The 487,587-nt window shown below is 35.3% G+C and overlaps 3 protein-coding genes and 1 long non-coding RNA gene across 9 annotated transcripts; 2 read left to right on the forward strand and 2 right to left on the reverse strand.

The window, feature by feature from the left end:
• Positions 1-7,499: 7,499 nt before the first annotated feature.
• LOC150102392 (SPARC-related modular calcium-binding protein 1-like) lies at positions 7,500-183,980 on the reverse strand. 3 transcript variants are annotated; one of them, XM_090399230.1, is made up of 12 exons: positions 183,680-183,980; positions 116,139-116,313; positions 110,158-110,370; positions 96,917-97,018; positions 90,060-90,311; positions 66,552-66,602; positions 62,335-62,421; positions 59,505-59,744; positions 22,171-22,267; positions 15,238-15,319; positions 12,076-12,244; positions 7,500-8,540 (listed from the first exon to the last, which is right to left on the reverse strand). In XM_090399230.1, the coding sequence occupies exons 1-12, from the start codon at positions 183,764-183,766 to the stop codon at positions 8,488-8,490; spliced, it is 1,608 nt and encodes a 535-aa protein (XP_090255356.1). In that variant the 5' UTR covers positions 183,767-183,980; the 3' UTR covers positions 7,500-8,487. The 3 variants fall into 3 exon arrangements, with proteins under 3 accessions (XP_090255356.1, XP_090255355.1, XP_090255357.1); XM_090399229.1 differs by having other exon boundaries at positions 110,137-110,370; XM_090399231.1 differs by lacking the exon at positions 66,552-66,602 and having other exon boundaries at positions 110,137-110,370.
• A 21,316-nt stretch (positions 183,981-205,296) lies between these two features.
• LOC150102393 (uncharacterized) lies at positions 205,297-396,354 on the forward strand. The gene is made up of 4 exons (XR_016548920.1): positions 205,297-205,407; positions 206,525-206,566; positions 386,723-386,757; positions 395,521-396,354. It is a non-coding gene; the product is annotated as an uncharacterized LOC150102393 (long non-coding RNA).
• On the reverse strand, positions 224,814-264,929 carry LOC150102394 (neuroglobin-like). 4 transcript variants are annotated; one of them, XM_090398872.1, is made up of 4 exons: positions 264,856-264,929; positions 235,018-235,209; positions 230,438-230,669; positions 224,814-225,703 (listed from the first exon to the last, which is right to left on the reverse strand). In XM_090398872.1, exons 2-4 carry the CDS (start codon positions 235,170-235,172, stop codon positions 225,542-225,544), a joined length of 549 nt encoding a protein of 182 aa, XP_090254998.1. In that variant the 5' UTR covers positions 235,173-235,209; positions 264,856-264,929; the 3' UTR covers positions 224,814-225,541. The 4 variants fall into 4 exon arrangements, with proteins under 4 accessions (XP_090254998.1, XP_090254997.1, XP_090254999.1 ...); XM_090398871.1 differs by having other exon boundaries at positions 264,580-264,922; XM_090398873.1 differs by lacking the exon at positions 264,856-264,929 and adding an exon at positions 263,748-263,885.
• Positions 396,355-420,640: 24,286 nt separating the features above from the next.
• Positions 420,641-487,262, forward strand: LOC150102395 (JNK1/MAPK8-associated membrane protein). The gene is made up of 6 exons (XM_090399375.1): positions 420,641-420,792; positions 449,348-449,418; positions 455,723-455,877; positions 465,085-465,254; positions 476,567-476,643; positions 485,554-487,262. The coding sequence occupies exons 1-6, from the start codon at positions 420,783-420,785 to the stop codon at positions 485,767-485,769; spliced, it is 699 nt and encodes a 232-aa protein (XP_090255501.1). The 5' UTR covers positions 420,641-420,782; the 3' UTR covers positions 485,770-487,262.
• Positions 487,263-487,587: the final 325 nt, after the last annotated feature.

Below are 487,587 nucleotides of genomic sequence, written 5' to 3' on the forward strand. Positions count from 1 at the left end.
AAGGCAGCTGGAATAGATGATATTCAATCAGAAATGCTGAAATATGGAAGTATAAAAGTTTTATAGCAGCTAAACTATATAATTTAGAAGGCCTGGTCAAAGGGTCAAATTCCAGATGAATTAACGTAGAGCTCTCATAGTACTCCATCTGTTAAAAAGTGGGATAAAACTAATTGTGAGAATTACAGAGGAATTTCTCTACTGAGTGTTCCTGATAAGATTTATGCCAGTATACTTGTGAAAAAAAGTTAAGAAAAATTGTGAAAGGGAAGCTTGGAGAACAAACTGGGTTCAGGCCAACAGGATCAGATTTTCACTTTAACAAACAATTTAGAAATCATGAAAACATAACAAAGATCTGCATTCAAGTTTTGTGGATCTGGAAAAGGAATATGACAAGGTGCTAAGAGAAAAACTGTTTGAAATGCTACAGTTATCTGGTGTAAGTGGAACATTATATCAGGCAATACATAGTCTACATTTGAGTTGTAAGTCAGCAGTTACAATTGAGATACAGGAAGATAGTTTGATGTTAAATTAGGTGTGAGACAAGAGTACTCATAATCTATACCTGTTATTCATCATCTAGCTCTGGTAGAGTTCCAAGGGAGTAGAAAGAGGGCAAAATAATTCCATTGCATAAGGGAGGTTCCAAGACACCACAGTAGCAAATTATAGACCAATCAGTATCTGTGGGGGTAAAAGTACTGGAAAAAATTGGTCAAAAAGAGAATTCAAGAATGAGTGGATAAAAATATGATACTGCATGAGGGGCAACATGGCTTTGTGAAGGGTAGGTCATGCCTTAGTAATTTACTAACTTTTTATAAAAAGTTATAACTGAGCTGTTATAACTTTTTATAACAGCTAAGTTGGATAAAGGAAATGGATATACACAATGATCCTGATGCATTTCACAAAGGCATCTGACAGAATATCACATGGAACTCTGTTATGCAAATTAAAACAAATGGGAATGAATATGACTGGTTATATGGATAAGAGAGTGGCTCCTGGACAGATATCAAAAAGTGGTATATGGAGGGGAAGAATCAAGGTGAAAACAAGTGGCTAATGTGTTGCAAGGTTCAGTGCTGGGACCATTACTGTTTAATTTGTACATAAATGATATAGGAATTAACCTGAAAGGAAATATTCAGTTGTGTACCGATGATGCAAAATTAAGAGTAATAGTTAATCGAGGCGATGTGGAGAGTTTGCAGGACAATTTAAATAGGCTGTCAGTATGGGCAAAAGATGATGAGTGTCAGTTTAATGTCAAAAAATGTGAAGTTATGCATTTTGGGATAAATAGATGACAAGCTGTACCACATTGATGTAACTGTACTCCAGGAAATAGATGAAGCTAGAGATTTAGGAGTGGTGGTAGACAAAGTTTAGAGGACATATTGCTAAGGTAGCCCATAAGATTACTTGGCCATTGAAGAACATATTAACAAGTGGAGATAAGAATTGTTATTCCTCTTTATAAGGCCTTGATATGTCCACGGATTACTGTGCTCAGATCTGGTCTCCTGGGTTTCTTAGAGATGAGGAAGCAGTGGAGAGGATTCAGAGGCAAGTGATCAAGATGGTGAGTGGTCTGTGCAATGTTCTCTATGAGGATAGATTGAGGACGTGTGGATTTCCAGAAGTTGGTTATAGGCGAAAAAGAGGGGATATGATAGAAACATTTAAGTTGCTTTAAGGGTTTTATAGGATTGATGCAGGGGAAATGTTTCAACACTTGGCTAGAGGGACCAAAACAAGGGGTCATCCCTGGAAGTTGAATAAAGGTTTGGTTAGTAGGAATGTGAGAACTTGATTTTTTTTGCTTGGAGAGGTGGAATGGAGACGTATGATTAGTTCAAGGAGAAATATGATTGATTGTGTGAACAGTTTTATGATTGATTGTGTGAACAGTTTTAGTCACCTGCGATGACTCTTAAGTCTCTATGGAGGTGCTCATACAATAATAATAATAATAATCTATAAGGATCACATTATGAAAAGAAAAATGGTATTAAACCTGATATCAAAATTGGAGATGTTAATCTGAAATGATGCTGTTAGGTTTAATACCACTTCTCTTCATAATATGATCCATATAGATTATTATTATTGTACGTGCACCTCCATGCAATCCAAAGATTCATTATGGGTGACTAAAACTATTCGCATAATCTATCATACTTCTCCTTGAAACCATTAACAAAGCACTCACAACTGACTCTGGCAACCCATTCCACTCATTCACAACTCTCCAAGCAAAAAATGTAGTCCTCACATCACATTCCTAATAATACACTCCATGGAATGTACTATAATACCTTCCATGAATGCCGGAATCATATTAAAAATGAGGATATTAATGAAAGAACTTGATGTTGTAAGCATTCAAGAATGTGTTAGTAGAGCTAATCTTAGGTGGTATGGTCACTTAAACAGAATGGGAGAGGCAAGATTAGCAAAATAAGTGTTCTCTGCCAGGTTGGCAGGAAAAACACCCTGAGAAACGCCAAGGTCTAGGTTGGTTGATGAAGCAAGAAGTATTAAGACAGAAATGTAAGATGTGATAATATTTGACAGAGAATGGATTAATTTGGGGAAAAATTGTTGATAGGAAGTTAGTAATGATCTAATTTTTTCATGTAGTACTGTTGTAATATCCTGTACACACCCACCCAAAGGGTACATATTAGGAATTTGAGGATGGCTTTATCTCTTAGAAGATAAAGGTTCATCAAATTAGAAATTAATAAATAACAGAACTTTGGAAGAAAAATGTTTATAGATTAAACAGAATTAGCATTTCTTTTACTATTTCATGAAGCCTGCTTTCAGTGATGTCACTTGAGTTTGCAATAACTTATAGAGTACTCAGTAATTCAATATATATATATATATTATTTTTACTATTTGGCATATATTATTATTATTTTATTTTATTTTTCCAATTAAAAAAATTTCAGAACCCTAAACTATGCTGAAGTTAATTTCTCCAAGTGATCAATGCACATTCCTACTCTGAGTTTTGCTGAAGAGAAAGAGAGATTTATAAATGTAACACTAAGAAAATGCCTTTGATGGCATTGATATTCTTACACAGTTTGAATGATAACGTCCTTAGAAGGAACAAAGATGAGCTAACCTGATAAATTTATTTTCCTTATGAAAAGTAAAAAACAGGAACCTATATAATAAAGATGAAGGAGAATAAAGGTAACGAAACAGAATAGATAAAAGCAATGTCCTTGAAAAAAGAATTCATTGTCAGCTAATTAACAGAGTGTATGAACCTGTACATATTCAATAAACTATAATCTTGGAAGTTTATTTTTCACTTGGTTAGACTATAATAAATTTAGTTTAATCCTTTATCCAAGTGTAAGCAAACAAAGTTTGCACCTGAAAATATCTTCAGGACTGGGGTAAGGTAGTGCAACACCAGGCAACTTTGAGCAAAGGTGGACCAAGCTCTCATCACTCCTGATAAATTTATTATAAACTATAATCTTAATAATATTTTCTGAACTAATATTCAAGTATCCGAAGTACTAAATCCATAGTTATAATTATATGTGAATTTTAACAATTGTAAAGTTATTAGTTATAAAAATTTAATTATAATGTAATAAAGTTAATTACATGATTATCATGGCAAAAATAATTACTTAAATGTTTGCATGAAGATAAATTATGTTAATATTTATATATGCTCAGGAATTAATGTGCTGTTACTAATTTAGAGGCATTTCTGTGATATTCTATGACAAATAGCTTACAAAGGTTTCAGCAGTGCATTCATTTTGTTTAATATACAAGATGTTCCATTTATGTGGTCTACCAAATTTGACAGAAAAATATCTGCCACAGTCATTTTTAATTTCACAAAATGCATAGGTAGAAATCAGATCATTTTATGTCCATATTCATGTAACAACTCCAGTCTGGCTACACACAAACTTTAATGAAACTTGAATTTGGGATCCTTAATAAATTGTTAATTCATCATATTAATAACCAACTCTGGCTGGATGGAATATAATGCAATCTGTTATTCAGGTTCACTACTGAAATCAGTCATCATCTCAATTTTGGTTTCAGACAGACCATTTTTAGTAATAAAATTAGTCAAAATCATTTGATGTGATACAAAAATATGTTATAAATGACAGTAAATCTGATCTTGATTCAACTAACATGATAACAAATGATTTTATGCACAAGATTGCTACTGCCAAACACATTTTTCTCAGATCACTTTCATGGTAAATCTAAACAAATAGTTTAGATTGACTACAGAGTCCTGATGAAGAAAGTCTAGCATCTTAATATAGTATAATTTCATTATCAGATTACCATACTTCAGACAATCAGTTAAAAAAAATCAATGAAAATATTTTATGTGGACATTCTCTTTTCTTCACATGGGCTTTTTAAAATACAGAGCCTTGTTTCATGTATCTTTCCTTTATCACCCAACTGAATGTTGACTGAGAGTATCTCTCTCTCTCTCTTCATTGATCTTCATGCTCCCAGCAAATGTCCAATTTTGTGAAACAAAAAAAGAATATAGTGAAAAGCTCTCTAGCTTAAAGAAGCTGATGTGAACAAAAGAAAACATTCCTGTTTATAAACACAGCAAATTATCATGAAAAATACATCATTGGTCAGATCAGACTGCTATAATTTTATCATCTTCTAAATCTATAAACACTTGAGTGTGTGCCCTGCATAGGGCAAATTATACTATACTTTAAAAATTATGACATAAGCACATGGATGGATTTTTTTGTTTGTTAACAAATTTCCACTTTTTTGGTGAGAAATGTTTCCACAGCTTGCAAAGAAGGAAAAATGTATGCAAAAATAATTGAAGCCCATTTCCATTAACATGAAATTGTCAACACACAAAACTTGTTAGGAAACTGGAAATCAAATGGGCTTTTCTTATTTAACAACAAAAAAAAAAAAGATTCCAAATGGTTACTTGAGATCATTATTTGTGCATGCTCGCTTCATCGTGAATAGATAGCTTCTTTAGCTTAAAGATGATGTGAAAAAAAAAAATTCTTACATAACTCTCTTTCTGGTTTTCACAAGAAAAATCTTTATATGAACTTTTTTTCAACTGAAGGTAAGTTAACCAATCTCATATAAAAATAGCAGGGTTTCCCCTACCCAAAAAACTTGTTTCATCCTGTTTGGAGATGAAACTTCAGGTTTTGGACAAAGAACACATGCAATTATCAAACAGAAATACTGTTAGTAGACAATAAATGGTACAATGTATATGATGGATTAAGTAGCAAAGACAGCAGAGTTGTGTGGTCAAGTGCCATCCTGCAAAGTTCTTTGACTCTGTGGAGATGCCACATAATAATAACAATAAATGAACAGCCTAAACTTATAACGTTTTATATCAGTTTACTTGCATATAAATGAGTATATATGATCAAGATATAAGTGGAATGCCTGTCAGTAATACATGCTCAGGGATGTGCATTGTGTACTGATTTTATTATTATTATTATTATTTTTTTTTTGCATTATGCAATAGTATCATATACTGAAAGTTTTTAAACTGAAAAATAATAATTAATAACTTTACTTATTTGATTAATGATTTAATCAAAATTACCTAAAATGATTAAATTTTAATTATCAGCAGAGTGACCATTGCAAAGGATATAGTGGAATTATTGAATGAGCACTTTATCAGCATATATCATATTGGTGTAAATGATGCTGTGCAATAAGTAGAAAGGAGGCAAGTATTAGGGGAATTGGAAGCAAAAGAATCAGGGGTGTATCAGGTGTTGATTGGGTTAAATGTTAATAAGGCTGTGGGAATGGATGATATATTATCACATATTTTGAAAGAATGTGCAAAAGAGTTAGCCATGCACTTGACCTGGTTATTTAATGAAAGTTTTGCAGTGGAGAAGGTTCCAAAGGAGTGAAAAGAAAGAAAAATAATACCTCTCCACAAGCGAGGTATAAACCAATCTGTATAACTGCAGTTGTAGTCAAGGTATTGGAGAGATTGATTAGTAATAGAATGCAAGATTCGGTTGATGGTCATAGTATTCTTATGATGATCAGCATTGATTTGTAAAGGGTATGTCTTGTTTTAGCAATTTACTTGCATTTCATGATAAGATAACGAATGTGTTAGATAAGAAAGAATCATATACAATGATATTCTTGGACTCTGCAAAAGCATTTGATAGATTACCATATGATAAGTTGGTGTACAATCTACAGAGGATGGGAATAGAGAGTATATCGATTAGATGGATTGATGATTGACTCTCTGAATGATACCAGCAAGTTTTGTATGATGGAACAGTGTCTAAGAAAAAGGAGGGTAACCAGTTGCATACCCCAGGGTTCTGTTCTGTTCTTGAGCCCTTGTTGTTTAACTTGTTTGTAAATGATATATCATGTGGACTGACTGGGGAGCTTCAGCTATTTGCTGATGATGCAAAGTTGGGGAGAATTATAAGTTCACTTATAATTCTCCCCAACTTCAGGAATAGTTGAATAGACTTTTGACTTGGACAAAGGAGTGGGGTTGTAGTTTTAATATTAATAAGTGTAAGGTGTTTCATTTTGGAGTGTAGAAATATAAGGCTGTGTACTATATTGATGGTGCAGTACTGCAGGAGGTGGATGAGATTATAGATTTGGGAGTGATCGTTGACAGTAGTAGACTGAAATTTAGACGGCATATAGCAAGTGTTGCAAAGACTGTACATCATAGTAACATATTTACTCTAACATGTGGGGATAAGGAGGTAGTTGTGCCACTGTAAAAAGCACTGGTCAGACTGCAGGAAGAATCTATTGTGTTTAGATTTAGTTACTTGGTTTTCAGTATGATATGGAAACATTGGAGAGGATCCAGAGATGAGAGACAATATCAGGATTCTGGAGTGCTGGCTTTGTAGAGAGAGAGAGAGAGAGAGGGGGGGGTGAAGGAATAGGGATTGCAGAGTTTAGTGGATAGGAGGAAAAGAGGTGATATGATAGAAACATTTAAGTTAGTGAGAGAATTTTATCAGATTACTCTGGAGGGGATAAAAAAAAAGGTGGAAGGTGAGAGGGAAGAACCAGAAGCCATCCCTGGAAGTTAGTAAGAGTGATGAAAAGGAGTGAGGCGTACATTTTTTTACATGAAGAATTGTTTGTGAGTGAATTGAATGCATTACCAGAATATGTTGTTAATGCAGGGAGTGTTGAGGATTTTAAGATTTAGTATGATAAATCAGGTTGTCAGAACCTCTCACGATGAGTCTGCCGACTCCATGGAGGACGTAATAATAATAATAATGATGGCTGTGGTACATAACTTTTTTACATTCATCCCTGTTGTTCATTTATACAAAAAGTCATGGGAAAATTTTAAAATTAGAAGTGAAAAAAAATCCATCTTATTTTCTGTAAAAAATTATAGTATCATACCTTTTTTATTTTCTAAAAATAAAGCAGCATATACATAAACTTGCAATCAAAACAATTAAGATGAATTAAAAGTGTACATTTTTATCTCACTTCGGTTAATGTAAGTGAGATAAAAGAAAGCAAACAAGATAAAATAATGATACAAAATAAATACCAAAGAACTCAATATTTATGTTGAATTGCTCAACAACCCACCTAAAATTCAAGCTCAACCATATTGAAAAGATATCTCAAAAGCATTATATCAAGTTTTCTGAGCTGACCTTTTTTTATTATTTTGATTATTTTGCATATAATTTGTTCAACTGCAAAAAAAATACACAATGGTAGAATCTATACAGAAGATATTTCTTTTTTTTTTAACTACAACATACAGATACTGCTGATTTTCACTTTATAATTAAGAAATGAATAAAATTATTAGCATGATTGACTCTGAAAGTAATGTTTAAATTTTTAAGGAAAATTTACGATAAAGAATTGAAACATATGAATCTCAAAGTTTAAGCACATGCAACTTCCTTCTAACATATAAAAAATAAATAACACAGAAATACAATGAAGTGGTTTGCTCAGTGTGACCCATATAAGAGCAGTTTTATAACATAAGCCTCACTTTGATAGACTGAGCTTGAATGTGCAAATAATGCTGTAGTGCCCACACCATTGGAAGACTAGTGTTAAGTAGGACATCTTGTGACCGAAGATTCACTGCTCATTGAGATGCCATAAAAAATTCATTGTCAAATTCATGTTTTGGCACTTGATGTTGAAAAGCAGTTATTTACACTGGTTTTAAAAATAAGAGCACCTTCATTTCACATAAAAATCACAATGAAAACATATTCAGTTTGTTGCTTTTAAAAGTGCTGCATCTGTCTTTCTTTCAGTCACACACACACATACATACATATCTATTTTGATCCTTGCATAGTCAGTATCTTGAGATCCAGCTGTCATGGCACAACGTCACTTTAGACACTGCTCTGTAATAGTGAATAGATTGGATGAATGTTATCACTCTTTCAAATATCTAGTGAATGGATTACGACCAAGTCTTTTAAGTCCTCCTAAAAATAAAGATCACAAAAAAGAGTAAATATTAAATAAAACAAATAAATTTAATCTTTATCAGAATTCTTTATAAGCCAGATAATTGGGAGTGAATGCCAAATACTAGGGGGGGGGGGGTTTCTTAAGTTTCAAGGTGAAGATACAGCATTGCAAAGGTAGAAATGGTGAGAATTATCAGAATCAACTAATTTATATACATATTAATATTGCTGTTAATTTGAGAAAACACCACTACCATACTGACATAACACAATTAGTATTCAAACAAAGTTCAGCAAGTAATATCTATGGTTATGTCCTATCCATGAGTAACAACACAAACTCAAAAACATTGCATAAAACTTAAATATAAATTTAAAATGTAAATTAAATTAACAAAACTAATACCAAAAATTATACCTAATATTAATAGAATATGAATTATATGTAATCTGATAAATATTCTAGTTAGATGTACAAAATGAATGTATTTTGCATTAGATTGCATTGTGTTATTTCAGGAAATTAACAATGTAAACTAGATAATAAAAAAACTAGCTTTCTGTGCAATTTATAAGCGGTTACAAAATTGTGCTTTTTTAAAATCTTGGCCACCTTTAAAGAGATGTCATGAATATAAGTGATGGTGATGGATTTGCTGTAATCTATATTTGGAAGGGAGGTCGATACCTAGTGTTAGAATTCTTTTTATCTGGGGGAAGGTGTAGCCATTGGTCAAAAATATGTTTTTTATGTGGGTGAGTTCTGTAGTGAGAGCAGTGTTATCTGAGCAAATTAATTCTGACTGGTGGACTAAGATTTTTTATAGTTCTGTATTGTTGGGAGGGTGATGTGACTGTTGATGGATGTATTACCTGGGGGGGGGGGTCTGTAGATGGTGAAGGCCAGAGATCCATTTGGATGTCTTGTAACTAGGGTGTCTAGAAGGGACACACTGTTGTTACTTTCTATTTCTGTTGGGAATTGGATCCCTGGATGTTGGTTGTACCAGTAGAATAGGAAAGTGTGTGTAAGGCATCCAAGACCATATGACCAAATTGTGAACACATCGTCCACATAGTGTAGCCAAATGGTGGGTTTAAGGGGGGGGGAGAGAATTTAGGACATTCTTTTCAAATGTCTACATGAAAATGTCAGTTAAGAAGGAAGAAAGAAGAGAGCCCACAGCTGTTCTCTCTCTATCTGTAGAAATTTCCTTGCCAAGTTCACATTGGCTCTTATCTAAGCCAAATTTCTTTTCAATATCCCAGCCCTGTTTCAGTTCATGATGAACTCGGGCTATTTTGTTTGGCAAGGAAAATTCTATAAGCAAACAGAACAGTAATGAATAGGTTTGCTGCATTTGATTTTTTTTTTTTTTAATTAAGTTGTTGCAAGCTGCAATGTAGGGCAAGTATGATGCTGGAATTTTGCTCCTGAGCCACTCATGGTATTCTAGATTTTTTTTTTTTTTGGGGGGGGGGGGGTACATTTGCACACTTGTTGGAGAACTAACACTCCATAGTGGTTGGGAATTTGGATGGAATGAGAGAGATGAAGGCCTTCATTCCAGTAAGAATAATGTGTTATTCTCTCTGAATAAGTGTTTGGATCTGAAGAACAGAAACTAGTCAGAACATGGAAAGGAGGAGTCACAGAGATCATCCCATTTATCACTCTTAATGCCAGGAAGATACCAAAAACTGAGAATGATTGAGTGAAGGAAACATGAACAAGTTGTGGTTTGAATTGACAAGAAGAATGGGCTGAATGTTTTGGCATCTACAATGTACAAAGTGTTAGCAGGATGGTGAGGATTGTCTAGTATTTGGTGGAGAGATGGACTATCCGTAATAGGTCAGTGCTAATTGGCAAATACCTCAGCATCTGTGTCTGCTTGATCAATGGAATTAGAAGAGGGATGCCAGTTTGTGTTACAAATACTGAAGTTCCTGAGAAAATCTAGCTCATCAAAGAGGTCAGGATGATTATCAGAGTTTGGAGAGTGATAGAGACAGCAAATTAATGCAACAATGTTTTGTAAGAAGATTGCAAGCCAGAGAGATTAAACACAGAGGATTCAAGGCTTTGCATTCAGTTACCTCAAATTTTCGTTCTGTTTAATGCACAAGCATTGCATTGCACTTATAGTAGCAGAAAGAATTATGTAAAGCATAATTTGGACAACTGAGATGGATGGTAGTTTTTGAGACTACCAGCTGAATTTCTGTAAGGAACAATAGGTCTAGTTTGGATGACTAGTAGTGTAAAGTGGATGTGGAGAGTTTTGTAAGAATTATTTTTTCTGGGTTTTTGTTGCTTTTTAATTTTTAATGGATTTTTATTTTCTGAATGATTTATTATGGAAGATTTTTTATAACCTACAGTACAACTATTTGATTATGTTGTCTTTCTTTATTTGTTAAGCAGAAGAGTGTTAAATAAAAAGAAGTGGTATGCAGTGGAAGGTTGGGAGGTGAAAGCCTCTCAAACACATTGCCATAGGCAAAATTAAGTCTCCTGTCTACACGTGGCCTTGACAATTCATCCTGAATGCTACCATACTCAGACACCTTCCAGGCAAAACTAGCAAAGTAAGTGGCAGAAAAGATTTTCTCCAGCTGATCAAAAAGCCTCCTGATTAGTTACTATCAAGTTCAGCTCATATATATATATATATGAGCTGAACTTGATAATAACTCTCTCTCTCTCTCTCTCTCTCTATATATATATATATATAATAGAGAGAGAAAGAGAGAGATTAGTTACTATCAAGTTCAGTTCATATATATATATATATGAATGTTTTTCAGCCAGTTGCTGAATATATATATCCAGCAACTGGCTGAAAAACATAATTTTACTGATGCACCCTGAAAGAGAGTAGGTGTGGGTCTTGACACTGTGATCTACATGTCCTATAGGAGTGTCACCTATAATGCATATGAAGACAGGATAGAAACTGGAGCTCTTACTTTGAAGACTGAATACAGCAGTTGGATTATCCCTTCATGCAATCATCCTTCCGAACACATTCCCACTTATGCATGCTTCTACTCCATGAGAAAACTGTGTAATTTTTGTTTCAACAAGAATGCATTAAAATTTAACTTCTACATATATATAAATGTCAGCTTCTAGATATCCATCCATTACTAGTATACTAGGAGATATTTACAACATTTGACTATCACTGGGAAACAAAACTGTTATTTAGGTTATTAGTAAATTTCCCTATGATATTTCTGCAGAATTCTCAACAAGCATGAAATTGTAATAATTTGGCTTCTTCCAAATTATTACAATTTGGAAGAAGCATGTAAATAGAGATAAATGATATCTCTATTTACATACCAAATTGATATGTAAATAGAGATATCAATTTTAATGATGCACTTCATCACTACATTTTGCATGGCAATGAATACAGCAGTCACACCATACCTAATTTTGAAAAGGAAGACAGTAAAATTATGCTTTATTTTCTATGGAAATCAATTTTGTTCCTGCAAGATAAAATATTTTAATTGGCCTAATTCTGTGAAAACTTACCAGTACATGTTAACCATTCTTTCATGGTAATTCTGTTGTTCTTATCAACATCACAGTATCGAGGAAAATTGCGCCAACATTTTCTAAGTTTTCTTAACTTCTTTCTTCTCTTATTGAGAAAAGTTTTCCATTCTCTACGAAATGCATTCCATTCTCTTCTATCCAATGACTACAAGAAAAGAAAAATAAATATATAACAGAATTCAAAAAATAAAAACCTTTTATTCCCTTATAGATAGTAGGCAAGGCCATTTTAACCCTATCTTTTTGGAGACTGAGGGGCAGTTCCCCACCAGTAACCAATCAGAGATAACTAGTCCAAGACAATCACTAATTATAAGCAGCATCCAATGAAGAGATGGCTGACAAGTGTTGCCATGTCTTGGTCCTTAACCCCAAAAAATATGTTATTGTCTGAAACAGTGTGGGTTTTACAGTCAATTTTCTTGAGTTTATGGGGCAAAAACCCTGAGTTTCCAGCAGAAACAACCTGCTAGCCTGTGCCAGAGATCAACTAACTCAAGAACCAGTCGAAAAGGCTTAGAAAAAGTCCTATCAGTGACTAGAATCGAACCTAGTCATTCTTCAGACAGCCTAGCACAGAGGATGCAAATGCCATTTCCACTGAGCTACATAGGCCTTTTACAAAGAATTCATTGTGCTGAATGAATAAATAAATATTTATCCTAGCCAATGAAAGTGAATTTACTTTTCACTGATCAAGCCACTTCAGGACTTCAATAATCAGGGCAGTGTTTCACACCAAGTGATGAAATTCATCTACCACCTAAAGATAATCACAAATATCCATAACCAAGACAGGATTTAAACCCATAACTAGCCCAAGACAGCATCTTGGTTGAAGAGCGGGATGTTAACCACTTGACCAACCAAGCTGCCAAGAAGAAAGTACACTTAATATTAATAAGATGGTAAGACTTGATGATATATATACTATGTGTTTATGGGAATGTGCCACTGAATTAATAATAGCACTGATATACCTGTTTAATGAGGGTTCTGCAATGGAGTGAGTCCCAAAGTAGTGGAAGAAAAGCACAACTGATCCACTTCACAAAGCAGATGATAAGACAGATGCTTCAAATTATAAGCCAATCTGTGTGTCTGGAGTAGTGGTTAAGATACTGGAGAAGTCGGTAAGTGGCTAAGATCCAGAATTTGGATAATAGTAACTGTATTTTCTAATAGAAATCCTTAAGACTTCCTTGAACAGATAGATCTGTTCAAGGAAGTCATGCGTGAGCAATTTACTTGTAGAAATTGTTTGTTACAAATGCACATCAGTGGTATGTTTAAATTTTACAGACCGTTGATGGATTACCACATGACAAGTTGGTAATTAAACTGGAATGGATGGGATTAGATAATTGATCAAAGCATTGGATAGGAGATTAATCTAATAGGTATCAGCAAGCTGTGTATGGAGGGGGGGGTGCAGATCCTGGAAGAGGATAGTCATTAATGGGGATTATTTTGGTACTGACTGTTGTTCTTTAATGATATTGGGAGAGGTTTTAATGACCTCTCCCAATATCATTTGGGAGATATCAATATCTCCCAAACAAATTGATGATATCATCAATATCATCAATTTGTTTACAGATGATGCAAAGCTAGGAAGAATTATTAAAAGTAGAGCAGATGTAACTTTTCAGAAGAATTTGAAAAGCTCGTGAGTGGGCAAGTGAATGGAGTTCAATGTTACAAAGTGTAAAGTTTCAAAATTTGAAAAAGGATGAAATGCAGAGTATACAACTGGTGGGGATATCCTGCAAGAAATGGAGGAAATAAGAGATTGAGATGATGGCAGAAAAGAGCCTAAAATGTAAATGACACATTATGACACAATCTTGCAGGATATCCCCACCAGCTGTATACTCTGCATCTCATCCTTTTCAAATTTTAAAACTTTACACTTTGTAACATTGAACTCTATTCACTTGCCCACTCACAGGCTTTTCAAATCCTTCTGCAAAGCTACATCTGCTCTGCTTTTAATAATTATTCTTAACTTTGCATCATCTGTAAATAAGTCCATATGTCATTTAAACCTGATCAAATTCTCTTGTATATGGATTTGATCAGTCTGATCAAACACTTAAACAAGAAAAACTTGATCAGGTTGCATATGGATTACTGTGCACTTAGTTTTCAAGTGGATAGGGTGCAGAGATAACTGACTAAGGATGTTTCCAGTCTCTGGAATGTTGGATATGAAGAAAAATTGAAAAAATGCAATTTGTAAAATTTCATGGATAGGAGTGTGTGTGTGGGGGGGGGGGGGGGGGTACATATGACTGAGGCATACAAAGTTACTTTAGGAATTGTTACCATATTAAATTGGTAACAATTTAATTAGAAGATATTTTTAATGGAAGGGGAGGAAACATCTATGGTAGCTGTATAAGAAGGATGTGAGCAGGGGAGTAATCAACGGAATTTTGCACGAAGAGTGGTTGGTACATGGGATGAATCGTCTTGCTGTGTGGAACAATGAATGAGTTAAGGTAAAATTTAATGAGTTATGCATGTGTGTGATGGTGGGATCTCTCATTATTAGGAATACAGCACAAAGGAACAATAAAATACAAGTCTATTAGATCCTATATGTTGTCCGTCACAGAGACATCATCAGGGATACAATCCCAAAATTGTAAAAGCACACACAAAAACACTCAAAACAATGTGGGGGTAAAATAAAAAGGACCTGCTTTGGACTTGTTGCCTCACAATGCTCCACTTTTAATATAATTCAAATATTTAGAGATCTCCAGCTGCCAAACTGTGAAATTCATACTAATTTCATAGGGAAGTCTATTAAATAAGTGCACTATAGGTCACATCATTATCAAGTAGGTTTATTTCATAAAAAGGGGGGAATTACTTTTTCTACATATCCTTATATATGATAGCCATAACATATTGCATAATGAATCATATTCTCATAAAAATTAAACTGTATGCTACTTTAAAACTCTGGGAAACAGAAATTTCTGAATTCAATATCAAAAAATATAGTATATTCTATTTTATTCAGGAAAGAAAGTTTTTGTTATTCAACATTACTGCAGTTATAAATTGTTACAGTCTAAAATTTTATCTTTCAGTGAAGTTGATTATATAGATATATCGCTGTTATACCTGATTATTATTGCCGTCCAGTCTAGATAATTTCCATCTTGCCATTTTTTCTTGATCTTCACTTGAAGATAAATTTAATGCACTAGAAGATATAAAAATAATGGCTAAATTCATAATATTCATTAATTGGGGGGGGGAATCAAAGGACAAATTAATTACAAAATTTCTTTGGAATCTATAGCTCTATATATCTGAAATCTGGGAGGAATATTTTGTTTGAAAACTACTTTAGATTTCCATGGCAAATTAGTTCAAGTATGTTATTTTCATTCTGAACAGAAACTCTAATCCATCCTCTCTCAAACGTCCCTTCATGTATGGTGTTCCATGATCCTGATATATTTTGATGTGGCATGCCTCCTCTGCTTTCTCTCCATGAAACTAGGTGGGATTGGTTTTAATGTTGCTAAGTACTTCTTAGGGATAATGATCAACAGAGACCAGAAGTTCAAGAGGTCAATCACTGCAATATTTATGCGATATCAAAAATTACGAAAACCACATACCATATGCTTTTTGTTATCATAAAAAGAACACTGACATGGAGATATTAAGGAAATAGTTATCACTGTACAAGGCACTGATCAGACCACACCTTTTTTTATTTTTTTTATGTGGCTGCATCCACAACAAAAGGTTAAAAAGTAAACCTATAGTTGCATTAGCCTACTGTGGGTGGGTGGGCTAAGATTTTATTTTTTTTAACTATATTTATTTTTTAAAAATTTTTTCTTTCTTTACATAATCCAGAACCCTGTTCTAGACTCCAAACATGGAAATCAAGTCATTTTATGCTTCTAAAAAGTGCGATGGCATTCTTAGACTATGCAATGAAATTCTTCTTTCACCTAAAGACATTCACAGACATTCATTCCCATCACAGGATTGAAACCTATAGCCTTCTGGTGGAAGAGTAGATGTTAACCACCCAGCCAACCAGGACAACAAAGCTGGACAATTACTTGAACCATTATGTCCAAATCTGGTTACTGTTAATATTTTGATGAGGAAACTCTGGAAATGATGCAGAGCTGAGTAACTAAGGCAATATCAGGACTTTGAAATGTTAGAATATGTTGCAATGCCAGAATATGCTGTGAATGTGAAGAGTGCAAATGAATTTGTGACATACAGACATGTTGTGAGATGAGTGAGACTGCTGATTAGTCTATTGACTGCATGGAGGCCTGCTAATAATAATGCAGGTCAGTATTCTCTAATTATCCAGTGAATAACTAGAGTAGGGTGCATGACACTTGCCACAGGCACAGCAGGGGATGCAACAAATCAGGAGCACAACAATTTATATAAAAATAGTTAAAAAAGTTTTTTTGTTATTTTATTTATCTCATTATTTTCTTCTTTATTAAACAACTGCTTCAACAGAAACTACCAGGTCAGGCAGATAAAACATCGCTTTCTTTCTATTTTTCCATAGTCTTTCTTCATTTATATTGCTCCAGCTGAAGTTTATTTTTTCTAGATCTTCTCATATCTCATTGCTGTCTTTTCTGTGGTCTTCCTCTTGGTCTTTTCCCTTCAATATTCATTTCACATATTCTTCTTGGTATTCTTTCTAAATTCATTCTTGTTATATGTCCAAACCTTTTCAAGCAAGAGTTCTCATTTTGTCAAGACTTTCTAGTCCAAAAACATTCTTAATATCAATGTTTCTTATTCTAACTTTCCTTGTTTTTTCCAACATTCTCCTCAAAACTTTCATTTCCATTGCTTGTATTCTAGTTATGTCTCTTTTTTTTTTTTTTGTTAATCTCCATGTTTCTGCTTCATAAGACATAATGGACAAAAAGTACCTTCTGTTAATCAAAGGCTCATACTTCGGTGGGACCTTACTGTCCTAAAGTAGAATACTTGTGCTGTTAAAAAAAATTTGACCCAGTGAAATCTTCCTTGATCCTCTGATCTAACCTTCCATCATTAGAAAGTACACGTTTGAAATATTTGAAGTTTTCACTACCCTTCAAACCTTGATTATTCAGCTTAACACCATTAACTTGTACAATTTTCTCTATGATTTAAAACCATGCCTTTACTCTTCTTGCTATTAATATATAATCCACAGTTCTGTGTCATATCATTCCATCTGTTCAGTTTCTTTGGTATCTCTTTTTCTGGATGTGCATGAATCACCATAGCCTCTGCAAACATAGCTGTTTCTCCTTTCTGGTCATTAACTATATCTAGGACACTATTCATTGCTACAATGAACAGCAATGAAGATAACACACTTCAATTTGAAAAAACCCTTACAGCAAAAATCAAATCAACAGTTGATCACTCTTTTCTAAAACCAAACTGCTCTTCTCTTAGACATTCTATTTTATCCCTTATTCTTGTTGCTATTATCCTTTCATAAATTTTTGCACACTGACACAATAATGTTATTCCTCTACAGCTACTACTCTCTTCTTCCGCTTCTCTTGCATTGGAATAATAATCCCCTCAGTCAGTTGTCAGATATCACCACCTTTCTCCTGCCAAACAACCATTTCAATCCTGAACTACTAGAAGCTCTGATCAATTCAACAGGCAAATTCTCTATGATGGTCAGCATAGAATTGTGAAGGGCAGGTCGTGTTTTAGCAATCTGCTTATATTTTATGATAAGGTGAAAAATGTGTTGGATAAGGGAGATTTATGTACAATGATATTCTTGGATTTTGCCAAAGCATTTGATATATTACCAAATGACAAGTTGGTGTATAACCTGCATAAGATGGGATTAAATAAGAGATTAGTTAAATGGATTGAAGACTAGCTTTCTGAGTGATATCAATAAGATGTATATGATAGAACAGTATCTCAGAAAAGGAAAGTGACTAGTGGCATGTCTCAGGGTTCTGTTCTTGGACCCTTGCTATTTATCTTATTTGTTAATAATATTTCTTGTGGATTGGCTGGGGATCTTCAAATGTTTGCTGACAATACAAAGTTAATTATCTACAGGACGATTTGAATAGGCTTTTAGCTTGAACAAATAAGTGGGGCTGTAGTTTTAATAATAATAAATGCAAGGTGCTACACTTTGGGGTGCATAGATATAAGGCTGCATACCGTTACTGGTGGAGCCGTGCTTCAGGAATGGGTGAGATTCAAGATCTTAGGTGATGGGTGACAGTGGGCTAAAGTACTGAAGGCATGTTGCAAGTGTTGTGAAGATTGCACATTATATTGCTGCTATGATAAGGAGTAGACTGACATGTAGGGATAAGGAGGTGATGGTGCCTATGTATAAGCCATTAGTCAGACCACACATGGACATAAGACCAAAGTGACATAAGGATGCCAGAATGTTGGTTATGTAGAGAAGTTAGGGGAATGTAGATTGAAGAGTTTTGTGGATAGCAGGAAGAGGTGATATGACAAAGACCTTCAAGCTAGTTAAGGGATTTTACCAGATTAATACAGAATTTTGAAAACCTGCTAAAAAACGAAATATTAGTATTCAAACACAACTAATATATAAAAAACCCTGAAAATTATAACAAAAATTTAAATGAAAAAATTAAATCATATTCACCACGGTTACCTCTTTTAGCTTGTTCAATGATATGAAATTTTGTATTCAAATCTGTAAAGTTTGAGATGCACCAGTTTGCTTTTGTTTGAAACAGATTTGCTAGCATCACGTTTGCATTTTTGTGGGTGTGTGATAACTAAAGTAAACAATTCATCATATCATAAAATTATAGTAAATCACTAAAGTTTGCTTTTAGTAATTAAAATTGTTCAAATGTTCTGAAATCCCAAAACATACAATAAAACAAGTATGTACTCATTCAATCATAAATACACACGATTGCATTGTCTTGATGGATGTGTGACCACAGAATATTTTCTTGCATCTATTTTCACTATTGTGCTACCCACACAAACACATCTTGCTATCTAGTATGATGAACAATTGAAGATTTATTCTTTCTCTCTGCGTAACTGGAAACAAAAAAAAACAAATCTAAAACATTAATATGCAAAAAAAAAAAAAAAAAAAAACTGGATCAAAATTTAGTGGACTTGAAAATACATTGTATTTATTATTTATTCTCTAGCATGACATTCTTTTGGATTCAGTACTCCCCCCCCCTGCAAACTACATACGTCTCATTGAATTATCAGTTACTTGTATTTGAATTATCAGTCAAAAAAGGGTATACATGTAACTACAAAGCTGGTGATTTATGACAAACTATGGGAGCAGCCTTATATTATTATTATTATTATTATTATTATTATTATTTTATTATTTGACACCTCCAGGGAGTCCAAAGACTCATCGAGGGAGAGAGTGTGCCAACAGCATTGAACGATTGGATTGAACATTGAACGATTCCAACTACTAATCGCGCTCAAACTTACTTAACTGAGCCATTAGTAGCAGAGGCTCTACCAATCGACCAACCTTTGCCGGAATATCACCTCATGTATTTCAAGAACGTGCTAGGGAGATGGCAGTGCTTTCAGCCAGATTGTTTAACTCAAGTCTCAACTCTGGTAGGATCCCAAGGAAGTGGAAAGAAGGTAAAATGGTTCTGTTGCATAAAGGAAAATCCAAGGCAAAGATAGCAAATTACTGACTGATCAGAATTTCAGGAGTCTGGTCAAGGTACTGGAGAAGTTAGTTAAGGGAAAAATTTAAAAATGAGTGGACAGGAATAAGACTATATTGGGGGGGGGGGGGGGTTAGCTGATTTCGTGAAGATACATAATGCCTTTAATTTTATATAAATTACGTGGATATTGAATCCAACATTTTTCCAAGCCATATAATGTTGGATTCAATATCCACTTAATTTGTATAATTTTGCATCGCTGAAGTGAAGCCTTTTTGGCTCTTTATCTCAGTATGCCTTAGTAATTTGCTCACTTTTTATAATAAAGTGATAACAACTGAGTTGGAAAAAGAAATATGGCTACACAGTGATACTGCTGGACTTTGTAAAGGCATTCAACAAGATACCACATGAAACTGGTTACACAAACTGAAGCAAATGGGAGATGGATATGAAGCTAGTGATATGGATAAAAGGATGGCTGATAGACAAACATCAAAGAGTAGCATATGGAAAATTGAATTCAGAAGAAAGCTGGCAACTAGTATTGTAGAGTTCTATGCATATGCCACATTTAATTTGTATATTACTGATACATGCAATTACCTGAGGGGAAATATTCAGTTCTTAGCTGGAGATGCAAAAAAACTGGACAAAGCAATAGTTAATAAAGATGATGGAGAACTATTGCAGGCTGATTTAAAAAGAGTATAGATAAAGTAGAATGTTGTCAGTTTAATGACTAGGGAAATGTATAACCTTACATGTTGCAATGAATGTGTAAGGTTATGCATTTTTTGATGAAATTAATGAGGCTAGGCATCTAGGGTGGTGAGATTAGCTGGTTATTGAAGACCATACTGAGAAGCAGAAATAAGGAAGCTATTATATCTCTGTATAAGGCTCTGATATGGCTCAATCTGAACTGGACTATTGTGCAAGTATGGTCACCTAAGTTTCTTGAGAATAAGAAAGAGATCGAGAGGATCCAGAGGAAGGTGACCAAGATGGTTGCAAGTCTATAATATGATATGCTCCTTATGTACACAGATTAAAGACCTGTGAGTACAGAAACTGGGGAGACATAAGTTTTAGAATTGATACATAGGAAATTTTACATACATGACTAGTGGGTGAGAACTAGGGATCAGAAAACTGAGTATGGCTGGCAAGGGCATAAGGACTACAATTTTTGTTAGGAGAGTGAAATGGGTCAGTCATAGTGTTTTATCAATGAATGATTTAAAAGCAGCGTATGACATATTGCACAAATGATGAATTAAATAAATGTTTAGTGGGCCTCCCACAATGAGTCTACAAACTTCATGGAGATGCCCATATAATAATAATAATAATAATAGCAATTCAATTTATGAACATTTCGAGATGCACATTACATTCATACAATAGGACCCAACTTTACATAAGAGAATATGTTTGTCATGGTCTGTTTTATAATAGGATAATGGCATGCTGACTAGGTTCTTGGCTCAGAGAGTGGTGAAAGAATGCATTGGATTGCCAGAAGCAATTGCGAACATTCAAATGGTGAATGAGTTTAAGGAGAGGTATGATAGGTATTGTGTGAATGGTGATTAGTATGAGTGTTGGTACATGAGTAGGGGGAGAACGGGTCACTTCTGGAAGTTGTGTAGGATGACTAGGAGGAGGACTGGGTTCTTGGCTTGGAGAATGATGAATGAGTGGAATGAACTGTCAAAGGTAGTTATGAATGCTCAAATGGTGAATGAGTTTAAGGGCAGGTATAATAGGTAATGTGTGAATAATGGTTTTGTGGGTCTCTCGCAGTGAATCCGTTGATTCCATGCAGATACCTATATAATATTAATAATAATCATTATGGCAAACCAGAAAAGTATAGAATATGAATGAATACTACCTTCACACAAAAACAAATGGAAGAAAACTACATTACCACACAGAAGCCATTAAAAATCTGAGAGACTATTTTTGCATTAGCAATGAAGCACACCCTTAACTTTAACAAGTATTGCAGAACTAACATAGCAAAAATCTGCAAAATCTGGCAGACAGTCATTGCAAAACCACCACTTCAGTCCAACGATTGTAGAATGTATTATAGATAGCCTTAGACAGTGCCATGATAGGATGCTAGTTGTTTAATTAGTTATAATTTTGAACTGTTTCCCCAATTACTTGATTGTAGTGCTTTGCATTCTGTGACAAATGTTTTTTGTACTTTCAGGATGCTGGTATGAAACTGAGCAAATTATCAGCTGAATAAATTAACATATTTATTCTTGTATATTTGTTCTTGTGTGCTGCTGTGAAATAATTCCATAAAAAGTTAATTTGAATGAATTATCATTACAATACTTGCCTCCAAGACGTATTTCGAGGCAATGATTCTTCCATTTGTTCTTTGATGTATCGCAAAAATTCTGTTAGGAATTTTTGTTTTTTCTGGAGGGAACAGCCTGTGAGAAAATAAGAACTATAAGTTTCAAAAACTAGGAATACAAAAAATTTAGTTTTTCAAATGTTATATGCAAAGCAGTATTTATTTTGCTAATGAGAATTTCATATAATTTTAATATATTAGAATTTATTATTTGCTACACTGATCGGAATCTCCATAGGATGCACTGGGTTCACCTGAGTTCACATGATTCATATTTCTGCCTAAGCAAAAGTACTGATGAAAACAATCTGCATTATCAAATCACCTAGACTGCTCACCAAGTGAACAAATACAAAGAAAGTGAACATGTTATCAGTATTAAAACTGATAGCATGTTCTATAATTTAGCTGGATCTCCTAAAAAAAGAGCAGACAGTGCACAATGGCTCCTCACTTTTCTGATATTCAGTTTTTTTATTTCTTTTTTTCTTAGCACTAACAAGTGTAAACTGAATTTCAGCTCTCCAATCAGAAGTAATTCAAAGTATTACTTCTGATTGGAGTAATTTTCTAACATAGCTGTGATCAGTATCACCCTGGAAGTTTAGTGAAACATAATTAAGTTTCAAAAAATAATTTTATTCATAACATTAAAGTATTAAAATCTTTTGGTTTTACTGGCTGTCCAGTGCATATTCTAATTATTTCCCACACTTTTATTTTTTATGCACTGAATGTCACATTATCTACATAATGTATGAATGCAAGAAAAAAAAAACCACTTTACTGTGGATGTTATCATCACTATTATTACTAATTGAGCATTTTCACTGAGTGAGATATCTCACAATGAGGCTAGTGACTCCATGGAGGTTTGTTAATAATATAATAATAATAATAATATATATATATATATATATATATATATATATATATATATATTATACAAGCACAAACATTTCATCCTAATGAAATCCTATGTAATTAGGATGAAACATTGTGTTTACATTTAACCTGCTCATCACTTGCCATCTAAGAAATTTACTCATTCTCGTGCTTAACACAATCTTACAAAAATTCCTGAGATCTAATCTCATTCTTCCTCCATTGCCATATTCTCCAGTCTGTGAATAATCCTTTTTTTTTTTTTAATAATAATCTGGTAAAATACTCTTGCTAACTTGAATATATTGATCATATACCACTCCTAAACCTATCTGTAACTGCAGTTTACACTTATTCAAACTCTCTCTCTTAACTGATATTTCAGATGTTTCATTCTTACTCATCACTGAATCCTCTCCAGTTTTCTAATAATTGATAACCATATTTATGTACAGAAGTCCATATGCAGTCTAATTAATACTTTATAAAGTGTTACAACAGCCTTCTTGTCAGTCTCTTCCTTATCATAGCAGCAATATAATGTGTGGTCCTCATGCAGTGCATACACAGTGAACTTAAGGTATCTGTCAACTGTCACTCCTGGATCTAGAATCTAATCCATGAATACAGTACACAGCATTACATTTCTGTAATCCAAAGCACAAAATCTTGCACTTGGCAATGGTATAATAAAAACTCTCACTTATCTGACAAGTTATAACCTATTTAAATCTTTTGGAAAGGGCTTGACACTGACATCACTTTCAATAACTCTTCCTAACTACTGTACATGTATGAACAGCAAACAACTGAATGTTCCTATTTAGACTGCTCCCAACCTCATTAACACATAAATTAATAGACATTGGGCAGGTAGATAGTGTTTCTGTTCTCCAACCAATAGGCCATGGTTCAAATCCCACTATGGACATGTAGGCATGGATGTTTGTGAATATCTAAAGTGGTAAATGAATATCATCATTTGGTGTGGAAACCACTTATTGAAGCTTACTGAAGGCTTGAAGTGGCTATATTTAGTTCCCAGAGCACTGGGAATCAAATTGAATTCCAGATTATGCAATCCTTAACCCACTGACCCTGCAGTGCTAATGCAAAATAAGTTTATGGCCTTCCATGCATGACATTCATATAAAGAAAAGAGAAAAGATCCTTGTGGCACATCAATAGTTCCATTCAACCCTTTTTTTTTCTAAGACATTGCTCTCCCATATATAACTTCATGTTAGCTATTCGAGAAAACACATTTGTTTCATTTTAGCTAATCTTGCTGAACAAGTGTATAGCACACCCACTCCCCAACCATAAGTTCAAATTTCATGCAGTATGCATGTTTGTGAAAATCTTTAATTAGTAAATTAGTTTTGTCACCTGGTGTGCCAACACCTATCAGACGCCTGAAGTGGCTTGTAAAAAATTCCATGTTTGTTGTCTATAACAAGATTTCCAGATTATCTAAGCATTAGTTCATTCACAGTACTAAATACACAATATCATGCTAAAGTAACACCACCCTTTTGCAAAAGTATACTGATCTTCATGAAGAATCCTGTGTCTAGTGCCTCAACCTTGTATTCTAGTTTTCACCAATCTTTCTCATACCTTAACTACAGCTATGCAGACAAGTCATTAATTAGAAACCTATCTTGGCTTTACTCTATCATAATACTTTGTGGTATCTGTCCATCAGCCACACTTTTATCCATATCACCAGTTTCATATCCATTTCCATTTGTTGTAACTTGTGCAACAGAGTTCCATGTGGTATCCTGTCAAATGCCTTTGCAAAATAAATCCAGCACTATCATAATCTAGCCATTCCCTTTATCCAACTCAGCTGCCACTCTATTATAAAAATTTAGTAAATTAATAAGACATGAGCAATCCCTCACAAAGCCATGCTGTCCCTCATAGGGTATAATATTCTTATCAATTTTTACCACCACTTCTGAGATACTCCTGAGTCTATAATTTTCTACCACAGACTTAGATCCTTTATGCAAAGGAATTATTTTGCTCTCCTTCCACTCTCTTGGGACTTGGCTAGAGCTGAGACTTCAATTAAACAGCCTAGTCAGAGGTATCACCAATTCCCTACACTGTCTTAAAATGCAAGCTTCATCCAACCCCACAACTTTATTTGCATTCAGATTCTGCAATATCTTAATTACCTCCAATTCAACGATCGATGTTCTCATATCAGTCCCTGTCATCTCTGCCATAACAATATCTTCCATCGTGAAGATGTTAAAGTTTTTGTCTCCGTAAATTCTTCACAATGAATGCTGACCACCGTGTAACCTTCAAAGAAATAAAAATATATTCACATGGATGATATGCCCTTGCAAAATGGTCACTGAGCAGCTCAACAATTTCGTCTCTGCCTCTGTTACCTCTCTACCATCTGCTCTCATTAAAGTTATTCTTCCATAGTCATTCTTCCTCCTACTTGCCACATAATGAAAAACTCTGAGATTTCTTTTTTGCCCACTTGGCTAATTTCATCTCAATCTGAATTTGTCTTCCTTACCATGCTGGTCACCTTAGTTGATTACCTTTTTCCTTATATACTCTCTACAACATTTTTTTTTTCAGCTTCTCCTTAATGATACTACTTATTCATCTAATTCCTACCAGATTTAACCTCCTAGCCTGGATGTACAGTGTGATATTGCTTCCTCTAGATATCCCTTGACAATCCCTCATGAACTGTGTACAGCCTTCCCTTACAGATCTTTATGTCACAGTACTGTTTCAAGTTGCAAAGCTACCTCATTAAGTGTATCATAATTAGCTACCTACCCAGGTCAAGACCATATGATCACTTTCCCCAACTGGAGACAATGTAGCCACCTTTAGATATGAACAGGTCTTCTGATCCTATAACCACATCTAACACTCTTGCACCCCAAGTCCCCTTTATCACTTTCTGCTTCAAGTAATATCTCTCCATTTCCTTCCTGCCATGTGACCTTTCCTCCTTCCAATCTATATCTCTGAAGTTGAAGTCCCCCATAATAATTACTCAACTTGCACTGGTACTAATCTGTTGATGCATGTCTTCCACATCATCCCTGGCCTATAGCAAACAACCAATTTTATATTATGTCCTATTGCCCTCAATCTCACACCAGATTGACTCAAAAGAACTGCTATTTGTCTGACTGACTCCTACTCTTGTTGCCTGCAATTCATCTGCTATCATCAGCAGTACCACACCCCCCCCTGTCCTGTCTACTCTATCCTCCCTGAAAATACTAAATCCATCACATTCTATATGAGAACCATGACTGAGGCAACTCATAGCAAAGGTGGACCAAGCTCTCATCACTCACTTATGGGAGATACTGAGACAAGGAGTGATGAGAGCTTGGTCCACCTTTGCTACGAGTTGCCTCAGTCCTGAACTACTTCAGGCGCAAACTTTGTTTGCCTACACTTGGGTAAAGGAGTAAACTAAATTTATTATAGTGTAACCAAGTGTAAAATAAACTTCTGACATCTTTCTCTAAATCCAGAGTAAATTAATAATAAGGTGGTACACCTTTTGGCAACTCGTATAAGTAAATATGACCTCTCCATTGCTTCTGCCTTAGTATCACCACTTCTGGGTCTGCCTCCCACTGATGAGACCTCAATAAAGATCGAAACCGGTCTGGGTAGTGGCTCTTCCCTTAATGCATAGCATTATACACGTCTGCAAGGAGATGTGCTTTGCATTATGGGAGATACTGATACAAGGAGTGATGAGAACTTGGTCCACCTTTGCTATGAGTTGCCTCAGTCCTGAATTACTTTAGGTGCAAACTTTGTTTGCCTACACTTGGGTAAAGGAGTAAACTAAATTTATTATAGTGTCAACAGTGCACGGGAAGCTGCAAGAATCACAGTATGGAAAACGTCAGTATTCCACATCCTTCATGGTGTATGAGTCACACCACCAATGAAAGCATCACAGCAACAAATTTTTCTTTTCACAAAAACAATTTTGTTTGCCCCAGTGACTTGGAATTCGCACGCATTCATTATGACCTGCCAGCGGTATGCCCTGCATTTTATAGAACTCTCATTTGCACATATTTGCAAATGATGTATGTGGTACAGTGCCCTCTATTGGTGAAAATTTGAAGTAAATTTTTTTCTCCCTGCCAAATAAAATCCCTCTCCTTGCGATTCCCTTTCGTGCAAACCACACTCTAATATACCAATTTTTCTCATTTTTATGAAGTATTGAAATATTTTGGAACTTATAGGACATTGTATATTGGAAATTATTATTTTAAAAAATAACTTAAATAAGTTCCTGTCGCCGAATTGAAGCCTTTGGCTCTTCATATAATTAATAATTTATTAGGACACCTTCTTGGCTATTCTCATAGTAGGGTATGTAAGTTCTGTTTGCTACAAACTTGGTATTACTAGGTCTACCTACTCACTGATGAGACCTCAATAAACATTGAAACCGGTCTGGATAGTGACCTCTCATAATGTAGAACAGTAATACAGCTCCTAGGAGCTGGGTTTCACATTATGAGTAAATACCAAGAATAGTGATTGGAGCTTGCTCCACCTTTACTATGAGTTGCTTCAGTGTAGCACTACCAAATGGGTCAGATGTTGCACTATCCAGGTATTTTGCTTACGCTTGGACGGACTCGCCAAACTTTATATAGTTTCTATATTCGGCATGAAACTCTTTGAGTTTCTTATTCGGCTGTGAAACAATATGGGATGTAATATCCCTTAACTTAAATAATCTCCTGAGAGCTTTATTGTCTTTGAAAATGCATGTTCATTTCTGAATGTTACATGCTATTAAAATAATATAACACCACTTAATGTTTAGAAAATTATTTTTAGTAGTGTTTTATTTATTATTATTATTGTTTTATTAGAAACTGGAAGATAATCAGTATCTTGATTGCATATGCATGTTACAGTAGGAGTAGCAGCTGCATAGCTAGTCTGTTAGCACCTTGGCAAATTTGTAGCTAAATATTTTTTATAGTGGAATAGTTTTGATAAATGTAATACATTCTGCCACTGTTGTCCTTCTGACGTGCCTTTGGCAACTGTTTTGGAGCCAAAGCATTCCTGTGTATCTGAGAAGAAGCTTGCTGAAATACTTATATATATATGTTGATTTTATGGAATAGTGTTTTGTAATTTGACATATTTTTGTCCTACTGTCTGTTGTGTTCTGTTTATAGGATATACTATTAGTTTACAGCACTTTACATCTGAGAGTCATCATGGGAAACAAAACGTGTGATATGTCATGTGATTTAAATCACTGAAAGTGGTGTTTTGTTTGGCTGCTTGTCAAGGTATTTTGTTTAAGGAATGGTCCATGTTTAATTTTGAGCATGAGAGGTATTGTTACTAGTATTTTTGGAACTGCTGTGCCTACTTTGTTAAGGTTTATTTTTTATTTTTTTAAATCTTAGGAATGGGATTCTGTTTTTAACATGAATTCATTTTTTTTTTTTGGTAATTATTTATTTATATTTATATATATTTATTATTATTATTTTTTTTTGGTAATAGCTTTGCAGTAAACTGATAGTTGATTTCACTGATTTTAAAACCTCAACTTTCAAGAACTGCAGGGGAGGAGGGAGAGAGATTTTTTGGTAGTGTATAGTGTATTAGTGTATTAATTTTTGATAACTTTGGCTAAAAATATGAAAGAATACTAAATAAGTTACCAAAAATTAATACACTAATATGTTGCATTCTGTAACATTCTTATGTGTGTTACTTGCATGTGTAACTGCTTTTAGCATTACTGGTGTGGTGGCATTGCTGATATCCCCCCCCCACGTTTTTTTTTTTTTTTTGTGTGCATGGCTTGCACTCATGGAAGTTTTTTAACTTATGCTGCATTGGTACTGTGGATGGGTTGTATGTGTTACTTGCATGTGTAACTGCTTTTAGCATTATTGGTGTGGTGGCATTGCTGACCCCCTCCCGCACGTTTTTTTTTGTGTGTGTGTGTGGCTTGCACTCATGGAAGTTTTTTAACTTATGCTGCATTGGTACTGTGGATGGGCTAAGAATTTTTTTTTCTATTTTTATTAATTTTGTATATTTTTTGCATTTTTATTTATTTCTTACAGAAAATTTTTTTCCAGAAACTCTGTTCTAGAGACCAAACATGAAATTTCTTTCTCAATGTTGTCTATTACTCAATATTATTAGAAACACCTATTCATAAAAAGTAATAATAATAACTTGAAGTACTGGAAATACTTCTGCCTGAAACTAATAGTGAACGTGCACAAGCAGATTCACAAGGTGAAGTGGGAACAATTATTATTATTATTATACAGGTATTAAATTAATAATATTAGCAATGCTGTTAGAATACAGAAAGTGAAGGTGAAAGAATTGATTGTTTTGGCTAGAACCAAATTATGTTAGAGGTGAGAAGTATTGTATGAAGGAGGATGTGAAAGAGTTACTGGAAAAAGTGAAAAGTCCAAGAAGGTGAAGTGTGTGAGTCTTCTGCCACACTATGACAGAGGTGAACTGAGAAGGAGGGCAATGATAGATAATGAATCAATACAGAGGTGTGCAGAAGGAATAATGTAGAATTTGTGGACCTATGGCTTGAGTTTGATGGCGGAAAGATTTGTACAATGTTTGCCTACACTCAGGTAAAGGATTAAACTAAATTTATTATAGTCTAACCAAGTGGAAAATAAACTTCCAACTGTTTACACTACTTATTGACTGTGCCACTAGGGCATTTATTTGCGATACCACAATGCTAGTAGGGGCTTCCGATAACAGTGGTCTGCATGTTCAAGGGCGATCTGACAAATTTCCAGTTTTCTCGAAGGTCATATTAGAGACTGTAGTCTGGCATGAGTGATAGGACCTCAATCTTTCTTCATTCTTTTCTGCATTCGAAGCTTTCGTAAAACTTCCACTACTGATTCCCCATTTACATAAAACAACTTCAGTACATCCTGTATTTTATATAAATCTCATTTGTATGTATTCGCAAAGGATGCATGTGGTATAGCGCCCTCTATTGGTGAAAATGTGAACTAAATTTTTCTCCCTGCCAAAATAAATCCCCCAAATTGCAATACACTTTCGTGCAAACTGCCCTCTAACATACCAATTTTTCTGATTTTTATGAATTATTGAAATACCAAAAAATATATACAGTATATATGTTTTGGAACTTATAGGACACCCTGTATTTGTAAAATTTACTTTCCTCCAACTAAATTAACCATGAAGAGAATTTTTCTGCAGCTAATTCTTGTTTTTCAATCTAAAAATCCATTAATCGATCAGAACTCAGTATTAAAAATAAAATATAACACACTAAGGAATGGTTGAACATCAAAAAAATGAAAATAACTTGGGGGGGGAGAGAAAAACTGCAAATTTAACCAAAGCATCCTTTATAAAGACTATAAATATAAAGATGGAATCTAATCTGTACAACTACAATTGGTGGGTCAGCCTGAAACAAGTTTTCCTTAGGTCATTTAGTGCTATTATAGAGCTCCATCAAAGACTTTCACTGGATCATTTCTTTAATCTCTCCATCCATATTAAGAGAAAGAAACTGCATATAAGTGAATGAAACACTATCAGCCAATGATAATTGTTACTACCATGTATAATAACGACTGTATGCCTTATTTTCTGAGAATAATTATTATTCATGATCTGTATGGAGTCACAAAACTCATCATGGGAGGCCCATCTTTGACAATTTATCTTGTTCTACAATATGAAAAATCTCCTCTGTGTTAATCCTGTAAATACCTCTTAACAGTTTAAATGCTTCACTACCTTCATCTCCTGTTTACCAAACTCTGCATTCTGCATCTCTCCAGTCTGTCCTCATTGCTAATATTATACAGTCCTGATATTATTTTTGTTATCTGATTCTGTACCCTTTCCAAGATTGCTTCATCCCCTTGAAATCCAATGACCAGATAAGAGCACACAATAATCCAGAATATGGTCTGATAGGACTTTATAAAGTAATATCACTACCCTTTCATCTCTGCTGATCAATATCCTCAGTATTACAGCAATCCTCTTGGTCACCTTTATCACATTCCCCTAAACTTCAAATTTCTATTGGATATTATCCCAAGATCTCTTGCATCCTGCACTTACTCTAGTATGTATGCAAAAGATAGATTGCATCTGAACATGGAGGGACAACACAAGCATTTGGAGGGTTGCTGTTCTCTGAACAAGTAGAAGTTTTTGGACAGGGGGAACTAGAATTGATGGGGGATTGAGAGCAGGAGGGATGGCCTCATGTGGAGAAGATTTTCAGAAGATAAAGTAATGCTGAGTACATTAGACACTATAGACAATAACAGATATGAGAGGCTGAGAGTACTGACTCAGCTGGCATATATATATATATATGTATGTTAAAAATACCAAGCAATTTTAAACCTGGTTTTACTCCATTTCCCAAGTAAGCAAACAGACAAACAAGTCAAGTTTGCGCCTGCAGTATATATATATGTGTGCAGTATATGCACATGTTGCTTCCGTTCAGTACTGGCGTACTGAACGGAAGCAACATGTGCATCAGAGATTGTAACTCAAGCTGTTGTTGATATGAGAGGAATCCAGAGAAATTTCCCTGGATTCGACAATCTTTCTTTCGAGTTCATCGTAGCACACATGGATGTTAGAAGTTTGAGTCCAGTTTACAATGTGTTGGAGGCCTTCGTCTGAGTTAGCTGAAAAGAGAACGTGGCTAGAGAGAACGCTAGCTCTAGTCCTGTTATAGGAGATATCTCTACGGTGTTCATCCAAACGTAGAAGGATGGATTTGGCAGTCTGCCCATAGTATGGCTTTCCACAATCACACAAAATCTTGTACACTCCTGGAAACTGAGTATTGGAAGATGTTTCTGTTTATGTATGTTTGCTAAGTAATGAACGAAGTTTTGGAAGTGTCTATGTATGTATATATATATATATATATATATATATATATATATAAACAGATAGATAGATAGAGAGAGAGAGAGAGAGAGGACTGAGAAGAATATGTACCTTTTTCTATATACTAATGCCAGGAGCATTAGGAATAAAGGGAGTGAATTAGTAGCATTGCTTGATTCCATCTCTCTCCTAAAATTATTGGTATTAGCAAAACATAGTTAACAGAGGGTGATTTCTGACAGGAAAAGAGGTAGAAGGATATACTATTTTCTGGCAGGATAGGAGAGGAGGTGGGGGGAGAAATGGGATGGCAGAGTGTTGCTTATGATAGCTGATGAGATGCACCCTCTCAGGATAGAGAGCCAGAAGAGATATACTGTGCATAGCTTTGAGGATGTCTGGTGTGATTTGGAAGTTGGTAGGATCAGATATATACAGGCATACCCCAATCATATAGCATGTTAGATCCCACTGTCGTATAGCAAATAATTACTTTTTTTTTTTTTTTGTATTTGCAAATACATGTAATGGTTTAGTAACATTTTTATGTAGTCTGATATATTGTAACTAATGTAATAAACCATTTATTTATGTCAGATTTTGGTCTTCAATGTATACCATTAAATGTTTTTCCATTTTGTCAATAAGATTGTCAGGTTTACAGATAGCTGTAGTATTAACCAATGTAGCACTTTTTCACTTCACTTAGAACTTTATCTTTGTTTTTTAACAACTGTAACAACAGTAGTGTGAGATATTTAGCATACAGTCTCTCTTTCTCTCTCAGTGTTCAATGCACTATCGTCACTGAAGTGAATAATTTTAATCTTAGTATGTAACGTAATAATGTAACAATAATAAAATAAAATAGTTATAAACAACTTATAATTCACAGCAAACTCTAAAACACAAAGATATTTATTTATGATGTTATTGCTCAATACATATCTTTGTGTTTTAGAGTTGCCTAAGTATGTTGTGAATACTAAAAGTGAAATGAGTTTAAGCTTCAGTGATCCTGTAGGATCGCTTAAGATATAGTGATTTTTTTTTTAATATTGATCCCATACATGAGAGGTCAAGAGACCTATAAGCACATCAGTGCTGTGTGTGAGATGATGAGGGCTGAGATAGAAGTTTTTTTTTTTTTAAGATCTGCAAGTTGTAATTGTTTGGGACTACTTCATGAAGAAGGATGTTCCAGAGGAGAACAGAATAAAAGAGAAAAGAAGTAGGTTTGGTGTGTTTGCAATTGCACAGCAAAAGGATGCTGGGCAACAGCTGCTCTTGTATTAAGAGGTGCAACTGAAAGTAAAGGAATGATAGTTGCCAATTCAACTGAAGCTGTGACCATGGGAGTACCTGTAGAATAAATAACTGTGAGATAGAGGTTGAAATGAATCTGTAAGAGCTCATCAATGAGCCTAATTGCTTGCCTCTGGACATCAAGGATTTTTAAGGGAAATTTTAGTGCATCCCAAACGTGTGAGCAGTATTTTAAGCATGGGTGGATTTGGGATTTGTATAGTTATAGTTAGGAGGTGGTTGGGTATGAAATAGCCTTTTCAATGAAAGAGAATGTCTCGTTTCTTGGATGCTGAGGAGGCTATTTATCTGATGCGTTTATGCCAGGAGAGACTGGAGGTAAACATACGTCCAAGCAGAGAGATCTGATATTGTTTGGTAATTTGTGTGTTACAGAGAGCTCGACTTCCATTTGGAAAGGAGGCAAGTTTTTGATGTTGGCCTTCATAAAATCAGAATTGGATCTGTTGATGAATGACTGATATACATGTGATGTGTGCTTTGGTGTAGACATTGGCGCACCCAGGGAGGCCAAGGGGCCCTGGCTCCCCCCCCCCCAAAGAAAAAGGAAAAAAAGACTAGAAAAATTTCCAAAAGTTTTTTCCTAATTAATTTTTTTTTTTTAATTTATGTTGTGTTGTGTCTTCTATTTCTATACTACTTATGAATTAGCGGTCACATAAAGTAGGAATATCCTCTGGCTCTCGGGAATCACGGCCGTTGTGAACACAAGGCGAACGAAGTAGTGCTTGGGCGGTATTTTGTTTGCCTGAGCCAGGCCAGAGATCATGGTATCATGTATTGGCGATCACTGCAGATGCTCAGGTCGTATGCAATGCGTAGTGTGTATTCTCAAATCGTCTACTCAACTCGGCCCCACCCAAGATTAAGTCATGAGTGCTCGTATCCCCTCCCCCCACAAGATTAAATCCTGAGTGCGCCACTGGGTGTAGGCACAGTATAAAGTGGGAGTTGTTGAAGTGAGCCACTTGTAGTAAGCTAAATTTTTTTTCTTTGACTGCTTTGGTACACTATCGGTTGAAGGGTATGGAAAGATGTTGGAAGTTTTCTCACTTGGTTAAACTATAAATTATATATTTAGTTTAATCCTTTATCCAAGTATAAGCAAATAAAGTTTGCACCTGAAGTATCTTCAGGACTGGGGCAACTCGTGGCAAAGGTGGACTGACTTCAGATCACTTGCCTTAGTATCCCATAATGCAAAGCACATCTCTTTGCAGACATGTATAATGCTATGCAATATGGGAGAGGTCACTGCCCAGACCGGTTTCGACCTTTATTGAGGTCTCTTCAGTGGAAGCCAGACCCAGAGGTGATACCAAGGTTGAAGCAATGCAGAAGTCATATTTCCATATACAAGTCACCAAAAGGTGTCACACCCATATTATTAAATTACTCTCTGGATTAGAGAAAGATGTTGGAAATTGTTTCATTTGGTTAGACTATGAATTATATATTTAGTTTAATCCTTTATCCAAGTATAAGCAAACAAAGTTTATGCCTGAAGTATCTTCAGGACTAGGGTAACTTGTGGCAAAGGTGGACTGACTTCACATCACCTACCTTAGTATCCCATTATGCAAAGCATTATGGGATGCTAAGGCAAGTGACCCCTCCCATAATGCATTACAAAGACATTATACATGTCCTTGCATAATGCTATACTTGAAGACATGTATAATGCTATGCATTATGGGAGGGGTCATTACCCAGACCGGTTTCACCCTTTATTGAGGTCTCTTCAGTGGGAACCAGACCCAGAGGAGGAGACCTCAATAAAGGTTGAAACCAGTCTGGGTAGTGACCCCTTCCATAATGCATAACATTATACATGTCTACAAGGAGATGTGCTTTGCATTATGGGATACTAAGGCAAGTGATGTGAAGCCAGTCCACCTTTGCCACGAGTTGCCCTTCCTGAAGATACTTCAGGCGTAAACTTTGTTTGCTTACACTTGGATAAAGGATTAAACTAAATATATAATTTATAGTCTAACCAAGTGAAAAACTTCCAACTCTGGGTCTGGCTCCCACTGAAGAGACTTCAATAAAGGTCAAAACCAGTCTAGGCAGTGACCCCTCCTATAATGCATAGCATTATACATGTCTGCAAGGAGATGTGCTTTGCATTATGAGATACTAAGGCAAGTGATGTGAAGTCAGTCCACCTTTGCCACGAGTTGCCCCAGTCCTGAAGATATTTCTGGTGAAAACTTTGTTTTCTTACACTTGGATAAAGGATTAAACTAAATATATAATTTACAGGGCATGGAAAGTGGATGAGATTTATACCTTGAATTGGGGATGCAGGTGTTTTCATGCCAGTGAGAATAATTTCTGTAACTCATTCACAGCAGGTGTCAGGGTCAAATAAGTGGAAACAACAGTCAGATCAAGGAAAGGAGGAGTAGAAATTCTGGAGGTCATCCCAGTTGGCTTCTTTTTAATCACAGAGGATGAAGTGGGACATTCTATGAGAGAGGAGGTGTACAAGATTGTAGTCAGAGTTGCTGAGAGCAGAGGAGACCTCTACAGCATATCTGAAAGGAGAGTTGGTCAAAAAGAGATTTGTAGAGTTAAGTGGGTTATCAGGAATTCAAGTAAGTAGATGTACAATTTGTGTTAAGTTGTTACTTATGGGAAAGACTTGCTTCTCATCCAGCTTGGCCAGTGGTGTTGGAATAGGAAAGCCAGTTGGAAATGTGGACATTAAGGTTGCCCAGGAAGATGATCTCACTATTTGGATAGCTGGATTGTAGATGGCCGGGTTTCATGGAAAGGAATGTGAAGAGGTCAGAATAGTTATAAGTGTATTTGCAATCTGGGTTTCTGTCAGGAATAAGATATCTGATCTGGAAGACTTTAAGTGATAGTGGTGAATGACATTTATGTTTGTGTTATAATGCCACATATGTTAGTAAAGTGGATGTGAAAGCGAGGTTTTAGTGAAGAGATTCTGGCTTGATTTGTGTGTTGTGACTTTTTTTTTTTTTTTTGATAAGATTGGTTTATGAGGGAGATATGTTATTGTTATAGTATATCACTGTTTGTAGGACACTTCATAAGTTTAATAGTAATTAGCTGGGGGGAAAAAGTGGGGATTTGCAATGAGAGAGAGAGACACACACTCTTGGACATAACTTCTATACAGAGAGAAATCAGTCTGTACCATGACATGCCCTCAACAGTGACCCTCCCCCCCACACACACATACCACTAACTGGACTCCCTCTCCAGGCATGACCTGCAAGAGTATGTAGCAACAAGATTATGCACAAGTTGACTGGGAAGCCTCCCAACTCATTACTGACAGGTTCAGGTCCAAGCAACTGCTGGCTGGCCTGAGGCACCACAATTTTAATTGATGTTCACACTGCACAGAGAATATGGGGGGGGGGGGGAACGAAGAATCCAGAATCCCTGCTCTGGAGACTAAACATGGCATTTACCACTTCAGACCTCCTTCAATAAGCTGGGTGATGGTATTTCACTGGGCATTGAAGAGCATCTACCACCTAGTGTCTAGTTGGCATTTCCTCCAACTAGGAGGGAATCCTTTTGCAGCGGGAATGCTTGCTGCAAAAATGATCCACAATGTCACTCAGTTTTTGGAGATGTGCCTCCTGCATTTTAACAGTACCTCAATATAAAGGTTGAAATCAGACTTGATAGTGGCCCTCCCATAATGCATAACATTATACATCTCCAAAAAAACGTGTTTTGCATTATGGTATACTAAGTCAATTAATGTGGAGTCATTAATTGACTCCACCTGGAAGTTACGAAAGGAAACTGTGAGCAAGAGGGTAAGGAGTGGTTTCTTTGCGTGGAGGGTGGTTGAACCGTGGAATGCATTGCCTGATGGAGTGGTGGGAGCGAGAACGGTCAATGAGTTTAAAGAGTGGTATGATAGACTTTGTGTTTCTTGGGGGGATTAAAGGATTAAATGAGAATATAATTTCTTGGCATTTTAAATTTAATAATAAATATATTTCTGCCAATAGGGTATGCAGACTACTATCGGTGGATTCCAAATTTCAAAACATGGCATTATATTACACTACCTACTTGATATCTCTGCTACCTGTCCAGCTTACTCAAATTCTCGTGAAGGACCACAACATCAGCTCTATTATTATTATTATGTGATGCTTCTAAGAAGTCCAAGGACTCATCACAGGAGGACACTCTACTCCACTTCACTACACCCATCTCACTGCCTTCACTACTACTTAATTATAATAATAATAATTATTATTATTATTATTATTATGTGACACATCCAAGAAATCATCGCAGGAGGGCACTACTCCACTCTGCTACAAACATCTGTCTCCTCTACCACTTAATACTACTACACACAACTACCATCAATGCCATCTACCGCCCATTACCACCCACCAACAGTATATTTTGTCTGTAAATTGCGTGTGTTCTAAAGGCCGATTTGCGTGTACACGGTATGAAAAACCCTAATTTCCGGAAGTAAAAAAACAAACTACCTTGATATGAGATTAACTAACTCGCCTTCAAACGAAAAAGTCCATATAAAGATTCCTCTCGTAACAACGAGAATCGAACTCAGGCTTTGTCCAATCGAAGGGCGCAATATACAGTACCGGCGACAGGATGTAGCATAGAGCCAGCCTGCCTCACGGCGCGGTTTAATAAGGGCGCTCGTTCAGCCATATTGCGGTAGGCGCCGTCTCTACGATAACAATTCCTGTTAGCGTAGCAAGTGCGGAAAGAAGTGTTTCCAAGCTTAAACCGATTAAAAATTATTTGCGAACAGCAATGACCCAAGAAAGATTGGTTGGTCTAGCAACTATATCGATAGAGGCGGTCATAGCTTATAATTAAAATTTAGAAGAGCTTATAAACAGTTTTATTGTTAGATATCCCCGTAGAGCAAACATTTAATTAATATTATTATGTAATTTTTTTGCATTAATGTTTTTCTTGCAATAAAAACAAAATAGCAATTGGAGATTTTCTTATATTTTTGTCTTATAATCCATCAGGGGCGATATTTAATTGTTTGCCTCAGGGCGCGATCTGATCTGGTGACGACCCTGGCAATATACCATCCTTCTTCCAATTGTGCTACGTATTCTCCAAATTCAATGCCATCTACTGCTGCTCATCATCACCACCACCGATTTGCCTATTCAAACTAACCTTTCCAAGCTTCATCATTTTACATAAAGGTAAGACAGCATGGGACCCAGTGCTAAGGTGCCCTTCCTTATACTTTTCTCTTACACAGCTCTTTGATAACTATCAGGATAGTCAATTTCTAATTCACTAACCTGATATCGAAACCGATATCTTGTAACCTGAATATCAACTTATCATGTGGCACCTTGTCAAATGCCTTATTATTATTATTATTATTTTAAGGCAGTATATGTCTCCCCAACCCATCAATCTCAAAATATACTTTAATCAACGAAAACTTTTTCCCGTGTTCGAATTTGACTACGGAACTACCCTTAACGAAATACTGACAATTTCGCTAGAAAAACAACTTTTCGACAAGACCGTTTTCAATCTGGTTCCAAACGAATGTTTTTACTAAATTAGGTCCAATTCACATTAAGAGCATGAAAAATATGATCAGCGATGCGCGGTTGGCTATCGATATTCCTCGATTAATCTCAAAACAGGACCACAACTAACCTTCCTTCCCCTTCTTTTCACTTTCGTGTTCCGCAAGACTTTGGCATAAATTTCATTGCGCTGTCGAGATAAAATATTTGCGACTCAGCTTTAAAAGATACCTAACATAACGTAATGCACATTATGTAGATTAAATGACAGGCAGACGTGATGTGCCAAGGTCAGGATAATGACCTTGAATGCCGCTAGAGGGCTGCGCACTTGAAAACAGATGACAACAGCGCCGCCACGATATGTTTGACCACTGTCAAGAAGAGTGATCGTTTCATTCAATGTTTTGGCGCGTGACGCTTCTAACGCGCGGAGGTACTTGGGCAACATAATTATTCCTGTAAAAAATAACAAAAAAGATTTCTCTCTGCCTGAGGGTTGTTGAAGTTGAGCCACGCCGGCCGCCTGTCGCCACTACCAGACGATCGACCCTGCAATGAGATGCTGGAGCTATCTGTGCGACCAGTCGGCGCTGTGAAGCGGTTTTGTTGTATGATGTGGCTTAGATCGTCATCTGAAACTTGTAATTAGTTTAAAAGATCAGCATGGATTAAGTCTAGTTCCAAGGTCATGTGGTCTGAAAAACAGCCGTTTTCTGGCGAAGCAAACAATATATTATTTTCATTGCCTTCATTGATAAACGATTATATGCACAATTCTTGATTTAGAATTATTGGTTATATATTTCAGTGCAGATCCTTATGTTTCAGTAAGATATAAACTAAGGCTAATTTGTAAAGTGATATTAGCCCTTTCTCAAATTATTAAATATCGATGCGCACTGATTTTAAAATTTAAAGGATTTTTTAATACATGGAGCGTTTAAATGTATTCCTCCAAAAGAATAAATCCAAACGTTTTGCTCATACTTGCATACGAGTGGCTAGTTTATTAGCATGCCTACCTAATAGCGAGTGAAAGTCACCCACCCCCACTTCATTCACTATAATAGCCCAAACTCGCCTAGGAAGAAACTCTATCATTCTTTGTCAAAATCTTCCTTGGAAATGCTTACCTATTCTGACTCGATTGCATCTCCCATTTGGCCCAAAGTAGACTTAGTATCGCGAACTTTCTTTTCGCATCATCCTTCAACTCTCAGTTGCGTACAGTAGATCAACATTTACGCAAATGAACTTTATTTTAGATGATACAAGCGTGCTATGTTATATTGATGAACTTTATTATTTTATTACTACATCGTCAAGGACTCATCGCTAGAGGGCTTTATTTAAAAATAAATAGGAAAGGTACAATTTTAATGTTAAGTACCAACTTAACATTTAAATGCTTTGTGTTTTTTTTCTTTTCTTCTCTTAACGACTATTATTTGATAATCAAAAGACAAGATTATTTCAGGATTGCCAAGAACAGCAAATTATTTTTAAACTGGGTAGTTTTGGACGAAAATTGTTCAACCCGTTTTTTAGCTGTAAGTCTAGAATTACGTTCCATCAAAGCGATTTATTAGCTTATTTTTCTCGGATTTGCCGACAAACACGAGTGCATGACAGAGCTCGTAGTTATTTTTTAAATTTTTTAATTTATTTTTATTTTAATTTTTTTTTGCGAACACTGGGTCTCTATCTCATCTCTATCGGTTTAGACCGATAAACACCCAATTTACTACTTATCTAGAACAAATTAATTAATCCTTCAATTTCTAAAGTAATTAAAATACCAAATGTAACTACGTAATAATATGTAATACATTAAATGCGAGCTGAAATATTGAGTTTATTATTATTGAATATATAATGAGTTTATTATTTTTATTAGCATTTTTGGCTATACGAACAATTTGAACTGCAGCAAGTTAATTTTTTCCCCAAATACAAAAGACGAAGTAAAGTAATTGGAGAATCCGTATTATAAATATCATTTGTGCATGAATACAAACAAACTTCAGGATTGCAGTGTCTGTTGCATTTGCACTGGAAAGGTTGGTGCCAACTTTATCATAGCCATATTCAAAGTCAGATAGAGAGGTTGGCCCATTATTTGGTTAAATTGTGTGTGCGCGCGCACTCACACACGCATACATATAGTCTTAGTATTTACTACCTTTTTTATATATCTAATATAGGCATGCGACAATGCCTCTTACGAAACGATGGAGAATATACCTGATAAACTTATGACCTTAAAGTTATATTCACGAAAGGCTAGTGTGCAAATATGCTTATATAAATAATAACACTAATCCAGTGTAATTATTTATGGTTCTCGGATTGATACGAACCCTTTCTTTCTCTCTTTGGTTGATCCAAGCTAAAATTGTAGTTTTTCTGTGTAGATCGTTCGAAATAAAAAAAAAAAAAAAAAAAAAAAAAAATGGAGAAAAATATGACTAATTAAAACTTATTAGGACTCCCAATTAAGCACCTTTCACACAAACGTTTATTAGCAAAAACTTAATACAAAATTTTTCTGCAATTGTGCAAACCAAAGACTTATTTGAAGGAATACACCGAATGAATACGGAAGAAAATTATTCTTTTTAGTAAATTTTTGAACGAAATTTTCGAACAACAGCGTAATGAAGACATATTTCCGATGAAAGTATTTATATTAAATCAACGATTTCTTGTTTTTTTATTAATTTTTTTTTTCACGTTAAATAGCCATATTTATAAATATGCCGATTTCTTACGTTTGTTTACAAATATTCTACTAAATTCTGTGCGATCTAAGAATCAGAGTTTCAGTTATCGTAAACAGGTAAATGAATTAAACTTAACGATTCTTTTCAGCCAACAAAACTTGCCATTTGTAGTCTCTTCAACCCGGCATCGTTTATTGATTCACACTGTTTTGGTTTCCCAGTGGTGAAACTATGATTTTAGTTTTCCCTTCCACACAAATTACAATAATCTGCTTGAAATCTAACTTCATACCTTACAATACTTTCTAGTTTTTGTAGTATCCCGTGAATTAATTCAAACTAACGAATCTTCAGCCACCCGCATATTTATTATCCTCTTTTTTAATTAGGCTTAATGCGGTGACGTCGTAAAAAAAAAAAAAAAAATCGTGTAGCCTTCTGCATATAGTATATGAAAGATAAGTTCCCAACAAGTAGTGCATCAAAGCCCCCCCCCCCTCCTTTCAGATATAGACCAGATGGAGAAAGACAATTTTTTTATTGACTAATTCAATGGAGAACATATTTGGAAAATATAAACAACAAATCTATCTATAAAATTACTTAAACGCATTTCGATATTTTGTTATAATAATATTCCTTACATTAATAAATGAAACCGGTTCGTTTATTCATATTCTTAATTTTAAGGAATGATAGTTGACCTTAGATTAATTTATGATTTTCGAAATTTTAAAATTAATGAAACATTTAAATTTAAAGAAACAATAGCTCTTTAATATATGCAGGTCCATACACTGTGTTCCTTTATGTAAACTAGATCATTTCTTTCATTAGATACGAAGATGTAAACAGACCTTTTCAATTGAAGGAATGTAAGCCCATCTCTTACAAAGGTAGCAGTGTTTTTCATCCCGTATACAGGAAAACCGGTGGTGAGAACACGCAATTTACAGACAATATATACTAGTGGTGGAGGTTGGCGGTAGATGGCGCTGTGCAGATGGAGAATTAATTAAGGGAGACAGTGAGTTGTGCCCTCACGCGAAGAGTCCTTGGAGGGAATATCGACACCCAATAGAAGTCGTTTAAGCTATTTTGCTCATTAACTTTTAATTTTACATTTATTTTAGATAAAGATGTCTACCGAGTGGATCAGCTAACAAAAAGAAGCAAGTGCGTGATAAGATAAATGAGAACATGATCAGGAGTGAAAGAAAAATTGAGGAGCGAGCGTTACATGGTCAGGGGCGGCTCGTGCATAGGCATTGCAGAACTGCAGCACCCCCAATTTTTCTCAATATATAAATATATTTATTAATTTATTTAGATTTGCTTGTAATATTTAATTTTATCATCAACAATCCTATACAATTCTCTTATTTTGTAAAAATAAATAAAAATAATAAAAATCCATTTTGTAGCACTTAGGAGGGCGAAGGACGCTAGCAGCACTGTGTTTTCCACAATGTCATATTGCTACGCGCGCAAGCATATGCACGTCATAGTGAGATGCGAGCTGTTAGTGTAATGCGGCACTGTCCGTCGCGCAGTTCGACTGTTGTTTATATGCAGCTGCGCCAGTAGTAGAGTGTTCGCAGTCCTTATCGTGTTTACTCCATCTCTTTAAATATTTGGACATTACAATTAAAGACAACATTTGTTATAGTTTTTATTTTAGAATATTATTGGGGTTATGATAATGGATTTTATTTTTAAGTAATTTTGAATTATACGAAACTATAATTTTATCAATAATAAACAATATTTTTTCATGTTTAATTTTTTTTTTAAATTTTTACCATCATTTTGATATTTTATCCAAACACGTATACGCTGTACTTACAGTGTGTATGTATATTTCGAAAGTTGCAGCACCCACACGATTTCAAGTCACGAGCCGCCACTATATGTATATGGTGATTCAGTAGTAAACAGTGTAATAGAAGAGAGTTTGACAAAGTGCTTTCTGAGCGCGAAAATTAATAATGTAAGTGAGGCTAGTAGAGCACAGAAGCACAAGGTGAAAGAAATGAAAGCAGTGGCCGGAACGAATGATTTAAAAGCTGAAAAATTTGCTGAGAGAGGATTTGAAAGAATTACTAGTGGTAGCAAAAGGAAAGAGGGAGAGAGTTAAGATAGTTTGGCTGTTACCGCAATATGACAGAGTACAGTTGAGAAGGATGGTCATAATTGCGAATGACTCTATGCGTAGGTTATGCAGGAGTGGTGTGGAGTGAGTTTGACGGGCGAAAGGTCTTATACAAGAAGGATGGTTTGCATCCGAATGGAGTTGGTGTTCGGAGACTGGAAAAACTGTTGCTGAATGAAGTAAAAGTGGATGTACAGAATCAGGGAAACTAGAGCTTTTAGGGAGGGTGGGGATGCTGGTAAGTGGACATGCAGACATCAGTGAGGCAATTGAGTGTAAGAATGGGTATAATATGCCTGAGTTAGGACGAAGGATAACAAATCAAAATGGGATAGTTAGTATAAGGCGTCAAAATAGGGGTTGGGCTAGGGGACTTCACTTTATGTTCACTATTGCCAGGAGTATTCGGAATAAGAAGGAGGAATTTTTGGCCTTGGTTAGTTCTTCCTGGCCACAGGTTATTGGCATTAGTGAGACATGGCTAACAGAAGATGATATAATTAAGTTAAGGGAATAACAAATTCCTCATTATTTTAAAGCCGGATACGAAACTCGGAGATCGGAATCTAAGAGTTTCATGCCGAAGAACTATCGGCGAGTACAAGCGTAAGTCAACACCTGGGTAGTACAACACTAGGGCAACTCGGAGCAAAGGTGGAGCAAGCTCCGTCACTATCCTTAATATTTTCTCATATTGTAAAACGCAGGTTTTACATTATGAGACAATATTAAAGATAGTGACGGAGCTTGCTCCGAGTTGCCCTAGTGTTGTATTACCCAGGTGTTGACTTACGCTTGTACTCGCCGATAGTTCTTCGGCATGAAACTCTTAGATTCCGATCTCCGAGTTTCGTATCCGGCTTTAAAATAATGAGGGATTTATTATCCCCTTAACTTAATTTTAGCCGCCGGAAAAATAGCCTCTTGGCTCTTTATTATAGAAGATGATATAGTTAGTGGGATAGAAAGTGAGAGGGGTATAGTGTGTTCAGAAAAGACAGAGAGAAAAGAATGGGGGAAGAGTGTTATTGATGATAGCAGATGAACTACAGCCAAAGAGAATAGAAGTTCAATTTCAGGATAGTGAAAATAGCACATTTGAGGCTACCTGATGTGAGATTGAGGTCAGCAGAACAAAATTTACAGTTGAGTGCTGCTATAGACCAGGCGACAGAATAGATGGTGGAGATAGTACGCATAGGCAAATAGATCAATGAGTGAAAGATAGGTAATCATTATGGGGGATTTCAACTATGGTAACATTGATTGGAGGGAGGAGCAGACAAATGGGAGAAAGGAAATGAATTTTATGCAGTTACTAAGGGATAACTACCTAGACAGCATGTAATAGAATATACTAGAGGTTCGAGAGTACTTGACCTAGTAATTGCATCTGAGAAATTGACTATTATGAATATGATCCTATTGCCGCCAATTGGTGAGAGTAATCATAAGGTCTTTACCTGGGAAGTGGCTAAATGTGTGGAATTTTCAATTAAGACAGGGTACATGTGGAATTACCGGACTGGTAAGTATGATAAGCTTAGGAGATTGCTTGGATCAGTGCCATGGCATGTTAAACTGCAAGCGCCGGATGTTGATAGTGCATGAGAAGTGGTTAAGGAGCGTTTGAGGGAGGTAATGGCTGACTGCGAACCTAGAATCCGGAGAGTAAATCAAGTGGGAGTTAAATGGATGAATAACACCATTAAGCTTGAGCTGCAGAAAAAAAGAAACATTTGTGGATGAAATTTAAGGAGAAAGGTGACGTGCGCCTGCAAAACACAGGCCAGAAGGGTAACTAGTGTGGTAAGAAAAGCAAAAAGCATATTATGAAAGGAAATTAGCAATGCAAGCTAAAGTGAATCCCAAACAGTTCTTTCGATATGTTGCAAATAAAAAAAAAAAATGTATATGGCAAAATGATTCTAAGGAATGCCGATGGCAGGGAAGTAACTGAATGAACTGAAACAATGGAATTACTAAGCGGACACTTTGCAAGAGTATATCATCCAGGCCATGATATTGCAGGAATGAGAGAACGAATGGCTACAGGAACTGAAGTGAATGAAATGCAGGTGAATAGTATATTACAGAACCTTAATGTAAATACATCTGTGGGATTGGATGGTACACCAGCTCGTGTCGTACGTGAAGCGGCTAAAGAATTGTCAGTACCCTTTACCATTTTGTTTAATTTCAGTCTCGGGGCTGGGTTAGTCCCGAGGGGGTGGAAAGAGGGGAAGATAGTTCCATTGCATAAAGGAGGTTCCAAATTGCTATTATAAATTACCGACCGATCAGGAATCGTTGTGAAGGTTTTGGAGATATTAATTAACAGCAAAATACAGGAATGGATAAATGAAAACAGGATACTGAATGGAGGACAGCATGGTTTTGTGAAAGGTAGATCATGCCTCAGTAACTTGCTCATGTTTTATAACACAGTGACGGCTGAACTGGATAAGGGTAATGGATTTACAGTGATACTGCTGGACTTTGCTAAGGCCTTTGACTGGATACCACATGGAATTCTAATCAGTAAACTGCAGCAAATGGGGATGGATATAAGATTGGTCAGATGGATAGAAGGGTGGCTGATGGAGAGATATCAGAGAGTAGTTTATTCAGGAGTGGAGTCCAAAAGACGGCCTGTGACTAGTGGTGTGCTGCATGGTTCTGTTCTTGGACCACTGCTGTTTAATTTGCTCATTAATGATATGGGAAAGGATCTGAGAGGAACTGTTCATTTATTTGCTGATGATGCAAAGTTGGGTAGAGCAATAGTGAATGCACGTGATGTCAAAATTTTGCAGGATGATTTGGATAGATTAACAGTCTGGGATAATGAGAATGGATGTAGCAAGGCGTAAGGTAATGCATTTTAGGATGAAAAAATTCGCAGCGGTATATCACATTGGTGAAACTGTACTCCAAGAGGTTAACGAAGCCAGAGATTTGAGTGTTTTGGGTGGATAGGGAGTTAAAGTTTAGCGGGAACATAGCAAAAGTGGCTAAATCAGCTCATCAGATCACTTGGTTACTGAAGAATACTTTGACGAGCAGAGATAAGCAAGTTATTGTTCCTCTTTATCGAGCCTTGATAAGACCCCATCTTAACTACTGTGCCCAAATCTGGGACCCCAGAGTTTCTTCTTGATGTGGCAGAGGTAGAGAAGATCCAGAGGCAAGTGACCAAGATGACAGCGTCTATGGAATGAACCTTACGAGAACAGGTTGAATGTGGGTTACAGAAATTGGTTGATAGGCAGGAAAGGGGTCACATGATTGAGACATTCAAATCACTGAAGGGTTTTACAAGATTAATTCAGAGGAAATTTTTCAGAACAGGTCTAGTGATGGGAGAACTAGGTGCCATCCTTGGAAACTCAGCAAGAGTGTAGTTAGCAAGGGCGTTAGAACTAGGTTTTTTACTTGGAGAGTGGTGAATGAGTGGAATAAGCTGCCAGAGTTTGTTATGGGTGCCATGACCATAAATGAATTCAAAGCTAAGTATGATAAATACTGTGGAATGCCGAATAGTTGTTCTTGATATGATGTTTAGGGCCTCTCTCGATGAGTCTAAGGACTCCTTGGAGTTGCCCGTAACAATAATAAAAGCAGTTGAGCTGGACGTACAATGAAGTAACCTATCAATCTTTTTGCTAATTTTTAATGCAAGTGCATAATCCTAAATGTTTACATGTAAGTAATCACTTTGTAATTTAAATTCACCTTTTCTGACGCTATTTCCCAATCCAAAAAATTCACTCTTCATGTCACATCAAAATATCTTGCCTGCTGATATATATGACAAATCGTTATTTATTTTGTCCGTTTTTTAAAACTGTTATTATAAATAAAGAATTTGGACCTGTTGATCAAAGATAACGCACTCTGTTATCAACTGTTTTCTGATAATCTAAAAATTGTTTAGGTAAAGAAATAACTAGCTGGTTGTCAACAGCTAATGCAATCTGCTTCGAGGTTATTTTCGATTTCTTCTACAGCATTCTGATCTAAGTAACAATTCCACGTTTCCTTTTAGGGTAAATAACCCTCGCAGTATCTTCCTCTATGATTTGAATACATTTTTTTTTTTTTTTCGTCTCGTTAATTCTTTCTGTATATGGCAGCGCAATCATTTTTGCCAATACCTTCAGGGTATTATAAGGATTAAAGTCAATACCCCCTATATACTGCGCCAAAAATCAACATGCTGTTGCGTCATCTACTATCATCTGTTTTTGAAAATGTAAGGTAAGCTAAAAGAAAGTTAAATGACCACGACCTTTCTTGAGATTCAAGGTCCTTCACTTGATATGATTTATTGCTGCCCTTGGCATCCATATGGAACTTGTAATATTTTTTAGAACTGCATTTTGTAGTCAGAGAAAGAAAATAAATGCTAAAAAAAGTGTTTTCATTTAGTTTGAACTTTTCAGAACATCTTTGTTGCTATCTATAGCACCTAAGACAGGAAGATTCAACTGGGAATCGATATCTTGAGTTATAAATCTTTGTGAAATGTTAATAAAATAATTCTGGTATGTGGAGATATGTGGGTGAATGAGCGGAAAAGGTATTTCTAGAAATGAAAAAAAATATATATCAATAAGAATAGGTGCTTAAAATAGCACAAATGCAACAAAGTAAATACAGCGAGTATTTATATCCAAATCCTATAAAACATTCTTAGAGGGAAGAAAAAATGCTTGACTTGACCACAAGCTATGTAATGATTTATAGATGAAACAGAACTCACTGAAAATCGATTCATATTATATACATTAGTTCACTGACCTAATTGTAAATTAGTTGTAAATAAAACAAAAAAAATGGTCTTCTAAAGGACTTTTTCGACGTCTGAAAGTTTTAAAAATAAGAGTAAACCACTATTTCCTGAGATCAAAAAATCTTTCCCCTGACAATAATAAATATTATCACCATAAAATATCATTAATATTATTATTTTAAGCTCATTTTTTACACAGTTTGAGAATTTATTGACACCGATTTTTACTCGAGAATTACATATTACGTTTTAAATTTCTTTTTATGAACTGAAATAGATTTATTTATATATATATATATACTGTATATATATCATACGAATTGTTTTTTTATTTACATCATGCGAATTATGTATTTATAGAAAGGTAACGCATTGCGATGAGCGCGATTGGATTTCATTTGTAGAAGCAAACGAAATCGTCTGGATAAACAAATGGCAAGTCTCATTTCTAATTTAAGGGATGTTAATTTATATTCATCGCGTATTTCCTTAGTAATTTATTCCATTCTCCGTGCATATCATTATATCTCTATAATACTTAAAAAAATATTATGTACATATAATATTTTAAGAAGGTCATATCCAGTATAATGCTGTAGATAGAGTATTAAAAGGCTGATATATTAATTTAAATTTCAGGTCAGTCCTGTTGATATATACGGTAGGAGTGCACTGATTACTGAAGCGACTGCTCACTTTTTATTTACTTCTAATTTTTAAACTATTGTTATTGGTGTTATGTTCATATTTTAACGCCCCAAGACTTTATTATATCCTTGTGATTTTACTATTGAAAAACATAACTATTAGCGATGACGTCAACTTTCGTGTCGCATATTCATACCTGAGGCGACAGACGGCGGCAAGAACCGTAGGTGACGATTAAAGAGTAAAAGTTAACGGTAACTTCTACAGCAAGGTCTTCTTTTCATCCAATCCTTGCTATGTTGTTTCTTTCTTCTTTTTATTCCTAGATGGCGTTGGGTGCTAATTTGTCAAGCGTGACAGGTGGCAAACATGTAATTACGTCATTACTTTGCACAATGAACGCAACCATCGTGGCGCGTGCACATCGCCTGTGACGCTACCTGGGCGGCGAAGATCATTTTGCGCCTAAAAAGAAACCAACTGTTGCCCTCCACAGCTATAAATTAGGTTCGTAGTTAGAGAAAGGAGTGGCAATATCTTTTACGTGCCGTTCATAAGCCATCCATGTTTATTATATTATTATTATTATTATTATTATTGAAATTAAAGAAAAATGAAGTGCAGTGGGCAGCTGTAAGTAAATGCAAGATTTATAAACGGATTTTTTTTTTTTTTTTTGTGGCTATATGCAAATCTAGTACAAAGAATGTGGAATCTGATAATGTTAGTTTTATAGAGTATTGTTAATAGATTATTAGTACAGGCCAAGCTATACCTCCAAGTTTTGAGGAATTTGAGGTATATGCACTTTATAAAAATGAAGAATAATAAATATCAGTGCCGTATACTAAATAAGAAAATATTTGCAGTGTAGAAATGGCATGTGATTTCATAGCGCGAGGCTGCCTCAAGAAAGACTTACTAGAACTCCCCCCTTTAGTTAGATTCTTTCTATTTCCTGGCCAAAGGAATTTTTTCTAGGTTTTTTTTTTTTTTTTTTTTTTTTTTTTTTTTTTTTTAAATGTCGGTTCTTGAGTTAGTCGATGTTTGGTTCAGAAAAGTGGGCCCCAGGCACACGACTTTTTAAATTCATAACTCAAGAAAATCGACGCAAGAAAAGAAAATGGTTGCCTTCCACACAATAAATTAGGTCAGTAACCAAAATCTTTATTTTCATACACTAATGTATAGTGTTTGGATTAGGGAACATGAGATGGCCTCAGCTGTCTGCAGTGTTCTCCTTTCAGGATGCTTATGAAATCACTGATGGCTTTGAGCCAGCTATCAGTGATGGCTTAGCGTGTAGACTGGCTGCCAACCTATCTTCAAAAGTTAGGTCTAAAATGACCTTGTCTTCTCCCTTTGGAGAATAAAAAGCATTAGAGAACTTTTCAAAAGTGATCGATGACTTACGAATTTCATAACCTTCATGTTGAAGTTGCCTTGATATTACACTACTTAAAAGATACAAACTCTGAGGAGTCTGCATATTCCTCTTTTTATTAATGCTTACATTCTAGGGATTCATTGAGCTGACTGCTCTGTTATAAAATAAAAATAAATAAATCAGCTAACGCCTTTTATTCCCTTATAGGGAGTAGCGAGGCCTTTATATCCTATCTAGGTTTTGGAGACTGAGTGGACAGTTCAATCTCCACCGGTAGCCAATCAGAGATAGCTGGCCCATGTCTCTTACTAATTATTGGCAGCCACCGATGAAGAGGCTGGCAAACAAATGCTGCCATCTCTTGGTACCTAACTCTAACAGGATATATTACTGTCTGCAATAATGTGGTTTTCTTGAGTTTACGGGACGAAAAATCCGAGTTACTGGGAGAAAAAACCCGCTTGCCCGTGCCAGATATTGACTAACTTTGGAACCGGTCGAAAATAGACTTAGAAAAAGTTCCCCCAGTCGACTGCTCTGTTTCAAGTGATTAATTCTCTTCGCAGAATATGTAGGCGTCCAAAATACTCGCACTGCTCATTCTGAAATTTATATTTTCAATAGGTGAAATATCGATCGGTATGGAAACTAGTAAAGGCCTCTTCTCTGACAGGAAATACTTAAAATGTAGCCAAGAATACATTGCATGGTAAGTATACTCAACATAATGTTTTATTGATGACCTCCAAGGAGTCATTGTGGGAGGGCACCCCCAAACAAGCGACCATCCTCACTACTGAATCCTCCAACTGTATACTGCACACTATCCATCCTCTACATACAATGCTATCTACCACTAATCAATAGCATATTTATCTGAACCATAAGTTCAGATATACTACGAAGTCAATATCTTAATTTGTTATATTAATATTTATGCAAGAGATGGGCAACAGCATAAAAGAGTGGGGTCGGGGAACCGCGACTATTTTTCATGATTTGTTGTAGCTTATAGTGAACATAGCGGGAAAAAAACAAACAACAACAAAAAAAAACCGTGGCTTTCCGTTGGGATTCCTTAGTCGTATATAATGCAGAGGATAAACGTTTCTTTTTTGTGTTATGAACTAATCAGAATATTTGATTATTATTATTGACAAACCTCCACAAAGTAAACCGACTCATCTCAAGAAGTCTTATTCAACAGTAGTATATTTATCACATTGAACTTAATCAGTCCATTGTTCGCCTACCGTATACAATTTCAGGAATGACCTCTTGTTCTCCTCCTACACGCGCCATATATAAACCATTCGTGTTAATTCCCTCCGCAACTGAAGCCTTTGTATCACCTCTTTCTTACTTCTCCACTAATCTCTGTAATTTACATTTTATCCTTCTCTTACCAGAGTTCGGATATGATTTACATGCTTGTGTGTGTGTGTGTGTGTGTGTGTGTGGATTATCTCAAGATTTTTGTCAGTACAATGGAAATCAAATGACGAAATCTGTGTACAGTAATCCATCTATAGTTTAATCATGTTTTACAATGGCACTACTATATTCGGATCTCTACACGTCATTAACTATATCGTCCAAGCTAAAATTCTCTTTAAATTTTTTTCATGGGACATGATATCACTATTACTCCTTATAATTTTATCTCTTTGCATCAGCAAACATCTGTTAATCTGCACGAAATATTTAAACAAATAAGTAGTAGCTGTTCAAAAAAAACTGCATCGCACAGCTAATCTCCCATCTATTGATTAATCTCTTATCATGCAAGATAACTTGCCATACGCAATCTGTCAAATACTTTGTGCGAATTTCGAAATATGTTCCTCCCTTATACAGTACTGACAGTGAAAAAGCGGCAATGTACTAACGCTGCCGCTTTTTCATATATAACACAAATAAATTACTAAAACTATGATCAACCTTTACAAATCCATACAATCCTACGTCTATCCCTAAACATTCTTTCCATTATCATAACCACAGCTGTAGATAGATATTCAGACTGTTCTAGAACTGAAAATATCTATCCAGGGACGAATTCTCCATGCTTGCTGAATAAGCTCATTACTTGAGAAAGAAGTAACATTTATTTGTTAATAAATGCATGCATTTATAAGCATTCCATTTAGGCTTTTATTTTTGTAGACAGAAGACGTCTTAAGCTTGCGCGGTAATAATTGAGCTTTGCGTTGTGTATCGAAGGCCGATGCTTGCTCGTCTAGTCAAAGCTACCTTGGCTTGCTCGGTTGTGAGAGCTTCCAGATCCTCGCTGCAGCGCTGTGATTTCATGCGCGCGCATAGCCATTTCCGCTCCCTTCACGTCGTCTCACTGTGTTGCTTAAACACAGGCCATACGCAGTCAACGCAGCTCTAGCCAGTGAGCTTTCAGCCAGCCTTTACAAGTGTGCGTGTTGCTTGGGGAAATTAAGTTACAACCAACTTTATATGACGATGTTATTGACCAGTTCATAAAGAAGAACCGTAGGGTAGAATTTGCATTCAAATAGCTAAATTGAAAAAGATAGAATATCATTTGTAGAATAAATGTTGTATTTGTATGATTGAATGTACATAAATTTCTAAATATATAGTTTTAAATGGTCAGTAATTCATTATTCTGCTAAGCAGACTTCAATCACACCCTCTCACTCCCTGAATGATAAGAAGAGCAAGCGTAAATTTCAAGACCAGCATTTTCCCCTGCATCTATCTTAACACTTGCGCAATGGCAATCTTTTTGCATTTCTTCAACTCCTATTTAGGACTCTCCCTATTGCAAAACTCATTAACCAACCAGATCAAAAAGACAGTTAAATCTTTTGCACATTCCCTAAAAATATGCATAATGATATTTGTCAAATATCATTATGCATACAAACACATTTCTGTATTATGTGCAAATATAGAATAATAGTTGTCCAATTAAGTATTAATTAAAATTTGTTACTTTAACTGGATTTGTATCTGATGAAATATTGGTTTAAAGCAAGATAGGTTTGTTTATCTTTGAACGCACAAAAGGACGATGCCTCAGATTTATTTTTAGAGTCTGGAAAAATTAAAAAAATCTGTAACCTACATTGTCACATACTTCCCTAATTTCGTGGATCTGCGTTGCCTATTGCTATAATATAACAAATTATTTTTGTTTGTTGTGAATCTTCAATCGATTGTTGGCTCAGCAATATACGCTTTTCTTTTTTTTTAACATAATGCAGAAACTCTGCTCTAGAGTCCAAACATAGAACTTTATCGAGCCTCATCAGGCTCTCAATAACGTCCTAGCAGTATAAAAATGCTTTTGTACTGCTAGGACAATAGCCAGAACCGGCGCTAGGGTCTTTGCTGCCCGCATGCAATTTCTATCTAAGCGCTCCTATAACGATCCGGGCGTATGTGGTTCTTTTACGATAATAAAAATTTTAATTATTTGAAATTTCTTAAATACATTTTGACAGAACAGCCACACGTTGGTTCGCTAAATGTAACGAACCGGGGGTGTTGACTAGGCAGGATAATCGTTAAAAGCCCGAATATTCAAAAAATTCTCAAACGTTAAAGCAAATTTTGATAAAGCCACTTCACTTTATCGTTGAATATAATGATACAGGGATTATAGCCTTCTCACCGACCCGAATCGCTAACAAAATTAAAATGAATTTTAATTAAAGTTAAAATTTATTTGAACTAAAGTTTAAAAAATTCTTGCATTTTACAAGTTATTAAATTCTTAGTAATTTGTAAAAATTTTTTAATAATTTTCATAAGTGGAACTATCTTTTAGGAAAATAAAAGAAACTCAAGATAGATGAGAAAATAAGAAAAGAATTCAGAAATAATTAGAACATTTAATATAAGTATTCAAAAAATAACATCTTCACAGAATAACAGAAAATAAATTAAATTACATAAATATACTTGAATTTTTTTAAATTAAAATTTTAGGGTATTTGATTTCATATTCACAAAATTAGAAATAATGGTCTTAACGTCTAATTCCGCACATATATCATTTTCAATAGCTATTAACACCAAACTAACAAGACTATTTTGTGACATACTTGTTCTTAAGTAGGTTTTAATCAATTGCAACTTGGAAAAGGAACGTTCACCGCTTGCTACACTAACAGGTAAGTTAATAGTATTCTTAAAGCAATTGAAAAGTTAGGGAAAGATAAATTATTGGACACAATAAAATTAAGAATATCGAAAGAATTTTGTATATTTAAATTATCCTTCCGAAAAATATCCCGGAAAGTACATAACTCGTCATATACCGGTAGTTCTATTGCATTTACGTCTTTATTGTCGCCGTCCTTAAAGAGAATCTAAATCTCTAAATCGTCATAATTTTTTCGTAAATCTTCGTTATTAATTTGTAGAAATCTATACAATAAATTGAAATTATCATAATATGTTTTTAGTTGTTCAAAACGTCTATTAATGAACACATTGCAACGTCTAGAAGTGTATAAAACACATTCCCTCTAAATTTATCTTCTGGCAATTGTGGCGTTTCGTCATGATGCTCGTAGTCAAATTGTCGTGTCTTCTTTCGTCGTCGAACTTCCGTACCAGTTTTAAATTCTTGTTCTCCATCCATCTCTTCACTCAGTTCTTTTGCCGTTTTTAGAACTTCTTTAAAATTTGTATCTGATCGATACTCTTGTAAGAATATTTTTAAGTTTTCGATAGATTCTAAAGCAAGTGTAATGTTCATATTTTTGTCTTGAAGCATTTTACTCACAGGGTTAATTCTGTTAAGTAAATCATGCCAAGTTATAAGAGAGCAAATAAATTTGTTGTCCTTTATTTTAGCACACAATGTTTGTACTTCATGCTGAGTTTCTTTATTAACATTTTCATTGTTTAAAATTTCAAAAAGTGCATCGTAAATTTCTCCTAACTGATATCGTAGAGGTCGGATTGCATTAATTTTACTTTCCCATCGCGTTTCTGATGACTGTTTCAATGTTAATTTTTTTTTACGAACTTTAAAAGGATTGCCCAACGTTTGTAAGAGAATAAAAAGAAATTGTGTATTTCTTGAATAATTGCAAAGAAACTAATTGTATCTGCATTCACTTTGGCTGCATCGAGGATTTTTGTTCAAAAGCGAATTTTGGAGCCCATATTTTTTCCCCCATTTCATATTTGCCCCATTGTCATACCCTTGACCTCGCATGTCTTCAATGGGAATGTTCCATTTTTCCAGTTGTTCCATTATTGTTGCACATAAACCACGTCCTGTGGAATCTGATATATCTGCAAAACCTAAAACGTTTTCCCTGATCTTGACAATTCCATTGTCACAGGAAACAAAGCGAATAATAATGGTCATTTGTTCTGTTTTACTTGCATCAGGTGTGCAGTCTAAAATTATGGAATAATATTTAGATTTTCGAATCGATAATAAAATTGTAGCCCTGATTGCGTTACTTAAAGTTTCCAATATTTTATTTTGATTGTCTTTACTCAAATAGTGTACTCTATTGTTTCGTTGTAGGGCTCTTTCAACATGATTTTCTATAACGGGATCAAACTTCGCAAACAGTTCGACTAATTTTAAAAAATTGCCGTTATTCCTTTCATATAATTTATCAGATGATCCGCGAAAAGCTAAATTTTGGCTACCAAGGAATTTTATAATTTCAATCAAGCATTCTAAAACACTCGTCCAATGTTTCTTTTCCATTTCATACATGCTTTGAGTCTGGCAATCAATACTAATTTTGTTTTTTAAAATTTTTATCAAGTTCCTTCCATTTTAAGAAATTTTTCATGTGAGTTAAACTATTCTCATGTCTATACAAAGCTGTACTTACATTTCTCCAATCGTTATGACCTTCTAGAAGACTATTTGATTCAGTAGGTGCGAAAAGTTTGCAACAAAAGCAAAAAACTGAATTTAAAGTTTCGGAATAAATGAGCCATGTTGTTGGCACGAGCTCCCCGTTTTCCATTTTTCCATTTATAATACGTGTCGCCAAATTTACGACTATATGTATCTCTGGGATATATTATATTTTTCTTTTGAACAGGCCCCATTTCAATTAAATCAACTCGTAATTTTTCATTAATATTTCATCATTCACCTGGATCTTCTAAATTTACAGAGACTAACAATGTGTTAGATTCGTGGTCAACTACAATTAAATCTTCTCCTAAACTGTTTTTCACTTAAATCACGCGTCTTGTTATCTTGTTCAATAGTTGCAATAGTACTTTCATGCAAACTGGATGATATGCAAGGTTCTTCAACTCTGATTTCTGATGTATCGAGTTGGTTACAATCTGCATCAGAATATTTTAATATTTTAATATTGTTTCTTAAGATCTGCTTCTTTCGCAGCATGACGCTTACGATTTTGTGCACTGGATAACTTTTTTTTTTAATTTTTGATTCCATTTCTGTTTTATACCCATAAGAAATTATTACACAACACGACATAGAGACGAAATAATAGTCTGTACTGCACTACTGTCAGTAGCCTACTGAGATGCGTACCATATGACTGGCTAACTAGGAACAAATGCTTTGTACGAAAATTCGTTTCTGCGCATAAAAACCGTTTACCGTTTCACTTTAGAGAGACTGCAGTAGACACAACAAGCTGCAGGCAAGCATTTAGCCTGCTCTCGCTGCAAAATTGTAAACTGTCGGCTGATCAAAGAGGCGGCAATATATACAGTTTTTTAAAATTTTTATTCAGTGTATCTAGCCTTGTTTATTTTAATATTGATCATTCTAAGAATTTTTTGTTTTTATGATAAAAATTTTGTTTTTTAAAAATGAACTTATGAGCCGGGCCCCAGCGGCGGCGCCCGCATGCCCTGCATGCCCGCTTCCGCCGGCCCTGACAATAGCCACTTATTGACTTTGTAAGTTAATTCTGAGAGCTACAGTTTGTTACTGTATATTGGAAATATGCATTCTGCAATTAAAAAAAAAAAAAAAACCCAGAGCAGTATCGGTAGATTGTTAGTGGATATTGCTGTCAACTGCAGTTTGACTAATCTTTTCTGATTTATCCTGTTAAGAGGATCATATTTGCAAATCTTATCTTTAATAGGATGGCCGCCCCCAAGGTCTATTATAATTTGCACAATTATAACTAAACTCCCATCTTACATCTGCAAATAAGTTTCATTTCTTGTAGTTTCTGGACATAGAGCTATGCCATTGTTAACTTTCGTTTCCTCTAGTTAATTCATAAAATTTCCCTTGTTTCAAAAGTGTTCAAACATCATACGATGATAAGATCGCATATTGTTTCCACACTTGATATTTGATGCGGTTTCCGCTGTACAGCACCCAGGAAAAAATGTAATTTCGGAGCTATTAATCCACCCAAAGGATCTTATTTACCTTTTTTTCATGCCAAATTAGGTTTAAATTGATTTTTTTTTTTTTTACATTACATTACAATTTAATGCAGGAATGTTGAATTCTCGATTGCAATATGTCATCAGTGATATATATTTCTTTTATTCTCACGTAGATTCTTTCTCTGTCAACATACTTGTAAATACTGATAATAACTCTACAATTATTCCCTTAGAGGGAATTTATTAAATTATTAATAAAATTATTTAAATGTATTCCATTATAGGGAATAAAAGACGTTAACTATTTTTTTCTATAAGTTATCATTTACCATTTGAAATACATTACATATTATGTATTAAAATTGTAAACATGATCCATGAATATAATAAGTCTATCACCAAAAATTTTATTTCTAATTTTAGTGCCAAATCTTTTATAAATATACCACGTTGACAAAAGTAATTGGACACCTTATGTGCCATGCACATTTCGGATCCCACCACGTCCAAATATTCAAGGAGTGTCTGCGTAGGTTTGGTAATAAAAGATCAAATGTGCTGCATGTTTTGCACTATACTCGATGTCAAGATGCCACGTTCACCTGACAGACTTCTATCAGACTGATAGACTTCCAACGTGGGATGATAGTTGGGTGTCATATCGGTGGTTTTTCTGTCCGTAACATTGCTATCCGTTTCAGTATACCGACACCCACCGTTGTTTATGTCATTCGTAGATGGAAACTCGATGGTGCTACCGCAGCAGAAGAACGCCTTGAAAGGCCACCGACATTCACTGGCCCAGATCGATGAACTCTGTCCGGAAATGTTCTGGCATCCCGCACGTCCAGCGGCGGACCTCGCAGTAACCTGGAAAATGCTGCAGGGACATTTCGCAACACTAGAACTGTCCGCAGAGAGTTGCATGTCTTAGGTTACTACGGAAGATTCTGCGAACAACACACACATCACCCCCCCCCCCCCCGCGCCTCAACACCAAACGACGTTTGGACTGGTGTCTTTCACACCAGCCCTGGACTATACATGATTGGAAAAGTGTTCTGATGATCTGATAGCTACCTGGACATCCTGGACAACTTCATGCTTCCGACTCTGTGGAAGTATCGGTAGTGACTTGCATGTTTCAGCACGACAATGCTCCATGCCACACTGCGCCGCGTGTCCGAGATTGGTTTCCACAAAACAATGTTGAAATATTGGACTGGCCGGCTCAGAGTCCAGACCTCAATTCCCATCTAATCTTTGGGACGAATTCGCCCCAGACCACAGCAGCCGTCATCAGCAATGGGAATAACTTTGCGCAAAGAATGGAAGAATATTCCTGTCAGGAAATATCAGAAATTGGTTGAAAGCATTCCCCTAGGGGTGGTTGTTGTCGTTCAGACCAAAGGTGGTCCTACTCAGTACTAGAAACATAATTAAACCATTTTTTTTTTTTTACAACTAGGTTCCCAAATACTTTTTGTCAACACAGTGTAAATCAGGAGTATAAGAACACTATAAAAACACATACCTTTATAAGTTCCGTTCTTCTTAACATTATCACAGTCTGGCTTAACACCTTCCATAGCTGTACCTTTGATCGGTTTTCCAGTTCTTGGGTTTACGCACCAACAATACGCAGCAGAATCGTGACACTGTGCTTGCTCATATAGTCCATTAGCAGTACATTGGGGAATAAAGATGCCTCCAGTTGGATCTTGTCTCTGGCTATCCAGGGCAATCTTTTTTGTAGATATACAGTCTTGCATTTCTAACATGATAGAAGAAAATTTACGGGTTTTAAAATCTCTATAATTCCTTGGTTGATGAGTATGTGCTTGTACTACTTAAATGGTAAATATAATCATAATTATTTGTATATCTTAGGAATGTAGATATGTAGATATCTTAGGAATGTTCGCTTCTTTATATTAAAATATAAAGAAACGAACACTCCCCCCTCCCAATTAGCGAAATCTGTTAATAAGAATCAAACTGAGATCGCAAATATTCAGTTTGACTCCGGTTTAAATAGCTGAATTTTCAAGGAACTAATAAGTCCTTAGGCATTCACCACAATAAAACCGGTCATATTTACCTCATCAATATGCCTTTTATCTTATCATAGATTGTTTATTATTATTAATATTATTGCTCGGGCGACTCTATGGAGTTCGAAGATCAATTGTGAGTGACTAAAACTATCCACACTATCTGTTATACCTCTCCTTGAAACCATTAACGGACAAAGCACTCACAACTGATTCTGGCAAACCCTTCCATTCATTCACCACATTTCAAGCGAGAAATATGGTCCTCACGAATCTTTGCTAACTACACTCTTATCCAATTTCCAGGGATAATCTTTTGTCTTGCCCCTCTAGTCAACTGCTGAAATATTTCCTCTGTATTAATCCAATGAAATCATTTAAGTAACTTAAATGTTCCTATCATATCTCAGATTTTTTTTTTGCCTATCAACCAATTATTTCAGACCACAACCCCTCAGTCTATTCTCCTAAGAAACATTGCACAGATCACTCGCCTCAGGTCACCGGATCCTATCTACCACTTCCTCATTCCCAAGAGACCAGACCTGAGCACAGTAATCCAGGTGCGGTCGTATCAAGACTTTATAAAGAGGAATGATAACTCCCTTATTTCTACTTCTTAGTGTGTTATTCAATAACCAAGTAATCAGTGAGCTACCCTGGTAACTTTGGCAATGTGCCTTCTTAACTTCAACTCTCTAGCTGCTACTACTCCCAAATCCCTGACTTCATCAATTCCTAGAGTACAGTTTCCTCAATATGGTACATAGCTTGTAATTTTATTCCAAAATGCATAACGTTACACTTTGCATATTAAATTGGCATCGATTATGTTTTGTCCATTGTCAGCCAATTTAAATCATCGTACAAGCTCACTTCATCACCTTGATTAACTATTACTCTAACTCAGTTTTGTGTCATCAACAAACAACTGAATATCTCCTTCAAATTATTTCCTATATCATTTATATACAAAATAAACAGCATTTGTCCGAGCACAGAGCCTTGCCCACACCACTAGTGTGGGCAAGGCTCTGTGCTCTGTGAATCAATGAGAATAGTCACCTATTCTCATGGATTCTGCTCCTCCACATAATACTTTTTGGTATCTGTCTATCAGCCACTAGTTTCATATTCATCCCCATTTGTTGTAGTTTGCATAATAGAATTCCATGTAGTATCCTGTACCACATAGAATTCTAATGCAGCGGTATCATCGTGTAGCCATTCCCTTTATCCAACTTAGCTGTCACTTTATTATAAAAATTTAGTGAATTACTAAGGTATGACCAATATTTCACAAAGCCATCCTGTCCCTCATAGAGTATCACATTTTTATTAACCTATTCCTGAATTTTCTTTTTGATCATCTTTTACAGTACTTTTACCACCGTTCCTGAGACACTGATTGGTCTGTAATTTATTATCATAGATTTAGATCCTCCGTTTGGACTTTGTTAAAACTGAGACTTAAGCAGACTAGTCAAAGGCATCATCAGTTCCTTTCCCATTCTCGTAAAACACGCGCTGATATTCTATCTACTCCCACAGCTATATTTGCATTGATATTCTACAAAATTCTAAGTACCCTGAATTGATCAGCTTCTATTCTCGCATCAGAATGTATTACAGTGATATTTGTGCAATACATTTTGTCACACGACCTCCGAATTTGGGAGGGGATGCTCATAGTTGTGGTTATTGTTTAAAATTACGCTAATGCACTGAGATGAGTATGTCTGTAAATTGTCCATGTTCCTCTAGCCAGTTTGCCTGCTTTGCTGGATGAAAAACCTGAATCTCCATAAAAAAATAAAAAAAAAGCCTTCCACCTTCAGGTGAAAAGTTGATAAAGGTTCTTCGCATCCTAAACAAGATTCAAACACAGGTTTTTCCAACCAAACGACACTCGATATTAACTGAGCTACAAAGGCTCCAAGCGTTCCTCATTGCGGAATCTTATCCCTGTGTCAATTAATATAACGAAGGTTTAAATTAAAACATTGGTTGATTTCTACATGATATACCTTTTTAGGTTGTTTATACAACAAAGGTAGACAGAATCTCTCTCTCTCTCTCTCGTGTGTGTGTGTGTGTGTGTGTGTGTGTGTGTGTGTGTGTGTGTGTGTGTGTGTGTGTGTGTGTGTGTGACGGGAAGAAAAATAAAAATTCTGTTATCTCCAATACGAAATCGACTATCTCACTTTCAGTCAAAAAATCGTTATAAGATATTCTTGCATTCAAACTCGTGTCCTTTAGTACGGAGGAACTTAGAGAGTGTACAATCCTAAGTGTGAAAATAATACTTACCATCATCTTTGCTGTCATTAGATTCTTCGGTTTCTTCCCCCTCATCCGGCTCCAACAGAGGCTTGTCCCAAAAAGTGGTTTTATCAACTTGATTAAAATAAAGAAAAATAGCACATTTGCAAGAAATTTAATATTCCTAATACACTAAAGTATATTTTACTGCAAACCAGTCACTTATGTAATTTCAATGCACGTCTTCTTTCATTTATTGAATTATAAGAGCTTTTAAATGGAAAAATGAGCAAAAAACAGAATAGGTAGGTTAGGGTTATTAATATTCATCCTTGATTCACTGCTCCATTGTAATAACCAACTCCTACACAGCTTAAAAACTTTAGGAACTTCTAATTAATGTTTGCACTCAGAATGCGATTAGAATGGCGATACAAAACAAAGAGTACCATCTTATCATATAGCTCCTTTCCTCCAATAATAAAGTGGAACTTTAGGATGGCATTACATATTTCCTAAAATTTATGATTCCCCATGATATGCATTCCATGAACATCTTCAGTCATGGCCAATGCGGACATTTCTAGTTAATTTTAATTAATTGTCGTGGAGCTAAGTAATAAATTCTGCATAGCAATGAACCAGAAAACCATGGATGAATATTTGTAAGGCAAATCCCAACAATTTTAATGGATAATTAATAATAAGTAGTCTCATTAATTATAGGCAATAAGTATCATTATCATATAATGTGTGTCATATATACATGGTCTAATTTTATTTTAATTCTTTTAGCTTATTTTTCTTTACCCGTTACATATAGATCTTCTGAATGGCTTTTTTCCCTATGTTGAACATAGGATGATCCAACAGATCGATATATTTAGTTATTCCTTAAAATATAAGCTATTATATTTTGAATAATTAAGGAACATTTTACTATATAAACTGTTCTATTTGTGGTATACTGTTCAAAGCATTAAGTAGTTATTAATTACTGTATTGAATTGCGATGAAAGTAAAAAAAATCAAATTATATTATTTTTATTGATTATAAAATGCGTGTAACCAATCATTTGAGTAGCTCGAAAGTTATTTAATTAGAAACTACTTTTAAACGTTTGTGTTTAATTGAAGAGGAGAGAACATCAACCAGCTGATTGGTTAAAAATAGTCGTGTAAAAATTTGCTGAGAGTGATGTACAATTAAGTGGATGTGCGAAAAGTAGGTTTTGGCCCAAAAGTTTACCCATTCCACTTGTGCAGTCCGGTTTCGTCTTCACGATGTACTAGACAGAAAAACACCAATGCATTCCGGGAGAACCTACTTTACAGGAAAATTTACTGTTAAATAGACACACTTCGAATATGGAGCGTGAAGTATTTTTAATATAAATGCATTAAGAGCGTGTTGGATAAGAGTTATTGGGAAAATAAAAATGCTTTAGGTGAATGGAAAATACTCAAAGGGAAAGTGAAGTGAGAAACAAAGCTCATAAAGAAGAATCATATATTAAGATGCAGTTAAAAATAAACGATGTCGTTCATGAATTCCATCTCAGCCAAAATGACATAGAATGCATAATATGCAGTAATCAACCAGGCTAAACCTTGGAGATCTGAAATGCTGATAGAACTTACGTTCAAGCCACCACAGTCTAGGTGTACACATTAGACGTCTGAATTCCAGTCAGTCTTCAGCACTAAATTCTCTGCACCTTCCTTAGTGGTATGTTAATAGAGGAAAATCCAACCTCTATGGTAAGCACGAGTAGGTGATAGATGAGTTTCTGTGCTCAGTGTAATAATACCATCACCACTTTGCTTATTGGAAGCTTAACTTTGCTAACACTCTGTTTGGACTACAAAGCAAAGTTCTTTTATAATACAATGACAAATGATGTGATTAGAATTACGCGAGATATTACAGAGAATGAACGCTTCAAAACTACAACTATAACACAATTATCATGCAGAATAAAAGCCAGATAGTGTACTGGACCGATCCGTGTGATAATGATTGAGGAAGCTCCCAGATCAGATAAAAAATCTCTGCCACTTTTCTGTATGGTTTACTTAGTCCAAGTCCGAGAGAAGAGCACTGCCAAATTCATAGTGGCAGAGGAGCTGGGTTTAATTCTCAATGCGCACACTTTAGCACAGAATCCACTACTAGATATTCCATATCGCTTCAAATTTCAGCTTTCCTTAAACATCCATGAAAATATAAGCAAAGAGAAATATATTACTTTTATAGAAAAACCATTTAGAAATACTTCACAGGTATATATGATATTAATTCATATCTCACAGATGCCCATTTATCTCTTCAATAATACAAATTACGCCCACTTTTTCTGACAGAAACTGAACTTTTTGTTTTTTAATCACTACCCATCTCAAGTATACCTATTAAATTTCTTTGCCTCATTTTGTTCTCAAAGGCGACCTTGGTGTATATGTTCATCCTGATATCTCACATCATAGAGATTAACCAATTTGAGATCTTATCTTTTTGATTTTCTTTTTTTAAAAAAAAAATCTTTGCCTTATTTTGTGAAATCAGCTTGTCTGTATTCTCGTGATTTTATTTCTATAAATATTATCCGATTTTTATCCATCTCAACTTTTTCAATGGCGAGTGGAATTTTCCTGATAGATTTAATGTTTACATGGCAACGAAATGTTGTTTTCCAACTTCACTGATCCAGCAAGGAGCTGCCGAGGCATTTGCTACTAGAAATTCTCTCACACAAGTTGTTCCCATACCTGCAAGAAACCAAACAATCCGAAATCCTCTCGAAACACTTTCTCATCAATGATACACTGCAGATATCTGTTCTGAAAGTAATTAAGATTACAACTTTGAGTTGATTTCTGCTTCCATAAAGTGACACACACACACACAGATACTCTCATGGTTCTGTCCGACATTATAAGAATGTTAAATGTATTTGTAATTTGCCACGTTCATTCCCTTGGCTGATTATTGTTTTCAGTCTTCTGATTGAAATATTCGTACTGAACATAATTGAAACATTCTTATAGATATGGAAATATTCCCATTCCACTTTAAATTATCCTTCTTTAGTTCTCCAGGAAGTCTGTCAAGGTTGTTCTACACAATAATCCAGCACACAGAAATCTGATTTATTGAAATCTCTTTTCTTCATTTCTTACGTTCATGATCTTGGTCAATGATCTCTTAGCATACCAAACTCATAACATCCAATAAATATTTCACCCTATATAATATAATCGCATATAAATAATATATAAGAAATAATAATTATATGCTATATCGCAATTAATAAACAAGAAGCCATTAAGCCTAAATTCAACAGTTTCGTGGCATTAAGTACAATTCTTATACCTCATGCAGCAAGTTTTCAGAACTTGCTAGACGATCCCTTATACAATTTTCACCCCTAATCCTCTCGGACCTTAGAATTGTTGGATTAGTGGCATGATATTCATAATCATTTATACTTTCGGTAGCAATTAACGTCGATAATCCCCATTTAGGTAATAAACAGATTAATAAATTTTGATATTTATCAAATATATAAATATTATTAACAACTTCGAGTTAAAAGCTTTGGCAAGTCAGTCAATTATTTTTTTAGTAATGGGACATAAAACGTGTCTGGTTTTTAACCTTCTCTCTGCTAATTTAAAGAAGAGGTTAAATAGTGATGCTATGATTGCAGTTTCGTAGAGCCCGGATATAAAGTTCTCTCTCTCTCTCTCTCCCCTCCTCCTCTTACATACAATGCAATGTGGTGTTAGGCTTCTCGAAAAGACCTTTTTTGGTCTAGGACTATACTGCAAGTAATAATTGCATCGACTAATAAAAAGTCTGATTCTTAGGTATAGTAAAGAGGAGATTACTAACCTAGAATGTTTTACGTCCGGAAAAATATTATAATTAAAATATTCAGTTATAGATTGTATTAAAGTTAATAACTTCTGGTAAATATAAGTCTTGTTTATTACAACTAATAAATTAATGCAGTAAACATGCAATTCAGACATCTCACTTTGGTATCTTATTATTTGACTTTTAGTTTAGTTTCATTGAGTGTCTGTTGGCAAACGGACAAGCGTTAGTACGCATGTGCAATATGTATCCATGTATGTAGGTATGCATGCATGCATGTATGTATGTATATATATATACACAAACATAAATAAATAAATATAAATAACAAGACTTTCTCTGTTCATGCTGATTTGTCATGCACAAGTAAAGACAACAGACCTACCTTCGGTGACATTGAGGTCGTCATCTTCGCTTACGAGCCCAACCTGCTCATCTGAGTTGAGAGACATGAATAAGCGATAAAAAACTACTGTTAAATTTGGATTAGTATCGTGGTTCTGGACCTGTGGTCCAGAGAATATTGCACTTTTGTCCCGGTAGGGATGTGGAATAGAAACTTGAAAAAATGAAGATTAAGGTTACAGAGAAGTGGGACATAACAAAGAAAGGAAAGAAGAAAACAGAAAGAGAGAAAAGGAAATAAAAATTGCCGATAGAAGAAAATATAAACATTGCGATTGGCTGAAGGTATTTTGCTAATGCAGAAGAAAATATTGATAAATCAAAAAAAAAAAAAGGAAAAAATAAAAAATAAATAACTATAACAGAAGACAGTAAATAAGTAAAGCTGCTCACTTAGCAAGTAGTAATGCACTATAAAGAAATGGACACGATACATAAGCGGATAGTAGTAATAACTATACTTAGTGAGTTAAAAAAATACAGAATTGTATGCGCCACCTGGTTACAAGTTTATATGTCCGCTTAAATTTAATTTTTATCATTATGATTTTATGGAATTATTATTACTGTTGGTGGCGGTGTTACTGGGGATGTTGATACTAATAAAAAAAAACACTGGTCAACAATTTGAAGAAAATGGTTTCTAGTTCCATTTTACGAAAATATTATGGAGATCTCATTTATAAATAGTATCTATGTGTTCGTCTGCCTGTTCAATAATAACATAGTCTCCTTATGCGAGAATGGAAAGACAAACTATTTAAGATTAAGCCTTTTTAATTCCCGGGGATAATCAAATCATTCTGTTGTTTAACGGTATTACGTTTCTTTTTTAATGAATGTTTTTTATTATTATCTCAAGTGACAAACGATAGCAAAATAAGTGATTTCGTATATGCCAATACTATTATTCTAATAAGCAAGTACTTAATCTTTTTTCTTAAAATATTAAAATTCAACTGAAAAATATTTTGAATTTACATTTGAAAATTCAACTTAAATTGACCACCAAAGTTAAAAAATAATTACCTTGTAATTATTTTTAACTGAAAAAAAGTTGGTTATTCGCAGTTATTATTCTTCTCGAGTTTCCTGAATCTATTATTAAAAAAAAAAAAAAAAAAAAAAAAAAAAACTACATTTAACAGTGCAGGAACACTCTTAACTTTTGATTTCCCATTCGATTAATATTTTATTTCACTCATTTAATTTACTTCTTTTCTTCCATACGTTACCATACATTACAGTCAATATCACTTTTAATATCTGAAATATGCTTTTGATATTACAATACCATGGAAACTTCCATTTTACAGATCATCCTTGAAGAGGGGAAAAATTCCACTTATTCATTACAGTTAGGAAGTAGAGATTGCATTGTGGCAGCCACTAAGGCCAATCTTGAGTGCTGAAGATTAGGGCTAAAACCAAAATAAGATCTACCAAGCGGTGGGAATTTAATTTTTCTATAGCAAGTGAGATTCAATCTGAAAGCTCATAAAACAGCAAGGCTGGTCCTTGGGGATGGAGACACAAAGGTTCATTGAGATATATATATAATCAGTATTGTTATTCTAAAATAAATATAATGTATCAGGGAATTTATTATTTTGATCCTCCAGGAGAAATGAGTATACAAGGCCAGAAGCGTCACAATAGAAATATAGATTTTTTAAGAGACCCAATAAATATCTACTTTGTCGCTCAAATAATTTTAGTAAAATAAGAATCATGCATGATTAAATATCGTCTATATTTTTCATTGGGTCTTTTCTTGCCAGAAAATTACGTACTGAACTTAAATTTTAGTTCCCTTTAAGGAGATGCTCCATATAAACCATATATCATTCCAAATCAGTGCTGGTTCGAATGATGTAGTCCAGTGAAAAACTGCGGGAGACTAATTATGATATATATAAATGTTTTTCAAATCAGATGCATGTGTTTGAGTATGGCTGCTTCCAAGAGAACGCTGTTTACCAGTGTATCATCCCTTGTCGTTGTACTGGGAGATATGAACACCTTACATTATGTTAACATTGCGGCCAATTCTCTGTATGCTAATGTGGTATTGGTTCTTTTGATACGACACCGAGTTGAATATCGATCTGATAATGCGTCCTGCAATACTACACGCTCAGTGGTATATTGAGTGTGTTTGAGGAAATAGGAGTGTTAAAGCTGGATTAATAGCGCACAGTCCTGATTCAAATCCCATATAGCACCATTTGGAAAGGTTATGACATGAGATGAGAGTGAGCATATTAGGTCTAACTTAAACGAAAGTTCCTCGTTCTTTGGCAGGGGAAGGTTAAAATATTTCTGACTTTATCAAAATTTAGAGCAAAAGCTTTTACCTTGGAAAATGGTAATCTGTAATCTTGACCAAAGGTTTGGGACAATGATGTATTTGAAGTTTGGGAAAATATTTATTAAGCATCGAGCTTCTGAATAATTTGTGCAATATGGAGTGTGTAGTAGATACTAAAATTTATATAAGTCTACCTTTTTGATATCTGCCATTGCATGTTTTCTACATCAGTATTATGCGTCATTTTTTGTTCCAAGCATATAAACTAATAAACACTGTAATTTCTCTCAAAGTAGTTTTGTATTTAAGTTGTATAACCGTGCCCTCTTATATCTTTTAACCATTCTCTGATTATCGAGAAATATATCATTAAAGAATGCGAAGCGCCATAGATGTAAAGTTACATCACCCATTTGAATACATTGGCTCGGTATTGTGTGTCAGTGTGTTTAATCATTGATAATTAACTGAAATTAGGTAACTGCAGAGAAAGCGTAATAGCGATTAAACAAGTAGATACTGCACATAAAGCAACACTCAAAAAGCATAGGAAAAAAAGCTAATAGATTAAAGAATGAAAAGTGGTAAAGAATATGCTGTATTGAATTACACAGCATTAAGATCCCTTAATTTCCGTCTAGATATAAACAATGTTTGTCCACCAGAGGGAGTTAGGAACCCTAATGCTATGTCTTCAGCACCAAGTGCTGGAACTATAAGGACATACACAGAAAAAATACTGTAATAAAAAATGACAAGTGCATCTCTTTGATAGTCAAAAAACAGTTTTGTTATGCATTCCAGGTTATTAATAACAAGGATTATAATATGGTTTTAGTAACTGCGAAATTTATGTAATTATAAAAACATGTTATAAATAAATAAAACGTAAATCTGCTTAATTTAATGTAAATTTGTATATTTGTAAAACATAAATATCAATCAATTTAACCTTACGACAGTATTTATATAGATGTTTTATCCACAATATAAAGGATATTCTCGAAGTACCTGAACAAGAGTAATATTGAAGAGAATTTATTTTTATAAAGCAGTTAATAACATGACCATCTTATTGTTATATTCTTAAAAAGTACATAATTCAGAACTCTATTTTCTTAAGCATGTGCTCATAAATCTGATTTTTGGTCTGAATGAGCCTACGGGGAACATATTCAACCTGTTTGCAATTGTAAAGATTTCACATCGTTCCTCTTTCATTGCAGTTCCATCATAAAAGTTAAAGTGAATTTATTGGTCTAGTCTTATTCGACGTCCCTCGTCCCAATTATTTAATTGGATGCAGATTTGGACTCTGAATAAGTATCTGTTTTCCACAGGTACTTACAAAAGCTTTATAATACAGAATTATACTAAAACATAAACATCAGAACATTAAAATTGCAGAGTCTCGGAACTTTTGCCCATTAGCTGCGTTTATTAAGTGGGTGTATCCCAACAGGATAATAACAGTAAAATAGGCGATTTCAATACCCTGTAACCTTTTGCATCTGGTGATGTCACCGTTAAGGATTCAATGTAATTTGCTAATACAAATGATAAATTTCGCTTACGACAAATGCGATGTACAAAAGTGTATATACAGGACAAGATTCTGAAAGTTTTCACGCAATAAGCATTCTCATTTGATATTGAATATAACCAAAGTTGAATACGAACGACGTAAGACTACATCATATCATTTCATCCTAATTCAACTCCATTATTGGGATGACACACTTCTAGGGGGTAGCTTTCTCTAGACCTTTCTTAAAGCCATACTACACCTGAACATCATGCACACTGCTATCTCTGTAATCATACGTAATCATATTGTCTCTATAGTTTCAGTTCCAAAAATGATGAACAACGAACCATTATAGATAACGTTTGGATTTCATTGATATACGACTAGTACTAGATGATTTAAATATCATGTCGATATTTAATGAGCCAATGCATATTTTATAGTCTTTGAGGATAGTGTAATTAGCTCCCTCTTCAATTTTTATTGACACGTTAAGTTTGTTATAGCATAAGAAGGATGAAATAATGATGTGATTCCATAATATATTTGAAATTTTGTGCGATCCTCAACTGCAACCCACATTGGCTGATGCATCTGTGGCCTGCACACTTTTGTATCTGAGTGTTTTTGTGAATACCTGGTACACTTTTTGAAAATATCCGACAATATATGTAAGCCGAGTATTTAAAATTGATCTTGTTTTATTCTCAACACTATTTCTTTTTATTTATTCTCAACATGATATTTGTTTTTATCTGAATGTCGCAGTCGTTATCCAGTTTATTAATTACTAAATTAGGATTCTTACTTTAATGTCTTATTAATAGAAATTAGTTCAACACAAAGAAACAGGTTTCAAGGTGTTTGTAGCTAATTCCTGTTTTTATGATTTTCGACTTTTTTTTAAATAAAAGGAAGACACCGATTTTTTAATAGTGGATCAACAACTATAAACTAGTATTCAGCGCTATTTGTGTATTCATTATTGCTGTCTTTCAACCAATAATTAATTCTGTGACAACTGAAATTAATGAAACTATTACGTCTATAAAAATATCATCTTGCTATATTTTACATAACTCAGTATCCTTGCTTATGGTTGGCCGATGTTATAAGCAGTAAAAGATTGATCAATAATTAATTTTAACCTCCTGTATAATGAGCGATAAGAAAACGCAAAGGCTGTCACATGAAATATCGTTAACTGTTGATTTAAGTGTGCTACCCTTCTTCTGTGAACACACCCAAACAATTATTCGGGTTACATACAAGTGCTACAAATAACGCCTGGCTGATGAGGGGGAAAAGCATGTCTCGCATTTTAAACCAAGAGACAGGCATATAATTTGTGACTTTAATTTTGTTAAATTACAGTGATTAGATGATCGGTTTGAGCATTCGGTAGCGTTTGCTTGCTGCACGCTAGACGCTAGACAGGAGGCAATGCAGACAAACAGACAGATTAGTAAATGAAAGAGCAAGAAAAAGAAATTATTGGTAGATGAAAAATAGCTCCAAATATAAACCTGGATTAGCGATCCTCAACTAATATGCACGAAAAATGCAGAGATTGGAAAGGTCATTTATCTAAAAGCTTAAACAAAAAAGTATGATATATATATATATATTGTTTTTAGAAGAGGGAAAATCATACTTTTCTATGGAAGGTGATAACGGTAATTTGCTTCCTGACGATGGATTTTTATAAGCCGACAATTAGTCCATTTTTACTTGATGTAAGTATTGTTTTTCTTCTCCAGAAACTCAGGTTTAAAACCCTGCAACGAAAAATCGATCGTGAAACTGACACTGATTTCATGCAGTAATATCTATCTTTTAGGGTTAAGAGACACGAAATAGTAGCAGCAATTATCTCTTGTACCCTCTCTCCGGTCTGATGCTTCTGAAATCATTAACAGTCTTGGGGGGAAGGGCTATAGTGATTGCTGAGTGGTACCATCCATTTTTCATTTCTCCGAATTGAACTAAATATAGTCATAAGTGGGCCATAATAATAAAATTGAGAACAGAATTATTTCGTCATCTGGTGGGTTTGGGGAAAACTGGTAAGTACCATTTATCTACTAATTTTCCAAAAGGTTAGGACTAAAAACGACTCTAGTATATTCTGGAATAAAAAGGCTAAAGGGTTTCTAGCATTCCAAGTTAGGAAACGGGAATTTGCAAACTTTGTTAACGAAGTTAAAAAATGTATGTTTATCGATATCTAATGTCCAGTAATAGCTCAGTCCAGTTTTGGCGAATCAATATTTCCTTAACAGCGGTTGTCTTCAACCGTCTTTGACTTCAAACTCTTGCTTCTTTTATTTTGTTAGAAATAAAATGATGTTTGATCATTGCTCAAAGATATTCAAGTATATTAAAGTCTAAAGAACAAATGTGGTGTCTATTTAAGCAAAGCAGATTTAACGATATTTGTAATCATACTTACTGTTTTCATTTACGAAATATAAACTGTTTGAACTGCTCAGAAACTAATAAATCTTTATTTTCTATGTGTATCTTTCAACTTTCTTAGAAAATCTTAGATTCAATAATTGCTGTTGACTGAGTTAAGTTACTCATAATAATACAATTATTTGATGAACGGAGTTTGTGGCCATGTTCTCGATATTCTCTTTTACAGAATTCTAGAAGGCATTTCGTTTTTTCCACAGCATTGAATTGCAACTAGCAATTCGACAGACTTTTGAGTTAGTGAGTGAGATCTCTTTGTGTATGTAGCCTTCTATTCACACTCTTAAAGAAAACGATAGTGAAAAGTTTAGAATTTATATTAAGCTAAAAAGTATGAACATCCTTGCATTACCAAATAAAGAACGTTGATATTTACTTGCGATTGTTACTCATTTTAAAAATAATTATATATACAGTATAATACTCTAACATCCTGGAAGATCTAATTAATTAATTAGATCAGAATCCACTAGGTTTTTTTTAATAATATCATTATAAATGTATGGTCTGTTTAACTGAATTGATTTTATGTCTAATGTCCAGTCTGTTGGCTGTGGGTTCGAATATACCATTACATGGATATCTATGAATATCTTCAGGCTGAATGCAGATTTCATTGCTCAGTGTGAAACAACTGGTCTGCTTAATGAGAGGTTTAAAATGGATTGCAAAAAAGTTTCATGCTCGGTTTTCTCCATCATCCTGATGATTAAAGGAAATAGTTTCGAGCTCACATCAGATCAATGATCGTAAGCTTGAAAATATCAATCAAGCGAATCTTTCAAGGAGAGATTACAGTTACCTAGTGCCTCCACCTAGTGACTTTAATCCCTAAATATATATCTGAAGGTGAGAGTTCTATAGTCGATTATGTTTTTCATTTGCAGGATTAAAAACCAAGCTTCTGGGAACCATACTTTCTTGAGGACTAATTCAAAAAGCGGTTGAAGAAAAGTCTAGAAAACGTTCCTGTGGACTAAACTAAAATAGAACCTATAACGCGCAGTTTAACACTATTGAAGCAAACACCGTTTCCACAGGCTACACAACAACCTTTGTATGAATGGGCTATGGTATATAAAAATAAAATAAACGATTTCATGAGAGTCATGAGGAAGGTTGATGAAAACATCACTCAGCCATTAAATTCTAAAACATCGCCTATTCCCTATAAGGGAATAAAAGGCGTTAGCTGTTTATTTTTGTTTTATTTTGAATTCCACTACCTAATTCTAGCTCACTTGTTCAAAATAAAACAAAAATAAACAGCTAACGCCTTTTATTCCCTTATAGGGAGTAGGCGATGCCTTTATACCCTATCTAGCTTTTGGAGACTGAGTGGGCAGTTCAATCTCCACTGGTAGCCAATCAGAGATAGCTGTCCCATGTCTATCACTAATTATAGGCGGCCACCGATGAAGAGACCGGCAAATAAGTACTGCCATCTTTTGGTACCTAACCCTAACAAGATATGTCACTGTCTGAAATAATGTGGGTACTACGGTCGATTTTCTTGAGTTTACAGGATGAAAAATCCGAATTTCAGGGAGGAAAAACCCGCTTGCAGAGATCGAGTAAAGGCTTAGAAAAAGTTCCTCCAGTCGGCGACTAGACTTGAACTTAAGTCATACTTCGAGCGACCAACGCAGAGGACGCAAGCGCCACTTCCGCTGAGCGTGCGCGCGCGCGCACGCACGCACACACACACACACACACACACACACACACACACACACACACACACACACACACACACACACACACACACACACACACACACACACCAGAAATTAAAGGTAAAAATCCAAATAAGTTGTATTCTTATAGAAATGATAACGTACAAATGAATAACAAATCAAACCAATATTGTATAATATTCACTTAAAGTTTTCGGCGAATTTAGACTTGTAATTTGAAACCATTTCGTTTATACTAGAATTAGATACAATACTGCTAAGAAGGTCACATCTGTCACCATCATATTGGCAATTTTGGGGTTAAAAGATTTTCAGCTGTCTACCATGGATATTGATGGAACAGTACTCCAAGAGATTGATGAGGCTAGGGACTTGGGGGTATTAGTGGATAGGGAATTGAAGTTCAGAGGACACATTGCTAAGGTGTCTAAGATAGCACATAGGATTACTTGGTTATTGAAGAACGCACTAACATCCAGAGATAAAGAGGTTATTATTCCTCTTTATAAGGCATTGATACTTCCACATTTGGATTACTGTGCTCAAGTCTGGTCGCCTGGATTCCTTGGAGATGAGGAATTGGTGGAGAGGGCTCAGAGGAGAGTGACTAAGCTGATGAGTGATGTAAAAAATGCTCCCTACATTGATAGATTGAGAGCTTGTGGATTGCAGAGGTTGGTTGATAGGCAGAGAAGAGGGGGATATGACAGAAACATTTAAATTACTTAAAGGTTTTTATAAGATTGATGTAGGGGAAATGTTTCAGCTGTGTGATAGTGATGGAAGAACAAGAGGTCATCCCTGGAAATTAAAGAAAAGTGTGGTTAACAAGGGTGTGAGAACTAGATTTTTTGCTTGGAGAGTGGTGAATGAATGGAATGCATTGACTGACTCAGTTGTGAGTTCTTCGTCTGTAAATGAGTTCAAGAAGTGGTATGATAGGTATTGTGTGGATAGTTTGGGTCTCCAGCGATGAGCCTTCTTACTCCATAGATGTGTCCATATAATAATAATAATAATAATAATAATAATAATAATAATAATAATAATAATAATAAACAATATATTAAAAAACGTAATTCTTACTGAATATTCAACGTGAAATTTTATTTTTTAAAAAATCTTCTTTTGAATAGTAGCTTCCTTCTTTTCCTTTCTCGGTAATGAACCTGTCATTTCAAAATACTTTCACCTTTTACTGTCATATGAACATGGAAAGCTACTCCCGTGTATTTTATTACCATTTTAAATCATCATATCTCAAGGTTTTATTCCTTTTTATACGTATTGTCTGCACTTCGAAAATGATCGTTATTTCAATTTTTTAAACCTGTCTTAGATTATTTGATTACCTTAATTATCAGTTTTAGTTTTTACTTTCAAATATGAATTTACTTTCGTATATAAGTTTTGACAATGTTTGGGCTTTCTGATAGGTTTAATATTTTTATTTACGATTTCAGAGATTAATGTCTCTTTGAGTTTGAGGTTATAATGGCGTAAGTCTTTCGTTACGCATTCCCGCTTTTGGCAGTGTTTATAGTGATTCATGGTATCGAAATTAAGGTTTATGTGTTCCATTTTAAGTAAGAATTCTTTTTAATTAAATACGAGGAATCCAATCATTCGTAAGTAATGTTTTTATTTAGTATCAAAATCTGACAAGAATTAAAATTTGATATTTATCTGACTTCATGGAATTTTTTCAATTAAAAAAATTTAATTGCTATTGTCGTTTTATTGATAACAAATTGTATTACGCTTTATAATCGACTCGCACATTGCGAGATCTTTATTATTAAGTCTTACATAAAAGTTCTTCGAATTTTTATCTCGATTACTGAGAGATAATCTCTTCATTAATAACATTTACATTAGTTATTAGAGGAACAAATATTGAATGAGTATCTACGTTATATTTTTAATTTCTGTTTCGTGGAGATTCTGTATAGAAATAATATTTTTATTCTGAAATGTGGTATATGCAGAATACTACAGTATTAATAATGATCACCTAGCAATGCATTATATATAATGAATTTAATTAAACGAGATTATATGAATTTAATATTAGTGTTTTTATTAATTATTGTGTTTCTTCTTAAGGTTATTTTTAATTTCTCAAACTATTCACTGTATCCATATTTTCTAGTTTTTTTAAAGAGTTATCATCAAATGATGTCACGCTTTTAAGTATTGAGTAAACTTTATGATGGGTGAAGGAGAGGATTTATTATTAATTTACAATGTTAGTTCACAAAAAAAGAGTCGAAATCTTAAAAAAGTTGATTTTTTTAAGATTTTAAAATCATTTCAAATCCGAAAAACTGTTGAATCTAAACAAATTGAATTTATTTACCACTTTCAGAATACTGGTGATTATTAAAGTCTGAAAAAAAAAAAATAGAAATTTCAAAGTTTTATATATTTATATAAATTTTTCCTTTATGCAACATTTAAGAGAAGTAGAAGAGAGTCTGACGTGCTAAACTTTTGTTACTATTGGCGGGGGGGGGTCTCAAAAGTTCCAATAAATAGCAACCTGAAAATCTTGTACATAGTTGCTCCCTCCTTAAAAATTGCGAATTCATCGTTGCTTCCCCTGCTCATTCCCTAAGAACCTTCTAGGTATATTCTTAGTTAAATAAGGCTATGCGATGATTCTATCGACTACATTGAAGTACCTTCTGCAGTTGTAGAAGTGTATTTTAGAATTTATATTTGTGAGTAAAATCAAGATTTCACATTCAAATCATGTTAGAACACGTCACGCAGAAAAAAAAAAAAACATCGGGATAATAGCACAATAATAGTCAAACATTTCATATATGGATATGTAATGGCAAGCGGCACTAGAAGAGATCGAGCAGGACCGGTTGTTTACAACCTTTCTGACTCGTACTCGCTCATCATACGCATATACCATAAGCAGGCCTAGTTTTGCCGACTGCATAGAGTTTCCGCTCTGCAGCCAATAGTGCTATGGGCATAGATATTTATAAATATGTTTTAATTAGCAGATAAATTTGATCGCCTGCTGTGAGGCCCACAATTCTGCTTGATGGAGATCTGAAATTGTTTGAAACAATTAAATATTTGGTCTCTGGAGCAGGTTTCCAGATTATGTAAAAAATAAAGATATATAAAAATTAAAAAAAAATCCTTAACCTAGCCATGGTGCTAATATTCTATAGGTTTACAACATTTTGTGGGCGCAAGTTATACAATTAAAATTAAATTTATTAACACTGAAGAAGTGGTACAAATGAAAATATAATTCAATAGGTGCGGCAAGTATTTAGAACAAGACAAGTGGATAGTAAAAAAGTAATATTACATATTATTATTAATTAATTTATTATTATTATTTATTATTATTATAACGGTGTCTCCATGGAGTCAAAAGACTCATCGCAGGAGGCCCTACATTGATGTACTAACCATTATTCACACAATACCTATCATACTTCTCCTTAAATTCATTCACAGACGAAGCATTCACAATCACCTCTGGCAACGCATTCCACCCATTCACAACCCTCCAAGCAAAAAATCTAGTCCTAAAACCCTTGTTAACCACACTCTTAGAAGAAAATCTCCAGTGCTCTCCCTTCCTGCACTGGTCTTAAAAAAGCCACCAGTATCAATCCTATAAAATCCCTTTAATAATTTATATGCCTCTATCATATCTCCTCTCCTACGTCTATCAGCCAATTTTTGGAGCCTCTACAATTTTTTAAGTGGCAATATAGAGATTGACAGTTAAAGAAAAGACTTCAGGAATAAAGAACAGAAAATGAAAGAAGGAATTGTACAATGTGTGCAACTAAGGTTCGTAGCCATGCTGGTTACTATAAAAATACAGATATAAGCGATACGGTCACTAAACAAATTAAATGACTTTATCTATGAGAGTACATGTATACATACAGAATATAATTGAGACATAATATATAACATTTAGAATAATTTTCTATAATATGCGTTTAAAATAAAAGGCAACTTTATTTAACCCCGTAATTTCTAAGAGCGTATATTGATGTTACAGACTTTATTTCATTAGGTAATAAATAAATAAATAAATAAATAAATATATATATATATATATATATATATATATATATATATCTACGTAAGGCGATAACGCCCTATGGAGATAGTGCTAAGAAAACCTGAACGTATATTTAAGCAGTGTGCTGCTAAATATTCTCTTTACTAGCTCCACAAATTTGCATTTTGCAAACTGAAGTTATCACTTTCATAATGTACTATTTCGTGTTAGCGCAAGAACACTGGCGCCTATGAAGCACCTGAAAATAGCAGACGACATTGCTCAGCAGTTGTAGAAGAGCTACGCGCCAAACATTTCTGTGCTAGTTATTGGTTAATGCTAACCAGTGGACCGGAGAGATTTTTTTTTTTTCAACATTTAGAGAAAAATAATAATTTAAACCGTGTTACTTGTTTACAGAAACTACTACAAGAATGATCCAGTCATAAATCTGAAGTCTTGGTACACGACACGTTTAGCTTGGAACCGTCATATTCTTGTTCCATTATAGCGTGTTGATTGATTTTCTTCGAATTCGATTATGTCGCTACCTTACTAGAAACTCGTGCTTGGGAAATGCTTTGTCACCTGTTCTCGATAACATTAACCAGTGCGTCAGTTGGGTTTGTTATTTGCTTGTAACTTCTACCCTAACCCAATATTGTAAGTCAAAGCTACAGTCTTTTCTGCACAACATCGTGTACGATAGACTGTCAGAATGGACAATTGGCGTTACTGCTTCTTTTCTCCTCAGCAAAAATTTTGTTCCTAGGAAATGTTTGATATGCCACTATTTTTCTACCCTGATGGTGTTTGTCTATATTTCTGCTTGAGCTTCTTTGCGCTGAAATCAGAAACCCGAGCTCAGTAAGCCAAAACAAAATTAGACTTGTTACATGGCAAACGGTGTCATGTAGACATTTTTCAATACGCATGCGCAACGTAGACTACGAGTCACCTCTCTGTAAGATAAGGTACTACAAAACAGGTAAGCCTGTCAGAAAAACACTCGAAATTAACAGACAATATACTGGCATCCATCGCCCCAGTTGCTTTGCTTGTAATTCAAGATAACAGTGAAACCACTAAAGTCTGGTGGGCTTCTTGTATCCATGAGTGAAAACGTTTTCAGTTCACGAAATATATTATTTTGTTGTCGGTAGTAATCGGATATAGTGTAAAATACGATTATTTGAACTTAGTGAACTACTCTATATTATTATGACATAGAAGTAACGATTAACAAACCAGACAGATTTTATCCAACAAAAACAAATGAATGTCGCATGCTATTATTTCCAACATTCACAGAATTGATTGATACCAAGGGAAAACGTTTAATTTTGTTGAGTATCATCATGCCTACCAACCACATACTTTAGAGGGAAGCTTCCATTTCTGATCACTCTCTTCCTCGATCGGTACTCTTTTTTATTTTGTTGAGATTTTCTATTTTTCGTTACTGCTAAGTTATTAACGACCATTCATCGCAATACGGTTACTGTATTGTCCACCTTGGTAGTGAAACCGAGTAAAAATTTTCTTTCTTTACTCTACATGTGTAAAGAATAGCAAATTATTCACTGAACGCAAACATCATTTTAACGCGCAATTTATTTTTGTGTTTGCGAAAATTTAACTACTAAATTTTGCAGGATATATTTATTCTTTATATATAAGTAGACTTGGCCAGTTCATGAGTATGTGACTAAGAGTTTATAAGGCAGAAAACCGAATAAGATGATAACATTTATTTTAATTGACATCATATAAAAAGCATCAATTCCCAACACCTACGCTACCTTGGAGGCACCCAGCTAATAAACGACCACCAGTATGGATTTTCCGTCGCTGCTGATCAACAGGAGATCTATTCACATATATCATCCATTTCTGGACATATACCCCCAGTTCTGTCTTATTTCTCACAAAAAAAGAATTTTTTCCCCAGTATGATTTTTAATAACACAAAATTTCTTGACAAGATGATATTTCTCTTCTTGGAATTACCCTGACATCAAGCCTCTCCTGGCATAAACACATCACAACTATTGCATCCTCAGCTTCTAAAAAACTAGGATTTCTCTTTCGCTCAAGACGTCATCACTTCGCCTCTAAACAGCTGTTAACTTTATACAAATCACAATCCGCTCAGCTGTCGAATACTGCTCTGACTTTTTAGTGGGCTCCTAAGAACTACAGAGGAGAGCAATTAGATTGATGAATGACCCATCTCTTACCAATTCACTCCTCCAACTTTCGCACAGACGATCGGTCTCCGCACTATGTGTATTCTACAAATATTTCCATGGCAAATGTTCATCTGAAATAGCATCAATAATAGCCCGTTGAAACATGTGCAGCTCACAGAACACCTTCAAACTCACAGAATAAATTTATTTTCTTTCCCCCCTTCATCCCTGTTTCTGCCGTATTGTGGGACAGTCTTCTCCCTGATGTGTTTCTCAAGGAATACAATATACAGGCTTTGAAATCAAATATAAACAACTTTCTTCTTCTTTCTCAGCCCACTAATACCTCTCGTGTATGGGCTCAACATAAAAAAAAAAAAACTTACCAGTAAAAAAATTTCTCAAATATAAAACAGGAACAACGAAATTTTATTTTTTTACAAAAACAAAACAAAACAAAAACTGATTAAAGGCATATGCGCCACGAGCGCGAGTTACAATGACAGAGTTTATCAGCGTACTGACTTCAAGACTAGCCGTCATTGACGGCTTTTCTATTTATCGGCCAAAGACAAAGTTTTGTGTTTGGCAGGGCCGTCAAACGCAAAACATTAAATTTTAAGGACAGAAAAAGGAAAGGAGAAAGAAATTAAATGTTATTATTATATTCTTTTAAAGAATGTAACAAAATTTAATAGCGTTTCATTTTCGTTTTTGATTTGTTATTTCTAAGCAAAATAGATTGACAGATAACATTTGTTTTTTGCCTTACTTTAATAAACAATTTGATTACCTTTCTTTAATTAGAGAAAAGCTTGCGTCCCCGGACGATTGCGTGCCCCAATCTTTTTTTCCCTCCGAGCTCGGAGCTCCTAGCGGTCGCCGGGTCCGACACCCGCTTGATCCGCCTCTGGTTTTAAGTAAACTGAAGGCACTGGGTATCAGACCTCAGCTCCAGAAACTCTGTACAAATCTTCCATTATAGGTAATTTACGAAGGTTACCACCAAAATGTCTTTTCATACAAATTGGAACTCATCAGGCGAGATTTGATTTTCGATCCTCAGTAGGCCAAATCATCGTTCAATAATACATGTAAAATAAGCCCACATTTATAACTGAAACTGGGGATTTGAGTGAATTTTTTTATTATTTTAAACGGAAAACAAAGCACAAGCGTTTGTATACGTTTGGGTATAATATACGGACGAAAAGGATTATATAATTTCTTGCATACTCTAATATACTATCGCCTGCTACCATACTCTAATAAATATTGAACCGAGTGGTTACTAAAAGCAGCAATATAAAAAGAATTTTAAGAATTTCAATTCTTTAATGATATATTAATAACCTGGAAAGAAAATGAGAAGACGGGTACACACACAGCCTAAGTATGAAGAATATAATGTACATTAATCAGTTAAGTAGTTCACTCTGTCTATGAAAATTTCATTATCCACTGGATGCAGAAGAAAAGAGATGCACTTGGTATTCAGCAATACTTAAATATATAACTTTCAACATACAAACATTTAATGATAAATATGCAGTCTTTTTTTTAAGATTAATGTCTCAAAGTAAAATGCACACACACATATCGGTGCGTAATACTATTTTTTCCCCTTCAAAATAATTGAAAACATTATTTCATGGGCGTCGCGCGCGCGCGCTCTGAATTTCTAGATTCCCTCGTCACTCATATACCCATTGAAAGCTCGTTACGCATATTTCTGTAGTGTATGTTGCGATATTGTGGCAAGAGGGCCATAGTCTTTTCTGTTTTCTTCTAGAACGAAGTATACTCGTACTTTTTAATTTAAATTATTCTCTAAAATGTAGGAGTAAGAGAGGCATTAGATCAAAATGCAGAAAATGAGAAGTTGTGTGTGTGTGGGGGGGGGGGAGGTTGTTTGAATGCTCATACATTGAGATCTACATTTCCTAGATCTACAAGTCATTTTATTTATTCCTTTTGTCATAGCATTAATTACTAGTTATGATTATCAATGATGATGATGATGTGGTTTTTATATCGACGAGAAGGGCATTTTCCTTTCGGATACATCATTCTATGAAGACCTGTTTTCCTACAAAAATGCTTACTCTTATTGAGCATTTCGTGGGCGGCGTTGATTTGAAGGAGGATTTTTAATATACAGTAGTAAAGCTATAAGTTTTGAAATAACAAACCACAACGGGATGTGCATCTCAAGTAACATTGGCATGCAGTTTAAAAATAGCACTTCTTGGAACGTCTCCCCATTTTCACCGATAGGTGAAAATTGGGAAGAATTTACCTAACGACTGTCGATGAATGAATGGTCGATTTGATAATAATTTTCAGTGAGTATCCGAAGTCTAATGCTTTTGGAGGATAGTAATTGTAATAACCACTTGGATTTGTGTCGTTATTATTATTATTATACGGGCACCTCCCTGGACGCTGAAGGTTTGTTGTGTCTGTCATTTGCGTGCTTTTATCAGTAAAAAAAGCCCACCCACAATATACTAACGTAGTGTAGGTTTACCACGTTTCGTGGTTGACTCATGTAAGGTGATTAAAAAGAAAAAAAGTGAGTTAGTCGGTCTCATATTGAGACGAAAAAAGAAACAAACGGGGAGAACATACGCAATGGGGAAGAATTTACCTAACTACTGTCACTGTTATTATGTATATTATTACTTCTCCATAAAACTAGTTTATTGATGATATATTTTATAAATAATTATCCCCAACATTTCAAAAGGGGTCCAGTGCAGCGGACTTTAAAACTTGAGTTTATAAAGTAAAAATAATCATTTTGTTAGATATGAGTAAAAAAATCATACTGATAGTATACATCGCAGAAATTCTCTTACTTGCGACTGAAAAACGCATTTCTCTGATCGCCATAGAAGCCCTGGGCGCCTAATAGGCCATGCGTGAAAATGGTTGAACAGTATAAGGCAGGGTTTCTCAAACTGTGTTCCGCAGAAGATGAATAGGTGTTCCGCGAGAAGTTCCGGAATTTGTCATTTTAGGTTTCTAAGCATTTTTCATGAATAAATATTTTATAGTAGAAATATTCTGAGGAGAATAATATTCGTGAATATGTCGAAAAGCTCAGACCCAGAACGCCTAATAACATCTGTGTATCGTTAATTTTCACACATCGAAACCTTTCAACATTTGGGAAAGGGAATACCGCTGTTTATGATGGGTCATAAAAATTGCCTGCAAGCGGATTACGTCAGAACAGAGGATATGTTCAGGTTTCAGAACATATCCTCTGTTCTGAAAACTGAAGGAAATGACGCCTGTGTAGCAAATGTCAGTGACCAAGCGGCATATTTTTAAACATGGAAATATTCATGAATTATCGTTAATTTTCACACATCGAAATCTTTCAACAATCGGGAAAGAGAATACCGCCGTTTATGACCGATCCTAAAAATTGCCTGTAAGCCGATTACAACAATGGCGGCGTGTTTACAAAACTGAACGAAATAACATCTGTGTTGCAAATATCAGATACCAATCAGCAAGGAAGTATAAAGAAAATTTTCCACTGAAATTGAAGATCAAGGTAGTCTGTATCTGGTTCTCAGATCTAGTAATACTGAATACTTTCTTCGCAAGTTCGTATTGCAGTGTGTAAGTGCTTGTTCTGAAACCGGAGTGCCGTGATTTTTTTAGAAGTAAGAGGAATACATATTTAAATTCTAATATGAATAAGAGACAAGACACTTTGTTTAATTTTGGTATTAAGAAATCTCTTATTGAAGGTGTTTGTATATAGATAGATATGATAGTGAGTCATCCATTTCAAGCTACAAAGATCTCCAGGATGTACAAAATGAGGAGAAAACTATCAGCACACAGGAGAAAGTCTGCAATTCACTCGTAAGTACTTATAATAATATTATAAATATATTTGGTGATCAGAATAGGATATGTCAATGAAAATTAGCACAAATTAATTTAATGACGGTTTATTGACGTTTTAATTAAATTAATTAAAACATAAAATAAATTAAACTTTAATTGATGTTTAATTAATTAATAATTAATTATCAATTATTAATTAATAATAAAAATCAGCTAAATTACCGATTAATTATTAATTAATACATTACAAAATAACCAAAGGTGTTCCATGAAAATTTCAGGATTTGTGAAGTGTTCCGTCGTAGAAAAAGTTTCAGAAACCCTGGTCTAAGGGATGGGCGATCTACATTTATGTCGGAGGAATGGCCTGATTTAGGGATTAGAATATCGCAAATCTGATCGAGGGTTGGAAGAAAAATCACGAACCTGGATTGGGACGATAAGAATCTGAGATAAGAAGGTACCTAGATAACTGATCAGGTATCAGATGGTAGGGCGATCCCAGGGCTGCTTCCCTATCCTTACACTAATCATCTCACTAATATGTGAATTTGGGGAGAAAAAAAAAAGCATTGTATAGGATTTAGTTATTTACTTTGACTACATAGTTAAAAACGAATCCTAAAGAGTGTTTTGCCTTGCTGTTAAAATATGGAAAATAAATCACAATTAAAATTTGCTGCTTCTTTGTTTAATGTAGAGACGAAGTTTCTTATGTTTTAGTTAAAAGGGGATTTGACTATTTATATTTGGTGTCTTTTATTAATCTCTTTGTTTAGAGGACGGATACAATTTTTTTCATCTTTCAAATCATATAAATGTATTTCATAGACAGAAATCAGGTTTCGTATGTATTTCGGTAATTGCCAGCAAATATTGTCTCGTAGACAAAATTACTTTGCTTTCGTTGATTTTATAGCTAAATTTTAGTAAATTAGTTTTTCACTTCCTGCGACACCAATGGGAAGAACACGTCTCAATGGTTTAAATAACCAAAAAAAAAAAAAAAAAAAGCGTTTAACCTTCGTATAACAAAGTGACGGAAATGTAATAATCAAAATCCTTTTTTTCTGAAATCTAAGATATCCCCTCTTGTGCGTTATGATATGATTTTACAGCATTTTCTTCGAGCCTAACACCTTGTTTTTTATTATTATTTATGAATGTCGGCATTATAATTGTTTCTGTTCTTTCTAAAAGTCATTATCGGCTGATGATCTACATGTTAAGATAAAGTAAATACAGTAACCATAATTTACTATTCCATTTTATGAATTTGTAAACTGGAATTGTAAAATCCGTTAAATGGAATTTTGGCAGTTTACCTTGAGACACATAAAAAATAACTGATTTATTTTTAAATGAACATAATATAAGCAGATATTCAGAAATGAAATCATTTATTTTGAATATTTAAATTCAAGAATTCTAATTTCACACTAAAATTTAAACACATTCAAATTATACCTGAAGGCATTGTCACAGCATGTGCAGTCATCTAATAAAACATGAACTTGTGAAGAAAACAGCTTAGGACAAAAACAAACAATTCGATGCTTTTTTTAAAAAATATAATTTTTGAATTAAGACCTTTATTTTGAATTAAATAGGCTGCACGTTGGTACATTCCAATGATCCTCTTCAGTTAATACACTAAAGGTTAATGTTTATCATCCCTTACCTATCACTTTCTTTAGCCTTGATAATTGATACGTATTTATTTCTTTTCCCCTCCTCCCCTTATTTAAATTATATTATATACGTCCGAATTAATTTAGGCTGTTCTAAATATTTGCAAATAATTAAAAAAGTAACGATATGGGCAGTACAAAATCAACAATAAATTAAATTTAAAAAAAAGTATTTCGTTTTATATTTCGGATAATTTTCACTCGGTTATAATTTCAAAAAATTACTTCTACCCCAGCGATGGTGTATGAATTGCAGTACTGTTATGAAATAAAATACTGAACTTTTTCATAAGCTATCAACTTCATAAAAGTGCCGTGCCTATTAAAATACTTTTCTTTGAACAGAATTTATTTTGATATTCTTTACATCAACTACTGTTATTATTAAACAAAAAAATTCGTAACGTTATTTTCAGGGCATAGCGTACTTTTAGTTTCAGAGAGAGAGAGAGATCCTGCTATTTCTGCTTTATTTGGAACTTCGTCAGGGACTAGACAGAACGAAATCTTTCTCTCTGAAACTAAAAGTACGCTATGATAGATCATAGATCATTACAGATGAAACAGAATATTCTCAGTGTCAAGAGATCTGAGCAGTTTTAGATCTAGCTTCTGCCCTATTAAGGACACAAGGTTTATTTATGTATTTAAATTTGTGTGTGAATAACATTAATTAGCTCAAACGTCAATTTTTGAAATTTAGAGTTATATCAACACATTGTGCCACGTTTTTAAGTAAAGAGGTCTCTGACTTTGCCCATTCGATGTAGTTGGAGCTTATTAGTTTAAACTTACCCAGAGGATTTTGAATCGTAAATGATAAGATGCTCAGATTGTGTCATGCTTTTCGTTCTTGATCCACTGGAGAAAGTTACAGGATCTTGAATATTTAGAGTTAAGTAGAATTGATCGTAAACGCGAACCATTATAAGTTCGGGAGAATGAATTTTAAGGAATTTAAAAGAAGGTCGGCAATTTTTTTTTTTTTTTTTTTTTTAAATGCTTACATTCGACTTCATAACAAAGACCAAACGACTAGTTATTACACTTTAGGAGGTTTCAAAAAGAAATGAGAGAGAGAATAGGTATATTTGTACACTTATTATTATTATTATGCATATTTCTAAAATACTATTTCGGTTCCTGAAATTTTTATCATCATTATTAAGAACTTTTGTTCTTAATTTTGACTAAGTAAATAACTATTTCTAAAAGTTATCACCCTCTTTTAATTCACTAATTTTCCAGCTTATTCAGATGTAAAAATATTAAATTAAAATTAAATTTTAAAAATTATAAAATGCAATTAATATAAAATAAAATTAATATTAAAAATAATAAAACAAGTAACCAAGTAGTCCGATCATTTCAGTGAAAAACAATTCATAAAATCCGTTAATTATAAATGTAACCGGCAGATTTTATGTTTTATCAGATCTCGGGCTGATGCATTTTCAGCCAGTAAGGAAATGTGTTTGCCGACCACTGCTTTATCAGACTAATCTTACACCCATCTTCCTAAAATGTACATATTTGGAAGTTGGGACACGGGACAGTGTATGCTAAAGTTGAGGGAATGTTTAAAATATGAATCAATCGTTTTTTGGAGTACGGATTTAAAGAAAAGAGAAAACTCAAACGTCTGTTTGTAGTTATTGCCCTTTATGCATAACATGACGTTTATGAATGTTAAGGTTCATAAAAGTGATATGAAATTTAGCTAGTTTTGAAAGGTTAAAAATATCAGTTATTTGTTTCTAGCGGTCTTATACTGAGTTTAAATAAGAGTTAAAACAGCACTATATTTCGAAGAAACCTAATTTGCTCATCGGTAATATAGCCCTCTGGTTGAAAAGACCTGGGTTCAAATCCCGTCTAATAAGGATTTTTCAGCTGAAGGTGAGGTGGCCAGTCCATATAGTGGTGGTGGTATGCAATCCTTAGCCTGTAATTTTAAACTATTACATAAATTGCCTACATTTTCAATAGCATGTGGATTATTCGGCTCTTTTCATACTTTCTACCAGTTTGTGATTCTGTGGGGTACGTATTTTGGACTATTTATTATCCCTCATACAACATGATCGATAGTCCGGGTACCGTTGTTACATGCACTGGTTTGATTCAGTTCGCATCCGAACGTTCCTATTCGTCTCAAGTGCTCTGTTAGATTATGATCCGGACTCTGTCAGGCCGGCCAAGTTTTCCCAGATCATATCGCCAACCATATTTGCAATTTGTAGTACGCTATAGTACATTGTCGTGTTGAACTGTCTGTTTCATAAATCTGCTATAATGATGGATGCTTCGCATTATCCAGAAGCATTGCCCATCGGTCGGCATTCATCCTTCTAGGTACTGCAGCTAAAGGTCAAAACAGCTCTAGACCATTTCATCTCCGCCACCGAACTTCAAATTTGGGAAGATGTCTTGATACGCCCATTCGTGAGAAGGAAAAAAAAGTGTAGCTATATATCACGGACGCTTCCTGTGACTCGAGCGAGTATTCTCAGTTGTTGACTGCCATAGTTGATGTATGTTCGACTTTGGTGCTGCTTCCCTTTTCTAGAAACTCTGTAATTCTTTACGTAGTGACCTGCTATTAGCATTCCAAATGGAATTTCAAATATTTGAACAACTTGAGAGGCCGTCTCCACATTGGACTGCCAAGATTTCCATACTGCCGTTCAGAGCATCTTCAGCACACTCGAAAGATGTATTTCGGATCTAAATACTTCTTTTGTTGTGTTTACATCCGAAATGAAATATCGCATTCATTTGATTTTGGGTAGTGCAGTCTTCTACAGTTATCAAGAATGAACAGTCCGCTGTTATGTAATAATACCTCTTTCGAAATCTTTGTTGAGCTTAGGTGTTTCCAATCAGAAGGCTCATATGTAACAGCTTTTTTTCAGTTTTTTTACTCCAAATTTTAGAGTAATGATTATTTAGCATTTTCTTCTGTTCATATTATTGAAGGAACGGCACAGTGTGTTCAATGCATATGGAGGTTTGCCGATTGTATACAGATGTATACCATCGGCAAATTATATCCACTATAGGGGATATAATCGGTTTCCCTTTATATAGCAGTGTAGGCTACAGAATATACATTTTAGTATGTTTCATACTAAAACAGATGTTTGTCCCAAAACTTATTTCACATAGCGTATAGATATCGTTCTATTCTGTCACACACACACACACACACACACACACACACACACACACACACACACACACACACACACACACACACACGCGGCACCGCTTTACTTGAAATACAATAAATATTTAGAATTTTTTTTCCTCTATAGGCAACGAGCTTGTGACTTACATAACTTCTACAGGCGTATCATTGAGAAGTTTAACTTACATAATTCTAATAATTAGTAAAATATTGTCCCTCTTATGCCAAAACAACGAACGTACATTTTACTAATTTAAAAGGCATTACAAAGTGGGAAATAACACGTTCATGAAATTTAATTTTGCATTATTTCCCACGGCAACATCGCTGTACGTTCTGGCAGATAGATTGTTCAAAATTAAACTCAGATCTACACTTAAGTCAAAATCGTCATTTCTGCACATTAATGGTTTTGGCATAAGTGGGGACAATATACAGTATAAGATTTGAATTATATTAAACAGTTCCTGATTCACTTACATTTTGGATCTCCTTCCAGACAATTTGTCCACTCACCGCGAGACATTTTCCTATTCTGGTTCACATCGCAGTATTTTGTAAATGTTTTGGCACAAAGTCTGGGCTTCACAATCTTCTTCGCCATTCGCCTCAGGTCTCTGACTTCTTTTCTCGCCAGGCAGCCATCATTGTTTTTATCCAGTTGATTAAATTTCCACTGTATCGCTCTTCTTCTTTCCGCGTCAATCGTCAAATCAGTAAGAGTACTTGGGGCTGAAAAAACGAAACAAAGAATATACATGGAATTGTGTAGCAAGTTCAGGAAGTGCAAAAACAAATGCGCACAGTCATTAGCACACGTCTCCTAACGTTATGTTTGTGAATCAAATTTAAAGAGGCAGAAAAGATAGAATTTCGGTGAATAATTGGCCATCAAATTAAACAGATTCCTGTTCCTGGTGTGTGTGTGTGGGGGGGGGTACTGCTTGATGTGCAGATAATGCAAAGATTAGAAGAGTATTAAATACCTGGGCGATATACTAACACTTCACTCTATTTTTTTTTTCTCTCAGAAATACAAGTTGTTGGTCAAAGTTCAAAGGTATGAAAGATTTGGACTTGCTGGTGAATAGTGAGTTGATATATAGATGCATTTCGTTAGAAAGTGTTTAACATTCTGAAAAAATTGTCCAAGCTAACGAGAACACTGACCACTAGAGATAGGGAGATCAGGGATACATACAGCAATTTATATAACCAATAGAAATCGCTCTGTGTAGAGAGTAAAACTATTAATACTTTGTAGTAACAAATGCCTAGTTGCTTTGATTTCGGAAGCTAGTTACAAGATCCGCCCCTCCTTTTCTTCAAACAAAAATGAATCCAAAGCAACTTCCTATGATGCAACAGACTTTTTTTAAATTATTATTTTGGCTTTTAGAACTAAATTTGGTTTTGTTTCTCAATTGTCATTAGGGTGTGTAAACTATTCCTTGATTTTACTCTCTTATTTGTCTTTGTCCATGCTATTTTGGTAATTTTTAAATGCCTGATAAAAGGCTGACTAATGGAAAAGAATAAGTTGCAGGAAACCTTTCAGGGCTGTTCTGTAAGTTTATGAAGAAATCAGATCAATTACTTATTACTCAAGAAAAAAATAACTCTCAATATCTAACTACTCATGTCCCATCTTATAACAGACTAAATCTTACGCTATTACGTAACCCTACTTGTACGAATTAAAAAGCTCAAAAATAAAAGCTTGACCACTTTTGACGTTTCCTGATCCTTACGTTTATTTTTGAGAAATGGATATGGGTTCTATTTAAAGCTGAGGCTATGATGCGAACATAATTATGCCTATCAATTGAGGGTGTTTGGTTTGTGGAGACAATACCAGAGCTTTTCGGGATAATTGTGAAACAAATTTCATTTTTCATTAGAGAAAATTTTGCAGCCCCATAATGTAATTATAAAAGTAACAACTTTTTACTATTTTATTTAAAAAAATGCGTTCGCGAACACACACACACACACACACACACTCTCTCTCTCTCTCTCTCTCTCAGTAAGTTATGTAAACTGTAATCGGTTGCTCTGAGAATAATTTACCCTAAACTAAATCACGCTATCTGCTAAACTTATTAAGAATAGTAAACTGATTTACTGTTAAACGAAAGAATAACCATATTATTTATACCTGAGTAAGAATATTTGCTTTTTAAAACTTTAAAAAATTCTTAAGTGGTCGACAGTTGCTGAAAATACAGATTGCAAACTGAGTTGTTTTATATTGCTCTACTTACAAACACGAACTCTGACCAAGAGTTCTGACAGCTGCTTCGAACTACTATTGTTTGTCATGAATGATCCAGAAACCCTCTGAATACACGGGGGGGTAGATGTTTTTTTTTGAAAGTTATACATTTTTCAGATGTGAAGTCTCGATTGATCGGTACGTAAATTATAATTATTAGAAAAACAAAATCAATCTCCCTATTTTTGATGAGGGCTAACAGTTCGAAACAGCTGCCAGGTTAGTGAAATCCTTAATCAAAAAACTACAAATAAAGGGCATACACTATCTGATCAAAAATATCCGGATGCCTGCTGATCCTCCCCACTTTCACTCTAATATGGATTTGGTCCACTCTTTGCTGCTATAAGCATTCAGTCTTCTGTGCTTTCCACTAAAATTCCGTACTTTGCTGCAGTAATTCCCTTCCAGAAGAGCATTACAGAGGTCAGTCACCGATGGGTGATTCGTAATTGGAGTTCCAATTCATCCCACAATGTTCCATGGGATTGAGATCAGTGCTCGGTGCAGGTCTCTCAACGTCTTAAACACCTATATCATTAAACCATTTCTGATCAGTCTTTTCTTTGTGGGGAGACAGTGCTGTGTTGAGAAAAGGACATTCACCGAACTGTTACCATAAAGTTGGAAGAACAGAATTGTCTAGAATGCCCTTGTAGGTCGGCGTAAAGATTTTACCGTCATTAGGGGCCCCAATAGTCCTCACTTCACAGTTAGCACAACGCATTCCGGGAGGTAACGTTTACTCGGCATCAGCCAAATCCAGACTTGTCCATCGTATTGCCAGATGGCGAAGTGTGATTCATCACTCCAGAGAATGTGAATGCGTTTTGACCACTTCAGAGTCCATTGAGGGCAAGCGTTAGGCCACTTCATCCGACGCTTGGCGTTGGGTGAAGTATTTGCCCTTGCTTATATTAGACTGGTTTTTGGCTGCACAGCCATGGAAATCCATATTACAATCGACATTTAAAATGTAATTAAGTGTAGAATACAATATGTTTTGTTTTTCATTTCTGTAAATTGACTGTTGATGTGTACTTATGTATATGACAAAATTGATTTTCTTTTCCTTCTCTCGTTTTTCTTTCTTTTTTTTTAATTAACATTTATTCAGTGCAAAAGACAATGATAAACTTTAAAGACTCGATTGTTTGTTCTGAGGTTGTGCACTATTTCAGGTTGATCAATTCGTCACTGTCATTAGCAATTTTTTTTAATCGGAATGACATTACGTAGTGACAGAATCTGAATATTGATCTGTTGCAGCATACTATTATACAGGTAATTTAGATATCGCAATCATTTTTCTTTCAAAAGAATTAAGAAGAAGAAACTAGTAACCATTTCTCATATTCCGGTGTGTATTTTTTTGGAAGAAAAAAAGTCAGACTTGGCTTCCTTTATCTCTGAACTATTAGCAGTACTTCACTAGTACTGAAAAATTCTTCGATCAGTCATTAAATTTAATCTGTTGTGAAAGCTGATGTTGGCTAGTTAGCTATCAGTAAACAGCTAAGTCGCTTTTCATCAATCACTCTCTTCAAGAGGCAGGGACAACGCCCATGTTTTTAATATTTTCTTAGACTAACGTTTATCATAATACATAAATAATTACACTTGACGTATCTGAGGATCCAGAGAAATTGAAATGACTAAAGACTAAAGTAGGACAGTGTTTGAAATATTGTTCCCAGATTCTTGCTATTTAAGATCAATAAATATGCGCGCCTTTTTATGTCACACCAACTTTCATCCAGTATTACCGTAGTGGATTATATTGTATAACTTAGGGATAAAAATTAAAATGTAAAATATATTTACTTTAAAATGTTTGGGTTCTGTGTTCGAGTTATGAAACGAATAGTAATAAGTATCTTCGGAAAAGTGGTCTATTTCAAGTCCCTTATACCGGAGTTGGGTAGAGAGTATTTGTTTTGGTCGGTTGTTTAAAGTATGGCAAAGACAAATAAGGCTGACAGGCATGTATGTTATGTCTGTAATTTGCATTTGTGTTTGACTCGCACGCTGTTACTTAGTTTAGTTTATACATAAGTAGCATTCTTCGCATTCCTAATCTGTATGGTGTCGATCAAACAAACTGGGAATATTGTGAAAGTCTTTTGGTGGTAGGCAATATACATGATTTTCATTCCCTTGTGTGACCATCATCTTGCTTATTGGAGGCCTGAAGTGGTTTGAAAAGGCCTCATTTAGTCTTCCTTTTTCTTTTTTTTTTTGTTTTAAACTGTTTCCATAAACATCAATAGATTTCACTCGTATTGGCGACATGCGTTAGTAGCGAATCATAATTCGTTCTCTTGTGCCTAATTACCGTATGAAACTTAACAAGACGTTATGAAATCAGCTTCATATTTTTAACAGCGTAGTATGCAATTTTATCCACACACACACACACACACGACACAAATCCTCGGTAAATTAGAGAAGAGATATTAACAGATAATTGGCAAACCGTCAATCGAGAGTGTACTGTATATATTTCCGCAATAGCATTGTAAAAGGGTGTCACTGCCATTTTGGTTCGATTGATGTATGCCACTGAACTAAACAAGCAGTATACAACGAACGTCACTTAGATAAACAGCCAAATAATCTAAGTAGCCTTATTACATCCCCCCCCCTTTTTGTTAGTATTTGTTGAAGAAAAGTTACCATAGAATGAAAGATGCATTACCAAAATGTTAGAGCACAAAATGTGCATATTCTTTGCTTTAATTAATTAATTAAAGCAAAGAATATTAATTATTTCTAAGAATTCTACATCGAAATTCACCACAAAATCATATGTGGGAAAATGTTGAATTAAATTATTTCCGACATTGTAGATTCACTGCAGTTTCTATAATTAAGAATGATATTGATGCCTATTTCATCACATAGATAAACTAATTTAAATGGAATTAGGAAATATTTGGAGATTGGAAAGTGGTTGCTGATCATTAAGACAGTCCTCACAAGTAAGAGATATTTGACAGCATCCATCTGTCAATCACGATGTTCCCTGAGCAGTAAAATTGCAATTTAACTCTTATAATTGTCATCTCATATTTCACTCACCGTTTAATAACTCATGTAACTCAGGTAGATAGCGCAGGCTTGAACTTGCACGTTACGAAGCTAACATCGTATGAGGCAGGCAATGCCTAACTAGCAGATTCCACTTTTCTTGTTCATCGAGCGATGAAATGAAGAAAATTCAGTGAAATTGAAAGCAATTTTTCCTAATTAGTAATGCAGTATAATCATCGGTACTAAGAGGCCATGCATGATGCTAGCAGCTTGATGTTATTTAATTACGAAATCAATGTTGCTGAAGCGAAAGTTTCGGTTTTCTCATTCAAGCAATGAATCGCTGAGCTGGAACTACACCTTAAGCTTTATTCCAGTTATGCATCCAATATTTTATCGAATACATACGTTGATATGCCGCAAGAGAGGCCGACAGGCTCGTTAATTTCTTTATCTCGCTCGCTTGTTTGAACACTCCCATTGCAGTGAATGAGTTTTGAATGCGATGAATGATTTTGATTAACATAGATTATCCAGTGATCTGGAAGAAATCAGAACACATTTTTAGATGCTGCAATGAGCTGGAAAGAACTGTGGAATCCACAGAAATTGTCCTCAATCTGGTCCATCTTAATACTAACCTTAGCAATAATTATCGCTATGGTTAGTATTAAGAGTGACAATCGGATAGATTATAATCTATCCGATTGTCACTCTTCACCTGTCCAGCTTTATACACGAGATCATGCCCGCGTGAGTGTCCAACAATACTCTGGCGTCCAGAACGCCTTCAAATACCAGCAATACGCTAGTTAATTTATAGCTTTGTTCTTTTGCCATGTGTATTTTTGTATTTCTCTTTTCATGTTATGCACCAGATGAAGAGTTCTAAGAAGACGAAACTAATTATGCCCTCAAATAATAAATAGTTTCAATTATTTACACATACATACACATATATGTTAAATAGACTTGTAAAATATTGGTTCATATAAAAACATTGCAGATATTTTTTATTTAATATTTATCTCATTTTAATGCTGGAACTTTATATCTACTCGAAATTATAGTTCAGCAAAGTTGAGGATGGTCGCGATCAACAAACATTCTAATATAAATGGCAAAAGGTACAACCAAACCTGATCATACAGCCTGCAATCAAACCAGTATTTCAGGTCTTCTCGAAACATAATTTGATTGAAGCGAGTTGTTTATGGCCTCATTTGGATATTAGCTTCACTTTGTTTTAATATATTTCAGATACCTGCTGGGCTAAATGGTTTATTTGATCATTCGTCGTAGGATTAGCACGCCGTTATATTTTACTTTTTTTTTTATTATAATATTTGTTTTCGCTCTTCACTGTCTTTGTGTTTAATAGTCCTAGAAAATCTTAGGCAGAGTTCATAATAAACGAACTTATTAAAATATTTCGGAGATACCGTAAAGTTGCGTTTCATTTTAAATGACTCAAAGTTAATGGTTTAAAAGATGCGTTACTGTACACGTGTGTCGGAGCCATTGTCGGCATTTTTGGCATCTATTCAAGTGACATTGTTGGTCACCTGCTATGGCGTTGTTGTTGGGGCTCATTTCAAACCTGTATTCAGACGTCATGATCATCAAGAGGTGTGTTGGTGTGTGGGCGAGATGTTTCTTCTTTGCCTCATCACTCATATTCTCTTTTAATCAATTAATCAGCTGTTGACACGTAATTATATAGCGAAGAATGACAGATATTAATCTTCCCTTTCTTCGTGTCTTTCTTTTACCGCTTCATTATCACTTAATGCTTTCAAACTTACTGCTGTTTTAATAAATCATTGACGTACGAGAAAGGATAAAGAGATTATACAAGTCCGTTGCCTTCTTCGTTCTCTTAAAAATCCATTTAGATTTTCTTCGTGGAACGACAATTTAGAAACACCGTTTCTTTCTCATTTAAAGTCAATCTCATTAATCAAGAGTAACCGATGTTTGTTAAGAGTTATTAAGATTACATAATAATAATAAAAAAAAACCAACTTACCAGACAAACTTGGCGTGGTCGCGTGAGATATCCTTTTGTATTCGGAAGTGAAGATGTCAATGAGATTTTTGTTGAATATCGACCTCTCATTGCTTGAACAACCTGCACAAGACAAAAAAAAATATTGGATACATATGGACAAGGAACCACACGAAAATATAAATATTATATGTGTGTATTTTCATATTTTATTTTATTTTTCTTAATTTAGAGTATTTCTAAATGTGTGTTAATATTAATATTCAAGGAAGGGTACTCAATACGAGATAGCATGCTCTATTAATTATTTCTAATCTGAAAATTTTAGAATAATTTCATCTACTCATGTAGCTATATTTTATAGAATAAAATATAAATTAATTTAAAAAAAAGTCATATTTTATATATTTCCCATGCATTATGTGAAAGCCGACCTGTTTGGACGAGTTGTTAGCATATTCGCTTTCTAGCCAAGGGGCTGCAGGTTTGAATCCAACCGGGGGGGGGGGGACATGGATGTTTGTGATTGTTATATTGTGGAAAGGGCATCTGCGATCCTACTACTTCTTCTAGTAGAAGGCTTCGCGGTCCCATAGATTTATTAATAAACTAAAAGATATACATGGAAGAAAAGACAGCCTACAAAATATTAAGGAAATTACACAATGAAGAAAGAGATACAGCACAAATCAACATAATACAAGAGAAACAATGGACACTATAAGAATTTATAGTATGACCTAAATCTAATAACAGAAAATAACAACGAAGAAATCAATACTGATATAGAACCCAATAAAATTAGAAGAACTAAAAGAAGCAATAAAGGTATAAAAATGAGAAAACAGATTGATGCATATGAACTGTTAAGAGGACTTTACCAGATAGACACCCAGGATATTTTTCAAACGATTGAAGGAGGGAAGAGGATAGAGACAAGGGGTCATTCTTGGAAATTGTATAAAGGTGTGGTGATGAATGCACAACACTGAATCAATTTAAGATTACGTATGGCAGACATCTCTGAGTCTTGGCTCCAGGAGGTATTTGTATAATAATAAAAGAATAAAAGACATCCAGAAAGCTAAAAGCAATGAATTAATAGGTTTAAATGTTGCATGTCTTGTGAGGGCGTTCACATTTAAATCTTCTTAGACTATGAACAGAGATCGGCATCCGTATAGGGGGGGGAGTTGGGTCAGCATTTACGGTTTTAAGATTCGGCACAGACGCTTTTTATATGACTGCTTTGCTGTTTACTGTTGTTATTCAGCCACAGAGAAAATATCCTCTTATTTTAAACCGAGTTATATGTGGTCACATTAGATCGAGTAAATACAAGAAATACAGAAAATACTAGGATAAGGTCTGTTATCATAAATCTCTTATTTTTTACGCTGTTTTACTGTTACTTTTATAAAATGCTATTAAAGTTCCAAAAATATTTGAAACTATATTTACCCTTCAGCAGTTTATAGAGAATGGAAGGGTTCAGAGCGCACATCTTTACAAGAGAAAGTTGTTTCAGAAACAGACTAGGTATACTACTTTATCATTTGTTTTCTGCTTTCTGTTTTTATTTAGTTCTTTATAGTACTCTTAAATTGGCCTTTCTTTTACTATATAACGTTATTTCAATTATAGTACTGTTACAATATATTTCTTACTGCCTTCTTGCAAGCAGTAAGAAATATCGAATTTCTCATGGAATATTCCTTACTACTCTCTCAACGATAACTTCTATCATTTAAAAAAATCTGTATTTGTATTGCTAATATAGGAAACAGATAAGATAATTTATTAATACCTTTGCATCGTTCAATTTATCAATATACGCTGAAAATTTAGAAGTGATTATCACGATGATTTTAACTTATACTACTCGAAATTCATAATTTTTAAATAGTAACATTTTATGTAAAATTCTTTTATAATCGTTTCATTCTATTCCCATTTTTATCAGATGTTAACTGCGCATAGCAACTAGCTTAAGTTACAATTAATTACTTAATTACCAGAGTAAAAAATTAACAGCAAATAAGAAATTGTCTTGGTGATTACAGATAGCCATTTTTATATACATGTATGTTTTTTTTTACAATAAGTGACAAGACTTCATCTGCTCAGCCTCAGATGAAATGGAATAGAAATCTTGCTAACAGAACCACAAACAAGTTTGAATGCAAGTTTTGTTTGCTTGCTACACACATGCATTTAATTTGTCGTGTTTTAAGTGCAGTACTACCACGCTTAGATTTCTGTATCTTAAATTTATTTTATTCATTTAGGATTTTTTTCCCCAAATTACTTTTTTCAGAAGGACTAGTCATTAAGTGTCAGATGGTCATCAAAAATCAGCGTGTTAACGCTATTACAAATGCCAAGACTATATTTATTCACTTTCCCTCTCCCCAATCCCAAAATCGGCGCCTCAGCTAATATCAATTACGTCTGGAAATTAAATCATCTTAAACTTCACTATTGCTTGTCTCATGTCAACAGTTCTTTTAATAAACGTCTACACCCACACGACTTGCAACTGGCTTCTGCTCATCTCCATGTTGTTTTTCAAGATATATTTTAAAAGAATGACACTATAGGATCAATCTCGACGTGTCCTTGAGAAAACTCTCGATAAGCCTGTTTGATACGCGATGTTTCGTGTATTTATGAAGGTTGACAGCAAAGAAATGTGGGAAGCAAGTCTTAGGTGAAGAGGTGGGGGGGTATCAAGTTTGTGCAAGTTGATTTTGCGTTTTTCTTTGTTTAAATTGGATTACTGCAGTTTGTTTAAGTGCAGAAAAATGTCGTGAGTGGGCTATAGAACAGACTAATTCTTGTAGTCATATTAACATATTTGAAATCGGAAAAGTAAAGAAAAAAATGTCTGGCTATTTCTGAAACGTGTCTCTTATTACGTAAAGGGAAAGGCTTAATACGCTATTAAATAAGAACACCTTGCTAAAATCACGTCCCTGATTGTAGCTCAAGTAGTACGTGATCTCTGTTTCAGAGCGTGCCATTGGCTTGGTGCCCTTCGATTTTTTCCTCCCCAACCCCGTCACAATATATTAGAACTCCATAATCATCGGACATGACATGGACTTTGCCTCACGAACAGAAAAGAAAAAAAAAAGTCATCCACCTTGAAATTTATTTTTTATTTTTATAATTTTAAATAATATTCATATTGTTATATTTGAAATATCACGAATCTAGTTATTGATTTGTTTGTAATAATTTATTTCTAAATCATTTCTGAACTTGCATGATATTTGAATTCGCAAGTTTAACATAATTGTACTGGTCAGAACTTAATATGCGTCGGAGAGAATTTTTTTTCGTTTAGAACTGCCTGTTAATTAAAGGAGGAGGGGAACCCTTCAAGCGGTGTGTATTTCAGCATTTTTGCCTTGAATACTGCAGAGAAAAAAAAGTTAATGTGAGCTAGTATTTGCATAAGTGCTATAGTCAAAGAAGGAAAGCGACGTCGCTTTCCTTCTTTGACTGTGTTATCGAAGCATATTTCACAAAGTAGTTGTAGGTCGTTCGGTACTGTTTGCATTACCAAATGGGTAGCAAGTTAGTTTCTCTAATTGTCCTTCTTTACTCAATGGCATACGTTTTCGGAAACGCAGATTTTATCTGCATTATATGACAAAGGAGGTTGTTTTATTCGGCATCATAAATCTCCTCCAACAGTAAACCATAATTTGTTGACACAATATAAATTTATGTATACAAATACACGTAACTTGAACACAAAGATAATGTTATATTACAGCTAAACGCTGAAAGAACTTGCTAAGACTAGGGATCATATTATTATTTTATTAACATTATTTTATAACTTATTTAACTTACTGCCGTATTCCTGACTGATAAGTTTCTCACTTTTATGAAGAAATTTATCAAATTTATCAGTATAGTGAAAAGCAGACGACTTCATAAGTCGTCTGCTTTCACTGTATGATATTCAAAGACGATGTATGCATTTCAGTGGTTAGTTCACTTCTGTGATGGTTTTTGAGATAAGTGCTGTTAATAAAAATTATGCCGTACAAAACTCATAATTTATCAAGAGCATTTACCGAGCTAATCGTCATAAAATATCTCCAATTTTTCAACGTACTACGTATGTTGGAAAAGTGACACCACAGCCTATGAAGTGTTTAATGTATTGCTTTGCTCAACTGTCTTGTCGGGCTATAAATTTAAAGGATGACATCGACGCATTACTTTAAATGTTGAAAACGTTCCAGAGACATTTTAGATAAGCTCTCTGCTGGGATATAAATTTTAGTTGGAGGACATAAATAAGTGAACTGTACAGTAATTAATGCAGATGTTTTCGGAGACATTTTTCTTTTCTTTTTATTTTCCTTTTCACGTCATTTCCCCTCCCCCCTCTTTTTTTTTTTTTTTTTGAAATATGTTTTCAACAGAAGCATTTCGAAAAGACTGCTGGATAGGTCTCTTTTTCTCCCTCTTCTGCGCAAAACGTGTTTATCACCAGATACTCTCGCACCCAGCAGTAGTAGGGGAGTATTAAAAGTGAATCCGAAAATATCGTACTCCTGATAAGTTATTCATATCAACACGGCAGAAGTTTACGTAAATCAAGAGCGGGCGAACGTGGCACTTGTTGACACTACCCTGATGACATATTTTGTCAACATAGCGATACGGGAATCGTAAGTACGGAGCAAGGAGAAAGGGCAGAGGGTGCTAACATTTTCTAATCGTCAGGCGTCTGCTTGGCCGCGCGTCTGCGATCAAATGAAACTATTAGTTTATTCCTCTTCTCTCGGGATATAACATCGTGACCTGATACAGGAGAATTGAAAGAGAACATATAGTCTAAAGTACAAGGGCAGTTACCGCGTTTTAATAGCTGTGTGGTAAGGAAAGGCAATTAGAAGTATGAAGTGTTGTATTTTCAAATGACATCGCGTTATATAAGGTTGAGTATGTTTCCGCGTTAGTAAATATGGCAGACGCGCCATATTTACTAACGCGGAATTACAATGATGAGTTTTATAGAATTCTTTTATAGATTCTCGGGTTAAGTCTGTAGTTACGAGAATGTGATGCATGGTGAAATGCTCTGATTGAGGTAGTCTCTAGGGTGCGTGAAAAGTAGATCTTATCCTGATAGTGCCCGTTTGTTTTTTTAAGTACAGTCAGATGTCATTATTATCGTCATTTGCGTATGATTTGAAACCTGTTCCTCTGTTCATATTATGCGGACTACACGAATTAAGCAGAAAGGGATAAAATCCTTTATTTTCTGAGACTGCTTAACTATTTTATTTTTAATCACTTAGAGAGACGTATTTAACCTGGGAATCTTGTGCGGACGTACCAGCGCTACTGCTAAACGAATCGTCACAAAATCATCATGTACTTGAGAGTGGTCTTAACAGGAGTTGACTAGACCGGATTCGTTGAATGTTTAATCTTTTATTAATGTATGTATATTGTGTGGTTTGTATATTTTAAACAAAGTCAATGGATTAACGCCGATATTCTTTGGCCAATTTGTTAGTTTTTCTTTCCATAAATAGGCAATGTAAAAATATGGAAAATAATAGAAAAGCTTCTTGGAAAATAAATCCTGCGATCTCCATCTTAAGACGATTTGATTTATCTTCACCTTGAAGAAATCCTTGAAAAGCATTCGTGATGAGATTTGAGTCCAGGTTCTCTCAGTCAAGTCATGTGTCCTTTCGATCACTTCAATGAGGTGCTATTTTTAGTGCAGAATTCTTCAAACTACTTCCATGCGCTGTCTGGTCCGCGAAGCTATTTTGATCCCACCCGTGAGTGAGCGAAAGAATTAATTCTGACCATACGTAGTTGTATTTTTGTATAGATTCTCTTTACGTATTTTCTTAAAAATATGAGAGAACCAAACTTGAGTGTACACCGCATTATTCTGCGTTCTGTAATAGTTTATTATTATTATTATTATTATTATAACCAGTTTCACAGATTGACGAGTAGGTTTAGTTGTCATACTAATTAGTATGCGGTCCATTTTGTCAGATTTATACATTTATGAATTTTGGTAACTCTGCTTGGTAATACAATATACGGTCAAAGTATCAAGACTATCCTAATAAATATCTATAAATAAATTAAATACTTTTTAACTTTTGGTGATAAAAACCGTCTTAGAGATAGTAGTGTTTTGTAAAGTTAATTAAGAGGTCATTTTCCTCTGATTACTTCCTTCATCTGAATTGAAAGACTGAAAAAGTAATCTGTAGAATTTTTTTTTTTTTTTTTTTGTGTGTGTGTAAGCCTGCACACAGGTGGTGCAGTTTTTTATCACTATTAGGACAAGCCTCCATGTCCGGTACTACTTCATAGCTCATTCGGTTGACAACACCATTTTGATAGAAAGACAATTTTGATTCTAATGGTTGTTAAGTAATATTAACTTTAAGGCCGAGAAAAATTTAAGCAACTCAAGAGTGTAGAGACGTATCCAGCCTCTACCGCTGATTAGTGTTGTCACGTGCTTCATATTGAAACCCCCCCCATTTCTTTTTAGGGAACTTTCATATATGCATTGTAAACAGTTCTTCAAACATTGCCAGGACATTGAATTCAGAACGAAAGTATATGTAAAGTTGCTGAGCTGCTAGACTATTTATACAGCTGTAGAACTCAGAAGAAAAAATGTTACTGAACTAATTGTGACAATTTAGATTAACACCACTAGTTACGTCTTCGTGCTAGAGATCTTCGTTGGGTTAAAATACACAGAGAAAAAAGTCCTCTGGTAGGAGAAAGAAACGGACGTATTGATTAATTGAATTAAACAGCATCAGTAAATTGTGCAATATTTTTCTTCGGCGTTAATCCGTGTGGGTAGCATAGCAGACTTACTGTCTTCTTCTCTAAAATATTTCAGTTTGTAATAATTCCGTCCGTAAATTATTTTTCGATATTTAGAACGCCTCTCTCTTTATCACAAGCTGTCACACAATAAATGCCCTTCATAAATTCCGTGAAACTAGACGTAAAGATGTGGTGGTTATTATACCTCTTTATAAGGCGACTCTCTCCGACAATAAACAAGTTTCACCAAAAAGTAAATGTTATTTTAATATTTCGATTCTGTAATATAAACTTTATTTTAATCATATTATTATGAATAGTAGTTATTTATTTTAAAATCTTTCGTTCGTCATGTATTATTGATTTACCTATAGAACGTTTCGTTTTCCATTTAATATAATATACCAAAAAAAGCTTCATTACTCTGTTGGAACCATTTTAATTCATCAGAATTGGTAAATCAACCTGTGTAAGTATTAAACGTGTGGACAGACTTATGTGTTCGTCGAACATGTTGTTTATTATTTTAACGGTATAATAGAACACAGAAACTAAGTAAATAATTAATTTATTAACTTGATGCTGATATTTCGCTGGTATTATAACCAGCATCTTCAGAGCACAAAAACACTGTTTTCACAATACACGAGACTAAAACAACATGGTGTACTTAAACAAAATTGTAGCAGCAACACAAAGACTAGAGTCCTGATTTTGGCGCCCTCTATCTGAAAAAAAAAACAAACGCTATCATATATTACTAGAGTCCTAGAAAAGTGCTAGTTTTTTCTTAATATGACTGTCTCCCAGATCTTCGGCAAGTTAATACAGCCATATTTGTTGAGATTTTGAGTGTGTTTTAGGGCTTCTGTCGCCTCTAAGAACAATCTCTCTGATTTATATGGGTTTCTGTGTAGTACTTTTGTGTTTTTCCAGTTGATCCTGTGTGCAGGGGTATCCAGAGCATGGTGTGCTAGGCCCGACTTCCCATAATGATAATTCCGGATGTATCGTTTATGTTCGCTGATGCGGATATTCACAGTTCTTTCTGTTTGACCGTAGTAGGCTTGATTGCATGAGCAGGGTACTTGGTAGACTCCTGGATGTGATAAAGGAGGAATGCTGTCCTTGAGTGAGCGGATGAGGGTGGCTAATTTGCTACATGGTCTGAATGTAGTGCGTAGTTTATGTTTATCGAGAATTCTTGAGATCTTTTCGGATGTGCCTTTAATGTAAGGGATGGTGACAGCACACCTAAAAAGCATCTTACAACACCTCACCCTAAAAAGCTCAGACTTAATACTAAGCTTTGACATCACTTCACTATTCACAAATGTACCACTAATAGAAACCCTCAATCTACTGAAGTCACACTTCCCCCTGATATATTTGAACTATTCAAATTCACAATACATGCAGAATATTTCACATGGAAAGGGAAAATATACAAACAAATTGATGGGACAGCCATGGGCTCCCCCCTTTCCCCCCATAGCCAACTTTTACATAGAACACCTGGAAAAACAAGCAATCAATACAGCCACTCTCAAACCAACACTTTGGCTACGCTATGTTGATGTGCTTGCTATTTGGCCACATGGCCCTGAGACATTGAAAACATTCTTAGCACATTTAAATAGCCAACATCCAAAAATCCACTTTACTATGGAACTGGAAGCCAACAACTGTCTGCCCTTCCTGGATACACTCATCACACGTCTCCCAGATGGTATCTTATCATTTTCAGTTTTCAGAAAACCCACACATACAGGCAGATACTTACACAAACAATCACACCATCATCCTTCTCAACAATATGGCATATTAAAAACGCTAACCCATAGAGCGAGAGCAATCTGTTCAAATGACAAGGCTCTTACTGCTGAACTGACTCACTTACGCCACACCTTCTTGGCCAACGGCTACACTCCATAAAAAATAAACAAAATACTAAACACTTCTAAGAAACCCCTCCCACCATCCACCACAGAGAACTACAACAAAACAGTCACCATCCTTTACATTAAAGGCACATCCGAAAAGATCTCAAGAATTCTCAATAAACATAAACTACGCACTACATTCAGACCATGTAGCAAATTAGCCACCCTCATCCGCTCACCCAAGGACAGCATTCCTCCTTTATCACATCCAGGAGTCTACCAAGTACCCTGCTCATGCAATCAAGCCTACTACGGTCAAACAGGAAGAATTGTGAATAACCGCATCAGCGAACATAAACGATACGTCCGGAATTATCATTATGGGAAGTCGGGCCTAGCAGACCATGCTCTGGATATCCCTGCACACAGGATCAACTGGAAAAACACAAAAGTACTACACAGAAACCCATATAAATCAGAGAGAGATTGTTCTTAGAGGCGACAGAAGCCCTAAAACACACTCCAAATCTCAACAAATATGGCTGTATTAACTTGCCGAAGATCTGGGAGACAGTCGTATTAAGAAAAAACTAGCACTTTTCCAGGACTCTAGTAATATATGATAGCGGTTTTTTTTTCAGATAGAGGGCGCCAAAATCAGGACTCTAGTCTTTGTGTTGCTGCTACAATTTTGTTTAAGTACACCATGTTGTTTTAGTCTCGTGTATTGTGACAAACAGTGTTTTTGTGCTCTGAAGATGCTGGTTATAATACCAGCGAAATATCAGCATCAAGTTAATAAATTAATTATTTACTTAGTTTCTGTGTTCTATTATACCGTTAAAATAATAAACAACTGTGTAAGTATTGCTGATTAAACCAAAACTTCAACGACCAATCTCTGTATTGTCGGTTAATATTGGAAAAGTTGGACATGGGCAGAATTCAGGAATAGGTGAATAAGAATAAGATACTCTGTGGTGGGGCAGCATGGCTTTGTAAAAGAGCCTTAGTAATTTACTCAATTTTTATAATAGAATGACAGCGGAATTGGATAAAGGAAATGACTACACCCTGATACTACTGAACTTTGCAAAGGTATTTGACAGCATACCTCATGGATATATATTGCATAAGAAGTTGGTGACATGGACAGGTGGTGGCTGGTTGGCACACATCAGAAGTTGGTATGTCATGGCGTAGAGTCTATGAGAATTCGAGTAACTAGTGGAGTGCATATTAATGATATATGAAATGATTTAAGGGGAAGGTATTCAGTTTTTTTTTTTTTTTTGCTCAAGTTCAGATGACAGATTAGTTCATTGGATCACATGAATGTCGAAGAATACTAAACGTAAAGATGTGGTGGTTATTATACCTCTTGATAAGGCGGTGATTCGAACCCATGAGGTGGTTGATCCAGAGGATTCCAAAGACCAGTGACCAAACTGGTGACAGGCTGTGGAATGCTCCCTATGAGGGTAGGTTGAAGGTGTTTGGGTTGCAAAGTTTAGTTGATGGGAAGAAAAGAGACACGAGAGAAACTTTTAAGTTATTAAAGAGATTCTATAAGATTGACACAAATGAAAAATTTTCCATACATGTCGAGTAGAGAACTAGGAGCCATCCTTTGAAGTTATGTAAGAGTATGGTTAGCAAGGGGGGTGTACGGTCTTTTTTGTTGTTGTTGCTTGGAGAGTGATGAATGATCGGAATGGATTGCCAGAGACAGTTGTGAGTGCCATAACATGAATGAGGCAAGACATGATAGGTTGTGTTAGTGTGGGTCGCCAGCGATGAGTCTTCTGATTCCATGGAGATACCTGTAATAATAATAATAATCTGTACATGTAAGCCTTATTTTTAGAAAATAAAGACTATTTCACAAATAAAGATTTGAGAAATAGTTTTAGAAAAACGCATGTGGACCTGAAGCAGTAAATACGATTTGATATCCACGCAAAAGAGCATGTTACGTTTCGTAAGATTGCTAAATTTAAAAAGCGTTGTATGCTCATTTGATTTATTTCTATTTCTTTATTGTAAATGAAATGTATTTTATATTTCTAAAAATTGTATTCTAATTTTTATTCGATATCGGCTTGCGGTCGCTCCGACTTAAAACTAACTTTCGTAAATCTAGACTTCTTAACAAATTACTGATCAAAGTTATTATAAATGCACGGCATATGTTTTGTTTGTTTGTTAAAAAATTAATATAATTTTCTCAGCGTATGCTGCTTATTTCCTCCCTTAAAAATTCGGGTGGCGTAAATTTTAATGCATTATTTTGAAAAATGAGAACTTTTTCATTTCTGTTGCGTAATATATTTTACAGCCTTTCCCTGCCTCTTGTTACACATAGTCAAAAAATCGCAGCCCCCTCCCTTCCTCCTGCCCCAAAGAATGCATTACGTACTTTATAGATGTGCCCTAAAACAACTGAAAATTTCACTACCATCTGAAGATATTTACAAACATCCATGTGATAGTGGGATTGAAACTACAGTCTAATGGATATCGGATACCATATCTATTCAACCAATCAGTTCAAATACAAGATTTATTACTTTATAAAATGGCTTATTAGACTAAACATCAAAGAAATGATCGGAATACTGAAATATCAAATAACCAGCGTGCTTATTGACAAAAATCATTCAAACAATTCAGAATCTACATAAAGGAAATTAGAAACACAAAATCAGTTAATTGCTTCTAATAACTCCTTTCCCCCGCAGCAATTTTTTTTTCTTCTTTTCTCCCTCCGTTACTTACCCTTTTATTTGATGTTTTCGTAACTTTTTTTTTTTAACCAGCTGAAAGCCGAGTTATCCGCACTTCTTTCTTAGCATTTATTTATGCATTAAAGTTCATACACAACGTCCTTAAAATGAGAAGCCAGCTCATGTTTCTTTCAAAGATACATCACCGTCAACAAATTATCTCACGTCACCTGTTCGGTGAAATGGAAGACACGTTCTCTTCTGCTGCATGAGATGGATCACTGGCCACAAACCTGTACACACGAACAGTGATATTTATCGTGATAGATAGACTGGTTTGCTCGCAGCTCTTAAATCCACACCCAGGCACATTTTGTGTTAGTAAACACTTAGGTGAGAACAGAAGGGAGAAGAAATGGGGGGGGGGGCTGAATCTTTAACCGAGAATATCGTACTTAAAAGTGTTTTTATCGTACTAAAAAATTCATTTTTTGAAAGTAGTCAAGTTTATTTTATCGCAATGAACAGCAGGAATAATTCTTTTAGCATTTAATACTTTATATAATACAATAATATAAAATATTATTGTATTATAATATATTTCCCTGGGAAGTGTGGTTGCCTGCTACTCTATTGAAAATCAGATTTAGTGTTTGAAGCTTTAAACCGAACTTTCAATTACGATAAATATTAAATACGATTCAGTTCTACTTGTAGTATTAGGATCAGGATTGATTGAAATTTCAAAGAGGCAGTTAAGGCCACAAGGCCAATATATTATTAATGTCTCAAGTTTTTCTTGAAAGTTCATCGTAGGATGAAAAACCTGGAAGGCAAAAAAAACTCTTTCGCTCGTTGAAAAGTCCTTATAAAGGTTTCTCGAATGATCCTAACTTGGTTTCTTTCCAAATGCAGGACGTCATTGCGACCAACTTTATTACAGAGACGTTTTCCTTGATTTATTATGATGAATAATTTTCGTTGTATTAATTTCCTAACACACCTTTACATTTAGGTCAGCCTACTTTTCTCACAAAGAATACGTTTATTTAATCCCTTATGGTTAGTTTAGTTTTCTGGAGTTACAATATGTATATAAATCCTTATTCATGTTTTGTTTTATTTATACCAATGTTTATAATACTGCTTGACGAGAATACATTAGTTATTTTAGTTATTTTTGCATTCTTTTTATACATGCAGTACAAAAGGTATTAGAATTTATACGCAGCAAAAATTATGTGGGGTCAATCAAAAATACTAAATACCAGTACTATTTACAAGAGCGATACATGCCGTGTGGGGAGACCTGGGTTTGATTAGCATTTAAGGATGTGTGAAAGCTGTTTTTTTTTTTTTTTGAAACTCAGTTCTTCTTCCTTCTTAAACAATATATATATTATTGTATTATATAGAGTATTAAACGCTAAAAATATAAAAAAATAAAAAATCGCAAATGTTACTTCCAAATTCATTTTTGATGGACTTGCATTGTCCATAAAAATTATTCCCGCTGTTCATTGCGATAAATAAATAAATATATATATATATATATATTTAAATAAATTTTTAAAATATAAAACAGTTTTAAATCAGTTTAAAAAACCTTGCGCGCAAAGAAACTATTTTGAAGAAATCTAGGCTCGAAAAAAAAAAAAAAAACTAACACCTACACCTTTAATTACATAGCAAAATATAGTCTATAAATTCTACCACAAATAACAAAACTGTTTGTGTATCTACCACCGAGCAAGAAATGGTTCCGCCATTTCTCACAGCGTACCCAGAAGCAGTTTCACGTCACCTTGTTGAATGCACTTCGGTTTCTTGTAGCGTACCGACGATCCCGGCACTGGCTTGCCTGTCTGGTCGACGCACCAACAATAACCCGTCGATGTGTGGCATTGGACTTCGGCATAACTACCATCTTCCTTACACTCTGGGATGAACACTCCCACCATGAATTTGCTGGCTTGGTCTTGAGCTAGGATTCGCTGAGCACGGCATCGGGCTCTTTCTGTAACGAACAAAACAACAATTAGTTATTAGGCTCTTCTAAATTCACAAAGCTTCAGGTAAACATCCGAAGCGAATTCTTAGTGTATTGTATAACAAAGGTTAGCAACAGGCGTTGGGTTTTATACAGGTATAAATACAAATAGCATGCTGAAATATAAGGAAAAGATAGATAATATCACATTCACACATTCTGTTACTAATGTTTCTGTTACGATTGATATAATATTTATCTATAGGACTTATTATTAATATTATAAAGAATAGATACGGGACAATGGAAATACTTAAGCATATGACCTAGACCCCTACGATATATATGCGCATCTCTCCCGAGCAGAGTCTAGTTTCTACGAGTGTAGGGAAAAGGGTATGTTGGACGAATATCAAGAGACTTTCAAGTTTGAAGGAAGAGTACTTGTTTGTTTTCCTTTCGTATGCACTTCAGTGACAAAAGTCTGTTGGTTTGAAATTACAACTAAATGGAATTTTTTTAAAAAAAAAATACGAGTTTCTGAGGGACCCCAGAAATTTACATTCAGCCTTATAGAAAAGTCGTTATAAAGGTTTATCTTTCCGTCCTAAACGGGATTCGAACTCAGGGCTTTCCAACCGTAGCGCATCATCGATACTGACCGAGCTATGGAGGCTCTTGACAATGACCAGAGAGATTGCAAAAGTATCATGAGGAACTGTTTCGAAGAATTTTTTAAAATAACGAAACCTGTGGTGAGATCATAATTAAAAGAAACACACGTATTAAGCACAGTGAAAATTATTTAATGTAAATATTTCATCCTAAGTATCTTAGGACATCATCAGTACAGTAGTTTAAGCAATAATAGGAATAACATATAGTTAGGGCGCATGATTACAATAGAATCTCATTAAACGTGCTTAACGTGTTACAAAAAAAAAAAAAAAAAAACCTAATAATTATTTTACACAATTTTGTATGACAATTTCCCGTACTTTAGGAATAGTAAGAACGTCGTTGCGGTTTAAATTTGGTCTGTGTAGTAGGGCTTCAGAACTTTCTTTATATAAACGTTCATGTTTATAGAAAGATCTATGTAAAAGTTTAGACTTTTCCCAATGGATCCTATGGCTTGGATTTTCAATTCCGTGTTGAGAGAGGCCAGATCTTTGCGGTTTAAAAAGACGAATGTGGTCTTGATGCTCCGAGATGCGTTTCTGAACAGACCTACCTGTCTGTCCAAAGTAAGACAATTTGCATGAGCATGGAATCTCATAAACGCCAGGCAACATCAAAGGTGAGAGTTTTTCCTTAGGAGAAGGTAACAAGTTGTAAATTTGGTTGATAGGTTTATAAGTAGTGGTAAAATTGTATTTCTTCATAATTTTAGAAAGACGTTCGGAGATGCCTTTGACGTAAGGTATGGGAATCCTATGGACTTCTTCTTGTCTGGTTTGATGTGTGGGAAAGGGACTGATGATTTTTTTTAGTTGTTTTAGGATTATATCCATTTAGGATGGCTGTATTTTTGATTACTTCTAATTCTTGGTTTAGAGATTCTTCAGAGGAGCAGAATTTGTGTGCTCTGGAGACTAGTGATTTAATAATGCCAGATTTCTGAGATGGATGATGAGCGGAAGAATTGTGAATGTAGCGACCTGAGAATGTAGGCTTGCGAAAGACAGACGTGGCGATGGAACCGTCTTCTTTTCTTTGAATGTGTAAATCTAAAAAGGAGATACCCTGTGGAATTCTTTTTCTAACGTAAAGTTGATGCGATGATGAAGAAGGTTAATTTTATCTAGAAACAGTTGTAATTCATGTTCGGGATGATCCCAGACTGCAAATACGTCGTCGACATATCTTAACCAAATTTTTGGTTTGGGTTCAAAAGTGAATATTTTTTCCTCAAGGTGTTCTAGAAACAGGTTTGGTGATAAAGGAGATCCCATTGCTGTTCCTTCTTCTTGCTTGTAAATTTGACCTTTCCAGGTGAAGTAACCTGATGCAATAACAAACTTGAATAATTCAACTATATCAGACGGAAATTTTTGAGTTAGTAATTCTATTGTTTCTTTATGGGGAATGTTCGTGAAGAGGGAAAACAATGTCGAAGCTGATTAACAAGTCAGTTTTTGACAGTTGAATTTCTTTCATTTTCGTGTGAAACTCTGTAGAATTTTTGATTGAAGAGACTGAGTGGCCTATGTGAGGACGGAGAAGGTTAGATAAGAATCTTGATAACTTGTAAGTTGGACTGCTAATACAGTCTACGACGGGTCTGAGTGGAACATTAGTTTTGTATAGCTTAGGTAAGCCATAACTTCTAGGAGGTCTGGCATGGTATGTCTTAAGTTTTTTGATTGGTTCTTCATCTAAGGAGGAAGTTTCATTAAGTAGCTTATTTAATTTGCTGAGTTGACGTTTTGTAGGATTATAATCCAATTTGGCGTAAGTATTACGATCTCGAAGAAGTAAATTCATTTTCCGGTCATATGAATTGGTATCAAGAACCACAGTGGTATTTCCTTTATCAGCCTATCTACCTCAAAACGAAGTCTGTTGGCTTCAATACTGGAGAGATGGTTGACGTTTCTTTCTATATTATGTATGAAGTCTAAATATGGGAAACGTTTTGGTGAAATCGCAAATTTATGGCCTCTTGCTAGAACATTTAATTCGTCTGTTGTTAGTGGACAGTTAGATAAATTGACTATCCATTTTTCCGTTGGTAATTTGTTAGTGATCTTTTTTGATCGATTTAGTAGATTAAGGTATTTATTATGTAGAGCACTATTGCTTTTATCAAAAGCTTTTTTTCCTGAATTCTTTGAGACAGTTATAATTAATTGTAGCAATTCTTGATTTAACGTATTTGACAAGTCTGTTTCTAGTTCTGTAATTTTTAAATTGTTTGTTGCTAATTCATGCTTAGAAACTCGTAATCGATTGAGTAGTAAGGAATGGCTTGCTTTTTGATAAATTTTATGGGCACCTGGAGATTTGATGACTTCCTTCAGTTTTGCAAAGGTTGGAAATGAGATTATCGCGTCTCTAATTATAGATGCGATAATCTGTAATATTTATTTAATATATGATTTATGTATGGAAAGAATAGCAGCAAAAGTTTTAATAATAATCATAATAATAATGATATGTTTAAAGAAAAATATAATCAGTATAAACGGGCTTAAATTCTAGAATAATTGTCATTTTTTTTCATTATACTGTAACTAGAGATGCTAGTGGCACAAACTATAGATTTAATAACTTAAAACATTCACTATGGTGAAAGCAAACTCGCAGTTGCCATGGGATCAACGTCACACCCATTTACTGAAGACAACAAATGCAATTATGTATATATATAAAAATTATATAGCTTGAAAGAAACATTAATGTCTTAATTATTGAAATACCTCAAGTAAGAGCTTGTCAAAAATCTGTTCTCCCCTGTCAAAATCAGTTCTGAGTTTAGAAACGCTAGGATTGTCTTAATTTTTGGTTAATATTCATTTCACTGCTTATTTATTAAATTATTCCATACTAAATTATGCCATCTATTGAAGATGGCCTGTCCTTGACTTCATTATATCTTTATCAAACATGACCGTCTCTGTTTTGTAATACCAAAGATGCTGCCGCTACTCATGTGTATACTTCCCTAAGTTTTTTTTTTTTCCCCCATCTTTGTCACAGCCTGTGAATTGATTTATTGCTTCGTTCAGCTATTCATTAATTCATTTCCTGGTTCTGGAGCATGCTTTTTTTTTTAAACTAGTTTTTTACCTTCTCGTAATTTTGTCTTTATCGGCATAAAATTGAGCTGTTTAATATAGCCAGCTAGTCGCATGCGTAGCAATCTTTGCAGCCAAATTAGCTCAAATACAGGTAGCCTGTCTACTTATACATTCTGGGTGCATGAGATGCAATTAAAAAAATTCATGGGGTGACAAAATAGTAGGAATAATGTATACGTACTGTGTTTTTTTTTTAAGTCAACATAATTCAAACATAATAGTCGAGAACTGATTCATAATTTTTGTTTTCCATGATAACACCGTCTTTCAGGATAAAAATATCTACTTCATTAATCTCAGCAACTTTGCTTGTTTCGAATGTAATTAAATTCCACTAGTCCTTTGGAATGCGCATAAAATATTTTTTTCTTCAATTATTATTCTTACATCTGCATTATACCATCTGTACAGTATTTTTTGTCTGTTAATTGCCTGTTATCGGATAGGATGCCTTTTCACTTAGTAGAGAAAGAGAGAAAAACGAAACGCTACTTCGTTCAATCTTTCTATAAACAGAATGTTTCGCAAGCTACAGTAAAATTAACTATTTTTTGAATTAGTCTTTTTCCCATAAATTTATGACATTATAAGCTAGTCAGCACTGTGATTATCACAAATCTTCACACTTGGAAATTGTCGAAAAGGCGAGAAACGAAATGTGCACCATTTAATGAACTCTCTAATTCTTCTACAAGAGTTGATGTAGCCGGCTCGGACCACCAAATGTTCATGCTATAATTTCAGTAGGATGCGAGATCAGCAGTCATGTTTTGTGCTCTGAGATCTGTGGTTATTACCCGGTTTCGGCCAAAGAGAGAGAGAGAGAGAGAGAGTGTGTTATTTTGGAATTGCGGCCGGAAATATTTTGGAAATACTAAGACTATGAGCGAGTGCTTTATGTCAGTGAGTTGCATGTTCTTCTGGCCAGTTAGCCTGTTTTATGGGATGAAAAACCCAGGTTTCCGGGAGGAAAAACCCTGCCGCTTCTGTCTGAGAGAGAATTTAATGTGCAACTGCCGTCTAGGACTTTTGTTTATTTCTGATATAAGTAATTTATGGAGAAAATTACTTATTAACATATTATTATTGATCTTCAACCATGAGATAAAAGTCTATCTAACAAAGACCTGAAGTCCACGGTTACCTGATTTCTACTTTCTTCCCAGCTCACTTACGAGTAGCACACTGCTATCATGATCCTCAAGATTAGTATTATGTAAAGGTAAAGATAAAAGTGAACACATTAATGACCGGGATGGAATCTGTTTATCAGAAACAAGCGCGTATATACACTCGCTACCGTGGACCTGAAAAAGAAAAGTACTCCGCCTCATATTTTCTTTTTCTTAAAAAAAGAGAAATACAACTCTTAAAATTTAATAGGCGTTTGCATCAAGAAAGAAATCTATAACTAAGAAAGACTTTGATCAAGATATCTTCCACGAGGAAACATAATTCATACCGTTTAGTTAATGTCGGTAAAGTTCAAACGTACCAAATTTGCGTACTAAATCAGTGGTATCCATCCTCATACTTCCTTGGGGTAAAGCGGTAATAATAAATCAAGAAATATGGAGTAGTCTTTTCTCCCGAGGCTTTTACTGTTAATGACAGAGTGGCAATCTGCAACCATTAATAGCACAGGAGGTTCCCGGAACTTGAAGTGATAATGGCGGCAGTCTTTTATTATAACTATAGCAAATATCCGGGTGGTGCCAGAATTAAGAACTTTGTGAACAAGATTAAACAAAACAGTAAAGAAATTGATTCCTCAATTCTTCTTTTGAATCTGTTTTCATTGCCCTTTATAACTTTCTGCCTTGATGGACATTATATACTCAATAGTTTTCAGTATCGAATACATGAAAGTTAGCAATTCTTGTAAATATCAACATAATTTTAATAAGCCAAAGAAAATATCAGAAAATCTCACGAACCGTGCATTCTTGCCGTCCATTAAATATTCAGAGAAGGTATCATTGGTATACTAACCTGGACATTTTCCAGCATGTTTAAATTCCACTGGATGACCCTCGCACTTGGCTTTGTTAATCTCACACCTTGAAGAATACGACCTTCCATCAGTCCCACATACAGTTCGAGACCTTTCTTCACTGCAGTCCATTTTACACTCATTTTTAACATCACTAGATAAAACAGGAAGCCGCTGAAAACGAGAAAAGTCCAAATTTTTCGTTGAGTTTAATATTTTAGAAGTTTCTTCGACATTATCATGTTTATTTATATTTCTGCAGAAAGAATTATTTTCTTACTAATTTTAATAATAGGGTTATTAATCTCATACTTCGTAATCTGATTCATATAACGTATTAGACTAAAATGTAAAACTAAACTTCAAAATAAAACTCACCTTTTTTATCTTGCTTTTCTTACTTGCTCTCGTACTTTTCTCTTTGCTAACTCTCATCTTGATGCATTAAGATGCCATGTCTAACAGTGACAGTCACCGTTAGACGACAAGGAATATATGACAACACAATATAATGAACAAGTAAAATATCGGATTATTTAAAAATGGGAAGTAGAAATAAGAAAATCGAAACCCTGGTGGTTTCGATTTTCTTATTTCTACTTCCCATTATTTCTTATTTGGAACGACTTTATGAGAGCTTTTAAACTGAGTTAGCCTGTCTTATAGAGAGGTAACAGGGTTTTACTGTCCCTTGGAATCTAGGATTTTTCCCTTCCCATACTAGACGAACCGGCCAGAGCACACACAAATGAGACATTATATATCCTGGCCTCGAACTTCGGCTGTCATTCGTACTAGTGCTCGCAGGTGCATGGTACCAAGTTCAATACAGGAATGGAGGAGGATAAAATAAATAGATAGATAAATAAATAGGGAAAAAAACGAAGTTCTATGAATTATTTTGTTAATAATTTATTGCTTTCGTTCATAACAGCTGTCCTATATAATGCAGTTAATTTGTTAGCCATTGCCCAGGTGAGGAATGTGTTGTTTAGATATTTGAAACTGTCCGTAAATTAAACGAAATATCCACGTTTTGTTTATATTTTATAATTAAAGTTGAATGATTTATTTATTATGCAAATTTTACTTAAATATATTTTATCCATCTATAAATAAAGTTGTAGCTTTGATTTCGTAATTTGCATATTCTCACTTCTTACTTGCTCTCAATAAATGCCTATAAATCAGTATAATTAAGATATATTATCTGTTCAAAATCATTTTTAATTGTCTAGCTGTAAATTTTAGACTTTTATTCATTCCCTATGCATAACATATCACGTATTGTTAAGTTACACAAGTACAAAATAAGCTACAACTCACGAAGCGCACCTAATCATTAGTTAAAAGGAAGCAGCGTTTTTTCCTTCGAACTACCATTACAGCTTACTGGACAAACAGCTCAAGGATAAAAGCGAAACGAGGTGTCGCTGATTACAGCCACCCATTCAACATTAGCGGGGAGATTTATAGCCTTGAACGAACACCATGATTCGCAGTGAGTTAAGGTGGGACGATTAATCACAATGAATCCAAGATCTGATAATGAGTCTTCGTAGGTAATTTAATTCGCTGTTTTTTTTTTTTTTTTTTTTTAATTTTTACAAAGAAAAAGTTTATCTAAAAAGTATCCAATTCCTGTTTATAAAAAAAAATCATGACTTTTGTTCAAATAAGTTCAAAATAGGCTGCATTCTTAATTAACCAATTATCAAATAATCAGTTATGAACCAATTAACAACTTTTATTTAGTCGGATGGTTGTTATTTTAAGATTTGTTATTTTTTATTTCGCAATGAAAAATTTTCCATTTGTTTAGTAGCGAGCTGTATATCAGTAGGCATATAATGTAAGTATAATCAAGGTTTTTTTTTTTTTTTTTTTTTTAACTTGAAAGAGGAAAATAGCGTAAGGCAGGTAGAAATATATTTTGTTAAACTACCGTATTTTAAGGGATTTCAGGAAACCAGAGCAACTTTTTTAAAGATATCTGTATATACAGATTCGAACAGCATGATTTGCAGTGAGTTAAGTTAAACTATACTCTTTGTAAAATCAGCGCCTTTCAACCGATAAAAATATGCCGAAATGCACCCCGTTGTATATTTTTGGACCAAATACAGGCCAAGTGCGGAAAAGATTCACAGCAGCATTTCAGAAGTTATAAAGAGCATGCAGCATATTCTTAAGTTAGTCAATCCTTACATGGCCAGTGTCTTTGCCACATGAAAAAGTTGGAAAGGTCTCAAATCAAGCTGTATGAAGGACGTCCTATGTGGAACATAAAGTCGTATATTACACATTAGAGGCGATTCTATCTTCTAACATCTGTAAATAAAATCTCAACCATTTTTACTACCGGGGATAATAGGCCACTCGCCTAAAACATTGTCAGCTATTCTCACATTGATATCATACGCTGGTGCATCAACAACTTGAGCATTCAATCACATCAACGTTAGAAAATGTTCATGAAACATTTTCTAATTGCGTAGTTTAACAAAGTCAAGTCAGGATAGAGTTTTATACATGCTAGTCGCATGTATGTGAATGGTATACTGACTCCTATCTCACAATTGAAGGTAATCGATTGATTTACTTCTCTTATAATCAGAAAGAGTTAAGAGCTGTCATGGCTTGATTGATCACTTGAATAACAGAGTCGAAATTCGAAACCCTCCCCTCCCTGGATGGCAAGGATCTTGCGGTCTTTTTTTTTTTTTTTTCTTTGAAAACCCGCGCAACTTGGCTCTTTATTATCAAATTGTTATGCCATTCTGAGTAAACTTTGTGAGTTGCATTACGTCATCAGGTTTACGTGTAATCTTACTTGGTACTATATTTCGTATCAAGTAAGATTGCACGTAAACCTGATGACGTAATGCAACTCACAAAGTTTACTCAGAATGGCATAGCAATTTGATAATAACGAGCCAAGTTGCGCGGGTTTTCAAAGAAAAAAAAAAGACCACAAGATCCTTGCCATCTAGGGATGGGAGGGTTTCGAATTAATTGGAATTAATTTCGAATTACCAACTTAAAATACGAATAAGTAATTTGCTGGCTCTACTGCGTTGCACAGGTATTTTGTTTAAAAATTGATGAGCTGAGGAAAAGACGCAAAGTTCATTACGTCGTCTACATAGTGGCAGATCACTAATTCATCTTCGGATGAAAAGGTCTTTAGATTTCCCAGCTTTATCAATGTCATTAACTCCGGTCTTTCCAACCAAAGAGTATTTTATCGCTGTTCGGATGTGCCACAAATAGTCGACTGATGGGTGTAACTGTTGTCTGGAAACAAGATAACTCTCTCTCTCTCTCTCTCTCTCTCTCTCTCTCTCTCTCTCTCTCTCTCTCTCTCCCTCCCTCCCTACCTATGAGACACAATAATGAATTTCTTGTTAAATCAGATAACATTTCATTTGACTCCGTTACCTAAAAAGTTTTTCTCGTGTAGGGAACTTCGAATTTTTTTTAAAGGAGGAAGCCTAAAACAATACGTTTACATAAATAAATGTTTATTACACTTAATACCATAGAATCTTGAAAGGTGCCTTTTTTTCATCAGACCATTACTGTAAGCCACGGCCAACATTATGGAAAGTGATATCTAGGAGTAAAGGAGCTAAATAGTTAGAATTTAGCCAAGTACAGTTTGTATCATATTGATTTCCAATATTTAAAACTCAATAAAACGACGAAGTTCTTTTTATTGACTGCAGCTTTTTTTCCTTTATTCTCTTTCCCCCACCACCACCCCAAGTTAAGGACTACAAATTTTCAATGGTAGCCGTTTTCCCTTTGAACTTACAGAAAAGTGTATTTGTTCACAGTTCCATAATCGTTTGAAGTGAATGGTCTGTTTCTAAAACTTTTCAAAACTCGACAGACTTTCTTGACTAATAATAGTTACTTTTTTTTTTTTGCGATACCTTGCTGTTTTTGAAAGCAAGACTTCTCGTGAGGATCAAGATTAGGTTCCCGGATGTTCAGTTGTCATCTGAATAATAACAACAACAAAAAAGGCTATCGATATGATGTTCGCATGAAACTGCTAGACCATATTCTTTTTCATTCTTCAGTGCGATTATTTAAACGGACCAACCCCACGAACAAGAAATAAATCACGTTCGATAGTGTCTGTTGAACGACTACACAGGTGTTGTTTTCGGATTCGTGGCTGACTCTATGTTTTTCCATCAGGTGTCTGTTAACTTCCGTTATCAGATACTTTCTGGCAAAAGACTTGAACTGTGCCACTTTGTACATTGGACGTCCATTTATCGAGAGGTGCTCTCACGAGTACGGGTGGGTTCAGTATTTGAGCAATTGAGGCATTAGCACAACTTTATTTTTCTTATAACATCTGGAGAATTAAATAACAATATTGAAAAAAATATATCCCTCAAATTTCTGAGCGTTCCGTTTCTTCTTGAATACGTTCATCTTGCTCTGACTGTATTATTATCTGCAAAGAGGATGATCTATAGTCGGTAGATTTTTTTTATCCTTATGATTGAAATCCACTCTACTTTATATTTTCCCCATTATATTTTAAACAATATTGGTGTGGTCACAGGAAAGTATACTAATCATTCAGCATGGTTCTTATCTACTTTGATTATAAATAAACTAAAAAAAAAACATATATATTTTTTTAAGAAATATATTGTTTTTTAAATAATGAATTTTTAAGAAAAATTCATATTATTTATTCATATTATTTTAATTAGTCAATGAAATGAAATGAATAAATGAGGTATTATATAACATGAATTACGTGAATTAACATCAATTATTTATGCGCTTAACAAATTCATTTTTAGTCATTTTAACAGCGAATTTCTACTTATTAGAAATTTTATTTACAGAAGACTTGACAAATAATATCTGCTGACTTTACAATCCAATCTTCGACGCCATATTTTTGACACAAAATCAACACTGTCTCATTCTTGGTCACTAATGTTGCTGCCCAATGTTGTAAGTACTCGCATTTACTCTCATCGGACCTTATTTATCTCAAGTACCTGAGAAATCAGAATTTGACATCAACATGTTTCTTAGAAAAGAGGAAAAAAATAATTTCAACTAAGAAAGAAACGTTAGCATGAAACAAACAGGCCACGCCACTTTTCCTGCAAGGATAACACATTGTCATTATATATTATTCGACAATAAACTTGCAGCTTACTAATATAAGCCATAATATAAATGGTGATTATTCAATAAATAATAGTTTTAAAATATCGATAACTGTTCCTAGTAACTTCGAAGAACTGTTCCAAAATCGGTTTAAAATTCTTAATCGAGTCTGACATTCAGAATACTATATATGGCACGATGTTTATTTTGATTTTTTTCCCCCGTTCTTACCGAAATATGATATTTAAATTGAAGATTTAAAAGGAACCAGTAGAGTGTACTTCATAAATAGTTATCAAATTCTTAAAACTTTGAACTTTTAAGAATTTTATTAACTTATTTAACTCCCCAAGCTTAGAGTTGTTTTTTGCAATCAATTTTAAGTAAATCAGTCAGAAGAACACACGCATTTGACAGTGTAAAATAGTGTAAAAGAACTGTTAAAAAACTTTGATATGCTAATCCCTGGACTGTATGTTCTCGAAAGCCTTTTATTTCCTAAAGGAAATAAACAGTACATTTTAGCCCTAACTTACTATTGGATAGTGGCAGGCGACCAGTTTCGACCCTTAGTCATCACCAGTAATTGAGTTCGTGGCCTCCATCTTGTGATCCTGAGCCTTAATTGGTATTGTTGTCTGAAGTAGAATCGAACCTATAACGGTCTAGCATTATTGAACCAAAACGTGTTACGAAGCAACAAAAGGCACCTCTTAGTGGGTTAGGAAGTTGCAATCCTTATCTTGGCAAAGCTTCTCAATTCTCCGCTGTGTATCTTTATATATCTCTTATAAGGAGGTAGCAGGATTTTTCCTCCCAGAGACTTTATCTTTTTTTTTTTCCTTCTCCCTTCTACGTGTTAGGCCTACTGGCCTGTTACAGAGCTATCTTAAGCCCTTCTAAGTCGTACCCGTCCCGAGGATAAGGTGACTAGCCCTATGCCTCCCGGAATATTCTATGGCTGTAGCTGCGTGTGTATACTGGGCCTGTTTGCGGGAGGAAAACCCCCAGATAAACTGGAGAGAAAAACCATGCAGTCTATGCCCAAGACCGGCTAACTTGGCTATGTCTGAGAAAGATCCTTAAGCTCCTCGCGTCGGTGACGGTATTCGAACCCAGGACACACCTTTCCCAGGCATATGTGGTTGCGAAGCGAGGTTAGCCACTAGGCTAACCTCGCGGACTGTCTTTTTTTTTCTCATCACGCAAAACAGGTATATCAGTCAAAAGAACACACGCATTTAACAGACATAATACACTAGCCTCAATAAATAATTGAGGCTAGTGTAAATTTAATTTCTTTCAATAATTAAAGAAATTCGGGATAGTGGACCCTGTATTAACAACTCCCAGAAACTATCTACATGCATTCACGCCTGAGATAAGAATGGGAATGAATTCAGGAGAATTCGTATTTTTTTCACCTGGATACGAGATAACAAGAGAATTCTCCAGAAAGGATAAGAAAAACTTGTACACACGCTATTAAAAATTGGTGTTAACTACTTCCCGTTTTACTGCTTCCGCACTTTTTCGTATAAGACGTGTGCTTCGATGGGCGTTGCTAATAATGTGATGACAGGAGTAATCTGTCACGAAATGCAATTGACAAGTTAGCAACGCCTTCTGGAGCTTACGTCCCTCAACGGTAAGTACTTAGGAAAGATTAGTATGCATTTTTGATTACATATGTTCAAAATGTTGTGTGATGATGTTCCATTAGTAAGATTTATTGATATCTGGAATTAATTTCACTGTCAGCGTCGCCTGCATTCTCAGTAGGCCAACAAATATTGAATAATTAGTGTACGAAATATTGAAAAATTTAACAGGCGGAAATTTCAAAAAGTATATAATTTAGACATCCATTAATTTCTGTATAATTTTAAAGTTCTAAAAAAAATCCTCTGAGTACCTAAAATTTAGTTCAATAGTTATGCACATGATGAAGATCTTAGTATAAATAGCATTTAAAAAAGTAATGCATTTTTTAGTTACTAACGATGCTGCATGCTAAAATATTGCTTGTTTTTTTATTTGCTTTCTTCGATGTTTTCGAATAGCATTCTTGCACCTATATTTCATGTTCAATTACTCCTATCAAGATCCAGTTTTCTAAATTCATAGTAGAATAAAACATCACTACTGGCGGAAGCGAGCCCCATCGATATTTTAAGCTATATTTAAAATCGATTGGAGCGCACCATTCAAAAGAATTCGCCTTGCCCTAAGACTAACCCTGACTGCCACTTCTCAGAGAACCAATATTTTTGTCGAATCGATACTTAATACAAAAGTTTGATTGAACAAGTTTCGAATGGTTTTGTTAGTACGTTGTCTGATAATCAGAACATTAAACTTAATTATAAAGTTTAAATTTTAATTTAAAATGCAAAACACCCAAATCATCATATTTTGAAATTATTTCCTATAGATGACATTCATCTCTTAAAAACAAATCAGTATTTGTTTGCTCTTGCGTCGAAACTGTGAGATTCAACTATATGGCTTCTGCAGACTGCAAAATAATAAAAATAAAATAAAAAGCTAACGTGGACAGAAGTCAAGAACTTCCCACTAGTTTCAATATCCCATGCGAAACCACCCACACGGCAGCACCTTTCCATTGCCCATGGAATAGACCGACACACAGAAGGCAGGAAATAAATTTAAACCCAACACCGAAGTTTTGCGCTCAAGATATCCCCAACTCTTTTTCCTCCACAACCACCGAGCTGAATTACTTAAGTTGAAAGTGAGGAGAGTTGTCATACGATGCGTCTCGAAACGAGAACGCACTCATCGACTTCAATTCCGGCATAACGTCCAGCTCCGCCCCCTTTACCCAATATCCTGACAGCATTGTTGGTGAAATCCCCCCCCCCATACAACCCACCCCCTTTCTTCTTTACTCTCTTTCTTGCACGTTTCTCACGAGGAGGCCCACACGTGCATCTTGAGCCCGTAGAGGTATTTGGGACACCCGCTGCTGGAAAATGGGCGTAACTTCGAGGCGAGTTTCCCACACACGCATTGCGTCCTGCACGATGGTAAAAGGAGACTTGAAAGGATCTTTATTACAGCTATTTACTGAACAGCCGTGTACAAACAGGCCGCGTGTTCGTCAACGGCGTTGCGGTACGTAAGTCTTCCTCCCCCCCCTTCCCGCCCACCTCCAGATATCCCACCATTCTTCTCCCCCCCTCCCTCCGAGCACTTTTACACCTGCCCAGGCTCGTGTTGCGCGCGGTCTCCAGACAACGAAGGCGAAAGAGAGAAAGAGGGATGCCGGTGTGTGCAGGTGTGAATGCCTCCCGTTGACAAATGCTCCTTGCTTTTGCCAGTAATGTTCGCCGGAGTGGCTTGACACGAGAGGCGTTAGCCATCGTTCCCACACGCATGGTTTCAGGGAGTTCACCCACCTCGTTCAGGCACGGAATTCTAAAGGCTTGAGAGATAGATGGTGGGTATAGTAAAGTGGTGTCATTAGCGAAACTACACTCTCAACTGATAATAGCCACGACGTTGGCCAGGCTGTTAATTCATTGCATGCTTAAATACTGTCGTTAAAGCAGTAGGTGGCGGATAATAGAAGGATGTTCCAAGTCTTGATTCAGTTTACGTGTAGGCGACTAAAATGACACTGTTAAAATAAAATTGATGCTGGGATTATAAAACGAAACAAATTACCGAAAACTATACATCAGCACAAATGCTGTACGACTTCAAACGTCATTTTTATTACCTTATTATCCATCTTTCTTATGAAGTGAATTAAAAAAAAAAACTCATTTAGTCAATTAATCTCTAAACTCCGTTAAGTAATACAAGAAGATATATTTCTGTAATCAATACTACTTTAGCCAAGCCTTTGAAAGTTTTGTCAAATCTTGTTTTATTTATCGGAGAAGTCCTAACATATTTCTACACGTAGTCTTGCTTTGAGATTGAGCAATAGAATGAGCTTTAAATAAAACTATATTGTATTTAATTTCAGCTGCGTTTCGTATGGATGTCAACTGGTTCTCGACCACATTTTGTTCGCTAACCATGTTGATAAACGATCATTATCAATATATTATGATTGATCGACTAACGTGGCTTAATAAATGTTTTTTAAAGTGAAATTGAAAATGAATGAACATAGTACTTTCTCATCATTATCCCTGTGACATTTCAATTTAATATCTTGATTCTATAAAATTAAGTATATATTTTTTAATTAATAATAAAAATTTATTGATATTATTAAATTATTAGTGTACTTATAATTTTATATTAATATAATATTATATTTAATTTATAGACTCAAGATGTTAAAGTATATATTCATGTCTTGAGAATCTTGTAGTTCATAGGGGTGGAGGAGTTAAATATTAATGTTTATCAGTTTGCAGAAGTTTGTAAGAACATATAGTAATAATAATAATAATAATAATAATAATAATAATAATAATAATAATAATAATAATTGATTATTATAATTTACATGTTTAGTGTTTTATATCTTACTGTTCTGTCTGTAAAATTTTTGTAATCCAATGAACTGTGCTGGTCTGTACCTTATAACTAAATTTTATCGAAACTGCAATTCATCCTAGTGGCGTTTTTATATTTTTTTAGCTCTTAAGTAATAGTAATTGATTTTAGAAAAAATTCATGTAGTCTTTAAGAAGTACTTTTTCTCTTTAATGAATTTTGAAAAATGTGGGCAAGTTATATTTGTATTTATGATAATTTATTTATGTATTCAATAGGAAACTAATGAGAAGTCCCTTTTTATTTTGGTGTGAAAATTTAAAAAAAAATAATCAATATATTTTCTAGAATTACTTGAGAATTAGTGAGCAGTTTTTGTTTTGTTTTCCAAGAATAGCGAACCTAGTAATCGCCTTGATAATTCGGTTTTCATTTTTTAAAAGAAAGGCAAAATTGTAGTTAAAACCGTGACAACAGTTGTATGCTTGCATATGTTTGGAATCCTGAAGTGGCGCGATAAAGTTCAGTGTGTGTGTGTGTGTGTGGTGGGGGTGGGCTGTAGAGTAGTATTTTCAGAATTATTTTTAGGCTACCCACGGTTTACGATAACATTTCATGGATGGGATATTCATTAAAAAAATATTTACAACTTTCTAAGCAAGTCTGTTTTTTTATTCCTGCACGTATATGTAAAGAGGCTTGGATTGGAGGATACAAGCGGTAAAGCCCCAAAGAATTAAAAAAAAAAAGCGAAATATTTTTTAGGAGAAGTGTTTTTTCTGTTACATAACAAATCTAAAATTTATTTTCTGTAGTCGTTCCTTTTCAAGAGCATGGACTAACAATCAATGATATTTAGATAGGTGAAGAAATGTGTTTGTGTAATCATGCAAAATATGCCACTCTTAAAATGATGTTCTGCTTTCATACAACAATTTGAGGGATCCAGAAATTCCCGAAACTCGATTTTCTGGATCCCTTACATTTTCAATTAAAATTTCCCCTTCTTTTTATTTGTTTATGTTTTTATATATTTTTATTTGTTTATTTGAAAACATTTATACTAAGAAACGGGAATATTTAAAATAATATTAAAAGATTAAAAATATAAAGTTTAAAATGGTGGGTTGCATTTTAGTTATAAAAAGTATTTGAAAAGTAATATTATAAAATGGTGAACCGATTTCAGGTACATTTCCGTACTCCCATTGGCTAATTACGTTTTGTGGTTTAACCAGGCATAATGATGTGAACAAACTCTTTTCCTTTTGTGTTTATTTCTGATTCTGACACAGAAAATTTTGTTTATTGGTTGTTCCTGATGTATTTTGGAATTCATCACTTGCTGCATCAGACATAATTTTACATTTTTGTCAACAGGAATAAAAAATAAGTTTTTTTAAGCAGAACAAAGAGCACCACTAAGGAATCTTATTGTCATATAACGCTTCTGGTGTACACACGAGGTTCAGTTTTTGAGGCGAGTTGCCTCGGTATTCAAACTGTACTTGAAATTCATTATTATATTTTTCTTTGGACTATTTGCATCATCGTATAATGACTTTCATTATAATTTTTAAAGATGTCTGTTGGTTTCTGATTTTATGCGATTTTTCAGACCAAAGGTTCAGAACACTGAATATTTAACGTTATAGTGGTGATTAAGTTCAGTCAAGAAAAATCTTAACAGTTTTTCATTGAAAAGGTACATCTTTCTTTGTTTTAAGTATGGATTCTTTATCCTTCTTAACTTTTTTGCTTAGTCCAAGATATGTGTTTTATGCTTTTTTCAGTATAATTTTAAATACATTTTTAATGCATTCTGTTTAAAACACGTTGTTGCATAAGACATATTTCGGTGATTACACCACAGTTTTTTTATTATTCAGTTCTATAAAACACTGAAATAATAGTTCCCGACAAGTTTCGTAAATCGTAGGATTTACATCTTCAGGGGTAAATAGTATAACTTAAAGTTTAAACAAGAGAATTAATAAATACAAATCAGATACAAATACAAAGAGTATTGTTCAACGTGAATAACGTTATATATCTGCATTCTGTTATTTGAGTTTATGAATAGCCAGACGGTTATGATTTGTATTTATTAATTCTCTTGTTTAAACTTGAAGTTATACTATTTACCCCTGAAGATGTAAATTTTCGTAAGTTTCGTAAATCCTACAATTTACGAAACTTGTCGGGAACTATTATTTCAGTGTTTTATAGAACTGAATAATAAAAAAAATGTGGTGTAATCACAGAAATATGTCTTTTGAACCAATTAGCCACAGAAATTTACGCCTGCAACGTTGTTGCATTTTTTATAGTAATTAAAATTTTAAAGACTCGTGTTATGCGATGAGAGAAAATTGAAAAATCAACCCCGCCATCAAAAATCACTTCAAGAGATTCCAATCTGTTTCTCTTACTTCTGTGAGCTTGAGCATTATGAAGAAATTATATACTTCGTCATATTTGTTAAACTTAATATATGTAAATCCTTTTATGATTAGTACTGCGTGTTAATAAAACTATTGTATGTATATAAAATATGTATATAAAACTATAAAACTGCGTGTTAATAGTATTGCGTGTTGTAAAAGTTAATTGAATTCGAATAAATAGTTTACTTCGGTTCAATACTTCCTTTTTGAATTAAATATGTTTTTATAAAAGATAATAAAAAGTTACAACCGAGTATAAAGTCAGACAGTCAGACACTCAGTTTTTCTTGCACTAATTTATTTTATTATTTTTTTTTGTTACAGTAAGGTTAAAAAACTAGTATCATATTACCGATACAATGTTTTTTTTTGCCACAAACAAATGGCCTTTGGTTAATTTTTTGTACTAATTTTATAAACGAAAGTTCAGACCATCTTACAGTAGTGACATTAATAATGTTCAGTTAAACAAACTAATTAATTAAAATTAAAAAAAGAAAATAAAAAACTGCGTAGATTCCGTGTATGAGGCCTTTTGCTTGTGTTTGTCAGCCAGTGCGTCTTTTTTTTTTTTTTTTTTCAGTAGGAAAAACTGAAAACCGGGTTTCTTATAGAGAAGGTGGGGGGGGGGGGTGATGGTTGAAATGGGTTGAGTGGCGCGGTGCAACTTGTAGTGTGCCTGAGAGGAAGAGTAGATAAGGGGAAATATACTTTTTGACAGTTTTTTCGTTATTTTCGAAGTGTTACTTTTCATTAATCGGTTTCACACTTAAAATTTTGGAATCAGTGTTTTTGATTACTTCTATCGAATAAAGACAACTTGGAACTGGAATTACAGCAGTTCTAATTTGGGTTTATTTTTATTATCTCTGATAATCAAAATAGTTTGCAATTCTCCAGTATTTGGCTTAAGTATCATTGCCAAGCCTTTTGATTCTCTCGCGTTAATTAAATTGCAGTACTTGTACTGGGCTTTTTTTTTTTTTTTTTTTTTTAATCTTTACATGTTAACAGTTCCATTTTGTAAGAATATCATTTTCGTTCCCATTTTTTTTCTCGCGAAGTTGAATTCGTTATATTTTCTGACTTGATAATACTTTTATTATTAATTTATTTTACGAACATTTTCGAAAGATACATTAAGCTTTTCTTTCTTTAGAATACACGGCTTACGCATGCTTGTAAAAGTGTGTACGCTATCACTTCTGTCCATCAATCAGTGATGTCGAAAATGGCTGCTAAATAGAGATGTTCGAGGTGGAAAGATCTTCCTTCCACAAGACAAAACAAAGTAACCGGAGGCGTAGTTGAGGAAACGTAATGCAATTGCCTCAATATTTGCCTTACCACCTTGAACCTAGGGTTTTCAGACGTCACTAGAAAACTATAATTTATAATAGAAAAATAATATCCAAATGGAGATGAGATTCCACAGACGAATCTTCTTTAATTATATCTCTGCATTAACCAGTAATTAAACTCTGCTAATTGGGGAATTAGCAGAGATTTTTAGTTTAACTTATGAAATGTTCATAATTGTGTTACTGGTTCTGCAGTAAAATTATTTATGCATTATTCTTTTATTACATTTGAACTCCGATGTCTGTTGTTATGTATGGGGATAGCCATTCAAAAGCTTTTCTGAACTTAATATTCATAAATTTTTTCAGAATTATTTTTTCCTTATGTATTTTGTTTATACTCTTGAAAATTTTCCAATAAATATTTGTAGTTTATCATTTTGATAGCAGTAAACATTTGAATTTATATTTCGCAGATATATACTTACTGATTTTATGATTAAAATGCTAGTTTTTGCCATTTGCTTTAAAAATCAAAACAATTATAAACCAGAATTCCTCATTTTGCCGCTAGGTTTGCTTTAAAAAAAAAAAAAAAGAGATAGGAACTGTCTGCCAAGCAAGCAAATAGAAATATTTTCGTTGTAATAATTCTAGACGCTAAAAGGCTTGATGGCATAGTCTTATGAATATATTAAGGAGTTGCATTGTGTTTTTTCTTTTCTTCTTTTTTTTTTTTAATTACGGACAAAACAAACTATTGTTATGAGGTCCGTGTCTACTAGTTGCTCGTGTCCTTTTAGCTTTTCTTCCTATCCTATCCTAATTTATTAATGAGGAGAGGAAGATCCTTAAGCTCCTCACGTCGTCGACGGAAATCGAACCTAGGACACTCCTTCCTCAGGCATATGGTTGCGAAGCGCATAGCCACTAGGCTAACCGCGCGGAACTTTTCTTAAGCTTAAAAAAAAAAAAAAAAAAAAAAAGAGTTTTTTTGGGATTTAAACCTATCATTGTATTGTAGAATGAGATTACCCAACTTACCTTCAGCTGAAAAGTCGTTCGAGTCCTAAACGGGAATCGAAATCACGTCTTTCCTACTAAATGACTATTAAGGAGTATTTTAACACTCTCATTAGATATGAAGTACATATACGAAGAACCTATTACATCAGTGGTAGCAAAAATCGACTGTTATAAAGATTGTAAAAGTTGAGGTTAGTTTTCTCAATTTATCTTGAAAGCAATCCAGGTGTAATACATGATAATAATTAACAGATAGGTAAATGAGATGGTGATTAATAATCTTCCTTAAAGCTTATTTTGTGGCTGATTTTAATACATTTAAATGAATTAAGAATAATAACTTTAAGATTTCGATGTTTCAGTGACTTTGAAAGAGAACAAATAATTAAAAATTATGTGGGGATGCTGTGATATAAAAAAAAATCAGTCACCTGACACAGGAATATACTGTAAAACACACAAACCACTAAGTAAACAAAATTACTGAAATACGTTTTTTTAAATTAAAAAAAACATTCATCTAAAAATCGTTGAATTGCGATTTCAATAACGTGTCATCGAATACGATAAAAATTTAAGAACATTCATGAAATCTTTAATGAGATATTTACCCACTTAAAATAAACTTTTCAATCTATGACATGCCTCTCGGTAATTACTACGACAGCAAACATCCACGGAGTCAAGAGACTTATCATGGGAGGCTCACTAAGAAAAATGTCACTTTACTTGTCCTACTACTATTTTTTTTTTTTTTTTTATATCAGTCCCATACACGAAAGGTTGCAGAACCTATAGCACACCAATGCCTTATGCAGGCAATTATTATTATCCTCCTCACATTTTGCGTTCATTTAATCAGATTTCGCATTCCGTACGGAATCGGCAAAATGTTCCTACACTTTTTCACCGCACAGTCATAATCTGTATACAACTTTTATTGAATGTACAATGGCGCATCGTAAAAGACAATTGTTCCTTGTAAATGCCCTTGTCAATTGTTGCTACGATTCTCGTTGGGTTATTCTTTAGCCCTTTGAAATGCTCTCCCCTAAATCTCGCGCTTCCTATACTTCTCCTGGTTATTCATCCTTCAACAGTAAGTAGAATTTCTACTTTTTTTCTACATTATTTCGAAATGTTGCACCTGGAACGGGTACTACCATTCATCTATCAAGAATTTATGTCTGTTGAATTCTGTTTTCAAAAACGCCATATCATTCACACTTCTTATTACTTTCCCCGATTTTGGCACCATCCCCAAATAACTGAATATGAATCCTTTACGCTATTTAAAATATCATTAACTTCCTTTCCGTTAGTCGAAAAATCTTTTCTAGTAAATTTTTGTGTGAATCTGAGTTGGAAATAAAGAGTATATAATATGATGAGTAAGCGAAAATTCTATTTTCTTGTGAAAAAGAAAACCTACAGTCGAAAGTTTTTGGCATGATCATCATAAGAGCTCATGGATTATAAAAGGGATAGTGTTATTTGGATTGCGATACTAATTTTGAGTGTTTTTCCAGTAATTATTGCTCAAAATATCTTTCAGACCTTCAAAGCTATTGAGAGAGAGCTGTTTTTAAAGATTAGTTTTAAAAATTTTGCCTTTGGAAATCTGTCATAATGAAGTAAATATATTTGTTTTCGTTCAAAAATAGTTTCAAATGTACGATATATGTGTGTGTGTGTGTGTGTGTGTGATTGGGCAATCTCACAGTGACTGTTTTATTGTGGGGGAGGTATAAGTAAGATGCAAAGAAGTTTGTTTAATATTCAAGCAAACCAAAATATTTTTAATAACGCATGCGAGAATTGCGAAATTGGAAAAATATTAGTTTATAAGTATGAGAATTTAGTTTCGAATTTTAATTTTCTCCTGGTACTGTATGTCCAAAAAATTGCAAAAACTAAACACGACACGACGAATAAGCAACCATTATGATCATCAATCTCAAGCAAACGCTCCGCTAGTTTGGTAGCACGGGAAAATATACATTGATGACGTTGTTTGTTTGATTAAGCCAGTAAGTAAGAAGCGAGCCTCCGTAGCTCAGTCGGTACAGACGAAGCCCTTTGGTCAGAAAGACCTCGATTCGATTCCCTTGATCGAATCATGGAACCTTGATCTGGTCTCTTTTGACTAAAGATAAGTTAGCCGGTCTCATACGGAGGTAGGGGTTTTTTTCACCCGAGAAAAAACTCGGGTTTTTCCTCCCACAGAACAGGCAAACCGGCCCAGTGAACACATCTACAGACACAGGACACAGCGGGAGACATAATAGGGCCAACCACCTTATCCTCAAGACAGCCGCGGTTGTGAAGTCCACAGCTGGTTAGTGAAACCTCAGTGGTTTGTGAAAAGCTTAAGACAAGACAAGTAAGTAAAAAAGTGTTCTCCATATTCCTATTGTACGACCTATACGATTCTTATATGAAGTGGAAGTTCTAATCTCAGTACTTGATTTGTGGAACAAATTAAAATACGAGTTGTACACTGCTATTCAAAGTGATAACAATAATAATCGTAATGACCTGCCTGTATTGGCTTAAGTTCCGTAATTTTAGGATAAGGACTCACTTAGATATAACTACCGAAGATGGGGGGGGGGGAGAATCTAAAGCCGATACATAAAAAAAAAGAAAACTTACTTTTAGTTATTAATTAGAACTTTTGTTAGTTTTTTTCTACGTTGTTTTAGAGAAAAAAAAACAATGTTTAACAGAAATGTAGGGAAATATTTTTTACAAATCTTTACATATAAATTTCGTTCTGTGCAAGAAAGGGGCAGACCATTATTCCTATCAAGAGACTTAAGAGAGGAAAGTCGCAAATGTAGTTGACAGATACGAAGTGCCCATAACACATTTTAACGAAGCCTTAAAATTATTTCAAGCTTTTAGGATTATTTTGATTAAGGATTAACTAAAGCTGGTAATTTCCTTCTGTTGAACAGCATTCCCAAACTTTTGGAGAAAATAAAAAGCCTGTAAATCAGTACTTCCGAATTTTTGAACTAATTCATATCGTCTGTCCATTTTTCACGTTCACTTCTAAATCATTCCCTTTAATTGCAAATAAAAATTGTGTACAATCAAAATTTCTAATTAAAATAAACCTTTCATTTAATTATAAAATAATTTAATTCATGCTAAAATTTTAATTTAAAAATGTAAAATTTATAAAGAATTTTTATGAATAATATAAATACAATGTAGAGATTTTAATGAAATTGTGAGCGTTTTGCAAAAGATATCCTGTTGAGTACGACTGGACAGGATACATCTGTTTTTGTTTTGTTTTGTTTCATCATGGACAACCGCAAGTTAAATCTTGTAAACTGTTTTCAATTTCCACACGTTTAGTATGAGGCAGCAATGTAGTTTGTTAATTTTCACACTTTCAGCTACTAAATATATCACAAGGCATATCACACACTCCTCCTCCTCATCATCATCCGTCACCAAACTTGCGAAGAAATCGAGAATGAAATATGATTCATTACATTTTGGTGATTCCATTTTTCTGTTACTTAATATTGGTCTTCTTGTCATACACCTCTTCATTAAAATTGTCCACAATAAAACGTAAAAGATATAAAATGCGCATGCGCACACAGACACACCTTACCCCTCTCTGATACCCAGTAACGCACGATCAAATTTGTCAACATACATCCATTGAACAGCGTTTAAATTAAGCTGTCTTTTAAAATAAAAATAAAGGAAATGGATGCGAGTGCGGATAGAATCGAGCAAAAGTACAAATGTTTATTACGTTTCCATTCTTGTCTTCCATTATTTTTCCACAGGCACGAATCTGTCATTAATATCCACCGATCTGTTCTGTTGATGACCTATGGCACAGAAGGCCGAGATTCATTCAGCCCTCCAATCAAGCCATCTTCCTTTCATTATCTGTCATTCTCTGCCATATTAGTTAGTTTTCCCCCCTTTCCTCAGTCCTTCTGGAATCCATCTTCCTTTGGTCTTCCACAAGTTGAATTCCTGTCGATTCCCACTTCCACTTTCCACCCTCTTCCATTTGCCTCTTTTTACTTTATTCTGATCTGATCTTCCCTTTCAGTCGTTTCCGACCGTAGGTGACTTTGTAGGCATTGGCCATAAAGTATTCCTGGTGAGATTTTTACAGGGTAGTTCACCACTGCTTTCCCCAATCCCCCAGTTTTATCCCAGCTCAGGACCGGCATATGGCTGAGACGTGTTCATGACTGTAATCAATGTGAGTTCACGGAGCCGATTTGCCTGTTTTTGGGACGAAAAACCCGAGTTTCCGGGTGAAAAAAAACCCTACCACCGTATGAGATCGACTAACTCACCTTTAGTCGAAAGAGACCAGATAAAGGTTTCTCACGTCACTGATGGGAATCGAACCCAGGTCTTTCCGACCAAAGGGCTTCGTCTATATTGACTGAGCTACGGAGGCTTTTTTTATTTCATTGACGATCCTTTTTTTTTTAAATTTTTTTTTAGTTGGTCTGTTTAGATGATTTATCATTTGTTTGCTGAAATGTTTGTAATATTTTACACCAGCACATTTTAATTTAACTTCCTTCTTTTGTAATTTTTCATATCTGATTCATATAATAATGTCGCTTTTGCATTGCTTACTGAAGATCCTTATTTTGGTTTCATGATATCTGGATGATTCCCAGATATTATTAAATCTTCTGACAGTAGTTATAATATTTGTAAAGAGAGAAAGAAAATCTCCGTGAAGTGATACAACATGCATTTGTTGTCTCTCTATTTCAATGAAGTATTAATTGGATAGAGTGTTTAAGCGTTTTAATGTACTTTTCTATTGCACAATCATATCTGGTGTCGTATTTATAAGCACCACTATATTAGGTTCCAGTACTGGAAGAATAGTCAAGTCACGTTCTTTTGATATAAATGCATAGGAAGAATACTATTTCACAGAAATGTAGTAGATTACAAAGTATCGCTGTTCTTATAAATTAATCTCACTCTTGATACTTATTTCTGGGAAAGTGTTCTCATCATTCAACACTCGCTGATCAACATCACATGACTCGATACTTGCCAAAATTCCCTCAAATAAATATTATTGCTATTGATTGAAACTGCACATGAAAATATCGTGCGCAGTCTCTTTCTGTAAATAACTACGTCATATTACGAACCTAATTAGTTTGAACTGCTGGGTTCAGTGAGCCTTATTATCAGAATTCTGCTCGAGTTTAATCAGCAAATGAAGTATTGCGTTCAGTGAAGTATAGTACTTAATTATGATCTGATGATTTCACCATTTTCATCAAACTACAAGTACAAGGTCGTACAAAAGGTGGGGGGAGGGGATGGGATAGTGTACAGGGTGCATGGGACCCGCGTCCCACAGGTCGTAAATCTCTTATTGCATTTATATTCATACATCTTTTATTGCAGTCTTTATTAGAAAGCATATAAAGCTTTCCATTGTTTCTTTCTTTCTTTCTATTTTGTTTCCATCTTTACAGTTATACTACTCTCTTCCCTCTTTCAAATGTTGTATCCTAACAACTGGTCCAACATAACGTCTTCTATTTTTCTCTAAGATTTTTTGCATTATTTTATCCTTATCGGGAGGATGTACATAAAGTTTCACAAAGCAGATTTGGAAATATTAAATAAGATCCAGATAACACCAGTTTCAGCATGGCTAAATTGTGAAGAACTGGGAAACATTTCATCATCAGTCGCAACTATGCTGTTTCCTTTGACATTGATATATGTTTTAGTTTATTGGACAATCCCTTTTTTAAATCTTTGCTTATTATTTCACGTGCGCACATCATTCTGCATATCTATCCAGATATGATATTTCGGATGTCTCTTTGTTGTGTTGTAAAATAGTTTCATTATTAGATCAGAGCTCAGTCGGTATACGCGAAGTCCTTAGGTCGGAAAGAGCTGGGTTCGATTCCCGTCTGTGACATAAGGAACTTTTGTATTGTTTCTTCCGATGAAAAGTGAATTAACTCTTCTCCTACGGAGATGATTTTTTTTTTTTTTTTTTTTTTTTTTCCTGCCCCAGAACAGGCAAACCGGCCCCGTGGACACACGTATTTACATAGGACACTCCTGGAATAAGGATTGACCGACCTATTCCGTGGGATTTCCGGTTTTGAATCGTAGAGGAGCAGTAGGCCTAATACGTAAAGGAAGAAGAAGATATTTGTCTCTGTATGACAAAAAAAAAAGTTTTGTTTAATCAAAATGCCCACATCCGAGAACAGATAGGACGTTTGCTTCCCCCGGGCAACAGTAGCCTTTACTCGTTTCCATGCGGTTTCTCTGTCAGAATGAAATCGTCGTCATACACCTGTATGATACGCTATTACGTTACGTGATAATCAACATTACATTACATCACATCGAGTAATTTTTCTAAAGTGTTGAAAAGCATTCCCCACTCCTCCACACACAAGAGGTCATATTGCGTATAGTAAATAAATGCGTGTGTGGGCTAAACTCGTTAGATTTATTAGCCTTATCAAATTGTGTTAACTTTTCTTTAGCTCTTCCACTACAATCCCGCACTGAAAATCGAATATAGCAGCCTGTAGTAATTATGACTTTTGATGTCATTGTTGTGATTTGAATAAACGTTACACTGGTTGATGCTATTCGTCTATGGGGACGAACTGTTTCCAGTTTCCAAGCCACGGCATCGCTTTTTTGCATTTTAATGCATTTAGAATTGGCGCTTGTCGACACCACCGTTAACTCTGAACGCTACATTCAAACCCGATTACAGCTCACTGCAAACAAATAGTGTCCCGACTGGGCTCCATTTTCTTCCGTCCTCCAATTCTGAAGAAATATTTGACAGCACACGACTTCTTGTCAGATGACAAAACTAGGACATTTATGAAGATGCCGCTTTCATCAAAAATAGAATTATATCGTGACATCACGTATTTCTTCGATTATGTTGCGGTGAAGCAGTGGGCATGGCAATCTGTCAAGTTACATTTTTTTTAAATTCTTGTCTGCAGCACTCTGAGGCTATTTTCTAAACATTTTTATTCGAGTCTTCATCAAAAGCAACAGACTTTTGATACGTTTCCAGTTTTGACCATAGCATTTCCCATCTAGTGTTAAATACCACTCCTCCCGCACCCTAACCGTTTCCGTAGCGAGAGAAAAGCACATGCGGAAGAAGTACGGGCGGTGACGCTAGCTTTTCTCATTAACTGCTGGAGAGAAACGGGGCTAGAGGTGATGAATGGGACACGGGTCAAAATGTTGGGTAAAAGGTTTACATTCTTCAAAGCAGGCTGGTGAGCTGTGAAGAACGTAAGGGATGCCAAGCCCTCAGATATCTGAGATCTTACAAGTTGGTTTCTATTTGTTTCCCAAGGGAAAATTGAACCATTGCTGTTGCGATGCTAAGGATGTAGAAAGCAAAAATAGTCGAGTTGTACGCGCTTATACAGACGTTCAAATTAATCCATTCTAATGCAATCCAAACTGTGGATTAGAATTGATTTTCAGCTACGTAAAATTATCAAACATTCTTAATATCGTTAATTGGCGAATAATTTCTTGTTTATCATGTTATTACTAAAATTCTGGTTTTACTAAAAGTCATTTAGCCCAAAATCGACCAAGTCCTTTGGTCATCGATGAGTTATTTTTATATTACATAAGAACTACCACTATTTATTTCATATAATATTGCTATTCACTGGAGGACTTCTTCTCATTAAGGAATGGTAATTTCTCCTGTTCCAGTTTCACTAGTCTTTCTACTTTGGTCTCTTCTCTCTTTTCTCCATTAGTATGTATGTATTTATCTACTTCTCTTTGTTTTCGATATCGTCTGTAAGAGATAACTAGAGCAGTTATCTCCATTATTATATGGTCTAATTTTGTGCATCCTTTAAACTTCTCAATCTGATTTCTGCTGCCTGTATTTTATTTTGAGCTTTCCTTTAAGAGTTCATATTTCTGAACCCTACAGTAGAGTGGGAGTTGCCATTACTTGATAAAAAATTGGGTTTCTCGCCTTTTTTCATATATGAATGATATTTATTAATGTTTTGCATTCTTCTTATATACTTTCATTAATTTTGGGCGATCTTTCGTATACAGACTTCGTATGCTTGTTCTGTTCCATCCCCCCCCCCCCTCTAATTATTTGCCTTTATTTAGTCGTTTTTGTAGCTTCTCAAAAATTGTTCAGAATTCTTCCTCAGGAAGGGACACTCTCCTGTAATATTCAAATAGCTTCTGTTCGTAAAAAATTCTTTTATAATTCGATCATTTAGAATAGTGTATTTTTGTAGTTTATTTTTCGGTTTATTATCAATTAAAATGTCAACTCCATTCGATTCTCTGACATATTAATCTACTCCACCGTACAACATAATATACCATCGATAGCCTTTTGTTTCTTTTAGTTTCTTATATATACTGTATATGTTTTTTTTTGTTATATATATATATATATAAGAAAAGAATTATGATTAGTTATTTTACTTCTTACATTCCATGTACAAAACCTGAGAATGTCCGAGATTATTTAGTAAGTTCTTACCGACGATCTCCCTCCATATTAAGTTGTTTTCCGTTAGGACCACAATGTCATCGAATCTTACAGTTCGGTATTCTAAGGTCCTTCTTACTGCATCAATCCGCCTAGAGCTCGGCATCAAACACTTGCTTTGTTAACCTTTCCTTTCGCATTCTGTTTACGTAACTATACCACCTGAGGTTAGCTCTGCTCATATTCGTGAATGATAACAATATCAATACTTTGTACACAGATACTTCGTGTATTAATACACGACGTACATTAATATCTCAAGTTTTGATGTCAGCTTTAATGCCATTTCCCTTTATAATATGATGCATATAAATAATGAATAACAAAGGAGATAATAGACACTCTTGTCTCACACGTGATTACAATTTTATGAAATAATAAGTAATGATTTCTGAAAAAAAAAAAAAAATATATATATATATATATATATATATATATATATATTGTCCCGAAAGCACGATGAAAGTGTTGTTTACTTTCTTTGGTTTGCAAAGTCAGTTCCTTTACTATTAAAATACAATAGGCCACTTGCTGGATCAATGGTTCTAGGGGTGACGCATTTGCCTAGGCCGTTTTTTTTTTTTGTTAATATTCTGGGGGAGAAGTTAAAGGATATATAAATAGATTTTAATGTTTATCAAGGTATGCACTTCGCTCAGTGTTCAATCGAGTTGGGAATGTGAAAGAAGATTGCATAAACTCAAATTGATAAAAACGTGCATCCGTGTATCTCAATCAACATTGAATTGGGAACGATTATCGGAATTGATTTTTAAGTTATAACTGTAAATTTAAATACATGTGGTTTTTTTTAAAAAAAAAAACTTAAGGCCTGTTCGAATCCTATAATTTAAAAAAAAATCGTATATAAAGGTGCAAACTCTAAACTTTGACTTGAGTACAGAAATAACTCATTCCAGCTCTGAGCTGTTGCACACAGTGACGTACAGTGAAATCTCGCAGTGAGGAAGAATCTCAGAACTTAGCAAGCCCAATGAAAGTTCTCGAAGAATCTTACTAAAATTATAAAGGCGCTAATATAGAGCCTTCAAGGGACTTGCTTATGCTGGGAAAAGAAAAAAAAGTTGCAGTTATTCGAAATTAAGAGCGAAGCAACTAAGGCTATGCAGCCAGTGTGTGTGTGTGTGTGTGTGTGTGTGTGTCAATTCTGTTTAAATTAAAGCGAAATAGGGGCTACTGGATGGCCTTCTCCGTATACCGATATCGGAAATTGTTCATTAGTTTAATCAAACACTCAATAGATGACAGAAGAGTACCGCTACGTACATGCTAATTTTTAATTTAGATAAACTACATAAGTGAACAATAATTACAATTTATAATATTTAAATCCAGGATGACAGGCTTCATGCAGACGAGCACATTACACATTATGCGGATACATTCTGAAATTTCTTTGCTAAACTCCGCTGATAGCTGATATAACTAAAAATATAAATTAATGCACATTCTGTTATATTAATTTCTGTAGTATGTGATAACAGTAACAACGGATAATATTTTAAAATATATGTTAAGTTTTTACATTCATCAGTTCATTATTATTATTATTATTAGTCAATAATGATCACGAGCATAATAAAGCAAACACCTTATATTGACTTAAAAAAGAGAGCCAAAAGGCTTCACTTCGGCAATGCAAAATTATTCAATTCATTTTGCTGCCTTTTGTAATGTGACACTTTTTTAGCGCAACTCGTATCGTAAAGTACAAGTTCTGCATTACTTCATCCTGAGTATTCTTTGTCTAGCTCCCAGTGACGAGACCTCAAAAAAGGTCGAAACCGGTCTGCGTAGTGACCTCCCCCCCATAATGTATAACATCATACATCTCCTAGGAGATATGTTTTACATTATGGGAAAATACTAAGGACAGTGATCGGTGCTTGCTCCACCTTTACTACGAGTTGCCCTGTAATGAAAGGTTGGCATACGCTTGTATCCGCCGAAACTTTTATAGTCTCTATATTCGGCATGAAACGTTTGTAGTTTCTATATTCGGCTACGAAATAATGTTGGATTCAATATTCACTTAATTTGAATACCTTATGTTGATCTTTATCAAAAAAATCTGTCTGTCACAGTGAAATATAAAGCTTATTTAATTAAGGACCAAGATTATTATTATTATTATTATTATTATTATTATTATTATTATTATAACGGTGTCTCCATGGAGTCAAAAGACTCATCACGGGAGACCCTACATTGACACACTGACCATTATTCACACAATACCTATCATACTTCTAAAATTCATTCACAGACGAAGCATTCACAACCACCTCTGGCAACGCATTCCACCCATCTCCAAGCAAGAAATCTAGTTCTGACACTTTTGTTAACCACCCTTACACAATCTCCAGGGATGATCCCTCGTTCTCTCCCTTCCCGCACTGATCTTAAAAATGCCATCAGTGGTATCAATCCTACAAAACCCTTTTAATAATTTATATGCCTCTATCGTATCTCCTCTTCTCTCCTACGTCTATCAGCTAGTTTTTGGAACCCACAGACCTTCAGTCTATCCTCGTAGGAAACATTCCACAGACCTGCAACAATCTTTGTAACTCGCCTCTGTCTGGATCCCCTCCACTATTCCTTCAAGAAATCCAGGTGACAAGATTTGTGCGCAGTAGTCCAAGTGGGGTCATATTAATGCCTTATAAACGGATAATCACTTCCTTATCCCTGCTTGTCGGTGTGTTCTTCAACAGCCATGTAATTTGATGTGATGTTTTGGCCACCTTTGCAATATGCCCTCTAAACTTAAGACCCCTGTCCACAATAATTCCCAAGTCCCTTCCCTCGTCCACTTCTTGCAGTTCCATTAATATAGTAAACTGCATGTGATCTCAACCTCCTGAGGTGCATCACTTTACGCTTAGCCACGTTAAACTGACAGCCATTTACCTTAGCCCATACCTCCAGCTTATTTAAGTCATCCTGCAAGATATCTACATCACTTGAATTGAATATCGCTCATCATCAGCAAACAAGTGGATATTTCCTTTCAAATTATTTCCAATATCATTAATGTACAAATTAAACAATAGAGGATCAAGCACGCCCTGAGGAACACCATGAGTGTCCAGCCTTCTCCTGGACTCAGCTCTCATAAACCACTCTTTGGTATCCATCCACCAGCCACCCTCTAAACCAACTCACCAGTTTCAGATCCATACCCATTTGCTGCAGTTTATGCAACGGAGTTCCGTGTGGAACTTGTCAAATGCCTTTGTAAAGTCCAGCGATATGACAGTAAGGATTTCCTTTATCCAACTCCACTGTTACTTTATTATAGAAAGTAAGCAAGTTACTAAGGCAAGCCCTACCCTTCACAAAACCATGTTGCCCTTTATAAAGTATTATATTGCACTCCATCCAGTCCTGAATTCTAATTTTTATCGATTTTTCCAAAACCTTAACCACTCCAGATATACTGATCGGCCTATAATTTGCTATTTCTGTCTTGGAACCTCCCTTATGCAGAGGAATTATTTCCCCCTCTTTTCATTCTATTAGAACTTTACCAGAGATGACACTTAAACTAAACAACCTGGTTAGAAGAGGTGCTAATTCTCTTACATATTCTCCTAACACATGGGCCGATATGCCATCTAACACTATGGCAGTGTTAGAGCATTAAGGTTCTGTAATATACTCTAAGCACCTCTATTTCTTCTGTGTCTAGACTCATCAGTCAATGACACATTCGGTACTGGAATATCACAACTAAAATGGTACACTTTTGCAAAATGATCACTAAGTAACTCAACTATTTGATTTGCTTCTGTAATTTCCCTACCATCAACACTTTTTAAAGCCGTCCTTCCATAGTTATTCCTCCTTTAGGATATTCCGTTATATTTTCCCAGAGGAAATATGAATCTTTATAACCCTCCAACAAATTCTTTAATGCCTTATGTACATAAAAATGCATTTAGATAATGAATTTTCATAATAGCTGAAGATAAGTTGAGTAACGGTATATAATGCCAGGTCATGCTATAACCATAAATAGTATGGTTATAAATTTGATAATAAGGACAGCGCAAAGTGGACTCATTTAGAGATGCAGATTAAGCAGTAAAATTGTAAAAGAAAAAAAAAAAAAGTTGTATCTTTATTTAGAATACTTAAATGATTTAAAAAAAAAAAAAACTACGCTCCCAAATAGAGAGGGGTAGTCAAACCTAGGAGAAGATGGGAAAGAGATAATGAAATGGTTCGAGGGTATAAAAAAAGTTCCTTTGTCTAAAATGTTTTATTAGATTAGTAAAGATTACAGTAAATTCGTATCAATGTGAAAACTGCGAAGACTGTCAATCGATTAAAATATTAAAGACGTTTGTATCAGAGATATTAATTAGAATGCCGATTTGCCACACATGGAACTGTTGTATTATAGGTTTTGTGACCTATCGTGTGTGAGGTTAATATAAAAAATGCAATTCGATACACATTTGAAGTATCACGAAACATAGTCATATGTAAAAAAAATGTGCCTCAGAGCTTCATATCATGTACTCGCGTGTGCCCTAATTTCCATCCCTGATCATAGGTCAGGTAATCCTAAACGGGTTCCTGTTTAATATTTCCTGATATAATTTATCAGTAAGTTTTTTTAAAACCCTGTCAAGTTTTTTTTTTTTTTTTTGCTTCTGAACATCATTCAAATTATTGATTTCTCGTTCATTGAGCTTCACTATGCAGTGCAAGTTCATTTTGTTCTTATTACGGATTCATTGCTTGCTTTTGCATTCCAAATACAGAATAATATTTGGTGTACATTATTTCAGTAATATAATAATTTTAAATGAATATCCCCCCCCTTTTAATAATTGCGTATTAATATATCACATTTTAATTTTTTTAATTAAAAAAATACCAAGTCTATTGGACTCAAACGCAATATGTTTGGAAACAGTAGCGCGTAACTTGCCACTGTGGTTGCCATGGAAACAGTACGTCGCATTCATCTCTGTCATCAGATATTTCATTACATGAAAGCCAAGGAGGAGTACTCACCTGAAGTATTAAAAGCGTTTTCTGACTTGCTTGGATGTTTTGTGAACTGATATACTTAATTTAAAAAAACTAAAAATACGTGTGATTATTTGAAAACCTCTGTTAACGTTGCAGATGATCTAGTTGTAAAATAATTAGAATACTCGGATATATAAGTAAAATTTCAAGCAATGTATAAGACAGCTGAAAAATTAGGACTTAAAATAAGTAAGAATAATATTATTAATATTGGAAGCTAATATTGGTACTGAAGGAAGTTGGAACCAACAAGAATATAACACAGGGATTAATCAAACGTACACGCTGCTTTCCGAAGATGGAATAAAATATAGAAATCATCTAAATATCATAATAAAACCAAAATAAAGATCTTCAGTAGAAGAAGGCATTATTTTTAAATGGATCAGAGATTTGGGAATTAATAAATAAGCGAGATACCAAATTAACTAGTTTTTTTAGACAAAGCATATGCTTAAAATTTTGACACGACGTACAACAAATGATGATGTGCTATATAAACAGACAGATCAAAAAATGTTGTCATTGAAATAAAAGGACGCAGATAGAAATGGAGTGGCAAAAAAAAAAAAAGCATAAACTATTATAGTGAAAAACTGATAGAAAAAGAAATATAGTCGAATTAGACAGAATTTGTTGCAAAGATAATGATGGAAAGGTATTCTTATATAAAGATCATTTTAGAAGAGGTTGTTTGAGTTTATCTGGATGAACCAAAGAATCGTGATTTTAATTTAAATATTTAGGTGAATACTGGAGCATCCGTAGCTCAGTCAGTATAGACGGAGCCCTTTGTTCGGAAAGATCTGGGTTCGATTGCCGTTAGTGACGTGAGGTATCTTTATGTGGTCTCTTTCGACTAAAGGTGAGTTAGCCAGTCTCGTACGATGGTAAGGAGTTTTTTTTTTTTTTTTTTATGTGTGTTGTTTTTTTCACCCGTAAACTCGGGGTTTTGTCTCCCAGAACCGGCAAACTGGCCCGTGAACATACGCATTGACACACACACCGGAAGGCATAAAGCTAACCATCTTATCCTCGATACAGTTGTGGTTAAATGTAGAAAAATCCTCGACACCGTGGGGTAAAAGAGGAGGAAAGGAATTATAATAATAATACGTAAATACCTAATACAAATTTAATTAAATAAATATGATTTCTTTATCATTTAAGCATAACCGAAATAAACAGTATTTCTTCATGAGCTTACTAATTAAAATATTTGAACTCTTATATTCCTTTTTTAAAAATAGGAAACACACTTTATCGTACATAAAATTGTTCTGTAATTTATGCTAAATTATCTGTAGTTTTAGTCGAATCAGTTTTAATTAGGATACTTCATTTTTTTTTTCTGCATAAATTCAAAAGTCCGAGAAAAATTATTAGAAAAATTAAATATAAATGCAACTTTTATTCATGTCCGTTATTTATACCACTTATCATTTTATGGTCCCTTGAGGTTCACTATAAGCGAGTTTGACTCGAATTTCTTCCTGCTGTATTTATTACTTCCTGATAATTTTTTTAAATACTACAGCAGTTAAACAAACATATCTCGCTAATATAGCTTATCTACATACACCTCATGCAATTATACTAAATTACTCGATAATAAGTATTGGTCAAACACTTCCTGTAATAAACCATTTAAAAGCTTTCTGCCATGGATGTTACACTTCCAGTGTAAAGATAGGGTTGTGAGCACATGATGACCCTTCTTTGCATGATCATTCTAGAAGTGTAAACTTTAACCAAACGACCCTTTTATTTTGGTTGTTCTGTATGTTACAAGTCGGTAATCACATTCGCAGTGTTGTGCAACTGGTTTTTATCATTTCGTCTGCTAAATGACTGATATTATCTCTTGTGTTTAGTACGTATAAAGATATGCTTCTCTCAGAAATAATAATGGAAATTTTAATTTAAAACTTCGAGATTCATTAATAAAATATTATATTTAAGGTTTATGTAGTTAATTTCCTGTTAGAACATACGTATTTAATTAAAACTTGGCTACCGATTTTATTAATATTGTTAAATAAATTTCTACCTATTATACTACGAGATTTATGATTTTTTTTTTTTTTTTGAATTTTTAAATTATGATTAATGCACACCGCTCCTTATTATGGACTGGCAGGAATACTTTCTTCGTCATGGATTAATATATAGCGGTAGATAAAATTAAGCGCAATGTTTTGTCCATTGCATTAATATCAAAATGGGCAAAGAGATGTATGTCACGCAACATCATTACCCCCCCCCCCCCTCTTAAATGACATTCATAACAATAATTGCGATGCCTATTTTATATGAAATTAGTCAGTTTGACGTTCTGCTTTGAATCTTGTTTATGAGAAAATTATTGATGATAACCTTTAAGTGGATGAATAATGAGGCATGCAAAACACAAACTTCCTATTTTATATTAGTCTCGAAAGTGTTTCATATCTCACCCTCTCCAAAATAACCCAGTATGTAGATTATTCATTTTTTTTTTATATTTATAATGCACCGTATTTCTGAAAGCAGTAAATTCTATTTTTTTTTATAAAACATTCATTACTCGCAAATATTACAAAACTTCCAATTCCTTTGGAATATTATTATTAATCATCTTTGAAAGCACCGCCACCGGCTGAGCGATATTTCCAAACACGTACTTCATTAAACACGTACTGAGATATAATTTTTTGACTGATTTTATTGTTTGGTGAACCGAGCAATAATTGAATACCAAGGGCCAAAATGCTGAAATGGTCGATCACGATTTTTATTGTCATGAAGGATTTATATATCCAAACCGAAGATTCGTCGTCTACGGTTATCACATTCTTGCTTTAAATAACCAATGTTCAATTTTGGAATGTAAGTTTAGAAATGGATTCTAATAAACCTTCTGATTTCTGGCATTTCTTATTGGCTTGATCTGTTTGCGTGATTGTCACATTTGTTCAGATAAGATTTACTTTCGACTTATCTCATGTACAAGTATGTATATATTTTCTACGCCTCTTAAAATGCAAAACATGTTTTTGCATTGCATGAAACTTTTTTTTCCCCAAACGATTATAGATTTCTTCATATATTTGATAAACGAGAACATTATTTTGGAAGATTATTCTCATCGAAAGAAACCAACATAATCCCTTTATTTTCTAGAAATCTCATAGATTTCAAATTTCTATCCATACTTGGATTTCTATTTCTGATTTGTCATTTCACTGCAGCTTCATCCATGGAATGTGAATGCCTGGTGTTAGGAAAACCAATTGGCTTTGTCGTTGTTGTTAGAAGGATCATAATGAACAATGGTTTTCAAACCCTTCTCCGTCATATCCGTTCTCAGAGCAAAACAGGTTATTTGAGGGAACCCCTGCTCCAAACGATAATTAATAATTAATAATTAATTAACAATAAATAAATATTTCGCAGGCTACAAAATGTAGCCTGCGAAACATCGCTACAGTCCTTCTTCGGTTCCACAAACGTTTATGCCTGATCTGATTATCTTGTCAAGCACACTCTTTTCTAGCCCCTCTCCCCACACACGCATAAACTGGTTTAGATGGCCTCAGATGGAGACGGCAGGTTTTTCTTTCAACAAAATAAACCAACTAGTGAACATACTTTGACTGGCATAATGCATAACCCTAGTTGCTTCGTCGATTTATTTTAAGGGTTTTATTTCAAGCATCTCCATTTTCTTCCTTCTATGAATAGAATAAACCAGCCTGAGAACACACATCGTGGAAATATGTAACGTTCACGAAACGTTACGACTGAGTCGCTTCTGCGGTAACTATTATTATTATTACAACCTTTAACCAGATCGTAGTCCGCCTAAGGGTGAGAAATGATATGAACTCTACAAATTGCCAACTATCCAGTGTTTACCAATGCTTTTTTTTTAATGTATTAATAAGCCTTTTGAGTAAAACAAAGCACCGGGGGAAACTAACCCCAGAACTGCTGTAGCCTAAGACAGATTAACTCAGTGCTGGAAATGGAGCTTGGTGGTGGTGGTGGGGGGGGGGAGTCAACAACAAATAAAAGTCATATGCTCTCACTACTGCAATCGGATGAAACTGATACTTAACATGTGATTCTTTAACCTCCCCTAATTCACATAGTTAGCTTGTGTTTAATTGAACTGTTTCCATTCTTCTTTTTGATGTTTATTTTTTTACTTTTGTTCTTTATTATTTATATCGCCCTGTTTGTATTATTCATGTACAGAAACAATACTAACATATTCAACAATGCTAATTATTTATCAAACTAGCAAATCCCTTAACAACCATGACATCAAATTCTAATAATTAACGAAATTGCAATCGATCTTAATTATCAAAATTAACTAATAGCATCAGCGTATTCGCCAGTGCCTCCTTGTCAGTGATAATTAGCAAAATAATAATATGAATCATAATAGTAAATAATAGGTAATTATTATAATTAATACTAATTATTGAAAGAGATGCAGCCTTTTCGGAGATAGTTCTAAACAATCCCTTTGGAATCATTATCACTTAAGAGGATGGGAAGACGGTAATCAGCTATGAGTTATAACTGAGTGCTCTGTAATAGGCATAATTGAAACTGACTGACTGTACCTGTAAACATACACACAACAAGCACCCGAATTTGTTTCTCTAGGAAGCATTCATTAAATTATACCGATTTGATTAGAGAACCTTCTAGCGTGAAAGAAGGAAAGGATAAATTGCTATAACTGACCAAAAATGACCGAAAGTTTACACATTTGATCTGAATATCAGCTCTAATAATATTGCGCTATATCAGTAAGATATGCTCACTTTCTCTGACTTTTTTTTTTTTCGGAATTAAGGCAACCCCAGTCAGACATTAGAAAACATTTCTCGACACCCAAGCTGTTCTTCAAATATAGTAGGAAACTCCAAAATAAATAAATAAATATTTTTGTGGTTGCTTCTTCGTTATTTGCTATTCTAGATTACGAATTGCACTCATTATATGTGTATACGATTTCCTGGTTCAAATACCGCTGAGAGAATTTCTACAAGAAAAGCATGAGTTCGAATCCCTGTCGAACTGGAGAAGCATACGGGCTTTTCATCTGCAAAACATAGAAATCGGCTGAAGAATAAATGCACATGACAGGATATACTAACATCATAGTAGCTTCAGTTGTTTCGACCTGATCTTAAACAGACATTTCGCAGAAGATCTTACAAACGTAAGATTTCAGAAGGCTCTACTAGTAACGATGATGTGTCGCATTTGCTAAAATGATATTCTATCAAATCCTCGTTTTTGTTTATAATCGTTATTATCGAATCTATACAAATCCAAAACCAACCATACTAAGACTACTATTCATAGGCTTGAGATGGTGCACATAAAAACTACCTAAAAATTCTCGATGCTGTCCAAAGGAGAGCAATTCATAGATGAATCCCTCCCTCACAAATCTACTTCAACCTTAACTTTAACCGTTTGTTTTGCTTCAAAATTCCTTTGTGTTATTTCACAGCCCTTGTAGCACAAAGTAAAATACTTTTACTATTCTCACCTTTTTCTCTTTTTTTGATAAATCTTAGATCGTCAGACAAGACAAGACAATTTTTTCTTTAACGAATAAATTAACCTTCATATTTTTACAAATCACATCTGTTGCTGCCTCCACATCTTATTAAAAAAATATGCCTTTTCTCTCTCACTTTAGGCGTTACATCCACGGAACAGGTGTTTTACCCAGGCGGTGTCAAATCCAGATCTCTCGTGGGCCGTATTTCTGGTCTTGCTGATGTCTGCTGACCGGACCTTTAATTGAAAATTTATTCATCGTATATTACAGCGATTGTTCATGAAAGTTTGTTCGCAATGCATGTCGCAAATCACAAAACATTTATTTGTACCAGTCATTGCCAACGCTTGGGGCGTAGTGATGTTCAAAAGAATTGCAAAGCAATGTAGGGATCCGAATGCAAACCAGTTAACGAATTTTGGGGCGATTAAAATAATTAATAATTAGAGATGTCAGTTCTGTTGGTTTTAACGTAAAATTTGATTAAAGTTATTTGATCAAAGTAAAATTTCATTGCCAGGTGTGAGACCACTGTCTCCCTTATTGTAGGCCTGAAGTTACACGGCGTCTAGAGCAGGATTTCTGGATGATGTTAATAATAATTCTTATTCCGCCCACGACAATGATGTATTATAGGTTTACAAACATTTGTAGCTGGAAGTCATATAAATAATAATAATAATAATTAGAGGTCCCGGACTTCCTAATTGGAAGCGCCTTCATCTACTGATAATACTCATTTCAGGCGTACTGAAAAATAGTATCCTTCCTCTTTTTTCCCCCCTGGTAAGAGATGTGACGTTTTATTAGAACAAAAACGGAATGAATTCCTTGAAACTTTATTCTTTAATTCACATACTTGAATATTGCTCCTCTGTTCACACACTTTAGCCAAGATTCAGGTAAATCCGCCTCATAAAACTGAGTTTCTTGTTGAAACCAAATCTTCCCCACCGTGTTTTCTTCATCGTCTGCACGAACGAAGCGATGGTGGGGAGAGACTGAGTCACATGCAACTAAGTTAGTACTGTAAGATGAGTGGCCTAAAACAATGAAAACCAAAGTGATAAATCACAGGAAACGTACCTGAAATTGTGCATGTATCGTGTTAGAGGAAAAGCTTCAACATGCCGAATGGATTATTGGAATCAGAACCTTCAATTTTTGCAGTGTTCCATCATGGTAGCGCTCAAAGAGAAGGATGGTGTTAGCAAGTATTAATTTGAATGTACTACGCCATTCACATGGCACCCAAATCAACGATATGATGTTGTCGTCAAGGGTCTTGAACTTCTTAGATGATGGCGAACCTTTGGAGCGACATTCGATAGATTGACTCAAAATAACACATCCATCTTTTGATCGCTGTGAAAACTTGAACAGTAATTACGTTGTCTTCTCGTTCATATTGCAGCAAAAATTGTCAAGATCCACATTTACGAGGGAACACTAGAGAGAGAGAGAGAGAGAGAGATACTCCAAAAATTTGGAGGACGTGACAAAAATGCGTTGTAAAAATGCTACTATAATAGAGTTATTTCCATTACATTACTTTGTTAGTAATATTCATACAACTGGTACATCCAAAAACGATGGACATGGTTCGATGAATACTGTCTTTAGGCGCTGTACTCTAATAATTAACAGTATTTGAAATTCATCTTAATACGTGTTGAATTGACTGCAGAACTGATGTTCGGTTTTATTAAACGTTTTTGCAGTTTTAAACATTTCATTTTTCCAGTAAACCATCGGAATTAATATGGATGTTATTTCATAAATCGAATAATTCATTCGATTTAGGATTACTTCCATCTACAAAATAAGAGTTGTTTTGCTTACTACTCTTGATTTGTTAATTATAGAAATAGGAGGAACATAAGCTGTGAAATTGCCTTGCAGCTCAGGTTATGATTTAATAAGTTGTTCTGCTATATTCGTAAAGATATATTCCTTTTTTTTCTTGTTCTACGTTTCATTAGTGCATTTGGCAATATCGAAGCTACTCTAATCTAAACTCTTTAAGCTGTTGCGAAATATATGAATGAAATCGCGTGTTACTGCAATATAAGATCGTGTCGAAGTTTTCTTCATTGAGTTTTTATACCGCCTAGCTCAAGGATAGCAAGTGCGTCGTACGTTTGTTAGATTTGGCAAGCTAAGAAATTTTATTGACAGATTAAAAAATTTCCAATCATGTTGAAATATTGCAGCATAAATATAGCTACGGTCGATGCCTTATGGTTATTACGAAAACACCATTTTCCTTAATAACCCCGTTATTTTTCACTATATTTTCCCCCCTGCTGTTATTTTTATCGTTGAATATCACGTACAAGTAGAGCCTGCATCGAAATATATCCATTATTTTTAAGGTAAATAAATATAGATTCTCACAACTGTAAGAGGAGATACCTGATATAATTAGGTTAATCGAAATGTTTCTGACATTCCTGGTCACTGAAATTATAAGAAATCCCATTAATGTATTTTTGATAGAATAGAGAGAAATAATGTATAGCAGAACACTTCGGATCTACCGTCGCAACATTGGTTGATATATACCAAGAATAAAGCTGAAACAGGAAACCATCTTCAGTTTAATTTATATTATTAACATAAATAAAATTTTAAATTATTATCATAGATTCCATACGGGTATTATAAACACAAAAATTTCAAAAAATAGTGAAAATTAATGAACTTATTAAGGAAAATGGCGTTTTTCTAATACTCATATGAAGGCATTAGACATAGCCATATTTATGTTGCAATATTTCAACACAACAATGCAAAAACATTACGGTTAAGGACAACTACAGACCGGTTTCGACTTTTATTGGGGTCTTATCAGTGAGAGCTAGACCCCCGAGAAGATCCCAAGGTTAAATCAATACAGAAGTCATATTTTCTATATAAAAGTAGTTAAAGGTATATCACCATATGATTTAACACTCTGAATATTTTCTACGATTGGAGGATAATATAAAGATTTTGTGTTCTTAGATACAGTAAGATGGGACGTTATAATTTCATCTTTTTTCATTTCTATTATTGAGCTATTAAAAAGATTAAGAAGAATGGCGTAAGCATTTCGTACCCGAAACAGATATTGCCATCTCCACAAATCATTAAATATCATTAACAGTTTTTGTAAGGCTCCAGAGTGTCCCCATAGCATACATATGATAAAGTCAGTAGATAATCTTCGGTTAATTAACTGATTTCTGTTGATTAATCTTGTATGTTTACTTAATGAATTTTAGTAATAAACCTTATCATAATGAATAATAGTAAGTGTGTACAGACAAAATTTTATTGTAAGTAATCTTGGTTAGACATGCTGTATCGCTTTCAGACATAACTTCGTAATTTTTAAGGCCATATCGTATAGTTTGTAATGCTTAAAGCTCAATTAAATGTGACCATTGTAATAATTGGAAAATAATGGATACAGAATCGCCAAAGAAACATTTAAAAAGTAATTTTTATGACTCACGAAAAAAAAAAAGATGCGAATTTATTTGTGGGACACCAAAATAGGTTGTAATAAACGAGAGAATAATGATAAGGCACGTCAAGGCAGAAAATGTTCCACGAGTTCTTGAAGATAAGGACCAGCTCGAGGTGGTAAGTGCCGCTTCAGGAAGCTTGCGATAAGTAAGCTCCATAATGACAAGAATGACTTTGATAAGGAAAATAGTCCTTTCACATCTAATTTACGAGAATAAATTTATGTTCCTGCTCCTTTAAGACGCCAAACTTATCTACTGCCACCTTCCTACGATCTCTGAAAATTCGCCGCGAAGTTGAATATAGCGTAATTGATGGGAAAGTAATATTAAAGAAATATAATAGAATTGTGTCAGTTGTTAAGTGGCTCCGAAACCTATTGAACTTTACCTCTAAATAAGTAATAATTTGCTGGATCTAGAAGGAAATTCCTAATATGCCGACGCCCTAATCAAGCACATATACAAGTGATTTACTTAAATCTTACGTGAAAGGATATTTTAATTATCAATAACATTTTAGTAAGCAATTCAAAGAAATATATAAAATTAATTACGGGAATCCCTCTGAGTTAAAAATTAAAATTCATAAAACTTAGTAAATAATGCTGATTAATAGCATTAATTTAAGTGAATTTGAATTCAGAATTATTTTCATCTCGAAAACAATTTATCTCAATAAAATACATATCAGGAATCATCAAATAAAAACGAAGCGATTGGATACGAAATAGTCAAACATAGTTCGTTTTACGACTTCTTTCACAAAAGAAACAAGTTAAAAGCGATAAAACAGAAGCGAAACAAAATCAGATGACGTCACGTAACACGTGGTGTGTGTGTGTGTGTGTGTGTGTGTGTGTGTGTGTGTGTGTGTGTGTGTGTGTGTGTGTGTGTGTGTGTGTGTGTGTGTGTGTGTGCTATCTTGAGTTCATTCTTGTTTTTTTTTAATGACAGCGAAACTTTGTCTTGCACACAGTTTAAACAATGAATCTCACTAGCCATAGCAAGTACCATTTGTCTTAGTGGACTAAAGCGACTACCGCCAACCCTAGAGGGGGGTAGGGACACCGACCCTGCCTTAACCTAGCTTATATTTTAACTAACTGCTGTGGTGCTTGTTCATTAAGATGTACGCCTCCTGTCCATGTGATTGCGCATCACATTAGAGTCCATTATACCAAGAAGCGTACGTAACTGGACAACTATGCAGGTTATGTAAGGCAAAACTACAAGAAAACTTGTCTCCGCGAGCTTCTTGGCGCCGTTAGCCGACAGACGCCAAACCTAGGCCTTGACGGCGGGAGCCGCCAGGTCGTATCGGCGTTAAAATATTTGTATGATCGCCCTGAGTAGGACTCCGAACATATGCGTGACAGGATAGAAAGAAAAAAGCAAAAAGAAAAGAGTAAAAACATTTATCTATCTCTCCCTTCTGATTTTTTTTTTAACTGTGTAAGGTGGAGAAGGAAAAATCATAATTCTTAAATGATCGGTTACATCCCAATAAAGAATCGTAAAAATGCTAGGCTATGATCGGGAGAAAATTGTTTCATTCACACGCATGATAGAAAGTAAGACACGTGCCTGACAATACCAGAATGCAGTAACTGAATCTTTTATTCCAGCATGACTAAATTCTGCCTTACTTTTTTTGCAGTATGAAGATATCGTTTGTCAAATTAAAGCAACGTATTCTTCGTGTATCGCATAACAAATCAGTGATCCACCCGGCCATATGTATTAAAGCCTGCCGTAAACGTTGAAAACAAAATAATCTCGCCATTTGCCAAATATTATTTCCCTATTTTCGTTTGGTATCAAATTCTTTAGCACTATTTCATTTGTAGACGAATCCATTTCCGTTGTATTTTGTATACGACGTTGTAAATCGGGTTTTCAGTTTCTGTAACCGAAGATTTTTATCATGTTTTAAAATGAGGACTTAGATTTTGAAGAAGTAAAAAAAAGAAGAATTTATGTTAAAATTAATTTAAATCGTAGAGGATTTTTGTAACAATATACCAACCTACCAATTAATAACTTAGGAATTTACTCCCCGTCCAGATTACGTTGTTTGTAGGTTAGTTAATCAAAGTGTGCTTTTATCGGTAGCGAATTTTTAAAATTGGAGTTAGGATTCGTTTTAGGATTATAATAATTATACCGATTTAGAATTTCAGGTTTACTATATGATAATAAAATGTGTTTCAAAAAGAAAACTTTTCCAAATATCTTGCAGAAACATCGGGTTTGGATTGGTCTATTTTATTTTTTTCCCCTTCTGCTTGCATATTGCTAAGCTAACTTCACTCCATACCGTATTGAGTGGTTATTAGTAAAGGAATTGTGTAAAGAATGTTAATTAACTGAGTATTGCACTGTATGAATTACTTGCATTATTTTGAATCCGAAGTAAACGAACGAAGTTCGTGTAGAAAATCCTCCTCCCAACTGCAAATGATTAACACGATATCGATTAAAATTTCGAGAAGTTCCTCTCATCAGTGCTGAGGATTGAATTTTCCTTTCTACATGATCCAGTGCTAACGTTACTGATTTTACCTATGGAGGTTGCGCTGTGGAGGATAGATAGACAAATGATAAATAGAAATCATATTTCACGCCTCCTTTTGTAATCATTTAGGGAACTTATTGTGTTCCAGAGTAATAATATAGATTTCTCAGTTTCTAAGAGTCCACATACCATTGTAATCAAGAGTTAGATTAAATGCATTTGTAGAGGGGAATTTCTAGTCTTCTCTGTCCATTTTGATTTTAGGCTAAAGTATCAAGAGATTCTAAATCACTATAAATGTTCAGGATATAGATTCGATATGAATTTTGATTAATAGGACTATTTTTTCGTCATGAAGAAATCAGAAAAATCTTGTCCAAACTGAATACCAAAAAAAGTCTTTTGGTCCTAATGATATTTCTTCAATTGTACGGTGCTCCAGTGTTCACTCCAGTTCTGTGCCGTCATTTTATTCTCTCATATCATGTGGTCAATTTCCAGACCACATCAGTCATGTGGTCTGGAAATTTTTTCATATCAACTCATTCCTTTCTTAAGAAGGATAAATCTTTGCCATCCAGTCACTGTCCAGTTTCATTCACTTCAATTATTTCTAAAAGGAATGAAGTAAACCATGAACACTGATCATAAACGCTATCTTTTATGTTCTTAATGATAAACGAACGCCTGAATGGATCCGCTACTGTTGATTAACAGCCGATCTTCTTGTTTACGTTACTTACTTTGGACATATGCCATGGAAAAATTTTGGAAACGAATTTTGTCTTGATATCTCTAAGGGGTTTGGTTGGGTTCGGCGCAAAGGCCTATTAAGTAAGCTTCCATCGTATGGTCATATGACTTCTAGAACAAAATTGCCACTTTTTTTTTTTTTACATTCAGTGTGTATGATGATGGGGGTGGATCTTTATCCTCAAAGTTTGCAACTAATTCTAGTGTTCCACAAGGTTTTGTTTTATCTCCTACCCCTTTCCTTCTATAAATATCAGTGACCTTCTCCTGTAGACTCAAATCCAATCTAGCTCTGCTGATGATACACTTCACTCCTCTTTCTCATTTGACAAGTGTTGTATTACACAGATCACCAAACTTGCAGAATATCCACTTCTTCAGTTAAACTGTAATCTCCAATCTATTCTTCAATGAGGTTCTGATAGCCTTGTTAATTTCAACGAGGTTACCAGACCCTCCCCCCCGAGTTTTCATTAAATTTCGGTGATAACCCCCCCTTTTTTTTTCTCAGAATATAAAAACCTTTTTTGCTAATCTTTGTTCTGACGAGACCCAGAAGAGAAATTTCATCTTGTCTAGAGATTACTGTAACTCAGATCCTTCTCTTGGTATAAACATTTTTATACCAAGAGAAGGATCTGACATTTTAAATAGCCTCCTCCGCACCCAAAAAAATTAGATTTTCTCTTTAGTTCGAGACGTTACTTTACATGCGAACAGATATTAACTTTAAACAAATTCTTCCATCCCATTGAATACTGCTCTCATTTGGAATGGCGCTCCTAAGAGCACCTTAAAAATATTTGACTTAGCCAGAAGATTAATGGTTAGGTGATTGGATTGAATTAATTCAATCCAATCCACTCTTTTTTCATGCAGACGTTAGTTTCTGCTGCTTGCATTTTCTACAAATATTTTCTTGGTCGCTGTTCATCGGAATTAGCATCAATAATTCTCCACTCTCTTCATAGTCTGTTAAATTCAACTCCACTTATTACTTATGTTGCTGTATTTCGGAAAATACTTTCTTGTTATTCATTTCCAAGAATCTACATCTCTTCAAATCCAACGCTAACAAGTTTTTTTTTTTTTTTTTTCGCTTTCTGCCCAACCATGGTATTGATGTACTGTAAATTGAGCAACTTCTCGAAGATGAGATTACCATAATTAAAAAAAAAAAAAAAAAAAAATGGAACAAACGGAACCTGAAAAATCTTTCGATTTCTTAATTCGCTACTTTCTCGGTTTGTTTGCCTACGATATTAATAAGAGAATTTGTGATAACCATCTAATGTCATTTTAGAAGCATAACTTGAAAGTTCAGGCTTTGAAGCAAAAGTTTAGAATTTGTTTCCATAATAAAGTGTATTGTTTACTAGATTTGGCCCCTCTTTTGTGTGTAGGACTGTGGAACAAAATCTGATGACTGAATAAATTTGTAGTTTTAAATAACGCGCCAGTCGAAGATTAATTAATAAAATCTTCAGTCTTTAAAGATTTGAATTTCATATATTTAAAACTTGTGTATGAAAGAAAATCATATTCTAAAGATGTCGACGATTTTTTGTTTTCTAAAAAGAAGCAAATTCCTTAAAGCATTCCGATATATTGCCCGTCAGAAATCTTCTCGATGAACTTTTGAATGATTCAGAGTGATTTTTCGTGGAACCAAGATACATGTACGACCCGCCTTATCCCTAATAGGATACGTATGCGCGGTCTGCCTACACCTGATTCAACAAATCAGAATCACAACAGGAGGCCGCAATGGATTTCTACATGTAATCGACCGGGTAACCATAACAGATCGCTGGGGGCTTATTTTGTGAGGAACAAACCAACGCACCTGATGGAGAACAGTCATTTGAAGACAAACAGCGAAGCTGAGCTTCTCTTGCAAGAGAGAGAGAGATGAACATCACAGTGTGTGTGCGGGAAGATATCGTTCCACTCGGCTGCATTAACGGTGAATTGCCGATCCTTTTCCTTTCGTAGTCGGTCTAATTGTAAGAAAATATTTTAGCTGTGCAATAATGTGCAACTATCAGCCAAAAGCGGTTTGGCTTGAATATGAGCCGTATGCCTTGACGTTGAAGGTTATACTGAAGGTTGCACGAAGGTTACTTGATTGTGAAGGTTATAGAGGAGTCGAAAAAATGTCATGATGACGTATGGCACTTGAGCGATTATTAGGGACAAAAATATGAACAGGCTTGGCGGCTCGCGCATACAACAACGCGTATTTGAAACGTAAGCAGTAGTAGCTGAGTGGATTTTTTTTTTTTTTTTTTTAATACTGGTCAAACCATGAAATTTTTCTAAGGACAAACATGAAATTTTAGACGAGGTCAGCAACCAAAGTAGCGAAGATTGATAATCTTCAGTGCAAGTTTCTCACTATAGAAATCATGAAAATTCTCCCCACACAGAAAGAAATAATTAGGATTAGATAACTGTGAATACTTTTATTTTCTCTTTCCTTAAGAAGGGTCATGCTCAGCGTGCCAGATATAAGCAAGAACAGCGATATTGAAACTCCTTCGATCAATTTTTATATCGGGATCCAAAATGAAAGCTATATTTTACCGATTCATAATAGTTTTCTACTAAAAGTGAGTTAGCTAGTCTCATAGGAAAGCAGGCCTTTTGAATCCTGTAAAACTTGCAGATAGGGTGAAAGTTTTACAGGAGTTTACAGGCATCACTCCCGTCTCATAGCTTGGCATTATCAAAAAGAACTAATCTCCCTTATTGTACAGTAATGATAAGCTTCTAAAACTGAGGAAATTTATATTTACGAAGATAATTGATTGGAATTACAGACACAGCAACTAAGGCTATGATGCTAGTATTAAGTCCATTACTTGTATTTGTTTTCAGTCGATCTGTTCTGCAGGATGATTAATTCTAGTCTCGTACGGAGGTAGACTAGTGAAATCACTGGACTCCTTACGAGACTGGTTAAATCGCCTTTAGCTGAAAGGTCCTTGTAAGGTTCGGATCTTTTCCCTTCGAAGAACAGATGTCTATTTGAGGAAGAATAAGTCAACGCTGATGCATTTTTAATTACAGAAATTTTCAATTGATAAATCTGATCTGTGATGCAGTAGCATGCCTTCACATGATTGTAGTAATAAGCAACAGCGTGCAGATGAAAAAATAGTTTTCTTTTCTGGCATATTAATTTTGCCATAAGCGTTAAAGTATTGGCATCTACTTTCCATGAATTAATCTACTGCTAAATATTTACATTACAGCGTTACTGATTGTGCTACTTTGTAAGTGCGACATGGATCATGTGGGTGTCAATTGATGCATCGACTGTACAAAAGTAAAGTTAAGTTGAAATCAATTTAAATCGGATCATAGTTGCGCTGCTTATGACGCCATTTGTGGTAATAATGAATTTAAACAGAAAAAAAAATGTTGAAGATCAAAAACGTTATACATGAGCAGTATCATAAATTGGAAGAAAAAATATCAGAGGAGAATAGTTTTTTATAAGTGTTTTATAAATAACAGGCTTGCAACAGTAATATGTCCACTCGATGAAGTATGATTTCTTTTTAGATTATTTGGATTATTTCCTTGTAACTTATTTAGATAAAATTTCTTGTCGACTGGAAGAAGAATGATGCTATTAATTAACCTAACAGCAAACGTTAGCTGATTTTTAGTTTAATGATTTGAATCAAACAGATGATTCTATGATGGAAAGGAAGAACTATGTTCCTCTTCCCCTCCCCCATTCCTAGAATTAGAATTTCCTAAGCTTTCTAACACCAGTTGATTGTTGATATTAAAACGCGATATCTGTTACACTGTCTGCGTTTATTGCTTTTCTACTTGATATCATTGTGGGGTTCTGCCCGAAGACAGCCATCCCCTAATTCATCGACAAAAGTCTTCTCACCTTCCCGCGACGGTCATGCCACCATCACCTTCAGCCAACCGAATTGCTACACCATTACTCGATCTTCAGAGGAAACACAAATGGTCGGCGTAAATCAATCAAGGTGACGTCTCCAAGTGAGAGAAGGGGAGATTTTTGAAAGTCCTCGTTTGTACGTGAACGGGAAATCCTCCCCCCACCCCAATCCTTCCCCAAGACAAACTGTAATAGGCTTACAAATAGCTTTGGCAAGATGGGTCGTCACCGCCTTCGAACCACGGGGGGTTTTCCTATCAGAAACTCTTGGGCATGACTGCAGCGGCGGCTTTTTCACACCCCAAATCGTACACTGATGGGCGAGGGATAAGGGGTGGGTTGGGGGAGGATAAACCGTTGCCACCTCTTCAATAGATAACACAACTCCACCTGACCTGTTCGCTCAACGGGAGTTCTTCTATTCCCGGATTGTCGGCTGATGGAAAGAAACTCCTGACTATGAGCCACTCAATCGACCCCGCACTTATTTCCGTTGCCAGCACGGTCGAATAGCGCGTGACGGTGCGAAACGTCCAAGGTATTCATTACTGGAAGGGACGCAAAGAACTCGTCACTCTTGGGGGTAATCTCTCAATACAACAACATAAGAAAAACAGACTGCGTATACCTTTACAGGGCTCGCTTTTATTCATCGGCCTGCTGATATTTGAACTATTTTCCCAGTCGCCAAATTTATCAACGTTGACGTTTCATCTTTACTGTGCCAGTCTTCTAAAATTTTTCAGCTTCGTTAGCGACCGAAAGTGCCACCCATGCTGATGAGATTCTAGGAGGTTGATTTACTTTTTTTCTATTCTGGGAAAATAACGTTTCTGTGATAATGATTTACTTAATATTTCCCATTAAGGTCCATTGATGGGGAGTTTTATACTTCGTCGGCTTTCGTTACCCTTTCCTCTACAACGTTACGTAATTTATGGATGAGTCAAAGATCGAGTTTAATAATTTTTGTACGTCTGAGACGCGAACTATTTCTCGGAAGTCGAAAACGACGTAAAAAGATTCTGAGAACAATTTTCTTCGGAGCATGGATTATGCTACTTTCCATTAGTTGCACCCGTTGAAAATAAATAATGAAATGTTAGCAGGTTACGGACCAAATTTTCCTTCATGTTATCATTCAAAACTGATACGAACAAAATTCCTATTATCGTTAGGTAAAAAAAAATAAATAATAATAATAAAAAGAAGTTTTAAACCCAGCGATTGTAGAATTCTAGATTTTTACTCGGACTGCAACAGGTAGCTAGTCTCGAATAATTAATTCCAGGAAAAAAGATAGTAACCCCAGTGGATACCCATAATGGAGTCATGAAAATATTTTTATTTGGATGTTGCTAATTAAGTGAACTTATATATCAATTATTACTTTTCTTTAATTAAAATTGGATATTTTTCATTTGGGCATTTATTATATCACCTCTAATGTATATCACAAGCACATTAACTACTTATCATCAATACTTGACTCAGATTTAATGTTAGAGCTTTCAAGGTCTAGGTATGTGTGCAAGGAAAGCAGAAATTATTAGATGATTTTATTTTATTTATTCGTGTGGGGTTTCTCCCTTTCCTCCACCGTCCCTTTGGACTGGTTGAGCTCCCCTAATGAGGGATTAAGTATGTATTTTACGACTGTAGATCCGTGTATGTGTGTTCATGGGCCGGTTTGCCTGTTCTGAGGAACGAAAAATCTCTACCTCCGTATGAGACAGGCTAATTTACCTTTAGTCGAAAGAGACCTGATAATGATTCCTCACGTCATTGACGGGAATCGAACCCAGGTTTTTCTGACCAATGGGCTTCGTCTATATCCACTGAGCTACGGAGGCTCCTAATGATCTTTATTAGATGATCTCCTGGATTCCATTGCATACTTCGTTTTTCGTTATGGAAGCGATCCACCATGCACTTCTTAGTTTGGCATACAAAGACCATCTTCAAAGATGAAGCCTGAAGTGCTTTGAATTAAATGTTCCATACTTGGTTTCTAGAGAGTGGTTTTCCGAATAACTCTTAACTCACGGTTCTAATAGTAATATACTGTAGATCTGCGACATTTCATGGGTAGGATTCACATTAAAAAACTTCTGCGTATCCATTTATTAACCAGAGGCAAGAAGTAAAACTTATATACTGTCATCATCAATTAAGAGCAAAATGTCATTGATACTTTCATACACTAACCATTTCCAATACAAAAGTATTGACGCGTAAGCACCAACAACCAGGAATACAAGTTACTGAATCCAAATTCCTGTGCTTGATCTCCTCGAATTTGTTTAATATAACTCAGTTTTTCTAAGTTTATTCCATTGATTGACTCATTCACTAAAAATTATTTTTTTGTCTTTCAATAATTTTTATTCATTTACAATTTCGTCAAGCTAATTATTTATATAAAGACATGTTTTCATCAATAAACAGTGGGATTGATAATCAGAGAGAACTCTGTAATTTTAGTAGCATGTCGAAGGTTTTTGACAAACATTCATACCTAAGAAGAATTTGAACCTGTAATCGATCGGTAATGAAGCGATGACTTTTGCCAGCTATGCTGTAAAAGCTCATATTGCTCTGTATCACATTGATGAGAGTTATTGATGGTGTGTGTGGGGGGGGGAGAGTAACACGCCATAGGAAACGACTCAAATTTTTCGGATACTGAACACCTGTATAGCTACATGGTTCACAGGTGAGCCTATTTACTCTTAATTACACCTCAAGAGATTTTTCTTTAACAAAACAGACACCCTTCGTTCTTTCCGACATCCAGGTGTCAACACCATTGCACTTTGCCTTGCGAGAGCGTTGAATGCCAGTAAATTCAAAGGTGACGCAGGGTGGGATAGACGTATGCGAATTCCAGAACGCTAAGAGAAAGAAAAAAAAAGGGGGGAGATTATATTAAAGCTAACTTAAGACGAGGCATGCGAGCCAAAAACAAAATAAAAGGAAATCCTTCCGACCTACGTCGTAAACCATCTCGAAGCACGAAAGCAAGTATGAAGCGAAACTGTCTGCTTGCAACAGTGTAGACAGAGACGTTAAATTAAAGGAGTGGTTGATACTGTAATTTTAAAATATTTCGTAACAGTTTCCCCTTTTCCCTAGACTTTAACTGCGATTATTATATAAAAATGCTGGTTAATAAGATTATTGCAAGAAAGAAAAAAAAAAGAATTCTTTATTTAAAATTATTTTCATTGGCTTATTCATGGATAAATGAATATTTGTAATTTCAATAGTAGGTTATCCTTGTCCAGACTAAATTAGCATGCAATAACTCTCTTAAACATTTAATATAATCAAAGCAAAATGAAAAGGTAATTAAAAACATGTCTTTTATTCACTGATGATGTAAAGACTATTCGCAACTCTTAATACAATTCTTATCGTTATTTTACTATGAAGTTTACATCGAAAAGAAAGACAAGCAGCAAAATATTAGTTTACATTTTCAGTATCTGATTGCATATGTAACTAGCCTATTCTCCGTTATAAACTGACTTTATTCAAAACTTAAAAAGTAGCGAGCATACTTTTGTCTCTTTCCTTATAGCTGCCCTATAAAAAGCTATATCTTAGTCTTTCGTTATATATCAAAAGTATCAAGCATAATAATAATAATAATAATAATAATAATAATAATAATAATAATAATAATAATAATAATAATACATGGTACAGGAGGATAATTAAATTTCTGTATCGCTATAATTTAATTACTGACATTGAGAAGAGCTCTTGGAAATTTTTGGTATTATTACTACGAGACTAAACAACTGTAGACAAATTAGAGTTTTATGTCTTTTATGAAAGCTAAATACTTTCAAGTTTTTAGTACTTTTCGTATCCTATTTCATTCAGTTATGTAATGGCAGATAGATAGAAAATGCTAACATTTTTGGTAACGGTTAAATAGCGCATAAAGAAGATGCTACCAAGATAAACTTTAAAAGAAAAAACTCACTACTCAGATCAGATATTGGGATTGTCGATGTTGTGCACGTGATGCTAAAGCGGGTGTGATTTCCACCGTTTTGATATCTGCAGAATATCAGAGTTTCTCATTAATTACAAACTGTCACAAACACGGTTTGCAAAAACCAAAAGTGAAAAGCTGGTGCCATTCAGAGACTCCAGCATGGACCACCCGCACTTCTCAGTTTTGAAAAGGCTAAATATTTGGGTAGGTTAACCTCAGGGGTCAGCAACAGTGAGAGTTGAAGGCCGAATTGTGTTCACCGTTAGCTTAACAGTTCCACATACTTAGTAACCACGAATACAGGAGAAGAAATGTGAGATTTTCACGCAGATGAATTTAATTATTTCGTGCAAATTCTTGACGCTTTATTTTTAGGATATCAGTAACTTTGACCCCCTTCCCAATCGCAGTATACTCAGGAATGTTTTCGTGTGGGTATTTCTGTTCTGATCCGGTGACATTTTAGTAATTCCAAGCATGCAAGCATTTGATATCATTTCTTGACTGTATCAAATGGATAGCGGAACTAACGTCAAATCTCAGCCAAGTGCACATTTTTTATACATTTCAGCAGTGACGACATTCTTAAATTCCTCTCATAATCAGCATGATGTTAGAATTCAAATTAACCCTTCACGGATAATTTGACCTTGCTCGGTGCTATTTGACTGACGTAAAAAATCAACAACAAGCCTGAAAGAGAAGTGCATAGTAAAGCTTGCTTCCTTTGTAGAAAAACTATAGCCAGAAAAAAAAAGCAAAAAAAAACCAACCAACCAAACAAACTCTATTCTGTTATTTCGTTAAATTGTATTCTCAACAGACGGGAATTTTGGAGACTTGTACCAATGAGTATTCATTCGCAAAATTAATCACCTGTTAGATTCATTTTGATCAATCATGGGTACGCATATTGTAATCTCGCTCTGAATGGATAGATTTTAATGAACTTTAGCTAACATTTGGAATCCTTACTAAAATTTGACATTAAGTGAATATGGTCAGATCATTACCTCCCCACGCAGCAATATCATCAGGCAATTTCAAACCGCTGTCCTGATAAATACGTTTTAAAAGCCCGAAGAGACGTTGGGTTGGGATTATTAAATTCCTCTCATAATCAGCATGATGTTAGAATTCAAATTAACCCTTCACGGATAATTTGACCTTGCTCGGTGCTATTTGACTGACGTAAAAAATCAACAACAAGCCTGAAAGAGAAGTGCATAGTAAAGCTTGCTTCCTTTGTAGAAAAACTATAGCCAGAAAAAAAAGCAAAAAAAAACCAACCAACCAAACAAACTCTATTCTGTTATTTCGTTAAATTGTATTCTCAACAGACGGGAATTTTGGAGACTTGTACCAATGAGTATTCATTCGCAAAATTAATCACCTGTTAGATTCATTTTGATCAATCATGGGTACGCATATTGTAATCTCGCTCTGAATGGATAGATTTTAATGAACTTTAGCTAACATTTGGAATCCTTACTAAAATTTGACATTAAGTGAATATGGTCAGATCATTACCTCCCCACGCAGCAATATCATCAGGCAATTTCAAACCGCTGTCCTGATAAATACGTTTTAAAAGCCCGAAGAGACGTTGGGTTGGGATTATATGATGCCCCACTTTCCACGCATATCGCAGGAACCACCACCTGATCTCTCAGAATGTATACGTGATAGTGTGTTGCCGTGAAGCGTGATTATAGCATTTGTCAGTACTCTCGGTCTCTTTTGATGGACAGCTCGAAGCGCGTTGCAGAAATAATCTGCATTGGTCGAGATTTCCTTGGAGAAAGTTCACCAACTAACCTAGAAGACTATTGTAATACTTTTTCTTACAGCTTACTGATGGTACTCTTAAATTTATTGATGCCGGGCGTCTCGTTACCATGTCATGGCTTCCTTATTTGATTCAGGTTTTTTTTTTTTTTTTTTTTCATTCTATCTCCATCAGTTCCTCCAGAATTTGTTGAATTTTCAAGCGGAGCTTGCGGAGCGAAAGCTTCGAAATTTGAACAGTGCTATGGTTGGACACCGTCATGTTACCTGACAATGCAAGAAATTATATGAACCTCTCAGTGAAACTAGGAAATATTGGACCTTAATCTCTTCACTTTGATTTGCCCTCTCTGGAAATGTTTCAGCACAAAAATACAATATTATATGCGATAGTCCGGTTCCTTGTTGATAATTCAAAAACACCTCTCCACATATTGACTTTCTATTTCAAATATAATTTGCTGGAAAAGTTATTTAGATAGCTTGATTTTCACCGAAAGAATGTAAGCAGTCGTACTTACATTCTTTCGGTGAAAAGAATGTAAGTACTTTCCTTAGACCACATGGTTATAACTGATAGGTTTCTAGAATAAGTGACTATAGAATTCCTTCATTTGTTTTGTGTCAAAATTATAATTCCTTTCATCTTTCATTTCCATGAACTTTATTTAACTTTAGAAATTGAAATATCGATATCTCTGTTGTCCGAATACTGTGAAGTTCTCTTTATTTTGTAATTAGATTGGAATTGATATATAAAAGGCAACGTCAAAATTCTTTTGTTGTGTTTCGATCTCCTTATATTTAAGCCGAAAACGTTCTGTGTTATTTTCTTAGGTTCGGGAGTCAAATCCAACTACCTTTATCAAGAAGACACAACACACTGAAAAACTAATTAAATAAACGTAAAAAAAAAAAAAAATGTGAAGAAATACACAACTCACAAAGTCAAACATTAACCTACACAAGAACAGCAGTTTTTAGGAATAATCAATGTTTTAAAAACTTTTTATTTAAAATATACTCAACAATCTTGAATGGAAAAGGCAGCATGAAGAAAAAGAGCGTATCTATTAGCGACTAGATTTCTACAGGAAAGAACTGAAGCTAGGAAGGCCGTTAGCTAACGATGGACGAGTGCGGTTAATCGGATTATTCGAGGCTACATTTCTCACTGGACTATTATGATCATTCCTCTCCCCCCCCCTCAAACCCTAACTCATTCAATTATTCTATTTATCATTTAGGTTTGTCCTCTTTACATAGATAGTTCTTTTAATATCGAAGACAGTACAGTACTTGAAATATGGGGCAAGAACAACAGGTCTAAACGCCGATAGACCTGTGATAACGTCTGGGATCCAATAACCTTTGTAATAGCTTCTTCAGCTGAAGGTAAATCAGCTGGTCTCGTATGGCGACAGAGTTTTTCCTCTGGGAAAATCGAATGTTTCATCACCCAGAACAGACACATATTGGCAGGAAAATGCGCACTGCTAACGGACAAAATATACCGGCTTCATAACCATAGGTGATTCGACCTTATTCTTGCAGTCGACCATCAAGTAGACTCGCTTTCTTTAAAGAGTAATCCCTCTCCTTTTTTTTTTTTTTTTTTTTTTGCAATACGTGTGGAGTACTCTGGAGTTGTATCTTCGAAGGTTTCGGTTTCTCTTCCGGATGTCACTTAGAATCGATATTTAAATTTGCTCTGTCGCTATTAAGTAAAGATTGGGAGAATCAAAGAGTGCGGACAAAACGAAATATGTTAGTCTTTTACCTAAAGTTTTCAAACTCATGGAATATCTTTAGTGGAAGTTTCGAATTTTGGTTTACATAATTCGCGCTCTCTAGTTGAACACAATAACAAATAGTCAGTCTAAGAAAAGCTTTCTCTGCGGAAAGTTGGAGAGGTAAAAATATCCAAAGAATGATATGAAAGTGGAGGATTTTTCTCCCGAAAACTCACCTTAAGACATTCCAACTATCCCCTTGAACATTCTAGGTTCTAGACAAGATAGTATTCTATAGACATAGAATACTATCTTGTCCACCTTACTTGTGGACACTGAACTGGTTCTTGAGTCTCCCAGTTACAGCACTAATCCCAGTTTTTAATTATGATAGGTCAGAGATAGGACACTGGCGCACCATGATTGCTAACTTCTAAATTGTAGAAGTTACTTAGACGACAAAGAAGAAGAAGAATGTAGTGTTTGTGTATGCCAACTTTTAGCTATTGTGTCATTAATGGCTGGAAATATCGAAGTATGCACAAATATCATACACTTCTTAAGCAAAATATTTTGTTCAGTGAAATACAAAATGTTGTATGTGGTTTTCTACGGAAGTTCACAAAAGTTTTATTAATATTTATTCCAGGAAAGAATCTATGAAAATAAATAATCATCCAAACCTGCTTAGAATGAAATAACTATTCCATGCAGGATATGCTTAAATCCGATTGAAATACATAAATTTGAATGTGACTGTTAAAATCCGAATATTATTTAGTATATTCACCTAGTTTCATAATGTTTCATTTCGTAACAAATACAGAATTTATCCAAACGTGGTAATATATAAATCAGCTACCTTTAATCTAAGAATAAAAATAATAGTTTGCAATAATCTTATCGAATTTTACGGAATATTACATGCAAAAGGTTTCCTAAATGAAAGATAGTACGAAAGTAGATTGAAGCAGTTCAAATTCAATCACACATACACAAAATTTGCCCATGTGTGTTTGATTTGTTTTGTTGGATTTTGCAGCTTATGAACAGTTGAAATTCAATCATTGCGCTTCCCGATTTGACGCATATAATCAAAATAGCTAAACTTAATGCTTATCAGACATGATCCTTTAACTGAATGTATATGCTACGCAATGCCAAACAGTGCGTAGGTGTTTGCATATGTGAATTTTATCTTTTTTTTTTTTCTTGGCATTTTTATACCCATCCGGCGGATCGCACGGTTCGAGAGTATATATTTATAATTTAAATAGAGAGTTAAAGAGATTATAAAATTACATAATCATCATACATGAAAGCACCCTACTTTGTACCATGGCATGAGTCCTATCATCCATTGCGTACCACAACGAGCATTTTTGGATTTATTTATCATAATTTTTTTTAAATCTCATTTAATCCCAAGATGAAAATAAAATCTATTTTAAAGTCACTTTAAAACGTTTCGTAAACTCTTGACATTTGAAATGCCAATCTCATAAATTGCAATTATTATTAACAGCATAATATTCAGATCTCCAGTTTGAAGAAAGAAGTGATTTCTCTTTGAGGCTGACTGATCTTTACCCTTTCCTGGCACAAACACATCACATTCATAGCTTTCTCATCTTCATACTTCATGGCTTTTTTCCAATCGAGACACCACCGCTCACCTGTTCATCTCCTACCACTATGTAAATCATAATTCACCCAATCTTTAGAATATTGTTCTTATATTTGGGGTGGTACACCAAAACCTACCAAAAATGCTTGATGCTACCCAGAAGAGGGTAGCTTGCTAAATAGATTACCTTTTCCAGGGAATCAATTCAATCACTTTCTCATACACTTTATTTTCTGCCTTTTCTGTAAGCATTTTTATGGGTTTCCTCTTTATTGAGCTGGTACCGTCATTCCTCTACCAAGCTAACGTCCTCCTCTTTCGTCTCATCGTCGAGACGAACTATACTAAGTAATATTAACAAATTGAGAATTAATGTTAAATTTCCTGTACATAAATATAGGTATTAAAAAGAAGAAGAAATATTGATTTATGTTTCTACTTGTCACTAAATGCAGACTGGAATCTTCATCTAGACCTCCGTTTTCCCCTTTTTTTGTTTTTGTTTTTCGTGGACTTTTTTCTATTGTGCGTAACTGAATTTTACGTGGTCCTGCTATTTTTACGTGACATTTAAAAATACATCATGTGTTTAGATGTTTGTGTATCTAACGTTGAGCGCATAAATAAATATGGATTACAGATGTGATCTTCAGATATTAGGAAGAAATTATTATTGGAAAAAATTGCCATTATTCTCTCTAATTAATCCGATAATTTCAGATATCCTTTTGTAATTATTCAGTAATAATTAATTGAAGAAACTTAAAGGCCTTGAAATATACCCTTGCCCGCGCCCCTCCATCATTAACGGTGAAGAACAATAAAAACAACCCCCCTTTAGTAGGCACGATGAGTAGATCATGTACTGAAAACATCATGGACTGCCATTACTCGCAACAACCTGAGCACTGCCGTCGTGCTCGGGTTGTTGCGAAGTGTGGCGATAACATATGAGCATGTTGAAAGTGACTCAGGATAAGTTGTGCACCCTAATTTTTGATTCAATTAAAAAAAAAAAGTATCGCACAGAAGATGCACGAAAATTCGGGAAACACTTATTTCAGGTTAATTAATTTTGCCCTGAAGTTTCCAGACCTCAGCGGGTTTGAATATGAGCAATAATACGAAGTTACATAATCTTTTTCTAGAGTTGCCTTGGTATTTCAAGATTTATCTACACATTTATGTATAGATAATATACAAGTATATTATATTATGAGAAAGAGAGCGAGTTTAGCAGAAAGTTACAAAATCGGAGAATTTGAAACTATTACAGATCTAATCTTCGAATTTCTTTTTGAATTCCTTAAACGAACCAAGATGAACTATCCAAGTGCATCGGGAGTGAATTCTATCTCATCCAAATAACGATTTCGTCTACCTTTGTTTCTTTATTGAATGCGTTTCTTGACCCCACTTTGGGTCCTCACATTTCCTCGTAGACTACTTTAGCTGATACAGTGCAGATTAAAGCTGCAACGAGTGTGTCTAGTTCCTCCTTTAAAAGGGTGTGGAATCCGATGGCTGTCAGCGTTCATTCCATTACTCACCTACCTAAACACTGTCGCTAGCCGTAAGATGCTCCATTCAATTTCTTATCTATTGTGTATCGTTATCGGAACTCTCTGTAGGCAAGCATTTGGCAAGTTTAAAATAAATGGGTGCAGAGTGTCATTTGTTAACTACTTTGATGGGTAACTGGATTATCTGTTTCAGCTATGACGTATTAACGGAAGTGTTTTTTGAATTCCCGAAGAAAGGCATGTTAAACATGTGGGATTGGCTACTTGAAATGCTGGTTCCGCAGCGCCTAAGAGTCCTCCCCAAATCAGGCGTCAATCAATAAATGGACCGACGCAGTCGTGCCAAAATTCCCCAATTAAGGGTGGATGTGGAAGTTCCAGTCTGTATCATGGACGCTGTCTTAGATAGCGACTGAACCTCAGTACCGTTCGGATGCAATAAAAGAAGAATTATTTGTCTGAGGCCTTTAGCATTCGCTAATCCAAGGACGGAAATGTTGTTTTCTTTCCTCGCGGACATATTAACTACTTGCTGTTATTGAAGGAAGTGTAAGGATTAAACTAGACCCTGTGTGTATGTGTGTGTGTGTGTGTGTGTGTGAGAGAGAGAGAAAGAATCTCAAGGGCATACCTTTAGTGCACTAATATTGAGAAATCTTTCCTTCATCTTCTGGTTCAGAATACACTATCTTCCAAAATGAAATGGACAGTGGAAAGGATTTTCAGCAGTCCATAAATCAAGTTGATATTTTCTAATTTCTTTGTGAAATATATAAAATTACTTTTCTCTCTATATAATAAAAGTTTCCATTAATAAGAATGTGACGTTGTGTTTTCCTGTTTCTGTGGCAACAACAGGTTGTACTTGCCTCCACCAAATGACATGGCAAAGTAATTTTGCAATATGTCATATTTTAGAGTGACGTTCGTTCTAAACTCGTGATATGAAAGTGCATAAGTCAGTTTAAAGATTATTTTTTAGGGGAGAAGAAGGGATAGAGGGAGAAATGAGTCCTCATCGACGGACAATAAAACAACTTGAGTTGCGATGCCAGTTTTGAAAAGTAAAAGTCAAAAGCCTCTCTCTTTCCCGCCCCTTGTAAATGGGATACGAAACGTGTAGCGATATATCACATGCGTTTCGAGATATCTTTAAGGACCCCCACCCCAGTAAATAATCTCCTTCCAGTAATTGGTGATTTCTCAAGTTTAGCACTCATACACAGTTCAATTTGGCGTCGGGTCACAAGCCTTTAAAAAAGTGTAATATAAGAGCAAAACCACGTCTAAGGACCACGCAATTTTTTCATGGCTTTTTTCTCAGGGAAAGGCAAGTAGTGATTATACTCCAGCATGTCTCAAAAGTGATATTATCAGCCGCTCTGGAATGAAGGTTAACCAGTTACATATAGCACTTGTGCAAAGTTTGGAAAAGAGCCGTAAATGCAGTTAGCCAAAACAATGGAACAGACGATCAAATTCCTCCCCCCCCCCCATTACACACATATACATTAAGCCTAACTCCAGCCTGTGGAATGATACTGTATCTACCTTTTGATACACAGATCTGATTTCAGTCGGCAAAACAGGCTGTCTTATCATAAGTAATATCATTAGGATATAAGCATAAAGATATTTATTGCGGTGTGTGTGTGTGTCATTTCTTAGCGCTAGTAAAAGTTAGAGACAAGGACAAATGTTTCTCCTAGTTCGAAGTTGATAATACTTCGAAGCATATCAGTTGAAAAGCATCTAGAATACGAATCCATATTACGTCACATCGTAATTGGTTCCAAATTTGAATCATTTTTAAGAACTTTTGTTGCATTTTATAACGGACATGCTTTCCTACAACATTATTTCTCAATGTTTTTCTATGGTTTGCTTAATAAATTTCACTGTTTTAAAATGCAGTTAGATAATAATAAAAAAAAAAAAACCCTCTGACTGAACAAAGTCACCATGTCTGATTTATTCAGTTTGCTCTCTGGCATTTCTTCGCTGCTGTTAAAAGAAGATCCTTTAAAAAAAAGCAACAAAAATTGTTTACTAAAATCAGTTATTCCTCCATTTGTTCTGACATCTGTTAAATATTTTTCGCCTTGTTTAGTTACAATACTTGATGCGGATCTGCTGGGACCAAGAAGTCTTTTCATCTCCCAAGAATTTCCTCATAGGAAATGGTATAACGCATCTTCATCTTTATAGAGTATGTTCTGTCAATATACAGGGTGTTCGGGATAAATTTGACAGTTTCGTAAGGAAAAAGAAAATCTTCTTTGTATCTATTAAATTTAATGAATTGACAAAAAAACATTACAGGCAGAGTTAATTACAATACTATCAACAAGATTTACTCAAAATAACCACCATTAGCATCGATCACAGCTTCAATTCTGCTTCGGAACCTCGAACAAGCTGATGCTACAGTCTCCCTGGGAAGGGCCGCAAAAACTGTTTTAATTTTATCCATTAACTGGGCTTTTGTATTACTGGAAGTGCGATTGGTGTCTTTTTCAACTGCGCCCCATACAAAATAATCCATGGGGTTAAGGTCTGGGGAGTTTGGAGGCCAAACATTTGGACTGGTGAAGTCGTAGAAATTTTCAGACAACCATTTTTGACTTTTCCCAGAGGTGTGGCAAGGGGCCGAATCCTGCTGCCATACATACGGCCTACCATTGGCTACCCTTGTTATCCAGGGCTTGACTACAGTTAGCAACTCCACGAACAAAGCCCGAATTCCAATGTCAGGGTTCTTCAACACCTGTTCCTGCAGATTTGCGAGGAATTCTGCTGTACGAACGCAATCAGATCGTCTGCTAGGGATCTTTCTTCTTGCTACATCCTCGTAGTCACCATTGCAAGTCTCTAGTTCATGCCTGATTGTTTTTACTGTATTCAGGGAGCATTGGGCAGCAGTCGTAATATCCTTATTTTGATGGCGGGCACGAATCATCATGATACAAGTTATTCTCTTCCATGATTCAGGTGGGTTCCAGCTATCCATCCTTTCTGACATCTTGTATATGAATGAAGAAGGGTCCAAACTTTTAAATGAAGAGAAGTGTGTGTTAATACATGTAACTTACGGAAAAATATAATTAATTATAAATATGTCAAATTTATCCCGAACACCCTGTATATCAAATGGGCTTGTGGCGGTTACGTTGTTTACATTGTTCTCTCTGTTTGCAATGACTAATGGTAAATACGCTGTATGTAGATATTGCATTGACCGATGAAGAAAGGCAATCAAGTATTAACCTAAAAAGAATCTATCTTGAAAAGTCCGGTTGTTATCTGAATTCCTTATTTGAATCCTACTACATGTATCATATTTGATATAACGTTTTAGCATAATTTTCTGTTAATTTCTATGGTACAGTATTTTAGATGTCTGCAGCCCTTGAAGTTAGGCGAAGAATCTTATATATATATATATATATATCTCAATATATTTTTGTATTGTTTTCATATTCTGCAATTTTTATTTTGCAGTTATTCAGCTCCACGTAGATCACTCGATTACCTACGAAAATAATGAAATGGATAATAAAGCCACGGAGAGATTTTTTCCCCCATTTAAAGCCTACCTTATTCATTTACTCTTTGTATGCGCTTTTTACAATTTGCGAATACAAATATCCAAGGACATTTGTAACAGCAGCATTGCCTATTTGTCTGAATAGAAAATAGAGGCCAACCACACTAGACATAAATTACATTTTGACCAATGGGATTTCTTTGATAAAGAACACGTATCATATCCGGGCACTATTAATACAAATCATGTCGAAGAGTAATTGTTGGTTGGTTGCGCAAGTATATCAGTAGAGTCAGTGATGAAGTAATCTATTGACTAATGCCAACTGCATCATCGTTCAGTCTGTATTCGGCCGCAGGGTGTGGTTTTCGTTACCAGCGGAACCATTAAAGTCGTTTACAATATAATATTTAGTGTACGGCATCTTACAACATTCATTTACTCATTGGCACCTTAATTTGTCATTTCCAGAAAAAAAAAAAAATTAAAAATTGAATTGGTGATTAGGATTCTTTCTTCCTTCTGGTTTTAATCATTAGCGATTCAAAGCCCAACATAAATAAACATATCTCACGTGGATAAATATACATTGTTTATATTTAGCCAAGAAATTTTGTAGATTAGATCACGTCAGGGCAAACTATGACTTACATTTATAAACATGCTCTATTACTTTTCTTTTTCTTTTTTTTTTTTTTTTTTTGATTATGATTGGCATCCTGTAATAAACATTAAAGTCCATTTAGGAATAGGACAATCACCGACGAATTTCGTAAATAATCTAACGAACTTTAATGGGTGTATATAAATGCCAAGGCGTATTAACCAATCTTTATCTCCTTATTTTTATTATCTCCGCCCCGCATATACCGACGCCATTTTGCAACATTAATCGGCACATTTCAATCTTTCCAGAGCAGTGTAGAGAAATTGTTAGTCACGTGATATAGCGAACCAGCGGTGAGCCAACATATAAATGGTCTTCCGAGATTTCAGAGTAAGATGAGTTGATGGAACGATCTCGGACTCGCTGCATTGGTTCTGCATATCACGAGATTTTTTTTTCTTATAGATTTTACAACTGTCTCTTAAGATCTTAAATATTTTCAACGCAACTATTAGTGTATCTTCTTTCTTTTGGTCCATTCACGTTCCATCAGAAAATTGCCATTGTATTTTTGCATAAAATTCTCTTTATTTAAAGAATGCGAAGAATTTCCGTGGGCTTTTCAACCAAATAATTGAATTTCAGTTCTGGAAATTATGTCCAGTCTTCTCTAGAGCAGAGCCTCCATGATTATCTAACCTTTTGCCCACCTACTATACTGATGTGCTATTGGATTACAATCTTTCGTGGGTGGAATTGTCATAAAAAAATCTAAGCATATGTCTCATATGTGGGTGGAAGGGTTTTCTTCACTTCGGAAACCGAGGTTAGTTATCCTTCCGCTACACACGCACGCGAGTTGATGAACACAGGCAGTTGAAAGACATTCGCCTCATACGCTCGGTATTAATTCTAAATAACTAAATTGCATATAAAGAATATTTTCCACGGAGAAAGACTCCGATACGTCTGCTAAGATAATCTTAAGAGTATAAAAATCGAATATGAAACACAGCACACTAAAAAAAGATATCAAACGTGCAACTTTTGCTTCGCCTTTGAGTCATTGTTTTTGTATTATGAGCAACAGAGGATATATTTTTATGTCTCCCATTCACAAAAGGTTTAAACCTATAGTACATCATTACCGTGGTTGGGGTAAGAAATTCAGTTTTATCACTTGGTTTTTGTTACGTTATTTATTTTTTACGTAGTCCAGAAACTCTACTCTACAGAACAAACATGGAACTTTTTAAGCGCCACTTCAGGCTTCCAATAAGCGGGGGCATCGGGCGATGAAATTCATCTGTTCACTCATAAACATCACAAATAATCATGCCCGAAGAGGGATTCGATTCGAATATACAGCCTGTTAGTTGGAGAACGGTTACGTTAAGAAGTCGACTAACCAGGCCGGTATTATATAATGAAAGAAAATACTGTAATTACTGATTATACTTAATCATTTTAACTTGGATTAGCTTTCGGACTAATAAAGCCATTTCATAAAACTGACGAAATACAATTGAATAATAGATAATAGTTGTTTTGCCGATATATAAAAGTAGTTGATTAAAAATTATTGGTTATTTCATGCAAGCAGCCAAGAAAGCGAACTCGTGTTCCAGTTTCTGTGACTAGATGTTTGAAATTGTTAGTAAATTATATATTTACTGGAGTTATCCTTAACATGTGACAAAAGTATGAATGGAAGAAGTGATTGCACAAACTAGTTCGAATAGTCTTCAATATTATTTTATAAATAAATTTAGAAAACCCTTGAAGCGATAATCATCTATATTAGTTGGTTGCTAGTTATTATTCTATCATTATGCTGGAATCTCGTTACAGCAGCTTGCTATATCGCATTTCCAACTGTCAAGAAAGGAGAGTAAACCAGGCAGGCATTTGCAACTTTTTCCGAGTCATAGGCCTAAACAACAGCTTCTCAAAATAATTTCTCTTGGCCAAATGTTATGTACATAAACATAACCATTTCATAATGCTGATATTTCCTTCTAAGAAAAATGTTTCGATTAGTCTTGTAAAAAAAGTGTATGTCTACGATTACAGTAAATACACACAAACCGTACGATTAATTCAGATATATTTTAAAGTGAAACTTATGAAAAATCTTTTTGAATCGCATCTATCATCTATCTTACGCATATAGAAGTAACACTGAACGAACGGTTTACGATGAAATTTGACGTTTGAGATCCTAGCTTAATTTGTTTTTTGAGTAATTTCAATTTTATTTTAAATTAAAACAATTATTATTATGCTCATTATGCAACGTTAACGAATGGCTCGGTAACGTTACCGAACTATTGCAATAACAGTAAACAAAGAGCAAGGTCAGTGTTTCAGAATTGCGCTATTATTGATTTAAATTTATTTAAATCAATTTATTTAAAATAAGTATTTAAATAATTTATTTAAAATGATTTAAATACTTTTGCTATGATGAAGTGGAAAAAATCTTCTAGTTATTAATAGTTGTCATTCTCATTATTATTTATCGCCATGAGTTTGTTACGAAGGTCTTGATGCTGAGACCTTATGTGGCAAGGAAACCAGAACAGGATCACAGGGCAAGTGAAAATAAATAAATTTATAATAAAGATCAGATATATTCAGTGAGATGTATAATATTTCATCTGAGAAATATATGGTGGAGAACATAATTTACATTTAGTCGTTTCTAAGTATAAATTTTCTTCTCTACTACTTGTTTTCAACTTGCGATCCGTTTAAATAATTCTTATCGATCCTTAATTCTAAATTCTCTTACATTTCGTATAGTGGATCTTTTCCACGTCATTTAATCGAGACTAGAAGAATTTTTAGCTTATCTTTTGGATGGCTTAGTCGGTATCAAAGATGCAATTTGGTTGTAAAGACATGAGTTCGAATGCAGCAAATTCTAGGATGTCATCAATCTTTCTAAGCACTTTTCAACTAAAGGTGAGTTAGTGGGTCGCTTATGGAGATGGCAAGGATTGTCCCTTTGGGAAACTCGGATTTTTAAGCCTGTAAACCGACCAGAAGAAGAAGAACAGACAATTCACTATTTCCTTGACTGATTTACTGCTGTGGATATGGAAGAAGTCATGACCGTAGTCAGTGATGTTTAAAAAAATCACCATCATGGAAATAAGATGCTGAATTTAAAACAAGCACCGTTCCTGAAAGTTTATAAGGAATTAGTGAGAATCACACTTATTCCTTTAGATATCTTGAGAGATAGGGTTGAAGGCAAAGATCAATTAAATGTCATGACTTCTTTTAATTACACATAAATCAATGAGGTATGCAAATTCTTCCGCAAGGAGTAACACTTTATTCTGACAGTTATTACGTCATTGTTCATTCAGTCATAAACAAGTACTTTTTTTTTCTGTGGGGAATTTATATATTTAGACAGCTTTTGAGAGGAGTGGGAATTAGGCGCATAACTGTCCTTGAGGCGTATTTTAGCTGGACTTTGGGTGGAGCCAAAGAGCATTTCTGATTCTAGACACGCTCCGATTGTTCAAAGCTGCCGATAATTGTCTCTGCGTAAACAATTATTGGGTTCTCTAGTAGGAAATAATACAAAAAATTTCCTCTTATTAGTTAATGGAGATGCGGCACTTTAGTGACTTATTTTTGTTCCCCGGGCATGTTTTGAGAATTGCGTTCCGCCTTTTGTAAAGCAAAAAGAGTCTTGTAATTTAAATTTGATTCGTAGATGATTACTTATGGCGCTTGTTTCACCAGAATAAAAATTGTTTTACACAAACGATACTTTGTTCTAAAACAAATTAAAGGTTTCTAATGTGTGTGTGTGTGTGTGTGTGTGTGTGTGTGTGTGTGTGTGTGTGTGTGTGTGTGTGTGTGTGTGTGTGTGTGTGTGTGTGTGTGTGATGATGATGATGATGTTATTTTCTTTCAGTCAAAATCGTTTTAGTATTATTATTATTATTATTTCACAGAACAGTTATTTTGCGAATAACTGTGAAATAAAATTCAAAATGGATTCAAGCAGTACTGCAACCACATATTTGCATGAAATGTGTGGTGTTGCAATACTGCTGACTTTGAATCTGTCATTACTGTTTGTGCCAACTTTCATTAAGAAGTTGATCGTTAACTGAACAGTTAAAGAGTGAAGTCAGCAGTTGCTACTTTTTCAAAGTCTGATGCAAATAAAACTTTTAAGCATAGTACAATTTACTGCTAGAAATAATGCCGTAAAATGGAGTTTTTTTTTTCCATTGAATGCATAAAGCTTCAAATAATTGAATTCCATTATTACCTGTAAACAGTACTGGTTTAAATATTTCAGTTTATTTTTATGTGAATTCCGCCCACGAAAGCTTATAAAACCTGTCATACTTTCATAATCGGGAATTATTGTATGCTTGAAAAGTTTTGTTTGGTCTACAGAACAGTATTTCCCGATTATGAAAGTATGACATAATCGGGAAATCGCCACAGTCCGAATAAGCAGCCGTGTTGTTCGGACTGTGGCGATGGCTATCCAATCTGCCAACCTGGCTGCATTTAGTTACTAATTAATAGAGTAAAAGTTGAGTATTAAAACCCATTCAGAAACAGAACTTTAAACTGCTGCTACTGTAATTAGTTAATGAATAAAGATTATTTCTTGAAAAAAATAATGTGCAATGGAAATATATCAGCCAACAGATAATTAATTATATTTAGATATTTTAGATCCTCTTCTTTGACAGGCGTTGAGTTATGTTGTTGATTAGGGTATGTTGAGTGACAGGAAAAATACATAAAATGCTGCCCTATTCCAAGAAGAGTGATACTGATTTATTACAATCATAAACAGTGGTGCTCGTATTTATACCAGAGAGATCGTGGTTACAATTTTTCTCATATCCAACAGGAAACCTAATTATGTTGGGTAATCATTTTAACACCCATTGGGTAATAGCTCTATTTCACTACTTGATATTGATATCTAAAATGTAACGTATATTTTAGGTCACTGTAAGCCGTTTATGCTCTCTACTATAAACTGACGTATATTCTTGATGAATCTTGCATTCCGCATCTTCTTGTTGGTGTTCGTATTTCTCTCTTTTATATAAAATTGTCAGAAAAGAAAAAAAAACATACGCTTATGAATAATATTTACTTATTAACGGCTCGGTAATGGATAGCAGTAATATATATCAATTTATACCTATATTTTCATAATATAAATGAGAGTTCTCTATATGTGGACTGAAATTGTTTATATTAAGCAATCACAACCGAATTCATGTATTCTCCCCCCCTCCTATCTCTCTCTCTCTCTCTCTGTGTGTGTGTGTGTGTGTGTGTGTGTGTGTGTGTGTGTGTGTGTGTGTGTGTGTGTGTGTGTGTGTGTGTGTGTGTGTGTGTGTGTGTGTGTGTGTTATCAGTCTAATATGACGCATCGATCAACGGTAGTTATGAATTAAATATAGTGACATTTAGGATTAAAGCATAAGAGTGAAGTTTGAAGGCAGTTAAATAAAGATAGGATCATATCAGATAAATGCCGAATGAGATTATAATTGATTCTTATTATAGTTCCAATAATACTATATCATTCACACTATTCTATAAAATCAAATGATATAATATTCAATAATACTATATCATTTGATGTGTCTTAGTGAAATAGCCATATTTCACTAAGACACATCAAACACATCAAGGAAATGCTTGGGCCAATAGTGTTGACATTCTCGATTGTCGACTTCAGTGAGTTAGCTAAATTTGCGATAGTTTAGCGCTCCCGCTGTAATCAATATTTGAACGGATGAAAATTATGAACTTTATTTCAATAAAGATTTTCATTGCATTTTATCAGTAGAAGCTGGCTTCTTTCCTACACTTACCTATGGACAAGCAAGCTCAATCTTGTCTCGGGAATCAGAAATCAACAAAGTGCAGAGTTCATGTACTTTGTAGTGCTTTTGTCAAACTGGAAGATAGGCGAAAGAACACTGAAACTATATTCATTATCAAGATTTCGAGAAATCCGGTCTTGCATAGCATGCAATTTCATCCAGTTCACGATGTCAATTGAAGACAACATCGAGTGTTCTTCCTGCAAGCCATTTCTCATTAGAAAATCTACAGAGAAACTGGTTTGTTTGGAATTACGGCCGAAGCAACAGGCTGGGTGGTTATTGTATTATTTGTATGTATTCTCCGTACATACAAATTTCACCTTGCAAAACAAACCGACCGGTCTCTTTGTTTTGCAAGGTGAAAAACTTGAGTTTCAAACAAATGGGAAACCCTAGTTAGTCGGTTCATCTCCGTATGAACCGACTAACTCGCCTTTCAATTGAACAACCCTGTCAAAAATCTCTTTCCTCATAAATGTGCTCCATAGGCGACAAAAGAGTTGTAGAGCTCTTCTCCGCAACTCTTGAATACATATGGACAGAATTTGAACAGAAACGTTTGACTGTTTAAGGCTTTTCCCACAATTCTAATAAGTCGTTATTTTAAGTAGCATCACATCATTATCAATGTTTATTTTATTTTTGTGAATTAACTACAGCTATACCCTGTTCTACCTCAAGTCTATTGGACTCTAATGGTAGATCGTATTACAAGACTTAACAACAACAACGGGTGGACCTACTACGTCACAAACTGGTATCCAAGATCAATCAAGAGAAAACCTGGTGGATCTCCAAATAGATGGGAAGATCCTCTAACCAGAGTGATAGGAAACAAATGGAGTGGGCCAAGATTGTCATCGCTAGAAACTTTGAGACCTGCATTCGTAGAGACACCCCGAATGAAACAACCGCTCCATCAAGGTAGATCAGAATAGCCAAACCTACAACTTTACGCGCATTACTTTATAGTTGTATGAACTTAACTCTGATTCCATTCTGTACTGTTTGTGAATCTTCTTTCTCACTGGTACAAATGGATTTAATGTTATTGATTTGGCTGAATATAAGAAGTGCCTTAGAAGACCCAAATATGAGATATCCTGTATATCCCCTGATGGTATATAACAGGAATGTGATGATGATGATTTGGCTGAAAATTTTACTGAAAATAAAATCCCATAATATGAGTTTAAATATTATTTATTACAATATTGATAAGTGATGTGATTGGTCTTATATGCTAAGTTTTCCTCATTCATTTCGAACCTTAATGAACAATTACCCTTCTTATTGTGCAGCTAAAATATACATCGCATGTTTCTGTGGATTGAGAATGAAACGTGTAAAAAAAATCGCTGTCCGTTTAGGTAAGAGAAAGTGGGGATGTTCATTTTCTGTTCAAGAAGAATATTCTAATTTGCAGATTTTTTCTTAAATCATAAACAGTAAATGAACTTTTGATCTTTATAAAGGATTTCCAATAGTAACTTTCAGATTAGGAATGTTTTCCGTAGTTTTTTAATATAAAATTCTGGTTCCAACAATGATTAAATACATACTAAAGACTTTTTTTTTAACCTTAAAGTTATCAAAAACACGAAGAAAACTACACCCTTTCGTGAACACAATGTCAGTAACCCTTCAAGCTTCTCTGTTGCAAATTGCCAAGCATGAACCCTTGACAATGACACGATGTTCATTTTTATCATTAACTTTCCACTCGGTTTCTCATTCCTAAGGATTTCTGTCTTCTAAACTAATAGCCACACATATATTACATGTGCATGTTGTATGTGTAAAAGTGGGTGGACGTCTCAGAAGTTTAAGTCTCCACCTTACCCTGTGGCTACCGTTGCAATTTCTCAGTGAAGCGTTAAATTTTTCTTAACAGCAGCGAAAAAGTGATTCTCTGGCCACCTATTAGGTAAAACGAATGTTCACATAGCGTACAGAATGATAAAATAGCATAACACCTGATTAATTAAATCTCTAGACGAATCTAAAGGGAAAATGATACCAAAAAAAAAGTAAATCCATTATTAATAGATGAAATCATATTATCATATTAATCAGTAACTATAATACTGTATTCGTTTTTTGACAAGAGCGAATGAAAATGATTTTTTGTTTGTTTGTTTGTTTGTTTGTTTGTTTAATAGGATTTTGAATAGGAAAAGTTTCCCAAAAGTTGCATGACGGAGATCCAACAATAAACAATAAAGATTTGTTTGAAATGTTACGTGGATAGCATTTGAAAACATGTAAAGTTAAATAGAAAATTTGATTCTTAGAGTGCTATTGCACTTGTGAGCAAGTCGTAAGACCAATCGAGTTTTTTTTTTTTTTTTTTTGCAGCATGCTATGAACAGATTAGATATAATACGAATATTCAGGGCAAATATAAGCCGGTTTGTAAGCCAACCAACAGAGAAGATAGTTCGATAAACAAGAATATATCTTGAACCGCTTACCTGGCTATAAATTCCACACGTGTATGCAAGCATCAGACACAGAAGCAACGTCCTTTCGATGTCCGTCATGTTTGACGACACCCACATAATCACCGTCACCACCTCTCAGTTGTCCCCCTAGAAAAGCACACCGAGTGAGTAACCAAAGCTTGCTATATTCCGCTCCCGGAGTCGACGATGAGTTCGCGTTGAGTAGTGGCTACACCAGGCACCTTTTCCTAGCCGCGTGTACGGCACACCGTCTATGACTGAAGTGGCAGCGACGACACAAGACGAAGGGATAAGAGAGGCGCAGACGAAGTGCGCGTCATACCGTCTGGGTTATTTCCCCCTGGAACGCTGGACCCACCGCGATTCTCCCACCTTCACCCTGAACGATTACGTCCGCCTCACCCACGTGCGTCCCTACTTGTCCTTTACATGTTTTACCTGGACGTCACTGGTAAAGGTTGTTCGGGGGTCGCCCAAACTACTGTGACGGTCCCGTCGCTCATGACCTCGACTTTTTTTTTTGTGACTAACGAAATGCCCGTGTTGTGTATTGTACTCGTCATGCCGCTTAACTGACTGCTTCCAGGACCAACTCGTGGTTTTAATATCAAGAGCTCATCTCATAATTTACCGCCTCTCAGGTCAAGGTCAGAGTGCTTGTACCCGTAGAATGATAACACTGTTGCTATGGAAATTTACAGAAAATCGTATCTTCTCTTCTGCATTTCATAGTTACATCTCTCTCCAGAGCTTCCTAACTTTCCTACCCCCCATCTGCGTAGTTTAGGGGAATGGATGGAGATGCAGGAATATCCTATGTACAATTAGTGTCTTAGCGCTCGATAAACTGCACTCTTTGGAATAGTTTTTTCATGGAAAATTCCATAAATGCTCCAATGAAAGTTCTCGTTTAGTCTTTTCCTTTTGCATGGCATCATTATCTGTATAAACAGTTTGCCGTGGGATGACCTGTTTTTATCGCAGTAGTGGCATAACAATAAAAACAAAAGATCATCTCATTAACCAGTCAGTTCAACTGACTAGCTCAATACGAAGTTCTAATCAAAAGCATCATTTTCCTTTTGAGTAAAGAAATCTTTATTTTCATAGATATGCAATACATATACTGCGAACCGATGTATTAGCTTTGGTGCATTAGGTGGTGTCATTAGTTACTCATCGGTTAGGGGGCCTTTCTCTAAGTTCAGAAGCCTTTATTTAGAAAATAAATAAATAAATGAGAAGTGGAACAATTGTATCTACATTTTCCTTCCGAAATATTTCGATGACTGTTTGTTGAAAACGATGAGAAGGCAATGATGAGCAAATTTTAGGTTGTGTGTAAAAAAAAAAGTTTGGGAAACCCGTGAGCATAGGGATGATTTTAGAATAATCGTTGCTTTTGTATCTTGGAAGGGTGCATTTAGAAAATGTCTGTTAAAGAAATTGAAATTGAAATTGAAATTTAGTAACACTGAAGAAATAGCATAAGTGAAAATGTAATACAATAGATGCAAAACAAGTATTTAGAACAATACCGTTGATAATAGCAGACAGTAAAAAGTAATACTACATATCTTATAAAAAATTCTACAATTATTTTTCAAGTGGTAATATAGAGATTGATAGTCAAAGAAAAGACTTCAGGAATAAAGAACAGAAAATGGAAATAAAATAGAAGGAACTGTACAATTACTGTCAAAGTAATTGTACAGTTCCTTCTATTTTATTCTATTATATCTACAGTATGGCTACAGCCCTTGAATGTATGTAATCAAGGGCTGTAACCATACTGGCTATTATAAAAATACAAACATAAGCGATACGGTCACTAAACAAATTAAATGACTTTATCTATGTGAGTACATGTATACATACAGAATATAATTGAGACATAATATATAACATTTAGATATCGGTGATACCATATCGCAGTGAAGAATTTACCGATGAATCAAATAAGGCTCTTAAAAGTGCCAGTTCGTTTCTTGTCATTTTATAGTTCTATCGTGATCTAGCTTATTTTTTAATCTGAAATAACGAGGTTAAAGTGCAGGAGAGCAGAAGTTGCATCCAATGGCCTTAGCGAGTGACCAGAAGGCACAGCTTCCGTATATGTATTTAGTTTTATCGGTTTTAATTTTCATCAGAGCGAACGATGCCATTTTACCAAAAAGTTTGTAGTCACAGAGATCTTTTACACATATTAAAAACAGGATAGATTAGCACTTTGACAGTAATTTTAGTTACAAACAAATGAATGAAACGACTTGACCTGCAAATTTAATGCAAGTATTTCATAAATTTATATAAGGTTTTTTTAGTGGCACCTTTATCTGATAGGGAGGAATATATCTGAAGATAAATATATCCATACAAAGGAAGACCTTCTATAAGACCATGATGTCATTCTTCTTTATAGACGACTTTCTAATTAATGTAATTCGCCATTTACGACAAACTTGGCAAAATTGTATCCGTTGGAATCGCTTATTTGAAATTTTGGTCTCTTTTAACCCATATCGGAACATAACCCTATTTTTCAGTAAGTGCATTTTGCTGCTATATACCATAACTCGTCAAGCCCATTGCTGTCCTCACAACAGGACACTCAACAGGTTCTTTATCCAACATATTGTTCTGTAATCACCAGAATATATCCTGAAATGCGATAAAGAAAAGAGGAAAAAGCGCTTCTTTTTGGTGCTTTGTGATAACCAAATTAACCTAAACGTTGTTCGTTTTAATCGTTCGTTTTAATGCAGTCTAGGATGCGAAGAACCTTTAAGGACTTTTAAACTGAAAGTGGGTTGCTGGTCTCAGGCGGTGGTAGTTTTTTGTTTATTTATCTTTTTTATTTTGTTGCAAAACAGATACACCAGCCAGAGAACACACGCAATTAACAGACATAATACAACGGTATCCTAGTAGCTTAGTTATTGGTACTTCGGTCGTAAATCTGTCTCAGCCAATCCAAAAGTATTAGTACACCCAGCATTTTTTTTTTATGTTGCTCCCACCCACGAAAGATTATATGCACACCTATAGTACATTTTGTTCCGTGGGTGGAAAAAGGATTTTTTTTTTCTATTTTTACAAACATCCATGCCCACGACGGCATTCGAACCCACAACCTATTGGTTAGAGAGCGAGTATGCTAACCACTCAGCCAAACTAGGCCGGCTGATAAGCATTGCTTATGAATTTCCGTGTAGGTTCTAAAAGGACGCAAAGGACTATCTAGTTCCATTCATACAAATGAAATTTCCTAAAGCACTTCATTCCATTGTTTGCACTCAAAACCACAGACTGCTGTGCATAGCGAGCCTGGCAATTTGTGGACAGGTGCTTGGATAGCATATTTCGCTTTTCCGGGTGTCCAGAACACCATGTGGAAGTTCATATTATGTAGAACTTACAGAAGGTCCGGAAGAAAATATGCATGGGTAATGGCTGATCGTACACAAGCCGTTGCATTAGTAGGGTAGGAGTTCGAAGACAAGAAACGTTGAACTGGTACTGATGCATCTTATTCAACTCTTGCTGACACGGTGTAGTTCATAGACAAGATGCATGCCACAAATCCATGAAAACAGCATAGATGATTAGCAGTTACAATACTCTTCCTTCACAGACGCTATATCCTGAAGGGGCGGAAAGCATAATGTAAAAAATTGAAATCGGAACACACTGTTTTCATCCTAGTAAGAAAATCTAGATCTCATAACAAGTTCATCAACACTTACCACAGGACTAAGTTCGTCCAACTCAATGAAATAGAATAAAATAGTAGCAGAAGTATGGTTCTGGGTGTATACTTTTCATGGTATGGTATGGATTACGCTGCTCGGGTTTTGTTGACGGTACAGTGGTCGGAACGTAATAATACTGTGACATCCTAGATCATACAGATCATCGCACAATCCGTGATGATGTAGTTCTTTTGCAAAACTATTTATACGTTTCAGCAATATAGTGTTTCTCTCGCCCCTTCGTCACAGATTGACGAAGAGAGGAGAGAGAAATATATCTGTTAATATAAATATATTTGAGGACTTTGTGTGATGATCCGCGTCCCGAACTTCATGTAGTTGAGCAACCATAGTTGGGATGAGTTGGAGAGAAACTTAAGTCACACATTTCGGCTGATTTTCAGTGGCTGCGTCTTGCCTGAGGGAGGTTAAGAGTATGTACATTGACACATGTTACAAAATGGGGAAAGTGTGCTACACAAGCTGTGTTATCCTGCATTAATTCCCTGTTTTAGTGGATGATTTGTATGCAGCAGTCAGTTGCTACTCAATTGGAGATAAGTACTGAAGTGACGAATCCATAGGAACATGATAAATATTAGGGAACATTGCGAAATGCTTTGTTTAGAAGAAAGAAAATTTTAACATCTTTTTATTAATATAATAAAAATACGTTAAAATGTTCTTTCTCTTGCTTTTCTTTTCTTGCTTAAAATATCTGTAATGATCCATAACTTTTGTTCAGGTAGTATCGTTTTCTTAGCGATAATTGGAAACGTGCATTCTTTCTGACCAGCACACAATGTATACGAACAAAGCGGATGGAGGTCACCACAGTATGGACCTTAAGGGCTATACCGATGTGTTCTGCTTGTTAACTTCCAGGCAGAAGGTAGCTGAACAAGTAACTCATTCAGAGTGAATAAACGAGGCTACCTAATATCCTCGTTTACTTCAGGTAGTATGCACACTTTCATAAGCATTTTTGTGGTTTCTTACTACAAGGAAGTACTCCTGTGGAGAAAAGCAACTGGTCGCTCAGGTATGACACTCGGTTATTTGTGATTGTTTGTAGTCTTTATGTGAGACTTGTGGTTTTTGTCTTTCGTCAGTATTCTGGTATAAAATTACCCGACATTAAATAAGCATACTACGCATGCGCTGCAAATAGTCTTTCAGCTAAACATTATTAGGCAATTAATTAATTGATTAATAAATTGACCATTTAATTAATTGCCGAATAATTTTAGCTAAAAGACTTGCGAGGACAACAACAATAAAATACTGTAAATCTAAATCCGCTGCTTTTAGATTAAAGTGAATTTTATTCATTTTGATTATCAACATAAGATGTCTTGTTTACCATGACTGCAGTAGCGCAACTATTTGGACTCTGTCATGTGATCTTTAAATGATTTTCATGATGATTAAATTACAAAAATTTATTTAAGACAAGCCAAAATTTTATTTCGTTGCGATTTCTTCATATTAGGTTCTTGAGCGAAGTGATGTCTTGAATAAAAGAGTTTCATCTGTAACTGTATAACGATCTACAGTACCATGAGCGACTGAATCCAAATTAAATTAAAATTTCAGATTAAATGGAAATTCTATTTTAATGGACTGAAACTCGAATGCTTCAACTTGGAAAACTCAATTATATATCTTGTGAAGACAGTCTTTATAATAGAGAAGTCTCTAATTATAATGTTTTTAACTGCCTGTCTCTTCAGCTATCTTCGAAGTTATCTCTGTAAGTAGTGTTGATTGACGCAACGATTGACATGAGCAACACTCCCTAATCATTCAATTTCCTGTGCATTCAAATTATGCTTGGCTGATGTGATAGACTGTCCATGATATAATGCACATGCACCATCTCACTACAGACCGTTAACTGTTATCACTTATGCTGGCGCGTGGCACCTAGAATAGAAATGTCTTATTGTTGGTTGGTTTTATCCGTCTAGTTATTTGCGTGGCCTCACATTCCTCATGGGGATATTATTTCATCACTAGTTCGATAATTTGAATCAAGTTGTATTTCTTATTGGAAGTTTTTTTACTTGGTTATATTATAAATTAAAGATACCAAGGAATTATATACTTGGTTTAATCCTTTATCCAAGTTTAAGCAAACAAAGTTTGCGTCTGAAGTATTTTCAGGACTGGGACAAATCGTGGTAAAGATGGTATGACTTCACATACCACCTTTGAATTAGTATCCTATAATGCAAAGTGCATCTCCTTCCGCACATGTATAATGCTATGCTTTAAGTGAAGGATCACTACCCAGACCAGTTTCGACCTTTATTGAGGTCTCTTCAGTGGGAGCCAGACCCAGGGATGATACCAAGGTTGAAGTAATGCAGAAGTCATATTTTCCTATTCCAGTTGCATTATGGGATACTAAGGCAAGTGATGTGAAGTCATACCACTTTTGCCACGAGTTTCCCCACTCTTGAAAATACTTTAGGTGCAAACTTTGTTTGCTTACACTTGGATAAAGAATTAAACCAGGATAAAGAATTACACTTGGATAAAGAATTAAACCAAGTGAAAAAAAAAAAAAAAAACTTCCAACAAGCTTTCTCTAATCCAGAGTAATTTAATAATAAGATGTGACACCTTTTGGCAACTGGTATAGGAAAATATGACTTCTGCATTACTTCAACCTTGGTATCACCTCTGGGTCTGATCCCACTGAAGAGTCCTCATTAAGGATCGAAACCGGTTGGTGACTTGATTCCGGGGAAACAGTTTCTGCCCAGGGTAATGAATGGCAATGCTTTTGTCAATAGAGTTTTAACCGAGGCTCGGCTGTTGCTGTTATCCTTCAGATGAGATATGAGCGGCTCTGCTCACTGGTAATGTGGACCTGCCACTGGGTAGAGCCAACGCTGAGAGTTCTCGGTGACGGTGTGAGCCTGTTGCTGAGTGGAACAACGCTGAGTTAAAAATCCTTCGGGTCACCCATTGTTGTGGGATCACGAGTTTTTGGAGAGGTAACCTCGCACATAATACAGGGAAACCGGTCTGGGTAGTGATCTTTCCCATAATGCATAGCATTATACATGTCCGCAAGGAGATGCGCTTTGCATTATGGGATACTAAGGTAAGTGAAGTGAAGTCATATCACCTTTGCTACCAGTTGCCTAGTCCTGAAAATACTTCAGGCGCAAACTTTGTTTGCTTACACTTGGATAAAGGATTAAACCAAGTATATAATTCCTTGGTATCTTTAATTTGTTGTATTTCTTAATTATCAATAAACCTTAAACCATTTTAAGATCTTTTATGATAAAAAGAAACGAAATGTAAAAAAAATAAATAAAACGAATTAAATAAAATAAAACGCGAAAAAAATTACAAATCGAATCTCTACATCTTCGTGGAATCTCCAGATGTTTTGCACGATTAGCTTGCTTACGAATAATAATAATAATAATAATAATAATAATGCAAGCGGGTCGTAATCGGTATTATTAAAAGAATATTTACTTTTTGTCTCGGAGAAGATTAAAACACTCAGGATATTCCAAAGAAATTTAGACTTCTGTGCATTTAAAATTTGCACAAACACCTGAAAATCCTTCTGGCAGTAGAATAGGGTACTGAGCACTTAAATAATACCACATTATCCTCCATTATTTTTGTTTTATTTTATTTTGTTTCGTTTTATTTTGTTTCATTTTATTTTGTTTCTTGATACTCATTAAATGTTAAGGCAATTATAATGAATCAATGTTTACATTGTATACAGCTGTTTAATTTTTTTTTCGCACATAAATACAGCTAACTTATCAGAAATTACAATAAATAGATTAAAGTAAAATCCAGTCTTCTTTGAACATAAGAGCACTTAATTGAACTTTGGGATTCCTTTAAAAGTTGGTAATATTCATTTGAAATAACTAAATCATCTGTTTTTCAGGAAAGAAACCACTTTATTTAGAATAACTTTTAGTTGGAATTGTACTGCAGCATCACGAAAACTTTCAGTGTCGTTTCGCAAGTGCATTTATTTTACAAGAATATATTTTGTAGGATTTAACATTATCATCCAACAAATAATTCCACTGATGATCTGATTTTCCCTTTCAGTCGTTTCCGACCGTAGGTGACTTTGTAGCATTGCCCACAAAGTATTCCTGGTGAAATTTTTACAGTGTAGTTCATCATTGCTTTCCCGAACCCCCCAATTTTATCCGGGGCTCGGGACCTGCATATAGCTGGGACGTATTCATGACTATAATCCATATGTGTTCACCGGGCCGGTTTGCCTATTCTGGAGGACGAAAAACCCGAGTTTCCGGGTTTCCACTGATGAGTCATGTGAAATGCCATTGACACAGTAGCGCTTTGCAAGATATGAAATAATGACATGTATCAAGGTTTTCATGAAATTTAATACAATACCGATTTACTTATTTAAATATAGTTCTTATTCAAGGAATTTTCATTCAGTACGGCTGGAGCAATTCAGTATCATTTAAAAGATGGGACAAGAGCACAAATATACGTAAATGATGTGGAATCGTGAGTTCTAGTACAGCAGCGTGATTAAGTCCTAATTAAGTTCAATAAAAGGCATACGTTAAAATACTTTTCTAATTCAAGAGAAAAGGCAACCTGCATTTCTTTTGATCCCTGCCCAACTGCACACAGCCTTTCGGGAATTTAAAAAAAAAAAAAAAGAAAGAACAACATATACAGTTGTATGTACATTGTAGGATTGTAATGAATCTTAGCTGGATTATATCGATCCCTTAAATCCAAACTGCAAACATTCTAGAATATACCCGTATGTAAATTCTCTCTCTCTCTCTCTCTCTCTCTCTCTCTCTCTGTGTGTGTGTGTGTGTGTGTCACTCGCACGCACTAGAAATTGCAGAACCTATAGCAAATTGATAGCTTATGAGGAAGGAATCTATTGATACCTTTTTGAGGAATACTTTTCCGGTAAAGCTATACTGTACTCTTCTGTTCTGCTAAACAGTACCCATAGAAGGGTATGTAGAATAATCACAGTGCTGAAACCGATCCGTCTCTGAGACAACGATTAGAGCGAGTATTTGAGAGAGTTGTTTGGGGCATCACTCCAAATGTGAAAATATTATTCTAACGTTGGGCGGATTTGGGATTTGTACAGAGTTAGTAGTAGCTGGACAGGAGAAATATAATGTCTAGAGAGAAAAAGATGTCACAGATTTTGGAGGCTGAAAATGTTATAGACGTGATGAGTTCGTGCCAAGAAAGATTAGTATTAAGTGGTAGGTCCAAAACGAGAGAGACCTGGTCTTGATTACGGGTATATTCTATCACATGCTTTAGAAATGTGCAGTACGACAGCACAAGTTTTTTTTTAAAATTCTTTTGTCGCACGTGTCTCTGGGAAGGGTGATGTAAGGGAGTAGATCTGGATTCGTACTGGTTGTCACTTATCTGGCATTTCTACAGGCGACAAACAAGTTGGCCATTGATGGTCAAACTTCTTCTAATGAAATGGAGTTTCATTAGAATATTTTGGGATATTTCGATAGCAGACATTTATCTCTTTTGTTTTGAATGTGCTAAATATTAGCTTGATTCCATTACGTGCGGCAGATGTCACCTAGTATAATGTAGTGTAGATATCATGAAGAAAGTATACTTCAGGAATATATGTCTTAAGTGCGTTAGGGACCGGAATATCATCAGAACTAGTAGCCATTTTGTTATCCATCTTGTTCGGATTCTTTTGATCCTTTAGGATTCGATAGGTCACTGGCGGCATTTGGTGCATTTTTCCTAGTTTACACAGTATGTTTCAGGCGATTTTCCTTGGTCACCTATTCAGGAGTCATGAACGAAGAGTGCTTGAAGCTTTGTTTTTAGTTTTTGTTGCAATAGTGACATCTGGTGGGAGAGGACAGACGGATAGAACCGTCATTTGCGCAGGAGTCCAGTATTTTTTGGCGGGTATTGCTTTCGTTTGTAAAAAAAGTTGGAGTTTTGGTCTCAAGTTACTTCACCTTTTTTATTGTTGTTGTTGTTGTCGTCGTTACTATTACCGTCTTGGCATATTTCTTGGAGAACAAACGTTCCTTTTTTGATATCCGGGTGCAAAAATTCACGATATTAGTCACGCCATTCTGATGCAAACATGTAAGTAGAAGAAAATTATTGTCTTTATTGGTACCAATGATTTGAGAGGTGAGAAGTATTCTATGAGGGAGGATGTAAAAGAGTTGTTAAAAGAGGCAAAACTGAAGAGCAAGAAGGTGAAGATTATAAGTCTTCTACCATGATCGAGGCGAACTTAGGAGGAGGAGGGCATCGATAGCCAATGAGTCTATACGTAGATTGTGCAAAAAAATGATGTAGCATTTGTGGTCTCTGTTTGACGGATAGAAGGGTTTGTACAATTCTAATGGATTGCATCTGAATGGTTTTGGTGTTAGATGTCTGTAGAGAGTTCACTGAGTATGCTAACGTGCAAATTCAGGGAAAGTTAAGCAATTAGGGTGGAAGCAAGTGAGTTTGTGGGAACGCACAAATGAAGCGAGTGAGCGTGAGAATAACCAAGTGAAGAATTTAGTCTCTCAAGCAAAAATATTGAATAGGGTAGTCAATTCAGAAAGTAAGGTGGGTGGGGGCCTAAAGGGATGCTGCAGTTTTTATATACTAATGCCACCAGAAGTATCAGGAACAAGAGGGAGTAATTTTTGATATTGGTCAGGGCAACCTCACCAAACGTTATAGGCATTAGTGAGACTTGGCTAACAGCAGATGATGTAGTCAGAGGAATAGAATGTGAAGGGTTTAGTATTTTCAGGGAAAATAGAGAAGATACGATGGGTGGGATATACTGCTTATGAAAGTGGATGAATTTCAGTCAATAAGGATAGCTTATAGATGGGAGTGTGGCTCTTCATTTGAAGCAGTCTGGTGTGAGATCAATGCCAGCAAGACAAAATATGCAGTTTGTTGTTGCTATAGGCCAGGGAGTTCCACAGATGATCTGGAATACATGCATCATCAAATTAATACAATGAATACGTGTTGAATTATTATTATGGGGGACTTCAACTATGCAGATATAGACTGGAAGGAAGAAAGGAAGGAAATAGAATTTATACACGTACTAATAGATAATTACTAAAGACAGCATGCGATGGAGGGGGACTATGGGTGTGCGAGTATCGGACCTGGTCATAGGCCCAGAAGGGCTATCCATAACCAAGGTGACCACACTGCCTTCGATTGGTGAAAGTGACCATGGGGGCTTGACTTGGAAGATTGTAAAACATGAGGAATATTCTAACAAGGAAGGGTAGTTGTGAAACTACTACGCAGATGATTATAACATGCTTAGGAAAAACTTAAATCTGTACCATGGCATAAAACACTGCAGGGTAAGGATGTTAGTAGTGCATTGGATATAGTTAAGGGCGTTCTAGAGAATTAAATTGTGTACCTAGGGTAAGGAGGGCTAATCGGCTAGGAGTTAGCTGGATGAGTAATATCATTAGGCACGAGCTGCAGAAGAAGAAAATGCTGTGGATGATACATAAAGAGAGAAACGTGGCCAGCAAACTCATGAACAGTGCAAGGCTCAGGCAAGAAAGGTGACCAGCATGGCAAGGAAGGCAAAATCAGACTATGAGAAGAGTCTAGCCGAGCAGACCAAAGGAGATCCCTTTGGCCTGCCCTTATGTGGCAAGTAAGAGGAAGAATGACTATGGAAGATTTACCTTAATGACTGATAATGGTCACGAGGAGCGGATAAAATAGTTGAGTTACTGAGTGACCACTTTGCAAGCATATACTGTATTTTCTTAGTGAGGTTACTGCTTCAACATATGTGACAGACACTAATGTGGGAACAGAGGTGGATGAATTGGAGGCCCTTACAATATAGCTGTGGGATTAGATGGGATATCATCTCAGATTTTGCGAGAATGTGCAAGAGAACTGCAATGCCTTTGACTAGGCTGATTAATTTAAGTCTCAGCTCTGGTAGAGTTCCACGGGAGTGGAAAGAGGGCAAAATAATTTCTCTTGCATAAGGAAAGTTCTAAGACTGAAGTAGCAAATTATAGACCAATCAGTATCTCTGACCGTTGTGGTAAAAGTATGGAAAAATTGGTAAAAAAGAGAATTCAAGAATGGGTAGTTAAAATATGATGCTGTATGAGGGTCAACGGGGCTTTGTGAAGGATCGGTCATGCCTTAGTAATTTACTAACTTTTTTTTATAATAGAGTAACAGCTGAGCTGGATTATTTTGCTGGATTTTGCAAAGGCATTCGACAGAATATCACATGGAACTCTGTTACGCAAACTAGAACATGATAATGACACTGATTGGCTGCTGGACAGATACCAAAAAGTGGTATATGGTGGGGCAGAATCGAGGCGAAAACAAGTGACCAACGATGTGCTGGGACCATTGCTGTTTAATTTATACATAAACGATATAGGGAATAATCTGAAAGGAAATATTCATTTGTTTGCTGATGATGCAAAATTAAGTAGAGATAGTTAATCAAGGCGATGTGGAGAGCTTGCAGGATGGTTTAAATAGGCTGTCAGTATGGGCAAAAGTTAATGGGTATCAGTTTAATGTCGAAAAATGTAGAGTTATGCATCTTGGGATAAATAGATTACAAGCCGTTCATCACATTAATGGCAATGTACTCCAGGAAATAGATGAAGCTAGAGATTTAGGAGTGGCGGTAGATAGAGAGTTAACGTTTAGAGAACATATTGCTAAGGTTGCTAAAGTATCCCATCAGATTACTTGGTTATTGAAGAACACATTACTAAGTAGAGATAAGGAATTTGTAATTCATCTTTATAAGGCCTTGATACGACCACATCTGGATTACTGTGCTCAAGTCTGGTCCCCTGGGTTTCTTATGAATGAGGGAGCGGTGGAGGAGATTCAGAGGCTAGTGACCAAGATGGTGAGTGGCCTGTGGAATGTGCCTTATGAGGATGGATTGAAGGTATCTGGATTGCAGGAGGTTGATAGGAGAAAAAGACGGGATATGACAGAAACATTTAAGATGCTTAAATGGTTTTATAGGATAGACGCAAGGGAAATGTTTCAGCACTTGGCTACAGGGACCAGAACAAGAGGTCATCTCTGGACGCTGAATAAAGGTGTGGTCAGTAGGGATGTGGGGACTAGATTGTTTTTTGCTTGGAGTTGTGAATGAGTGGAATGTGCCAAAGTCAATTGTGAGGAGTTTATCTGTTAGAGGAGAGGTATGACAGATTGTGTGGACAGTTTGGTTCTCCAGCGATATTTCGGAGGTGCCCGTATAATAATAATAATAATAATAATAATAATATTTTTTTAATATAATTACATACAATTTAAGAGATAATATTACAAATTTTCACATGTGGTTAAATTCAGATTCCAATTTATCTCATACTTTGTACAGTGCACAAGTCATATAGCACAACAATTTGTGTGTTATTGGTAGTAATAACGATTTTTGTAATAGTTTACAATCAGTTATAGTTCAGTTACACAGGATAGATTACACGATTATCTATCTATCTATATTTTTTTCTGTACAGAATGCTAGGAAATATCTTATTTAAATTGCATAGGCAATGATATTAACAATGTGTTTTACATCTTTTTTCACATACATATTTACAATGATCCATTTAAATTTACAGTGATTCACTTTTTATTAAATCGATTATAATATTTACTTGTTTCTTTGGGTGACATTTCTGATTTCTTCCTCGAAGCTTTGCAGAGCTTATCTGAGGAAGATAATAGATGGCGGTGGTTTCGTAGGTTTGTTTCTATACCCGTCGCAAGCCAGGTGTTGATACTACTGCTTGTGCAACGGTTTAACTTTTTTGCAAGTGGGTTGGATTTGGATATGGTATGTTTGCGTCCTTATAATGGTGTTTTTTGAGAGGGGGTTTTGTGTGTGTGTGTGTGACAAAGAGAGAGAGGATTTTCTCCAACTTTCATTCTCGCTATAATTATATAGCGCCTGTTTCAGCTCCTTGTAGGTCCCTAGGTTTCTGTCATCGAACGGCAGTTAGTTTATCATGTCAGGTACGTAGAAGTTTCAGGTGGCTTTTCTGTAGTAATTATTGTACTTATATGTTATGTAGTCATTATTATTATTATTATTATTATTATTATTATTATTATTATTATTATTATTCGTGACACCTCCAAGGAGTCTGAAGACTCATCGCGGAAGGACACCCACTGTACAACTTCTCCGTCTCCAACTCTATTACCAATCATCTACATCAGCGCCATCTACTGCTCACCATCACCACAACCAATATTTTTTGTCTGTAAATTGCGCGTGTTCTGAAGGGCCGATTTGTCTGTATGTGGGATGAAAAACCCGAGTTTCCGGGAGAAAAAACCCTGCTACCTCCGTATGAGATCGGCTAACTCATCCTCCTGTCATGATGAGACTCGAACCTTAGGCCTTTTCCAGTTGAAGGCACAACGAACCGTCTTTCTTCCAATTGTGCTACGGAGGCGCTTGTTGACTGTGGTCTTGTTATATGGTATGTTCTGGTTACTCTGTAGGTTGGACAGAAGTAATGTTTTAATGTTCTGTGTTATGTTCATGCTGCCTGCATAAGTGTCGGTTGTTCCCAGAATATCAGCTTTACCATTTTATTTTGCAACCATTGTAACCTGTTAAGTTTGTAGTCTGTGCAGAATGCGTATGATGTGATTGCATATCTTAAAATGTTTTCACATAATGCTTTATAGATTAGTATTTTTGTGTGTGTCAATGCAATATCTTTCAATCGATATACACTCATGAGCAGTTGAATTAGAGATACCTGCCTAGTAGCGGGTAGCATCCCCTTTCGCCTTGATGACGGCGGCGATGCGGCGTGGCATGGATTCCACAAGGCACTGGGGAGCCAAACTGATCCATGACCGCTGCACAGCCTCCCACAATGCACGGAGATTGGTCGGAGCAGGGTCCAGGGCACATATATTTCTCGACAGCATCCTAGATGTGTTCAGTAGGATCGAAGTCAGGGTACCTCGGGAACCAGCGAAGCATCCTCATGTCCGTGGAGTGTTCATCCAACCACTCGACCACAATTTGGGAGCGGTGGGCTGGTGTATTGTCTTGCTGTAGGTACAGGTCTCCTGCAGGGTGCTGTAGGTGCAGAAATGGGTGCACATGATCTGACAGCAGGTCCCTGTATCGTTCGCCGGTGAGGGACGATGGTAGATGTACCAGGGGACCCATTTCATCCCACGTAAACACTCCCCATACAAGGATACTACCACCACCGTCCTGAACTGTACCCTGCTGGCATGAGGGACCCATCGCTTCATGTGCTTGGAGATGCACTCGTACCCTGCCATCTGCGTGTAAACGTGTACCTCGACTCATCAGTCCGGGTGACCTTTTTCCATGCGTCGAGGGTCCAATGGCGGTGTTCCTGCGCCCACGCTAATCGTTATGCCTTGTGACGCAGAGGTACCGTAGTCGGGAGGTTGCTTCTGTAACCCATAGTGAGGAGATGGTTCTGGATGGTGTGGCTGCTCACACATTGTTGTTGTCCAGCATTGAATTGGCGAGTGATCTGTGGCACTGTGGCCCGTCTATCCGCTGTTACCAGCTGTTACCGTCTGTCCGTGAAAAGCCCAGTGCCTGCACGACTTCGGAGATGGAGTGCCCCATACGTCTGGCTCCGACTGTCTGGCCGCGATCGAATTCGCTGAGATCACGAGTCTTCCCCATTCTGTGCTCGACAATTACTCAGACGGTCAGTATAAGGTCTGACGACATCCCCGTCACGCGCCACGTGGGACTATTCATTTGCCGGGGCAACCACAGCACCATTTCACCAATAGTGCAGGTATCTCTGATTCAACTGCTCATGAGTGTAGTTTGCTTGCTATTATCCTGAGTTTGTTGTGTAGGTAGTTTATATGGCTATTCCAACTTTGATCGGCATCGAAGTGAAGTCCGAGATAGCGTGTTGTTTTCACCTGTGTGATGGTTGTGGTTTTAGGATCAGCGCTTTGTGTATAGGAGGATGGATGTCGCATGTATGAGATATTTGGTTTCTATGGGTAGGGTTTGGAGGTTTTTGAATATCATTAACTTTTTTTTTTCAGGGTTTATATATATATGCCGTTTTTGGTTAGCCAGTTAGTGATTTGATTGATGTCGTGTTGCATATTTGTGTAAGCGATATTTGCGTTGTTGTGAATGGATACTATAGCCGTGTCGTCTGCGTACTGGACGATTTTACTTTTTAGGGGAAGATGGCTTATGTCGAGTGTATGTGTATGTTAAATAGAATGGGAGACAGGACAGCTCCTTGCGGTACTCCACAGGTTACCGGTACCTCTTTACTGTACGCTGATTCTATACGTGTGATGTGCTTCCTGTTTTTCATGTATGCTTTAAGCCACTGGAGTAGGCGACCTCCGATTCCGATATGTCTTAGCTTCGTTAACAAGGGTTTTTTGTGTTAGTGTGTCATACGCTTTTGTTAGGTCAATGAAAACGACTAATGCTATTTTGTTTTTATCCAGTGCAGCGTTTATTAGGTCTGTGAAATCTTGTAGGAGTGTTGCTGTTCCTTTATTTTTTTTTGAAAATCGTATTGTGTTGCGGGTATGATTTGAAATTTTTCAACGTATGTGGACAGTTTGCAATGCACGATGCGCTCCATGGGTCTGTAATTACTTATAATGTTTCTTTTTATATGTTTGTGTATGGGTGTGATTAATGCTGCCTTTGGTGTTTCAGGTATGTTTCCGTTTCGAAGATTTTATTTAACAGTTTTTGTATAACTGCACAAAGGTTGGTTGAGTGTTTCTTGATGTCTTTTGGTCATTCCGTCTACTCCTGGTCCTTTGTTAGGATTAATTTGTTGAATTGCAAGTGATAGTTCTTCTTTTGTTACTGTGGGGAACCACATCGACTGGGTTGCTCGTGGACCTAGTGGAGAATGTTTCTTTGTGTGAGGAAAATTTGTTTCTTGTAGTTTTTGGACAGAGTTCACGAAGTGCTGATTAAAGTTGTTTGCCAACTGTTTGAGGGATTTGGAATCGCAAGCAAAGCTGTGTTTTATTGTTTCTGAGGCAGTGGTTCTGTGTGTATTGTCCAGCATTTCATTAATCAGCTGCCAGGTTTCCTTTATGTCGTTCTGAGCTGTTGTTAGTTTGTTTCTGTAATACTGTAATTTCTTTTTGCCGTTCTCATCTGTGTTGTTAAGAGATTCCGTTTTCTTTTGTATTCAGCTTAAAACGATATTGTTTGCCGACTTCTTAAGTTGTTTCCATAGGGCATCTTTTCTTTGTATGTCTATTAATATGTTGTCTGTTATCCATGGATTCTGTTTAGTTTGGGAGCGTATTTTTATTTTTGTTAATACTTTGTTATATATTTTATTAAATGCAAGTTTAAGATTATTATATACTGTACAGCATCAGCAGAGTCTAAAGATGCTATCTGCATCCAGTCTGTTTTTCTGATTTCGTCTTTTCCTATTGTTTGTTTAGGATGCTATTATACTATTTTATAGTCTCAGTGATTTTATGGGTTCTGGTTCAGTGTGTAACTGTAATGCTGTGAAATAATGGTCTGTCAGTTTACACGTTGTGACGGCTGCTGTGTGGCTGTTTGGAGGGGGCCCGTATATTTATATGGCCAATACAGGATGAAGTGGTTGTATTTCCGACTATCTCTTCTCGTGTACACGACTGTATGGATGGAGTTATGTTATATGCTGATAAGAGGTCTAGGTATTGTTCTGTGTTGTGATTTATGTTCCTAATGTTCCCAACAATAATAATAATAATACTATTTGGTGGGAGTTTTGAACAGAATAGAAAATGATTCCTTTAACATGATCACATCACATATCCGGAACTAGAGAACGGAAACAGCAGTATGTATATACTGTGTAATTTAAATTTTCACCATACAGATTTATGCTATATTTAAATTTATTCTATATAATTAGCATTTTATATTTAATTATTTCATCGTTATATAGAAAATGAATATTAATTATGTATATAGATAGTTTTATGTGCTTCACTTTTGGGATATAATTATCAAAGTATATATATATATATACACACCTTGGTACTTTGGTTGTAGAGATATATATATAGTAGAGGGCTACGGCGCCCAACCCCCCGTGTTCCGGACTGATAGGCCGGTTCTCCTTGAATTGTGATGACTTGAATTTTGAAGACTCGAAAGGGGGGTTCCGTCCCCCTGGCGCCTAAGGTAGCCCCTGAGTGTCGTCTTCAAAAGGGGGGTCCCCCGAGTCTACGGCGCCCAATCCCCCGAGTTCCGGACTGGTAGGCCGGTTCTCCTTGAATTCTGATGACTCGAATTTTGAAGACTCGACACTCAGGGTAGCTCCTGAGTTTCAAAACGTTTCAAAAAACGTGACATAAAAAGGCTTATCATTTTATATATATAGGATAGATATACAGTTGATCCTTGAACAACGCGGGGGTTAGGAACCCGACACTCCGCGTATAACTTTTGACTCCCCCAAAAACTTAACTACTAATAGTCTACTGTTAACCGCAAACATTACCGATAACATAAATAGCCGATTAATACATATTTTATATGGTATGTATGTATTATATACTGTATTCTTACAATAAAGTAAGCTAGAGGAAAGAAAATGTTATTGAGAAAATCATAAGGAAGAGAAAATACATTTACAGTACTTTACTGTATTTATCCATAGCGTAAGTTTTTTTCGTCTGTTTACAAGATGAATCGTATGTTTGTCAGTACCTACATCAATATTGTTTTATATGATAAAAAACACTGTAGATGTTGCACGTATTACTAACACTAGACATCGAAAATCAAAAGATGTGAAAAAGAAAAGCATATTTATTTACAGGTATAACGATTCATGCATTGATAACGAAGAAGAAACTAGTCTACCATAACGCAATAGGATTGCTTTATGGTAGACTAGTCTATATACTAATGAATGAATCGTTATAAAAATTTTATTTTATGCTAATTAATTAAATTAATTAATTAATTAATTAATTAAATCCATGCCTGTGCAGCTCAGTGGAAGTCGCGCTTGCGTCCTCTGCGCTTGGCCGCTTGAAGTTAGACCTAGGTTCAAGTCTAGTCGCCGACTGGAGGAACTTTTTCTAAGCCTTTTATCGACCGGTTCCCGAGTTAGTCGATCTCTGGCACAGGAAAGCGGGTTTTTCCTCTCGGAAACTCGGGTTTTTCGTCCCGTAAACTCAAAAAAATCGACCGCAGCATCCACATTATTTCAGACAGGAACATATCTTGTTAGGGTTAGGTACCAAGAGATGGCAGCACTTGTTTGCCAGCCTCTTCATCGGTGGCTGCTATAATTAATGATAGACATGGGCCAGCTATCTCTGATTGGCTACCGGTGGAGATTGAACTGCCCATTCAGTCTCCAAAAGCTAGATAGGGTATAAAGGCCTCGCCTACTCCCTATAAGGGAGTAGAGTAGAGGAAGGGGATGCGAGTTAATCGACCGTGGGATGCGGTGATTAATACCCTTGGAGGGTAATGGATGGCAATACTGAGCCAATGAAGTTCTAACTGAGGCTCGATTATTGCTGTTACCCTCCTGTCATGATCAGAGCTTTAATAGCTCAATAAAACCTTATCCCTACACTGTCCTCTACAGATAACGGGGAAGATGAAAAGATGAAAATATTTATATTAAATATTTAATATATTTAATATATATACAGGGTGTTTGGGATAAATTTGACAGTTTCGTAAGGAAAAAGAAAATCTTCTTTGTATCTATTAAATTTAATGAATTGACAAAAAAACATTACAGGCAGAGTTAATTACAATACTATCAACAAGATTTACTCAAAATAACCACCATTAGCATCGATCACAGCTTCAATTCTGCTTCGGAACCTCGAACAAGCTGATGCTACAGTCTCCCTGGGAAGGGCCGCAAAAACTGTTTTAATTTTATCCATTAACTGGGCTTTTGTATTACTGGAAGTGCGATTGGTGTCTTTTTCAACTGCGCCCCATACAAAATAATCCATGGGGTTAAGGTCTGGGGAGTTTGGAGGCCAAACATTTGGACTGGTGAAGTCGTAAAAATTTTCAGACAACCATTTTTGACTTTTCCCAGAGGTGTGGCAAGGGGCCGAATCCTGCTGCCATACATACGGCCTACCATTGGCTACCCTTGTTATCCAGGGCTTGACTACAGTTAGCAACTCCACGAACAAAGCCCGAATTCCAATGCCAGGGTTCTTCAACACCTGTTCCTGCAGATTTGCGAGGAATTCTGCTGTACGAACGCAATCAGATCGTCTGCTAGGGATCTTTCTTCTTGCTACATCCTCGTAGTCACCATTGCAAGTCTCTAGTTCATGCCTGATTGTTTTTACTGTATTCAGGGAGCATTGGGCAGCAGTCGTAATATCCTTATTTTGATGGCGGGCACGAATCATCATGATACAAGTTATTCTCTTCCATGATTCAGGTGGGTTCCAGCTATCCATCCTTTCTGACATCTTGTATATGAATGAAGAAGGGTCCAAACTTTTAAATGAAGAGAAGTGTGTGTTAATACATGTAACTTACGGAAAAATATAATTAATTATAAATATGTCAAATTTATCCCGAACACCCTGTATGTTCTTACTTTGCCCCTTTAAGCCAGTCCTTATAAGGACTATAAGGATAAGGGAATAAAAGGCGTTAGCTGATTTTGATTTTTTTAAATTAATTAAGCAATAAATAACACTTAATTTTATGCAGTTGTGATTATATATATATTTGATGTTGATTTTATATATATATTTGATATAATATTTGATTTTATATATATATTTATGTTGTAAACTGTTCTGTTTCTCTGAAATTGGCAGATGGACGACGATGTTTAAAGATTTAACGAATTCCAAACTATTGTCTTTAGAGGTCACATGCGCGTCTCTTAGTTACTACTTTGGGCCACCATCGATGTCAATATTATGTCAATATATATTCATGATCGATATATATATATATATATATATCGATTATAGAAATGTTTAACTCACTTTATCTCAAATGTATTAAAGCTTTTTCTTCTTCTTGCTTGCTTCCTTGTTTTTTTTTTTTTTTAATTAAAAGTAAGACTGCCTGTTTATTATGATTCATCCTGGCTGCAATGAACAGCCCAGTTCCACTTGGTTTTATACACACCAACAATGATGTTTGTAATGTGTCTAATTTCGGCATTTACTTGTGTTCTTTTAATTCCCTAATAAATATTCCTCTTTCCATTGCTCTTTGTCTGTACTTTTTTATGCCAAATAGTACGAAAGTTTACTAGTAAATATATATATATCGATTATAGAAATGTTTAACTCACTTTATCTCAAATGTATTAAAGCTTTTTCTTCTTCTTGCTTGCTTCCTTGTTTTTTTTTTTTTTTAATTAAAAGTAAGACTGCCTGTTTATTATGATTCATCCTGGCTGCAATGAACAGCCCAGTTCCACTTGGTTTTATACACACCAACAATGATGTTTGTAATGTGTCTAATTTCGGCATTTACTTGTGTTCTTTTAATTCCCTAATAAATATTCCTCTTTCCATTGCTCTTTGTCTGTACTTTTTTATGCCAAATAGTACGAAAGTTTACTAGTAAAATTACTTTTACTTCAATACTTTAGTATTGAAGTAAAAGTAATGATTTTTCAATAATAATATACAGTATTTAATTTGCAGAGAGCTATAATAATTTATTTGTAAACAGGTGAATAAACAATTCGTCTGCCAGTGCAGTACAATAAAAATACGTGCTCTGCGCACTGTTGTTTTCACGGCTTTCTTAATTGCATTAGTTCAATAAATACGTAAGCAATTAATTCGTTCGTTTGCTTAGCAGTTATCCAGTTCGATACGTTTAGTTCAGTGGTTTATTTTGCAGCCTTTCTTTAAGTTTACAGTGAAACTGGAGCTAAGGTAATTTGATTGCTTATCTTTACTTTTTTTTTCGTTTCAAAGTACATACAGCAATAGTATCGGAAGTAATAAAATAAAGTATAATGATATTTCTAATGACATTTTTTCATAATGCATCAACAGTTACTTTTTAAATATGTTTAAAGTAATATCACTTGCATGAAATACTTGTTCTTCTGCTTAGCAGTTAAGTTTAGTATGCTCAGTCAGCAACTTTATTCCGTCGTATTTCCTTTGTTTAATTTTATTACTTTTGTTAATTGACAAATTACAATAACTACCGACCAGAATGGAGTTGAGGTAATTTTATTGCTATTTTTTACTTTGTCAGGTATATACGGAAATCCATTAAAAGTTTACTGCTGTTCATGATCTCAAGTAGATGCAAACATGTTAATGAAACTGTGTAGAGTTACTCAGCCAACAATCAACCCTCATAAACGAGTATTTAAATATTAATATTACCGTTCAAGGCCTTCAACCAGGAAGCTTTATCGATCAATGATGACAACAGCCAAACCCACACTTAAAAAGACAATCCCAGTTTAGAGCTAATCGTTATTTGTAGAGCTAGTTATCTATTATTGTTGCTGGTAACTGAAAGCGGTGTCTTATAGTTGTTGAAGGATAATTGGTAGGTTATATTCAGGAAGTAATGATAAACATGATGAATGTTGGTCAGTCTATTTAGGATAATTGAACTTCTTACTAGGTCATCTAACTTTTGATTAACTGGCAGCTTTCACTTTCACGATTTTTCATTGGTATATCGTGAAATGTGGTCAGAATGGAAAAAACAAAACAATTTCCCCTTTAACCACAGTTGCTAGGGGAAAAAAAGGTTGATGGTTGAGTGGAAAGGTCGTAGTTTTCACACGGGAAAATCCCTCGCTGATAAGCAAAAGGCCAAAATGCCATTGTCATCGTTAACGACGAAATATAATCATTAACATAGCAAACGAATTCTCGAAGTAGGAAGATTACCAAAAAAAAAAAGGCTTTTACTAATTTTTAAGAATTTCTGTAACGAAATGAAAACTTGCATTATTTCTTTCTTTTGTTTGTGCTTTATTCCATTGCACTAATTCCACTGATTTGGTTATGTAATCTTTTCTAGTCGGAACGTCTAGGGGCGCAAATATTCTGAATTTTGTAATTGGTAAGTTTATTATTATTATTATTATTTTATTATTTTTACCTAACATTATACGAAGATTTCGTTCCCATCATATGATTGGAATGATGTGAACATTCATGTATAAATATATGCTTTTAGCTATCTTTAAGTAAAAATTGGCTTCTTATTTTCTCTTTACTGAGAAAATGTAAACAGGTTGCTTTGTATAAACAATTTCCTAATGAAGTTTGTGTTTTCTTGTTGCAGTATTTGTTCTTCCCAGAAACAATAGTCCGCGTCATAAAAAATACAATACGGTATGTATATAGATATCCGAAAAGACATTTTCGAATTTGTCCATAAAGCCTGGTTTACATGAGGACAACATTGGCATATGGCTGCGTGCGCAGCTCATTCAATGCTTGTACTGTAATCGTGTTTTGTTTTTGTTTTTGTATGGTCATCAGACATGAAAAGCGTCACACGTTCGGACTGTGAATTATGTAAACATTCAGATAAGTACAAAATTTGACTAACACGTACATAATTTGAAGAGCTGTTTGTCTCAAATGCTAAATGCTGGCAGTTCTATTCAGAATATTCGTTCATACTTTTCACGTATTGATTTTAAAAGTAATCATCAAAGTGTATTATTTCGATATGAAATTTTTTGCTTCCCATAACAAACCATTTCCTTTCGCATCTGCTTGTGGTGCCTTTGCTCGCCAATGCCAAAATCTCTTCTGTTGTCAGTGTCGATAACTTAGAGCACTACGACACCCCAATCGTAGATTTATTTATTAATAAATTGGTTACTAATTAGGAAAAAAAAGAATTTTTTTAAAATTATTTTATATAGGCAACAATCCCACTTAAAATTTCACGGGTCGCCACTGCTGTATACTCTCCTAGCTGTATGTAAGAAAATTAAATGCCGATTACTTTCAAATGTAAATTATAAACATACTAAACTTCAATGATAGCGTATTAAATAAATTATTAGCATAAACAATAAAAATTGATCAGTCAAAATTTTACATTTATGAAATAAAGAGACATTGAAATGGAATTCTCTTGTTTAAATATCATTATTTTATTAATTGGGAGATCTGGAATCTTCATTTAAGCTATAAATAGTAGTCTCTTATCTCTCGATTGTGTTTTATAGTCCATTTGACGAAATGTTTGTGAAATATCCGCATTTATGTTGTAAACTGTTCTGTTTCTCTGAAATTGGCAGATGGACGACGATGTTTAAAGATTTAACGAATTCCAAACTTATTGTCTTTAGAGGTCACATGCGCGTCTCTTAGTTACTACGTTGGGCCACCATCGATGTCAATATTATTTTCGTGGAATTCTTCTTCCTTTACGTATTATTAGGCTAATGGTCCGTTACGATTCGAAGCCGGAAATCCCAAAGAATAGGTCTGTCAATCCTTATTTCGAGAATGTCCTATGTCTATAGATGCGTGTGTTCACGGGGCCGGTTTGTATGTTCTGAGGAACGAAAAAACCGAGTTTCCGGAATCCTCTGCTTCCGTATGAGACCTGCTAACTCACCTTTCGTCGAAGGATACGAGATAAAGGTTCCTAACATCACGGACGGGAATCGAACCCAGGTCTTTCCGACCAAAGTGCTTTGTCTATACCGACTGAGCTCCGGAGGCCCTTTTCGTGTAAGTAAACTAGAAATGTCGTCATAACGTTTTCGAAATAAGTAAGAAGAAAATCCATTTTTTAATGATAAACTGGCAGGAGTTCATGGCTCCTTCCAGCTTATCATTAGAAAAAATCCCGGTTGATAAGAACTTCCCAATTGTATGATTAATAAATAATATATGTGTGTGTGTGTGTGTGTGTGCGCGCGTGCGTGTGCGTGTGTTAAAGATAGCAAGCAATTTTATAAGGCTAGGTTTTAATCCTTTTTCCCAAGTAAGAAAACAGACAAGTATGTCAAGTTTGCGCCTGTACGTAGTGCAAGACCGAGGCAACTCTTGCAAGTAGTACGAGACTGAGGCAACTCGTGGTAAAGGTGAAGTAAGCTCCGATATCACTTTCCTTAGTATTTTTTCCCTAATGCAAAGCACAACCCCTTGCGGAGATGTATGATGCTATGCGTTAAAGGCAGGGGTCACTACTCAGACCGGTTTTAACTTTCTACATATATATATATATATATATATATATATATATATATATATATATATATATATGTGTGTGTGTGTGTGTGTGTGTGTGTGGCAGATTTATGATATGATGTTGATCTCCTATCGGAGAATAAAATCAGACCATTACGACATTACTAACAAGCCAGATCATACCCACACACACAATTGCTATATTAGACGCTAGATAAATCTTACTTGATATCAGAACAAAAATAGCTAAACCATCAACGTCGGTCTGACACTAAAGCCACTGTGCTGTGTGACAAACATTACGTTACAAACAAATTACGTCTTATTGACACACACTTATCCATTCAGTACTTAACGTGGTCCCTTTGAAAGCAAATGAAACGGGGTTGCTTGCATTGAAAATAAAGTGTAGTAGACGCCTCCTAAAAATATCATGCACTGATGATATCAGAGATTCTGAAGTGAGACAAAGAATCACTTCTTTTGCTGGCCAGAGATAACATCATAAGCAAGATTAGAAGGAAACAACTCGTCTGCTTTGGTCGTATCATCAGATCTAATGGCCTTCTAGTCCAAGATCCTCCGAGTCCGAGGGACGTATTCCAGGAATTCGAAAATGAAGATCTAGAATAAGCTGAATAGACTGTATAAAAAGAACAAACGAGAGATGAAAGCTATATGTACATCAAGAACTGACCTCAGGATTTTTGTGAGGACTATTCTATCTTTTCGGCCTATTATGAACTATGGAAAGAAGAAAGTTTGAAATTCAGCTCGTGTATCATTACCGGAATTCTATTTTAATAATTTCATAAAATGATTACTCCACAGTTAACTTGATACCAAGAGATTGTGGCTAAGATCCTTCTTTATACATTCATTAAAAAACTCATTTTATAAAGTTATTTCTAGCAGTAAAAGTACATTTACCTCAGAAGTTTTATTTACACTATATTGACAAAAATATTGAACACCTAGTTGTGATAAAAAATGCGTTTTAATTAAATTTCTAGTACATAGTTGGACCACCTTTGGCCTAAATGATAGCAACTACCCTTCGGGGCATGCTTTCAACCAATTTCTGATACGTCACAATAGGAATATTCCTCCATTACTTGCGCAAAGCTACTCCCATTGCTGATGCTGCGGTCGGAAGCAACTTCGGCGTTGTAATTCGTCCCAAAGATGTTCGATGGGGGTTGAGATCAGGACTCTGAGCCGGCTAGGCCAACCCATTGACGATGTTTTGTGGAAATCAGTCTCGGACACGCAGTGCAGTATGGCATGGAACATTGTCGTGCTGAAACATGCAAGGGCCACTGCCTAAATCTTTCACAGCGTCAGAAGGGTGAAGTTGTACAGGTAACCATCAGACTTCATGGTTTTCGGCACGTATACCAATGGACCAAGCCCCATCTAACTGAAACATAATCTCATTAATAGCCTCCACCAAACTTAGCAGTCGGAATGATGCAGTCCTGTTGGAACCGTTCCTGGGTAATATCCAGATCCAAACACGACCATCAGAGTGAAACATTTGGAAGCCTGATTCATTGCTGCACATAATCCTTTTTCAATCATCTACAGTCCAGGAAAGGTATGAAAGAAACCAGTTCAAACGTCGTTATGCGTTGAAGGGAATGATGTGTATCTTGTTCTCAGCAGCTCCCATGATAACCTAAGGCATGAAACTCTTTGCAGACAGTTATAGTGAAGCCAAATGTCCCTGCAGCGTTTTCCAAGTTGACTACGATGTCCGCCGCTGATGACGTGCGGATGCTCGACCATTCGAGCATCCGCACGTTTCATGACCATTGATGAGACAGACCTCGTCGATCTCAGTCCGTGAGTGTCGGTGGTCTCCCGGGGCGTTTTCTTTCTGTGGTAGCACCATCAACTTTCCATCTACGAATGACAAGCAACGGTGGATTTTTGGTATAATGAGACGAGTAGCAATGTCACAGACAGAAAGACCGCTGATATGACAAACAACTAACATCCTGCGATGGAAGTTTATCAGTTCAGCTGAACGTGCCATCTTAACATCGAGTTCATTGCAAAACATGTAGCACATCCCATCTTTTATTACAGGACTTACGCAGACACTCCCTGAATATTCGTATGTGGTCGGATCCGAAATTTGCATAGCACGTAAGGTGTCCAAATACTTTTGTTAACATTGTGTATATAAGACTGTAAAGCAATACTTGCTGCATTTGCTTTTTTTCTCGTCTACTAAGAATCAATTAATTGTGAAGATAGACAGGGAAGAAAGGGAGGAGGAGTATTGTTAATGGTAGCAGATGAGTTGTGCCCATCTAAGGTGGAATTGCAAGGTGCAAATAGTGGTCACGGTTTTGAGGCGGTATGGTGTGAGGTAGAAGTAAACAGGATGAAATATTTAGTTGGGTGTTGCTATAGGCCTGGTAATATGGAGGGTAATGAGAAGGAAATGTATAGGCAAATTGAACTAGCTTGCAAGAAACGAGTTTTCATTATGGGCGACTTTAATTATGGTAATATAGACTAGAAGCAAGAGACTGTATCTGGGGGTAAAGAAAATGAATTTTTGGAGTTTTTGAAAGATAATTTACCTTAGGCAGCACGTAACGGAGGGTACACGAGGATCAAGAGTATTGGATTTGATCATCTCATCAGATGATGTTATTATAAATGAGGTGTCAAATCTTCCAACAGTTGGTGAGAGTGATCACGTGCAGGGTGACCAGACATTCGAGGACGTCTGTTAGAAAGGGATATATGTGGAATTATAAGACTGGTAATTACGAAAAGCTCAGGAAACAGCTTGCGATAATAAATTGGAAAGAGGAACTGGATGGAAAGGATATCGATGCTGCTTGGGCCATACTCAAGAACTATTTGGTGGAGGCAATATCAGAGTGTATTCCAAGGGTCAAGAGGGTAAATAGAGTCGGTGTAAAATGGATGAATCAAGAGATAAGGTATGCAATCTGGAAGAAGAAGGTATTATGGAAGAAACACAAAATGAGTATTTATAACAACCAGTTGCATGAGAAGTACAAACAGCAGGCGCGGAAGGTGACTAGCTTGATAAGGGTAGCAAAAATGCAGTATGAGCAGCAGTTAGCTAAAGCGGCCAAAAAAAATCCTAAGGAGTTTTTTCGATATGTCGCCAGTAGAAGAAAGAATGATTATGGTATGATGGGATTGATTGGTGAAAACGGAGGAATGATAACCGCTGCGGAGGATATAGTTGAGATATTTAGTGAGCAATTTCTAAAGGTATTTCATTCTTGTGAATGTGGCACCATGCAGAACTTGAAAGCAGTGGGAAAGGAGGAGGAACTGTTAGTAAGTGAACAGGAGGTATATGAGGAATTGAATAGACTTGATGTAAATAAGGCTGTGGGACTTGATGATATTTCACCACGTGTCTTGAGGGAATGTGCCAGAGAGTTAACAACAGCTTTTGTATATCTTTTCAACATGAGTCTCTCACTAGGTCAAGTTCCAAAAGAGTGGAAAGAGGGTAAAATTGTTCCAATTCATAAGGGAGGTGATAAGAGTAAGGCTTTGAATTATAGACCAGTCTGTGTGTCTGGAGTTGTGGTCAAGGTATTAGAGAAGTTAGTTGGGAATAAAGTTCAGAATTGGGTTGACAACAGAAAAATACTCTTTGGCGGCCAACATGGATTTACTAAAGGAAGATCGTGCTTTAGCAACCCAACCTGCTTACTTTTTATAATAAAGTGACAAATGCGTTGGATAAGGGTATTGCATATACAGTGGTATATTTAGATTTTACAAAGGCGTTTGATAAATTGCCACATGACAAGCTGGTAATTAAATTGGAACGGATGGGGCTGAACGGTAGATTGGTTCACTGGATTGGAGATTGGTTGTCTGATAGATATCAGCGAGTTGTCTATGGAGGAGCGATATCCCAGAAGAGGAAAGTTATTAGTGGTGTACCTCAAGGGTCTGTTTTGGGTCCATTGCTGTTTAATGTGTATGTAAATGATTTCTGGAGAGGTCTGAATGGTGATGTGCAGTTGTTTGCAGATGATGCAAAGTTGGGCAGAGTTATCAGGAGTAATGTGAATGCTGTAGCTTTGCAAGAGGACTTTAATACACTGTCTGAATGGGTAAATAAGTGGGGATGTCGATTCAATCTTTCAAAGTGTAAGGTTTTGAAATTTGGGAAGCAGAGATGGGATGTAAAGTACACAATGGGTGCGAATATCTTGGAAGAGGTAGAGGAAATGAGAGATCTGGGAGTGATTGTAGACAAGGAACTAAAATTTCGGGGACATGTTACTAAAATAGTGAAGACAACACAGCGGATAATGGGAATGATGCGGAGGACATTGACTTGTAGAAGTAAGGATGTTATGGTTCCTTTGTATAAGGCTTTGATCAGGCCACATATGGATTACTGTGCACAGATCTGGTCACCTGGTTTTCAAAAAGATGAAATTGCGTTGGAAAAAGTTCAGAGGCGATTGACTAAGGTGGTTTCTGGTCTCTGTAATGTAGAGTATGAAGACAGATTGACAAAATGCAATTTGCAGAAATTGGTGGATAGAAGGAGGAGGAGGGATGTGATTGAGACATATAAGCTGTTAAGTGGTTATTACCAGATTAACGTCGCACAGAATGGGCGAGGATAGCAGGAGAACAAGAGGTCATTCCTGGAAGCTGTATAAGGTGGGTGTGAGCAAGGGAGTGAGGAGCAGGTTTTTGCATGGAGAGTGGTGAGTGATTGGAATGCTTTGCCCGAGAGTGTGGTGTGTGCAGAGACAGTGAATATATTTAAGGCACAGTATGATAAACTGTGTGTATAACAGTGGACCTCCCACGATGAGTCTTTGACTCCACGGAGGTTTTTATAATAATAATAATAATAATAATAATAATTAATTCAATGTGAACTTTTTTTCCACAAATAACACGGATATATTTGGAGTCACCAATACAGTATTTCTAATTCTGATAATCTTATGTTGGAAGTACGTTTTATTCAAAATGTACTTTACTATCCTCCAAGTTTTATTTATCCTGTACTTTATTACATTTATAATGTTTTGTTGCAAATATGGGAGGAAAGAATGTAAAAATCCGAAAAATAGCATGACATCATTTATGAGCTACCATGCTTCACGAATTTCTCTGATTGCCTCTATGCAAGCTGAGTGAAAGTTTCCACAAATCGTGACCTTGTCCCCTTCATCCCCAAATTAAAAAACCATCAATTTGAATCTCAACTTAAGTTCCATAGCATAGCACACTGACTATCGCATTCCAAAGCATAGAAGTTTAGTAAAGTATCTATTTTTAGCTACTGAAAAGCATTCCTGATTAGAGCTAAATGCATAAGGACCAAAATCACTTATCATCTTTCAAGGAAAGGATAATTATGTTGGTAGGTTGTACCAGTTACTCAATCTGGTATTCAAGGACGATGTTTTGGCAAAAAGATTAAGTGCCCGTCTCTCTAAGAGGAGGGCAAGACAACTGATGAATGTGCCGTAACTCCAAAATAATATTAATGACTAATTGTGTATGTGTGTGAGGATTTGTGGACGTCGAAGGACAAAATAATAACGAGTGTGGGATGCGTATATAACTTAACTATTCAAACAAGCTTATTTTCTGACTTATTTATTCCTATGGAGTTTCCTTCCTTTTCTCCCCGTCCCTATTGGGGCGAGTTGATCACCCTCATGGGGGGGGGGGTTAAGTATTTATGGTTGTAGATCCGTGTGTTCACGGAATGAAAAATCCCAGATAAACTGGGGGGGGGGGGGGAAACCCCGCTGTCCACGCCCGGATAACATGGCTAAGGAAGATCCGTAAGTTCCTCATGTCGACGACGGGAATCGAACCCAGGACACCCTTTCCCAGACATATGGTTGCGAAGCGCAAAGCCACTAGGCTAACCGCGCGGACAATTTTTTTTTTTTTCTAACTAAAGTATGGCATTGTGTTTTGAAAAAAAAAAAAAAAAAAAACCCATGAAATTACCTCTGCTTCAAAATAAACAAACGAACGGTACTTAATATTGTATTATTAATTTAAAAAATGTTCATGTTAGCCTGCATGTTGCTGAAGACGTTTTAAGAAAGTATCCAAGTGCTCTTGCAAGAAAGCATGTTTCCCCGCTCAATATTATAAATAATAATTTCCAGTATACTTAGTATATTTTAATTGAACTGATATTATAAACAACACTGACATTTATCATGTTTTTACATGATAAATATCCTCCGGATACACTCAGGTTTATTTTCTCCTCAGGATAAACTAAAAATACAGCAATTGTATTGGAAAAAAAACACCTTAAAATACAGACATTGAGTCAAACTAGTAAAGAACGGATTTTCCTGTGATCCAGAGAATCGGATCGCAAAATATCATTACTGTGAGATTTATAGCATTCATATCGCTGATCATGTGTTTGATGTAAAGGAAGAATGTACAAGTATCCGGTCTCTTTGTTGACATCTTCATATTATCACCTTAAAATACCGGGTAATAGTCGTGTTATTATTTTCGTTGATATTGTAACATGTCCTGTGGACCTAGCAGTTTAATTTGAATAAAGAAGTAGTAGGTGATTCCTGTGACAGGCCTTTAATAAAATATTATGTTACTTAACTTGGAGAAATACACCGTTGTGATCGATACTGGAACATCCCCTGATTTAGAATGAAATACCTTATATCAATATGTATCTTGTCGATAAGATACATTGATATAAGGTATTTCATTTGGTGTTACCTTCTTAGTTTCTTTGGTGTTACCTTCTTAGAATCGCCTAAAAGCATTCGCACCCACGTTGAGATTGGAACCTCACCGCCTGTTGGAAATCGGTTACGGTAATTACTTGGCCAGTCAGAACAGTATAGGAAATGTTTCAATGAATGCATAATGATCTTCGGGTTTGCTTTTAATTATTTTCCCACTTATGTAATGTAGTGCTGCTGATCTACTTTTGGATTTTAAAAACGCCCCCAACACAAAATACTCCACCATGAGATTTATTTTCAAACCTAGAAAAACTTAGTGATTTACTACGTTTTTGTGATAGAATTCTTAGTGTATATTTATCTACTCTATAATGTAACATGATAAGCCTTCTTTTGTAACGTTTTTGTGTCACGTTTTTTGTCAGGTTATTTGAAACGTTTTGAAACTCAGGGGCTAGCCTGAGTGTCGAGTCTTCAAAATTCGAGTCATCAGAATTCAAGGAGAACCGGCGTACCAGTCCGGAACTCGGGGGTGGGCGCCGTAGGTACCAGGAGGGAAACCCCCCTTTCGAGTCATCAGAATTCAAGGAGAACTGGCATACCAGTCTGGAACTCGGGGGGAGGGGACGCCGTAGGCGTCAGGGGGGGGCGGAGCCTCCCCTAGTACAATAAATAAATAAAATTGCATCCGTACAGTTTTTCTTGTACTTCAAACAGGAAAACTAATTTAGTAGCCTTATTTGACACCCGTAGGGTAATAAGGCCCGTTTTGCTAGTTTTGAAAAAGCAATCTTGCTGCAGTACATTATATATTATTATTGTCTTGAAAACGAAAATCAGTCCGGCTGTTAATTTCGCATTTTGATAGAATATATTATTCGAAATTAATTATCCTTTATTTATTTATGTTTATCAAATAAAATTCCTTTAATTATTAATGTTAAGCAAGAGGTATTGACCTTTTTCTTTAAGTTATCTTTGAAGCAACTGCCGTTAAGAAATTTATTTAGTTATGGTCAGGTTTAGAGTGCCGTTTTTATTTTTATTTATTTTTTTAACAGACGTATCCTTCTCGTGGCTTGTAGCTGGTTACGAGGTAAATGATGCTAAAATTAATTGAAGCAATTCACTACAACATGCTAATAATTGTTTTTCCTGTGTTCAGCTGAAAAAAAAAAACTGATGTATATCTGGCTGATTTTATACGATAATAACGTATTACGGAGCGTATTATCACTAAGCTGATCCTGTGCAATTGGCAGTCATTAGTGCGTCTAGAGATTTTACTCCAAGTAAGATAAGCCTACTCAGTTAAAGTTGAGTAACACGAAGCCTTAATCAACCGATGTAGTGATAAACACCACTGTACTTATTCTGCAAATAACTGCTTGTAAAGATCTCAAGATATAAAGCACGAGGACTTTTCGTCAAAATCTCCATTTGGTAGACTGTTGGCTGGATTTGTTTGTAGACTAAATTTCCAATTTGGGTTGCTAATAGAGACAACTCATGTCGATGAAATCATGTTGCCTTATCTGATTTTTTATTGCTTCAAGCCGTTTACGAATACCTCTGTAATCAGTCATAGGACTAATGGTAGTTTTCCGAGGCAATATTTTTAGAGGCCACCTTAAGTGTCTCCGTTACAGCAGTTCTCATGCTAGAATTAAATGTAGACCGTTTTTAAATTCTTTCCATCCACAAAAAGTTCTAAATTTACACTTATTAGTGGATGATTCTTGATATAAATTGAACAGTTCTTCGCTTTTGATGTCCACGGAAGAGGTGAGGAAAATTATCATACATATTTCTACTAATTCAAAGTTTATACAATAATTAAGCACGCTGCTTTCTTTTAATAGAATGCAATTCCAAATCTGTCTGGCTAAACGTCTATGTAGATAGATGAATGTAAAATCACCGAGAGGCAACGCTTATTAGGAGACTCACTGCAACAGCCAGGGGATAACAAAGATATGTAGAAAGAAGTTGCCTTTCCAGTCTGATTATGCTCGCTGTCCGAGAAACCACCTGAATCACACGTTCGATCACAGCTGCACAGGCGACGCCCACCATAGTGACGTATGTGCATATATTAGCACGCCTAAACAAATAAATTACGATAATCTTGGCTAGGAAATGAAGGTGCCCAATGATTACACAGGGAGATTGTAGAGTTTCTGCTACCCATTGTGACCGTAATTGATTGCCTTGTCTACGTGGGGCCACCTGACAGGCTCACACCCACATGGACATAATTACAAGTTCCAAATAAGACAGCACGGTGGTTAAGGCGGGCTCTAGCACGTGGCTGAGTTCACTACAACTACTCTACGGATGACTGCGTGTGTCATCTAAGCCAGTGCTTACCAAACTTATGGATGTAAAGGCTCCCTTGGAAAAATTAAAATATTTCACGGCTCCCATCGAAAACAAAAATCGTAATACAGACATATATTATTATAATATTTATTGTATTTATATTCAATACAAAACATACACAGCGAATATTGCCAAAATCAAATGCAAATATTACATTTTTAGCATCTTACATACACATTAAATTTGTTTCCATTATTACGCGGCCCCCCTCAATAAAACTAACGGGCCCCAAGGGGGCCGCGGCCCACAGTGTGGGAAGCGCTGATCTAAACAACACCGCAAAGGATTACGAATGGCAACAGAGAGAGAGAGAGATGATGATGATGATGATGATGATAATGATGATACGTAGAGACGAGAGATGATTACACAGGGATATCTCTCTCTCTCTCTCTCTTTTGTTTCTTTCTCTAAAAGAGAGATAGAAATGCAGATAGACGGAAGGAGAGAAAAGGCAAAAGACAGTTGATTGTGTGCGAAAACGGAAAGAAGAAAAGCGAGGAAAAAATAAACTAAAAGATCGAAAAAAATTTAAAAAAAGAAGCGAAAGATATAGAATAGATAGAAAGATGGGAAATTATAGAGTGATGGAGCTTCACGGGAAAATGAGACAAAATAAATCGGAAAACATAGAGAGAGAGAGAGAGGATAGGTATTGTGGATGCGATTGTTTACCCAAGAATCATTTGCTTGCTACTATCTCATTCTGGTTGGTGTAGAAAACGCAATGTGCTTTTTTGCTAGTTATCTTCATCGGCACAACAAGTGTTCATGCGATACTGTTCCACATGATGGAATATTGAGCCGCATTGTGCTGTCTGCTGATGTGTAGCGCTTACTGCTTTTCATACCATCGTAGCTTTGCTGATAACGTACAGCACGCTGCGCTTTTATCCTGTAAAAGCCATTGCGCAACATGAACGGTTTTTAGTGCTCGCCGAGTTTTTTCCAAGGCCAGATAAACGTTCTTTAAATTGCTCTGGTTTTTGAAGAGGCAAAGACTCTTCCCTAATTACTTGTTTGCCCTCTGTGACCCTGCAATATGTATGCAGTGTATTTCCATGCGCGCTAATTATTATTATTATTCCGACACATCGGTGGGCCTGCAGCTATAATTAATGTATCAAATACCTGCCTTCAAGCTGATGACAATTTTCAGCTCTATAGGAAAACCGTTAACGGCCACTTATATAATTCTTCTTGGATAAAGATTGTATCTTGCGTGTGTATGTGTTTGTCTGTCTGTCTCTGTCTCTCTCTTTCTCTCTCCTGTTTCTGCCGATAGTACGATAGACTGTCATATGATTCATGATTTTTACTGTGGCGTTGTGCCCCGGACATCCGGAGCTAGTGTTACCATTCCCCTCGTTAGCCATCATATCGACAGGTCAGATTACGTTGATAGCTGTGCTGTCTCCATAGGATAGTTCTACTGTAATTCCTTTAATGATGGCCCACCAGAAATACCGTAGTTCCCGTTTCTTGCTCTAACCCGAACTTTCTTTTTCGCCTTTCTGAATCCTCTGCGTGCCTCTTAAGCCTTTTTGCGGTTCAAACACTATTTGCATGACTTTAGCTCATAGCAGTGGGACCAAGTGTCGCCAGCCTGGTATTTTATGTCCACCATCCCAGTCACCTTGGCGTCGTGTGTTTAAGGGGGCAGAAAAAGGGAATAAGAAAATCAAAAATACGAGGGTTGTGCTGTCATTAGAATTAAGACACTGAGGTTAGCCTATGTTTCATAAACATGATATCGACTTTCTGCGACTTATTTCTGCCTAGAAATACCGTTGACGCACGCACGCACACAGACATAAAACATTTAGTAAAACAGATGTGTGATCCTCCAATAAATTCAAACTACTGCACGAAGAAAATTCATCGCAGCTAAACCGTAACTGTGTGTGTTTGTTGGGGAAGGGGCCGATGTTTAATACACGCCGGATTAAAATCAATTAAAAACATTTTTCACATGCTCTTATCGGTGCAAATACCGTATAGCGCTCCCTTATGGCTTTTGGAACTGATATAAAAACAAAAACAAAAAAATTATCGTACCGTATCGTCGTGTAACTTATATAGGCATAGAAATATATAACAAATATCGAACTTTTGCTTTTGGCAAACTAACAGAAAGGAACCTGGTCGACTAAAATGTCATTTTAAACCTTTTCCTCTATGCATAAGTATAACATCCAAAAGCAGTTCCCATATTGGGTTGACGGAATTTCAGTTAGATCCCTTTTTATTATTTTATAAATTTTACTGTGTCCACTTCGTATAAATTTAGTTATCGCTTTATGGGCGAAGATTATTTCGTGAATGGGAAAGGTAAGGTGATTAGTGGTGGTCTGGTTAAAATTCTGCTACGGGAACAGAATCCTAGCCAGGATGCGGAGAACTTTTATAAGGGCTTTTCGTGAAGGTGAGTTAGCCAGTCTCATATTGAGCTAGAAAACTTTCGTCCCAAAGAATACTGTGTCTAAGACAACAGCAATAATACCAAATGAGTTATTTGTAATTTTGTGTTTGTAAAACCGTTTTTTTTTTTTTTAATCTTCAGATAAATCATAGCACTATAATTTATGAACTTTATGCTCTATATATTATAAATTCATTTATCTCACGGATTCCTGAAAATTAGTTCTTGGTCCATGAGATTTCTCGCAGATAATTTTATATTTAAAACAGAACAGAATACAGAATATATATATATATATATATATATTCTGCATTCTGTCCTGCGTCTTTGTTCTTTATAAGTACTGAAACTCACGAAACCAACAAAACTTCTAAAGCTATTAAGTGTCGAATCTTCATCCGCCAAGTTGTCTAAACATCGCATTCTGTTGACATTGCTCATATACAACAAATGGGTTATCCGACAGAAGTGTTTCTTCCGATCACGAATTTTGTGTAAGATGAATCATGGGCTTGCGAGGGCAGTCCGTGGTGTCATATAAATTAATTACCGTCTCCAGTAGAAACAACTTTTGAAGTGGTTTGATACGTGTTAGCGCCCTGTCCTTTGCCATTTATCTTCTGCAAATCACTTCTTTAAAGTCTCTGTAAATCATTACCAAGTGAAGAAATCCTATTATCGACACCTACTACGGCCACCTTCATTACCGATCGCCCGTGAACAGATTATCAGTTCAGGTTCCAAACCAGCATCCCTGCAGGGAGAACATTCTGTTATGCCAATCATCACCACCTCCTAAGCATTCACTACAGGCTTTTTTTTTCTCCCCTTTCCTGCCACGTCCGTTATCTCGGTTGCTCCATTAACCAGCGAAGTAAACGCGGTAACACATGAGCAGCTACGCCACGAAATTAATTAACTTGCTGTAGTTAGATGTTGCGGGCGTCCATCAGTTGTGGTGAGAACAGCAACGCTCAAACAACGCTAGAAAAGAGTTGACCTATCATCGGTAAATGCCTTCCCGTTGATTATTAAAACACGGATAGTAATAATTAATTTATTGCTCTCGTATGAGGCAGGATCATAAAGTACCAGAAAGAGTGTGCGGATGTCAAAATAGTAATCCAATACAAGGTCAGTCGTAAACATCATTGATGTTTGGTAGCAAATGATTTCGCATGTCACTGCCATTGGTCGCTAATGCAAGGCTTATCTAACCCGTCAATCACGGAACTTTTTCTTGGATTGTTGCGTTTGAAAAGTAGACTATTACACAGGAGCTTGTTGTTCCAGTTCTTAGACACTTCCTTTTGCATTCGGATGAACCACTGCGACTTTAATTAGGAAAGACTTTAGTTTGAATTCCACCTGGGATTCAAAGAATATTTAAAAGAGTTTTCAACTGAAGGTAGGTTTATATGAGATAGTAAGATTTTTCCTTTCAGAAACTTCGATTTCTTTTACTGCAAAACAGATATACTCAGTTAACTGATTGAAAACTTCTACAATTAAAAGGTGCTTCAACGAAAAAAAAAAAAAAATACGGAGTTATGTCTGGTGAGTATGGAGGTCGTTGCGCTTTGCAGCAGACGTATTGTCATGGTCAGTCACTCTCATATATTCTATTAAACTGACCTCATACAGTATATACAGTAAGAAATTACATCCTTCATTATATCGATTCTCTCGTTTGTAGTATTTGAAGAGTCCTGGACACTCATCGTTGAATTTTTTATGTGGACCTCATGCACGAGAGGTTACTAAAACGAACTCCTTGGTGCCATGTGTGTGCAAGTGATAAGATAAAAAAAGAAAGATTCTGTTGATGAATTTCTTAAAGAGGTTCGAGCTCGTAGTCATGGGAGGAAGAAGAGTCTCCGCAGCTCATTCAGTATCGACGATTCCCTTGAACTTACGTGTAGGACGAGACGGCTTACACGGTGGCAATGGAAGGGTGTTTCTTTGCGGAAACCAGGGTTCTTCATCCCACAAAACAGACACCTGCCAGAAGAACATACACAATTAACAGACATAATACACTGCCTCATATCCTGAGTTGCTTCGGCCGTAAATCCAAAACAACTGAGAGAGAGAGAGAATCGGTAGAAATGATTTTCTTACTTGTGATATCAAGAACGGAGGCTGATGGACTGAAAGAAGAAAATGAGATGTTGGTGTGATAAGTGAGGAGCTGAACCGTGTATTGATGTTAACCAGCAGCTATTTGAGTTCTTATATGATGAGAGAAAAGTGGAAGCATAGCGGGGGGTCATTTCCACAGGGCAGCCCCATGAAAATATCCATAAATAAGATATAATGCAAAAACAGAACGCCTCTGAGAAAGCGATTGGAGTCTGTCTTGGGATCTTCATGTGTTTCGGCTATCATCTTGTCCATTTTCATATACTGCTGAATAAATACGTTGTTCCCAATTCACGTGCATTACGAAATGCAACGCGCGTTAAGAACATAATTATCACCACTGACCACAAATAACTTTTTCGATATAACGAAACGTGGCTATACACAAATTATTCGGAATTATCGCCGAAAGAACTAAGGCTTCGAAGCCAGTGTATTATATTATATCTGTTAATTTCGTGTGTTCTGGATGTTTTTTTTTTTTTTTTGGTATGAAAAGCCTGAGTTTCTGGGAGAAAATACCCACCACCTCAGGATAAGGTGGGTTAACTCTCTTCATTTGAAAAGCCCTTATGTTCGAAAATCCTGATTTAGATAGCAAATATGTTACAATAAATACGATTGCAGTTTTCATCTGCCCATCCATCACTTTAATCATCTGCATTCTAATAAGGCACGTTACTGTTTCTTATGCGACATCTTGTCCTCTGATCCAGAAACAAAGGAAGAAACAGAAATTATTCTGTTTCTTCCTTTGTTTCTTTCTTCATGATCGGTGCATACGTTGTATTCGAATGGGGGATAGTAAAGAAATATAAAATCACGATTTAGTAAAACAAACGTAATAAAATCAAACTTCCGCTGTCTCTTGTTTATCTCGTGCTTCTTTTCTTTATCTGACCTCCCATGAGTAAATTCCAGACATTTTTATTACTCGTGTTCCCTTAATTTATAACTGCTTTCACACAGCATCCTGCATACCAATCGGTCTAAAAAAAATCGACTTGGCGTCTCTACGAACCTTCAAAGATAAAGCGATTAAATGTTTGCCAACACTTTCCTAATCCCGAAGTCGTTAAACTGTTGTTGGAGGGGGGGGGGGAATCAATTAACATCCTTGAAGGCTTTCTTGTACGTTGAGAAGGTGACAAGCCAAAGCTATTTCCAGTATTCTAGATATCTGGGTCCACAATCTATAAATGGGCTCTTGCAAGAAAAGTATGGCCAAAACTTAATATTTCTCTTAAAAAATATTTTAAGAAATGTAACGCGCTGGCGAATTTAAATCCTGCTTGTAGCTATAACTTTATTTCTGTTTTTTACATTGGTATTTCTAATTCTTTCGAGATAGTTTTCAGATCTGTGCTTTGTTTTGCGACGTAGTTTCTTGTATGACATCACGGACTTGTTTGTTCTATTGTATGTTTGTTCTAAGTTAGGTACAATGTTACTTATTCCAAGATTTATCCACAAAGCGGAGTTTAAATGGGCAATTTAGTTTGTCTTACATGTTTCAAAAGAAAATTCAAACTAAAATAGAAAAGGAAAAAAAAATCGTAGATTATTCAATGTTCTACATGTTGTGTAAAAATTCATCGATACGACATGTCAACACATAAAACAAGGGTTGTGTCGTCGTGCTAAGACGTCAAAAAGTCATTTAGAGATAGCTGCTAGGAATTCTAAGTACCTTAAACCTCGCTTGGCAGGTTTTTTTTTTTTTTTTTACTTTTCTTCCTCCATACTTTATTTTATTCGCCTTGTGGTACTAAATAGGAACCACGAAGGATTCAACTTCGACACAAATGATAAATTACGATGTTGTAAAGGAATTTGTATATTCGATATGTCATTACTTAAATGTACGAAACAGTTGAGATAAATTGCTCATAAAACTATCTTGACTGCTTTCGATAGTCTTGTTTTATCAAACACTTTTATTTGATGGATGTAAAAAAATAATCGTACCTACAATTTTTCTCATCTCGATATTATAATTTAGTGGCTCCATCTATCGATAAGTAAATGAACAATGTTATCGTTTGCTATGTGTGACACCCCCTGAATTAAAAATTTTTTATTTTTTTCCTCCCAGCTTCTTTTCCGTCAAGAGTGTGTTGAAACGCAGTAGCACGAGCTAAGTCAGCAGCGGTGTACAAACATAATGAAAGACCTGTCCGTCAAATAATTAATTGCCAGTGATTAATTAATAACAGTTATCGTTCTATAGTGATTAGTTAATTAATCAGTATGTAGCCGATAACGCTAGGTATCAGTGACCCTTTGGGAGAAGGTTGTTAATAGGACAAACAATTAAACTAGCTACATGTTTGCGAGGCCAAAAAAAAACACTTAATTGTTAAAAAAACAAAAGAAAAAGAAATGCGGTTAAAATACTAAAATGTACAAAATGAATTAGAAATACAGTTTAGAGAAAAGATGAAGAAAATAAAATTTATACAATGCTAGTGTTGTAAAGAAAATAAATTTATGCAGCACCAGATACAGTATTACACGGACAACACATAGAGCTTCCTCTCAAGTCCATGAGTTGCAACACTATTTACATAAATTGCGCTAATGACAGTTAAATAAATAAAGCACACTTAAGTGTTTGATTTTATGAGTTTGTAAGGTTCTGCATGTTGGCATGGATGTTACACCCTTGATGGTTGTATAAGTTGACACGTATTTACATTCTTTCTAAAAAGAAATCGATCTTTTAAATAGGTTGTCCTATCTGTAGGGGGCGCTGCAATCGACGACCCACTAAGCCTTCGCGAGCAGTAAAAATAATGTAAAATGTTATTAAAAAAATAAAACGAGTTTTTATTTAATAAAATTAAATAAAATTTGAAGTTCCTTAATTTTGTCTTTCCTTTCGCTATACTTTCATCATGGAAATGTTAAAAGGTGAATTAATAAAATGGAAATCATCTATTTTCTTTCTTTTTCCCCTTCCAAAATGATAAATGCTTCCCACACCCTTTTACAACGTATACAACCATTGAATATAATAATAATACTAATAGAATAATTTTTCAGTTACCATTATTAAAATAAGTGTTGATTTTGTCAATGTAGAACGTGTTTTACATTTCTTATATGCGCAACATTCTCGTGGTGACTCGCGCATGATCCTAGGACTTCACAGTTGCCTTTGATCACGAAAATGTGGTATAATAATAGAATCTCTGCACTAAGTTCCGCGAGGGTTGTTTTTCGAGTAGTAGTCCCTCATACCCATAATCATCTGTCTGGAAATGTACTTGAATACAGCAAACCACGCTTGACAAATTTCTCTGGTCATTTTGTCTTGTAGAGCGTCTTCCAGTCCAAATCGTAGAGCTTCCCAGAGTTTCTGTAAAATATTTTAAAATTCAGTATGAAGTCATTTTATGCACGAATTCATAAATGAAAAATACGAAATATATTTATTATTGTGATTAAAAACATATACACTGTCTGGAATTCGTATTTTTTCGAAATACTATTTTCGTATTGGAAAACCACACTTCATGGTCGATCATCACCGACAGCCTCGTAGTTCAATTGCGTGGTATTTTATCGCGATAGGAGGGGGTTCCGTAATCTGTATCTTTCAGCTTTAAAAAGCGTTTATATTACGGCTCCAAACATCGTGTAGCCGTTTCAGACAGATACAAAGGTGATAAGATCACCTCTGCAGAGTCTTTGATGACTCCCTCGTAATAAAAAAAAAAGCAGTTGTGAAAGGAATGAGGAAGTTTCTTTGGTCAATATCATGACACTCTCTGAATGCTTGTGTTGCCAAGTCTGTTCTATGAACACGGTGATTGTCAATGTGTTCTTTAGTGCAATTTTTCCGCAATTGCAGTTTATTTTGTGCAGTAGAATTTTTTATTTATTTATTTATTTTTTTTTTACCGTGACGATGTGTATCTTTAGGAGAACGTAACATTGATGACTTGAGTTTCTAGATCAGCTTGAATGTGACTCATGGCATATTCTCGAAATAGATGTGTAATCTGGTTGCACTAGGCACCAAACACAAGACATTACCTTGATTCTGTGTATAAATAAGATTTTTAAAGTACTTTCTGATTTTTTAAAATCATTTTCCCTTACATTAGTCTTGATGATGCTGTAACTCGTGTGTGTATATATATATATATATATATATATATATATATATATATATATATATATATATATACAGTGTTCGTATTTTTCTTACGGAGAATAAAAGTCGCTTTATTTAGACTACTTTAAGGCTGTCTTGGAATCGCTTACTCTTTCTAGTGTTTCGTTGTAGTTCGTCTCTAGATGCATGCAAGCTCTTCACCTGTCCAATGCTTATCTGGAAACAGCATACATTTTAAGTCGAGCTTACTTATGTTGGAAATGGTGTTCCTTCAGCCATAAAATTAAATTTTAAGGAAAGTTTGTGCGTGTGTCTTGCATGCACGCGTGTAAATTATGAAATTCACTGTTCATTTACCCGAGAAGACCCACAGCCGAATTTTTAAAGATACAAAGAACAGCGTTCACCGCAGTGTATTAGTTGGTTGCATAGTTTAATATACGGTACAGTGAAAAGAGTTCTTGGGAATTGCCAGCTATCATTAGAGGATATCCATCTTACGTTAACTAGTACTATAGTTCGCCCACCGATTTGAGGTCCCTCGACACTTCTGCGCATCTCAGAAAAAGAAGAATCCATTCCAATAATAGGGTAATCAGTCCATATAATGGGATGAGTTGTTTATTATTACCGGTCGGAAAATTAACTTCTCTTTTATGATTATTGTAGTTAACTATGTTGCTTGTATAACAGTTGGAAAATTTTACCTATAAAGCACGTGATTTCGCGTGTTGGCGACCAATTCGGACGTCCTTCATTTTTTTCTCCCCTTCAGCATGAATCGACTATTCTTGGAAAGACGCGAAGCAGGGACCTGGAAACGGTGGGCGAACTATAGTTGTGATTAGACGAGGCAATCATTATTATCGAACAGTCATAGCAGGACGCTTTAGACCAGGGATGCACAAACTTGTTAAGGTCGAGGGCCGCATAGTTCCACTGTTACTTATGGGAGGGCCGCCAAAAAAAAAACTCGAAAATTATCTACCATATATTGTTTATTTTATTTATACCTATCATAATTGTCACAAAAAAAGGTAATAAAAAGTAAGTGAATTTAATATGATGCGTGACATTGCATTGATTTGACAATTGTTTTGATATTTGGTTCGAGTTTTGTAGTAGCCAACCGCCAAATTGATTCTAAATTTTCATCAGTCAAGCGGTTCCTATTTTTCGATTTGTTAATATTCATGACTAAAAAAGTTTGTTCACAAATATATGTTGAGCCAAAGAGGCTTGCACATTTTAATGCATTATCTAGCAACCATTTATAATTGTTTTTATCGACACAACGATAGAAGTTTAATAAATTGCCTTCGTTAAATTTATTTCTCAGGCTCTCATCGTTTTGAATGTCGATGAATTCAAGCTGTGCTGATTCGGGTGCATTTTCGGGCAAAATGGCAAAAGAATTGCTAAATAAATCTTGCAACGGTTTCACTTTTTTAAAATCAGAAAACCGATCCTTGAAGGCTGATATCAAGTTCAATCTTTTCAACATACGCAGTTTTGAAGTTGACATTGAACTTTTCAGAAAATTTCTTATAATTAGTAAAATGGATGCAATTCCCTGACTTCAGTTGGATTTGAAATAGATTTAACTTGCACTGAAAAGACAAAATGTGGCCGTAAAGTTGAGTAACCAATTGATCTTTGCCCTGAAGTCGCGTATTTAACGTACTTAAATGATTAGTAATGTCAACCAGAAAGGCTAAGTCACATAACCAATCCGGATTTTTTATGTCAGGGACGTTATTGTTTTTTTCAGTCATGAAGATTTCAATTTCATCAATTAAATTTAGGAACCGCTCCAATGTTTGTCCACGACTTAGCCACCTCACTTCTGTGTAAAAAATTAAGTCACCATATTCACTTTCAATGTCTTCAAGAAACTTTTTAAATTGTCGTTGATTAAGGCCACAGGATTTTATAAAATTAATCGTTGAAACCACAACTTTCATGACATGTTCAAATCCGAGTTTCTTAGGGCACAAGCTCTCCTGGTGGATTATACAGTGGAATTGTATCAACTCATCGTCGTGCCGTCCCAAATGCTGTTTCAATAATGTTACCAATCCAGAATTAGCTCCTATCATGGAAGGAGCTCCGTCAGTCGTGATACCTGATAATTTTGTCAGATCCAAATCAATTTTGGAACACTGTTCCAAAAGCCCAGTGCACATGTCATTACCTTTTGTTTGATCTCACAATGAACTCATTCCAATCAGCTCCTCACTTACCTCAAAGTCTTGCGTTATTCCACGTGCAAATATTAACAACTGGGCTGTGGAAGTAATGTCAGTTGATTCATCAATAGTTAATGAAAAATAGGCAAATTTCTTTGAATAAGATGTTAATTGGTCCTTTACATTTTCCGACATTGCAGTAATTCTTCTTTGCACAGTCATCCTGTTTAACTGAATTTTCTCAACATTTTTGGCTGATTCAGGAGAAATTTTTTTTAGCAGCTATCTCAAGGCGATCTTTAACGAAATCTCCGTCTGTAAATGGTCGGCACCTTTTTGCTATAAGGCGATATATTTCAAAACTTATTTCTGTTGCGATTTCCGAATCTTGAATAGGTTTTGTAAACATCACTTGCTGATCTGTCAATTCTCGTTTCAAAAACGAAATCTTTTGTTTACGTAGTTCTTGGTAGATTTGAAAATGTAGAATGCAGACTTTCATAGTGTCTCCTTATATTGTATTCTTTTGGTATGGCTACAGCACTTTTGCAAATCAAGCACACGATATTATTAAACGACTGCACAAAACCATATTTTTGGTCCAGCAATTCCTGAAATTGCCGTTTTTCATCCTGTAATTTGCGTTTCTTACTTGGCCCTGCTTTATCCATTGTAGAATTTATTTTTTACCGTTTCCTAGGGGTGATAATTAATTGTAGCAACCGCACCTACGAAAACAAAATACTCATATGACAAATAGACGAATTATAAAATTTGTTAACATTATTACTAACCGATTATCGTAAGTAGACAGGCAATCGTGACGTCACAGCTACTTTGCTTTACGCATGTACCATTTTTAAAAATTACCTATCGTGTAACTTGTTAAAGTTAAAATAATACACGGTGAGGGGGGGGGGGCCGCCAGCAAATCAACGGAGGGCCGCGGTCTGTGCATCCCTACTTTAGACCAAATTGAGAAAAAGATCCTCTGAAATTTCTAAAATGTTAGAGCTAGCATATAATGAGGAAGAACCTGTGATTAAAACTAGACCTTATGAATGGTACAGAAAATTTGAGAATGGTGGTTCGGAACGAAATGCACATGCAGAATGTTTTTGTCATCCATTGCAAATGGATGGCAAGAACATTCTGCATGCAATATTGCCTTATTCAGGGTCCCCATTCGTTTTCAGATTACAAAATTACTTCTTGCTTTGATCAAATTATTCTTACAGTAACTGCCATAGGAGCCTGATAGAATGTTTTAGAAAAGTAGCAAATTACCATAAAGTTTGTCTTATTAAATATTATTATGATTATTTATTTATTTTGAGAAACATGAAAAAAACCAGAGTAGAACTTCCGCTTGTCAGAAATGGATCAACCAATCAGAAAGTGTCCGAACTTTTCCCCTTCTGTTTTTTTTATTTCCAAAAGTTATTGTTGATGATGGATGATAAGTTTATGGACATAACCTAAACCTACCAAATATCACTGTGAAGGATCTTCTCCCCCCCCCCCCCACGCTTGTTTGCCGTAGCGCATAAGAAACTATTTTTATGGTATGCAGGGGAAATTTTCTAGGTTGTGTATGACTAATATTATTTGTCAGCTTGTCGCGAAAATACCTGCCACCGAATGTGGCACTAAATTGAAAACAGTTTTAAGCTCATTCATTACCAAAGACAATAGTAGATTAAAAACAATATTTTATCTATCCTATGATATTCTCTACAATTACTTAATCATAAATGATGGTAGGTTGATTTATAATGCTTACATCAAACATATCCTCCTGGACATTGAATCGACCGTGCTTCCTCCCCAGTTCTAATAAAATACCAGCCAGTACTTCGCTGTCATCTAAGTTTTCTATAGCAGCTTCCAGTCCTTGCATTACTAACAACGCATGTCGTTGAAGACCTTCCATATCCCAGTCGTAAGTTCCATCTTCCCGTAGGGTCATGAACTTCTTAAACATTTTGCACAACTCTGGATATCTCATGAGAAGTCTTGGAAAATAATAGACATGAAATTATTATTAATGTAAAGAAATCACATGCTATGTCACATTACAAAATAATAAAGAACATGATTTATTTATGCATTGTGTATGTATGTAAAAGTGCTTGAAGCAAAATTGATTTTCTGGTGCAGTAAAAGCATATTAGAAAACAGTTGAAGCACAGCAGATATCTCCATTTAAAAAGAGTTTGTTTTATGGTTTTAGATCGATTTGATGTTATGCACTGCACGGTTTACTTGCACTAAGAAATAATAAACCGTGCAGTGCATAACATCAAATCGATGTTGTGTGACTGTATTTTATTTATCATAAATCGCTATTTTTTAAATCTAAAAACATATTATATAAATGTAAGCATTCCACATCATTATATTATAATTATGTTATTAAAATGCACTCTCAGAACAACCTTACTGACTAAAGTGCTTAAGAGTATAGTCCAAAAATAATAATATTGAATCAGATTTAGATTGAATCAGACTCAAAGGTAATCTTTAAAAAAGGCATTGGAAGAATGTCCACAGGGAATCACAATAAATAGAAAGATTGTTAACAGCCTACGATATGCAGATGACACCATGCTAATTACAGATAACATCATGGATCTCCAAAAACTCATTGACAGAATATACATAGAAAGCCAAAGAATGGGAATAAATATAAATATCAACAAGACGAAATACATGGTCATCAGCAAACATCCAACCTCATCAATGAAACTGACACTCAATGGGAAAAATATCGATCGAGTGTCAAGGTATAAATATCTAGGTTGCTGGCTTAATGAAAGGTGGGATCCTGAAATAGATATAAAGACAAGAATTATAGTTGTGTAGAAGTCTTTCATGAAAATGAGAACATTATTCTGCAATAAAGATCTAAACATAGAAGTCAGATGCAGAATGCTGAAATGTTACGTCTGGTTTATTTTGCTCTATCGAGTCTGGACATGGACATTGAAGGCGGTAACCATCAAGAAAATTGAAGCTTTTGAGATGTGACTATATAGACGAATGCTAAAGATATCATGGTCAGAAAAAATAACCAAGGAGGATGTCTTACAATTCATTGGCAAAGCCAAAATACAAACAATCAAGAAACGAAAAACATAATATCTTGGCCACATCATGAAAAACGGCAAATATTAGCTTCTACAAACCATTTTGATAGGAAGAATCAATGGCAAAGGAGCCAGAGGAAGAAAAAGAATATCTTGGTTTGACAACATGAAGACGTGGACAGGAAAGAAGAACAGCGTACAACTGCTCAGATCAACAGAAGAACGTAGTTTGTTCTCCAAGAGGGTCACTGACCTTCGATAGAAGATGGCACCATAAGAAGAGGAAGAATCAGATTGAACTGTTTCCTTTCATCTGAGATATTCAAATATTTTAGATGAACCTTTCAAGTTCACGTTCTTAGTTGACACCCCATTGAGAAATGCTAACTGAAGTATAAAAGCAAGTAAGCAACTTATCAATATGATCCTATCCGTTGAAAATCGAGTTATTCGAACTAAAGCAGTGGTAATGCGACTGAGATCTTCACTCTGGGATACAGGTTTTCCTCTCAAAATACTCGTAGGCAAACTAATCTTCTCCACACGCCACTGACAGATATGACGCATGTACTAGACTCGAATAGCCTTTATATGCCTTGTGGCTATTTCCAGACAACAAACAAACAAATAACTAATCAACCAATAAAAGGAAGTGGAATTATATCTTAATAAGAAATAGATTGAGGATTGAGAAGAAAGGATAAATAAGCATTTCGTTAGATATGAATATCTCCAGGTTGGAACACTTAGACGGTTGAATTAGCGCAGAAGAAACTGAAGCCATGATCTTACGATATAATGTTCTTAACTGCACCTGTTCTCAAGACATTATATTTTTACCTTGTCTAAAACTGATAAATTCTGCTGCACATGAAATACGCGGAGAACCACTTTGCTCCTGACCTTAAATCGGTTGACTGCTCTTGAGAGTTATTATGTAAAGTTGTTGAAGATTATAAACAAATAGGAAGGGTATTGCGCAAAAGTGGAGAGGATGCACAGTTGATTAGTTGATTTAGGGACGACTGTGCTATATTTAAATTTGAGTGTATTCTCTGGCTGGTTTGGATGTTTTGTAAGATGACAAATCTGAAATTTCTGGATGAGATAGAAAATCTTTCTATCTCCGTAAGAGATCGCCTAATTTATCTTTATTCTTATGCAGGTTCTCTCTCATACCGCAACAGGACAGATCCTTTTAATCAGCGAGCTTCATGAATATCGACTGCTTTACGGAGAAACTGTGGAAGAGGAGAGTCTGTAGAAGATGTTGGTTGGTTACATATCGTAGTCTAATTTATTTCGAAGTTAATATGTTTGTTTATGAAGATTGTGAAGTAAACTTTCACCTCATAATGATTGCCTTAAGAAGTAGGTGCTCCTTACCATCCTGATATTCTGAATTAAGTGAAAAATACAGTAAATACTTCAGTTTCCAATTTTAGCTGAACGAGCTTTGTGTAGCCATCAAAACTTAATAGGCTACAGGATTCGTGAGAAGAAGCTATGGAATACTGGAAACAAGAAAGGACACTTTCTTGTTTCCAGTATTCCATACGAAATTCTAAATCGATGAAAACCATGTCTAACATAAATGTGTCTCTTATCGGAGTCATTTTTCAATGTGAAGGATATGATACAGAAATGCAACCGCCTCAAATTATGGATTTAACTATTTTCTTCCCAGTTTCGTAACATTTCAACTGGGACCATTTCAATTTTTTTTTACAAATTAATGGGTGGCAAGTCTCCTGCTTTTATAGGTTTCTAGAAAATAAACGAAGGCTGTACCCATCAGTCTTTTATTGCCAGGATTTGGCAAATCCTCTTGATGGTTCTATTGGACCGTTCCTTTTTATGCTTTCTGAACATAAAAAAAAATTATTAGAATAAATGGAAGGTAACTAATGGAGATGGAAATCCTTATTGGGTAGAGCTAATAAAGCGACAGAAAAGATGAATTGCTACCATCAAGTTTAGTACAGTGCGTTGCCTGGCAACAAAACCAGGGACATGTTGATTGAGAGAGTGTAGTATAGGTAAGTTTGAGATAAAATTGGCAAATAATAGTGCATGTGTGCGACGATTAATACTTCTTGAAGTTTAAGTCGTTGTCACTCTATGGGCATTGAGCATTGGTTAGGATTACTTACGAAGCAACTAAAGCTGTAAGGTAATATATCTATTAAGCGTGTGTTATCTTCGGCGGTTTGCATTGTTGTGGATGAAGTGAGATCTATGCGTACTCAGATCTCCTGTTAAAAGGGAAACGAACAACTAATAATACAGGGTGTCCCAAAATTCACGCAAGATTTAAATTTAGCGCTATTTGTGCGGTAAAGTGTTGCCAACGAGAGAAAAAAAAAAGACAGCGTGACAGCTGACAGTTCAGGGTTATTAAAAATGGAGCGCACACAGCGAAGAGAGTTCGTTGAAATGGATTATGGAACAACAACAAGTGGATGCTTATTTTTCGAACAAAATCGTCTTTAGCGATGAGGCTCATTTTCATCTTGATGGCTTCGTTAATCGACAAAATTGTCGCATTTGGGATTCAGAAACTCCACGAGTGATTGTTGAGAAACAAATGCATCCACAACGTGTCACTGTTTGGTGCGGATTTTGGGATGGAGGCATCATCGGTCCATTCTTCTTCGAAAATGCGGCTGGTAAGGCAATATCAGTTAATGGTGCTCGCTATCGCGACATGATAATCCAGTTTTTTGTGCCTAAATTGCAAGATATGGATGTGGACAACATGTGGTTTCAACAAGACGGTGCCACATGCCATACAGCCCGAGAAACAATTCAATTACTGCATGAGTCATTTCCTGGTCGTGTAATTTCCCGTTTTGGTGATCAGAATTGGCCGCCCAGATCATGTGACTTAACGCCGTTGGACTTTTTTCTTTGGGGTTTTTTGATTTGGAGTTTTTTGAAGACTAAGCTTTATGCCAACAAGCCCACGACCACCCACGCCTTGAAGGAGGAAATTGAGCGGTATATCAACGAAATTCAGCCACATTTATGCAAAACGGTCATGGAAAATTTCGACAAAAGAGTGCGTATGTGCCAGCAAAGCCGTGGAGGTCATTTACCCGATATGCTATTCCATGCATAACCCTATACTGTATACTTTATGAATCAATAAGAAATTACAATTTTTAATTAAAAACCTGTGTTTTCTATCAAAATTACTTCTTGCGTGAATTTTGGGACACCCTGTAGTAAGAATATTCCACGAACTTAACTGACTACATCTAAAATGATTCACCTTTGAAACACGACGGTTCCTGTTCCAACCAGATCCTCACTAACAATAGACCACGAAGATTTCACCAGTTCTATTTGCCGAGAGGTCAGATTCTTCGTGAGCTGGGTGTCCACAGAGCCTCCTAACACCGTCTGCTTTCCGACACTGCAACCCATTACGATGGACTTCTCCTCCCGGCCAGATTAAAGATTTCTGAAGAAAATAAGAACAATAAAGTAAGAAAAAAAAATTGTAGGTGAGTCTAATAATGCGTCGTTTAGTGTACAAATATAGCTATTTTATTTGACGTTAAACTGTACTACATTTCGCTCTGCGGTTTATGCGCTTCTTCGTATTTGTTACGCATCACTGAAGGAAAATATCATCACGCAACATTGCGTACGATGCCGAGTTTGAAGGAATAGTTCAGGATAATCCAGTAACTCAAGCACTTACTGCATGGAAGTGACATTCTCCGATGCAGTAATGTATTCACTTCTTTCAGCGAATGTTGACACTCTCGTTCGATGTGATGCTTACCGCCTGTAGGCATTTGCTTGAAATGTGTTGGAGGAAGAGCAAAGGCTGCAATAACGAGAAAGTTCGTTTAGAGTGTGAAATGGTTGGGAACTTCTTGTTATATCCAGGCGAACAGCGGGAGACAGAGTGGTGGTTGAGAGAAATAATCCCCATAAAATATGAACATAAGGACATTAAGACTACATAAAAGATAACTGTAATAATTTCAAATAATGATCAGAGATATTTATCAATTAAGAATCAATCATTAAAGTCGAATTTGGTTGGTTAATATTTAATTAAATAAAAAAATTAATAATATAATATGACTGATTTAAAGGTGACATTTTTGTTATTCAGATATTTATGTTTCTTTTATCCAATTTTACATTCGATTTTTGATGTTTTTTGAGCTTTTTTTTTAATTTTAATTATTTTTGAGGTGGTGGAATAATGGAAAAACTTTTAGACCAGGGAACCCTAGCAGAGGTGAAAGGCTTTTGGACATGGCTCCCACACAAGAAATGCCCAGACTCCAAGCATGGCCACAACAGTATCCCATGCAAGCTGATGTACTCGGTAACCCCCTTCCCCCAGGCACCACCTGACAGAACAAGCAGCAGCGGAGATTATTTGTCAGTCGACCGAAGCCTCCCGAGTCGTTACCACAGGTGCAGTGCAGTGTACCATCTGGCAGCCAACCCTGGTTAATCAACCATCGCGCAAAGAGCGCGCTGGTAAAGCCACCACGACACTGCATGTGTGAAGAAGTGGTGAGAGACAGAAACTGGACTCCATCTCTAGGAAGCAAACATGGCAATAACCACTTAACGTTTCCCATAAGCACGGCGGCGGTGAAAGTCGTCTGTCATTTGGAGATCTAGTTGGCATCCCTCCATGTAAGGAATATATGCTTATAAGGCAGCAACACTCATGTCGTCTGAGCCCCCCCTTTGTGGAAATGGATCCTACCGCGGGATTGAACTACTTTGGATAGGCTGTAAATTGCGTGTCACTAGTCTCTGGCCCTGGATTTTTTTTTTTTTTTTTCCATGTGACTCCCACCCAAGAAAGTTCTTGTAAATCTATAGTACATTAATATCGTGGTTAGACTGAGGATTTTTTAATATATCTTATTAACTTTATATATTTTTATTTATTGTTTACATAATCCGGAAACCACCCCGTTTTAGAGGCCACTTTCTTCAGTCAGCTGGGAGGGATGGTCTCACACCGGGCACTGAAATTCGCAAACACTTAAAGACAACCATAATCAACAGTTCCTCTGCGGGATTCGAATCATCAGCCTGTTGGAGAGCGGATGCGCTAACCAGGCGACATTGCTAGCATGATGAAAGCAACCCGAATCCTTTCTGATAAAACATTAAAAATAGGTGCGAAAGCAAATAACAAAGATGATTCCAGGAGAGGATGCAATATTGATCTATGAGGGGGGGGGGAAGAAGAATGATAGAAACAAAACTTCGTGAAGGTTTTTAATAGGACAGATGCAGAGGAGATTTCCAATACATGACAGGAAGGAAAAGAACGAGAAGTCATTCATGGAAGTTGAATAAGAGAGCGGTCAACAGCGGGAGCGAGAACGGATTCGTCTCTTGGCAAGTGTCAGTGAGTACAATATCAGTGAATGAGTTTAAGAAGAATGACAGGAACTGTGTGAGCTAAATTGTTTATTCCCAAAATTTGTTAATGTTATTTTACGCACTAAGTGAAAATAAATGATCGTGATGTAAATAAGGTATTTGTGCAGAGTGGGCATCCCCCGATGAGTCCTATACGTCGTGGTTCATAATAATAATTTAGTTCTTTAGATGGAGTGTTCACACTTACATACCACGCTTCTGGAAGTTTATTTTAACATTGGTGATTTCGTATACATAATATACATAATTAGGGATTATTATTGCACTAAATTTACTTTGATATTGCTGTGAAAGAAAGCTGTCCAGAATGAATGAATAAAAGAATTAATGTACTCCAGTAATAACAAGCCGTTTTACGTTGCAAAGCAGGCTAATTATATTTATCTAACTGATCGTTCGCAATATAAACAAAAGACAAAGGAGATAAGTCTCCATTTGCAATTAAAATAAGGTTTTTTTTTATTATGTTGAAGGGAATGGGAGAGTATTATTGCTGTAAAAATGAATACTGTTATTCAAATCTAGAATAATATCTTAGATTTAAATAATATAGAAATCCCTTAACTTTTTTTTCTATTGAAAGGAGCTGTGTGTTTCATTTTTGAAGATGTTTATGTCTTGAAACGTCTTGGGTAATGGATTTTAAGGAGAAAACATTTCAAATTCTTCACAAATGCAGAATAAAAGGTATGCCAGATTTAGCTCTTTTTAATTACGTTTGTCCTTGGAAAAGAGACAGATGACGATGCATCCTATTGAATAGCTTGTGGTGGGTTTAACTGTAAAGAAATCGGCGGAACTCATTTAAAAGTTGATGATTTGAACATTGTAACATGGCATTGATAATAGGCGAGTGAATTTCAGCTCATTGTATACTTGCTTGTGTACAAGATATTCGCAATGAAGTTAAATCGTCAACTTATCTTTTTGCATCGTGTTTTTTATTCTGTTCAGTAATGAACGTAAGTGAAAGGAATTTGTAGCTTAGTCTACAGTACTGGATTTTATTGTGTATGTATATATACATACATGCATACTGAGTGACTACTTTATTAGGAACACCTCCCCATAAATTTATATACAGCTCTGTGTACTCGTGCTTGAATGTATGTTAAAATCATTATACTGCTATCAGAATATCAAAAGGTTCCAAATTCTGCAACTGCGACTCTTATAGCTAGAATTCACAATTCTCCAAAATTATCAAAACGAAAACTTATTGTAATAGTTTAAATCTGGGATTTAAACTGCCAAAATAATGTAACATTTTCACAAAATTAGACGGCAAATAGAGAAATTTATTTCATATTTTTATTATCGAATTCATTTTTATTAAATCAAACAACGTGTTCGTCATATGGATAATTTTAATTGATCCACAAAAGAGATGCAAGTTGAATTAATCATAGTCAAGATTCTACATCGATCGTGGCTAGTGGGAATAAATAAGTTATCTCCACAGTGAGGACAAAGATATCGAATGCGCTACTTCTATACAATAGCATTCAGGCCTTTCCCCTCACCCCCCCCCTTTTCTTTTGACATCAACTGCTTTTTTAAAAAAATTCTTTTGACATATTTCTCTTATTTATCAACATACATCAAATACTTTGTTTTACAAAGTATTTGATGTTAAGAAAGATTGGAAAATAATTAGTTGCCTAGAATGTCGAAGGTTAATTCAGTAGCACAGAATAGACAAAGAATAAAATTGCATAAATAGTCGAACTTGTACATACACGTACTTTAATTTATTCGGTGCGAAAAACTATTTCCCAATATTTCATGTTTATAATAACCAACATTTCGTTAATGTAGTTAGCAATAAACGTCGCATTGAAGTGTGTATTATTTCACTAACTGCTGAACTATATTTCACATTATTCATTCCATGTAATAACGCGTTAGTTTTGAAGACTAAACATGATTTTATGTACTGTAACTTAGGCCCGACTACGTGTATGAAACTCCTCCACCATCTAACTTTTCCAAACATTTCATTACACCGTGGAAATTTCACTTTGTTGATAGCAAAGTGAAAATATTATCCACGACATAATAGTTTTTTATTTGTTTAAATATCAGTTTTAGACATGAGAAGCTGAAAAACTTTAAGGCTAATCAGTGCTCTGTGTGTGTAGGGTGGACAAGATTGGGCAAGGAGAACGATGGGACTTGTTGATGTGTGTTGTGAATAACGTTAAATTGTAGTCCAAAGGGGGGGATAAACTGTCTGGGGAAGGCTATTCCAATGAACAGTGGTGGACAAAATGAAAGAAGGGGTGCAAAATTGGTTTTGTATGGTTGAAGCTCGAAGTAATGTTTCTGCTTTTGCCTTCTCTATAGATATTTTCATAAGCGCTGTTCCGCTGAACTAGACCAGAAATGCTCTACATTCCTCACTTAACTTTAAACCTATAAACATGTAACGGTTGGTCAACATACATTCTGTCGAGCTTCAAACATACAAAACCAATTTTGCACCCCTTCTTTCATTTTGTATGGTAGTGTGATGTGACTAGCTCCAGTCTGTGTGAGAGAGAGAGAGAGCATTTAAATGATTTCCCTCTTATGTATAGTATCAAACATTTTATAGAGTTTTTCTAGAATGTTGTTCCCGCACCAAATGTAAGAACAATGTTCTAATGTAAAGCATATTTGGGATTTATACAGTGGTAGGAGTTGTACAGATGAAGAGTATTATTATTATCGTGAATAGAAAAGGACACCCAATTGCTTGGGCTAAGCAAACCATAACTGCTTATACCAGGAGAAGCTATAGGTGTGAATCAGTCCAGAAAGAGATCTAAGTATTATCGAATGTGAGAGGAAGTAAATTTGGTCTTTCTTGCACGAAATAGCACGTTGTGTTTCGATGGCATCGACAAGGTTACCTCACTTTATTGAAATGTGGCAAGGAGTCAGCGTTGATTACAAAGATCTTGGCCCTTGGGATATACGATCACTGCAAGATTTGTCAAGCGAAAGAGAGAAATAAAAAATATTTTCATAGGCAAACTATGGCGAGGATTTAAAGTTATCGATAGAAGGTTATTTATGAATACAAGTAAGAGTGTGGGCGAAATGACTTAGTCCTGGATGCTCCGACATCGCTGCGAAGTTTGAAGAAAGAAACCATCTATCATACAAAGTGAATGATCCTAGAAGAAATTGACGATCCAGTTGCATAGCGTTAGCTTAGACCAAAAGATGGGTAGTTTGATAAGCAAGCGTTTGTTCCAGGCTCAATCAAATGTCCTGGAAATGTCAAAGTGTGCACACCGCCACGTTTTCGATCGAATTCAAGTCTGGTGAGAGCGCTGGCCACGGTAGCCGTTGAATTTCTTCAGTTTCAAGATACTCCTCCACCACTTGAACGCTATGGGCAGTGACAATGTCATGCATGAAAAGAACATCTTGGCCAACCCCATCCCTACAAAGTTGCAGATAGGGTTTCAGGATGTGTTCTTGGTACCTCTGCGCCATTTCGGTATTCCTATCAAAACATAAGAGGCATGCGACCGTTGATCATTAATTCCAAGCCCCCACACGAGAACACTGCCTCTTCCGTAAGATTCTCGTCAAAGTTCTCGTGTTCCCTCTTGTCAGAGCTCCAAGCCACGTGTTCAACGGACTTCCTTGTGTTCACTTGAGTTGAGCCTTCTTAACACAATCCGGTTGGAAATGTTTTCACCTGTGGCCGCCGCAATCTTAAGAGGCAGTTGACGACAGGATATTGTAGGGTTCGTTCCGTCTTGCTGTTCTAGTTGACGTAGTGCTTAAACTACCTTGGCTAGCTCTTCCAGTAATGGTTCTTGTTTCTTGAAACTATGCCCATAGTGCTAGGATGATACATTAAGCCAACGTGCCGCCCTCGCCTACGATTGAGTACTTTCAAATCATCGAACAGCTCCATCTCAAAGAGTCATCTAAACAATGATGACCTACCATCTCGAAGGATACTCAGGATGTGGCTAACCCAAAGAAAATTGAAAAACAGGAATGAACCGATGTGGTTGCAACCGATGTTTTTACAGCCATGAGTAATTTGCACAGTGTGTGGACCTTTTGAGCGGTAGATCAATTTCTATTGGATACTCGGAATATGCATGCCAGAATGCATATTATACCAAATATTCGCCTTCGGAAACACTCTTAAAAATAAATGTTCATGGAAAAATATTTTGTTATGTTAATTAAGAGTAGTGTAATATTTCCCGAGTTCTGAGAGAAGAAGCCAAGAACTCAAACACCTGAGCCTCAATCTTATCTTTCCAAAAAGGGTTAGAGGAAAAAAAAAAGTAGCGGGCATTCTAGAGGAGTTCCCTAGACAAATAGATGAACATAAAAAAGTTTATATAGAGGAGCAGTATCGACTAGCTTATTTTTTTCCGCCACTGACAAGATCTCTTAAAGATATTACGTCAACAAGGGATAAAAGCGACTTTCTCCGCTGTTAAGAGAAGTGTTCTTTGCATTCCAAAACTTCCCCATTCACATCTAAAAAAAAGGGGGGGGGGAACTATACAAGATCATCTGCTCATGTGGAATTTATTATGTGGGAAACTGGCCGGTTAGGTGAGATACGCATGACACATCAAAGACTTGGAGGGAAAAAACTCAGGACTAACAGTAAATATTAGTCACAACATCAAGTATTATGACAGCGTACAGAAATGACTTCCATTGATTATAATTTCTACGTAAAGGATCATTCGAAAAATCATCCGAAATATTAGTAACCGTAATCAGTGTTAAGAAACAAGGAATGATTCTACATTAGGTTCAGTCATCTTTTATCATAAACCTGGCGCACGCACATCTCGGACATTCTATAGATCGCATCGCTCTCCATCACAATACGAAGTGAATCGCGCGTGCAACATTCATTATTAATCTCTTGCAAACATAATGTATCACTGTTACTCTTAGCTTGCTTGTTACAAAACCCAGTCATCATAGCTGTTTAGTTTTTTTTTTTTTTTTTTTGTAATTTACCCTCCTGAAGAAGTGTACTACTCGTGCAATGCACACGAAACTGGTCGAAGTTAAAACTTATATTGTCTAACACAGTTTTCCCATGTAGTTTAGATACCGGGCATAAACATTCAGTTATGTATTTTTATTTCATGATGGAGTTCCCACACCCCATTTCTTTCCATTATCTGAACTATCACTATCCCAGATGGTCAAAACTGTTGAGGAAGTCCTCATCAGCTAGATCTCCCATTTAGACTATTCTATCTTAGGTCACTTTTTTTTTTTTTACAGTTGCCATATCTCTACGCCAGTATATGAACACCGCATCCCCCCCCCCCCCCTTAAAATCACTCAAGGAATCAACTGTGAAGTTTGGTATATATAATGACGTACGGTATTGTACTGCATTGTGAACCATTATGTTTTATGCATTTAACATTTTTTTTTTCTAATAACGATGTGCCCAGTAATTAAGTCTCCGCCCTTGTGAGTCAACAGAAGCTGCATGCAAATCTTCTCTCAGTTATGCATTTTTAACATAAAACCATGCGCTTTTGCAGAGACTATACCGAAAATAAAGTAGTTCTGCTACTGTACTAATTAATGTTGTCCGAATACAATAGCTCTAAAAGGTACGTTTTTAATGAAAGTTGGATGTATTATTTTTGTTCTTCCAGGTAGACATTTTTTTGAAAAAATTGAGTAATCATTAGACTCCGTTTTCTAGCTAAATTAAACCTTTCCGGAATGCTGTGCGTTGTAATATTGTGGGCATAGCGAACGCTAAACGACCTGAATGTTATGAAGTGATGGAATAAGTAAGGGGATAACTGTTTTCAAGTTGGTTAAGAGTTTTGAAAAAAAAAGCCTTGAAGAGGTTATCAAGCTAGAACGACTTTCTTGAAGTAAGCCAGCATACTGAAATCGAGAACATTTTTTTCTTATTCAAAAATTCATTCACGAACCATCGGAATAATTGGCTTGTTCATAAGTAAGATAAGTCAAATGAAGATAAGTTTTATTTCATTTATCAAACCGCAAAAATATCTTCACCACGCAAAACTCTCATTGATAATTAATCGTAGTACACAAAAATCACACGTGAACTATTATCAGCCACTTCCATTTAAAACTGACCTACTCTCCTATATATATAAATACCCTTTGTTCTTTACGGCTTTTTGTTGCCAGGCAACGTATTGTGCTGAACTCCACGCTAGCAATTCATCTTCTCTTTCACTTTATTGGTTCCACTCCAGTAAAGGTTTCGATCACCATCATTTACCATCCATTTATTCCAATAATCTTTTCTATCTTCGTCACGCAAGCGATGGCATAAAAGGGACAATTCAATAGGGACAATTTATTTCTGTATCATATCCTCCATATCGGAAAAATGACTTGAGAAGAGGCACATTTGTGTCAGGAGGATTTGTCAAACCTTGACAGTAACAGACTGATGGGCACATCCTTCGTTTCTTCTCTGGATGCTGTAAAAGGCGAAGGCTTGTCACCAATTCATTTGTTAAAAAAAAAAATAAAAAAAAAAGAGTAAAATATTCATACCTGAATTCTGTTGAGAAACTAGGAAGCAATTCCTAGTTTCTCAACAACTAATGTAATATGACGCACACGCACACACAAGAAAGCAGAGTAGCAAATGATTGCAGTGCAGATGATCTTTGATTGCTGCGTTCTTATGCTGCACATGTAAAGATAGCCAACCTCCTATGATTATTTATATTTATTGGCCTATAAATTAGCCTGACTAATTTCGCATACGATTATTTATTTAAGCAGTCCTAAAATAGTCGCTCACGTCATACTCCGTTTGCATTACTATTGAAATACCATTTCATACATCTTTTAACATATATCCTCAATGCCTGCCTAACGTTTTTTTTTTTAAATGAGAGAATACTATATTCTCATCAGTACTATGGTAGACACTTCTGACCAGATCAATATCAAGATAAGATAAGGAATCGTGACGTCATTGTGGGCGTGACGTCTTGAGATTGGAATGTTAGGAATTTCCCTGGGGGTATATGTGTCAGTGACGATTATTTACAAATTGTATTTACTGAATCTAACAATACAGAAAATAAATAAATTGAAAAATACATCAAATGTTCTTTCCCATGCTTGTGGAATTGCCATCATGTGGTTTTTGACAATGTGACTCTCATCTGAAAGTTAATTTTTCATTTGATGATCGTCGGGAATTTATTACTGTAGTAAAATAAAGGGTTGCATCTTTATTTTTTTTTGAAACCAATACATATACTTCTGAGAATTATTAAAAGCACAGAATCTTTCGTTATGTTTCCAAAAGCATTTAAAAGTACAAGTTATGTTTTCATATTTTGGACATCCACTTTCATTTAAATCAAGAACAGGCCTCCCTATTAACCTCCGTTAATGTTTTTGATTTTTCTCTTCCTTTGGCAAGTAATATTTGATATTTGCATGTTGATTCTATCATCCAATTTCTTAGTTTGTCGAGAGATAGTGAACCAATTTCCCACTTCAGCTGATGGTTATATTTTATTAACCAAGAATTCTGTTTTTTAACTCTTTCAGGTAATTCTTTCCAAGTACAAGGTGATTTTGTGAATGCATATCTTACAATAATTGCATCAGAAATACAAATTTCTTTAGGAAATAAATTTGAACTCTTATTCAAAAGAAACTTGCAATCAATTATCCCAGCGATAACTGAAAATTCGTATTTTTCACCCACTGTCGATTTTTCATAATCGTTTTCCTTCATTCTTCTTAGATTACTTCATATGGCACCACAAATAAATAGTTATTTATTATTATTATTATTTCACTGATTATTAGCTCTGATCATATATTTTATGTTACAAAATTCTAAACAATTAGAACTTTTCACAAAGAAACTTTCAAAGAAGTTTTGGCTCACCCATTATTTTTACATTACCAAACACAAATCACAAAACAGCAGCTGCAGTGGATGAACGATTACCTTAAGTCCAAAGTCACTCGACTATGGTATTTTCTTATAGTACTGTTTACACTTACCATGCCCTACCCTGACCATTCCTTCAAAAATGAACCTTTTGTGCAGATGACTCATCGACATGTTTTCACATGCTGCTGGATATACTGTTGGTGTGTTTTTATCTTACTTTGTGTGGGGAAAGGTAAAATTTGTATATGTGTTATCTGGACAGTACAAGCATTTTTCTATACCAAACTTTAAGAATTAAAGTCACGTTTTGGGTTAATTATCTGCTCTCTCTCTCTCTCTCTCTCTGTCTCTCTCTGTAAAACAAGCAAATTCTAACAGACCGGATATTCGATTATGTGATCGAATTGTTTTCAGATAACTCAAACAATGTCATTAGGTAGCATTTGACAATTTCTAAACTAATCAATACATGGATATCAGTTTTCAACACTTCTTTTTCTCCGTTCCAGGCATTAATTTCACAGTTGTGATTTTTTTAAAAAAATAATTAAACAGAATTGCATTAAGATATTAAGTTGTGGATTTAAATATCAACTTCTAATCAGAATAAGATAACAACAAAAGCACACATCTTTGTTCATTTAATTTTACAAATGCATATTTTATTTTGCTGAAATACTATTTACAAGTGTATTCACTGAGAAAAATTCGAAACATGTAATTACCTAAAATATTTCACAATATTTAGTTAGACTCTTAACATTTTCAAAAGAGTTCAATGAATAAAATTTTTGTTACTCACTGTTTCTTGGTTGTATTACATCAAAATAGCTGGTCACGCAAAAGAGTTTTTAAATCAGATAACATGTTAACCACACTTCCATACATTTGATATTGTGTCAGTCTGGAAATGACACCATGCCTCCCCAAACATTCTGTGTATTCTTTTGTCAGCAAATATACACAAACAGTTTTTGTAAAATGTTCGTAAATGTCCCAAAATAAAGAAGCTTTATCGAATTGGATAAAATCTTGAAAGTCTAATTTTACTATTGATGAATTTAAATGATTAGCAATAATTTTCCCAATGATACGAATAGGTGGTAATTTAGTTTCCAAAATTAGTAAATGATTATCAATGTCGTACATTTTTGGTGAAAATCTCTCAGCTTCACAACTAATAGAAAAAACTTTACTTCCATCAGCTCCTATATCATCAAGTATTATTTCCCCATCTTTGCATTTCAGAATATAACAATCACCGAGGTCCATTTCATAGTCAACTCTTCTTTGCAAGTAGCCGAGGATATCAGACCACTTCCTGCATAACTTTTCCCAAGTGGTCCTGGATAAATACATCACAATGTACCTGTCTTCTAAAATAATAATCGGTTTCCATCCTTTTAGAGCTAGGTGAAGAGTTTTGTCTCCTGCTTTTTTCCTGAAGAAAGACAATTTGAATGACTTGTGGCTCACCCATTATCTTACTTTACTTTCCTGGATACCAATCACCACAACACAATATGATAGCTGCATGGGATGAACGAATTGCCATAACTGCAAAGACACTTGACACGTTTGTTTTTCCTTATAGTACTGCTTACCTGACCTTTAACCCTGACCGTTCCTTCCAAAATGAAACTTTCGTGCAGATGATTCACGGACATGTTTCTACATGCTGTTGGATATGATGTTGATGTGGGATTATCTTACTTTGAGACATCATAGGGCAAATCTTATCTCTGTGGCTCAAAGGGTATTCTATATTATTTGTCATTATGTTAAGTATTTTATCCTCAAAAAGTTTTTGATGTTAGACCATGTGACTATTTCTCTCACTCATATGTCCGAAATTGTTGTGATGGGGAAAAAAATAGCATTAGGTGGTGGAAGTGAAAAGGTTGTCAAGATGGTGACAGAGGTCTTCCCTGCAATGCTCCCCCACCTAACCCTATTCCTCCCCCTCTCCTCAAAAGTTATCTGAAAATGATGAGCTCGCTCATCTCCACGAGGCTGAGCAGACATCTTCTAGAGGAGAGGGGGGAGTATTGCAGGGAAGACCTTTGTCACCCTCTTGACGACCTTTTCACTTCCACCACCTAATGCTATTTTTTTGCCCATCCCAACAATTTCGGACATATGAGTGAGAGAAATAGTCACATGGTCTAACATCAAAAGCACTTTTTGAGGATAAAATACTTCATCGTTCATCCACTGCAGCTGCTGTTTTTGTGTTGTGGTGTTTTGTGTTCGGTAATGTAAAATTAATGGGTGACACAAAAATTCTTTGAAAGTTTGTGAAAAGTTCTAATTGTTTAGAATTTTCTAACAGAATATTAACATAAAATATACGATTAGAGCTAATAATCAGTAAATAAATAACTTTATTTGTGGTGCCATATGAAGTAATCTAAGAAGAAGAAGAATGAAGGAAAACGATTATGAAAAATCGACAGTGGGTGAAAAATACGAATTTTCAGTTATCATTGAGATACTTCATTGCCAATTTCTTTTGAATAAGAGTTCAAATTTATTTCCTAAAGAAATTTGTATTTCTGATGCAATTATTGTAAGATATGCATTCACAAAATCACCTTGTACTTGGAAAGAATTACCTGAAAGAGTTAAAAAAAAACAGAATTCTTGTTTAATAAAATATAACCATCAGCTGAAGTGGGAAATTGGTTCACTATTTCTGGACAAACTAAGAAATTGGATGATAGAATCAACATGCAAATATCAAATATTACTTGCCAAAGGAAGAGAAAAATCAAAAACATTAACGGAGGTTAATAGGGATGCCTGTTCTTGATTTAAATGAAATTGGATGCCAAAAACGTGAAAACATAACGTGCACTTTTAAATGCTTTTGGAAACATAACGAAAGATTCTGTGCTTTTAATAATTCTCAGAAGTATATGTATTGGTTTCAAAAAAATAAATATGCAACGCTTAATTTTATTATAGTAACAAATTTCCAACGATCACCAAATGAAAAATTAACTTTCAGATGAGAGTCACATTGTCAAAAACCACAATGATGGGAAAGAACCTTTGAAAAATACACCAAAGATTCTTTCCACAAACATGGGAAAGAACCTTTGATGTATTTTTCAATTTATTTATTTTCTGTATTGTTAGATTCAGTAAATACAATTTGTAAATAATATTTCATTCAAATAAAATGTGTAAATTTAAATAAACAAATTGGGTGTCGTTGATGTGTTATACAAATTTAAGAAAGACGATAACCTTTTTATATTTTTTTTCTTGTGAAATTTCATGCCACAAAGTAACCAGAGAGTTTTTTTTTATTCATTGAATTAAAAGTCTTATTTGTTCATGCAAGCCCTCAAATATTTCATGAAACTGTCAACTCTTGGAAGCAAAAGGAATAATCAGGTATTAAATTAATAGCCAGAATTTTAGTGGAGAAGATTTCACCTGAAAAGTCACAATACTGTTAAAATTTGGTTATTTTACAGAGCCATTAGATATTTTAAACCAACGACACGTTACTAAAACTCTTTAAAAGATTGCTGTAGAAAAACGCTGCGCAGATTTCAAAACCTTGTTTGTCTCATATCTGTTACTTAAAATTACTAATGCTAAAAAAATAAATGAAATAAATTAATTCCAGTTACAGAAATAGGTTTACGAGCACAAGGAATTGAAGGTAAAATTAATAGTCATATTGGTTTTTTTTTAAAAAAAATAAATGTAAGCATTAATTTACTACAGAAATAATTTCCCACGGCAACCAAGAGTTCGAACCAAAACATGATTTCTCACCTACGTACAACAATTTGGCGACCGGATAAGAGAGATATCTTTAAGATAAGACTTAATGAGAAATCTACAGTGTTGAAAATAAATTCACATACATTTTATATATTTATTAATTTTGTTCAGTTATTCTGTTAGAATATGAATTTTAAAAGTAAAATACAGAAAATAACCAATGAATTTGAAAAAAAAAAATAATGATAATTTCACTTGTCAGAATTCCATACTCTAACAGCATTCGGAATTCGAAACCGGAAATAACACTTACCCTAAACTAAACAGCGCATAGACTTTCCCACCAAGCTTGGGAAATCATAGCATGAGCAACTGTGGGAAAGAATTAATACAGAGAACCAATCGGATAGTAATCTAAATGAAGTAGTCAACTAGCTTTTCTGGTTATTTACAGAAATATCTTTCAACTCCTATGTTTTGTGTGTTTTTGTGGTGTGAATATATGTTAGCCACAGTAACCTATAATGAAAAAGTGAACTGCATTTTCAGACTTGTGTGTTGTGTTCTGTGAATATATGTTAAAAATCAACAATTTGGAATATTCAGAAAACCTAGATAGTACCAAGTTGTTCCCATTCTGGAAAAGAAATGTAAGTTAAATTTATTTTTAAGTTGAACATAACAATTGATAATTGTAATTTCAATAATTACTGCTCGTATCTTTTGGTAAGCGTAATTCTATCACTGAATAGTTTTTTTTTCCATAAGAATAATCATAGGGTACATATTAGAGTATCAACATGGATACATTAGTGACTTTTCATGTTTAATGTGTATGTGTGTTTGAGGGACACCAGCATATAATTAAATTATTCAGAAAAGTTCGAAAAACACAGCAGCCACTAGACTCTAATCTACTCTAAGAATTCCTACCCTTTAACAGGAAAGAAATACCGCATAATGTATTGGAAATTAGTACACCCATCTATAGACAACCAAACAAAACATGACGACAATGACGGATGTATGTCACCCTGGGAAAATTCCAAGATATCTTATCTCAAAAACATTGCCCACAGTTCTATAGCCATACCAAAATACATTTGATATCACAGAGAGATATATGTTCCCCAGATATTCCAAACACATAACGTCACGATTCTTATCTCTAAATATCATCAAACACACCATGTGATATTCCCGACAGACGAGGGCCCAGCGAAATTCCAAACTCTATAACAACAAACATTTATGTCCGATCTTATTTTGATCTTGATCTGGTCAGAAGTGTCCCACCAATCACGACACGATTCCTTATACACTAATATATCTCCCTTTCCATTCAAAACAACAACGTCACTTATTTACAACTAACAAATGACGTCACTTATCTACATCTGATAACAACACACACTCACGTCACGATTCCTTATGTTATCGTGATCTGGTCAGAAGTGCACCACCAATCACAACACGAATCCTTATCTCTACCATCACCCATAATTCCATACCCGAACCAAAACACAAGAACTCACGTCACTGACACATATGCCCCCAGGGAAATTCCTAAGATTCCAATCTCATGACGCCACGATTCCGTATCTTATCTTGATCTGGTCAGAAGTGCCTACCATACTACTCTCATTGTATTCGGCTACTGAAGGATACGCGAGACGTAGGTATAACAGTTGAGTGTCCTATTATTTTAAATGGGAATTAATTTAATATAATTTAAATTTAAATAAATGTAAAATATATTACATCTAAATAAATTTAAATAACCGGTCGCCATGGTGTTGCGTTACTTATTTTCTGAACATTACAGTTGCTATAACTAATTTGAAATGATTATTTTAGCAATAATCAGACTTTTCGAAATGAGTCTTCTTTAGCTTCACGATATTTAGTATTTAGAAAACAATATTGAATTTTATCATTTTACTGGCAAAATTAAGCCTAATAAAATTATATCCACAGTACGTAAATGCTGTTAAATCAGTTGCTATGACAACGAATCGTTTCGCTATACAAGAATGCTATTACAAAATGCTTTTTTTTTTTTTTTACATTCTTGTCTACAGTTATTTCCTTACTTGTTATATCTGCAAATAACAGCTGAGCATAAAAGTGATTTATGCTTAACCTTAGTTGACATCTGCCTACATGTACCAAACTTGCTATATGTTTTTGAGAAGATAAAAGTTTCCACCTCTTTTCTAGGACGATTTCTGTAGAAAAATGATTCAGGAAGTAACATCTGTACATTCTTGAGATACCAAGCATAACAGATGAATGCACCTGTTACAAATTCTGCGTCAGAATGTATTCCTAATTGGCGATTACATTTTCGAGGCGAAGACGAAAACAATGCGCTAACAACGTGTCTTTTGCTGTTTGTAGCTCAACGAATGACCATTCGGCTGCCCATCACTTCTACGTTATTTGCTCTTTTCAGGTCCAGATCTCCGGCCACTTTTCACGTTACTTCCAACTCTGCTTATCTTTCCCCTTTCCGGTTGCATCTTTTTCTTTCTTAGTGAGCACTTTGGCGTAAGTATACAGCCGAAGGTTCAAACACGCAACATTGATTCGGTACTGATGGTGTTTCTATGGAAACGGGTGGCTGTTTCGGAAGTAGTGCGCAAACTTTAGAAGATAATAAAACGTGCACGGTTATATTCCGTGCCAAAATGCACTTTGAAGATGAAAACAAGGCTTTTACTTTCCTTCCACAACTTCGGAAGTGATTTGCCTGTAAGTTTGCATTACGCTTACATTTAATCCATATTATTAAATGTTAATTAATTGATCAACAAATGTCCCACAAGGGCACCTTTTTTTCTGAAAATAAGAAAATGGATTTCTAATTCAAGACATTAAGTTTATGATCAGTTATATACTGCTAAAACTGTTATCACCTATCGGTAACTCCCTCTGTGATGAAATGTGTGCCGTTATAAATATGAGTGGTCCTTAGGTTGTTTTAAAGATTTAAGACTAATATTTATAAAATATAAACATATTTTAAATGGAAACCTGAATGAATTTATAAAAAAATATGAACAGAGGAAGAAGTGAAACTGAAGTTTAATTTTTTACAAAAATCAGACAAAACTCGGTAATATGCTAAATTTCAAGTCAACGAAACTGATACGAGGATAAAATCATTTAATTTTTTATTTCATTCTCATGCATGAAAGATTGATAATGTCCAACACATTTAGTATTGTAGGTGGGCTAAGGTTTACACAATTGGGGGAACCTTGCTCTAGATAATCCGGGAACTGTAAAACATTTTTATACCACTTCTGGCTTTCCAGTAAGTAGAATAGTCGTCTCATATCGAACGGTAAAAATCATCTGCCATTTAGAGACTTTTATAAACGTCTATGCTAGGGGATTAGAACCTTCGAACCCGCAGCCTTGTTAGTTTGAAGTCGGCGGCTCTGTCCACTCGATCAACCAGGCCGGCTAGTAAACTATAAATAAGTAACATTAAGCTAATAGAGTGATATTTAACCTTCATCATCCTCCCAGACATTTTCCTTATAAGATATTTAAAAGATTACTATAGAAGTAGTAAGAAATGGCAGAATAGCATCTAATTACTAGTTAAAGCGGTAAATTTCTTCTAGCCACAGATTGGCGCTGTATCTGCGAATTCAGCAAAATGGGTAATCTTCAAAATAGGCGGATCCTCAAGAAAAAAGAAAAACAGTTCTTTAGTTTACAATATCTCTCAATAATGCCCAACAAGACTTCGTTGTTTGTGTGTGTGGAGGAGAAGGGGAAGGATTATACTAAGGAACGTCTTTACATTCCAACAGTGCCAAGAACATTTAATGAAATAGTAATATATTTAAAAAAAGATGAACAGGTAAGGCAAATTAGAATTTGATGCCAATTCTTATACATATATATATATTTCGATCACTGTAACATGAGCATCATTCAGGGAGAATGCAAAAAGCTAGTGGTTAAAACATTCAATATATATATATATATATATATATATATATATATATATATATATATATATATATATATATATATATATATATATATATATATATATATATATTATGAACAATTTATATTTATGGGGATTACTTTCCAAAACTTTGAGGTAGGCATGCAGTCCGATTGATTAACGTTTCTCAAGTTTCAAGGAATAGACGATCGAATTTAAATCTACTCTAGTGATCTTGGTTTAATTCCACTGAACTCTATGTTTAATGCCAATGGCATGAGAAGCAAGGCCAGAACCATCTGATTCTAAAAATCTTATGAGTCTTTGGCGTTCTTGTATTCTGATTTTAGCAGAACGGCCAGTCTGTCCACAATAGCAAAGTCGGCGAGAACGAGGCACTCGATCATCACCAATAAGGGTAGAGGTGATAATTTATGCTTGGTAAATAGGAAACAACTCCAGTGCTGGTTTGAAAGTGCGTTATTTGTTCAGAAGTCCCATTAAGGGAAGGTATGGAAATCCTTTAACATCAGATTGTAGTCTGGCTGGAGAATGATAATTATTGATTTTTTTTTTTTTTTGATCGTGGTTTCATTATATCCATTAGACGCTAACATGATCTTATTTTATTGAATTCTAATAGAAGGGAATCCAAGGAACAAATTGTGCGAGCTCCGTGAACAAGACCCTTGATAATACTTGTCTTTTGTGATGAATGGTGATGTAAAGCTGGGTGGATGTACCGCCAGTGAAGGAAAATCTCCTGTAAATAGAAAATTCAGTATTGCCTGTAAAGTTACGGATTATTAAGGTATCCAGAAAGGGAAGACTGCTGTTGGAATTACGTTCAACAGTGAACTTGATGCTTGTATATAAGGAATTTATGTTGTCCAAAAATTGAAGTAATTCTACTTATGAAACAGAATTATTTCAATTTTTGGACAGAATAAACTTCTTATACACACACAGCTAAAGTTCACTATTGAACGTCAATGAAATAAAGAGTGATGGTATTGTCTAAAGAAGGCTGTATCAAACTTTCATTTTAAAAAATTCAATTTTTTTTCCCTGGTGTCTTCGAACGCACAAGATGTGAATTCGAATTCCACCGTAGCATGAATGTTTGCAAATCTTTAGCTGATTTTCAGCGCCGATCACCATCTTACCTACTCGAGGACTGCGATGGCTTCAAACAGTTTCATATTTGCTTTCTAAGTAGCTTTCCGGACAATCTGGTTGTGATTGTCATAGAAACACCCCCCCCACACACACACACAAACAAACATTATATAATAAACAGGGGCGGCTCGTGCATAGGCACTGCGGAACTGCAGCATCCCCAGTTTTTCTCGCTACATAAATATATTTATTAATTTATTTATATTTGCTTGTACTATTTAATTTCATCATCAACAATCCTATACAATTATCTTATTTTGTATAAAAAATAATAAAAATCCATCTTGTAGCACTTAGGAGGGCGAAGGACGCTAGCAGCACTGTGTTTACCACAGTGTCATATTGCTACGCGCACAAGCTTATGCACGTCATAGTGAGATGCAGCTATTAGCGTAATGTGGCACTGTCCGTCGTGCAGTTCCACTGTTGTTTATATGCAGTTTGCGCAGTAGTAGAGTGTTCGTAGTGCTTATCGTGTTTACTCCGTCTCTTTAAATATTTGGATATTACAATTAAAGGATTTAATTGTAATGTCCAAAAATTGTAAATCCATTCCTTTAATTAAAATTAAACGAATGGATTTTATTTTTAAGTAATTTTGAATTATACTAAGCTGTATAATTTTATCGATAATAAACAATATTTTTTCACGTTTAATTTTTTTTTAATTTTTACCATAATTTTGATATTTTATCCAAACACGTATACACTGTACTTACAGAGTGTGTATGTATATTTCGAAAGTTGCAGCATCCCCACGATTTCAAGCCACGAGCCGCCACTGATAATAAATGAGATTATTGTATATCCTACATAAAACAGAAGTAATCAAAGTAAAGAAATTGCCCGATCGAACATAATTGGAGAGTATTTATATAATTGACTTCGACATTTCAAAATTTTACCACCAGGCGATGCATTTAATGCCAGATCGAAGTTATCTCCGATGCAAATGTGAGTAGCTATTCTGTATAAAATCATTCGTGCTTTCCTGGAAAATCATTTCGGTCTTAGCCACTGAAATTGTTGACGTCATACTCATAGGCGTTGCCATGGCGACAACTCCATAAAAGACGAAGCATTTGTATCAGTTTGTTCATTAATAATATCCGACAAAAACGGTTTAAGGCGCTTCACTTTTTATTTAGTTTTTTATATATAAAAGGAATTCCTTATGTACATACTAACAAAACCAAATTGTAGGTAAATCTTATTCCTTCATACCATAATTAGTTCCTGAACAGAGAGAAGCTCAAAAAGATGCTAAAGAGTAGAATAATAGTGGCTTTTGAAGATTTATGGAAAACCTGTTTACACTCTGGACTCCTGGCATTACCTAAGTTAACAACGATGTCGGTAGCCATGGATACAATGGATATTTGTGCATTTTACAGAGAAAGCGAATCGGAGCTTCTTAGAAGCATAAAACGCGAAGGTGCGCTGAGACATATAAAGAAAGATGGATTTGCAGCCAGCTAGTGCATCACTCATTTATCTGGCGTGGGTGGCATTAAATAGATGAATCATCATCAAGCCATTAATTTATATCATATTATATCGTTATCTCAATTTATCTTTCTTTCTTTTCTTTTCTTTTTTTTTTTCGTAATTGTTTGTCTTCAATCATTCTGATAATGAAGTTTTGTGCATAATTTTAATGTAATACTGTCATGACATATAGAAACTAAGGTTTATTATTTACGAAGCAGTTTAGGCCATGAATCGTTAAGTGTACTTTTTTTTTCTCGATCGCTCGCATGTGTTTACTGATCTTTTTTTTTTTTTCTTCAAAAAGACTTCAGTTTCTGAGAGTAAAATCTGTGCCACTCTTGCCTTTTACCAGCTAACTCATCCTCGACTGAAAACGTCTAGAAAATATAGCTAACATTGTTGATAAGAATAAACTTAGTAGGTAGAACACATACGCTTTCAAAGCATATTTCACCGAGTGCTTCGTCTTTTATTTAATTTAGGGTTATATTAACTTATTGAAACTCAGGGCAAAAATGTATAGCACTACAGTCTTGTTAAAAGTTACTTGCTGGTGAAAGTGTTGTGCTATGTGGTCAAAGTCCATTTGTAACGAAATTGCATGTTCCCCAACAATTTTTGTTTTGTGAAAGGAATTCGGGGACACGATTGATCATACGATAAAAGAACGTACTGCTTGTCTTCATGATCGGAGCTGGAAGGAAATTTTAAAAAAATACCAAGAAATAAGTTTACATCAAGAATAGGTCATGTAGATGAGGATCCAAACTGTTTTTTTTTTTGTAAGATCAAATATTTGGGAGATGATTTAATAATACTTTTTAAACATTTTAATTGAACGATTTTTAATTCGTATTATAATTCTAGACTGAAGCCGAAAGAAATTTTCAAGGACACGATAAATGATTTTATATAGAACATCGAAACCACAGTTATATATTATAGATAAGTTCAGCAATCCAATGCTCTGCTACTTCGAGGTATTTTGTTTTCTCCAGGTTACGTTTTTTTCCCTTTAGGATGTGCATTGCTAAAGTAATTTGGGGAAAAGATACTTGAAAGTGGAATAATTGGAGATTCTTTAATGTAATTTTTTTTTTCTTTTTTTGCGATCCTAGAAGGAACCCCATCAGATGTTAGTTTATTAAGTGCACGTACATAATAACGAGTAGCATCCCTGTTAGTTCCCAGAAAAGCATCGGCTCATAGACTACATAACGCATCCGAAAATATTCCATAGGGTTGTTGACCCATGTGGACACGATCTCATCTCGCTGTATCTTTAGGTTGGATCACGACTAATCCATGATGTGAACAGGTCGTTCCGCCTTATCCCAAAGATTGATACAGCGCTAAGCAGGCTACTGCAGTATGATTTGGTCACTGTCATGTTTCTGGAAAAATTCCCGATCTTGGCCTTATAAAGTCAAACTGTGAATATGAAGGGATGCACCTGGCCGGCAACAATATTCAGCCTACTTGAACATTTCTGCCGCCTCAAACATTGTTTCGCCGATGTCAGGCAACCTCATGTGTGACAAGAATATACTCCTCGCGCCACCTTGCAAGATGATTGCCATCTGGCATCATGGTCCTACTGATTCATACTGCTGTCGCTATATCCCGATCCTGCTGTCAGCGTGCAACATTCGAAGGATTCGTCGGACTAAACGACCTTTTGCTTCCTCTCCAGTGCCATTACTGTGTCCATTTTATCCGCAACTGCTTGTGTTAACCATCAGAAATGGAATCTACTACGACTTCTGCTGTTTCTTATCAGTGAAGGTCCGATATGTATTATATACCATCATCACATTCCTGATATGTACGCTCAAGGAATGCACATTACGTACATCGTGTACATGAAAAGTTGATATTATTACTAATTTTCTGTCGACAATTTCTTACAAAATAGTCTGTTACCTGCCAGGACTCCGATACTGTCCGGTATCGGAGTCCTGGCAGGTAACAAACTTTTCCAAACTGCGTCAGGTCTCTAATAAGCAGTGAACTGTTCTCATACCGGGCGATGAAATGCATCTTCCACTTGTTAAGCAGTCCTATAGATAACTATGTAAAATATTATCCTACGTAGGCAGTAATAAATTATGCTGGCTAACTGAATCATTGCCCTCTCTACCTGGTATGAAAATCATTGATGGCCTTGGACCAGGTGTCAGTGACGGCTTAGGCTGTAGAATGGCTTCCCTTCAGTTTTCTACAACTTAATTGGGAATAAACAGCATCGCCTCCTCCTCGCCTTGGAAAATAAACGGCGTAAGTAGATTCGAGTGAGGTTGCTTGCAAAGCGAGCACTTGTGTCAAAAAACGTTTCTTTTGCAAATATGTCAGAGAGAAATGCATAGGATGTGTCTCACGCCATAATGCGGATAAAAATTTTCACGGATTCATTAATCAGTGGGTACGTTTTTCCTAATGGGGTTGGTCACGTGGCGTTATCTGCATGGTACTTGAAGCGCAGACTTAGTATGATATTGTGTGTGTGTGTGTGTGTGTGTGTGTGTGTGTGTGTGTGTGTGTGTGTGTGTGTGTGTGTGTGTGTGTGTGTTACGAGAGGGGAGAGAGAGGTTGAAATTCTAAAAGAGAACTGAAATATTTATAGCAAAGCTTATTTAATAGGGATGTAGCGCCTCTTTATAGATCACAGTGGCAGACTACATTTAAGACACTGTCCTGTTACTGTCTGTTCTGTCAAGTGTCATCTCCATCCAGAAGGTTGACTGTTATGAATCTCCATCTGAGATCTATGATGTGCAGTAGAAAGATAAGATAGTGAGGTGGCTCTAAAAAAAAAAAAAAAAAATGTAATTCGCCTTATAAGTAACATCGATGTAACATAACTCAACAAGAGTATGAGCATGTAACCGCTCTGCCTGACTGCAGAGAACCAAAAACCGGTTAATCCTGTACATAAGATTGTTATGTTCACAAAAAAAAAAAAAATATATATATATATATATATAGAGAGAGAGAGAGAGAGAGAGAGATGGACGTCCGCAGAGGGAGCAAACTGGACACTCCCCCCCCCCTGGGATCGAGTAAAAAATTCCAGAAATTATAATCGTAAAAGTGATTGAGATATGTAACTTTATAACATCGACCATGGGACGCTTTGTCTATCTTAAGCTTTTATTACATACAGAATATAGATGCAATTATCCTGAAATCACACTTGAAGACTTTTATTGGCAATCAATATTTATCCCATACTTAGACTCTTTAATTTCATCCTTAAAATCAAGATTTTCCTCGGATAATGAAATAGCATTTTCAGTATTTCATCCCAAGAATATTCTAAAAATAGATGAAACAAAGTTCCAAAACAACGTCAAAAGAGTAAGCGAAAAATACAATTTACAATATTTAGAAATAGAAGCAACAACGTGGTATGAAAAATGGACAAATTTTCCTTTGGCTAATATTCCCCAAACTTTGCCAAGAGTTTTGGAACATTGCGACTATTTCCCTTCTATTAATTCAGCAATAACTATTGATATGCCATTATCTGTTACAACCTGTACCATTCAAAGAAGTTTCAGCACCTTGAGACGTGTGAAAACATGGTTAAGGTCCACTATCTCGGAAACGCGCTTATCAGGTTTATGTATGAATTTAGTGTGCACATGAAGAAACTAGAAGAGGAAGCGGTAAAGAAGAAATTTTTTGAAAATGTCGTCAATCGGTTTGCAAGCGATAGACGGAGAATTCAATTCTTATACGATACGTGATTATTGAAATTATTATCTATCTATCTATATCTATATATTCTTGTTTCCTTTATATTGTAAATTTATATACATTATGTATGTGTTTTTGTATTGATGCAATACTGTATTCTATAATCTACTTGTGGGGAAAAAAAATTAAATAATTGCATAAAAATTTATTGATGTAATTATTTGTCTCCAAGCTTTGTATCCCCCTCCCTCCACTGGAAAAATTTTCTGCGGACGCCCATGGACATAGATAATAGACATACCGAGGCTCTTAAAATAGGTTAAAAAACATAAATTTCCTAAAACAAGGTAGTCATGAAATTACATTTAATATATTAGAAAGAGTATAAAATTTTAAACATGTCTGGATTTAAAGATAAAGACTGATTACATTCCTATAGAATTTGATAATAGTGCCGGCAAACGGTATTAGATTTGAAATAATACAAAATAAAGAAGCAACGAATAAGATGAATAGTGAGAAAAAATAAAAAAAAATGATAAATATAAAATGATAAATTACTGATTCAAGAAGAATTGGTAGAATTACAAAAAAGTCGGAATGCGTAACAAGGTGTGTAAAAGAGAATATTTCCCAGCTGTGTATACGATAATTATTGAATGTCTGAAAACGGTTTTCACGCTTTGTGCTCTTCTTTCACGCGAATATGTGAACAATTATTCCTTAATGCATAGCAGTATAACTTTTTAGTTGAGTTTCACAAATGCATAAAGCTATTTCTCGAGTGCAGCCGTATAGATTTTATTTAAATTTGGTATTTAGATTCTTACAAACTCTCCATCCATCTCGAATTTGATTTCAGTCGACATAAGAATAACTCCACCACAAAATTTAATAAAAATGGGTATAAAAATTCGTACTGGAATGTGGACGATTTTCTTGTTTTGTTTTCAATCGTATCGTTTTTATTGGCAAAATTTGTCAAAACGATATAAACTGCTAGTAATAATTTCTTACTGCCCGGATGTGATTGAATGAAATTTTGTAATTTTTTAAAGATTTCTATTAAAATTTATGTAGTCATTTCAATTTTTCTTTTCACTTAGGCCATTTATAGTGGCAAAATTAGGCAGACCAAATCCAGTACATCAGAAAGCTCTCTTTCACTTCTGATGCACTCGTTGGTTTTTTCTTCCCAAAAATATTACAGTTCGAGTTCTTTGAATGACGTGAAATTCAAGTTCATTAATGGACTAATTTTTCCCCCAGCTATACTTTTGTTCTTTGGTTTAAGATTAGTTGAAAAATGATTCCATACTATTTTTATTGGCAAAATCGAATCGATTTTGCCAATAAAATCGAATTAATAATTCCTGAATGGAATTTCAGTTTATAATGTCTATTAAAATGTACCGAGTTATCAATTTTGTGTCAATTGAAAATTGGGCAACATTAAGCAAAACAAAATTATTTATTTATAGCGCACATTCAGGCACACTAAAAACAGCCTTAATTTATTTCGACTGACGTATTACACGAATTCTCCTACGAATTCATTATATGATTATCTGCCATTACTTCCTTGCCAAAAAATGGGCCAAAAATAATAGGGTAGAAGTCACTATATTTTCATTATTATTTATATTATTAATTCATTTTTGTTTGTTGTTAATTGATAATTATTTTTTCACAAAACTTGCGTATATATTTATGTTACACTAATGAATTTGTTCTACTTAAATGGGGATTTTCTGACTGTCCTATTACTTCTGGGCCATTCTGTACGGTAGACTAGGAAATTATGACATACTATATTCCAGGAGCTTAAGAGCAAATATACTAAGCATGTATATAAACATACCATGTACTTCTAATGAATATTGTCAGTTTGAAACACTAAACAAGTACATCGTCGTTTCCTCTATATGCTGTTACATATAAAATTCACTTTAAAAGGATGAAATTTTAATAAGACCACTACTAAATTGATGAAACAGTTAAGAGAAAGTTCAAGGACAGAGCATAGCTTCTTTACTTCAAATTTTGTTAGCCAAGAATGTTCTAAAATATGATTTCAGTACCGCTTTTAATATTTAAATCTTCCAAACCATCGAATGAATGCATGTAGTAAGTAATGTTGTGCCAGCGGCCGGTTCACGTAATATATAAACTAATTTGCCGAAGCGTAAAAATTGCTCGGCAGCCAGTGATGTAGTTCATGGCCTGAAGCATCTCATCCGACATGATTGATCAAGTAGAAGCGAGTCAAAGACAACGGTAAATGAAACCCTGGAATGTCTTTTCTTTCATTCTTTCTCTTGTAGTTTCTGTGATTTTTTTTTTTTTTCTGTTGGAAAAATTCCCATGCGAATTAAAAATACTCAAAGGATCTCCCCGAGCGACCGAAGGATATTTCGGTACCTAAATCGAAAAACGAAATTGAAAGTTACAGTATAACCAAGGAATCCCTCTAAGGGTGAATGTTTTCTTCATATCAATTCACTTTTAGTTTGTTGAGAACGCTTCGTTTACAGAAGAAACAAAAATTGGATAGCTAGAGAGTAAAAGAGTCAAACAAACACGAACTTAACTCTTATAGGGAGAGTCGAGTGTATGATACGAGTTTAAATAGCATTGTTTTTTTCCGTACGATGCTTTAAAACTATGAACTCTTTCGCTTAAAAAGTATTTGCTCACTAATCTAATTCAATCCTACAAACGAACTGAATACGCTCGAGTACATCTTTAGGCTCTTTTAATTATTGTTTGTCCTTTGAACAATCAACGCCAGCAGGACAAATAAAATGGAAAGCGTAATTTTGGTTTAAATAGCATTCTTTTTATTCAGAATTGCATCTATCTTTAGTTACAAAAAGAACGTTTGGACAGTTCTGTTTACATCCTGTTTTGGTGTCAGTTCACCTTTTCATTTAAACGTTATAAATGGTGAAACCAGCGAACCTTGTGATGAAATCCTGGAAGAACTCTGTCTCTCTTTAGTCAACGCGCTTCAGTGACACGAGGAATCGTGTCACTGAAGCGCGTTGACTAAAATTACCCATGCGCTCACTACCTTAATGTAATTTTTCACAGCATAACAATATCTCATAAATAATTTGAATTTTTATGTTTACAGCGCAACTAATAGGGCAGCATTCAGTAATGCTGTGTGTGGCCTGCTTCAAGTATTTTATATGAAATATTAATCCACAATTTTCGTAATAAAATCTAACAGCCTGTTGTGAATATATCAAATAACATTATCCAAATTATGACCTCAATACTTTTAGGAAATATTTATTTTTTATCGATAATTAAATTTCTCCACCTAGAGGCGTGCACGTATTTTTTATGGCGCTAATTGACGCAAGTAAATAATCTACATTGCTACTGGAAAAAGTCGTTGTTTACTGTGATAGTAAATGATAAAGAAGGGTTTAAAATTGAAAGAAATGGAGATAAAATTCACTATGCAATAACTCTTGTTCATCTAGCCTTTAGTTATATGAAATTTCCAAGATAGCAAGCTTCTAAGGTTTGATTTTTTACGTTAATGTACATTGCATTACATTAATGTACATATATTTTATGGGCGTGATTAAAAAAACGAAAACAATGAAAAGCAACTTACCCCATCGCTGAAAAAAATTTAAAACTATTTATACTATAGTATCAACTCAATTTCCTATCTATCTTGTCTAAGTTTAGTTCGTTTTGAGCACAGAACATTGAGTAAAACACATAGTTAAGTGGTTACGATTCCGTTCTTCTTCTTCTACGCACATCATAGAATATAACAGACGGTTAAGCTCAGTAGAAAACTGACAGAATAGTGTACAACATATTTCATCTGCATTGAATTAAAACTAGTTCCCGACAACCACTGGTCAAACATGTGATAAACCGTTGTACATAATAACAAGAACAAAAATGCCATTCTGAAGGTACAGTAATCTGTTCTCAACTTCCTCAACGGAAGTGTCTTTCCTTCCTCCTTCAGAGGATGCTAGCGCTTCTACGTATTTTCAGACCTTGCTTGTTCCACTTGTAAGTTCATTGTACGTCTAGTTCTCTGATTACGCCTTTTCTTCCATATGTTTTTCGCTGCATCTTATCGTGAATCATATACGATGTTTCACAGGTCTTCGATTTCTTGGGAAAAAAATCCTATAACTTGTTGAGATTAATTGCCAGCCTGGTTGACCGGGTGGTTAGCGTATCTATTCTCCAGCCAAAAGGCTGCGGGTTCGAATCCCGCTGTGGGCATGAATGATTGTGGGGAAAAAAAAAAACTAGTGGTGGTGGTAGATGGCGTTGTTGTAGTTGCGGTCAGTTGGTGGATTGAGTGGTGGAGACAGAGTTGTAGAGCAGGTGCCCTCCTTCGATGAGTCTTTGGACTCCCTGGAGGTGTCGAATAATAATAATTCACTCAGTATCGCACGAAAAACAGCAGCTTTTCTTTCATCTCGTTTTATAGCTATTTTACATTTATTGCCCACTTATTACAAGAAATAAATTACCATACCTGATAAAATATAAACTTCTACCTTGCGTATCATTTTTTGTTTACCTCTGTGATTGTATTGTGATTGCAATTCTTCCTTTCGCTACGATGGATACAGTTCATACATTTAAAAACAAAATTTCATTGTGCTGCTTATAATGATTACTTAAATTTGACTTATTGTTTGATTGCTAACACTTCCGGCTGTAAATCAGTTACAGTTCTTTTCATTGTATACAAAGAATTGGCTCGCGCTTGCTGCACCATTATGCGAAACGTGAGAAATGGCTTACTTCCTGAATCAGTGATGGCATTTCCGGATAAGCGTTAAAAAAAAAAAAATATAATAGGAATCGCTCCTGTTTACATTCAAGTAAAAATAATCTCAAATGAATGAATTAATGTTATTATTATTATTTTTTTACTAATTTGTGCATTTTAAACTTTCTGGTAATTGCTATATCTGTTGACAAAATATACCTTTTTTGTGACTGGTAATTGTCTGTTGAATTGTGAAATAATAATAACGCTAATTTTACATATTAATATAATTCATGGCGTGTTTAGGAACACGAAGTATTTTTTTAATTATTATTTTATTGATAAAATGATTTCGTATTAGACTCTTGTGAAATTCAGTTTCAGCACATTGTAAATGAATAAAAGTACACACACGCACGTATTCTAAATGTGGAATTGAAATCATATCAGAGATTTTTGTTATTTCTTCAAGGGTGGTGCGAATGATAGAAGCACATTGTTAGGAACGTCGTGACTGTCATTATCGCAAAAAGATCTACAGTTTTCTATAAAGAAGAAGGTCGACGTGTCACCGCATATTCTAAATGAAAAGTTGGAAAAGAGAAAAACAAGCGCAATATGGAAATGCCATTCTCACCTAGCGACTACCTCCAGACCTAATATTTAGAACAGTGGTATTTTGTATACCACGAGTCGGCTTCTAAAACTCGCGCGCTTCTTGGCATCTGTTGATCTCCGGAAATGAAGACTTTGAAGGAGAAAAATATTCAACCAAATTTTATATCAGTACGGCATAAACAACTTTCTGTTCGTACGCCACCTATAAATGAAAGAAAAACTTATGTATTCGAAGCTGTTAAGTATGACCTTCAGGAAGGTTTAAAAAAAACTTTCTTTTTAGAGCATTACCAACCCGAAAGAATGATTCTGTGTCGGGTGAAATAAGCACCAGATGTTTTAGTCTTAATTTTTCTCGTCAGACTCAGCCGGGTTTATCCAACTGGAAAACAACAAGGATAACGTTTTTCGCTTGCATTGATTCAGTTATTCCGGACCAGCCAAACAACAACAACAAAATAATAATAATCAATAACAGAAAAAGCTGAATTCTTATTTCTAGAATAAGATCGATTCTAGAAACCTAGTTCTAGAAGAAGTACTGCGAAAATAAAACAAAAAAATCAATCAAGGAATTGAGTTTTGATATATGCAGAAAAATATCTATTTTGTGTTTCTTGTAAGGCAAAAAAAAAGTCTTCATTAGTCTTAGTCATTCTCATGTTCTAGAAAATCATGTATATGTAGACACGTTTCGTTATGTAGAACAGTATAAACAAATATTATATCCGGTGTCATAAATTTCTACTTGTAATGTACGTTCCTTAGTTGTTCTGAGTCTAGGAAACTAATAACATGACCTAATTTCATTGAAATCATTACCATTTAATTGATTTGTGTGCTCATGTCCCTTGAGAGAATAGAACATTGACAAATACAGCTACCCAACTAAGTAAACAAGTTTTCTTTTTTAAAAAAAAATAGTAAAAAAGATGCAATTACGGTATTTAAAAGTTTGGTAGCGATCTTGACCAAAAGTTGTTTTCTAAGAGATCTCGCTTTTTTAGTTATTTTGTAATCTTCATGAAGGCTATTTGATCTTATCCGATTGAATTTTCCAGGAAAATGTATCTGATGCAGTCTTTTTCTTTGTCATTTTATAACAGGCGCCAGAAAAGAGATAACAGCTTTCAATGCGTAACACTTCCTCTTTGACATGGAAGAATTGATGGGCCTTTCATCCACCCCATTTTTTTACTATAAATATTAATTCCTGTTTTTCACATAAAGATAAAAAAAAAAAAAAACGCTTCCGTGTTTCAAGAAGTCCTTTTTAGTGTACCAAATGGCCTTCTTGTCGGTTACGGAGTAGCCCCAATTCTAATTTCACCCTGATGTATTAGGAATTATTAAATGCATTTAGTGGGCTTTCACTCCCCCCCCCCCCCATAAGATCAAAATAATTTCTGCTCTTCTCTTTTTGCTGTGTCATCTGAATATGTTGGAAAGTTACCTAGCTTATTCACGTTTAAATTTAGTTTTTACTTTAGCGAATGCATTGTCACTGCCCATTCATGTTCATGAATATTGCAGTAATGAAATTTTATTAAGCCAGTATGGAACTCTCTCTCTCTCTCTCTCTCTCTCTCTCTCTCTCTTTATCTAGCCATCTGTCTAACTTCTGTTTTTGTGTTCTGTTATATGGTAAAGTTTTCTAATAGTTCTCTCAGCATACTTTTATATTAGTATCTCTGGAACTATATATCGAGCTGAAATATTAAAATTCACGGAATGTATAAGGAAGGAAATATCTTGTGGTAAACCACATTTGCCTTCCTAAATTATTCTGTCTACTCATTTCTTTTCAAATAACAAATCTTACAAGTGCTTCACATGTTACTTGTTATTTACATTGACATGTGAACGAAACAAACAGCCTCCCCTCCCCCCCCAAAAAAAAACGTTGAAGTTAAAATAGTATTAAATATCTTCTTACATTTCACTGGAATATTTTACATCTTATAAGAGATTAACAGATCATATAAATAATTTAAATACCTATAAATTGCATTCAATATGCCACGACAGTTACAATTTGACATCCACTGCTGTTTCTAGACAAATACATTGCATGTGTGTGTGTGTGTGTGTGTGTGTGTGGAGAGAGAGAATAATTGGAAAGCTTTCAAATCGACTTAATCTAAACAGTAAGGAATAATGCTTGTATATCAGATCTTTTAAGAAAATGCTAATGATATGCAAAAGCAGAGAAAAAAAATAGTAGTGGCTACAATCTCAACTTCGCAGTCCTATATATTATTATTGAAACTATAGATATTTCAGAAGAAGAAAAAAACATAAAAATAGATTAAATAATATTTTACTGTTTCCATTTCACATTTTTTTTCTCTTAAGTCTACTGGTCATCATCGGTACTAAATTTATTCAGTAACCAAGTTGAAATCGACGTTTACTTCATCTGATCTCCCATTGGTTCTTCGGATTCCCATAAGTACCTTAAAAAAAAGAAATGCAGTATTTTTCATTTGAACATACTTGAACGAACCTAAATAATTGGCCCCGATACAGAAGCTACGGTATTTTCTCCTGGAAACTGTATTCACAAGGCTTGTTAAAGAATTCTCCTCTTTTATAATATCCGTGATTGCCCACGGGTCTCTGAGATTACCAGAGTGTACGAATGAATAAGAAAAGTTCAACTGCATCAACATTCTAATGTTTACAGATACACGGAAGCGCAGCTTCTAAGCTTGGTGCAGGCAAAACTAACCTGTTCCTTTTGTACCAAAAAAAAAAAAAAAAAAGAAAAGAAAAGAAAAAGAAAAAAAAAAGCGAAATTAGCCAATACTACTCAGTCTGTAAACATCTTCGGTAATAAGATTCTTTTAACGAGTGACCCGAAGGGCTTTCAAACTTAATGGCAACGTCTTTGTTAAGTCTAACTGATGCAAGTAGAAAGACAAATAATTGTTTCGGTAATTACACAGAATTGCGTTCTTCAATTCCTTTAAGAATTAAAAATATTTTTGTAATTGTAAATTAATTTAGGCTTAGTTAAAATTATGTACAAACCAAATCTATTCATTTTCAAACTGCATATTCAACCTATTTTCGTGTGCTTTTTTTAAAATTGAATGCGACTAATGTAACGACCCCCCCGAGTCATTTTTGACGGTTATTTTGCTTCGTTTCTATAGCGAGATAGTTGAAATCTATTCAGAAATTAATTAAATTGCTTCTCAGTCGACACCTACATAATTATCATCGATCGACGAGTTTGTCACAAAGATGGACTACGCTGTTGATACAAAGTGTCTTCTTTTGCTCGTGAAATTTCTCCCGTCGGTTGTGCTTTTATCATCTTTCCAAACTGTGGAATCTTCATCTTTTGATTTTCTGTTCTTTAGAGAAGTTAGTAAAGCCGAGAAAATGCAGGAGAAAAGCAATTAAAATCGGATTATCAGAGTTTAGTAGAAGAAAGTTAGTCGAGTCCTTGTAAACTCCTCACCCTTAGATGCCATATGATCGGGAAAGATGGGTTTTGAAAGAAATCTGCAAGCTAGAAGGGTTTACCTACCAGGAAATTAATTAAAGCTCATACAGATCGCCCTTTCAATGGCAACGTATCACATTGTTTGCAGCTAGGAGGTCTTAAAAGCGCTAAAATAATCAGATGAGCGTTTGTCAATAATAAGTGTAGTATATAAAAAAAAGAGGAAAAAGTTAAATGATTATGAGTTTGTTGGCTGTGTTGAAAATAGCACACTTGTGTCGACATAACGATGACTTATGTGGAATTGTGAGATAATCCCTAACAAATGTTATTAGCATGTTGCCAAAATATAATAGACTTAAAAATGTTACAATATGTTTTTATCAAATGCTTTGGATACGTTATTTTCTGAATGTTTATAAGCATGTTAAATGATGGTTATGAATGCGTTGTTTCAAATGTTTTGGGCACTTCAGATCAGGTTATAAACAAGCAAATATGGATGCATCCATGTGCTATGTAATAGCATATAAGAGATACACATTGACTGCTAAGAACTACAATTTCCATATACGTGAAACCAAAATTTCCGAGTTCTTTCTCGTAAAGAAAACAGTAATAAGGTTTATGGTAATTGAAATCAACTGATTTTATGGGCAAATGATAAGTGTGTTTCAAATACAACCTTCTCTTATTTAACAAGATTGCTGGAATAAAGATTTGGCACAGTTGACATTTTAATCTGCAGCACAAACATAACAAGAATCGATTTAAAGTATGCAAAGGAAATTAATAGACTCCGATCAAACGACAAAAATAGGATTAACAACGATACCCTCATATAAAAAAACGAATTTACCAAAAATGATAGTTATATAAATTAGCCAATCGTTAACTATACTAGTATATACTTAAATTAGTTTTGACCTTCTACGAGCACATTTTTTCATAGAAAAATCAAGTGATATTTCAGAAGGACTTGATTTCTTTTGTATAATTAGTACTTATTGTGCTTGTAATGAACACTTACCTCTAAACGCTTTTGGTTAAAGATACTAGAAGTAGCTTCTCCAAAGGATAACAAAACAATCCTTCCGGAACGTCGTCGGAATCTTGGCTGCTGGCGTTCTTGTCCGTAAGATGCGCCACCAAACGAAGGTAGTTTCCTTCGCTGGTGGAGTCGTCGAAGAGAGGAGGAAAAATTGACGTGTACTTAGTCCTGGGACTGCTCCGACAGAGAGGTCAACACTTTTGTTTCTCTCGGATCGCAGTTGCGGCTTTGTCAGTGCTGTTGCTGCCGCCCAGCCATCATCATTGCAAGGATAACGGTGACGCGCGCGCTATGAAAACTATAAGCACGTGGTGAGCGTGTGAGTATATCGGTGAGCGCGGTCGCTGCTTGTATAGGCTCTCTCGGTGGCAGTCCGTAGATGAGATGACCGCTTCATCCCCGTGATGCTGCACTAGCGCGCCAGGTGGAGACAAAATTCGGAAGCAGGAAACATATCTACTACAGTAAAGGGAGACTTTTGCTAGTGCCTTCTGATACCTTAGATCTTAGCTTAAAGAAACATTGCAGTACGATGCAACGCATTGAACAGTTTCACAGATCTTTCGTGGTTAGCGATGGTAAAAATGTAACCAGAAATACATTTAATCACTTTGCATATACCCAAATGAAATGCGGAGCAGGAATCCCTAGCGTAGTTTTGACGGCTTTAATTGCTTAACGTATTGTCAGTGTCTTGATGAGTCCGAAATCTCATCTATGATGCGAAGAACACATAATTGGACTTTTCAACTAAAGGTGACTTAATCGGTCTCATATGGGTGATAGGAATTTTACTGATAAATGCAACAAACGCAATTACCAGATATAATATAATATACTCATATTATTATTTATTTATTTTTATGTCAATCCCACATTGACATAAGATGGTTCTAATTTCATTCAATTTCAGTGGTTCTTTTAAAACGTCAAATTCCATTATCTTCAAGAAAGGATTCTTATTTTTATATTCGACAGTCATTTATCTCCCTTGGTGTTTTCATTCAATACCTAAGACCCTGGGGGGGGGGGATCCTCTTCAACTTTCCAGTTTTTCTTCTTTTTTGGATTTCCCTTTAGTGTAAATTCTGATTTACAATGTGTGATCTGCTTATTGAGCGAATGAAACGGCTCCGAACATTTAGTCGTGTTGGCTAAATCGTTATCATGGACTCTTTCATTAGAAAAACGATAATGTGTTGTTTCTTTTTGTTCGAAATGGTCAGTCACTGAAAGGAAAGAAACGTATAGAGTTCTTAAAAGTAACCCCCATTAAGCAGACCGTTACTTCTTAGTGCGAACGAGATTGTATTAAGGGAATGACGCAGGTTTAAAGGCAAAAGATGCCATTATTTTGGATCGCAGCATTTCTTAGTTTAGTTATTGATTACAAAAACTTACTTAATATGATACTCTTGAAATTATCTCCTTTTTTAATTCTCTGTTCATTTCGAAGCTTAAATAAAATGCAAAAAAATCTGTGTGTGCGTGTGTGTGTGTGGTGGCATTATCCATATTGTTGATGTCGCATTCGAGTAAAAGAATATACTTTCTTCAAACATTTTTTAAAAATATGTAATTTTTCATGCAGACGTTTGCAATAACATCTCCAACAGACCTCATTACAGACTCAGTTGAATTGATGGTACGTAATCGAAAAGAAAATGACTTTATTAAGACACAGCTACTTCACTTGTAGTTTTTATCAGCATTATTAGAATCAAAACACTAATTAGAATACGTTGGATTGAATATTATGGTGTATATTTGGGGAGGGTGTGTTGGGAGTTACCGCTGCTGGAAATGCGTGTACAATAGTAGAAATACTAGTTAGAAATGTACTTCAGTGAAATTGTAATGACGTTTTTTTTTGAGGTCCAAGTGATGCCTTTAAGAAAACCATGAAGGAAGGGGAATATCAATAAAAACAGGTTCAATATAAAAAGGTTAACTGTTGCGATGAGTTCTTGGATTCCATAGAGGCGCCACGTAATAAAAATAGCTGACTAACTAATTATGGATAAAATTGCAATCATGTTTCTAATGATGACTCTCCATGGGCAGTTTTATTGTAATAGCTGCAATGGAACAGTTTTATGTTCCGTTGCAGTTTGTTCCAATGGAACAAACTTTTCCATTGGACTACTGTACAAAGTGTGTGGCAAGCTCAGATTTAGAAGAAAGAAACCCACTGCAATCAAACCCATATGTATTACAACAGTTACAATCCCAATAGGTTCAGACACCTTTTTAAAATTAAATTTCGAGACTAACACCACTTGAAAACACCATTCGGATCCTCTGCTTCCTACGGTGAAAGTATTTCTGAAGAAGTATAGGATCTCCCAAAAAGTTAAACTGTTAAGCCTTCTTCTTCTCTCCTGTCAAAAGGATTTTCGCTACACAATTATTTCATCTCAAAAAGGAGAGATCATTCTTCACTTCTTGATGTTTATCAAATCTTGCAGTTGCGATTATTTTACAATAGAAAGGACTGCAGAAATTAGATGGAAAAATATATGAATTACAGTTTGATAAATGTGCTGTATCTATTAATTCTAGGATAAGATCGCGAAAGTGTCGCGAATTATCCTTCGAAAACGTAAGGAACCATTCTTGCATTCTAAGAAAGAACCCTTTATAAGGACTTTTTTTCAGTTGAAGGTGGTATTCTGTATAATTTTCAAGCCGACAGCTTTTTTATAAATGTCTTTTAAAAAATCCTATGGATCCTTCCTTACTCTGTTAACAGAATTTAAGTGTAAATGATAGCATCGTTCTTTACCTGTACCGTTTTTGTATCCATTGTTTCCTACTTGCAATATCTTGCCCACTGGGCGGGAATCTGTGACTCGTTGTGATACATAACATCACCTTTTTTTTTTTTTTTTTTTTTTTTTTTACATATTTGGCTAAACAATCGAAACTACCGTATAATAAGTAAAAATCGCAAACCAAAATAAAGTACACAAATAATTTAATCAGTTTAATCAATCATTTTTTTAAATATCCACAATCGTTACAAAAATATGAATTGAATTTTTACAAAAAAACATTTCATTAAATTACATTTCAGGTTTTATTTAATTTTTTAATAGAGTTTAACGTTTTATTAATTTGATAATCGTGGAGGAATGCAACATTTTTTACTCTTCTTTTTTTTTTTGCAAATAATTGACTAAAGAATACATGCAGTTAACAGACAAAATAAAATACTATTAGTGACCAGCAGACGACATAGTGTGAATGCTGAATTATGTAATAGGTAGGTGGGGTTGTATGCCCTGTTGCGATGAGTTCTTGGATTCCATGGAGATGTCACGTAATAAAAATAGCTGACTAACTAATAATGCATTATGGATAAAATTGCAATCATTCTTTTATTATACACATATAACCTTCACCATCCGCGATGACTGTGGATTATTTGGAGCAACTTTTTCCCACTCGTAATATGGATCTTATGCATCTCAACTTTACTATAATTTACAGTTTAATTAGAGTTTTTCAATGTATTTATCTTTAAATATAAGTACAATTTTTTATCTCTAATAGTAACACACACACACACGCGCGCGCGCGCGCGATTGTCTACCTTTTAGTTACACTCAAGCCAGTATTATCCGCTCGGTCTTTCGTGTCGTCGTTGTCTCAAAGTTAATCTCATCTGAATTAGTTGGAGTCAAGTTTTGATCTTTTCCGATTACTGAGTTGTCCCTGTTTTTTTCAACATTATTTCTTGGCGCTGTATCTTTTTCTTTAATCTTGCTTTTGCTGTAATTTATTTTTTCACGTGTTGCTTCAAGGAAAATATCCTTTTTATCATAGAATACTTTTGCGACTGTTAAGAAGTAAACTAACAAGAAAATTATTATGAACTGTTCATGTGCTTAAAAATGAAATAACAAAAAGTAAAAAGACTTCACTCTATACAAGTTTGTAATGATAAGCTTTAAATGGTAACTGAAGTCAGCACGTGCAGCTTGTGTTCCTTTTTTTTTTTTTTTTTTTATGTGGCTCCCATTCACAAAAGGTTGTTACAATTTTTGTATTTCTCTTTTGACATCGTTCGGAAACTCTGATTTAGAGAAACATGAAACTTATTCCATGCCACTTCAAGCCTCCAGTAAGCTGGACGTGGTCTCATGCAGGAAGATGAAATTTCTCCCCCCCCCCCAAAGACAATCACGTATATTCATGTTTACAGCTGGATTCCAACTCGCAGCTTATTGGATGGAGATTTATGTTAGCCAGTCGGTCAGTGAGGCCAACGAAGTTAGGTTCCAAAGTCACTACATTAAGCCACCAGAAGTATGCGGTGTTCCTCTGCTATCCCGAATGTAATTCAAAAATTATTAATGTAATAAATATTATAGGTCTTCTTCTTCTCCCTTCTACGTGTTAGGCCTACTGGCGTGTTACAGAGCTATCTTAAGCATTTCTAAGTCGTACCCGTCCCGAGGATAAGGTGACTAGCTCTATGCGTCCCTGCATATTCGATGTAGCTGCGTGTGTTCATGAGGCCGGTTTGCCTGCTTGAGGGAGGAAAACCCCCAGATAAACTGGGGGGGGGGGAAACTCTGCTGTCCATGCTTAAGACCATCTAACTATATCTAATAGAGATCCTTAAGCTCTTCACGTCGGCGACGAGAATCGAACCCAGGACATTCCTTTCCCAGGCACATTGTTAAATATTATAGGTATTAATCCAAACTTGTAGTAAAATTATAGTTGCTGTCCTGCTTTTTTTTTTTTTTTGCATTGCAAAGCTTTCAATGTAGTGGTGTGGGAAAAGATCACATTAAAAAAAGGGATCACTTGGCATGCTCTGCAAGTATGTTAGCACATGCTCTGCAAGTATGTTAGCACATGCTCTGCGAGTATGTTAGCACATGCTCTACTAATTCCTTAAAAAGAAAACAAAGGTGTATAACAGGAACAGGGCTTGCCTTAAGTCTTTTGGATCGATTGGACCCAATCGGATTCAGAAGGAAAAAAATAATAATTTGATCAATTTTGGAAGATGTTGAACAAAAAGCAAGAACATTTTTATAATTAGTTTACTTATTTAGTTTTTTGTAAAGATTTAATAATAAATATATTATTTATTTTTCAATATTGATTAATAGTATATATTCCCAATATCTAATTATCTTAAATTAGAAGACCCACCAAAATTATCCCAATTGGACCCTGCATTTCTACAGCCAAGGGACTGTACAGGAAATAATGAAATTAGTTTCTATTTTTTTTTAAACCACGGGATAGCGGGGAAACTGCTTGAACCCATAAGTAATGGAAACACACCAGAAAGGGAGGACATACTTAGAAAATAACGTTGGAAAACATGTTGAGATTCATATAGTAGTTGTGGACGTTTCAGCTTGCATAAATATATCATGAATGGTTTATAGAGATAATCAGAACGTGCGAGTTGTCATTTCCAGTTGCATACTTCATCTTCAAATATAAAAACAAATTGATAACTCATCACTAAAATTTAATACTTTGTTTCTGCTATCATTCAGAACAAAATGAAACATATCTGAGAGCAAATTTGCAAAGTGCAGCTTCAGCTATTGGCACTAAAGAAATGACGTACAGTCAGTTAGACTTGGGTGAGAAAGAAAAAAAAAAACTGGATATAACTTATTATAAAATATTAAAATCAGATCTTTTCATGCTTTCATCATATAGGAAGACCACTGCAGAAATTCCAAAGCTACACTCAGTCTACTACGATGAAAATGACATTGCGATATTACACCTTGGAAGTGTGGAAATTGCCATTTCACGATACTTCAAACTGCAAATGTCCTATTCGGAAATGTCTTCCGATTCATTAAGAACAATATTCGGTTATTTCTCATATTAAATCGACCAGCTGGCTCTTACAGAGAGAAACGAAATTAACTCTGTCAGCTGAAAACCATTAGAGCAGATATTATTAATCTTGAAAGCCCAACAGAATAATACCGCTTGACGTTTTCCATCGACTACTGACAATTCTCGACGGCACTGAACAGCTGTGTGTTTGTGTGTGTGTTACATTCATTTAGGCTGGATATAAGTGTGTACAGATATTATATTCTCTTATGAACGTCTAGTCTCAAAATTAAAGCCTCCTAAAGGGTTTTAAACTAATCAGACTTTTCCCTAGAGGGCGCTATATGTAATACAATTAGCATACTCAATAACAAAATGCTTCACGTATCGGTTATTATTCTCGTATGAGACGGATCTCTTAATAAATTTCCATCCTACGAGAATAAACGATTAATGAGAAAAATAAAAGCAGCTCTCTGGTCTACCGAGCAGTGGAGTGCATTTAGTTTTGTGAACAGTGCTTGCACTACATTTCAAATGCATAACGAAGGAACGAAGAAATTGTGCCAAATATTGGACTGCCTTTTCCTTTTAAATCCGTAAATCCTTCTGTCTATGATAAAAATATAAAGCATCAACTTCTGTCAGTGCCGCAACAAATTCCCTTTTTCCTTTTATCCACTGTCTATTGCCTTCGCTCTTTTTTTGTTAGTATGTCGTATTTAAGATGCGAGAGATGGTAAGTAAGTGAATTGTGAACATCTAAGAACGACAAATCGGATTATCCAAATAAGATTTTCGCACTGAAGCTTACTTCTAAAGCCTTCCAATTTGTCATATTCTTGCATCGCAGCAGACATGTCAAAAAAAAAAAAAAAGGAAAAGACAAGTGTAGATAAGGTGGCAGATAAGATAGAGAATGAGAACAAAAAAAAAAAAAAAAAAGGAAAAAAAAGAGAGAGAGAGCTTTTAGTATGCATGCGAAGCTTTGGACGCCTTGAGTACTTCGGGTTCCTTTAAATCACTGAACACTTTGCAGGTCAGAGAGATCCATTCTTCTGTATGTAGTGCCCTGTACTGAAGCTTCAGTAAGTCATCATTAAACAGATTGCTGCGTCTCCCCTTAGCAACATTGTGAGAATTACATATTTGCCTTTTGTTGGATAAGAAATTTTCAGTTGACAATGAGTTAGTCGGACTCATGCGGAAATGGATGATTTTAGGCCACAAAAGAACCACAGACCCACGCAATCAGCATACATAATATGCTGTCCTCGTGGATTCAGTTGCCTTGTCTGTAATGCCAACGGAATATCATTTCTTCATTCATTTCCTTCTCCTCATATCAGATGTTGCACAGTGTTATTACCATCATGGGATTCCTCATTTTCCTTCTTCCCATAAGATTTGTGCCTACAAGCCAATGTCGAAACATAATTATCCTCAAGAGAGGCGTGTGGCTATCTACAAGTAGTTTTAAAATCCCAATACCAAATCCTTGTTTTTGGCTCTACAATTCAAACTACGTAAAGTAGTCCTAATATTATGACCTCCTTTAATATTTCCATGTATTTCCATCTAGGGTTGTGGAGATAGCAACCTTAAGAGGGCGATCTTTTTTTTTAAGTTACCTACATAATGAAATGAATTGTGTAGGCAAAGACTGTGTGTATCGGGGAGGGATTACTCACTCTCGGCAATGAGACACGAGTCCACTTTCCCAACAGAATTCCGGGTCCTCCTTGCCCTTCCAAATAAAGTTCTAGGATATCCTGATTCTCGAAGGATACCTACACCTTTTGTGATGAGGACGCTACAACGACAATTTGTTTTAGATAATTAAAATTTTACAACAAAATCACGCTATATACTTTACATAAATTCTTAAAAATTTCATGAAATTTTTAAGAATTTGAAATTTAAGAATAATTTCAGAAATGAAATTATAAAGTTCTGTGTAATTACCAGGCTGTAGGGAAATCAAAGCCATGTGCGTTGGTCAAATAAAACGACTATTTTGGATTATATGGCACAAACTTGCTTTCAGTAATAAAGATCACATCACTTAAATACAGATCGTACTTTTATTGGATTTTAATATGAATGAGATTATTTTGCTCCCTCTTTCTCCATCGAGATTTGTATGCGCTTCTGAAAAAGTTTGCATGTTTTTTATTGGATGTAAGACTTTAAAGATTTAAAAGAGTATTTGTATTATAGAAAGTTTAGTGTTTTTAAAGAACAAAGGAACGAAAACAACTGCGAGTTGAAGAGTGGGATAAGCAGCATAGAAAACTAAGAACAGATCTAAGAATTCTCTATTTAAAGCCGCAAAAAGATTTCTTCAGTGCTTCCATCAGAGCGTTACTTTTCTGTGTTACCTCCTGCGGGCTTTGGCACACAAAGTGGTTCGTTGATACCTCGCTTGTTCTACTTCCCTATACGATCTCGAGCTTAAGTGCTTTATCGTTAAACAGAATCCCTTCCTTTGATTCCTCCCGCCCTTACATGAGACGTTGGAAGATAGATCAATAAGAAAGGCGTGTGGTTTCTCCCAAAAGTAAATTATCTGGCCTAGTTTAAGAAAAGATCTTGCGAAGATGACGCAGTGCACGAGAGACGGGATGAAAGAGGTTTATCCGGTACTCCATTTCGACCTCCCTTTTTCTGCCCTAGTAATCCCCCCCCCTTGTGCATCCCACATAGAATATCATCATATTTCCACTACTTTGTCTTAGCCTTTTGGGTAGTATTGTAGAGGCGTAAAATGTCATCATAACTGTATTTAATAGGAAATGATTTCCGCGCGCAAACATGTTTCAACTTGCCTGTGAATCAGTTTTATCTTTACCTTCAGCTTCTGGTTCTTCTTCTAGTAGCTGTAACGCAGTGAACTGCTCTAATAAAACCAAGTGATCGTTATTTAAAACCAAAAATTAACTAATATTAAATCTAAAGCTGAGAAAGTCTACACGTGAGACACCAACTAGGAACACCAGGAATATTAAAAGAAGATTGAGGACAGAATAAGATCACATAAGGTCTTCTTGAGTACTATAAAATTTTTCAAGAAGATTCGGGAATGTGTCACTGGGTTCTTTTCAGTTGTACAACAACTCAGAACCAGTAAGATATTTGGTTCGCTCCGGTAGATTATGCTTAAGACTAATAACCCGTGAATTAAATTTAGATTAAGGATCAGTGAGGTACAACAGTTGAACACGATGACACAATGCTCTTAATGCAATGTCAGTGAAACTACGACTGTCGTCTACTAAGCAACTAAGGTTAACTACGGCAGGGTATTATTTCTGTTAACTGCGTTTCTCCGACCAGTTTTACACAGTTGTAGTAAAAATCCTTTGGTCGGAAAAATCGGGGCTCGAATCTCGTCTAAGAACTTTTGTAAGTACTTGTTATTTGGGAAGGGATAAGCTGGTCTTATACAGTGGATGAAGGTTTTTTTTCCTCTCTTGAATGTCGATTTTTCATACCGCAAAACAGACAGACTGGCCATAAACATCCTATTATAACTATTCATAACTTTTGACAGTCTTCTATTACTTTCCTTCCGAAATGTTTTCCTTAAAAAGATACAGTATGTAGAAAAATCAAATCTAAACATGTATTATTTATAAGGAATTTTTTAACTAATACATGTTCGGATTTTTTTTTTTTTTTGCATCTGTTTAATATTTTTTTAAGATTTTTAAAATATTTTAAATTGTTTATTTCTAATAAATAATTCAAAATTTTCTAAGAAAGAGCTTCGGTTTTACGACGTGACGCAGTTCTAGATAAATGACACTTCTCCTCTCCCTCCGTTTTCCGGAAACTCGGGCTTTTCATCCTATAAAGCAAAAAAAAAAAAAAAAAACATAACACCAGGAGACTCCGTAGCTCAGTCGGTATAGTCAAAACCGTTTGGTCGGAAAGACGTGCGTTCGATTTCTGTCAGTGACGTGAGGAAACTTTATTTGGTCTCTTTCGACGAAAGGTGAGTTAGCAGGTTTCATACAGAGATAGGTTTTTTTTTTTTATCCGGTAACTCGGATTTTTCATCCCTCAAAACACTGCTATCGACAAGAGAGAAACATCAGATTGTCTGGGAATTAATAAAGAATACTGTATATTGAATTTAATAGTTATATTCTAAGATTAAAAAAGACTTGGAAATGGCACGATATTCAACCTAGTGTAATAAAACCGAGGACCTTATCTTAAACCAGCTTTGGTCAAGCTACATAAAAGATTTGAAATTCACAGAACTAGGTTGTGACGGACTTTACACAGCAGAGATCACAGCAAGCATGCATGTGAATACATCATTTGTCAATATCCATTGCGATTCTGTTAACGTTGGATTTTGTTCTTTTCAGAATCATTCTGCTCCTATATGCTTTTAGTTGTACGTTTGTTTTACTTATATGTACATGTTTTTTATTTATTTTATTTTTTTAAATTTATTTTTATATAGTCTGTTAGTCCAGCTATAGAGATCAAACATAGAACTTTTTCACGGCCTCCAATAAGTGGGGAGGTAGCATCACACCGGACGGTGAAATTCATACCCCATTCAAAGACATTCAGATTCATCCATACCTATAGAGAGATTATAATCAAGAATCAACCCATTAATTAGAGAGCGGAGACACCATCCACACTGCCAACCATTTATTTATAGTTTTTAATTTGGAAGAAAACCAAAACAAAAGTAGGGAGTAAAATTTCATCATCATCATCATCATCATTAGTGTTCTGTCTCTTGACAGGTCCAATGGTATAACTCAGCAGATTCTCTTCCCCCAATTTCCTCTGTCTCTTGCTTCCACCTTCATTTCCTGATATCTTCTTGTTCCCATTATATCATCAAGCATCGTTAGTCGTATTCTTCCTCTTGGTCGCTTTCCTTCAATTTTCCCTTCTATCATTCTTTTCAGTAGGCTGTCTCCTCTTAATACATGTCCTATCCAGTTATGCTTTCTTCTTATTATGGTCTTTAGTAAATTCCTTTCTTCTTCAAATCTTTGTAATACTTCTTCATCGGTGATTTTTTCAGTCCACTTTATTTTCTCCATTCTTCTCCATAACCACATTTCAAATGCCTCCAACATTTTAGCTTCTTTCTTTCTAATTGTCCATGTTTCTGATCCATATAAGGTCATACTCCAAATATTAGAAGAAGCCTTTTATTAGGATTTTAAGAAGCCTTTTATTTAGAGTTTTATTCATTTTATTAATAAACAAATTTTTCTTGCTATAAAAGGCATATTTTCCTTTGTTAAATCTTTCTTTTATTTCCATGTCACATTTTCTTGTATTATACTACCAAGGTGTTTGTATTGTCTCACTCGCTCTACACTTTCTCCATTCATCATCACCTTGATACTTCCTGGTTTCCTGGAGACTCTCTTCACTTTTGTTTTCTTTGCGTTAATTTTCATACCATATTTCTTGCATATATTTTAAAATTTTTGCATTAGGTGCTGTAGTTCATCTTCGGTATTAGCTAATATTGCTTGATCATCTGCAAATATAACATTTTGTATTGTTCTTCCTCCAATAGTGATTCCTCTTTCCTCTTCATAAAATGCTTCTTTTATCATTTCTTCTGCAAATATATTGAAGAGCGTAGGTGACAGGCAGCATCCCTGTCCTAAACCTCTGCCAATCACACATTTTTTAGTTTTTCCTACTTTTGCCTTTATTATGGCCGTCTGGTTCATATATAATTCAGCTATTAACCTTCGGTCTGTCCAATTTAGACCTATTTTGCGTAATATTTCCATCAGATTTTCCCATTTTTAGGAGAAAAAAATTCTGAAAGAATGAATTTTTAAAAAACACAATGAAGAGATTTCATTTAAAATAACTACATTATATATACACAGTATATTGTTTATATATATATATATATATATAAGTTTTAGCAACTAATTACACTTATGCTATATGTTTATGTTCATACCGCAGCCATTTTTTCCAAAAAACGTCGTTTTTTCATACCGCAAAACAGACAAACCGACCAGAAGAACACCCGCAAGGCAGAAGACGCTGGTCGCCTGATGGCCTTGACTGCTTTATTCTTAAACCCAGATAAAGCAACAAATAATTTCAGCCATACTGTCAGCTTTTTTTTTTTTTTTTGGATTTGCAAAAAAATAATATTACTAAATTTTTCTGATATTCTTTTTTGCTTGAATTAAGCGATGTTTTGTAACCAATTACATTTCTCTCTCAGACTATTTCTTTATAATTTTACATACATACGTCTTCTCTATATACCTTTATATAGAGAATGCAAAATTAATCTACTCTTACTAGATCAAAGTCCGCTCCATCTACAAATCACACAATTTGATATAAAACACACTGTCGTGACGTTCTATTTTTATGTTATGTTCTAAATCCGCCATCTTGGTTCAAGTCACTCTTATCAATAAAACAACTAATTGCAAATTGATCACCGATCCAAAAGTAGGGAAATTTATAATTATACTGCGCCACCCTATTCTTAGATTAGTCTATATAAAATAGTAAGATCAATTTTTAATTAAGTTAGCAGTCTCCTCATTTATTTAGGCCGAATTATTTACTATTTCACTCGGGGTTCCTGCAAGATTCGAATATTTATGAACGGTGCAATAATATAAAATCACAAGCTTTCTTAACTCAAGTTAATAAAACTAAACTTCTTATTTAATCAGTCTCCACATATCTATCAGCTGTACTTAATGTTTAAAATTCATAGGAAGCACTAATCAAGGTAGACAATATTCCATGCAATCTTATTCCGGACTTTGAACTTCGAAGACATGTTAATGTTAGAATAAACAAACAAGTATGACTACTCTTACCAGATACAATCTTCAATACATCAGTTAATTGTGAGCACACTTATGAATTAACGTATTTACGTTAGCGGAACACATTAATAAAAATTCTCCAACGATTTAACTGAACTACTGTTAATCGCGCTTCATTACTCTAAAAAAAAAAAAAAAAAAACACATCAATAAGGCATTGATAATTCTCGTTGTTTACTTTTCTCAAACTAGTTAATTTCAATATAATTCTTCTCAGGGCAACATAGATTTAAGACGTAATCCTAGACTAACTGGAACTAATCAGAATTTTTCATTGAATGTCCGGTTCTTTATTTATCCGGTTACGGCATTAATTTTCCTTTACAACACAGCTGACTTCACTTGCAACTAAGTATATGGTTCACTATGTTTTGGCTCACTTCTAAACACTATTCTCATGAATTTCTGCCCTATAGAACTTATAATTTTCTTCCACTTCCTTTGCTTGTATCCTACCTTCCTTTTCGCTCCGCAAAAACTTCCTCCCTTTTCTCTAATTAAAAATCTTCTATTATTTTCTTCTCCTTTCAGTCCGAAGGTCACGCTCTCTTCGACTCGTGCTTGTTTATTTCATGCGTCTCCATGACAACAAATGAACGCAAACATTACGCTAATGTAATACAATGCTCTACTACTACATGAGTGATTACATAACGTTAAATTTTCACAAATAAGAAATAAACAGAATATTTGAGCTACTTAATCAGCTTTTTCATTACATATAAAATTAATTATAATAATACTTTTCGTTACATCTTATATATTTTAGTTATTATAAATTCTGCACATATTATTGCTTAATAAATTAATAGTAGGTTAAGTTTAGAATAAATATTTAAATAGTAATCCTAAATTAAGAAATAAATAATTTTTATACAAATCATGATTAATACATAATAAGCAACGTTAAATGTGAATGAAAAAAAAAAATTACATAACGTAGTTTCATTCACAATTTAACATAGGCTCACCCTTTCTTTGAAAAAATTTTTCTTCTCACACTAGACTCACGGAAGAATTGGATTACATATTTCCCTTTCGATTCCTCAAGTAGTATCTAGTTTGAATGAAACTTGTTTCTTTATTATGTCTAGTGTATTTATTCTCTTTCACATTCTCATTAAATCTCTTATCACTATCATTATCAATTTCTGCGTGTCTTCTATGTCTGTAGTATGGGATCGTTTCTTCCGAATTAAATTCACGTTTTCTATTACCAGAATTAAGTTTTAGCTGTCTCATAACTTGGTGATTTGTTCCATTATATAGATTGGTCATTTTACCAAAATTGACCTCAACTGTTACTCTACTATTAGTGGCAACTTCTGATTTAGGCTTTGTCACCACTACTTGTTGTTCATCAGTGACAAGTGGTGTGTCAGACTGAATGTGCACATGACAGTCATCATCACTATCTCTTTTAGATGATTGATTCACAGCCGACTTTTCTTTAGTAGATGATCCCAATTCAGATGGCAATCTAAACTGTTTTGTTTGATGCTTAGTCTTATCACAATCAAGAATTTCATTTCTTCTGGTATTTCTCCTCTTGTTCATCAGGGATATTTCCTTTTTAGAAAAGTTACAAGAGAATTGATATTTTGCTAAGAAGTTTGTTCCCAAAATAATGTGAGAACTTAGATTGGAAGTAGTGGGGACCACAAGTAAGTCTTGCCACACGTACAATCCAAATTCTGGTAGGTATATTCTTGCTTGAAGTTTTTCATATGCCACAGAGTTTGAGTCTGAGAGAGAAGTAATCCTTACAGGTTGTCTCAGCTTGGCAGTGCTCTTCCACAGTTTGTTCTTTAAGGTTAGGAAGTAATCCATCCTGATGGTAGAGGCATTGCATTCTGTATCTAATAAGATGTCACATTTAGAGCCCAGGATATCACCTCTAATTCTCATCATTTTCTCATTAGATGCTAGATATTTCTGAATTCTGTTATTTCTCCTGTGGACCACATATCCAAATTTTGAGTTCCACCTGTTGTTATAGTAGTTTTCCTTGTTATGGAAACAGTTTCTGGCATAATGTCCAAGTTTGTTGCAATTATAACATTTAACAGGATTTCTTTGTTTTATATGTCTTGGATTGAGGAATAACAGACATTTGTTGTCTAACATTATCTAATCCTCGGATTACTTTATCTAGACTAGTTAAAATAGGTTGACTTTGTTTTTCAACTTCATGTTTGATCATCTCATTAATTTTATTTGTAGTGAAGTTTTGATTTTCTTGAGATCTCAAGGTAATAGTCGACAGTTGCTTTACAACTTCATCAAGACTATCCAATATTGGCTGATTTAATTTTTTTACTTCCTGGTGAATCAAGGTTTTTACTTCTGTCATTAGTTTCTTGTGCAATTGCTCCTTACTTTCAGTTAGGCAGTTAATATCACTTGAGTTTTCTCCAATATCCCTAGCTTTTCTTTTTTCTACTTCTGATTGGTTGAAGGAAGAATTAGTCTTATTCACAACATTAACAAGACCTACATTGGTTGAGGGATAAAGGTCTCCCAATATTTGTTCTCTTTCCTTCACAGTTTTGAGACACTCTTCTAAGGTGGAAATTTTTTTTTATAGGCTGTTTCTCGCAGTTCTTGCCTAAGACCTTGTCGGAATTGTTGGAATACTGCCCAATCCAAGTGAGGTTTATCTTCACTAGTAACATTTAAACTGTTGGCCAATGTTAATAAACGATTGTGAAAATCAGTAACAGTCTCTTTATCCTTTTGAATAATTTTCTGTAATTTCCATAAATTAGGACCTACACTTCTAAGTTTACAAAATTGGGATAACAAAGTTTCCTTAAATTTTGAATACTCAAAAGTTTCCCGAAGTATTGGAGAAGAATATAAGAATGTTTTTGCTTTACCTATTAATTTACTTCTAATCAAAACTAGCAATTGAAAATCAGTCCAACTTGCTATTTCTCTAAGTTTTTCAACATAGGTAAAGAAAAATAGTACATCATCCGATTCTTCACCTGAAAATTAGGGAAAAACCTGTTGCGGGTTTACCGTACGAAAGAATTCACTATCATTCATTTCAGAGCTTGATGTAACAGCCATAGTGATTAATAAATTACTAATTCAATTAATATAATCTTTCTATTTTAAAATGAACTTTTATTTTTGCCTGACTCCAGATTATAACCAGTTCACTGTGATTTATTTAATTTACTTTCTAAATTTCAGGGAGCATTTCTATGATTGTTATCACCAAAACTAAATTCAATTTCTTAACTTATAGTTGTTAAATTAATTTTTATCGATTAAATCACATCCTGTCGACTGCGCCATTTGTCGTGACGTTCTATTTTTATGTTATGTTCTAAATCCGCCATCTTGGTTCAAGTCACTCTTATCAATAAAACAACTAATTGCAAATTGATCACCGATCCAAAAGTAGGGAAATTTATAATTATACTGCGCCACCCTATTCTTAGATTAGTCTATATAAAATAGTAAGATCAATTTTTAATTAAGTTAGCAGTCTCCTCATTTATTTAGGCCGAATTATTTACTATTTCACTCGGGGTTCCTGCAAGATTCGAATATTTATGAACGGTGCAATAAAAAGGAATTCAGGTAAACACAATATTTAGATTAACAAAATAAAACATTTTATATATGATATATATAACAAATACAAGAATTCTGCTTTAAAATGAAACAATACAATCAACTTAATACATCTTGCTAAGTCACTCATGCCAATTCAATGTTCTAAACTTTCACATACAATTCACAGTTTCAAAATCGCAAGCTTTCTTAACTCAAGTTAATAAAACTAAACTTCTTATTTAATCAGTCTCCACATATCTATCAGCTGTACTTAATGTTTAAAATTCATAGGAAGCACTAATCAAGGTAGACAATATTCCATGCAATCTTATTCCGGACTTTGAACTTCGAAGACATGTTAATGTTAGAACAAACAAACAAGTATGACTACTCTTACCAGATACAATCTTCAATACATCAGTTAATTGTGAGCACACTTATGAATTAACTTATTTACGTTAGCGGAACACATTAATAAAAATTCTCCAACGATTTAACTGAACTACTGTTAATCGCGCTTCATTACTCTAAAAAAAAAAAAAAAAAACACATCAATAAGGCATTGATAATTCTCGTTGTTTACTTTTCTCAAACTAGTTAATTTCAATATAATTCTTCTCAGGGCAACATAGAATTAAGACGTAATCCTAGACTAACTGGAACTAATCAGAATTTTTCATTGAATGTCCGGTTCTTTATTTATCCGGTTACGGCATTAATTTTCCTTTACAACACAGCTGACTTCACTTGCAACTAAGTATATGGTTCACTATGTTTTGGCTCACTTCTAAACACTATTCTCATGAATTTCTGCCCTATAGAACTTATAATTTTCTTCCACTTCCTTTGCTTGTATCCTACCTTCCTTTCCGCTCCGCTAAAACTTCCTCTCTTTTCTCTAATTAAAAATCTATTATTTGGAGGTAGCAGGGTTTTTTTCTCCCGGAAACTCGGGTTTTTCATCCCGCATACATACAAATCAGCCCTTCCGAACACACGCAATTTACAGACAAAAATTACTAGTTGTGGTGGTGTTGGAGGTGGGCGGTAGATGGCGTTGATGGAGATGATTCGTAGTAGAGGTTAGGTGTAGAGACAGTTGTAGGTGTCCTCCCGCGATGAGTCTTCGGAATCCTTGGAGATATCAGGAATAATAATAATAATAATTTTTCTTCTCCTTTCAGTCCGAAGGTCACGCTCTCTTCGACTCGTGCTTGTTTATTTCATGCGTCTCCATGACAACAAATGAACGCAAACATTACGCTAATGTAATACAATGCTCTACTACTACATGAGTGATTACATAACGTTAAATTTTCACAAATAAGAAATAAACAGAATATTTGAGCTACTTAATCAGCTTTTTCATTACATATAAAATTAATTATAATAATACTTTTCGTTACATCTTATATATTTTAGTTATTATAAATTCTGCACATATTATTGCTTAATAAATTAATAGTAGGTTAAGTTTAGAATAAATATTTAAATAGTAATCCTAAATTAAGGAATAATAAATAATTTTTATACAAATCATGATTAATACATAATAAGCAACGTTAAATGTGAATGAAAAAAAAAATTACATAACGTAGTTTCATTCACAATTTAACAACACATACCGTTTTGCATATTACAATAATGTAATAATAATGTTATCTATGCCATCTAATCCCATCTTCCCTATACATCCTCTTCAGTCACTTTTCTTTTTTTGTTTTCTGCTTACTGATAAGGACTATCAGTAGACTGTTATTTCGTATAATCCTGTAGGTGAGTCTTGATTGGTCCATTTTCTGTTTTTGCTAATTATTATGATACAATATAAAAAGCAAATTAATTAAAATACATAATGCATTAATATAACACACGCAATAAATCTTTTAAGGACTAGCAAACGACAGACTTGTGTGTAATTATGAAAAATAGGCCTATTAATATTTTCGGGTTTCATGAGCTTTTTAATGAAAACAGAATAAAATGCGATCTGGAAAGAAATCGAGTTGAGTGGAGTTATTCAAACCTGGATGAACAGACTGGTGAGCAGTCTCTGGTTAGGCCAATAATAGATTTCGGATTTCATCTTTTATCACTGAAATTTTTAATATATTTAGAAATGGAAAATATTCAAAGAAGATCCAACTAAGTTAACGGTGGGATTTTATCATAATACTTACGAAGTTCAACTGATTAACAATAATTTGTTGAACTTAACTAGTAGAAGGGGGAGGAAACTTCATTGAAGTTTGCATGTTAATACACAAATTGTATAACTTAGATATATAACGCACTAACTATTTAAATAATTTTAAGTATGAATTAGATATAAATTTTGCGACCAATAGAAAGGTAAGTGGATATTTTTATGAAAAAAAATACAAAACGACTAAATTAACTTTCACGTTAGTTCTCCGCGTTGTTTTTTAATTCCTTTTATAGAATTAGAATATCCAAACGTTATGGGTGAAGGGTAGATTACAGTAAATGATATCAACTGACGCATGGATGATTAGTATGCAATTAGAAAATAATGTGTTACTTATAATGATAGAATTAGTAAATTCATACTGTCTAAATATAGTGATAAAGGTTAGTTAAGTAATCATTTGTTAAATGTTGGTATTATTTTTTGTAATTGCTACCGGTGATTACAGTAAATTTTAAATGAAAGTTGATATTAATGTAATGACGATTAACATTTCACTGAATATGTTACTCTTGTCGCATTTAATGACAGTGAGTTTTTGGAAAGTGTTTCGAAATAAAAGGAGAGAAAACTATGTTTATATTATTCGACTATTTTCGCGTTTCTTATGGCAGGAGAAAAGCGTACAAAATATTATATTATACGTAAGAAAAAAATCGAAGCCCGACAACACTCAAACAGTGGCAATGGAACATACCTGTTAGATAATTGAACAGATATCTACACTCACGTACTATCTTTCACTTGTGACAAAAACCTTTCTAAGGGGAAACCTTGCACCACAAGGTTAGGGGTGACAACGTTTCGACGACCTTCTTGAACTTCACGCACGCCATCTCAGTTTGTTGCCACAGCACTTGATGCTCTTCATTTGTCGCGTGTGGGAAAAGTAACGCCGACTTTTGTTTTCTGTTCTTCTCAACATCCTTTGACGTGTTCTTTCATACTATTTCTCAGAGTGTATCCTATAACAAATACCCCACGAGCAGTGGATTTTGTAACTCCTGGCCTTTCTCTTGAGGATAGTGAAGGTTAGCTTCACATTATAATGCTACAAAAATCATCGTCATTCTATCATGTGTTGAATGTCTAGTAGAATTACAGCTTCTCTAGCGACTGTTGTCTTGTTGGGAGATTATTTATTTATCTTTAATTAATTTATTTTTGTTTTTGGTTCCTCTTCTCCTTGTCATGATGTTGCACTCCCTGTTACGTAGGGTTATGTCCCCATTTTGTGCTGGATGGTGGCATCTCTCTGTATGAGCTGTAAATTGCATGTGTGAATTTATCTCGGTGAAACCGTCACTAGGATCTCTGACTTCCACCATACACCAATGAAAATAAATTCTTCAACTTGTTCTTGGATTTCTTCCAAATTATTATAATATTGTTGATATAAAGAAACCAAATCAAATTTTCAATCTGATGTGACAGCTCTTCGAAGCCTGCCTTTCATAGAATTCTATAATAAATAAGTTCGTCAATTGCAGGGAATCGATGAGTACGTGGCTATCGCTTCTTTCTGATCAACGTGTTTGTCCCCAAATTTAAGAATTAAAAACGAACTCTGTTTGAACGTTGATGGCATCGAGTGGGAAGAGATCCTGTAAGAGCCGCAAGCTGTTATGGTACTAATGCACTACAGGCTTAAAACCTTTCCTGGGTAGGATTTTTTTTTTCTCATCAGATATTACGCTACTTAAGGAAATACACTTCCCACGAGTGAACGTTTCATATTTTATTAGTGTTTTTCTTGGTTTCACTTACTTTTCATCAGCAGTTTCAAAATGAAGCCAATTAACAGTTCCCGAATACTTGATTATATGGTGATTATCACTTAATCTTAAATAAACTGGTTCAAATTTGTTTTGATAATACCTTTTTCTAGGATCGTCAGTGCGAAAAACTGAGATTTACTTGGAACGTTATCAGACGTCACACTTTCACATGTACATAAGCATTTAGAAATCAGTAGCACGCGTTTATAAAAAGTTGTGAAACTTTTTTTTTACTGAAGTATTGAGTAAACAAGAGATTATCAACGCAGTAAACTTCATTTGATTAATAACTGAAATGCTCTGTTAATCAAAATTAATATTTTATTTGGCCAAATCAAAAGTTTACAGTGGAAAATTGGACGTGATTCACATAAAAAAATAAATAATATATCCCTGGATTAGATTGTTTGTCTGCATACTGTAAACTTACGGACTTCAAAAGAGGTGTTATAATTGGACGCCACATTTTCTGCATATTCATTCTAGTAAAAGACTGCATCACGAAACTCAATTGTAGGAAATATCAACTGACTAAAATGTATGAGTGCCAAACCTGCCAAGAAGCTATTGAAAGATAGAAAGCTAACGTACCAAAGAGTGTACGGAAGGGTTGACAGGAAAATTGTGGCAATCAATGTGGAAAAGATCAAAAGGATCAATCAATCAGCTAATGTCACTCTTTTGCACAGTATGACGCTACCCAAAGAGCTTCTCTGTCTTCCGTTTATACGGTAGGGAAGTTGCGAAACATCAACTATTGCAATCATCACTGGTGTGAAGAACGTGACTGTGGAGTGCCGGAAGTCCGCGATGATGTAGAACGATGAATTACGGCACGACATCTGGTCGAATGGGAGAGTAGTTGTGGAGAATGCCGGTGAAATCCATGTCCGAGTGCATCATCCCAGCAGTGAAGTTTGCTATCGAAGATGTAATGGTCTCACTGTTTTGTCTAGTGTGGACTTGGACCTTTCGTTATTGTGCCTCGAATAATGAATAGCCACGGATATGTGGCTATTTATTATTCGAGTCATACTACAGGTACTACTGTGGCGTTCTTTTGACATGCCATGACATGGTTTGAGGAAAAAGATGCGATAAAACTTGACTGTCTGGCTGCATAGATTCGTGATAATGTAGACCCAGCAGAACGTCGGGTGCGAGAGGGACCACTACGTTCAACAGCGGTTTGTAGACCGATGGTCGTACTGAAGGAAGAATAGCCCATAATACCAGTCTCATATTAGCACAGGTGGTGGAGAGTATACATAAAAGTGTGACAAGTATGACGAGGCTGAAAGGGGAGCCTGCACGCTGTTGAGGTTATGTGCAGTTTGGGTTTCTCTGAAAGATAGCGCGGTCACAATCGAACACAGCGTATTTAAGTAAACACACACTACACCCAAAGGACGCCTGCTTATTATTGCTATCAGCACTAAAACCGTCGCCACATTAGATCGCGCCCTGAGGCAAACAATTAAATATCGCCCCTGATGGATTATAAGACAAAAATATAAGAAAATCTCCAATTGCTATTTTGTTTTTATTACAAGAGAAACATCAATGCAAAACGATTACATAATAATATTAATTAAATGCTTGCTCTACTGGGATATCACACAATAAAACTCTTCTAAACTTAAAAAAATATAAGCTATGTCTATTTTTTATCGATATATATCGATTTTATCGTTACTAGACCAACCAAAGCGTAGCGACGGCGCCTACCGCAATATGGCTGAACGAGCGCCCTTATTAAGCCGCGCCTTATTATGCTGCACCCTGTCGACGGTACTGGCTGTCAGCATACGTATTTTTATCAGTTGGTTATTTTTTATACTGCTAAATATGTCTGGCGTTATTTTTATTGTGTTATCCTTAGCATCAGAAATAAGAAATTAAAAAAAAAAAAATTAACTAGTTAAGAACATTTGAAGATTTGTTGTGACACCGGTAATCAATAAGGTAAAATGCTCAAACTTAAAAATTCCTATTTGTAAATATGTGGCACATCTTTAAAAGCTAATAACCTTCTAAAGCGACACCAAGCAACAAACGGTGAGTGATTTCAAAACGAATCAAGTACCAATTAACGTATTCTTATTCGACAGCAATTTATTTAGCCAAAGAATGCGTTCACGATTTAAAAAAAAAAAAAAAAAAAAAAAAATTGCATCAGAAACATTAGCAAGGATCATTGATAAAATAAATAGAATTCCGATAGCAAATGATATAATTACAATGTAGAAACAGTTAATGGGAAATGAGAAATAAATTTTTCCGTTTTGTTTGGAGTTAGAAACCTGCACTACATCCAAAACGATTTTTAAACTATCATTCAATATTTCCAATCAAGCGGCTTTATTTTTGATCATTATATATATTATTTACACTAATGAAAAATCCTTAACTGGACAACGTAAGGGCTGTCAGCTGATTTGCTTTATTGAATGAATAAAGCAAATTCTTCTTAACCCTTTTTTGCCGAAGACGTTTCAGAGATCAGCGTGCACACTGATCTCTGAAACACATCAGTTTTATCTCAACTGCAGTGATTAGCCGGTTTTAGCTCAGTGCAAACTTTTGTTGCTATATATAAACAAGATTATCCGAACTTAGAATGGAAATAGATTTAAAATTAACACGCGATTTTCTTGCATATCTTGCCAACATATTTTCATTGTTAATTTTCGCTCGTTATTATCCAACAGATCCAACGAGAATTTAACATTCGAAGCAAGGGAAAATAATTATGTTGTCCAAAGGACAAAATAACGACAAAAGCGAAGTTTGAAAGTAATATAAATAAGATTTCTGTCTCGATTAGTTTTTTTGCATAAAAAAAGGATTTAAATAAATTACTACCACATCCATTTATAATAACCTTCTTTTAGTAATTCAAATATTCATATGTCCACATGATGGAGATCGCGGATGGAAAATGGTTAATATAAGGGATCCTCTAAGCCTTAAGGTTATTTATTTTTTCAACTATATCTTTGTCTTTTAGATATGTTATTTATGCAACCAAATAACTAAACGTTACGACTGTTCTAATATTTTATCTTCTCTGACTATTATTGATATAATATAATTTTTGTCTTTAAATGTCATGATTTCTGTTTACTTTGTGAAATCTTTAAATTGTATTGTTGTCTTATTTAATTCATAAACTGATTTTTGAAAGTCATCCTTGATCATCTGCATACAACATTGTATTGATAACTGGATACCTTGTTTTATTGTTGTTTTCCATAATTTTCATGAAACTTTCATAGTTTCTGTATTCGGCTTTGAAATAATGCTGAATTTAATATCTACTCGATTTACATAAATTTGCATCGCCCAACTGAAGCCTTTTAGTTTTTTATTTTTAATAAATAGTTTTCATGTTTTTGAAATTATTTAATTTTTGTTATATCACAAATATAGAAAGAAAGGCAGAACTCTGAAGCCTAATGAAAAGCCTGATTTGAAGTAATAAATTAACGATATAAAAAATTTGTTGTGTGTGTGTGTGGGGGGGGTGCATTCAGATACAAATCAAATATATCAGAATAATACAGGTCATACAGACAGTATAAACAAAAATGGCTAGAACATTTAAATCGAATGGACAACAGCAGACTACCAAAAATATTATACAGATACAAAATAAGTGGAAAAAGAAGAATCGGAAGACCAAGAAAGAGATGGCATGAGACCGGAACAGGCCACATGGCCTATATTCCATGTTAGGAAGAAGAAGAATACAGGTCATACATTGAGATTTGTGAATTACTACTTATCCGATAGATGGTAGCACTATCTGAAGGCAGTGACACTACACGCTCTTAAGCCAGGCAGAAGATGCTAAAATGATAATCCAAAACAAAAGATAATTTGTCAGTCTTCAAAGCAGAAGATAATTTTGTAGTAATTTATTTATTTTATAACAAAATATCTTCAAGCCCTTGTGGAGAAAAATTCCCCTTCTTCTATTGCATTTCTTTTCGCAAAAGTAAAAGCTGCATACAGTATATTTATAGAAGAACGTAAATATCTCACGTGAAATACGCCGTGCTTGTTTTTTGCCAGCGCGAGGCTACTTCCTAACAGGAATTTCACGTGTTTTTCTTTTTTCTCTCTTCTAAATAGGCCTTTTTTCTTCATAAAATAGTTTGTAACTGTAGTTTTCAGTGCCATTGTATCTTGCGTTTCTACTAGCATTGAAGAAAACTTATAATCAGTTAAAAACGTTTGCTTGGTTATCCAGTCTCTTAAAAATGGATTAATAAAAAAGGAAATAGTAATGGGTACTCCGATGCTCATATCTTTTAAACAGAAAGGTGGTGCACGGTTTTTTTTTTTTTTTCTTTTTCTACTTTGACATTAAAAGTAAAAGTTGGATATAACAGCTTAGGATGTCAAATAATTATGCTGTTTCATCTAGGGAATATGCTTCATGATTGTTCGATTTTCTAATTGGGAATCTCACGCATTCCGAGATGTTCCTTACGCTGTGTAGTTATTATTTGCTGATACAACTCCTGATTAAAATGCTATTACCACAACGGCATCCAATACGTTTTACTTGTACATCCTGTCATGATTTTCCACACCCTGAAAGTTCGTGTGTTAAAATTTCACAAACATGATTTGACTATATCGTAACGGTTCACATAGGATGTGATACATAAACTAGTTTATCCCTAAGAGAAGTCCGAGGTTTACTTGCTATAATAATTGGTAACAAATGACGTTACTGTACAAGAATATTATTGCAAAACGCAGTTGGTGTGATTGTAATGACATCTTGACTTGCGATTAACGTCTTTGTGTCACTTTGACGTACATCGACGATGACAGGTAGTGCTTAAGTCAATATGCCAGGCTAAGCCTGAATTTGTGAATAATACTGTAGCATATTAACTGCCTTGCTCTTGGAAAAAAGTGCAGACGGAAGAATTTAATTAATGTGAGTAGCTTCAAAGAGTAGATTCAAATTTAGTGGATCAGAAGACAATCAGAAATTGACTTACCGGGAAAATTTCGCTATGTTATCATTTTAGCATAATTTTTAATTTTAAGTAATCCGATCCTTATTAAGCCATGTGATTTCTCTCAATATAATATTCGGAAACCAGACCGGATCATAAGAACTGAATATAATCAGAGCAAAAACCTACGTTAGCTATCTCTGTTGTAAAACAGTTTACATGAATAACCGATTACGCAGGAGATAATAAAATAATTTATTATTTTAATTTATTTTCTTTTATTAACATAATTTCCCTTAATTTTTTACTAAGATTTATCTTTAATTTGTATTATAGCCCCAAAACGGACTTTATTTTCTTTATTTTTGTCATTTAAATGAAAATACATATTGTTGTTGTTGTTGTTACTATTATTTTATTATTTATTTATTAAGGGAAGAAGCTTATGTTCATTATACTGATGGATTTTTCACTGCATACTGCTTAGTTGTTTCGATTTTACCAAAACAGCTAACGTTGCGATGCGAGTGTATTATACCTGTTAATTGATTCGCGTGTTTTTCACAAAACAAAATCTAAGATAAGCTCTTCCACCTCTAGCGTTTATGGATTTCTTGGTTTCTTTTCATTTCTCTCGTTTTACACCGACCATGTTTTTCCATCTCAAGTGCATTGTACTGACTGACTGACTGCGCCACCTGCTCGCTGTTTAGACAACAAAAAAAGTCAAAGAGATCATTCAAGCGGTGCAACTGATATATCGCTATAATTAAAACGCAATTTTCGCTTCGGGGAGAGAAGGAAGAAATTGCTTTTTCGATTGTTCCAGGTACCAATAGCAGGCATAGAATTATATTAAGACAGATTTTACTGATCTTCATTTGGTATAGCTATCGGCAGAAAATTATACAGTGCATTATTATTAAAAGAATATCCTTTGGATGGCCTTCTTGTAAAGTCTCCAGCATCTTGATTATTAAACGTTACCATATTGTCGTGAAAACGAATATTTTCTACAGCACTGTACAGATAAAATATCACCGCTGTGACTGTCGTCTTTAGGAGCGTTTCATCAAAACACACAGGTCTTCCTACTTATTGACGTCTGCGTGCGGTAACTAGCTCAATACATATTGATATAATCGAAAAGAAATTTCTCATTCCAAGTATGTGTAGTGCAGTGAAAAATACATTTAATATTTACTTTATAAAAATATTTAAAAACTCTTTTAACAGGTAAAGAGATCCAAAAATTATTTCAAATGTCAAATTATCAAATTTATTCTGCTTGAAGGTAGGTTATGTAAATCATGATGATTATTACACTGCCAACTCCTCTGACCTTCCCAAAGAAAATCTGTCAAGTATATAAAAATATGCTCTTCGCGAATTCCTTTATTTTTGCATTTATCGGGATATTTCTGTAATATTAAACGATATTGAATCCTGATATTGCACACATATAGGAATAGAGTATTCCCCACACGCAATTAATAGTTCATATAAAATATTCCGTTTTCATTTAAAAAGTATTTTATCGGTCCTAATATTGTTTATGGAATGAATTAACTGTATTTGTTATTTTGATTCAACTCGCCCACTAGATGGCAGCAGCTGCACACACACACACACAAAAAACTTTCTAAATACACTTGGATATTAATAGATTATGTGAATAACATTTGTAGAATGAAAACACAGTACAGTACTTCCTTGTGTTTGTTTTAATAATAATGGATTTCTTGTTTATTCTTATGGTTTCAAACAAAAATTTAAATTTGTTCTCTCCTCATTGAATTAAAATAGAGAAAGTACAATTAAAATGTTTAATTGAACATTAACACGTAATTCATTTGAAATTTTTTTGACGAGACTTTACGGATAAACACTGACAAAGCGTGCATTGTTCTTACTTTTGTAATTGCTACTTGAATTGTATGCTAACTCAAATTAGTTTTCTTCTAATGACCTTTAAAAAAAACAGCTATTTTGCATTTGAAAGGAACTTTAATTACTACATTTATTAAGAATTAGAAAATAACGTCTGCGCTCTGTTATACTATGCTAATGATTTTTATACAACAAAGTGCAAACACGCAATTTCTGTCTGGTTGCCTAGGAACAAGAGAGAGATTCGTTGGGGAAAAAACCACCTAAACAATTAAGAGTTAATTTATTATTCACATGATCATTGAACATTCCAAGTAAAAAAAAAAACACACACACACACACTGGGAGATTACCCTAAAAGATATTAATATCTGAATTAGAATAATTTAGACTTTTTCAATCCATTGGATGAATCGAAAGGACGCATGAAACCGGCCATGTTGTTACCATGTTGAAGCTATCTTTATAAACCCAACTTCGTCATCAGCTTTATTTTTAACTGCCGTAATCCTTTGCTCCTACTTAAACACACATCTTAATGCCGCTCTAACAGTGCTTATTTGACGCGACTTTACTAAACAATTTAATATGCCACCGAAAGAATATCGACAATTTTTATATTAGAAGCGGGTGGTAATCTCTTAAGATTCATCTAGTTTGCTGCTCAGCACTTATGCAGAGAAGTGGAGAATCTCCATATTTGCATAAAGAGAGAGAGAGAGAGAGAATTAATCCTCAGTTTTCATTCTTTATTGCTTGAGATAAAATCATATCTGCAGGATCAAGAGGCGAAGTCATATGACAGGAAGTCATTCCAACATTAGTGGTCAAAAATATGTTATTATATTAAGTTGAAAGCAAATCAGAATTCTTCCCCTCCTCATTCCATGGCTTAAGTAATAATATTGACTGAAATATTCCTTGAATAATCTAGAAATTCATTATTATTTTTATGACAATCCCGGAACTAAAGAATGAACATCCATAATGATAAACTCTGCTCTACAGACTTCTTTTAATAAACGACTTCATTTTAGCTATTAAAAGCACATAAAATTAAAATCCTATTACTAATAAAAATGCTATTTTCCCCTATAGAGAGGAATCATGATTTGCATGAACAGTGTAACGATAAGAAATGAAATATACTGGACTAGGAAAACACGCTGTTTAGTTAAATGAGGCAAATGTTGTTAGACTAACAGGCGATGTAAGAGATAAAAAATGGTTCTGTAGTTTAAACTTTCAAGGCTTGATAATCGGAGTATGTGATGTGTATTTTTCTGACAATCTTACTCACTTATGGTTGTAGATCTTTAAGATTCGTATTAGTAGGCGAAGAATATTAAGCTGAAAAGGTATTAGCTGAAGAAAGTTCTTTGACTTTCGGTCCTGAAGTTACGGTAGTAATTTCAGGACCGAAAGAAAAAATAATATGCTGCAGATTCTGCATCCAGCTTACTTCCTTTGTGAAATGAAGCATGGCAATAGTTTTAGTACACTAATAGAAAGAGATTAACTGAATATCCATCTAGTAATCAATAATAATAGTGAATATTAGGTACCTGCTATTGGATGAGGAAGACAAATTGAAAATATCGTTGAATGCATTCCTGTTATGATCTTTTACTTATACAGTAATGCTCCGCCTTACGATGTGCTCACAGGACGATTTTTAATTATGATTAGCGCTCACTGATATGACCCCCCCCCCCGCCGCATTAGCTCATATGGCGGTTTTAGCGACATGACGCTGCCTTAAATTAACCGATGCTCAATTTTTCGACTGAGCAAGCAATGCTTGTTTACGACGTCGTTGCACACTGCATCTCTCTCTGTGTTTCGCAGTAAATGATAAGCTGCCTAGCGTTGGTATTATTGCATCTTAGTGTTAATAATGGCTGATAAAAATCAATGTAAGGGTACTGTTGCTTCTAGTGGAAAGAAGATTTGTAAACTTATTACATTCAATACTAAGATTAAAATGATTAAATTTAGGGAGGATGGTGTATTGAACACTGAGAGAGAGAGAGATGGTATGTGAGCTGCTGTAATTCTCGGTAACGTAAAATTCATTTAGAGCAATAAAAATCAGTTTTATTTATTTTCCCTCGATTCCACCACGCATGCTCCTTTACTTATCGTAAAAATACCCCCCCCTCCCTCCTCATATGGAAGTCTTTTCAAATAACGATGTGGTGCTAGGCGAGCTGAAACAACCCAGCCGAAGGACAGAGAAAACTTCCTTTGTCCACTGGCTGGGCTGTTTAACTGTGTAAACTTCAATGAAACGAGCATAGAAGTCAAAACTATAGCTCTTCGCTATTAGCTGTTCACTGCGCATGTTCTCGAGAAAGATGGTGTTTGATCAAGGAAAAATCCATGCGTTACCTATCAGGTTTTCAGATAGATATGGTCGCTATGAGGCACAATAGCGACCATACAACTGGACTCTGTATAGTCGCTATTTGGGAATGAAGCCTTCTGCTAGAAGTGGCAGGGTCACAGATTTCCTTTCTGCACAGAGTTCTTAAGACTTCACAAATATCCGTGCCCATGGCGGATGTTTGTGTCAAGTGTCACAAGTGAAGTGACGTACCTTAGGAATACACTTCTTCTTTCACTACGCGTTATTCCCGCTTCCTATGCAGGGTCCGCCTGTTACTTAGATGCGACTTCTTGTTAGTACCACTCCCAACCGACCTGTCGCCTGGTCTGCCGCTGGGGGGAGTATGGGGGGTATATTTTTGACTGTAGAGGCGTATGTTCACGGGGTCGGTTTGCCTGCTTGCGGGATGAAAAACGCCAGATAAACTGGCGGAAAAAACCCTACTGCCCGCGCCCAAGATCGGCTAACTTGGCTATGCCTGAGGAAGATCCTCAAATTCCTCACGTCTTTGACGGGAATCGGACCTACGACACTCCTTCCCCAGGCATATGGTTGCGAAGCGCACAGCCACTAGGCTAACCGCGCGGACACCTTAGGAATATACTAAATGACTGAATTTTGAGGAAGTCAAAGCCGGAGACAGTTAACCCGAGGGATGTTGTCATTCGTTACCGTATTAGTCATCGATTAATTTGCGAGTCTTCCGCGCAATGAGATCATTTGGTTGACTGAGCAGATAGTGTATCAGCTTTCCGACCAGTAGGATATGGGTTCAAATCCCGCCATGGATATGAATATTTGTAATTGTCTTACTAAAACTGTCTGTACGGAAATCTTCTAGCAGAGACTTCACTCCTAAAACCCAGAACGATACGGTAGTGACCATACGCCATCCAATAAGATACGTCAGACTTGACAAAAAAAAAATAAAAATAATAACAGCTAGCAAACTAAGATAATGCTAGAACAGTCGTGATAAAAGGAAACCTAAGAAAGCAGCAAGCACATTACAGATACTGACAGGAGTGAAATGTGAATTTTTCACTTGAAGATGAGTTCGCCAGTGATACGATGGTTGCATGATTTTCCTCATGAAAACTCGGGGTTTTCATCGAACGCGCAATTTACACACTGACATATACATTTCAGCAAGTTAATCTTGGCAGGTTAGTCAAAGGCCTATAAGTACCGCTGATTATTATTATTATGACAAAAAATGGATAGGACAATGCCAAGAAAGGTTCTGTTTTTTTTTTGGGGGGGGGTATGCATCAGTGGATTCTCTCAACTACGATTTCTGGGAATATCACGCACCGAATGTCGTAGCTCTTCCTTTCCATTACAAGGTTGCTATAGTTCGCCCACCGTTTGTAGGTCTCTCCTTGTCATTTTGCCAAGAATAGTCGATTCATGCTGAAGGGGAGAAAGAAATGAAGGATGTACGAATTGGTCGCCAACATGCGAAATCACGTGCTTTCTTGTCGCTGTACTAGTACTAGCTTGATTTTTTGTTGTCGCTTTTTTGCATTATTTTTTTTATTATTAATTTCTATGATGGATCCAGTACAGTCAACAAGTTCTGTTGTTAAACGTTTCAGTAGCTCTTGCAAAAGAATATTGAATAATGTGCTGACATTCTGCGAAAAAGAATCGTCAGAAGGCTCCTTGTTCCCCTTTCTGAAGTCATAAAACGTGCAAGTGCAATTTCGGGCGTGTCGGGGTCGACTGTTAAAAGAATTCGTAGGGAATCAAAAGGTGAAGGTAAGCCAAAATTTAAATCTCCTAAAAAAAAAGCGCCACAGTAAAGAAAACCATCGAAAACGTAGCTTTGAATGATTTGATGTAGACGTTATAAGAAGAACTATTCACGAATTTTACGTGGTCCAGAAAAGAGTGCCAACTGTTCCGAAATTGATTCCTGTGCTCAAAGAAAAAATTAATTTTCCTTGGAAAAGAGAAACTTTAAGGGAAAATACTTCTTGAAATCGGATTTTGTTTTAAAAAGTTCCAAAATAAAAGGAAACTTATCATGGAGCGAAGTGACATTGTTTTATCTAGAACGCAGTTTGTGTATCTAGATGAAACTTGGATTGATAGTAATTTAACTTATGGAAAAATGGTTGGTAGTCTAAAGAAGAATGTGGAGTGCCTCGCGGCGCATAATAATTTTGTGTGCGGGTGGAGAAATTGTTTTTTTTTTTACCGAATTCAAACTTACTATACAAAGCTAATTCAACTACTGGAGATTACCATGGGCAAATGAATTCTGCGATCTTCGAAAAGTGGGCAGAAGAAAAACTGATTCCAAACCTCCCTAAAAATGCTGTTGTTATAATTGATAACGCTTCATATCACTCTATTCGATTAAACAAAGTTGCTTCTTATTAGACCAAATTGGACTAGTAAGAAGCAAGTTCTTATGGATTGGCTCTCTGCAAATAACATTTCTCATTCCAATTCAATTTTTCGCGATATGCGAAAAATTGAATTGCTTAATTTGGTCAAAAGAAACTCGCCCACAACTAAACTATTTAAATTCGACACGATGCTCAAAGAGTATGGATTTCTGGCTTTGAGGCTACCACCATATCATTGCAATATTAATGCAATTGAGTATGTTTGGGCAGAAGTGAAAAGTTTCATTCGCCATCGCAGCGTGACTGGGGATATTGACATGTCGAAACTTTTTAAACTTTCAGAACAGGCGATTGAAAGTATTACAGTTCAAAACTGGGGAAAATATTGCTTTCATGTCATCTCATTGGAAAATATGTATTGGGACAGAGACGGAATTATCGAAGAATTGTGCGAACCTTTGGTGATCAGTTTAAGTGAAAGTGATGGCGATTCGGACACCGATTCAGATAAAAACGAAGATTAAAAGGATTTGATAATGGTATTTTTTTTTCCAACATTTTTTTTGCATGGGTTTGTTAAAAGAGTCACAGCAAGTCATAAATAATTAATCGGTTTAGGACATTAAAGTGTCTCAGTTCTCTCAACTGTGAGTTTAGAATATCTAAGTTCATTTGAAAAAATTTCTGTTTTTCTGTATAATTATTTTTATTTTATAGAAAACTTTCTTAAAAATAAACTTAGTTAAATTTTAAATTGTTTTATGCTATACCTTTTTTAATTTTGTTAATACTCTACGTACATTTTTCCAACTGACAAGCAAAATAGTTACACTTTAAAAACTGCAATATTCGTAAAAGAAAAGCTAAATTTTCCGACCTGTAATAATAAACAAACTCATCCCAGAAGACAGATTGATTACCCTATTATCGGAATGGATTCTCCTTTTTCTGACATGCGCAGAAGTGTCGAGAGATCTCTAATAGGTGGGCGAACTATAGTACAAGAAACATGTCTCCCGAAAATACTCGAGTTTGACCTGCATAATACAGAGCTCGCCATGTTTTGAACAGTAGACTGTTAGAAAGCTATAACAAGTGGCGAATTACATATTTTTGAGGACGTGTTTGGATATAGCGACTGCCAAAATATCTTTATTTACCAGAGCGTATCATACTGTCCTTAAGTGTACTGTTACGCGTATGAGAATGCTTTCCTGGTTTGGATTAGGATTCTTTGTTGTATTTCCGAAAAAAATGTAAACGCAATATCACATTGGCATACCCACAAAAGTTGGGAATCTATTGTGTTAGTATCAGTACCGTAAGTGAGGTAGAATTGTCTACGATTACCTAAGAGGACAAACATGGAATTTTCAGATCACTTCTTGCCTCTAATAAGCAGGGTGGTAATCTCAGACTGGACAATGAAATTCATCTCCTGTCATTCGCAAACATTCACACCCATGGTGGAATTCAAACTCACAACCCCGCTTGATTGGAGAGTAGAGACGAGATCTATTCCACAACCAGACCTACAGGAGATTCAAAGTGATATTAGCATATTCTCGTTCACATCGATTTCCGTTTTAGTGAAAATGTGCACTAGAATACTTGCCTGAGTATCACCATTAGAGAATCTACCCAGGAGAGTGGTTTCTGGAATCCGGGCTAAAAGTAGACTAACGGTCTGTGAAACTCGGTTGTCAGAATAATTATTGCAAAAGTGTCCGGGTTCAGGATTGAAATTAATATTTTCATTTCCATCCTGTATCGCAGATTATTTGAGGGGTATTATTATGTGTCATCCAGTCGTTTCCGACTATTAGTGATCTTATGAACAAAGGGTTTCCATCTCAGTCTTCCTGTTGTCTTTTCTTTCAGCAGTTGTAAGTTCAAGTAAGTAAGTCCCTTTAGGTTGTCTATCCAGTCTTGCTCTGTCTTCCGCTCCTTCTCATGCCCTGAATCTTCTCCAACATAATTGCGTTTTCCAATTTATCATGGTTGCTGCTAGTGGTCCATGATTCATCGACATGCATAGCATACTCAAAGTACATTAAGTTCTGTTTATCGATCATTGCCTCCAAGGAGCATTCTATCTTTATATTCTCTAAAACATTCTCATTAATTAGTCATTCCTGCTCTCTCTGGGATTCTTAAATCCTCCGTTTCCATAATTCAAATGAATAAGTTCCCGTCCTGTCTTTCTTAATGATCCAGCTTTCACATCCATACATCACTATTGGAAATACTATTGCTTTAACAGTTCTAACTTGTGTGGCCTTACTAACATCTCTATCTTTCATAATAGTTATCCTTTTAATTTCATCATGGCATGGACCATCATTTCTAATTCTGGACCCCAGTAAATCATAACTTTCAACCAATTCTATTTTAACTTCCTCAATCATAAATTCATCTAAATTGAGAAGCCTAAATTGAGTTTTGTTTTGCAAGGTTAAAATTCTCAATAATATGTTTGAAGGTTATCCAAAGTTAATTTATTAACTAGAAATGCATGAACGGAAAAATAAAACCTTCCAAACGCTTTGTATGAGATCTAATATTAGTTGCAATAAACACATTATATCCGAAATATTTATTTTGATAATAGACGTATTTAGAAAAAATAATCCATTATTACGTTATCGTACAACGATATGAATTTGCCAGTGATCATTCTGATCAAAATAACCATCTTGATTATTTTATTAAATCAAGGTGATCTGTTTTGAATTAATCGTGCTAATCAGGATTAAGATCATTATTTCACTTACCGCTAATTCAGTTTTCCTGGGAACTTAAAAAGCAATCCATTTCTTCAACAAGTGATTAGCTCTCTATGTAACTTTATGCAAGCCAAACGAGGCCAGAGTCCGTGACACCTGATGATATTCCCTGCACGAGGAATGATTAATAAAAGCTGTGTTGTGTAACAGCCTCTGATTTAATATCACCACTTGAACAGAAGTGGTGCTGTTATTCCAATGCTATAGGGTTGAACGGAGTTGTTTTAAGATTATCGGCGATGCAGCTCTTTGACACCATAATGCGTGCGGTGAATTATGCTATCAATTAGGTGTGTTTTCAGATTCTTTTTCCCCGTTTAGCAAAGGAGAAATCGTCTTATTAACTCTACATCAACTTCATCTTTGTTTATTTCCCTCATGTCATGCATATTCAATCCAGCTGAGATCTGGTCAAAAAATATTGAATGTCATGATGCAGAAAACAAACTTTTTTTAAAAATTTACAGAGATTTCGGGTCGATCTCTTTCAAAAGATGCTTTTCCTGCTGCATGCATCTCTCATAAGTTGCATTTTCTGAGTAAAAGCATATTTAACTGTATTATATTGTACTGAGTAAGTTGTTTGAACACGAAAATCTTTGCTGACCACAGAATAGCGACACCATCAACTGCAGCCCAACGTGTCGATTTGTTTAACTGATTACGGTAGTATTCTCTAAGCCGATTTGTCTGTTTCGGGCCATTTCATGTGAAATCATCAAAATTAAAATTGAATTGAAGGTGCATAATCTTGTATTCTGATGAAAGGGAGTCAATGTGTCATTTAGATAGATGACGTTTTTTAAAGATTTTTTCCTGGCATCCTATTATGGCGGCCATTTTATTCGGTGGATCCACAGAATTTTTACAGTTTCGGAGGAGTTTAAAAATTAATCATAACTTACTTCCAGATTATAAATTTTCTATTTTTTTTTCGTTGCCATTCTAATAATGCTCAAGGTGTGTGTACGTTTTGATATGTCATTTGCATTTTCGGACAAATTGATATTTTCAAGATGGCAGCCACCTTGCTTTAAGCGTTCCAAGTGCTCTTTTCCCTGATTTTGTATTCTTGTCAATAAACCCCAGATTAAATCCAGAAATCTGATTTTTTGTGTGTTTATTTTGAGCATATCTATTCATTTATATAATCTTGATTCTCTACGTGCTCCACTGAACAAATAAAGTGATAAATAATTTGGTCATTGAGGGTTATATGGCCCCTGTCCTAGTTTTAAAATTAGATACGGCAATAATTGAATCAAGGAATCGGCAGGATATGAACAGGAATTATATACAACCCTAAAATTCTCCGTCCAAACTTTATGAATTGATATTAAAATTAACAGTAAGATCATAAATATGTTTTTAGAAAAATAAATTAAGTGATGTATTTCATTTTTATTTTTTATTTAATTATTTTTTATTTTTATTGAATAGCCAAGTCAAATAGAACGAAAGTTCATAAGCACTTAAATTTCAGCGTGCCTGTTCTTTTCAAACTGGTATCAAAGGGCTTATAACAGTAATCGCATTGCTTTTATAAAACTCTTATAAAAGGTTAAAACGAAGTGTACTTTTTAAATATTTGTTCCATCGAATGCTGTTGACATGTAAATACTCTTAAAATGTAATTTACTTACTTCATCCCACTCAGAAAGTGCGATTAATTATGTCTTGATAAGTGGGTGTACTCAATGCACTGAAAGATGCAACGAAAATTTTGCTTTCTTCATTTTCAAAGGCTTTCTTGGCTGAAGGAATGAAATAACAGAGAATGGGACCGATTTTGTTTATATCACGTGTCGAAAGAGTAACGTTCAGAAAAAAAATTATTTTATTTGGTCTCCGACATAACTTTTTTCGGGAAGTTCTCAACTTAAAGGTAATTTTTTTTTCCTAGAAGAAGGGTTTCAATCAAGGCGATTTTTTTCCATTACATGTGTACATGATGCAAAAAAAAAAAAAAAAAAAAAAAAAAAAGAACAGACTCGCGAAATTCAACCCTGGAGCTTCCAAAGTAGAGTAGAGTACACGACGGCATCTTGAAAAAAAATAATGCAAATAAAAACTCAGAAAGCGCAATTAAAGCGGTAGAAAAAGTTATAAATTAAACAATCGGGAAATAAGCTGTGATTGCTTTCAAAATCAACTCTCCGTAATTGAAAATCCTGTGGATCCATCGAATAAAAATGGCTGCCATAATTAATATGTCAGGAATCATCTGAAAAAACGAATTTCTCCCAATTAAAATTTATTAAACTGTATTCAAAACAGACCATTCAGTTGACTTGCATTCATCTCAATAGAACAGATCGTTTTTTTTTTAATCAAACTGTAACTGCTCTATTAGAGTGGCGGCCAAACTGTTTTTTTTATATTACACGAATATCAGCATGCGAGCTGAAACTCGTGTATAATGCGAGCTAAATATAAATTGCTCATTTCAAAGGTAAGAAATAATTAGCTTTTTTATTTTTATTTTTTTTTAAATCGTCTTTATTTTTCGGTCAGTAAACACCAATATTATTATTATTTAATTGTTTCTTTTACCATTAACATAATGCTTAAAGCGAAGATAATCACAGGTTTTCAAAATAATAGAACATTAATATTTATTTCCCAAGTAAGTAATATATAAATTGGGAACCTGAAGAATTTGCCTCATGACATTTTTTCTCTATATGGAATCACTTTTGGAAACATACTGAGTTCAGTTGTTACGTGTTATCTCTAGTTGAAATTAGCTCGCTAATTTAGTTTTGGAATATCCGCAGTTATCTTTCTTAATTCTACGACAGTATCGTCAGAAAGTAAACTAAATATCATAATTTAAGAAAAAGAAATATAACAAAATGTGTTAAATTTATTATGAGCTGTTTTTCGCGTACCATATTTTTAATTGTGGTGTAAAAGTTTATATTTTCATTAAACTTATCGACTGGATAAATGTAAATATACCGTCTTCCCTTTCTAATATACATGCTCGCCAGATGGCGTATTTCCCATATCTCAACAATATGCATTTGCTAAATGTGAATTTTGTGTATAAAAGATCTTCGAATGCAAATATTGATCCTATTATACTCACTGCTAGTCAAACACAGTCGTTTTGGTTGTCTATGGAATCTGGCGTGGGTTGGTTGCAGTACTGTGATCTAATATACGTTGCACATGCGCAGTATCAAATGCTCTTCCGTAGAAAAGCGTCAGAATTAAATAAAAGAAAACAAACACATAAATAAGTAAAAATTGTTTTCGGCCCACTCCAGTTTCTGTTGCTCTCCTAGAGAGCTAAAATCTGATGAATAGTTACACAAGTGCGTGGAATTTTAAACGTGTAACTTAATTTTCTTTTCGGTCTGTTGAGTTTTATAATGCAAACTTAAAATCCACAGCTGTAGTTATAATGGATTTACGCATGCAACAAAATCGATGCATATACATTAAGAAATTTTAGTTACCATGGCGACTTATAATTATTACAAGGTAGCGAATCAAACTAAATGAACAAAAATTTAAATGCAATGAATATTTATGAGTTGTGGATTTAAAATTATTGATAAGTGGCGATTTTTGCAGGTGAAGAAAATGCCAGGTGGATTGGGAAAACAAATTTGAAAACAAGTCAACTACTAGCGTTCCTGCATCGATTGTGAATATAAAACATGTCAGAGCTTCGTGTTATTTAATGTTATAGAATAGAATGAACCGTCAGCTTGTGGCACAAAAGCTTACCTGCGGTTTCTTTTCTCTGAGAGATTTACAATGACTTTGACAGGGAGGAATTGTTATCATTTCGAATAATTTTGCTAACATAAGAAAAACAGATTGGTTATTCTTGATTCTAAGACTATTATAACAAGAAAATTAATGTTCTAAAGCCTACTGATTAATTATTATCATTGCACATCATTTTGGAAAACAAGAAGGGTTCAGTTATAGCGAATAATGGAAAAGTATCTCTTATTATATAACCTTTCAGATTATTTTGCCAATAAGAATGCAATTAAAAGGAAAAAAATATTTAAACTCTTATGAAGTGATTACTTAAGATTAATAAATATAAAACGTACCCTGGACTTGTTCATATTACTCTGAATATAAGCATAAACGATACCAATATCGACAAAGGAAAATTCTGCACTGCTTGAGATTCTTCAGTGTAGAATTTTCCATTTCCGATATTGCCCCTGTTTTTGCAAGAGCTGTTCTGATATCTTCTACAATGTTACTAATCAAAGAGCGCTTTAGAAAGTACTTTTGTTTAAAAAAAAATCTAGTGGGATGCGATAAAACATTTTACTAAAATTTTCGATCAAATCATTTTGCCAGATTTTCGTAATAAAAATGTATCGATTCAAATCAATCAGTTAGGCATCTTCTTGTAAGTATATCCTAAATTCCATTTTTTTTTCTTTCAAATTCCATACATTCAGAGCGGATTTATTTCAGTGTGTAGTTTAATACGCTTGGACTCTCCAAAGGATCGAATTGATATAAAACTTCGATTGACTCCACAAATTGGAGTAAGGATTCCAAAATGTCAATCAAATACATCCAACCATAGTCCGGGAATAATTTACGTACAAAAGACTCTTATAGCGTTTTTACGCATCTAAAAATGAATAAATTCAACTGTCACAAATCGAGAAATAAACTCAGAGAAATAAAACTCGTAGAGTGCCTCTGTAGCAGAATTTGTGTCGAATTGCTTCTAGACTCTCCTGTTTAGATAGTCTGATAGGCTTTAACGTAGTCATCGATAAACAACAATTCTTTAGATTTAAGAGAGAGAGAGACTATTTGCTCTTGGCTCCATTTGTTATTGCGAAGTTGTTTATAGAAAATCTTTGGCTTCTTTTCTTTCACACGCTTTCCATTATTTCTTTAAGCTCTCTTTGTTTATTGAACACGACATGGAAAAACCCTTGAATTGTCATTCGCAACATATAGTAATGTGTATTCAGCCATATGCTCGAGATCGTAAATAGTTTTTACTTGATCTTTTAATTACTTCCTAAAACATGGCAATTGTTCGAAAAACCAAAATTTTAGAAATCACATAATCGCTCGGAGAACACTTTATCTTCCTCGTTGGGGTTCTGGGAAAAAGATGCCGTCAAGTTCGTTGCTAAGAGAACTACTCTGGACGTACTTCAACCACTTCGTTTAAATGTCATGGACATGCTAAGAATGATTAAATTTATTACTTCTAAGCGAATAATTTTTTTTCGACCTGTTCATCTGTGCACAAAGTAAAATAAAACAATCATCAGTCACCTTATTTACTCTGCACAAACTGTTGATAAATGAGCTGAATTCGTTACTTTTGTCTAATAAGAATAAGTACAGAGATAAAAGAACGTGACAGGAACCGTCTAAAGATCGATTTTTTTACTTGTATTTTTATTCGTTCTTAAAATTACCTGATATTAGCGTAGAGTCATTAATGTTTTTTCCTTTAGTGGTGAAAAAACATTTAAGATTGTTGGAGACGGGCAGCAAAACCTGAAACTGCAGAATAATTCCCTTCGTTCTCAAGATATCTCATTTCGTAGTGTAATTCCAATATATCAGCGTAGATATTCAAGTCGCCATGGTTACAAATAGCGCTGGTAACGATTGAGTCCTATCTTATTAATATTTTAGTGCCAAAGTATTAACTCTTTGCCTAGGGAATTTACGTAATGCTTTTGTTACATCATAAGTTGTCGCAGTTTGAAGCCCATTTTATTGTCTTATTTACCCAGAAAATATTACTTTGTTTCTTTCTTGATGCTTTTTCAAATTCTACCTTGTATCATTAGTTACAATAGCGGCGAAATGGGAAAAATTATCTTCAGGCCTTTAAACCGAAACATATTTCCCCAAACATGTACAGATAATCAGGCAGCATCTTCTAGTATTATTTTTAAGTAAATTATCTCTATCTTTCTTTAGTTTTCTTTTTCTCTTTCTTTCTACAAAGAGTGCTTTATATCATTATTATTAGTATTATTTGTCACCTCCAGGGAGTCCAAAGACTCATCGAGGGAGGGCATCTACTCTACAACTCTGCTCCACCACTCACAATTCGCCAACGCCATCTACCACCGACCACCACCATTAGTATTTCCACACACACACACACACACACACACACACACACACACACACACACACACACACACACACACACACACACACACACACACACACACACACAGACTTAGCTTTTAATCTATCGTTACTCATTACTTTAATATAAAAGTTGATTCAAACAAATTTTTATTTGAATTGAATTTAATTGCTGCCAAGAATTATTTTCAAGTCTCTCCTAACTGTTCATTCACTACTTCGATAGCTTACTCAAAATCGGGGGTTAAAGCGGTGACCCGCACGGGAAAAAAACGTAATTACGTTAGCTACGTCTTGGTTTAATATATTTATATGTTGAATTCTAATTTATGTTAAGTACAAAGAACGTTTTTCGCCATTTCTTTAAAAACAAAAAAAAATCAAATCTGAAATTAACATTTTTTTCTGCACTAAATAAAGGAAAACAGTAAATTTGTTGGCAGGAGAAGATGCTTCGGAGTTCAACATGCACACATTATCATTTTGTTGATTATCATGTAATAGAAAGTAATGACTCTTATCAAAGGTTTTAGCTTTTCTATTGGGAATTTTTTCTTAATTACCACGAAAGTAGAAAAACCTTAACTTTGCGTTGACACCATTTTTCAAATTTACGTTGAATTAGTTATACTACAGAAAAAGCCAATCTTCTGGCTTCACACTTTTATTCCAATGCATGCATAACTGACGATGGTAAATGTCCCCCACCCCAACCATTCCAGATGCCCAACATACAGTGCCCTCCCCCTATAACCTTTGGTCAGAAAGAGATCAGAAAAATACTGTCCAAATTCGACACAAAAAGGTCTCCTGGCCCCGATGGCATTCCTCCAATCGTCCTGAAAGTTTGTGGACCAGAACTGACTCCTATCCTATGTCACCTTTTTATATACGCTCTTACTCCACTAGTATTTATCCCACAGCCTGGAAACTGGCCTATATTCAATCCATTCCCAAGAAGGGCGACAACTTACTGCCGTCCAACTACCGCTTTATCTCTCATCTCAGTCCTGTCTAAAGTAATGGAAAAAATCATCAATTTCCCAACTGCTACACTACTTTGAAAGCACCCACCTAATAAACGACCACTAGTATGGATTCCGTCGCTGCTGATCAACAGGAGATCTGCTCACATATGTCACCCATCTCTGGACAAATGCCATGGAGAAGTTTGGCAAATCTCAAGTGATTGCACTTGATATCGCCTAAGCTTTTGACCGGGTATGGCACAAAGGATTACTAAGCAAACTTCCATCATTTGGTCTGTCTCAAGACTTCTGCAGTTGGGTTGTCAGCTTTTTGTCTGGACGCACACTGTGTGTGTGTGTGGCGATGGGTGGTTCCTTATCCACTCACCATTCAATTGATGCCGGGGTTCCACAAGGTTTTGTCCTCTCACCAGCCCTCTTCTTGCTATATATATATATATATATATATATATATATATATATATATATATATATAAATAAACGAAACCTGTGGTGAATTCATCACTAAAAAACACACATACTAACTACAGTAACTATTTAATTCGTAAATATTTCATCCTAATTGGGATGAAATATTTACGAATTAAATAGTCATTACTGTGGTTAGTACGTGTTTTTTTTAGTGATAATTCACTTCAACCTACAGATCATCAACCACCACTGCCCTCAATTCCGACCTCCAAGCCATCCTCCAATGGGGCTCAGATAACCTCGTCAACTTCAACGCTAGTAAAACCCAGTTCTGTCTTATTTCTCATAAAAAAGAACCATTTTCTCCCAGTATTATTTTTGACAACACTCAAATTCCCAGATAATTTCAGATTTCTCTTCTTGGAATTACCCTAACATCAAGCCTCACCTGGCATAAACACATTATAACCATTGCAACCCCAGCTTCTAAAAAACTAGGATTTTTCTTTCGCTCAAGATGTTACTTCACCTCAAAACAACTGTTAACCTTATACAAATCACAAATCCGTCCAGCTATTGAATACTGCTCTCACATATGTTGGGGGGGGGGGTCCTAAAAGCTTCCTCAAAATGCTTGACTCAATACAGAGGAGAGCGATGATCCATCTCTTACCTGATGTTCGTTAATGTACTTAATTTAATTTGGTGTTAACAGTACGACTATTTCTTGATTAAAGAGCCTTGCTTTGAACATAAACATATGAATTATTTAGGCTTAATGATTACGTGATTGTTTTTATTGTTTAGAATTGAGATCCAAAATTTTCAGATCGTAATGAATTTGAACTTCGCCGTATTGCCGTCGAAGGATTTCAACACCAGCACACTGCGGAAGACTAGAATGTTGTATGAACTCTACAGGGTTCTTACAACATTCTAATCTGTTTAAAGCAGTTATCATGCTTTACATAATACTCTAAATAAGACTTGATGCTTATTTTGATTTAGTTCTATTTCTAACTTTCCATTCCTTAATCTGTTATAATCCTAAATTGTCTTCTTTCTTTTCCCTCGTTGGTCTTACACGTCTGTTGATTAAAATAATCTACTTTCACATCTGATTTGTTATGACATTATTCCTATGGTCATCTTCATATGTCAGATTCAAAGTCGTATTCAAGGACCTGTGTGAAAAGAAAACGGCTTCCACTTCTGTAGCATTCATTAACTTAATCTCTTTTGAGAAAATCTGTCTCTCATTATCAGAGCTGGAATTTCAACTCAGATCTCCTATTCCAAGTGGCACGTGACAAAAACTACTTCGCATCTCCTGGCGATTTAATAAAATTAAATTGCCGGTGAGGCGAAGTCCCATTAATACAAACAGCTTATTTGTTAACTATCACGATGCATTAAGATGCTTTGCTAACTGTAAAAAGTATGTTTTTTTCCCTCTGAGAAAATAACGCCGATTTTAGAAGCAATTAAAATAAAAATGATAGTTGCAAATACTATGTAAGTCAAATGATATGTAATGCATGTATTAAAATTAGCATAACAACCGGGTTCATCATTTCTTATTGTATTCTCAACACTCTCCCTCCCCCCACTCGCTCACACGGTTCTGAATGTTTGCTCCAGCAGTATACAAGCCTTTATATGCTTTCAGAAAAACAAATATTTAGCTACGTAGAAAGCTATATGCATCGGATCTTGATCACGAAAAAAATAAACCTAAACGCGTGATAAGATGCATGCTGGATCTTATAAAAGACGCTGCAGGACCTTAACTTGTAGTACTAACACATTTTCGCTAACAGGCCTGCTGATGAACATCGTCATGCTGGAACATAACACTTTCTGACAGAATTCCTCAATGGTTTACTCCGAAAAGCTGATTTTAGCTTATTCGACATCATCTCACCGTAATGTACGCTCGTTTCTGTTATATCGCCTTCCCCAATAATATTCGATAACTGATTTCTTGGGAACCCATAAAAGCCTAAGAATTACTTTTCTTATTGAAGGGTGAAATTTGAATTTTTATTTATTTATTTTTTTACCAGGAGTAAGTAAACTGCGGCGACACTATTCTTCTGCCAAACTTTGCTCCTCCTGCCACGCCACTTTCGTAGCACTACATTACTGTTCTTCATTCTGCATAAGTCAGCGGGTGGTCGTATTCCCTCGGATAAATCAAAAAGATACACTATCTGGTAAAAAATATCCGAACGCCTGCTCACCCCAACTCTCACTTTAACCTGAAAGGCATGAACATGGAGTTGGTCCTCATTCAATCTTCTGGGAAGAATTCCACTGTTTTGATACGTTGCTGCGGTAATTCCATTCCATTCTTTAGTGAATTCGGTCACTGATATCTGGCGGCCTCATTCACAATCGGCGTTCCAATTCTTCGCGCAAGTGTTCCATGGGGTTGAGATCGGAGCTCTGTGCAGGCCAGTGAAATACAGGAAAGAGCCTTCACTGAACTGTTTGCCATAAAGTTGGAAAACCCAGAATTGTCTAGATTGTCATCGTATGCCACAGCATTAAGATTCCCCGTCACTTGAACTTTGGCCTCATCTCGAAGCATTAAAAACAGCCTGAGACAATGATGTCTCCTCCACCAAACTTCACAGTCGGTTGGCACTGCATATTCGTGCAATTAACAATCCACCTAACCTAGGCTCGTCCATTGGTCTGTCAGATGGTGAGACGCGATTCATCAGAAGAATGCGTTTCCACTTCTTCAGTTGTGGCGAGCGTTACACCACTCTATCCGACTCTCGGCGTTGCCTTTGCTGGTGTTAGGCGTGTGTTTCCATGGCGGCCCCGCGTCCATGGAATCAGCTTCTGATAAAAATTTGTGGTATTGACGTTGCTTGCAAAGGTATTTCGGAACTCGATAGCGAGTGTTTCAACTTAGAATAGGCGATATTTTCACGCCACGCACTTCCGCACTTGGCAGTCTTTCTCTCTGATTTTATGTGACCTACCAAGTGGCGATTGTTCTGTTGTTGTTGTTCCCAGGCGTTTCCATTTCACAATAACACCACGTACAGTTGGTCGGAGCAGCAGCCGCTGGGCAGAAATTTCCCGCATTGAGTTGTTGCAAAGGTGTAATATTTAACCGAATTAAATATTACCCGTACAATGATGTCTTATATTTTTCTATCGATCCTGAGCCCGAATATCGACTCCTAACAATGTTATATCGACCCCTGGGGGGGGGGGGTCGATATCGACCATTTTGGCGACCACTGCACTAAGCAGTAAACAAGCAAGTAATAGAATATTTTATTGGGTCATTGCTATAATTACTAAGGAAGAATATAAAAAAATTGGACCATTGGTGTCTTGATATACCAATAAGTAAAGTATTTTCAACAAAATATTGATTTTATCAGTGTGCATCTGCAGGTTATTCTTTCGAAATAATCTTACGATGAGCCCTTGAGATTTCTTGTTTGAGTTTCTCAGAGCGTTTGTGCCTTCGAGGGAATTTGTGGTATGATGTGCCTTTGATTCGATGCGATGCGTTGGATTAGCTTTCTTGTTTGTTGACAAATGTTAACACACAAGTTCTTTAATTCATTAACTTGCATAAAAGGATATTTCCAGAAACTCGAGAGAAAAAAACTTTTATCGAAAATGTCAATACTTTTTTGGCCATTAGATTATAAGTGACATGAAAATTTATTCATCGCTGCGTGAGAAGAATCTTTTTGAAAATTTTATACCTCGCTGGTTAAATTAATGTCAAAGAATCTAAGACATTCATTATGTTAGATGCATTGTACGTGTCTAATCATATTTGTGATTATTATCTATATAAAGATCAGAAATATGATTGACAGTGATGTCCAGCTAATAGGCATATTTAGTCGGGTAGAAGTTAACAATAATCAACGCCCTACAGATTAATATTAGTGCTTACCTTTTATCGTGGAAATGGCGGATCCTTATCAAATAAAATTTTAAATAATTCTCTAGATTTATTATGTTTATTACGTAATTGACCAAATTTCGAATAGAAATCACTTAATTAGGTCGAAGTCCGATTCCCTTCAACAAAAAAATCCATTTTTACCAGCCAAGACAGTTTATTATTAAGATTTTAATGACAAAACTCTTCCCTACCAACGAATTTATTTAAATGCAATAATCCAGGTATTGTTGACCCCTACCGAAAAGTACGTTGTGCTGATTTCCTCATAACAGTACTTTCTCAGATATCTCAGACCATGAGGTTTCTTTTTCAACTTCTGTTATGTTTCCTTCGATTACCATGGAAACGAAATCATCTCAAGCGTTCTGTTGTGTTTTTATAAGTGAGGAAAAGTGCGTTTTTTTTTTTCTCTTCTTCTTTTAACACTTGAACAGATTAATGAGATGGGCAAGCACTTTGACTTTCTCTTGCGTGTAATTACTTATGCGTCTCCGAAGGCGTGTAAGTTGTAGCACGAACTTCTGCTGTTACATAGACGTACGAACTAATAATTTCGGGAAATACCGTTATAGAATGGCGGAAAAAAAAAACATAGCAATAAGTCTTATTTGTCATTTAGAGTTTTAAAAAGTTTATTAATCTGCCATTTATCGTGTAATGAACTCCTATTCACAGTGTGGGATTCTGAATTCCGGTGTATGATTCCCCCGCTACTCTCGAACCTTCAAACTTTTGCCCACGCACTCTGTTAAGTAGCCATATAAAACGTGACTTCTGGAACTCGCACATGAAATCAACTTCTGTTAGTCTCCATAACAACGCTGACGTCATAGCAAATACTCTAACAGAACACATGGACTTCTCGAATGTTGAGTTTTCTGCAAGAAATCCCAAGTGACCATCCGTTCCTGTGATTTCACTGTAGTCTTTTCAAGGTCTGTTAAGGTGCTGAAAATTTCTCTTAACAGTTAATGAACCAGAAAAGGTCAACAGTATCGACTTCTACATAATGGATCTAAAAATAGCATGCCGTATCCTTTCTGCTGCGAGCAGCAATTCCTAAAAGATGTCACCAGTCTCGTTGCGACGCTTTATCCTGTAGGATCGACACTAATGACTGGCACGGAAGTCAGTCTCGTTCTTTCGTACTTTTCTCGTGGTTATGGAGAAAGAGAGAGAGTGAGAGAGAGTATAGTGACAGCAATTATTTTAACTGTTTTTATTCTTAGAATTCCCTAACTATCCCCCCTTTCTTTCTATGACGTCTTTTTATTTCACTGTTCTTTTTTTTTTTTTCTGTTTCTTTTCTTCTTTTTTTTTTCTTTTGGATAAAACATACATTTTGTCACTAAACATCTTCTATTAATAGCAGGTATCACATCACAATATTAGAAAAACGTTTTTCGACTTTCCAAGCCCACATCTGTATGAAACATCAAGGATCTGATCTTCAGAATAATAATATAAAATATGTGTTTCAATAAGGAATTACCGTGAGTAGGCATATTTAAATAATTATAATACCAGAATTAACTCATGTAAAATATTATTTATTAGGGTATCCGGAGAGTTCATCGAAAAACAGTTTACCGAAATACAATTCATCGAAAAGCAATTCACCGAATAAACAATTCATCGAAAATCAGTTTATCGAACAACAATTAAGCGAAAAAGCAATTCATCGAAAGACAATTCCCCGAAAAAGCAATTCACCGATGAGCAGTTAATCGAAAAGACAATTCATCGAAACGCAATTGATCGAAAAATCACAATTCATCGAAAATACAGTTCACCGAAAAATGAATTATAAGGCGTGTGGGGGCGAAGATGTGTGTGCAATTTTTTTTTTTTTGTTTGTTTGTTTTGGATTATTTTGAGAGGTATATATCTTTTTATTATCCTACTATTTATAACTACTATTTATCCTACTTCGTTCGGAAAGCGATTTTTTGGCGGGGCATACTGGTTGCAGTGAATGATATCCACTGAGGCGGGTATAGTTGAGATGTTAAAAGAACATTTCATAAAGGGATTTCATCAAAGGTTCTCCATGGCCAAAGAAGTTTCGAACCAAACAGTCAGCAGGGAAAGTTCTTGCCATTGTCTTTTAGGATATGGATGGTGTTACCCTTACCAATACCTCAAGAAAGGTGAAACTGTTACAGCAGCTCTGAAGGAATTGAAGGAGGTACTGAAGGAAAATCGGTTCGAGAAACTAAGCAGAGGCGTGTTGCTTTTGCAGGACAATGCACCTGCTTATGAAATCCAACAGACAATATACGACTTGGAATTTCAATATCTACCTCAAACACCATATTCACCAGGACTGGCCCCAGGGCCAACCCTACAAATTTTGTCGCCACGTGCAGCAGCATATTTTTCCGCCCCTTCCCCTTAAAAAAAAAACTCTTTTAATGACGTCTTAAAAGCCATGATATTAATCTAGGCTTCAACATCTCTGATCATAAATTCTAAATAGCAGCATTAGCTAATAAAAATTCATACGTTAATGAAAAAGGATCGTAAACTATATTTTTTTCAGAGAGAGAGAGAGAGAGAGAGAGATTTCCTCTTAATGTGCAGTATAATGAAATGATTCGAAACGTGTTATTGTACTTCGGGATCTTTTAATTTTTAAAGTGGGGGGCACAAAAATTTTGCACTCAGGCGGCGCAAACCCACGGAACGGCCCTGAAGATCAGTCACTAAGAGTTGTGTAGATTCTAGTTAATTGTTAAGAAAAGTTAATTGCTCTCCACATGTTTACTTGTGGCACCAAATAATGAATGAATGATTCCAGGAAAAAAAAAGTTTCTTTTCCAGGCATTAAAAAATACACAGCCTATATATTTACAAATGAATTGTAAGAATAAATTGCCGGTAGACAGTTTCATTTCCTGATCATGTTATCAGGAAAAGAAAGTTTATGCTAAGAAAGAAGATATATATATATATATATATATATATATATATATATATATATATATATATATATATATATATATTCAAGATACCAAGTAATTTTATATTAACTTGGTTTTAATCCTATTTCTCAAGTAAGCAAACAGACAAGAAAGTCAAGTTTGCGCCTGTAAGTAGTGCAAGTCCAAGGCAACTCTTGGTAGTGCCAGTCGAGGCAACTCGTGGTAAAGGTGGATAAAGATATGATCACTTTTCTTAGTATGCTTTATTAGTATATTACTTTTTATTAGTTATTATTTAGTTATATATTATTATATATATTATATTATACATATATATATATATATATATATATATATATATATATATATATATATTAGTTAGTTATTAGTATATTAGTATTATACACACTAAGAAAAGTGATCAGAACTTTATCCACCTTTACTAAGAGTTGCCTCGACTGGCACTACCAAGAGTTGTCTTGGACTTGCACTACTTGCAGGCGCAAACTTGACTTTCTTGTCCGTTTGCTTACTTGGGAAATAGGATTAAAACCAAGTTTATATAAAATTATTTGGTATCTTGAATACATAATATACCCAAGTTAAAAAACGTTATATATATATATAGTTCTGTAGTACGCAAGTTTACATTACTGAAATACATGAACTTAATTAAGAAAGGAATATTAGCCATATTTTTTTACATAGAGAAAGCAAAGCATTCACTATGAAATTTCTTCACGTACCATGATGCACGGATGTCAAAAATAGACTGGACGTATAAATGCTTGTAATCTTTTTTTTTTTTTACTAAATTTAAAAAATTAAAATAAACATCGATATTTCTTAGGCAACCAAAACGAAACGAGAGAGAGTGTTCGCTATGAAATAGTAAATTGACGGAAAGAAGAATAAACATCGATATCGCCCTACCTAAGTAAACTCAAAGAGACCACATATATAAATCAGAATTACATTAGTTGGGATGTCTTTCTAAATATAAAAAATGAATTTATTTACGGCGCCATACCATTTTTGCAGAAAATGTTGTGATATTTTCAGCTATTTTGCCTAGTTAAAGTTATGTTTGCAGCTTAGCATCATTCTACATGTCTAGAAAGAGTGATATCTAGTGTTAAGGGAAAAAACAATAAATTGATAATTTCGACTGACTGCACAGGAGCCCTAACCTATCGCGAGAAAGTGCAGTTTCTGTGGACATCTGACCTACGGTTCAAATCTTTGAACGATAGTTGTTTCAGATGTCGAATAAACTGTAGATTACTAAGTGTGTGTGTGTGTGGTGTTTTCGTTTTCTTCCCAACAGTAACCCTACCAGGAGGTTATTTATTGTTTATCGTATGGCAATCTACATAAAGTTATAAAAGCACATTTACAAAAATGGGTACAGATATGTAAAAAGTAAAATAAAAAAAAAGTGTAAATGATAAATAATTACAGTAAAACAGGCAGTTACACGTTTGACGGACAAAGCACTTATAAGTTAAGATCATGTTCTCTGATCCAGTCTATAGAAGGCGGTGTCGCCTCTAGGAAGTCGCTCCTTTGACCCGTATATGCGCGAAGACTGCACTCAATGCAAATATGATGGATTGATTGGTTCGGGTGTCCACAGTCACACTCCGGTGAGGGAATTTTCCTCCACTTGTACAGAAAGCTTGCACATCTTCTATTGCGTACGAATCCTGTTCAGTGTTATCAATGTCTTTCCAATTCCACATCCGGGATACAGGGGCACGCCGGCCATATGTGCAATGTGTGCGACGCACACAGGCGCTACGATAGTAAAGGCGCCAAAGAGGAGGAAATACTTTAAAAAAAAAACTTTTTTTTAAAGTGATTTTTTTATTGGAGGGGAGGATAGGGGCGCCAACTAAAGTTTTGCACACAGTCGCCAGGCACTACTGGCGCGCCCCTGCCGGGATGTTGAGGCAGCAACTATCAAACTAAATTTTGAGTTGGGCATTAGTATTTATGCTCCACACTCGTTTCCATTAATTTTTAGTATTTTAATTAATCATTCTCAGATGTTTAACTTCACGAAGAGGGGGCTTTCTTGATTTCAATCTGTTAAGCTATAGTTCTGATATGTCATTATGTATAGGCAATACAGTATTTCTGAGTATTTTGTCATATTCTCGTGACAGAGCATCACTTCTTAGATTTGGTGGTATTATGTTGCTTAGCATTGTAAGCCAATAAATAGGAGTTGTTTTAATGGTTCCAGATATAAGTCGCATGGTGCTGTTAAGCTGACCGTCAATTATCAATGGTAGTATAGCTCCTGTATATATTGTTTTCAGGGCTCATCGGCCTAATCCCTCAATCTCAATTTTCCATCTCTTGTTATTCCTAGGTATTTTATGGAAAGACCGTTATGGGTTGTTTTGATTATTTGAGACAGATGTGGAGTATTTTAGTCCAGCGCTTCCCAAACTGTGGGCTGACGGCCCCCGGAGCCGTTAGTTTTGTTGAGAAGTCTCAGATATAAGTTGCATTGTGCTGTTAAGCTGACCGTCAATTATAATTGACGGTCAGCTTAATTGTTTATTTATGAATAATTGTTTATATATGAATAATTATTCACTTAAAAGTGAATAATTATTCATGTTGCGGAAAAGGTAGATAATAGATAATATATTATTCATAAACTGTTATTTGTGTTTCTTTCTGGTTTATCTTTTAAAAGTTCTTATATTATCACATTTTTGAAATCAATGGCTGAAATCAACAGTTTCATCATTGAATATAAAGTTGCATCGTAAACGAAGAATTTAAAGAATTTTTGTAGAACGCACTTAGAACTTTTACTAGATAGCTACAAGCATCACAGTTTTCCATAGTGTCAATAGTAATGGGAAACCTAGAGCATGTCGCCTTTCCACAATTAAGAAAGAAATGTAATCAAAAATTATGAAATTAGCTCAGATTGAGATTTTAATGAGATACAACTACATATCCTATTCTCTGCAGTTAAAAGAAATCGTAAGGAGAACGCTGAAGTTATCACAAAGATATTTAATATTTAATATATTTAACATTTAATTTCATTTCCATCTCCTAATGGGGTATTAGGGTTGAAGTTATTTCCATTGTCGAAGTTCCTTCAGAATTCAGAATTTTTGTAGAATACACTTAGAGCTTTCACTAGAAAGCTACAAGCATCACAGATTCCATAGTGTGGCCCATATATTTATTTATTTATTCTATCAAAAGCAAGCAGGCCAGAAGAACATATTTAATATTCACTTAGACATTACACAGTCATCGAAGGCGTAGTCCATTCGGCCGAAGCATATTTATGCCGCAGATGTTTGCATATGGAAAGACATTAGTGCGAAACCCATAAAATTCAAATGAAGAAACTACACATATTGCATCCTCGAAAACATTTAGTTGTTTAGGAATATACCCTAAGATAGCAGTTTGAGAGCGATCAACCACAAACAAAACAAGAAACCAAAAAAGTCACATCACGAAGCTGCAGACAAAAACTCAAAATAATTAACACAAACAGAAATCTTGAATGTTTAATTTAATGCGACGGATTTCACGCCCGTTTGTATCTTATAGCTTGATTTGATTTTTAATAATTTGTAAAATTATTAAAACTACACTTTCCAGTTGTCATGGCGGATAATCAACAGCTTATAATATCATATATATAATATAGTATAATTATATGTAATATAATATAATAATATATATGTGAAAAGTTTTTTAACTTGGGTATATACTATGTTAAAGATACCAAGCAATTTTCTAAACTGGGTTTTAATCCTTTTTCGCAAGTAAGCATACAAACAGATAAGTGAAGTTTGCGCCTGAGGTATTTTCAGGTATGAGGCAGCTCGTCGTAAAGGTGAAGTAAGCTCTAATCACTTTCCCTTAGTATCTCCCCTAATGATAATAATCCTCTACTGACCACATGCAATAATCCAAAACAGGAAAGAGAATTGGTATACAAATGCAGTGTTTAAAATGAGTAAATTAAAATGAATAAATAAATAAGGATGCACTAACAAAGATTATCGGAAACTAGAAGGCTAAATTTCAGAAAAATAGGTAATAAAAAGAAGTATAGAAATCAACAAAAACGACTGTCTTCAGTTTACAATGTAGAGTAATAATGCTTAAGAAACTTAGTGTTATGTTTTGAATAGTATTCTAAAATAAATGCACATTATTGCAAAAATTGAAATGTAACATAATGTATAATATAATACGTATAATAATATATATAATATATATATATATATATATAATATATGTCACTGAATAATTGTATTTCCTTACTAATTCTCATATGATTAATTTATTATCAGTATACGAAAGTTGCTGGTAATTGCAATTACATATGGAAAATAACGGGAATATAAAAGTAGGCAAGTTTATTACATTATACATATTATAAAAGCAAGAGAAAATGCATCACTACCAGCCTAAGTGTAAATAAGTCAGGTAAACTGAATGAAAATGGAAAAGTTATTTGGAAAAAAAAAAGTTCAGCAAAATCAGATAACATACATATAAACTATATGATCCATTTACAGTGTAATATCATATCACTGAAAATCAGCCCGCGCGGTTAGCCTAGTGGCTATGCGCTTCGCAACCGTACTCCTGGGGAAGGAGTGTCCTAGGCTCGATTCCCGTCAATGACGTGAGGAACTTAAGGATCTGCCATAGCCAAGTTAGCCGGTCTTGGGCGTGAACAGCAGGGTTTTTTCCACCAGTTTATCTGGAGTTTTTCATCCCGCAAGCAGGCAAACCGGTCCAGTGAATATACACGGATTACAGTCAGGAATACTGACCCAGCCACAGGTCTGATTCGTCAGCTGTTCCGGAGCTCGGAAAAAATTTTGGGGGGAATGAGATGGTACCGTACCTCCCCATAAAGGGGGTTCACGGCCATGTATCATCATACGATTATTATTATTACTGAAAATCAATTAGTTTCAATACTTGGTAAATAAATTTGTTGACAAAAATGATAAATTTGTTGTTAATAGGAATTTTTATTTACAATATTGGTCTTAGCATAAAGATGATAACTAAAATCTTTAAATAACATACAAAATATTTAAGATGCACATGCAAAAATCTTGTCTAATTTTAGTTCTTGGCTAATTCTCTACAAATAATATGTGTATGTATACTTGTAAATTAATAGTAAACAGTTATGTAAATTGCATAAAAATGGAAAAAAAAAAACTAGAACAATTTCGGCTTATAATAGAGGTCAATTTTTTTGCATATTCTTAAATAGTTTAAACACTTCCGCATTGGGCAGGAATGAAGTCTGCTGACTTGGAAGGTAAGATACAAATTGAAGTACAGGTAACTCTCGTATAACGCGGATGTTAGGTTCCACAAAAATACCGCGTTATATAAATCGCGTTATGCGAGACTCAAATCACATAGAAAAAGTAGGTTTAGGTTCCCAAATCGTTTTTTCTTTTTTTTTTTTAAGATTATATAAACAGTGACATATTCAGGTAATTCATGTAAGGTAAGAAAACATAAACTATGCAACAAATACATAGTAAAAAATTATAAAAATTATAAATTGTATGTATACTTCATAGATGTTCTTTATTTATATATGCAATAGTTCTTATTGCATACTTCGGTTGGTTTAGTTATGAATTCAAGAAGTCAGTAATAAGACCTTGCTTACCACTATGCTACAATTTTTTATTAAGTTCATAATACGGAACTAAACAAATATCCAATTGTCTCGTAAATTTTCTGGAAAGCTCCATTGAGAGATCATTATCCATAAAATAACTTTCTTGCCAAGTCTAATCCTATTGCTAATTTCTTTAAACTGAATTCTTTAACGGACTCATCACAATCATAATATTTGGCAGAACTTTCTCCGCTATTTGGTTCGACGTCATCTATTAATTGTACCAGTTCCTCCTCGTTTAACCCCCCCCCCCCCCCAACCGGGCAGGACGTCTATAGACGTCAAGATAAATCTGGATACGATGAATGCTATCTGTTGAAGTTATAAGAAGTGCAGTTCGGCCAGCATGTCCATTAGAAGGTGTGATAAACCCTCCCGCTGTCGCCATAATGTGAAGTTGCTCCATCATTTCGGAAAATGAGGCCCTACACATTCTCAATCCGGGGAAACACAAATTTCTCTAGCATATTTAGGTATGCCACTCTCGTAATCGTCTCCTCATGGAAAAAATGGCTCAACAATGCGATCATTCATGATCGCATTGTTGAGCCATATTTTCGAACCAACTCGAAAATTCCAAAACAGAAAAATCAACTTTAAGAAACATCTCATCTTTGGAAAATGGAAGACTACAAAAAAACTTGGCGTAAATGTATAAAAAAAAGTCCTCCATCCTAAACTTATTTTCTACAAAACTGCAGAAACCGAGAAGAGAAAAATTCTACAGCTCATTTAATGAAACTGCTGAAAAGGACTTCAGCATCCTACGTTTATCAAGGATGTCAAGCGCCTTTATCAGGGCGTTTAACCTGAAGGTGAGTTAGCCTGTCTCATACGAGGATGGAAGGTTTTTCCTCTCTGAAATTTTTTCTTTGTTTTTTTCTTGCCGAAAAACAAGCGAACCGAATTGGAAAAACACGCAGGGATTTAAGGCCAGTTGCTTCTTCCTTAATTCAAAACAGCTCAACCCAATTCCAATTTCCTTTAGCACTGTGTTTTCTAACTGTGATCTGCCGACCACTGGCATCCTTCAAAAGTCGAATAAGACTTCCAACCGCTGCTCATCTAAATATAACACCAGATGAGTATACTTCTAAAAGGTTTACAGGTTTGTTTTTTAAGACTCTTTATTCATCATTCCTTATTTTATTATTTTCCTTTCCTAGAGAATATTTTAACCTTTTATTTTATTTTTTTAACAAACTGCACCGATCACCTCCTCAAAACCCAGAAATATACCCACACATATACTCATTAGTATTCTTAGCCTATTCCTTCCCTTATTAACTGCAATTACTTGCTTTCGAGGTTATTCGGGAGAAAAGTGCATGTGGCACTCCTGTCGTTGAGGAATAACAGAAACAGGAGTAAATAAGGGAAACATGATTGAAAAATCTTCCGGAATGAATTTTTTCAAGTTTTCCAATATTTTTACTCTGAATGCCTGTATATTTTATTATTATATTGTGAAAAATATTTACATCAAAGAATCGATTTATTATTATTATTAGTAGTAGTAGTAGTATTAATGATTAATACTATTTTCCCTCATCCTCCTCAATATAATGATTGTTGGTATAGCAATGCTGCTTTACTAAGGAATAATTACAGAACAATATGGATTCTTATTGTCTTTCTTGTCCGATTTGCCTATTTCCAGGAGGAAAAGCCTAGTCATCTCAGTATTAGGCCTACTAACTTACGTTCAGTAAATTTATTTATTTATTACATTTATTAATGAAAAAATTTTATTTGGATTCCGTATTTGAAACTTTTACAAAAAATGTCGAACCATTCCAGTTTTCAGTTCAGCTATATTCGGGGTGACAAAGAAAAATGTCGAAATTATGTATTACAATAACTCGCTGACATAGTAGAAGTTTTCAGTACAAGAAGCTGAATGCACGGTTCAGTTTTAGTTCGTAATGGATCATTTTTATCATGTCATTTCCGTAAAGAAGTTCCTAAATGATATTAGCAATTTCGCTCTGGCTGGATGAAATTAATGAAATTTTTAATTTCAATCGACTAGACTTATAGTGACAAAATTTGGTAGAACGAATTTCTTAGCCTATTCCTCCCCTTATTAACTGCAATTACATGTTTTCGAGGTTATTCGGGAGATAAGTGCATGTGGTACTCCTGTCTTCCCTACAGATAAATCGTTAAACTGTACAATGAAGCAGGATGTACACTTACGTTAAATGCTCTAAAATGCAAGAAAATAATTATTACGTTTCAATGACCGCTTCCATATGTTGTCTGTAGCATGAGTAACGTTTCGCATTGTTACTGAACATTTTCTAAACAATAGTTTGCAAAAAAAATGACTTTTCGATGAATTATGAAAGAATTCATCGAAAATTTTTCGGTGAATTGTTTTTTCGATGAATTGTCATTCGAGGAATTGGTCATTCGATGAATTGCCTTTTCGACGAATTGCCATTCGTTAAATTGTCGTTCGGCGAATTGCTTTTTCGATGAATTGTATTCGGTGAATTGTCTTTCGATTAACTGTTTTTCGATGAATTTGCCTGTAACCATTTATTAGTATAATTTTCGCCTGAGTATAAAAAGCATCTTCAGTACAAAGCTGATAGAACCAATAACTGACAATTCCAAAAGACGCCACCTAAGTAGCTAACGTAAGATAACTAAAAAAGGTCATTAAATTTCCTAACTTACTAAAAATGAATAATAAAAATACTAAAATTAAATAAAAAATTAAAAATAATATATATATATACAGGGTGGTTCAAAATTCCACGTACAAACTTTGAGGGGCGGTAGAGAACATCAAAATCAGCAATATTCACCTAGGAAAGCATGACCGGAAACGCCACAGGAAGGTACTAACAGGGACACAAATATATAGAAATAACACAAGACAGTGAGTAGTGTAAAAATCTTTATTAGGCGTAACTGAACAGATCAATAGTAGTTGGATACATAATATGGTAAACGAGGGCATGTCTGCCATCTCAGCGTTCGTAAAACGACGCATGTTCTTCGTACGACGTCGAAAGCTTGAATTTGGAAGCCCCAATTGCTAACCTGGAGCGCTGGCGAACAGTGCCACCTATCACTTTCGGGTGGTGTTTCCGGTCATGCTTTCCTATGTGAATATGGTTGATTTTGATGTTCTCTACCTCCCCTCAAAGTTTGTACTTGGAAATTTGAACCATCCTGTATAAGTTTTAATTATATATATATATATATATATATATATATATATATATATATATATAATTAAAAAAAGTTAGGAAAGATTAGCTAATTTAAAAAGTACCATCTCCCACAAAGGGGATAGACGTAAGACACCATCGGATCTGTTTAAGTTAGGAGAGTGAAGTAAAATTTCACATGTTTCTTTATAAAGCCGTTCCATGAGGAACCGACTTTTGTTAAGGACTCTTGTCTTGTTCCACTGAACTTTGTCTTGCGTATGACATGCTCTGCAAATCCAGACTGTTCAGGTTCAAGGTATTCAATTTAAGACTTGTGTTCTTCTAGCCGAATAAAAGCAGATCTTCCTGTTTGTTCAAAATAAGATAACCCACAAGAGCAAGGAATCTGGTAAACACCTGGATGATTTAGATGTGGAAGCTTGTCCTTGGAGAAGTGAGAAAGGTGGAGATTTTTCTGACTGGGCGAAAGCGAACAAAAATATTCAGTGGTTTTAAAACTTTTGCTATGCGTTCACTAATGCTTTGCACATAAAGAATAGGAATACGAGTTATTTCTTCAGCATTTGAAGAGGTAGAGATATCAAAACTGCTAACAGCTCTTTTGATAAACGAATTCTTATAACCATTAGATAAAAAAGTTGAAAAAATATGTTGCAGTTCTTTCTGTAATAACTCATTTGAAGAACATAAGGAGTGGGCCCCAATGAACCGGTGTTTTAATAGTTTCAGCCTTTTGACTTGAATGGTGATGAGATTCAGCACGGATATAATGGCCTGTATGAGTCTTCTTCCTTAAAAATGTAGGTAGGCTATCATCTGGTTGGCGAAGAATTAAATGATCTAAAAAGGCTAACTGTTTATTTACTTCTTCCTCTAGGGTGAATTTGATCCTCGGATGAAGTTCATTTAATTTAGAGACAAACTGTTGTAATTCATGAGAAGAGCCATTCCAGATAGCAAAAATGTCATCTACATATCTGAACCAATGAGTAGGTCTGGGAGAAATGTTGTTCAAATTCAAAAATACGTTGTTCAAAGTACTCCATAAAGAAGTTGACGATAGCAGGAAAAAGAGGTTTGCCTGTTGCTGTTCCTTCGATTTGTTGATGTAACTTGTTTTTAAAAGAAAATAACCAGAATGTATTACAAAATCAAATATTTTAAGAATGTCTGAAGGAAATTATTGTTGTAGCAATTCAGTGCTGTCAGATAAAGGAACATTAGTAAATAATGAAATAACATCTAAACTAATCATAATATCCGAAGCGTTCAAATGAAGATCCGAAATTTTATTTTTGAAATTCAAAGTATTTTTTATATAAGTAGCAGTTCTTCTAGTTGAAGAAGTGAGTAAATTTGATAAAAATTTGAAATTTTATAAGTGGGACAACCTATACAGTCTGCAATTGGTCTTAATGAAATACCTGGTTTATGAACTTTTGGAAGACCATACAATCTAGTCTACCAGATTCCTTGCTCTTGTGGGTTATCTTATTTTAAACAAACAGGAAGATCTGCTTTTATTCGGCTAAAAGAGCACGAGCCTTATATTGAATACCTTGAACCTGAACAGTCTGGACTTGCAGAGCATGCCATCTCAACCACACACACACATAGAGTTCATTGGAACAAGACAAGAGTACTTCACAAAAGTCGGTTCCTCATAGAACGGCTTTATAAAGAAACATGTAAGACTTTACTTCACTCTCCTAACTTAAACAAATCCGATTGTTTACGTCTATCACCTTTATGGGAGATAATACTTTTTAAATCAGCTAATCTTTCCTAACTTTTTTAAAATGGTGTATATATATATATATATATATATATATATATTATTTTATTTTATTATTTATTTTTATTTTATTATTATTATTATTATTATTAATAAGTTAGGAAATTTAATGACCTTTTTTAGTTATCTTACATTAGCTACTTAGAATTTTTGGAATTCGGAATTCTTTTGGAATTGTCAGGTACTGTTCTATTAGTTTTGTACTGAAGATACCTTTGATACTCAGGCGAAAATTATACTAATAAATAATATTTTACGTGACTTAATTCCGATATTATAATTACTTAAATATAAAATATAACGTGTAATGAAAGCCTTATCAGAACTTAAAAACCCAAACGAAAACTGTTGGGTTTCATTCGCATCCTAACAAAAACATATTCAGTTATACTGTGCTTTTAATCAGAGAATTTTAAATCGTTGAACGTTTTTGAAGCCACTTCACCCTTCCAAAAGTTTGTCCTGATATTTATATTTTAAAGATCACGCTGTTGAATGGAGGGACGCTTGACGTTTCCTTAGAATGATAGCGTTCTTCAAATTTTAAAATTTTTCAATAGATATAAATGAGATCGAGGGGAAATTTCGCTTCTTTTAAATTCAAACAAGTATTTATGGAGTAAGTTGGACTGCAACGCTGTTATAAACGTTAGTTTGCATCCTACGACACCCAGCTTATCAACTCTGAAAATCACCACTGACTGTTTTTTCCACTTAAGAGCACAACCTATTATTGCCATGGAAACATGGTACCATTACGTAACTATTACGTCATTTGTTTGACGATTTAATCGTCAAACAAATAGGAAAAATATATTAAAGAGAGAGAGAGAGAAACTCTCACAAAATCACAAAATATTGATTATGGGAGAGAGGAAAAATCAAAATATGAATGCAAGTAGACGTGGGGATGTGCGCTGTTAACACTCGTATTCCGCATATTTTGCCAGCATGGTGCTATGGTTTCATACTTGACCAGATGCGAGAATTATTCATAATGAAGTTTCCCATTGGAATTCCCATCTCTTGTTAAGGCGTACTTTTATAATATTACAATGTATGTATGATACCGAAAATTGAAAGATTTTGCAAATATTAATTTTTTTTTTTTTTTTTTTTTTGTAAATGGTTTTCAGCTGATACTCATCACACTGACGTACGACATAAAATTCATAACTAGAAAATATGTTATGCTTTTATTTCATCTATTTACTTTTATTTATTTATTTATTATTTTGAATAAAATATAACTTCCATAAGTATGATTTAGCATTTGATAATTTTAACAGCTATGAGTTTATTGAGATGACACTTGATGCTCCGTAAGCATCAAGTGTCATCTCAATAAACGCAATACCGTTTTTTTCACACGCTAATGTTATCAAAATATCATAACTATTAAACAGAATTTTAATTCAATCATGTTTCGAAACATATTCCAACTTCTGTATCGCTATATGGTGTCAGTATGCTTGGTAACAAAATCAGTCTTATAACTTTATTATAAAACTTCGTAAACGTCATCGATCCTCTGATGTTAGTAAAATTTATACATTTTTCGTTCTGTCCAGTTAATTAGCCAACTTGTTTGGGAGGTGTAACTAACTGGATCTGAAGCGGCTTGAAAAAGTAGGATATTTAAACGGTATTCACCCGTAGTATTAACGTTCTATAGATTTTAAACCTTAATGGACAGGATTGTCATTAAAAAAAATCCTGGATCACTTGGGGTGGGGAGAGAGAGAAGGGTCCAGAGACAATCAGATATAACAGAAGTTTATTTTTCAATTATAATAACCTATTTATTGTTCTCAGGCCACTGTTGCCGGCCTTCTAACATAAAAGCATTTACCCATCTCTTCTGTATAAATCAAAAATAATAAATAAGTCAACAACCTTTCGGTTGTTGTTTCTGTTTTTTTTTTTTTTTATTATCTCAGGAAAGTCTTCATGGTTAGTATATAAGAAAGTTAAATTATCGCAACTAAAGTATGTAAAAGTTTTTTTTTTTATTTGAAGTTTTTCGTGCACATTTTTATGGGAAAGCAAACAGGATTATCCAAGAAAAGCATCACAGGCTTTCCACTTAGCTGAATTATGCAAAACATAAACAGATAAGGAAGCAGTTCCACTTAATCGGATTGAAATTTTGACATCTTTGCATAATTTTCCATTCAATTCAAGCCATAGTGGGCGATTTTGTAAATGTCAATAAGGAAATACAGCATTTTCTTGTAGGCATTATTTTTCTCAATTTGCCTTGCCGTGTGCGTTAAAATTATTAAGGATAATAATCTCTACCCACACAAAAATTTGCGTAACGAGAAAAGTCACAAAGGTGACATATCTTAAAATTAGTGATGGGAATTTTAATCAGGCAGTCTTTGAGTTACACGACTTCGTTTAGATTAAAAAGTATTTCAAGTCTCTTTAAATAATTGCAGAGGCGCTAACGATCTTATGTGAGACCAAATGCATTGTGTGTGTGTGTGTGTGTGTGTGTGTGTGTGTGTGTGTGTGTGTGTGTGTGTGTGTGTGTGTGTGTGTGTGTGTGTGTGTGTGTGTGTGTGTGTGTGTGTTGATAATGGCGGCCTCATCGCTCTAGTTTTCATGAAATTATGGTAATAATATTTACCGTTCTTAGAAATAAATGTATAGTTTCTGACTGATCGTAGTGTTGATTGTAGTAACTTAGTTGGCAACAGGAATTAGCAGTAAGTGTCACTTCCGTTTATTTTGCTTTTTCCAGACGTTGATTAACTGGAATGTTTAGAAGAAATAAAAGAAAGTGGTCTGGATTTCTTACATCTTTTATCGGATGTTTACATTGTTCTTGGTTGCAGTTTTTTTTTCCAAAAAAAATCTTATAATTTGAAGTCTTTGAGCTCATTTAATCGGCTAATGCATTTTTTTCTTTTCAGAATTTTTATGGGCATGATTAGTTTTGGTTTGTTTGAAAAAATTACGTCAACCGCAACTAAGCAATTGAGATCAGATGATAACCGTTGAATGAATATGTCTATCTAGCCGGTTTGCTTTTTATTTTTGTTAGATGAAAAACCCAAAATCTCTGGTCGGAGCAAAAAATTCTGATACCACTGTATGATACCTGCTAACTCACCTTGAGATGAAAGAGTTTCTCGCATCTTAAAAAGTATTCTCTTTTCGTGGTCAATGACTAAATTTTTTTGCAACTGTTATCATGTATTTACGATGTTCTTGTTGGGTTTCTTTATTTAATTTTTTTAAAAATATTGTGGCATAATTTAATAGTAATACTAAGTATAATATTTTACTATTTTTGTCGTTCGATTATAAATAATACTGACGGTGACGCTAAGGATTTATTCACAGATTCTATTTACGATACTTTTTAGAAACTCAAACATCCCTTTAATTTTGTTTTGGAATATATCTGTTTAAATTCACAAATGAATCCTTAAATCACTTAAATTTCACTTGTGAAATAAATTAAAATTCACTCTTCAATTTAAAATTCACTTAAATTCAAAATATTACTCTCATTTTCCTTCATAAAAATATTACGTCATCATGGGATACTTTTGTTTTGCAAAAATTATACTCAAAACAAGTTGAAACGTAAAATTTCAATTACAAGTTTAAATATAAGTTCCTCTTCCTTTTTTTTTCTCTTCTGTTATTTGATATGCAAACTGTGAATGACAGTGTTGATATTATGAAGGTTTAATTATGAAATAACAATACCAAATCAAGAACCATCACGGATTTATAGTTTATTTAAACAAATTGTATATCTATTTACATAAGCACACTTTACTTAATTAAACTGTATATCTGTGTTAATTTAAATTGTATATCTATTTACTTAGATGTGATTTACTTAAGTAAACTGTTTATTCACGACGTTTTGTGATATAACAAAAAATCATCATTTGTTGACAATTTGAATACAAAATAATACAAGAGAAAAACGGACCTCACACTTACAGGAATAAGTAAGATACTATTAGTAGCAAGTTTTTGCGCTTGATTAGAAGTAAATTACAATTAACAAGAAATTATATTGTTTAATCCTTTATTCAAACGTGAGCAAACAAAAGTTTCTGTGTGAAGTATCTTCACGACGAACTTGATGTGAAGTCAACAACCTCCATACATAAGTAGTCTAATTGTGAAGATACACAAACTTTGGTTTGTTCGTGTCTGGATAAAGGGTTAAAATTAAAACACGAATAAAATTTCTTTTCCAGTATAATTTGCTGTTTAGCGAAGCATTGTGAAAATATTTCACGTGAATAATTTAATTAGTTAAGTACTAATTGTAATTAAGTAAATATTTTTAATGTTATATAATATAGTTGTAATGCAGACAAAAATAATTTTCAACAAGTGTAGGGATGGGTAATATATTAATAAATTTAAGGAATTATTTTAATTGCCAGATAATCATCTTTTTGAATGTCCATCAACCCTACATATTGGAATGTTTTCATATTAATATTTAGAATATTAACTGCTGGGAAGGAGAAGGCACTTGGACTCTATGCAGAAATCTGGGTTTTAATTCTGGCCTAGGAGACGCGAGATTCTTTTATCAGGATCTTTATCTGATGGTGAGTTAGTCGATCTCAAGTAAAGATAGTAGGATTTTTCTTTCCGGAAACTCGGAATTTTAATTTCGCAAAAGCAAACCAATTGACCAACGAGCGCATAGAGCTGCCCCCGTAGCCTAAGTTGATTTGACGTGAACTAAACGTAGAGTTTTTTGTCTCCTGGAATTTGAAAAACAAAAAGTTTATCATTTTTTCAAATGCTCATTCCCAAATCGGTATTTATTAGAAAATGACTAGATTTATTCTTTGTTATTATGAAACAATCGTTTACAAAATAAGAATAAGTAATGTATGTTAAGGTGCGTAGATTGATTATAAAAGTAGATAAACTTCGACATGTTTCGCGGTCACTTAACTGACACCATCGACAGAAAGCAGTAGCGAACATATAAGATTTGAACACCTTAACAGTTTTTTTTTTTTTTAATGAAGCAATTGATAACATAATAGCTGGTCACGCGTGCCATTAGATACATCGTTCAGAGTCTGTACATTGTTGTGTAAAATTTGTAGGTCGTTACTGTTAGTGGTGGGACAAACAAGGTACATTTTTAAGCCGCTTAAGGCCTCCAATAATTATTTTACGATATTTACAAAGATACAAATGCTTACTAAATTCAAATCATTTAGTGAACCGCTTAACTCTTAAGGAAACTTACTCAGTGTACACACACAAATTACGTTTTTATTTACTAGCAGAAACCCTCCCCCCACCCTTTCTCACACAGATAATTATAAAAAATGTGAGAAATTCAGTAAAAGCGTTTACTACCTAGTAAGGAGCTTACTACATAATAATAAGTGTTTGGCCTTGTCCTTTTAAACTTCTCATTGCTCAAAGAAATCCCTGGACGCAAAGTAATTTAGAAGAATTGCATAAAGTTCTTTATTCCTCCATTTTCCCGTACAAATTGCGCCCAGTGTTTTTTTTTTTTTTTTAACTTTTTAAAATTCCTTTAACAAGAACGTTTTCAACCGACACACTAATTTAGCTCACCGTTTATGAAAAGCATGTAAAGCTAACTGTTTTCGTGGAATTTAGATTAGGTCGTGTCTCATTATGGGAGGACATGACGTGATCAGATTATTAATATATTTGTGTTCTCAGTAATGAATATTTGTTAGCTTCCGAATACTGCAAGAAAGAAATTATCATGGCATGTATTGCACGCTAGAAGAAGTAGTCTGCCTCCGTGATTAGACTGTATTTACTAACGTTTGACTTTCCATTTTCATTAGAATATAATTCTTCACGTAATTTTACTAATAGTACAATGCAGTGCAATGAGTGTAAGTATACACACGATAAGAAACCGTTTTACAATTATCTCGGATCTTAGCTGGTTGGTCGGAGAGCTAGTTAATACCTTTTTACAGTCCCAAATCTTAACTTGTGTTTGAAAATTAACTTTGTAAGAAAAATTGAAAGTAAGTAAATAATCTGAATAGTAGACCACTTCTATACGACAACAGTTACAGGGGAAAATAAATATAAATAATATTTAGAAATTATTTATTAATCATCAAAAGGAAACTGTGCCAGTCTCGCAAAGTGCAAAAAATTGTTGTCTTGCCCAGAGGCGTTCCTAGAAATTGCTCACTGACCGTTAACCTACGTAACATCCGAACGTTCTCTTCATCACACCCATTTTGACTCGCATGTCAGATCGTACTTAATACAGAAAACAACGCAATGTTTAGCAGCACTGCCTATCGGAGAAAGAACTACGAACGTAAGCGACCGCCTCGCCCATTACCTCATTGACCCCATTGTTTCTACTTGTAAACATCAGAAAACAAATGATGCTCTTACGTGTCCCACCCTTCATACATGCCGGTTATACTTCGAGGGATTTCCGGCATTTACTGTTCCATAATTAACGTTTTTCGTTTCCAGCATCCTGCGCTGTAATAGTTCCTACATGTGTGTGTGTGCCTTTTCTTGACAGTGGACTGAAATGCTTCCAGAACACGCGTTTTTGGTGACGCAACAATATCAAGACCTGACATGCGCTGATTGAACTTTATTTCCCAAACGACGATACACAACTCGTCCTCTCCACACGCTAACGTGACCAGATCAATAAGGCTTCGTATACCCTACCATCTGAGCTACCGTAGTGAGCTCTCTTTCCACTCGGTAATAGGATGCGACACAGTCGGCCGACACAGTGCAGCGGTATCTACCTAACATTGCGTGTCTAGGTGACCAACAGGTAGAGTTTACCTTTTTAAAGTCAACGGAAGACTACGACAAAATACGTGGGAGCTTACTGTATCCATTTTTCTGTAAGTTAAGACGGCTTTTATATCTTTAAGATGATGAATGGCTATTTCTAATGATGTTTCTGATTGTGTTTTGTTATTGATAATGATTGATTGAATCCAATGTTTTTCTGTCCTAACTGATTTAAGATAATCATGAGGTCATCGCGGACAAACAGGATGTTCGTACAAGTGGTCTAATACTGTAACATATGGTGTAACACAGTATGAATGAATACTTACCAAGCAATCGTCAAAGTTTGAGTAGACAAATTATCTATTGAAGATAATGTCCGGGGTAAAGATCTGATTATTAAAGGCATTATTTACATTCCCAAACTGTGGTCCGCGAGTAATTCAAAGGGGGTCCGCGGGATAGTTTATTTTTATGAAACTTTATCTTATCATGTTGCTCACACCTGGCCTAATTGATATGTTCTTCGGAATGTCTCCATTTATAACAGTATTGCATTGTTATAAATGACACATTTAGTGTTGTGAAATTGTAATTTATTACTTCATCTTTATAATAAAAATTTTCCATTTTGGATTTTATGGCGGCCGCGGTGAATTAACATTCGCTACAGGGGGTCCGCGACATCCAAAAAGGTTTGGAAACACTTACAATATGTGCTCGAGTTACCAAGGTAGTATCAAGTTCACATTTATTGCTATTTACCTTGGGAAAGTGCGAATGTAATTAGTTGCATTTAACAATATGTCACGCATTGAAGAATGGAATATTTTTATAACAGCGTCTACACTGATAATGAGGATGTTATTGCTTATTGCAGTATTATGTTATATTTTGAGATCCTTAAAAATCTTCATAGATTTAGAAATTGCGTTTTGTACATACAAATAAAAAAGCAATATCTCAGGTATTGCTTATGAAAAGCTAAAATATTAATAACATAATCGCATGTGGTTGTTATATTATTAGAATTAATAAAAGCAGGCCATCAAGAGTATGTATTTAGTGAGTCTATCAGCTGTGTGTTCACTCCAGCTGGTCTGTTTTTGTAGGGGGGGGGGGAGAAACCTGAGTTTCAAAGAGGAAAAAATATTGTTGGCTCCGCATAAGACTGACCAACTCAGCTGTAGTTGAAGAACCCTCTAAATATTTTTCTTATCTTGAATGAAATTCGAACTATTGTCGGTCCAACCGAAGGATTGAAAAGACTAGGAAAAGTCGCGATGCTTCTGCGACTGCGCGCTATGAAGGCACTCGGATTTTGATAAAAGTATGGGAGAACTTAACATATATTAATATATTAATTAATCAATTAGACCCTGTTAATTCATGCCTGTATAAAAACGCGAACCCAGAGAATACATTTCAGTTTTGTTACGGATATTTTTGTCGATATATGTGACTTATGAAACTGAAAAAAAAAAAATATTTTCGTCGTAGCCGGAATCATTAAACTTCGCTAATAGCTGACGATGGAAATGTACGAAACAAGTTCCTTAGTAATGATTGCCTTTTATTTTCTCATTACCTCGCAAAGTACTTTAAGCAATGCTCATTTAATGAGCTGATGGACAATAGGAGTAACACGTGATAGCCTCGCTGTACTTCGACCGCGTGACAGCAGCTGTTTTTTGTTTTTATTATTTTTTTCTTTGATGAAAATTATTTCCAATAGTTTGTAGTTACAGCATTAATATTGGGTTTAATAGCCTGATGGAGGACTCACAGCAGACGTTATTGGAAAATCGGTTTACTGATGACATCACATGACAGCAATACCATTTTGACGGAGTTTTATTTTGTAGAACTTCTCACTCCTGCGTTTATTTTTTTTTATCTCTATCGATTTGTCTAAGTGTTTCTTCTAAAAACTAATAATCCTGGGTTCTTCGCTCTCTCTCATTGGAGTTGTCATTAGCTATAAGTAGTGACACAGCGAAAAACAAAAACACGCAGAAAATGAATTTAGATTTCCTTTACGTGAAATAGAAAAGTACAAACATAAATTTAATAAATCAGAAAGAGATATCATTGCCTAATGTAAGATATCAGACACGATTAGGGATAGATTCAAGATAAGTTGTTAGCTGTTAAGTTTATTATATCTTTAGTAAGCAAGCAAGAAAGCTAATCACAGTATACACTTAACAGAGTTAAGAAAGAAAGAACTGAGAGAAATACTGAACGATTGCTTAAGAAGATGAACATGAGGCTGAAAGAAGTTAAAATATCTTTATTAAGTCGTCACAAGGATTGTAAACGAGTGTAAAACACAGCTAAATACGTGAACGAGAGTGTTTACGAGTAAACGATTGTTAAAATGATAATCTTAAGTGTAGAAAAATGATGACGAAAATGAAGAAAAAAGAAAAAATTCAAAATTCAGGAAAATAATGTGAGGATCAGAAAAAATAATCAAAACTGTTATCATTACACGACAGAAAGTGTGAAGGGTATGTTTTAGAACAGTATGCAACCAGTAGAAACAGAATAAGTTTGTCTATCTATCCATCCGTCTCTGTAGGCCTACTACAGCTTGGCTCCATGAATAATTCTAATAATATTGCATATTTGGAATAGTTAACTAAAATTTGTTTGACAATTTTGATGCCATCGAACACGTTTCAGTTATTACGTCGGCAAAGACGATACGAAATTATATGGTACACGTCTCATTTGTACAACCGGAGATGCCTCACGAAATTCACATTAAGAAGTGAAAATATTTCATATTAGTGCAAAGACGTACATCTTGATTAGGATCATTGTCGCTTAAATTATGCTGGACAAAATTTAGCTTGACGAACTTTGCTAACATCTGAAGAATGCTAAGTTACAAGTGAAATTAAATCGTATATATCGACTTGGATGAAAAGATGTCGTTTATTTATTGCCAGCACTATAGCCTGAGTCTTCCTGGTACTTTATTTTTACGTGAATCTCTCCCAAGAAAGTTGATAAGCGCTGAGATGCTCGTGCAGACACATGGATATTATTATGCCATGGATTTATGTTTCTGTTTAGCTTTTGCGAAATCACTTTTGGTCGATTTTATTTATAGCATGCATTGTTCTAGCGTAATTAAGTGATTTTCTTATCTTGTATTATAACTGAAACTCTGGGATAGAACAAATATGTCCTATATTGATAAGAATTGTTTCACAAGAAAATTCAAAGAGGCAGCAAATATGATTAAAATTCCTACTCAATGCAACAAAAACCAAGGTTTGATTTTAAATCAAGTTTGGTCATCGTTTATTAAAAATTTACAGTTCAGACCTCGGACAAAGTGAGCGTGAACCACAGAACTCGACAACAAATAGCATTGTCTCCAGCTAACACGCATTAACGGTTGTTATAGATCTGTTATTCGGTGTTTTAACGAACTTTTCTTTTATTCATAATATCAACAAATGAACTAGTTTTCGTAATTTCTAGTAGTTTGTGCCTTAAACGTTTAGTTTTCTTTACCCCTGGAGATGTTAGTCTGACGATTAACGAAACTTGTCGAGTTTGTTTTTTTTAGTACTTGTTTAGTTTTTTTAAAAAACAGTTCTCTAATAAACATGTGGTCACATGTTTATTAGAGAACTGTTTTTAAAAAAAAAACTGGAATATTTCTATTGAACTTCTTAACCACAGAAACCTACGCATGAAAATTATTTAATTTTTAGTATAATTTCCTGTAAAAATGTACCAAAACCTCTACTTAGATTTGTGACAAATTTTGAACTGTGTATATTTTTCTGATCACTCTGTGATTTCTTATAATTTTCTCTTATTTCTTCTTTCTTGATTTTTTAAATTTGTTATAAAGATATATTTCCTAAAAGGAAAATTTAACATTTCTTTTAAGGGAATGTGACACAATAAATATTAATCCTTCGAACTTTTGTTCTGGCTTGCATGTTTGTTTAGCATTCTGTCCGAATTTTTATTTTCATCTGTCATTTTTAATTTTCTTTCACTTTGCTCTTTCCTGTGATCTCACCTTTCGCATCAAAATTTGATACACCTTTATTATAATATTCTTTATGTTTTACAACCTTTCACATCTATTTTCTTCCGTGCAATAAAATTTTTGCTGAGTATTAACAAGCGAAATTTAAACAATAAAACAAAATAAACATTCAACGTAAAGGTACTTTCACTGTATAGATCATCTACCAACCGGAGAAGCAGTCATTTAGGGCTGTCTATGCTTAGCCACGTTCTTATTACATATATATTTACAGTATAGTGTATATCTCCCACCCATGAAAGGCTGTAAACCCGTAGTAACATGGTCGAGATAAAGACTTTTTATAATTTATTATTATTTATTTATTATATTTTAATTTATTCTTTACATAGTCGGAAGCCCTGCTCTAGAGACCAACACGAACCTTTATAAGCCACTTCAGGCCTCCAGTAAGCATGATGGTGGTCTCACAACGCGAAAAGTTCATCTCTCACCTAAAAAACAGTCATAGACATCCATTCACGGTGGAATTGAAACCGCGGGTTGTTCGTAAACCGGATGAGTTAATCACTCGGCCCTACCAGGCCAGGGTTAAAAAAATAAATAAATACTAATAGTGTGTGTGTGTGTGTGTGTGTGTGTGTGTGTGTGTGTGTGTGTGTGTGTGTGTGTGTGTGTGTGTGTGTGTGTGTGTGTGTGTGTGTGTGTGTGTGTTGGTTGGTTTAAAATGGTGTTTATTATAGTTGCATTTGTACTACGTGTTTACGTACGTAGCCTGGGGATTATCTGGCGATAGTGATCTATCATGTCATGTGACTCATTAAAACTCAAACTACATGAACATAGAACTGTAGTCAATCACTATATGCCACTGTTCTGGGAAACTAATCTCACCGTGTTCCCATGGGATACAATTTATACGTATTTTTTATCACGCAATGTTTCACACCATATACTAAAATAACTGGTACTTGCTTTCACCCAATCTTATTTGGTAGGCAGCTGGTGTTTGCGGCTTCGAACTAAATAATTCGAAGAATAAGGTAGTTTGATTTCAGGGGGAGAGAAAGTGCAAAGGTATTTTCACCTGTAGACACTTGTAATGTTAGACATCAGTAAACAAATCACCTTCTCAAAAATAGCAGAATGGACCTTAATACTGGATGGATATCAAATAAGGTTCCACTTAATTAGGCTTCCTATTTAAAGATAAACTGTCAATTGTAGAAAAGGATTGTACATTTTTTAGCGTGAAGATATGGCTAACACGAATACTATTACTTTTGAATGCAGTAAATCATGTGTAACTGTTCCTGGAAACTAATATCACCACGTATCCATGGGATACATTTTTATACCGGGTTTCATATCACGCAAGTGGCAGATCAATATATCAAAAAGCAGATCTAAATATCATTATGTATTGATTGAAACATTTACTGCGGACCGAAAGTCATACAACATTTCTTTTCAGAAAAACGAATGCATATTAGTGGATTTTATTAGTCTGTGAGGCTTTATTTAGTGAGAGTCCTATTCTCTCACTTGAATCAGTAAATGAAATATACGCATTTTTATATGAATCCACCAACAAAATGTTGTTAAAAGTAGAAGGCTTTTGTTGTCGGTGGAATAAGGCTGAGAATCTTGCTCTATGAAATCAAATGGAACTGACAAAAACATCCATACTGCAGTGGATTCGAACCCACCACCTGCTGGTGAAGAAACAGAATCGCTCTCCACTCGGCCAATTTTTTTTTTTTTTTTGCTCTCCACTCGGCCAATCAGGTCGGCAAATATCCTCCTAAGTATGGTATTTAATTCATGTTTCAATCGTTTATTCATTTAACAAAAAATAAAATAATTTTAACAGTAAAATCCTACTTAGCTTAAAAGTATTATTTAGAAAATATTTCTAAAAGTAGTGCCTGTTGACTTCGTTGTTTCACTCTTCATCTAACAATCGATGCCTCCCCCCCCCTTCCCTGGAGCTTCGAATTCATCAATCTTGCCAACTCGGATAATCCCATTTTCCAAGTATGTTTATCCCCAACACCGCAAATTAATTCATATTTGGTTAATATTTTATTCATAGCATGCATTGCGGAAATGCACTTATTTCTTAGGTTTTCAATTATATATCTATTTTTCTGTTTGCTTCTCGCATTCACGTTTTGTCTGAGCTGCTTATTGTGTTTGCAATACGTAACCGTTGGTAACAATTATACTGATAACGGGTGTCTCCTCGCCTCCACAAACGGCTGATGTATTGTTTTCATATCCTTGGGGATTCTTTACAACTAAGGAACGTTGGATTAGTTACTGTCCCGTAATTACCTACGTCAGGTGATTGGCATTAGTTTCCTGTCTTCTGTCGCTAGTTTCCTGACAACTGAATACGTCGAAGTGCTGAAATGTTTGCTTAGCGGCCTCGAAGTCTATTACGTACTCTGTATCAACAAAACACGTTTAAATGGCTGCTTTTACAACTTTTGTTTTCATTTGACTTGGTTTCCTCTGCCTGCCGTTCTGTTTATATTAATTACACAAGTTCTGGAAATAAAGAAGAGTTCGAAATTAGTTCTCTTTTCTTCGGACGTCTTTAATTAAAACGACATAGCACGCAATATTTCGCTGCTCATCCTACTGAACATCAAATTCATTGTTAAATGAAAGACAAGAAAATTCCTTGATGTAACCTACCCATTTACTGCTGCAAATGTTAATGTAACTGCCACCCCATACGGAGCGTAAACTCAATTCCACATCCACTTTTATTTAAATGACAAATATAAAATATTCTTTACGTTTATATTTTAAAGTCTCTGTTATCTTTTTATGCACTTTCATATCAGGTATTTGTGATTAATATGACTCGGTCATTAATTACGAACTCTGTTTCACCAGGGAAGTGTACTTATTCCACAGGAGGGGGGGGGGGTAAAGATTTATTTGCTGCTTAAAAAAGTGCGCTTCGTACGTTATTTACGATTTAGAATAGAAATCGCAAGTGAAACCATAGCGATCAGACGGAACTAATGCGCTGCATGAATAACTCATTTTAATAAATATCTCGCAGTGCTATCAGACAGGGAAATATTTTGCTGTTTTCTGACGGCAGATCGGATGGAATAAAGTAATAGCATCCTGAAACATCATCTCTTTTTCTCACCGCTTTAATATTTATACTTTAAACTGCAATCTAACTTCTCCCGGGAATTACTCCAAGTTTAGTTTACACTGCCACCTACTGGTAAATTCTGTTCATCTATAATAATAATTTAGTTGAGGTATCCAAAACGCACAGACACTGTAGATGATTTCGAAATCTTCTCAGACGTATTGATTTGCGTTGATACTAGAGATGACATTTTCCCCCTTTTGATTCAATTTTTTCCTCTGTTTTTTCTATTTTTTAATTTTTTTTGTATTTTTTACATTTATTTAGTTTTTTTAATTAAAAAAAATGAGTCCCAGTGAGGAAAATCTGGTGGATTGAGGAGGTTGTTGAAAGATGTCAATCAATCATGGAAAATCCATTCCTTCATGAAATCGTTTATAATTCTTTTTTTTTTTTGTTTGTTTTTTGTTTTTCAACCGAAAGTGAGTTAGGCAGTCTCGTACAGAGAGACGTTGAAAGTTTTTCATCTTTCACAGACATTATACACTAGTCTCATAGCATTATTAGTTGTTTCAGTCTTAATTCCAATCAAAATTTAAGATTTTATAGCGGGAATCAAATAAATAAAAGTTAAGTGATTTTTACTCTATATTTAATATAGGCATAGCAGTAATACATTTAACGTAGAATAAACAGCCATAGCCTGCTTAGGATTTGTTCTTGGTTCCTTATTGTAGTTTTCTATTCTTGTCTTTTATTGCAATTATTTGACTTTTGCCGACTGATAAATGTTTTCTTAGTATTTTAATATTTTTATTATTTTTTTCGATTGTTTCTTTTATTCTTTAGTGTTATAAGATCTTATTTCATTTCTCATCTTTTTCCTTATTGTTCTGCATAGTTCTGCATGTTCTATTTTAGAAATTAAGTTTTTTGTCTTGTTTCATATTTCGCCTCTTTTTTAGTAGTTGTAAGGTTTCCTCTGAAAGTTTATGGTCTTTTTGTTGTTTGTTGTTTTTGAATTCGTTGGCTGCTGACATTATTACTTCCGTTAGGTTTCTGCTTATTTTATTTATGTCTTCAAATATATTTATTAAGTCTAGTTTTTGATTGAGTTTTTCTTCCTAATCCTTCTTGTTTTCGAATCCTACGCAGTCTAGAAGAATTTTATGAAGAACTCTATAATGATCCTTCAATAAATAAATCAAATACAAATAACCCTTTTCCATCGCATATAGAATTCATCCCCCCCATTCACTTCAGATGAAATAACACAAGCATTAAAACAAATGAAAAATGTCCTGGTGAAGACCTAATTCACATAGAATTAATTAAATGGGGGAGGAAATGATATCATTCACCATGTTACAAACTTATTAAATCTATGCGTAGAAGAGGGGAAGATTCTGAACATTGGAAAAATGCTACTGTGATACTGCTATTTAAAAAAGGGACAAAGAAGAAGAAGTAAAGAACTATAGACCAATTAGTATTCTCTCTAATCTGTAAAAAAATTCTCACAAAAGTAATAACAAACAGGTTACCCCCCCCCTCTTCTAGACTCGAATCAACCAGTAGAACAAGCAGGATTCCATAAAGGCTTTAACACAATTGATCATGTTCATGCAGTAAAACAAATAATAGGAAAAGCAGAAGAAAACCAATTGCCTCTCTGTTTAGCCTTTATTGATTATGAAAAAGCATTTGATTCCATCAAAACTAATGCAATAATTAAAGCACTCCAGAATCAGGGAGTTCCTGGAGAATATATGGACTTTCTCCAGGCAATATACCTCACTGCAACAGCAACAATCCAGCTTCACACGAGTAGCAATAAAATATCAATTGAAAAAGGTGTCTGACAAGGAGACTCTCTATCACCCAAAATCTTTACAGCAGCCCTTCAAGAAATATTTAATAATATAAACTGGACAAACCTTGGTATAAAAATTAATAACAGAAACGTGTTATTTGTGTTATGCAGATGATATCATAATTTTTGCAAACACTCCAGAAGACCTTAATAGAATGATAGAAGACCTATATCATGAAAGCAGAAAAGTCGGTCTAAAGATAAACAGAGAAAAAAACTAAAATCATGTTTAATAATTTTGTAACACCAAAAAATAATAGAAAACAGTTTCTTGGAAAGAGTCTCTTCATATACATACTTAGGTCATCTCATTGATCTAAACTGTGAACTCCAAAGGAAATAAATAGGAGAGTTCAACTTGCCTGGGGTGCATTCAGAAAATTGAAAAGCATTTTTCAAAACAATGATGTCCCACTCTGTTTTAAAAAGGAAGACATTTAACCAGTGTATACTTCCAGTCATCTCATATGGTTGCGAAACTTGGTCGTTAACAAGAGCACTGGCAAATAAATTAACAACTCAAAGAAAAATGGAGAAGTTGATGCTAGGCATCACATTAAAAGATAAGAAGCGAAACACCTGGATAAGAAGCCAGACTCGCATCACTGACATCATTCTTCACCACAAACGACTAAAATGGAAATGGGAATTCTTCACCACAAACTCATCATCTCCAGGAGAGAAGATGAGCGATGGACCACCATACTAACGAACTGGATTCCTAAAGAAGGGAAACGAGGCCGAGGACTCCTAAAAGAAGGTGGAGCGATGAATTGTCAAAGTTTGTTAAGGGAAATTGGTCAACCATTGCCAAGAACAGAAAAAGGTGGAAAGAACTGGAGGAGGAGGCCTTCATCCAGCAGTGGACAGAAAATGACTGAAAAGAAGAAGAAGAAGAAGAAACAGTCATAAATGACAAATAAATAAAAAATCAGTCTACATAATAAGATTACCAATGTCGAGGGCGAAATGACTTTGAGAGATTCGCGTAGCTCATTTTATCCCGCACCGTTTTTTTTTTTGTGTGTGTGTGCGGGGGGGGGTCAACATAGTTCAACGTCATTGTATTGTGACAATGAAATTTTATCCTTTTTTGTTGTAGTGCTACTTGCATGAATTAAGTCATACACCTCATGAAAAACTATACGTTAGCATGTATGATTTCGTTCTGTTAGCATGCTTAAGTTTGCATTATCTGATATCAATGTTATCTTCTATCGGAGGTCGGCGACCACCTTGGCAAATTTTGAGCGATCCTCAGCCACTTTGAGCAGTTCCTCAGAGCTCATGCCAGCCCACAATCTGATATTTGATATTTTCTTCGTCTTCCTTGTCCTCTTCTTCCATTTATCTTCCCTTTTATAATCAATTGAAGTATCTTATATTTTTCATTACGAAGTAGGTGACCAAGATATGCAGTTTTCCTTCTTTTTATGGTATCTAAACGTTCATGTGATTTCTCCATTTGTTTCAGTACTTCCTGATTGGACGTTTTTGCTGTCCATGGGATTTTTAACATTCCTCTGTATAAACCACATCTGAAAGGCTTCGAGTCTTTTTATTGATGTTGTTTTCAAGGTCCAAGTTTCTGCACCGTACAGCAGTACAGACCGTACATAGCATTTAACCAAGCGTATTCTAAGCTCTAAATTTAAACTGCGTTTACACATTGTTGATCATCAAGAGAAACTTTTCTCTTGCCATTTCAATTCTAACTTTTATTTCCATTTCTGGATTGCAATCTTCATTTAACCAGCAACCGAGATATTTAAATTTTGCCACTCTTTCTATTTGTTTTCCATTTAAAGAAAGTGATGAATTAAGAATTGTCAATATTATACATTCATAAATTCTTAGTATATAATAATAATAATAATACAATACTGAAAGGCTTATAGAATAGCAATATATGAAGAAGAGAACTAAAATAGGCATGTCATTTTAGAAAACACGACATATTGAATATTAAAAGTGGGTTACCTGATCTCATATGGAAGTACATAATTTTTCATCCCACATACAGTCAAATCGGCCAGATAATACACGCAATTAACAGATTAAATATACTATTAGTGGGCCTCAAATGGTTTTCCTGGTTGGCCGAATGGTTAGAATGTTCACCCTCAAACCAACGCCATACGAGTTCGAATCCTGCCATGAGCATGGATGTTTGTGATTGTCTTTAGGTGCAAGATGAATTTCATCTGTGGTGTGAGACCATCTCCCGGGGCATGAAGTGGATTGAGAACCACATAAAAATGGCTCAGCGTGTAAAGAGTAGATTGATAGTGTAAATGCGGGTTGTATGTAGCGGCTTCCTTCCTTCCTCCCGCTGCGATATGCCCTTAGACTCAGTGGAGGTGTCACTTAATAATATATTCTGGCACCTCCGTAATGCATTTGTAAGGTTAAAACAATTGCATCATTTAATTGGAAAATACTTATTTACATCTGTTTTATACCATTCAGTGAGGAATATTCCTCCAATAAAAGGTCACGTTCAACTGAATTAGGAGTTATTCGGTCTCAGTAAGGAGGTGGAAAGGAATTTTCTCCCAAACATGATTTTTCATTTTCAAACAGACAAAGTGACCTCCGAAACAGACATGTCACTTTCAATCATTCACGAATTTTTTATCCAATGATTTCTACGAGTGTACCCTTTACAATAACGAAAGAGCAAAATTGATTCTGTTCTGTTAAAATAATCAAATGTTCGTTGCAGTGTGTGATGGACAATTATCAATTTTATAAATATTGTACAAAAAAAAAACATGATTTGTAATTCCAATTGACCGAAAATAGTTTTATATAAACATAGAAATGTTTAAATAAAATATTAATTTTACTCTTACAAGTAATTAAAAAAGAAAAAATAGCATTGAATCCCCCCCCATAAATTACACCGTAAAACCAATCGAAATTTGAATTTATTGCACAATTAGTCTTCTTTGTATTGCAACTTCCTGTGAACAAAATGGGTTGCACCATATAACCATAAAGATAAAAATGCTGTCATGTTCTCGCCTCCAGCAGTTTGATTAGAGACATTGGCTACCTAGAAGATAATTTAATAACTGCGATATACTGGAAATCTTGCGAAACAAGATAATATTTAAAAACTGCGATATTAGATATTCATAACTTAGCTTGATTTACAAGTGAATTATGAATATAGCGCTTCGGTACTACTTATAATTATTATTTAAAAAACGGGATGAAAGCAAAAGATACTAAATGCATCTTTTATTTATAAAAATCAATAAATGTAAGACAGTTTTAACAGTAAAACTATTTTCTCTATATATAAATTTCGTTCAAAAAACAATAATACCTTTCTGACACTGCCCGAGTTTATAATAACACATTTGCCTACTTTACAGGATCTAGTACAGCTAGAAAATGGAGAGAAGTTATTCATTTGTTTATTGTTTTATAGATTTTGAAAGCAAGCATTTTATCTCCAGTTCTCTCGCGAAATAAATATTGAAAGAGTTCCATCATAAAAGTTAAATAATCTTTGTTATTTGAAACAATTATTTAAAAAAACTTTGTAAACAACTGCTCAGGCAGTATTTATAATACATTGTTAACAAGTAACACCGGAAAGAGAACTAAATTCTCGTTTTAGGATAGAAATCTGTGCAATAAACTCTAATTACGAACCCTGGTGGCAGTTTGTTTAGAATTTTTGCTCACTTCTTTCCGGAGCTTATTTGTCGCTTGGGTACAATTCGCTCAGTAGATTCACAAAGATTCGTAGACACGAGCGCGAATAGAAGGAGGTTGTTAGTGCAACAACAAAATAGATGTCTGGAGAAACGTCTTTTTTTTTTATATTTCTTTTCTTTTCTTTATCGGAAATGCGTTCGTTATTATAGCTCACTTGTACCTATACAATGGATTTTTTTTCGTAAACAGAGTAGTAATGTAAAGAATATTTGCCTAATACAATAAACGACATCATTCATGTTGTTTGTAATGTCCAGTTTGTGTTGCAAATGAATGATTCTTAGATTTTTTGGATTTCATTTCTACATAATGTCTATTTCTGCACCAGACATTTTGATAAATAATAATAACGCTTGGATTATGTCTAAAAGAACTTATAGATTATTCCTTAAATTTTTTGTGCTTATCAATTTTATAGCTTGTTTCATATTTTAATTCAACATTGATTTATATCTATGATGATGCAATAAGTCAATAAATATCATCATGCTTGATCGCGTGGGGATCATCATCATGCTTGTCAATGATTTAGGCCTAGAGTGGCTTGTTCGGCCTTAGAAGTTGGAATTTTTGAAGAATTTGGGGATTTTTCACAATTTTTAGTCATCATTGAATCTCTTAAGAGGACGACCTGGTTTTCTTTTTCCTAATGGCTTGTACTTTAAGGCTTGTTTTGGTAATCTTTCTGTTTTCATTCTTTGAACGTGTTCCATACATTTATGTTTATATTTTTTAATTTTTTCTATTACTGGTTCTTGGTTTAATTCTTTCATAATTTCTTCATTTCTTTTGTGATCAAATAGGGTATACGTTGCAGTTTTTCTCATAAACTTCATTTCTGCTGTTGTTAATCTTTGTTTGTCTTTTTGTTTTATTGTCCACATTTCGCTTCCATACATTAAGACTGGTAGGGATAATGTATTGTATACTTTTAGTCCGGTTTGGTTTTGAACTAGGTTTGGTTTAAATATAGAGTTAATTACTCCTGTTAGTTTTAAGTATTTTGTAATTTTTAAGTTTATTCTAAAATATAAGAATAATTTGAAAGCCATCGTTTTTGATTTTTCCGCTGATATTTTCATTCCATAATCTTTGGCTATCATATTTATATTTAAAATAGCTTTCTGCAAGTTATCTTCAGAATTTGTAATTATTATTTGGTCGTCTACAAAGAGGAGAGTGTTTAAGTTAACTGTAGGTGAAAGTTTAATTCCTTGATATAAATTTTTACTCCATTTTATTATTATTTCATTTAAGTAGATATTAAAAAGAGTTGCTGAGAGGGGACATCCCTATCGGACTCCTTGGTTTTATCTCTCTCGTATATGATAGCTCATGATTATTTAATCTTATTTGTATTTGATCATTTTCATATATACTTGTGGTAGCTTTTAGGATATTATTTGGTATTTGTCTTTCTTTTAATATGTTAAATAAAATGCTTCTTTCATAATTGCTAATTATTCGAACCACTGGGAAATATTTTACGACTTTCTTCTCAGATGATCAGCCATTTGTACATAAGCAGTTCAACAAATGACACCCATTACACATTGCGCGCTATTAGTTTAGTACAGAGTTTGTCATCAAGAAAATTACGAACGTTATATAGAAAGGGAAAAAATAACTCTTGGAAAATAGAAGATGAAGAATCGTTTATAACTGTAAGATTATATCGTAGATGAATACTTTAGATCAGATCGTCTTTGTGCAATACTCGATCAAAAGTATTTCAGCCATCCATTGCACCTGCTTCAGTTTCTTTCATGTGTTTAAGTGATAAAATTATGGATTTCTCGTAGATTAACAGTGACAGAATTTATACTGCCGATCATTAAAGGGTGACGTATGAAGATATAGCAAGTAAGAAAGTATTGGAGATTATCGCGGGAAAAAATGCAGTGTGTGATAATGCTGGATTGCTTTTGAATCACGGCCGAGGCAGCTAAGGCTGCGAAGCCAGCATAATGTGTAAAAGTACGTGGATTGTTCTGCCAGTTTGCATATATCAGGTATAAAAATTTCCACCGTTTTGCATTTCTGTCTCCGGAGATGATCTGATTGAAACGGAAATTAAAATTGACAACTGTTTGTAATGATTCCTGAGGATTTGTAAGGATTTTGAAAAATTAATAATATGCTTATTCATTTTACAAAGCACTAAAACTGGTGAAAAATAGTCCTTCGTTTAGAAATGATTGAAGCGGAAGAGGAATAGCGTTGTGATCATATGTTAAAAGTTTCTCCCTTTATTGGGGAGGGCGTAGGCGAACTTTCCAGGCTGTGCAATACTTTAGTAAAAGAGATAATATAAAGTGGAACATAAATATTTGCTAAATCTAGAGAACAGATTTTAAAGACTGGAAGATAACTTTAATTCATCGATATGCGAAATTCTGTCTTAAAATTTTTATATTCTCTTTCAATGAGGTACTGAAAAATAGGAGATTTAGTAGGTTTTCTGATGTAGAACAAGCGTAATTATGAATAACTAGCAACTACAGTTTAATAAAGTGGCTTGATAAAGAAACAGGAAGGTATAGTCTAGTCAATTGAACATGCATTTCAATATCAATAAAATATCGAATTTATTGATAATTTGTTCAAACTTTTTTCAAATTCCAAGAAGAAAGATTTGAACAGAAGGAAGAACTGAGAGTAGGTTAATCCTTTTCTCCTCAGCTAATTTGTTCATGGAGTGGTTTGAAGCCTTACAGTACCAGGTAACACGACCTAAAGTTTGGCTCAGATATATCGATGACATATTCTTCGTTTGTCCCGGCGCTGTACTATCCAATTAGAACTTGTTACTGAATAATATTTACTCTCGTATTAAAGTCACTTTTGAATTGGAAGTCAACAGCTCATTACTATTTTAGACACACTCGTAGAAGTATCCGAACAAAACATTCAATTTCGCAGTTTACAGGATAACAAACACCGGATGTTACTTTCAAGCCACTTGTAAAAAAACAGGCATCGTTCGTATCCTACGTGATAGAGCTCACAAAATCTCCACTGATATAGATAAAAGAAACCAAAAACTAGATTTCTCCAGTACCATACTGCCCAAAAATGGTTACAACAGTTCGTTGATCAACAAAATTCTATGTCAACCATTCAGAGAGTCATATGGACACGAAACCCAAGAATAGTCTTTTTTATATACAGTCAGTCACAGATAATATATCAATAAATTCGATATTTTATTGATATTGAAATGCATGTTCAGTTGACTAGACTATACCTTCCTGTTTTCAAATTTATTACGACAACAGGGTATAAAGTTTGCCTTCTATCTTCAGAAGATCTCTGATCTCCTGAAACCTCCAAAACCCATCCATCACTTAAAAGCCTGGTGTCTAAAGATAATTGTACCTGTATATTGTACACAGGCAGGTCCAGGGAGTCGACCTGTCTGTCTGAACTCATCAAGGACGTAGAGAACAAAAGAAAAAGGACTGGTAGTACATACAATCGAAGCAAAACATCAAGTAATATGGCAACAGACCGAACTGATCCACCTAGCTTACAGTTTTTTTCCAAGAGTCTTCAAGGAGTCATCCTCAACTGTGCAACAAGAAACGAGGGATGGTTTTACACAAGTCTGATCTTCTCTCATTAAACACGATACACACGTGGTTGCCAGTAGTTTGGAGGACCACGAATCAGCAAATACCGTCAAAGCGCATGTGCGCTTTTTCAAATACTTCGCAGTGAACGTTTCCTGTATGCATTCTGATTTTAATTTAATTACTGTACTTATTTTTCCCGATGACAAGGAGATTGCCTAAAATGAATCTCGTTTCTATATTATTAATTGTACCGATGAATTGAAGGCCCTGCGATCTAAATAGTTTTATGTTTAATCTACCCATGAAAATAAAAATACCAATAACAATAGACTATTATCCCATCTGACGTTAGTGTAGTGTGTGTGTCAAACAGCTCGAAGCTAAAAATAGTTATGGGAAGGACGTTCCATAAGGAAAGAAATCAATACCAAGTGGTGATCTGATTTACCTGGAAGATAAGCAACATCCACGTGTATTCAGCAGGGATATTCTAGTAAAAGATCGAGATGGTAAATGGAGAAAAATGGTCAGACTGATTTATCATGCTAATGAGCAAGAGAACAATAAGTGCTAGATCGTTAATGATGTATCATCTCTTTCTGCTGTCTCGGAGAAGAATTGGAAAAATGAAGCCATTTGGAGTTATGAAGCTAAATTATGTTACTGTTAGCGGAATTATATTGAGGGAATGAAAATATACTTGAAGAGAGGAAATTAGAGAGTTCTAAAAGCGAGAGAGGGGGGGGGGACTTCTGCTGCTTCCAAAAAATAATGTCCAAAATTTAGATCTGGATCCATGGAGTGGCTTTGCGTTTTTCCACTTTATGAAGTGTTTGGATTTTCTGGTGATGTCCAACCAATTCAGAGTTTTAATATTATCTGTCCACGATATATCCATAATCCTAGAGATTGTAGCAGATAAGATAGTCTTACTTTAAACATATTTTTATCATTTTATCAACAGTTGTCTTTATTGAGTATGCGCCGTTTATTTATTTACTCTGAAAAAATTAATTTAAGTCTAATGAAATGTCGTTGGAAATGTCACATAATTGCATTCATTTGCCAGATTCCCACTTTTATCAAGTTTGGAGAAACTTAAAATGATGTAGCTATAAATGTAGCTATTTATTCTCTCTCACTCTCTCAATTTAGATTCTTTCTTTTTCGGAACTGTTTATTCTTCACAGTTCCAAAATCCATCCAACCATAGAATGCGGTTCCCATATTCAAAGCGGGATTCCTAAATTGTCCTAAAATTCATTCATATTCTAAATGCAATAGTCAATTAATAACTCCTCTTTTTAATTATTCTCATGAGCCAAAACATTATGTCATCCACCTAGTAGAGGGCTAGTGCTCCTTTGGCCAAGATAACTGCTTGCATCTTTGCATTGCCTGCACTAGACCACGAAAGGTGTCCTGTAGTATTCTGGACCATCTAGACAGAAAAGCGTCCCGGAGACCAGCGACCGAGAAACAGTGACGTCGACTGATGGATGCTTATTTCAGATCATCCCACAAATGTTCGATGTGATTGAAATCAGGAGAGTTAGACAGCCAGAGGGACAACACACATAATGCTTCGTGTGTTCTTTGAACGCCCACTATTACCAAGTCTTGTCATCGGGCGGTATTGTCACCAAGTCGGACAATACCTAATCGGAAACAGCATTCTAGTCCTAGTCCATAGATAAGTTCCTTGGGGGATGAGAGAACTCAGCAATGTCCACGAGAACAATCCCCATACCAAGATACCGCCACCATCGACCTGTTTCCGTCCAACCGTGCGGTCCGGTTGGCCAGAAACAGGTTGGATGGTCTTAATGTTTTGGCCGATGAGTAATTCATTCTATGCTTAGCTACCTGTCATTTGGTACTGATGTAAATGTCTACAGCATTTCATTAACTTCTATTTATTAGCTTGAATCTGTAATTTTCTCACTTCTACTTCTGAGCCTGTTCAGACGCATATAGCAATCACACAATATATATTAGAGGGCTGATATATGCTCAGCTATTTGAGTAAATACAAGTAATAACTCCCTCGCTCGTGCTCTTAACGAAATCAAGAAGTATTAAACGAATTTTTAATTTGTGTCATTAAAAATTGTTAATTTGTATATTATTAAGTTCGCGCCAGAGTAAAGCTTAACTGCAGATATTACGTAAATGGACTAAATGTTATAAGATATTCGAAAAGCGTGTTCTTTTGTCATTTTTCAATGTTGCTGACAATAATTTATTCGATTTTTGATAAGAAAGACATTTGTCGAATGACGCTTGTGTAATGCTATGAATTTACGTTTTGCAAATAAATTACAACACAATTCTACTCACGGGACAACCTTTTTAGCGATGTGTTTTCGTGCGTGCTCAAGATACTAATATAAAGGATTCGATTATTGTTAGCTCTCAACTGCTGTAGAGGATAGCGGCATTATTTGTTGTGTGTGCTGGTGAGGAAAGCAATATGAAGAGAGGACGATGCACAGTGCAAATGTCAAAGGTACAAATCAAAGATTAATGGAGGGAGAGATGCTCATGTGACGGTCAAAAGCAAAAATAAGCATACCCTAATGGAAGTGATAAAACAAACAGATAAGAAATAAAAACGATCTTTTTTTGGGAGTCAATTGTTTTAGGACGCTAGAAGGCGTCCTAAACATCTGTTTAATAGTTTGTTCGTATTTCGTCTGTAATTGAGGTTCGTCTGCTAGCAAATGGAAAGGAAATGGTGATACGGAATGCTGACTTAACGGAAACGGCCAGATCTCTAACTCAATAGAACGCTTAACTTTTACTCGATGTCATTGGCGTGATATGTAACTGGATCGTACAGCCGAACAAAAGTAGTGTAGAGCAACAAATAAACAATGAAATAACAAAGGTTTTCGGATTAAGTTGTTTTGAAGAGGTTCTATTTAAATCAGTTCATATGTCACGTGCTATTTTGTTAATAATTGCAGTTTAATAACTTGCGTGACCAAAGCAAATGACGAAGAATAGTTGATGGCGTGTCATATTATCAATATTCCATTCCACTCCTATTTTTCCCTCGCGTGTTTGACTCAATGGATTGTCACTGTCAAGTAACTTGGCTTCTTCGAAACCTTATTAATCTTTTGATGAAGCAGTTAATCCTTCCTACGTATCGTATTATGGCATTTGCTTGAGTTCTTTAGCGCGACGAAAAATCCGAATTTCCAAAATTAAAACCCTGTCACCACCGGTTAATTCACCTTCAGTTGAAAAGTCCTTATAAAGATTCCTCACTTCCTATACGGGATTTCAAAACAGGTTTTTCGAACCCCCGGGGCATAATTAAAACCGACTGAGCCACGTTTTCCCAACGTGATAAATTTTATGCTAATACTATGTAAGTATGCAGTATTATCATTATAATAATGATAATAGTTGAGATTTTAAATATATATTTAAATAATTTTAAATGGGGTATTTAAATTAAATACAATATTTAAATACATTTATTCATATGTTTAATATGTTCACAAAATACTTTTGTTAAGCGTTATCGTCAAGTAATTTAATTGGGTATTTATATTAAATTCTTTGTATTGATTTATGAATTCGCTGACCTCATTTAATTAGTTTTTGTTTCGAATAGAGTTCTTCAAAAATATTCCGAAGAATAATCTTAAGATTATTCTTGGGAATATTTTTGGAGTCAAAATATTTTGGAGGTGTATTTAAAACGGACCAGTTAACCTAGTGGACAGCGTATCCGCTGCTCCAACCAGAAGACAGATGAATTTTGTTGCCCAGTGTTAGATCTCACTCAGCTTATTGAGAATCTGAAGTGGCTTCAAAAAGTTCTTACGTTTTGGTCTCTGGAGCAGAGTTTTCGGATTATCTGGGTTTACCCTACCCACACGGTATTAATACTCTAAGTGTTAGAATCTTTCATGGATTTGATTCCCATAAAAATAGTATAATCTATTTTGTCGACGATTTAGCTGTACTTTTTTACTTATATTTTTGACAATTTCAACTTCTCATTTTCTTTTTGTTGTTATTTCTTGGACGAACTGTTACTGTTGTATGGCCAAGTGCATGTCTTTCACTTATAAGAGCAGAACAGGATTCTTGAACTAAAAATAGATTTGCTGACGATGTGTACGCCATCAATTGAAAATTTTCTGTTATTGACTTTTCTTAAAAGATAGAAAAACGTGTGAGAACTTCGATTTCACAGTGAGTGAAAGAGCTTGAAAGAGCAAAGTGGATTTCTTCTTTAAGTGCAAAGACATTAGTTTGAGCGAAGGTGCTTACTTAGAGATCTTTTCACTCTATTTGCAAGCAGCAAATGTCTGGTGCTACTTTTGATCAAATAACATTGAACGAATAAAAACAACCTGCAAAATATTTTGGACATTAAATTTTACGATGTTTCTACTGTTTTTTTAAAAAAAAGACTCGCATAGAAACAGCAGAGAAGCAACCATTGACAAAATTGTGTCCTAAAACGCGAATTCCCTTTTCAAAATTTTGATTTCCTCATCCGCTTCTCACACTTTGGTTCACTAAAACGATTTGCTGAGATTCAAAGGTACTTTATATTCATTCTGGTAGCGCTCTCCAGTGCTGCAAACTTTTAGTATCAAATACTGTATAGTAACTAAACTTATATTGCGTTGAAAGTGTAGTGAAGGCTATTGCAGTCCCAGTTGCCCTTTGCAAACAGCTCCATATATGTTTATCACGCTATCCGAATTCCCTGTATAGCAGATGCTTCCGGCGCTCCAGCGATGTTAATTCTTGCCGCAAACTTAATTCTCCTGTTAGGATCGGTCCGGATTTAATAAATTTTCGCGACAACTGGCTGGTTTTGGTAATTAGAAAATGTCGTCAACATTTAGTTTGCGAATAAGCAATTAAGTTCAGTCCCCTTAATAAACTCAGGTTGTCGAGTTTATTAAGGGATATTTTGTTCGAAAAATTAATAAATGGATTAAAGTTAATAGTTTAAAATCTCTATATCATTATCTAGTATTCGTTTCTGTTCAGTGAAAATTATTTTCCGCATAATATTAGAGTAAATGATTAGTATTATTTGTAGGCTGTTTCGATTTATAGAGATAGTTGTGCAAATGTTTGGTGTGAGTCGATTGTTTGTTGAAGTATTCCACCAGGTGCCATCTTTATAAAAGCCTCTTGCAAATAAAACTGTTAAGTAGAATTTTGTTTCGTAAAAAAATACCCTTGTAAATTAGTTTTTTTTGAAGGTATGAAGGATCGAAACGTATAGTTGAATACCATACTTCATTTAAGTGCTTACTGACTGCTAATTAAAGGATTAGAAGCACAAAACTTAGAGAATTATGCAAGCTTACCTAAAACAGCGGGCCTTAACTTAAATTATCCGAACTATAAACATTACATTAATAAGCATCGTTAGTTTTTGGAAGGAAGTAATGCTTTCTTAGCACAAATCATGCAACGTGGACAGATAATGAGATTACTTTTCAAAAAAAAAAATAATTGTTCTTTATACCACAATGCTGTATTTTATATTACAATCTTCTTCTTCTGGTTCCCATCTGCCATACGGCCGCGGGAGGGTAGCTAAATGCTACCATTCTAGGGAGAGATGATTATGAGCAAGGTGGTTTCCCGTTGCCTTCCTTGCCGTAAGTATTTATGACTGTAACCTGTGTGTTCACGGGGCCGGTTTGCCTGCTTTCGGGATGAAAAACCCCAGATAAACTGGCGGGAAAAACCCTGCTGCCCACGCCCAAGACCCGCTAACTTAGCTATGGCTGAGGAAGATCCTTAAGCTCCTCACGTCGTGGACGGGAATCGAACCTAGGACACTCCTTCCCCAGGTATATGGTTGCAAAGCCACTAGGCTAACCGCGCGGACTATATTACAATATTGTACAATATTGTGCCGTGTAGTTATTAAATTAATAATAATACCTAAAGTGAAAATATTCTTCTTTTTTGAAAATTATTTGTTTTGCTTCGTATCAATTTTTCCTATACTTCCTAGGTGTTTTCCAACACTTAATAAACATGAAGTATCCTTTTTTGCAAACGAAATTTAAACAATTGAGTAATAAAAAATATAACTAAAAAGAGAGTTGTCATAACAATAATAATAATATTCTAGATTCTGGACAAGATGACACACAGATGGCATCTAACCTGTATGCATTATTTATTCATTTAAGATTGAATGATTGCTTCGAAGCCAAGAAACCAAATCACATTTAAAAATATTAAATTTTTCCATGCATTCCTAAGCAAAGAATCTGTACAGCCATCAAATATTGAGTAATAGTATTGATGTAGGAAAGTAAAATGAGAACTATTTCTCGTTCTTCTGCAGTTATTTTAGCACAGTGAAGATGGCAAATTAAATATGTAAATAGATAATAGAATAAGCAAAACCGGTATGGTAGGATGTCAAGTGAATAAATTTATATGGAATAAGTAAGACATTAGTCGAAACATTAAATTAGCTGTATACAAGACCGTGTTCAAACTAATTTGAACTTGATGTGAGAGCTAGATTAGAAATAAAACACTTGATTAAAGATTGGAGCTCGCAGATATATGGGTTCTGAGAAAGATTAGGGGGAGTGAACAGATAGCATCAGTGGCAGCATCACATCATATTTGTTTAGGTTGTAAAAACAACTTAAACAATCAAATAAGTCTGATATATGTAAATGAATTATTCAAAATGGCCGCACAGTACGTAAATAAAGACTGTTATTTACACATAAATCAGATCGCAAGCTTATTTGTTGATAATGTATTGTTCGCGTATTTCAGACCTGTACAAACACATCTGTTTATTGAATACCTATTTCTCTGATTAATATTGTATAGTATTGTTCAGATTGTTCAAATGCGCTTGTAATACAACCACTCCGAAGCGATAATGTTAACTGTGTGACGCGTAATATCTGTAGTTGGATTGAACTTCATTCATCCTTGTTGAAAGCATGACTGTGAACTAAGCTTCAAATATTATGCAAAGTTTCGCACCAATAAAGAGCACACGTGATTAATTTAGCTGCCCAGACTATTAATAGCAGGGGAAACGCAAACATTAAAATGATACGCAATGATGTAATATTAAAGAATTAGAAATAAATTAAACTTAGATCATGTGGTTGGCGAAATTAATGAGATTTATAAGATTAGAAAGAAGGAGAAATGGAAATGTACTCAAAGCTTCAAATAGGAAAATAGAAATGCGCCGTCTTGGGGGATTCTTTCTTTTATTAATGTTGTACTTTTTTTCTGGACATGAACTGCTTTGTTACAGTTTCATCCCCCCATAATCGCATGCATTTTTTTTTTTTTTTAAAGAATGAAATTTTGGCTTTACAGTTGTTACAAAAATGGATTTCTGTTTTTGTAACTTCAGTAATAGTAATGATGATGATGATGATCAGGACTCGATAAATACGTCCGCCCACTTGCCAGAGTGGCGAGTAGATTTTGCCAGCTGACGAGTAGCTGCAGACTGGACAAAACAGAACATTTTTATTAAATAAAAACATTTTTAAACAAAGTCATTTTAGCTTTAAGAAGGCATAAGGCCTTCTAGTAACAAAAGTTAATGTAATAAATTAAATTTTCCATAAAAGTAATGTTCTTTCTATTTTTATTATTTATTGACTTTCCCTTCTTCGAATGGTTCTTACGCAGTAAAAATGTTTTACAACCACAATATAGCACACCACTAACCACTTTATGGAACTCCTAATGGTTATTGGAAAATATCATTAAAAATGGGAGGATCTTGGGCGAATGCATTTTTGTGCATTCGTCCAAGACGAGTGCACAAATGGTTTGCATAATTAATCAAGCCCCAAGCAGTGATGATGATGATGATACATAAACGACAACATTTAGAAATTACGTGATAAAATATGGTTAGAATACTCGCTCTCCAATCAACAGACTGCAGGAATAAATCCTTGTGTGGGAATGGAAGTTTGAGAGTGTCTTTAGGAAGTATGAAAATTCATAGCCTAGTGTGAGATCACTTGTGCCCGCTTATTGGAAGACTAAAATGGCTTGAAAAACTAACATTTTTGGTCTCAAAAGCATGGATTTCAGATTCTTAAAAGATACGAATCCTACCCAGGAGACTGCATGTTATTTTGTATTAGTGCTTAAATTAGGTTCCACTGTCCTTGAAGGTGTCTCGAACTTCTGTTAGTTGTCATCAGAGATAGGGCAGAAAACTTGAGAGCAAAAACACTCTGTTCAATACCTTATCATTCCTATGTCATAAAGTTATATTCATCACAAGTAAACTCTCAAATATATGCTTAATTAAATACTAAAGTTCGTCTGTGTGCTTTAGTATAGACAGTGGCGTAGCTAGAGCTTTTGCCGCCTCACTCAATGTGCACCAGAAATGCTACAAAAAATTAAAACGACGTGTAGGAAAAGAATTAAAACACTACGTTTATATTTGGAGTAAAACTTTAATTTCAACATCCTAAAATGTTATTTTTCTTGCTTTTCTGTTAGCAAAATCGTCGATGACATTGGCGAAGTCTAATTTCATAGTAATGTGGGTAATTCTTAATCAATTTTATTTAGAAAAAAAACTCCTCTCACCATTAGCAACACTTACAGAAATTGTGAGGAAAATTTGCAGTAGTATTACAATATTTCGAAATGAGTTCTGGAGAGTGTATTTTAGAATTAACTGCAAAAGTTCAAAAAGGTTCAAAGTATCGCCCGCTGCGTACCACCTCCTCTGCCCTCCCTAGCTATGCCACTGAGTATAGAGCATTTATAAATATTAATTTGGTATAAACCGTTTGTCAATATGTTCTTCAGCATCCAAGTGATCCTTTGAGTTATTTCATTCCCTTTTACAATATGCCTTCTGAACTTACACTCCCTATCCGCCACTATCACCTTTCCAACCTTATTAGTTTCTTGCAGTGTAGTTCTTTCAAGGTAATACACGTTGGTGTAATAATCTTCTCATACTAAGTGCATTATCTTACATACTGGTAACCATAGACGATTGCCCACACTGTCTACATCATCTTTATTGACTATTGAATGGATTGGCGTTTGAAAAAGTTGATGAACATAATGATTTGATAGTTTGGTTGATTAATTAGAAAAAATCTTCACAATTAGCGACATAACTAAGTCTCTGGTGATGCCAATATTGCATTAGGGCTTATAGATATCGAAAAGGAATATGCATCTGAAAGTGCTGTTGATTCGAGACTGTTCCGAGAGTACTCTCACTGGACGGATTTTAATTAGAATTTTCTGCTTTACATTTATACCAAAAGTTGTCGAGCGATTGCAGTTTTAGCTTCGATCATTTTACAGACGTACAAATATACAAAACCTTCCATTGGAGATGGAATTTAAGAGTTGTATGAGAAGATGTCTATTGATAAAACGCTCGGTAATAAAATTAATAATTCTCTACCCGTTAGGTGGAATTGATGACATTTGTTATTTTGGATTTCTTAAATAAAACCAAATTAAAGTGTACATAAGACAAAGATAGGTGGAAGAATAATAAATTATAACTGTTGACGTACTTGTCGGATGTTTACAATAGTACCATATATAGAGTTATTTGAATAATAAAACTTTATTGCAGACATCGTGATATTTCTCGATATGAAAATCGACAATCGAAATTTCTAATGTGAACGATTTTAAGTTGTGTGTGAACTACGAGATGAACATCAGGATTAACAGCCTGATGCTCATTTGGAATAATGCATGGAATGTAAGTAGGTTTCGTTGTTAAACTGTTTCAGAGGGCTTCATGAACGTGTTTTCCTCCTTCGCCAGTGTTATTGCAAACCAATTTAAAATGGTACGAGGGGAAGTCAGTAAGTTACAATTAATTAATTGTAACTTACTTGTAACCTGCTATAACTAGTAAGTTAGCATAGTAGAGGATGACAGTACATGTAGTAGACCGCACATACGCATGTTTTGTATCTATGTTCACCAATCTAAAATGGCGACCGTGCTCGAGAAATGTGCAACTGTCCAACAGCGTATTGTGCGTTTCTTGTGGGCCATATAACTTCCTTGCAAAAGACATTCAGAAAGATATTTATGCTGTTTATGGCGAGAAGTCTTTTTCATGTGTAACAGTTCACAACTGTGTCCCGAGATTTTCTTAGGGACGCCCGACACTTCATCGTAAAGTGTCACTCAGACCGATCTGGTCACTGTTCTGATTGCGATAGAAACCCACTTCCAATTGCGATAGACGGGTCAAACAGATGATCTGGGATGACAGGCCGATAACGATAGACAGCGTAACGTCCAGGGCTACTGACAAGAGGAGTATTGCTCCTGCATGACAATGCGATACTTCATACAACTATAGGAACCCTGGAGAGATTTCAAGAACTTCAACGGGAACTCCTTCAAAATTCATCTTATAGCCCCGCCTTGTCCCAAGCGACTTTCACCTGTTTCCCTCGCTGAAATAGCACTCTGGTGGAAAACATTTTCTTGATAATCAAGAGGTTTAAAATGAGATAGGCTAAGACAACAGACACAAGAATTCTATGATCTTCAGAGTTCATCCTTTTTAAATAATGCAATACAAAGACAGCTCATATCAAAGGTGAAGAAACATTATAAGCTCTCAATCACTTTCGAAATTTAAAATTTCTTAGTAGAAATATTATTTACCAATTTGAAACTTTTCCCCGTTAATTTCTAAGTATTATTTAATAAATAAGGAATTAATTTTATAATAGGATGTAGCACCGATCAGTCGTGTATGTAAAGAGTGTGAGTGCTATAGGGATTTCAACCCTTCATTGAACTGCCACTAACATTGTTGAAAGAACTGGTTTGTTTATTGCAATAACTCTGTCATCTTTCATTCAACACTATAATTATTGAATATGATAGCCACTCTGTTTCCTATCCGAACTTTATATGGCGGTAACGGTTTTTCAATCTAAAGTTCTCGAGATGTAACCTCTTCTCTTAGAGTGCGTCTCCATCAGAGGTACATCCTACATATACATTAATGTCTTCTGCCTCTCAGTAAGATCTGGGAAAAGCATCTCTGCTGATCCTAAAGAAATAACGCACGTAGACCGGATTTTGCAGCTGAATTCCCAAGTTATCTTATCGTAAAAATTGTTTGTTATAAAGATGGCAAAGAATTCCCAGTAGTGGACACAGCTGGCAGAATGAAATATGAAGCAGAATTTTGTGAAGAGAAGATGATTAAACTGTGTGTGGTGTTCTATAAAAAGGTATATGCAATTCACCAGGCTGAATGATATAATCACGTAATCACAAGAAAGATATTTATTTAACCAAATATTTCGGTCTGGAAATAGCAGACCATCGTCGGTGGTATTACAAGAACAGTTTAAAAAATATACAAGCTAGAATACTAACAATAGATCGTTGAAATTAGAACATGCCGCGTGATGTTATATCACTAAGTATGAAACGAAATATTTTGGTAGAAACATGATTGAATTTGCTATTAAAAAAAAAAAAAATAAAAATAAAAAAAAAAAATTAATGAGTAATCTTGATTAGGCTTTCCCAGATTTTTGATATAGATATGCAGTCATTACGATTCAGGTTGGGATGATGGAGCAAGGCCTCCACGCTTTCCTTGAACAAACGTTCGAACCTGTAACGGGATCTATGTAAGAGGCGCGTCTTGGACCAAAGGATGCTGTGATCTTACATTGGCAACTCTAGTTCTTTTTTAAAAAACTCCTCAGATTTCTTAGAAAAATTAAAAGATGTCTCATTACAACCTACAGATCTTATGGTTAGTTTTGATATAGAATCTTTATACACCAATGTACCTCTTAAGGAAACTTTAAAACTACTTGCTGACATCTTTCCTCAAGATATTATAAAACTATTCGATTTTGTTATACATTCTGGTTATTTCATATGTCAAAACAAATTTTATAGCCAAGTAGAAGGAACAGCCATGGGAAGTCCTCTTTCTCCAGCTTTAGCCAACTTTTATTTAGAACATTTAGAAAAAGTCCTCTTCACATCTAGTTTCCCTCTACCATCTTTTTGGGTAAGATATATAGATGACATATTTGCTATTTGGCCTCACAGTAAAAACACTTTATCTTCCTTTTTAAACAGTATTAATTCCTTACATCATCGCATAAAGTTTACTATGGAATTAGAAGAAAACAACCAGTTATCTTTTTTAGACGTTCTCCTCATCCGATCATCTTCAAATATTCTTACAACTACAGTATACAGGAAACCAACATTCACAGGTCGTTATATTCTGAAAGAATCAGCCCATCATCCATGTCATAAAACAGGAATTATAAAATGTCTCATCAAAAGAGCCAAAACTAATTGTTCTACTTTTGATTATCTACAGAAAGAACTTTCTACTATCCAGCAACACATGAAACTCAATGGCTTTTCTGAAAAAAGTATTCAACGTCTTCTTACATCTTATAATCCTCCACAAAACAACAAAGATTCAATACGTCGAGTACCTATTCCTTATATCTCCGGTATTTCAGAACCTATCGCAAGAATTTTGAAGAAATATGATTTAACAGCTACGTATTCTCCTATTAACAAATTGTCTTCTCATTTTCCTTCTCCTAAAGACAAACGCTCAACTTTATCTCTTCCTGGAGTTTATCAAATTCCTTGCAACTGTGATCTCTCTTACTTTGGACAGACTGGACGTTCTCTTGAAAAAAGAATCCAAGAACATCAATCATCCATTCTTCACAATAAACCTGAAAAGTCTGGTTTGGCTCAACACGGGATTGAAACTGACCACAGCATCCTTTGGTCCAAGACGCGCCTCTTACATAGATCCCGTTACAGGTTCGAACGTTTGTTCAAGGAAAGCGTGGAGGCCTTGCTCCATCATCCCAACCTGAATCGTAATGACTGCATATCTATATCAAAAATCTGGGAAAGCCTAATCAAGATTACTCATTAATTTTTTTTTTTTTTTTTTTTTTTTTTTTTAATAGCAAATTCAATCATGTTTCTACTTCAAAATATTTCGTTTCATACTTAGTGATATAACATCACGCGGCATGTTCTAATTTCAACGATCTATTGTTAGTATTCTAGCTTGTATATTTTTTAAACTGTTCTTGTAATACCACCGACGATGGTCTGCTATTTCCAGACCGAAATATTTGGTTAAATAAATATCTTTCTTGTGATTACGTGATTATATCATTCAGTCTTATGTCGCAAGTATCCTTAAAACAACAAATTCACCAGGCTATTCATCTTCAAGATGTATCTTTAAAAACTTCTTTTGAAGTTTGCGCAATCCTTAAGCCTTCCTCTACGTTATGAAAGCAAATAGATTTGTGCTGACATGGCATCAAGATGATTTCCAGGCAGAAACGGTAAAGAGACATTTAAACAGAAATACTTAATGATTCCACATTAAAGCAGAAATACCAAAAGCCATTAACTATCGACACACAATAAAACCCTGCAGCAAAAGAACTATTTAACGAAAATTGCACAAGGCATTCTCGTTCAGTAAATAGCGTTTCATTCATTTTGCAATGCTAAACATGAAAGTAAATAAATTTGTTTTTAATTAAGCTTGGTAACAGTTAAAGACTTTTATTTTCTTAGTGTATTCATCAACTCCGCATTCCACATTATCTGTATTTAATTTGTGTGTGTGTGAGAGAGAGATACTTTAATGAGACCTAAGACGCGATCTAATTTAAAAATAAAAATATTTTTACATAAACCACATTATCATTTGATAAGGAAAAGAAAAGCTTAAAGGATTAATTTAACTTTATCGATATTTTCTAACAGAAAGCGAAGCATCTTAAATTACACTATATTCTTCATCAGAACCAAATAAAGGTTGTCATGGAAACTGCAATTTTTTTTCTATATTCTTTGAACTTCGAATGCGGGAAAAATAATCGATGAATTTAGAAAGAATAACAGTCAAAAAAGGATCACCTGGGGGTAAGGTTATGGCAATATCCTGAAGTCGGTTCCTTTCTCTTTGGAGAGAAAAATCTCATTAAAGTTCAAAGGATGTCTACATGGATCTCTTTCTCTTCGCGTCAACATTGTACTTACGTGAAAGCCTGCATGCTGGTTTTTATTTTGCATGTAATTTAAACTTAACGAAACAGAATTATAAAAAAGTTTTCTTAAATACTTATTTTGAATATGTAGTAGAAGAAAAAAGGAACTTCTGTTTTAGATATGATTTGTTGACATTCTGCTGTCTTGCCTCGCTTCATTTGTTGCTTAGCTACGTATTTGAATAAATTAACGTTAGGCTTTGTATACTAGTTTCTGAATTTATATGCCTTTTTAATTTTATTTCGGTACATTAACACGTCTTTAACCCTACATATCATATGATGGAAAATAATGTGCTATTTCTAGTTCCCAAAGCAATAATGAAAATTAATGTTCTGCAGTTGTCCTCTGCTTAAAATTTAAGTAAGATGTCTCTTCAACGGTAATCGTTATGCTGGTTGGTTGGGAAAGAGATGGGTTGAAATACTTTGATGATGAGAAGAGTTTCCTAGGCTTCGTCGTCTTCTTCTTCTTTTTTTTTTTAAGTTAAGGACAAGTTAATCAATCGTGTCAGAAAAGATTTTTTTCTCGGAAACTTAAAATTTTTTCCCGCAAGGAAGTCAAACTGATCCAGAAGTACACTCATGTAAAAATCTTGCCTGAGAACAAAAACTGCATCACGACATCATATTTTTCTTCTTTCGGCATTATTCACATTTTTATTATACTCTTTTCTAGTTTCAGGTAATATTTTTTTTTGATCCTGTCGTATCGTCTTTGGTCGTGTGGTGAAGTTATTTTCACGGATAGAAAAACCCGAACTTAAAGGCGGACTAAAAAAGCTAAAGAGGTAGTGCTGGAAAAGAAGAAAATATATCGAATGATCCTAGCAAGTAAGTCAGCAGATGCACTGAGAGAATACAAGAAAAATATGAGACGGCTATGTATAAAAGTAGCTAAAAATGTCACGAGACGATGATATGATATAAATATCAAGGACTGTTCTGGAGGCTCTTGAAAGAGCTTAGAAATGGAAGAAAAAGTAACGAAAGGAATCGAAGATGATAAAGATAACATGAAAACTGAAAATAAAAATATTCTACATGTCTGGAATAGTTACTTTGAACGAGTATTAAATGAGTACGTGGGGTGGGAAGAACCATTAGAAACCCGAAATGTGGAAAGACATCTGGAATTCCAATCATACGAAATTCGACCTTCTGACTAGGTCATCAACCTGCTGTTAGTTTGTGTTGTGTGTGTGTGTGTGTTACATGTTTTTTGTTCTCTAAATTTTTAATTCTTGTTTTTTTTTTAATTCTTCACATTTTAAAATCTGGTCTATTTGTTTCATTATTTTGTTATTGGTTCTGTTCGTATTTCATTTCGGCCATTGGATATATTTATACTTTCATGTTATTCATCCACAAAATATTTTTCCATATTATCCGGTACCAAATACTGTCATCTCTTCTTCAAAAAATACATACGCAGTTGTGTCATTTTAATACTCTTTTTAATATATAAAGAATTTTAATTAAGAACTTATTTTAGCCCTAGGTTGAAATACAGATGCAGCTCTATTACCATAAAAACTTTGCTTTTTTTTTCTGCGCCTAATCTGTATTTAAGTTGTAAGTTAGCAGTTAGAATTAAAGGTGTAGTACAGGAAAATCGTTTGATGCAGAATCCAATGCGCGACAGGAGTGCGCATTATCTCCACTCTTAATCATCATCTCCATGGATCATTTTATGAAATAAAGTAGAATTAAAATTGATGTTAGAATTGGAGATATCAAACTTAGCTCTTCACGCAGTTAGATTTCTAAAGGAATCCAGTGCATGTCTCCAGGATTTTCTAACTAAATTGAATAACAGCTGAAACAAATGTGGCATGAAAATCAGCAATAAAAAGACAAAAACTATAAAAAAAATAAACAAGAACATAGAAAACTTCGACTGCATTTTCAATGAAGAACCGATGGAATAAGTAAACTATTGCAGCCTATTTAGCAGTTTTTAGTGAGGATGGTCAATTTAAATATTGACGGAGACAACAGAATAAGCAAAACTGGTATAATCAGGGACAAAGTGAATAAGTTTAAATAAATTTATATGGAACAAGAAAGAAATTAGCCAAAAGACTAAACTAACAGTATACTAGATACCCTTAAAATATGGACTGTTCCAAGTAATTTTTAGTGTAAATCATTTGTCGTGTTTAATTCTTAATTGGGAATTTTTTCAATGCTGTTGTCACTGGTACCTTTGGTCAGTTATCCAAACTCTTTGGTCAGTAATTGCAATGTCAGGTCTGTCGTAATTCAAAGGCCGATCGTTTCTATTTTAATTCCCCAAAGAATTTTTTTTCCGTTTCATTTTCCACATTTCTGTTTCAATTTTATGCTGTCACCAGTTATCACAGGTAGAGAAACCGTATTTTTTGCATACATACCTATGAATAATCGTGACCTCTTGATAATAGCAGTATTTGTAATCAATTTGGATCTTGTTCTATAATTTCATCTTTCTGTTTGCATCATTCGCACTTATTACCGGACAATTTTTGCTTTAATTGCATTAGTTTGTCACGACTATTTTTAAGCTTCTGGAATTAAACCTGTTTCTTTCTTGACATTCATAATATAGCCATTGTCACATCTTCCTCTTGTCAATTTTTTCTTCAGTGTCTCGCAGAAATTGATCATATAAGGGTTTATTTTTCCATCCCTCGAATCGATTATTTTGTAATCACATTTATTTCCTGTTGCTTTTAGAATGCTTTGAGAAATAGCTTGGAGCATTTACTGTTGTTGTTTTAAACCAAATTCTTTTCTTCGGCAGTTTGTTTCAGTTGTAGCAGACCCCACTTATTCCTTTTTTGTCAATTATCAATCTATTTTTTTTGCAGCAGACCCCTATCCTTCTTGGTAGATACAGCCGGTCAACATCACTTCTTGGATGTAATGCATGATCCCATTAATTTTCGAGTTTTGCGGTCCAATTTACTCAGATCTTCTTTTGTTCAAGCTACCATGCTAACTGTGTATCGCATCACTGGTATAGTCAAGAGTTCATTACTCGAATTGTGTTCAATCCATTAAGTTTTATTCTCAGAATATTCCGATCCCTTGTTATTTAACTCTCGAGGGGAGAATATCACTGGTTTTTAATATTTTAGGTATTTATAGAATTCATTAATTGAAATTGCTTTTACTTGTTTCTCCTGGTCAAAACTAAAATTGAAATAAAATTAAAGTAGGTATCCGTTATTATTATTATTTCAATATTTCACTGACTATACCACCGCAGCAATGGCATTAACTCTCATTTACGATAAAATCATTCGAGGCCGATTTCAATATTTTTCGAGCGAAAACCAGAGCTTCAAAAGAAAAATCAACTCTGAATACCAACATTCGAGCCATATGCTAACCACACTGTCAGCCAGCACATAGCTAAGATGCTCCTTGACAACAATCAAACATAAATATTTTTAAATTCTCAACCTTGAGCAGAAATGGTTTACTCTTCCTCAGATTCATAATGTTTCCCTTGCATTCCCTCATGTCCAGTTCTCTTTTTATACATATATAACAAAATAATATTAACATGTTCATCAGCTTAATTGCATGTTATCAAAATATCTTATCATTCATTATTTTTCTTAAATGTCCGTTGGAAGTTTTCATATGATAATCTATTCAAAATCTGTCCATAATAATAACAATTTTAAAAAAAAATCTGCTAACGCCTTTTATTCCCCCATAGGAAGTAGGCGAGGGCGTTTTAGTGCTATCTAACTTTTGGAGAATGAGGGGCAGTCTATCTGCATCGTAAACAATCGGAGATAGCTGGCCCAAGACTATCACTAATTTTTAAACAACATCCGGGCAAGAGCGGGAGACAACCGCCTCCATTTCGTGGTTGGTCCCTAACTACAACGCAATATATTAATGACTGAAATAGTGTGGGTTATACGGTCGATTTTTGAGTTCACGGGACGAAAAATCCAAGTTTGTTAGAGAAAGAAACCCGCTTGCTGTGTCAGAGATCGACTAACTCGGGACCCGGTCGAAAAAAAGCTTAGAAAAAGGTTTCCGTAGTCAGCGAATAGAATCGAACTTAGTCTTTCTTCTATCGACCTAGCGCTAAGGATTTCCACAGGGCTACCAGGCATTTTTAACAAACAATATCCGTAACCAACCCTTCCTAATCGATTACGGACTACTACTAAAGTGAGATCGTATAAAACTTACAGTAAGCCGTAGAAACAATTAGCAACAATAATATCAGGCTATTTAACAACGCATCATGGGTTATACAATTATAACATCAAGAATGATCCTTCTTAGTTCTCTTATTGATTAGAATGATAATCGTGATTACATACATAATCTTTCGATAATAACTATTGCGCATGCACTTTTTATTTATTTATTTTTAATATTTTTATTTCTCTGTTATCGATTTTTTTTAACTTATTGTCTGCCTGTAACATTTATCTATTCAATCTTAGGGCCTATTCACACTGGGAAGAGATTGCCATAACCTTAAAAAATAAGCTCTTTATATTATTTCATCTGTCATGATTTTTGCTTGAAATTACCAATAACCATAAAAAGCAGATAAAAAAACAAGACCTTATTTTTTCTGTTATTCTCTTATTAATCATTTAGTTCCTCCCTTTACGGTTTTCCCTTATCTCTTTTTTACAATTTCTTTTTGACGTACTTTCCTTATCTGACTTTATATTTCTTTCCTTTTTTTTCCTTTCTGGCATACCAAATTCAATTAAAATTACTCTAAAGTGAGATCGTTGAAATTTCAAATATTTTCTTCCAGAACTAACTTTTGCAACTGATCTATCACGCGCGTTTTGTACCGCACTCTCATAGGAAGGTTCCGTGGTTGGCACTGAAAGCTCATACTAACCAATAAATATATTGTGGTGCCATGAATTAATTTATTCTAAAAACACGTAACCGTATCGACCTAGCTCTCAGCATGAAGACAGCAAGGCTGATCCTCCCACATCCACACGCTCATCTATATTGCTCATATTCTCATATAGCTGCTTCCGAAAAGCTTTGTAAGATGTGACCCAAGTATCAGCGTATCACTAAAAGCCAATAACTGAGTTCTCATAAACATGTGATAGATAACCTTTACGTCAGTATCTCCAATAATCCTATAGAAGAGAAGATACACTTTGCGGATAAATAGGAAGGATAATATTGCTAACGATGACTCTTGATATACTTTGATACCAGAGATGAACACACCCAGCTAATCTGTCTCTAGATGCGGTTGCCGAAGCGTGCAATGATTACGTTATACAACCGATGGTGTATAATAATGGCTAATAGAATTATAGTGTGTGATCCAGTGAAAAATTATTCTGCCACCTAATGCAAGAAGTTTCGGAAAAAAAAGAAAAAAAAAGCAAATGCGCATCAAATATTGATGTCCTATCGAGCGAATGCATCACAGAATACATTAACACACAAAGTAATACTGTTTCAAAATATGGCCTTGTCTACAAGCCGTATTTTGTTTTGGCGAATTAGAGTAGTTTTCTACTGTTATGTTTTTCCATTCATTAGATAGAATGGATCGATCTATGCAGAAATCATTTGTGTTTACTCGAATTAATATAATACTATATAGTATTATATTAATCGATATTATGCGTTTTAATATTTTTTTCATGTGTATTCCTCTCTGGTACTGAGCAAATCTAATCTTCAATCAGCTTATTGATTTCACGTAGGCCTGCCTCAGAACGTTTACCAAAGCTTTGTTAAAGATACAAGTCATTTTGTTTTCTAGAACACAGTTGCTATGGTATCGTTTTATTTTTCTTACTTTCACATTTATTCCAATCGATGCTAAAATCCTTGCATGCTTCTTGGGTTAAAGCTACATTTAGGCAATTCATCAAACACGTAATTTATTAAACTTAGTTTAGTTAATTGGTATCCAGTGTCTCGGCACGAAATGTGATAAGTAGAGACATCTAAGAAGTTTCTAAACAAGATGGATAATTCACACTTGTATATGAGGCTGCCTCTAGAAAAACAGCCCTTTTAATCATGCATGTTTCCTAGCCAATCAGAAAACTTTTTAATATAAGCAATGACGTCAGCTCTCGTCTGTATTTTTTATTTTTGACTAGACGAAGTTATTTAAATATTTAAATCATGTTTCCTAGCACATATCAGAAAACTTTTTAAATATAGACAACTTATTCGGACATGATTTTAAAGATTAACAACAGTTATGTTTAATTATGTTATTATATTTGGATACTAATTAGTAAGAGCCTTCATACAGCTGCCTGTGCAATAAATATAATTAGCCAGCTAATTCCTTAGTAATTAGTTACGTGTGCGATGCGCCTTGTCCTGAAGTTGATAGTTAATTAGTCCTCTAACGACTAGCAATTTAAGAAGCGTGTAGGCGTTTATTTTACGCTTGAGTGATTGTGGAATTAATTTTCTTCTCGATTTCTCGAATTTTAATATAACTTGGAAGGATAATAATTTTTAAAATAATAATTGACTGTAGCATGTTGCGAAATATGTACTTCGGATCATATTTGAAGTAATTTTCTCCACGTGCGACCGAATTGCCTCGATAAAATCATCCTCTCATTTTATTCCTTGAGTGACAAGTTCGTCATAAGAACACCGCAGTTATTACTATGATGGTGCTATTTTTGGATCATCTCCGCGCTACTGTCAATATTTATTTTCCAAACTGTAATACTGCAGAAAGAAAAATATGCTTCAGAGAGTACGAACACATCGAATATTCTGCAATATTTTTCTATCAGTGTCATACAAAAGGATGAATCGGGAAAGAGTTTTATAAAACCATCACGGATTAGACTGTCTTCGTAGGGAAGCTAAAGAGTAAGTGGGCGTCTTAGCTCTATCATCATTATTATTCCTAAGCCAGAACTTGATCGAAATGTCACAAGCACTCAAAATGACGTCAACACATATGAACAGGAATGAATAACGATCTGTTGGCAATAACTTCTCTTCCTCTGTTATGGATTTGTTATTAGGGCGCACATTGAAATCAACACAGCAATGGTTCAGAACCAATAGTCAGCCATATTGGTTTGGTAATTTATTCTGTCTATAACGCTGTCAATATAGACGTCATTGGTAAATAGCAACCTTAAGAGGAAGGTAAGTTTCAACTTTTAGATTTGGTGGAATAGGTATTAGGATATTATTATTCCCCTATAATATGTTTAAAGTTGCAGATTCATAATGACCTTTGCTAGAAATTTATACATTTTAATTTCTACATTATAAATTAAGGATTTGGAAAGTAATTTTCTTGCCGGATAATCAATTCACCTCTTCCTATCTATTCTAAATTCCCCCTTAGTCACCTACTGTATAGAAAGAAAGGTGGGTTTTTTTTGTTGTTTTTTTGTTTTTCCCGGAAACTCGGACTTTTAATCCCGCACACAGACAAATCTGGTTCACGGACAATTCGTCGCAAAAAAAAAATCGCTGAAAATGTTATTCGCCAGAAAATTGAAATGATATTGCATTGATACCAATATATAAAAAATAAATGTAGTGCAAGATAAGTTACACAAAATATATTTTTTGTGTATTTAGTATTATTTGTTTAGATTTTCATAATATTTTTTATTCTTATACAATGAAAGCAATATATTGATTGATCGACCTGATTTCTGTTTCGTTGTAATTTTTATTCATTTTAACCTGGTTTGGAAATCCTGCTCAAATTCCATGACCAAACATGGAAACCACTCAAGCCACTTCAGGCCTCCAATAAGCAGTGCTTTGGTCTCACATCAGATGACGAAATTCATCTCTTACCTAAAAACAATTACAAACATCCGAGCCCATTGCGAGTTTCGAATCCACAGCTCCTTGGTGGGAGAGGGTATACGCTATCTAGTCGGTTGTTAACGACATGATATTTCTGATTACAGTTTATGTTTGAAGGTTTACAAGAGAAGTAATTAATTACTTATTTCACTTTAGGAACATTTTTTTTTTTAGTAAAGAAGACTAAATATAAAATTTAAAATGTCTTACTGTTATAAAATACTAGTATTGTAGGAAACGGTAAAGATTAGTATTGCACCCACATATGGCAATTTAGCTTATGCTGATTTACATAACGATGATAGGATTTTCGTAATTTTATTATCATTTCTTTAATATAAATACTCAAAAGTGCACCTATGATCTTAAACTAGCTCTGTAAACGATATCAGCGTACAATATGTCTTTCATATGTAGGAAAAGTGGAGTCATTTTCAAAATACGCGTGTATTCGATAACTGAAACACGTCACCTTCTGAATTAGTTCAGATAAAAAAAAAAAAAATCATACCTGGATGGGTGTCTAAATGCACAGAACAGAAAAATAGTGAACGGTTAGAAGAATAAATATTCTTAAATATTGTTAATTTAAATAACTATATAAATATAACTATTCTAACTATTGATAGGAATAGTTAATAGGAATATGTAAATAGTTAACTATAAATGTTAGTTGGATATAACTCTGGTTAACAGGAGAAAGAGTGGTGATATGATAGAGGTCTATAAACTTCTGAATGGGTATTATAGGATATCAACTATTTTTCGTTATATGGAAGGTGGGGAGAGAACGCGGGGGCATCCATGGAAGTTAAGATTGTTCGCAGTCAAGAAAGGAGTAGGAGCTAGGTGTTCTCCCAGAGAACAGTGAGTGAGTGAAATAATTTGCCCTTAGGGGTAGTGAGTGTATCTAGTGTGAAGGTATGATAGCTGGGTTGGTTGATTTATAGCCTCCCTCGATGAGTCCTTGACCCCCTGGAGGTCTCAGATAATAATAATAACTATTCTCGCTAAATATTCTTCAATATGGTGCTCTTTCTGCCTCACCATCCTATCCCAGTTCTGTAACAATTAATATTCCATCTACAGAGGCTGTAGTAAAAAAGAATATTAATAACTTTATACGGAATAAAAATTTTCAGAAAGCTAAATATAATTGAAATATTAAATAATATATAAAATATTTCTTAATTTTTTTAAAAAAGTATTTCTTCATTTTTTAAAAATATTTCTTATATGGAATTTTTTTTTCCACATATATCCGCGAAGAATTTTCGTGCGATTATTTTTTTATTCACTGAATAAAAATTAATCCAATGAATAGTCTCCGCAATGAATTTTCTCCGTGATGAATTGTCAGCGATCAATTTTCCCGCGATGAATTGTCCAGACAGCAAATCGCCATGAGAATACACTCAATTGACAGACAAAAATAGTGGTGGCGGCGGTAGATGGTGTTGTGGTAATGTCGTTGGGAGGATAAAGTATCTTGGAAGTATCAGTAATAAAAATAATAAAGCAGATTTTTTTCGGCCTGAATGAGATATGTTAACAATACGTATAATATTGTATGTAAAATATGTAAAATGTAATGTAAAATAACGAAATATTATTTCTGAGAGAAAAAAAAAAACGGAAGGAAAAACCCTGCCGGTATGAGATCGGTTAACTCACCTTCAGTTGAAGAGACCCTATAGATGTTCGAGTCATATTATGAAGGAAACAAGGTGTTCTTGACTATAAAATCCTATTCGTGGTATAACCGTAACGTTTTAAACTGCTTGTAGTTATATTGTCGGTCCCACTATTTTTGCTAGCCCAACTACACCATTCTCAGGTTGAAAACCCACTCTTTAAGCTAACTTTATACTATAGTAAAATGCAGTGTTGGACATGCCGAAGAAAGTAAGTAAATAATTCAACCAGTAAGATTTCACTTATACTCAAGTCTAACGTCTGCAGACAAACTTATGCAAATTACATTTGTCTTCATGCAATCGAATTGAATACGTAACAAGCAAGGAAGTTACTGTTGGAATCGGCCAGATGTTCGCCTACACAAAAGGGAATTTCAGAAACTCCGACTTTGAAATTCGATTCCGATTGTGTGTTGACGGAGCCTAAGGAAAAATTTATTATCCGAGTCACCTTTTTTTTTTCTTTTTCATCCAAGAATGCCTCTATCCACCAACTGCAATTGAATTGCAGACAAGTAAAGCTATATCTGTGCATTGCCCAAGTTCCATGTTGCATAAAGTTTCGTAGGCCAAGAGTTAGATGAAAACCAAACATCCTCCACCCCTCCTTGTGTCCTTTGAGACCTCCGATAAACAACGTGATGTCAACCGGGTGATGAAAATTATCTAAGACTGTCATAAGCATCCACAGGTGGGAGTCGAACAATTTTGTCGGTAGCAAAGAAAGAAAAGGCCACTTACTTGACCACTGAAGCTAGCACTCCTACAGGATCATTAAATTTCCATTGCTCTCTTTCACGAGGGGAATGTTTCGTTCATTAAGATTTCATGTACGCGCAAACACACACACAACGGCTCTCTAAGCTACTTACATCATAAGCATCATCAACTTAATGGCATGAGTTTGGCCCCGTCACTAAAATACTTTTACCCTTTTACGTACACAGTTATAACGACATAAATATGAAGATTAGGGATACTTTGTCTCTTCAGTATAATTCTAAATAAACTCGTGGTAAGAAAATTCACCAGTAGGATATGAAGAATTTCATTTATTAAATGACTTAATAGGATTAACAGTCGGTGATAAACTTCGTAAATAACTAATCCCAAGAGTGCAAGTAAATCAATGAGATTAGTTTAGTAAAGTGATCCTCTTAGTTATCATAGCAGATAAAGTCATTGCAAGTACGGTTGTTAGAATTATGATTAAAATGCGTTTATTATTTTTTTTCCCCACACAGTCAAGTATTCAGCATCTCGAGATAGATATTACTTTACAGGGATCTCCCCCCCCCCCTCACCCTAACAAGAAAGATGTGCTCCAAAGAGTAGTCACATATCTACAACTCCCTCCGTATTAAAAAGTAAAAAGACCCGTAATTCAAATATGTTTATTAAATAGAAACAGCAATCACTGTATGGTCTCCAGACCCTCATATAGCAACTGCCTTTAGCAAACTGCGCATGACCCGATATGTCTATTTTTGTATTCACTGCAGCTTTTAAAATCGCCTGCCATTACCTAAAGGAAAATTTCAGTGCAATCGATGGTTATTATCTTGAGTGTTGAACAAGTTGAGCGCCCAACAGTTATATGGAACTAAGATTAACTATTGATTTAAACGGTAGAAATAACGAAGTGTACATCATTTCGAATCTTGTTAGTCTATTCATCCATCTTAAACCGTCAGCGCCCATCGAGTCGAGCATTAACTGATCATGATGAGCCATCACTTTCCGCGAAGGTTAGCATGATTAAAAGTTGTGTGTCTGGGATTTGTTGCTAATTATCGTGAATGCTCCAAACTGAAACTTGCTTAGGATTACAAACGGCATTTCATTATCATTTGTTGTGTTCAAAGTGATTCATGGTCTAGCATCGATATTATTTCAATCTATTATTTAAAAACCGTTAAAAATCTAAATTAATTGATAATTTTATGTTTGTTAAAAATATAGTAAAATATAGTTTTGCTTGTTTTGTCGAGAAAAAAAAAAACAAAACAAAAAAAAAACGATCTTCAAGTACTTTAGCTAAGACTCAGCTCAACAGTCAGCAGAATTCATCCATTATCTTTCCCGTTTCTGCTAGATCTACAGCAACTAGAGCAATACTCACCGAACATGATGCTTCCAGTCAGCTTTCGTTCTAATGATCAAACATGGAACTTTCTTCAAGTCACTTCAGACTTCCAACGAGTGAGACGATGGTCCCACACCATGTGACGATATTTTATAATGGTGATTGGGCTAACAGCTCGGCCCTCGTATTTAACATTAGAACACATAAACACTATATACCTTTAAAATCTAAAGTTAGCTCCTGACTTTTTCAAATAAAAAAAAATTACTATTACAGTTTAAACACTTCTCTTCTTTTTTTTTTTTTTTCAAAAAAATCTCGATTTTAAATTTAGTTGAAATTTCTATAAATAAAAGCTGTTTTAGCATTGAACGAAAACGAAAGAATAATGAACGTAAATTAAACTAATAAAAGAATCCTTGAATACATTTTCAATTTATATTCCATATCGTGTTAATTTTATCTTCCGTTTACAACCGAAGATTAGAGATAAAATCTTTTCATAATTACCGCTAAAAAAAATTTATATCATGTAGCTTTGCGTACTCTGTTTATTATTTTAATTGCATGGACATCTTTGTAAACCTAAATTGTTGATTTATTTTATATTTGGCATATAAATTTCCCTACAGCTTGCTAACATATGACGTAAGACTTGCTAGTGTCATACTGGGCTGTGATTTTTACCATTTAATAAACGAATAGGGCTAGTCCCGATGTGAAGGTTAAAAATAAATACTTTGATATGTTTGTAAATTTCACGATTCAATTTTTTGATAGTAACATTACTCTCGTCCCAATGATTTGGCAATAATATTTATGACAGATTAGTGTCCAAGAGTTCCGAAATATAGTCTATTTGTGCAGTTCACTTACTTCGTACTTGTGTTCGAAGTTTTAACGCGTTACATGTGACTTAAATTCTGTGGGCCATTTGTCTACAAGAAAACCTTTGTTCTTTGAAATAAAATATTTAATAGAAGGCCTAATAACTTGTTATTATGATGTTATTTATTTATATGATCTAATAAAAGAAGACTTTCTTCATATACGTCTACATTGCGCATTGCAATAAAACTAAATCCCATCAGACCTATATGTGGCCATAAACTTACATCAACTGTAGAGTAGCTTTCATTTGAGATGAGTACTGTCAGGATTGCGTCAAATGCATTCTGTAAGTTTTATAAATTATCTGACGAATAAAAAAATCAAATGAAATACAGAAAGCAAGTAAATATTTTCGGTAAAGAAAACTGCAATTAAAAGAAATGCTATACTTTTATTATTATTCTCGTATTGCGATGATTGCTTGGTTGGTAAATAACATACGGAAAATAAAGTCAACCAATCAACGTGACGTTCCCTCACTAATATTCCTTTTGGGAATTCTAGGGCTTCCCAAAGCAATTTAGCAGAATGATTGAGTTTCTCCGAGCAACGATAGCGTACATGTTTGCCAACAAACTTTGCACTTTGGTCTTCTCGATATTATTCACCCTCCTTCTTTGTGGTACTCACGAAAGGTTGTGAGAACCTTAAGCTGTCGTTCTAAACAGTCATTGGCGTATGCTCATGTTTGATTAAAAAGGGGATTGAGTAGCTTCTTTACTATACCGTCTTCTATATGTTTACTCATTTCTGTTTTCCACAAAAAAGAAAGACATTAAACCGGTAAGAATATAGATAGATAAGCCGATAGTCAATTAAACGAGTCTCCACACACTACAACAGTACAAAATTAAATATTTGAAAGAAGTTGCTAGGACAAATTTTATTTATAATATTAATCAAAGACGAGCAATTGCGGCTCGTGGCTTGAAATCATGCTGCAACTTTCGAAATATACGTGTTTGGATAAATTATCAAAATTATGGTAAAAATTTTTTAAAAAAAATTAAACATGAAACAATATTATTTATTATCGATAAAATTATACACTTTGGTATAATTCAAAATTACTTAAAAATAAAATCCATTATCATAACCCCAATAATGTTCTAAAATAAAGACTATAACAAATGTTATGCCTTTAATTGTAATGTCCAAATATTTAAAGAGACGGAGCAAACACGATAAGCACTACGAACACTCTACTACTGGCGCAAACTGCATTTAAACAACAGTGGAACTGCGCGACGGACAGTGCCGCATTACGCTAATAGCTCGCATCCCACTATGACGTGCATATGCTTGCGCGCGTAGTAATATGACACTGTGGAAAACACGGTGCTGCTAGCGTCCTTCGCCCTCCTAAGTGCTACAAGATGGATTTTTATTATTTTTATACAAAATAAGAGAATTGTATAGGATTGCTGATGATGAAATTAAATAGTACAAGCAAATATAAATAAATTAATAAATATATTTATGTATCGAGAAAAATTGGGGGTGTAGTGCCTATGCACGCGTCGCCCCTGAGGACGAGGCAACTTTTGATCTGTGACTTATCATTTGTTCAATAAATGGCTTTACAGATGTCAAAATAGCGGCTTCTGAACAACTATTCATTGTTAGCCAGTGCGTACCGTGTATTTTAAGTACAGTATATCAAAGAAAGAAAAAAAAAACGATCCTAGATTTATTATTTAAAAATACGAATGTAATCAATAATTGTACTCATATAAAACATTGAAGTTGGGATATATTTTAAGTGTACATGTTAATCGAAAGTGCGAGTTTATTTACGAGATCGCAAACGAAAGCGCTGATTATATAGAGGCTTGAAGAACAGTACTGGACCTCAACATTTTTTGAATAACTTACATAAAAAATTGGTAGTTTAGAAGGGAGAAGTCTGAGAAGTAGCTTTTTTTGGTGTTAGTATTGTAGTTAGGATAAGGATTAGATAAAGGATTAATTAAATAATCCTGAGTGGATTATCTGATTAATCGTTTATCTAATCCGTTATTTCAACCTTTGATTCACGTTCCTGTTATACTAGAACTTCAGCACACGTGATACGCTGAAATATAGTCTGTTTCGTAACATGCGTGTATACACTGTGGTACGTGATATAAGCAACCAGAACTCAGCTGTTATCATAGAGACAAGCTTGACATCGGAGACATACGCCGACTTCTCTTCCATGTGGTGCATGTTAACAAAACCCATTGTTGCTATGGAACCATAGAAGCATAACCTCATGTCCATCTCAATATATTTTTTTTAATTAAAATACCAATCGATACATCAAATGGGAAATGGAATAAATGCGATGTTATTAATGGAACTTCCTATTAGTCTCTAAATAAGTGAAGTGTTTGGGGGTTGTCAATGCATTTGAATGAGTTTAAGAAAATGGTCGAAAATCCCTGACATGATAAACAAAGTAATTACTAAAGTAAGTATTCCACATCTCAGTTGTTGAATTGTTTTCTTGGCATTTCTTCGTCATTTGGTATTTAGATTATAAAACATGTTTCTTCTTAAAGCTCTGTGAATTTACAGCCTCTGCAAGCAGCGTGAAAAAATTGCCTAATCAACTTGCTGTCCGTCAGGAGTCGCTATTGACTAATATACAAGGCGAGTACCTATACCGAAGGTGAGGATTAACTTTAGCACTAAACCCTTATCTAGCGAAATGGAAGTCCGCTGCAAAGTTCGTGACAGATGTGATACAACATCTTTATAACAGATATGATGTGAAAAAGTGTGCAGATAAATGCAAAAGCAGTTATCATTTTTACTATGCTGGTCTCAATGATAGCCAATTTAAAAAGCTCTCTAAAGATAGAAAACAAAACTGGAAATGTGCTTCGTGCAAATTTGCCCAAAAACAAAGTCCTGCTCAGTGTTCAAATTCGCCATTCCACTGATCAACGCCCGCTGGCAACTTTTCCCAAGAGTGGTGACTCAGCACTCTAGAGATATGTAACACTTACAATATATGTATTACAGATTTAATGAGCGTAATGGAAGAATTAAAAAAAAAAGACGTCAACCACTTAAGAAGTTCAACAGAATATACTTCCAACAAAATGGATGACTTTCTGTCTACCATAGAACATTCAGTATTTACTTTGTTTTGTTTTGTTCCAGAACCTAATTAATTTTATGCAACTTTTTCTTTTCTGTATATATTTGCATGTCACCCTTCTCTGATTTTTATTGGCATTTTAAGCTTCTCTCTCTCTCTATAGATGCACATACTGTATGTGTATATAATGATGAGGCATGACATAACTTTTTGAAACTATATACATATCGTAACCTGAACAATTTTTTTTTGTTTGTTTATCCTCTGGCATGTCATAATTGTTGCTGACATATTATTTTATTATTAAATCCAGTAGAAATAATTTTAGTTGCAAAGATACACTTAAAGTTGCATATAACTGCTGCAGGGTTTTCGGTTCCGATGTTTTATTTTTTATTTTTTTTATTCATCCAACCCATGAGGATTTGCGTAAACCTATGGGACATTTAGTACCATGGCATTTCTAATTATAATCTCTAGAGAGGAGCTCCACCAAAATTATCTAAAGATTACATAACGAAATAAATATTTTTTGCTCTCCGAGAATCACTTTCAAAAAAAAAAAAAAAAAAAAAAAAAAAAAAAAAAAAAAAAAAAAACATCGCTAGGTTCCTTTTTATTTTTACCATCTTCTCTAAAGTTGCTATGACGATGAACGACATGACTATTTGAAGAATGCTATTAAGAAACATGACTTTATTAATCCCGACTTATTTCCATATCTCTAGCAAGGGAAATATTTTTGCAGTTTTGAAGTCTTCTTAATCAGAAAAAACGCCGGAATATTGACTTGCATATCTTGCAGTTCTACTGGTGCTAACCTTTAGTTTGTGAAGCCTGTTTCTTTTACCTCCGTGTTCGAGAATGAGAGATGAGGCCTAAGAAAGTTAAAACTCTTGATAATTCCTAAGAACTGAATGTCAAAATTGAATATGAGATTTTTTAGATACTTCTTACTGTTCGCGCAATACGTATGAAAGGCTTGTGCCGCTGTTAAACCCTCGGGTTCTTTCAGCTTCTCGGTTTGAGTAGTCCGTTAGTCAATTATCTTATGTAGAAAATTCTATACTATACTAGTCTGTTCGGAGACTTGTGTCAGAGGCGTAATACAGTATTTGCGTTTACTTTACGTTTTAGGTTTCTCTTAAAACTCTTTTGCTAGGATCAGCAGACTTAAAAAAAATTGAAAAGATGGAAGCTAAATCGATCTATCATATGAATTTTGCACAGAACATATTTTCTTTGTTTCCATTTGGAAAAGGTGAAAATTTCGAATCTTTTAAACTATTCTAAATGGAATTTCAAGTGTATTTTATTTAATGTAAGAAAATTTTAGATTAAAAACAGGCCAACTACGATGTTTCAGCTGTTATGTTTAAATTGCATGTTATTTAAATAAAAAAAAAGCAATATAAATGTTAATAGTGCATTACTTACACTTTTTAGTTGAAATATCTCATTTTCTTCGAATTTTTCCACTAAATAATGAATATGTATGAATAATTATGATTTAAGCCTATGTTCAAAAAACTGACAACCTCATATTTGCTAGGGGGGGTTGGGGGGGGAGAGAGACAGAGGAGGAAGATGAATTATTTTTAGATATGTCAGAGGCGAAAAGCAATTAACATTAATAATCTACTTAAAATGCCTGGTAGTACAAGGGAAGATTTAATGAGTCAGATGTAGTCCTGAAAGGTTCTAGTTACTTGTCTGCAACACAAATGTTACGGCCACGACGTGGAAATATCTTCATTTGTTTCCTAATGATGGCGATAAAGAAACATAGTTTCGAGTCCAGCTATAATTTATTAAACTAGGCCAAGTAGAATTAATCACCCTTTCCACTGTATGCATGTGCTTATGAAGTTAATTTTAAAATGTACCGCTTGTGGCAATATAATTAAAGAATTATGTTGCCAACATAATAATTCGTGAACTGCATAATAATCTAAATCTGTATGCAACATTTCTACAAAAAAAATAAATAAAATGAAACCTACAATCGTTATTGCTGTAATCTCGGTGCGTTTGTGGAATAAAATATGACCCATTTGTATGCAAGTAGTTTATACTCAGTAATTGAATATTTGGTGTTAAAGCAAACATATTATAGCATCTAAGGATAAACGGACTAATTTGAATTAAATATGAAATAAATTTTGTCTAAATACTTATTATCAGGTTTCTTCTAGGGAATATTTTCATCACAGCAGCATTCTGATGAAAGAATCTAAAAGAAACGGGGGATTGGTAGGGGGAATAGAAGCAGAATAAATATAAAATAGTGATGAAATTAGAAAAGCAAACATATAATAGAAAAATAAATAAATAAATATTAAAGATTTTTAAAAAATGGTAAGAAAGGCAAAAATAGAAAAATGATATAAAGTAATTAAAAAACTAACTAAAAACAAAAAATAGAATCTGTAATAGAAAATGAAACAAAATAAAAATAGAATATAATAGTGAGCGAAATTAGGAAAAAAAAGGATAGTAAAGAATAAAGTAATTAAAAGGGAACAATGCAAAAATAGGAAAAAATGAACGCAAAGCTATTAGAAAAAACGACGAAAAAATAAAAAATTATAATGAAAAGAAAAGAATTTAAAAGAAATAGGAATGTTAGAATGGGAATATAACAAAGATCTGTATTTAAGTTTTGTCGATCTGGAAAAGCCATATGAAAAGGAGCCAAGAAAGAAGCTATTTGAAATGCAACAGTTGGTGTCAATGGGACATGATATCAAGCAATACTTAGTCTTTATTTGAGTTGTAAGTCGGCAGTTAGAATTGAAGGAAGTACAGAAGATGGTTTAATGTTAAATCTGGTGTCAGACAAGAATATATATTATCCCCTCTGTTATTCATTATATGGATCACATTATGAAGGAAAGTGGTATTAAACCTGATGTTAAAATTGGAGATGTTAATGTCAACTCTTTGCTTTATGCGGATGATGTTATACTTCTAAATAAATCCACTACAAGTCTGCAAGATTCCCGGACTAAATTGAATAACTGTTGTAATAGATATGGTATGAAAGTCAGCAATAATAAGACAAAGACAATGAAAATAGGTAGAATCATTGAAAATATCAACTGTGTTGTGAATGGAGAACCTGTGGAATAAGTAAAACATTTCAGCTACTTAGGCACGATTTTTAGTGAAAATGGTAAATTCAATATAGAAATAGACAACAGAATCAGCAAAGTTGGTATGGTGGGAAGTCAATTGAATAAATTCATATGGAATAAGAGAGAAATTAGTCGGAACACTAAATTAGCTGCATACAAGACAGTGTTCAAACCAGTTTTAACTTATGGATCTGAGAGCTGGGTCAGAAGTAAAACGCTTGACCAAAGACTAGAGACCGCAGATATGAGAGTCCTGAGATAGATTAGAGGCGTGAACAGATGGCATCAATGGCAATATCATATTAAAAACGACGATATTAGGAAAGAACTTGACATTGTCAACATCCAGGAATGCGTTAGCAGAGCTAATCTAAGGTGGTATGGTCACTTAAACAGAATGGGCAAAGAAAGATTAGCAAAGCAAGTGTTCACTGCCAGGTTGGCAGGAAAACGACCCAGAGGAAGACCAAGATATAGGTGGATTGATACGGTACAAAGTGCCTTAGACGACAGAAATATAAGATCTGATAATGTTGGAGTCTTGAAAGTAACAGACTGATTTGGAGGAAAATTGTAGATAGGAAGTTAGTGGTGATGTAAATTTTTCATGTGATACTATCATATCCTGTACACCCCTTGAGGGTATATTTCAGGAATTTGATGATGATGAGAAATTAGAAACAGAACAAAATGGCAGATAAATTAGAAGAGAAAATGGAAATAGTAAAGAAATTGGGAAAAAAAGAGAGTAGAAAATCGAAGAAAAAAATAAAAATAAATAGACTAACAGGTGAGGATCTAGAAACGGAAGCGGGAAAAAAAGGATCAGAGAAAACTTTGGAGGAAGAATAAGAAGGGCACGTAGCCTTTTAGTGAATTTTGAGGATGAATGTCGGAGAAATGAGTTGAAAGTGCTTGTTGCAAGTCGGGATGTTCGTTTTCTGCATGAGCAACTGTCATGCTGATAGCAGACCGTGCTGGAGTGAAGAGGGTTAAAATCACATTTGGGAATAGCTACGTGAGATAGTCACTCTATTTCGGCGACACCTGGCAGAACTACAAGCGACAACTGGAGCTTATTAGGGCCTTTATTTTCCTGTATGTTATATGGTACGGACACGGAATATTATTTCAGAAACAGCGATAGCTTCAAGTGGTATACAAGTACGATCTCCTGTAGTCATGGAAACTGTTATTTAGATTAGAGAACGAGCGATGTTTAAGTACTTACAAAATGACACGTGGACAACGAAACGTAAAATTTTCAACCTTTTTAACGTGATTGGAAAATATGGATGGAGCTGTACTGAAGTGGCGACCCCTCTTCGCTAGCACGTGCATTTTGAGCAAAATGAGAGTTAAATCGCTTAACGATTCTCCCGACTAGAATCCGAAATGGGGGAGAAGCCAGCATAGTTTAGAAGACTGCATTAAAGAAATCTTCCTTTGTCAGCACTAAGAATTTCTCTGAAAATGCAAATATGGCATAAAATACACTAACTGAACAAAAGATCAGGAACAATCGTTTCCGTATTAACTGCATAATATTGAACTCTTTACGAACTTTTTTGAGAAAATGAAATGTCCTGAAATTATGAACAAACTATGTAAATATTAGTTTGCACAGTTTGAACTGTGTAAACTGACAAGGAGTAAACTGAGTAGCATTTCTAAAGACTAATAGGAGAAAGATATGCCTTGACATTCATTACTTTTGTATGACAGGCTGCGATCTTGTTCTGCTTGTTATGATATCACGAAGGAACTAAAGATGGGAGTTTTTTTTTTTTTTTTTTTTTTTTTTTTTTTTTTTTTTTGAGAGAGAGAGAGGGGGGGGGGAATAATGATACGTGAAATTCTTTCATATGATATAATTTCCAAGTTTCGTTTAAAAAAGTTCTGAAAATAATAAGGTAAGCTATGAATTTTGATGTGCCGTTTCATTAAAACAAATCAACCGTTAATCTGCACTTACATTTTCCTTTTATTTTCAGGACGACCATGGAAGTTCTTTACTTGTAAATTATAGGTAAGTGATTTCTGTCTCATACATGAAAATAAAATGAATTTATTACTATTAAATTCCATAATTTTGACTACTACAGCTATGTTAAAAAACTTAGCATATTCGATGAATTAATTTATTTGAATTAATTAAAACTCGAATTAATGTATTTGAATTAATTTCTTGAAAAAGTTTGATTTGTTAAAAAGTTATATTCAGTAAATTTATTTGAATAATAAATTCAAACAGACATCTGATCAACAAAACAGTAAGACTCTATGTAAACTACTATATAATTGGCTACTAATTTATATACAACTAGAACAACAAGAATTATTATTATTATTATTATTATTATAGTCTCCATAGGTCTGTTCTGAAGGGCGAAACGTTTTTCGCCCTTCAGAACAAGCAAACCAGCCCCTGGACTCTGCAGACAAAATACAGTACTTAGTGTCTGCGTCACCGGTTGTCGTTTCATGGAACTAGAAATGATACAGCTGCAATTGCTCTGCAATACGTTGCTTAATTCTAGTAGCAATAATTATAAAAACATGCATTCAAGAATACGAAACGATACAAATAAACCTACAGCATGCATTAACAGTACATTAATTGTAACCGTTAATGCATGTCATGGATGCAATCAAAACAACACGACATTTCACTTACATGGAATTGAGACTTTTATCACACACTACTGCGCATAATTTTGTAATTGTAAAGGTTGTCCAAATTAGTTGCCTCTTGCGACCTTATGCACTTATCAGGCCAGTGAAACATTAATCAAAGGCACAAATAAAAGACAGAAATGCTTAGGCAGCGCTCGTGTCTTTTAATTAAGTGGTGCAAGCTTAAGCAACTCTGTTGCCGAGGGTTGTATTCTCGTAAACTCTCTGGTCAAACTTCTGAAACTTTCAAAGTTTTTATTATTTTTTTTCTCTTCTTCGGCTATGAAATAAGAATGGATCTTTAATATGTCCTATTTCCATTTATATTCAACAAAACTTCCAAAAGGTTCTGCTGTTAAGTCAAAAAAATGTGCCGCTTTCAACTTTGGGGTATATTTCTTGGTAAGCGATAGAGAATATAGAATTGGAAACATATCGATCCCCCCCCTGCCCTATGAAAATATATTTCCTTGGAATCAGAAAAAAAAAATTGTATGCGTACTCGTAAGTTGAAGAAAAATTGTCTTTAATAACACAATGAAGACAGGTTAGCAAAGTGAAATGGTTTATCTAAGAAAAAATTCCATCAAAGTGTTTTTGATGAAGTACAGAATCATTCGAGTTGCCAGAGAGAACCTATCACTAACTGAATTAAAATTGGCAGCCATAGCAATTCACTCCGTTACCACGTACCATCCTGACGTCTAAGCAAACACACATTATTTGCTTTTGAACTTAGCTCCTACATCAGTAACGAATTTTAGCGATACTTTCCCACCAAGACTTCAACATAATCGGCATGTACATGGACCCCCCCCCCCCACTACTTGGTAAAGAGATTAAGACAAAGAAACCCTAAGTGCCTATGTTTGCTTGCTTTTCTCCTTCGATGTCTGATGTGCTCTGCTAAAATTTGCCCAGTAAATTTAACTGTGTGTGTGTGGTATAAAACAGCTTTGTGTCTGCCTTTTTGAGCGCTTGCCAACTTAGAATCCCTTCAGACCTTCGCTTATCACGAATAGAATCGCATTGCCAGCTGTGTATTATAATTAATAATTATGCCAGAGGGGTTTATATACCTTAGAATAACCCTGACGTTAGTCTAATATACTGCCGATTCAACGAGTATATTTCCTCTGTCATTTAATGTATGCATAAAAGGCGTGGTTTGCTATGACGAAGGTCTTTTCGGATGCCGAACTAATCATATGCTCCTGTTGATTACCTATTTGTATGCAGTGATGCACGAGGCGACTGTGAATATTTAAAGTAATCTGGTAACAAGTTCAAGGAGAGGCCTTGGTTGTCTAATATTGTTAATTCACTAATTCAGTTTCAGTGCTTGAAAGAGATTCTGCTCTTTGAACGATGGTTGAAAAGAGAATCAATGTCCATACTTAATTCGTATGATGGTGGTGATTAAGTTACCATGATTAAATATTTCTTACTCACCGTAATATAGTTTTCTCGTCTGGTTTGTTTCGAGTATTAATAGCAAAGATGTCCTGAGGGAATGGGAAGGGTCACTTCTCCTTTCTGAAAAGATAAGGAAACTAAAAGAATAACACCATTAATTTTTTTTCTCATTAATGTTCATTTTATACTTTTTGGGATTAAACATTAATGGACCAAGATCCAGACAAACACGGCTCGCTTTCAGCTTTGGCAAATATCAACGAGCTTTGCAATGAGAGTGCACATGGCTCTGCTGTCTAATTAGATTACCTAGCAATGAACTTCAGTTGATGTAACTGTGCATCGCAGTTGGAACAATCTTAGAACATTGCCAGAATGAAACACCTACGTACGATTTCAACTTTGATCTTTCTGGCTTATAAATGTTCCGCATAAAGCCTGAAAGAGTAAACATTCCGTAGATAAACATTCTGTCGTACATAATTTCATATTCTCAGTTAGTTGATTGAATTTTTACTAAATAATTATTACACTTATCATTGAATAATTATTTGTGATTTAATGATGGAATTAATTATGTAATAACCGTAGAATTTCGATCTTATTTCAAGACCATTTTTATTGTGTATTAAAGGAAAATAAATAAAATTGAATAGCGATTGAAAACTATAGTGCAAGGTATAATCTTCAGCTTCTTTCCATCCGCTGCAAGATATAGGCTTCCATCTTAACTTTCCAGTTCTTTCTATCTTTAGCTAATGCCCACCATCTCGTGTCAAACCTGTGTAGATCCTCTCCACCTTGTTCTTTGGCCACCTGTCCTAATCTCTCCTTCTTTTGGTATCTACTCAATGCTTTTTGTCCATCTCTCATCTTTTAATCCGCTAATATGGTCAGCCCGTCTTCATTTACATGCTTTACAATATACTCTTTACAATGTCCTCTACTCTAGTGATCTCTCTAATTCTGCCCCTCTGGGTTATGTGGAGCTTCTCTCCAGGTTTCTTTGGACCGCACCACGCAATTTTTTTTTTTTTAAATTGTGTGCCCATGTCTCACTTCCATAGATAAACGCAACAATAATGCACTTGAACATACAGATACATCTCCTAACAGATGTAAATATACAGCCAAAACGCATTGTTTCTTTATGTGATTTTATTATTTACTTTCTTATCTTGTTTTTCCTTAAAGCTAACTAATTGTCCGAAAGAAATATAATCATCCACAATGTCAATAGGATTATTTGTTAATTTGAGTTCAATTCGATCTGAATTTGTTATCAATTTTGTTTTAATTTTTAAACCTTTCTCTTTCGAGGTCATTTAACATTTCCTGAGCTTCTTTATTTTATTTTATTTTATTTTATTTTATTTTATTTTATTTTATTTTATTTATTTTTGCTAACAGAACAATGCCATCTGTAAAAGTAAATCATTTACATTTCTTCCGTTGATGTTAATTCCATGAGCCATTCCTATCTTCTTCCAATGCTTTTGATCCTAACTTGACACTATCATAATGTTGGTTAAGTAACCGCCTTATAATGCGCTGGTATCAAGTTGTGTGTCCTGCTTTTGAGTTTTATTACGATAGAAATTTAACATATTTTATACTTGGATCCCCCAACGTCGTAGCTGGGTGACATATTTAATTTAGAAGACAGAGGAAAAAGCAGCACATTTTGTATAGTGAACGGTTATTTTTAATTACATTTTACAATGGGCGGTTATGCATAATTGATCTTGCATATAAATGCGTTAAAATGATCTATTATGAAAACCACTACTCAATACCGAACCCCTTACTTCGAGAACATTGATTACTTCTCCTCCGTTTGAAAAGCAACTGCAAAACGGGTATTAATAGAGTGGTATTCTCTTTTCCTGACACGCAACAACGGGTTTACAACTTTCTGTCATGCTTTTTTGATTAATGTTTCCAGATGGCGCTAAGTTGTATTCAGTACTTTTTTTCTGAATTAATGAAATGTTTAGGGAAAACTTTCAGTAGATAATTATTGTTTTCGTTCGAAATAATGATGACCATTCAAAGGTAGAAGAAATGGCGATCTCTTGAAGACTTAGAACTTTCAGGCTAATGTTAGTCTCGTTGTTTGCTTGGAGATAAAGCGAGATTATTATTTCTATGACTCAGTGGCAATTCAACCAAACCGGCCAGAAAATACACACGCAAAAATTAATGCATATAATCCACTACTTCCGTAGTCAGAACGCTTTATATATTTTTTTAATAAATACTTTATTATGATTATTATAAATGTCTACTTGGTTGGCTGAGTAGAAAGCATTCACCGCTCTCCAACCAACAGACCGTGGGTTTGAATTCCACCTTGAATACGAACACTTGCTAATATCTTTATTAGCCGAGTCTCGTTTTGGCTGCATGAAAATTTGATATAGGTTTTTAGAAAAGTGCGTACATTCCTGCTATTTGTTTATAAATAAAATTATATATGTCTGTTAAAATAAATAAATAAATTGAACGCGTCTGTCAGTAAGTGCTTTCAGATGTGGAACTGTGATAATCCTTGTTTTAGGAATTAGTAAGAGCAAGTACTTCCCCGCCCCCCGAAAAACTAGTGATTTTAATCCTCCCCCACTCCTTTTTGAATAGCCAGAAAAATCTAGCCTATAAACACACGATTACGTAAAAATAAATACTAGTTATGCTTTGAACATCGTTTTAACACCGTGAGAGGGCGCTTAAACGTCTGGTATGGAGAGAGATTGCGATCGGCTACTAACGATTTTCACAAAGATAGGACTAAAAAGAACACATCGGCAAGTAATTACCTTTAGGGAATAAAAACACATTAGTGAATTTATTTATTTTTTGCGTTTTATTTTATTAAAAACATTTTATAATATAATGTTATGTATTATATTTATATAATGTTATATTATTGTAATATGATATTTTTTCTCTCTCTCTCTCTTTAATTTGTTGTTTGTTTTGTTAAACAGTATTTCTGGAGTATTTTATTTGTCTGCTTGTATACAAGACGTATTTGTTAGCAGTCTGTTTTTATCAATATTTACATTCCGAAAAAACGTATCCTGATGTTTTAAGGTTTCAACACATTTTCGTAGCTGACAATAATGTTTTAACTTTACGAATTGCTGTAATTTTCTGTTGAGTTTACTTCGACTTTCACTTGGCATTGATTTAACGTTATTACAGGATCATTAGAAAAATGTTTCAACTTTATTTTTATTTTTTTCAAATGTGCGTATTACTACACTTTTTCCGCTAAGCACATGTTTTTCATTTAATATTTTATGAACTTACTTTAAATTATTCACAGTAACTAAAATGTCATCCGGGCTATGTCGAATTGTTCAAGACTGCTAGAAAACCAGAATAAAATTAAAAATAACCTTTCAGTATTTAAAATTTGTACCCTACATTAATTACTCAAAAAATGAATATATCATAACGATAATCTTCAACAAAGAATTTACTTTTTGTTGAAGATAAAAATAAAAGAATATTATACATTAAAAATAATTACATTATTTTCAATGAAGATTGTTTGAAATGTATTCAGTGCTATTAAGGAGAGTTATACTGTATGTTAAAAAAGGAAATCGTAGGCAGAATTTTCTAGCGAGGCGTCTGGAAGAGAATAGTAAAACAGAAAACGTCTTGCACTTAAACGTTTTAATAAACAAGCGAAAATTATTGCCTGTAATTCTTTGAAATATTTGAGCTCCTTAAGCCTTTTTAGATGAAAATATTTACAATAAAAACATGTTAATGGACACTGCCATTTGTCTTCTTGAAGGTTTGTTTTCAGAAGTTTTAACCAAAGTAGATGTTATGTAATGAATTATTTAATTATCATTGTATTTTGTGTTCTTTGCCATAGGCATAATTGGATATAAAATCAAATATTTTTACTAAAAAAAGTATATAAATTATCTATACACCACAGTCAGGATAACCAAAAAGTACGAAATCAAGGACAGTGAAATTATAAAATAAAATAAAAATAATATTTTTTTATTTTTAAAAATAAAATAATTTTGAGCGTTGAAAAAATTTTCAATGCTCAAAATTTTTAATTTTTTTTTAATCTACAGCACTCCGTCTCCATATATTTTAATCCACCAACTACACAGAACCGCTACTACCATCATTATCTACACACCGCGCCATCTACTGCCCACCACTACTTTTTTTTTTTTGTCTGTAAATTGCATTTGTTTTTCAAGGCCGATCTCAAATCGCATTTCTCTAGAAAAGGCTAGATGAAAAACCCAAGTTTCCTGGTTAAAAAACCTTGCTACGCCGTATGAGATCGCATGACTCACCTTCAATTAAATAAAATCCATATAAAGATTCCTCTCATCACGACGATAATCGAACTTAGGCCTTTTCCAACCGAAAGGCGCAACGTACTTGTTCTTCCAGTTGCACTGTGGAGGATAGAATAGATATTTTACTATTTTTTAGTAGTAAGCATGTAATTTATATTTTCTTGGTTTAGATGACCATCATTACTGTGTGATGAGTTTTGAGTATGAAGAGCATGCCGGGCTGGTTTGTGGGGGGGGGGGAGCGTTATAGGATCGGGAAAACGAAACTGAATTGGTTTCAATCATCTAGAAAAATTCAGGGAACTGGAGAAACATAGGATGATTTGGCATAATGACAAGAGGACTCTTTGCCTTCTACTTGAAGCGATCCTAAAATAGAAAGGACAACATAAAATTTCACTTCTTTAAGGCCATCACGCCAGAGATAACCTTTAACAGGCGAAATAATCCTGAAAGTACGCTGGCCTGGTTGGTCGAGTGGTTTGCGACCGCTCTCCAACCAACAGATGGCTGGCTCGAATCCCGCTGCTGGCATGGATGTTTGTGATTGTTTTACCTTGTGTACTGCTATAACCTTTGATATGGAGCAGCATGACCTTTGCTGTCCTTACGCCATTAAAACCATAAATCATCATCACCTGAAACCAGAATATCCGTGTACCTGAGCATTCAGTTACATATGGGATCCAGTTAATATGTATCGGGATTATACCATCTTATTCCTTAATAAGTTATATTCATTGTTAGTTGCACTGGCATACTAACAGAAAAGTTTATCCGCGTGCGTGTGTGTGTTTCTCTTGCGATCATATTCATGCATTTCGAGTAAATAATACAGTTGGTTCCATGGAAAAACACGAAAAGCTGAAAAAGACGAGAAAGAGCATTTCCCGATCCCTTTACATAAACCTGATATAAATCTAATGGAAGTGGTCTGAATGCCAGTACTGAGATGAATATCCATCACGCCCTATTAAGGAGCAAACGCACATCAAGAAGTTATGCAACCGGATGATATATGGAATAGCTGTGGGTAATGCAGGTCATCGATCCACTGTCCGGATCGCTTATTTTTGCATGACGCACACCACGGCAATCTGTGGCAGTGATGGAAATGGGGTTGGGAAAGTGAATAGAAGCAAGGGCAAGTGGAATTCGATGTCTTAGTTGCATTGAACACGTGTGTGTGTGTGTGTGTGTGTGTGTGTGTGTGTGTGTGTGTGTGTGTGTGTGTGTGTGTGTGTGTGTGTGTGTGTGTGTGTGTGTGTGTGTGTGTGTGTGTGTGTGTCGTCGCCTATATTTCCATTTGGAAATGGAAATATAGTAGTGTGTTTCAGCACAATAACTAGCTTTCTGTTACTTTTAAAGGAATTTATTAATTTTTGAGCACTAGATTTACTTGATTCAATAGGAATTTGGCAGTCCATGGAGTTCATATCCATTTGTCGCTTTAGATGGACAAATGTTCCCTAGTGGAAGGATAAAATGATAATAATTATTATTATCGTTTTATCATATTATTATTTATGTCTTTTTACTTTAACGGTGCTTATGTTTAACATTGGAGGGGGCACTACACATTTGTAGTTCCCTTAAATGCTTTATTGAAATCTTTAATCTCCTTCCTGCCATCTGCGCAAAATCCCCACATAGCATGGTATGCTCCATAGGAGTTATATTACTGGTTTGGAAACTTATGCCATATTTAAGCAGGAAGTATTCATAATAATAATAATTAAAATGGAGAAGAAGAAAGCAAAAGTGTAGAAGATACTATCTACAGAAGATAATAAAATATAAAATAACAAGATAAGCAAATAAGAAAATAATAATAATAACTGAGAAAGCAGCTGAGTGTCCAACCTTTCAAATAAAAATAATAAACACGGTAATTTACCCTTTTCACCCTTGTGGTAAGTAAGTAGAATGTGATGCACTAAATGTAATTAATCTCATCGGATTTCGAGTTATTCATCCGAACATATTTTAATATTCAATCAAACGTCAATATTTTTTTTTATTCTTTATATATTTAAGCTTTTGGTGTTGTTTAATTATCTTATGGTAGCTTGCAAACCAACACTCTATACAAGGAAATTTTAAAAAGCGGAAGTTAATATTCAGGCTTGTAACACGAAGTGGTCAAATTGACATGTTATCTCTTTTCAAAAGAAGTCAGCTGGTTCTTAATCATTATAGTAATGCTACTATATTGGGTCATAATATAAACAAATGTCATTAATTGTTTTAAAGTATTTTTACGTCTGTAAATGTTAACCAGTGAACAATTATTGGTTATGCAATAATCTGTTTCTTGTTCCCGTTCTTCATAATTGCTTATAACCTTCTCTTCATAGTTTCCCACATCATGGGCTGCATCTGTTCGTTCTTCAGAGCTTTAACCGGTTATCATGGAAGTCACTTAACACCAAAACAGCTGGAACGTCAGAGGCAACAGAGAGCGAGAAAGCCATCTAATCAGCCACCACGAGAGTCCCATCCCGTGATCACACCCGAGATGGAAGGCGAAAGACCTGGATTTCCTTCGTCACCAGTGAGACCAAAAGCTCCATCAGAAGAAGACAGACTTTTAGCTTTCTCCCCACAAAGACATCCAAGTGTGAATTCGCAGAAACACGTCAGCTTCCACAAATCCTAGTAGATCCGTGTAACGTGTATTAAAAAAATGATTCGTCGGTGTTTTACTATGTAATATAGGCCTTTCTATGCACATTTGTCGCGAATGTAGTTATCAACTCGTATGCTGTATACAAAAAATATCCATTGGAAATATTTAGTTCAAATTAATCGTGATGCAGTTCATATGAACTAAATATGATACCCCTAATTCTTAAGTATTTTCCTTAAAAATCTACTTGCCTAGCTATCCCAAAATACTTACAAAGCCTTCAGAAAATTTAGCCTATTATGACTACAACGCTCCTAGTTGCACTCCGTTTTGTTTGTTTTTAAGTTTATGTGACGTAGAACAACTATTTTGAATGTAACAATAATCGAATGTTACTGTATAAGTAATCCAATATTCATTAAACTTGATCACTTTTACGTTCTTAAACAGGAGAATGCAAAATTTTTATCATGGTGTGGAGGAATCTGATACGAAGTTTAAAGTTTAAAGCTAGAAATTCATGTGTAAAACATACGAAAATAAACCGATTTTTATAACTTAATTATCATAGATGCGGTGTTGACGAATATTTGAAAGCCAGTATAACGCAAGTATTGTGTTATTATTTTAGTATGACTGGTGTATGTGTTTTGAAAACAAACTTTGTTTGATGTCATCGTCTGCAGGAATTTATACTGGAAATAGGCTGGTAAATTTTTGTAGGTTTCAGCTTATTTGCATTGCGCAGACAGAAAGCGTAGATGTTTGAAAGAGGCCATAATAGGGTAGATGGTCATATGACTTTCCTGCGCGAGGTTCTACTTTAATCGTTAAAATTTTGCTGAAGTAATTTTTTCTGTGGATGATTTGGTTGTCAACTAATTTGTCTGTGTGCAGAAGGCAGTTCGATTTTGTGGCTTAGTATTTTTAATGTGCTTCTGATCATTTTGGAGGCTATATTGCAAATGGGTTGACATAATGCCATATTTTTAAGGTATCGTTACTTTTTTTTTACGGCTAACATTGTAATACTATTTACGTACTACTTAATTTTTACTGTTTTCCTGTTTTGTTATTTTCGTGGAAATATCTTCATTACATGGAAAAGCAGAATTATTTTTCTCCGACAATTTTTGTCTTTGATTTTAAGTTTGTCATTTCATGGCGTGAGAGTGAGGCGTACAAGAAAGTTATTTATTATTATATTATTTTATTTACAAAAAAGAAAAAAGAAAATATTTTATGGTTTATATAATTAAGAACATGTTGAAACTAAGCTTATATGATTAATAAATAATAAAAAAATAAATACTTAATTAATTATACCAATTATACTTAATTAATTATCAAATATATACTTAATTATATATTATGTATAATATATAATTAATTAAACTTAATTAATTATATATATATATATATATATATATATATATATATATATATATAATAATTAGAATATCTCTTCTTTACAGTAGCTTTGTCTTTATTTATGTAGATTTACCCATGTATTCTATATTGATGGGTATCGTAAACCTCTCAAAAGGCAAATAGCAAATTTGAACTATTGATCTAAATGTGTCGGGTTCCATTTCCTGTATGGATGTATATTTTACTGGCCTGCTTCGGTTGAGTGGATTGAGTCTATGCTCTCCAGCCTACAATATGTTGGCTAAAATCCCACTGTCTCAATGGCAGTTGCAAAAGTCTTTTGGGTAGTAGATGATTTCCATCATCCCATGTGAGGCTACTAAGCCAGTGGATCTCAAACGTTTTCAGACTGTGGCACACTTGGCAATGTAAATTTGTGTCGCGTCACACCTGTGTTATTAATGCCGAACTGTCGTGTAATTAATAGTACATTTATAGTATTTTACTGTCCTTTAACTGGCTGGTATTTGACGATAGAGGACTTTGTTCCCAGATCAGTTTTTCTAGCATGTCCCATACATTCTCAGTGGGCTCAGATGCGAGCTTTGTGGTAACCAAGGAAGATGGTGGAATCGCTGAACCAGTGCTGAACAATTTTTACACGATGGACAGTAGCATTGTCGCCCATGAAACAACTGTCATCGGCTGAATAAAAAGTCAACATTGCAGGATGGACTTGATCAGCAACAATGTTCAGATATTTCTTGGAGGACACCTAATATTGCTGGAAAGACGAACTTTCGAGCAGTATCAGGGGATTCCTTCCGTACCAAAAGAACATGCCCGACACCATGATAACTCCTCTAGAACCTTGAGTTGTGTTTACAATGCAAACCGGTTTCATTGCTTCATGAGGCTTCCGCTAAACTTTCTGCTTAACATCGGTAGTACAGAACAAGGTGTACCAAGACTCCTCGAACCACAATTTTTTTCAGTCACGATGTTCCTGACACTATTGCAGACGAACTTTCCGGTTATTCGCAGAAATCCGTGGTTTCCGTATATTCATGTGACTGCCAGTACCAATTCTCTTCAATTCCCTGCGCATAGTTCGGCGAGATCTGAATCGGGAACAGCCTTCATTAAATGCTTTGGTCAACTGCTGTGCACAGGAAGTTCTGTTTGTCCGTGCAAGCCTTCTCAGATGACGGAGGTCTCGTTCCTGACAGACCGTCTTAGGACCACAGTTACGCCTCTTAGACAAGCAACGCAGTTATTTTTCCACTGATTAAACACTCGGGATATCTCACCGTTGGAGAAACCAGTCAACTCTGGTGTTTTCGAAATCGTGGCTTCAGATAGAAAGGCACCCACAATAAGCCCTTTTATCGAACCCCGAAAGATCCTTTGTTTTTCTCCATTGTGATCAGCATTCTTAAATAGTTGCCCGGAACACTTGATGAAGGCACGTGACGAAGTATTTTGCATATACACTGCGTAAGTGACGTTTACATACATCTCCATAAAGGTTTCTAATTCAGCTGTCGGTTATGTGTAGCGTTGTATTATACTAATATATAGTATTAAAGTTAGGGATCACTTTTCTGTCCTCCTTTCTTCCCGACTACCTTTGAAGCATCGACACTCTTGGGCCAGCCATCATTGACGGCTACGGATGGAGATCGAGTGGCCATCGATGCCCCAAAAAAATTAGTAAGGGCTAAAACGGTCTCAGCCACTTCCTTTTCGTTATCGGATTTATTTTATTTATTCAGTAAATCGTATTTAATACTAATAAATTCGTTAGATGTGATAAGAAATTTAAAATATTCTCAGTATATTTCCTGGTTGAGATAGGGATTTATTTGCCCACCAGAAGACGGGCATTTGTGGCTATCTTAGCAGGGAAAATAAAGTTTTGGTATTGGCTAGACTTTACTTCAGGTCGGTTTCTTTAAAGTATTTAGAATTAATCTTAATTAACCTGTGAACTCCTGTTTAAGAATATAAGCATTCTTGGATAATTCAAAAATTATTCCTTGCAACTTGCTCTAAATTTAAATCAAATTTAGTATTGCTTGACGATTTGTTTTCAAATTGGTGATTAAAATATACGTTGCCAGTAAATTATCAGATAACGACAACAGTTCTGCTCAAAATCAAATTAATATAAGAATAGTTTAAATAATATTCGCGGTGATTCGATAGGAATTGCATCAGTGCTTTACAACTAAAATTACATTCATATTCCGTAAATTCTTCTTTAAAATTCATTGTAACATTGGTTTTATATAATTCCATTTCATGCAAGTGACTTGATTTTTTATTTTATTTTTTCCTGATAAGCATATAACTCTTCATTTTGCATTTGTCGGCACTAAATAATCGATATTCGTTGATTTAATGGCTACTGTTTTGTAAGCATGAATTTTTTTAAAACTTTCACATTAAACAAAAATAAATCTAGCTCATCAAATTCGAAAAGATAAAAGATTCAGTAGAGTAATCACCGAAAATCGTTAATAATATGTATTATTCCACACTCAGTACAAGACATTACTTGTCTTATGGTACTCCTATCGGAGATTTTTTAAAACACGCTTAGATATGTCAAATTCCAAACGTTTAGTTTCTGCTTGTAGATTTTAATATGCATTTTTAAATTATAGAAACATTATTTAAAAATGAAAATTAAATAAATCTCAACATTACCCTCTTAAATTTCGCATCTCCCTTTAAAGAAGAATTTATTTTTTTAAGAATTATCAGATAAACTGTGAATAGAATATAACTTGAAAGCCGTTTATTTATGTAAAATGCGCACATACAGTAATTTTGGGTATCATAAGGAGAGTATTTTATCTCGGGAACAGGATCGTATATAAAAACGCTATGAATTTGTGTCCTACCTTGCCGTTTTATACCTCACCCTCATACCGGTTCTTATTTCCCATTTGTTATTCCCAGATCCCGTGGGAGTGCACATGAATTATGAAAGTTATGGAAAACGACTCATATTAGCTTGACCTGTACTGTTTTAAGAAGCAAACTTTGAGAAAGATAAAAACGACTGTTTAAAGAAGCAAGTTTTGTGGATTATAATACCGCTGCAGTAATCTTTTGTTTTTTACTATGTATATTCAAAAGTGTCAGTATTGCAAATAAAGGCTTTTGGAAGTTGCATTTACGTTTCACAATACCTAATAACCTAAGTGGAACCTTGAATGTATGATTATTATTTTATTTTTACTTCCACGGTTAGTAACTGTCGCTACTGGTCACACGCAATGTGTATACAGTATTTCAATCACAAAACAAACACGCACTACATTGTAACTGCATTACGTATACAGTGTATACGTTTTTTGTTGCTTCTGTATTAACCGACCCGCCATCTACTGTTGTGTATGATAATTATATAAAGTCTGTTAAAAAATTGCTACTCTTTTCTGTGATGCTATAAAAAATAGTCTAGATGTATATGTATCAGTCATAAGTGCCAAATATTGATCGACATATTAAACCTTGTCGAATTTGAGAAAGAACAATATAATCCACTGTTATTCCATTATAAATCAAATAACTTTATTTTAAAATAAAGATGAAAGAAGACACGAACATTTAAATGGCCTTTTATTGTTGACATTTAGGACAAATGCTTTCAGCCTTAAGCGGAAATGAGCCATAATTTTGGAAACAGGCTATATTTTAAAGAAAAATCATCACAATCATAAGTTCATTCATATATTACAGATATGAATAGCGAAATATGTACAGAAATATGGATGTAACAACTTCAAGGGGGGAAAAAAATTGCCAGGAACACTTGGATGATTTCTATGTGAAAACATCTCTGTAGAATTTACTTTTTGTGAAATAAATAAATTATATTTTTTAATGTAATTTATTAGCTTTCAATTTCAGGACTGGTAAATACAGTTGATTTGTGGTAACTAAAATATGAGACAGACCAGACCTGTGAATGCAAATTATGAATCTACGTTGTAAATGTTACTATAGAATATCACTGATCGTCGTTGCTATGCCAGGATGGGTGTCATAGCGAGGTCGAACTTCTTTCAGAAACTCGAAGAGGCCCTACAAATTATAATCAGATTAACCAACATTGCAGTCACGATTTAGAATCACTGGTATTTGATTATTTTTCTTCAACAGCGCAGCCCCGGCACTGGTATGGTATAAGGCAGAAGAACGAATGCATGAAAACGAATGCATATATATGACCGTTTGTCCGTTAGGAAAAGGGATAAAAAAAAAAACATTCAGAAGTTCAAATATCTTCCATCAGCCTGATGCCTACTAGACATTCCCCTCTTTCGGCGGTTAATAACATCAAGATGGGAAATAATACCGTGTGCGTTATTCTTGTCGTGTACTGTAACTCCACCTGAGTTTGGCAATCGTCTACATGACACTATCGAAGTTACACACGCTAAGACGCCGTCTTCATTTTACCCGAGTTTCAGAAGTCATTAATATATCTTGCATTGCTGAGTAACCGCTTCCGTGAGATCTTCGGAATGAGCTGGAAGACCGATAATCCGGATAAAGAACTAATAAGCTTTTCTATCTCTGAAAAACGAGTAATGTACGGTCTCAATGGATTACTTGCTAACCCTTCACGCTCCTTTTGGATAGGCACCGTTGATTGCTTCTCCCAATCCGTGGTGAATGATCTTGTCACCATTTCTATCAGTTACTATGGACGAGGCGACGTAAACCAACGACTGTTCGTGGGTTCTGTTCACATTTGTATACAATCAAACCGAAAGTTCCTGCTTGAGATTTATGAATAGTTATGGCACAAGCGCCAGAATGAGGGGGAAAGCGATTTCATTTAGCTAACATTGCTTTATTGTTATTCAAAATACACTGACTGGCTGTATACGGTGTTCAATCGGAATCCGATGGTATATGATCGGGCGCCTCATTTTTTTTCGGGAGAAGACACGCTGATCACTTGGAAGTTTAATACAAAGTCGTTAAACGATAGACATGCGTTCTTCAAATTAAATGCTTGCCAGTTGATGGAAAACTCCATTCGCTAATCCATCAGAAAGGTGATGAGATAAGATTTGCCAACAACTAGGAAGTTTGACGCCAGTGTCTAAAACAAGCATTTTATGTAGTTTCTGTCTTTGCTTCTTGCTCTGTTTTTGCACCAGATGATTATGTCTTGCGCGTTGAGTTCTTATAACCATTTGCAGAATGATCCCTAAAGAAGTCTTACATCAATGGAAAAAAAACCTATCAGCTTTTTTGAGTCACGAAACGCGATTCAATCAGTTCTCATTTCCCATCCTCTTCGGCGTACAGCCATTTAACCGATCCTTGTAAGCATTTTACCATATCAGTGTAAAATAATGTTTTATTTTTTGTTCACAATCACAAAACTACGTTTTTCTCACCCAGAATGACGAAAGAAAAGCAATACACTTGGAATATTTCAAAACGATGCCGTTTGCACAAAATCAGGCGACCCCCGCTAATCTGTCCGCGCTCATGTAGAACAGAGATTAATATAGCTTTCGCAGCGGAGATATCGTAGTTACTTCCATCACGTGATTTTATTACACACGTGCTACAAACGGGAGAGGGATGAATAACAAAGTTCTACATAGAACATTGTGTGTGTGTGTGTGTGTGTGTGTGTGTGTGTGTGTGTGTGTGTGTGTGTGTGTGTGTGTGTGTGTGTGTGTGTGTGTGTGTGTGTGTGCGTGCGCTAACACACGCATATTTTTCTCAATACTTTCCTCATAACTTCTCTGGATTGCGACAGTGTTTATCTCTGGGAGGGAATCAATAGCTAGAGATGAGGAATTGTCTCCCTTTATTGATTGAGCAGAGCAGCACACCCACAAGAACAGATTACTATAATGAAGTGTGCTTTTCGCTCTCTGATCTTTATCCCCTGTTCATGCAGCAATTATACAGCTAACTCACTGAACAGCTCCTGGATTAAATGTTACATTACGCGTGAGTTCCCTCCCTTCATGGACCATTGTGTGTGATCTCTCAGTCAAGAACAAACGCAGTTGGTATTTTGCTTTTCATTTTATTGAGACAGTTAACATTTTATTGTTATATTTATTTTTCTTGGATGTTTTCACTTAATGCTTTTGTTTTCTTTTTAATTATATTTTATGTCATGTGATGTGCGATGTTTCCGCTGTTTTGTTTATTTATTTTTCCTTGTTTGTTTTCTTATGTGCAGTGTTTTTTTCGTCTACTTAGTGTGGGGATCACGTGGCTGAAGCCAGTGGATGTGGAGACGTGAATGTTAAGCATGCACCTAGTTTTCTGGAATTAGTTATCAGAGAGACACTCTGATAACTAATAACTAGAGCAAGTACCCCATGCTCTATCGTAGAAGTTACTTCCATCAGGAATTTCTTGACACCACCATCTCATCTTGCTTTCCCCCTCTTTTACCTTGCGGTGTCGAGGGTTTTTATTAATCATCGGACCTCAAACCGTTCACAGGATAAGGTGGTCAGCCCTACGCCCCAGTGTAGCCTATGTCTGTAGTGTTGAGTTCTCAAGGGCGGTTTGCCTGCTTTGTGGGATGAAAAACCTCAGGATAAACTTGGGGAAACCCTACTGTCCACACCCAAGACCGGCTAACTTGGCTATGGTTGAGGAAGATTCTTCAGCTCCTCACGTCACCGATGGGAATCGAACCTAGGACACTCCTTACCCAGGCATATGGTTGCGAAGCGCACAGCCACCAGGCTAACTGCGCGAACATTTCTTGACACTCATCTTCCAAATTTATTCTTATGTGTGTGTAAAGATATTTCGCATCAAAATGTATGAAATGAAAGTGAACCACATCGTCCTATTGTGTGCTTGGGCATATATACCTAGTCTTGCCATAAATCTGTTGCAACTTCCGCACACCCTAACGGTGCCCACAGAATTGCGCGAGCTCTGTTCCGTTAGTGGCGCTTTGCGCAGTCAACATTCGCGTGTTTATCAGTAGCGAGAGAGAGTTGTCTAGTTGTACGGCTTAACATGCAGTGGGGAGATTATGAGAGCATGGAGCTCTAATAGCACTTCACAAGGTTGGAATGCAGCCACCTGTTATTTTCGACACGCTAAAAATATTCGGGAACAGTAGGATGTTTGTGTATCGGACTATTAACCGTTATAACGGTAGGAAAGACATTGACCGCCAAAGAACCGGTCGACCACACTGCGTTAGGACAGAACAGTTTGTGAGCGCTGTGAAGGAAGTCTCCGCCGTAATATCCTGTGAGAACACAGAAAGTGATGTCGCGAAAGACGCACGTTTCGCAGAGAACTATGCACTTGTATTAACTGATGACCTGGTGAGAGCCTATCGTCGTTTTACTGGACACGTCCTAACATCGCAACTTATACGGCAGAAGGTGGTAAAATCAACGGCACTTCTCTGGCGGTACGCGAACAACAGACACAGAGATACCACTTCACAGATGAGAACGTTTTCACCATTGAAGAGTCGTTTAACCGCCAAAAGGATCAGGTATATGCCCCGGATGTTCGCACAGCATGTGCCATAGCACTCAGAATTCAGAGAGTTCATCACTCTGCGTCAGTGATGGTCTCGGGGGGGGGGGGGAGTGACGTATCAGCTGGTATCCAAGTTACATTTCTGCGAGAAAGGGGTCAAAACGTCGGCCAAAGTATATGAAGACACCGTGCCAGAACCTGTGGTATGGCCTCTGAACAACACCCTGTTATATGGTAAGTGCACCATCCAACTGGACTCAGTCCTTTCACACAAAGTGAGGAGAAGAGTGGTTGGAGACGAATGTGCCCGACTACATATCATCTGGAAGTCCTGATCTGAACGTTTGACTTTAAATTGTGTTTGGAGCTTGAGAGAGAGAGAGGGGGGGGGTAGCGTGTAATCAACGACATCCCAAGCTTGAAGGTGGATTTGAGCGTTCAGTGGCAGTGTTTCCGTTGTATATTGAGCGTGCCGCCATCGATATGTGACCTCACAAACTTCAGGCGTGCGTGAGGGCATAAGGAGACATTTCGAACAACGAGTGCTATTATATGCACATACATGTGGTTTGTATTTCCTGAAAGATGTAAAATGATTTGCTGATAGTTAAAAGTTTATGCGCTGTTCAAGTATACAGTCTAACCAAAAAAAGACTGTTTAGCCAAGTGCAAATGCCCAGTCTGAGGGCTACAGACAGCACTGCTGTCATCAGCAGACCCATCACAATTTTAACATGAAACGGAGGAATAGCAAAAAGAGATGAAGACTTGGAGAAAATGCTAAATCAGTTGATATAACCTGGAACAGTGGTTGTTGTTTTTTTGAGTTTAGGGGACGAAATCAGTTGAAAAAACCTGGAACAGTGGTTGTTATTTTTTTGAGTTTAGGGGACGAAAAACCTAAGATTTCGGAAGAAAAAAAAAACCCTCATGCCTGTGTCCGAGATCGAGCAACCTGGGAAGCGTCAAAGAACGTAGAACACTAGTTATTTCAGACAATAATAAATAATATACTGCACTAGGTTTATGAACTACGAGATCACGGTACTTGTCTACCTCTCTTCAATGGCTGCCTTTTATAATTATCAATAGTCTAGACCCAGCTATCTCTGAATTGGCTAGCAGCAAAGACTGAACTCCCCCCCCCCCTCTCCCATTCGACCCTCAGTCTCCAAAAGTTAGAGGCTAAAACGGTTCAAACTGCTGCCCTATAGTGAATAAAGGACGTTATTGTATTTTTTTTTAACAAACAAAGAGAAAACAAGAATGAATTAAAGTAAATATGCAGTGGACTAAGCAAAAGAAAAAAAGCAGGAACTACACTGATGATATCTAAAGTTTTGGGAAAAAATAATTAGTTGTAAATAATGGGATGAAGGAATAATTGAAGAAAGATTAAAATTCAAAGAAACGTCATTCAATGTTTTTGCTCCAGGATTTGAGGAAATTTACAATTTCAGCAAATAAACTTTCGTGGATGAGAGACATAAAAAACTAATTAACAAAAATAAAAATGAATTGATACTTATATTAGGCGATCTAAATTCAATAGTAGATAATAAATCAATTAAAAACTGCATGGAAAATAAAACGGATCTACATAAATAAGAATAGAGTAAGATTAATTCAGTTTGCTCTGTTTGATAGCAGATCGCATTTTACGAAAATGTGCAAAGGAACTGGTAATGTATCTGACTTGGCTCTTTAATTTACGCGTCTTAGCTGGTAAAGTTCCAAGAAAGAGTAGAAAGTGGACAAAATAATTTCTTTGCATAAGTGCTATAGCTGCAAATTACAGACCAATTATTATATCAGGGGTGGTAATAAAAGTGCTGGAAAAGTTATTCAGGAGCCAGTGGATAAGAATATGGTACTCTGTGAGAAGCATCGTGACTTTGTCAAAGGTCTATCGTGTCTTAGGAATTTACAAACATTTTATAACAGAGTGACAACTGAATTAGATAAAAGGAGTGGCTACACGATGATACTACTGGATTTTGCAAAGGCGTTTGACAGAATACCATATGGAACTCTGTTACGTAAATTGGAACAAATAGGGATGGATATTAAAATGATGATGTGGATACGAGAGTGGCTGATGGACGGATATCAAAACGTAATATATATGGAAGAGCAGAATTCAAGAAAACTGTGACTAGTGGTGTGCATTTATATACAGTTTAATTTGCACATAAATGATATGGGAAATAATTGAGGGGAAATATGCTGAAGATGCAAATTTGGATAGGACCATAGTTAATTAAAGCGATGTGGAAAGCTTGCAGGATGATTTAAATGGGCTCTTCGTATGGGCAAAAAACAATGGGTTTCAGTTTAATGTGAAAAATGTAAAATTGTGAACATGTTGGGATAAATACGTAGTTTAGAGCCGTGTATCACATTGATAGCACTGTACACCAGGAAATAGATGAAGCTAGAGATGTATGGGTGGTGGTGGTAGACAGAGAGCTAACGTTTAGAGGACATATTGCTACGGTAGTGCATAGGATTACTTGGATATTGAAGACATACTAAAAAGGCAAGATGAGGAAGTTGTTCTTCCTCTTGATAACGCCACATCTAGATTACTGTGCCTAGGGCTAGTCACCTGTATTCCTTGCAGATTCGAAAGTGGTGGAGAGGATCCAGAGAAGAGTGGCCTGTGGAATGCTTCTTATGAGGATAGATTGAGAAGTTTTGGGGCAAACGTTGATTGATAGGCAAAAGAAAGGAGATATGATACCAACATTTAAGTTACTTAAAGAGTTTAATAGTATTGGTGCAGAAATGCTTCAGCATTTGCCTAGAGGGCATCCCTGGAAGTTGACTAAGAATGTGCTAAGTAAGGATGGGAAGACTAGTTTTTCGCTTAGGGAGTGGTTAATTAATGAATGGGTTGGCAGAGTCAGCTGTGAGTGCGTTGTATGTGAGGGGGTTCAGTTATACGTACGATAAATAGTGTGTGGATAGTCTGAGTGCCCCGCTATGAGTTTTCAGACTATGAAGGTGCCCGTATAGTGATGATGATGATGATGATGATAATAATAAACATTGATTCATAAAGCCTGACAAAGTATTCGATGTAGCTTTAGAAATTATCTGGAGGGGGGCTGAATATCAAGTAGAGTAGGAAGTAAATATTAGGGGTATAGAAGTGTTTTGGGAAATGTTTGAGGAAACAGAAAAGATTACAATCAATACTAGGAAGTACTGGGTTGCTCGTCAAAATATCGACTATTCATCATTAATGTAATATTTCAAGGTCAGATGTACACAAATTCACACGGTGGGAATGCAAAAGAAATAAGGAAAACCTCATTCACTTTGTTATTATTGATAAGTGATATCATCATGTTGGTTTAGTGCACGAGATTTTCAGATTTGAGAAGAATAAAGTTATTATTATTATTTCGGGCGACTCCAGGAGTCCTTAGACTCATCGAGGGAGGCCCTAAACATCATGTCCACACAACTATGCGATTACATTCTCACAGTATCTATCATACCTTGTCTTGAACTCGTTCACCGTCATAGCACCCACAACAGACTCTGGCAGCTTATTCCACTCATTTACCACTCTAAAAGTAAAGAACACAGCTCTAACACCCCTGCTAACCACACACTAGCCCAGCTTCCATAGGTATCCCCTAGTTCTCCCACCACCAGTCCTGATCTCAAAAATATCCTCTGAATTAATCCTATAGAATCCCTTTAGCAATTTGAATGTCTCAATCATATCTCCCCTCCTCCGCCTATCAACTAGCTTCTGCAACCCACAAATCTTCAACCTATTCTCATATGGTTCATTCCATAGACCTGTTATCATCTTAGTCACTCGCCTCTGGATCCTCTCCACCTCCTCCCCATCAAGAAGGAACCGAGGTGACCAAATCTGGGCACAGTAGTCGAGATGAGGTCTTATCAAGGCTCGGTACAGAGGTACAATAACTTGCTTGTCTCTGCTCGTCAAAGTATTTTTCAACAACCAAGTGAGTTGATGAGCTGATTTAGCTACTTTTGCAGTGTTCCCCCTAAACTTCATCTCCCTATCCACCAAGACTCCCAAGTCCCTCGCCTCATCAATCTCTTGGAGTACAGTTCCACGAATGTGGTATACTGCTGCTAATCTTTTCACTCCGAAATGCATAACCTTACATTTTGTCACATTAAATTGACATCCATTCTCCTTAGCCCAGAACTCCAATCTATCTAAGTCATCCTGCAAGACTTTGACATCTTCTGCATTCACTATTGCCTACCCAACTTTCCATCATCGGCGAACAAATGAATTGTTCCACTTAGATCCTTCCCTATATCGTTAATGAACAGATTAAACAGCAGTGGTCCAAGAACAGAACCCTGCAGCACACCACTAGTTACAGGCCGTCTTTTGGACTCTACTCCTGAATAAACTACTCTTTGATATCTCTCCATCAACCAACCACCTATCCACCTCACCAACCCTATATCCATTCCCATATGTTGTAGTTTACGGATTAGTATTCCATGTGGTATCCTCTCAAACGCCTTTGACAGGTCCAACAGTATCACTGTAAACCCATTTCCCATATCCAGTTCAGCCGTCACCTTGTTATAAAACTTGAGCAAGTTACTGAAGCATGATCTACCCTTCACAAAGCCATGCTGTCTCCTGTACAGTATCTCGTTTTCATCAATCCATTCCTGTATTTTTCCCTTGACTACTTTCTCTAAGACCTTGACAACGACTCCTGATATGCTGATCGGTCGGTAATTTGCAACCGTAGTCTTGGATCCTCCTTTGTGCAGTGAAACTATTTTCCCCTCTTTCCACACCTTCGGGACTAAGCCAGACCTGAGACTCAGATTAAACAACATGGTCAATGGCACTGATAATTCTTTAGCCGCTTCACGCAAGACCCGTGCCGATATACCATCCAATCCCACAGATGTGTTCACATTAAGGTTCTGTAATAGACTAGTCACCTCCACTTCATTCATCACTATTCCCGTATAAACTAATGGTTCCTTCATTTTTTCAATGTCACCACCTGGATGATATGCTTTTGCAAAGTGCACGCTCAGTAACTCCACTATATCGACTGATTCAGTGACCTCCTTACCATCGTCATTCCTTAAAATCATTTTACTGTGTACAGTTTTTTTCTTGCTTGCAGCATATTGAAAGAACTGTTTTGGATTCTCTTTTGCTTGCAAAGCTAGTTTCCTTTCATAATCCGCTTTTGCTTTTTTTAACCACACTCGTTACCTTTCTGGCCTGCACTTTATACCGTTCGTGTGCCTGCAGGTCACCCCTTTCTTTAAATTCCCTCCACAGTTGTTTCTTTTTTTGCAGCTCAAGCTTAATGGTGTTATTCATCCATTTAACCCCTACTTGTTTTACTATTCGGACCCTAGGTATACAATCAGCCATTACCTCCTGTAAATGCTCCTTGACCACTTCCCATGCTCTATCGACGTCCAGCCCTTGCAGTTGTACATGCCATGGCACTGATCCAAGCAATCTCCTAAGCTTGTCATACTTGCCAGTACGGTAATTCCACATATACCCTGTCTTAATCGAAAATTCCACACCTTTAGCCACCTCCCAGGTCAAGACCTTATGATCACTCTCACCAATAGGTGGCAACATGGTCATATTCATTACACTCAAATTCTCAGATTCTATTACCAGGTTAAGCACTCTCACACCCCTAGTATTTTCAATTACATGCTGTCTCAGATAGTTATCCCTTAATAATTGAATAAAATCCTTTTCCTTCCTCACATGTGTCCTCTCCTCCTTCCAATCAATGTTACCATAGTTGAAATTCCCCATAATAATTACCCTCCCACTCATTTCATGAATTTCCCTATGCATACTATCTCCACCATCTATTCCATCACCTGGTCTATAGCAGCACCCAACTATATATTTTATTCTGCCAGTCTCAATCTCACACCAAATAGCCTCAAATGAGCTCCTTTCACTATCCTGCGATACAACTTCAATTCTCCTTGGCTGCAGTTCATCAGCTATCATCAATAATACCCCCCCCATTTTATTCTCTCTGTCCCTCCTAAACACACTATAACCTACACATTCTATCCCACTAACTATATCTTCTTCCGTCAGCCATGTTTCACTAATGCCAATAACCTGTGGCCAGGAAGAGCCAATCAAGGCCAAAAATTCTTCCTTCTTGTTCCTAATACTCCTGGCATTAGTATACATGAAATGCAGTGATCCCTTAGTCCCACCCCTATATTGATACGTTATTCTAAATGACCCATTCCCTTTTTTTTGTCCTTAGTGCTGGCTCGGGTACATTATATACATTCTTGCACTCATCTATCTCACTGATGTCTGCATATCCATTTCTCCCCCTCCTTGGTAGTTCTAGTTTCCCTGGTTTTGCACATCCATTTTCACTTCATTCAGCAACACTCTTTCCAGTCTCCGCACACCAAGTCCATTCAAATGCAGGCCATCCATCTTGTATAAGTCCTTTCACCCTTCAAACGCATTCCACACGTCCACGAATTCCACACCACACCGTCTGCATAACCTACGCATAATGTCATTTGCAATTATGGCCCTCCTCCTAAACTCCTCTCTGTCATACCGCGGCAACAAACTAAAAGTTGAATATCATATTGAAAAGAAAAGTCTATAAGAAAGTTCTAGAAAGAACTAAAATCACCCACTTTCAGACATGAAAGGTAGACTTAAATACACAATTATTATTCGCAAAAAAAAATTGGAAAGAGTTTAAAAACAAGAACCAACCATTGGAGACTCATTGGGAATCTCTGATGAAAACATCGATTGATTCCGCCAAAGAGACACATTGGAGAAAAACCAGAACTAACCTCACAGTGGACTCAGGAAGTTAGAGAGTCAATGACAGAGAAGAAAGTATTCGAAAGTGGTCTGCACGTAAGTTAGTATAACTGTAAAAGTAGCTGAACAAAATTGCATGGGGTAGGGTATTTGCGGAACGAAAACATAGGAATGATTTGTCATTCCATTGTATAGTAATTTGGATGCGTTTATTTAATCACTCTTTGAAAAGTTTGGTAAAAAAAAGAAGTTAAACACATTTTTTTTGAAAAAAAAAACACTTTTATTTCTCAACATTTGGTCCAGCGAGTTTCCAATTTTTTCATCCCATCTAAAAAGTAGGATTTGTCAAATTGTGCAAAATAGTCACTGACAGCCTTGTTGACATCCTCGTTCGAAGAAAAGTTTTTCCCACCAAGCCAAATTTTAAGTTTGGGAACAAGAAGTCACACGGGGCCAAGTCCGGAGAATACGGTGGATGTGGAACCAATTCGAACCTCAATTCGTGCAATTTTGCCATTGCGACGGCCGATGTGTGGGAAGGTGAATTGTCTTGATGAAAGAACACTTTTTTGTCCGCCAATTTTGGCCGATTTATCTTCAGTTCTTTTAAACGGTCCAACAATAACGCATAAAAGACTCCTGTTATTGTCTTACTCTTTTCCAAATAGTCTACCATGATAATTCCTTGGGAATCCTAAAGAACAGTGGCCATCAACTTCCTAGCTCACGAAACGGTCTTCGCTTTTTTCGGTGCTCTCTCTCACCGGGCATTGTCCACTGTTTTGACTGCTTCTTGGTCTGTGTGTGTGTGGTGGCGGACCCACGTTTCATCTACAATCATGAATCAAAGCAAAAAATCCTGCGAATTGGGATTAAACATCACCAAACACTGTTGAAATCTTTTCACATGCGTTTTTGATAGACAATCAACAATTGTTGCACCCATCACGCACACAGTTTTTCATATGCAATTTTTCATGCAGGATATTATACACCCGCCGTTCAGTTGAGATGCCTACAATCTTGGCAATCTCACGCACTTTCACTCGGCGGTCTTCCGTAACCAGCATCCATCTGAGGCTGGTTAACTTAGCCTTTGCTGAAAGCACTCTGGTGAACGCTCCTGCTATTCTTGATGCGATCTGAACAGAATTCTTCAAATCAAGGGAATGCTCTTCAGTTCTGTCGAATGTACCATGCCACCAAGAAAAGTCCAGGCTTGTATTATTACAATGTTCCTTCCGTTTCTTTTCGGAATAACCTCTCGAGTGTGCACGAAGTTCGTCTTTAACGTTATTTGAGAAATGAAGGCAATATCCGTTATGTTCATCTTAATCTCAAGTCTTCTCTCAGTATCCTTTCCATGAAAACCTAAAGAGAGAAAAAAGAAATGTCGATTATTCAACCGGATCCTTCGGATAGAGATTACCCATACAGAAGGATACCAGCCCATAAACAGTTAGTGCATCGCTTCCTTCTCTCCTAACGAGCAAATATCTGCAGCACTCGTGTCCCCATCTCACATCCTCAGGATCCAGTAGCTCTGTCTCATATTTCGCCCACCGACCAGGCTTTTCTTTACGCCCATCCCATCACTATGCCCTTGATGAGCTTCTTGTGTGAGGAATGCTCCACATTTCAAATACGCAACACCCTGTGTAGGAATAATGGAGTGCTTCCTCCAATTCTCCTCGCATTCATTACACTCTACAGCAGTGTGTCGCTCAGTTAAAATCCAACACATTCATCGCTCATCATTATAAAATTTGATTAGTGCGCCTATATACATCTTAAAAATAAATGTTAGATTTTAAAAATTTTCGATCTATACATTTTTTATGGCTAACTATTTTAAAAATTCATTCACTAGAATGAAATAATTTAGTTACCGATTTGAAACATTTTACACAGTTATTTTTTAATGGCATATTACACTATTTCCATGTACACTATGTCCCAAATTTACTGCCAAAATTTACGTCGTCTGCTTTACATAGCATTTTGCTGATCATATCTTGTGCAATTGTTTTCCTTACTTTTTTATTTTAAATTATTTTCCTACCCTTTAATCATTAGTGAACAAAAAAGAAAAGTGTGAAAATTATTCGAAAAGTAATCTGATTGGAAGAAAAACTTGAAATAATAAAGAAAAATGAACAAGGCGAGCCCAGGGCAAAGATAGGACAAGAACACAAAAATGGGTGAATCAACTGCTGAATACAAAGAGAAAGGTAAGGCTGCTTCAAGTTCATCATGCATGCATTCGAAATCAAAGTATTATAATGATTGAATTAGAGAGACTTCTTTTGACATGGATCGAAGATTGTAACCAAAAACGGATCCCGCTAAATAAATCAAATGCAAAGTCGAATGAAATTACTGCTAGCAATATGCGAGCCGTTTGGAAGCACATTCTTCCACGTTGCGCAAATAATTTTAGAGGCTTTTCAAATTAATCTAATTAATTAAATCTCATTCTGAAAAATTGGGTGATTCCGACCTGTTAAATTTAGATGCACAACGGGAAGATCCTGAAGAATTAAAAAAAATTCATCATTTACAAGCCCAAAGAGGTTTCACAGAAATAATTTAAAAATAGTTTTCGTACAATCGAAGTTTTTAAGCAGCAATCCTTAGAGACTGACCCTGGTAAAGAGAGAACCAGTAAAATTTGCAGAAGAGGCAATAGGGCCATACCGTCAGTTGTATGAAAAAAAAGAAACAGAATGCCCGCCAAACTACGTTAGCTCAATTCTTTGTTAAGAAGCAGAATAATAATAGTAATAATAATTATTATTATTACGGGCGACTCCAAGGAGTTCTTAGACTCATCGAGGGAGGCCCTAAAAAACTATTCAACATTCACACAGTATCTATCATATTTTGCTTTGAACTCATTCACAGTCATGGCACCCACAACAGACTCTTGCAACTTATTCCACTCATGCACCACTCTCCAAGGAAAAAACCTAGTTCTAACACCCTTGATAACCAAACTATTGCCAACTTTCCATGGATGGCCCCTAGTCCTCCTACCAGTCCTGTTCTCAAAAATATCCTCTGAATTAATCTTATAGGAACACTTCAGAAATTTGATTGTCTCAATCATACACCCCTTTTCCGCCTATCAACCAATTTCTGCAACACATAAATCTTCAACCTGTTCTCATAAGGTTCATTCCATAGACCTGCAATCATCTTGGTCACTCACCTCTGGATCCTCTCCACCTCCTTCGCATCAGGAAGAAACCCTGGCACCCAGATCTGGGCACGGTAGTCAAGATGGGGTCTTATCAAGGCTCGATACAGAGGAACAATAACTCACTTGTCTCTGCCCGTCAAAGTATTCTTCAGTAACCAAGTGATTTGATGAGGTGATTTAGCCACTTTTACAATGTGCCCCCTAAACTTCAACTCCAATGTCGGCCTGTGAAAATTTTAAGTGGGGATGCTACATATACAAAAGAAATTTAAAAAATTTCCTAATCAGTAACGAATTTATTAATAAATAAATTTAAATAGTAAAAATTGCTTTATTAAAAATATTTCATCCTCACCACGAACAAACACCAATAATAAAAGTTTCGTATCAATAGCAATGACAAGCGCAAACGAAAATCGGCGTTAGATCGCAGTGCATTTGTTTCGTGTAACGATAATTGAAAAAATATAATTTTTTTCATATTTTCAACAGTGACACTCGCCATAATTCAGCCTTGTATCTATAATAGATAAATAATTATATGCTATTTTAGCAAAATAAAATAAGATTGACAAAAAATAGTTCACCACGCACAGGCACCAATAATAAACGTTTCATATCTCATAGAAATAACGTGCGTATGGACACTAAAAATACACTGCTGTTTGGGCAGTGTGGGAATGACGTGACGTGTAATGACAAGCGCAACGAATATCAGCGTTAGATCGCAGTGCATTTGTTTCGTAATCTAAAGCGTTAATCGGACAATTCCAATTATTAACTATTCAATCAATGTCAAAACATAAGCTGTAACCTTTAACATGTTGTATTGCATTTATATAATGTAAGCATTATTATTATTTATAAACACGAACAAAATTTAAATTTTTCATTTTTTCCTTAGGGGTGCTGCAGTGCCGCAGTGCTTATGTATGGGCCACGACTGTTCAACTCCCTACCCACCAACACTCCCAAATCATCAGCAAACAAATTAACAGTTCCTCTCAGATCCTTTCCTATATCGTTATTGAACAAATTAAATAGTAGTGGTCCAAGAGCAGAACCCTGTGCCACACCACTAGTCACAGGTCGTCTTTTGGAGTCTACCCCTGAATAAACTACTCTCTGGTATCTCTCCATCAACCACCCTCCTATCCATCTCACCAACCCTATATCCATCCCAATATGCTGCAGTTTACTGATTAGAATTCCATGTGGTATCCGGTCAAAGGCCTTAGCAAGGTCGCAGTATCACTGTATACCCATTATCTTTATCCAGTACAGCCGTCACTGTGTTATAAAACGTAAGCAAGTTAGTGAGGCATGATCTACCCTTCACAAAATCTGTCCCCCATACAGTATCCCATTTTCATCTATCCATTCCTGTATTTTTCTCTTGACTAATTTCTCCAAAACATAATGATCAGCAAATCTTGCAGAAATATGCTGATCGGTCGTAACTTGCAACAGCAGACTTGGAACCTCCTTTATGCAGTGGAACTATTTTCCTCTTTTTCCACTCCCTTGGGACTAACACAGACCCGAGACTCAAATTAAACAAAATGGTCAAAAGGCATTGACAATTCTTTAGCCTCTTCTCGTACGACACGAGCTGGTATACCATTCAATCCCGCAGGTGAATTGACATTGAGGTTTTGTAATAGACTATTCACCTCCACTTCATTCACCACAATTCCTGTATAAGCTGTTGGTTCTTCCATTTCTGCAATGTCACCATCGAGATGATATACTCTTGCAAAGTGCTCACTCAGTAATTCTAATATATCAACTGATTCGTTTACCTTACTACCATCGGCATTCTTTAAAATCAATCTGTCGTATACATTTTTTTTTTTACTTGCAACATATAGAAAAAACTCTTTGGGATTCTCTTTAGCCTGCATGGCTAATGTTCTTTCATAATCCGCTTTTCCTTTTCTTACCAAACTTGTTACCTTTCTGGCCTGGGCATTATATCATTCATGTGCCTACAGGTCACCTTTCTCCTTAAATTCCCTCCACAGTTGTTTCTTTTTTTGCAGCTCAAACTCAATGGTGTTATTCATCCATTTAACCCTTACTTGATTTACTATCCGGATTCTACGTATACAGTCAGCCATTACCTCCTTCAAATGCTCCTTTACCTCTTCCCATGCACTATCAACCTCCAGTCCTTGCAGTTGTACAAGGGTGCCATGGCACTGAACCAAGCATAATTATGATTACTCTCATCAATTGGTGGCAACATGGTCATATTCATTACAGTCAAATTCTCAGATGCAATTACTAGGTCAAGCGCTCTCTCGAACCCCTAGTATATTCATTACATGCTGTCTCAGGTAGTTATCCCTTAATAACTGCATAAAATCCAATTCCTTCCTCCCATGTGTCCTCTCCTCCTTCCAATCAATATTAACATAGTTGAACCCCCCCCCTCATAATAATTACCCTCCTTCCACTCATTGCGTCTATTTGTCTATGCATACTATCTCCACCATCTATTCCATCACCTGGTCTATAGCAGCACCCGACTGTATATTTTGTTCCACTAGTCTCAATCTCACACCAAATAGCCTCAAATGTGCTCTCTTCACTGTCCTGCAGTTCAACTTCAATTCTCCTTGGCTGCAGTTCATCAACTCTCATCAATAACACTCCCCCCCCCCCCAAACAGCAGTCTTGGAACCTATAATAAATAATAAATATAATAAATTTATATTCTGAATATGTTTTATTGTCGTTCAGCTTCAGGGTTTTCCTTTAGCTAAGCCCTGAGATATACACTAATTCTTTTATAAAAAATATTACGGGTCAAATAAGAAATCTGAGGAACGAATTATGCATTTTCCCATAGGTTATTATATTCGATTAGTGCGTTTTCGATTAATGCGCCTGTTTTAAAGAACGCATTAGGCGCATTAATCGAGGGAGATTGCTGCTTAGAGTGTGTATGTATATTTCGAAAGTTGGCATCCCACAATTTCAAGCCACGAGCCGCCACTGCGCTTAATATTACTCATTATTGCTAGTACACAGTCCAACACAATTTTTGCTGACTTTTATATGAGACTTGTTTTTTACTAATTTAGGTGCGCTGATTTCAAATATCAAACCCATTTTTCTCTATCACGTCAGGGTTTTCCTCTATGGCATTTTCTTTTTGCTAATTTGTAAGTTTTTGATATTTTTAAGGAGGTTTTAAGGATATTTTTGATCCTCTAAATACTATTTAGAGGATCAAAAAAATCGATTTTCTAATATTGTTTTCTGAAAGTATGTACTTTTAAAAATCTGTTACTAACTTTTTATCAAGAAATTCGAAAAATTCCCGAAGATATAGCCTATTATTCAAAGCGGTGCGCAGATCAGAATCTGAGCGCTCACCGCTCTCGCTTGTTAGTAAACGAATAAATGCGTAAGAACCTGCAACGGTACGTACTGACGCTTTGAATGCGAGAGAGGCCGATAATTAAATACATAACTACTTAGCAATATTCATTAAAAATTACAAGAATATGTATAAAAAAATAACAATTCTACTTACACATGAGTTTCAGGGAATAAATTTTTGTTTGTAGCAATTTCTGCTGTGTGTTCTGTTTTGGCAATCCCTTTGAATACTCCAATAATAGTCGGCCATCATATGAGAATCCCATCTTCCTTGGTACCGATCTTCCATAGTTTTTAAGTCTTGATGAAATCTTTCGCCTTGTTCATCGCTTACAGCACCTAAATTCTCGGGAAATCTATCAAGATGACTGTATAGGAAATGAAGCTTTATGCTCATGATGCTACCTAGGCGCTGGAAATTTTCAAGCATTGTTTCCACTCGATCTTTATAATTGCACGCTTTTTTGTTTCCAAGAAAATTATTCGCAACCATCGTAAATGAAGTCCAGGCTTCTTTCTCAATTTCGTTCATAGAGTTGATGAAATTTGGGTCTCTCATTAAAGTTCTAATTTGCGGTCCATCAAATACACCGGCTTTAATTTTTTCATAACTAAGTCGTGGAAATTTTTCACATATGTATTGGAAACAGTCACCTTGTAAATCTAAAGCTTTAACATACTGCTTCATAAGACCTAGTTTGATGTGTAGAGGTGGAAAAATAATTTTTTCTCTGTCGATTAAAGGTTGATTTATAACATTCTGTTCTCCAACATTTAAGGATATTCTAAGAGGCCAATGTTTCTGACTCCAGTGTTGGTTTCTAGCTCGACTATCCCAGAAGCATAGAAAACGGAACTTTCTATATCCTCTTTGAAAGCCAAGTAAAAAGTTCACCATTTTAAGATCCATACAGATGATTCAGTTATGGTCTGTATATTTTAATAACTTCAGAACCTTTTCAATGTCCTCATATGTTTCCTTTAAGTGGACTGAATAGCCAATGGAAATTGAGCCATATACATTCCCATTGTGTAGTAAGACACACTTGAGACTTCTGCTTGAATTGTCGATAAATAAACGCCACTCATTTGGATGATATTGTACAACACTCATTTCAGTTAGTGAACCTGACACATTGTTACAGTAAACAAACCCACACTCGTGTTTAAAATATTGTACAAGATTACTTTTCCTGCTACGATAAAAAGTTATCTTCGTATCTTGCTCCAGTAAGTTTTTTTTATTTAATCTTGAAGCTAACAATTCCGATGATTCCTTTGATAGGCCAAAATCTCTTACTAAGTTATTCAATTCCGCTTCAGTAAAACGTTGCAGTCCAGAACTAGAAATTAAATTTTCATTGTCTAAATCAACATCCGGGTCTTACTCCTCAAGAACATCTCTTACAAAATCTCTTACTAAGTTATTCAATTCCGCTTCAGTAAAACGTTGCAGTCCAGAACTAGAAATTAAATTTTCATTGTCTAAATCAACATCCGGGTCTTGCTCCTCAAGAACATCTGACATATCCCGATCATGCTCGTTCTCAAGTAAAGGAAGTCCTTTATAAATTGGCATGGCTATTTCACTGGAATGAGCAACTGGCCGAATTGTTGAGTCGAGATTTGGATACAATTTGGATAAAAAAACGCCAAGAGCTAATTTTTGGCGTTTTCCCTTGCTCCACTGTCGTAAATTTTCTACACATGACTTACACACTTTATTTGGAGTCCATGACTTGTCCTGATTGCAATTTTTAAGTCAAAGTATGCAAAGTACACTTTCTTAACGAAATCAGTGATATTTTCTTCACTGCCGACTAACATACAATTAACAAGACAAAAAAAAAACCAGAGACTTTATCGAAACGTTATAAGCGCTCATCATACTTTCACGATCGATTAACGATTGACTGATTTCGATCGTTCTTTGTCCGCCATGACGCATATAGCATTCATTTGTTTTAGGCAGTTGTCATCGCCTACTTTTCATCACCTAAATGTATTAGGTCGGTTATCGGCATCTCTCGCATTCAAAGCGCCAGTACCGGTGCAGAATCTTACGCATTTATTCGTTTACTAACAAGCGAGAGCGGTGAGCGCTCCGATTCTGATCTGCGCACCGCTTTGAATAATAGGCTATACCTTCGGGAATTTTTAGAATTTCTTGATAAAATGTTAGGAACATATTTTTAAAAGTACATACATTTAGAAAATAATATTAAAAAATTGATGTTTTTGATCCTCTAAATAGTACTGCCTCCTAAAAACTAACAAAATCTTACAAATTAGCAAAAAGAAAATGCCATAGAGGAAAAACCTGGCGTGATAGAGAAAAATGGGTTTGATATTTGAAATCAGCGCACCCAAATTAGTAAAAAAACTAGTGTCAGATCATAATCAGCAGAAATTTTTTTTTTTTTTTGTTGGCCAGTGGTATTCATCTGATATGCCCATCACGTGATATTTCTGAAAGAATTGCATTTCCTTTCCCTTCCGCAAGTGTTCGGGTGGCGCCACAGTTCAATTTTAGTGAATGCGAAAGTCGCTTATGTTTAAAGGGATGTGTTCTGTATCCTGGAATTGGATTTCTGTGTTTGCCTCGTTAGGTGTTTGTGAATAATTAGGCATCTTCATAAGTTGTGTATAATAAAGCGTATCTAGTTTATGAGTTACGATTGAAAACATGAGAATGGGTGAGCAATTTTTTTTTATTTTTATAACGAAACCTCAGAGTTGTGGATAAATGCAACATCAGTTGAAGGAAGGAAAGAACTGGAAAAATATTGAGGTTGCGAATTAGTAATTACACTGACTCCTTTTGAAAGGTGGAATTCATCGCTGAAAGCCTAATCTTCATACCAAACTATTTAATTTAAAAATTTTCGTCTACATATCTATTTGAAATAAAATGTTGAATATATTAAAATTGTTTAAAAAAAATTCTCCCCAGAACGTTATTTAAAATATAATCATCAATGTTTTCACACATATTCCCTAGAGGGGGGGGGGGATCAGGATACTGTCACAGCACTGTATGATTAAGTTTGCATTATTACTAATCAATTTTGCTCAACATTAGGCCATTATTTGTCATCACTCAAATATATCCATATCTAATATTTGCGTCTTCTAGGGCACTTCTGACTGAACTAATCCACCTAGATCTTGATCTTCCTCATCTTTTCCTGCCATCTTAGCATCAAATACCTGTTTTGCTAACCTATCCTCTCTCTTTCTGTTTAACTGTTGAAGTGACCACACCATCTTTGATAAACTCTGTTCACACATTCCTGGATGCCAAGAATGTCCAGTTCTGTCCTATTATCTTCATTTTTTTTTTTTTGAATATTATTGTGGGCTACTCCATGGAGTCCTTAGACTTAATTAGTATATCATCCTACCATTGATGGCATCTGTTAACTTCTTTGATTTCATTAAGAATTCTAATCTTGATCCACTGACTAGTACTCAGATCTATACATTAAAATCAATTTGAACACTTCCTGGTGTACTGCTAGTGTAGTGTTTTGGCTAATTTCACCTCTTATCACATATTAATGTATTCATCTGGCTCCCCACCATACCAGCTTTGCTTATTCTAATTCCATTTCCATATTTAATTTGCCACCTTCACTAAAAACTGCGCCTAAATAGCTGAAATATTTTATTTGTTCTGTAAGTTCTCCTTTGAAAATTCATAGTTGAATTTTTTCATGTTCTGCCCATTTTCAATGTTTTTGTCTTTTTATTGGTGATTTTCATGCAAAATTTTGTTACAACTGGTATTGAATTCAGGTATTGAATTGAATGGAGTAATTATTTCAAAAAATTGCTTAATGGAAAAAGCATTGATGGTAAAAAAAACACTGACCAGGTATGCAGTCAGGAATACATATCCATACTTGAAGTAGCAAAAGTCATCAAAAGCCTGAAATGTGGAAAGGCAGCAGGAGTGGGTGATATTTGACCATAAATGTTCCAGTATGGAGGTATAAAAGTCTTACAGTGGCTGCACTGCATAGTTTGGAAGGCCTGAACACAGGGACAAATTCCCAATGATTGGAGTAGAGCTCTCAGAGTACCCATATATAAAAAAGGGAAATAAAACTGAATGTAAGAATTACAGAGGTATTTCCGTACTGAGAAATGGTTGAGAAGAATTGTGGAAGAAAAGCTTGGTGAAGAACAAGCTGGATTCAGGCCAAATAGAGGCTGTCAGGATCAGATCTTCACTTTACGACAAATAGTCGAAAAAGCATGGGAATATAACAAAGATCTGTATTTAAGCTTTGTCGATTTGGAAAAGGCATATGACAAGGTGCCAAGAGAGAAGCTATTCAATACGCTACAGTTATATGGTGTCAATGGGACATTATATCAAGCAATACTTAGTCTTTATTTGAGTTGTAAGTCAGCAGTTAGAATTGAAGGAAGTACAGGAAGATGGTTTAATGTTAAATCTGGTGTGAGACAAGGATGTACATTATCCCCTCTGTTATTCATTATCTATATGGATCACGTTATGAAGGAAAGTGAAATTAAACCTGATATCAAAATTGGAAATGTTAATCTCAAGTCTTTGCTTTATGCAGATGATGTTATACTTCTAAATAAATCCGCTACAAGTCTGCAAGATTCCCTGACTAAAGTGAATAACTGTCATGATAGATATGGTATGAAGGTCAGTATTAAAAAGACAAAGACAATGAAAATAGGCAGAAACATTGAAAATATCAACTGCATTGTGAATGGAGAACCTATAGAACAAGTAAAACATTTCAGCTACTTAGGCATGATTTTTAATGAAGATGGTAAAATAAATATGGAAATAGACAACAGAATCAACAAAGCTGGCATGGTATGGTAGGAAATCAACTGAATAAATTTATATGGAATAAGAGAGAAATTAGCCAAAACACTAAATTAGCTGTATACACGACAGTATTCAAACCAATTTTAACTTATGGATCTGAGAAGTAAAACACTTGACCAAAGACTAGAGACTGCAGATATGAGAGTCCTGAGAAAGATTAGGGGCATGAACAGATGACATCAATGGCAGTATCATATTAAAAACGAGGTTATTAGGAAAGAAGTTGACATTGTCAGCATCCAGGAATGTGTTAGCAGATCTAACCTCAGGAAAGATTAGCAAAACAAGTGTTCTCTGCCAATTTCACTTTCTCTGGGTCTTTTTCCTGCCAACCTCCGAGGAAGATCAAGATATAGGTGGATTGATACAGTAAAAAGTGCCTTAGAAGATAGAAATATAAAATCTGATAATGTTGGAGTCTTGACAGATAACACACTGATTTGGAGGAAAATTGTAGATAGGAAATTAGTAATGATGTAATTTTTCATGTAGTACTATCATATCCCGTACACTTCTTGAAGATATATATCAGGAATTTGATGATGATATTGAATTCAGTTAGAGAACCCTGAACACTTGCACAGGAATTGTTTAGGAGTACATCATCTGCATCAAACAAAGCACTGTCTGATTTTACATCAGAACTCTTCCTGTATTTCCTTCAGTGTCAACTGCTGCCTTACAATTTAAGTATAGACTGTGTATCCCTGTATAATGTTCCATTTAACCCATATAACTGTAGCATTTAGAAAACCTTTTCTCTGAGTACCTTGTATGGCTTTTCTAGATCTACAAAACTTAAGTACAGATCCTTGTTGTTATATTCCCACAATTTCTCAACTATTAGTTGTAAAGTGAATATCTGATCTTGCCAGAATGAAATGAGAGCTTGATACAAATCATCTGGAATTTGACCTGATGAAGTCTTCTGAATTTTGCAGTATGGCTGCTAAATTCTGCTGCAAAACTTTTAAACTTCCATCTTTAAGCATTTCTGGTCAAATATCATCCTCTCCAGCTGCCCTTTATACATTTTAGGCTTTTCGCAACTTTTTCTACCTCAAGTATTAATATGTACTTATATGCATTCCTCTTGAATATTTTTTTACTTCTATTACTGCTTATTTCATTTAACAGTCTTTCAAAAAATTAAAAATAAATAAAATAATAATAATAATTATATTAATCATATCTTATCATATGACATGATTAAAAGTCTCAATCATTTCACCTCTCCTTCTATCCACCAAACTCTGCATTCCACATTCCTTCAGCCGATCCTCATAATTAACATTGTACAGTCCTGAACCCATCTTTGTTATCTGCCTTTGTACCTTTTCCACAGTTAATTTATCTCCTTCAAATCCTGGGGACCAAATCTGAGAACAATTGTCTAAGTGTAGTCTGATCAGGATCTTATACATTGGAATGATAACTCTTTTATCTCTGCAGGTCAGCATCCTTCTCATTATTGCAGCAATCCTCTGTATTACCTTCACCACCTTTACAATATGTCCCCTGAATTTCAGGTTTCTATCAATCATCAACCTCAGATCTCTTATCTCCCCTACTTCCTCCAGTATAGCTCCTCCAATAGCATGCAGCGTCCCATCGATGTGTCCCAAACCTCAAGACCTTACATTTTGCTGCATTAAACCGACACCCCCCAGCCATTTGCCCATCTGTCTAGCTTATTCAAATCCTCTTGCAGGGCTACCACATCTGCACTATTACTAATAACCCTTCCCAGCTTCACATCACAAACAACTGAATACTCCCTGCAATCCACTGACAATGGCATTGATATAAAGGTTAAACAATATAGGTCCCAGTACTGAGCTCTGTGGGACCCCACTTGTAATCCTCTGCCTCCTTGAAACTGCCCCACCATACACAACTCTCTAATACCTATCAGACAGCCAATCCTGTATCCAGTTGATCAACCTGACATCCAAACCCATGTGCTGATTACTCCAGATGTCTAGAATATCTGTATCTTCTGTTCTCACTTACCTTTATCATCGTTGTTATTTATCTTTAGCTTTAGGTTATTTATCTTCTATATTCTTAATGATGTCTTCATGTGACTTTAAGTTTAGCTACTTTTTACACATAACTTTTATGTCCCTTCCATTTTTCTCCATAATCTTTTACGGCATCGGCTGACTAATTTGCTAAGAACTTACAGTATGCCTTCTTCTTTTCCAGGACTGCATATTGACTTCTTGTGATCACCATGGTGTTGTTATTTTTATATCCTTGCAGACAACTTCACTGTATGTCTCTAGCAAAATCACTCAATGTTTTCTTCAGGGTTTGCCACTGAGATCCCAAGGTTTGGTTCTTGTTTTCAAAATATTCATTTTTTTCCCTTTAATAATGTGTGTATAGTTGCATCTACAGTTTACATGTAAAAGCTGCTCAGCATTAATTCCTTTTAAGACTTTCCTAATACTGTTCCTTTCACTGTAATGGTGATTACATTGAAAAGTGATGATACCTTCCAGTTTCATATTCCCTGTATCCTGAACCAACATGAAGATATTGCTATCAATAGTAATATAAATCAGTGAGGTTTTTCTTATTTCTTGTATCTTTTCATGTAAACTTGTGAGCATCTTTTTTGTTGGAGCATGGTTTTAGTTTAGTTTAGTGATGACTAGTCCATATCGTGAACAGAAATCTAGCAGGTACTTACTACTATTTATTAGCCTTACTCTTTCTTTCAAATGTTCCCAAAACTTGTATATACTTGATAGGATTCATTTCTTGCTCTGCTGTATGAATCTCCAATGAGAGCCAGCTTTTATACTTTACTATGTTTATGTTTTTATGTGCTATCTTCTCTAATGACTTGAAAAATTCCATGGCTTCTACCTTAGGAGGAACTTTGTGTAGGACCATAGATGAAAATTAGTTTTATTTTTAATTTCCCTATTTTGAAATTTGTCCATGTAACTCTGCTTGAAATTGCCATTCAATCAAGAAGTTTGCTGGTATTGAATGCTATTGCTACTCTTTTTTTTTTCCCAACATTATTGCCTGAATTTAATACCACATATTTATTATTTAGTACAATTTCACTTGTTTTAGTCTTCTTTGTCTTAGTAACACCAATTATGTCTGCATGATTCTTTTTCATTTCTTCTGCAAGTTTGATTTCCTTTCATACCATAAAATTTAAAATTAAAAATACTAGGGGACATCCCTGGAAGCTTTATAAGAAGGGTGTGAGCAGGAGCATAAGGAGCAAGTGCTTTGCATTGAGAGTGGTTGATGAGTGGAATGCATTGCCTGACATTGTGATGAATGCGGATACATTGAATGAGTTTAAAACATAGTTTGATGGGCTTTGCGTGTAACAGTGTGCACCTCCCATGATGAGTCCTTTGACTCCATGGAGGTCTGGTGTTCATAATTAACATCCAAAATATTCAGCTCTGTTGACCTGGCTCTTCAGTACAAGTCTGGCTGTGGGAAAGGTACCCAAGGAATGGAAGGAAGGTAAGATAATGCCACTGCACAAGGGCAGTAACAGACTGGAATATGTCAATTATAGGCCAGTTTGTGTGTCATCAATAGTTGTTAAGGTCTTGGAGAAATTAGTGAGGGGCTATATACAGCGTTGGGCAGATGAGGGTAATGTTATCTGTGAGAATCAACATGGATTTGTTAAGGGGTACTCTTGCTTTAGTAACATGATTGCCTTTTATAATAAAGTGACATTTTTTTGGATTTTGCAAAGGTGTTTGACAGGGTGCCACATGATAAGCTGATATTTAAGTTGCAGTACATGGGTTTAAATGTCAGGTTAGTCAAAAATGGATTGAGTATTGGCTGTCTAAAAGGTATCAGAGAGTTGTGTATGCTGGGGCAATATCAAGGAAGCAGAAGGTTACAAGTGGGGGGGAGGGTTCCACAGGGCTCAATACTGGGACCTGATTGTTCACCCTTTGCATCAATGACATTGTCAATGGATTGCAAGGGAATATTCAGTTGTTTGCTGATGATGTGAAGCTGGGAAGGGTTATCAGTAATAGTGCAGATGTGGCAGCCCTGCAAGAGGATTTGAATAAACTAGACAGATGGGCAAATGAATGAGGGGTGTCGGTTTAATGCAGCAAAATGTAAAGTCTTGAAGTTTGGGATCCATCGATGGGAGGATGCATACTTGATTGGAGGAGCTATACTGGAGGAAGTAGGCGAGACAAGAGATCTGCAGGTGATGATTGATAGAAAACTGAAATTCAGGGAGCATATTGCAAAGGTGGTGAAGGTAACCCAAAGGAGTGCTGCAATACTGAGAAGGACGCTGACCTGCAGAGATAAATAACAGTTATCATTCCATTGTATAAGACCCCGATCAGACCACACCTGGACTATTGTTCTCAAATTTGATCCCCAGGATTTGAAGGGGATAAATTAACTGTGGGAAGGGTATAGAGGCAGATAACAAAGATGGTTTCAGGACTGTACAATGTCCGTTACGAGGATCAACTGAGGGGATGTTGACTGCAGAGTTTGGTGGATAGAAGGAGGAGAGGTGATATGATTGAGACTTTTAAACTGTTGAGAGGCAGTTACAGGGTAGACATTGGGGAGTTCTTTTGCTTGGTGGAACAGTGGGAAGGAGCAATGACTAGGAGCCATCCCTGGAAGTTACAAAAGGAAGCTGTGAACAAGAGGGTGTGGAATGGTTTCTTTGCATGGAGGATGGTTGAACCGTCGAATGCATTGCCTGAGAGAGTGGTTAGAGCAAGAATGGTGAATGAGTTCAAGGAGTGGTATGATGGATTTCGTGTTTCCTAAGAACGACCTCCCATGATGAGTCTTTTGACTCCATAGAGGCCTGCATAATAATAAAAATAAAATATGTCTCACAGCTTTAATCAGATTCTGTGGTGGTAATAATATATCATGAGTGGATAAATTTTCTAGGCACAAGAACCACAGGACTTTTTTGCAAGCCACAAAATATTTTCTAAAAATTTATTATTAAAATAGTGAAATATAAATATAGACTATATAGAATAGAATATATAGATAACATAAGATTAAATATAGGCATATTTCTAAATACACATCTTACTCTTACATACATATCTCTTACTCTTTTCACAGAGCATTTATATATCTGTGCAAACTATTATGTGTATCATGAATTTTTGTCTTTTATGATAAAAATAATAAAAACCAAAATTGCCCTGAGAGCCACAGAAAAAAATCGATCAATCATTATTATTATTATTATTATTATTATTATTATTATTTCTTCATTTATTATTATTACTATTACTTCAATTATTATTATTACGGATGACTCCAGGGAGTCCTTAGACTCATCAATGGAGGCCCTAAATATCATGTCAACACAACTATTCAACATTCTCACAGTATCTATCATACTTTGCCTTGAACTCACTCACTGTCATAGCACCCACAACAGACTCTGGCAGCTTATTCCACTCATTTACCACTCTAAAAGTAAAGAACCCAGCTCTAACATCCTTGCTAACCACATTCTTGCCCAGCTTCCATAGATGTCCCCTAGTTCTCCCACCACCAGTTCTGATCTCAAAAATATCCTCTGAATTAACCCTATAGAAACCCTTTAGCAATTTGAATGTCTCAATCATATCTCCCCTTTTCTGCCGATCAACCAATTTCTGCAACCCACAAATCTTCACCCTGTTCTCATAAGGTTCATTCCATAGACCTGCTATCATCTTGGTCACTTGCCTCTGGATCCTCTCCACCCTCTCTCCATCAACAAGAAACCTAGGTGACCAAATCTGGGCAGAGTAGTCGAGATGAGGTCTTATCAAGGCTCGGTACAGAGGTACAATAACTTGCTTGTCTTTGCTCGTCAAAGTATTTTTCAACAACCAAGTGAATTGATGAGCTGATTTAGCTACTTTTGCAATGTGTCCCCTAAACTTCATCTCCCTATCCACCAACACCAACACTCTCAAGTCCCTGGCCTCATCAATCTCCTGGAGTACAGTTTCACCAATGTGGTATACTGCTGCTATTCTTTTCACCCCAAAATGCATAACCTTACATTTTGTCACATTAAATTGACATCCATTCTCCTTAGCCGAGAACTCCAATCTATCCAAATCATCCTGCAAGATTTTGACATCTTCTGCATTCACTATTGCCCAACCCAACTTTGCATCATCAGCGAACAAATGAACTGTTCCTCTTAGATCCTTCCCTATATCGTTAATGAACATATTAAACAGCAGTGGTCCAAGAACAGAACCCTGCGGCACACCACTAGTCACAAGCCGTCTTTTGGACTCTACTCCTGAATAAACTAATCTCTGATATCTCTCCATCAACCACCCACCTATCCATCTCGCCAACCCTTTATCCATTCCCATATGTTGCAGTTTACGGATTAGAATTCCATATGGTATCCTGTCAAATGCCTTAGCCAGGTCCAGCATTATCACTGTAAACCCATTACCCTTATCCAGTTCAGCTGTCACTGTTACAAAACTTGAGCTAGTTACTGAACTAACTCAAGTTTTATTAAGCTAGTTCAATAAATCTACCTGAATAAATCTATTGAGCTAGTTCAATAAATCATCGTGATCTACCCTTCACAAAGCCATGCTGGCCCCCATACAGTATCTCATTTTCATCAATCCATTCCTGTATTTTTTCCTTGACTACTTTCTCCAAGACCTTGACAACGACTCCTGATATGCTGATTGGTCGGTAATTTGCAACAGTAGTCTTGGATCCTCCTTTATGCAGTGGAACTATTTTCCCCTCTTTCCACACCTTTGGGACTAAACCAGACCCGAGACTCAGATTAAACAACATTGTCAAGGGTACTGATAATTCTTTAGCCACTTCACGTAAGACCCGTGCCAGTATACCATCGAATCCCACAGATGTATTCACATTAAGGTTCTGTAATAGACTATTCACTTCCACTTCATTCATCACAATTCCCATATAAACTAATGATTCCTTCATTCTTTCAATGTCACCACCTGGATGATATACTCTTGCGAAGTGCTCGCTCAGTAATTCCACTATATCGACTGATTCAGTGACCTCCTTACCATCGGCATTCCTTAAAATCATTTTGCTGTCTACAGTTTTTTTTGCTTGCAGCATATTGAAAGAACTGTTTGGGATTCTCTTTACTTGCATAGCTAGTTTCCTTTCATAATCCGCTATTGCTTTTTTTTACCACACTCGTTATCCTTCTGGCCTGCGCTTTATATCGTTCGTGTGTCTGCAGGTCACCTTTCTCTTTAAATTCCCTCCACAGTTGTTTCTTTTTTTGCAGCTCAAGCTTAATGGTGTTATTCATCCATTTAATCCCTACTTGTTTTACTATTTGGACCCTAGGTATACAATCAGCCAAACCTCCTGTAAATGTAAATGCTCCTTGACCACTTTTCATGCTCTATCGACATCCAGCCCTTGCAGTTTTACAAGCCATGGCACTGAACCAAGCAATCTCCTAAGCTTGTCATACTTTCCAGCATAGTCATCATCATCATCAAATTCCTGCCATGTACCATCAAGGGGTGTACAGGATATGAAAGTACTACATGAAAAAATTACATCATTACTAACTTCCTATCTACAATTTTCCTCCAAATTAGTCTGTTACTTGTCAAGACTCCAACATTATCAGATCTTATATTTCTATTGTCTAAGGCACTTTGTACCGTATCAATCCACCTATATCTTTGTCTTCCTCTGGGTAATTTTTCTGCCAACCTAGCAGAGAACACTTGTTTTATTATTATTATTATTATTACGGGTAACTCCAGGGAGTCATTAGACTCATCGAGGGAGGCCCCAAACATATTCATCACAACTATTCGACATTCATACAGTATCTATCATACCTCGCCTTAAACTCGATCACTGTCACAGCATCCACCACAGACTCAGGGAGTGCATTCCACTCATTCACCACTCTAAAAGTAAAGAACCCAGCTCTAACACCTTTACTAACCACACTTTTGCTCAGTTTCCTTGGATGTCCCCTAGTCCTCCCACAACCAGCCCTATTCTCAAAAATATCTTCTGAATTAATTTTATAGAAACCCTTTAGCAATTTGAATGTCTCAATCATATCTTCCCTTTTCTGCCTATCAACCAGTTTTTGCAACCCACAAATCCTCAACCTGTTCTCATAAGGTTCATTCCACAGACCTGCTATCATCTTGGTCACTTGCCTCTGGATCCTCTCCACCTCCTCCCATCAAGAAGAAACCTAGGTGACCAGATCTGGGCACAGTAGTTGAGATGGGGTCTTATCAAGGCTTGATACAGAGTAACAATAACCTGCTTTTCTCTGCTTGTCAACGTATTCTTCGGCAACCAAGTGATTTGATGAGCTGATTTGGCCACTTTTGCAATTTGCCCTCTAAACTTCAACTCCTTATCCACCAATGTAGTGAACTGCTGCTAATCTTTTAACCCCAAAATGTATAACCTTACATTTTGCCACATTAAATTGACATCTATTCTCCTTAGCCCAGACCTCCAATCTATCCAAATCATCTTGCAAAATTTTGACATCATCTGCATTCACTATTGCCCTACCCATCTTTGCATCATCCACAAACAAATGAACTGTTCCTCTCAGATCCTTTCCTATATCATTAATGAACAAATTAAACAGCAGTGGTCCAAGAACAGATCCTTGTGGCACACCACTAGTCACAGGCCATCTTGTGGACTCTACTCCTGAATAAAACACTCTCTGATATCTCTCTGTCAACCACCCTCCTATCCATCTCACCAACCCTATATCCATTCCCATATGCTGCAATTTATTGATTAGAATTCCATGTGGTATCCCGTGAAAGGCCTTAGCAAGGTCCAGTAGAATCACTGTAAACCCATTACCCTTATCCAGTTCAGCCGTCACTGTGTTATAAAACTTGAGCAAGTTACTGAGGCATGACCTACCCTTCACAAAACCATGCTGTCCCCAATACAGTATCCCATTTTCTTCTATGCAATCTTGTATTTTCCTCTTGACTATTTTCTCCAAGACCTTGATAATGATTCCTGTTATGCTGATTGGCCGGTAATTTTCAACACCAGCCTTGGAACCACCTTTATGCAGCGGAACTATTTTCCCCTCTTTCCACCCCCTTGGGACTGACCCAACCTGAGGCTCAAATTAAACAAAATGGTCAAGGGCACTGACAACTCTTTAGCCGCTTCACGTACAACATGAGCTGGTATGCCATCCAATCCCATAGATGTATTGACATTGAGGTTCTGTAATAGACTAGTTACCTCTACTTCATGACAATTCCAGTATAAGCTGTTGGTTCTTCCATTCCTGCAATGTCACCACCTGGATGATATACTCTTGCAAAGTGCTCGCTCAGTAATTCCACTATATCGACTGATTCAGTTACCTCCCTACCCTCAGCATTTTTTAGGATCATTCTACCATGAACATTTTTCCTTTTACTTGCAACATATAGAAAAAACTCTTTGGGATTCTCTTTAGCCTGCATGGCCAGTTTTCTTTCATAATCCGCTTTTGCTTTTCTTACCACCCTTGTTACCATCCTGGACTGAGCTTTATACTGTTCCTGCGCCTGCTGGTGACCTTTCTCCTTAAATTCCCTCCACAATTGTTTCTTTTTTTGCAGCTCAAGCTTAATAGTGTTATTCATCCATTTAGCCCCTACTTGATTTATTATTCAGATTCTTGGTATACAGTCAACCATTGCCTCCTGCAAACACTTCTTAACCACCTCCCATGCACTATCAACATCCAGCCCTTGCAGTTTTACATGCCATGGCACTGAGCCAAGCACACACCTAAGCTTGTCATACTTACCAGACCGGTAATTCCACATGTACCCTGTCTTAATTGTAAATTCCACTCCTTTAACCACCTCCCAAGTCATGACCTTATGGTCACTCTCACCAATTGGTGGCAACATGGTCATGTTCGTTACAGCCACATTCTCAGTTGCAATTACTAGGTCAAGCACTCTCTGCCCCCTGGTATTTTCCACTACATGCTGCCTCAGATAGTTGTCCCTTAATAACCGCATAAAATCCAATTCCTTCCTCCCATGTGCCCTCTCCTCTTTCCAGTCAATGTTACCATAATTGAAATCACCCATAATAATTACCCTCCTTCCACTCATTTCTTCTATTTGCCTATGCATACTATCCCCATCATCTATTCCATCACCTGGTCTATAGCAGCACCCAATTGTATATTTGTTCTGCTAGATTATATCTCACACCAAACAGCCTCAAATGTGCTCTTTCCTCTATCCTGCAGTTCAACTTCTATACTCCTTGGCTGCAACTCATCAGCTATCATCAATAACACTCCTCCCTCCTTTTTATTCCCTCTGTCACTCCTGAACACGCTATACCCGTCGCATTCAATCCCACTAGCTTTATCATCTTCTGTCAGCCCTGTTTCACTAATACCAACAACCTGTGGTCTGGAAGTGCCAACCAAGGCACTTCCAGACCACAGGTTGTTGGTTTTGCTAATCTTTCTTCGCCCATTCTATTTAAGTGACCATACCACCTGAGATTAGCTCTGCTAATGCATTCCTGGATGTTGACAATGTCAAGTTCTTTCCTAATATCCTCGTTTTTAATATGATATTGCCATTGATGCCATCTGCTCATGCCTGTAATCTTTCTCAGGACTCTCATATCTGTGGTCTCTAGTCTTTGGTCAAGTGTTTTACTTCTAACCCAGCTCTCAGATCCATAAGTTAAAACTGGTTTGAACACTGTCTTGTATATAGCTAATTTAGTGTTCTGACTAATTTCTCTCTTATTCCATATGAATTTATTCAATTGACTTCCTACCATACCAGCTTTGCTGATTCTGTTGTCTATTTCTATATTTAATTTACCATCTTCAGTAAAAATCGTGCCCAAGTAGCTGAAATGTTTTACTTGTTCTATAGGTTCTCCATTCACAATGCAGTTGATATTTTCAATGTTTCTGCCTATTTTCATTGTCTTTGTCTTTTTAATACTGACCTTCATACCATATCTATCACGACAATTATTCACTTTAGTCAGGGAATCTTGCAGACTTGTAGCGGATTTATTTAGAAGTATAACATCATCTGCATAAAGCAAAGACTTGAGATTAACATTTCCAATTTTGATATCAGGTTTAATTTCACTTTCCTTCATAACGTGATCCATATAGATAATGAATAACAGAGGGGATAATGTACATCCTTGTCTCACACCAGATTTAACATTAAACCATCTTCCTGTACTTCCTTCAATTCTAACTGCTGACTTACAACTCAAATAAAGACTAAGTATTGCTTGATATAATGCCTCATTGACACCATATAACTGTAGCGTATTGAATAGCTTCTCTCTTGGCACCTTGTCATATGCCTTTTCCAAATCGACAAAACTTAAATACAGATCTCTGTTATATTCCCGTGCTTTCTTGAGTATTTGTCGTAAAGTGAAGATCTGATCCTGACAGCCTCTATTTGGCCTGAATCCAGCTTGTTCTTCACCAAGCTTTTCTTCTACAATTCTTCTCAACCGTTTCTCAAGTATACTTGCATAGATCTTGCCAAGAACACTCAGTAGGGAAATACCTCTGTAATTCTTACATTCAGTTTTATTTCCCTTTTTATATATGGGTACTATGAGAGCTCTACTCCAATCATCGGGAATTCGTCCCTCTGTCCAGGCTTTCTGAACTATGCAGTGCAGCCACTGTAAGACTCTTACACCACCATACTTTAGCATTTCTGGTCGAATATCATCTACTCCTGCTGCCTTTCCACATTTCAAGCCTTTGATGGCTTTTTCTACTTCAAGTATAGATATGTATTCCTGACAGCATGCTTGGTCAGTGTTTTTTATCACTGCTTGTTTCATTTGGCAGTTTTTCCAAGTAATTACTCCATACTTCAAGGATATCTTTTTCTCCTGTTTTCATGTCCCCTTTATCATCTCTAACTCCTTTTACAGCAATCTTTTCTCCATTTCTAAGCTTCTTCAACAACCTCCAGAATATCTTACCACCTTCTTGATATTTATTTTCTATATTCTTGCCAAAGTCCTCCCATGACTTTTGTTTAGCTAGTTTTACACATTGTTTAGTATTCTTGCATTTGTCTCTGTATTCTCTAAGAGCACAAGCTGACTTATCTGACAGGAACTTTTGATATGCTTTCTTCTTTTCCTTCACTGCCTCTTTAACTTCCTGTGTTCACCAGGGAGTTCTGATTTTTTTTATCCTTGCAGACAACCTCACCACATGCCTCTCTGGCAGAATCAATCAATGTTTTCTTCAGAGTTTGCCACTGAATCTCCAAGGTTTGATTCCTGTTCTCAAGCTCTTTCATTTTTTCTTCAATAATCTATGTGTATTTTAGTCTACAGTTCACATCGGAGAGCTGCTCAAATTTTATTTGCTTTAAAACTTTCTTACATGTTATTCTTTTCAATATGAAATTAAATGTTATCCTGCTCAAGACTAAATAGTGATCACTTCCAATTTCAAATCCTCTGTACACTCTGGTGTCCTGCACCAGGGAGAAAACATTACTATCAACAATAACATAGTCAATGAGACTTTTCTTATTCCTTGCCTCTTCACTCCATATGAATTTGTGCACATTTTTATGTTGGAACATGGTGTTAGTAATAACCAGTTCATGTCCTGAGCAGAAATTAAACAGATATTTGCCATTATTATTGGCTTTGCTCTTTTCTCCAAATTTTCCGAAAATATTTTTATATGTCTCACAATCATTTCCTACTCTGCTATTTAGATCCCCAACAAGGACCAACTTTTCCTTTTTCATTGTGTCAGTTGCTTTTTCGAAAGCCTAAAAAAATTCCTCCACTTCTACCTTAGTAGAACCTTCTGTGGGACCATAGGCACAAATAAGTCTCATTGTCCAGTTCCCCATTCTCATGTTTGCCCACATTACTCTTCTTGAGACTGACTGCCATTCAAGAAGATTAGCCTTGTATTTTGTGTTGAATACTATGGCTACTCCTTCTTTTCCTTGATTGTCATTGCCTGAATATAGCATTTTGTATTTATTGCTCAGAAAGATCTCACCAGTTTTTGTCTTTTTTGTTTCAGTCACCCCTATTATGTTGATCTGTTACTTATCTAATTCCTCAGCTAGCTCCATTTCTTTGCCATTCAGGCTTCTTACGTTGATAGTACCGATCTTTAACTCTGGTGATGTTGAGTTTGGGTTTGTTTTCAGATTTGTTTCAGAATTTCCAGCATGGTAATTCCACATGTACCCTGTGTTAATCGAAAATTCCACACCTTTAGCCACCTCCCAGGTCAAGACCTTATGATCACTCTCACCAATAGGTGGCAGCATGGTCATATTCATTACAATCAAATTCTCAGATGCTGTTACCAGGTCAAGCATTCTCAAACCCCTAGTATTTTCAATTACATGCTGTCTCAGATAGTTATCCCTTAATAATTGAATAAAATCCATTTCCTTTCTCCCATGTATCCTCTCCTCCTTCCAATCAATGTTACCATAGCTGAAATCCCCCATAATAATTACCATCCTTCCACTCATTTCATCAATTTGTTTATGCATACTATCCCCACCATCTATTCCATCCCCTGGTCTATAGCAGCACCCAACTGTATATTTTGTTCTGCCAGTCTCAATCTCACACCAAATAGCCTCAAATGAGCTCTTTTCACTATCCTTCAATACAACTTCAAATCTCCTTTTCTGCAGTTCATCAGTTATCATCAATAACACCTCCCTTCCCCCATTTTATTTTCTCTGTCCCTCCTAAACACACTATAACCTACACATTCTATTCCACTAACTATATCATCTTCCATCAGCCATGTTTCACTAATGCAATAACCTTTGGCCAGGAAGAGCCAACCAAGGCCAAAAATTCTTCCTTCTTGTTCCTAATACTCCTGGCATTAGTATACATGAAATGCAGAGGTCCCTTTGTCCCACCCCTATCTCGATGCATTATTCTAACTATCCCATTCCGATTACTTGTCCTTAGTACAGGCTCGGGTACATTATATACATTCTTACACTCAACTGTCTCACTGATGTCCGCATATCCACTCCCCCCCCCTCCTTGGTAGTTTTAGTTTCCCTGGTTCTGCACATCCATTTTCACTTCATTCAGCAACACTTTTTCCAGTCTCCGCACACCAAATCCATTCAAATGCAGGCCATCCATCTTGTATAAATCCTTTCGCCCATCAAACTCATTCTACACGTCCACAAATTCCACACCACACCGTCTGCATAACCTGCGCATAAAGTCATTTGTGATTATGGCCCTCTTTCTAAACTCCTCTCTATCGTACCGCGGCAACAGACTCACCATCCTAACTCTGTCACTCTTTTCTTTCGCTACCTTTAACAATACTTTCAAGTCCTCTCTCATAAAAAATTTATCTCCTTTCAATTTATTCATACCAGCCACAACTATCAATTCTTTCACTCTCTGTTTTTGCGCTCTAATACTCACTTACATCCTTAAATTTTGCACCCGGTAAGTACGATTTAGTTAAATTCTCATCTATCACATCTCTTAATAACGAGTCACCATACAACACTGTTTCCTTAATTTCTGAAACTCTCCCACTCTTATTCTTATTTTTCCTTTCAAACTCGTTTATTTCCATTAGCCGAGGCACTCAGGAAAGAGTTTTGCAGGTGCTCCAACTACCGCTGCGCACTGTGTATTACTCCGCATAACCTAGCGATCTCACTCCTTACAAATAATTCCTCATTTTTTTCCTCATTTAAGCCATTTTCTCTCTCTGTATAGTTGCTTTTGCTCTCTCTTTGATCTCCGCTCTCATTGCCATCTTGTACAACATCGCAATTCCCTATCAAGCCACTATTTTCACTCACATTTCTGGCTTTCTTCAACCACAACAATCTGACAACTTGACACAAACTTTAATTCCTCACTTTCCTTACACAACTATTCTTTAAAATTTTAAGGAGCATAGTTTCACAAACTATGCTCCTTGCAAACACTTATGTATTGCACTAGAAAAATCCTTATGAAGGCATTTTCACTTGTAGAAATACTTCAATTGTAATTTGTTATGTTTCAAAGTAAGTAGCCTTCATCTTCACATAGTTCAGTTTCTTTCTTTATTAATTACTGAATAGTCAAATATTTTACATGCATTTGTTTTTAATATAATGTAGGATTGTTAAATTACTTACTGTTTACCATTAATTCATCTGAGAGTTACTCTAGAAAACAGTTAATGGATACTGGAGGCCAGAGATATCACAATTTTGAGGAAAATTATGAGCATTGACAAAGATATCACTCGGCAGACCTTATTAAAAAAAAACAAAACAGAAAGATGTCAGAAAAAAAAAAATTAATATTCAAATGTGCACGCAGAGCTAATTTAAGATGATGTGGTCACTTAAAGAGAATGGGATGAAAGGTTAACAAAACAAGTGTTTGAGACAAAAATGGCAGAGGAAAAACATACAGAAGAAGACTGACAGTGATAAACCAATTAAGTAGGAGTCAAATGGATATTTAATCATATTAAGCAAGTGATTCGTAAGAAAAGGATGATGTGGAAGGAATACCATGTGCATAAGGATGATGTCTATTATGAAAGTTATAAGCAGTAGGCTAGAATAGTGTCAACTATTCTAGCCTGCTTTTCATACAACAATCGTTGTATGGAAAGCAAAGTCTGAATATGAAAAGAAACTGACTCTGCATGCTAAAGACAACCCACAAGAATTCTATTGATATGCTGCAAGTAAAAGAAAGAATGAACACAAAAGAATAACTCATCTAAATGCAGATAGCGTGAGGGTAATAGACACAGAAGAGGTTGTTCAACTAATGTTATTTTGTTAAAAGCTATCAACCTGGTGTACTTGACATTGAGCTCACTGCTACCTCTTCACTGGATGAAGAAACTTAGGTGTATAAGGATGAGGCACAATCTGAATAAAAATTCAATAATAGGGACTGATGCGATATCAGCACATGTGCTAAAAGAGTATTCAGATGAACTGGCTATTCCTTTGACCAGGCTGTTTAATATGAGTCTCAGAACAGGAAAGATTCTGCAGAAATGGAAAGAATGTATGGTAATTCCATTGCACAAGAGTGGTGCAAAGACTGATGTATCCAACTATCAACCAATTAGCAACTCAGGAGTGGTGATGAAGATGTTTGAAAAATTGGTTAGGACCTGTATTCAGAAATAAGTTGACAGTGAATCTCTACTTTGCAATGAGTAACATGGGTTTATTAAGGGAAAGTCATGTTTCAGAACTTGCTCACATTCAATAACAATGTTACCATTGAACTAGACGAGGGGAATGGATACACCATAATACTTTTGGATTTTGCTAAGGCTTTTGTCAGAATACAGCATGGTAGACTGCTGCATAAATTGGAGAATATTGGTTTGGATTATAGAATGTTAGCATGGATAAGAGGATGGCTGACTAACAGATATCAAAAAGTGGTATACGGGGGATGTGAGTCTGCAAGGTTTATGGTAACAAGTGGTGTACCACAAGGATCAGTGCTTGGTCCACTGTTATTCAATCTGTACATTAATGATATTGGGAAGGATTTTCCAAGCTACATACAGCTATTTGCTGATGATGCAAAGATACGTAGGGTAATTAGGAATGCTGTTTATATGTAGTACTTGTGGAATGATTTGAATAGGCCTTCTTGTAGAAAGGCTTATACGCTGGTTAAACATGATAATTAATACTTAAGGAATTGACAGCTTACACTAGAAATATAAATTAAATCAACTTTAATATATACTTTCTGATATTTCGGCAATGTCATGTTGCCATCTTCATGGGAACTTAAGATAAAGACACGTGCACGCAAATACTACATAACAGCAAATGAGAAACAAAGCGAGGAAACTACTGTTTTTCTACAGTCCTAATGGTGCCCCTGGCAGGCTATATTAGGTGTTCTTGGCCTTTGGGCTGAAATTCTTCTGATGCAGCAAGTTCAAATATAAAAGACTATTCATGGAATCAGCCTCAGCCCTTAGGAACATGCCAAACCTCAACAAATTTGGATGCATGAGACTGCTCCAAATTTGGGAAACATACATCAGAAGAACTTCAGCTCAAAGGCCAAGAACATCTAATATAGCCTGCCAGGGGGCTATATTAGGTGTTCATCATCAGGCACCATCAGAACTTTAGGAAAACGGTAGCTTCCTCGCTTCGTTTCTCATTTGCTGTTATGTAGTACTTGCGTGCACGTGTCTTTATCTTAAGTTCCCATGAAGATGGCAACTTAAGATAATAAAGATGGCAACGTTGCCGAAATATTGGAAAGTATATATTAAAGTTGATTTAATTTATATTTCCAGTGTACGCTGTCAATTCCTTAAGTATTAATTATCAGATTTGAATAGGCCAGAACTGTGGGCATGGGAAAATGAATGTCAGTTCAGTGTCAGTAAATGAAAGTCATTCACTTCGGCATGATTAGATATCCAATGTCATATTATATTGGCGGGATTATGCTAGAAGAACCTGATGAGGCTAGGGATCTTGGAGTGTTAGTAGATAGGAAGTTGAAGTTCAGGGGTCAGGTAGCAAAGGTAATTGCAGTGCTGAAACGAACATTCATATGTAAAGATAAGGATGTAATTTTGCCTCTTTACAAAGCCTTGATAAGATCTCACTTCGACTATTGTGCTCAGGTCTCTGGTCTCCTTGTTTCCGTTTTGATTCTGATATACTGGAGAGAGAGAGAGAGAGAGTGCAAAGGAGAGTGATAAAAATGATATCAGGATTGTAGAATACTAATCATGAAGACAGATTGAGAATTTGTAGACTGCAGGCACTAGCAACAGGAGAAAGCGGGGCAATATGATTGAAACTTACAAACTTCTGAAAAGGTCATACAGGATTTCAGTTGATGGAATGTTTCAATTTATGAGGGGGAGAGGACGAGGGCATACTTGGAAGCTAAGAATGAACGTTTCTAAGAAAGGGGTGAGGGCTAGATTTTTCTCTCATAGGGTGGTGCCTGATTGGAATGAATTGCCATTGGATGTTGTGAGTGCTAGCAGAGTGAATGAATTTAATAATAAGTATGATAGCTGGTGTGTGTGGTATGTAGCCTCCCTCAGGTTCCTGACTTCCTGGAGGTCTTTCATAATAATAACAATAATAATAATAAGGTTATTATTATTATTGTATGGTCCTGTTGTGTAAGGTCTTGATCATACCTCATGAATTACTATGCACAGATTTGATCACCTGGTTAATGGGGATGAGGATATATTAGAAGGGCACAGAGAAGATTGACAAGGATCATGTTTGGTCTTTGGAATGTGAGGTATAGAGACAGATTGAGAGAATGCAGTTTGCAAAGTCTGATGAGGAGAAGAAGGGATATGATTGAATGATAGTAAGGATTGTTACCAAGTTAATGTGAAAGAAATTTTTCATAGAATGGGAGATGGTAGAACAAGAAGCCATCCTCCCAAAAAAACACTATATGGAGAGTATGAATAAAGGCGTGAAGAGCAAGTTTCTTTGCATGGAGTGTAGAGATTGTAGACCCATTGAACGAGTTTAAATTTTGAGGAACTTTAGACTGTGTACCTCCTGCTTTGGGTCCTTTGACTCCATAGAGGTCTGATGTTAATAATAATAAATTTCCATTGAAATAGAGAGAGAGAGATGCTCAGTGTTACGCTAGATCTGGTAGTATTAAATTAGCAAAACCTGTGATATGAAGAGCAGAAATATAATAAGGAAGGTAGACATTCAGCTACTTAGGCACGATTTTTACTGAAGATGGTAAATTAAATATAGAAATAGACAACAGAATCAGCAAAGCTGGTATGGTGGGAAGTCAATTGAATAAATTCATATGGAATAAGAAAGAAATTAGTCGGAACACTAAATTAGCTGTATACAAGATAGTGTTCAAACCAGTTTTAACTTATGGATCTGAGAACTGGGTCAGAAGTAAAACACTTGACCAAAGACTAGAGACCGCAGATATGAGAGTCCTGAGAAAGATTAGAGGTGTGAACAGATGGCATCAATGGCAATATCATATTAAAAATGAGGATATTAGGAAAGAACTTGACATTGTCAGCATCCAGGAATGCGTTAGCAGAGCTAATCTCAGGTGGTATGGTCACTTAAATAGAATGGGAGAGGAAAGATTAGCAAAACAAATGTTCTCTGCCAGGTTGGCAGGAAAACGATCCAGAGGAAGACCAAGATATAGGTGGATTGATACGGTACAAAGTGCCTTAGACGATAGAAATATAAGATCTGATAATGTTGGAGTCTTGACAAGTAACAGACTGATTTGGAGGAAAATTGTAGATAGGAAGTTAGTAATGATGTAATTTTTTCATGTAGTACTGTCATATCCTGTACACCCCTTGAGGGTACATGGCAGGAATTTGATGATGATGACATTCTTGAAATGAAAAAGTAGTATATACACAAAGCTCAGTTGAATAAATTTCTCTCCTGCCAGCATGTTTTCAGAGTGACATATATCATTTTTATAAAAAAAATCAAATAAAAATAAGTATATGTAAGAAAATATGAGAAGTAAACTAGATTTATTACTGCATGTAGTCTATGTTCATACAGTTTCTTTTAAGTAAACTTATTCGCCTTTCACTTTCACATTAAAACTCTGTAATAATAATAATAATAGAAATAAAATAAATCGACTGATTTGTTATAGTTGTCTCTTCCAAGACTGAGGTTAAAAAAAATGAATATTATTAGTGGACCACATGATGCAACATAGCCAGTATAAATTTAGTGAAAGAAATTTTGTCTATTAATTCTAGTGCTATATACTTAAATTTCACATGCTCAAGATTAAACATGGATATGTATACTACCATTAAAAAAATAATCTGGAAGAATTCTTTAATGGAAATAATTATAAATTTTGCCTTGTTTCATATACATTTTAATATTCTTACAAATTTTTACATAAAAAATGTATATTAAGGAAAGTGGGGGGTAAATATGAGTCAAAAAGAGTGCAACTGAAAATTGTACCATTCAGTGAACACTGCATGTATTACAAAAGGAAAGGGAATAAATGTTATGCCTTCTGAATCTTAGAAATAAGGTCTAGTTTTAAACCTTTTTATGATTTGTGTAGCAATTCATCCTATTTGAAGTAAAGAGGGGAATTATGAAAACTTTCACCTACATTATTATTATTACATGACACTTCCAGGGAGTCCATAGACTCATCGAGGGAGGACACCTACTACACAACTCTATCTCCACCACTCAATACACCAACTACAATGAACCGCAACTATACCAATGCCATCTACTACCCACCACCAGTAGTAAATTCACAGATAATCACAAACATCCGTGCCCACAGCAGGATTCAAACCCATAGCCTTTTGGCTGGAGAGCAGATACGCTATCCACTCGGCCAACTAGGCTGGCATTTTGTAGTATGAATGTTAAAGATTTAGAACCAAAAGATGGTTAGGGAAGCCTGTAATAACATGAATTTTCATATATTCATTGGAATAGGAAGATGGGGGGGGGGGTAGTGGAAGAAGCTTATTTGACCTGGTACAAGATGTGAAGTTCTGTTGGTTTAGCAGATTAAAAGGTGATGACAATTAGAAGAGGATTTAAAATCACATTTTACGACTGGGACTTGTTAGATCCAGGTGTACTAGAGACATCAAATTTACCACCATCATCAGTGTATTATACTTTTTTTTAATAAGAGTGCTTTTATCATTATAAGAAATCTATAATGATGTATAAAGCTTTTTTTTTTTTGCATTGCCGAAGTTAAACTTATTATTACGTGACACCTCCAAGGAGTCCAAAGACTCATCAAGGAAGGGCACATACTCTATGACTCTCCATCTCACCACTTAATCGAACTGCGACTACCATCATCATCTACACCAATGTCATCTACTGCCCACCAGCACCACCACTAGTGTCTGTGAAAATACACACAAACACTCCACAAGTGTCTCTGTGTATTTTTTGTCTGGAAATTGTGTGTATTCTCAAGGCTGATTTGTCTGTATGCAAGTTGAAAAGCCCGAATTTCTGGGAGAAAAAAGCCTGCTACCTCTGTATAAAATTAACTTACTCGCCTTCAACTGAAAAAAAAAAATTTCAAATATTCTTCTCCTCACGACGAGAATTGAACTTAGGCCATTTTCCAATCAAAGGTCATAACGTACTGCCATTCTTCCAATAGCACTATGGACGTGCTTAAAATACAGTGATTCAGTTATAATGTTATCCTTTCACATCTCCCTGGCAACTTTTGTGAGATTGCATATGATTCACGAGGACATCATTAGCACATACTATCCACTATACCAACAAACAGACACACAAACTTCTATTATACTTTTATCATTTTATGAAGAGAATAACCTCTCTCTCACTAGCCATTTAGAACTTCACTGGAGTACATAGCAGTATGAAAATACTTACTTTTTTTATTGTAAAAGCTATAACAAGCAGTAAAATAAATCATATTACTATCATATGGTAATAAAATTACTAATATTTTATTAATATGTGTATATATTTAAAATTTACAAAACTCATGATTTTTAAGTTTAGTTGATCTGGAAAGGCATGTGACAAGGTGCCAAGAGGAAAAAGCTATTCAAAATGCTACAGTTATATGGTGTAAATGGGACATTATATCAAGCAATACATAGTCTCTGTTTAAGCTGTAAGTTAGCAATCAGAATTGAAGGAGGTATGGCAAGATGGTTTGAAGTAAAATCAGTTGTGTGGCATGGGTGCACATTATCTCCATTGTTGTTTGTTATCTATATGGAATCACATTATGAAGGGAAGTGGTATTAAATATGATATTAAAATTGGCAATGTTAATCTTAGCTCTTTACTTTATGCAGATGATGTTATACATACTTCTGAATAAATCCAGTACAAGTCTGCAAAATTCTCTGACTAATTGAATAACTATCATAATAAATTTGGTATAAAAATGAGCAATAAAAAAGACAAAGGACAATGCAAATAGGCAGAGACATTGAAAACATCAACTATATCCTGGATGGTGAACCTATAGAATAAGTGAAACATTTCAGCTATTTAGATATACTTTTTAGTGAAGAATAAATATGGAAATAGACAACAGAATTAGCAATGCTATATGATAGTAAGTCAACTAAATAAATTTATATGAGATAAGAGAGAGAAATTAGTCAAAACACTAAATTAACTATATACAAGACACTGTTCAAACCAATTTTAACTTATGGATCTGAGAACTGGATTAGAAATAAAACACTTGAACAAAGATTGGAGACCTCTGATATCAGAGGTCTCCAATCTTGTTCTGAGAAAGATTAGTGGAGTGAACAGAAGTCATCAGTGGCAGTATCACATTAAAAATGAGGATATTAGGAAAAAAACTTGCCATTGTTATCATTCAGGAATGTGTTATCAGAGCCAATCTTGAATGCTATGGGCACTTAAACAGAATGGAAGAGGAAAGATTAGTAAAACAAGTGTTCTTTGCCAGGTTGACAGGAAAAGGATCCAGAGGAAGACCAAGATGTAGATGGATTGATACATATGAAGCACCTTAAAAGACGGAAATATAAGATCTGATAATATTAGAGTCTTGACAGACAGATAACAGATTTAGAGGAAAATTTTTGATCAGAAGTTAGTAATGGTGTAACCTTTTCATAGTACTATCATAATTATCCTGTAAACCCCCTGAATTTGATGATAATAATGATTAAAAAAAAAACATAAGTTTCTGTGGTTTAGCAGTTCTGTGGGAAGGTTTTGGTACTGAGACCACATTATAATGTAAATTAAGAGTTTAATAAAAATAAGCAATTAAAGCCCAACAAGTTTTGTAAGTTGTAAGACTTACATGATCAGGGGTACTGGTGAAAAATAGTTTTGCACAACGCAAGACTATAAACAATTAATTACACATATTATATGTTATGATAACTTCACAACTCTTAAACACAAATGATAAACCAGAATAAAAATGGCAAATTCATTACTGTATGCATGTTGGAACACTGCTAGTTGTTAGACAATGTGGTCATAATGTAGTCTCAATACTGAAAACTTCCCACAGATGATAATGATTTTTATCCATTTTTTGAGAGTGATATGAAATCAATATTGGGATGATCTAAAGACTAATTTAAAAAAATACATACATGCCTGAAATCCATGCAAATTAAAAAAAACTACAAAAATCAGCCATTAATGTTTGATTTTAACCTCCCCTTTTTTGTTGTTGTTGTTGTAAGTTATGAATAAGTAATAATTAAGCACATGAAATATTGAATAGTTCAAAAAATTTTAATTTTGTTTTTCACTCCTTTCCTTCTCTCCCATTTAAAAAAAAATAGTGATCATCATCATCCTGACAAATACCCTCAGCAGGGGGGGGAAGGGGTATACAGGATCTATGATAGTATTATATGAAAAGTTACATCATTACTAACTTCCTATCAACAATTTCCTCCAGATTAGCCTGTTATCTGTCAACATTCCAATATTATCAAATCTTATATTTCTATCTTCTCAGACACGTTTTACTGTATCGATCCACCTACATCTTGGTCTTCATCTTGGTGTTTTTCCTGCCATCCTGGCAAAGAACATTTGTTTAGCTAATCTTTCCTCTCCCATTCTTTAAAAAAAGTGGTCATACCACCTGAGATTAGCTCTGCTAACATGTTCTTGAACGCTAACAATGTCAAGTTCTTTTCTAATATCCTTGTTTTTAATATGATGCTGCCACTTATGCCATCTGGTCAGTCCCCTAATCTTTCTCAGCACTCTCATATCTGTGGATTCCAGTCTTTGAAGAAGAGTGTTATTTCTAATCATGCTCTCAGATCCATAAGTTAAAATTAGTTTTGACTAATCTCTCTCTTTTCCATATAAATTTATTCAGTTGACTTCTTACCATACCAACTTTTCAAATTCTGCTATTTCCAAATTTAATTTGCCTTTTTCACTAAAAATTGTGCTAATAGCTGAAATGTTTTGCTTGTTTTATAGGGTCTTCATTCAGGATGCAGTTGATGTTTTCAATGTTTCTACCTATTTTCATTTTCTTTGTTTTTTTAATGCTGATTTTCATACCAAATTTATTACAACAGTTATTCAGTTTGGTCAGAGAATTCTGCAGATTTATCCTGGATTTACTTAGGAGTATAACATCATCTGCACGAAGTCGAGAGCTGAGATTAGCATCTCCAGTTTTGATATCAGGCTTAATCACGTTACTGTCAATATGGATAAAATACATCACTCCTCTACACTTCATATCCATCATATATTTCAGTGTGATATCAATGGTATTACAATTTTAATATGCTTCGCATCCATAGTAACCTTGACGTCATGGCCTGTGTGGTTAATACTGCTTTCCTTCATAATGTGATCTATATGGATAATGAATTACAGTGGAGATAGTGTGCACCTTTGTCACACACCTGATTTTACCTCAAACTATCTTTCTAACTGTTGACTTAACTCAAATAAAGACTAAGTATTGCTTGATATAATGCCCCACTGACACTATACAACTGTAGAATTTTGAATAGCTTCTCTCCTGGCATCTTGTCATATGCTTTTTCCAGATCTACAAAACTTAAATACAGATCTCTGTTATATTCCCATGACGTCTCAACTGTTTGTCGTAAAGTGAAAATCTGATCCTGACAGCTTCTATTTGGCCTGAATCCAGCTTGTTCTTTACCAAGCTTCCTTTCCACAGTCCTTCTCATCCGTTTCTCAAGAATACTTGCATAAATCTTACCAGGAACACTCAGTAGAGAAATTCCTCTGAAATTCTCACATTCGGTTTTGTTTCCCTTTTTATAGATGGGCACTATGAGTAGAATGCTCATAGTGCCCATCATTCTACTCCAATCATCTGGTTGACCCTCTGACCAGGCCTGAATTATGCAGTTTAGCCACTGTAAAACTCCATATTTTAGCATTTCTGGTTGAATGTCATCTTCTCCAGCTGTCTTTCCACATTTCAGGTTTGTGATAGCTCTTTCTACTTCAAGTACTGATATATATTCCAGATGGCATTCTTGTTCAGTGTTTTCTACCACTGTGCTGTAACTGTTTGTTTCAGTTAGCAATCTTTCAAAGTAATTACTCCATACATCAAGAATATCTTTATCTTCAGTTCTCATATCCCCTTTATCATCTCTAATTCCTTTTACAGTGCTCTTTCCACCATTTCTGAGCTTTTTCATGATATTTATTTTATATGTTCTTAAGAAAGTCTTCCCATGATTTTTGTTTAGCTAATTTTCACAGTGTTTTGCTTTCTTACATTTTTCTCTGTATTTCCCTAGGAGCACAAGCTGACTTACTTGCCAGGAGCTTTCAATATGCTTTCTTCTTTTCCTTGACTGTGCCTCTTTGACTTTCTGAGTCCGGTTTTAATTTTTCTGATTTTTGTTCTGATTTTTCTATCCTTGCAAAGTACCTGACCACATGCCTCTCTGGTTGAATCAATCAAAGTTTTCTTTAGGGTTTGCCACTGAATCACCATAGTTTGGTTCTTTTACAAATGCTTTGTTTTTCTTTCTTGGCCTTATGTGCTATGAGGCACGAAAAGGATAAGTATAGAATATCTGGAGAAGGCTAGTGGTTGATATAGTATTTCATGCATTACAGAAAATTAACCACTGCTTGATGAGTAATTTACCAAATACCTCAGTGCTAAATCTTAGAGAAAAAAAAAAAAAGATTGTAACAGTGAAGCGGCATATAAAAGCTGTTAAGTAGGCCTGTTCATGTTTCTCTAAATGTTAAAGTTATTATGTAATCCTTTGTTTGGTTGAAATATATATAACTGTAAACATCTCATTTTCCTTTTTCCCTCTTTTACCTTGTGGTGTTGAGGGTTTATTGATCATCGGACCTCAACTGTTCTCAGGATAAGGTGGTCAGCCCTATGCCCTGGTGTATCTTATGTCTATAGTGGTGTTGAGTTCTCAAGGCCAGTTAACCTGCTTTGCAGGATGAAAATCCCCCAGATAAACTGGGGAGAAAAATCTTACTGTCCACACCCAAAACCAAAACCAGCTAACTTGACTATGGCTGAGAAAGATCCTTAAGCTCCTCACATCAGCAATGGGAATCGAACCCAGGACACTTTTCCAGGCATATGGTTGCGAGGTGCATAACCACTCAGCTAACCGCCCAGATTACTGTAAACATTTGTATTTAAAATGAAACTGTAATACATATCAAATTGATTGATGCTATTGTTATTTATAAATAAGGTTGAGGTATAATACTCTTCTTACCTTGCAGACACATCAACTCATTGTCCAGGACTTTACTGTGGTAGAATGAAGATAAATGGATCCTGGGGTGAATGTGGGGTAAGATTTTTGCATTTTTAAGTATGACCAGATTAAAACACCTGATTACTATACAGTTGATAAAACTTTAATAGTCCTGCTTATTTATAGTTTGACTCATTTTCTAGCCATTTGAAGGTCAGCTATTTTCAGTATGCATCATGGTAAATAAATTTGCTGTCACATAGCAGAAGGTGGTAGAAAGATCAGGACATTTTAATGAAATTATTTAAACTAATATCCACTTTAATATGTAAATGTGTACAGATTCAGCATATTTGTAGAAAGGAAGATATTTTTAGAAAAAATGCAGAATCAAGTTTGGATGATTTTAAAAATATCTTTAACTTTTTTTTTTTAAAGAAAAGTCAACAGCTGTAGTAAATTACCATATATTTAAAGACAGATTTTTGTTAATGATAGCAGAGGAAATGAAGCCAAAAAAGGGAGACAGGGTTTCAGCAGGCATTTCATTTGAGGTTATCTGGTGTGAGATAAAGGCCAACAGGACTAAACATATAATTGGCTGCTGCTGTTATTTGGGGGAAGGAGGGGATACTGGAGAATGTAGATGACATTCACTCGCCTATTAGCATGATGAATACAGGTTGAGTAATTATTATGGAGGATTTCAACTACAAGTACATAGACTGGGAGGAGGAATGGCCATAGGCAGGGAAGGAAATGGAATTTATACAGTTGCTGAGAGATAATTACTTCGGGCAACATGTAATACAGGGGACACGAGGTTCAAGAGTGCTGGATCTGATCATTGCATCAGAGAGCTCAACAATAACCAATCTATCTATGCTGTCTCCGCTTGGAAAATGTGATCATGTAGTCTTCTGGGAGATTGCCATACGTGCATAATTTTCTATTAAGAAGGGATATATGTGGAACTACAAAGCAGGTGATTATGATAAGCTGAGGAGACAGCTTTCAACAGAGCAATGGCATAAAAATATGGAGGGGAGAGATGTTGGTGCATGGGAGTTGTTTGAAGAAAGCAGTTTCTAAATGTCTACCCAGAATCAGAAGGATAACTCAAGTAGGAGTATGTGGATGAATAGCTTTATTAAGCAGGAGTTGCACACAAAGAAAAGGTTGTGGAGGGATTATAAAGAAAAAAGTGATCAGCATGCTCATGAGCAATATAAAGTTCAGGCAAGAAGGGCGACTGGTATGGTAAGGAAAGCCAAAGCTAATTATGAGAGAAAGATAACTGATGAGACCAAAAGAAACCATAAGGAAGGCAAGTAAAAAGAGGAATGATTATGAAATAATGACCTTCAAAAGTGCTGATGGTGGGGAGATAACAGAACCAAACCAAATTTCAGTGCCAGATGAAATGACTGATAGGAGAATAGAGGTTGAAGAAATGGAGGTGCTTAAAATATTGCAGTACCTCAATACAAACACAGCCATGGGATTAGATGCATGTCGACCCATGTATTACGAGAATGTGCAAGGGAATTATTAACTCCTCTGACCAAGCTGTTTAATTTAAGCCTCAGTAGTGGGAATGTCCAATGGAATGGAAAGAGAGCAAAATACTCCCATTACATAAAGGAGGCTCTAAGACAGATGTAGCAAATTATAGGCCAATTAGCATCTCAGGAGTGGTGGTATTGGGGAAATTGGTAAAAGACAGTATTCAGGAGTGGGTGAATAGGAATATGATACTCTATAAGGGACAACTTGGTTTTGTCAAGGATAGGATCTTGCCTTAGTAATTTACTTTTTATAATCAACTAACAACTTAATCGGATAAGGGAAATGGCTACTCAGTGATACTGCTAGATTTCACAAAAGCATTTTACAAGATTCCATATAGAACTCTATTTCATAAATTGGAGCAAATGGAGATGGATATGAATCTGGTGATTTGAATTAGAGGGTGGCTAATGGACAGATATCAGAGAGTGGTTTATGGCGGAGTTGAATCCAGGAGAAGGCAAGTGACTAGCGGTGTACCATAGGATTCAGTACTTGGTCCTTTGTTGTTTTTATATTTGTATATTAGTGATATAGGAAGATCCTGTAAGAAAGAAGACTTAAACAGAGACTAGCAATATGGCCAAAGGTAAATGGCTGCCAGTTTAACGTGGCCAAGTGGAAGGTGATGCATGTTGGGAAGAGGTCAGAAGCTCTTCCTAAAGGAAATTGATGAGGCCAGGGATGTCAGTGTAATTGTGGACAGGGAGTTGAAGTTTAGAGGGCATATTGCAAAGGTAACCAAAACAGCACATCAGGTTATGTGGTTGTTGAAAAATGCCCTAACAGCAGGGATAGAGAAGTTATTGTTCCCCTACATAAGGCTTTAATAGGCGACATCTGGACTACTGCATACACAGATGTGGACTCCCAGACTCTTTTGTGATAGAAAAGTTGTGGAGAGAATCCAGAGATGAATACATTGTACAAGGGGTGATGCACATACAGTAGTATATTTAGATTTTGCAAAGGCTTTCGATAGATTGCAACATGACAAACTATGGATTGGAGATTGACTATATGATAGGTATCAGCTGGTTGTGTATGGGGAATGATATTCCAGAAGAAGAAAGTCACTAGTGGTGTGTCCCAGGAGTTTTAGGGCCATTGTTGTTTAATTTGTATGTAAATGACATTGGAAAGGGCTTAAATGGTCACATACAGTTTTTTTTCAGATGCAGAGTTTGGGAGAGAGTTATGAGAAGTAGAGCGGATATTGTAGCTTTTGCAAGAGGACCTAAATAGATTTGTCTGAATGGGTGAGTGTGTGTGGTGAGGGGGGAATGTCAATTTAATGTTGCAAAGTGTAAGTTTTAAAATTTGGGCAGCAAAGATGGGATTTGGAGTATAGGATTGGTGGGGATATTTTAGAGGAGGAGATGAAAGATATGGGAGTGAAAGTGGATAGGGACTTGAAATTTCATGAACATTTTGCTAAAATTGTGAGGACATCACATCAGATTATGGGAATGATGCAGAGATCACCCAGGTGTAGAAGTAAGGATGTTTTGAACAGGACTTTGATTAGGCTGCACGTGGATTACTGTGCTCATATTTGGTTGCCAGGTTTTCAAAAGGATAATGTGATGTTGGAGAGGGTTCAGAGATGGACAAGTTGGTTTCTAGTCTGAAATATGAGGAGACAGATTGAGAGAATGCAAATTACAGAGCGTAGTGGTAGAAGGAAGAGGGAGAGACATATAAGTTGGTAAGAGATAATTACCAGATTAATATAGATGAGTTTTTCATAGAATATCTGCAGACAAGGAGAGAACGAGAGGCCATCCCTAGAAGCTGTATAAGGTGGGTGTGAGCAAGAGGGTGAGGAGTATATTTTTTGCATGCAGAGTGGTGGGTTATTGGAATGGGTTGCCTCAGAGTGTGGTGAGTGTAGGGACAGTGAATGCATTTAAGTCGAGCTGTGCATCTAAGAGTGGGACCTCCCATGATGAGTCATTTGACTCCATGGAGGTCTTGATGATGATGATAATAATTTTTTTTTTTTTATCTTGAGGAAGGAAATGCCAAGCATGCTACAAACTAGAAAAACAAATGCTAGAACCATTATTATTTTGTTAATTCTTGCATGGAAGAACTTTATTAAAGATAGTTATTTTCATTAAGCAATTATTTTATAAAATAATTGTTTAATGAAAATAAAATAACAAAAATAATTGTTTAATAACATAATCTTAAAGATAATTATTTATTAAATTGTCTTGTGTATTGCTTGTTAATAATCATAGTTAGAAATAACTTCACAGGATACTTAGTTTCTGCACTTGTGGTTTTGATTTACAAAACAAACCACAACATTTATAATAATATATGTTATCTGCAATATGTTGAGTTACAGTTAATCTCCCTCATTTTTAAGAATCTTTCATTATGAATTCAAACAAACAGGAAACAATTTGGGCCTCATTATTTGTTTCCTCTATTTACAAAAATTCAAATTAACATACATTTCAGAATCAATTGCAGAAAATCAGTAACATAAAAGACAAAAACAAAAGCATAAATGCTGCATCTCAGCAGTGTTTGTGATTGTCTTTTGCTTTATATTCTGTGGCATTGTGGGTAGAGATTACAAAATTGTTTATATTTCAGTCCACTGTGAATAACATTTTAAGGACTGCTAGTTTGTATCTATCGATGTTAAAGCTTCTTTAACACCAATAGATACAAACTTTAGAGACTGCCTGTAAATCTCTGTGATGATGATCCTGACAAGGGATGCAGCTCTTCCATCCAAAGAGTTATAAGAAATGCTCTGAAACCATGTTTGCCAGCCTGGCTGTCCGAGTGGTTAGCATATCCGCTCTCCAGCCAAAAGGCTGCGGGTTCGAATCCCACTGTGGGCATGGATGTTTGTGATTGTCTGTGGAAATACTAGTGGTGGTGGTCTGTGGTAGATGGTGTTGGTATACTTACGGTCAGTTGGTGGATTGAGTGGTGGAGACAGTAGTTGTAGAGCAGGTGTCCTCCCTCCCTCATTGAGGGAGGGCACCTGCTCCCCCTCGATGAGTCTTTTGACTCCCTGGAGGTGTCAAATAATAATAATAATAATAATAACATGTTGGAAGAGAGGAGGAAAAAAGGTCCAACACACTGTTGTTATACTTAACCAAGAAGGACAATGAACCTGTCGATCCAGATAACCATCAACTAGGTTCATCTCATTAAGGTTTCTCTATTATGTCATTATACAGTATTATTAATTTTGCATTCCAAAACTCGCTACTATTATTACTACTACTCAGTATTTTCTTGTACAAAGAAGAAATTACTGCACATTTGAAAAGAAGTACATTTACTGTGTGATAAGTGGCATTTTTGAAGTACTTATATGTTTATTACTTTTTTATACTAAAATATATATAAGTATGTGCCTCCCCAAGTGAGCATATACATTTCAGTTTTGAAAAGAAATTATAATCTGAACTGCAGTTTGAATAGGCAGATAAATCCTCCTCCCTCAATAAATGTTGAGCACGTATCTAAATACAAATGTGTTCAACCCCCCTTTTAAATCATTCTTTCTTATCAAGATAACTGTCAGATAATTTTTTTGTTTTCAGTAATAAAACTTAAGCTGTCATTATTATAAATTGAGAAATTATGTCATCTCAAGGGTAATTAGGGAGAATTAATTTTGATAAAAATACTCTATCAGCCTGCAAAATAAATATCAGTATTTCTATTTAGGAGGTCTGCTAATCATCCTAAATAGAATTGCCTGATACATGCTGTACTACTGTTTAGGACTCTTTAGTGTTACTTCTGAAAAAGTGTTCTTTTCATTCTCGATAGTAGTGTTATGGGTGCCTGTCTGGCTGGATCCACCATTTCATAAACAGCACAGCTGACTGGTTTCTCAAAAGGTGAGATATCCTGGGTGTTTACTCATTGGAAAAATAACCCATAACTGTGATCTGAAGACAGGTCAAGAATGAGATTGCCATCATCTGAGAGGACTTAGACATACAAAAAGAACTTCTTGTATGCAGCAATTGACTGAAGCATTTAATGAAGGCTGTTCTAAACTCATATCTCACTGAACCTGAGAAATGAAGAGGAATGGTATTGGCAGTCACATGCTTGTAGATAAACCACTGATTTCTGTGAAGAACTGGAAAGTTCGTCTACAGTGATGTCAGTAACACTGGAAGACTGGGGGGAAAAAGTCATGGTTTGACAAGTTACAGTACACTATGTTCTGTTCTGTTGGTATGGAATGGATCCCCAGATATTGCTGGAAGGGCAGGTGTCCTCCAAGGAATATCTGAACATTGTTAACAATCAAGTCCATCCTGCAATGTTGAGTTTTTATCCAGCAGGTGACGGTTGTTTCACAGATGACAATACCACTGTCTTTCATGCAAGAATTATTCAGCAGTGGTTCAGTGAGCATGGCAGTAACTTCCACCATCTTTCCTGGCCACCACAAAGCCTAAATCTGAATCCCATTGAGAATGTATATGGGACATGTTAGTAAAATGAATCTGAAGCAGTCTTTTTCCATCAAACCCGAGCCAGTTAAAGGACTGTCTGGGATCATTTAGCAGTAGACATAGATGCAATCCACCACCTTGTGGAATATATCCCAAACTGCACATGTGCTATAATTTGGGCTAAAGGAGGTTTAATATGGTATTAAATGAAAGTTTCTAATTCAGTGGTTGGTATGTGTACATGATAAAAGGCAGAGAGCTGCTCATGTTTTAATTCTTGTCAATTATTATTAATTATTATTTAATTATTATTATTATTATAATAATTAGATAATTTATAAAGTTAAAAAAAACTTATTATAATTGCTCATTATTAGGCTTGTGCTCAAGGCTACAGGGCATCAACAAATTCTCTATGTCTTCATTGTCTTGATATGCCACTGTTTTATGACTGGCTGTATCTTGGCTTTATGGCTCTCTTGCTGTTAGTCTTAGAATGGTATGTTATTGACCAGACCATGAAGAGGAGAATGTAAGTCACTAATTTGATACAATCTTAAAGTTTAATCTGTGTTAAACTTATGTATATATATATTATTTGCAGAGTAATTGACTCGGTTTAATGACATGTTTAAAGTTATTAACTGACTTAAACACTGAGAAAAAATATAAGAGATTTAATAAGGTTTCAATACTAGTTTCATTGGAAATGCCGACTTCGTCAGGTGAATATAGTACCATGGAGAAAATAGTACCATCGTAAAAAATATATTGTACTACAAGTAGTAGTTGTGTTTAAAATTGAGTCTGAGCATTAGTTCTGCCATGAAGCACTTTACGCGTGAATGATATCATGAGTATGCCAAAACTGGATTACAGCGCTATGTGAATCGGGTAGGCTGTAACTGAGATTGCTGTTTAGATGGATAGGGTCGAGAGCTATTTCTTTGGATTCCAAGATACATCTTTCTAATTCATCGGAGCATTTATGGATGTTTGAAGTTACGTTTCAGTCTATTTGATATTGTCGTCCTTCAACATTGGTATTGGCAGAGAATAAAACATGGCTGGATAGGGCCCTAGCATGGGTTCTGTTATAAGAAATGTCACATTAGTGTTCTTCTAGGCAAAGAGAGATGGACTTTTCCGCCTGGCCATAATATGGTTTACTGCAACTGCAAATGATTTTGTATACTCCTGGGAACTGAAGAAGGTTGTGTTTTAGGTTGACTGAGACAAGATCGGAGTTTTGGAAAGGTAGAGAAATATGTTTTAACATTAAATTTCTTCAGGATTTTTGCCAGCTTAGGGGAAAGAGAACTTATATACAGTTAGGAGATGTAGGCTGCGGGGTTTAAGTTATCTTCATTACTATGTTGATTACATACACTAAGACAATTATAGATATTTTTAGGAGAGTAACTGTTATTTAAGAAGGTCCTTTAGAACTCTTTAGAAAGCCAACACACACTGATAGATACCTACATTCTTCATCTCACCACTATCTCCCTCAAAAATTAGGAATTACTTCCACACTAGCTCATCGGGCAAGATCCTTGTTGTCAGAAGAAGAGGAACTTCAACAAGAACTTAGTTACCTCAAAAGGACCTTTTTAAATAATGGTTACTCTCCTAAAAATATCTATAATCATCTTAGTGTATGTAATCAACATAGTAATGAAGATAACTCAAACCCCACAGCCTACATCTTACTGTATATATGTTCTCTTTCCCCTAAGCTGGTGAAAATCCTGAAGAAATTTAATGTTAAATCATATTTTTCTACCTTTCCAAAACCCTGATCTTGCCTCAGTCAACCTGAAGTAAAACACAACCTTCTTCAGTTCCCAGGAGTATATAAAATCATTTGCAGTTGCGGCAAACCATATTATGGCCAGACAGAAAAGTCCATCTCTCTTCACCTAGAAGAACACCAACGTGACATTTCTTATAACAGAACCCGTGCTAGTGCCCTATCCAGCCACGTTTTATTCTCTACCAATACCAATGTTGAAGGACGACAACATCAAATAGACTGGAACTTAACTTCAAACATCCATAAATGCTTCAATGAATTAGACATATCTTGAAATCCAAAGAAATAGCTCTCGACCCTACCCATCTAAACAGCAATCTCAGTTACAGCCTACCCGATTCACATAGTGCTGTAATCTAATTTTGACATACTCATGATATCATTCACACGCAAAGTGCTTCACTCAAGAACTAACGCTCATACTCAATTTCAAGCATAACTACTACTTGTTCTAAACTCTGTGTTTGTCTAAAGTACAATATATTTTTAAGATGTTGTTTTCTCCAGGGTTCTGTATTCATCTGATGAAGTTGGCATTTTCGATGAAACTAGTAGTAAAACCTTATTAAATCTCTTAAAGTTTTTCTCGATGTTTAAGTCAGTTAATAATTTTAAACATATATAAAAAAATATATATATATGTGAATTAGTAGGTTTATCAAGGATTTTTCCATTATTTTATAATAAACAGAATAAACAAAGTTTGCACCTGAAAATATCTTCAGGACTGAGTAAGCTGGTACATCCCTTGGCAACTCGTAGCAAAGGTGGACCAAGCTCTCATCACTCCTTGTCTCAGTATCTCCCATAATGCAAAGCACATCTCCTTGTTGACATGTATACTGCTATGCATTAAGGGAAGGGCCACTAGATGTACCACCTTACCTCAGTCCTGAAGATATTTTCAGGTTCAAACTTTGTTTGCTTACACTTGGATAAAAGGATTAAACTAAATTTATTATAGTCTAACCAAGTGCAAAATAAACTTCCAACATCTTTCTCCAAATCCAGAGTAATTTAATAATAAGGTGGTACACTGGTTGGCAACTCGTATAGGTAAATATGACTTCTTCATTGCTTCTGCCTTAGTATCACCACTCTGGGTTTGCATCCCACTGACGAGACCTCAATAAATGTCGAAACCGGTCTGGGTAGTGGCCCTTCCCTTAATGCATAGCAGTGCAGTATCATGTCCACAAGGAGATGTGCTTTGCATTATGGGAGATACTGAGACAAGGAGTGCTGAGGGCTTGGTCCACCTTTGCTACGAGTTGCCAAGGGATGTATCACCTTACCTCAGTCCTGAAGATATCCAAGTGTAAGCAAACAAAGATACACTTTGTTTGCTTACACTTGGATAAAAGGATTAAACTAAATTTATTATAGTCTAACCAAGTGCAAAATAAACTTCTAATATGTTATGTCAAAGTTCAGCACTATTTTTTATTATTATTATTATTATTATTATTATTATTATTAAACAAGACCTCATGGAGTCAAAGACTCATCTAGGAGGTCCTTTTATCTCACACACATCTCATCATACCGGGTCTTAAACACATTCAAACTCCTTGCAGACACCACACTCTCAGGCAAGGCATTCCAATCATTCACAACTCTGCACGAAAAAAACCTGCCTCTCACTCCCCTACTCACACCCTCTTTATACAGTTTCCAGGTATGACCTCTGGTTCTCCCCTGATCTCCCACTATTCTCTGTAGAACTTCTCCACCATTGATCCTATAACAACCCCTTACCAACTTGTAGGTCTCTATCATATCTCCCCTCTTCCTTCTCTCCACTAGACTCTGCAAATTACATCTTTTCAATCTTTCCTCATACTCGACATTCCAGAGGTCAGAAACTACCTTAGTCAGTCGCCTTTGGACCCTTTCCAACATCTCTTCATCCTTCTGAAAACCAGGTGACCAAATCTGGGCACAATAGTCCATGTGTGGCCTAATCAAAGCCTTATACAATGGAACAAGAATCTCCCTACTTCTACACGTCAGTGTCCTCCTCATCATTCCCAGAAGTCTTTGTGTTGTCTTCACAATTTTGGCGATGTGTCCCCTAAATTTTAGATCCTTATCCACTATCACTCCCAGATCTCTTATTTCCTCTACTTCCAACAATATATTCTCACCAAGCATAAATTCTGCATCCCATCTTTGTTTTCCAAATTTTAAAACCTTACATTTTGCAACATTGAACTCACATCCCCATTTGCTTGCCCAATCACTCAATTTATTCAAGTCTTCTTGCAAGGCCACAACATCTTCACTACTCTTTATGGTTCGTCCCAACTTTGCATCATCTGCAAACAACTGAATATCTCCATCCAAATCTTTGCCAATATCATTAATATACAAGTTAAATAGTAATGGCCCTAAAACAGAACCCTGAGGCACTCCACTAGTGACTTTCCTTTTCCTGGATATTGCACCCCCATACACAACTTGTTGATACCTATCAGATAGCCAGTCTCCAATCCAATGCACTAATCTAATATCCAACCCCATCTGCTCTAGTTTGACTGTCAACTTATCATGAGGTACTCTATCAAAAGCTTTTGCAAAATCCAAAGACTCTGCAAATTACATCTTTTCAATCTTTCCTCATACTCGACATTCCAGAGGTCAGAAACTACCTTAATCAGTCGCCTTTGGACCCTTTCCAACATCTCTTCATCCTTCTGAAAACCAGGTGACCAAATCTGGGCACAATAGTCCATGTGTGGCCTAATCAAAGCCTTATACAATGGAACAAGAATCTCCCTACTTCTACACGTCAATGTCCTCCTCATCATTCCCAGAAGTCTTTGTGTTGTCTTCACAATTTTGGCGATGTGTCCCCTAAATTTTAGATCCTTATCCACTATCACTCCCAGATCTCTTATTTCCTCTACTTCCAACAATATATTCTCACCAAGCATAAATTCTGCATCCCATCTTTGTTTTCCAAATTTTAAAACCTTACATTTTGCAACATTGAACTCACATCCCCATTTGCTTGCCCAATCACTCAATTTATTCAAGTCTTCTTGCAAGGCCACAACATCTTCACTACTCTTTATGGTTCGTCCCAACTTTGCATCATCTGCAAACAACTGAATATCTCCATCCAAATCTTCGCCAATATCATTAATATACAAGTTAAATAGTAATGGCCCTAAAACAGATCCCTGAGGCACTCCACTAGTGACTTTCCTTTTCCTGGATATTGCACCCCCATACACAACTTGTTGATACCTATCAGATAGCCAGTCTCCAATCCAATGCACTAATCTAATATCCAACCCCATCTGCTCTAGTTTGACTGTCAACTTATCATGAGGTACTCTATCAAAAGCTTTTGCAAAATCCAAGCATATTACTGTGTATCCTTCTCCTCTGTCCAAGGAAGCAGTCACTTTATTGTAATAAGTAAGTAGATTACTAAAACACGACCTCCCTTTAGCAAATCCATGCTGTCCATCAAAAATTATACCATTGTTGTCAACCCAACTCTGGATCCTAGTTCTCACAAGCTTCTCCAACAACTTAACCACAACACCTGACACACAGATAGGCCTATAGTTTGATGCTTGAGTTTGATCACCTCCTTTATGAAGTGGCACAATCTTGCCCTCCTTCCACTCTTTAGGGACTTGACCAAGTGCAAGACCCGTATTAAAAAACCCCCCACCCCCCCCCCCCCCCACCCCCCCCCCCCCCCACCCCCCCCCCCCCCCACCCCCCCCCCCCCCCACCCCCCCCCCCCCCCACCCCCCCCCCCCCCCACCCCCCCCCCCCCCCACCCCCCCCCCCCCCCACCCCCCCCCCCCCCCACCCCCCCCCCCCCCCACCCCCCCCCCCCCCCACCCCCCCCCCCCCCCACCCCCCCCCCCCCCCACCCCCCCCCCCCCCCACCCCCCCCCCCCCCCACCCCCCCCCCCCCCCACCCCCCCCCCCCCCCACCCCCCCCCCCCCCCACCCCCCCCCCCCCCCACCCCCCCCCCCCCCCACCCCCCCCCCCCCCCACCCCCCCCCCCCCCCACCCCCCCCCCCCCCCACCCCCCCCCCCCCCCACCCCCCCCCCCCCCCACCCCCCCCCCCCCCCACCCCCCCCCCCCCCCACCCCCCCCCCCCCCCACCCCCCCCCCCCCCCACCCCCCCCCCCCCCCACCCCCCCCCCCCCATTGCACTGTTACAAGATTAATTCTCTAAGAACGTGATGGCATTCCTCAAACACTGTATTTCATCTGGATGTTTCATATATAAAAATACTATATACAAATAGAACTCTGGTGTAGCCATAGGTAGTCATCTTTTGCCAGTTTTAGCAAATTTTTATATGGAAACATTTGAAAACAAATATAGAAAAATGCCTAGTAGAAGTAGTCCTGGAAGAACACCATCATAAAACAAAATTATGATAAAGATACGTTGGTGATATATTCTTAGTCTGGGACCATGGACATCCTGCACTTCTGCTCTTTCATGAGTACCTGATTCATCAACATTCTAACATAAAATTCACCTATGAATTAGAATCTAATGGTTCACTTCCATTTCTGGACCTTCTGCAAACTATGGAATTGGGTAAATTAAAAGCTTATATTTTGAAAGCTTACATATACTGACAGGTATCTACATGTCTCTTCCGGTCATTATAGGCCTAAGGGTATTGTTTCCACACCAGGAGCAAGAGTCTGCCAATCCAGAAGAGGATGAACTAACTAAAATACTTTAACATTTAAAAACACTTTCCTTCAAAATGGATATAATGACCACATCATCTCCTGACTACTCAATGAACATAAGACTTGAGAAATTTCTAATGAAGAAGAAAACAGAGAATTCATCATGATTTCATATATTCATCATTGCTTTCATATATGCTCCAATTTTGATATTATGTTTAATACCACATTCCTTCATAATGTGATCCATATAGATAATGAATAACAGAGGGGATAATGTACATCCTTGTCTCACACCAGATTTAACATTAAACCATCTTCCTGTACATCCTTCAATTCTAACTGCTGACTTACAACTCAAATAAAGACTAATATTGCTTGATATAATGCTCCATTGACACCATATAACTGTAGCGTATTGAATAGCTTCTCTCTTGGCACGTTGTCATATGCCTTTTCCAAATCGACAAAACTTAAATACAGATCTTTGTTATATTCCCATGATTTCTCCATTATTTGTTGTAAAGTGAAGATCTGATCCTGACAGCCTCTATTTGACTTGAATCCAGCTTGTTCTTCACCAAGCTTTTCTTCCACAATTCTTCTCATCAGTTTCTCAAGTATAAAAAAATTAGCCAGAGGGGCTAAATTGTAATTTTTTTAAAAAACACATGAATTATGCTAAATTGCTGATAGAAGCAAACACAAATTTGAATGTGTTTTCAGAGAAAGTGGAGAGGTCCTCCTTCATTGACCAAACCTCAATTTAATAATGGACTTTCTAAGCCCAAAATTTGGGATATTTTTACCAGTAAGGTTATTACTTAATTATTATTTTTTTAATATACTCACACACATACATCTACATCACATCCTAATCATATATTTATTTGGGATGCAAGAAAATATACAATTCTCCATGCTTTATTGTTTATGAATTTTCCATTATTTGCTTACTGGCATTGATGAAAGATTAAGATTCTTAAACTGAAATATGTGTAATTATAAGTTATTTAACATTTTTTACTATGTATATGTGTTTTTTTATATACTTTTTATGGATGCTACATAGTTATCTCTTTATCTCAGAGTAGACTAGAGTTAACATATGTTAATTAAATTTGAGTAAATTTGATTAAAGAACTTAATTATTGATTGATTTGTCTTGTGCTGCTTCCCTTTAGAGTAGAGTACCTTAATGAGGGGTGTATGATGAATATAATGCAGCTGGTTCATCAATCCTCTGCTGCATCTCCTAAGGGCAATATTCATGACTGTAAATCCATGTGTTTTTTTTTCATAGGGCTGGTTTGCCTGTTCTGGGGGATGAAAAAGGAGTTTCCAGGTGACCCTCCCCCCCACACACACATCTACATATGTGACCGGCTAACTCATCTTTCGTTGAAAGAGAGCAGAACAAAGGGCTTCGTGTATATCGACTGAGCTATGGTGGCTCTAGGAACTTAATGCCTGTTTACTCATTTTGCAAAATTTATCTAGAATGGTAACTTGGGGACTTAACTGATTATTTAAAATTTTTCCCTTGCTTGCATGATTTTTCATTTAGCAGTTATGTTTTGCAGCCTGCTGCATCCAACAATTTAAAAAAATACAGTGTTTTGACTACTACTTAATGCTCATTCTGTTTGCAACCACTTGCACATTATCTTCTGTTCCCAACAAATTTAGTTTAATCCTTTATCCAAGTGTAGGCAAACAAAGTTTGTGCCTGAAAATATCTTCAGGACTGAGGCAAGGTTGTTGGCAACTCGTAGCAAAGGTGACCAAGCTTTCATCACTCCTTGTCTTAGTATCTCCCATAATGCAAAGCACATCTCCTTGCAGACATTTGTAAAAATTGATGTAGTTTAATAATGCCAGAAAGCCTTGCATCAATTTTTACAGAAGTTGAGCCCTATAAGGATGTTATAAAAATAACCTGTATGTCTGTGTATATTTAAAAGTTTATTAATGTAAATAATCCCTATGGGAATTGTCCTTACTTGCTGCCCTTAGACAAATTCTAGAATGTGTTGAACTAAGGCAATACCTTGTCACCAGAAAACCTTATATATGTTAGCTCCTTATAAGGACATAAAATTTGTTTGTGAAGTCCACCTGTAAATACTAGAGGTCAGTGTTAAATGGACCAACAAACTTCAGACAAATGTCTGCTGCCCGAAACAAATAGGATTAGAAGAGTACACCAGAAGAACAAAGAAAGGGTCACTGTCAGTGGAAGAACAAGGGACCGCACCAAAATGTTCGGGGTCCCATATCTTCGTGCAGGGATACGAAAGAAGGCGAATAAAAGGTGTTGGCCGGAAGGTTCACACTGTTTAGAGATTTTCATGCAAGTGAGTTTTTGATCTGATGTGAGCAAGTGCGGCACCCATCTTGCACAAAGCCTTTTTATTTGCAATTCTTCATGCAAAATATATCCTACACATTCTTTTGAAATGCATATAGTCTCAGCAATTTCACACACTTTCACTTGCTGGTCATCCAATACCATATTGTGCACTTGATCAATGATTTTTGGTGTTGTTACGCTTTTTGGACGTCCTTCACGTGGTTCATCTTCAAGGCTGGTACGGCCATGTTTAAACTCGTCAGCCCATTTCTTAATTGTCGAAAACGAAGGAGAAGAGTACCCATATACTTTTATAAACTTCGAATGAATTTCTTTTGGCGTTAAACCTTCTTTTACAAAGAGTTTTATAACTTTATTTCAATTTCAAGGGATACAGACAACACTTTTGCTTCAGATAGCTGTATAAAGCAAACTACTTAATAGAATGACTTGCAATTTCACATGGATGCTTATGACGGATGTACCAACTTAGAAAAAAAAATCTTTTGCTGATAGTGTTGCCATCTATGGTTGAGACCGAGAACTTTTCAGAACACCCTTGTATAATAGAGATAAACTTTGCATAAACAAAAACAGATTTTGTTTACATAGCCAGGGTCTTGCCTTCAAAATCATTCACTTTAAATTTGCTTATATTTAGTTCCTTTTGACTCCTATGTGGAGTTTAAGTGATTTAAAAGGGTTGTATAAAATAATATATATTATTAAACAGTTGTAGTTTTATAAAGTTTGAGAATTCCTGATGGATTCTCAAGCTTTGTGATACCGTAATGTAATGTGTTCATCCACTAAAATGTCATTGTTAGTTATGATCACTGTATTATCATTTTTAAAAAAGTGAATTTAAAAATTTTTTTATTTTAGGTATTCCATAGTATTCATTCATTTTGCTTTTGCCCTGGTATTTATGTTATTTATCAGACCTCTGATTGTGAGCCGCTTCTTAACAGGAAAAGGAAAGAAATCGATATATCTGACTATGTACCTTATTCCTGGTCTGATAGTTGTACAAGCTACATGTGGAGGAATTCTTTGTAAGTTTTCTGGTTTGCACTTCCTAATTACCTCCTTTTGATTATTCAATAAAATAAAAGCATTCTTAATTATGCTCAACATTTAATATGAAGAATGAGAAGTCTATCTATTGCATTATTATTATTGATTCAGGTCTCCATGGAGTCACAAGACTCATTGTGAGAAGCCCACCCTAGAAAACTGACAATTCTATTCTACCACTATTTGAACTCTTCATGCTCTCACCACTCTATCTGGCAATACATTCTATGGTTTAACCACCCTCCATGCAAAGAAACTTACTCCTTACCCTCTTGCTCACAATTCCTTTCCCAATTTCTAGGTATGGCCCCTGTTCTACCAAACAAAAGAACTCCCCAGTATCAACTCTATAACTACCTCTCAACAGTTTAAAAGTCATATCACCTCTCCTTCCTACCAAACTCAGTCCACATTCCCTCAGCCTATCCTCATAACTAACATTGTCCAGTCCTGATATCATCTTTGTTATCCACTTCTGCATTCCTTCCATGATTAATTTATCCCCTTCAAATCCTGGGGATGAAATTTGAGCACAATAGTCCAGGTGTGGTCTAATCAGGGCTTTATACAATGGAATGACAACTCTTTTATCTCTGCAGATCAGTGTCCTTAGTATTGCAGCCCTTAGAATATTAAGATCAGAAGCCCTTAGTCTTTCTTCGTCCCCTCCACTGATTCTCTTGCAAAACTCAAGTGACAAAAAAAATCTGATTTTGATTTTACTACTTTGCAATGTATCTCTGAACTGGACTTTCCTGTTTACTTCTAGATCCCATTGATGGTAACACAGTACACATTTCTTGTTACCATCAATATTATACATACTGCTTGTAATATCTTCAATCCAGAATGCAGAATGTTATACTGTGCCATCGAACTGGTCCATATAATTTTCCATCACTTCCACTTGGTATCTCTTCTGGGTCTGGCTCCCATTGACGAGACCTTAATAAACTTTGAAACCAGAATGGGTTGCGGTCCTTTCCATAATGCATAGTATTATACATGTTTGTAAGGATATATGCCTTGCATTATGGGATACTCAGGCAACTGATGTGAAGTCATTAGTCCCTACATACAAGTAGCCCAGTTGTGAAGATACTTCATGTGCAAACTTTGTTTGCTTACACTTGATAAAATGATGAAACTAAGAAAATAATTTCTTAGCATATTTAATTTATAATATAACCAAGTGAAAACTTTCAACATCTATCTCCAATCCAGAGCATTTAAGTAAATTATATATTTAGTTTAATCCTTTATCCAAGTGTAAGTAAACAAAGTTTGCACCTGAAATATCTTCAGGAATTCGACAACTTGTGGCAAAGGTGGATCAAGCTTCACATCACTTGCCTCAGTATCCCATAATGCAAAACACATCTCCTTATGGACATGTATAATGCTATGCATTATGGGAAGGGTCACTACCCAGACGGTTCCGACCTTTATTGAATGTTCAAGTATAGCTCACTCTCCAAAAGCTGAGTGTTGTTTCCCCTCAGTATCAGGCTCACCCCCACTACCGAACAAAGCCGCTCATGTGTCATCTGAGGGATAACCAAAACAGCCATGCCTGTTGCTGTTAACTTCATGGGCTACAGCATTGCCATTCATTACCCACCCCCCCCAGGACCTGGGTGACAGCAACATTAAAACAGTAATCGATCATGGACGATTTGTAATTTTTACCATTGATTAGATTTGATTAACGTGATTTTGATATACACGGTAACATTGAGGGATTAATTAACCGCGTTAATTGAGGAATACCTGTATATTTATATATATTTACATAAATATATATTTTTTATTTACATAAATATATATATATATTTTATATAAATTTATATATATATATAAAATTACTGACTTTATACTTTTATTCTGGGGTTTGCTGAACAAACTATTGTTTGCTCCCATGTGCTAGTTAGATAATAATAATTTGTGAGTTCAACAAATCTTCATCATCGGCCTGTAGAGTAAGATAGGCTGAGAGTCAGCAGATAGTAGGAGAGGAAATAAAGATAGAGTGCATAGTGGTAGGGTAGGTTAAAGAGGCCTCAGTTGACCTGTTTTAGCTGTTTGCCCCCAGGGGTGTTTCTAAAACGGTCGTTGATTTTTCACTTTACAAAAAGGAAAAATCCTAAAAAGGAAACATGTAACAAAACAAAAAAAGTACACAGAAAAGCAAAAATTGAAAGTTAAACTTAGAGGTGGAGGAAGGATCTGGCCCGAGTGATGCAGCTCACAAGGAACTGCACCGCCTCGCTGTAAGCCTTCGCCGCTCGGGTTCTCAGGTCCTCCCCCACCTGTGATAGCTGAAACCAGTGAAGCTGTGTACAGAAACCCCACAAGGTGGTTACTGTGTCTTTTGTTGTGGGCAGTTATTATTCTTTTGGCCACCTCACTTCCCTTGGCCATGTCTAGTTTGCAGAGAGCTATGAAGAACGCTGAAGCTGCCTCCTCGTCTAAATCCTGGGCTACCTCTACTTGCTCAGGGGTGATTTTGCTGATGTCATCAACGAAAATGTCACCCCATTTTGCACTGACGATGTCAGATCCATGTTCTCCTGTGAGGAGGAGTTCAGGTTCTCCTATTTTTTTTATCACTTCTTTGAATTTTTCCGCCATCCCTGGGATACCTCTGATGAGATGGCTGAGAGTCTCCCCTGCTTTCGCGTGAGGGACTTCTGGGTGGGCGGTCACAGATACTTTTGCTGTTTTGGGCGTTACCAACTCTTCTTCCTGTGGGCTTAATGGCCGTTTGGAGGTGTTGGTGTTCACCTCCATCTTTCCTTCTTCCCTATCTATATCATCTGTATTAGTATCTATATTGGTATTGATGGTTTCAATAGTGACTGTTTCTTCTTGTTGGATTTTACTGCTTGTGGAAGTTTTTTTCCCCTTTCGGTTTTTCTTAGACGTGGAGGTATGGATTTCTGTTATATCAGGAGCAGCCTCGAAAGGAGGAGAAGCTTCCTGTGCTGTGTCATTTCCATTGCTTGGTGGAGTTGCTGGCATGATTGCACCACCCATCCTCTCAGCAAGGGTTCTGGATAGGCATGTGTCCACTTTGTGGTCAATTACGCCACATTTCAGGCAAGCTGACTCACAGTTTTCTTGGTTGTGGGATGCTTTGAGGCAGTTTTTACATTTCACTCTAGGACAGTCCGCCCCAAGGTGAGTGAAAGCACCACATCTAAAACATTGTTTTTTTTTACACCAGGGTAATTTATCATTACTCTGGCTGATCCAATAATAATGAAGTTGGGAACAGGCGTTTTCATCTCGAGGGAGATGTGGACTTCACCCGACTTCCATTTGGGGTTTTCTGCGTCATTTAGGACTTCCACCTTGTGTATAACGCCCCATTTCCCGAATATTTCGTGGATGATCTTTACATCCGTTTCAATATATTCTAAAGGGAATCTGGGGATTCTAAGTAGTTTGGTAATGCTCCCTACCAAAAATGGAACTATTGTTTTTCCATTACATTCGAATCCTGCAAGTAGTTTGTCTCTTGTTTGCTCACTCCTTACTACTACTTGGAAGCGGCCACCACCAAAGGGAGTAAACCCAAAAATCTGCTCAGCACCGACGCTTTCGATGAGGGCTTTGGCCAAACATCGAGGTCGTAGATCAGCTTCCACTTCGATTCCAAGGGTCCCCGTACGCGGCAAAGCCATGCTGGTGAGGGGGGGGCCTAAGCTATTCCCACCACCGAGTGTGTTGTTCTTGCCCCAGTCTGGGGTTTATTCTGTATCTGCTGCTGTAGTTTATTATCAAATGCCTCTATGAGACGCTTTGCCGATAATAACTGAGCTAACATATACTATACTACAATTTGCGCTTAGCTAAACAATTTGCTAATCACTTATGGGGAAAGTTCACCATGTGCTAGTTAGAATGAAAAGGGATTACCCTTTTGTACAACAAAAAAGGGATTACCCTTTTGTACAACAATTCATTCCACATGTTTTATTTTTATATTATGCTTTGTTTTTAATTGCATGGTGTGCATCTAATAATATAGTTTTTAAAATATTTCTAAAATATATATATAAATACTTCAGAAACAGCATTAATCATAATATGGACTACAGTGATAAAATATATAAAATCTTCAAATTTTATTAAGTGTAATAAATATTATTTATAATTTATATGGCTAATTGGTAAACAATTTAATATTATACCAATACCTCTACTTGTAAGAGCCATATTAGTTATTGATTATATACCATTTTAATTTTATATATATTAGTTACTAGATGCACTGTTCTTATGGACTTTTACCATTTCTACTACTTGGTTTAATATAAAGCAGTGGTGCACTCAAAGGGGGGACAAGGGGCCCTTCCTCCTCCCCAAAGAAAAAGGAAAACAACACTAGAAAATTTTCCACAAATATCTTCCTAATTAATAAATTTAGTTTAATCCTTTATCCAAGTGTAAGCAAATGAAGTTTGCACCTGAAAATATCTTCAGGCCTGAGGTAAGGTGGTGCAACCAATAACTAATGTATAGATTAGTTATTGGTTATTAATATATATAATTAATAAAATATATTGTAATTTATATGTCTATATTTTGAAATTAGGTAAACAGATTTATTTCATATCAAAAGAAATCTATACATTAGTTATTGGCTATATGGGTATATATCAGTTACTAAAAGCTCTATTGCTACAGCATCCTGTGAGGAATAAAAGAATAGAGATCCTTAAGGATATATTTCCTACTGGGAGCCTGTGTAGCTCAGTGGATGTGGCGTTTGCCAACCACGGTGCTTGGCCACACGAAGGAAGACTTGGTTTCGAGTCTAGTCGGCAACTAGAGGAAATTTTTCTAAGAATCTAGACGACGGCATCAAAATTCAGCCCGCCACTATATTGGACTACCGAAGACTCACAAAATAGCTAGACACCAAAGGTGTACAATATCACACCTTCACCCTTGACTTGGAGAGGAACCTGAAGGTGGTTCTCTGTGGAGTATCAGAGGATATCCCTACAGAAGACATAGCTGCCGATCTCTGCTATCACCCATGAAGGTCAGCAGAATGATCAGAGTAGAGATTCATGAGGCATACAAAAACATCTACGACCTAACAGCAATTTGCGGACTAAAAATCAGCCCAGAACCACTGAGAAGAAGGGCCTCATCAGGACAACAGTGCCGCAGGTGCCAAAAGTTTGGTCATCCCCAGAGGTTGTGTAAAGCAGAATATAAGTGCTTAAAATGTGGTGAGAGTCACCCCACAAACACCTGCACCAAGCCAAAAATCACCCCGGCTAAATGTGCAAACTACAAAGGATGAATACAACACCCAGAAAACAGACAATCTGCCTCCTCTACCAGTCTACAAAAACCAGTAGCAGTAGTCCTAGCTCCTCAATCCTTCAGAAGTCGAAAAATACGACATAGGACAAACTGCCGCAACCTGAAGCCCCCAATCAGAGCAAACCACAAATGGCAGACAAAGACCTATGCAGACCTAGTCTGCTCAACAAAGGCCACACAGGAATACCACCCAAATTTAGCAGCCATCATTACAACCTCTCTTGCAAATATGCTGCAGGACTTTAGCAAATCCAACCCCCTCGTCTGACTCCAGAAAAACATTTCTTCAAGAAACCCAATCCATCCTAACAGCTCTCATAAATGCATAGAAACAAAACCACCCCAGGTTCTCTACAGATCATATCGTCGTGTGGAATGCAAATGGCCTTAAAAACAAGGTTCTGAAACTCCAGGAATTCATGGTGAGATACAACCCAGACATTATCCTCATAAATGAACCTCACTTGAGACCAGCAGACAGCCCCAAACTTAGAGGATACCTCTTCCACAGAAATGACAGACTAAACTAGTGGTGGTGGCACCACCATTTTCATAAAGAACTACATCAATCACCACTCGTTAACCAACCCTTCAACCAGAAATCTAGAGCTCACAGGAATAGAAGTACCCACAACCTCAGTTGGGAAACTAAAACTTTATGCAGCCTACAACCCACCATCAAAGAATCTGCTACATTCAGATCTGGATGCCATCTTGGACAATAGAGAGCAAGTCATCATTGCCGGTGACCTAAATGTGTGGAACATTAAAACCACCAACAGAAACTGTCACATCCTCTTCAGCTACTCCAGTTCAAACTACGCAGTGGTGGCAGGCCCACCAAACCAACACATCACAGTACCTACGGCACAGCTGACATACTTGACTATCTAGGATATAGTATAGCCTAGACCAGCATTCTTCAATCTTTTTACACCTGCGGACTGGGGAAAATAGGAGAAATATTTCGCAGACCGGCTGAAGGCTAAGACAGAAACATAAACCAATGTAGATGGTTCATAAGAAAGATTCTGGTAATTGGACCACATGTTCATTAAATGAAAATAAAAAACAAACCCGACAAGTTTCGTAGGTCGTTTGACTTACATCTTCAGGGGTCAAAGGTAACTAAAAGTTTAAAACAAAAAAATGAGAAATTACTCAAAATAATTCATTATATACAGTTGTGGCCATCTAACTGTTATTAAATTGAATATCCAAATGTAGATTCAGTGCAATGCTAAGTTTGAACAATGCTGGATGCTGCCACGTTCTGTTGTTCACGTTCACATTGTCCGAGGTCTGACTTGGGTATATTTTTTATCAATGCTGACCAAACTTGGTGTAGAATTAGCCCTGGTTTTTGTTACACTGTGTTGGAAGTCTAAGCATGTTTGCAGCTTCCTTAAATTTCCTTATGTAACAATTTTTTTCAATGTAAGACATGTTTGTTTTTTGACAGAGTACATTATGGCCGGTGGAAGTTGTATGGTATGCTAGGCCTGATTTGTGTTCTCTTCTTTTTTGTACATCTTTTTGGTGTTCATTCATGCGAATTTCCCCTGATCTTCCCGTCTGGCTAAACAAACATAACATCACAGTGGTTTTTTTAAAGGATGGTGTGGAGGTTTTGGAGGATGTAGAAATCTTGAAATTTTTTCCAGCGGTAGAAAAGCCACTTTGATGTTATGTTTGTTTAGTAATTTGGCCATTTTGTTTAAAATGGACAAATTACTAAATTTGAAAATAATGCTTTAAACAATTATCAGAAATAGGATAAATAAATGTTTCGTGGATAAAATCCTCTCCACTTTGGAACGGCAAAACATTTTAAATTTACTAATCATTAACAAACCATTTGGCCTTTTTTCATGTATCAAAATAAATTTTGGGAACAAAAAGAAGGACTGGCTATGGACTCTCCCTGGCTTTAGCAAACCTATATATGGAACATTTTGAAAATAATGCTTTAAACAATTATCATAAAAAAACCAAAAATTTGGCTACGCTATGTAGATGATATTTTCATCATATGGCCAGGAAAAACAGAGGAACTAACTGCTTAGAAAGATTACCTGAATAATATACACAACAACATAAAATTTACTTTAGAACAAGAAGAACATAAAAAACTTCCCTTTCTTGATATCCTAATAGAAGTGAATAAAAAAGATAATAAATTATCCTTCTCCATCTATAGAAAACCCACCAACACAGGAAGATTTCTTAATGCAACCTCACATCACCATCCCTCGCAAAAAATAGGTTTAATTAAAAGCTTGCGGGACAGAGCTTATAATATTTCCAGCACAGAGAAATGAAGAATTTCAATATTTAACACAGATCCTCAAAAAAAATGGTTATGAAACTAAGACAATAAAAAGAATCCTCAACACACCTCCTACAAGCATCTCACAAAAGCAAGATTTCAAGAACGCAATCACGCTTCCATATATCAAGAATGTTACAGACAAAATGGCCAAATTACTAAACAAACATAACATGAAAGTGGCTTTTCTACCGCTGGAAAAAATTTCAAGATTTCTACATCCCCAAAAACCTGCACACCATCCTTTAAAAAAACCAGGTGTATATAAAATTCATTGTTCCTGTGGATCAGTCCCTACTGGCGCCGATCTTATTCTCGATATATATGGCAGACATCCCGCACAACCCAATATCATCCATCTTAGCACTCCTGAAAATATCTTCAGGACTGGGGTAAGGTAGTACAACATCGGGCAACTCGTAGCAAAGGTGGACCAAGCTAACATTATTCCTATCTCATTATCTCCCATAATGCATAACACATCTCCTTGTGGATATGTATAATGTTATGCATTAAGGGAAGGGCCACTACCCAGACTAGTTTTGACCTTTATTGAGGTCTCTTCAGTGGGAGCCAGGCCCAGAAGCAGAGATACCAGGCAGAAGCAATGGTGAGGTCATCTTTACCTTTTGGAGTTGCCATGCCAGCTTTTTATTAAATTACTCTGGATTTTGCCCGATGTTGTACTACCTTACCCCGGTAAGGTAGTACAACACCGTATTCAGCCCTGAAGATATTTTCAGGTGCAAACTTTGTTTGCTCACACTTGGATAAAGGATTAAACTAAATTTATTATAGTCTAACCAAGTGAAAAATAAACTTTCAAAATTATCTGTCTAGAAGTTGCATTTTGTCTGCTATTCCTAATGGAATTTTTGAACTGTCCATATTTTAAACTGTTTTTAAATATTTTAAACATATTTTAACTGTCATGTCAGGCTGTCCATGAGTTGATAAAAAAGTAAGGTCTGGTTATCACAGTACATAAAACTAAATCACAGAAAAAACAAAAAATCTGACTTTCTTGTTTGCAGTTGTGTAAAGCATCAATGATGAGTTTTGTGTGTGGCAGCAAATATTGACTTCAGGATAGACCATCTAAATGTTCCCTTTTGGCATGAAGGTGAGGGGAAGAGAAAAAGATATCCATAATTGCACTGCATAATTGTATGGAATGTATCCAAGCACAAATTAATTGAACTGCTTCTCACGTTTTTTTTCCCAGACTGTAGAGTTCTAGTCAACAAATTGGAGGTATTTTTATAAATCACTTTTTTATAACTAAAATAAATAAGAATAAAAATAATTATTTTTATTAGTCTTTCTAAATATTAAAATTTTTACCAACTATAATAAATTTAGTTTAATCCTTTATCCGAGTGTAAGCAAATAAAGTTTGCTCCTGAAGTATCTTCAGGACTGAGGCAATTCATGGTAAAGGCGGACCAAGCTTTCATCACTCCTTGTCTTAGTATCTCCCATACCCATAATGCAAAGCACATCTCCTTGCAGACATCCCTGCCACTGAGAAGAACTCTCAGTGTTGGCTCTACCCCCGTGGCAGGCTCACCCCCACCACCGAGCAGAGCCGCTCATTTGCTCATATGTCATCTGAAGGGTTAACAGCAACAGCCATGCCTCAGTTAACTTCATGGATGACAGCATTGTCATTCATTCCCCCCTCCCCATCCAGGACCTGGGTGACAGCAACAGCCAAACCTCAGTTAAAACTTCATGGGCTACAGCATCGCCATTCATCACCGAAGCTTCCAACTGGTTTCGACCTTTATTGAGGTCTCGTCATTGGCAGCCAGGCCCAAACCAGGTCGAAACTGGTTGGAAGCTTGGGTGATGAATGGCAATGCTGTAGCCTATGAAGTTTTAACTGAGACTCAGCTGTTGCTGTCACCCAAGTCCTGGGGAGTGGGGGTTAATTAATGGCAATGTTGTAGCCCATGAAGTTAACTGAGGTATGGCTGTTACCCCTCAGATGACATATGAGCAAATGAGCGGCTCTGCTCGATGGTGGGGTGAGTCTGTTACTTAGGGGAACAATGCTGAGTTTTTGGAGTTTGATCTGTACCTGAACATTCAATAAAGGTCAAAACCGGTTGGAAGCTTGGGTGATGAATGGCAGTGCTGTAGCCCATGAAGTTAACTGAGGCACGGCTGTTGCTGTTACCTCTCAGATGACATATGAGCAAATGAGCGGCTCTGCTCGGTGGCGGGGTGAACCTGCCACGGGATAGAGCCAACGCTGAGAGTTCTTCTCAGTGGCAGGGTGAGCCTGTTACTTAGGAGAACAATGCTGAGTTTTTTGAGTTTGACCTGTACTTGAACATCCAATAAAGGTTGAAACTGGTCTGAGTAGTGGCCCTTCCCTTAATGCATAGTATTATACATGTCCACAAGGAGATGTGCTTTGCATTATGGGAGATACTAAGACAAGGAGTGATGAGAGCTTGGTCTACCTTTACCACAAGTTGCCTCATTCCTGAAGATACTTCAGGTGCAAACTTTGTTTACTTACACTTGGATAAAGGATTAAACTAAATTTATTATAGTCTAACCAAGTGGGAAAAAACTTCCAACAACTTTTACCAACTAGTTTCACAGCTGGCAGCTTCTTCAGAGTTTATAAAAATACATAAAAATAGATTATTACAGAGTTATTCAATGCTGAAAACGTTCACAGTGGAAGTGAATAAATTCATTCTAACATCGTTAAAATGTTAAAAAATTGAATTTAACATTTAAATTAAGTTAAAAGATCTAATGACAGATTGCCAGATGTCATTTAATATATAAGTCCTTCCCTTGTTAACCCAGAAATCAATTACAGATACATGGTCTCCTTACCATAAATTGGCAACACATCAAGAAAAATAGCACAATTATTAAAATCAGACAATATCAGAATGGCCTATGGCCTTCAAACTAATTAACACCTTAGAAAATTTCCTATGTTTCTCTAAAGGCAGTGTTCCATTTTATAAACATCCTGGAGTATACAAGATTCCTTGTTCTTGTGGAAAAAGTTTTGAAATCTATAAAAAATAACATGTAGTTGATGTTGAAAATAAGAGGGAAGAAAGAAGTGGACGACTTGCAAATATTACAAAGCTTCCTCCAAGCCTTACTTAGAGGAGAATATTTTCATCAGGTTTGAGAAAAAATTCTTCAACAGTCACACAAACATCAAGGAAAAAGTTATTGACCTTTTCGCTCGAAACAAAACAAGAAGAATGGATTTTATTTTTAGGTCATTTTGAATTATACTTAACTGTATAATTTTATCAATAATAAACAATATTTTTTCATGAAACAAACCAAGCAGCACCCCCCCACAATTTCAAGCCACGAGTCGCCACTGCTTTGTACCATTGACAGTTTGTAATTCTTCTTATCTCCTTTATTGAGCCAGAATGTAGCTTGCTTCCTTCCCCCTCAAACAAGTTATGCCTTTTTTTGACTACTAAGGTTTTTGGACTTGGCTGAGTGAGCATCTCACCAATAAGCCTAGTCCAAGATCTAAGATTATTCACCATCAGTATCAAGTTATCATTTGAATTGTACTTAAAATACTTTATCATTAATACTGAAATATTTTCTTTACAGATTATTCATTTCCATACATCATAATAATTATGTCGGTGATATCAATAGCAGCACATCTAGCATTTCGTCTTGATCAGGTATGTTGTTTAATTGATCATTTCATATGTACAGCACTTTAAACCTGAGCACCACAAATGTAAAATGAGCCTGAAAATGTCATGGTTCGATCACTTTTGTTTTATGTAGTCATGTTTACTTTCTTATGCATTAAGTTTTATTATCAAACTTAATATTTTTTGTATATCCTTCATTATTTTGATATGTACTTAGCTAAACAATTTTGCTCACAGCACTCAGTGTGAAAATTTATGCAAAGCATCTCATCATTCATCTCTGACACAGTAGCTGTCAATACTGGTGTGCAGCTTAAAGATGAGTTTACTTAAGACTAATTTCCATGTATTAAATTTAGCTGTAAAGATGCTCTCTGGATTTCATAATGCTAACCTATTTTGCAGAATTAAAGAAGACAACGTATTGGAGTTTGCTTGAGCTGTAATTTTGACTTCTTCTTTGAGTGCCATCTCCTATTGGAGGTTGGTGACTACCTTGGCAAATTTTGAGCGATCCTCAGCCACTCTGAACAAGGAAGACAAGATTTTCTTTGTCTTCCTTGTCCTCTTCTTCCATTTATCTTTCCTTTTATAATCACTTGAAGTATCTTATATTTTTCATTATGAAGTAGGTGGCCATGATATGCAGTTTTACTTCTTTTTATAGTATCTAAAAGTTCACATGATTTCCCCATTTGTTCCAGTACTTCCTGCTTGGATGTTTTTGCTATCCATGGGATTTTTAACATTTGTCTGTATAACCACATCTTGACTGTTTGACTAATACTAATAATGACATTATTATTATTACCTTGATTGAGAATTCCTCTGTAACCAGAGTGTTTTTGTGCTTCTTTTACTGATTGTATTCTGATATTCATATTAAATGATCAAAACAAAATAATACATCAGATAAATTTAAATATGCTTTGACTTAGCATTATATTATTAAGCTTGGTCCTACCCAAGCAAGGAGTTTTTCTGCCTTTTTTGTTTACCACAATACAATCCATTACCAAAGGAATTTCAAAACTAAAATTTTTGTTTAAGGTGTCTGGCAAATTTTCTAATAACTGTAATAGTCAATAATAGAGGAGTTTCATCCAGATAAACTATACTTAGTTTAATTAATTAACATTCACCAGAGCACCCAGGTTGGATAAGAAAATGAAAGTGTGGTTATCAAAGGAGGAGTAAGGACTAGATTTTTTGCTTGGAGAGGAGAGTGGTGAATGAATGGAATGGGTTGCCTGAGTCAGTTATGAGTACCTTGTCTGTTAATGGTTTCAAGGAGAGGTACATTAGATATTGTGTTGATAGTTTGGATATCCCCATGATGAGTGTTAAGACTCCATGGTGCCTGTTTAATCATAATATAAAGTGCAGGCCAGAAAAGTAACGAGTGTTTTATGGAAAGCTAAATGAGAGTACGAAAAGAAATTGGCTTTGTGGGTTATAGGCAATCCAAAAGAATTTTATCCTTATGTTGCAAGTAAAAGAAAGAATGAATGTAGAAGAATAACTTTACTGAATGCAAATGGTACTCTAGTTTCAGAAGCTAATGAGATTGCTCAATTAATGAATGCTCACTTTGTTAAGATATATTAACCAGGTATATGTAACATGGTGCACAGTGCTACTACTACATTGGATGAAGAGTTAGAGGTGCATGAGAATGAGGTTGAAGAGCTGTTGCATACCCAGCCGAATTTGCTAGGCCTTTAATATGTTTGCATAACTTGAGTCTCAGTTCAGGAAAGATACTACAGGAATGGAATAGAATGAATGTGTGAGAGTTCATTGTACAAGGGGGATGCATAAACTGATGTATCTAACTACTGACCTATCAGTATCTCTGGTATGGTGGTGAAGATTTCAGAGAAGTTGGTAAGAACTTGCGTACAGAAATGGATGGACAGACAAGCTATACTCTACAAAGAATAGCATGGGTGTACTAAAGAAAAGTCATGTTTTAGCAATTTACTCATATTTTATCACAATGTTACAGCAAAACTGAATAAAGGGAATGGATACACTATAATACTGTTAGATTTTGCTAACACATTTGATAGGATACCATATGAAAGGCTTTTGCATAAAGTGGAGAATATGGGTTTGGAATATAAACTCTTCACTTGGATAAGTGGATGGTTAACAGGCAGGTATCGAAAAGTGGTATATTGAAGATGTGAATCTGCCAGATTTAAGTTGACCAGTGGTGTACTCTAATACTCAATCTGTACATTGATATTAGGAAGGGTCTAAGAGGAGATATTCAACTGTTTGCTGATGATCTGAAGATAGGCAGGGATGCTACTATATGCAGGACTTACAAAATGATTTGAATAGGCTGGAAATTTGGGCAAATGAAAATGGCTGTCAGTTTAATGTTAGGAAGTATAAAATTATGCACTTTGGCGTGATGAGATTTCACCAATATAATATATTGGTGGGAATATGCTACAAGAAACTGATGAAGCTAGGGATCTTGGCATAATGGTGGATAGGAATTTGAAGTCCAAAGTTCACAGAGCAAAAATTGCAAATACAACTCAGAGGATAATTGAAGCAAACTTTGACATGTAAGAATAAGGAAGTTATTTTGCCTTTTTTACAAGGCCTTGATAAGACTGCAACTGGACTACTGTGTGATTTGGTCTCTGCATTCCAAAGCTGTGGAAAGGGTACAAAGAAGAGTTACGAAGATTATATTGAGATGTATGCATTACCTAAAGCGAATGGTCTTTGGTTTAAACATGATAGTGGTGGAAGAGTATGCCAAAAATACTATGAAAGCAGAAGTGCGAGTCAGGTCGAGAGATTGAAGCAGTGGATAGAACAGAGAATATGCATAAATTTGTGTACGATATAGTAACAGAAGACAGGATTGAAAGAGAAAACAAAAGTGACACAGTTGAGAGACAGAGAGTGATGATCAAAGGAATAGTAACATCATGGATGTAAAGAATGAAGGAGATAGCATGTTTACTCATAGTGATACACAGCACAAAACGTGAGCTGGAGCACATGCAGAAACATCTGGTGAATGGTTCAGCTGAGAGCAGAAAGAAAAAAGTGCAAGAAAAGAGAAAGGAATGTTTGACTAAGAGAGAGAGAGAAGACAAAATTAACGAGATGGTCTTGATTCTGTCATAAGAGGGTGATAAAATCGTGCTTCTGGGTGCAAAAATTAATGATGTTAGCGAGGCTATTAGAATTCAAAAGTGTAAGGTGAAAGGGTTCATCATTTTGGCTGGAACAAATGATTTGACATGAAAGAATTACTGAAAGTTGCAAAACAGAAGAGTGAGAGAATTAAGATAGTATGACAGAGTTGAGCTGAAAGGCAGGCCATAATAGCAAATGAATCGATGTGTAGGTTATTCAGGAGTAATGATGTGGAATTTGTAGATGTGTGGAGTGAGTTTGACAAACAAATGAACTTATACAAGAAGATCAAATTTGGTTCAGATTCTGGAAAAAGTGTTGTTGAATGAAGTGAAAGTGATGATGTGCAACTAGAGCTTTTAAGGGGAAGCTGTTGAGTGAGTACAGAGACACCATTGAGGTAGTTGACTGTAAGAGTGTGCAAAAAATGCCAAGTTAATCACTGGTAACACATCAGAATGGGATAGTGAGTATTAACTGTAAGGACAACGGTGGGCTTAAGAGGCTGTTGCATTTTATGTACACTAATGCCAGGAGCATTCAGAACAAAGGGGGGGGGGAAGTATTGGCATTAGTGAGACATGGTTGACAGAAGATATAATACATAGGATAGAATGGGAAGAGTATAGTGTTTTTAGGGAGAACAGAGAGGAAAGAATGGGGTGGACAAGTGTTATTGATGATAGCTGATGAACTTCACACCCAAAGAAAGTAGGAGTTCTCTGCAGGCTAGTGAAAATAGTACATTTGAGGCCATCTGGTATAAGATAGTGGTCAAAATATACAGTTGATTGCTTTTATTGCCCAGGAGATGTAAAGGATGATGGCAGATAGTATGCATTGGCAAATAAGCTCAATGAGTTTAGGGAGGGTAATTATTATGGGGGGACTTTAACAATGGGAATAAAGATTGGAAGGAGGAAAGAACACATGGAAGGAAGGAAATGGAATTTATGCATTTACTAAGGAATAATTACCTGAGGCAGCATGTGATGGAATGTACTAGGGGTTTGAGAGTACTAGATCTAGTAATTGCATCAAAGAATGTGTCTATGACCACATTGCCACTAATTGTTGGAGGTGGGCGGCAGATGGCGTTGATAGAGATGATTCGTAGTAGAGGTTAGGTGCAGAGACAGTTGTAGATGTCCTCCCACGATGAGTCTTCGAACTCCTTGGAGGTATCAGGAATAATAATAATAATAATTGGTGAGATTGATCATGTGGTTTTGATCTGAGAGGTGGCTAAATGTGTAGAATTTTCAGTTAAGTGGGGGTATATGTGGAATTATAGGACTGGTAAGTATGACGAACTTACGAGATTACTTGGATTAGTGCCATGGCAGGACGTTGATAGTGATAAAGGAGTGTTTGAGGGAAGTAATAGCAGACTGCATACCTAGAGTCAGGAGAATAAATCAAGTGGGAGTTAAATGGATGAATGCCATCATTAAGCTGGAGCTACAAAAAAAAAAAAAAAAATGTGGAGGGAATTCAAGGAGAAAGGTGATCAGTGCACATGAGCAGTACATAGCACAGATCACAATGGTCAGTATAGCAAGAAAGGCAAAAGCAGAGTATGAAATGAAGTTAGCAGTATGGTAGTGAGATAACTGAATCAGGTGAAATAGTAGAATTACTAAGTGAACACTTTGTAAGAGTATATCATCAAAGTGGAGAAGATATTGCAGTGACAAGAGAGGCAAAGGCTTATATGGAAACTGGGGTAAATGAACTGGAGGTGCATAGGACTGTGAGATTAGTCCTATGCACCTCCAGTTCACATTGTTTAATCTCAGCTCTGGGTTAGTCTTAAAGGGATGGAAAAAGAGGCTCCAAGACTGATATAGCAAATTACTGACTGATCAGCATATCACAAGTTGTAGTCAAGGTGCTGGAGAAGTTGGTCATGAGCCAAATACAGGAATGGATAAACAGAAAAGGGATACTATATGAAGGAGGGGGGGGTAACATGGGTTTTTGAAGGGTAGGGTGGGCTTCACTAACTTGCACATTATATAATAGAGTGACAGCTGGCATAAAGTTAATGGGATTTACAGTGATACTGCTGGACTGTGCAAAGGCATTTGACAGGATACCACCTGGAATTCTAATTAATAAATTTCAGGACCTGAAAATGAATAAAAAGTTGGTGAAGTGGATAAGAGGATTGTTGGAGAGATATCAGAGAGTGGAATGTCACAGGGCTCTGTTCTTGGGCCACTACCACTTAATTTGTACATTAATAATATAGGAAAGGATATGAGAAGAACTATTCAGTTGTTTGCTGATGATACAAAATTGGGTATAGAGCAATAGTTAATAAAATTTTGCAGGATGATTTGATGGACTGACAGTCTATCAAATCAGAATGAATGTCAGTTTAATGTGGCAAAGTGTAAGGTTATGCATTTTGGAATGAAAAGATTACTAGCTGTGTACTACATCGATGGAACTGTACTCCAGGGATTTGGGATGTTAGTGGATAGAGAGTTAAAGTTTAGAGGGCATAGTGCAAATTAGTGGCTAAAGTAGCTCATCCCATTACTTGGTTACTGAAGAATACCCTGATGAGCAGAGGCAAGCAGGTTATTATATAATAGTGTCACAAGCAGGTCTATAAAGAGCCTTAGTAAGACCCCCCCCTCCCCTCCCATCTTGACTATTATGCACAAGTCTGGTCACCTTGAGTTTCTTGGGGATGAGGAGGAGGTGGAGAGGATTCAGAGACAAATGACCAAGATGGTAGCAGGTCTATGGAATGAACCTTATGAGGACAGGTTGAAGATTTGTGGGTTACAAAAATTGGTCGACAGGCAGAAAATAGGTGATATGATTGAGACATACAAATTGTTGAAGAGTTTTTACAAGATTAGTTCAGAGGAATTTCGTAATAGGTCTGGTGGTGAAAGAATAGTGGCCAGCCTGGGAAACTGGGTAAGCAGATAGTTAGCAATGGTGTCATCAGGACTAGATTTTTTTGCTTGGAGAGTGGTGAATTGAGTGGAACAGGGTGCCATGATTATTCAACAAATGTTGGATAGTGCTTGGCATGATGATTAGGGGCCTCCCTCAGTGAGTCTAAGCATTCTATGGAGTAGCCCATAATAATAATTATGGAATTTAGATGATGAGGATAGATTGCAAGTATGTAGACTACTGACTGATTAACAGGAGAAAGAGAAGCGATATGATAGAAATCTATAAACTTCTGAATGGATGTTATGGGATATCAGTAAGGAACTCTGCCTGTCACACAAATCAGCAGGCCTCAGGAGAGTAACTATATCTCACTATGTTTTCAATTTCACTGTACTTTCTTTCTTACATTTCTTCTTCTTTAGTCTTGATCACCATTCTTTTCACGTCTTGTAACTCCTATAGAAGCCTTGATATGTTTACCTGTCAATCACATGGATGTGAAGCATAAATTAATTGATATATTTTATCCATATGGCCATATTGTTGTTTGCTACTTAACTATCTCTTATATGCATTTTCTTTTTCTCTCTTCACTTGTTGCCCCATCAAATCTGTATTTAATTGCCTCTTATCTTCTTTTCCAAGAGCCTTTTCAGCAGCCTCATATATACATTTCTTTAAATGAGTACAGAGCTGTGAGGTCCCTTTCTGGTTAAATCCATTTTCTTTTTATGATGTCATCTATATAAATGCAATGCATTCTTGTCCTATAACCCTATTCATCTCAATAGCTGTATTATCATGTGATATATTTGGCATCCTAGTTGTAACAGGATACACAATCTTATTCATTATGATAAGATTGTATAATCTGTACCACATTAAGCTGCATGAAATGCTCTTGCATATGACAAATTATGTTTAGTGTGGCTATCAAGAGATCAGTTATTTACATATTTCAGACCTTGAGCTGGTTGGGTCTGTGCAGGCTTGTGTATATCTTTGTGTTGATATTAGCATTTAGCACTTGACACCTTTCATTTTCATGCATCTGTTGTCATTAACATGATCTTTCCCATGAATGTACACCACATAGTGATTATCATTCTGCCCAATTTAATTATTTCTTCTAGGTCTTCAAAAATACTCTTTATTAAGCAAGGTGTATACGCATAGGGCAGTGTGTCATTATCAATTTCCTGATATGTATCCTCAAGGGATGTTCAAGCTACTATGATGGTACTAGATAATTAAATTTACATCATTATTAATCTCCTAGGCTAAAAATTTGGAATTTAGCAAATTGTCCTCTATTGGCTTAAACCATTGTTTCAATAGTTAAAAATTCCAGCCCGTGTACTTCAAGAATTCTTGAAGTGCATTCATTTATAGCAAAGATTGGTAGAGCCTCTACTACTAATGGCTCATGGAAAAAGTTAAGCAAGTTTGAGCATGGTTAGTAGTTGGAAAGGATCAATCGTTCGATGCTATTGGCACACTGCTCCCTCAATGTGTCTTTGGACTCCCTGGAGGTGTTACATAATAATAATAAGCCTTTCATTTACTTCTTTCCTGAGTTTTACTTTATTCTTCCATCAGCTTTTAAAACTTGGAGAAATACTCCATCTGTATAGATATTTATCTAATATTCCATAACTTTTACATCTACTTCTTGTTTTTCTATTTCCTGAATCACTTCATATATTCATGTCCCATGAAAGGATTGTCCATTTCTTGTAAAGTCGTTGCTACAAGCTACCAGTATTATTTTTACTCTGAGTGCCATGGAATTTCAAACCTGTTGGACCAGATTTGATTTCCTAGTCACCGTCTCTCAAGCATGTCACCAGCCAAAGTTAGAGTTATACCTGCTCTATCGCTGGCCTGGTTGATCAAGTGGTTAGCATACTAACTCTCCAGCCAACAGGTCATGAGTTTGAATCCTGCTACAGACATGGATGTTTGTAAAAAGGTTGTGTATTGCTACAACCTTTGATATGGTGCAGTATTGCCTTTTCTGTCCTTATCATCATCATCACCTGCTCTATCCAGAAATTAAGCTGGAAAAGAAAGACCCCTAACTCTTGAATTAATCTAATAGCACTGGAGTCTTTTAACTGATGGTTGTTCTAAACTTAGTTTTCGTTTAAATGGATTTTGAAATGTTATACATGTAGACAAAAATTTTATGTAATCATTTGCCATAAGAGATGTTTCTAACTTCACCATTACCAGTAAAAATCAGATATTTTTACTGGTGTTACAGATCTTATTTAATTGAGAGACCACAAAAAAAAAGTTTCTACTATATATGTTACTTATGAAGGTTTGGGAAGTGCTGCTATAGTACATGAGTGGGATATGAGTTAGCTAATCAGGAAATCCAACTCTGGAAAGTTTTCAAGCCACTTCAGACCTTCACTAAGCATGGCGATAGTATCAGAATGGGAAATGAAAGTCATCTACCACCAGCTAATTAGTATAAAATTAACCAGTTAGTTTTTCTATTTCAGGTTACCTGAAAATTGTTTTCATTACACAGTGGCATATTTGATAAGTAATGAGTACCACTGATTGCCTTCAGAGTGATTTGGAATGGTTTTTGTCACCTAATTTAGTTTTCTATATAATAATGTATATGTGTTTACTTGAATATATAATGTATATTCAGATTAACAATCAGCCAGCCTTTCATTTGGCATGACTATTGTTTACCAAGAATTATTTGTTGTTAGATGAATTTAGAAGTTGTATTTTTGAGGACTTCATAATTTGCTGCTTGAAGCTCATTGTTTATTATATAATGAACAAAACCAGATTTATTATTATTATTTTCACTTTCAGTCCATGAGATCATTATTCCTGACAACTTTTAAAGACATCAGAAACCTTGTGATTTTACTTGGACATTGGATGCTCCATGCTTATGGAATAATTGCTATTACTGAACTAAAGAATCCTGTGATGCATTCATCTCTTATAGCCATGGTTCCTCTTCCTGCTCTGTTCTATATTGTAACCTCCAAATTTACTGACCCAAGTAAACTTCATGTCGAATAAACTGTATAATACAGCTTATGTAAATATTTTTTAAATTTTATAAGATATTAAAATAAAATGTAAATTTAAATAGTGTAACTTATCATTCAAAAGAAAGGATGTGCTTTTAATGAGATATTATTTAATATTCTTAAGCAGTGATTTGCAGTTCTGAGCTGAGTAGGAAACAAGTTCATTTCCTGATTATTGTCAAAGAGGATTTATCTTTTCCAAACAACAAGTATTCAGGTGTGACTGTAGAATTCAGGAATGAGTCCATTATATATAACAACAAAGACAATTATTACCACATAATCAATTCTAAATCTAGCTTTCTACTAGATTTGAATTACTGTCTTCATCTATGCATAATACATACTTTATTTTTTACCACCGGGACAAGTTCCAAAACAGGATGCATGTTATGAGTTAATATAAGGACAAACATGTTAAAAATGTATACCAGAAGTAAACAAATGCCCATTTTTGGATGGATGTTGCTCAGATATAGGCATCACCAGTCAAAGTTGATAGACTAAACATTGCAGCTCAAACTGTTAGTGAACAAAATGACATGAGGCACTTAAAATTACAGTGCAAGACATTTGAAATTCAAATACTCTCTTAAAAATGTCCCAAAACAGGATTTTAGAGCTGACATAACCATTATCTATAGTGGATCCTGGATTATATTTGTGACAGCTTTAAAAAAAAAAGTGCTTTATCTCCAATTCAATGAATGGTATCTGGGAAAAACAGACAACCATGAATGACCTCAAAGAAAACCTGGGCACTGACTTTTACAATGAAGCTCCAAGTTTAACCAAAGATCAGATCAAGTGTCTGATATCAGTGATGAATAACATGAGATTATGGAGAGGGAGAGCAGTTAAACAACTTTGAAAGCAATAAATGCTCTATGTTAATATGTTTTAATAACTAAATATTAGATATTTCAGTTTGTAGATTTTATTAAGACATTTAAAAAATTTTTTATATAAAATTTGTCATTTTCTACTTTATTGAATTATTGCCCTAAACAGTTTAGTTTATTAATTGAGTCTGCACACTATACTGCTGATATTTAAAATGGTATCACTTCAAAACTTGAAACTTAACTTGCATTGAGTGCAATAGTCATTATAGCAGTTTTAAAAATTGTGTATAGGTGAATGCAATAGTCATTATAGCAGTTAAAAATAAACAGTGAATTTCAGACTCAAAAGCAGATAAAACAATATTATTTATTAAGTTACACATGCTCATGCATGAGCACAATTTTACTAACATAGAGAAAAATAGTTAAGTCACACAGTAGTGTTGAGCAGATTACCATATTCTTTGTCATTTCCAAGAACTAGTTCTGAAGCATTTCTTTGCAGGACAATACTTCTGGCCTTCTGTAAAAGAATTATTCAGAATAGTATTCTCTACCTGGGTTTGAAGATATATGATATTCTGAATAATTAATTTATCAGTTTTTCTTCCTTGAAGATTTTTAATTCATAAACTGAATACGTTAAACCATTTCCTTCTATTCATGATTTGCTTGAGCATTATACAGTTGCACCTGCATTCTTGTTTCTATTTGTTGAGGTAGTCAGAGCAAAGCTTCTGGGGAATGTGGCATTAGTTTCAAGCAGTTGTCCCTTCCAGACACTCTTTTACAAGCAGTAAAAGACAACAATTTTAAGCAGATGGTACAGTCAATTCATTGATGCAGTTCCTTTTAAAAGAGCTGTTCCTACTAACTTGATTTCTGAATAACTTCCTTTTTAAAGGTAAGCATGCTGCTCTTATAACCCCTTCATTACTATGAATTCAGCTGGCAGTTCTAGG

Source organism: Typopeltis vanoorti, chromosome 10, assembly GCF_054136105.1.
Source record: "Typopeltis vanoorti isolate ZY-2024b chromosome 10, IOZ_Tvanoo_1.0, whole genome shotgun sequence".
Lineage (NCBI taxonomy): Eukaryota > Metazoa > Arthropoda > Arachnida > Uropygi > Thelyphonidae > Typopeltis > Typopeltis vanoorti.

Bases quoted from the DNA above. Each gene is read 5' to 3' on its own strand.
- LOC150102392 (XM_090399229.1), bottom strand. From the start codon at position 183,766: ATGTGGGTGTCGTCAAACATGACGGACATCGAAAGGACGTTGCTTCTG. The intron at 15,320-22,170 runs GCAAGTATTGTA...TATATCTTCTAG, and splicing joins CCTCGAAATACGTCTTGGAG to TGCATTAAATTTATCTTCAA. The intron at 12,245-15,237 runs GTATAACAGCGA...CTTTTCTTGTAG, and splicing joins TGGACGGCAATAATAATCAG to TCATTGGATAGAAGAGAATG.
- LOC150102395 (XM_090399375.1), top strand. The intron at 455,878-465,084 runs GTAAGTCACTAA...TTTTTATTTTAG, and splicing joins CAGACCATGAAGAGGAGAAT to GTATTCCATAGTATTCATTC. The intron at 476,644-485,553 runs GTATGTTGTTTA...TTTCACTTTCAG, and splicing joins TAGCATTTCGTCTTGATCAG to TCCATGAGATCATTATTCCT.
- LOC150102394 (XM_090398872.1), bottom strand. From the start codon at position 235,172: ATGGGTTGCAGTGTCGGAAAGCAGACGGTGTTAGGAGGCTCTGTGGAC. The intron at 230,670-235,017 runs GTGAATCATTTT...TTATTTTCCAAG, and splicing joins GGAACCGTCGTGTTTCAAAG to ACTTCTCATGAGATATCCAG. The intron at 225,704-230,437 runs GTAAGCATTATA...AATATTTTACAG, and splicing joins TCCAGGAGGATATGTTTGAT to AAACTCTGGGAAGCTCTACG.